This window comes from Bufo gargarizans, chromosome 5 (assembly GCF_014858855.1).
Source record: "Bufo gargarizans isolate SCDJY-AF-19 chromosome 5, ASM1485885v1, whole genome shotgun sequence".
In the NCBI taxonomy this organism is placed as follows: Eukaryota; Metazoa; Chordata; class Amphibia; order Anura; family Bufonidae; genus Bufo; species Bufo gargarizans.
In genome coordinates, this window is record NC_058084.1 from 172,164,985 (window position 1) to 172,620,075 (window position 455,091).

General features: G+C 43.4%; 1 protein-coding gene across 1 annotated transcript; it reads left to right on the forward strand.

The window, feature by feature from the left end:
- Positions 1-113,937: 113,937 nt before the first annotated feature.
- Positions 113,938-358,989, forward strand: LOC122939367 (collagen alpha-6(VI) chain-like). Its single transcript, XM_044295433.1, has 44 exons — positions 113,938-114,014; positions 176,192-176,294; positions 185,163-185,251; positions 192,351-192,959; positions 195,657-196,244; positions 199,407-200,003; positions 200,927-201,547; positions 203,213-203,773; positions 204,945-205,502; positions 206,526-207,101; positions 208,033-208,614; positions 215,610-215,959; positions 217,625-217,703; positions 240,708-240,853; positions 240,956-241,048; positions 250,754-250,808; positions 251,108-251,118; positions 252,043-252,114; positions 252,355-252,381; positions 252,737-252,781; positions 261,564-261,617; positions 262,802-262,864; positions 268,543-268,608; positions 269,935-269,988; positions 271,356-271,391; positions 275,394-275,456; positions 276,503-276,565; positions 287,503-287,565; positions 288,063-288,125; positions 289,296-289,346; positions 298,280-298,315; positions 303,372-303,434; positions 303,665-303,727; positions 303,806-303,841; positions 318,338-318,374; positions 318,459-318,470; positions 318,564-319,057; positions 328,312-328,402; positions 332,178-332,849; positions 333,949-334,030; positions 336,207-336,373; positions 343,966-344,142; positions 356,433-356,471; positions 358,439-358,989. The coding sequence occupies exons 2-44, from the start codon at positions 176,248-176,250 to the stop codon at positions 358,603-358,605; spliced, it is 8,418 nt and encodes a 2,805-aa protein (XP_044151368.1). The 5' UTR covers positions 113,938-114,014; positions 176,192-176,247; the 3' UTR covers positions 358,606-358,989.
- The last annotated feature ends 96,102 nt before the right edge of the window (positions 358,990-455,091 follow it).

A 455,091-nucleotide genomic window follows, 5' to 3' on the forward strand; every position in this document is an offset into this window, starting at 1 on the left:
CAAAGGGACACTGTAGGAGATACTGAGATACCGTCTAACATTAAATCAGTCATATGAGCTCCAGATCCAGTATATTGGTCAATAAGGACACTGTAGGAAATATTAGACCGCATCTACCGTTACATTAGTCATGAGAAACATCAAGTCCAATGTGATTCCCCCCAGACTGTTAATCTTCTGGGGTTCATCAGTGACTCATCAATACACAAACAAATAAAAGATACTAGAGTCACCAATGGGCATTATGTGCCCCTCCCTATCTTTCAGGGTGTATAGTCAGAGTACTACCAATATTTCAGCTACAGGATATTAAATGGAAGGCTGCAGTGCACACAGATAAATGTAATCACTCCTGAGTAATAGAATATCAGGTGACACAGGGTATCAAATCCAGTTATTAACAAAATAGTGTATAGAAAGTTACTATAATAATATACTAGCCCTGATCTCAGCCCAGGCTAAAATGTAGGTAGAAATCAACACTGGTGTAACCTCCTTCATAGTAGCAGTGATGGAGGGTTACTGGTAAGCCAACTGTGAGGCTGGCTGGATGAATACCCAATACATGGCCTAGGCCATACAGCGGTGTGACTTGATCAATAAATGCAGACTATTAGGAAAGCATCACAGATAATCCCATGTACAGATGGACATCGGCTGCCATGTTTGTGCAACAATATACCTACCCAGAAATCCATGTGGTCGGTGAACACAGTATGTGCCAGAGAAACAGAAATCCTAGGTAATAGTGAACCTGAATGTTCAGGTGGACTGTCTCCATTTGCTGATTTGCTTCAGGCTTGCACGCCAAATGAAAAAAAATGCTCCATCATGTTCATTAGAATGAATTGGCTTCTGCATTTTCTACATGTGGTAGCAGAGATGGTGGGGGCGGTGAGGGACCTCCTGGTCAGATATGAGGCGGCCGGCATCTGTTCTCCAAAAGCTGTGGTAACTGCATACAAAGTGCATTCTGGTAATACAGTCAGTAATGTGGAGACTATCTTGAGTATATTCCATTGTTTTTTGCTTCTTCTTCGTAAAGAAGAAAGTGTCCCACTAAGGCAATGAAGACAGGGATTATGCAAGTGAAAGGCTTCTCTAGGCTGCAAGGAGGAGGAGCAGGAAGAATGCTGTGACCTTTGGCTCCAAGGCACGGTCAGACTTAGAGGGGACACTGACATAATCCTACTGTGACTGTAAGTAGGGGTGAGAATGTCATCCTCTTTGTACTCAATAATAATCTGAAGCCTATCAGAAGCAAGGAATAACTTTAGCCTGCTGCTACTACCACTAATACTACTACTGGCCAGATGCTTGGTGCTGCTAGTACTGTTTGCTCCACAACATGCATCCACATTCAGACCCTCCGATGACATGGCATGACATTTTATAATGAGGCCTATAAATGAAAAGTTGCAGGTTTGGTATACAAATTATTAAACAGTAGCAAAATGTGTTTTTTCTATAATGTAAAAAGAGTAGCAAATAAATGCCTCTCCCCTTTTACAGACACACTGCACACTGATATTAACAATTCACAATATGGGAAAGTGGCAGCTGTTTTAGGGGAGAAGATGGCTAATAGGGTGGAGGAGTGTTTAAACTATGGACTGGGGGAGGGTAATTATGTTATAGGAGGGGAAGATAGTGCAGATAGAAACCTGGGGCAAGGTAATGAAACTGGGGGAGGAATGGAATTATGGGCTAGAACAGTTCAGAAGGAAAGGTCTAGGGTATAAAATATACATAAACCTCTTAAATGTATGTATACTAATGCCAGAAGCCTGACTAATAAAGCTGGTGAACTGGAATTAGTGATGTGTGAGGAGGAATATGACATAGTGGGAATAACTGAGACATGGCTGGATGATGACTGGGCAGTTAATGTACAGGGTTACAGTCTGCTTACAAAGGATCGCTAAAACAGGAGAGAGGGAGGGGTCTGCCTTTATGTAAAATCCTGTCTAAAGCCCACAGTCCGAGAAGATATAAGAGAGGGACATGAACATGTGGAGTCACTGTGGGTAGAAATACATGGAGGCAAAAACAATAATAAATTACTAATTGGAGTTTATTATAAACCACCTAATATGCCAGAGTCCGCAGAAAATCTACTACTAAACAAGATAGACGAGGCAGAAAATCATAATGAGGTCATTATTATGGGGGACTTCAACTACCCAGATCTAGACTGGGAAACTGAAACCTGTACATCTCATAAAGGAAACAGGTTCTTGGAAATAAATTAAGACAATTACCTTTCCTACTGGTACAGGACATGACTAGAGGGATGGCCATACTAGACTTAGTATTAACCAATAGACCTGACAGAACAAAAGATGTGCAGGTTGAAGGATACCTGGAAAATAATGACCATTAAGTAATAACCTTCCAATTATCATTCATAAGTTTCTTCAGGGAGGAACTATAATACCAAACTTAAAAAAAGCTAAATTTAGCCAACTAAGAGAGGACATAGGCCTAACTAACTGGGACAAAGTCCTCAAAAATAAAAACACAGCCACAAAATGGGATATTTTTAAAAGCATTCTAAAATCTAATTGTGAGTGGTACATAGCTTATGGGAATAAAAAAATTAAGGAACAAGAAGAAAACAATGTGAATAAATAGAACTGTAAAGAAAGCAATAAATGACAAAAAAAAAGCATTTACATCGCAAAAATAGGAGGGTAGTGAGGAAGCACTGAAAAACTATAAGGAAAAAAAATAGAATATATTAAAAACAAATAAAAGCGGCCAAACTAGAGCCCGAGAGATTAATTGCCAAAGAGAGCAAAACTAACCCTAAAATGTTCTTCAATTTTGTAAATAGTAAAAAGTATAAATCTGAAAGTGTCAGCCTTTTACAGAGTGATGAGGGGGGAGTTGCAGAGATCGATGAGGATAAAGCAAAGCTATTAAATATTTTTTTCTCCACTGTATTCACTGAAGAAAATAAACTGTCAGATGAAATGCAGAATGTAAAAGTAAATTCCCCATTAAAGTGCCCTGTCTATCCCAGGATGAAGTACAGCAGAGTCTTATAAAGATTGAAATAGACAAATCGCCAGGACCAGATGGCATACATCCCCGTATCCTAAGAGAATTAAGTTATGTCATAGCCAGACCATTATTTCTGATATTTAAGGACTCTATACTGACAGGGAGTGTTCCACAGGATTGGCGCCTAGCAAATGTAGTGGCAATATTCAAAAAGGGTCCAAAAACAGAGCCCAGAAATTATAGGCTGGTAAGTTTAAGATCTGTCATAGGTAAACTGTTTGAAGGTTTTCTAAGAGATGCTATCAATGAAAATAAGCAAATAATCCATATCAGCATGGTTTAATGAGGGATCAGTCATGTCAAACTAATTTATTCAGTTTCTATGAGGAGGTAAGTTCTAGACTTGACAGCAGTGAATCAATGGATATTGTATATCTGGACTTCTCCAAAGCATTTGACACTGTACTGCATAAAAGGTTAGTATATAAAATGAGAATGCTCAGACTGGGAGAAAATGTCTGAATGTGGGTAAGTAACTGGCTCAGTAATAGAAAACAGAGGGTGGTTATTAATGGTACACACTGAGATTGGGTCACTGTCACTAGTGGAGTACCTCAGGGATCAGTACTTGGCCCTATCCTCTTTAATATATTTATTAAGGATCTTGTAGAAGGCTTGCACATTAAAATATAAATTTTTGCAGATGACTGTGTAAAGTAATTGACACAGAAGAGGACAGTATACTGCTACAGATGGATATGGATAAATTGGAGGCTTGGGCAGAGAAGTGGCAGATGAGGTTTAACACTGACAAATGTAAGGTTATGCACATGGGTAGGAATAATGCAAGTCACCCGTACATACTAAATGGTAAAACACTGGGTAACACTGACATGGAAAAGGACCTAGGAATTTTAGTGAACAGCAAACTAAGCTGTAAAAATGTCACGGACGTTCCTGTTTCAGGAACCAGGAGATCGGCAAGTCATGGGTCAAATTGACAAGTTCACTGTGGATCTTATTGTGTCTGTGTTTTAGTGAATGCCACACCCCTTGTTTCAGGTGTTGCTTGTTGGTTATTTGTTATTTGGTTGTTTGTATCTGGGCCTGGGACAGAGACTCCCATTCATCCATCTGGAGAGGATTGGGTTGTCTATGGTCCTAACCTCATTCCAGAGTATTATAGGGACATAATGGCCTAGGTATACAACATATGAATATTTCTACCTTCAAGGTCTATTCATATTGATAGGTGTTTAGGGTTGTTTAGGAGTTGACCTGTACCTTCCCTAGTTTCCAGGCCCAGTTACTGTTCCCCTTCCCTCCTGTGTTTAGTGTGCAGTTTTTTCCCCCACACTGATCGTGACATTATAAACAGCTGAATAACCGTCATTTTGTTGTCTGTATCAGTCCAGCCATGGATGTTATTGCTGCACTGACCGGACAACTGCAGGAGCTGCCTCTGGAGGTGGATGACCTCCACACGACCATCTCACAGATGCTAAGACCACTGTTGGCTGATCCTAGTAGTGGTTACCTGACCTGTCCTGAACATAAAGTTGCTCTCCCGGATAGATTCTCGGGGGGCAGTGATAATTTTATTCGGTTCAGGGAAACATGCAAATGGTACTTTAAGTTGTGTCTACACTTATCTGGGAATGAGAGGCAGAGAGTGGGTGTGATTATTTTTTTGCTTAAAGGGGACTCCCAGTCTTGGGCTTTTTTTCTGCTGACCGGATGAAAGTTTCTCTGATCAGTAGATGCATTTTTTGGAGCTTTAGGTCTCATCTATGATGACCCGGACAGACCGACCTGGCCGAGACTAAATTACGCGGCTTCCGTCAGGGAAAGCGTTCAGCAGAGATCTATTGTTCCAAATTTAGAAGGTGGGCTATGGATACTGAATGGAACGATCCAGCTGTCATGGTCCCTCAGATGACTGATGTCAGGAAATCAAGGAGATTGGCTGAGCGAGGAGGAATCTAACAGCCTCCTTGAGTTCTCTTGATTCAGTGTTAATAGGGTTAATGACCACTTCCCTTTTCTCAGCTGTTGCTCAGTGGTCATCACTTCTACCCTTTATAGTCTCACACCACCCTTCTGACTATGCGGTTGATAGCTTCATTTGGTTTTTGGCTGAGCTGGTGTGCGATCCTCTCTGGTGTTCTTGTTCTTCCATCTCTACAGAAGTTAAAAGTGTTGCATTTGTTTGTATTTGTTATATTCCCTGTTGTTGTATCTGGGCCTGAGACAGAGACTTACATTCGTCCATACGGGGAGGAATGGGTTGTCTCTGGTCCTATACTTATTCCAGGGCCTTATAGGGAAATCAGGGCCTAGTTATCCTGCTTATTAATATTCCTACCTACAAGGTCTATTCATATTGATAGGTAGTTAGGGCCCATATTTGGGTTGTCTAGGAGGTGACCTGTTTCTTCCCTAGTTTTCAGGCCCAGTTACTGTTCCCCTTCCCTGCTGTGTTCAGTGCGAAGTTTCCCCCCCACACTGATCGTGACATTATCAACCGCCATAAAAACTGCCATTTCGTTCAGGTCAGTGCAGCTATGGATCCTATGTCTGTACTGGTCGAACAGCTGTAGGGACTGTCTTTGGAGGTAGCTGACCTCCGCGCGACAGTCTTACGGATTCAGAGACCACAGGTGGCTGGTTCCGATGGTGGGTACCAGGCCTGCACTGAACCTAAGGTTGCCCTCCTGGACATATTTTCTGGGGGTAGTGACAATTTCATTCGGTTCAGGGAATTGCGTAAATTGTACTTTAAGCTGCGTCCATACTCTTCTGGGGATGAGTATAATTGTGTGGGTATGATAATTTCTTTGTTTAAGGATGATGCACATGCTTTTTCTCAGCCGACCAGGTGACTGTCCCCCCAGTTGGTAGAGGAATGTTTTAGAGCCTTGGGTCTTATTTATGATGACCCGGATCGGATCTCTCAGGCTGAGACCAAGTTACGCAGTTTACGGCAGGGAGAACGCTCCACAGAGATTTAGGAGATGGGCTACGGATACGGAGTGGAATGATCCTGCTGTCCGTAGCCAGTTCTGTCAGGGTCTATCTGAGAGGCTTCAGGACGCGTTGGCCTTTGATAAAAAAAACCTGAGTCATTGGAAGCAGCCATGTCCCTTGCTGTACGTCTGGATAGACGTCTGAGGGGGAGATCTAAGGGTCCTCATCCTCGACACGTACTGTCAAATAAGGTGGTGGCTTCCTTTGACACTTATGGCAAAGAGACATCTGTGGTTACGCCTTGTGAGGAGCCTATGCAGTTGGGGGGAGCTACTCCTGGGACTGCTGGTAAGAGCTCTGGTCAGTTTTTTTTGTGGAAAGAAGGGACATTTTGTGAATATGTGTCCGTACATTCAGCGTCAAGGTGTAAACAAAAAAAAGAAAAACAGGTATACTTTTTTAGAGAAAAAAGCACATGGGCGCCATTTACTAGGTGAAGGACCTTGCGATAAAACTGCTCCCACCCCATGAGTCAACCTCTACAATGAATGGCTGTTTCTACCGCAGACAGTTATGTTGTCTGCGGTAGAAACCATTTATCACAGCGCATTGCATTTCTATACCATCTGAGTGCTTCAATCCCATATATTGGGAAAAAGTGAAAATCAATATATATACAAATTTCACTGAATCTGCACACAGTTTTTTTGTCTGTGGCAGAAACAGTTTTTTCGCAGCGCATTGCATTTCTATACCATCTGAGTGCTTCAATCCTATATATTGGGAAAAAGTGAAAATCAATATATATACAAATTTCACTGAATCTGCACACAGTTTTTTTGTCTGCGGCAGAAACCGTTTATCGCAGCGCATTGCATTTCTATACCATCTGAGTGCTTCAATCCCATATATTGGGAATAATATAGTCATAAATATAAACAATATCATAAAACAGTGTCTGTACTGCAGATTACAATAATCTGTGGCTAAGATACTGTCCAAAATCTGTGCTTTTCTGTGTCATATACTGCCCTGTATCTGAAAACTGTCTTTTGTGGACAGTAAGAAAAACAGCGTCACAACCAGTAAAAAATCCATAAATATGAAAAGGCCAGCACTAAGGGATGGGGAAGTGGGTGTTATGCTGATGGTTCAGGCAGAGGTTGTGGCACTGGGCGCAATGAAAGTTGGTCGGTTGGCTTGCTGACGATAATGCTTCCAGTCGGCTAAGCACCACCCTCTCTTCCACCAAGTCCAGTCTCTGTAGCCAAGAGTCTGGTCAGCCAACTCATCGCTCAGATCATCCTTCCTCCCACCATGGAGAGGCCTGCCAAACGAGTGATCCCACACTCGGATATTCCCAGGAGCGCTTTTCAGCTCCACTATTAGATTTGGCCCTCGTGGCCAGCATGCTTGATGAGAGACCTGAGATATTGTGCACTGATTCCCAACCTCTTGAGCCTTCACAGTTTCAAGAAGATAACGGTGGTGAACGTCAATCATAAGTTCACAAGGTAGATAATGATGAGACACAGTTGTCAATCACTCACGTGGTTAGGTCAAGACTAGGGATGAGCGAACTCGAATTTTGGGGTGTCCGTGACACGGACCCGGACATTTTCGTAAAAGTCCGGGTTCGGGTTCAGTGTTTGTCGCTTTCTTGGCGCGTTTGTGACGCTTTCTTGGCGCTTTTTGAAAGGCTGCAAAGCAGCCAATCAACAAGCGTCATACTACTTGCCCCAAGAGGCCGTCACAGCCATGCCTACTATTGGCATGGCTGTGATTGGCCAGAGCACCATGTGACCCAGCCTCTATTTAAGCTGGAGTCACATAGCGCCGCCCGTCACTCTGCTCTGATTAGCGTAGGGAGAGGATGCGGCTGCGACAGTAGGGCGAGATTAGGCAGATTAACTTCTCCAAAGGACTTGATTAATCGATCGATCTGCAGCTGTGCATCATTGAGCTGCTGAAATTCAATTGCTCACTGTTTTTAGGCTGCCCAGACCGTTTGTCAGTCACTTTTTTCTGGGGTGATCGGCGGCCATTTTGTGTCTTGTGGTGCGCCAGCACAAGCTGCGACCAAGTGCATTTAACCCTCAATGGTGTGGTTGTTTTTTGGCTAAAGCCTACATCAGGGTGAAGCTGTCACACCAAGTGCATTTAACCAGCAATAGTCTGTTTATTTTTTGGCCATATACTACATCAGGGGCAAGCTGCGCCTGTCACCAAGTGCATTTAACCCTCAATGGTGTGGTTGTTTTTTGGCTAAAGCCTACATCAGGGTGAAGCTGTCACACCAAGTGCATTTAACCAGCAATAGTCTGTTAATTTTTTGGCCATATACTACATCAGGGGCAAGCTGTGCCCGTCACCAAGTGCATTTAACCAGCAATAGTCTGTTCATTTTTTGGCCATATACTACATCAGGGGCAAGCTGTGCCCGTCACCAAGTGCATTTAACCCTCAGTAGTGTGGTTGGACAAGCTGTCACACCAAGTGCATTTAACCAGCAATAGTGTGGTTATTTTTTGGCCATATCCCAGTCTAATTCTGTCAGTAAATCCATACCGGTCACCCAGCGCCTAAATACTAGGCCTCAAATTTATATCCCGCTAAATCTGTCATTACCGCTGTCCTGTTGTGGATGGGCAAGTTATTTAGTGTCCGTCAAAGCACATTTTTTGTTCAGGGTTGAAATACAATTCCCAATTTAGCAATTTCATAATTACTGGTTTCTGCTATATCAGAGCTATTTGAAATCTATCCCTAAAAGGGTATATAATATTCAAGGTGCACATAGGGTCATTCAGAATAACTTCACACACACGCTACTGTGCATTTCCAAGTCTAATTCTGTTAGTAAATCCATACCGGTCACCCAGCGCCTAAATACTAGGCCTCAAATTTATATCCCGCTAAATCTGACGTTACCGCTGTACTGTTGTGGCTGGGCAAGTTATTTAGTGTCCGTTAAAGCACATTTTTTGTTCAGGGTTGAAATACAATTCCCAATTTAGCAATTTCATAATTTAGTGGTTTCTGCTATATCAGAGCTATTTGAAATCTATCCCTAAAAGGGTATATAATATTCAAGGTGCACATAGGGTCATTCAGAATAACTTCACACACACGCTACTGTGCATTTCCAAGTCTAATTCTGTTAGTAAATCCATACCGGTCACCCAGCGCCTAAATACTAGGCCTCAAATTTATATCCCGCTAAATCTGTCGTTACCGCTGTACTGTTGTGGCTGGGCAAGTTATTTAGTGTCCGTTAAAGCACATTTTTTGTTCAGGGTTGAAATACAATTCCCAATTTAGCAATTTCATAATTTAGTGGTTTCTGCTATATCAGAGCTATTTGAAATCTATCCCTAAAAGGGTATATAATATTCAAGGTGCACATAGGGTCATTCAGAATAACTTCACACACACGCTACTGTGCATTTCCAAGTCTAATTCTGTCACTAAATCCTTCCCGGTCACCCAGCGCCTAAATAGTAGGCCTCAAATTTATATCCCGCTAAATCTGTCGTTACCGCTGTCCTGTTGTGGATGGGCAAGTTATTTAGTGTCCGCCAAAGCACATTTTTTGTTCTGGGTTAAAATACAATTCCCAATTTAGCAATTTCATAATTTAGTGGTTTCTGCTATATCAGAGCTATTTGAAATCTATCCCTAAAAGGGTATATAATATTCAAGGTGCACAAAGGGTCATTCAGAATAACTTCACACACACGCTACTGTGCATTTCCAAGTCTAATTCTGTCACTAAATCCATACCGGTCACCCAGCGCCTAAATAGTAGGCCTCAAATTTATATCCCGCTAAATCTGTCGTTACCGCTGTCCTGTTGTGGATGGGCAAGTTATTTAGTGTCCGCCAAAGCACATTTTTTGTTCTGGGTTGAAATACAATTCCCAATTTAGCAATTTCATAATTTAGTGGTTTCTGCTATATCAGAGCTATTTGAAATCTATCCCTAAAAGGGTATATAATATTCAAGGTGCACATAGGGTCATTCAGAATAACTTCACACACGCTACTGTGCATTTCCAAGTCTAATTCTGTCACTAAATCCATACCGGTCACCGAGCGCCTAAATACTAGGCCTCAAATTTATATCCCGCTTAATTTGAATACAATACATTGGGCCAAATAATATTTTTGTTGTTGTGGTGAACCATAACAATGAGGAAAACATCTAGTAAGGGACGCGGACGTGGACATGGTCGTGGTGGTGTTAGTGGACCCTCTGGTGCTGGGAGAGGACGTGGCCGTTCTGCCACATCCACACGTCCTTGTGTACCAACTACCTCAGGTCCCAGTAGCCGCCAGAATTTACAGCGATATATGGTGGGGCCCAATGCCGTTCTAAGGATGGTAAGGCCTGAGCAGGTACAGGCATTAGTCAATTGGGTGGCCGACAGTGGATCCAGCACGTTCACATTATCTCCCACCCAGTCTTCTGCAGAAAGCGCACAGATGGCGCCTGAAAACCAAGCCCATCAGTCTGTCACATCACCCCCATGCATACCAGGGAAACTGTCTGAGCCTCAAGTTATGCAGCAGTCTCTTATGCTGTTTGAAGACTCCGCTGGCAGGGTTTCCCAAGGGCATCCACCTAGCCCTTCCCCAGCGGTGGAAGACATAGACTGCACTGACGCACAACCACTTATGTTTCCTGATGATGAGGACATGGGAATACCACCTCAGCATGTCTCTGATGATGACGAAACACAGGTGCCAACTGCTGCGTCTTTCTGCAGTGTGCAGACTGAACAGGAGGTCAGGGATCAAGACTGGGTGGAAGACGATGCAGGGGACGATGAGGTCCTAGACCCCACATGGAATGAAGGTCGTGCCACTGACTTTCACAGTTCGGAGGAAGAGGTAGTGGTGAGACCGAGCCAACAGCGTAGCAAAAGAGGGAGCAGTGGGCAAAAGCAGAACACCCGCTGCCAAGAGACTCCGCCTGCTACTGACCGCCGCCATCTGGGACCGAGCACCCCAAAGGCAGCTTCAAGGAGTTCCCTGGCATGGCACTTCTTCAAACAATGTGCTGACGACAAGACCCGAGTGGTTTGCACGCTGTGCCATCAGAGCCTGAAGCGAGGCATTAACGTTCTGAACCTGAGCACAACCTGCATGACCAGGCACCTGCATGCAAAGCATGAACTGCAGTGGAGTAAACACCTTAAAACCAAGGAAGTCACTCAGGCTCCCCCTGCTACCTCTTCTGCTGCTGCCGCCTCGGCCTCTTCCTCTGCCTCTGGAGGAACGTTGGCACCTGCCGCCCAGCAAACAGGGGATGTACCACCAACACCACCACCACCTCCGTCACCAAGCGTCTCAACCATGTCACACGGCAGCGTTCAGCTCTCCATCTCACAAACATTTGAGAGAAAGCGTAAATTCCCACCTAGCCACCCTCGATCCCTGGCCCTGAATAACAGCATTTCTAAACTACTGTCCTATGAAATGCTGTCATTTAGGCTGGTGGACACAGACAGCTTCAAACAGCTCATGTCGCTTGCTGTCCAACAGTATGTTGTTCCCAGCCGCCACTACTTCTCCAAGAGAGCCGTGCCTTCCCTGCACAACCAAGTATCCGATAAAATCAAGTGTGCACTGCGCAACGCCATCTGTAGCAAGGTCCACCTAACCACAGATACGTGGACCAGTAAGCACGGCCAGGGACGCTATATCTCCCTAACTGCACACTGGGTAAATGTAGTGGCAGCTGGGCACCAGGTGGAGAGCTGTTTGGCGCACGTCCTTTCGCCGCCAAGGATCTCAGGGCAACATTCTTTGCCTCCTGTTGCCACCTCCTCCTACTCAGCTTCCTCCTCCTCTTCTTCCACCTGCTCATCCAGTCAGCCACACACCTTCACCACCAACTTCAGCACAGCCCGGGGTAAACGTCAGCAGGCCATTTTGAAACTCATATGTTTGGGGGACAGGCCCCACACCGCACAGGAGTTGTGGCGGGGTATAGAACAACAGACCGACAAGTGGTTGCTGCCGGTGAGCCTCAAGCCCGGCCTGGTGGTGTGTGATAATGGGCGAAATCTCGTTGCAGCTCTGGGACTAGCCAATTTGACGCACATCCCTTGCTTGGCGCATGTGCTGAATTTGGTGGTGCAGAAGTTCATTCACAACTACCCCGACATGTCAGAGCTGCTGCATAAAGTGCGGGCCGTCTGTTCGCGCTTCCGGCGTTCACATCCTGCTGCTGCTCGCCTGTCTGCGCTACAGCGTAACTTCGGCCTTCCCGCTCACCGCCTCATATGCGACATGCCCACCAGGTGGAACTCTCCCTTGCACATGCTGGACAGACTGTGCGAGCAGCAGCAGGCCATAGTGGAGTTTCAGCTGCAGCACGCACGGGTCAGTCGCACTACAGAACAGCACCACTTCACCACCAATGACTGGGCCTCCATGCGAGACCTGTGTGCCCTGTTGCGCTGTTTCGAGTACTCCACCAACATGGCCAGTGGCGATGACGCCGTTATCAGCGTTACAATACCACTTCTATGTCTCCTTGAGAAAACACTTAGGGCGATGATGGAAGAGGAGGTGGCCCAGGAGGAGAAGGAGGAGGAGGAGGAGGAAGAGGGGTCATTTTTAGCACTTTCAGGCCAGTCTCTTCGAAGTGACTCAGAGGGAGGTTTTTGGCAACAGCAGAGGCCAGGTACAAATGTGGCCAGCCAGGGCCCACTACTGGAGGACGAGGAGGACGAGGATGACGAGGAGGTGGAGGAGGATGAGGATGAAGCATGGTCACAGCGGGGTGGCACCCAACGCAGCTCGGGTCCATCACTGGTGCGTGGCTGGGGGGAAAGGCAGGACAATGACGATACGCCTCCCACAGAGGACAGCTTGTCCTTACCCCTGGGCAGCCTGGCACACATGAGCGACTACATGCTGCAGTGCCTGCGCAACGACAGCAGAGTTGCCCACATTTTAACGTGTGCGGACTACTGAGTTGCCACCCTGCTGGATCCACAGTACAAAGACAATGTGCCCACCTTAATTCCTGCACTGGAGCGTGATAGGAAGATGCGCGAGTACAAGCGCACGTTGGTAGACGCGCTACTTAGAGCATTCCCAAATGTCACAGGGGAACAAGTGGAAGCCCAAGGCCAAGGCAGAGGAGGAGCAAGAGGTCGCCAAGGCAGCTGTGTCACGGCCAGCTCCTCTGAGGGCAGGGTTAGCATGGCAGAGATGTGGAAAACTTTTGTCAACACGCCACAGCTAACTGCACCACCACCTGATACGCAACGTGTTAGCAGGAGGCAACATTTCACTAACATGGTGGAACAGTACGTGTGCACACCCCTCCACGTACTGACTGATGGTTCGGCCCCATTCAACTTCTGGGTCTCAAAATCCACGTGGCCAGAGCTAGCCTTTTATGCCTTGGAGGTGCTGGCCTGCCCGGCGGCCAGCGTTTTGTCTGAACGTGTATTCAGCACGGCAGGGGGCGTCATTATAGACAAACGCAGCCGCCTGTCTACAGCCAATGTGAACAAGCTGACGTTCATAAAAATGAACCAGGCATGGATCCCACAGGACCTGTCCGTCCCTTGTCCAGATTAGACATTAACTACCTCCCCTTAACCATATATTATTGTACTCCAGGGCACTTCCTCATTCAATCCTATTTTTATTTTCATTTTACCATTATATTGCGAGGCTACCCAAAGTTGAATGAACCTCTCCTCTGTCTGGGTGCCGGGGCCTAAATATATGCCAATGGACTGTTCCAATGTTGGGTGACGTGAAGCCTGATTCTCTGCTATGACATGCAGACTAATTCTCTGCTGACATGAAGCCAGATCCTCTGTTACGGGACCTCTCTACTCTGCCTGTGTGCTGGGCCTAAATATATGCCAATGGACTGTTGCAGTGGTGGCTGACGTGAAGCCTCATTCTCTGCTATGACATGCAGACTAATTCTCTGCTGACATGAAGCCAGATTGTCTGTTACGGGACCTCTCTCCTCTGCCTGGGTGCTGGGCCTAAATTTATGAAAATGGACTGTTGCAGTGGTGGGTGACGTGAAGCCTGATTCTCTGCTATGACATGAAGACTGATTCTCTGCTGACATGAAGCCAGATTGTCTGTTACGGGACCTCTCTCCTCTGCCTGGGTGCTGGGCCTAAATTTATGAAAATGGACTCTTACAGTGCTGGGTGACGTGAAGCCTGATTTTCTGCTATGACATGCAGACTGATTCTCTGCTGACATGAAGCACGATCCTCTGTTACGGGACCTCTCTCCTCTGCCTGTGTGCTGGGCCTAAATATATGCCAATGGACTGTTGCAGTGGTGGGTGACGTGAAGCCTCATTCTCTGCTTTGACATGCAGACTAATTCTCTGCTGACATGAAGCCAGATTGTCTGTTACGGGACCTCTCTCCTCTGCCTGGGTGCTGGGCCTAAATTTATGAAAATGGACTGTTGCAGTGGTGGGTGACGTGAAGCCTGATTCTCTGCTATGATATGAAGACTGATTCTCTGCTGACATGAAGCCAGATCCTCTGTTACGGGACCTCTCTCCTCTGCCTGGGTGCTGGGCCTAAATATCTGACAATGGACTGTTGCATTGGTGGCTGACGTGAAGCCTCATTCTCTGCTATGACATGCAGACTAATTCTCTGCTGACATGAAGCCAGATTGTCTGTTACGGGACCTCTCTCCTCTGCCTGTGTGCTGGGCCTAAATATATGCCAATGGACTGTTGCAGTGGTGGCTGACGTGAAGCCTCATTCTCTGCTATGACATGCAGACTAATTCTCTTCTGACATGAAGCCAGATTGTCTGTTACGGGACCTCTCTCCTCTGCCTGGGTGCTGGGCCTAAATTTATGAAAATGGACTGTTGCAGTGGTGGGTGACGTGAAGCCTGATTCTCTGCTATGATATGAAGACTGATTCTCTGCTGACATGAAGCCAGATCCTCTGTTACGGGACCTCTCTCCTCTGCCTGGGTGCTGGGCCTAAATATCTGACAATGGACTGTTGCATTGGTGGCTGACGTGAAGCCTCATTCTCTGATATGACATGCAGACTAATTCTCTGCTGACATGAAGCCAGATTGTCTGTTACGGGACCTCTCTCCTCTGCCTGTGTGCTGGGCCTAAATATATGCCAATGGACTGTTGCAGTGGTGGCTGACGTGAAGCCTCATTCTCTGCTATGACATGCAGACTAATTCTCTGCTGACATGAAGCTAGATTGTCTGTTACGGGACCTCTCTCCTCTGCCTGGGTGCTGGGCCTAAATTTATGAAAATGGACTCTTACAGTGGTGGGTGACATGAAGCCTGATTCTCTGCTATGACATAAAGACTGATTCTCTGCTGACATGAAGCCAGATCCTCTGTTACGGGACCTCTCTCCTCTGCCTGTGTGCTGGGCCTAAATATATGCCAATGGACTGTTGCAGTCAGTGGCGGATTATAATTGGGACGTTCGGGTCGGCAGCCCCGGGCCCAGCGCCGCTGGGGGGCCCAGCGCTGACCCGAACGCCCACATACTGCGGCGGGGCACGGGAGCGCATAGCTCCCTGTCCCGTCGCCGGTCACCGCCATAGGCTTCAGGCCTTGTAGGCCTGAGGCCTATGCGGTAGTGAAATCCCGGCGCAGGCGTGCGTGATGACGTCATCGCGCGCCTGTGCCGGGACGCAGCACTGTGACGCGCCTGACTCATCCCGCCTTCCTCTGCGAGCAAGCGCCTGTCCCTGGACATAGGTGAGTATTTATCTTTTCATTTTTTTTTTTTTTTCTTATTTCATGTGCCTACTCTGGGGGGGGGGGGCAGTGGTGGGGGCAAATTATTATGAGAGGGACTACACTATGTGGGGGCAAATTGCTGTATGGGGCAAATTATTATGAGAGGGACTACACTATGTGGGGGCAAATTGCTGTATGGGGCAAATTATTATGAGAGGGACAACACTATGTGGGGGCAAATTGCTGTATGGGGGCAAATTATTATGAGAGGGACTACACTATGTGGGGGCAAATTGCTGTATGGGGCAAATTATTATGAGAGGGACTACACTATGTGGGGGCAAATTGCTGTATGGGGGCAAATTATTATGAGAGGGACTACACTATGTGGGGGCAAATTGCTGTATGGGGGCAATTATTATGAGAGAGACTACACTATGTGGGGGCAAATTGCTGTATGGGGCAAATTATTATGAGCGGGACTACACTATGTGGGGGCAAATTATTATGAGAGGGACTACACTATTTGGGGGCAAATTACTAGATGGGGCCGTGTGGGGGCAAATTATTATGAGAGGGACTACACTATGTGGGGGCACATTGCTATGTGGGGGCAAATTATTATGTGAGGGACTACACTATGTGGGGGCAAATTGCTATGTGGGGGCAGTGTGGGGGCAAATTATTATGAGGGACTACACTATTTGGGGGCAAATTGCTATGTGGGGGCAAATTATTATGAGAGGGACTACTATGTGGGGGCAAATTACTAGATGGGGCAGTGTGGGGGCAAATTGCTATGTGGGGGCAAATTATTATGAGAGGGACTACTATGTGGGGGCAAATTGCTATGTGGGGGCAGTGTGGGGGCAAATTATTATGGGAGGGACTACTATGTGGGGGCAAATTTCTATATGGGGCAGTGTGGGGGAAACTATTGTGTGGGGGTAATTTCTATGTGAGGACAGTGGGGAAATTGCTATGCGGAGGCAAACTACTATGTGGGGGCAGTGTGGGAGAAACTATTGTGTGGGGGAAATTGCCATGTGGGGACAGTGTGGGGTAATTTCTGTGTGGGGAAATTACTATGTGGGGGCAGTGTGGGGAAATTACTATGTAGGGGCAGTGTGGGGAAAACTATTGTGTGGGGGAACAGTGTGGGGAAATTACTATGTGGGGGGAAATTACTATGTGGGGGCAGTGTGGGGAAAACTATTGTGTGGGGGAACAGTGTGGGGAAATTACTATGTGGGGGGAAATTACTATGTGGGGGCAGTGTGGGGCAAATTACTATATGGGGGCAGTGTGGGGCAAATTACTGTGTGGGGGCAAACTACTATATGGGTGCAGTTTGTGTGAAATTACTGTGTGGGGGCAAATTACTATGGGGGGCAGTGTGGGGAAAACTATTGTGTGTGGGAACAGTGTGGGGAAATTGGGGCATTCCTAAAATACTATATGGGGGCAGTGTGGGGCAAATTACTGTGTGGGGGCAAACTACTATATGGGTGCAGTTTGTGTGAAATTACTGTGTGGGGGCAAATTACTATGGGGGGGCAGTGTGGGGAAAACTATTGTGTGTGGGAACAGTGTGGGGAAATTGCTATGTGGGGGCAGTGTGGGGCAAATTACTGTGTGGGGGCAAGCTACTATATGGGGGCAGTTTGGGGGAAATTACTGTGTGGGGGCAAATTACTATGGGGGGATTACTATGTGGGGGCAGTGTGGTGGAAATTACTATATGGGGGTGTTGCTATTGGGGAGGCACTGTAGGGGCAATTCTATTATTTCTGGGGATACTATACAGGGATTATTACCTGGAGCACAATATAGGGTGTTATTATTACTGGGGTCTCTAGGGGACATTATAACTGCTGTGGACACTATAGGAACATTTGGGGTAATTTATCATACTGGTGTAAAGCAGAACTGCTTAGTTGCCCATAGCAGCCAATCAGATTCCACCTTTCATATTTCACAGCTCTTTTGGAAATCCAGTTCTACTTTACACCAGTTTGATAAATTACCCCAATTATATCTATCAGGGTCACTATTTTTTCAGCAGTATAGTTCCTGGGGCATTGGGGAGCACAACGGGCACAGTATTGGGGGTGGCAGCAGGATGACACTGTGGGGACACCAGGATGAGGAAGTTGATGGAAAAATTTAGAAATCTAACATGTCTGTGTTACAAACTGTAGAGACGAGATGCGGCTGAAAGAATTTGCCATAGTGGTCTGGGTCAAATGGAGGAGAAGAGGAAAGAGAAGGTCTACATGACAGGAGATGTCACTGGATGTAACAGGTATGTGGTGCTGTATTCTCCTCTATGTCTTTTTTATTACAATTATATGTATTTTAAATTTGGCGACCAAATTTTTCAGTTTAGGACCCAATTTGGGGTATTCTTTTTTAGTCTGAAGATGTCATATGGCCTAAGAAGAGACTGTGGCGCCCATGAAGCACCGCAGCCTCTTCATACAAAAAAAAACTAAACTAAAATGGAGGGGGGGGGGGCCCTAAGTTGGGTAGACAGCCCCGGGCCTATCATGCACTTAATCCGCCCCTGGTTGCAGTGGTGGCTGATGTGAAGCCTCATTCTCTGCTATGACATGCAGACTAATTCTCTGCTGACATGTAGCCAGATTGTCTGTTACGGGACCTCTCTCCTCTGCCTGGGTGCTGGGCCTAAATTTATGAAAATGGACTGTTGCAGTGGTGGGTGACGTGAAGCCTGATTCTCTGCTATGACATGAAGACTGATTCTCTGCTGACATGAAGCCAGATTGTCTGTTACGGGACCTCTCTCTTCTGCCTGGGTGCTGGGCCTAAATTTATGAAAATGGACTGTTGCAGTGGTGGGTGACGTGAAGCCTGATTCTCTGCTATGACATGAAGACTGATTCTCTGCTGACATGAAGCCAGATTGTCTGTTACGGGACCTCTCTCCTCTGCCTGGGTGCCGGGGCCTAAATATCTGAGAATGGACTGTTCCAGTGGTGGGTGACGGGAAGCCAGATTCTCTGCTATGGGACCTCTCTCCAATTGATTTTGGTTAATTTTTATTTATTTAATTTTTATTTTAATTCATTTCCCTATCCACATTTGTTTGCAGGGGATTTACCTACATGTTGCTGCCTTTTGCAGCCCTCTAGCCCTTTCCTGGGCTGTTTTACAGCCGTTTTAGTGCCGAAAAGTTCAGGTCCCCATTGACTTCAATGGGGTTCGGGTTCGGGACGAAGTTCGGATCGGGTTCGGATCCCGAACCCGAACATTTTCGGGAAGTTCGGCCGAACTTCTCGAACCCGAACATCCAGGTGTTCGCTCAACTATAGTCAAGACAGGAGAATGATCAGAGTGAGGAAGTGGAAGAGGAGGTGTTGGACGATGAGGTCATTGACCCAATATGGGAAGGTGAAAAGCCAAGCGAGGACAGCAGTAAAGAGGGGGAGGGATCCGCAGCACCGCAACAGGTGGGAAGAGGCAGTGGGGTTGCAAAAGGGAGAAGTCGGCACCCACCAAACATGCCCGCAACCGTTAAACCAATCACCCCCATGCGTAAATCAACCTTAGCAAGGGGTAGGTGTTCCGCAGTATGGCACTTTTTTTAGGAAAGTGCAGAGGACAAAAGAGTGGTAGTTTGCAACCTGTGCGGTACCAAAATGAGCCGAGGCATGAACACTAGCAACCTCACCACCACCAGCATGATCCGCCACATGGCATCCAAGCACCCTACTAAGTGGGCTGAACGCCTGGGTCCACAATCTGGGTTTGCGGGTCACACCACTGCCTCCTCTTCCCTTGTGTTACGTGCTGTCCAAAACACTGTCCAAGACGCAGGCCCGGATGCCTCTCGCCCTGCACCTGTACCTTCGAATGAACCAGCAGCAAAATCCACTTACCTGTCCCAGTGCAGCGTCCAAATGTCCACACCACAGTCATATGAATGCAAGCGCAAATACCCGCCCACCCACCTACCAACAGGCCATAGAACTTAATTGACAACTTTTAAAATTACTGGCCATTGAAATGTTGACATATAGGCTTGTGGACACTAAGGCCTTCTGCAGCCTGATGTCGGCAGCGGTCCCTCGGTACACAGTCCCCAGCCGCCTCTATTTTTCACGGTGTGCCGTACCCGCCTTACACCAGCATGTGTCCCAGAACATCACCCGTGCCGCGACCAACGCAGTTACTGGGAAGGTACACTGAACCACGGACACATGGACAAGTGCTGGTGGCCAGGGACGCTACATTTCCCTGACCGCACACTGGGTGAATGTGGTGGAGGCCGGGAGTGAGTCGTACCCTGGGATGGCACAGGTGCTACCCACGCCCAGGATTGCAGGCCCTACGTCCATCAGGGTCTCCGCAAGCAGCTATGTTACTGGCTCCAACCCCCACTTCCCCTCCTCTTCTGCCTCATCCTACTCCACTTCCACCTCCAGCAGCCATCAGTTGCTAGCTGGAAGCAGTGTAGCACTGCTGTCGGCAAGCGTCAACAGGCCGTGCTGAAGCTGATCTGCTTAGGGGACAAACAGCATACTGCAGCAGAGCTATGGCAGAATATAAGGGACTAGACCGAGCCGTGGCTATCTCCTCTCAACCTACAACCAGGCATGGTTGTGTCTGACAATGGCCGTAACTTGGTGGCGGCTTTGGAGCTCGGCAACCTCAATCCAATGTTTAATACGGTCTGCTCAGCTGCAGGCCCTCAACTCCAATGTTTCATACGGTCTGCTCAGCTGTGGGCCCTCACTCCAATGTTTCATACGGTATGCTCAGCTGTAGGCCTTCACCTCCAATGTTTCATACGGTCTGCTCAGCTGTTGGTCCTCAATACAATGTTTCATACGGTCTGCTTAGCTGTAGGTCCTCACCTCCAATGCTTTATGTGGTGCACTCACCTGTAGGCAATCAATACAATGTTTCATATGGTCTCCTCAGCTGTAGGCACTCTCCTCCAATGTTTCATACTGTCTGCTCAGCTTTAAGCCCTCACTCCAATGTTTCATACGGTCTGCTCAGCTGTAGGCCCTCACTCCAATGTTTCATATGGTCTGCTCAGCTGTAGGCCCTCACTCCAATGTTGCATATGGTCTGCTCAGCTGTAGGCCCTCACTCCAATGTTTCATATGGTCTGCTCAGCTGTAGGCCCTCACTACAATGTTTTATAAGGTCTGCTCAGCTGTAGGCCCTCACTCCAATGTTTCAAACTGTCTACTCAGCTGTAGGTCCTCACTCCAATGTTTCATACGGTCTGCTCAGCTTTAAGCCCTCACTCCAATGTTTCATATGGTCTGCTCAGCTGTAGGCCCTCACTACAATGTATCATAGTAACATAGTAACATAGTACATAAGGCCGAAAAAAGACATTTGTCCATCCAGTTCGGCCTGTTATCCCGCAAGTTGATCCAGAGGAAGGCAAAAAATAAAATAAAAAAAACCCTGTTAGGTAGAAGCCAATTTTCTCCACTTTAGGGGAACATAAACTTCCTTCCCGACTCCAATCAGGCAATCAGAATAACTCCCTGGATCAACGACCCCTCTCTAGTAGCTATAGCCTGTAATATTATTAAGCTCCAGAAATACGTCCAGGCCCCTCTTGAATTCCTTTATTGTACTCACCATCACCACCTCCTCAGGCAGAGAGTTCCATAGTCTCACTGCTCTTACCGTAAATAATCCTTTTCTATGTTTGTGTACAAACCTTCTTTCCTCCAGACGCAGAGGATGTCCCCTCGTCACAGTCACCGTCCTGGGAATGAATAGATGATGGGATAGATCTCTGTACTGACCCCTGATATATTTATACATATTAATTAGATCTCCCCTCAGTCGTCTTTTTTCTAAAGTCAATAACCCTAATTTTGATAATCTTTCAGGGTACTGTAGTTGCCCCATTCCAGTTATTATTTTAGTTGCCCTCCTCTGGACCTTCTCCAGCTCTGCTATGTCTGCCTTGTTTACAGGAGCCCAGAACTGTACACAGTACTCCATGTGTGGTCTGACTAGCGATTTGTAAAGTGGTAGAACTATGTTCTTATCACGGGAATCTATGCCCCTTCTGATGCAACCCATTATCTTGTTGGCCTTGGCAGCAGCTGCCTGACACTGGTTTTTGCAGCTTAGTTTGCTGTTTATTAAAATTCCTAGGTCCTTTTCCATGTCAGTGTTACCGAGTGTTTTACCATTTAGTATGTACGGGTGACTTGCATTTTTCCTTCCCATGTGCATAACTTTACATTTATCAGTGTTAAACCTCATCTGCCACTTATCTGCCCAAGCCTCCAATCTATCCAGATCCCTCTGTAGTAGTATACTGTCCTCATCAGTGTAAATTACTTTACACAGTTTAGTGTCATCTGCGAAAATTGATACTTTACTATGCAAGCCTTCTACAAGATCATTAATAAATATATTGAAGAGAATAGGGCCCAATACTGACCCATGAGGTACCCCACTAGTGACAGTGACCCAATCTGAGTGTGTACAATTAATAACCACCCTCTGTTTTCTATCATTGAGCCAGTTACTTACCCACATACAGATGTTTTCTCCCAGTCCGAGCATTCTCATTTTCTCATTTTATATACTAACCTTTTATGTGGTACAGTGTCAAATGCTTTGGAGAAGTCCAGATACACGACATCCATTGATTTGCCGCTGTCAAGTCTAGAACTTACCTCCTCATAGAAACTGATTAAATTAGTCTGACATGACCGATCCCTCACGAAGCCATGCTGATATGGCGTTATTTGCTTATTTCCGTTAAGATGCTCTAATATAGCATCTCTCAGAAAACCTTCAAACAGTTTACCCACAACAGATGTTAAACTTACCGGCCTATAGTTTCCAGGCTCTGTTTTTGGCCCCTTTTTGAATATTGGCACCACATATGCCATGCGCCAATCCTGTGGGACATTCCCTGTCAGTATAGAGTCTGCAAATATCAGAAATAAGGGTCTGGCTATGACATTACTTAATTCCTTTATCGTATCGTCTGCTGAGCTGTAGGCCCTCACTCCAATGTTTCATACGGTCTGCTCAGCTGTAGGCCCTCACTCTAATGTTTCATATGGTCTGCTCAGCTGTAGGCCCTCACTCCAATGTTTCAAACTGTCTACTCAGCTGTAGGCCCTCACTCCAATGTTTCATATATTCTGCTCAGCTGTAGGCCCTCACTCCAATGTTTCATACGGTCTGCTCAGCTGTAGGCCCTCACTACAATGTATCGTATCGTCTGCTGAGCTGTAGGCCCTCACTCCAATGTTTCATACGGTCTGCTCAGCTGTAGGCCCTCACTCCAATGTTTCATATGGTCTGCTCAGCTGTAGGCCCTCACTCCAATGTTTTATACGGTCTGCTCAGCTGTAGGCCCTTATCTACAATGTTTTATGGGGTTCGCTCACCTGTAGGATTTCAATTCCATTGTTTCATATGGTCTGCTCAACTGCTGGCCCTCAATACAATGTTTCATACGGTCTGCTCAGCTGTAGGCCGTCACCTCCAATGTTTTATAGGGTTCACTCAAATGTAGGCCCTCAATACAAAGTTTCATATGGTCTCCTCAGCTGTAGGCACTCACTACAATGTTTCATACGGTCTGCTCAACTGTAGGCCCTCACTCCAATGTTTCATACGGTCTGCTCAGCTGTAGGCCCTTACTCCAATGTTTCAAACGGTCTGCTCAGCTGTAGGTCCTCACCTCCAATGTTTCATACGGTCTGCTCAGGTGTAGGCCCTCACCTCCAATGTTTTATACTGTCTGCTCAGCTGTAGGTCCTCACCTCCAATGTTTCATACGGTTTGCTCAGCTGTAGGCCCTCACTCCAATGTTTCATACTGTCTGCTCAGCTGTAGGTCCTCACCTCCAATGTTTCATACGGTTTGCTCTGCTGTAGGCCCTCACTCCAATGTTTCATATGGTATGCTGAGTTGTAGGCCCTCACTTCAATGTTTCATACAGTCTGCTCAGCTGTAGGCCCTCATCTCCAATGTTTTATGGGGTTCACTCACCTGTATGCCCTCACCTCCAATGTTTCATACGGTCTGCTCAGCTGTAGGCCCTCACCTCCAAGTTTCATACGGTCTGCTCAGCTGTAGGCCCTCACTACAATTTTTCATACGGTATGCTCAGCTGTAGGCCCTCACTCCAATGTTTCATACGGTCTGCCCAGCTATAGGCCCTCATCTCCAATGTTTTATGGGGTTCACTCACCTGTAGGCCCTCAATACAATGTTTCAAACGGTTTGCTCAGCTGTAGGCCCTCACTCCAATGTTTCATACAGTCTGCCCAGCTGTAGGCCCTCACCTCCAATATTTTTGGAGGTTCACTCACCTGTAGGCCCTCAATACAATGTTTCATACTGTCTGCTCAGCTGTAGGCCCACACTACAATGTTTCATATGGTCTGTTCAGCTGTAGGCCCTCAATACAATGTTTTATGGGGTTCGCTCACCTGTGGGCCCTCACCTCCAATGTTTCATACAGTCTGCTTAGCTGTAGGCCCTCACCTCCAGTGTTTCATACAGTCTGCTCACCTGCAGGCCCTCACCTACAATTTTTTTGGGGGTCAGCTGACATGGTATATTATTTTCTATGTTTCAGACTTGGAAGGGAACATAATTTGGTTTCAATTCACTGGTGAATCTTTTAAACATGTGTTTGTTTTTTTACAAGATTCTGGTTTTTATATAGTGGCACAGGGGTAAAAATGTCAATGTTTTTTAACCTCTTCAGGGCACATGACGTACCGGTATGGCATGTTGTCCTGGTACCTAAGGACACATGACGTACCGGTACGTCATGTGTATTTCCGATCACCGCCACCCATCGGGCGGTGATCGGAACAAAGTGCCTGCTCAAATCATTGACCCCGTGGGGCTGTAGGGGGGACTCGATTGCATGGAAGGCAGCGCGATGCCTAAGGAAGGCATCGCGTTGCCTTCCGGTGATGAGCCTGTGAGATCCAGCCCCCTGGATCTCACAGGCCGCGAAGCTGTATGAGTAATACACACAGTATTACTCATACAGTCAATGCATTCCAATACAGAAGTATTGGAATGCATTGTAAAGGATTAGACCGCCAAAAGTTAAAGTCCCAAAGTGGGAAAAAAGTGAAAAGTGAAAAATAAAGTTTAAAAAAAAAAAAGGCCCCCCCCCAAAAATTAAAAGTTTAAAGTAAAAATAAACAAAAACGTATTTTTCACCAAATAAAGTTTTAAATAATTGGTAAAAAATAGGGGGGGAAGTAGACATATTAGGTATTGCCGCGTCCGTATAGACTGGCTCTATAAAAATATCACCATTTTTTTTTGTCACCTTACATCACAAAAATTTCAACAGCAAGCGATCAAAAAGGCATATGCCCACCAAAATAGTACCAATCTAACTGTCACCTCATCCCGCAAAAAAATGAGCCCCTACCTGAGACAGTCGCTCAAAAAATAAAAAAAATATGGCTCAGAATATGGAGACACTAAAACATCATTTTTTTGTTTTAAAAAAGCTGTTATTGTGTAAAACTTACAGAAACAAAAAAAAGCAAACATATTAGGTATCGCTGTGTCCGTATCCTCCGGCTCTATAAGAATATCACATGACCTAACCCCTCAGATAAACACCCTAACACATAAAAAAATAAAAAATAAAAACTGTGCTAAATAAACTATTTTTTGTCACCTTACATAACAAAAAGTGTAATAGAAAGCGATAAAAAAGTCACACACACCCCAAAATAGTACCAATCAAACCGTCATCTCAAAAATTATACCCTACCCAAGATACACAAAACTTCCATCCTATCCCATAGCTTCTAAAATGGGGTCACTTTTTTGGAGTTTATACTCTAGGGGTGCATCAGGGTGGCTTCAAATGGGACATGGTTTCAAAAAACCAGTCCAGCAAAATCTGCTTTCCAAAAACCGTATGGCAATCCTTTCCTTCTGTGCCCTGCCTTGTGCCCGTACAGCAGTTTATGACCACATATGGGGTGTTTCTGTAAACTACAGAATCAGGGCCATAAATATTGAGTTTTGTTTGGCTGTGAAACCCTTGCTTTGTAACTGGGAAAAAAATACTAAAATTGAAAATCTGCCAAAAAAGCGAAAATTTGAAATTGTATCTCTATTTTCCATTAATTCTTGTGGAACACCTAAACGGTTAATGACGTTTGTAAAATCAGTTTTGAATACCTTGAGGGGTGTAGTTTCTTATATGGGGTCATTTTTATGGAGTTTCTACTCTAGGGGTGCATCAGGGGGGCTTCAAATGGGATATGGTGTAAAAAAAAACAGTCCAGCAAAATCTGCCTTCCAAAACCGTATGGCATTCCTTTCCTTCTGTACCCTGCCGTGTGCCCGTACAGCAGTTTACAACCACATATGGGGTGTTTCTGTAAGCTACAGAATCGGGCCATAAATATAGAGTTTTGTTTGGCTGTTAACCCTTGCTTTGTAACTGGAAAAAAAAAAATTAAATAGAAAAACAGCCAAAAAAGTGAAATTTTGAAATTGTATCTCTATTTTCCATTATTTTTTGTGGAACACCTAAAGGGTTAGGACGTTTGTAAAATCAGTTTTGAATACCTTAAGGGGTGCAGTTTCTAGAATGGGGTCATTTTTTGGTGGTTTGGGGTGGTTTATATTATGTAAGCCTCCCAAAGTGACTTCAGACCTAAACTGGTTCTTAAAAAGTTGGTTTTTGAAAATTTCTGAGAAATTTCAAGATTTACTTCTAAACTTTTAAGCCTTGTAACGTTCCCCAAAAATAAAATGTCATTCATAATAACTATCTCGGAATGGCCTGGATAAGTAAAAGTGTTTTAAAGTTATCACCACTTAAAGTGACACTGGTCAGATTAGCAAAAAATGGCCTGGTCCTTAATGTGAAATAAGGCTGTGTCCTTAAGGAAAAAAAAATTCAAGTGGAAAATATATATATAGCAAAATATCACTTTATTCACGAATAATAAATACGGGAAAAGCCAGGGTGGAAAACAGTATCCAGAGAGCCATAGGGAAATACACAAGAATGGAATCATGTATATCCATGCAATTCAGCATGGATGACCCAAAGGTACAGGTAAAAATGGTACATGGATGATCGGAAATCTGGGTGCAAGCATAGGAAAAAATGCCACTAAATAAGTAAGCACCCTACCAAATAATCCCATACAACAATCTCAAAGGAACTTCCGATCACTCATGAACCTCACATCAGCAAGAATTGTACAGGCATATACACACTTGCAGGGATCCAGTATAAGTAAATAGAAATAATCATTTAAATATCATAGAAATGGCATCCCACAGCTAATAATGTGGATCTGGTGTAGATGCCAACTGGAGCCAGACGTGAGCGCCCTGTGTTATAGTACTAGACGACAACCGTACCTGAGGACATGATGACCATGCGTGTAAGCCCTTAGAGCGCAGACCTCGACGCGCGTTTCGCCTGAACGGCCGTTCAGGCGAAACGCGCGTCGAGGTCTGCGCTCTAAGGGCTTACACGCATGGTCATCATGTCCTCAGGTACGGTTGTCGTCTAGTACTATAACACAGGGCGCTCACGTCTGGCTCCAGTTGGCATCTACACCAGATCCACATTATTAGCTGTGGGATGCCATTTCTATGATATTTAAATGATTATTTCTATTTACTTATACTGGATCCCTGCAAGTGTGTATATGCCTGTACAATTCTTGCTGATGTGAGGTTCATGAGTGATCGGAAGTTCCTTTGAGATTGTTGTATGGGATTATTTGGTAGGGTGCTTACTTATTTAGTGGCATTTTTTCCTATGCTTGCACCCAGATTTCCGATCATCCATGTACCATTTTTACCTGTACCTTTGGGTCATCCATGCTGAATTGCATGGATATACATGATTCCATTCTTGTGTATTTCCCTATGGCTCTCTGGATACTGTTTTCCACCCTGGCTTTTCCCGTATTTATTATTCGTGAATAAAGTGATATTTTGCTATATATATATTTTCCACTTGAATTTTTTTTCCTTATAGATTAGATGATATCAAGTGATGCGTTCTGTTTAGACTAGACAGAGAGGTTTTTTCTTTTGTAGGTTTAATTGTGTCCTTAAGGAGTTAAAAAAAATGTCAGACTTGACTCCATTTTCTCCTCTCTCCTTTGAGGATGCCTTTTCAGTAGATATTAGACCCTTTCACATTTGGGGCCTGGAGGAATTACAATTGTATTCCTTTTTTTCATTGTATGTGCCACTTTCCCTGGATCTTTTTTTGAGGTAGCCAATAGAATTCCAAGATAGTCAGATAGCAGCTTGTAATTGTGGTACAGTTCCATAATGTAAAGAGGCGACAAATGCTGACAGCCATTCCCTGCGCTAACTCTGCTATGTGCCGTTCTCTTGAACCCAAAGGAATATTACAATTAGAAATTGGTCATTCTTTCTTGGTAGCCTGTGTTGACCGCCATTCCCTGTGCTAACTCTGCTATGTGACGTTTTCTGGAACCCAAAGGAACATTACGATAAGAAATTGGTCATTCTTTCTTGGCAGCCTGTGCTGACCGGGTCAATTAACTTCTTAGGTGTTTAGATCAGCAGGCCTATGCTCCTAATGTTTTTGAGGGTCACCAGCAGGCTATCAATGATAATTTTTAAAGGGTGTGTATGATGCCCTCCTTTATGTGTAATAAAGGGTTCATTTTAGTGCCAGTTCCTTTTAATTTTTGTGCATTAGTGCATAGGCTTTATGAGTGTAAGAGTCCTACTACCTGAACAATTTTAGCACCATGTGAATGAGGCCCTCCTTCATGTGATATACAGGCTGTAGCTCTTCTTCCTTGTAATTTTTGGCAGCACTTACACTGTAGATACAATTGAATCTACAGGAAAGAATGTTTCCTAACAATTCCTCTAAAAAGGATTTTTTTTGTGGGGGCGGGGTTTTGGGCTTTTTTTTTTTGTCAGTATGTAAAATTGGCATACAACTCAGGACAACATGGTTCCCAGCAGCGACATTGGTGTCCAAGATGCATCTAAACATGGTGCCATGCTGTTCCCGATTTCAGAGGTGTTTCCATCACTTTCAAACCTTTTCCTATGAACCAGGCACAATCCCCTTATCCGAGCAGGGGGTGCCTGGTTGCCTCCCATTGACTTCCATTATAGTCGGGTGCTCAGCCGAGTGCACGAATATCGGACCGAACACACAAACACTTTGGTGCTCGCTTATCACTAATTACCAGGCCTACCTAATGCTAAAACCCTTGCACAGGTATTTGTTGACAACATTGTGAAACTTCATGGCATTTCCTCTGATGTGATCTCAGATCGTGGGACTCAGTTTGTTTCCAGGTTCTGGAAAGCGTTCTGTAGTTGACTGTGAATTTAACTGTCCTTTTCTTCAGCTTTTCACTCTGAGTCGAACAGATAGTTGGAGCACACTAATCAGAGTCTGGCGACTTACTTGAGATGTTTTATATCTGAGAACCAATAGGAGATGGTAGCAAGGAGCCAAAAAGAAGTGGTAATGGCACTCCGGGACATTACATTCTCCCTTACTTAAGAGGCAAGCTGCCCTCGGCTTGTGCTCGGGGTATTAGCAGAATATATATATATATATATATATATATATATACAGGGCCGGTGCTACCATAAGGCAGACCAAGCGGCCGCCTTAGGGAGCACCCTGGGGGAGGGCGGAAAAATGAGACATGGAGGGGGAGAAATGTGACATGGGGGTCTGATGGCTGACATTGGGGGCTGATGGCTGGGGGATGATGTCTGACATGGGGTTCTGATCTGAGGTCTGGTTAACATTGGGGGTCTGATTGGGGCTGTGAGCTGAGGTCTGATTAACATTGGGGGTCTGATTGCTGGTCTGACCTGAGGTGTAATGGAAAATATTTTTTTCTTATTATCCTCCTCTAAAACCTAGGTGTGTCTCAGAGGGCGAAAAATATGGTCCTTAAACCAGCCATTGTCTAAAGCAGAGAGAAGATACCAGGACCACAGAGAGGAGAAGCATGGGGGGTGGGGGGGAGCCAAAATGTAGCTTCGCTTGTGTTGGCAAAAATCCTTGCACCGGCCCTGTATATATATATATATACTATATACTCTCACAGTGTAAAACATAAATATAAAGTGCTGTATAGTCATGAAATTAGCAATAGCTACCACAAGGTCTCTGCCCAAATGAATAGGGTGTCTGGGAACAGGGATCAGGTATAGCCAGACCAAAATAGTGTGGATTAAGTGATCATTACTGACTAACTTTGGAGTGTTCTGACCATGAACATCAAAGGAAGCGCGGGGGTGACTTCACTCCATCAACCCACCACTATGTAATGAAAATTAACGCAGATAGAAGGGTGGTGTTATCCTGTATTCCCTTTCGGCAACAAGGTCTAATTATGCTTTACGCTATGTAACCTTGAAGATTGAAACAGGTAGCAAATATTATTTTTCCTATACCTGGTGCACAAGGCCTTCTTTTTGGAGGAGGAACATTTTCTTCTACAACTTCAGATAGATATACAGTATCAGCTGCAGGTTCCCCTTAACGGTGTTTAGTTTGTTTGGAACCTAACCACTTGGTTTAAGACCATTAGTTCTACATGTACTTTCTTACTTACCACTTGGTTTAAGGCCATTAGTTAAAATTGAGGCAAACATCAGTGAACAATCAAAGATAGGATGTGCTTGGAACATACCAGATGCACTCAGAGGCAGTCCATTGCGAGCAATGAAGTAAGGTGCTGACCATATGGTTAAGATTGTAAAATGTATAGCATGTACAATAAGTGAATAGTAAACATATTGTGGCATCTGCAAAGAAATACACACAATAGGCACAATTCTTGAACATCGCTGAAATGTAAAACAGTTAGTGCAAAATTTTAATAAGGCACATTTTTAATAATGCAATAAGTCACTTTAGAGTATCTTCTTGAAGGTTTGAAGGTAAAGTGCATTACACTGTCACTTTAAATGCAATAAAAGGTTCTTGTAATCCAAGGGAAAGCAATTGTAATCCATGGGAACAATGTCATTAGAAGTAATCCACATAAGGCACAAAGTCATTTGTAATCCACATGGGTGTAAACAGTATTTGTAATCCACATAGGTATAAAGTAGCAGCACAGGCTATGAGAACCAGAAGCAAAGGCTCCCAAATAACCTGAAAAGTGTGTTTGTGTGTGTGGGGGAGGGGTGGGGGAGTGGGGGAGAAAATGAAGGTAGGTGGCGCTGTTGAGCGCAACTTGGAGGTATTTGTAGTCGGGGGGGGGGGGGGGAGTCCTTACTGCCCGTAACCTGCGGGCAAGGGCAAAAAGGGCAAACCAGCAGAAACATACTGTATAAACATGTCATCAGGCCCTTACCAGGCAGGGAAAGTCCATGCCGTGGAAATAGTCCAGCTACTTAGAGGAGGGACTGGAAGTCATTATCACTACTTGAACTGGAAAAGGACCTTAGAGGACGGTCCTCTCTCTGATAGTCCAGGCGTGCCTGTGTGGTGGAGTGCCATTGCCCTCCAGTGGCAGGACCCCGTGGTGACACTCTGAACCCAGGTCGCCATTTTTTGTTTAAACTGAGTGGATGCTCCAGCCATTGGGAATGGATTCAGCACCTCCAGCAGTAGTGGTGCTGGTAGCAAATCCTCAGGGGCTGCAGCCATCTTCCAAGGCAGCTGGTAAATGACCTTGGGGTTAAAGATATGCCAGGCCTGAGGCAGGTGGGGACGCTTTACTGACCTCCCACTGACGAAATATTCCGTCCCGGTCTCGTCGTCACGGATAAATCCAGAGCCGCGCTCTAAGGAGAACCAGATCACAGTTCCCACTCTCCTCTCCAGCTTGGGGTCTTCAGGCCATGGCGGATGACCTAGTCCTTGACTACTTTGCGGTAGTCTCACGGGGAGGTCGCACAGGCCTTGACACGCTGGGGCACTATCGAGTTGAGGTTGTCGTAGGCCCCGGCCTTGCCGAGCGACTAAGTGGTTACTCTGGCCGCCTCCGCCGCGACAGGGAATGCTGCGCGCAGGGAATGCTCAGGGCTTCGGACTCACTTTCCAGATTAGCTCTGAGAGCCGGATTTCTGGAGCTCTGTGTAGCAACTCGGGTGTCTCATCAGGGCTTCTGGTGTACAGCTTCTCTTCTCTCTCGTCAAACAATATAGTCTTGCTCCCTGTAGGCTGGGCAAAGTTTACGCGCGTCAGCAAGGGGCGTTTCTTCAGTTTTGGTCCTCTGTGGGGCATGAAGAAGCTGCACCATAGCATTTAAAAATGGCGAGTTAACTCTTTGGGCACGGGCGCGCAGCATTGTGCGCCGGTCGCTACACAAAATCATTAAAGTCACTTTCAATGCAGTTTTTGTAAATCCAACAGGAAAATAAAGCTGGTAGGCACACAATTGTGTTGTTTGACTCCTGTTCTTTTAGTATAATGGTATGCAGCACACAGTATGGTGATGTCAGAATCCTGTTTGTGATGCCACTTGATGTATCAGGCCCACTGGGCCACGCCTGGGGTATCCCTTGCACCTTAGGAGGTTTCTACGAAATATGTCCCTCTTATAGAGTAAGTAAACATGATGCCAGCTGCGGTTAAGCAGCGGAAGCAAAAGACTCCCTTTTGTAGATGGTAATGTTGGTACCCAGGGTAGGAATGCCAGAGTGGTGCAGGGTGGCCTACAGTCTCTGTAGATTTTATATACACGTGCCACGGTGTTCCTACCTGGATATCTGTGGATCCCAGATGTGGTGTGGTCTGAAGCAGTGCAAAAGAGGTAGGTGAACTTGGATGGTGGATGAGTAGAATTAATGGAGTCCATACTTAGTAGTAACATTGAACAGTTGCTTTTACTTTACATAAATTGGTAATCCAAACAGCTTCCAAACGATATATTGATCATCAGCAGGTATTGGGTTAACTTTGGCAGGCAAAAACCTCTCTGCAACAATCTCAGCTCTGTTATGCTTGGCTGGATACATAGGAGACTCTTCCTCTTCTGCTGGAACTTAGGTTAGCTGTAGTCTGTCTCTTACTTGTAATCCTAGGAACTCTTGTCCTGGCTTCAAGCTCTGTTAGCTTGGGAGGCAATTTAAGCCCAGGAGGGGTCATGCAACCATGTAGACTTCAGAGGCATGGCCTCTGGGCCTATCAGAGCAGACAGTGCTTTGCTGGCCTACTCACAACCTCTCCCTACTGAGGGTAGACTATACACTGACTCACTGACTAACTAAACTCCTCCCCCTCTAAAGAGGGCTGGGTTCCTCTCCAGAGATCCTATCTCTGCTAATGTTGCCGTCATCTGTAGGGATGAGCGAACTCGAACTGTATAGTTCGGGTTCGTACCGAATTTTGGGGTGTCCGTGACACGGACCCGAACCCGGACATTTTCGTAAAAGTCCGGGTTCGGGTTCGGTGTTCGTCGCTTTCTTCGCGCTTTTGTGACGCTTTCTTGGCGCTTTTTGAAAGGCTGCAAAGCAGCCAATCAAAAAGCGTCATACTACTTGCCCCAAGAGGCCATCACAGCCATGCCTACTATTGGCATGGCTGTGATTGGCCAGAGCACCATGTGACCCAGCCTCTATTTAAGCTGGAGTCACATAGCGCCGCCCGTCACTCTGCTCTGATTAGCGTAGGGAGAGGTTGCGGCTGCGACAGTAGGGCGAGATTAGGCAGATTAACTCCTCCAAAGGACTTGATTAACTGATCGATCTGCAGCTGTGGATCATTGAGCTGCTGATCCTCAATTGCTCACTGTTTTTAGGCTGCCCAGACCGTTTGTCAGTCACATTTTTCTGGGGTGATCGGCGGCCATTTTGTGTCTTGTGGTGCGCCAGCACAAGCTGCGACCAAGTGCATTTAACCCTCAATGGTGTGGTTGTTTTTTGGCTAAAGCCTACATCAGGGTGAAGCTGTCACACCAAGTGCATTTAACCAGCAATAGTCTGTTTATTTTTTGGCCATATACTACATCAGGGGCAAGCTGCGCCTGTCACCAAGTGCATTTAACCCTCAATGGTGCGTTTGTTTTTTGGCTAAAGCCTACATCAGGGTGAAGCTGTCACACCAAGTGCATTTAACCAGCAATAGTCTGTTTATTTTTTGGCCATATACTACATCAGGGGCAAGCTGCGCCCGTCACCAAGTGCATTTAACCCTCAGTAGTGTGGTTGGTCAAGCTATCACACCAAGTGCATTTAACCAGCAATAGTCTGTTCATTTTTTGGCCATATACTAAATCAGGGGCAAGCTGCGCCCGTCACCAAGTGCATTTAACCAGCAATAGTCTGTTCATTTTTTGGCCATATACTACATCAGGGGCAAGCTGCGCCCGTCACCAAGTGCATTTAACCCTCAGTAGTGTGGTTGGTCAAGCTGTGACACCAAGTGCATTTAACCAGCAATAGTCTGTTCATTTTTTGGCCATATACTACATCAGGGGCAAGCTGCGCCCATCACCAAGTGCATTTAACCAGCAATAGTGTGGTTATTTTTTGGCCATATCCCAGTCTAATTCTGTCACTAAATCCATACCGGTCACCCAGCGCCTAAATACTAGGCCTCAAATTTATATCCCGCTAAATCTCTCGTTACCGCTGTCCTGTTGTGGCTGGGAAAGTTATTTAGTGTCCGTCAAAGCACATTTTTTGTTCTGGGTTGAAATACAATTCCCAATTTAGCAATTTAAAAATTTAGTGGTTTCTGCTGTATCAGAGCTATTTGAAATCTATCCCTAAAAGGGTATATAATATTCAAGGTGCACATAGGGTCATTCAGAATAACTTCACACACCCGCTACTGTGCATTTCCAAGTCTAATTCTGTCACTAAACCCATACCTGTCACCCAGCGCCTAAATACTAGGCCTCAAATTCATATCCAGCTAAATCTGTCGTTAGTGCTGTAGCTGGGCGAGTTATTTAGTGTCCGTTCAAGCACATTTCTTGTTCTGGGTTGAAATACAATTCCCAATTTAGCAATTTCATAATTTAGTGGTTTCTGCTATATCAGAGCTATTTGAAATCTATCCCTAAAAGGGTAGATCATATTGAAGGTGCACATAGGGACATTCAGAATAACTTCACACACCCGCTACTGTGCATTTCCAAGTCTAATTCTGTCACTAAACCCATACCTGTCACCCAGCGCCTAAATACTAGGCCTCAAATTTATATCCAGCTAAATCTGTCCTTAGTGCTGTAGCTGGGCGAGTTATTTAGTGTCCGTTCAAGCACATTTCTTGTTCTGGGTTGAAATACAATTCCCAATTTAGCAATTTCATAATTTAGTGGTTTCTGCTATATCAGAGCTATTTGAAATCTATCCCTAAAAGGGTATATAATATTCAAGGTGCACATTGGGTCATTCAGAATAACTTCACACACACCCGCTACTGTGTATTTCCAAGTCTAATTCTGTCACTAAACCCATACCTGTCACCCAGCGCCTAAATACTAGGCCTCAAATTCATATCCAGCTAAATCTGTCGTTAGTGCTGTAGCTGGGCGAGTTATTTAGTGTCCGTTCAAGCACATTTCTTGTTCTGGGTTGAAATACAATTCCCAATTTAGCAATTTCATAATTTAGTGGTTTCTGCTATATCAGAGCTATTTGAAATCTATCCCTAAAAGGGTAGATCATATTGAAGGTGCACATAGGGACATTCAGAATAACTTCACACACCCGCTACTGTGCATTTCCAAGTCTAATTCTGTCACTAAACCCATACCTGTCACCCAGCGCCTAAATACTAGGCCTCAAATTTATATCCAGCTAAATCTGTCCTTAGTGCTGTAGCTGGGCGAGTTATTTAGTGTCCGTTCAAGCACATTTCTTGTTCTGGGTTGAAATACAATTCCCAATTTAGCAATTTCATAATTTAGTGGTTTCTGCTATATCAGAGCTATTTGAAATCTATCCCTAAAAGGGTATATAATATTCAAGGTGCACATTGGGTCATTCAGAATAACTTCACACACACCCGCTACTGTGTATTTCCAAGTCTAATTCTGTCACTAAAACCATACCTGTCACCCAGCGCCTAAATACTAGGCCTCAAATTTATATCCTGCTAAATCTCTCGTTAACGCTGTCCTGTTGTGGCTGGGAAAGTTATTTAGTGTCCGTCAAAGCACATTTTTTGTTCTGGGTTGAAATACAATTCCCAATTTAGCAATTTCATAATTTAGTGGTTTCTGCTATATCAGAGCTATTTGAAATCTATCCCTAAAAGGGTATATAATATTCAAGGTGCACATTGGGTCATTCAGAATAACTTCACACACACCCGCTACTGTGTATTTCTAAGTCTAATTCTGTCACTAAACCCATACCTGTCACCCAGCGCCTAAATACTAGGCCTCAAATTTATATCCTGCTAAATCTCTCGTTAACGCTGTCCTGTTGTGGCTGGGAAAGTTATTTAGTGTCCGTCAAAGCACATTTTTTGTTCTGGGTTGAAATACAATTCCCAATTTAGCAATTTCATAATTTAGTGGTTTCTGCTATATCAGAGCTATTTGAAATCTATCCCTAAAAGGGTATATAATATTCAAGGTGCACATTGGGTCATTCAGAATAACTTCACACACACACGCTTCTGTGCATTTCCAAGTCTAATTCTGTCACTAAATCCATACCGGTCACCCAGCGCCTAAATACTAGGCCTCAAATTTATATCCCGCTGAATTTGAATACAATACATTGGGCCAAATAATATATTTGTTGTTGTGGTGAACCATAACAATGAGAAAAACATCTAGTAAGGGACGCGGACGTGGACATGGTCGTGGTGGTGTTAGTGGACCCTCTGGTGCTGGGAGAGGACGTGGCCGTTCTGCCACATCCACACGTCCTAGTGTACCAACTACCTCAGGTCCCAGTAGCCGCCAGAATTTACAGCGATATATGGTGGGGCCCAATGCCGTTCTAAGGATGGTAAGGCCTGAGCAGGTACAGGCATTAGTCAATTGGGTGGCCGACAGTGGATCCAGCACGTTCACATTATCTCCCACCCAGTCTTCTGCAGAAAGCGCACAGATGGCGCCTGAAAACCAACCCCATCAGTCTGTCACATCACCCCCATGCATACCAGGGAAACTGTCTCAGCCTCAAGTTATGCAGCAGTCTCTTATGCTGTTTGAAGACTCCGCTGGCAGGGTTTCCCAAGGGCATCCACCTAGCCCTTCCCCAGCGGTGAAAGACATAGAATGCACTGACGCACAACCACTTATGTTTCCTGATGATGAGGACATGGGAATACCACCTCAGCATGTCTCTGATGATGACGAAACACAGGTGCCAACTGCTGCGTCTTTCTGCAGTGTGCAGACTGAACAGGAGGTCAGGGATCAAGACTGGGTGGAAGACGATGCAGGGGACAATGAGGTCCTAGACCCCACATGGAATGAAGGTCGTGCCACTGACTTTCACAGTTCGGAGGAAGAGGCAGTGGTGAGACCGAGCCAACAGCGTAGCAAAAGAGGGAGCAGTGGGCAAAAGCAGAACACCCGCCGCCAAGAGACTCCGCCTGCTACTGACCGCCGCCATCTGGGACCGAGCACCCCAAAGGCAGCTTCAAGGAGTTCCCTGGCATGGCACTTCTTCAAACAATGTGCTGACGACAAGACCCGAGTGGTTTGCACGCTGTGCCATCAGAGCCTGAAGCGAGGCATTAACGTTCTGAACCTGAGCACAACCTGCATGACCAGGCACCTGCATGCAAAGCATGAACTGCAGTGGAGTAAACACCTTAAAACCAAGGAAGTCACTCAGGCTCCCCCTGCTACCTCTTCTGCTGCTGCCGCCTCGGCCTATTCTGCTGCTGCCGCCTCGGCCTCTTCCTCCGCCTCTGGAGGAACGTTGGCACCTGCCGCCCAGCAAACAGGGGATGTACCACCAACACCACCACCACCACCTCCGTCACCAAGCGTCTCAACCATGTCACACGCCAGCGTTCAGCTCTCCATCTCACAAACATTTGATAGAAAGCGTAAATTCCCACCTAGCCACCCTCGATCCCTGGCCCTGAATGCCAGCATTTCTAAACTACTGGCCTATGAAATGCTGTCATTTAGGCTGGTGGACACAGACAGCTTCAAACAGCTCATGTCGCTTGCTGTCCCACAGTATGTTGTTCCCAGCCGGCACTACTTCTCCAAGAGAGCCGTGCCTTCCCTGCACAACCAAGTATCCGATAAAATCAAGTGTGCACTGCGCAACGCCATCTGTAGCAAGGTCCACCTAACCACAGATACGTGGACCAGTAAGCACGGCCAGGGACGCTATATCTCCCTAACTGCACACTGGGTAAATGTAGTGGCAGCTGGGCCCCAGGCGGAGAGCTGTTTGGCGCACGTCCTTCCGCCGCCAAGGATCGCAGGGCAACATTCTTTGCCTCCTGTTGCCACCTCCTCCTTCTCGGCTTCCTCCTCCTCTTCTTCCACCTGCTCATCCAGTCAGCCACACACCTTCACCACCAACTTCAGCACAGCCCGGGGTAAACGTCAGCAGGCCATTCTGAAACTCATATGTTTGGGGGACAGGCCCCACACCGCACAGGAGTTGTGGCGGGGTATTGAACAACAGACCGACGAGTGGTTGCTGCCGGTGAGCCTCAAGCCCGGCCTGGTGGTGTGTGATAATGGGCGAAATCTCGTTGCAGCTCTGGGACTAGCCAATTTGACGCACATCCCTTGCTTGGCGCATGTGCTGAATTTGGTGGTGCAGAAGTTCATTCACAACTACCCCGACATGTCAGAGCTGCTGCATAAAGTGCGGGCCGTCTGTTCGCGCTTCCGGCGTTCACATCCTGCTGCTGCTCGCCTGTCTGCGCTACAGCGTAACTTCGGCCTTCCCGCTCACCGCCTCATATGCGACGTGCCCACCAGGTGGAACTCCACCTTGCACATGCTGGACAGACTGTGCGAGCAGCAGCAGGCCATAGTGGAGTTTCAGCTGCAGCACGCACGGGTCAGTCGCACTACAGAACAGCACCACTTCACCACCAATGACTGGGCCTCCATGCGAGACCTGTGTGCCCTGTTGCGCTGTTTCGAGTACTCCACCAACATGGGCAGTGGCGATGACACCGTTATCAGCGTTACAATACCACTTCTATGTCTCCTTGAGAAAACACTTAGGGCGATGATGGAAGAGGAGGTGGCCCAGGAGGAGGAGGAGGAGGAGGAAGAGGGGTCATTTTTAGCACTTTCAGGCCAGTCTCTTCGAAGTGACTCAGAGGGAGGTTTTTGGCAACAGCAGAGGCCAGGTACAAATGTGGCCAGCCAGGGCCCACTACTGGAGGACGAGGAGGACGAGGATGAGGAGGAGGTGGAGGAGGATGAGGATGAAGCATGGTCACAGCGGGGTGGCACCCAACGCAGCTCGGGTCCATCACTGGTGCGTGGCTGGGGGGAAAGGCAGGACGATGACGATACGCCTCCCACAGAGGACAGCTTGTCCTTACCCCTGGGCAGCCTGGCACACATGAGCGACTACATGCTGCAGTGCCTGCGCAACGACAGCAGAGTTGCCCACATTTTAACCTGTGCGGACTACTGGGTTGCCACCCTGCTGGATCCACGCTACAAAGACAATGTGCCCACCTTACTTCCTGCACTGGAGCGTGATAGGAAGATGCGCGAGTACAAGCGCACGTTGGTAGACGCGCTACTGAGAGCATTCCCAAATGTCACAGGGGAACAAGTGGAAGCCCAAGGCCAAGGCAGAGGAGGAGCAAGAGGTCGCCAAGGCAGCTGTGTCACGGCCAGCTCCTCTGAGGGCAGGGTTAGCATGGCAGAGATGTGGAAAACTTTTGTCAACACGGCTAACTGCACCACCACCTGATACGCAACGTGTTAGCAGGAGGCAACATTTCACTAACATGGTGGAACAGTACGTGTGCACACCCCTCCACGTACTGACTGATGGTTCGGCCCCATTCAACTTCTGGGTCTCTAAATTGTCCACGTGGCCAGAGCTAGCCTTTTATGCCTTGGAGGTGCTGGCCTGCCCGGCAGCCAGCGTTTTGTCTGAACGTGTATTCAGCACGGCAGGGGGCGTCATTACAGACAAACGCAGCCGCCTGTCTACAGCCAATGTGGACAAGCTGACGTTCATAAAAATGAACCAGGCATGGATCCCACAGGACCTGTCCGTCCCTTGTCCAGATTAGACATTAACTACCTCCCCATAACCATATATTATTGGACTCCAGGGCACTTCCTCATTCAATCCTATTTTTATTTTCATTTTACCATTATATTGCGAGGCTACCCAAAGTTGAATGAACCTCTCCTCTGCCTGTGTGCTAGGCCTAAATATATGCCAATGGACTGTTGCAGTGGTGGCTGACATGAAGCCTGATTCTCTGCTATGACATGCAGACTGATTCTCTGCTGACATGAAGCCAGATTGTCTGTTACGGGACCTCCCTCCTCTGCCTGGGTGCTGGGCCTAAATATATGCCAATGGACTGTTGCAGTGGTGGCTGACGTGAAGCCTCATTCTCTGCTATGACATGCAGACTAATTCTCTGCTGACATGAAGACAGATTCTCTGTTACGGGACCTCCCTCCTCTGCCTGGGTGCTGGGCCTAAATATATGCCAATGGACTGTTGCAGTGGTGGCTGACGTGAAGCCTCATTCTCTGCTATGACATGCAGACTGATTCTCTGCTGACATGAAGACAGATTCTCTGTTACGGGACCTCTCTCCTCTGCCTGTGTGTGTGCTGGGCCTAAATATATGCCAATGGACTGTTGCAGTGGTGGCTGACGTGAAGCCTCATTCTCTGCTATGACATGCAGACTAATTCTCTGCTGACATGAAGACAGATTCTCTGTTACGGGACCTCTCTCCTCTGCCTGTGTGTGTGCTGGGCCTAAATATATGCCAATGGACTGTTGCAGTGGTGGCTGACGTGAAGCCTGATTCTCTGCTATGACATGCAGACTGATTCTCTGCTGACATGAAGCCAGATTCTCTGTTATGGGACCTCTCTCCTCTGCCTGTGTGTGTGCTGGGCCTAAATATATGCCAATGGACTGTTGCAGTGGTGGCTGACGTGAAGCCTCATTCTCTGCTATGACATGCAGACTGATTCTCTGCTGACATGAAGCCAGATTCTCTGTTACGGGACCTCTCTCCTCTGCCTGTGTGTGTGCTGGGCCTAAATATATGCCAATGGACTGTTGCAGTGGTGGCTGACGTGAAGCCTCATTCTCTGCTATGACATGCAGACTAATTCTCTGCTGACATGAAGACAGATTCTCTGTTACGGGACCTCCCTCCTCTGCCTGGGTGCTGGGCCTAAATATATGCCAATGGACTGTTGCAGTGGTGGCTGACGTGAAGCCTCATTCTCTGCTATGACATGCAGACTAATTCTCTGCTGACATGAAGACAGATTCTCTGTTACGGGACCTCCCTCCTCTGCCTGGGTGCTGGGCCTAAATATATGCCAATGGACTGTTGCAGTGGTGGCTGACGTGAAGCCTCATTCTCTGCTATGACATGCAGACTGATTCTCTGCTGACATGAAGACAGATTCTCTGTTACGGGACCTCTCTCCTCTGCCTGTGTGTGTGCTGGGCCTAAATATATGCCAATGGACTGTTGCAGTGGTGGCTGACGTGAAGCCTCATTCTCTGCTATGACATGCAGACTAATTCTCTGCTGACATGAAGACAGATTCTCTGTTACGGGACCTCTCTCCTCTGCCTGTGTGTGTGCTGGGCCTAAATATATGCCAATGGACTGTTGCAGTGGTGGCTGACGTGAAGCCTCATTCTCTGCTATGACATGCAGACTGATTCTCTGCTGACATGAAGCCAGATTCTCTGTTACGGGACCTCTCTCCTCTGCCTGTGTGTGTGCTGGGCCTAAATATATGCCAATGGACTGTTGCAGTGGTGGCTGACGTGAAGCCTCATTCTCTGCTATGACATGCAGACTGATTCTCTGCTGACATGAAGCCAGATTCTCTGTTACGGGACCTCTCTCCTCTGCCTGTGTGTGTGCTGGGCCTAAATATATGCCAATGGACTGTTGCAGTGGTGGCTGACGTGAAGCCTCATTCTCTGCTATGACATGCAGACTAATTCTCTGCTGACATGAAGACAGATTCTCTGTTACGGGACCTCCCTCCTCTGCCTGGGTGCTGGGCCTAAATATATGCCAATGGACTGTTGCAGTGGTGGCTGACGTGAAGCCTCATTCTCTGCTATGACATGCAGACTAATTCTCTGCTGACATGAAGACAGATTCTCTGTTACGGGACCTCTCTCCTCTGCCTGGGTGCCGGGGCCTAAATATCTGAGAATGGACTGTTCCAGTGGTGGGTGACGGGAAGCCAGATTCTCTGCTATGGAACCTCTCTCCAATTGATTTTGGTTAATTTTTATTTATTTAATTTTTATTTTAATTCATTTCCCTATCCACATTTGTTTGCAGGGGATTTACCTACATGTTGCTGCCTTTTGCAGCCCTCTAGCTCTTTCCTGGGCTGTTTTACAGCCTTTTTAGTGCCGAAAAGTTCGGGTCCCCATTGACTTCAATGGGGTTCGGGTTCGGGACGAAGTTCGGATCGGGTTCGGATCCCGAACCCGAACATTTCCGGGATGTTCGGCCGAACTTCTCGAACCCGAACATCCAGGTGTTCGCTCAACTCTAGTCATCTGCTGTTGGCCAGGCAATTTCATGAACATCAACAGTTACATGAATGAATATGCACATTATAAGGAGTTTACATGGAGTAAATTAGATAATACACATTAGAATTTCTTTTTACAAGGCATATTCAAGACACATGATCTGAGATCACAAGCAGTGCTATCTGGCGTCTCTGGCTTCTAAGCAAAAGGACCTGAAATCCTGCCCATTTATTGGCTCACAGACTGTCAATCTCTGAGTCAATCAGGGCAAGCCCCCTCCCTCCCAGGGTTATGTGATCCTCCATCTTCATCCTCCCTGACATTTTCTCTCCAATTTACACAGTTAAATGGCACTGTCACCTTTTTTGCACGATTCATCTGAAGAAAATCATCAAAACTTTGGATTTATTTGGCAACAGAATTTTTTGTGAAACTCAAAAAAAATCCAATTCACTCAGAACCACTCATCTCTAATTTAAAGCCATACAGAGCACAAATGACCTTTTCAATATAAGTCTAAGTAAGATCAAGAAGACACATAACTTCTTTCTAGTTTTATGACCCTGATAATTTGATGTCTGTGAACTAATCTGGTGGTCTAGATCCTCTTAACTAGTCTAAACCATAATGCATGGAGAGCAGTGATCAATGTATATTCTGTTATCATTTTCAGAAGGAGTTTAGCACAGGCTGATCATGTCCATAGGAAGCAAATGTATATATTTTTTTCAAAATGTGACATATGAAGAAATGCAGGCCGCATTTTTCTTCCCTTAATATACACATAACCGTCAGAAGCTTGGATATAGCTTGTGCCTTTATAGTCGTGCCTGACATTTTGGTGGCTCAGTATTTGAAACTTGGTATTCTCTTGTTATTGTAGAACGTGATTTAGTCCTGATATCGCTAGCAGTTGCTGAAAATCTATAAGGTTCATAGGACAATATTTAACTGAGGATTAAGTTAAGAATATACAGTAAAGCCTGCAAATACCTTCCTGTATTATGGAATATAGTGTAGACCAGGGGTTCACAACCCGCGGCCCCCAGAGCTCCTTTGGATGCCCCAGTTACAGTGGAAATAGTGCAAAAAGAAAAAGTTTGTGTCCCCAAAGGTCTTTCAGTGACCTCTTGGAATAAATTATGTGGAAAAAATATATATTTAAAAAAATAAATAAAAAATATATAAAAAAGTAAAACTAAAAATATAAAACACAAATAAAAGAAAAAATAAAGAAATAAAATATGATGTGGCAAAAAAATAGAAAATTATTAAAAAAAATACAAATAAAAGAAAAAATAAAAGTAAAAATTGCTAAATAAGAGTGTTCACTGTCCCTTAACAGTCTTTTTATAATCTCTTGAGGGACACAAATAATAAAATACAAATAAAAGAAAACAATAAAAAGTGCAAGAATGTTCATTGTCCCCAACAGTCTTTTTGTGACTTTTTGGGGGACATATTATATGGCAAGAATATATTTCAATAATAAGTAATAGACTAATTTTGAAAAAAAATAATACAAATAAAACACAAATAAAAGAAAAAATAAGGCCTCATGCACACAAACGTATTTTTTTCCGTTTCCATTCCATTTATTTTGCGGACCATACACAGAACTATTCATTTCAATGGGTCAGCAAAAAAATGGAAGTTACTCCATGTGCATTCTGTTTCCGTATGTTTGTATTTTCGTTCCGCAAAAAAATAGAACATGTCCTATTATTGTCCACATTACGGACAAGGATAGTACTGTTCTATTAGGGTCCAGCTGTTCCGTTCTGCAAAATACGAAATGCACACGGATGTCATCCGTATTTTTTGTGGATCCATTTTTTTGCAGACTGCAAAATACATACAGTCGTGTGCATGAGGTCTAAAAAGGAAAAAGTGAAAATTTAACAAAAAGTTTCAGTGTTCCCCAAGATCTTTTTATAAAATGCATAAAAAATAATCAAAGAAAAAACACCCACACCAAACAAAATGGTCGCCATTATTGCCCCATTCACGTGAAATTGTACGCATTATATAACAAAACGACTGACACAAAATAGGGAACTAATTATAATTATTTATTTTAGTGGCAGTTTGCATATTTAAAGAATAAGGAGCTACAGTTTAAAAAAAATACAGTTTTCCCCAAATAAAACTAAAAAATAAATTATAAGGCCATATGTGTCAAGTGAAAAATTGTTGCAAAAATTATTTTGGTAGTCTCAACAGATAAAAAAAGTTACAACCGTTTGAACTACCACGTGTGCTAAATACAATAAAAAGTGTCTATTTAGGATTGGTTATTAAAGTGTTAACCAATAAGCGCTTTCCCCACTAGTAAGGGAAAGTGCTTACTGGTTATTACATGGCGCCTGTAACTGGGGGCAGGAGGAGGTAATAATTAGAGATGAGCGAAAATTCGCTTCGATCCAAATATAGTCTTGACGAATCGCTATAACAAACAGCTATTTCCGGGCTGCATAGAGCCTTTATATGGGTGTAGAACACTGTGCCTTGCAGTAACACGCATAGGGAGTGTGCTGGACTTCTCTGTCTGACATACTTTTAGCTGAACTAAATTAATTTTAAGCAAAATAAATAAAATTCTAAAAGCGCCAAATATATATATATTTTTTTTTTACTGAGATGCAACTGAAGGATTTTAAAATTGGCAACAAAAGGATTTCAGTGTAAATAACAGCAAAAGTGAACTGTGTACATATTTCTCGTATTGGACTAAAATATGGCACTAAACGATTCGAAAAATCAAAAAAGTGAACAGCAAATATTTTTCTCTTTCTCTAGAAATATGAAATAAATGCTTTTAGCGCAAATAACACCAAATGTGAACTGCGTCTATTTTTCTCATATTGTAGTGAAATATGACAAGAAATGCTTTTAGCGCAAATAACACCAAATATGAACTTAGTCTATTTTTCTCTTTTTCTCTAGAAATATGGCAATAAACGCTTTTAGCGCAAATAACACCAAATGTGAACTGTGTCTATTTTTCACGTATTGTAATGAAATACAACAAGAAACGCTTTTAGCACAAATAACAACAAATATAAACTCAGTCTATTTTTCTCTAGAAAGATGGCAATAAACGCTTTTAGCACAAATAACACCAAATGTGAACTGCATATATTTTTCTCGCTTTGCATTGAAATATGACAAGAAACCCTTTTAGCGCAAATAACAGCAAATATTAACTTAGTCTATTTTTTTCTTTTTCTCTAGAAATATGGCAATAAACGCTTTTAGCACAAATAACACCAAATGTGAAATGCATCTATTTTTCTCATATTGTAGTGAAATATGACAATAAAGGCTTTTAGTGCAAATAACAGCAAATATGAACTTAGTCTATTTTTCTCTTTTTCTCTAGAAATATTGCAATAGATGCTTTTAGCACAAGTAACACCAAATGTGAACTGCATCTATTTTTCTTGTATTGTAGTGAAATATGACAAGAAACGCTTTTATCGCAAATAACACCAAATATGAACTTAGTTTTTTTTTTTCTTTTTCTCTAGAAATATGGCAATAAATGCTTGTAGCACAAATAACACCAAATGTGAACTGCATCTATTTTTCTCATATTTTTTTAACAATTAGTTTTTCTTTCACAAGTCACATAGTCATTAATCCAACCATAATAAAATAAACACACAGACACATTCTATGTGGAAATAAATAGGTGTGATGTTTATTAAGGATAACCTTATAATAAACAAAGCATTACCATAAAAAATTGCCATAATAAATAATAATTAGCATCAATTAATCGATTAAAATTAATCCCACATTTAATCTTCAATTAAACTTCCAGCAAACCATAACTACCAATCCACCCATCATTAGCTGGGCGACAAACTCCCACACGCTACAACTCAAAGAGGTGTAGCACCCCCAAAACACTGCAACTATTGCTCAATCATGTTCATGATTTTAATTTCAACAAACACTTCTTAAAAAACTAATTAAATTGATACTTAGTAACTGGAAAAAAATGCAAAAATAAAACCACCCCAACTTTTGGCCTAATCTCTACCCAACGAATAATGTTCTCAACAGGACAAATAGATAAAACAATAAAGTTAAAAAGTCTTAATGAACAACCTCTACCCAGTTGGTCTGTTTTTGACCTCCTTATCCTCACAACCATAGAACCGTTCTCAACTTTTAAGTCCTCAAATAATAAACCAGACGGTGAGAAACGGCTTCCAGAGACCAACTCACTTATCCGTAGAGCCCCAAAAAATGCCTAAACAAAAACTGATTTCGGAAAAGACAAGTCTCAAAATTAGTGAAACACATCTTATCCAAAACAACCCACAGACGTTGCAATATGTCTTCTTAACTTCTTAAGAAATAGGTCTTCTTAACTCTCCACTGACAAAATGCTTACCATAGCCTTTCAACATTCACTTGACAACAAAATGATTAGCCACTGGTTGCTTTCCCAAAAGCTTAACAAAGAAAGAAATACCCGTTAATTTTTTCTGTATAGAGGAGACTGCTAAACCTTTCTGGATTAACTCACAGACAAAAGGAAGAATTTAACTGAAATCATCATCTTGCAGGTCAGCTTCAACAGAACTACAGAAAAACTGCCAATCTTTCCATGCAGCTGTATAACTAGCCCATGTTTTTACAGCAACAGACTTCCTAATATTATTAACTATTAGTCCCAAATGACATTCCAAAGATGTCCCGGACATGGCATCCCTTCCGACTGCGCGTTGCGTGCCAAAATCCGAAATCTCTCCCACTGTAAACGTGATGAAGAATCAGCAATGTCATTATTTTTTCCAGGTATATATTTCGCCTTGACCCAAACATTTAATTTCAAACAGCACAAAACTATATGCCTAAGTAATTTTACTACTAAATCACTTTTTGAAGACTGCAAATATCACCCCCATTATCTGACAGTAACAGAATTCTCCTATTCATAAAGCAAGATTCCCAGATAACTAAAGCAATAAATAACGGAAATAATTCTAGCACAATGATTTTAGTAACGCCATTCTGCACCCAAGCTACAGGCCATTTCTCGGCTGAACATTTATTATTATAAAATGCTCCATAACTAAAACCACCTGCAGCATCCGTAAATAATAATAGGCTATCACTATCATCAAATTCCTACTGCCAACACGTATGACCATTGTAACTACTCAAGAATTCAAGCCAGACACCTAAATCTTTCAATTTCTTTGTCAAACGAATATGAGAAAAGGGTCCTAGACGGAGAAAGGGAATGCAGTACAGATGAGGATCGGAGGCGTCGGGTGGAAGGCTGGTGTCCCAGTTTGAAGGTCTGTTGCCCCCCTCCCTCCCTGCTGTGAACGGGAGCAAGGTGAAAGGCGAGGCTTTTTGGAGTGCTGCTGGATTGAGCCCTGGGCTTGGATACCCTCCTGTATCGAGGTGAGGCAAGCGGGTGCTTAGTGCAAGAGGAGATAATCAAGGGGGAAGAGGTTGCCAGTAATACGGCTCTAAAGTTCCTGCATGGGAGCCATTTGCTGAACCCCCATGAACCCCCCCCCCCTTCCCCGAAGCACAGGCTTAGAACACGAGCCTGTAGGCTGTACCTTGAAACTGGAAGGAGAGGGTTAAATAACAGAGGAATTGTTTCTTTTTTTTTCTTTTTTATATATAAGTTTCTAATTTTGAGAAGGAAGGGGAATAAAGAAAAGAGAGAGCAAAAGGATAAGGAAAAAAATAAAGAAAAAAACTTTAGAAAGGGCTAGACAGGGGGCAGGCAAAAAGGGGAGAGTGCAACCAGAATTAAGCATGTCAATTTCTCCAATGTTCAAGAGAGTTGAAAGATCTAAGCAACAATTGATGACTAACGTGCGTGGACAGATTAGCCCGCCTGGAAGGAAGAGGGAGGATAAAGTCCAGGTCCAGGAGGGGGAATCCATTTGCTTGACAGAGACTGACACTATAAGATCATTAGTTGAGGATGTCCAAACTGGGGAGAGCGATGATAATCAGCAGAAAGTTGGAGAGGAAAGTATCTCTATTAAAAAAGAGCAGGCACCGAGCCTGCAGAACATATTCAGAGAAAAAGAAAAAAGGTAATTCCGCAATACAGGATCTCTCTCTCTCCAGACTGGAAATATAAAGGAAGTGGTGGGGCTTCTCAGGGACGATCTACAGAATTATAAAGACAAGCTTACAGAGGTAGAGAAGAGAACATCAGAGAGCAATAGTAAAAGTCCAGCTCACCTGCATCAGCAGTTAAGAGAGTGCACGGATGGGAAGAGACCCAGATTCATATACTTGAGAAAGAAAATATCCAGCACCTCGATTTTTCGTGCTTAAACTATGTTTATTCCATAAACCAAGTATACAGCGGTAAAATCCTCAGAGTACAAGCCCCAATGGGGTGGATTTAATTCTGGAGAGTAATGTATCCAAAGTTAAAAAGATATTCATGTTTTTCCAAAACTCATAGGAGTTTATCACGAATTGATTTAGTATTCACTGATAATAAAGGAGCATCGGATATAGAACAGGTTAAATATGGACAACGTGAGATTTCGGATCACAATTCAATTATTATAAACATTAAGACAAAGAAAAAGAAAAAAAATAGAGGGATGAATATAAATATAGGATGGATAAATATAATGGGCACGCACAATATGGTTTTGAAGGATATTAGGGAGTATTTTGTGATAAACGAGGGCTCAGCAGAAAGCAATGTAGTATGGGAAGCGGCAAAGGCCTTTATAAGAGAGGTTATTATTAAATACACTGCAATATACAAGAATGGAATAAGGAAAAATATAACTGAGTTAGAAGGGGAGGTGGAAAAATCTGGAAAAAAAAATACATCCATAACCCTTATTGTACAAAACTATAGAGAGTGGAGAGATAAAGTGGCTAAATTAGAAAGTGCTCTGTTTTTAATGGCAGAACAACAAAAAGAAAACTATGTAAGGGATAACTACATCTATGCACATATTCCTGGGAAAAAGTTAGCAGCCTTGGCGGCAACCCATACTAAACAGAATAAATATATTTACTGTTTGAAAGATAAATCTGGGCATAGGATTACTGCACAAATAGCTAAGCTAGATCTGTTAAAGGAATATTTTGAAGAGATGTACAGTAGCAAGATAAAAAATAGTCTGGTGGAATAAAATCAGTTTTTGGGGGAAATTACTATTACCATTAGATTTGAGCGAACACCTGAATGTTCGGGTTCGAGAAGTTCGGCCGAACTTCCCGGAAATGTTCGGGTTCGGGATCCGAACCCGACCCGAACTTCGTCCCGAACCCGAACCCCATTGAAGTCAATGGGGACCCGAATTTTTTTGCACTAAAAAGGCTGTAAAACAGCCCAGGAAAGAGCTAGAGGGCTGCAAAAGGCAGCAACATGTAGGTAAATCCCCTGCAAACAAATGTGGATAGGGAAATGAATAAAAATAAAAATAAAATAAATAAAAATTAACCAATATCAATTGGAGAGAGGTCCCATAGCAGAGAATCTGGCTTCACGTCACCTACCACTGTAACAGTCCATTGTCAGATATTTAGTCCCAGGCACCCAGGCAGAGGAGAGAGGTCCCTTAACAAAGAATCTGGCTTCATGTCAGCAGAGAATCAGTCTGCATGTCATAGCAGAGAATCAGGCTTCACGTCAGCCACCACTGTAACAGTCCATTGTCATATATTTAGGCCCAGGCACCCAGGCAGAGGAGAGAGGTCCCGTAACAGAGAATCTGGCTTCATGTCAGCAGAGAATCAGTCTGCATGTCATAGCAGAGAATCAGGCTTCACGTCAGCCACCTGTCACGGCTGAGGATGGGGAAAACCCTCAGCCGTGCGATGCCCGATGATGTTGTGGCTGCTCGGCCAGGAGAACAGGATAGGGAGCAGGTCACCTCCTCAAGCATCCCTAACCTGACCCTAACTCCTACCTGCATGGGCCGACCTTTAAGGTAGGAGGACCCAGGCGCAGGAACCTCGGAGCCCTGACTTACCCTCCGCAGATCCCTGAGCTAGGAGCTGGGTGAGACGACCTACTCCTCCAAGGTACGGAGGAGCAGGAGTCTCAATGGCCAAGCTGCTGGGAAAAAGGGGAACCAAAACAGACTAATGGAAATGGCAGGTGAACTAAGGAGTTCCACCAACCTGCCACAGCCTTGCTGACTGGATCCCTGAGCACACACAGAATCCAGAACCATTAGCTGCACAAACCAAACGAACAAAAGTCCCAACAGTACATCACATGGACATCACATACAACATGACATAAAACATAAAGTGACATTCTCTTTATGACCACAGGGGTGGCTTTCACTGGCAGATAGAAACACAAGAGGCTGCTCCAGCAAGCATGGCTGAAACAACCCACAGACCTGAGCAAACAGTGAGGCTTTATAGGCCAAGAAGCCACACCCCACAGTCGAACACACCCAGTGACACACACACACTGGGAAGGGATTTAACCCTTCCAGCACCAGAGGGAAACACACATTAAAGGGAAGTGCACACAATACATAAAACACAGTGCACACATACACACACACCTAACAGAAAGGTGCTAGGTGCAACCGCATGCACAGCATAGAAAGCTGCCACATGCATAACGTTGCCAGCGGCAACCACAGGTGAGGCAAATACCACTGCCCTCAACTGTGATTGAAAACCAAACTAAACCGCTGACAACCGCATGCGGTTCAGGAGTCACGGTCATGGCCATGGCCGTGACACCACCACTGTAACAGTCCATTGTCATATATTTAGGCCCAGGCACCCAGGCAGAGGAGAGAGGTCCCGTAACAGAGAATCTGGCTTCATGTCAGCAGAGAATCATGCTTCACGTCACCCAACATTGGAACAGTCCATTGTCATATATTTAGGGCCCGTCACCCAGACAGAGGAGAGGTTCATTCAACTTTGGGTTGCCTCGCAATATAATGGTAAAATGAAAATAAAAATAGGATTGAATGAGGAAGTGCCCTGGAGTACAATAATATATGGTTAAGGGGAGGTAGATAATGTCTAATCTGCACAAGGGATGGACAGGTCCTGTGGGATCCATGCCTGGTTCATTTTTATGAACGTCAGCTTGTCCACATTGGCTGTAGACAGGCGCCTGCGTTTGTCTGTAATGATGCCCCCTGCCGTGCTGAATACACGTTCAGACAAAACGCTGGCCGCCGGGCAGGCCAGCACCTCCAGGCATAAAATGCTAGCTCTGGCCACGTGGACAATTTAGAGACCCAGAAGTTGAATGGGGCCGAACAATCAGTCAGTACGTGGAGGGGTGTGCACCATGTTAGTGAAATGTTGCCTCCTGCTAACACATTGCGTATCAGGTGGTGGTGCAGTTAGCTGTGGCGTGTTGACAAAACTTTTCCACATCTCTGCCATGCTAACCCTGCCCTCAGAGGAGCTGGCTGTGACACAGCTGCCTTGGTGACCTCTTGCTCCTCCTCTGCCTTGGCCTTGGGCTTCCACTTGTTCCCCTGTGACATTTGGGAATGCTCTCAGTAGCGCGTCTACCAACGTGTGCTTGTACTCGCGCATCTTCCTATCACGCTCCAGTGCAGGAAGTAAGGTGGGCACATTGTCTTTGTACCGTGGATCCAGCAGGGTGGCAACCCAGTAGTCCGCACACGTTAAAATGTGGGCAACTCTGCTGTCGTTGCGCAGGCACTGCAGCATGTAGTCGCTCATGTGTGCCAGGCTGCCCAGAGGTAAGGACAAGCTGTCCTCTGTGGGAGGCGTATCGTCATCGTCCTGCGTTCCCCCCCAGCCACGCACCAGTGATGGGCCCGAGCTGCGTTGGGTGCCACCCCGCTGTGACCATGCTTCATCCTCATCCTCCTCCACCTCCACCTCCTCCTCATCCTCGTCCTCCTCGTCCTCCAGTAGTGGGCCCTGGCTGGCCACATTTGTACCTGGCCTCTGCTGTTGCAAAAAACCTCCCTCTGAGTCACTTCGAAGAGACTGGCCTGAAAGTGCTAAAAATGACCCCTCTTCCTCCTCCTCCTGGGCCACCTCCTCTTCCATCATCGCCCTAAGTGTTTTCTCAAGGAGACATAGAAGTGGTATTGTAACGCTGATAACGGCGTCATCGCCACTAGCCATGTTGGTGGAGTACTCGAAACAGCGCAACAGGGCACACAGGTCTCGCATGGAGGCCCAGTCATTGGTGGTGAAGTGGTGCTGTTCCGCAGTGCGACTGACCCGTGCGTGCTGCAGCTGAAACTCCACTATGGCCTGCTGCTGCTCGCACAGGCTGTCCAGCATGTGCAAGGTGGAGTTCCACCTGGTGGGCACGTTGCATATGAGGCGGTGAGCGGGAAGGCCGAAGTTACGCTGTAGCGCAGACAGGCGAGCAGCGGCAGGATGTGAACGCCGGAAGCGCGAAGAGAAGGCCTGCACTTTATGCAGCAGCTCTGACATGTCGGGGTAGTTGTGAATGGACTTCTGCACCACCAAATTCAGCAAATGCGCCAAACAAGGGATGTGCGTCAAACCGGCTAGTCCCAGAGCTGCAACGAGATTTCGCCCATTATCGCACACCACCAGGCCGGGCTTGAGGCTCACCAGCAGCAACCACTCGTCGGTCTGTTGTTCTATACCCCGCCACAACTCCTGTGCGGTGTGGGGCCTGTCCCCCAAACATATGAGTTTCAAAATGGCCTGCTGACGTTTACCCCGGGCTGTGCTGAAGTTGGTGGTGAAGGTGTGTGGCTGACTGAATGAGCAGGTGGAAGAAGAGGAGGAGGAAGCTGAGTAGGAGGAGGTGGCAACAGGAGGCAAAGAATGTTGCCCTGCGATCCTTGGCGGCGAAAGGACGTGCGCCAAACAGCTCTCCGCCTGGGGCCCAGCTGCCACTACATTTACCCAAGGTGCAGTTAGAGAGATATAGCGTCCCTGGCCGTGCTTACTGGTCCACGTATCTGTGGTTAGGTGGACCTTGCCACAGATGGCGTTGCACAGTGCACACTTGATTTTATCGGATACTTGGTTGTGCAGGGAAGGCACGGCTCTCTTGGAGAAGTAGTGCCGGCTGGGAACAACATACTGTGGGACAGCAAACGACATGAGCTGTTTGAAGCTGTCTGTGTCCACCAGCCTAAATGACAGCATTTCATAGGCCAGTAGTTTAGAAATGCTGGCATTCAGGGCCAGGTATCGAGGGTGGCTAGGTGGGAATTTATGCTTTCTCTCAAATGTTTGTGAGATGGAGAGCTGAACGCTGCCGTGTGACAAGGTTGAGATGCTTGGTGACGGAGGTGGTGGTGTTGGTGGTACATCCCCTGTTTGCTGGGCGGCAGGTGCCAACGTTCCTCCAGACGCGGAGGAAGAGGCCGAGGCGGCAGCAGCAGAAGAGGCAGAGGCTGCAGCAGCAGAAGAGGTAGCAGGGGGAGCCTGAGTGACTTCCTTGTTTTTAAGGTGTTTACACCACTGCAGTTCATGCTTTGCATGCAGGTGCCTGGTCATGCAGGTTGTGCTAAGGTTCAGAACGTTAATGCCTCAGCTTCAGGCTCTGATGGCGCAGCGTGCAAACCACTCGGGTCTTGTCGTCAGCACATTGTTTGAAGAAGTGCCATGCCAGGGAACTCCTTGAAGCTGCCTTTGGGGTGCTTGGTCCCAGATGGCGGCGGTCAGTAGCAGGCGGAGTCTCTTGGCGGCGTGTGTTCTGCTTTTGCCCACTGCTCCCTCTTTTGCTACGCTGTTGGCTCGGTCTCACCACTGCCTCTTCCTCCGAACTGTGAAAGTCAGTGGCATGACCTTTATTCCATGTGGGGTCTAGGAGCTCATCGTCCCCTGCATCGTCTTCCACCCAGTCTTGATCCCTGACCTCTTGTTCAGTCTGCCACACTGCAGAAAGACGCAGCAGTTGGCACCTGTGTTTCGTCATCATCAGAGACATGCTGAGGTGGTATTCCCATGTCCTCATCATCAGGAAACATAAGTGGTTGTGCGTCAGTGCATTCTATGTCTTCCACCGCTGGGGAAGGGCTAGGTGGATGCCCTTGGGAAACCCTGCCAGCGGAGTCTTCAAACAGCATAAGAGACTGCTGCATAACTTGAGGCTCAGACAGTTTCCCTGGTATGCATGGGGGTGATGTGACAGACTGATGGGGTTGGTTTTCAGGCGCCATCTGTGCGCTTTCTGCAGAAGACTGGGTGGGAGATAATGTGAACGTGCTGGATCCACTGTCGGCCACCCAATTGACTAATGCCTGTACCTGCTCAGGCCTTACCATCCTTAGAACGGCATTGGGCCCCACCAAATATCGCTGTAAATTATGGCGGCTACTGGGACCTGAGGTAGTTGGTACACTAGGACGTGTGGCTGCGGCAGAATGGCCACGTCCTCTCCCAGCACCAGAGGGTCCACTAACACCACCACGACCATGTCCGCGTCCGCGTCCTTTACTAGATGTTTTCCTCATTGTTATCGTTCACCACAAAAACAAAAATATTATTTGGCCCAATGTATTGAATGCCTAATTGACACCTAACACTATCTGGCTATCTATTTAGGTACCGTATTACACTAATACTGGCACAGCAGTAACCACAGATTTAGCTGACTATAAATTTGAGGCCTATTATTTAGGCGCTGGGTGACAGGTATAAGTTTACAGACAGAATTACACTGGGATATGCACAGTAGCATGTTTGTGAAGTTATTGACAATGACCCTATGTGCACCTTGAATCTTATATACCCTTTTAGGGATAGATTTAAAGTAGGTCTGATACAGCAGAAACCACTAAATTAGGAAATTGCTAAATTGGGAATTGTATTTCAACCCAGAACAAAAACTGTGCTTTGACGGACACTAAATAACTTGACCAGCTACAGCAATAATGACAGATTTGGATGAATATAAATTTGAGGCCTATTATTTAGGCGCTGGGTGACAGGTATACGTTTACAGACAGAATTAGACTGGGATATGCACAGTAGCGTGTGTGTGAAGTTATTGAGAATGACCCTATCTGAACCTTGAATCTTATATACCCTTTTAGGGATAAATTTAAAGTAGGCCTGATACAGCAGAAACCACTAATTTAGGGAATTGTTAAATTGGGAATTGTATTTCAACCCAGAACAAAAACTGTGCTTTGACGGACACTAAATAACTTGCCCAGCTACAGCAATAACCACAGATTTAGCGGACTATAAATTTGAGGCCTATTATTTAGGCGCTGGGTGACAGGTATACGTTTACAGACAGAATTAGACTGGGATATGGCCAAAAAATACCCACACTATTGATGGTTAAATGCACTTGGTGTGACAGCTTGACCCTGATGTAGAATATAGCCACAAAATAACCACACTATTGATGGTTAAATGCACTTGGTGTGACTGCTTCACCCTGATGTAGGATATAGCCAAAAAACAACCACACTATTGAGGGTTAAATGCACTTGGTGACAGCTTGCCCCTGATGTAGTATATGGCCAAAAAAATAACCACACTATTGATGGTTAAATGCACTTGGTGTGACAGCTTCACTTGATGTAGGATATAGCCAAAAAACAACCACACTATTGAGGGTTAAATGCACTTGGTGACAGCTTGCCCCGATGTAGTATATGGCCAAAAAATAACCACACTATTGATGGTTAAGTGCACTTGGTGTGACAGCTTCACCCTGATGTAGGATATAGCCAAAAAACAACCACACTATTGAGGGTTAAATGCACTTGGTGACAGCTTGCCCCTGATGTAGTATATGGCCAAAAAATAACCACACTATTGATGGTTAAATGCTCTTGGTGTGACAGCTTCACCCTGATGTAGGATATACCCAAAAAATAACCACACTATTGAGGGTTAAATGTACTTGGTGGCAACTTGTGCTGGCACATCACAAGACACAAAATGGCCGCCGATCCCCCTAGAAAAAAGTGAATGAAAAACGCTCTGGGCAGCCTAAAAACAGTGAGCAATTGAATAGCAGCAGTTCAATCATCCACAGCTGCAGATCGATCTCTGAATGAAGTCTTTTGGAGGAGTTAATCACTGCCTAATCTCGCCCTAACGTCGCAGCTGCAACCTCTCCCTACACTGATCAGAGCAGAGTGACGTGCGGCGCTACATGACTCCAGCTTAAATAGAGGCTGGGTCACATGCTGCACTGGCCAATCACAGCCATGCCAATAGTAGGCATGGCTGTGACAGCCTCTTGGGGCAAGTAGTATGACGCTTGTTGATTGGCTGCTTTGCAGCCTTTCAAAAAGCGCCAAGAAAGCGACGAACACCGAACCCGGACTTTTACGAAAATGTTCGGGTTTGGGTCTGTGTCATGGACACCCCAAAATTCGGTACTAACCCGAACTATACAGTTCCGGTTTGCTCATCCCTATTTACCATGTTAACCTCTGATCAAAGGGAAAGTTTAGAAGATTCTTTTAGATCCAAAGGAAGTGGATATGATATTGTCAAAGAGAGTTAAGAACAGTACTCCAGGAATAGACGGTATTCCGTTTGAAATATATGATCAATATAAATAAGTATTGACTTCGAAAACACTTATAATGTGGAATTCCTCAAAGAAACAAGGAAAACTCCTTTGAGAGTCTTTGAGAGAAGGTTTAATAACACTCATATTAAAACCAGGGAAAGATCCAGAACTTCCGGACTCATATCGTCCTATTTCATTAATTAATACAGATAATAAAATATAAGCAAAAATTTTGGCAAGCAGACTTGGGAGAGTGGTGTCAGATATCGTTCATGGGGATCGGTCGGGTTTTATGTCAGGCAAGACTACAACTGATAATATAATCAGATATTTTATGAATATACAGATGGAGCCTACAAATTGGGGTGAACACATGATCGTAACTATAAATGCCTCAAAAGCCTTTGACACAATAGAATGGCCATTCCTATTTGCTACATTGAGGAGAATGGGATTTGGAGATAGTTTTGTAGCTTAGGTCAAGTTATTATATACTGAAGTGTCCGCAAGGTTAATACTGAATGGTGAATATTTTGATACATTTTATATTGGTAGGGTAGTTAGGCAGGGTTGCCCTTTATCTCCTATGTTATACGCCATAGCTATAGAACCTCTCGCGGACTTGATTAGACAAGATAAAGAAATAGAGGGTTTTAGGTATGGGACACATGAGGAAAAAATAGCTTTATACGCAGATGATATTATGTTGTTTGTAACATCTAATTCTAGAGACTATGTACAATTGAATGTGCTCCCTAAAATACAGGAGATTCGTAAGAAAATAGAAGTTTGGAAAAAACTCATATCTCGATGGCTGGGCGTATTTCACTGGTGAAAATGAGTATATTACCTTCTTTGAATTATATTTTTGGGAATGCACCGGTAATAATTCCCAGAAGTATATTTAAAAGAATAGCTACTTTAATAAAGGAGTGGATATGGAGAGGGAAAAAAATGAGAATAAGAGCACACATACTGTATATTCATGAGAAAGAGGGCGGATTATCAGTCCCGGATTTAGAATTGTATTTAATTTCTGGGCAGATAAAAAACATGATAATGTGGAGTAGGTCACATAGATACAAGACTATGATAGCAGGGATTAATGAAAATCTGGAAAATTTTAGTTTTTTTCAACCAGTGGAATTTTGCTACAACAAAAACAAATACCCTTATTTGAGCTGTTGACCAAAGCTTGGAAAAGTGCTAGAGAACTATGGCCCCAGAGGGGAATACATCTCGATACCTTACTGTGGGATAATATTCACCAAAAATATGGGGAGGAAGGGGCAGACGATATCCACATACTTTTGACATGTATAAAGATACAGAATTTTTTGGGGAAGGTAAAAGAAATAATTGAGAAAAAAGACTTGATTAAAATTCCTATATGTTTGGAGATATGTGTCCTGGGAATAATGGATAAAATAGATACCTCTCGAGATAGAGCTGTAGTATCTAAATTAACATTTTATGCAAGGAAATGTATTATTGCACATTGGGGAGATAGGGTGGTACCCACAGTTAAGGAATGGGAAAACTTAAATAGAGCTTCGTTGATTAGAGAGGAATTCCATTTGGTATCAAGTAAGAAAAAACACAGATTTGCTAGAATGTGGCGGAGGTGGATAAAATGATCCGGGGGGATGGACGGGGAGGCAGGGGCTGGAGGGGATATATTTTTATCCTTTCTTCCCAGGAGAGGACTAAGCATCAGGGAAATTGGGAGGGTTGGAAGGGTAATAATAAAGAAATAAAAAAAAAACCTTCCAGATATGCCCCGTTATTCTTCAGGTCTGCCGCTGGAAATCTGTTGCAGGCGCAGTGCCGCCAACAGCCTGCGTGATCATAAAGCTCCTGAGGGCAACAGCCTCTAAAGTGTCACTGGGCATGCGCCGAGCCCAGTGACGTAATCAGAGCGCTGTTGTCTCAGGAGCTTTATGATCGCGCAGGCGGTCGGCGGCAATGCGCCTGCGCCAGATTTCCGGCGGCAGACGTGAAGGATAACGGGGCGTATCTGGAAGGTTAAAGATGACATAGCGGAGGGGGGCTGCGCCGTTTGCCTTGGCTGTGGGAGGATATTTCGGGATTAGAAAACGTGCTTGGGCTTCAAATTAAGGACACCTTGGAGGTTCATTTGCATAACAGAAAAAGAGCTTTTTTTAAATCAAAATTACAACATGAAATGAAGAAAGAAGACCACTGCAGGAAATAAGGTAGTTTATTGAACATGACAATGTTGACAGCATAAAATGGTAAAATTGACTGCATCTCTTTCAAAGTTGAATTTTTCCTGGTCAACATAACCACTAACAACGCACACATCTTATTCAATTTATGTTCAGGCAATCTAAACTCCATCTTAGCAGAATCAATAACTATACCCAAAAATTCCAATTACCAGGTAAAACTGTCTTTTCTAATGCTATTGGAATACCAAACAAACGAGAACACTCTTCAAACTTAACTAACAATTGAAAACACATGTCTGACCCTGAACTACCTACAAACAAGAAATCATCTAAGTAATGCAAAATCCCTCCGCCTGATAACTCAAAATCAATAACCCAATGCAGGAAACTAGCAAATGATTCAAAATAACTATAAGATTTTGAGAAACCCATAGGCAAACAGCGGTCAAAATTAAAATTCCCTTTAAATTGAAAACCTAAAGAGGTAAAAACCATTAGGATTCACTGGATTCATCTGAAAGCTGATTTAATATCGGCCTTGGCCAATAAAGCACCCTGCCCAAACTGACGTAACAAAACCAATTCCTGTTCAAACGAAGCGTATTCTACCGAGGCTTCAGATTTGTCTACTTCGTCATTAAGGGAACTCTTATCTGGGTATGACAGATGGTGGATCAACCTGAAATCACAAGAATCCTTTTTGGGAACAAGACCCAAAGTAGACGAAAATTAACAAAAGGAGGGCAATCAAAAGGGCTAGCGATCCTTCCAGCATTTAACTCTTTTTTTTATTTTCCTCGCAACTACCTCATTGAACTGTTGAACTGACTTCAGATTCTCCACCCACTGACAACCCGTTCCTTTTACAGCTGGCACATCAAAACCAAATTTAAAACCCTTAAAAATTAATTCAGCTATCTCCCTGTTTGGATATATTTCTAACCAAGGTAGTATTTTTTCAAGCTTCACTGGACTCAAGGCTTTTTGAAAGCTGTTCCCGTACACTGAGCTGCTGCTGTGTGTTTTGGCTATTCCTTTTGAAACAGCGGGACATTGAATGCGATCCACTGCAGAAGGAGCACTCTTGCTTATACCTACAGCTTGCCTGTCATTTGCAGACCGATTTATTAAACGCCAAGCAAACTCCTTTTCTTAAATGAACTTGGAAATTAGCTGGTTTAGCATAAGTGCTCCTCTGCGGGATCATTACATTTATCCGAATATAGAGATGTGGCGAACATAATATTTTCAGTTCGCGAACAGCGAACGTGAATTTTCGCAAATGTTCGCGAACGGGCGAACCGCCATTGACTTCAATGGGCAGGTGAATTTTAAAACCCACAGGGACTCTTTATGGCCACAATAGTGATGGAAAAGTTGTTTCAAGGGGACTAATACCTGGACTGTGGCATGCCGGAGGGAGATCCATGGCAAAACTCCCATGGAAAATTACATAGTTGACGCAGAGTTGGATTTTAATCCATAAAGGGCATAAATCACCTAACAATCCAATATTTTTTTTAACAACGTGGTTTAAAACATCCAGTGTGTGTATACGATCAGGTATGATGTTGTATCGATCAGATAGTGTAAGGGTTACACCCGCTTCACAGACATTGACAGACCAAACTCCCCTTTTAATGCACCGCAAACCACCGCAAACAGTCCATTTGCCCAACCGCAAACTTCCCATTTGCACAAGGTTGGATACCAAGCTAGCCATGTCCCGTTGATGTCATTGAAGGTTTCTTCCTCCACCCAGCCACATACAACACCAAGGGTCCCCGAAAGGTGAATTGAATTGATTGTTCGAATGGGGTGATGGTTAAAAAAAACGCTGGCTCCCTCCCCTTTGTTTGAATCCACGGACACTGCGTCTGTGCCGTGCAATTTACTGTCCCACCCGATAGGAGTGCTATTTTCTATAGTTCTCTATAGTAAAAGCTGGCGGGCTAAGAGTTCCGTCAAGCCAGCTGTCAGACGCCGTGCAAGGGGGTGACTCTGACATTGGCTTCTTACGCTCAAACATTTCCTTAACAGACACCTGACTGTGGGCAGATGAGATGGAACTGCTCAAGGTGAGAGGCGGAGTGGCGGGTGGTTGAGAGGGGGCAAGGAGGACAGCAGTGGTTGACGTGACTGAAGATGCTGGACCAGGAGGAGGATGGTGGCTTTGAGCTTGTGTGCTGCTTCTACTCATCATCATGTGTTGATCCCATAGGCGTTTGTGATGTGCGATCATGTGCCTTCGCAAAGCAGTTGTACCTAGGTGGGTGTTGGATTTCCCACGACTCAGTTTCTTTTGGCACAGGTTGCAAATGGCATCGCTGTTGTCAGAGGCAGACACACAAAAAAAATGCCACACTGCTGAGCTTTGCAATGACGGCATTCTGGTGGTGGCAACAGCATGCGTTGATTGGCGTGCTGTCTGGATGACCCCGGGTGCCGATACATGCTGTCTGACTGTGCCACTAGCTCCTTGCGATGACCTCCCCCTGCTTCCAACTCGTCTCCTCCTTCTCTCTGTCTCCCCTTCTGAACTTTCCCCCTCTTCTTCTTCTCTTTGAGCAGGCACTCACGTGGCATCCACGGACACATTGTCATCATCAACCGCTTCACTTGTATCTGACACCTCAGCAAAGGAAGCAGCAGCGGGTACAACATCATCATCATCATCACACTGTACGTCCATGTGTGTAATGCTGCCTGACTGAGACATATCTGTTATCTACATCCCCTGGCAATAATGGTTGTGCATCACAAATTTCATCCAACTGATGTGTAAATAACTCCTCTGATGGATCAAGTGAAGCGGCTGTGGTGGCTGTGGTGGTAGTGGTGGTAGTGGTGGTGGTGGCGGCGGGCGGGAGAGTGGTGACCAAAGCTGAGCTAGAGGAGGATGGTGCGTCAGGGTTCTTAGCGGAAGCTGTTGAAGATTGGGTGTCCTGTGTAAGCCAGTCAACTATTTTCTCAGAATTTTTTGGGTTCAGGGTACGTGGCCTCTGAACACTGGGCATTATTCCAGGGCCAGTGGAAATCACAGCACTACGAACACGACGGCGCCTGCGGCGTGGCCTGCCTCTGCCTGTCATTTTTTATTAGATAAGTGTTACTATGCATGCAAGGTACTGTGCCACTCTATATAAGTGGTGGGCAGTGGGCACAGTACAGTCTGTGTGGGCCTGGCTGACACACACGGGCTTGCAAATGTGATTAGATCACAGTTAAATTTTAAATATAATTTTTTTTCCTGAAAGGTATTTGGGTTAATGACACCCTGTAACGGTATGAGTGCAGGACTAGCCACTAGCCAGTGGACACAATACAGTATGTGTGGGGGCCTGACACACACGGGCTTGCAAATGTGATTAGATCACAGTTAAATTTTAAATATAATTTTTTTTCCTGAAAGGTATTTGGGTTAATGACACCCTGTAACGGTATGAGTGCAGGACTAGCCACTAGCCAGTGGACACAATACAGTATGTGTGGGGGCCTGACACACACGGGCTTGCAAATGTGATTAGATCACAGTTAACTTTTAAATTGATTTTTTTTTTCTGAAAGGTATTTGGGCGAATGACACCCTGTAACGGTATGAGTGCAGGCCGAACCAGCCACTAGCCAGTGGACACAATATAGTATGTGTGGGCGCCTGACACACACGGGCTTGCAAATGTGATTTGATCACAGAAAAATATTAAATATAATTATTTTTTATCTGCAAGGTATTTTTTGTCACACCCTGTATGAATGGTGTGCACTGTGCAGACAGTGCTGTCTATGACTGAGCCTGCAGCCTCTCACACACGGGCAGCCAGGCAACTGCAATATATACATATGAAAAAAAAAAAAGCAGACTGATGTTCCAGCCCTGAAAAGGGCTTTTTGGGGTGCTGTCTGGATGCTGTCCTTACAGCAGATGAGTCTGTGGACACAGAACAATGGCCTAGCTAACGCTTTCCCTATTGAATCAGCAGCAGCTACACTCTCCCTCCTCTCTCTGTGAAAGCAGATTCCGAATGAATCTAAAATGGATGCCGTCCTGGAGGTGGGAGGGTCTGGGAGGGAGGGTCTGCTGCTGATTGGCTGGAATGTGTCTGCTGACTGTGAGGTAGAGGGTCAAAGTTTACTCAATGATGATGTATAGGGGCGGACCGAACATCGCATATGTTCGCCCGCAGCGGCGAACGTGAACAAGCTATGTTCGCCGGAAACTATTCGCCGGCGAATAGTTTGGGACATCACTATACAAAGACCAACGTCGTTAACCCCAAAACTTAATGATGGATGAACCGCCAATTTTTGGCGAAACATTTGGTCATAATTGTACTAAGCCAACCAGCCTAAATTGCTGTCTATCTAAGTTATTGTAGTATAGTGTTACTTTTTTCTGCCTAAAATTAATCTATCTATCTATCTATCTATCTATCGTATATATCTATCTATTCATCTGTAATGCTGTTTCCATACAGCATTAAAATGTATCGGCTCTGCGTAGCAAAACTTTGTCTTGGCTGAAGTTGTGCAAGACTTCGGTGAATGACTTCTGTATTCTTATCTGCGTACTTAAAACCACTTTAAAATAGTAACCCGAAGTTGGCTTTGGTACAGAGGTACCTGCCAGTACCGAAGCCGACTTTGAATTTCTATTTTAAAATGGTTTTAAATTCGCGGATAGGAATGAGTCTAGCGCAACTTCAGCCGAGACGAAGACGAAGAGAGTCCATACATTTTAATGCTGTAAGGAAACAGCATTACAAATCAAGTTTTTTTTTTTTACAAAACAACCTCGGATCTATGATCCGAAGCTCGATTTGCTCAAGCCTAGTATTTATAATTGGGCCATATTTACTGAAGCCAAAGATAAAGGTTTTACCTAACCTTTCAACAACAGTAATAGTATTTTCAAGTGCATTTAAAAAAAAAAATTAACAACTTTGCAAATAGATTATTTAAAAATATTTTACTTGCTGGCCTGTTTGTAGTCTGATCCTGCAGCCATAATATTTTCTATAATTTTCAACTTCTTGCTAACTCAGCAAATGTATGAGAGATGGCAGTATGACTGCAGAATGCACACAAAGTGCATACACACATGTTCGCAGTTCATAAACATAGAGACCCCTAGGACTCTATATGAGCTATACAACCAATAGTAGAATATTGTTTATATGTTTTATCTATATATATGTTTGATCTGACATGCATTATGTTGTACACTGGGTAAACCTACACCTGTCATATACAGGAGAAATTCGAAAAATTAGAATATCGTGCAAAGTTTATTTATTTCAGTACTTCAACTTAAAAGGTGAAACTAACATATGAGATAGACTCATTACATGCAAAGCGAGATATTTTAAGCCTTTATTTGTTATAATTTGGATGATTATGGCTTATAGCTTATGAAACCCCAAAGTCACAATTTTGAGGTACCTTTTGCTCAGGGGGTATGGATTAATTAGCTGACAAAAATTCAAATTTTAAGCTGAATTAATGCAATTCCTTTTAATTTGCAATACTGAAATAAATGGAATTTTGCACGATATTCTAATTTTTCGAGTTTCACCTGTACATACTTATTACTCTGGGATCAGGCTACTTTACAAAAGTATTGTTCACACAGCTTATATGCTCTAATAAGAGAGAAACCTTTTATTTACATATTCTCTATATGTTGTACGCATCAAGTAAATGTTGGATCCCTGTGTAGTGTGAGGCATATATGAGGGAAGATAAGCGTCTCCTAGAATAATGCAGGAAACCTATTAGAGGGAATATGTGGTGAACTAAATGGTAGATGCGTGGTGGGGGTATATATCTCAGTCCACACCCCTATTCCACTACATGTGTTAACCTGGCCTGAGGTGAGGCCAGGTGCCATAATCACTTGGTGATAAAGCAATCCAAGTATGTGGAGGGGAAAAATGAAAAGGAAGCCTGCAGAGGCTCTGTGTGGTCCCAGCCAGGAGGGCTGGTGTGCCACAAGGCTGAGGAAGCCTGAGTTTTGGTGGGCCCAGCGACACCTGAAGAAAACAGTTGTCGCACAGAGTCGGGAGAACTGCTGGACCATATCCCTCCAAGGTATTGCATGGTCACCATTAGGAGGACTGGTGGACCAAGACCCCAATGAGTTGCATTGGTCACAGCTAGGAAGCTGTCTGACCGCATGGCTGAGCGAATCTGAATACTCCAGTGTGAGCACTTACCTAGAGTTGAGTTAAGGAAAACCTCTGTAGAGTGAGTGCCTAGCTGGGCAAGGATTTATTGTTTTGTGTTGATGTAACACATTGTGATATGAAGCTGTGACTTAATTGTGCCAAGTGATGCCAAACTTGGAAGTGTGATGTGGTATGTGACAAATAAAGCACTGTTTGAGCTTGAGCTCCTGACGAAGCCTAAGGGGCGAAATACGTGTTGAGGTGTTAGTGCATGGGGTAATACTTCAGCATATTGCACATCATGTATATGGGTAGGTTGCTATAGCTGCATATGGGCCTTTCTCTTGAGCAGTCTGCTATTCTTTGCATGTATTTATGTGTGCTATGTGTTATTATTGACTTGACCATTATACTCTATCATTTATATGTACTCAGAATAGCACTAGTATCACTGCTCTGGTGAAATATAGCAACTAGGACTTTGTGTATTCTCCATGTATTTAGCACTATATATCCAACTAGAAGTCAAGTATAGTATCTGCAGTAGAGATGGCCTTGTGGTTCGCCCGGCGGTCGTTTCGCGGCGAACTTTGCTTGTTTGTGGTTCGCCAAACATGTGAACATAAGGTGATGTCCGTCGGCACTATATTCTTTTGCATTGCGCCTAACTTTGACCCATGACACATCCATCAGGTGGAACAGGACAGACGATACTGCAGCAGATAGAGGGACAAATGCTATTGGAATAACTAATTGCAACTGGTGTGATATACCTGTTGCCCCTCCAAAAAAAAAAAATGATTGAGGGGTATGATATGCCTATAATATACCTTCTAACATAGAAAGTATATTACAGTGCATTTGAATTGTGCAGCAGTTGTGTGCGGTTCTGCTGAGATACCACAGCTAAATAGAGGGACAAACGCTATTGGAATAGCTAATTGCAACTGGTGTAATAAACCTGTTGCCCCCCCCCCCCCCCCCAAAAAAAAAAACCTGATTGAGGGGTGTGATATACCTATAATATACCTTCTAACATAGAAAAACTGATTGAGGGGTGTGATATACCTATAATATACCTTCTAACATAGAAAAACTGATTGAGGGGTGTGATATACCTATAATATATCTAGTGTAATTGCAACTAGTGTAATATTCCTGTTGCCCGCAAAAGAAAAATTATAAAGGGGTGCGATATACCTGTTTCCACAAAATACTGATTAAGGGGCTTGATATACCAGATTCCACAAAATACTGATTGAGCGGTGTGTTATACACCGGCTTCCACAAAATATTGATTGAGGACTGCGATACAACAGGTTCCACCTAATATTGATTAAGGGGTTTGATATACCAGCTTCCAGCAAATAATGATTAAGGGATTCTATATACCCGTTTCCACAAAATACTGATAAAGGGGATTAATATACCGGCTTCCACCAAATATTGATTGAGGCCTGCAACACAACAGCTTCCACCAAATATTGATTAAGGGGTTTGATATACCAGCTTCCAGCAAATACTCATTAAGGTGTTCTATATACCTATTTCCACAAAATACTGATAGAGGAGATTTATATACAGACTTACACCAAATATAGATTGAGGTCTGCGATACACCGGCTTCCACCAAATATTGATTATGGGGTTTGATAAACCAGCTTCCACCAAATATTGATTGGGGCCTGCGAAACAGCTGCTTCCACAAATATTGCTCTTCTATAGGGACTTTTGTCTCAGGGTAATTTTGAAAATGACAGGCAGAGGAAGAGGTAGGCCATTCCACAGGGGTGGTAGGGGTCGAGCAGGTGCACCAGGACGGAGCCTAAGTGGGAAGTTGCAGAAGGTGCTAGTGATTAAGCCAAAAGACGCACCAGAGTTGGTTGAATTGCTCACTCAGGCTTCCGCTTCTGCACCCTCCTCATCCTATGTATCTGCACCCTCCTCACTCTCTGCTGTGTGCACCCCCAAAGACACCACCACCACTATTATAGCCCCTCAACTCAGAGGAATTATTTTCGCATCCATTCCCAGACCTTACCGATGCACAGCCATTCTTGGCATAAAATTAGGAAGAGGAGGTAGCAACAGCTGCGACCCAGCGGTCTGACGACAGTTCCCAGATCAGCCCAAGGACGGAGGTGAAGGTGACAATGATGTTGCGTCGATGGATCTCACGTGGTTGCCCACAAGAGAGGAAAAGTAGGGTAGTTCAGAGGGAGAGACAGAGCAGCAGATAGGGGGTAGAAGGAGGAGAAGCAGGCAGAAGCAGGCAGAACTGCAAATGTATCTGGAGCGAGCCATCAACCATGCACGGTCACATCTGGTGCTCCCAGGGCGCCAGCACATGGCTCCGCAGTGTGGGCTTTTTTTAACGCGTCAGCTGCTGACAATAGTGTTGCCATCTGCAGCCTGTGCTGTCAACGCATACGTCGCGGTAAGCCCAAAACTCACCTAGGGATGACTGCCTTAAGAAGGCACCTGGCCTCCCATCATCGAGCCCAGTGGGAGCAACACCGTCAAAACCCACAAAGCAACACTCCCGGCGCTCCACGTCCTGCCTCCTCTCCTTCTTCTCTCTCCTCCCATTTGTCCTCCAGTCAACCTTCCACTTTGCAGTCATCGCATTTGTCTGACAAAAGGCAGGCTTGCGTGGCCCAAATTGTCGAACTTTAAAAGTTAATGATGCTGGATAACCCTCTTGCCCAACGGTTGACCGCTGGCTTGTCAGAACTGCTAGCCCAACAACTACTGCCATATAAACTGGTGGACTCAGAGTCCTTTAGAAAATTTGTGGCCATTGACACACCACAATTGAAGGTCCCCGGAAGGAAATATTTCTACCAGAAGGGCATCCCAGAGCTATATGGCCATGTTCAGCGGCAAGTGAATGTATCTCTGGCACACAGTGTTGATTCTAGGATACATCTGACCACAGACACGTCGTCTAGCAAACACGGGTAGGGAAGATACATAACTCTCTCTAATCAAACTAGGACCCTTTTAAAAAATACCTTTTATTATTTATCTTTAAAATAAATGCCCCATATTTGTGGCTGATACCATACAAAAAGTGCAGACCTCAGGCCGGCTACTTATTTCTACTCATATAGCATCCACGACAATTGTAACTTACAAACAATACACAGTATACAGTTAGTAGATTGGAAGGTCGTCGGCTAGTATCATTATATATGGGGAGTCTTTCCCTAGCACAGTCTTCCTCTAGCCTTTGCCCAGGGATCACCCCTGAAGGTGGGGTTTCCCTGTCCATGTGCCTTCCCTACTGTCCCTATAACACCCTAACAGTGATAGTTATGTGAACAATTAACATATAATAAAAAATGATACTGCTGCAACAGAGATGATCGTTCCCTATAGGTCAGGTAACAATGAAGTACCCCACAACACAAAACCCCAAAACGTTTCGCCCACTCAAGGGCTCCTCAGGGGGGCTCTCTTCCAATGATACATACAATAGCACTTGTTACAGTGTCTACATGGATGAATAAATAAATACATTCACCATATCATAACCTGTGAACCCTTTGGAATTATATATATTTCTGCACAAATTGGTCATAAAATGTGATCTGATTTTCATCTAAGTCACAACAATAGACAATTACAGTCTGCTTAAACTAACAACACACAAAGAATTAAATGTTACCATGTTTTTATTGAACACACCATGTAAACATTCACAGTGCAGGTGGAAAAAGTATGTGAACCCTTGCATTTAATAACTGGTTAAACCTCCTTTGGCAGCAATAACTTCAACCAAATGTTTCCTGTAGTTTCAGATCAGACGTGCACAACGGTCAGGAGTAATTCTTGACCATTCCTCTTTACAGAAGTGTTTCAGTTCAGCGATATTCTTGGGATGTCTGGTGTAAATCGCTTTCTTGAGGTCATGCCACAGCATCTCAATCAGGTTGTGGTCAGGACTCTGACTGGGCCGCTCCAGAAGGCGTATTTTCTTCTGTTTAAGCCATTCTGTTGTTGATTTACTTCTATGCTTTGGGTCGTTGTCCTGTTGCAACATCCATCTTCTGTTGAGCTTCAGCTAGTGGACAGATGGCCTTCAGTTCTCTTGCAAAATGTCTTGATAAACTTGGGAATTCATTTTTCCTTTGATGATAGCAATCCGTCCAGGCCCTGACGCAGCAAAGCAGCCCCACCACCATGCTTCACATTTGGGATGAGGTTTTAATGTTGGCGTGCTGTGCCTCTTTTTCTCCACACATAGCGTTGTGTGTTTCTTCCAAACAACTCAACTTTGGTTTCATCTATCCACAGAATATTTTGGCAGTACTGCTGTGGAACATCCAGGTGCTCTTGTGCAAACTGTAAACGTGCAGCAATGTTTTATTTGGACAGCAGTGGCTTCCTCTGTGGTATCCTCCCATGAAATCCATTCTTGTTTAGTGTTTTACGTATCGTAGATTCGCTAACAGGGATGCTAGCAATGCATATGCCAGAGACTTTTGTAAGTCTTTAGCTGACACTCTAGGATTCTTCTTCACCTCATTTAGCAGTCTGCGCTGTGCTCTTGCAGAAATCTTTACAGGACGGCCACTCCTAGGGAGAGTAGCATCAGTGCTGAACTTTCTCCATTTATAGACAATTTGTCTTACCGTGGACTGATGAACAGCAAGGCATTTGGAGATACTTTTAGGACCCTTTCCAGCTTTATGTAAGTCAACAATTCTTAATCGTAGGTCTTCTGAGAGCTCTTTTGTGTGAGGCATCATTCACATCAGGCAATGCTTCTTGTGATAAGCAAACCCAGAACTGGTGTGTGTTTTTTTATAGGGCAGTACAGCTGTAACCGACACCTCCAATCTCATCTCATTGATTGGACTACAGTTGGCTGACACCTCACTCCAATTAGCTCTTGGAGATGTAATTAGGCTAGGGGTTCACATACTTTTTCAACCTGCACTGTGAATGTTTACATGGTGTGTTCAATAAAAACATGGTAACATTTAATTATTTATGTGTTATTAGTTTAAGCAGACTGTGATTGTCTATTGTTGTGACTTAGATGAAGATCAGATCACATTTTATGACCAATTTGTGCAGAAATCCATATCATTCCAAAGGGTTTACATACTTTTTCTTGCAACTGTATTACTGCCCACTGGATAAACCTTCTGACGGCTGTCAAGCATGCAACCCGTGGCACCATGTGGACTTGGTGTTACCGCCACGCATTGCATGCAGGCCTGCCTCTTCTTCCCCTCCTCCTACTCCATCCTCCGTCTCATCCTTAGCTGACTCCTCCTTTTTCACTGCTACCGACTCTTCCGCTGCACCCCACCAAGCTCCCCAGAACCAATTTGATGTGACAGGTGAGACATTGCCATGCTATGCTGCGGCTGTTGTGCCTGGAAGTCAAGAGCCACACCAGTCATACACTGCTTTCAGCTATGCGGTCACAGGCCAATCAGTGTCTAACCCCGCTCAATTTGACAGTTGGTAAAGTGGTGTGCAACAACGGTAAAAATCTGCTGAGTGCGCTGAAACAGTGAAAAATGACACACCTGCCGTGCATGGCACACGTCCTGAAAATTTGTCGTGCAGCGATTTGTTGCCAAATACCCCGGGGTCCAGGACGTTTTGCGGCAGGCCAGAAAATTCTCTGGCCGTTTTAGAAGATCTTACACGACCGTGGCTCGCCTTGCTGACGTTCAGCGGTGACACCACCTGCCCGTCAGACATCTGATTTGTAAAAGCCCGACGCGTTGGAACTCCACCCTGTATATGCTTGATAGGCTGCTCCAGCAGTAACGTGCCGTTAACGACTCCCTGTATGAACTCTACCGCAGGACAGGTTTTGGGGAGCTTGATTTATTTTCACCGCGCCAGTGGCTGCTCATACAGACTTCTGCAGCCATTTGATGAGATCACCAAACTGGTTAGTCGCAACCAGGGCACCATCAGTGACATTGTACCTTATGCCTTCTTTCTGGAGCATGCATTGCATCATGTCATTGATCAAGCCGTTGAGGAGCAGGTGCTGGAAGATTAGAAGGTCGCAATGCTGAATGAATTCCAAGGGGGCGCTAATCCATCTGAGACAAGTCATCAGGAGTCTGAAGAGGAGTCAGAGGAGGATGGTGGCTGGGGGAAGGAGGAGGAGAAGGAGCAAGAAGAACAGGCTTTAAACTTTTCAGGGATCCCTGGTATTGTCCATGGCTGGGAGGAGGAGAACTAGAACGACATTCTACTGGACGATGAGCAGGAGCCAGGGTGCTCCACCTCTTCCAATTTAGTGCAAATGGGGTCCTTCATGCTCCAGTGTTTGAAGAGGGACCTCCCGTATAAAAATCATAAATGGCAAGGACCAGTACTGGGTGGCAACGTACTTAGACCCCCGGTACAAACACAAAATGGTGGACATGTTACCAGCATCACAGAGGGATAGCATCGAAAGATGCTGCATTCTGCTGTTGCGGGCACTGGCACAGGAATTTCCATCCACAGCGAAACAGGTGCGGGTACCAATCCTACCGCACCTGCAAAAAGAGGGTAGTTTGAAGATGTGTTGGTCACTTCAGATAAGAGATCATTCTTGCAGCCAACCCATCGACAGCCGCCCTCTGGATCCAGCCTCAGGGAACACCTAGACCAACAGGTGTCAGACTACATGGGGTTAACGGCCGATGTGGACGCTCTGAGAAGCGAGGAACCCCTGTACTACTGGATGTGCAAGCTTAACCTGTGACCAGAGCTGGCACAATTTGCCATGGAACTCTTGGCTTGCCCCTAATTGAGTGTCTTGTCCAAAAGGATGTTCAGCGCACACATATCCACCACCACCAAGAACAAAGAATGGTCCCTGTCTTATGTAACTACAGTGGCATAAAAGGTATTTTCTGTCTAGTGAATGCCTAATGTTTGTGGCCTGTACTCCACTGGCCTGCTGTAAAAGTGATATGCAATGACCATCTAATATACCTCCAGCCACAAAATCATTTGATCTTTTCTGTACCGTGAATGCATAATTTTGGGGGCCTGTAATCTAACTGGCAAAAGTGTAATTGTTATAAGGTGACTGCCTAATGTACCTCCAGCCACATAATCACTTTTTTTTTTTTTCTGTACGGTGAATGCCAAATGATTGGGGCCTGTACTTCACTGGCCTGCAGTAAAATTGTTTTCTACTGACCGTCTAATATAGCCCCAGCCACATAATCACTTGATCTTTTCTGTCCGGTGAATGCCTAATTGTTGGGGCCCCGGAGGAATTCAACACCTGTGATGACCACGTGTTATCGAATTTTACCTATTGTCATTTGGGGTTTATTCAAGAGGGAGGATTTTGTTAGCCATGTTTTTAATCCAATTTTATATTTTGTTTAAACATGTGTATTTGACATGTAATTGTACTGGCCTACAATAAAATTGTTATCCAATCACCATCTAATATACCTCCAGCCACATAATCACTAGATATTTTCTATCCGGTGAATGCCTAATGTTTGGGGCCTGTACTCCAGTGGGTTACAGTAAAACTTTTATCTATTGACCGCATAATGTACCTCAAGCCACATAATCACATGTTCTTTTATGTGAGGTGAATGCTTAATTTTTAGAGCCCGTACTCCTGTGGTTTAAAATAAACTTTGTCTAGGGGTCCAGCAGGGCACATTTTTGAGAATTTCCCTTTAAGACGCATACAAATGGCCCCTGATTAAAATACATATTTTTGTGGGAATTTTTGTCATTGATCCCCCTCTAGTATGTAACTGTCCATGTTATGGGACTATTTGTGCACTTTTAGTAAGTATTTGGTGGCTGCAAATATGATTTTAAAGTGAATGGAACTTGCGGTTTGCGAACATTTGATTGCGTTAGTGCGATCGAGTTCGCGAACCGTCCCGGCCGATGCTCGTCCATCACTAATCTGCAGCTTTGTGCAACATTTATGTACTCAGCCTCAGGTATTATAAAGCCCTTATAAGTACTCAGCTTTAGGTCTAACTATATTTTGTATGTATTCAGCACTATATAGTCAGCTAGAAGCTAAGTGGAGTATCTATAGTTCCATGCAATATTCATGCACCTAACCTTTGGTATTATTGAGTCTGTATATGTACTCAGCTTTATATATTTAGTCTGATATACTACCTTGGGCCTCTATCTTCTGTTGCCCTGGTGGAGTGCCTGATATACCTACCCTGTTATATTTTTCTGGGGTTTGTATTTTCTGTTCCCCTGGAGGAGGGCAACTATTAGGGCTTTTTCGTATCTTCTATGTATGTGGCTTTATTATGTAGCTTGATATACAGTAAGAGCTTGGAGCCGGTTTCCCAATATTACATCTGTGACACAAGTGCTATATCCGATCTATGCACCCCATGTATTTTTTGGGGGATCAATTTCCATCGTGCCTCTTTCTCCTTAATTGTATTTAAATGAAATAAATATTTTGATTAATAAAGATTATTACATGTTTTATAGTTAGTCACATTGATCTTTCTTTTAGTTAGGAATTATGTGAGCTTGAAACCCCCCTGTTTGATAAGAAGACTGTTATTGTCGACCCCCTGTGAGAGAACAATCCCTTACAGTAGATATAATGAGAAGTGGTAGAAACCTATGTCCCAGAACAGGTACTTAAAGAGGTTGTCTTACTTGAGCTAATGGCATTTATAATGTAGACAAAGTTAATACAAGGCACTTAATATATTTATTAATGATCTTGTAGAAGGCTTGCATAGTAAAATATCAATTTTTGCAGATGACACTAAACTGTGCAAAGTAATTAACACAGAAGAGGACAGTATACTACTACAGAGGGATCTTTATAGATTGGAGGCTTGGGCAGAGAAGTGACAGATGAGGTTTAACACTGACAAATGTAAGGTTATGCACATGGGAAGGAATAATGCAAGTCACCCGTACTTATTAAATGGTAAAATACCGGGTAAGACTGACATGGAAAAGGATCTAGGAATTTTAGTGAACAGCAAACTAAGCTGTAGAAACCAGTGTCAGGCAGCTGCTGCCAAGGCCAATCAGATAATGGGTTGCATCAAAAGGGGCATAGGTGCTCGTCCTGCCACTTTACAAATCACTAGTCAAACCACACATGGAGTACTGTGTACAGGTCTGGGCTCCTGTGAACAAGGCAGACATAGCAGAGCTGGAGAGGGTCCAGAGGAGGGTAACTAAAGTAATAACTGGATTTGGGGGACTACAGTACCCTGAAAGATTATCAAATATAGGGTTATTCACTTTAGAAAAAAGATGACTGAGGGGAGATCTAATAACTACTGTATGTATAAATATATCAGGGGTCAGTACTGAGATCTCACCAATCATCTATTTATCCCCAGGACTGTGACTGTGACAAGGGGACATCCTCTGCATCTGGAGGAAAGAAGGTTTGTACACAAACATAGAAGAGGATTCTTTATGGTAAGAGCAGTGAGACTATGGAACTCTCTGCCTGAGGAGGTGATGGTGAGTTCACTAAAAGAGTTCAAGAGGGGCCATGTATTTCTGGAGTGTAATAATATTACAGGTTATAGCTACTAGAGAGGGGTCGTTGATCCAGGGAGTTATTCTGATTGCCTGACTAGAGTCGGGAAGGAATTTTTTTCCCCTTAAGTGGGGAAAATTGGCTTCTACCTCACAGGGTTTTTTTTTTGCCTCTGGATCAACTTGCAGGATAACAGGATGGACAGATATAATTTGTTGGCCTTATAAACGATGTTACTATGTTATCATTATCATGATTATTATTATTTTTTACTTTTTATTATTTTTATTATTTTATATTAAAGTTCCATTCATGCCATGGTGCTGTGCATATTAAAAGGGGTATACATTCATAATACAATCAATTGCAATAAGCATGAACAAGAAGCGTTATATTCTGGTACTGAAGGAGAGAGGGCTATTCTACAATCTACACAGTGTTTTGTGATTTTCCATATTGCCTCCTTTGCTGCTTGATTCATTTTCCCATTGCATTATACACTTCTGGCTTTCAGTGGTTATGGCCACAGCTGTCCCCACCTCATAGTTCATGGTGGGAACCAAACATCCAGAAATATATTGAAAGTTTACCCTTTCTTTAGTTAACAATAACATTGCAGTTCCAGCCACAAATCTAAAGTTTGGAGTCATAAGACCAAAGGAAAGATTTCTACTAGTCGGATGCCTGATGTACAAATCAAAAGTTGCACACACCTACTATAGGTAGGAAAGCCTACTGGAACTTATAACTAATACAAAATGAACTACAGTATACAATGACCAAAAGGTAGTACTAAGTAGTCATTATTTTCCGTGATAAAAGTTTGGCACACACTTAGCATTCACTCTGCTTACTTCACGAGGTAGTCAATAGGGATGCTCTTCCAATAGCTCTGACTGTGGAGATTACAGTCTGTCATCTGACATGGTACTCAATCACTCTTCTTTTTTGTCAAGTGTGTCCTACACAAACTGGAGATCTATTTTACATTATTGTCATGTTGAAAAGCAAATAAATGCACAACTAAGCACAAGACTGATGGAATGGTGTGATTTTTCATAATGCCATGGTAGCATGCTGGTTAAATTTTCACTTTTGTATAATTTGAGAAATGTTTTTAGTAAAGGATCCCACACCAGCATGGCAAGCAGATGCCTAAACATGCTGCTCTAAACGTCTTTTTATCAACCTTAGCACAGTATGCAGTGCAAAAGTATGTCCATTGTCTATGTATTAGCAAAGGATATCTTTATATCATAAATGATTCTTATTTTAATATTTTTATTTCCATAACTATTTCTTTTTCTGTATGCAAATAGAGGAACCATTGACTTTTATGTGGAACATAAAGAACAGCTATGGGTTGTAAAGAAAAGAGACGCAATAGTGTTGATCGAGCACCAAAGTGCTCGGGTGCTCGTGTGCTGTGGCCCAACACATCAGGATGCTCGGATGCTCTACCGAGCACCCAATCATAATGGGAGAACTCAAGCTTTAAACCAGGTACCCCTGATCTGAAGAGGGGAGGGTGCCTAGTTCATAAGGAAAAGGTCAGAAATTGATGGAAACACCACCGAAATGGTTCTGTAAAAGCATGGGGAGGGTGTCTGGATGCATCTTGGACTTCCAGGTCGCTGCTCGGAACAATGTTTTAGAGGAAAAATTGTTGATGAGCTGACCCTGTAAAACATTATTTGCAAGGGCCTGCTAGTGAGCTGAACCTGTAATAGATTTTAGGTGTGGGCCTGCTGGTGAGCTGACCCTGTAAAATATTGTAGGTGAGGGCCTGCTGGTGAGCGGACACTTTAAATAATTATATGCGAAGGCCTGCTGGTGAGCTGACCCTGTAAAACATTATATGCGAGGGCCTGCTGGTGAGCTGAACCTCTAAAAGATTTTAGGTGTAAGCCTTCTGGTGAGCTGAACCTGTAAAAAATTGTAGGTGAGGCCCTGCTGGTGAGCTGACACTCTAAAAAATTATATGCAAGGGCCTGTTGGTGAGCGGACCCTGTAAAACATTATATGCAATGGCCTGCTGGTGAGCTGACCCTGTAAAAGATTATATGCGATGGCCTGCTGGTGAGCTGACCCAGTAAAAGATTGTAGGTGAGGGCTTACTGGTGAGCTGACCCTGTAAAATATTTTAGGTGTGGGCCTGCTGATGAGCTGACCCTTTAAAAGAATGAAGGGGCGGGCCTGCTGGTGAGCTGACCCTCTAAAAAATTATATGCGAGGGCCTGCAGGTGAGTGGACACTGTAAAAGATTTAAGGTGCGGGCCTGCTGGCGAGCTGACCCTCAAAAAAAAAATTTTGCAAGGGCATGCAGGTGAGCTGACCCTGTAAAGGATTGTAGGTGAGGGACTGCTGGTGAGCTGACCCTCTAAAAAAAACTTATATCAGAGGGCTTGCAGGTAAGCTGACCCTGTAAAATATTTTAGGCGCAGGTCTGCTGGTGAGCAGACCCTATAAAATATTTTAGGTGCGGGCCTGCTGGTGAGCTGACACTTTAGAAGATTGTAGGGGAGGGCCTGCTGGTGAGCTGACCCTCTAAAAAATAATATGCGAGGGCCTGCAGGTGAGCAGACCCTGTAAAAGATTATAGGTGTGGGCTTGCTGGCAATCTGACCCTTTAAAAAATTGTTGGGGAGGGCCTGCTGGTGAGCTGACACTTTAAAAGATTGTAGGGAAGGGCCTGTTGGGGAGCTGACCCTATAAAAATTTTATTTCCGAGGGCCTGCAGGCAAGCGGACCCTGTAAAATATTTTAAGTGTGGTCCTGCTGGTGTGCTGACCCATTACAAGATTGTAGGGGAGGGCCTGATGGCGAGCTGACCCTCTAAAAAATGTATATACGAGGGCCTGCAGGTGAGCTGACCCTGTAAAAGATTGTAGGTGAGGCCCTACTGTTGTGCTGACCCTCTGAAAAATTATTGCGAGGGCCTGCTGGTGATCAGACCCTGTAAAACATTATATGCGAGGGCCTGCTGGTGTGCTGACCCTGTAAAAGATTATATGCGATGGCCTGTTGGTGAGCTGACCCTGTAAAAGATTATATGCGAGGGCCTGCTGGTGAGCTGACCCTGTAAAAGATTATATGCGATGGCCTGCAGGTGAGCTGACCCAGTAAAAGATTGTAGGTGAGGGCTTACTGGTGAGCTGACCCTGTAAAACATTATATGAGAGGGCCTGCTGGTGAGCTGACACTGTAAAAGATTTTAGGTGCAGGACTTCTGGTGAGCTGACCCTGTAAAATATTTTAGGTGTAGGCCTGCAGGTGAGCTGACCCTGAAAAAGATTGTAGGTGGGGACCTACTGGTGAGCTGACCCTCTAAAAAAAGTTATATCCGAGAACCTGTAGGTGAGCTGACCATGTAAAAGATTTTAGGTGCAGGCCTACTGGTGAGCTGGCCCTGTAAAATATTTTAGATGTGGGCCTGCTGGTGAGCTTACCCTGTAAAACATTATATGTGAGGGCCTGCTGGTGAGCGGACCCTCTAAAAAATTTCTATGCGAGGGCCTACCGGTAAGCTGACCCTCTGAAAGATTATATGCGAGGGCTTGCAGGTGAGCGGACTCTGTAAAAGATTTTAGGTGTGGGCTGCTGGCAATCTGACCCTTTAAAAATAGTAGGGTAGGGCCTGCTAGTGAGCTGACCCTCTAGAAAAATTATATGCAAGGGCATGCAGGTGAGCTGACCCTGTAAAAGATTGTAGGTGCAGGACCTCTGGTGAGCTGACACTGTAAAATATTTAATTGTGGGCCTGCTGATGTGCTGACCCTGTAAAAGATTGTATGCGAGGGCCTGCAGGTGAGTTGATCCTGTAAAAGATTGTAAATGAGGGCCTACTGGTGAGCTGACCCTCTAAAAAAATTATATCCGAGGGCCTGCAGTTGAGCTGACCATGTAAAATATTTTAGGTGCAGGCCTACTGGTGAGCTGACCCTGTAAAAGATTGTAGGGAAGGGCCTGCTGGTAAGCTGACCCTCTAAAAAATTATATGTGAGGACATGCAGGTGAGCGGACACTGTAAAAGACTTAAGGTGTGGGCCTGCTGGCAAGCTGACCCTTTAAAGTTTGTAGGGGAGGTCCTGTTGGTGAGCTTCTAAAAAATGTATGTGCAAGGGCATGTAGGTGAGCTGACCCTGTAAAGGATTGTAGGTGAGGGCCTGCTGGTAAGCTGACCTTTTAAAAGATTGTAGGGGAGCGCCTGCTGGTGAGCTGACCCTCTAAAAATTTATATCTGAGGGCCTGCAGGTTAGCGCACTCTGTAACATATTTTAGTTACGGGCCTTCTGGTGAGCTGACCCATTAAAAGATTGTAGGGGAGAGCCTTCTGGTGAGCTGACACTCTATAAAATTATATGCGACGGCCTGCTGGTGATCAGACCCTTTAAAACATTATAGTCGAGGGCCTGCTGGTGAGCTAACCCTCTAAAAGATTTTAGGTGCGGTACTTCTGGTGAGCTGAACCTGTAAAAGATTTTAGGTGTGTGCCTGCTGGTGAGCTGACCCTCTAAAAGATTGTAGATGAGGGCATGCTGGTGAGCTGACACTCTAAAAAGTTATATGCAAGGGCCTGCTGGCGAGCTGACCCTGTAAAACATATGTGAGGGCCTGCTGGGAGCTGACCCTGTATAAGATTGTAGGTGAGGGCCTGCTGGTGAGCTGACCCTCTAAAAAATTCTATGCGAGGGCTTGCTGGTGAGCTGACCCTGTAAAACATTATATGCGAGGGCTTGCTGGTGAGCTGACCCTGTAAAAGATTTTAGGTGCAGGCCTGCTGGTGAGCTGACCCTCTAAAATATTGTAGGTGAGGGCCTGCTGGTGACCTGAGGCTCAAAAAAATTATATGCATGGGCCTGCAGCTGAGCAGACCCTCTAAAAAATTTATATGCGAGGGCCTGCATGTGAGCTGACCCTGTAAAAGATTGTAGGTGAGGGCCTGCTGGTGAGCTGACCCTCTAAAAAAATCTATGCGAGGGCTTGCTGGTGAGCTGACCCTGTAAAACATTATATGCGAGGGCTTGCTGGTGAGCTGACCCTATAAAAGATTTTAGGTGCAGGCCTGCTGGTGAGCTGACCCTCTAAAATATTGTAGGTGAGGGCCTGCTGGTAATCTGACGCTCAAAAAAATTATATGCATGGGCCTGCAGCTGAGCAGACCCTCTAAAAAATGTATATGCGAGGGCCTGCATGTGAGCTGACCGGGTAAAAGATTGTAGGTGAGGGCCTGCTGGTGAGCTGACCCGCTAAAAAATTATATGCGTGGGCCTGCAACTGATCTATCCCTGTAAACCATTATATGCGATGGGCATATATGCCAGGGCATTATATCTGACAAATAAGCATGTTGATATGATGGAAGAGGAGGATGAGAACAGGAAGATTCAATTAATTAAATTGCCTTTATGTTCATCAGCTTTCCTCTGGTGAGGTCTAGAAGTCATGGTCAATCCAGGCCTTGTTCATTTTTATAAGAGTTAACCTGTTAGCATTTTCAGTTGACAGGCGGATACGCTTATCTGTCATAATGCCACCAGCAGCGATAAATACCCGCTCAGACAAAACGCTGGAGGCAGGGCAGGGGATGGGATGAAGAAACGTTATACAGGAGAGTTACCACCGGTAATGTCACTGTTCAAAGCGTCTACGTAAAAAATACACTGGATCACAGTCACATTTTTTCAGCGCACACGTTACACTGCAGATGTGGCCCTGGTAATGTCACTGTCAGAAGGGGACACCATCTATTGAAAAAGTACACTGGATGTCACAGATATTTTTGGGATGTGCACACTTTAGCTGTTCCCTTATCTCCTGTGTAAAGTGTGCGCATCTCTGTGACATCCAGTGTACTTTTTCAATAGACGGTGTCCGCTTCTGACAGTGACATTAGCTGTGCCACATCTCCTGTGTAATGTTACTGTCAGAAGAGGACACCGTCTATTGAGAAAGTACACTGGATGCCACAGAGATTTTTGGCTTGCGCACACTTTACACTGGAGATGTGGCGCAGCTAATGTCACTGTCCGCAACGGACACCATCTACGGAAAAAGTACACTGGATGTCACAGATTTTTTTTGCGGTCTGTAAAGTTTTATCAATTTAGCGCAGGTTGCGGTAAAAATAAAGATTGCTGCTGCCACACAGAATAGTCCTTAAAAGGACTTTTGGGTCTCTGAAAAGTTTTGGTGGTAAAAATATTCTTAAATCACTTCCTACACTGTCTGTCCCTTCTTCAGCACAGCTCTCTCTCTGACTAAGAATGATCCGAACATGTGTCTTTGGGTGCTATATAGCACCCGATGACACGTTCCGGCAGACAATCACTGTAATGCCAGCAGCCAAGAAACGTGCGGGGCGGAGACTCAAGCATTGCGCTCGAGCACATGTGGTATTCGGCCAAATACCGCCATGTTCCGAGCATGGTGTTCGGCCGAGCATGCTCGATCATCACTAAGAAGCAACACAATTGACATAGAATATAAAGAGACCCCCAAAGACTTGGTATGCAATTTAAAGAGGATCCAAAGATTCATTATAGTATATAAAGAGAAGCTCTAGACTTGATACAGTACACAATATAAAGAGGAGCCTTAGACTTGATATGGAATATAAAGGGGAGCCATAGCCACGTTATGGACTAAGAAATTAGCTGTAAAGGAATATAAAAATTAGGATTAAAAAGAGAGGGGAAGAAAAAAGCATAGGCAGGAGTATTGTGGGAGGATCTAATATCAGTTACTCATGAGATGTCCCTGATAGGCCACCTCTAACTTGTCTGAAAGGAAACTGGATAGCTTACTCTTTTACAAGACTAAACAATTTTCCTTCCTCTTGTGAAAGCAATGTATGCTGCAAGAAAAATATAAGAAAGCAGTTTCATTGTGAGACAAGAGACCACAGTACTTCAGAAAGACTGTTCAGGAAAATGTATAAAGAAGTTTTTCACTGGTTAAGTAAATATACTGTATGTTACTAGAACCTGCAAGTCCACCATAAGTGGTATGTGATACCCTGCTAGTTAGCTAAGTAGAAATTTATGTTAAAACTTGCTGGTAAACTTTCATAAAAAATGTTTGTTCAGAAATCTAGAAAATTATTGAGCTCCTCACTAGTCTCTGGAATGTGTAAAACCAATAAGTTAAAACAATGCTCCATATGGTGATCCGTATAGTGGAATCCCAGGAGCAAGACTTTCAGGTATGTCTAAAATAATAAAAATATTAGCTAGACATAGAAACATAGAATGTGTTAGCAGATAAGAACCATCTGGTCTGCCCAATATCCTGAATACTATAAATAGCGCTTGTCCCTACCTTATATGAAGGATGGCCATATGCCTATCCCATTCATGCTTAAACTCCTTCACTGTATTTGCAGCTACCACTTCTGCAGGAAGGCTATTCCATGCATCCACTACTCTCTCAGTAAAGTAATACTTCCTGATATTACTTTTAAACCTTTGCCCCTCTAATTTAAAACTATGTCCTCTTGTAGCAGTTTTTCTTTTTTTTTAAATATTCTCTCCTCTTTTACCTTGTTGATTCATATCATATCCCCTCAGTCTCGTCTTTCTTCCACGCTATACATGTTAAAGGGATTCTGTCACCTCCCCTAACCCAAAATCGGATTTTAAAACAGTCATGCAGCACAGCTTACCTTGAACAGGGTGTGCTCTTCTATCTTGTAATCCGTCCAGTAGTTTATGAGAAAATTTACTTTTATGATTATGCAAATTAGCCCTGAAGGTGCCCAGAGGGGTGTTTTGTTCCCCTCAGTGTGCCCAGTAACGCCCCTCTTATAGTCCCCAGCCCGCCTTCCTTCCAACTGCCTAACCTCCCGCAGCCTCTCATCCCTCTCCTCCCCCTCCCTCGCGGCCGAACGAACTCTCGCACAGGTGCAATCAGTTTAAAATCCGATTTTGGGTTAAGGGAGGTGACAGAATCCCTTTAAGCTCCTTTAATCTTTCCTGGTAAGTTTTATCCTGCAATCCATGTACTAGTTTTGTAGCTCTTCTCTGAACTCTCTCCAAAGTATCAATATCCTTCTGGAGATATGGTCTCCAGTACTGAGCACAATACTCCAAATGAGGTCTCACTAGTAGGGATGAGCGAACTCGAACTGTATAGTTCGGGTTCGTACCGAATTTTGGGGTGTCCGTGACACGGACCCGAACCCGGACATTTTCGTAAAAGTCCGGGTTCGGGTTCGGTGTTCGTCGCTTTCTTGGCGCTTTTGTGACGCTTTCTTGGCGCTTTTTGAAAGGCTGCAAAGCAGCCAATCAACAAGCGTCATACTACTTGCCCCAAGAGGCCATCACAGCCATGCCTACTATTGGCATGGCTGTGATTGGCCAGAGCACCATGTGACCCAGCCTCTATTTAAGCTGGAGTCACATAGCGCCGCCCGTCACTCTGCTCTGATTAGCGTAGGGAGAGGTTGCGGCTGCGACAGTAGGGCGAGATTAGGCAGATTAACTCCTCCAAAGGACTTGATTAACTGATCGATCTGCAGCTGTGGATCATTGAGCTGCTGATCCTCAATTGCTCACTGTTTTTAGGCTGCACAGACCGTTTGTCAGTCTCATTTTTCTGGGGTGATCGGCGGCCATTTTGTGTCTTGTGGTGCGCCAGCACAAGCTGCGACCAAGTGCATTTAACCCTCAATGGTGTGGTTGTTTTTTGGCTAAAGCCTACATCAGGGTGAAGCTGTCACACCAAGTGCATTTAACCAGCAATAGTCTGTTCATTTTTTGGCCATATACAAAATCAGGGGCAAGCTGCGCCTGTCACCAAGTGCATTTAACCCTCAATGGTGTGGTTGTTTTTTGGCTAAAGCCTACATCAGGGTGAAGCTGTGACACCAAGTGCATTTAACCAGCAATAGTCTGTTCATTTTTTGGCCATATACAAAATCAGGGGCAAGCTGCGCCTGTCACCAAGTGCATTTAACCCTCAATGGTGTGGTTGTTTTTTGGCTAAAGCCTACATCAGGGTGAAGCTGTCACACCAAGTGCATTTAACCAGCAATAGTCTGTTCATTTTTTGGCCATATACAAAATCAGGGGCAAGCTGCGCCTGTCACCAAGTGCATTTAACCCTCAATGGTGTGGTTGTTTTTTGGCTAAAGCCTACATCAGGGTGAAGCTGTCACACCAAGTGCATTTAACCAGCAATAGTCTGTTTATTTTTTGGCCATATCCCAGTCTAATTCTGTCACTAAATCCATACCGGTCACCCAGCGCCTAAATACTAGGCCTCAAATTTATATCCAGCTAAATCTGTCCCTAGTGCTGTAGCTGGGCGAGTTATTTAGTGTCCGTTCAAGCACATTTCTTGTTCTGGGTTGAAATACAATTCCCAATTTAGCAATTTCATAATTTAGTGGTTCCTGCTATATCAGAGCTATTTGAAATCTATCCCAAAAAGGGTATATAATATTGAAGGTGCACATTGGGTCATTCAGAATAACTTCACACACACCCGCTACTGTGTATTTCCAAGTCTAATTCTGTCACTAAACCCATACCTGTCACCCAGCGCCTAAATACTAGGCCTCAAATTTAAATCCCTCTAAATCTCTCGTTACCGCTGTACTGTTGTTGCTGGGCAAGATATTTAGTGTCCGTCAAAGCACATTTTTTGTTCTGGGTTGAAGTACAATTCCCAATTTAGCAATTTCATAATTTAGTGGTTTCTGCTATATCAGAGCTATTTGAAATCTATCCCTAAAAGGGTATATAATATTGAAGGTGCACATTGGGTCATTCAGAATAACTTCACACACACCGCTTCTGTGCATTTCCAAGTCTAATTCTGTCACTAAATCCATACCGGTGACCCAGCGCCTAAATACTAGGCCTCAAATTTAAATCCCTCTAAATCTCTCGTTACCCACCGCTGTACTGTTGTTGCTGGGCAAGATATTTAGTGTCCGTCAAAGCACATTTTTTGTTCTGGGTTGAAGTACAATTCCCAATTTAGCAATTTCATAATTTAGTGGTTTCTGCTATATCAGAGCTATTTGAAATCTATCCCTAAAAGGGTATATAATATTGAAGGTGCACATAGGGTCATTCAGAATAACTTCACACACACGCTTCTGTGCATTTCCAAGTCTAATTCTGTCACTAAATCCATACCGGTGACCCAGCGCCTAAATACTAGGCCTCAAATTTAAATCCCTCTAAATCTCTCGTTACCCACCGCTGTACTGTTGTTGCTGGGCAAGATATTTAGTGTCCGTCAAAGCACATTTTTTGTTCTGGGTTGAAGTACAATTCCCAATTTAGCAATTTCATAATTTAGTGGTTTCTGCTATATCAGAGCTATTTGAAATCTATCCCTAAAAGGGTATATAATATTGAAGGTGCACATAGGGTCATTCAGAATAACTTCACACACACGCTTCTGTGCATTTCCAAGTCTAATTCTGTCACTAAATCCATACCGGTGACCCAGCGCCTAAATACTAGGCCTCAAATTTAAATCCCTCTAAATCTCTCGTTACCCCGCTGTACTGTTGTTGCTGGGCAAGATATTTAGTGTCCGTCAAAGCACATTTTTTGTTCTGGGTTGAAGTACAATTCCCAATTTAGCAATTTCATAATTTAGTGGTTCCTGCTATATCAGAGCTATTTGAAATCTATCCCTAAAAGGGTATATAATATTGAAGGTGCACATAGGGTCATTCAGAATAACTTCACACACACCCGCTACTGTGTATTTCCAAGTCTAATTCTGTCACTAAACCCATACCTGTCACCCAGCGCCTAAATACTAGGCCTCAAATTTAAATCCCTCTAAATCTCTCGTTACCCGCTGTACTGTTGTTGCTGGGCAAGATATTTAGTGTCCGTCAAAGCACATTTTTTGTTCTGGGTTGAAGTACAATTCCCAATTTAGCAATTTCATAATTTAGTGGTTTCTGCTATATCAGAGCTATTTGAAATCTATCCCTAAAAGGGTATATAATATTGAAGGTGCACATAGGGTCATTCAGAATAACTTCACACACACGCTTCTGTGCATTTCCAAGTCTAATTCTGTCACTAAATCCATACCGGTGACCCAGCGCCTAAATACTAGGCCTCAAATTTAAATCCCTCTAAATCTCTCGTTACCCACCGCTGTACTGTTGTTGCTGGGCAAGATATTTAGTGTCCGTCAAAGCACATTTTTTGTTCTGGGTTGAAGTACAATTCCCAATTTAGCAATTTCATAATTTAGTGGTTTCTGCTATATCAGAGCTATTTGAAATCTATCCCTAAAAGGGTATATAATATTGAAGGTGCACATAGGGTCATTCAGAATAACTTCACACACACGCTTCTGTGCATTTCCAAGTCTAATTCTGTCACTAAATCCATACCGGTGACCCAGCGCCTAAATACTAGGCCTCAAATTTAAATCCCTCTAAATCTCTCGTTACCCACCGCTGTACTGTTGTTGCTGGGCAAGATATTTAGTGTCCGTCAAAGCACATTTTTTGTTCTGGGTTGAAGTACAATTCCCAATTTAGCAATTTCATAATTTAGTGGTTTCTGCTATATCAGAGCTATTTGAAATCTATCCCTAAAAGGGTATATAATATTGAAGGTGCACATAGGGTCATTCAGAATAACTTCACACACACGCTTCTGTGCATTTCCAAGTCTAATTCTGTCACTAAATCCATACCGGTGACCCAGCGCCTAAATACTAGGCCTCAAATTTAAATCCCTCTAAATCTCTCGTTACCCACCGCTGTACTGTTGTTGCTGGGCAAGATATTTAGTGTCCGTCAAAGCACATTTTTTGTTCTGGGTTGAAGTACAATTCCCAATTTAGCAATTTCATAATTTAGTGGTTTCTGCTATATCAGAGCTATTTGAAATCTATCCCTAAAAGGGTATATAATATTGAAGGTGCACATAGGGTCATTCAGAATAACTTCACACACACCGCTTCTGTGCATTTCCAAGTCTAATTCTGTCACTAAATCCATACCGGTGACCCAGCGCCTAAATACTAGGCCTCAAATTTAAATCCCTCTAAATCTCTCGTTACCACCGCTGTACTGTTGTTGCTGGGCAAGATATTTAGTGTCCGTCAAAGCACATTTTTTGTTCTGGGTTGAAGTACAATTCCCAATTTAGCAATTTCATAATTTAGTGGTTTCTGCTATATCAGAGCTATTTGAAATCTATCCCTAAAAGGGTATATAATATTGAAGGTGCACATTGGGTCATTCAGAATAACTTCACACACACCGCTTCTGTGCATTTCCAAGTCTAATTCTGTCACTAAATCCATACCGGTGACCCAGCGCCTAAATACTAGGCCTCAAATTTAAATCCCTCTAAATCTCTCGTTACCACCGCTGTACTGTTGTTGCTGGGCAAGATATTTAGTGTCCGTCAAAGCACATTTTTTGTTCTGGGTTGAAGTACAATTCCCAATTTAGCAATTTCATAATTTAGTGGTTTCTGCTATATCAGAGCTATTTGAAATCTATCCCTAAAAGGGTATATAATATTGAAGGTGCACATAGGGTCATTCAGAATAACTTCACACACACGCTTCTGTGCATTTCCAAGTCTAATTCTGTCACTAAATCCATACCGGTGACCCAGCGCCTAAATACTAGGCCTCAAATTTAAATCCCTCTAAATCTCTCGTTACCCACCGCTGTACTGTTGTTGCTGGGCAAGATATTTAGTGTCCGTCAAAGCACATTTTTTGTTCTGGGTTGAAGTACAATTCCCAATTTAGCAATTTCATAATTTAGTGGTTTCTGCTATATCAGAGCTATTTGAAATCTATCCCTAAAAGGGTATATAATATTGAAGGTGCACATAGGGTCATTCAGAATAACTTCACACACACGCTTCTGTGCATTTCCAAGTCTAATTCTGTCACTAAATCCATACCGGTGACCCAGCGCCTAAATACTAGGCCTCAAATTTAAATCCCTCTAAATCTCTCGTTACCCACCGCTGTACTGTTGTTGCTGGGCAAGATATTTAGTGTCCGTCAAAGCACATTTTTTGTTCTGGGTTGAAGTACAATTCCCAATTTAGCAATTTCATAATTTAGTGGTTTCTGCTATATCAGAGCTATTTGAAATCTATCCCTAAAAGGGTATATAATATTGAAGGTGCACATAGGGTCATTCAGAATAACTTCACACACACGCTTCTGTGCATTTCCAAGTCTAATTCTGTCACTAAATCCATACCGGTGACCCAGCGCCTAAATACTAGGCCTCAAATTTAAATCCCTCTAAATCTCTCGTTACCCACCGCTGTACTGTTGTTGCTGGGCAAGATATTTAGTGTCCGTCAAAGCACATTTTTTGTTCTGGGTTGAAGTACAATTCCCAATTTAGCAATTTCATAATTTAGTGGTTTCTGCTATATCAGAGCTATTTGAAATCTATCCCTAAAAGGGTATATAATATTGAAGGTGCACATAGGGTCATTCAGAATAACTTCACACACACGCTTCTGTGCATTTCCAAGTCTAATTCTGTCACTAAATCCATACCGGTGACCCAGCGCCTAAATACTAGGCCTCAAATTTAAATCCCTCTAAATCTCTCGTTACCCGCTGTCCTGTTGTAGCTGGGAAAGTTATTTAGTGCCCGTCAAAGCACATTTTTTGTTCTGGGTTGAAGTACAATTCCCAATTTAGCAATTTCATAATTTAGTGGTTCCTGCTATATCAGAGCTATTTGAAATCTATCCCAAAAAGGGTATATAATATTCAAGGTGCACATTGGGTCATTCAGAATAACTTCACACACACGCTTCTGTGCATTTCCAAGTCTAATTCTGTCACTAAATCCATACCGGTCACCCAGCGCCTAAATACTAGGCCTCAAATTTATATCCCGCTGAATTTGAATACAATACATTGGGCCAAATAATATATTTGTTGTTGTGGTGAACCATAACAATGAGAAAAACATCTAGTAAGGGACGCGGACGTGGACATGGTCGTGGTGGTGTTAGTGGACCCTCTGGTGCTGGGAGAGGACGTGGCCGTTCTGCCACATCCACACGTCCTAGTGTACCAACTACCTCAGGTCCCAGTAGCCGCCAGAATTTACAGCGATATATGGTGGGGCCCAATGCCGTTCTAAGGATGGTAAGGCCTGAGCAGGTACAGGCATTAGTCAATTGGGTGGCCGACAGTGGATCCAGCACGTTCACATTATCTCCCACCCAGTCTTCTGCAGAAAGCGCACAGATGGCGCCTGAAAACCAACCCCATCAGTCTGTCACATCACCCCCATGCATACCAGGGAAACTGTCTCAGCCTCAAGTTATGCAGCAGTCTCTTATGCTGTTTGAAGACTCCGCTGGCAGGGTTTCCCAAGGGCATCCACCTAGCCCTTCCCCAGCGGTGAAAGACATAGAATGCACTGACGCACAACCACTTATGTTTCCTGATGATGAGGACATGGGAATACCACCTCAGCATGTCTCTGATGATGACGAAACACAGGTGCCAACTGCTGCGTCTTTCTGCAGTGTGCAGACTGAACAGGAGGTCAGGGATCAAGACTGGGTGGAAGACGATGCAGGGGACGATGAGGTCCTAGACCCCACATGGAATGAAGGTCGTGCCACTGACTTTCACAGTTCGGAGGAAGAGGCAGTGGTGAGACCGAGCCAACAGCGTAGCAAAAGAGGGAGCAGTGGGCAAAAGCAGAACACCCGCCGCCAAGAGACTCCGCCTGCTACTGACCGCCGCCATCTGGGACCGAGCACCCCAAAGGCAGCTTCAAGGAGTTCCCTGGCATGGCACTTCTTCAAACAATGTGCTGACGACAAGACCCGAGTGGTTTGCACGCTGTGCCATCAGAGCCTGAAGCGAGGCATTAACGTTCTGAACCTGAGCACAACCTGCATGACCAGGCACCTGCATGCAAAGCATGAACTGCAGTGGAGTAAACACCTTAAAACCAAGGAAGTCACTCAGGCTCCCCCTGCTACCTCTTCTGCTGCTGCCGCCTCGGCCTATTCTGCTGCTGCCGCCTCGGCCTCTTCCTCCGCCTCTGGAGGAACGTTGGCACCTGCCGCCCAGCAAACAGGGGATGTACCACCAACACCACCACCACCACCTCCGTCACCAAGCGTCTCAACCATGTCACACGCCAGCGTTCAGCTCTCCATCTCACAAACATTTGATAGAAAGCGTAAATTCCCACCTAGCCACCCTCGATCCCTGGCCCTGAATGCCAGCATTTCTAAACTACTGGCCTATGAAATGCTGTCATTTAGGCTGGTGGACACAGACAGCTTCAAACAGCTCATGTCGCTTGCTGTCCCACAGTATGTTGTTCCCAGCCGGCACTACTTCTCCAAGAGAGCCGTGCCTTCCCTGCACAACCAAGTATCCGATAAAATCAAGTGTGCACTGCGCAACGCCATCTGTAGCAAGGTCCACCTAACCACAGATACGTGGACCAGTAAGCACGGCCAGGGACGCTATATCTCCCTAACTGCACACTGGGTAAATGTAGTGGCAGCTGGGCCCCAGGCGGAGAGCTGTTTGGCGCACGTCCTGCCGCCGCCAAGGATCGCAGGGCAACATTCTTTGCCTCCTGTTGCCACCTCCTCCTTCTCGGCTTCCTCCTCCTCTTCTTCCACCTGCTCATCCAGTCAGCCACACACCTTCACCACCAACTTCAGCACAGCCCGGGGTAAACGTCAGCAGGCCATTCTGAAACTCATATGTTTGGGGGACAGGCCCCACACCGCACAGGAGTTGTGGCGGGGTATTGAACAACAGACCGACGAGTGGTTGCTGCCGGTGAGCCTCAAGCCCGGCCTGGTGGTGTGTGATAATGGGCGAAATCTCGTTGCAGCTCTGGGACTAGCCAATTTGACGCACATCCCTTGCTTGGCGCATGTGCTGAATTTGGTGGTGCAGAAGTTCATTCACAACTACCCCGACATGTCAGAGCTGCTGCATAAAGTGCGGGCCGTCTGTTCGCGCTTCCGGCGTTCACATCCTGCCGCTGCTCGCCTGTCTGCGCTACAGCGTAACTTCGGCCTTCCCGCTCACCGCCTCATATGCGACGTGCCCACCAGGTGGAACTCCACCTTGCACATGCTGGACAGACTGTGCGAGCAGCAGCAGGCCATAGTGGAGTTTCAGCTGCAGCACGCACGGGTCAGTCGCACTACAGAACAGCACCACTTCACCACCAATGACTGGGCCTCCATGCGAGACCTGTGTGCCCTGTTGCGCTGTTTCGAGTACTCCACCAACATGGCCAGTGGCGATGACACCGTTATCAGCGTTACAATACCACTTCTATGTCTCCTTGAGAAAACACTTAGGGCGATGATGGAACAGGAGGTGGCCCAGGAGGAGGAGGAGGAGGATGAGGAAGAGGGGTCATTTTTAGCACTTTCAGGCCAGTCTCTTCGAAGTGACTCAGAGGGAGGTTTTTTGCAACAGCAGAGGCCAGGTACAAATGTGGCCAGCCAGGGCCCACTACTGGAGGACGAGGAGGACGAGGATGAGGAGGAGGTGGAGGAGGATGAGGATGAAGCATGGTCACAGCGGGGTGGCACCCAACGCAGCTCGGGTCCATCACTGGTGCGTGGCTGGGGGGAAAGGCAGGACGATGACGATACGCCTCCCACAGAGGACAGCTTGTCCTTACCCCTGGGCAGCCTGGCACACATGAGCGACTACATGCTGCAGTGCCTGCGCAACGACAGCAGAGTTGCCCACATTTTAACCTGTGCGGACTACTGGGTTGCCACCCTGCTGGATCCACGCTACAAAGACAATGTGCCCACCTTACTTCCTGCACTGGAGCGTGATAGGAAGATGCGCGAGTACAAGCGCACGTTGGTAGACGCGCTACTGAGAGCATTCCCAAATGTCACAGGGGAACAAGTGGAAGCCCAAGGCCAAGGCAGAGGAGGAGCAAGAGGTCGCCAAGGCAGCTGTGTCACGGCCAGCTCCTCTGAGGGCAGGGTTAGCATGGCAGAGATGTGGAAAACTTTTGTCAACACGCCACAGCTAACTGCACCACCACCTGATACGCAACGTGTTAGCAGGAGGCAACATTTCACTAACATGGTGGAACAGTACGTGTGCACACCCCTCCACGTACTGACTGATGGTTCGGCCCCATTCAACTTCTGGGTCTCTAAATTGTCCACGTGGCCAGAGCTAGCCTTTTATGCCTTGGAGGTGCTGGCCTGCCCGGCAGCCAGCGTTTTGTCTGAACGTGTATTCAGCACGGCAGGGGGCGTCATTACAGACAAACGCAGCCGCCTGTCTACAGCCAATGTGGACAAGCTGACGTTCATAAAAATGAACCAGGCATGGATCCCACAGGACCTGTCCGTCCCTTGTCCAGATTAGACATTAACTACCTCCCCATAACCATATATTATTGGACTCCAGGGCACTTCCTCATTCAATCCTATTTTTATTTTCATTTTACCATTATATTGCGATGCTACCCAAAGTTGAATGAACCTCTCCTCTGCCTGTGTGCTAGGCCTAAATATATGCCAATGGACTGTTGCAGTGGTGGCTGACATGAAGCCTGATTCTCTGCTATGACATGCAGACTAATTCTCTGCTGACATGAAGCCAGATTGTCTGTTACGGGACCTCTCTCCTCTGCCTGGGTGCTGGGCCTAAATTTATGACAATGGACTGTTGCAGTGGTGGCTGACGTGAAGCCTGATTCTCTGCTATGACATGCAGACTGATTCTCTGCTGTCATGAAGCCAGATTGTCTGTTACGGGACCTTCTCTCCTCTACCTGGGTTCTGGGCCTAAATTTATGAAAATGGACTCTTACAGTGGTGGGTGACGTGAAGCCTGATTCTCTGCTATGATATGAAGACTGATTCTCTGCTGACATGAAGCCAGATTGTCTGTTACGGGACCTTTCTCCTCTGCCTGGGTTCTGGGCCTAAATTTATGAAAATTGACTCTTACAGTGGTGGGTGACGTGAAGCCTGATTCTCTGCTATGATATGAAGACTGATTCTCTGCTGACATGAAGCCAGATTGTCTGTTACGGGACCTTTCTCCTCTGCCTGGGTTCTGGGCCTAAATTTATGAAAATTGACTCTTACAGTGGTGGGTGACGTGAAGCCTGATTCTCTGCTATGATATGAAGACTGATTCTCTGCTGACATGAAGCCAGATTGTCTGTTACGGGACCTTTCTCCTCTGCCTGGGTTCTGGGCCTAAATTTATGAAAATTGACTCTTACAGTGGTGGGTGACGTGAAGCCTGATTCTCTGCTATGATATGAAGACTGATTCTCTGCTGACATGAAGCCAGATTGTCTGTTACGGGACCTTTCTCCTCTGCCTGGGTTCTGGGCCTAAATTTATGAAAATTGACTCTTACAGTGGTGGGTGACGTGAAGCCTGATTCTCTGCTATGATATGAAGACTGATTCTCTGCTGACATGAAGCCAGATTGTCTGTTACGGGACCTTTCTCCTCTGCCTGGGTTCTGGGCCTAAATTTATGAAAATTGACTCTTACAGTGGTGGGTGACGTGAAGCCTGATTCTCTGCTATGATATGAAGACTGATTCTCTGCTGACATGAAGCCAGATTGTCTGTTACGGGACCTTTCTCCTCTGCCTGGGTTCTGGGCCTAAATTTATGAAAATTGACTCTTACAGTGGTGGGTGACGTGAAGCCTGATTCTCTGCTATGATATGAAGACTGATTCTCTGCTGACATGAAGCCAGATTGTCTGTTACGGGACCTTTCTCCTCTGCCTGGGTTCTGGGCCTAAATTTATGAAAATTGACTCTTACAGTGGTGGGTGACGTGAAGCCTGATTCTCTGCTATGATATGAAGACTGATTCTCTGCTGACATGAAGCCAGATTGTCTGTTACGGGACCTTTCTCCTCTGCCTGGGTTCTGGGCCTAAATTTATGAAAATTGACTCTTACAGTGGTGGGTGACGTGAAGCCTGATTCTCTGCTATGATATGAAGACTGATTCTCTGCTGACATGAAGCCAGATTCTCTGTTACGGGACCTCTCTCCTCTGCCTGGGTGCTGGGCCTAAATTTATGACAATGGACTGTTGCAGTGGTGGCTGACGTGAAGCCTGATTCTCTGCTATGACATGCAGACTGATTCTCTGCTGACATGAAGCCAGATTCTCTGTTACGGGACCTCTCTCCTCTGCCTGTGTGTGTGCTGGGCCTAAATATATGCCAATGGACTGTTGCAGTGGTGGCTGACGTGAAGCCTCATTCTCTGCTATGACATGCAGACTAATTCTCTGCTGACATGAAGACAGATTCTCTGTTACGGGACCTCTCTCCTCTGCCTGGGTGCCGGGGCCTAAATATCTGAGAATGGACTGTTCCAGTGGTGGGTGACGGGAAGCCAGATTCTCTGCTATGGAACCTCTCTCCAATTGATTTTGGTTAATTTTTATTTATTTAATTTTTATTTTAATTCATTTCCCTATCCACATTTGTTTGCAGGGGATTTACCTACATGTTGCTGCCTTTTGCAGCCCTCTAGCTCTTTCCTGGGCTGTTTTACAGCCTTTTTAGTGCCGAAAAGTTCGGGTCCCCATTGACTTCAATGGGGTTCGGGTTCGGGACGAAGTTCGGATCGGGTTCGGATCCCGAACCCGAACATTTCCGGGATGTTCGGCCGAACTTCTCGAACCCGAACATCCAGGTGTTCGCTCAACTCTACTCACTAGTGCTCTGTAGAGCGGCATGAGCACCTCCCTCTTTCTACTGGTAATGCCTCTCCCTATACACCCAAGCATTCTGCTAGCATATCCTGCTGCTCCATGACATTGTCTGTCTACCTTTATGTCTTTTGACATAAAGATACTGAGGTTAGGACTGTATCACTGATTTTATATTCTGCACTTGGTTTTTTACGCCCCAGGTGCATTATCTTGCACTTATCAACATTCAATTTTAGTTGCCAGATTTAGTAGACAGCCTGTTAAGGACAGGTAATGAATAAAAACCTTGGAAAGTCAAAAATTAACCATTGTGTTATTGTGTGTTTCACTGATGTCTATTTGGATACAGAATTATATATGTAATCTAATCAGGCATGTGCTAGAAATATTTAAAATATTCTGCATGTTAGGCAGTCAAGCCATGGAGTCAACCATGAAGATGTACAATACAGTGAAGACAGATAAATACAGGAACAATATAATCATTTTCTGCACACACTGAAATCTTTTATATAGAAAGCATGGAATTAAAACAGAAGATATTACATGGGTACATATCAATTCAACAAAGAAAATAATCCTTACTCTGGGATAGCGGGTGGAGACATGCAAATTGCTACTTTCAGGCGCTAGTGGGCAAACTATGCATCCAGAACTGGTAGTGTATATATGATAGATATATTCTTCAAGTACAGAGTAGCAGACTTCAGAATGTTAAAAGCTAACCACCTTAGTGAACCCTTCAACACCATAATCCACCATAGATATTTGGTATCAAGCCCTAACCCATCCCAATTTCATCTTCTTCCTGGTGATCTTGGAAGGCTTGCCCACTCAGCCTTTCTCACATTGCTCATTGTGTGCACTCTCCTTAGCTCTTAAAGGGCCAGGGTGTGCACACCCTAATCTTCACTAGCCAATGGCTGACCACCTCAGGGTACTTAAAGCACCACCCCCTGTAGGAATGCGTCTGAGCAATAGGCTTTAGCCCATTTCCTGTAAAGGTGTCCTTATTAAATTTGTTTGCCCATGTACTGACTTCTACCTGTTTTCTCAGATTTGACCCTTTGCTGCCTGATTTTTGGACTGACCCTAAGCTGCCTGCCCTGACCTCAGATACTTTATTGGATTGCATGTTCTATGCCTGCCCTGACTTCAGCCTGTCTCTGATAATAGATTTGCCTATCTCAGACAGGGAGCTTCCTGCTTCTCTCTGTGTCACTAGGTTCCAAGAGGATTTCTTGTTTCTGTCATGGCTGGGAGAGAGGAGGGCGTTGACTAATTAACTGAGACAGATAGCTCTCTCCCTTCATGTATAAAATTTTAAACTGTGAGGAATTGATATGAAAATTACTTTATATTGAAAAATACTAAAATCTTTTATTATAAAATGAATAAATGCTATTTGCTGAAACTGTAATGCCTCCATTTAATTTATTGTCGTAGTTTTCAACAAGATTTTAACAAGTAGTCAAGATTTATTTAATAGTGTAAATAAAAGATAAACATTCTGTTTGTTGCTACATTGAAACCTTAGTTACCAAAATTTTCTTTATGCTATTTTATTTTGTAGATATGGATATTATAAAAACTAATATAAATATGCCAGATTTTACTGCCTTGGGTCACCATTATTTTACTATTTTCTTGGCCAAAGAGTGGGACAGTAAATCTCTTATTTCCTTACTACATTTTTCAATATAGTTTATATTGAATACAGAGAAGCTATATCTTATTCATGCAGTCGTACGATCTCTTATGGTTACCATGTCAGCTGCAGACAATGAAATATATTACAGATGATTTCAAGTTTCTTCACAATATTCTCCTTCTTATGCAATATTATTATAAATATTTGCGCACAATGATAGAGCTGCTGTCCTTAAAGCGTCTTCCACTTGCATCTAACTCCAGAAAGTTACAATTATATTTTTGCCAGGTAAAATGTAATTATCATTTTGCTAGAAATTCACCACAACAGAAGTAGATAGGGCCATCAGTCTATAATAACCCCATGCGGTGCTGGAGGCTACGCTTAATTTATAATGAGGTGTACACCTCGTCATCAATTAGGTGCAGCCCTCAGCAGTCCATGCAACCGTATGTCCATACATCTATCCCTGGATGGGGTAGATTTCAGTCTTCTTCTACACCAAAAAATTGGCACAAACGAAGATAAATGTGTTGAGAAAGTGGCAGCAAATAAAATTTGCATAAATGGTGTTGGAAATGTTGCAAAATGTGTGTTTTCAACTTTTTCAACATCACTTGAACATCATTTTGTTTTGGTTTCTTTGAAAGAAAAAAAAGCATAATATCCCACCTCGTTCTTGCTGTAAATAACATGGACCCTGAAGAAAACAGGCCAGGATTTGTTGAGATTTGTTCAAAAAAGGATTTGGCAAAGATCACAAGGATTCAACATGCATGGAGGCCATTATGCTAGTGTGAACAGAGCCAAAAGTCAGGGACAGTATTTTTATAGGTCGGTCTTTATGATGCTATGTTTTTCATTTTTGATGAGTACATTTTGTATATATTGATAGAGTAATTTTTATAAACAGATATTAAGATGCTACGGTAAATTGATCACTTAGACTGAATAGTATATTTAAGCAGCACAGTTACACCCTATTGATATACATTCGTAAGGGGGCATGACACCCAAAATGTCACATGGAATGGGATAGGAAAAGCTTAGCTTTCTCATATGAGATGCAGGCCCGTGAGCCATTCTTTGTATATGAAGGCTACAATAAAAGGACGGAAAGGACTTTAAGTACTGATGAATCATGAGTAATTTCTATACACTCACATGTAAAGCACTGTCAAGAATATTGCCCTGCTGTCTCTACCGCAATTGATTGATATGGAGCGGAGTGAGGCTCCGCAGTGGGCTGTGATTGTCACTCCATGTTGTTGCTATATATAATATTATGAGGGATTTAGTGCCCCTTGTGTCCATTTAGCCCGTTAGTGGTCACACTTGGCAGAGGCACTCTGCTTGGTGGTTATACTTCATGGCTGAGACTACTACTATGCTTGACAGTTACAACCCTGAAAAGAAGCAAAATGTTTCTTATAACTCTCTACTGCAGACATATCAGGCATTATTTCACATAGCATGACTCACACAATAAGGGGCAAAATCAAGGGCCCAGGATACAATAATAGCTGTTTCAGTGATTTTTTTAATTAACTAAATTCAAAATGAATGAACAAAAGAGAAATCAAAATCAAATCGATATTTCGGTCGGCCACCCTTTGCCTTCAAAACAGCATCACTTCTTGTAGGTATATTGACACATCGTTTTTGAAGGCATTTGGCAGGAAGGTTGTTCCAAACATCTTGGAGAACTATCCACAGATCTTCTGTAGATATAGGCTTGCTCATAGCCTTCAGTCTTCTCATATACAGTCTTAGGCCTCATGAACACAACCGTTTTTGTGGTCCGCATCCGAGCCGCATTTTTTGAGGCTCGGGTGCAGACCCATTCACTTCAATGGGGCCGCAAAAGATGTGGACAGCACTCCGTGTGCTGTCCACATCCGTTGCACCATTCCGTGGCCCCGCAAAAAAAATATAGCATGTCCTATTCTTGTCCGTTTTGCGGACAAGAATAGGCATTTCTACAATGGGCCGCCCGTTCCGTTCCTCAAATTGCGAAAGGCACACAGACGGCTTCCGTTTTTTGCGGATCCGCGGTTTGCGGACCACAAAAAAATGGCACGGTCGTGTGCATGAGTCCTTAGACACTCATTGATGTTGAGAACAGAACCCAGTGGGGGCTATATTATCACTTCCAGAATTTCTTGTTTCTCGTTATGATGAAGATAGCGCTTAATGACACTGACTGTATGATTGGGGTTGTTGTCCTGCTGCAGAATAAATTGAAAGTATTAAAACTCCTGCTTATGAAAGCCTTCTTACATTACACCTGTCTGCACCGTATATTCTGACACTATCCGTTAAACAAGTACACGTCTTCTAACAATGAAATGACTCTGCTTAAATGTTCCCAATATATTTAGCAAAGCTGACAAGTGAGTTATAGAAAGGAGAAAGCACAAACTTTTATGGCTGCTTTACTGACCAGTGTTAAAACGACAATATTTCACAATATGTTTCTTAATTAAGCAAGTCAAATAAAAAAAAAAAAGAACAGGAAAAGCATCAAATTAAAATACAATTCTGCACAATATAAACCAGGCTAATATAATTTGCAATTGTCTTTGATATATTCCTTTAAGTGAGAAAGTTAAAAGTTAGGTTCTAGTTACACTTGTGTTGTGGCTGCCGTTTCCCAGCTGAGGATTTCCTATGCAAAGTCCATATCTCTGCAGCGCTGGGGTCCCAAGTATGAACTCGACCAAGGATAACATCTGCATGGAGTTTGTATGTTCTCCCCATATTTGCGTGGGTTTCCTCTGGGTACTCTGGTTTCCTCCCACACTCCAAAGACATACTGATAGGGAACTTAGATTGTGAGCCCCATTGGGGACCTTTGGATGCTAATGTCTGTAAAGCGCTGCAGAATATAGTAGTGCTATAAGTGAGCAAAATAAATAAATAACTAGAATAAAAATCTCTTTGAGTAGGTGTTTAACAGAATGCACAAAATCCCTTACAGTCCACCTCTGGTTTAGCCCTAAGACAACTATAAAAGTGACACATTGTTGTCATGCTGCTGTCCTGAGGTCTGTTTGAGACATTTTTTTGGTGCAATTTTTTTAGCTAAACACTATAGTAAGCTATATATCAAAGGCAGAAGAAATATAATATTTTCCTTTATATATTTCTTTGGTCTTGTGGCTTTGGTTCCGTGAAGAACACAACATTGGATTGGCCCACTTGAGCATCAAAAAATCCTGTCACAGGCCCCAGCACTGACATTATAATCGTGGTGCCCCATGGTGGCTGATGGACAAGTGCTGTAATGTTGTATTTCACGAGAAGATGCTTTTGATTGTAGTGTGCTCTGTGTTGAGAAATCAAACATGGAGGACGAAGGTCAAACCTTAGCCAACGAGTGCGAGGCTTTCTTCAGCTCTGCCCCATGGCTAATCAGTGTACAGTTGCGGACTGACCAAAGAAGAACACACACACGCAGAAGATAAATAGATTGCTATTTTATTATGCTAACAGTAAAATTAGGTTTACATCACTCTGGTATTGCATAACAAATGTGGTGGGAACAGTAAGTGTCTTTCTACAGTTCCAGTAGACATCACACGTTAATCACTTCCTAAAGTATGCTTTTTCCCAGGGCTACACATAAATTTTGTTTACAACCAAAGCAGAAGAACAAACAGCAGGGTTTATACTAAAAGATTACTAATTAATTCACAAAATACCACTAAATGATTAAATACTACAAAGTAGAAGTAAATAGACTGACATCTCAGGCTAATACTAGACTATCACATTAGCGGTGATTTAGACCAAACCCCTGTGCACCTATTAAAACTTGCAGTCCACCAGATTTACTGACATCTCTGATTAGGTGACCAGAATGCATTGTGTATTTAGTAATGTATATCAAATACATTTCTTAAACCTACTGGAATCTAGATAATGTTAGGTGACAATATGTTCATGAATACTTTCTCATAATGTTTGATCATTGCTATCGAAACAATAATCATCAAAAAACATAAACTAGTCCTGACTTCCGGAAATTATATTTTCATCACAATTGAATAAATTGAGCTAAAAAGCTACAATGAGCAAAATATATGAAGCAGACCCTGGTTATCATAGTGTACATGCTGTCTGCTCTCTACTCTTCTGCATTTGCACATACAGAATATACAGAGCACTGTACTTGTGAATGAATGGAGCGGTTTTGCGGATGCCTAACCGTACACTCTATTCATTTTGGTGGCAACAATTACCAAACAACCCTAGGCTAAATGTCTGGTGTAATTGTTACATGAATTTTTACAATTGGCCTGGTCGTTTGCCTAATAGTGCTTATAAAACTTTACTTTTAAAGAGTAACTAAACATTTGAGTAAAATTTTAATAAGATGTCCCTAAAGCCCTAATAAAAGTTTTTCCAGTATACTTTAATAATACAGTACACTGCTGACAGCTCAGTGGTGTACGGAGTATAGACTGTGATGTTTATTAGTGTTGGGCGGGAATATTCGAATCGTGAATTTTAATTGCGAATATCGCCACTTCGAGAATTCGCAAAGATTTTGAATATAGTGCTATACAGTATATTCGTATTCGTGAAAATTCTAGATTTTTTTTTCATCTGAACCCATGAGCCCAACTTGTTTCTTGCTTGTAGGCCAATGAGAAGGCTGCAATGTCTTTGTCTGAGGTTAGCAACATCCCTAGCAACCAATAGGAAAGTTGCCTACCCCTTACTTTATAAGAACCTTCCCAGCAGCCATTTTCTACAGATTTATGGAGTTCTGAGTGAGAGAGCAGTGTCATTGCTGTGCTCTGTGCTTTGCTGGGTCATTACATTAGATAGTTAGTGTGTGTAGGTATATATATATATATATATACACACTCACCTAAAGAATTATTAGGAACACCATATTAATACGGTGTTGGACCCCCTTTTGCCTTAATTCTACGTGGCATTGATTCAACAAGGTGCTGAAGGCATTCTTTAGAAATGTTGGCCCATATTGATAGGATAGCATCTTGCAGTTGATGGAGATTTGAGGGATGCACATCCAGGGCACGAAGCTCCCATTCCACCACATCCCAAAGATGCTCTATTGGGTTGAGATCTGGTGACCGTGGGGGCCATTTTAGTATAGTGAACTCATTGTCATGTTCAAGAAACCAATTTGAAATGATTCGAGCTTTGTGACGTGGTGCATTATCCTGCTGGAAGTAGCCATCAGAGGATGGGTACATGGTGGATATGAATGGATTGACATGGTCAGAAACAATGCTCAGGTAGCCCGTGGCATTTAAACGATGGCTAATTGGCCCTAAGGGGTCTAAAGAGTGCCCTGAAAACATCCCCTACACCATTACACCACCACCACCAGCCTGCACAGTGGTAACAAGGCATGATGGATACATGTTCTCATTCTGTTTACGCCAAATTCGGACTCTACCTGTAATGCAAGGCACCAACAAACAGACCAGTGATGAAAGCAAAAAGGTGTTTATTCACCAGAAACAAACGTCCAGGACACTTGCTGGTAACAAGGAATAATAACAAAAAACCAGGCAAGGAGATTCCAGGAATAGTCCCAACCAGTGCTGAATGATGCTGTGCACTTGGCAGCCGAGTCACTCCAGTTCTTGGGTCCGCTGTAAAGGACAAAGTTCCTGGCAGTCTTCAGTCACTAGGAGTTGTGATCTATACCTGGTTGAGGGAAAATAACAGTGGGCACTGATCACCCTGAGAGACCTCCTTTTAAATGCCTGCTGACCAATCCCAGGGTGCCAAGTGTCCACTACCATAGGTGAACAAATTGCCCTGCACCTGAGTACAAGGCCTAAGGCAATCACAAGTTGATTAACCCATGGCTGGCTCCCTAATCCACTTTGCTCTTGTGAGTCAGTATAATATGCGCCACTGGTCGACGAATTGCATAAGAAGCGCATACTCGCGACCGTGTATCCCTTTGCGAACCTGCCCTCGTGCGTACGCACGGACGCATGATTGACTCAGCGCGAGTATGCAAGCGCGTGGACCCAGATGCAGAAACGGAAGTCGCAGGAGACACCGGAGACAACCCTGGCCGCGGCGTCTTGTCACTCGCCTGGCCACTCTGTCCCCGGGACTCCGACGGTCCTCCCCTCCGATGTCCACGCGAACGCATCTCCGCACTGGCTCGCAAAGGGGTCAGCGCTGGTGCATCAGAGACACGCATAACCTGTCCCGCAACTCCACGAGGACCCCTCTTGGTTCCCCTGGAGTGCAAAGCAGGTGAGGATCTTACACTACCATTTGAATGTCCGAACAGAAATCGAGACTCAGACCAGGCAACATTTTTCCAGTCTTCAACAGTCCAATTTTGGTGAGCTCGTGCAAATTGTAGCCTCTTTTTCCTATTTGTAGTCCAGATGAGTGGTACCCGGTGGGGTCTTCTGCTGTTGTAGCCCATCCGCCTCAAGGTTGTGCGTGTTGTGGCTTCACAAATGCTTTGCTGCATACCTCAGTTGTAACAAGTTATTTCAGTCAACGTTGCTCTTTTATCAGTCGACCGATTCTCCTCTGACCTCTAGCATCAACAAGGCATTTTCGCCCACAGGACTTCCGCATACTGGATGTTTTTCCCTTTTCACACCACTCTTTGTAAACCCTATAAATAGTTGTGCGTGAAAATCCCAGTAACTAAGCAGATTGTGAAATACTCAGACCGGCCCGTCTGGCACCAACAACCATGCCACGCTCAAAATTGCTTAAATCAACTTTCTTTCCCATTCTGACATTCAGTTTGGCGTTCAGGAGATTGTCTTGACCAGGACCACAACCCTACATGCATTGAAGCAACTGCCATGTGATTGGTTGACTAAATAATCGCATTAATGAGAAATAGAACAGGTGTTCCTAATAATTCTTTAGGTGAGTATATTACAGTTAGTGGGAGATAGTCAGTGTAGGTTAGATAGTGATATAGTGTAGCTGTTCTGCTGTCCACACATACAGGTCCTTCTCAAAAAATTAGCATATTGTGATAAAGTTCATTATTTTCTGTAATGTACTGATAAACATTAGACTTTCATATATTTTAGATTCATTACACACCAACTGAAGTAGTTCAAGCCTTTTATTGTTTTAATATTGATGATTTTGGTATACAGCTCATGAAAACCCAAATTTCCTATCTCAAAAAATTAGCATATTTCATCCGACCAATAAAAGAAAAGTGTCTTTAATACAAAAAAAGTCAACCTTCAAATAATTATGTTCAGTTATGCCCTCAATACTTGGTCGGGAATCCTTTTGCAGAAATGACTGCTTCAATGCGGCGTGGCATGGAGGCAATCAGCCTGTGGCACTGCTGAGGTGTTATGGAGGCCCAGGATGCTTCGATAGCGGCCTTAAGCTCATCCAGAGTGTTGGGTCTTGCGTCTCTCAACTTTCTCTTCCCAATATCCCACAGATTCTCTATGGGGTTCAGGTCAGGAGAGTTGGCAAGCCAATTGAGCACAGTAATACCATGGTCAGTAAACCATTTACCAGTGGTTTTGGCACTGTGAGCAGGTGCCAGGTCGTGCTGAAAAATGAAATCTTCATCTCCATAAAGCTTTTCAGCAGATGGAAGCATGAAGTGCTCCAAACTCTCCTGATAGCTAGCTGCATTGACCCTGCCCTTGATAAAACACAGTGGACCAACACCAGCTGCTGACTGTGGGTATTTGACACTGGACTTCAGGCATTTTGGCATTTCCCTCTCCCCAGTCTTCCTCCAGACTCTGGCACCTTGATTTCCGAATGACATGCAAAATTTGCTTTCATCCGAAAAAAGTACTTTGGACCACTGAGCAACAGTCCAGTGCTGCTTCTCTGTAGCCCAGGTCAGGCGCTTCTGCCGCTGTTTCTGGTTCAAAAGTGGCTTGACCTGGGGAATGCGGCACCTGTAGCCCATTTCCTGCACACGCCTGTACACGGTGGCTCTGGATGTTTCTACTCCAGACTCAGTCCACTGCTTCCGCAGGTCCCCCAAGGTCTGGAATCGGTCCTTCTCCACAATCTTCCTCAGGGTCCGGTCACCTCTTCTCGTTGTGCAGCGTTTTCTGCCACACTTTTTCCTTCCCACAGACTTCCCACTGAGGTGCCTTGATACAGCACTCTGGGAACAGCCTATTCGTTCAGAAATTTCTTTCTGTGTCTTACCCTCTTGCTTGAGAGTGTCAATGATGGCCTTCTGGACAGCAGTCAGGTCGGCAGTCTTACCCATGATTGCGGTTTTGAGTAATGAACCAGGCTGGGAGTTTTTAAAAGCCTCAGGAATCTTTTGCAGGTGTTTAGAGTTAATTAGTTGATTCAGATGATTAGGTTAATAGCTCGTTTAGAGAACCTTTTCATGATATGCTAATTTTTTGAGATAGGAATTTTGGGTTTTCATGAGCTGTATGCCAAAATCATCAATATTAAAACAATAAAAGGCTTGAACTACTTCAGTTGGTGTGTAATGAATCTAAAATATATGAAAGTCTAATGTTTATCAGTACATTACAGAAAATAATGAACTTTATCACAATATGCTAATTTTTTGAAAAGGACCTGTACATGCTACAGACATAGTGCTAGTGAAGTCACAAGTTCACAACAATAGTAATATGTAGTCAGACCTGCTAAAATGTGAATTTGCACGTATTGCGCCAAAATATGTGCATCATTAATTGCCGATTTGCGCAGTCGCAAATATATTGGAACACTCTATCTGCATATAAAGCTATTGTAATGTTCTGCCATGCCAACCATTTTCTCCAGTCTCAGGAAACTTCTAGCGGCTTGAAAAATGTAGCAAAAGCAACCCACATCTGTATTGTGAGCGCAATATGCGCATATTACATTGCTGATTTTCGCAATCACGAAAATAGTAAAATTTTCGAATTTGCTAATTTGCAACGAATATTCGCCCAAATATTAATGAAATATCGCAAATTCGAATATTGTCCCTGCCATTCATCACTAATGTTTAAGAATGGGGCCTTGGATAAGCAGGCAGAAGCAGGAACCAGGATTAGCTGAGCGGGTTCCTGCTTCTGCCTGCTCTACTAAGCTAATAGAACTGCTTGTCAACTATTAGCTTAGCAGAGCAGACACAGGCAGGAGCCCGCTCTGCTAAGTTAGTAAACCTCTGGGGGAGGGAGCACAGGCTAGAGCAGCAATGTGTGCTCCTGCCTATACTCCCTGCTTATGCAGCCCTATTCATAAAACTTCACAGTCCGTACTCCATACACCGCTGGGCAGTCAGCTATGTGCGGAAATGTCAGTTTTAAGCACACAGGGAATGGTGCCCTTTAGGGATGGAAAAGTCTAATAAAAATACAAAATTCATGAATAAAGTATATTAGAAAAACTTTTAATAGGGCATTAGGGACATGTTATTACTATTTTACTCAAAGGTTTAGTTACTCTTTAAAAGAAAATGTAATAGTAGAGTGCTTTAAAACTAATAGCAGAGGCTCTGTTTGTTAGGCCTCTTTCACATAGGCGTCGCGTGTGAGGGCCGGATAGGATGTGGGTGCGTTGCGGGAAAATCGTGCGATTTTGCCTGCGAGTGGGGTGAGTTTTGTATGCGAATGAGTTGCGTTCTTCAGTGTTTTCCACGCGAGTACAATGCATTTTCCGAGAAAAAACGGAATGTGGTACACAGACCCAAACCCGGACTTTTTCACTGAAGTTTGGGTTTGGGTTAGGTATTCTGTAATATTGTCCCTTATAACATGGTTATAAGGGAAAATAATAGCATTCTTAATACAGAATGCTAAGTAAATTAGGGATGGAGGGGTTAATTTATTTTTTTAACTCACCTCATCCACTTGTTCGCGCTGCCTGGGTTGTCTTCTTTCTTCTTCTTTGAGGACCTGGGAGAAAAGGACCTTTGGTGATGTCACTGTGTTTATCTCATGGTTCATCACCATGGTGATGGACCATGTGTTGAGCGCAGTGGCGTCACCAAAGGTCCTTTTCTCCAAGGTCCTCAAAGAAGAAGAAAGAAGACAAGCCGGACTGCGCGAACAAGTGGATGAGGTGAGTTAAAAAAATAAATTAACCCCTCCATCCCTAATTTACTTAGCATTCTGTATTAAGAATGCTATTATTTTCCCTTATAACCATGTTATAAGGGAAAATAATAAAGATCAGGTCCCCATCTCAATCGTCACCTAGCAACAATGCGTGAAAAATCGCACCACATCCGCACTTGCTTGCGGATGCTTGCAATTTTCACGCAGCCCCATTCACTTAATATAGAGCATGCTGCGAGTCTCACTGTCATGGTCTTACCTTCTTGCTGTTCTCCTTCGTTTGACATGTGCTGGTGGCCATCTTGGTTTCTGGGTTTCTTGTAGCCTCCCACCCTGCGGCTTCTCCTTCCCACTGGGAGGAGCTGGATGCCTAGCTCATATATATAGGAGGTCTGTGGCTTCAGTTCCTTGCTTGGTCCTCCTGTGTTCACATGCTTCTAAGACTGCTGCTGCTTCTGGTTCCTGATCCTGGCTTCGTCTGACTACCCTGCTGGTTCCTGATCCAGGCTTCGTCTGACTACCCTGCTGGTTCCTGATCCAGGCTTCGTCTGACTACCCTTCTGGTTCCAGACCTCTGGCTTCGCAAGACCCTGCTTCGGTTTAGCCATCCGTTTGGACTTTTGCCTCACAGCTTGATTTTCAATAAAGCCTTCTTATTTCCACTTATCTCTTGTTGTACGTCTGGTTCATGGTTCCATGACACTCACGCAATGCACAAGTGATGCGTGAAAATCACTGCTCATGTGCACAGCCCCATTGAAGTGAATGGATCTGGATTCAGTGCGGGTGCAATGCGTTCACCTCACGCATTGCACCTGCGCGGAATTCTCGCCCGTGTGACAGGGGCCTCACAGCTTTGAAATCTCATAACAATGTTGCAAGATGCTAGGAGGATAAGGAGGTGCAGAATATTGTTATTGTTTTTGTTCTTTAGTTTGTAATTAAATATTATTTGCAACTTTTACCTTGACATTGCAACTTGATACAAAAAAGTATCTGAAGCTTCGCAGAGCAAGTATTATTACTTAAAAACTACACATGAAGCTCAGAAAAAAGAATGGTTCATGCCTGGACTATATGACCTCCAGATGTCCAAAGCTCAATTTCTGATTGTAGAGACTCAAAGTTTCAAGTCCTAGTTTGGATGCATGTCTGCATCGTATTTCACATATCACTACTGGAACTAGATGAGAGTTAGCAATTTAGCCCACAGCATGGGTTGTCTTGCCAACTTGCACATGGTAGGGCATATTTAAACATTTCTAAATTCAGCAAATAGTATTTTTTTTTTCCTTCATACTATGTAGAGTCTAGAAATATGAGCTCAGGTGCACACTATGAACAAACCATATTTGCAGATGCAAATAGAGGGGGCATGGTGTCATGACCCCACTATTTCATGTGCATAAGTTACATTAGTATTTTTACTTACCTGGACACAGATGGAATTGGTACAGGCAGAAGTCCTCATGGAAGAAGCTGGAACAACTTGATTGGAGGAAGATACAACGGCTGGCTCGAGGAGTAACCTCTAAATGAAGAGGAAAGATCGTTACTGCGCACTCACATAAGTGGCAGTGAAGAAACCCCCTCCCCACCCCCACCCCATGTCATGGTGCTATAAATGGGGTAGAATCGCTCTCTTAATGGACTAGGTTGTTGATGGTTTATTTAGTATTTAATTGGCAATGGTTTTACGTTAGTTTGGTTTAATAAATTATTATAACAAAGGTAACATTAGGCACCGTGGACAATCATATTCCATTAATAAAACCTATTTAATAATTTAAGAGTGGCTAATCATCTATTTGCTAAGGGAAATTGTTGTTATATCCAAGTTTGGGGTCTATGACACCATGCAATCTCTAATGTATATTAGTGCAGTACACACTCACCCCATTGATGTATTAAGTGGGAAATGTGTAGCATTTTACCATGTGGATAGAATTTAACAACTGCCCAGATTCCCACACAAAGTATAGATCAGTGATGGCAAACCTTTTAGAGACCGAGTGCCCAAACTGCACCCCAAAACCCACATATTTATCACAAAGTGCCAACATGGGAATTTCCCCTGAATACTACAGTCCAGTATAGTATATCTTCCATGTACTTTTCGCTATAAAAGCCTGTTTACACTCAGTGCGCTGCCTGTGGTGTTCATAGTACGCCTGCGCTGATGAATGGCAGGAAAAGTCTAAGGCCTCCTGCACATAACTGTAGGTGTCCCGTTGCCATATTGAGGACTGCATTTGCGGATCCGCAATACATGGGCACTGCTCCACGTGCATTCCGCATCACGGATGCGGACGCTTTCACTTGGGTCTGCCAAATCCGGAGATGCGGATTGGTGCGGAACGGAAGCACAGAACGGAACCCTACGGAGAGGTTCCATGGGGTTTCATCCCGTACTTCCGTTCCGAAAAAAGATAGAACATGTCCTATCTTTTTGCAGATCGTGGACCCATTAAAGTGAATGGGTCCGTAATCAACTGCGGCTGCCCCATGGTCAGTGTTCTTGCATTGCGGCCCGCAGCACGGCCACGGGGTTCGTGTGCAGGAGTCCTAAGGCATATTGGTACACCATAGACTTTTCCAGGGTGCAAGTGCCCACAGAGAGGGCTCTGAGTGCCGCCTCTGGCACCCGTGCCATAGGTTCGCCATCACTGGTATAGATGATTACAACGGTCCAACAACATGTTAATATTATCAGGAGAACCCATGTGAAAAAATATCTTTCATAGTAGACAACCGATTTAATATGCATAACCAAAAAACTATTTAACCAAAAATGTTCACATGAACTGATGTGGAGATAAGAAGGTGTGGGGTTGTGACTTGACTGCTTTCTGTTACTACTTTTGCAGAAACCAGGGGATCATGTTTTTTTCTGATGTGACTTTTATACAATTCATTTCAGGCTCTGTTCACGTGTGTTGTGGCTTCTGTTCATAATGTAAACCCGTGTCTTATCTTTTGTTTCAGTGGTCCCGAACCATTTTTCATCTGAGGGCCGTACTAGACATAGAATTCATTTTGCAGGCTAGAACCAGGTAGCATTGCCAGAAAGGAAAGCAATCATTAAAAAGGAAATTATTCTAGTAATTTAGATAACACAGTATTAGAAAGAAATCATAAACCAGAAATTATTTCTGCACTCAACATTTGATGTCATTTCATTAATGTGACGTCTGCAGATGTTTAAGGCCAATATTACTATGATGGGGAACGTGTGAGCATTATTACTGTGAAGGGGCACATGGGAGCTTTATTACTGTGAAGGGGCACATGGGAGCATTAATACTGTGAAGGGGCACATGGGAGCATTAATACTGTGAAGGGGCACATGGGAGCATTAATACTGTGAAGGGGCACATGGGAGCTTTACTACTGTGAAGGGGCACATGGAAGCTTTACTACTGTGAAGGGGCACATGGGAGCTTTACTACTGTGAAGGGGCACATGGGAGCTTTACTACTGTGAAGGGGCACATGGGAGCATTACTACTGTGAAGGGGCACATGGGAGCATTACTACTGTGAAGGGGCACATAGGAGCATTACTACTGTGAAGGGGCACATGGGAGCATTACTACTGTGAAGGGGCACATGGGAGCATTACTACTGTGAGGGGGCACATGGGAGCATTATTACTGTGAAGGGGACACATATCTCTCCCTCATTAGAGATAATAAGGAGTGCTTCCTGAGGAGCAACCCATACGGCCCACACGGGCACTAGACTTCCCACCACTACCAGACCTCACCAGTCACATCTAACGTCTGCTCCCTTCTGACTTGTCCTCACCTTCTCCGACTCTGTACCGACGGGTGTGGGAAGAAGGGGTCTCCAGTTGCTGTAGAAAATAGCAATGGTCCAGGCGGGTCTCTTCTTCAACTGAGAACAAGCTCCGCCTCTAGTCACTGCGCGGGCCGCATGATACAGCTTCGCAGGCCAGATGTGGCCCACAGGCCGTAGTTTCGGAATCACTGTTTTGTTGCATCCCAACATAATAAAATGAAGCAACTTAAAATATTGGGGAAGATTTAACAAACTGGTGTACAGTAGAACTGGCTTAGTTGCCCATAGCTACCAATCAAATTCCACCTTTCATTGTTCACAGCTCCATTGGAAAATGAAAGGTGGAATCTGATTGGTTGCCATGGGCAACTAAGCCAGTTCTACTTTGCACCAGTTAGATAAATCTCCCCCATAGTCTTTAATAAAAGTGTCCTACCAGTTTGCATCTATACTGTCACTACTATGATAGCTATGTTTCTCCATGGTAACAGACAACAAACAATCTGTGCAGTCTGATCCTAAAGTCATAATGCAGTCCATGGAAAATCTTCCTAATCTACTAAAATGTAGGAAGAAGTAAGGGATAGACTGTATGACTTTCAGGGGCTTAGCTAAAGGCTCATGGACCCTGGTGCAATAGTTCACCGTGAGTTCCCCTTTCTTCAGTGCTTTGTGGCTAGGGGCAGAGAAGCACATAGCCTTCATGCTGCCTGAGGCAAAAATTTCAATTGCACCCCCCCCCCATGCCAAATTCTCAACCTAACACCCCTTCCCTCCAGCCAAAGGTGTAACATGACCTGCATGCACTTTCTATAATACTGGTGTCTTAAGCACCACAATGGACTGTGGGCCTGGTAGCGATTGCTACCTCTGCCCCCCACCACACCCTATAGCTATGCCCCTGATGACTATACAATCAGGCTACATAGGGTTTGTGTATATTATCTTACTCACCAAGAGATCTGTATAGACTGTTCTTATGTAGATGCATCGATCTGCAAAGGAGCTTTATGCATAATGGTAGAAATGTTTAAGAAAGGCTATTTGCAAAGCTGCTGCAGTTTTCACGTCCAATGCCTTATACAACAGCACACAAACTACATAGATAGGGACCAAACAAAGCCGTTCAGTGTCACAATAGTGTAAGGCCTCATGCACACGGACGTTGTTTTAGTCCGCATTCGAGCCGCAGTTTTGGTGGCTCGGATGCGGACCCATTCACTTCAATGGGACATCAAAAGATGCGGACAGCACTCCGTGTGCAGTCCGCATCCATTGCCCCGTTCCGTGGCCCCTCCCAAAAAAATATAACATGTCCTATTCTTTTCCGCACGTTGCGGACAAGAATAGGCAGTTATATTAAAGGCTGTCTGTGCCGTTCCGCAAATTGCAGAACGCACAATGACGCCATCCGTGTTTTGCAGATCAGCGGTTTGTGGACCGCAAAAAAAAAAACGTAACGGTCGTGTGTATGTAGCCTAAAGCTGATGATAGCTTTCCTTTGAAAGTAATTAAAACCACCTTCCAGTTAAACCTAAAACGTGTCTATACATGAAAAATGCACAGTTAACATCCCTAGTATAACATGAGAAAATCAGCTCACCCACTACTGAGAGGACACATGGATGCATGCAATATTAAGAGGAAATCCAGCAGTCATTAGAGGAATAAAATGTATTATGTCCAAGTGATCCATATAATAGGTACCACACCACTAATTTGTTTCGGACCTATAGAGGCCCTTCCTGATAGATGTTTAGTGTAGTCAAAATACCTGGTGCCCTCTGTTCTTCCCTGGATCCCCTTCAAGATTGCTGCCACATGCAGAGTGCTGTAAAAAAGTCAAACCCCTGCAATGTACACAATGGACACAGTGCCAAAGCTCCATAGGAAGTCTTCAACATGACTTCCCTTCAGTGCCCTCAGATGGACCAGTGCCAATAACATAGGTGATGTGTCCATCTGTGCGCACTGGAGAGGAGGTTTGGACTTTCCTTCTGTGGTCTGGAAGGAGTAAACATGGGTGGTCATCAGAGCCTGGAAGTCTGCATGTAATTTGTATAGCCTTGAGTAAAGCAAGTAAAAGGGGGCATGATTGAAATGCTAATGTTACTATTCAAGTAAATGAGAACTGCAGTACCCAATAATGACCACTACACAGAGTATGGCGCTGTAGTGTTTTGGCTCGGTACAATGTTTATTTCCAGAACCTGTGGCTCCTACTAACAGCTGATTGATGGGGATGCTGGTTGTTGGACACCTTCTGATCTCAAATCTTATGCATAGGTTTTCAATATGTTAGCCCTGAGAACCTCAATAAGGTGCATAGGATTCTCTTATCCAGGGGGAAAAACTCTGCACCAAAGTGAGAGGCCCATTTTGATGCAAGCCCATGTCCTTGACCAGGGGCGTAGCTAAAGGCTCATGGGTCCTGTTGCAAGAGTTCAGCTTGGGCCCCCCTTCCTTCAGTGCTTGTTGGCAAGGGGCAGGGGAGCACATATCCTTCCTGCTGCCTGAGGCAAACAATGAAAGGGCACCCCCTCATGCCAAATTCTTAACCTAACCCCTTCCCTCCAGCCAGAGGTGTAAATTGATCAGCATGCACTTTCTATAATGCCAGTGTCTTATGTGGCACAAGGGTGTTTGGGCCCCCTCAGGCTCCTGGGCCCGGTAGCGACTGCTATCTCTGCACCCCCTATAGCTACGCCCCTGTCCTTGACGTAGTGTATCATCTATTTCTATAAGGCATTGTTTAAACTGTTAACAATAGCTTATAACAATGGCGGGTTATAGAGCAGGAGAAGCTGAACAGAAGGACATATATGGGGGTCATTTATCCAAGTGGTGTAAAGTAAAACTGGCTTAGTTGTCCATAGCATCAGATTCCACCTTTTATTTTCCAAAGGAGCTGTTAAAAATGAAAGGTGGAATCTGATGGGTTGCTATGGGCAACTAAGCCAGTTCTACTTTATGCCAGTTTGATAAATGACCCTGGAAGTTTTGTGAGAAAAGGTTCAGTGTAACTAGAGTTTTATTCATTTAAATTCCTGTTCATTCTGGGCATTGAAGTAAAGATGCTGGTCCTATTAGTGACAACATTCCTCCATGATTGTGCATGCAGAGACAAAGGTCTATCAGCAACAGCATACCCTCCTTGATTTCAAAGCCTAGAACGAGCAGGAATTTTAATGAAAAAAAAAAACACTTTGGCCCCCTGCACACGAACATTTTTTTTTCCCGTTTACGTATACGGAACCATTCATTTCAATGGATCGTCAAAAAAAAAAAAGGAAGGTACTCAGTTTCTGTCTTTCCGTTTTTTTCCGTTCCGTTCAAGGATAGAACATGTCCTATTATTGTCCGCATAACGGTCAAGGATAGTACTGCTCTTTCAGGGGCCAGCTGTTCTGTTCTGCAAAAATCGGAATGCACACGGACATCATCCATATTTTTTGCGGATCAGTTTTTTTGCGGACCGCAAAATACTTAAAAAGCCATACGGTCATGTGCAAGAAGCCTTAAACTGTATATTTCATCTTTTCATATTTCACCATTAGCTGTAAGTGTGAAGGAATAATACTCTGCCTAAAGAAGTTTATAGAATAGCTCTGCTTTTCAAGTGTGAGTGGGTTTGAGTCGTCCCCTTCTCTAGACAGGACCCACCCACTCATGGTATCTGTTTCAGTGCGTTTCTCTTCCCATTCTCTTCTGGGACTGTGGTGCAGGCTTTACTGGTAACACTACACATCACCCTCTGAAGTGGGAGTTTACTGCAGGAGCAGACCACCATACATCTCCTCTCCATATCACACAGGTCAGTGTCTGCTCCTGTTTTGCATTTCAGACATTTTTCTTTGTTCTTTCTTTCATATTTTTGTTTTACCTTCTAAATGTATGAATGACTTACACTAAGAAATGGTTCACTCTTCAAGGCTCAGACTGTTAGAAGATACAGCGTTACATTTCATAGCTTCACTTCTCATGTGATGTCCACAGGCTCTTACCCATCTTTAGGTGTTCTTACGTGCGAGTCTTCTTTATGTGTACATATGTGTAAATTCTAGTTCTTCTTGACAGATCCACAGGTTGCTCCTTGATCCATCTGCTAAATACTTGAAGATGTTCTTTGTATTATGATAGCAGGAATAAGGTAAGAAGATGACACAGGCTCAGTCCTCTTATCACAGTTTTAGAAATGTGTATGTTAGTAAAGCATCATAATAGCCAACTGTGTGTTTCTTAAAGAAGTTGTCTCACTTAACAACAAATGGCACTTATCATGTAGACACAGTTAATACAAAAGCATATTGCTTCCTTTGCTGGTTTGATTCATTTTTACATCACATTGTACACTGCTCATTCCCATGGGTTACGTCCATGCAGCCCAGATATGAGGTGGCCTGGGACAGGAGCTGCTGCTCATGTCTGCTTATGTGTGCTTGCCTGGTCCCACCAGAGGCCAGGGCTTTTTCCTACAGTGTGTAAGCACAGTTACCGCTGCTGGATTGTAGGGGGGTCATGAATCCATGCAGTGTATAATGCGATAAAAAAAATGAATCCAGCAAGCAAAGGAGGCAATATGGACAATCACAATACATTAGTAAGCACAGCTCTAGTCCCAAACAAATACCTTTCAAGCGTCCCCGCACATGTGCAAATAGCAACAGTCGATGTGGTGCTCCAGCCTCAAGACACAAAGTGATGATAAATGTAGAAAACAGATTGGCAAGTGCCGCCTAAGTCCTTTATTCCTTCCAAAGGTAAAACTCACAAGGCTCGGGGCCAGACAGCTCACACAAGGTATATGAAAGTGACGACGGCCGTTTCAGGCAAACACGCGCTTCTTCAGGCCACTGACGTCAGCACGCATGTACGCGCTCTACTTATGCACGTGGGGTGACCATGAAGTTCACAGACATAACCCCACCTCTGACTGTAATATATGCTGATTACATAAAAACAAAAATGCATTATAGCAAAAATCAAATCAAAGGCATAAACTTATGAACCCATAGCTCCAGTGCATAAAATCCACATTGCTTCTCTTTGCAACAGGAGGAGATGTCTATCGCCCCCCTGTGGAGGATTAGACACTAACTCAATGCCTGTCCACAAGTTTGTTGATCGCGCTGCCTTCCGTGTGCAAAAGTTCCAATCCCAGACCCTCTTTTTTCTCCAATGCTCAGGTTGTTTCACTTTGTAGCCACACAAACGGTTACCAGAGGCTAGGTGCACGACGTGAGTATAGGTCGCTTCACAGTTAAAATGCCCACAAGTTTGTTGATCGTGCTGCCTTCCGAGTGCAAAAGTTCCAATCCCAGACCTTCTTTATTCTCCAATGCTCAGGTTGTTTCACTTTGTAGCTACGTAGTAACGGTTACCAGAGGCTAGGTGCACTCACGTACACCTGCACCCTAGAGGGAAGCATTAGTACAAATAGTGAAGTTCCACCAGGTATTTATCGCAATCAGCAGGTTTTATTCTACTTACAAAAAAGTCTAAAATCTCAGTCATAAAAACAAGTCTTTTTCATCACAGATCCACCCGACCCGGGTTTCACCAGTCCAGCTTCGTCAGGGGCGATGATGTCTTGCCCCACAGGTGCAGTATTTATTGAGCCACAACCCCTTTTAAGGGCCGCCCACTAATATACATATTTCTATGTTATTTTCTCCTTTTAGATGTTCACATAATGCAATAACTGACAACAGGTTTCAAAGCCTTAGGCCACCTTCACACTTGTGTTCAGAGCGGATCCTTCTGGTGTCTGCATAGACGGATCCGCTCCTATAATGCAGATAATGGGATCCGTTCAGAACGGATCCGTCTGCATTATATTTCTGAAAAAATTCTAAGTGTAAAAGTTAGTCAGACGGACCCGTCCAGACCCTGTGTCAACCTCAAACGGACCCGTCCCCACCGACCCACACCGCAAGTCTGGACGGATCCGTCTGGCTCCGCACGGCCAGGCGGACACCCGAACGCTGCAAGCTGCGTTCGGGTGTCTGCCCACCGAGCGAACGGAGGCCAAACTGTGCCAAACTGAGGCACTCTGAGCGGATCCGCATCCACTCAGAATGCATTGAGGCTGTACGGATCCATTCGGGGCCGCCTGTGAGAGCCTTCAAACTGAACCCACAAGCGGAACCCCGAACGCAAGTGTGAAAGTAGCCTTATCCGGCCCAAAACATACTGATATGAAATAACAAAATAACATAAATAAACATAAATGAACAGAGCATACAATACAAAACAACTCCCTCCCTCCATTCTGATTAATAAATACGGGATTGTCGACACCCGAATCGCATGATTACCCTTGAGCCAATGACAGCCCACCACAATAGCTTCATTCATGGTCGAGCATCCAAGGACAGCGGCAACACACCACCTGATAACATAATACTACAAGGAAGGAATTCCACTATCCTGCATGGATCCACCACGGTAGCAGCACCCTCCCATGGCTCCCTCTTTACTCTACTAGACACGGTTTTAGATCAAACTCCACATTGAGCCCTGCTGGTTTTAAGGTCCCCAATCTATATATCCAACTGACCTCCTTCCGATTTATACTGGCGAAAGAACCCCCTCCTCTACAGTTCCTCTCAACCTTTTCCATACCACTAAACCTCAAGCCCGCCGGAATTTTCTTTTTTCTACTATTTTCTACTTCGCCGGATTCTTACCATGCGCCAGCTTGAAGTGCAGTGGAACACTGTGGTCCTCCTTACCTTTCCTAATATCCCCTATGTGCTCCTGCAGTCGGGTCTTCAATTTACGTAGGGTTCTGCCCACAAACTGGAGCCCACAAGGGCACTCCAGCATGTAGACTACCCCCATGGTCTCGCATGACATCTCTCCTCTAATCTTGTATGTCTGCCCTCCTCCCGACTGAATTTCCTGCTGGTTTCTTTTCTTTTTGTCCTCCTTGGTGTGCGGTTTCTGCAAACACTGCAGAAGCCGCATCAAGTGAACTGGTCCTTACTTGGTTTCTTAGTTTTCGCCAGGCAGCTATGAACCAATGCATCTCGCAGGTTTGGTGCTCTTTTATACAGTACCTTGGGACGTTCAGGAATAATCTGCCCCAACACTGGGTAATTTTTTAGGATAACCAGTTCTTCTGCAATGGGAATGGGATAGGGGGGGATTAAGAAGTGTAAAGAAAATAAGGGTACAGAGAGAGAAAACAAAATGCTTGATTTAAAGTTTTCCTTCCTTACCCAATACAACACACAGATAGGACCACTAAAGGACTCCTTGCAGAAGAACTGGTTTATCCCAAAAAAATGACCCAGTGTTGGGGCAGATTATTCCTGAACGTCCCAAGGTACTGTATAAAAGAGCACCAAACCTGCGAGATGCATTGGTTCATAGCTGCCTGGCGAAAAGTAAGGGCTGTTTCACACGAGCGGATGCCGTGCGTAACATCCGCTCCGTGAATGACAGCCAAGACCCGATGCAGACTGCAGAGGCACGGAGCATTAACATGACTGATAATGCTCCGTGCCCCTCTGTGATCTCTTTACTACGAAATCACTGTGAGAAAAAATTGTCACTGTGATTTCGTAGTAAAGAGATCACAGAGAGGCACGGAGTATTATCAATCATGTTAATGCTCCGTGCCTCTGCAGTCTGCATCGGGTCTTGGCTGTCATTCACGCAGCGGATGTCACGCACGGCATCCGCTCTTGTGAAACAGCCCTAAGAAACCAAGTAAGGACCAGTTCACTTGGTGCGGCTTCTGCAGTGTTTGCAGAAACCGCACCAAGGAGGACAAAAAGAAAAGAAACCAGCAGGAAATTCAGTCGAGAGGAGGGCAGACATACAAAGATTAGAGGAGAGATATCATGCGAGACCATGGGGGTAGTCTACAGCCCTTGTGGGCTCCAGTATGTGGGCAGAACCCTCTGTAAATTGAAGACCCGACTGCAGGAGCACATAGGGAATATTAGGAAAGGTAAGGAGGACCACAGGTGTTCCACTGCACTTCAAGCTGGCGCATGGTAAGAATCCGGCAGGCTTGAGGTTTAGTGGTCTGAAAAGGTTGAGAGGAACTGGAGGGGAGGGGATCCTGTCCCTGTATAAATCGGAAGGAGGTCAGTTGGATATATAGATGGAGCCCTGCTGGTTTTACGGTCGTTAATGTGGAGTTCGATCTAAAACCGTGTCCAGTAGAGTAAAGAGGGAGCCATGGGAGGGTGCCGCTACCATGGTGGACCCATGCAGGATTGTGGAATTCCTTCCTTGTAGTGTTATGTTATCAGGTGGTGTGTTGCCGCTGTCCTTGGATGCTCGACTATGAATGAATCTATTGTGGTGGGCTGTCATTGGCTCAAGGGGAATCATGCGATGCGGGTGTCGACAATCCCGTATTTATGAATGAGAATGGAGGGAGCGAGTTGTTTTGTATTGTATGCTCTGTTCACTTATGTTTATTTATGTTATATTATATCAGTATGTTTCGGGCCGGATAAGGCTACTTTCACACTTGCGTTCGGGGATCCGCTTGTGGGTTCTGTTTGAAGGCTCTCACAGGCGGCCCCGAACGGATCCGTACAGCCTCAATGCATTCTGAGTGGATGCGGATCCGCTCAGAGTGCCTCAGTTTGCCACCGTTTGGCCCCCGTTCCGCTCGGCGGGCAGACACCCGAACGCAGCTTGCAGCGTTCGGGTGTCCGCCTGGCCGTGCGGAGCCAGACGGATCCGTCCGGACTTGCGGTGTGGGTCGGTGGGGACGTGTCCGTTTGAGGTTGACACAATATGGTGCGATTTCGGACGGATCCGTCCCCCATTGACTTTCGATGCGGGGTCTGGACGGGTTTTACACGTATAATTTTTTTTAGAAATATAATGCAGACAGATCCGTTCTGAATGGATCCCATCGCCTGCATTATAGGAGCGGATCCGTCTATGCAGACACCAGAAGGATCCGCCTAAGGCTTTGAAACCTGTTGTCAGTTATTGCATTATGTGAACATCTAAAAGGAGAAAATAACATAGAAATATGTATCTTAGTGGGCGGCCCTTAAAAGGGGTTGTGGCTCAATAAATACTGCACCTGTTGGGCAAGACATCATTGCCCCTGACGAAGCTGGACTGGCGAAACCCGGGTCGGGTGGATCTGTGATGAAAAAGACTTGTTTTTATGACTGAGATTTTAGACTTTTTTGTAAGTAGAATAAAACCTGCTGATTGCGATAAATACCTGGTGGAACTTCACTATTTGTACTAATGCTTCCCTCTAGGGTGCAGGTGTACGTGAGTGCACCTAGCCTCTGGTAACCGTTACTACGTGGCTACAAAGTGAAACAACCTGAGCATTGGAGAATAAAGAAGGTCTGGGATTGGAACTTTTGCACTCGGAAGGCAGCACGATCAACAAACTTGTGGGCATTTTAACTGTGAAGCGACCTATACTCACGTTGCTTGGTGGATCTGTAGCGCCAATAAGTACACCAAAAATTGGAGATTGTTTAACTAACTCAATGCCTGCAAAGCTGAGGGATCTAACGTCCCCACCATGTTCACTTTTTATGTGGTCAATCAATCTGGGGCATCCTTTCCCTGACCTTATTGAGTTAACGTGTTCTCTAAATCTTTCATACATGCTTCTGATTGTTTTCCCAATGTAGAAGCGTCCAACATTGGCATAACACTACATATACTACAAATGTACTTCCACATGTAATGAAACTGGTCAGCTGGTGTTGAATTCCTCCAAAAGTAAAAGCTTTACCTTGTAAATTGTAATAGCAGAAAGAACAATTACTGCATCTAAAATTGCCCTTGTCTCCTTTCTTGTAACCAATTGCTATTCTTTTTTTCTACGTAGCGACTCCTACGTAGAAATCTGCCATCATTTTCATATTGCATAATCTCCTTAGAAATCCAGAGGCCTCTTGGGACCCTCCTACTCTCTTTATATGATTTTAAGGAATTGACAGTCCAAGATAGACGCACTTCTTTGTCTGCTAGTTGTGAAATTTTCATTTCAAGGGCTTTAGTGCTCAAGGTTTTTAATGTATCCCTATGATTACATTGTGTGAAAAAAGTGTCTGCCCCCTCTCTGCCTTCATTCAAACATACTGCGGTTTCTTCTGACGCCATGTTGCTTAGTGGTCTCCAGGAGCGTGCTTTGCCTATATAGTAGACATTAGTAATCGGTAAGTGGGTAGATGTAGGCGGCGCAGCTCTAGTCCCAAACAAATACTTTTCAAGAAGATTTTACGCACTGGAGCTATGGGCTCATTAGGGCTTAATGATGGGAACGATTTAAGTGTATTCCTTTGATTTGGTTTTTGCTATAATGCATTTTTGTTTTTATGTAATCAGCATATATTACAGTCAGAGGTGGGGTTATGTCCGTGAACTTCATGGTGACCCTGCGTGTTGACGCATAAGTTGAGCGCATACATGCGTGCTGACGTCAGTGGCCTGAAGAAGCGCGTGTTTGCCTGAAACGGCCGTCGCCACTTTCATACACTGTGTGTGAGCTGTCTGGCCCCGGGCCTGGTGATTTTTACCTTTGGAAGGAATAAAGGACTTCATTTATCAAACAGTGGTGAGTGCCGCCTATCTGTTTTCTACATTTATCACAATACATTAGTAAGTTCATTCTATTAACGTCCTCTACATGATAAATGTCATTTGCTAAAGTGAGACAACCCCTTTAAGGAGAAGGATTTGAGGAAAAAATACATATGGCTAGAATCACATTCACGTTCTGCCTTAGATATTTTGACACTGCATACTTTGTTTTTACAGATCTAGTAAAAGGGTTATGTCATGATTAACATAAAAAAATTAAAATCAGACATCATACCGTACATATATCAAAGCTAGAACCTTGTACCTCACATGGAACCAGAGATCCTATTCATTACAACAATTGCTCTGCTATAATTATTTCAGGCTGTCAGCTCTGGGGCAGGGGGAGACGTTTCCTTTCTCAGGGAGCTATTTGTTTCCTGATGAAGCCTTTTCCCTGTAACGGTCATAGCTTCTAACAGAAGATATGGCTGATTGTAATTGAAGATTTAGGCCTCATGCACACAACAGTATTTTTTCACGGTCCGCAAAAACGGGGTCCGTAGGTCCGTGACAGTTTTTTCGTCTGTGGGTCTTCCTTGATTTTTGGAGGATCCACGGACATGAAAAAAGTTGTTTTGGTGTCCGCCTGGCCGTGCGAAGCCAAACGGATCCGTCCTGAATTACAATGCAAGTCAATGGGGACGGATCCGTTTGACATTGACACAATATGGTGCCATTTCAAACGGATCCGTCCCCATTGACTTTCAATGTAAAGTCTGGAGTCCCTTTTATACCATCGGATCAGAGTTTTCTCCAATCCGATGGTATATTTTAACTTGAAGCGTCCCCATCACCATGGGAACGCCTCTATGTTAGAATATACTGTCGGATATGAGTTAGATCGTGAAAATTCATTTCCGACAGTATATTCTAACACAGAGGCGTTCCCATGGTGATGGGGACGCTTCTAGTTAGAATATACTACAAACTGTGTACATGACTGCCCCCTGCTGCCTGGCAGCACCCGATCTCTTACAGGGGGCCGTGATCAGCACAATTAACCCCTAAGGTGCTGCACCTGCAGGGTTTAATTGTACTATCATATCCCCCTGTAAGAGATCAGGGCTGCCAGGCAGCAGGGGGCAGACCCCCCCCCCTCCCTAGTTTGAATATCATTGGTGGCCAGTGCGGCCCCCCCCTCCCTCTATTGTAATAATTTGTTGGTGGCACAGTGTGCGCCTCCCCGCCCCCCCCCTCATCCCTCTATTGTAATAATTTGTTGGTGGCACAGTGTGCTCCCCCCCCCGGCCCCCCCCTTCCTCCCTCTATTGTAATAATTCGTTGGTGGCACAGTGTGCCCCCCCTCCTCCCTCTATTGTAATAATTCGTTGGTTGGCACAGTGTGCGCCCCTCCCCCTGCCCCCCCTTCCTCCCTCTATTGTAATAATTCGTTGGTGGCACAGTGTGCGCCCCCCATCGGCCCCCCCTCCCTCTATAGCATTAACAACATTGGTGGCCAGTGTGCGGCCTCCCATCTCCCCCCCCCCCATCATCATTGGTGGCAGCGGAGTTCCGATCGGAGTCCCAGTTTAATCGCTGGGGCTCCGATCGGTAACCATGGCAACCAGGACTGCTACTGCAGCCCTGGTTGCCATGGTTACTTAGCAATAGTACAATAGTAAAAGATTCATACTTACCTGCGAGCTGCGATGTCTGTGTCTGGCCAGGAGCTCCTCCTACTGGTAAGTGACAGTTCATTTAGCAATGCGCCGCACAGACCTGTTACTTACCAGTAGGTGGAGCTCCCGGCCGGACACGAACATCACAGCAGCCAGCAGGTAAGTATGAATCTTCTACTATTGTACTATTGCTAAGTAACCATGGCAACCAGGACTGCAGTAGCGTCCTGGTTGCCATGGTTACCGATCGGAGCCCCAGCGATTAAACTGGGACTCCAATCGGAACTCCGCTGCCACCAATGATTGGGGGGGGGAGGGAGGGAGGCCGCACACTGGCCACCAATGTTGTTAATGCTATAGAGGGAGGGGGGCTGATGGGGGATGCACACTGTGCTACCAACAAATTATTACAATAGAGGGAGGAAGGGGGGGGCGCACACTGGGCCACCAACAAATTATTACAATAGAGGGAGGAAGGGGGGGGAGCGCACACTGTGCCACCAACAAATTATTACAATAGAGGGAGGAAGGGGGGGCGCACTGGCAACCAATGATATTCAAACTGGGGAGGGGGGGGGGTCTGCCCCCTGCTGCCTGGCAGCCCTGATCTCTTACAGGGGGATATGATAGTACAATTAACCCCTTCAGGTGCCGCACACCTTAATTGTGCTGATCACGGCCCCCTGTAAGAGATCGGGTGCTGCCAGGCAGCAGGGGGCAGTCTTGTACACAGTTTGTAGTGTATTCTAACTAGAAGCGTCCCCATCACCATGGGAACGCCTCTGTGTTAGAATATACTGTCGGATATGAGTTTTCACGATCACGGACACGGATGCCAATCTTGTGTGCATCCGTGTTCTTTCACGGACCCATTGACTTGAATGGGTCCGTGAACCGTTGTCAGTCAAAAAAATAGGACAGGTCATATTTTTTTGACAGACAGGATACACGGATCACGGTCTCGGCTGCAAAACTGTGCATTTTCACGGTCGTGTGCATGAGGCCTTAAACTGAGCACGTGTGGCCACCTTACTGAGGTGGGTAACATAGTAAGTAAATAAGGCCAAAAAAATACATTTGTCCATCTAGTTCAGCCTGTTATCCTGCAAGTTGATCTAGAGGAAGACAAAAAAAAAGTCCTGGGAGGTAGAAGCCAATTTTCCCCACTTAGGCCGAATGCGCACGGTCGTGTTTCACTGCCGTGAGCGGTCCGTGGAACGGGCTGGATTCCTGCTGAGAGCAGGAGCGCACGGAGTCATTGGTTGCTGCTCTCAGCAGGAATCCAGCCCGTGGTTCCATGGACCGCTCACGGCTGTGAAACACGGCCGTGTGCATTCGGCCTAAAGGGGAAAATATTTTGTTCCAGACTCCAATCAGGCAATTATAATAACCCTGGATCAAAGACTCCTCTCTGGTAGCTATAACCTGTAATATTATTACACTACAGAAATACTCTTAGTGAACTCACCATCACTACCTCCTCAGGCAGAGAGTTCCATAGTCTCCCTGCTCTTACCGTAAAGAATCCTCTTCTTTGTTTGTGTACAAACTGTAGGGATTTGCTCTGGTAGGCAGGGTAAGTGGACGCAATACAGAGGCAAAGCCACGGTTAAAAAGCAAAAGTAATTGTTTATTCACACAAAAAGGCAGAAAAGAAACACAATACTTGGCGGGGTCCTGGTGTTAATTCACACTGCAGGAATCCTCGTGTTAATTCACATAGCAAACGTCCACAGAACGAAAAAACACATCACCTGGCAGTCCACAGCAGGCTTTAGGGCACCTAAAGCAGCTCTCAGCCTTGCATTATAGCAGAACTCCTCAGCTCCCAAACCACAGAGCTCCACTATCACCTGGAGGTTCATTCCACACCCAGCTGAGTTACTGGCTGGGCTTTTAAACCCCAGCCCAAAACCTGGCCTGGACGTGGGGAACAGCCACCCACCCTGCTCTTTGGCTGCTCCCAATAAGAAACGGCCCAGATTGGCTTTACAGCCACACTAAGTAAAAGTGTCAGCGAGCACTAGCTGGCGCCGACACACAAAATTTCCGATTCTTATCTCACCGAGGCAAGGAACCTCTGTGACATGTACCTTCCGTCAATGATGGACCCCTGCGCCTTCCTACAAAACCTTCTTTCATCCAGACACAGAGGATGTCCCCTTGTCACAGTCCTGGGGATAAATAGATGATCTCTGTACTGACCCTTGATATATTTATACATAGTTATTAGATCTCCCCTCAGTTGTCTTTTTTCTAAAGTGAATAACCCTAATTTTGATAATCTTTCGGGTACTGTAGCCCCTCCCCCCCTCATTTCAGTTATTACTTTAGTTGCCTTCCTCTGAACCCTCTCAAGCTCTGCTATGTATGCCTTGTTCACAGGAGCCCAGAACTGTACACAGTACTCCATGTGTAGTCTGACTAGTGATTTGTAAAATGGCAGGACTATGTTCTCATCACAGGCATCTATGCCCCTTTTAGTTTGCTGTTCAATAAAATTCCTAGGTCCTTTTTCATGTAGGTGTTACCCAGTGTTTTACCATTCAGTATGAACGGGTGACTTGCATTATTCCTTCCCATGTGCATAACCTTACATTTGTCAGTGTTAAACCTCATCTGCCACTTCTCTGTCCAAGCCTCCAATCTATCCAGATCCCTCTGTAGCTGTATATTGTCCTCTTCCGTGTCAATTACTTTACACAGTTTAGTGTCATCTGCAAAAGTGGATATTTTACTGTACAGGCCTTCTACAAGACCCAATCTGAGTGTGTACCATTAATAACCACCCTCTGTTTTCTATCACTGAGCCAGTTACTTACCCACATACAGACTGTTTTCTCCCAGTCCGAGCATTCTCATTTTGTATACTAACCTTTTATGCGGTACAGTGTCAAATGCTTTGGAGAAGTCCAGATATACGACATCCATTGATTCGCCGCTGTCAAGTCTAGATAAGAACAAACAGCAGGTGGCCCTAAACAGATACATTTTACTTAATAACTCAGTAGCTACACAAAAATTTTTATTACATACAATTACAAAAGTATTCAGATCCAGGTGCTGGTTTGAAAACGGTAGAATATCTTTCGAGGTAACAACCCCTTTAACTATATCCATTAAACAGTTGGTTTATATTTTATAGGGAAGTGATTTATTTTTATTTTTTTGACAGATTCAAATATATTTATATGTTAATAATTGTATATGTTAGCAAGTATCTGACATTGACTTACAGCCATAGAACCACAAGTTTTGGTATATCTATGTATATCACTAGTTACTGACATGCATCTGTCACACATACAGTATATATGTACTGTCAAAAATGATGACCTATATGTAACATAAACTTGAGTGTAGCATATATCATATGTTACATGTAGTATTCATCAATATCCATCTGTCTATCCTTTCATAATACAGTTGCAAGAAAAAGTGTGTGAACCCTTTGGAATGATATGGATTTCTGCACAAATTGGTCATAAAATGTGATCTGATCTTCATCACAACAATAGACAATCACAGTCTGATTAAACTAATAACACACAAATAATTAAATGTTACCATGTTTCTATTGAACACACCATGTAAACATTCACAGTGCAGATCGAAAAAGTATGTGAACCCTTGGATTTAATAACTGGTTGAACCTCCTATGGCAGCAATAACTTCAACCAAACGTTTCCTGTAGTTGCAGATCAGACGTGCACAACGGTCAGGAGTAATTATTGACAATTCCTCTTTACAGAACAGTTTCAGTTCAGCAATATTCTTGGGATGTCTGGTGTGAATCGCTTTCTTGAGGTCATGCCACAGCATCTCAATCGGGTTGAAGTCAGGACTCTGACTGGGCCACTCCAGAAGGTGTATATTCTTCTGTTTAAGCAATTCTGTTGTTAATTTACTTGTATGCTTTGAGTCGTTGTCCTGTTGCAACACCCATCTTCTGTTGAGCTTCAGCTGGTGGACAGATGGACCTAAGTTCTCCTGCAAAATGTCTTGATAAACTTGGGAATTTATTTTTTCTTCGATGATAGCAATCTGTCCAGGCTCTGATGCAGAAAAGCAGCCCCAAACCATGATAACCCCACCACCATACTTCACAGCTGGGATGAGGTTTTGATGTTGGGGTGCTGTGCCTATTTTTCTCCACACATAGTGTTGTGTGTTTCTTCCAAACAACTCAACTTTGGTTTCATCGGTCCACAGAATCTTTTGCCAGTACTGTTGTGGAACATCCAGGTGCTCTTGTGCAAACTGTAAACATGCAGCAATGGGTTTTTTTTGGAGAGCAGTGGCTTCCTCTGTGGTATCCTCCCATGAAATGTATTCTTGTTTAGTGTTTTACGTATCGTAGATTCGTTAATAGGGATGTTAGCATATGCCAGAGACTTTTGTAAGTCTTTAGCTGACACTCTTCTTCACCTTATTGAGCAGTCTGCGCTGTGCTCTTGCAGTCATCTTTACAGGACGGCCACTCCTAGGGAGAGTAGCAGCAGTGCTGAACTTTCTCTATTTATAGACGTTTTGTCTTACCGTGGACTGATGAACAGCAAGGCTTTTGGAGATACTTTCATAACCCTTTCCAGCTTTATGCAAGTCAACAATTCTTAATCGTAGGTCTTCTGAGAGCTCTTTTGTGCGAGGCATCATTCACATTAGGCAATGCTTCTTGTGAAAAGCAAACCCAGAACTGGTGTGTGTTTTTTATAGGGAAGTATATACACTCACCTAAAGAATTATTAAGAACACCATACTAATACGGTGTTGGACCCCCTTTTGCCTTCAGAACTGCCTTAATTCTACGTGGCATTGATTCAACAAGGTGCTGATAGCATTCTTTAGAAATGTTGGCCCATATTGATAGGATAGCATCTTGCAGTTGATGGAGATTTGAGGGATGCACATCCAGGGCACGAAGCCCCCGTTCCACCACATTCCAAAGATGCTCTATTGGGTTGAGATCTGGTGACTGTGGGGGCCGTTTTAGTACAGTGAACTCATTGTCATGTTCAAGAAACCAATTTGAAATGATTCGAGCTTTGTGACATGGTGCATTATCCTGCTGGAAGTAGCCATCAGAGGATGGGTACATGGTGGTCATGAAGGGATGGACATGGTCAGAAACAATGCTCAGGTAGCCTGTGGCATTTAAACGATGGCCAATTGGCACTAAGGGGCCTAAAGTGTGCCCTGAAAACATCCCCCACACCATTACACCACCACCACCAGCCTGCACAGTGGTAACAAGGCATGATGGATACATGTTCTCATTTTGTTTACGCCAAATTCGGACTCTACCATTTGAATGTCTCAACAGAAATCGAGACTCATCAGACCAGGCAACATTTTTCCAGTCTTCAACAGTCCAATTTTGGTGAGCTCGTGCAAATTGTAGCCTCTTTTTCCTATTTGTAGTGGAGATGAGTGGTAGCCGGTGGGGTCTTCTGCTGTTGTAGCCCATCCGCCTCAAGGTTGTGCGTGTTGTGACTTCACAAATGCTTTGCTGCATACCTCGGTTGTAACGAGTGGTTATTTCAGTCAACGTTGCTATTCTATCAGTCGGCCCATTCTCCTCTGACCTCTAGCATCAACAAGGCATTTTCGCCCACAGGACTGCCACATACTGGATTTTTTTCTCTTTTCACACCATTCTTTGTAAACCCTAGAAATGGTTGTGCGTGAAAATCCCAGTAACTGAGCATATTGTGAAATACTCAGACCAGCCCGTCTGGCACAAACAACCATGCCACGCTCAAAATTGCTTAAATCACCTTTCTTTCCCATTCTGACATTCAGTTTGGAGTTCAGAAGATTGTCTTGACCAGGACCACAACCCTACATGCATTGAAGCAACTGCCATGTGATTCGTTGACTAGATAATCGCATTAATGAGAAATAGAAGAGGTGTTCCTAATAATTCTTTAGGTGAGTGTATATAAGTGAGGAAAAAAAAAAAGAGTGAGGATGATGGAGGAGAAGGTTTCAAAAGCGCCAAGGAGGCTACTGGGTAGTGAAAAAAGAAGGAGAAGGGGAATGACCGTTCCCGAGGTAGCACCCTTGAATAAACAGTGCACGCTGATGCACTTCAAGTGGATGTAGGTTTGAGAAAAAAATTTGTTCCCCTACGTGGCTCAGATGGTGGTTGAGGGGGGATTAGCACAGGGGCACCAGGAGAGTGGTAAAATTGTGAAAATCTTAGGTGAGGTTTTTATATGTTTATATTTGATACAATAGAGTCTAAATAAATAAAGAAAAAAGAAAAAAGGAAAAAAAATATATATATACATTTTGTCAATAAAAATGAGTCTGTGGTGGTGGGTATTTAAAATCAAGAAGATAATGTTATTGAGGCAGAATATTAATGCAATACTGGAAAATGTGTAATGAATATACACATATATATAAGGCGGAAAAGGGGGACTTACTTCACCAGGGAGGGAGGTATAGGATAAGCATATGACACCTATACTTTCCCCTCCCCCGCCGAGATCGCTAGGTAGGAAGAATGACACCAGTGTTCCAAGTGGAGAGTTCTTTAATGGTTAATAGCTCAACGCTTTTTGGGGTATATCCCCCTTTCTCAAGAGCAAATAAAATACAATCCAGAAGTGTCCATGGCAACGTGTATATATGTATCAAATTGCGGCAAAATTTGACGCGGATCGGAATTGGGCATTAGTCTAGGGGTTCACAAACTTTTTCCACCTGCACTGTGAATGTTTACATGGTGTATTCAATAAAAACATGGTAACATTTAATAATTTGTGTGTTATTAGTTTAAGTAGACTGTGATTGTCTATTGTTGTGACTTAGATGAAGATCAGATCACATTTTACGACCAATTTGTGCAGAAATCCATATGATTCCAAAGGGTTCACATACTTTTTCTTGCAACTGTATGTAGCTCACATCCAGCAACTCAGTCAGCTATAAAACAATGATCTTTGTTCCTCATTGCACATTTCTATGGTTAATAGCCAAGTGTTGGCTCAGAACACATTAACTCCCTTATCTTGTGGATGTCCTGGGAATAGAGATTATTGCTTTACAGCCCACCAAGTCTCTGGATAAGGACTGTATGTCATGTCACACTAAAGTCAATGCCGTGGGCTTCTGAGCAGTGAGCCTTTAAACAAATACTAATACCACATACCAAGAAAGCAAGAAATTGTATTACTTGAAAATATCACTTCCAACAAATTCTACCCTATGTAGAATACAGATTTATCACTATCAGTATGTCTTTGTAGTGTGGGAGGAAACTAGAGTACCCTGGGGAAACCCATGCAAACACGGGGAGGACATACAAACTCCATGCAGATGTTGTCCTTCCAGCCTTGGCAGTATTATTTTATACTATAATACCAATCATTATTACCACAGTGCATAGGATGTACACATTACCCTGTTGGGACATCTTGCGCCTGCTTCGAAGCCACATGACTTTTGCATGCCATGTGACCCTGTGACATCAGAAGGTGATTTTGGCGCATGGGTTTTGAGGGAGCTTTACACTACCTGAACATCCAGCAGATCATTGCTAGCAAGCATTCATAGGAATGCTCATTAGCAGTGATCTGCCAGTGTAAAGTTTCTGCTGATTACCCGATGAACAAGCGAAACTCAATATGTGTGTCACCAAAATCACCATCATAATTTTTATACTATATTATTAAACAGTCGTTCATCAGGTGATAGGATCTTTCATGCGGTCACCTAAATTATTGTTTGCCCACAACAGATTGTACTGTTTAAATAGCCTCTACTGCTGGCAAACAATGGTTCTGTATGGGGATGAGCAGTGGCATTAGCGATCTCTCCTTCCTGACAACCATCTGCTCAAGTGCCTTTAGACACTACCATATTATCCAAATGTAAGAATATTTACAGTACAGACATTTACAGTGTGATACATTTATATCAGAGCGCACTATATCCACAGTGAGCTTCTCACTGTACCACCTCAGCTCACCTGCTATGCATCCTTCCCAAGGTGTAGGATTCCCCCAGAGTGGTCATATGTCCTTGCAAACTTCCTGCAACATTTCCCATCTTTAGACAACTATGTCCAGGACCTAATGTAGCGCAATATCTACTCCAGCTAGTGTTTCACAGCCATTTAAGGCATCATATTTGTAACACTTTACATACAGGTGAAACTCGAAAAAATTAGAATATCGTGCCAAGTTCATTTATTTCAGTAATGCAACTTAAAAGGTGAAACTAACATATAAGACAGACTCATTACATGCAAAGCGAGATATTTCAAGCCTTTATTTGTTATAATGTGGATGATTATGGCTTACAGCTTATGAAACCCGAAAGTCAAAATTTTGAGGCACCCTTTGCTCAGGGGATATGGATTAATTAGCTGACTAGAGTGTGACACGTTGAGCCTAGAATATTGAACCTTTTCACAAAATTTTAATTTTAAGCTGCATTAATGCAATTAGTTTAAAATTAGAATTACTGAAATAAATGGACTTTTGCACAATATTAAAATTTTTCGAGTTTCACCTGTATAACTTCGGCTACTTTCACACTAGCATTTTTGCTGCATCCGGCAGGGTTCAGCAAAAACTCTTTCGTTACTGATAATATAACCATCTGCATCCGTTATGAACGGATCCGGTTGTATTATCTTTAACATTGCCAAGATGGACCCGTCATTGACTCCATTGAAAGTCAATAGGGACAGATCCATTTTCTATTGTGGCAGAGAAAACGTATCCGTAGTGATGGACGAACATTGGCCGGGACATTTTGCAAAAGCGCGTTCACGATCAAATGTTTGCGAACCGGCGTTTGCGGCGGGCCCCATTCACTTTAATGGCAGGCGAACCTGAAAAACCTTCAGGTCATATTTGCAGCCACCAAATACTTACTAGAAGTGCACAAATAGTCCCACAACATGGACATACCAAATGGAGATCAATGGCACAAATTCCCACAAAAAATATGCATTTTAATTAAGTGCCATTTTTATACGTCTTAAAGGGGAACTCTCAAAATTTGCCCTGCTGGAAAAAATAATAATTTTAGGCCACGGCAGTACAGGCCCCAAAAGTTAGACATTCACCTGACAGAAAAGAACAAGTGATTATGTAGCTGGAGGTATATTATATTTCGCTAATATTCCATTGAATATTCGTCTTATATTCGTCTAAATCGAATATTCGTCATTATTCTATTTATCGTGAATAATATGCGATTTAATTATTCATGTATTGCGATTTTAACCGTATAAGGCAACTTTCCTATTGGTTGGCCATGGCTATGGCTAATATGTGTATTTTACGAATATTCGCTATATTGCTATATATTCTTGTTTTAGAATATGACGAATATTCTACAAAGTTATAGCAATATAGCAAATATTTGTAAAATACACAAATAGACTGTAATTTAGCTAATATAGTGCTAGAATCTTTTTTTATAGTCTAATTTTTTTGTCTCTTCTGAGCTTCAGATTTGGAAAAAATGTACGCTATAAAAAAAATTACTATAGCACTATATTAGCTAAATTGCAGTCTACATGTGTATTTTACGAATATTCGTGATATTGCTATATATTCTTGTTTTAGAATATGACGAATATGACGAATATTCTGAAAAACGAAGTTCTAGCAATATTGTGAATATATTCGTTATTTAGAATATTCGGCTTTTTTTTTTTTCAATCTGTTATTCCACTTTGGCATACTCCTCCCCGACAAGCGTCCCCTTCACCATGTGGGTTAGAATATACCATCGGATCTGAGTTTTCAGGATCTCAGGGAAAACTCAGATCCAATGGTATTTTCTAACCTACAGATGTTCCCATGGTGACGGGACGCTTGTCGGGGAGGAGTATGCGAACAACTGTACAGATTGGAAAAAAAGGCGAATATTCTAAATAAGGAATATGTTCCCTATATTGCTATATATTAGTTTTTAGAATATTCGTCATTTTTTTTTCCATATGAAAACATGATTCCTTACTGCTTAAGTTGCTTGTGGGCCAATCACTCATTGACCCACAAGAAAGAAGCCGGAAGGAATCATGTTTTCAGATATGGCTAAAAATTTAACTGTAGGCCAGTACAGGCCCCAAAAATTAGGCTTTCACCTGACCGAAAAGAACGTGTGATGATGTGGCTGGAGGTACAATAGGCAGTCACCGGCTAAAAATTTTACTGTAGGCTAAGGCCAGTACAGGCCCCAAAAATTAGGCATTCACCTGACAGAAAATAACTAGTGATATGTGTCTGGAGGTACATTAGGTAGTCACTGGATACAAATTTTACTGTAAGCCACTGGAGTAGAGGCCCCAAAAATTAGGCATTCACCTGACAGAAAAAGCCTTTTATGCCACTGTATATACATAAGACAAGAACCATTCTTTGTTATGGGTGGTGGCGGATATGTGTTGGCTGGCATGAGAAAATTACATGTGGTCGTCACAGGTGTTAGAATATGAAAACGAAGGGGAGCAGTGACAATATTAAAACTTAACTTTTACTAGATACATTCCCCCAATTGGGGAATAAGAGACCCCTTACAGACACAAATAACAAGAAGACAGACAAGACCCCTATAGAGGGGGTTTATACGACGGTATCGTGCAACATAGGTGGTGCTGCACACCAAAATAGGTCTCGTCCCCTCCCAAAAAGCCTGTAGAGGTTATCACACAGACCTGTGGTGGAGGGACCGAGTAATCCCTATTGTCTGTCTCCAAAAATGGAAACAGACACAATAAAATGGAAAGTTCTTACCAATTTATTTTGGGTCTCGCTTAGCGACCACATATACGTGGGTTAAGGCAGGAGGAGGTCACTTGTGGCAGGTAGGTCCTTCATCCGGTATTCAAGGTAAACGGAGAAGGGCGTCAGGGATATCCAATTGGTCCGGTATCAGAGTGGTATCAGGAAAGAGACTCACCCTAGTACCTCCCTGCTTGGCCTGACCTAGCCCTAGTGACCTAACACGGGGTCCGTGCCCCGCAAGGGGTGGCCCCGTCCGGAACCTTACCCTGGTAAACAAGCCCTAGGTGACCCTAGCGAAGGGTGACTAGGGGGAAAGGTTGTTTAACTCAAGGCAGGTAAAATTGTAAGTATAAATGAGTTGTAATATCATATATATGTAAGGATACTGGAGACTGGGACGCACATATAACTGCACGTATCCAATGATATGTCAACGTGTCCCGACGCGTTTCCTTAATATAACATATCTAAATTTATAGTATAAAGAATCTAAATGTATCCACTGTTAAAGTGAACTAAGACCCCAAAAATCATCAGGGGACACGGGGCTTAGTAATATGGCTCCTGTCAGTCAGATAGTTGCCACTGTAATAGATATCCCAGTGTAGCAACAATGTGGGGGGTAATGGATTAAGAGATACCCTCCAAGGTAGAGACTGAGGACCAAGTGAGGCATATGGAAAACCTATAGGGACACATAGAGAGAGGTAGAGTAAATACAGAACTCAATCCAAGTGTCCCTGCTGCCCACCTCTTATCGGCTTACAGCATGTACTTACATTGCTGCTGGAGCGGTCTCACAAATGTCCAGGATCGGCGGCCCACAGGTTCAGTGTGCCGTCACATGAGGTGTATGCCTGGCTAGTGCGCCTTGGCGTGCTGTATTTGAGAGCGGAAGGGGGAGGGCGCTGGTCCGTGCGCATGTGCCGCATGACGTCAAACCCCCGTGACATAGCCCGATCACGTGACGGGGTCAGACGGGGGTGTGGGGTGTCACTACGCGGCGCATGCGCTATCGGACAGCGCGCTATCGGAGAGGACTAGGTGCAGGGGAGGAGGCTTTGACGTAGGTGCCTGCAGGTCCGTCCGATGGGCGCCACTCAGTGGAGGGGGGAGTGGAAAGGTTACCAGACCGCCCCAATGAGGTGCGTCCCAGCAGTGTAAACTGCCGATGAAGGGGGGTGGAGCTACACTAGGGGAGTATATGTCCCAGCCCTCGTAGCTACAACACTTGTATCCCAGCAGTGTAAACTGCCGATGAAGGGGGGTGGAGCTACACTAGGGGAGTATATGTCCCAGCCCTCGTAGCTACAACACTTGTATCCCTAGGATGGGGAAAGATTAACCCCTTATTGGATGGACTGAGTAGGACATTTTGGCGGGTCAAGGAACTAACCAGCCTAGAAGGGGGAGATAGAGAGAGGCAAACATCCTGTAAATAGGATAATGGGAGGAGTGATGTAAGGCAAATGGGATTGGGAGAGGACTTAATAGGTGACGGTGAGGATATTATACCAGTAGTTAGATAGACTGCACAGGGGATGCTACCGATGGGGGGAGAGTTCAAATATAGCAGCCAAAATGTAGTTGTTCATTTAGGCCGTGAGGGTGGGGCGTATTCAGTTTAAAGATCCACCAGCATTCACGCTGGAGGATCCGCCTATCCCAATCACCCCCTCTGACTGGTTTGTTGATTCTTTCAATTCCCATGAATTTAATAGCTGATGTGCGGCCACCATGTGACGAAAGTACATGCCTGGCTATCAGTGTTTCCCTTCCATTGCGGATGTCCCCCAGATGTTCGCTCATCCGTTTGCGGAGTTCCCTCCGGGTTTTGCCCACATAGCGTAAACCGCATTCGCAGCTAAGAAGGTATACCACCCCTACGCTGCGGCAGTTGATGAATTGCTTAATCGTGTGGGTTTTGTCCGATGGGTACCCCGCAAAGGACTTGCCTTTTATCAACCAGTTGCAAAAGCTACAATGGCCACACTTGTAACAGCCTGCAGTGTCACTGTCCAGCCACGTCTTTTGGTTTACCGTGGGACTGAAATGGCTGTGTACTAATCTGTCCCTCAGATTGGTGCCTCTTCTGAAGGTGACCGAGGGATATGGGCTCAGGACTTCAGCTAGGTCGGGATCCATCAAAAGGGTCTCCCAGTTGCGGCCAAGGATCCCTTTTACTTGGGTTGAAAGTACCTATTATCCTAATGGTTTTCTTATTGTCACAGTTAGACTGTGTGGTGGGACATAACAGGGTGGTCCTACTGCGTCCCAGTGCCTTCTGATATGCCTGTCTCAAAATTCTATCTGGGTAACCACGTTCACGGAACCTGGTTCTCATGATGGACGCCTGTTGTTTGAACTCGCTTAGTTCAGAACAGTTGGGTCTGAGGCGGATATACTGTCCGAAGGGAATTCCCCGTTTGAGTGGGACAGGGTGACAACTATCCCATCTCAAAAGTGAGTTGGTGGCTGTGGGTTTACGGTAAATGGTAGTCCTCAAACCGCCCACATCGTTCCTTGAGATTGTAATGTCTAGGAAGGGGAGGTCGTCCCTCGTGATAGATGAAGTAAATTTGAGCCCGATAGGGTTGGTATTAAGCTCTTGGACAAAGTCGTTGAACTGCCCCTTGGTCCCACTCCACAAGATGAATATGTCATCTATGTAGCGGGACCAAAGGGCAACATGTTCTGTGAATTCACTCGGTGTGTCCCCAAGGACCAGTGTCTCTTCCCACCAGCCCAGGAGCAAATTAGCGTACGATGGCACACAAGAACTGCCCATCGCCGTGCCCCTGAGCTGGTGGTACATCCGGCCATCAAATAGAAAGAAGTTCCTAGTAAGGATGAATTGCAGAAGTTCCAGGACGAAGTCACTGTGTGCCGTATGTTGGCAACCTCTTGCTCTTAAAAAATGCGCGACTGCCCCCAATCCCTTGACATGGGGGATTGAGGAATATAGTGCCTCGACGTCAATTGACGCCAAGAACCACTCAGGTTCGATGCAGATGTGTTCGAGTTTAGTTAGCAAGTCCCCAGTGTCTCTTATGTAAGAGGGCAGTGCTTGCACAAATGGACTAAGGAGACGGTCGATGTAGATGCCCGCATTCTGTGACAAGCTGCCCACCCCTGACACGATGGGGCGTCCCCTCATGGGTATTGTGTCCTTATGGACTTTGGGAAGACAATAAAATGTAGCTGTCACCGGATGAGGGGGGTACAAGAATTCAAACTCATCTCCACTGATAAGTCCAGTGCTTTTCGCGCTGGCGAGTATTGCACATAGTTCTCCCTGGTAGTTCAACGTGGGATTATTCTGCAAGGTTTCGTAGCCCTCTATGTCACTCAGAATGGCCAGACACATAGATTTATATACTGTGGTGTCCATAAGGACAATATTGCCTCCCTTATCAGATGGCTTTATAACTATGTTCTTGTCACCCTCGAGTGACTTGATGATGTCAATATCTTCTTTACTACAGTTAAACCGAGTGGCAGTTGACTCCAGAGAGCAGAGTTCGGCTACGGTTTGCTTAATGAAAACATCGATACAGGAGACTTCGCCTAACGGGGGCATTCTTGTGCTCTTCCTCTTGAAGGTTTGTGAAGGGACCTCTCCCCTCCACATTGGCGGGCATGGCGTCCAAACTGTATAGCAAATGGACATCTTCAAGGATCTCCACCGGGACGCCCAGATCTCGACTCTCCTTGTGGTCCTTGAGTCTAAAGTGTTTATGCCACTTGAGTTTCCGGGCAAACAGGTGGAGATCCTTGACCCACCGAAAGACGTCATACCTGTGTGTGGGAACAAAAGAGAGCCCCTTTCTCAAAAGGTTAATCTCTCTACTAGTCAAGGGGCGGGAGGACAGGTTGATAACCAATTTATCATCCACTGGTTCTATGAATATTGTAGTGTGGGGTTCTGGTTGCGCAGCGGGTAGCGAGTGCCCTGCTCTAAAAAAGAAGAAGAAGAGGAACAGGGCTGCGTCACAGGTGTTGAATTCCTCAGAGATCCGTGCCTCATTCATTTTTAGAAATGTGAGGTAGTCCACACTGTCGTAAGCTAGGCGAGTGCCCTTATCGGTCACGATCCCCCCTGCTGCGCTGAACATCCTTTTGGACAGGACAGTCGACAAGGGGCAAGTCAAGAGTTCCATGGTGAATTGTGTCAGATCTGGCCACAGGTCAAACCTGCACACCCAGTAGTCCAAGGGTTCCTCGCTTCTTAGAGCAACCACATCGGCCGTTAACCTGATGTAGTTGGACACCTGTCAGTCTAGGCATTCTCTGAGGCTGGATCTGGAGGGCGGCTGTCGAAGGGTTGGCTGCAAGAATGATCTTATATCTGAAGTGATCAACACATCTTCAAACTGCCCTCTTCTTGCAAGGGCGGTAGTATTGGTACCCACACCTGCTTCGCTGTGGGTGGAGATTCCTCTGCCAGCGCCCGCAACAGCAGAATGCAGCATCTCTAGCAGCAAGGCCTGGAAATGTTGCATTCTGACAACCCTCTGTGATGCTGGTAACATGTCTGCCATTTTGTGTTTGTACCGGGGTCTAAGTACGTTGCCACCCAGTACTGGTCCTTGCACTTTATGCTTCAAACAATGGAGCATGAAAGACCCCATTTGCACTAATTTGGAAGCGGTAGAGTGCCCTGGTTCTTGCTAATCACCCAGGAGAATGTCGTCCTCGGTCTCCTCTCCCAGCCACGGACAACACCAGGGATCCCTGAAAAGTTTAAAGTCCCCCTCAAAGCCTGCTCTTCTTGCTTCTACTTCTCCCCCCCCAGCCACCATCCTCCTCTGACTCCTCTTTACACTCCTGCTGACTTGTCTCAGATGGAGTAGCCTCCCCCTTGGAATTCATTCAGCATTGCGACTGCCTCATCTTCCAGCTCCTGCTCCTCGATGGCTTGATCAATGGCTCGACTCAATGCACACTCCAGAAAGAAGGCGTAAGGTACGATGTCACTGATGGCGCCCTGGCTGCGACTGACCAGTTGATCTCATCAAATAGCCACAGAAGTCTGCATGCGTCGTGCATGAGCAGCCACTGGCACTGTGAAAAGAAACCAAGCTCCCAAGAACCTTTCCTGCTGCAGAGTTTGTACAGGTAGTCGTTAACGGCACGTTGTTGCTGGAGCAGCCTATTAAGCATATACAAGGTGGAGTTCCAGCATGTCAGGCTGTCACAAATCGGACGTCTGACGGGCAGGTGGTGTCGCCGCTGAAAGTCAGCAAGGCGAGCCATGGCCGTGTGAAATCTTCTAAAATGTCCAGAGATTTTCCTGGCCTGCCGCAAAACATCCTGAACCCCAGGGTATTTGGCAACGAATCACTGCATGACTAAGTTCAGGATGTGTACCATGCACGGCATGTTTGTCATTTTGCCCTGTTTCAGCGCATTCAGCAGATTGGCACCATTGTCGCACACCACTTTACCAACTGTCAAATTAAGGGGGTTAGCCACTGATCGACCTGTGACCGCAGAGCTGAAAGCAGTGCAGCACCGGTGTGGCTCTTGGCTTCCAGGCACAACAGATGCAGCACAGCATGGCAATGTCTCATCTGGCACGTTGAATAGGTTCTGGGGAGCTTGGGGGGTGCAGCGGAAGAGGCGGTAGCAGTGGAAAAGTAGGAGTCAGCTGAGGAGGAGATGGAGGATGGAGTAGGAGGAGGAGAAGAAGAGCCAGGCCTGCATGCAATTCATGGCGGTAACCAGGGCCGTCTTTGCCGCAGGGCAAAAGGGGCAGCTGCCCCGGGCCCAGTTCCTCCTGGGGGCCCATGGGAGCTCCGTTTCCCGACTCCCATTCACTAGTGGGCATTGTTAGGTTAAAACATTCGGGGCCTGGGCCCCGGATGTTTTGTCCCAGGCCCCGAATGTCCTGCCTGCCTGCTAGATACAACTGTATTGCCGTACACAGAACGGTGACATCACAGGTCATGTGATCAGCAAAACAGGCTGTGATAGGATGACCTGGATGATGTCACCATCATGTGACCAGTGCAGGATTGGACCAGAGTGAAGAGGAGGAGCCTAATGCAGGACTGGAGAGGTAAGTGAAGGGAGAGGCAGAGCAATACTGGGAGTTGTAGTTATTTAACTGGGATGTATGTTAGGGCTGAAGGAAGGGATGTTATTGACATGGGACTGTATGTTGAAACTGGATGGTGGGGGGGGGGAATAATGTTGATGTACATGGGTTTAGGCTACGTTCACACTTGCGTTTGGGGATCCGCTTGTGAGATCAGTTTCACAAGCCCCAAATGCATCAGTTTAACCCCAATGCATTCTGAATGGATGCGGATCCATTCAGAATGCATTCGTTCGGCTCCGTACGGCCCCCCGTTCCGTTTTGGAGACGGACCCCAAAATGCTGCACGCAGCGTTTTTGTGTCTGCATGGCCTTGCAGAGCCAAACGGATCCGTCCTGACTTACAATGTAAGTAAATGGGGACGGATCCCTTTGCATTGACACAAAATGGTGCAATTGTAAACGGATCCGTCCCCCCATTGACTTTCAATGTAAGTCAGGACGGATCCGTATTGGGACTTAGAAATTCAAATCTAATACAAACGAATCGGTCCTGAATGGATGCATTCGTTTGTATTATATCGGTGCGGATCCGTCCTGTACAAGTACAGGACAGATCCGCACGAACGCAAGTGTGAAAGTAGCCTTAGGGGGTGATGTTTACATGGGATTGTGCGTTGGAGGCAGCTGGGGAGGAGGTGATGTTATTTACATGGGACTGTATGGTGGAGGGAGGATTATAACTGCAGGGGGCACTGCAGATCCAGGGGACATTATAGGCGGTCTTATTACTACTGGGGGCCCTATAGGAGGGTCTTATAGATCCGCCTTATTTCTACTAAGCGCACTATGGGGGCCTTATTACTACTGAGGGGAACAATAGGGGGCCTTGTTTCTACTAGGGACTCTGTGAGGGTATTATTAATATGGGAGGGCTCTTCTAATAATGGGGGGCATTGTTGAGGAGCATTATCACGGTTGGGGCAGTGTTACTAATGAGGGCATTCTAGAAGGGAATTACTATTGGTGGGACTATGAGGAGCACTATTACTATGGGGGCAGTAATGTTTCTTCAGGATAGTATTTGGGGGTATTGGGGGGGGGGGGTCGGGGCGTAACTAAAGGCTCATGGGCTCCGGTGCAAGAGTTCATCTTGGGCCCCCCTTCCCTCAGTGCTTTGTGTGTCTTCTTATGCGGCACAAGTGTCTTTGGGCCCCTTCAGGCTCCTGGGCCCGGTAGCGACTGCTACCTCTGCACCCTCTATAGCTACACCCCTGGGGGGGGGGGGGGGGGCACACAGCAAGCAGCAGGATAACACTGTGAGGACTCCAGTTGGGGGATAATGATAGAATGTGAGGAAGCTAAGATGTCTGTGTGTCACACTCTGCAGAGACAAGGCGGCTGAGAGAAGTTGTCCAGACCGAGTGGAGAAGATCTACAGAGAAGATGATGACAGAGAGGAGACGTCACCTGGAGGCCCTGGATGTGACAGGTAAGTGCTGCTGTATAGCAAGTACAGCAAAGTGTGGGGGGGGGGCGTTATCCAGGGGGCCCAAGTAAATTCTTGCCCAGGGTCCAATCAATATTAAAGACGGCCCTGGCGGTAACACCAAATCCACACGGGTGCCACAGTTTACATGCTTGACAGCTGTCAGAAGGTTCACCCAGTGGGCAGTAAAAGTTAATTACCTTCCCTGCCCCTGTTTGCTAGACCACATGTCTGTGGTCAGATGTATCTTGGCACCGACACTGTGTGCCAGAGATATATTCACTTGTTGCTGAACGTGACCATATAGCTCTGGGATGCCCTTCTGGGATAAATATTTCCTTCTGGGGACTTTCTATTGCGGTTTGCCAATGGCCACAAATTTTCTAAAGGCCTCCTTTCCAGCAGTTTATATGGCAGTAGTTGGTTGACTAGCAGTTCCGACAAGTCAGCGGTCAGCCGTTGGGCAAGAGGGTTATTTGTCGTCATCGACATTTTACGCTCGAACATTTGGGCCACAGAAGCCTGCTTTTTGCCAGATGAACTCGATGACGACATGGAGGAAGGTGGAGTGAAGGACAAATGGGAGGAGAGAGGAGAAGGATAAGGAGGCAGGATGTGGAGCGCCAGGAGTGTGGCTTTGAGGGTTCTGATGGCATTGCTCCCACTGGGCTCGGTGATGGGAGACCAGGTGCCTTCTTAAGGCGGGCGTCCATAGGTGAGTGTTGGGCTTACCTGCGACTTATGCGTTGACAGCACAGGCTGCAGATGGCAACACTATTGTCAGCAGCTGACACGTTAAAAAAAGCCCACACTGCAGAGCCATGTGCCGGCGTCCTGGGAGCGCAAGATGTGACCGTACATGGTGGATGGCTTGCTCCAGATAAATTTGCAGTCTGCTTTTTGCCTCCTGTGCACTGCGAGTTCTGCCTGCTTCTCCTCCTTCTCCTCCCTATCTGCTGCTCCATCTCTCCCTCTGAACTCCCCTCCTCTTCCTCTCTTGTGGGCACCCACGTGATGTCCATCGACACGTCATCATGGTCACCTTCACTACCACTGACATTAGAGATCTCTAAGTAGGCAGCAACTGCGAGGACCACCCTCCATTGGCTGATCTGGGTACTGTTGACAGACCACCGGGTGTCGGCCGTTGCTACCTCCTCTTCCTTATCCGATTCCAAGAATGGCTGCACATCGGTAAGGTCTGGAATTGGATGGTAAAACATTCCTCTGACTCGAGTGAAGGGGCTATGGGTGCGGTGGTGGTAGTGGTGGTGTCCTTGGGGGTGCACACAGCAGAGAGTAAGGAGGGTGCAGATACAAAGAAAGAGGAGAGTGCAGAAGCGGAAGGCTGAGTGATCCACTCAACCAACTCTGGTGCGCCGTTTGAAGTTATGGCACGCGCCTTCTCCAATTTTCCACCGTCCCTGCGGAACAGTCTGCCTCTTCCTCTGCCTGACATTTTCTAAATGACCCTCTGCCTAAGTCCGTAGAGAAGAGCAGTATTTGTGGAAGAAGGTATATCACACCCTTTAATCAGTATTTTGTGGAAGCAGGTGTATCTCAGACCTTAATCAATATATGGTGGAAGCAGGTACATCCCTCCCCTTAATCAGTATTTTGTGGGAGCAGGTGTATCGCAGGCCTCAATCAATATTTGGTGGAAGCAGGTATAGCAATCCCCTTAATCATTTTTTTTTTGTGGAAGCAGATGTTTCGCTGCCTTAAATCAATATTTGGTGGAAGCAGGTATATTGATCCCCTTTATCAGTATTTTGTGGAAGCAGGTATATCACACCTCTCAATCAGTATTTTTTGGAAGCAGGTATATAAAAACACAGTAATCAGTATTTTGTGGAAGCAGGTATATCACACCCCTCAATCAGTATTTGGTGGAGCAGGTATATCAAACCCTTTAATCAGTATTTTGTGGAAGCAGGTGTATCTCAGACCTTAATCAATATATGGTGGAAGCAGGTACATCCCTCCCCTTAATCAGTATTTTGTGGGAGCAGGTGTATCGCAGGCCTCAATCAATATTTGGTGGAAGCAGGTATAGCAGTCCCCTTAATCATTTTTTTTTTTTGTGGAAGCAGATGTTTCGCTGCCCTAAATCAATATTTGGTGGAAGCAGGTATATTGATCCCCTTTATCAGTATTTTGTGGAAGCAGGTATATCACACCTCTCAATCAGTATTTTTTGGAAGCAGGTATATAAAAACACAGTAATCAGTATTTTGTGGAAGCAGGTATATCACACCCCTCAATCAGTATTTTGTGGGAGCAGGTATATAAAAACACAGTAATCAGTATTTTGTGGAAGCAGGTATATCACACCCCTCAATCAGTATTTTGTGGGAACAGATCTATCGCAGGCCTCAATCAATATTTGGTGGAAGCAGGTATATCACACCCCTCAATCTGTATTTTGTGGAAGCAGGTAAATAGAACCCCTCAATCAGTGTTTAATGGAGGCAGAAATATTGCAACTCTCAATCAGTATTTTGTGGAAACAGGTATATAGAGCCCCTTAATCAATATTTGGTGGAATCATGTATATCGCACCCCTCAATCAGTATTTTGTGGAAGCAGGTATATAAAAACACAGTAATCAGTATTTTGTGGAAGCAGGTATATCACACCCCTCAATCAGTATTTTGTTGGAGCAGATCTATCGCAGGCCTCGATCAATATTTGGTGGAAGCAGGTATATCACACCCCTCAATCTGTATTTTGTGGAAGCAGGTAAATAGAACCCCTCAATCAGTGTTTAGTGGAGGCAGAAATATCGCAACTCTCAATCAGTATTTTGTGGAAGCAGGTATACGGAACCCCTCTATCAGTATTTGGTGGAAGCAGGTATATCGCAACTCTCAATCAGTATTTGGTGGAAACAGGTATATAGAACACCTTAATCAATATTTGGTGGAAGTAGGTGTATCGCAAACCCCTCAATCAGTATTTTGTGGAAGCAGGTGTATCACAGGCTTCAATCAATATTTGGTGGAAGCAGGTATATTGCACCCCTCAATCAGTACTTTGTGGAAGCAGGAATATCAAACCCCTCAATCAGTATTTTGTGGAAACAGGTGTATAGAACCCCTTAATCAATATTTGGTGGAAGCAGGTATATCGCACTCCTCTAAGTATTTTGTAGAAGCAGGTGTATAGCAGGCATCAATCAATATTTGGTGGAAGCAGGTATATCGCAATTCCATCAAGATCCTCCTTCCCGATGATAATCCTACAGGGGGTTCGCTACAATAGTGAATTACTGTCTCCAATTTGTATAAAACAAGTATTTATTATACTCACAATTCCATAAAAGATATAAGCATTTCTCAAATAAAAGCAGCAGTCTTATGCACACCCGACCTGGGTTTCGCCTTGAGCTTCGTCAGGGGCATTGAGGGGCATGGCTCAAGGCGAAACCCGGGTCGGGCATGCAGGTATATATTAAGTAGCAGGCTCCTGTCTGGCCTATGCCTCAGACTGTTTCTATCCTTGGTGCCTACACTGTCTGTCTCTTGACTTGAAATGGAGGTACTCTTAGCTCTGTGAGCTGAGGATTCATGTTCATATAGCAGCAGACCCCAGGCAGCAGCAGTAAGCTGGAACATGATTTGTGATGGGTGCTCCGCAGTGCCTCAGAAAGACAAGGCTCTGGAATGGAAGATACTGGTTAGCCTGCCACAGATGCCTAGGCTTCATCTCATCCTATATGTCTAAATGTCTATATGGTATTAAAGGGACTGTCTGCTTTTTTATATTGATGACCTATCCTCAGAAAAGGTCATCCATATCAAATCGGCAAGGTCCAACTCCCGCCACCCCTACCGATCAGCTTTTAAAGCGCTGCCTTGTATTCATTGTTTACCTACTTGTGGACAGGTGTGACTACAACTCCACAATCCCATTCATTTATTTATTTTTTATCATGATTCTTCTTTGCACTGATATGACAACCACTTTGATGCTACTGAATATTGTTTTGGGCCATGAGGTTGCAGCACAAGCCTAGAAGCGTGTGCATTTTGCTTAGCTTTTGGGTTTTGTCTGTAATAATTATTTATGAATTTAAATATTATAATGAATATGCAATATATGGTCATTTTCATTGTCTGAAATATACGGTAAATAACTATTGTGAGGAAGGAAATAAGTAGCAGGAATCTTTAAAGGAACACTGTCACCTCATTTTCACCAATATAGCTAACAGCATTGCCCCACAGAAGATTGTAAACACATTCCAAACATACCTGTGTGTACTCTATGCCATGTCCATAAAATGTGTTTCTAGTCTGCTGAAAAAAGGCTCCTAAGTGTCCAGCTGTTCCAAGTGCCCAAAGCAAACTAGATTTAATAAGAGGTGAGGGTTGTTTTAGCTGCTATTATCTTGGGATTGGTTTTGTTTGAAAGCATTCTAAACTTTGAGAAAATACCAGAATCACAGCATTATATCCATTTCTTCTGCATATATAGCTGTTAGAAATCAAGTTACAAGTGAAAGCAGTGAAACTTTCAACTTTCAGCTGCATTCACTGCAGTGATGACTTCTAACAGCTATATCTTCCGATGTATTGGATATAATGCTGTTATTTTGATATTGTTTGAAAGCTTGGAATTCTTTCAAACAAGACCAATCCCAAGATATGAGCAGCTAAAACAGTACTCCCCTCCTCTTAACCTGTTGGGGACACAGGGCGTACCTGTACGCCCTGATGTCCTGGTACTTAAGGAGAAAGGGCATACAGGTATGTACTGTGTAGTTCTGATCACCACCGCGTGGCGGGCGGTGATCAGAACTGGGTGCCTGCTGAAATCAATCAGCAGGCACCCTGGGTCAATGCTGAGGTGGGTCCTGTGACCCCCCGTATCGGCGATCGCTGCAAACCGCAGGTCAATTCAGACCTGCGGTTTGCAGTGCTTTTGGAAGTTTCTGATCCCCGTGGTCCGTGACCGCGGGAATCAGAAACTTCAAAATGCTTTATTTTAATGTTTAACCCCCCTCTTTGTTATGTGCCGGCAGGTGCAGCAGGGGGGCTGCAGGTGGTGCGTTCAGTGCGGATGGAGTGCGGGCGGTGCTGGGGAGGGCGGGCAGGCGCGCGATCATCCGCCCTCCCCTCTCTCAGGATGGCCGAGTGGTTTTAGCAGAGTGTTAGCACATTACTGACACTCTGCTTGAAACGGCTGACATCTGTGTTGGCACAGATGTCAACCATTTAACCCCTTTCATGCCACGGTCCATAGGGACCGCTGTATGGAAGAGGTTAACATGGAGGGAGCTCCCTCAATCTCCCATCGGGGGCTGCTGTGCATTTTCAACCCCCGATTCTTGATGGGATCACAGAGGGAGAGGGCCCCCTTCCCTCCACATCACCCGCTGCTCTGTTGCGGCAGCGAGTGATGGTTACCATGGCAACCGGACACCTTCACAGGCTTCCGGCTGTCCATGGTGGTGATCAGACTTCTGCTAAAGGCAGAAGTCTGAACAGACTTTGTAAAGTGAAAATACAGTACAGTACACTATATAGTGTACTGTACTGTATTATACAGACATCATACCCACTGGATCTTCAAGAACAAAGTGGGTCTCGGTCAAAAAAAGTGAAAAAAAAGTAAAAATAAAAAAACACATTTATCACTGATTAAAAATGTAAAAAAATATAATTCACTACACATATTTGATATCACCGCATCCGTAACGACCTGATATATAAAACGGTCATGTTACTTTCCCCGCACGGTGAACACCATAAAAAATAAAAATAGAAACTATGATGAAATTGAAATTTTGCCCACCTTACTTCCCAAAAAAGGTAATGAAAGTGATCAAAAAAGGTGTATGTACGCCAAAATAGTACCAATCAAACTGTCACCTCATCCCGCAAAAAATGAGCCCCTACATGAGACAATGGCCCAAAAAATAATAATAATATGGCTCTCAGACTAAAACGTGATTTTTTTTGTTTCAAAAATGCTTTTTTATGTTAAACATAAAAATAAATAAAAAAGGAGACATATTAGGTATCGCCTCGTCCTTAAGAACCTGGTCTATAAAAATACCACATGACCTAAACCCTGAGGTGAACACCGTAAAAAAAAGTGTCAAAAAAGCAATTTTTTGTCAACCTACATCACAAAAAGTGTAATAGCAAGCGATCAAAAAGTCGTATGCCCCGCAAAATAGTAATGTAACCATCATCTCATCTCACAAAAATTATACCCTACCTAAGACAATCACCCAAAAACTGAAAAAACTATGACTTTCAAAAATGATATTATTGTGTAAAACTTAAAAAAATAAAAGAAAGTATACATGTTAGGTATCACCACATCCGTAATGACCGGCTCTATAAAAATATCATATGACATAACCCCTCAGGTGAACACTGTCAAAAAAATGAAATAAAAACTTAGCAAAAAAAACCATTTGTTTTGTCACCTTACATCACTAAAAGTGCAACACCAAGTGATCAAAAAGGCGTATGCCCCCCACAATGGTGCCAATCTAATCGTCACCTCATCCTGCAAAAAATGATACATTACATAAGACAATGGCCCAAAAAATATAAAAACTATTACTCTCAGACTATGGAGACACTAAAACATTATTTTTTTTTGTTGTTTCAAAAATGATATTATTGTGTAAAACCTAAATAAATAAACAAAAAGGTATACATATTAGGTATTGCCACGTCCGTAAGAACCTGCTATATAAAAATACCACATGATCTAACCTGTCAGATGAACTTTATAAATAAATAAAAAACTGTGCCAAAACATTTTTTCCTGTAACAAAGCAAGGGTTAACAGCCAAACAAAACTCAATCTCAATATTTATTGCCCTGATTCTGTAGTTTACAGAAATGCCTCATATGTGGTCACAAACTGCTGTATGGCCACACTGCAGGTCACAGAAGGAAAGGAACGCCATATGGTTTTTGAAAGGTAGCTTTTGCTGGACTGTTTTTTTTTGATACCATGTCCCATTTGAAGCCCCCCCTGATGCACTCCTAGAGTAGAAACTCCAAAAAGTGACCCTATTTAAGAAACTACACCCCGCAACGTATTCAAAACTGATTTTACAAACTTTGTTAACCCTTAAATGTTCCACAAGAGTTAATGGCAAATGGAGATAAAATTTCAGAATTTCTATTTTTTGTTACTTTGCCTCACAAAAAGTGTAATATAGAACAACCAAAAATTATATGTACCCTAAAATAGTACCAATAAAAAAAATTGCATTAACCCCTTAAGGACACATGACGTACCGGTACGGCATGTTTCCCGAGTCCTTAAGGACACATGACGTACCGGTACGTCATGGCTTTAAATAGCGATGCCGGCGCCGCGGGGGTTAATCGGAACGGGATGCCGGCTGAAATCATTCAGCCGGCATCCTGTAACAATGCAGGGGGGGGGTCATTTGACCCCCCCGCATCGACGATCGCAGAAAACCGCAGGTCAATTCAGACCTGCGGTTTTCTGCGTTTCCGGTCCATTCGGGTGTCCTGTGACCCGATGAACCGGAAAAAGACTGCGATCGGTGGCGTAATTTTACACCACCAATCGCAGTCCGAGGATTTGCAGAGGCGGAGCTGGCCCTGGTGCTGAACGCCGCTGTCCAGGGTGCTGATTGGTGCAGGGGAGAGAGGCGCGAGATTCAAACTTCCTGCGCTCCTCTCTCCCCTCCTCTTCCTGTTCTGCACGAGCACCCGGCAGCATCGTCCAGCACCAGCTCCTGTGTCCCCCTAATCGCCATCCATCACCCTCCTGCACCCATCGCCACCCAGGTAGGTTAGGGTCAGTGAGGGAGAGGCACCTTTAGGCAGGGATAGAAGGGAAAAGTTAGAAAAAAAAAAAAAAAAAAAAAATCACATTTATTCCAAACTTTTTTTTTTCAGCAACCAGACCCCAGACCCCCCTGCCACTTGCCCCCCCCCCCGCATCCCCCCCACCACCAGCCCCCCCCCTCACCACCAGACCCCCCCCCCCCCACCAGACCCCCCCACCACCACTTTTTTTTTTCTGCGTGCGCTGACTGGCCGGCACTTTTTAGCGTCCGTCCACTGTTAGCGCATCGCCCGCCCCACCGCCCCACCACCCCACCGACCGCTGATCAGCGTTGAACCGCTGATCAGCAAGTTTGAACTTTTTTTTATTTTTTTTCTAACACTTGCCCATTTTTTTTGCCTGGACTTTTAGTACGTGAACACCCGTGCCCCCACACACACGCACATAGAATAAAGGTTTACACGCACGCACATACACACGCACACACACACACCCATGGCCCGCCGGGTGTTCTCGGCCGAGGAGGCATATGCCCAGATTGCCTCCGACTCTGAGAGCCCCAGTGAGGATGAGGATGACCCCACGTTCCTTTTGTCATCCGCATCCTCCTCATCATCATCGGATGACGATGAGCCACCAAGGCAGCGGAGACGCCGCCAGGCGGAGCCAGGGGCCACACATGCTAGGGATCCTGTGGCCCACCCTAGTACGAGCCGCCCTGGGGTTCGTACTGGTTTCCCGGCCCACCAAATAAGTTCACCGGAGCCCCCTGCCGATGAACTTAGCTGGTGTCCCCCAGTGGACTTTGAGCCTGAGATTCCGGATTTCGCTGGCAATCCTGGAATCCAGATTCCCACAGTGGGGTTTACTGAAATAGACTTTTTTAGTTTTTTTTTCAGTAACCCACTGGTGAATCTGATGGTGGAGCAGACGAATCTGTACGCCCAACAGTTCGTCGCTCAAAACCCGGGCTCAGTTTTGGCTAGACCCGGTGGCTGGACGCCGGTCAGTGCAGCCGAGATGAGGACATTTTGGGGCCTCGTGCTGCATATGGGTCTAGTGCAAAAACCCAGTGTCAGGCTGTACTGGAGTGGGGACGTCCTATACCAGACCCCACTGTACAGTACGGCCATGACACGCTCCCGGTTTGAGGCCATCCGGAAATGTCTGCATTATTCCGATAATGCAGCATGTCCCCCCCGAAGTGATCCTGCCTATGACCGGCTGTACAAGATACGGCCGGTCATCGATCACTTTGGGGCCACATTTCAGCAGGCCTACGTACCTGGAAGGGAGGTCGCGGTTGATGAGTCTCTCGTTGCGTTCAAGGGGAGACTCAGTTTCCGCCAATACATTCCCACAAAGCGGGCGAGGTATGGCGTGAAGCTATACAAAATTTGTGAGAGTACCTCAGGGTACACTTACAAATTTCGTGTGTACGAGGGGCGAGATTCCCGGATTCAACCACCAGAATGTCCCCCCACTCTGGGTGTTACCGGGAAACTCGTGTGGGACCTTATGTACCCACTGCTGGATAAGGGTTACCACTTGTACGTGGACAACTTTTATACCAGCATTCCCTTGTTCAGGTCCCTTGCCGCCAGATCCACGTTCGCTTGTGGGACCGTGCGGAAAAATCAACGCGGCCTCCCTGCCCACCCCCTCCAGGTACCTATCCCCAGGGGTGAGACCCGTGCACTTACCAGTGGAAACCTGTTGCTGGTCAGGTATAAGGACAAGAGGGATGTCCTTATGCTGTCCACAATCCACGGTAACAGCACCACCCCAGTCTCTGTGCGAGGTACCACGGCAACGGTCCTCAAGCCCGATTGTATCGTTCGCCTACAATCGGTATATGGGAGGAGTTGATCTCTCTGATCAAGTCCTCAAGCCATAAAATGCCATGCGCAAAACCCGGGCATGGTACAAAAAAGTTGCGGTCTACATGGTGCAGGTTGCCATGTACAACTCTTTTGTACTATCCCGAAGCGCTGGCAGCACAGGGACATTCCTCCAATTCTATGAGGCAGTCCTCAAAGACCTGATCTTTTCGGACCGGGAAAGAGCAGGCCGGAGTACCTCGGGAACTGGAGGCGCCCGGATCGTCCCTGGCCAACACTTTCCAGGTGTGGTCCCCCATACTGGAAAGAAGGGACGAACCCAAAAAAGATGCAGAGTGTGTCACAAGAGGGGGATACGGAAGGACACCACTACTCAGTGTGACACCTGCCCCGATCATCCGGGCCTCTGCATTATCGATTGCTTCAGGGAGTATCACACTTCCATGGAGTACTAAATTTTTATAATCTCCAACAGTCCCCTAGAGAACATAAAACACTATGGCTCTCAGACTTTGGAGACACAGAAACAATTTTTTTTCCCCAAAAAAATATTAGTTTTAGTGCAGGCATCCTCAAACTGCGGCCCTCCAGATGTTGTAAAACTATAACTCCCAGCATGCCCAGACAACCTACAGCCATCAGCAGGGCATGGTGGGAATTGTAGTTTTACAACATCTGGAGGGCCGCAGTTTTAGGATGCCTGCTTAGTGTCTCCAAAGTCTGAGAGCCATACATATTGGGCATCGTCGCGTGCGTAAAAGTCGTCGCTATAAAAATAACATTTGACCAAACCCCTCGGATGAACGGTGTTAAAAATATAAAATAAAAACGGTGCCAAAACACCCATTTTTGGGCAAAATTTCCATTTGAATCCTTTTTTTCCAGTAATAAAGCAAGGGTTAACAGCCAAAAAAAACTCAATATTTATGGCCCTGATTCTGTAGTTTGCAGAAACACCCCATATGTGGTCGTAAATGGCTATATAGCCGCACGGCAGGGCATAGAACGAAGGGAACTCCATATGGTTTCTGGAAGGCAGATTTTGATGGACAGTTTTTTTTTTTGACACCATGTCCCATTAGAAGCCCCCCCTGATGTAGCCTAGACTAGAAACTCCAAAAAAGTGACCCCATCTAAGAAACTACACCCCTCAAGGTATTCAAAAGTTACTTTATAAACTTTGTTAACCCTTTAGGTGTTCCACAAAACTAAATAGCAAATGTAGAAAAATTTTAGAATTTAATTTTTTTGTTACCTTGCCTCAAAAAAGTGTAATATAGAGCAACCAAAAATCATATTTACCCCTAAAATAGTACCAAATCAACAACCACCTTATCCCGTAGTTTCCTAGATGGGGTCACTTTTATGGAGTTTCTACTCTAGGGGTGCATCAGGGGGCTTGAAAGGGTACATGGTGTAAATAAACCAGTCCAGCAAAATCTGCCTTCCAAAAACCGTATGGCGTTCCCCTTCTTCTATGTCCTGCCGTTTAGCCAAATAGTAGTTTACGACCACATTTGGGGTGTTTCTGCAAACTACAGAATCAGGGCAACCCATTTTGAGTTTTGTTTGGCTGTTAACCCATTTTTTTCAGTAATAAAGTAAGGGTTAAAATGGAAAATTTTCCAAAAAATAGAAATTTCTAAATTGTTTCTCCATCTGCCATTAACTCTTGTGGAACACCTAAAGGGTTAACAAAGTTTGTAAACCCAGTTTTGAATACCTTGAGGGGTGTACTTTCTTAGATGGAGTCACTTTTTTGAAATTTCTATTCTAGGGGTGCAACAGGGGGCTTCAAATGGGACATGGTATAAACAAAACCAGTCCTGCAAAATCTGCCTTCCAAAACCCATATGGCGTTCCCCTCTTTCTACGTGCTCCCGTTTGGCCAAACAGTAGTTTACGACCACATATGGGGTGTTTTTGCAAACTACAGAATCAGGGCAACCCATATTGAGTTTTGTTTGGCTGTTAACCCTTACTTTATTGCTGGAAAAAATGGGTTAAAATGGAAAATTTTCCAAAAAATAGAAATTTCTAAATTGTTTCTCCATCTGCCATTAACTCTTGTGGAACACCTAAAGGGTTAACAAAGTTTGTAAACCCAGTTTTGAATACCTTGAGGGGTGTACTTTCTTAGATGGAGTCACTTTTTTGAAATTTTTATTCTAGGGGTACAACAGGGGGCTTCAAATAGGGACATGGTATAAACAAAACCAGTCCTGCAAAATCTGCCTTCCAAAACCCATATGGTGTTCCCCTCCTTCTATGTCCTCCCGTTCGGCCAAACAGTAGTTTACGACCACATATGGGGTGTTTTTGCAAACTACAGAATCAGGGCAACCCATTTTGAGTTTTGTTTGGCAGTTAACCCTTGTTTTACTCCTGGAAAAAATTGATTATATTGGAAAATTTTCCAAAAAATAGAAATTTCTAAATTGTTTCTCCATCTGCCAATAACTCTTGTGGAACACCTAAAGGGTTAACAAAGTTTGTAAACCCAGTTTTGAATACCTTGAGGGGTGTACTTTCTTAGATGGAGTCACTTTTTTGAAATTTCTATTCTAGGGGTGCAACAGGGGGCTTCAAATGGGACATGGTATAAACAAAACCAGTCCTGCCAAATCTGCCTTCCAAAACCCATATGGTGTTCCCCTCCTTCTATGTCCTCCCGTTCGGCCAAACAGTAGTTTACGACCACATATGGGGTGTTTTTGCAAACTACAGAATCAGGGCAACCCATTTTGAGTTTTGTTTGGCAGTTAACCCTTGTTTTACTCCTGGAAAAAATTGATTATATTGGAAAATTTTCCAAAAAATAGAAATTTCTAAATTGTTTCTCCATCTGCCAATAACTCTTGTGGAACACCTAAAGGGTTAACAAAGTTTGTAAACCCAGTTTTGAATACCTTGAGGGGTGTACTTTCTTAGATGGAGTCACTTTTTTGAAATTTCTATTCTAGGGGTGCAACAGGGGGCTTCAAATGGGACATGGTATAAACAAAACCAGTCCTGCCAAATCTGCCTTCCAAAACCCATATGGTGTTCCCCTCCTTCTATGTCCTCCCGTTCGGCCAAACAGTAGTTTACGACCACATATGGGGTGTTTCTGCAAACTACAGAATCAGGGCAACCCATTTTGAGTTTTGTTTGGCAGTTAACCCTTGTTTTTTTCCAGGAAAAAATTGATTATATTGGAAAATTTTCCAAAAAATCTAAATTCTAAAAATGTATGTCCATTTGCCATGAAGTGTTGTGGAAGACCTAAAGGGTTAACAACGTTTGTAAAAACTGTTTTGAATACCTTGAGGGTTGTAGTTTCTAGAATGGGGTCATTTTTGGGTGGTTTCTATTATGTAAGCCTCACAAAGTGACTTCAAACCTGAACTGGTCCATAAAAAGTGGGATTTTGAAGATTTCCGAAAATTTCAAAATTTGCTTCTAAACTTCTAAGCCTTGTAACATCCCCAAAAAATAAAATATCATTCCCAAAATGCTACAAACATGAAGTAGACATATGGGGAATGTAAAGTCATCACAATTTTTGGGGGTATTACTATGTATTACAGAAGTAGAGAAACTGAAACTTTGAAATTTGCAAATTTTTCAAAATTTTTGGTAAATATGGTATTTTTTTATGCAAAAAAATTAACTTTTTTGACCCAATTTTAGCAGTGTCATGAAGTACAATATGCGACGAAAAAACAATCTCAGAACGGCCTGGGTAAGTCAAAGCGTTTTAAAGTTATCAGCACTTAAAGTGACAGTGGTCAGATTTGCAAAAAATGGCCTGGTCCTTAAGGTGAAATAGGGCTGTGTCCTTAAGGGGTTAAAATGGAAAATTTGCCCAAAAATGTTAATTCTGAAATTTCATCTCCATTTGCCAATAACAGTTTTGAATACCTTGATGGGTGTATGGGGTCATTTTTGGGTGGTTTCTATTATGTAAGCCTCACAAAGTGACTTCAGACCTGAACTGGTCCTTAAAAAGTGGGTTTTGGAAAATTCCTGAAAAATTTCACGATTTGCATCTAAACTTCTAAGCCTTGTAACGTCCCCAAAAAATAAAAAGGCATTCCCAAAATGAACCAAACATGAAGTAGACATTTGGGGAATGTAAATTAATAACTATTTTTGGAGGTATTACTATGTATTATGGAAGTAGAGAAATTGAAACAAATTTTTCTAAATTTTTGATAAATTTTGTATTTTTTTTATAAATAAAAATGATTTTTTTTAAACTCCATTTTACCAGTGTCATGAAGTACAATATGTGATGAAAATATTCTCAGAATGGCCTGGATAAGTAAAAGCGTTTTAAAGTTATTCACACATAAAGTGACACTGGTCAGATTTGCAAAAAATGGTTTGGTCCTTAAGGTGAAAATTAGCCCGGTCCCTAAGGGGTTAAAGGTGTTATCCCATGACTAATGTAAAATACAACATCATATGGTGCATGATAACTTCTTTCTAACAAAGCTTGACCAGCCCTGTACCTCACATAAGTCCTGAGATCTCCCCATTCATTGCTCTGCTAGATTTATATTAAGCTGACAGCTCAAGGGGAGTGTCTTTTATGCTGCAGCTAAGGGGGCGTGTCTCAGCTCTGCCTATCAGAGCTCAGGAGGCAGGTGAAGGATGTAACTGAGCATGTGCGGCCATCTCAGTGAGCAGGTCAAAGAAATAAGAAAAAAAAATACTGCAGGTCAGGCTATACAGATACTTTGTATTGAATAATTCAGTGGCTATGCTAAATTTTTAATTATATGCAATTACAAAAGTATTCAGATCCAGGTGATGGTCTGAAAACTGTACAATATTTTTGTGGGACAACCCCTTTAAGTCTAGTTTGCTTTGGGCACTTGGAAGAGCAAAGCCCACCCATCTGGATACTTGGGAGCCTATTTTAGCAGAATAAAAGCAGATATGAGCAGCTTAACCACGTTTACACTACTAGGAGGTGGGCAGGTAAGGGACAAAAAGTGAGTGGCAAGGACTGTTAATGGGAGTAGAGGGGGGTATAGAAAAAAAAAATTCACTGAATCTGCTGCCTTCACTTAACACAGACAAGAGCAGCTTCAGGGAAACCCTGACCTCTCTCCCACAATCATTCATAAAAAAAATAATAAGTGCATAAGAGGCCCTCATGTAGCCACTTCTGGGTGTAGGAAAGGATTGAAAATCCTGCACTATTCCCCTCCGCATCCTCTCCCTTCTCATTTGATAGCAGGAGGGTACATTCTATGGAGTTTACCTCCTGTGATAATTCCTTGCTAGCTGGAGGCAGCATTATTGTGTAGTACTGCCACCTACAGGCTACAGTAATTATTTAGATAGATATATCAGTTTGCTGAGGGCAGTGCTGTGCCTCTCTTCATTCCAGGCCCCGATGCAGCTCTAGAAGTGGTTGGTCTGCAGGTATAGTAGCCACTCACTCCTATTTAGGGCTTAGTTCACAGTCTAGTGACTTGCTTCTCCTGAAAATCATTGACATAAGCAGGTTTGACAGCAGCATCAGTATGAACCTACAGATCTGGTGGAGGCCCCATGCTCTCCATGTAATCTGGTCTTATTGCACTGCTACAAAAGGGTTTACGCAAATGCACGGATGCATGACACGGTAATGATGTGGGTTCAGGGCAGATCCCACTCCATTGACAGTAGATGCCATTTATAGCTAACACCCTGTTTCAGTGACTGGGATCAACGATAACTCAGATTTAGTCTGCTAAACCCTTTATATGCAATGGCCAATATTAAGTGCTGCATCTAAGCAGATAGACATAGGTTGCTCTGTCATCCAATGAGAGGCTCGCGCCAGAGTGCAGGTCATACCTGGGTTGAGCATGCACACTTCACTTTAAGAAGCCAAATCGAGAAGTCCGCACGGGCGCATCAGGCAGAGCCCTGTGCGCACGCGCAAGATCTTACAGCAGGAGGAGAGGGGAGGGAGGGAGAACGAGAGGCGGCACAGAGGATTAGGAGGCGGTGCAGAAGTCTGGAAAGGCGGCGCTGGGCACGAACGGCGGTGGGTGCGGCCGGCACCTTGCATCCCTTGACATCCCCTTGTTTTTTTTAGCAAAATAAGGCTACGGATCACATTTAGAAGCCCACATTAGGAATCCTGATGAGTCCCTGAACATCAGCATATGTTTAGCTGATAGGGGTGAAACCTGGTGACAGAATCCCTTTAACTTACACAGTAAACATCATAAAGAATATAAAAAACTAAGTCAGGATAGCTGCTGTTTGTTCATCCTGTGCGCACTATTGGAGACCATATCTCCAGAAGGATATTGATACTTTGGAGAGAGTTCAGAGAAGAGCTACTAAACTGGTACATGGATTGCAGGATAAAACTTACCAGGAAAGATTAAAGGACCTTAACATGTATAGCTTGGAAGAAAGACGAGACAGAGGGGATATGATAGAAACTTTTAAATACATAAAGGGAATCAACAAGGTAAAAGAGGAAAGAATATTTAAAAGAAGAAAAACTGCTACAAGAGGACATCATTTTAAATTAGAGGGGCAAAGGTTTAAAAGTAATATCAGGAAGTATTACTTTACTGAGAGAGTAGTGGATGCATGGAATAGCCTTCCTGCAGAAGTGGTACCTGCAAATACAGTGGAGGAGTTTAAGTATGCATGGGATAGGCATAAGGCCATCCTTCATATAAGATAGGACCAGGGGCTATTCATAGTATTTAGTATATTGGGCAGACCAGATGGGCCAAATGGTTCTTATCTGCCGACACATTCTATGTTTCTACTCCAAACTAGTACCACTAAAAATGTCAACTCATTTCTGCAAAAAAAAAAAAAAACATTTATGTCAATGGAAGGAAAACCTGTTACTGCTCTGAAAATAGCAATTGGCTTTTCCTAAAGGCTTAAATAGGCTGTATCCCTAAGGGGTTAATGGTGACTAACCCATTATTTATAGATCTTAAGTGTTGGCGGGGACATACAGAGGCTAACCACTTCCACCTGGCAGGTACTGTGCTATTGAAGCAGAGCTACAGTATATTAAGTATAGAGATCTTCGTGCTGGAAAAGTAATCAATAGAAACATGCATTGTTCAGTGCTTGGACATTTTGCATCCTGTAGCTGAAAGCTTCCTCCTAATGATGCAGGTGTAATACTAGAAAGTACTATTTTACTTAAAGCATGCTAGATATTTGGAATGGATTAAAAATAGAAAATGAAACAGTAAATTTGGGTAGAAAAACTATGTGAATTTATCGTGTACCTACCATTAAAGGAAACCTGTCACCAGGACTTTTTGCATAGAGCTGGGGACATGGGCTGCTAGATGGCCGCTAGCACATCTGCAATACCCAGTCCTCATAGCTCTGTGTGCTTTTATTGTGTTAAAAAACAGTTTTGATCGATATGCAAATGACCTGATATGAGTCCTGTATTTGGAGATGAGTCAAGCGGAAAGGAGCCCAGCACCGCCCCGCGTCCTCCGAATCTCCTCCTTGCTGGCTGACGTCACAGAGCTGGAGCGCCGAAATCTCGCGATGCGCGAGCTAGCGCATGCGCAGTGTCGGCATCATGTTCATTTCCTGTGCTGGCATCAGCACAGGGAACGAACTACGCATGCGCTAGCTCGCGCATCGCGAGATTTCGGCGCTCCAGCTCTGTGACGTCAGCCAGCAAGGAGGAGATTCGGAGGATGCAGGGCGGTGCTGGGCTCCTTTCCGCTTGACTCATCTCCGGATACAGGACTCATATCAGGTCATTTGCATATCGATCAAAACTGTTTTTTAACACAATAAAAGTGCAGAGAGCTATGGGGACTGGGTTTTGCAGATGTGCTAGTGGCCATCTAGCAGCCCATGTCCCCAGCTCTATGCGCAAAATCCTGGTGACAGGTTCCCTTTAAGACATTTCTCTTAAAAAAACAGCAGCATAAATGGTTTGTAGCATTTTTCAAATATATTTGAAAAATAAAGCATACGTGTAGTAAGGGACACTAGTCCTCTTTTTGCCATTCAATTACTTTTTTTTTTTTAAACTCAGTCGATTGTTGCTACTAGGGGTCCTTTCTGTATACAACAGGCCACTAGTTTGTGTGTGATACTATAATTTTATTGAACATGCCTATGATATTTTTGTTGGGATGAAAACAAAAGACTAGTTGACATTTTACAAGCAGTATGTACTGCTATATGAATAGGCAAACTTATAGGTCAGACAATGCTCCTCTTGGTTTCTGCGAAAAAAAGGTATGCAAATCAGCTCTCCTACCAAAAAAAAGAAAGTAAGCTGAGTCTATAATGTCACCAGATAAAATGTAGCAATCCTATAAGTCAATGCCATACCATTTAAACAGACCTTAAGGCATGGATTTGGATAATAGCTAGCTTACATCTGGTGGCAATATAGTTTTCTATAGTAATATGTTTTTTTTTTTTTTTTTTTTTTCTGGAATGAGGTTTGATTTGCATACTTTATTTTTTTTCCGCAGAAACCCAGAAAAGCATTGTCTGGCCAATAAGAATGTTATTTCTACTTGCCACTCTCCATAACATAGTAACATAGTTTATAAGGCTGAAAAAAATCCATCCATCCATCCAGTTCTGCCAGAGGAAGGCAAAAAAAAACAAAAAAACATAGTGAGGTAGAAGCCAATTTTTCTCGACTGTAAGGAAACATTTTTTTTCCCAACTCCAATCAGAATAACTCCCTGAATCAACGACCCCTCTCCAGTAGCTATAACCTGTAATATTATTACACTCCAGAAATACATCCAGGCCCCTCTTGAACTCTTTTAGTGAACTCACCGTCACCTCCTCCTCAGGCAGAGAGTTCCATAGTCTCACTGCTCTTACCGTAAAGAATCCTCTTCTATGTTTGTGTAGAAGCCTTTCTTTCCTCCAGACGCAGAGGACGTCCCCTTGTCACAGTCACAGTCCTGGGGATAAATAGATGATGGGAGAGATCTCTGTACTGACCCCTGATATATGTATTCATAGTTATTAGATCTCCCCTCACTTGTCTTTTTTCTAAAGTGAATAACCCCAATTTTGATAATCTTTCTGGGTACTGTAGTCCCCCCATTCCAGTTATTACTTTAATTGCCCTCCTCTGAACTCTCTCCAGCTCTGCTATGTCTGCATTGTTCTGACTAGTTTTTTGTAAAGTGGCGGGACTATGTTCTCATCACATTTGCATTTATGCCAATTTTGACGCAACCCATTATCTTATTGGTCTTGGCAGCAGCTGCCTGACACTGGTTTCTACAGCTTAGTTTGCTGTTCACAAAAATATCAGTATTACCCAGTGTTTTACCATTTAGTATGTACTGGTGACTTGTATTTTTCCTTCCCATGTACATAATCTTATATTTGTCGTTGTTAAACCTCATCTGCCACTTCTCTGCCCAAGCCTCCAACATACTGTCCTCATACACGTTAGCACAGTGTGTAATCTGACATGTAGTTAAACTGCATTTCTTCATAAGAAAAAGGCTGTAACCTTATATTTTATTGTTAGTAGATTGTGACAAAAAAGGGGAAACTACAGGATAAAATAACAGTAGTATTTCAGGTTGTACAGTGCATAGGATATAGATAATCTGCTATACAGTACATGAGGTAACAATGCAAGTTGGCAATTCTTTGCAACAAACATATAATGAATTACAGTATAATGAGACATAGATGGTGCCCTTCCCAACTATGTTTGAAATAGGCTGTAGATACGGAACATGGGGCAGAAAGCAGTCATAGATTGTGGCTCCTCACACAGACATAATGTCACGAGGGTGTCAAGAGCCACGTCTGACTCCGTTATACCCGGGGTCAGGAAGTCGCAGCGGGTGGCTGCGCGCTCTATGTCTAAAGATCACGTTGTTTCTTAGTGATTGTTTTCTGTGTTTGCCTTGCTATCCTTTTTGTCTCACTCAGGGATCCGTAGCTTCTCCTCCTCAGCTGTTTCTTGTCTGCCACTCCCAACCTCCTTATATTCTCCTCTCACACTTCTCTAGTTGCCAGTTATAGAGCTTCCTGCCTGGACTTTTATACTGACCCACTGGAGCTGTGAATCCTGGTTGTTGTTCCAGAGTGCTACCCTCCGGATCCCTGTTGGGCTTTTTGTTGTCTCCTGTTGTCGCCCACCTGGGATTATATGTTGAGTCTGTATTGTCTGTCCTCCCCTTGGTGTTTTCCTTTAGAGCTAGTGGTGCGGACTAGTGTTCCCACCGCCCTGTTCACTATCTAGGGCTCATCTTAGGGAAAGCCAGGGTTTTAGGCACGGAAGCTCTATAACTGGCAACTAGAGAAGAGTGAGAGGAGAATATAAGGAGGTTGGGAGTGGCAGACAAGAAACAGCTGAGGAGGAGAAGCTACGGATCCCTGAGTGAGACAAAAAGGATAGCAAGGCAAACACAGAAAACAATCACTAAGAAACAACGTGATCTTTAGACATAGAGCGCGCAGCCACCCGCTGCGACTTCCTGACCCCGGGTATAACGGAGTCAGACGTGGCTCTTGACACCCTCGTGACACATAAGATGGCTGCTGCTACTAAATAGGAACAGGAACATAATGCACCAGGAACCTCCCACAATGCCTTAGGAACTTCCCACAATGCATAAAAACTTCAGGCTAGAAGAAATACACTAAACCACCAGTAGATGGTGCTATTGCCATACAATATAATACAGATGGTATTCAAAGGCAGGCAATTGCAATGTCTAAACTGGTATACCCTCACAATTAACTAGATTTGCATCTGATGACAGAACATCCAATCTATTCAGACCCCTCTGTAGCAGTTGTGAGAGGTAGCTTTCTTTCAGGGGATAATCCTCACAAATACCTTTGCAGACAACAGATTTTAAGGTCCAAACAGTGCATTTATTGTGACACACCAGCAAAAGCAAAACAAACAATACAATAAACACTCGCCCGTCCAGACTCTAACTAATACATAAACAATGTATCCCTAACTCACCTATAAGACCCAGTTCATACACGTGAGCCGATGCGGTTTTCCCAGTCAGTGTGTCCCACAGCCTCCTGGCTGTAACAAGCTCAATGTCTCTTGTGGGGGATTGGGGCTCAGTAGTCTGCCTGAGTATGGCCCTGCGACCCTCCCAGGCGTCGCTTTGTCCCCTAACTCCAGGCTTTCTCCCTGCCTCGTGGTCTCTCAACCTCCTGGCTGAAACCACACATCCAGAGCCTCTGCCAGACTCTGCTTCCACACTCTCCAGGATCCCACTTCCCAGGATCCCACTCTCCACCCTCTTTCACTCTGAGGTTTATTTTATTCTCAGGTGATTGTGGCACCTGGTATTGCCTCAGGCCTGGCAACTGATGGGGAAGATATGGAAAATCCTGACATACACCCCCCCTACCAGCCATGAGACCTGTCACTGCCTCACACAGTATACTGTCTTCTTCCATGTTAATTCGTTTTCAAAGTTTAGTGTCATCTACAAAAAGTGATATTTTATTGTGCAAGCCTTCTACAAGATCATTAATAAATATATTGAAGGGAATAGGGCCCAATACTGACCCCTGTGGTACCCCACTAGTAAAATGTAGAAATATAAAAAGAGGATTACGGTACAATTTAAACTCCCTGGTCTTAAAAGTGGACCAGGAGTCGCAAAGTGGGTACCTAGAGTAGAGGTTATCAGAGGCGCCAGGGGGCGGAGGTGAGTTCTATAGAGAACAATATAGGAGTTATGATCATCTGCAATTATGGAACAAGATAGGCAGCTCAAGTGTTTCAGTGGGTCAAGGATTACCCTTGCCCACTTTCGAAGAGATATAGGCGGTGTGGAGAGGACAAAGGAAGAGAAGCCCTTCACACCCGTGGAGAAAAAGTTTGAAACATGTACCAGGCGCCAGATCACTCAGTCATTAGTCGTGATAAAGATACAGATTGATTCTTATTTGTGTATAAGATATAAGGAAGACCTTCACCTAGGTCTATTTGAAGAGCTCGGAGTTTAGAAAAAACACCTCAGCTCTATAGTGGTGATATTGAAGATCATAAAATAATGATAATAATAAAATCAAATCCACTCACTTCACAGGGGGGGCAGTCACCAGGATAAGCTCAAGACACCTGGGACTATTTCCCCCCCCGGCCAGGATTGCATGTAGAGATGTAAATAATTGAACGCCGCCTACACACGTGGCTTCTGGTCAATCATTTTATTAATATAAGGCTCAACTTGTTTCGAGGGTCTGAGGCCCTCTTCTTCAGGAGAAATAAATTAATTAATTTGGTTACAACAGAAAAAGAAAAAAAAATATAAAATGAAATAGACTAAAATATAAAATAACATAATTTTTTTTATAGAGTTGTTGTATAAGTATATATATGTGTAAAATTGTGTATATGTATGCGTAAATGTACACACACACAACTACACAATCACACTCATGTGAGGAGTACTTTGCCTCAAATTCTTCATTAAGTACATGGAATGGATCATAAAAGTATGTATATGTATAATATATAATATATATCAAGTCTATTCAAAGTATATGAGCACATACACCCAATAAAATAAATAGAGAAAACCCAATGGGACCTTGATAGAAAGTAAAACATAATAAATAATAAATGATAATATATATAAATATTCATATGTATAATGATGAACACATATATGCTGTCCAACCAGGATACGGATATAGATAAAAAATACATACACATAAAATCTACATAGAAAAAAACTAAAATAAAATTATATATATTTCTATAATAATAAGTCCAAAGAAGATTAAGTTGATCTCTACCTTCAGGAGATTTTATTATTATCATTATTTTATGATCTTCAATATCACCACTATAGAGCTGAGGTGTTTTTTCTAAACTCCGAGCTCTTCAAATAGACCTAGGTGAAGGTCTTCCTTATATCTTATACACAAATAAGAATCAATCTGTATCTTTATCACGACTAATAACTAAGTGATCTGGCGCCTGGTACGTGTTTCAAACTTTTTCTCCACGGGTGTGAAGGGCTTCTCTTCCTTTGTCCTCTCCACACCGCCTGTACCCCACTAGTGACAGTGACCCAATCTGAGTGTGTACCATTAATAACCACCCTCTGTTTGTAGCATATATCTGTTGCAGATTGTAGCACAAAGGTCATTTGAGCCGCAACCTGCAACTTTTTCTTCTTTTTCGCTGCCACCGCCAGGTCTAAAAAAGGGGGCATGGTGTGGGAGGGGAAAAGGGTAGACCAGCAGGCCCGTCTCATTTATCATTTTCTACCCCTGTTTTAGACATAGAAAATGGTCTAAATCTACACCAGCAAGAAATTTAGACAAATGTAAAGTCTGCCTGTTATTTAGAGGTAGCGGAAGAACTGCCAGAACAGGAAGGATGGAGACTGGCGTCTAAATCGCAGGGATTCATAATTGTCCCCCAAAGATCTTTAGACAACTTTTGTGCAAATTTTTGTCTAGTACTATTTTGTTTTATCGCAGTCAGACAGATGTTCGCAAATGTTGTGGACAAAAACTATACCAGCTCCAAAGTGATATAGAAGTGGTATAAAATTCTAAAATTGGTACAAAATTACACTGTGGTACATTAGGGATTTGTGTCACATCTTCCCTTGACCAGTTTAAAACAACATCACAGCTTTACATTTCACAATACAAACACATATTGGTCATAAATTTCATAGTAAACACACAAAATTGTACAGGCACAATATTCTGGTGCAAAATAAACCTGTCTATCTATTCCATAACCCTGTAGAGGACCCGCGTAGTACATGTACACCGCAGATGTCTGTGACTTAAGGAGCAGCGCAGTACATGTACGGCGCTGTGATTGGGCGGGTGAAGGAGATGCGCCCGCCCGATCCAGGGCAGGGGTCCGGCAATATACTGATAGCCGGACCCCTGCTGCATGCGCCAGCAGGGCAATAACCCTTGATGTGCCGCGGTCAGCGCTGACCGCCGCACATGCGATGTCCTCACGGGTATCGGAGCAGTCATCAGGTCCCCGTGCTGCTGTGACGGGGACCCAATGGCATGAAAGGCATCCCGATGCTTTCCTTAGGCATCGTGGCTGCATTCCGGGAGAGCCTGTGAGATCCAGCCCCCTGGATCTCACAGGCAGGAAGCTGTAAGTGTATTACACTGTGTAATGCACTTACAGCCAATGCATGACAATACACAAGTATTGTCATGCATTGTAAAGAGGATCAGACCCCCAAAAGTTGAAGTCCCAGAGTGGGACAAAAAATTAAAAGGTTCAAGTAAAAATAAAATAAAAATATCCTTTTGCCAAAATAAAGGGAAACAAAAATTGCAAAAAAATAGAAGAAAAATAAAAGTACACATATTAGATATTGTCGTGTCTGTATCGACCGGCTATATAAAATTAACACATGACCTAACCCCTCAGATGAACACCATAAAAAAAAAAAAGCAAAATAAACAATTTTTTGGTCACCTTACATCACTAAAAGTGCAACACCAAGCAATTAAAATGGCGTATACCCCCCAAAATAGTACCAATCTAACTCTCACCTCATCCCGCAAATAATGACACCCTACCTAAGACAATTGGTCAAAAAATAAAAAAAACTATGGCTCAAAATATAGAGAACACTAAAACATAGTTTTTTTGGTTTAAAAAGTGCTGTTATTGTGTAAAACTTATGTAAATAAAAAACAGTATACATATTGGGTATTGCTGTGTCCATAACAACCTTCTCTATAAAAATACCACATGACCTAACCCCTCAGATGACCCCGTAATAAAAGCTATTTTTTGTCACCTTACATCACAAAAAGTGTAATAGCAAGTGATCAAAAAGTCATACTCACCCCAAAATAGTGTCAAACCGTCATCTCATCCCGCAAAAATAATACCCTACCTTAGACAATTGCCCCCAAAAACTGAAAAAAAAATATGGCTTTCAGAATATGGAGACACTTAAACATGATTTATTTTTGTTTCAAAAATGATATTATTGTGTAAAACTTACATAAATAAAAAAGTTGACATATTAGGTATCGCCACGTCCGTAATAACCTGCTCTATAAAAATATTACATGACCTAACCCCTCAGGTGAATACCGTAAAAAAAAAAAAAAAAAACTGTGTAAAAAAAGCTATTTTTTGTCACCTTACATCATAAAAAAATGTAATAGCAAGCGATCAAAAAGTCATACGCACCCCAAAATAGTGCCAATCAAACCGTCATCTCATTCCACAAAAATCATACTCTACCTAAAACAATCACCCAAAAACTGAAAAAACTATGGCTCTCAGACTATGGAGAAACTAAAACATTATTTTTTTTGGTTTCAAAAATAAAAATCATTGTGTAAAACTTACATAAATAGAAAAAAAGTAGACATATTAGACATTGCCGCGTCCAAAATAACCTGCTCTATGAAAATATCACATGACCTAACCCCTCAGGTAAATATCGTAAAAAAAAAATTAAAAACAGTAAAAAAGACATTTTTTGCCACCTTATATCACAAAAAGTGTAATACCAAGCTATGAAAAGTCATATGCACCTTATATTAGTACCAATAAAGCTGTCATCTCATCCGGAAAAAAAAAAATAACCCCTACACAAGACAGTCGTCCAAAAATATAAATAAAACTACGGCTTTCAGAATGTAGAGACACTAAAAAATATTTTTTTTCAAAAATGCTTTGTTATGTAAAACTGAAACAAGCAACCCCAGAAATTTGTCATATTTTGCATTGACGCATCCATAACAACCTTCTCTATAAAAATACCACATGATCTAACCTGTCAGATGAATGTTTTAAATAACAAAAAATAAAAACGGTGTCAAAACAGCTTTTTCTTGTTACCTTGCCTCACAAATAGTGAAATATAGAGCAACCAAAAATCACTTATACCCTAATATAGTACCAACAAAACTGCCACCTTATCCCGTAGTTTCCAAAATGGGGTAACTTTTGGGAGTTTTTACTCTAGGGGTGCATCAGGGGGGCTTCAAATGGATCATGGTGTCAAAAAAACAATCCAGCAAAATCTGCATTCCAAAAACCATATGGCGTATCTTTCCTTCTGAGCAATGTCGTGTGCCTGTACAGCAGTTTATGACCACATATGGGGTGTTTCTGTAAACTACAGAATCAGGGCCTTAAATATTGAGTTAGTTTTGTTTAGCTGCTAAACCTTGCTTGGTAACTGGAAAAAATGGATTCAAATGGAAAATCTGCCAAAAAAGTGAAATTCTGAAATTTCATCTTTATTTTCCATCAATTCTTGTGGAACACCTAAAGGGTTAACAAAGTTTGTAAAATCAGTTTTGAATAACTTGAGGGGATTAGTTTAAAAAATGCGGTCACTTTTTTTGAGTTTCTACTCTAGGGATGCATCAGGGAGTCTTCAAATGTGACATGGCAGCTTAAAATTATCCCAGTGAAATCTGCTTTCCAAAAACCATATGGCGTTCCTTTCCTTCTGCGCAAAACTGTGTGCTCATACAGCAGTTTACGACCACATATGGGGTGTTTCTCTAAACTACAGAATCAGGGCCATAAATATTGAGTTAGTTTTGTTTGGCTGTTAACCCTTGCTTTGTAACTGGAAAAAAATTGATTCAAATGGAAAATCTGCCCAAAAAGTTAAATTCTAAAATGTCATCTTTATTTTCCATCAATTCTTGTGGAACACCTAAAGGGTTAACAAAGTTTGTAAAATCAGTTTTTAATAACTTGAGGGGTGTCGTTTCTAAATTGGGGTAACTTTTTTGGAGTTTTTACTCTAGGGGTGCATCGGGGGGGCTTCAAATGGATCATGGTGTCAAAAAACCAGTCCAGCAAAATCTGCCTTCCAAAAACCATATGGCGTTCCTTTCCTTCTGCGCAATACCGTGTGCCCGTACAGTAGTTTACGACCACATATGGGGTGTTTCTGTAAACTACAGAATCAGGGCCATAAATATTGAGTTTTGCTTGGCTGTTAACCCTTCCTTTATAACTGGGAAAAAATGGATCAAATGGAAAATCTGCCAAAAAAGTGAAATTTATTTATTTTTATCTCTATTTTCCATTAATTCTTGTGGAACACCTAAAGGGTTAACAAAGTTTGTAAAATCAGTTTTGAATATCTTGAGGGGTGTAGTTTCTAAAATGGGGTCATTTTTGGGTGGTTTCTATTATGTACGCCTCACAAAGTGACTTCAGACCTGAACTGGTCCTTAAAGAGTGGGTTTTGGAAATCTGAAAAATTTCAAGTTTTGCTTCTAAACTTCTAAGCCTTCTAAAGTCCCCAAAAAATAAAATGGCATTCACAAAACGATCCAAACATGAAGTAGACATATGGGGAATGTAAAGTAATAACTATTTTTGGAGGTATTACTAACTATTATAAAAGTAGAGAAATAGAAATTTGGAAATTTGTCATTTTTTTTATAAATTAAAGTAAATTTTGTTTGACTTAATTTTACCATTGTCATGAAGTATAATATGTGACGAGAAAACAATCTCAGAATGGCCTGGAAAAGTAAAAGTGTTTTAAAGTTATCACCACATAAAGTGACACATGTCAGATTTGCAAAAAATGGCCTGGTTCTTAAGGTGAAATATGGCAGGGTCCTGAAGGGGTTAAACAGGCTTTGTTACCATGAAGCAAGCCATACCCTTAGTTGCAAGTCACAAACGTGTGTAAGGATGTCCTTGCAGGGCATCTAAATAAGGTTGCTTTGATGACTATATTTTTTTATTTCCCCTCTGTTGCTGCCCACTCTGTTCTCAAGCCTAATGTGCTAATTACTAGCATTGGTGCAGGGATTGCTGTGGACCGCTTGACAGCCATGGAAAAGGCGAGCTGTTCTCATGAGAAAATCTCACAAGAACAGGCTATGCAAGAGAGTAAAGCGAGTACTATACTCACTTTACCTAATCATGCAAGAACAGTTCATCTTCTCCCTGGCTGTGAAGCAGTCCGCAGTGATTGGACAGCGTCTCAGCCAAGGAGAAGGAGATGCCCACTGAGAAAAGCAGAGGTCTCCTCCCTGTACCGATGCTAATAATTAGCATATTAGGCACAAGAACAGAGCTGGGGGCACCACAGCGCAAAGGAGGCCCGATTTAAATAAATAAATAAATAGGGAGGTGGCATCTGCTCAAGGTGGACTACAATATAAGGTATTGATTTTAGAAATACAGTGACAGGTCCTCATTAAAACAGTTGATATTTGGTGAATGTACGCCCGTTTTCTGGCGCAGATTGCATCAGCATTCTGTCACATTTGAAATATTAAGTTTACAGTTCAATGTTTTTTCAGTTATTCTGTGATATTTGTGGGTCTATGCAGTAAGTTATAGCTGGAAAAACATTCCACATAAAAGCCATTGATAGCTGGACAGCTGGACATAGTTCCTCCTCCATTGTATATCACTCAGTTTACATATTTGCACAATGTTATTGGGTCATGTAGGATGTCAGTCTGATTGGGCTAATTCCCTGCCAGTTAATATGTAGTAGAACCGGTTATTAGTATGAGCTTCATTCATTACGTACGGAACTGTAAGTGGAGTCCTTTACTTGCAGCTGCGTGCTGTTTATAATGGCCACGGGTCTGTTATTATTTAAGATATACTAAAGTGACAGCACAGATCTGGTGAAGATTACATTCACTATTAAGATTTATTAGTACGAACAACCAGTTGACCATAGAATCGATGCTTGGTGAGAGTTAGTTTATGTTACATGTGTTTATAGAGTCCTATGGGAAAAGTTTCATTGCAGCTTTGTTCGATCAGCAAGCAGTGTAAACTGTTGTAAATATTGCTTATAAATAGTGATGAGCGGCAGGAGCAATATTCTAATTTGTGATATTTTGCAAATATTTGGGCGAATATTCGCCATATATTCATGGATTCGAGAATTCGTTATCTCCAGTCATTCTTTTCTTGATTGCGGAAATCGGCAATTGAAAAATTCTCATTGGCCCACAAGCTAGAAGCAGGGAGGGATCATGTGTACTGATTTAAAAAAAATCTTGAATATTCAAAATTACGAATATATATCACTATATTCGAAATATTTGCAAATTCTCGAAGTGCTGATATTCGCGATAAAAATTAGCAATTTGAATATTTGTGATCAACACTACTTATAACAGGAGTGTTCACCAGCTATATGGATGTAAGTTGATCACTGTGTCTATTGGTTTTCTTATAACAGGTCTCATGCTATTTTCGACTTGAAAGTGTGACTTTATGTACATCTAATTGTTCATATACTTGTGATCAGTTTTGGTGGATCAAGGCAGTTTTGAACTAACAATTTTTTAAACTGTGTGCTGGACTAGTAGGTTTGCCCAATGTCTAGGCTGCAGTCCACATGGACCAGTAGTAGGGTCTACACAGCACATCTCTGTCAGCTCCCAGACCACTAATACTCATTTGCTCCTTTTCAGAGACCCATTTAAAGCTGGTTATTGACCTCTCTCCTAAGCAGCACATAATGTAGGGCTGCCTCATGTCTCCCAACCTCTGGTCATCAACATTCCCTAGCATCTCTCTTACCTCTCCTGCGGAACAACAAGCCACCCTCCAGCTGAGCATGACCCTTTCTGCCTCACACACAGACCTTTAGCAAACAGGTCTAGCATAAAGTGCCAACAGTTTAGATATCATCATCAGTACGAACCAGGCTATGAAAAGGGTGTAGTCTATGTAAACTACACCCCCAAAGTGTCAGTGCTTTGTGGATGTTACAGGTCGAATTTGGGGCATTCCTATGTGGTTGCAGGAAATGTTCTAATTTTGGAACACGCCACCTCTCAGAATCGCTTCTGATTTGCTGGGCAGGTGGGTGGGCAGGGGGAGCTGCAAATTTGAATTGCCGGAGCTCCTCTTCCTGCTCATACACTTCCGTGGAGCGGGGAGAGAGAGGAGCCTCCGGCTGCAGTGTAAGTTTTTTGTGCCATCTGGCACAAATCAGCATATTTGGGAGAGGTAGGGACAGATAGATTAGGCAGGGATAGAGAGGGAGAGTTAGGCCCCCCCCCCCGGCCCCCACACACACATTTTTTGGGGCGCAAGTGTTTTTTTTTGCATGCACTGACTGTGGCCAGCACTCTTAGCGTCTGGCCACTGTTAGCAAATCGCCCACCCCACCACTGATCAGCTTCGTACCGCTGATCAGCGCGTTTGAATCTTTTATTTTTTTACACTTTTGGGGAATTACATTTTTTTTTTTCTGTGAGGTGTAGGGCAAAGTACACCCGTCCCCCACACATACGCACACTGAATAAAGTTTTCCACGCATGCGCACACACACATTCCACTATGGCCCGTCGGACGTTCTCGGCCGAGGAGGCATACGCCCTGCTTGCCTCCGAATCCAAGAGCCCCAGTGAGGATGAGGATAACCCCACTTTCCTCCTGTCTAGCGATGATGATGAGCCCCCAAGGCGGCGGAGACGCTACCCACACTAGTACGAGCAGCTCTGGGGCTCGTACTAGTTTTCTGGCCCACCAGATAAGTCCACCTGAGCCCCCTGAGCCCCCTACCGGTGAACGTGCATGGTGTACTCCAGAGGATTTTAAGCCTGTGATTCCTGATTTTGTTGGTTAACCAGGAATCCAGATTCCCACAGTGGGCTTCACTGAATATGACTATTTTAGTCTTAATTTCAATGACCATTTTGTGAATCTGATGGTGGAGCAAACGAACTTGCTCAACACCCGGGATCCTTTTTGGCTAGGTCCAGTGGCTGGACTCCGGTCAGTGTAGCTGAGATGAAGATGTTTTGGGGCCTCGTGCTGCACATGGGCCTAGTCAAAAAACCCAGTGTCAGGCATTACTAGAGTGGGGACGTCCTCTACCAGACCCCACTTTACAGTACGGCCATGACACGTACCCAGTTTGAGGCCATTCGGAAATGCCAGGCTGGTCATCGATCACTTCGGGGCCAAATCTTTGGAGGCCTATGTACCTGGAAGGGAGGTCGCGGTTGATGAGTCTCTCATTGCTTTCAAGGGGAAAGGCGACCCATTAGAATATATATAAAGATAAAACGTAACCTTTAGGGCTCATTCAGACGGCCGTATGCTGTCGTCAAAAATGCGGATCCGTTTTTTTGAGGACAGTTCAGCATGTCGGTAAAAAAACGGATAGCATTCAGTATTTTTGCAGACCCATAGACTTCAATGGGGCCATGTTCTGATTTTCACGGACAAGTATAGGACATGTTTCATTTGTTTTGCGGAACCGTAGAATAGAAAAGAGTCCCATAGAAGTGAATGGGTCAGCATCTAATCCGCAAAAAAACTGATCCGCATTTTTCCGGATAGCATACGGCCATCTGAATGAGCCCTTAATAATGTTACTATAAGGGTCTATTCACATGTCCATAAGTGTTTTGCAGAACACTTACGGACGTGTAAATGGACCCTCAAAATCAAAATAAATAAAATTATTAAAGTTAAGCAAAAAGCATAGATGTGGTAGACAATAACAAGTGCTCGGTGGCACTAAATCAGGTGCTCGGCGGCACCAAATCAGAAACCATATGTCCTACCACAATCCGGGGGGTTCCAGTGCACATCGATGAATCCCGGAGGGAAAGCAAAAAACATATCCCTGGGCTAGATGATGGTGTGGTATTGAAGAACTGTCCCTGATATTGCCCTACAGGGGGGTGCTATCCTGGCATTTGATAGCCTAACCACAGAGCACCCGCCCTGATAAGAGCGACCCCATCCAGAACCTTACCCTATATAAAAATGCCCCAGTAAGCCCCTAGCCCCTGACTTCCAGGTGATTACTATATAGATCTAGCTATGTGTTTTTGACTCATTATAAATGTATATTATAAGTATATCGCGTCCCTCTGTGTATCACACCTATCGATAGCACACCTATACCAGTCCTTAAAAGTACTTTTGTGGCCCTATTAGCTAGCTTTTAGTGTCCCTAACAGCCTGTCCCTGCTCCACACAGCAACCTCTCCCTACACTGGCAAAAGACTGAATGTAAAATGTTCATGTGCTGAAATGTCTCAATTGGTTGTCCTGTACCACCTGATGGATGTGTCATGGGTAAAAGTTCTTCACAATGTAAAAGAATATGGCGGGCGCGAATATCGCCATATGTTCGTATGTTTGGCGAATCGCGAACATGCAAAGTTCGCCACAAAACAACTGCCGGGCAAACCGCTAGGCCATCTCTAGACATGAGGTGTTGTTAAAATTAAATAAGTTCCTACAGGATAAATATAACTGTCCACTATTATTGCTGGGAGATTTTAACTGTACGATGGATGAAGGAATGGATAGATTACCAAAGAAAGATAAGGTAAAATAAAAAAGGGTTTACACCTTTAGCACCTTAAGGCCCCAGCCTTAATGACAGGCCATTTTTAGCAAATTACATGTGTCACTTTATGTGGTGATAACTTTAAAACGCTTTTACTTATCCAGTTTATTCTGAGATTGTTCTCTCGGCACATGTTATACTTCATGACAGTGGTAAAACTAAGTTAAAAAATTTAATTTTTATTTATAAAAAATACCAAATTTACCAAAAAAATTTAAAAATTTCTAAATTTCCAAATTTAAATTTCTCTACTTCTATAATAGTCAGTAATAACTCCAAAAATTGTTATTACTTAACATTCCCCAAATGTCTACTTCATGTTTGGCTAATTTTGTGAGTGCCATTTTATTTTTTGGGAACGTTAGAAGGCTTAGAAGTTTAGAAGCAAATCTTGAATTTTTTTAGAAAATTTCCAAAGCCCACTTTTACTTTTTAAAGACCAATTCAGGTCTGAAGTCACTTTGTGAGGCTTACATAATAGAAACCACCTAAAATGACCCATTTTAGAAACTACACCTCTCAAGGTATTTAAAACTGACTTTACAAGCTTTGTTAACCCTTCAGGTGTTCCTCAAGAATTAATGGAAAATGGAGATGAAATTTAAAAATTTCACTTTTTTGGGAGATTTTCCATTTTAATATTTTTTTTCCCACTAACAAAACAAGGGTTAACAGCCAAACAAAACTCAATATTTATTGCCCTGATTCTGTAGTTTACAGAAACACCCCATATGTGGTTGTAAACTGCTGTATGGGTACATAGCATTGCGCAGAAGGAAAGGAACGCCATATGGTTTTTGGAAAGCAGATTTCACTGGTATACTTTTAAGCTGCCATATCATATTTGAAGACCCCCTGATGCACCCATAGAGTAGAAACTCCCAAAAAGTTACCCTATTTTAGAAACTACACCCCTCAAATTAGTCAAAACTGACTTTACAAACTTTGTTAACCCTTTAACTGTTACACAAGAATTAAAAGAAAACAGAGATGAAATTTCAGAATTTCACTTTTTTGGCAGATTTTCCATTTTAATCAATTTTTTCCCACTAACAAAGCAAGGGTTAACAGCCAAGGAAAACTCAATATTTATTGCCCTGATTCAGTATTTACAGAAACACCCCATATTTGGTTGTAAACTGCTGTACGGGCACATGGCAGGGCGCAGAAGAAAGGAACGCCATATGGTTTTTGGAAGGCAGATTTCACTGGTATATTTTTAAGCTGCCATGTCACATTTGAAGACCCCCTGATGCACCCCTAGACTAGAAACTCCAAAAAAGACCACATTTTAGAAACTACGAGATAAGGTGGCAGTTTTGTTGGTACTATTTTAGGGTACATATGATTTTTGGTTGCTCTAAGCATATTTCTGTATAATACTATTCAACAGCTAATAATACTTTTGGGCCATATCAGGGGAAGAGAAGAGGTGGAGGGGGTCTAGTTGAGCATCTACAGCAGGACTTGAAAATGTTAAAACGTATCTGCGACTTCTGTGTTTTTTTTTTTTTTTTTTTGCAAACCAAGAAGAAATCTGTCTAAAACATTATAAGGTTTACAAGATAATACATCTATAAAGACAAGATATGTTACTGATATATAATAAATTGGAAGCACATTTTATTTAATGTTCCATATAGCAGTGTTTATTAATGTTGCACTTTGATGTACAGATGGACCATCTGCAATGAACTTTATATATAAACCAGTCACTGTGTACACTACCTCCAGTGTGGTCATGCTATAGTTTTATGTAGTCTGAATTGTTTAAAATCTAGAATTCACAGTTTTGCTTTTGCTGTATGCATTAGGAAACCCCAGAAAGATTGACTTCAGAATAAGGCCTATGTGATGTGATTTTAAACATCTGGCCAACATTGGTCAGAAACAGACAATTTCCTGTTTACAGGCTTGCTAGGTTCAGACTTTTTAAGGGTTTTCCTAGGGGCAAATATTAGAATAAACTCACCTTTGGCTTACCAAATTAATTGCACTTCTTTTCCTATTAGAAATTATTCTGTGTAGCTGCACAGATTGTAAGTTGTTACCATTTGCATCAGTCCTTGTCTACATACACAAACTTCATGCAGATATTTAAGTCTGGTTGGAATCAAACCTAGAAGTCTTGCTCTACAAGGCTACATAGAGTGCTAATGAAATGTAGCCCCTCTGTAAATGTAATTTGTAAATTTTTTATGTAAAATGAATTTTCATTTTTTAATTAACAAACAAGAATTATGTGTCCATGCTGCTCATTTGTGAGTTTTTTCTTATAGCTAAGAGTTTGTTTACATCTACATTGGAGGCTCTGAGGTTTGGGGGCTCCATCACAGATTCCATCAAAAAAAAAACGGAGAAAAAAGTTCTGCTTACAGGAAAAGTACTAAAAGAACAGACTTCCAGACAGGAGACAGGAACTAAATAGATCCCATTGTAGTCAATGCAATCTGTTTGGACCCATTTGCGTCAGTTATGTGCCATATCTGTCACTTCTGTTATTTTTTTTGTTCTGTAACAATAGAAATCAGTAACTCTGGTGTGAAAGAGGTTTTGTTCTTTTTGATTTTTGTGGTGCTTAATGTTTAAATAACGTTACAGATCAGAAATCCAAAGCTCTCCTTTTATAAATGGTGTTCCACAATACTGGAGCAATAGTGTGTTTTGAGCAACTATAAATGCAGTGGCCAGGTTTGTGGCCCCAACGCTACGCTGGGTCCCCCGGACACCATTGAGGTTTCATCACGTGTTGCTACTCTCCGGAAGGAATGGTAAGGCATGGTCCAACCCAATGGGAAATAAATACAGAGAGTCAGGGTATGCAGTAAACCAGGGTGCTTCTTTACTGGAGGAATTCAGATACAAAACAATACAGGCGAGGCAGAGGTCTGGATTCTCCAGTCTCCTTCCTGGCATAAGAAGCGTTTGATGTTGAGGAAAGGCCTGAGCTAGCTTTCCCACTCTCTCTTCAGAAGGCTTGGACCCTGATCCAAAGCTGGTGATCCAGGGTCTGTGGCTATGTATCCTTGTCTCAGCGTCTTCTTCTGGTCAGCCAGTAGTCTGGCAGAGTCTCCTCTTCCAAGCACTGTTCCCTAACTGCAGCACACTAGGGGCTCTGACTGCTCTCCTTGTACACAGTTTTTGCTAGACTAGTACCTTCTAGTGGGAGGGGTGGAGTGGAGAAGCTCAGCACAAACAGATACAATGTTTCAGCTCCCGTCTGGGATAGACTTACATTATAGCTTCAAAGATACTAAATGACAATGACACAGCAGGTTTTCCAGACAAAAACAAGTTTCCATACATAACAACATAGCTAAAACTAGACATTTAAAAGGTCAGGCTGTCTGCTTTTTCGTTGTAAACAAGCCTGGGTTTGTCCCTCCAAAACATGGTGGTAAATAAGTCTGGGGTTTTCCCTCCAAAACATGGTGGTAAACAAGTCTGGGGGTTTTCCTCCAAAACATGGTCTTCTTTAAAACCTATGGCAGCTATGGAAACTTACCAGCTTCTCAATCAAAGCTCTAACAGCCTCTCAATATTCATTAACCCTTTATCCAGAGCCGTGCACAGTGATAATGAACAGGATATATATCACATATATATAAAATGCAGTAATACAGTAATAAACAGTATAAGTTAACCCTTTCAAGAGAAATTAAGTAAGAAGTTTTAACTTTGCATATGGAATATATGCAAATATTCCACAAATGTCAAAGTACTCCCTGCTCTAGGGCACTACACATAACATACTGTATCTCTCCACCATCAGGATAATTTAAATGTGTTTCCTATCTTGGACATTGATGCAAATCTCTAGGATATGCCATCAACGTGAGATAGGTGCTGGTCCCACCTCTCAAACCTACTCTTATCTCTAGAACGGGGCCCCAACAGAGAGCAGCCAAGCAAGCACTGCCACCCTCCATTCACCAAGATGGATGTTCCAATGGAATGCACAAAACAGCAGCCTCCATTTTACAGGTGAAACTCGAAAAATGTGAATATTGTGCAAAAGTCCATTTATTTCAGTAATGCAAATTAAAAGGAATTGCATTATTGCAGCTTAAAATTTGAGTTTTGTGAAAAGGTTTAATATTCTAGGCTTAAAGTGTCACACTCTAGTCAGCTAATTAATCGATATCCCCTGAGCAAAGTGTACCTCAAAATTGAGACTTTGGGGTTTCATAAGCTGTAAGCCATAATCATCCAAATTATACCAAATAAAGGCTTGAAATATCTCACTTTGCATGTAATGAGTCTATCTCATATATTAGTTTCACGTTTTAACCACTTCAGCCCCGCTATTTTCCATTTTAATCAATTTTTTCCCACTAACAAAGCAAGGGTTAACAGCCAAGGAAAACTCAATATTTATTGCCCTGATTCAGTATTTACAGAAACACCCCATATTTGGTTGTAAACTGCTGTACGGGCACATGGCAGGGCGCAGAAGAAAGGAACGCCATATGGTTTTTGGAAGGCAGATTTCACTGGTATATTTTTAAGCTGCCATGTCACATTTGAAGACCCCCTGATGCACCCCTAGACTAGAAACTCCAAAAAAGACCACATTTTAGAAACTACGAGATAAGGTGGCAGTTTTGTTGGTACTATTTTAGGGTACATATGATTTTTGGTTGCTCTAAGCATATTTCTGTATAATACTATTCAACAGCTAATAATACTTTTGGGCCATATCAGGGGAAGAGAAGAGGTGGAGGGGGTCTAGTTGAGCATCTACAGCAGGACTTGAAAATGTTAAAACGTATCTGCGACTTCTGTGTTTTTTTTTTTTTTTTTTTGCAAACCAAGAAGAAATCTGTCTAAAACATTATAAGGTTTACAAGATAATACATCTATAAAGACAAGATATGTTACTGATATATAATAAATTGGAAGCACATTTTATTTAATGTTCCATATAGCAGTGTTTATTAATGTTGCACTTTGATGTACAGATGGACCATCTGCAATGAACTTTATATATAAACCAGTCACTGTGTACACTACCTCCAGTGTGGTCATGCTATAGTTTTATGTAGTCTGAATTGTTTAAAATCTAGAATTCACAGTTTTGCTTTTGCTGTATGCATTAGGAAACCCCAGAAAGATTGACTTCAGAATAAGGCCTATGTGATGTGATTTTAAACATCTGGCCAACATTGGTCAGAAACAGACAATTTCCTGTTTACAGGCTTGCTAGGTTCAGACTTTTTAAGGGTTTTCCTAGGGGCAAATATTAGAATAAACTCACCTTTGGCTTACCAAATTAATTGCACTTCTTTTCCTATTAGAAATTATTCTGTGTAGCTGCACAGATTGTAAGTTGTTACCATTTGCATCAGTCCTTGTCTACATACACAAAAACATGGTCTTCTTTAAAACCTATGGCAGCTATGGAAACTTACCAGCTTCTCAATCAAAGCTCTAACAGCCTCTCAATATTCATTAACCCTTTCTACAGAGCCGTGCACAGTGATAATGAACAGGATATATATCACATATATATAAAATGCAGTAATACAGTAATAAACAGTATAAGTTAACCCTTTCAAGAGAAATTAAGTAAGAAGTTTTAAACTTGCATATGGAATATATGCAAATATTCCACAAATGTCAAAGTACTCCCTGCTCTAGGGCACTACACATAACATACTGTATCTCTCCACCATCAGGATAATTTAAATGTGTTTCCTATCTTGGACATTGATGCAAATCTCTAGGATATGCCATCAACGTGAGATAGGTGCTGGTCCCACCTCTCAAACCTACTCTTATCTCTAGAACGGGGCCCCAACAGAGAGCAGCCAAGCAAGCACTGCCACCCTCCATTCACCAAGATGGATGTTCCAATGGATTGCACAAAACAGCAGCCTCCATTTTACAGGTGAAACTCGAAAAATTTGAATATTGTGCAAAAGTCCATTTATTTCAGTAATGCAAATTAAAAGGAATTGCATTATTGCAGCTTAATATTTGAGTTTTGTGAAAAGGTTTAATATTCTAGGCTTAAAGTGTCACACTCTAGTCAGCTAATTAATCGATATCCCCTGAGCAAAGTGTACCTCAAAATTGAGACTTTGGGGTTTCATAAGCTGTAAGCTATAATCATCCAAATTATACCAAATAAAGGCTTGAAATATCTCACTTTGCATGTAATGAGTCTATCTCATATATTAGTTTCACGTTTTAACCACTTCAGCCCCGCTAGGTGAAACCCCCTTCATGACCAGAGCACTTTTTACACTTCGGCACTACACTACTTTCACCGTTTATCGCTCGGTCATGCAACTTACCATACAAATGAATTTTACCTCCTTTTCTTCTCACTAATAGAGCTTTCATTTGGTGGTATTTCATTGCTGCTGGCATTTTTACTTTTTTTGTTATTAATCAAAATGTAACGATTTTTTTGCAAAAAAATGACATTTTTCACTTTCAGCTGTAAAATTTTGCAAAAAAAACAACATCCATATATAATTTTTTCGCCAAATTTATTGTTCTACATGTCTTTGATAAAAAAAAAATGTTTGGGCAAAAAAAAAAAATGGTTTGGGTAAAAGTTATAGCATTTACAAACTATGGTACAAAAATGTGAATTTCCGCTTTTTGAAACAGCTCTGACTTTCTGAGCACCTGTCATGTTTCCTGAGGTTCTACAATGCCCAGACAGTAGAAAACCCCCACAAATGACCCCATTTCGGAAAGTAGACACCCTAAGGTATTCGCTGATGGGCATAGTGAGTTCATAGAACTTTTTATTTTTTGTCACAAGTTAGCGGAAAATGATGATGATTTTATTTATTTTTTTTCTTACAAAGTCTCATATTCCACTAACTTGCGACAAAAAATAAAAAATTCTAGGAACTCACCATGCCCCTCACAGAATACCTTGGGGTGTCTTCTTTCCAAAATGGGGTCACTTGTGGGGTAGTTATACTGCCCTGGCAATTTAGGGGCCCAAATGTGTGAGAAGAACTTTGCAATCAAAATGTGTAAAAAATGACCGGTGAAATCCAAAAGGTGCACTTTGGAATATGTGCCCCTTTGCCCACCTTGGCAGCAAAAAAGTGTCACACATCTGGTATCGCCGTACTCAGGAGAAGTTGGGGAATTGTGTTTTGGGGTGTCATTTTACATATAACCATGCTGGGTGAGAAAAATATCTTGGTCAAATGCCAACTTTGTATAAAAAAATGGGAAAAGTTGTCTTTTGCCAAGATATTTCTCTCATCCAGCATGGGTATATGTAAAATGACACCCCAAAACACAAAAAAAAAATGGTTTGGGTAAAAGTTAAAGCATTTACAAACTATGGTACAAAAATGTGAATTTCCGCTTTTTGAAACAGCTCTGACTTTCTGAGCACCTGTCATGTTTCCTGAGGTTCTACAATGCCCAAACAGTAGAAAACCCCCACAAATGACCCCATTTCGGAAAGTAGACACCCTAAGGTATTCGCTGATGGGCATAGTGAGTTCATAGAACTTTTTATTTTTTGTCACAAGTTAGCGGAAAATGATGATGATTTTTTTTTTTATTTTTTTTTCTTACAAAGTCTCATATTCCACTAACTTGCGACAAAAAATAAAAAATTCTAGGAACTCACCATGCCCCTCACAGAATACCTTGGGGTGTCTTCTTTCCAAAATGGGGTCACTTGTGGGGTAGTTATACTGCCCTGGCAATTTAGGGGCCCAAATGTGTGAGAAGAACTTTGCAATCAAAATGTGTAAAAAATGACCGGTGAAATCCAAAAGGTGCACTTTGGAATATGTGCCCCTTTGCCCACCTTGGCAGCAAAAAAGTGTCACACATCTGGTATCGCCGTACTCAGGAGAAGTTGGGGAATTGTGTTTTGGGGTGTCATTTTACATATACCCATGCTGGGTGAGAAAAATATCTTGGTCAAATGCCAACTTTGTATAAAAAAATGGGAAAAGTTGTCTTTTGCCAAGATATTTCTCTCATCCAGCATGGGTATATGTAAAATGACACCCCAAAACACATTCCCCAACTTCTCCTGAGTACGGCGATACCAGATGTGTCACACTTTTTTGCTGCCAAGGTGGGCAAAGGAGCACATATTCCAAAGTGCACCTTTCGGGTTTTGCAGGCCATTTTTTACACATTTTGATTGCAAGGTACTTCTTACACATTTGAGCCCCTAAATTGCCAGGGCAGTATAACTACACCACAAGTGACCCCATTTTGGTAAGAAGACACCCCAAGGTATTCCGTGAGGGGCATGGTGAGTTCCTAGAATTTTTTATTTTTTGTCACAAGTTAGCGGAAAATGATGATTTATTTTTTTTTCTCTTTTTTCCTTACAAAGTCTCATATTCCACTAACTTGCGACAAAAAATAAAAAATTCTAGGAACTCGCCATGCCCCTCACGGAATACCTTGGGGTGTCTTCTTTCCAAAATGGGGTCACTTGTGGCGTAGTTATACTGCCCTGGCAATTTAGGGGCCCATATGTGTGAGAAGTACTTTGCAATCAAAATCTGTAAAAAATGACCGGTGAAATCCGAAAGGTGCACTTTGGAATATGTGCCCCTTTGCCCACCTTGTCATCAAAAAAGTGTCACACATCTGGTATCGCCGTACTCAGGAGAAGTTGGGGAATGTGTTTTGGGGTGTCATTTTACATATACCCATGCTGGGTGAGAGAAATATCTTGGCAAAAGACAACTTTTCCCATTTTTTTATACAAAGTTGGCATTTGACCAAGATATTTTTCTCACCCAGCATGGGTATATAGTAAAATGACACCCCAAAACACATTCCCCAACTTCTCCTGAGTACGGCGATACCACATGTGTGACACTTTTTTGCAGCCTAGATGCGCAAAGGGGCCCAAATTCTTTTTAGGAGGGCATTTTTAGACATTTGGATCCCAGACTTCTTCTCACACTTTCGGGCCTCTAAAAAGCCAGGGCAGTATAAATACCCCACATGTGACCCCACTTTGGAAAGAAGACACCCCAAGGTATTCAATGAGGGGCATGGCGAGTTCCTAGATTTTTTTTTTTTTTTGCATAAGTTAGCGGATATTGATTTTTTTTTTGTTTTTTTCTCACAAAGTCTCACTTTCCGCTAACTTAGGACAAAAATTTCAATCTTTCATGGACTCAATATGCCCCTCACGGAATACCTTGGGGTGTCTTCTTTCCGAAATGGGGTCACATGTGGGGTATTTATACTGCCCTGGCTTTTTAGGGGCCCTAAAGCGTGAGAAGAAGTCTGGAATATAAATGTCTAAAAATGTTTACGCATTTGGATTCCGTGAGGGGTATGGTGCGTCCATGTGAGATTTTATTTTTTGACACAAGTTAGTAGAATATGAGACTTTGTAAGAAAAAACAAAAACAAAAACAAACAAAAAATTTCCGCTAACTTGTGCCAAAAAAAATGTCTGAATGGAGCCTTACCAGGGGGGGGGGGGGGTGATCAATGACAGGGGGGTGATCAATGACAGGGGGGTGATCACCCATATAGACTCCCTGATCACCCCACTGTCATTGATCACCCCCCTGTAAGGCTCCATTCAGACATCCGCATGATTTTTACGGATCCATGGATACATGGATCGGATCCACAAAACACATGCGGACGTCTGAATGGAGCATTACAGGGGGGTTATCAATGACTGGGGGTGATCAGGGTGATCACCCCCCTGTCACTGATCACCCCCCCTGTAAGGCTCCATTCAGACATCCGCATGATTTTTTACGGATCCATGGATACATGGATCGGATCCACAAAACACATGCGGACGTCTGAATGGAGCCTTACAGGGGGGTTATCAATGACAGGGGATGATCAGGGTGATCACCCCCCTGTCACTGATCACCCCTCCTGTAAGGCTCCATTCAGACATCCGCATGATTTTTTACGGATCCATGGATACATGGATCGGATCCACAAAACGCATGCGGACGTCTGAATGGAGCCTTACAGGGGGGTTATCAATGACAGGGGGTGATCAGGGTGATCACCCCCCTGTCACTGATCACCCCCCCTGTAAGGCTCCATTCAGACGTCCGCATGTGTTTTGTGGATCCGATCCATGTATCCATGGATCCGTAAAAATCATGCGGACGTCTGAATGGAGCCTTACAGGGGGGTGATCAATGACAGGGGGGTGATCAATGACAGGGGGTGATCAGGGAGTGTATATGGGTGATCACCCGCCTGTCATTGATCACCCCCCTGTAAGGCTCCATTCAGACGTCCGCATGATTTTTACGGATACATGGATACATGGATCGGATCCACAAAACACATGCGGACGTCTGAATGGAGCCTTACAGGGGGGTTATCAATGACAGGGGGGTGATCAGGGAGTGTATATGGGTGATCACCCGCCTGTCATTGATCACCCCCTGTAAGGCTCCATTCAGACGTCCGCATGTGTTTTGCGGATCCGATCCATGTATCCATGGATCCGTAAAAATCATGCGGACGTCTGAATGGAGCCTTACAGGGGGGTGATCAATGACAGGGGGGTGATCAATGACAGGGGGTGATCAGGGAGTGTATATGGGTGATCACCCACCTGTCATTGATCACCCCCCTGTAAGGCTCCATTCAGACGTCCGTATGCTTTTTGCGGATCCGATCCATGTATCCGTGGATCCGTAAAAATCATACGGACGTCTGAACGGAGCCTGACAGGGGGGTGATCAATGACAGGGCGGTGATCAATGACAGGGGGGTGATCAGGGAGTTTATATGGGGTGATCATGGGTGATCAGGGGTTTATAAGGGGTTAATAAGTGACGGGGGGGTGTAGTGTGGTGTTTGGTGCGACTGTACTGACCTACCTGAGTCCTCTGGTGGTCGATCCTAACAAAAGGGACCACCAGAGGACCAGGTAGGAGGTATATTAGACGCTGTTATGAAAACAGCGTCTAATATACCTGTTAGGGGTTAAAAAATTCGGATCTCCAGCCTGCCAGCGAGCGATCGCCGCTGGCAGGCTGGAGATCCACTCGCTTACCTTCCGTTCCTGTGAGCGCGCGCGCCTGTGCGCGCGCGTTCACAGGAAATCTCGCGTCTCGCGAGAAGACGCGTATATGCGTCCAGGAGGAATAAAGCAACCACCTTCCGGACGCTTATATGCGTACAGCGGTCGGGAGGTGGTTAAGTTGCATTACTGAAATAAATGAACTTTGCAGATATTTAATTTTTTTGAGCTTGACCTGTACTTTTAAAATTCTTTACACTAGTGAGGAACCCCAGACAGGGCCCCAACTCGTAGGCTTGTCCACAATGCTTTGAATTTAGCCTAATAGCCATTCAGGAGGGAGGATCTCTCTCTGCTTCTCAAGCTGTTAACACAAAGACATCAATAGCAAATATTACACTGACATATATACGATAGTTATGAGTAAAGACATGTTTGATGGTGTTAACAGTGTTTTTAAAAACACATTGCACTATTGGATTTCTGCTTTTTAAAATTAAAAAAATGTTCCAAAATATGTCTCCTATTGGGAACAATGAGTAACAGAGAAAGAATTTTAAAAAAATAAAAAAGACAGAAAGGCAAGAGAAAAAAAAAAAAGAGTCCTGGAAGAATTCACAGTGCACTACACAAATTTTCTGGCTAATTTAGAGCTGAATAGAATTTTTGACGGATTTGTTAGAATTGGACCTGAAAAGAATTTTCCTACATATGTTTGACATCTATTCTATTCAACCTGATTTTACTGGCTCATCAATAAAATGACCAAACTACAATAAGACTGACACATCAATCATCCATATCAACATCTAGTTTGGCCATCACTGCTCTGTAGCTAATCATCAGTTTTATTAATTTATGGTAAGTATATTAAGGGTTTGTTTTTTTCTAGAACATGTTGAACCATATTTAGTGACAGTCTTTTAATCACTCTTAAAAACACAACTTAACCATGAAGCGAATGATTTGGCAATCATACAAAAAGAATACAAGAAATTTTAGTATCTGATGTTAAGGGACACATAATGGAGATGAATCATGTAACGGCCATTTGGCAGCATTAATATTACATTTCTGAGAAAGTCAACTGAAGGATAATTTGGTTATGGAATAGGATAAAATAGGAAGGGAGTGAATACTTTTTTTTCTATCCAGTGTACTTCCCATGCCTAATTAGAATTTTTAACAACTTGACATAGTAGTGTAGAAGACATAACAATGTATGATTTCTTAAAATTCTATGTTCTAAATAACATGACCTTAAGAAGCATTTTTTTTTTGGTAGGTCCTGGGGAAAAGAGGATACTGGCTAGCCTTCCTCTATACCTAAAAGTAATCTCAGCTCTGATCATGTCTATAATAATAAACTGGGGCGTTTCTTTAATAATCTTTATATGAACAAAGGCTGGTCTACTATGTTATGTGCTACTTGTGCAGGGGCTGGGAAGATAACACATAACTGCATGGTGAACAGGTGTATTTAAAGCTCTGCTGTCCCCGTTCACTTTAATTTGACAGCTCCTTCCTATTCACCTGAGGATACATCATAATAAGTATACAAAAAGCAGACAACCCCTTTGTTTGGGTGGAATTGATTTGTGCCTGAACTGAATTATTTTTAAAACTTAGCAAACTTGAAACAAACCGAATCTTGAAAGGTTCACTCATCTCCAAATTCTGTATGATCTCCCAAAAATGGAGGCATGCTCCATTAAATGCAGTATTAGAGACATTCTTCTCTACAAGGCATCCACCCTCCTGAGGATTAACTATTATTCTTAAATTAGTTTGCATAAATCATCATACTGTGCTTAAAATGTAAATACTGTATGTTTTCATGTTCATATAAAATTACTTCTTTCCTTTTTATCTTCTAGATATTTTTACAAGATGAAAACCTGGAAAATTGTTTTACTTGTTCTACTTTTAGAACAATCGTTTCATAGCTCACATTCCCAGAAAACTGGTGAGAAAATGTGTTATATCAAATATAATAATACGTGGATGCCATAGTTTACAGTGATGGGATTTTCTTCCGGTTTAGTGGGCAGTAGAAGACATAAATGTGTTTTATACTATATATTATTTAATTATTTTTTCTAACTTATAATTGGTATTATTTGAATATCAAGGGCCTTTACGTTTACTGCAGGTTACCGATTTTAGGATGTCTTATAAAAGCTTTGGGGGAACTAACTTTCCTTATGGAGAGAACACCTTAATCAGTTTGAGGAGACTTATAGGCCATACATGCTCCTCTGGAATTCTGGGAGGGAAGAGATGCAAATGAGCTCTTAACAAGCTTTGCCTCTAATGCCACCAGATGTAAGGTAGCTATCCTATAAGTCAATGTTCAGCTCTTTAAATAAGCCTTGAGACATGACCTGGCTATTAAATAAGCCAGCACCTCATCTGCAGACAGCTGTTTTGGGGTGATTGCCCCTTATCAGTGCAGAGCAGAGAGTACTGGCTTAACTGGGTGAGAGGCCTGTGTCCAAGCAAGGGGGGAACTAACTCTCCTTAGGGAGGGAGCACCTTAATCAGTGTGAGGAGACTTATAGGCCATACATGCTCCTCTGGAATTCTGGGAGGGAAGGGATGCAAATGATCTCTTAACAAGCTCTGCCTCCTATAAGTCAATGTTGCATCCCTTCCCTCCCAGAATTCCAGAGGAGCATGTATGGCCTATAAGTCTCCTCGCACTGATTAAGGTGCTCTCTCCCTCCACTTTTTTATGCCACAAAATTGACATATCTGATTTCATAAATTACCCCCAAAGTGAGTGCAAAGTCCAAACATTTCCATGTCTTACTTAGCTCTGTTTTTTTTTTCTCATTTATATTTAGTTTTTCTTTTTTAGAGTTCAACGGCTTGCATTGGCCTTGAGCAATTTCCAAAACATGTAACTTTTCATCATTTGCATTCCTCATAATCACACATGAAGAGAAAAATACTGCTAAATCACTGTGCTGTATAAATACTTCACTAGTAAATCATTGTAATTTCGCTTAAGTCAATTATCCTAATCTAAATCACTGTTTGAGTTTATTTTGGAAAGACATCAAATGATAAATTATCTCTGTATATACTATGCTGGGCTGAACATATGTGCAACTTGACCATCTGCACAGGGGCCCTGCAGGCAAGGGGCTTATTGCTATGTTTAAAATAACTAAGCTTTCTACTGTTTATTAGACTACAGGTAAGGGGCAATACTCATTACTATCCTTGTGTCAAACTACCAATAGACTGACACACCAAAGTTGTCCAAATCTGATATATAAGAATATGAAGACACTAAAACATCATTTTTTTTTGTTTCAAAAAAGATATTATTGTATAAAACTTAAATAAAGTATATATATTAGGTATTGCCACGTCCGTAACGCCCTGCTCTATAAAAATATCATATTACCTAACCCCTCAGGTGAACACCGTAAAAAAAAAAAATGGTGTCAAAAAAGCCATTTTTTATCACCTTACATCACAAAAAGTGTAATACCAAAAAGTCAGGTGCACCCTAAAATAGTTCCAATCAAACCGTTATCTGATACCAAAAAAAATGAGCCCCTACATAAGAAAGTTGCTCCAAAAATATAAAAACTTTGGCTTTTAGAATGTGGAGACACTAAAAAAACATTTTTATAAAAAATGCTTTATTATGTGAAACTGAAACAAACAACCAAAAAAGTATTCATATTTGGTATTGTCGCATCCATAACAACCTGTTCTATAAAAATACCACATGATCTAACCTGTCAGATGAACACTATAAATCAGGGGCGTACACAGGCAGCAAAGGGCCCCTGTGCAAAGGATGTACCTGGGCCCCCCAAAACCACACATACAAATATAAATATATATGTGCAAATAAAAACATCTTGTGAATATGTTTACAATATGTATATATATTCTTTTCATGCTAGGTCACGCCTCTATCTCTGCCCAAAGCATAACTATACACACCCAGTACACTTAATGCCCCCACATAGTAATTATTCCCCCTTTGTGCCAGTAGTTATGTCCAGATATGTGCCCCCTCACAGTAGTAATGGTCAGATATGTGCCCCTTCACAGACAGTTAAAAAAATATACCCACCTAGTTCCTCATGATCACAGCTCAGCCGCTGGCGCTCCACAGCAGTAGCAGGATATAGTGTCACACATTGCTCAGCTGGTCTGTGTAGGAGGAGGAGCACAGCAGATTCCTGGCCACACCGCTCCTCCTCCTACACAGACCAGCAGTGTGATGTGTGACACTATATCCTGCTACTGCTGTGGAGCCAGGTCCATATTTAGATTTGATGCTACCCTAGGCACTTTAGTGCCAGCTTTCTCCTCCCCATTGAAATCCATAGCTGATGGTAAAATGCTCCCTAGGCCTTCATCTATTCCCCAGGACTCCCTCATACACTTGGACAATTAAAGGACTGACCTGTTACATATGCGCTTAGCAGCTGAAGGCATCTGTGTTGGTCCCATGTTCTTATGTGCCTGCATTGCTGAGAAAAATGATGTTTTATTATATACAAACAGGGGGGTTACCATTACACCTAGCGGCTCCGCTCTCAAATTCATAGTCACAGGTGCATATCCATAAAGCAAACATGGTTAATAAAAAAATGGCTGCACAACTTTACACATACACACAAATAACATGGCCCTGTGGGATGACATTTTCACTGCCAGGCCCTGTAAAAGTAGACAGGGAGCGGCAGTTGCAGAGACAACAGAGCCTCTAGGTGTAATGGTAATATTAATTTTTTTCTCAATAATGCAGGCATATATGAACATGGGCCCAACAGAGACCGGCAGTGACAGGTGGCTTTAGCACTGACGTAGACATTTTACAGGCTAAGGTAGCGCTAAAGCATGTCCATTAGTGCCAGTGACATCACCGGGCTCACTGCCAGGCGGAAACCACCCCAAAAATGGTATCCCCAGTGGTGATAAGGCTCCCTACAGTGCCTTCAGTACTAATAAGGCCTCCCTATAGGGCACCACTTATAATCTATAAGGCACTTCTATAGAGTCCTCAGTAGTAGTAATGCCCTCCACCACTGCCCACAGTATTTATAATGTTCCCTGCAGCGTAATCAATTCTGTAGTGCCCCCATAAATTATAATGCCCGTCCTCTCCCCCTAGTCTTCTATACCATGCAGTCCCATGTAAATAACACCAGTCCTCTCCCTACAGCCCCATGTAAATAACTTTTCTTCCTTACAGTTCTCTATAACATACAGTCCAATGTAAATAGCTTAAATCCCCTCCTTCACTCCCCTCCAACACATAGTCCCATATAAATAACATCACTCCTCACCCTCCAGTCTTCTAAATTATCCAGCCCCATGTAAATAACACCAGTCATCTCCCTCCAATCTTCTATAACATACAGTCCCATATAAAAAAAACATATCTTTCTTATAGTCTTCTATAACATAAAGTCTTATGTAACTGACACCCCTCCCCTCCCTGCAGCCCCTCTAACATTAACAGTACCAGTTAAATAACATATTTCCCTCCCACTAAGCAGGGAGGAGGTATAATGGGGAGAACCACATCTCCCAGCATTTCTCTGACACTTACATTTATTCCATGGCAACACAGGTCTCCACTGCTGAGCGCTGCCTCTTTCTGCACTGGTCACATGACGGTGACCTCATCACAGGTCCTACCTCCACTGCTGAATAGATCACATGACTATTATGTCATTGAAGGTCCTTCAGCTATGGAGTGTAGACACAAACGGGCAGCAAATTCGCAGTAAGTGCTAATCAGGATCCCGCCCACCCCCCAAAACTCCACCCCCTCCCGCCCTCCACACCAAGGTGCCCAGGTTACCTTGTTGGTAGAGGTAGGGAATGAAAAATATAATAACATAAAAAAATAAACGCCTCTGCTGGCACTGGGATGGGCCTCCTCCCTTGCTGGGCCCCTGTGCAGCTGAATCAGCTGCACAGGCGGTATGTCCACCCCTGCTATAAATAACAAAAAATAAAAACTGTGCCAAAACAGCTATTTTTTGTTACCTTGCCTTACAAAAAGTGTAATATAGAGCAACCAAAAATCATATGTACCGTAAAATAGTACCAACAAAACTGTCACCTTATCCTGTAGTTTCCACAATGTGGTAATTTTTTGGGAGTTTCTACTCTAGGGGTGCATCAGGGGGTCTTCAAATGTGACATGGCAGCTTAAAATGATCCCAGGGAAATCTGCATTCCAAAAACCATATGGCGTTCCTTTTCTTCTATGCCCTGCCGTGTGCCCATATAGCAGTTTACGATCACATATGGGGGGTTTCTGTAAACTATAAAATTGGGCAATAAATATTGAGTTTTGTTTGGCTGTTAACCCTTGATTTGTTAATAGAATTTTTTTTTATTAAAATGGAAAATCTGCCCAAAAAAGTTTTTCATGTTTTCCATGAATTCAATAATCGCCAGATATCTACCCAATCAAACTCAGCCATTAGATTAGCCACGTTTGTATTGTAATATTTAGATTTACCATCAGATATCTTATCTTTAATTGGATCCAATATCACATTATAATCTCCTACCGCTATCAAAATACATTCTTGCTTATCTAACATATACTTTTGTAAATCATGCACATTAGGTTTATATGGAGGCGGAATATAAATATTTGCTAGAACCATTTTTGTATCATCTATGTTACACTGTAAGAAGAGATACCTGCCTTGGTCATCTGCCTTACATGTCACATATTCAAAATTAATTTTTTTGTGAACTAAAATAGATACTCCTCTAGATTATGATTTCACAGAATCTCTATCCAAATGCATTTCCAGCAGGCAGATGAGAGCTGGCAAGTACCTCCTCAGCCAGTCAAAAATATCAAATCTCTTTATTTTTTTCTCTCAACCCTCGTACATTTAATGAAATAATTCTCAGCATTCAAATTATTGAGAAAAAAAATCCCTTCCCCAAACTCTCGCTCCAAAAGGAGAGATAGCTCCAACACTAAGCATTTTGCTTCCTATATCACTCTCTCTCATTTATTAATATTAAGTCATTTCTTACAGGCCCTGTGAATCCACCCAATCCTTGTTCAGGAGATTGAAAAAAGTCCTATCCTGATACTCCACCCTAATCTTTGCTGGGAAAAGCGAACTATACTTCCAACCAGCCACTCTAAATCTATTTTTTTATATCTTCATATTTCTTCCTTCTTTCATTAATTGGCAGCTGAATAATCTGGGAAAATTCTTATTTTTACTCCTTCAATCTGAAATTTCTCAGGAGATTTGGATTCCAACAAAATGGCGCCCCGATCTTTAGAGAAAATAAATTTTACCATAGTTGGTCTTGGGTACTCCCCTGGTATTCATTTTTTACTGGGAACCCTATGGGCTTTCTCTAGGGCAAAAAGGCTGGAAAGTATTTCAGGTTTACAATTCTCACGAAACCTTTTTTCCATATACTCCACACAATTAGGGCCATCAACCCCTTCTGTTATTCCTATACATCTAAGATTTGTTCTTCTTGTCCTATCCTCTATATCTATTAATTAATGCTCCAAAGTCAACTTTAATTGTTTTAGAGATGTTAGATTCTTCTCTAATTTAGATGTTATATCTTCCATCGCCGCTGTTCTACCCTCCATCTCGTTCAAGCAATCTCCCACCTTTACCAAATCCTCCCGGATCAAGCTCACATCTGTTTGTACCGAACAAATCTGAGTAACTTATTTCCCGAACACATTTTCCAATCTAGTAACAGTGTGAAAAATATCTTTAACCATTTCATCATTCATTTCAGTTGTTACATCATTTGTTTCTTGCCCTTCTACACCATTTAAAGGCATACTTTCTTTTAACCTAGGGTTTAATCCCTCTGTTGATTTTTTTTTTTAGTCTGAAGATCTTAATGTGGGGGTTGTAGGGACCAAATACTTGTTTAAAGCATTTTGCCTCTTCCTAGTCTCCAATACATTCCCGGATCTTCTATTACTAGGCCATATCTGCTCTTCCCTTATTTTCTGAGGCATCTTAATAATCAATACAACCGCAAATAGAATTGATTAGAAAACCAGACAGTCCAAAAGATTATTTTTACAAAAATAAATAAAAAATTAATAGTTATAGGTCTCAGTCCAGGTCCACTTGTACCCATACTTTAGTAGCTAAGAGATTATTTTTATTAACAAGGGCAAAGTTAATGGTTATAAGTTGTAGTCCAAGGCCACTTTTCACCACACTTTAATAACAACAAAAATGATGAATAGTCCAGCAGATTATTTTGGAAACATTAACGGAATTAGTAGTTATAAATCTCAATCCAAGGTAAATTTTCACCACACTTGATTAATCAGAGAGATGGTTAATATAGTAATAAGAGAAGGCAAAACAGTCCAGCAGATTATTTTCAGAAACAAAAAACAGAATTAGTGGTTATGGGTCTCAATTTAGGTCCACTTTCCACCACACTTTAATAACCACAAGATGAATATTACATTAATTGGAGAAGGCGAAACAATCCTGCAGATTATTTTTAGAAACAAGGACATATTTAAGTCTCAATCCAGGGCTGGATTCATCATACTTTAGTGACCACAAAGATTAATCAAGGCTCATATATTAAGGAAAAGACGGTAGGAAAGAGCAGGTTAGTGGGTTAGTTCCTATAGGCAAACGTACAGTTAATGGGGCAACCAAACCTCGATTATTACTTTAATTCTATAGGCGAAACCCGTTAAATTTAGCTTGTTTCAGGGGCAAATTATTAATATCAGCAACTGGAGTTCATACCCCCACTTCTTCCATTTTTTGTGGGGGGGAAATCTCACTCAGAGTGATATAGTTGAGAGGGAGAAAGGAAGGTGGAGAACCACAAAACAATTCATGACTCCATCCAAAGCACTGTCCATATCTTCTTCTCCGCACTAGCCCTGCTCACCGCCTTCTGTTAACTTTCTCTGCCTCCAAATAAAATAGCAAGCGCGAGGGGGGGAAGGTGAAGCTTAACGTCTCTCGTCAGACACTCTCATGTGCGCACCTGTTTAGCTGCTTTATGTTGTTATGCTGTTTTTTTCTTTTCAGTGTGCAAAGAGGCAAATATTGCAGACATTGTTTTCCTGGTTGATGGATCCTTTAGCATTGGCATAGACAACTTCAAAAGCATACAGGACTTCTTATACACCCTAATAAGTGGTTTTGATGTTAGTCAAGACAACATCCGCATTGGTCTAATTCAGTACAGTGATGAGCCACGCACAGAATTCTACCTAAACTCTTATGACAAGAAGGAGGATGTACTACAGTATATAAAAAATCTGAACTACAAAGGTGGGGGTACAAAAACTGGTGAAAGCCTTCAGTTCATGCTGGAAAATCACTTCACAGAAAGTGCAGGAGGAAGAGCCAAAGATGGAGTCCTGCAAATTGCTATTGTAATAACTGATGGTCAGTCCCAAGACAATGTCAATGAACCAGCGACCAAAGTAAAAAATTCAGGAATTACATTATATGCCATTGGTATAAAGGATGCCCTCTTAACTGAGCTCAATGAAATAGCCAGCGATCCAAATGAGAAACATGTTTACAATGTGGCTGATTTTACAGCTTTACTGGATATTTCCGAAAATATACTTCAGGTACTATGCACTACAGTGGAAGAGGCCACCAGGCAGATTGATGAGATTGCTCAAGGTATATTCTTTTCATCTTCTTATTTCCTTCACTCATCCTGATCTGTAGCCTGTGGTTTGAAATTCAAGACACAGGTTAAGCCATGCTTTCATGTTGTCTATATAGTATTCCTTGATCACAACCATCTGGTAGGAAATGACTAAAATGTAGCATCTGGTTAAAATTATCAAGATGTTGCACTTATGCTATAGTCAAAAATACAGTCACATCCACCAGACTATAACAGAGAATTTTCCCCTACAAGTCTTATAACAGAGAATGTTCAAAAGCTTAATGCAGACCAAAGAATTAGTATAAATCGCTCAATCGGTAGTGTTGAGCAAAACAAGCTAACGATCATAGATCCGAAGTCGATTTTTTTCAAACACTTTGTTTTAATGCTGTACTGAGACCTGTCTCTGTACATCATTAAAATGTATTTCCTCTGAATTAATTTCTACATCTTTAAAAACATTTAAAATTAGCAATCCGATATTGGGTTGTTTTTAAAAATGTAGAAATTAATACCGAATTAATTCCCCGAAGTCTCGTGCGACTTTGGTTGAAACAAATTTTGCCTCCACAGAGGCAATACATTTTAATGCTGTACGGAGACAGGTCACCGTACAGTGTTAAAACAAAGTGCCTGATTGAATCGACTTTGGAATCTATGATCCAAAGCTCAATTTGCTCAAGCCTACTTCTCTGCACTTTTCTGAAGTGCTGAGAATAGGGCAGGGCGTATCAGGAAGGGTGGGGCTATGCACTGCCTGCCAGATTTACTATAACTTTTGTGAGGAAATTATGCAAATTATAGTTGAAGCCTACGCCAGCCCCTCGTTGGCTTAGACTTCTGTATCTGCACACAGCAGGGCAGAGATATGCCTAATTTATTAAGAGACAGTGCAGGGAGATCAAGAATGGCGTATGGGTGCAATCATTGGATTCATTGGTATATATTTCCATAGTTCATTCAATATTGCACTATATATGCTAATTGTGAAGTGAAAAAACACAGAAAATCTAAAGAACAATGTACAAAAGCAATACAGAAATGATGTATGAGTAGACAAAAGATTATGTTTTGCCTCTTTTAAAATCACTGGAGTACAAGAAAAATTAAATTTATAGTAAGGTTCTAGCCCAGGGGTGGCCAACCTGTGGCTCTTGCTTCTTCAAGTGCGGCTCTAGCTTTGGAGCGGGGAAGCAGTCAGGCAGGCCGACTCACTCTCCACCCCCCCATTGCTCAGATCTCTTTCCCTGATCGGGCGCTGTTGCTACTTTGCAGCTCCAGCTCACTCTCCACTACGTCCTGATGCATACAGTGTGAGAACGTAGTACGAGGAGACACACACTATGACCTGACGTTGTGCTCATCAGGTCACAGTGGAAAATGTGTCAGACTTGCAGAGTAGCAGGTGCCAGAGCAGGAGCCCAGTACCTGATAGGAGAGGAATGAGATTTTACTAAATTATAGAACTGAGCATGGGGGTCTGATCTAAGCATGGAAGGTTCTGATCTGAGCATGGGGGTCTGATCTGAGCATGGGAGGGTCCTGATCTGAGAAATGGGGTTCTGATCTGAGCATGGGAGGTCTGATCTGAGCATGGGGGGGTCTGATCTGAGCATGGCGGTTCAGATTTGAGCACGGGGTAGATTAGAGCATGGGGGCAGATCAGAGCATGGGGTTTCTTGTTTGAGCATGGGGAGGTCAGATCTGAGAAGGGGGGAGATCTGAGCATTTAGGGGGATCTGAGCCCTGAGAGTCTGACACTGGGAGTCTGATTTGTGTTGTCTGATCCGAGCATTGGGGATCTAATTTGGGGGACTGATTTGGAGGTCTGATGAGGTGTGGGGATCTTATTTTAGGACAGATGAGGGCTGGGGATCTGATTTAGGAGTCTAATCTGAGCTCTGATGAAAAATATATTTTTTAGTTTTTCATTGCTAATGAAAAAGAAGAATTTTTGTTTTATCAGACCACAGATCAGATAAAAAATATTTTTTTTCTCTTATTTTTCTTTGTTAAAACCTAGGTGGGTCTTGCAGAGCAAAAAATACGGCCACTCGTGTGTAAATGTATAGCTTGTGGCTCCTGATAGTCATATGTTGTTTTTTTGGCTCTTTGGGTCTGTAAGGTTGGCCATCCATGTTCTAGCATATAAAGATATTTCTTCTTCTTCCCACAAATCAATTTGAAATTTTAAAGTTTATAATTTTTAGACTCCATCTGAAAACAACTTTGTAAAATAATACACTTTTATAGTTTTAACTGGCAATGAATCTGATTTATATTTCACAATTCCACCTCTATTCATGCCTGGTAAGTAAAAGTTCACATTGAGTACGTTATGTGTTATACTTTATGTAAATGTCTTGACAAGTATACATGATAAAGAAAATTGACTAAGGATAGCAAAAGCTGGTTATGTACTGTTTAGCTTGCATTCAAATCAGCATTCAATGCTCCATGGTCTGTGCTAATATGTCTAGTATAATCATAGACAACATGTTGGAAACTGGATGGATTCACTTATCAACCATTGGTGTCCGTCATGTGACAGGTCATTTTCATGTGCTTTCATTTTTATTGTTCTGCTCCGAACAATGCAGATGTGAACAGTCGTTTAGTACATGATCTTCGTCAGTTATCCTCCATAATATATTGTTACTAAATAAGTAAATCAATAAGTTACTCCAATGTCAATTCTCTTTCAGGTTGCAGAAATGCTAAGCAGGCCGACATCGTGTTCCTTGTAGAAAGTTCCAATCAAATCAGTGAGGATGCTTTTGAAAATGTAAAGGATTTTGTCTATGGTTTGGTTTCAAGCTTGAATGTTGGCCTCAACAAAGTCCACATAGGCCTGGCTCAGTACAGTGATGATACAAACAGTGTTTTCTTGCTGAATGACTATTCTAAAAAGAGTGAAATCTTAGAGAAGATACAAAGTTTGTCGTATAAAGATGGCAATACCTACACAGGACGGGCTCTACAAGTTGTCAACAGCACCTACTTTACTGAGTCATCTGGGAGCAGAGCAGCGGAGAATATAGCTCAAATACTTGTTTTAGTCACCTATGGCCAGTCTTCTGATGAAATAAAAGAGTCAGCTAGAGATTTGAAAGCCAGGGGAATTTCAATCTATGTCACTGGGCCTAATGTTAAGGCTATTGCAGAGTTGAAAGAGGTAGCAAACAAGCCAAGCAGAAGGTTTTTTCATTCCTTAGATAATTTTGATTCTACTGAAGATGTGACCAAAAGTCTTCTGAATAATATTTGCTCCAGTGTTATATCAAACATGAAAGGTATATTATACGTACTGTATTCTGTTGTCTGATATATGTGGGTTCACGGTTTAGATGTCATTATGGGTGCTAAATCACGACCCTAAAAATGTAAATAAAAACAAGAGGAGACTGTATTTTTTGCTATTTTTTTTATGGTGACTAGTGCACCAAGTTGTCTAGAGTTACAGATGCTTGGTTAAGTGCATCAGTCAGCGTAAAAAAAAACTCTCTAATTGAAATCTGTGGCCCCATTTAGAGAAATTTATTTAATTTGATAATGAGATCTTCAGTGCATCGGGGGTCAGGCCTAGGACCTGTGAGCACCACCTCACCACTTTTCCCCTTAGAGCTCCTTTAAAGGGTTATCTGAGATTTTGATATTGATGACCTGTCCTCAGGATAGGTCATCAATATAAGATCAGTGGAGGTCTGACTTCCGGAACACCTGCTGAACAGCTGTTTGAAGAGACCGTTGAGCGCTGCAGCATTTTTCTAGGACTGTGACATCATGGCCTAGGCACAGCTCAGAAGTGAATGGGCCTGTGCTGAAATAGCTCAGGGTAAGTGTGCCCAAGCCTCCTTAAACAGCTAATTGGAGGCGATCTCCCGGGTGTCCTGAGGATAAATCATCAATATCATAATGTCAGAAAAACCCTTTAATTATGGATTTGGGATTCTATTAGAAAGTAGTGGCTGGAGAGGTGGCTTGTGACAAGCTTCCTCCATAGCTCTCATATTATTATATTGTATTTAACCCCTTCAGGACCTCCACCGTACATGTATGGCAGAAGTCCGGTCTCTAAACATGGCGTCCGCTTGCATGTGCAGCCTTATGGCTGATCGCATACATTTCCCCTTTCAGATGGCATTTGACCACAGCGTCAGAGCAGTCCAGAAGCGGAATCCGTGCGCTTCCGCTCCAGTAACTGCGTTCCTCGGCTGAGATCGAGGAACCTGTTACACATGATCTAATAGACGGAAGCCTCAAGCAGACTTCAGAGTCTATTAGATGAATATACCAATACAGGCCACTAGGTGGCAGCACTGTATTTTTATATTGAAAATTAAGTGTTCAATGATGGCTATATAGCCATCAATGAACACAATGGGCAATTTAATGATTGCCAGTTATAGTCACCCAGGTTGACTTTAAAAAAAGTAAAAAAAAGTTTTTATAAATATAAAAAAAATCTAAAAGTTAAAATCATCCCCCTTTCCTTGAAATAAAAATAATACTTAACCAATAAAAAAATAAACATCATGGGCATCGCCATGTACAAAAATTCCCATCCAATTAAAATATTATAATATTAATAGCATATGGCAAATAGCGTAATGGAAAATAAAAACAGTCAATTAGCCATTTTTTGTCACTTCAACTCCCCAATAATATTTTATAAAAAGTGATCAAAAAGTCGCACACACTTCAAATTGGTATCACTGAAAAGTTCCTATCGCCCTGCCAAAAATTAGTCCTCACACAGTCCCATACACATAAATACAAAACAGTTATAGGGGTTAGAATATGGTGATAAAATATATTTTTTTCTGAAATGTTTTAATTTTTCTTCAGCATTAAAACGCAAGAAAAACTAGTGTAATATCATTGTAACCATACTGACCTGGAGAATGAAAATAACAGGTCAATTTTACTGCATAGTGTACAGTAAAATAAATAAATAAAAACCTGTGTCAGAATTGCGTTTTTTTCCACTTCCCACTACATGGTATGCAATCGTAAATGGCGCCATTAGTTCCTAAGTTCCTAAAAATAAGTAGATGGCTTTGTAGGCCAAAACTAGAGATGAGTGAATTTCATGTTCACGCTCTCGTTTGGGGATAAAAGCAGAATTGCGTTATGGTTTCCTCCTCTAGCCAGCAGGCGATTTAGAATCGTCTGCTCTATCTGCCAATTTAATAGGGCCTTTCGTCTAATGCCACCTTCACATGGTCAATATTCAGTCAGCATTTAGAGTATTTGTAAGCCAAAACCAGTAGTGGAACTTACAGGGAAAAATTATGGAAAAATATGTTCTTCTGTGTTTTGGACCCTCTCAAGGTTTTGGCTAGAGATGAGCAAATTTCTTATTTTTAAATTCGTTCACACTTAGTTTGGTGGCAAAAGCAGAATTGCGTTATGCATTCCGTTACCACAGACCCATCCTGTTTCCGTTATGCAGGAGAGGACTCCGTCATAGAATTGCGTTATGGTCCGTGGTAATGGTTTTGGCTTGCAAATACTCTAAATGCTGACTAAATATTGACCATGTGAAGGTGGCCTTAGATGAAAGGTCCCATTACATTGGCAGATAAAGCAGACAATTCTAAATCGCCTGCTGGCTAGAGGAGGAAACCTCTGCTGTTACATGCAGTGATCTCCTCCTCAGTATACGGACGATCACTTGCTAAAGCATCGCTCGTCCCTATACTGTCTCATTGTTTGTTGGCAGCAGAGCATCTATTACATAGCACGAACTACTAAAGTTCCCGATTAACAGATGAGCAAGTATTTGCTTGCACATTGGGTAATCCATGGCAGTATTACACTGCCAGACGAATGCTCATTAGTAATCATCTTAACAATAATCTGCCAGTGTAATAGGGCCTTTAGAGCATCTGCAGTAAAAATCTGAAAGGTAACATTAAATGTTGTGGCAGCATAATAGCCTGTGAACAGTCTACACATAGTGTCATGGTATTCTTTAGCCTGTGCTACATAAGAAAATGTGCTTGTTGGGTAACACATAGCCACATGAATGGGAAATCATTACGATTGGCTCTCGCACAATAAAAGCTGGACAACTCACTCAGGATAGACCATCCTGGAAAGCTACAAAACCCCTTTAAATCAGGTCAACAGGCAAACCTCCATTTGCCATCCCTTTTCAAAACTGGAATGAGTATTGCAAAAATGCAAAATGTCTCAAAATATTCGAACAGATACACCCAATAAGTATCAAAGCCCTATTCTGAGATGTTTTTGAAGCCACAATTCTTGAGTGAACGGCTTAATAAATTCCCCCCACCCAACCCAAGCTCATAGTTTTGCATATGGTGTTCAGCCTAAGAATATATGAAAGAATTTCAAATAATGGTAAGATAATGATGAATATTTTAGTAAAACCTTGTAATGTGTGATGTCATAATTGTTATGTAATGTCATAATTCTATCTTTTTCAGCTTTTAAGAAACGTTATGCAGATGTTGTTTTCCTTGTGGATTCTTCTTCCAGCATCGGAAGTGCACTTTTCCAGGAAATAAAGCTCTTTATTTCAAGGATAATTGGACAACTTGACGTCAGCATTAATAAATATCGTGTTGGTCTTGCCCAGTTTAGTGGGATAGCCCAAACTGAGTTCCTGCTAAACACGTATGACACCAAACAACAAGTATTGGATCATATAAAAAACATTGCTTTTAGAGGTGGTCCACTGAACACAGTAAGAGCCTTGGATTACTTGCGTACAATTTTCTTTGTTGAAGAGGCTGGTAGTCGAATTAATCAAGGCATACCTCAGTTTGCAGTGATCATTACATCAGCAAAATCTGAAGATCTGGTGATTACTTATGCTGATGAACTGAAGACAATTGGTGTCTCCACCATCTCAATTAGCATTCACAATTCAGACACAGAAGAATTATTTCAAATTGCAACCAATCCATTTATTTTCAGATTAAAAAATTTGCAGGGGCAAAGGAATGTCCAACAAGATGTAATCAATATTATTGTAACACAGGAAATGCTGCAGTTTTCTGAGAAGACAGTGGTGCCAGCAGGTAAATTTATACTATTTTATTGGAGGTCATGGGGTGCTCGGAATATGGGTAAACAAAAGTGGGTCATATAAGGGTGGCTTCACACTAGCGTTAGGGATTCCGTTATGGCTTTCCATTATAATATGGTTATAATGGAAAATAACGGAATGCCCAGACAGAATGCAAAACTGAAGCCTTTAAAAGACATTCCGTTTGCTTTCCGTTCTAATAGAAGTCTATTGGAAAGCATAACGGATCCATCCAGGTCCCGTTATGCAAGGCGGAAAACTAAGTCCTGTTGACAGGACTTTGTTTTCTGTCTTGCATAACGGGACCTAGACGGATCCGTTTTGATTCTCATAGATTTCTATTAGGACGGAGAGCAAACGGAATGCTTTTTAAAGTCTTCCGTTTTGCATTCAGTCATAATACAAATCTATGGACAGAAGAACGAATCCGTCCTTCCGTCTTATGGATTCCGTTATTTTCCTTTATAACCATGTTATAGCGGAAAGCCATAACAAAATCCCTAATGCTAGTGTGAACCCACCCTAACATAGTCATTAATACAACAAGGGTGTATATCACTAAGGCAGCTAAGGAAGTTTGTCTGGATACCTCCTCTCACAGATAAAAGCGATGAGCAATCAGACCAATTATTTAAATCCTGTTTTTTTATGTTAAGGCTTCAGGCTTTTTTAGAGCACTGTTTAGTGAACCATAATATTTTATTTTAAGACATCAATACACTTATTGTGCTCGGTTTAAGAGAGTAAAAGGGATGGCTGTTAAGAGTCAGCAAAGAGTTTTTATTTTATTTTATTTTTTATACACTTTAACAGGTTAATTTGCTGATAATTTAATTTATGTGATTAGATAAAAATGTTTTTTTAATGAGCGTTGCTTAGTTCTGCTTTTAAAAATCTTTTTTTTTTTTCATCCAGTTTGTTCGAGTGCTGCTGTGGCCGACATTGTTTTCTTGATTGATGAATCTAGCAGCATTGGTGAGGTGAACTTTCACCTGACACAAGTGTTTCTACATAAAGTCATCAACGCCTTGGACATTGGCGTAAATAATGTGCGTGTGGGTTTGGTGTTGTACAGTGACAAGCCTAATTTGGAGTTCAAATTGAACACGTTTCATGAGAAGTATGAAATGTTGGACTATATAACAAAGCTACCATATAGAGGAGGAACAGCACACACTGGAAATGCCCTGAGGTTTCTACGCAAAGAACTATTCTCTCCGGAAAATGGTGGCAGGGCACACTTTGGGATACAGCAAATTGCAGTGATCATGACTAATGGCCAATCAGCTGATGAATTCAGAAAGCCTGCAGCAAAACTCAGACGATCAGGCGTTGAAATATTTGCAGTTGGCTTTCAAAATGCTGACAAAAAGGATTTGAGGATCATAGCTTCACATCCACCAAGAAAGCACATAACCAATGTGCAGTCTTTTTTACAACTTCCGAATATTGAGCTTAAGCTGAAGAAACGTCTTTGTAATCAAATTATTAGTTACTCCTTTACCACGTCATCACTCGTAAGAACTCTGAAAGATGGTAAGAAAGGATCTTTTGAACTTGAAACACTACACACAGACATTAGGATACAATAGAGTGTATTTAGATAAAAATCTTAAATCATATACTGGGCATTTCCTGTAGTACAAAAACACTTCTAAAATTGATTGAACTCAGTTGCCTAATTTTGGAATGCAATTTTATCACAAAGCAAGGCCCAACACAGACAACAGAGTGGCCATTTGCAAGAATTTGCAAGAATAGTTTATGGAACCTACCTATTCAAACAACTCATTTAATAACATAGGGGTCCTAGCTATAGATCATGTCATCCATGGGTCTCCAGAAACCCTCTAACCCAAAGAGCCAGTTGTTGTGAGATGTGGACAGAAATGAGTGCACCGCTTACAAGTAGTCTAATAGACAGTAGGGTACATAATTAGTTTTTAGGGTAGTAGTGGCTCCATTGTATGCTGTGCTAATGTGTAGATGGAAAGATTGGACTGACAACCCCTAAAGGAGGTGTAATGATGGCTTTACCTCTGGAAATGACTGAAGATAATTCTAAAAAATATTGAGAAATGAGAACAACTAAAGAACTTTTATATATGACTGGTGTTTTGTTAAAGAGGTTTTCCAAGATTTATTTTAACTGATGACCTATCCTCTGGATAGGTCATCAATATATAATCGGTGGACATCCAACACCCGGGACCCTCGCAGATCAGCTGTTTAAGAAGGCACCAGAGCATGCAGCAGTGAATTGGCCTTCTTGAACTTCTGCTTATGTGAAGACACATTCATAAGTCACATGGCCTAGGCGCAGCTCAGCCCCATTGAAGTGAATAGGGTTGAGCTGCAATACTAAGCACAGCTGCTATACAATGTACATCACTCTGCTTGGTGAGCTGAGAGAAGACTGTGACACTACTGCAAGTGCCGGTGCCATCTCAAATAGCTGATTAGTGGGGGTCCGGGGTGTCAGAGAGATTATCAGTCAAAAAAATCTTAGAAAACACCTTTAGTTTTGAGTGTTTTTCAACTAATGACTTTTTATGACATCACTACAGGATATGCTGTAGTTAGATCAGTGGAGTCTGAGTGCTGGCCTTGCACCAATTCTGAGAGAACATTTTTTTATCATCCATAAGGGCAGATTTATCTTACACTGTAGCCTTGCAGCATATGCCAGGCTAGGATAACCAGAAGTGCTGCCGGATGCTGCACCTGATTTGCGCAAGTGCAGTTGAAAAAGTTGCAAATCTGCAGTTTGTGACTTTTTCACGCCACAAAAGTGCACATCTTTGTTATAAATCTGTGGCTGTGGACATGTTGTAAAACCATTTGCTGGGAAATTCATTTAGGTTCAAAGAAAGCACCACTAAGCTTTGCTGTAGTCATGCAACTAGGTGTTACTTTTGTAGCTTATTTTTGCATATTAAAATTACTTTTTATCTGCAGGCAAGTCTCAACAATTTCTTTTATTGATATGATCTTGTAACTTTAAGAGAGCCTATCAATACATCAAGAACCTATCAATGTGAGGGTAGGGATATTCACAGTTTCATATCAGTTTGTATAGATATACAAATAAGGGTAACAGTAGTAAACTTTTTTATTTTTGTTGTCAGTTATCTGTTATCAGTTCTCTGGCCGTGTCTTCTAATGATGTAACCAGATGTTCTCTCATTTCCATTTATGTAGGTTGCACGGATACTGAAGAAGCTGACATTTACTTTCTTGTTGATGGCTCTGGCAGTATTTACCCGGAGGATTTTGATGACATGAAACATTTTATGACCGAATTGATGAGCATGTTTCAGATTGGTGCAGACAGAGTACGATTCGGGGTTGTACAATACTCTGATTCTACACAGGTTGAATTCACTACCAGTCAGTACACCAATCAAGGGGGGTTGACTGAAGCAGTACAAAACATTTATCAATTGGGAGGCGGTACTAACACAGGAAAGGCCCTGGCATCAATGAAAGCCCTCTTTACAAAAGCTCGAAGCGAGCGAGCTCATAAAGTTCCCCAGTCCTTGATTATCATTACAGATGGAAAGTCTCAAGACCGGGTGACAGAAGCAGCAGCTGACATCAGAGGTGGTGGCATCAATATCTTTGCTATCGGTGTGAAGGAAGCTGTGCAGGAAGAGTTGCTAAACATAGCTGGTAGCAAAAACAAGACGTTCTTTGTTGATAATTTTGACTCCCTGAACTTGATAAAGAATGATTTGGTCCGTGATCTATGTACACCAGAAGGTAAGTAATCAGGAATCTGAGTGGGATGTCTTGGCATGTTTAAATGGAGTGTACAAGTTCTTTAGACATGTCCCTAATGCCACTAAATATAATGAAATAAAAATGAAGCTATACACTAGAGATGAGGAAAGTTTTGAAAGATTTGATTTGGCAACTTCGCTGAAGTTCGTCAAAATATTCAATTAATTCCAAATTAATTTATCACAAATTACTATATATCAAGCTTACCCAGGCCACTCTGCCTTAGGGTACGACCACATGGAGCGGCCGTGCTGCGAGCAGGTTGCAGCCATGCTGCGGTAAGGAACTGCATGGCCAATTAGCCCACAGCTGCCTTTCATTTAATAATGAAGACCACATTGTATAGATCAGATGTGAACAAAAAACACGGTAATGTGCATGATCCCTAAAGCTGTAATTTCACTGATCACTCTGCTGTCTTCTGCAACTGATGATTGTGTTCTGAAATTTGATGTTCTCTCTAGAGTATTGGTCTCACAGGAGAACTGGATATGGTTCCTAAATATCCCTCTGGAGTGTTGGTCTCACAGGGGAATGAGGTAAAGTTCCTAGGAGTAGGAGCTCTGCCATGTGCCACCGCAATCCTCACTGTCTGATCTGGAACTATTCCTCCTGGCAGGAACAGGACTAGCCCACTCTTACCAAGATGGGGGGAACAGGGTGGTAAGCCCTGTTCCTACCAACCACTGGCAACCATTCCTCCTGTTGCTGGAAGTTAAGGCATAAACATGAGAATACATAACAATAAATAATAATTTGCAGATACCCCCAGGTCTAGAGTACTGCATCAATCAAATTTCCATAAGGTAAATAACTGATGGGTGCAAGTCTCAGGAACCTCAAATCCAGGAACCTCATATACAGTATGGCAAATTCACAAACAAATGCCACCACTCCAGCAATACAACTTTATTCACCCATACTGATAGAACATTTCAGCTCTGATGTTGAGCCTTTTTCAAGCAATACAATAGTGTCAGCACACATTACACATCATAAATAATCATAAATCAATAAAGTATTTTGTGATTTCTATATGCTATACACTTCTATCTATTTGGCTGTTTGTCTGTCTGTACATATGTATCTATTTAGAATGCAGCATTATATACTTATTTGGAGCTTACATATTCTTTTCTTTGACCTGCAGCATGCAAAGACCTGAAAGCAGATATTCTATTTCTGATTGATAGTTCCCTCAGTATTGATGCTCCTGATTTTAAAAAAATGAAAGAATTCATGAATTCATTTGTGAGAGAAGCGGACATTGGTCTCAACAAAGTCCAAGTTGGTTTAATCCAGTTTAGTTCAGAAACAAAAGAGGAGTTTCCACTTAATAGGTATAGCCATAAAGATGACCTACAAGCTGCCATATCTGGTATCCAGCAGATGCAGCAAGGAACAATGACTGGAGCCGCTTTACAAGATGCATTACCATACTTCAGTGCTGAAAAAGGAGGAAGACCAAACATAAAGCAATATCTTATAATAATCACAGATGGAGAGTCTCAAGATGAAGTTGCACAACCTGCTGCTGCTATAAGGAAGTATGGTGTTGATATTTATGCTATAGGGGTACTCAATGCGAACAACACACAGCTTCAGGAGATTGCTGGACAGCAAGATCGAGTTTACTTTGAGGACAATTTTGATGCTCTTCTTTTCCTAAACAATATCATCATTTTTGAGATCTGCAATCCTAAAGACCGTGAGTTTTATTCTTTTATTTTGAGGTCATAAAGGTGTGCATACCATCAAATTTGGGTTTTAAAAGGGTTGTTCCAAAATTATTATTTTTTATGGGGGCAGAATGGGTTAAAAAAAAAAAAATTGTTAACAATAATAACAAATCCACAGCCATTGCCATTCTGATGGTGCCAGGGTTCTCACTGTCTTACTTACTGGTCCCAGCTTGACACAAAGGACTTGAATACTCACTTGGGCAATCACTCCCTGAGGTAACCGCTAATAATTGGCTGAGTGGTCATTTTCAGCCATTTCAAGCTGTTCATGTTCATTCCTGATAATTGCCTGCTTATTGGGTCTCTTTAAAGGGACCTTTAGAATGTTTGGGCATATAAGTAAATAAAATGAGCATTATGTAAATAGAGTTAAAGAGATAAGCAGATAAAAATGAAGTGGGAAGGTTAACAGTCACATGACCATCCGAACCAATATACAATGTGCTCATTAAACCATTTGTGAAGGATTTTAATATTGATGGCCTTACTCTTCTAACGATCCACTGTTTCAGAGTAGCTCCTGTGAAACTTAGCTCTGGAACTACACAAGAACTGCAGTGCTGCTGCCATTCACTTCAGTCTGTGATAGCCTGGCACCCAACATTTGTGCAATCATCCTAAGCCTATGCTATATGTACACTATGGTGCAGGTTTAAACACTAGGACCATCAGTCTGCTCTTCAAAAATGTCACCCTGGTTAGCTGTTATATCTAAGGGAGACTATTGCCAGTCATGCTTTTCTCCTGCAGAGCTGGAGCAATAAATGGATGATCTGGGTCTTACTAAGAAAGGTGTGGGAACCCAAAATGTGGCACCCCTACTATGGGATTATCTTGATGAGACAACTTCTTTAAAGAATAAAAGGTAGATTATATAAAGTAGAAAAGCAAGTATAGGATTAGTTGTGAAAGATGACTAGAGAGTGGCTTACAAGAAGAATTAAGATTAATGATATCCCTAAGTATTTTATGTTCATTCTTTATTGCAGCTTGTAAAAAGACTGAAGTTGCTGACATCATATTTTTGGTAGATGCCTCAATCAGTATAACCGTGTCACAGTTTAAAATCATGCAGCAGTTTATGGAGGCTGTGGTAAATGACTCTGTGGTTGGAAAGGATTACGTCCAGTTTGGTGTGGTGACATATAGTACAACACCAGAAGAACAATTCTCTTTAAATGCTTACTCTTCTAAAGCTGATGTAAGGAAAGCTATATATGATATCAAACGCATGAGGGGACTGACATACACCGCCACTGCTTTGGAGTACACTCAAGGTAGATTTGATCCAACTTATGGAGGTCGTCCAAATGTTAATGATATTATCATTCTCATCACTGATGGAGCAACCAGTCCTCAAGATAAAGCCAAATTAGATACCGTACCTCAGGCTTTGAGGAACAATGGAATTACGATATTTGCTGTTGGAGTTGGTTCTGCCAAAAAGGAAGAGCTTGAAAAGATTGCTGGTCAGCCAGATAGATGGTTCCATGTACAGGATTATAATTCACTGGAAGGTTTGCATGGGAACATAACAGAGGTGGTTTGTGATAAGTCTACAAAAGGTAAGTAAGCATTTATTCTATATTTTGCGGTTACCATTATATGCAGCTAAATCCATATGAATTATTGAAAATTAAGTACCTTCTGCAGATCATGGCGCAGATTTATTAAGAAGCACGCTTACTTTGGACTGGGTGAGGGGCACACTGCATACAAAAAGTGAAATATTTCTATACAAAAATGTCAAACTATGAAATGTAGCAATAATATTGGCAATCATTGGGATCTGTTTAAGTAGCTGCTCTGTGTGGTTGCACATTATTGAGGCTCAAATTTGATATTATTGCTATTTTTGTCCTAATAGCCCTAATAACACAAAAAGCAAAGACTATTTATATTTAAAAAGTATGAATATAAAACCTTAATCTGCCATGAAGACTGTATATTGTCATAGGGCCCCAAATCACTCTCAAATACTAAATGGTATTCCAGTACTCTAGGATAGATTATCGGCAGATCCCTGCCAAAGTGATTATGATAACCTATTCCAAGGATTGGTCATCAATACTGTATTTAAAGTCCTGGTACCTCAAAGGGTTATCCAGGGTTAAAGGGTTAAAAACAGGAGATCCCTTGGACTTTTCCCCTCAGTTTAGCCAGTGCAAATCTGATTGCAGCTTAGATGGCTCATCACACTTACAAATTAAAGAGGTTTTCTGGGTGATTAATTTTAATGATTCATCCTCAGGGTAGGTCTTCAATATCTGATCAGTGGGGGTCCGACACCTAGCACACCTGCTGATCAGCTGTTTCCTTGCAAAGTGCAATAAATGTGATATCACCAACCTAGGAAGAGGCCACAGCTCTTACCAGAGCACAGTGTTCTCTTTAACATCTAATCGGCTGGGGTCCCAGGTGTCAGATCCTCCTCTAAAGTTATTTTCTTTTCAAATAAGATACAAATGCAATGCTTATGTTTTTATTTATTTTCAGACTGTGCCCATGAACAGATCGATATTGTGTTCCTCATTGATGGATCAGCAAGCATAAACCCCAGTGACTTTGACATTTCAAAATCTTTTATAAAAAAAATAATAGATAGTTTCACTGTTGCACAGAACGCCGTTCATATTGGTGTGGCCCAGTACAGCGATTACCCTCAGAAGGAATTCTTCCTGAATGAACATTTCTCCAGCTCAGCCATGAAACTAAACATAGACAACATTGTCCAACTAAAAAAGAATACCTATACTGGAACAGCCCTGAAATTCGTCAAACAGTTTTTTGATCCTCTCAATGGAAGCCGGAAAAACCAAAATGTCCATCAATACTTAATAGTCATGACAGATGGAGATTCGCATGATAAAGTGTATGAAGAGGCTGCTGAGCTGAGAAGCAGTGGTGTAACAATCTTCTCAATTGGAATTGGCATAATACCAGCAAATAGTTTTGAGCTTGTTCAGATTGCAGGAACCCCATCTAATGTGTTTTTAGTGGAAAATTATGGAGTGCTGGACTCAATCAGAGGACAAATTGTAAGGGAACTCTGTGAACCACGGGATGAACCAAGATTAGGTAAGTGGTTACATTTATATTGTAACAAGCAGGGGCAGGGTTAGGTCAAAACATTAGGGGCTTGAGTCCCAGATGCTTTGTTCAGTGGCCCGAATGTTATGCTGGTAGCATTTTTTTTATTTTATGTGGCTATTTCAGGACCCTTTAATCTTGATTGGACCTTGGAAACCCACCACAGATCATCCCCCCACCCCCGTGTATTTTGTCCACTAATCCGCTACTTGCAGGCTGCACGGGCATGAGTTCAGTCACTTCGGTGCGCAATCCTGTCCTCCGGTGGGAGGTCACAGGTCTCGCGGGATCATGCGCCGCAGGATAGGATTGCGCACCTAAGTGACTGAACTCATGCCCACGCACCCCGCAAGTAGTGGATCAGCTGAACAAGTACAAGGGGGGTGGGGGTATGATCTGTGGGGTTGCCCAGGGTCCACTCCCATAAATAATAAAGGGCCCAAGTAAAGATTTCTACAGTGGTGAGGAAATTAAACATAACAGATAATGAAAAGTTACCGAATGTTGTATTACATAATGACTGCAGTCGGCAGTAATGCACTTTATTTGTGTAAACCAGAACACTCCTTTAACCCCTTCACGCAACATCACGTACATGTACGTGGGGGAATTTGGTGCCTCGCCGCATCCCCACGTGCATGTACGTGATCGGCTTTCACTGTCAGCGCAGGGACCGAAGCGCTGAAGATTCAGTGAAGCCGGTGTGCTGGGGTTGCTAGGCAACCAGAGAAGCCGGAAGGAGTTGTATTAGACCCCTGACCCGCCCACGATCGCTGTGATTGGTCCAATACTGCAGAGGGACCAATTGCAGCGCATCGGGGCAGGTAAGGGGGGGTTAGGGAGGGACTGTGTGCCTCTCCTTCTCTGATCGTCCCCATTCCTGTCAGGGAAGCGATCAGAGAAGGAGAGTGTGACAATCTACTGTACCTATCACATGTATACTAGTCATGGAGCACTGCTACTTAGCGCTCCATGACTAGTATACTCCTCATCGCATTTAACTGTCACCATGTCTGCAGACATGGTGACAGCGCTGAGTGCCGGCTGTTACACACAGCCAGGCACTCAGGCTCAATGCCGAGGGGGGTCCTGTGACCCTCCGTATCGGCGATCGGGTAGTTTCGGCACCCCCCTATCGGCGATCGCTTTATGTAGTTTCTGATCCCTGCACCCCTGAATTCATTTTTTTTAACCCCCCTGCACCCCTGAATTCATTTATGTGGCGGGGTGTAGGGGGGCGGTTTGTGGGCAGTTGCGGGAGGCGGGCGGTGCGGCAGGCGGGATCGCGATCCCACGCCCACCTCCCATTATAATAATGGTTGGCGTCTAGTGGGTTATACCAGGGTGCCAGCACATTGCTGGCACCCTGGTATAAACGGCTGACATCGGTGATGCGATGTCAGACGTTTAACCCTTTCCATAGGGTATGGAAAAGGTTAACAGCTCAGGGAGCTCCCTCCCTCTCCCATCGGAGGGCTGCTGTACCTTTGCAGCCCCCCGATGGAGAGGGAGAGAGCCCCCAGACAGCCCCCCCAGAGCCCCGTCCTTACCCTTCCCCGTCTGCGCAGTTCTGACCATAACTGAGCAGACGGGGAAGGTTCCCATGGCAACAGGACGCCTTCTCAGGCGTCCTGCTGTCCATGGTGCTGAACAGATCTATGCTGAAAGCATAGATCTGTTCAGTGTAAGTAAAATATAGTACAGTGCAATATATATTGTACTGTACTGTATTATACAGACATCAGACCCACTGGATCTTCAAGAACCAAGTGGGTCTAGGTAAAAAAAAAAAGTGAAAAAAGTGAATAAAAAGTAAAAATCAAAAAACACATTTATCACTGATTAAACATGAGAAAAATAAAATTCCCTACACATGTTTGGTATCGCCGCGTCCGTAACGACCTGATCTATAAAATGGTCATGTTACTTTTCCCGAACGATGAACGCCATATAAATAAAAAATAAAAAACTATGATGAAATTTAAATTTTGCCCACCTTACTTCCCCAAAAAAGGTAATAAAAGTGATCAAAAAAGTTGCATGTACTCCAAAATTGTAACAATCAAACCGTCATCTCATCCCGCAAAAAATGAGACCCTACTTAAGATAATCGCCCAAAAACTGAAAAAACTATGGCTCTTAGACTATGGAAACACTAAAACATAATTTTTTTTTGTTTCAAAAATGAAATCATTGTGTAAAACTTATATAAATAAAAAAAAGTATACATATTAGGTATTGCCGTGTCCGTATGGACCGGCTATATAAAAATATCACATGACCTAACCCCTCAGGTGACCACCGTAAAAAAATAAAAATAAAAACGGTGTAGAAAAAGCAATTTTTTGTCATCTTACGTCACAAAAAGTGTAATAGCAAGCGATCAAAAAGTCATATGCACCCCAACATAGTGCCAATAAAACCGTCATCTCATCTCGCAAAAAATGAGACCCTACTTTAGATAATCGCCCCAAAACTGTAAAAACTATGGCTCTTAGACTATGGAGAAACCCCAAAAAATTTTTGTTTTAAAAATGAAATCATTGTGTAAAACTTACATAAATAAAAAAAAATGTATACATATTAGGTACCGCCGCGTCCGTGACAACCTGCTCTATAAAATTACCACATGATCTAATCTGTCAGATAAATGTTGTAAATAACAATAAAAAAAAACTATGCCAAAAAAGCTATTTCTTGTTACCTTGCCGCACAAAAAGTGTAATATAGAGCAACCAAAAATCATATGTACCCTAAACTAGTACCAACAAAACTGCCACCCTATCCTGTAGTTTCTAAAATGGGGTAACTTTTTGGGAGTTTCTACTCTAGGAGTGCATCAGGGGGGCTTCAAATGGGACATGGTGTCAAAAAACTGTCCAGCAAAATCTGGCTTCAAAAAACCATATGGCGCACCTTTCACTCTACGCCCCGCTGTGTGGCCGCACAGTAGTTTACGGCCACATATGGGGCGTTTCTGTAAACAGCAGAGTCAGGGCAATAAAGATACAGTCTTGTTTGGCTGTTAACCCTTGCTTTGTTAGTGGAAAAAATGGGTTAAAATGTAAAATTAGGCAAAAAAATGAAATTCTCAAATTTCATCCCCATTTGCCAATAACTCTTGTGCAACACCTAAAGGGTTAACAAAGTTTATAAAATCAGTTTTGAATACCTTGAGGGGTGTAGTTTCTTAGATGGGGTCACTTTTATGGAGTTTCTACTCTAGGGGTGCATCAGGGGAGCTTCAAATGGGACATGGTGTCAAAAAAACTGTCCAGCAAAATCTGGCTTCCAAAAACCATACGGCGCACCTTTCACTCTACGCCCCGCTGTGTGGCCGTACAGTAGTTTACGGCCACATATGGGGTGTTTCTGTAAACGGCAGAGTCAGGGCAATAAAGATACAGTCTTGTTTGGCTGTTAACCCTTGCTTTGTTAGTGGAAAAAATGGGTTAAAATGGAAAATTAGGCAAAAAAATGAAATTCTCAAATTTCATCCCCATTTGCCAATAACTCTTGTGCAACACCTAAAGGGTTAATGAAGTTTGTAAAATCAGTTTTGAATACCTTGAGGGGTGTAGTTTCTTAGATGGGGTCACTTTTATGGAGTTTCTACTCTAGGGGTGCATCAGGGGAGCTTCAAATGGGACATGGTGTCAAAAAAACTGTCCAGCAAAATCTGGCTTCCAAAAACCATACGGCGCACCTTTCACTCTACGCCCCGCTGTGTGGCCGTACAGTAGTTTACGGCCACATATGGGGTGTTTCTGTAAACGGCAGAGTCAGGGCAATAAAGATACAGTCTTGTTTGGCTGTTAACCCTTGCTTTGTTAGTGGAAAAAATGGGTTAAAATGGAAAATTAGGCAAAAAAATGAAATTCTCAAATTTCATCCCCATTTGCCAATAACTCTTGTGCAACACCTAAAGGGTTAATGAAGTTTGTAAAATCAGTTTTGAATACCTTGAGGGGTGTAGTTTCTTAGATGGGGTCACTTTTATGGAGTTTCTACTCTAGGGGTGCATCAGGGGAGCTTCAAATGGGACATGGTGTCAAAAAAACTGTCCAGCAAAATCTGGCTTCCAAAAACCATACGGCGCACCTTTCACTCTACGCCCCGCTGTGTGGCCGTACAGTAGTTTACGGCCACATATGGGGTGTTTCTGTAAACGGCAGAGTCAGGGCAATAAAGATAGAGTCTTGTTTGGCTGTTAACCCTTGCTTTGTTAGTGGAAAAAATGGGTTAAAATGGAAAATTAGGCAAAAAAATGAAATTCTCAAATTTCATCCCCATTTGCCAATAACTCTTGTGCAACACCTAAAGGGTTAACGAAGTTTGTAAAATCAGTTTTGAATACCTTGAGGGGTGTAGTTTATAGAATAGGGTCATTTTTGGGTGGTTTCTATTATGTAAGCCTCGCAAAGTGACTTCAGACCTGTAGTGGTCCCTAAAAATTGGATTTCTGAAAAATTTCAAGATTTGCTTCTAAACTTCTAAGCCTTGTAACATCCCCAAAAAATAAAATATCATTCCCAAAATAATTCAAACATGAAGTACACATATGGGGAATGTAAAGTCATCACAATTTTTGGGGGTATTACTATGTATTACAGAAGTAAAGAAACTGAAACTTTGAAATTTGCTAATTTTTCCAAATTTGGGGTAAATTTGGTATTTTTTTATCCAAAAAAAAATAATTTTGGGACTTAATTTTTCCAGTGTCATGAAGTACAATATGTGACGAAAAAACAATCTCAGAACAGCCTGGATAAGTCAAAGCGTTTTAAAGTTATCAGCACTTAAAGTGACACTGGTCAGATTTGCAAAAAATGACCTGGTCCTTAAGGTGAAATAAGGCTGTGTCTTGAAGGGGTTAAGCATCCCTTTAATGTGCATTTCAACACAATGGGCTTGTGGCCCAGATGTTTTCAGACCCTAGCAACACCCCTGGTAACAAGGGGATCCCCTAGGCCTAGAGGAGAATATTTCTGCACCAATATAGAAGGGGTTTCTTACAAAGATTGCTTTAAAAGGGGCCTGTATTAGAGATGATTGAATTGATTCTATTTCTAACAAATTGATTCATCAGCAAGACTTCTTCATTTGTTGCGAGCTTTTCTCTCAGGTGAAGAAGTTTCCACCTGCCGTAAGATTGACAAGGCCAGACATTTTGCCCAGTCGTGACAAATTCCTGCATATGCCACTGCTCCATTTAGCTGAGCAAGGGCAAAAGTTCTTATTTGGCTTCGGAGCAGTGACTACACAGGCGCCACTACACTTCTGATACCAGTAGCTGCTCCAAAGCTAAAGCATAGCTTCTGCCCTTACTCGGCTTATTGGAGCACTGAAGCAGGCAGGAAATTGTCAGACTAAATGTCTGACCCTGGCTTTCTTTTGTGTAATAAAATGCCAAGTTTTGGTTACTAGATGAATGGAGATGGGTTGTTGATCAAAAGATTAAAAAGTTTGTTTAAAAAATAAGAAAAATTGACTTATGCCTCATGTGGGTTACTGCCTTGCTTATTAGTTTACTATTATTCCAAGAATATTGCAAAGCTATTCTTTGACTAGATATGAACCACCCACTGGGGTGATCAATGGTGTTTATATGGATTATGCATGCCTAACTAGCAGCTGTATGAACAATTGTGCAGAAGAAATGACAAGTCCTCATAACTGCTGGATGTACTACATAATAGTAGTAAAAACAAAATCCCAAGACAGAATGGATTTGTTGCAAGAAAGCCAATGCTATATGTACATGCTATATATCAAAATAATTCACATATTACTTGGCTTTTTAAATGTAATGACATTTTAATTGGTAGTAAACAAATGGATAAGTTCATTTTGAGTGATTTTTTATTGTATTACTAGGTCTAACTGCAAAAATAATCAATGTTTAAAAAAAACATTGCTTATTATTGATCCCATTTGATGCACACAGTACATAAAAGTCATCAGTTGCATTTAAACGTGCTAAAAATAAAGACAATAGAATATTTTTTACTTCAGTGTTGTAGCCCATAAGCAGTATACCTGCATTATTCAGAAGTACACTAGATGGAGCCAGAGCACTATTGAGGATAAAGAATAAGAAGAAAATTCAGAAGTAAAAACTTAATAAGCACAGTACTCAAATAATCAACTTTTTTGTCATATCTTTCGTCATGCTGCCATTATTTTTTCTAATGTCAGCCAATGTAAACATTAAAAAACTGTGAAACTATTTGTCAAATCCATTAGGTCTATACACAGAAGCTGTTTAGGCATAATATAACAGATATGCACAGCTCTTTTGAACTTTCATCGTTATCTGTTACATTTAAATCGTTGTGTAGCTGGATATGTTGTACTTTTACCGCCTTAAAGGGGTCGTGTCACTTCAGCAAATGGCATTTATCATGTAGACAAAGTTATTACAAGGCACTTCCTAATATATTGTGATTATCCATTAAGGTTACTTTGCTGGCTGGACTCCTTTTTCCATCACAATATACACTTCTCATTTCCATGGTTATGGCCACCCTGCAATTCATTAGTGGTGGTCGTGCTTGCAGACTACAGAAAAAAGCACAAGCCTATGTGCGTTCCATGGGCCTGACCACCAAATAGGTCAGCGCTTTTTCCTATAATGTACAAGCATGACCACCACTAAAGAATTGCAAGGTGGTTGCAAACCATGGAAACGAGTAGGGTATTATGTGATGGAAAAATGAATCCAGCCAGCAGAGGAGGCAATATGGACAATCACAATACATTAATAAGTGCCTTGTATTAACTTTCTCTATACGATAAAGGCCATTTGCTGAAGTGAGACAACCACTTTAAAGGGGCTTTCCAGGTATTATGGTTGTAATGTAATTATAAAAAATTGGGCAACCGTATGGCCACCTAAAACCATTCCATGTACAATCATACTGCAATAGAATACTTTAAATATTGCCTGTAAAGACCCTGATTTCATTTACTTCTTACCGCAGATTGCCGCATTGATATTACAGTAGCTGTTGACTATTCCAGAAGAGCTAGACCATCTACTGCTTCTCAGCTCCAACAGAAACTGAATCGCTACCTCCCTGAACTGATGAAACATGTGTCAACCTTGGGCAACCTCAGCTGCGCCTCTGGATCGCAGTTAAACGTTACCTTCAGCTTTGCAGTTCCAAGTCTCGATGGCTCATTTTATTTTGATTCTGACTTTGAAAACTATAATGAAGACATCCTCAGGAAATTCATAAATGCACAGGCATCTGTGGATACATTTTTAAATGTTAGATCTCTTGAAGCACTTTGGACAAAATTTAGGACACTGTCTACACAGAGAGCAAAGGTGAGAAAACTATTATATAAAGACATTTTCTATCAAACGTAATCTTTATATTTTATGCTGAGGAGACACAAAGAAACTATGTATACATGTAAAAGCACCATGTCAGACATTGAGAAACCCAGCCCAGCACAGGAGGTTCAGCTGTATTCATTTTTACCTCAGCTCTAATTTGGTTAAAGATTTCAATGTCCTTAAAGAAATTCAATACAATACTGTGACATGCTAGCAGAACCCTTGAGGTGGCTGCACATAGGCACAAATAGCATAGACATCTTCTGACATAATACCACAAAATCTTGTTTTGAAAAGGAAAGGTAAGGAAAGACACATCTGCAGGTTTACGGGACCATAGACAAAATGAGTGGTAGGCTCTATATTGGGCATCTTTGCAACTGTTTAAAGCGGTTGTCCGGGCTTTTTAATATTGCTGACCTATTCTCAGGATAGGTCGTCGATATCAGATCGGAGGGGGTCCGACACCCGGCACCCCGTCAATCAGCTGTACAGGGAGACAGGGCACGCAGTGTGCATGTGCGGTCTCACTTCCTGTCCCATAGACATACAGCGGTGAGCAGGAAGAGAGAAGGGAGATGGCACATGCGCACTGCGCGCACCATCTCCAAGTACAGCTGAATGTCATCGGGGGTGCCAGGTGTGGGACTTCCGCCAATCTGATATTGATGGAAATGAGCAGTGTATAATGTGATGGAAAAATGAATCCAGCCAGCGAAGGAGGCAATATGGACGATCACAATACATTAATAAGTGGCTTGTATTAACTTTCTCTACATGATAAATGCCACTTGCTGAAGTGATGTAACCCCTTGAAGCATTTTAATGTTACTTATTTCTTGACATTTTACATCTCATATGATGGAAATACAATGGAAAGCTCCTTACAAGATGAAAAACCGATAGCAGCAACATAACTGTAATGAGCCAAGTGACCTTGGACAGATTTTTAGCCACCTGAAAAAACAACAATGATTCCTACTAAATGACAGCAAACTAAGGCTACTTTCACACTTGCGGCAGAGAGATCCGGCAAGCAGTTCCGACCCCGGAGCTGTCTGCTAGATCCGGCAAAACGTATGCCAACTGATGGCATTTGTAAGACTGATCAGGATCCTGATCAGTCTTAAAAATGCCTTATCAGTCAGAAAAATGCATTAAAATTCTGGATCCGTCATTCCGGTGTTATCAGGCAAAACTGATCCAGCATTTATTTTTTATCACCTTTTTTTCAGTCAGCGCATGCGCAGACCAGAAGGACGAATCCGACATTCCGGTATTTTGAATGCCGAATCTGGCATTAATACATTCCTATGGAAAAAAAAGCCGAATCCGGCATTCAGACAAGTCTTACGTTTTTTTGGCCGGAGTCAAAATGACTGAACGGAAGACATCCTGATGCATCCTGAACGGATTACTATCCATTCAGAATGCATGGGGATATACCTGATCAGTTATTTTCCGGCATAGAACCCAGAAAAGAAAAACGCAAGTGTGAAAGTACCCTGAGATGTTGAAATCGGAATTCCTACAGAGTATACTGGAAAATGTATAACATTTATCTGCTGAAAGTGCAATATCTTTTTAATAAGTTACCATGTGAATAAAACTTATTTAAGCCTTTATGTTAAGCATTACTGTGTTTATGTCTAGGTTATCATCATTTTCACTGATGGCTTGGATGATACTGTGGAGACACTCAAGTTGACATCTGAATCCCTCCGTAGAAAAGGTTTGCAAAAGTATAACTGGCTTTGAATATTGTGCCTGTATGTTACACTCAAAATAGAGAATCAGATTTAGAATCAGAAGAGCGCTTTATCTCATTACCAGACATTACAAACTTACTCTACTGAGCAGGATTCGAAGTGTCACTGAGCTCTCAAAAAACTTTAGATATTAGTCATAGCGACATATCAAAGGTTATGATCCCACCGATCACTGAAACAAGGAGAGAGAAGAGCTGACATAACGTGTTCTTTCTCCTTGCTGCAGGAGACAGACTTGAGACAAGTACATAGGTTTTCTATTGAGTCTGTGTCATGCAGCGAGGAGAGAAAGCACACTACGTAAACGCTTCTCTGTCCTTGTTCTTAAAGGCTATGTACTCCTTTGGGGACCTTTTTATTACTGCATTGTACTTATTATGAGCTAAAAATAATTTTTTCAATTTCGTCTTTATTAAAAATATAGAGTCCTTTTCTCTGTACTGAGCTGAAATGGCAGATTTACCAATAGATTGTCGTAAGCGCCTTGCACATGACCGATTTTTTTTATTTCTGAGTGGCATCTATTTTTTAAATTATTGCCACTTGGATAGCAATAGAACCAATTAGTGTTGCTTGCGAATATCCTAATCGTGAATTTTTATCGCGAATATCAGCACTTTGAATTCGCGAAGATGTAGAATATAGTGCTATATATTCGTAATCGCAAATATTCTAGACTTTTATTTCCATCAGTAACCTCCCTTCTTGCTTGTGGGACGATGAGAAGGCTGCAATATATTTGTCAGAGCTTAGCAACATCCCTAGCAACCAATAGGAAAGTTGTCTACCCCTTTACTATATATAAAAAGCTCCCCAGCAGCCATTTTCTGCTGTTTTTTGCAGTTCTGAGAGAGAGAGAGAGAGAGAGAGAGAGAGAGAGAGAGCAGTGGCATTGCTGTGCTCTGTGCTTTTATCTGGAACCTATTCCTTATCCAATTACATTACATAGTTAGCTAATATATATATATATATATATATATATATATATATATACAGATAGTTAGTGGGAGATAGTCAGTGTAGGTTTGATAGTAATATAGTGTAGCTGATAGGTTCCAGTGCAGGGTGTTAGGTAGTGTGATAGGAATTACTGTTTCTCTGCTGTCCATGCATACATGCTGCAGACATAGTGCTGTGATGTTACAACAATACTTAGTGCACCAATCAGTAATATCTACTCAGACCTGATAAAATGTGAAGTTGCATGTATTGCGCAAAAAAAATAGTTCATCATTAGTGCCAATCTATGCAATTGCGAAAATAATGACTGGAGATCACAAATTTTATAATTCGTGAATTTATTACGATTTTATGAAAAAATTCATGAAATATCGTGAAATATCGCAAAAACAAATATTGCCTATGCCGCTCGTCACTAGAACCAATGCATTTCAATGGCATAATATACAGTCGTGGCCAAAAGTTTTGAGAATGACACAAATATTAGTTTTCACAAAGTTTGCTGCTAAACTCCTTTTAGATCTTTGTTTCAGTTGTTTCTGTGATGTAGTGAAATATAATTACACGCACTTCATACGTTTCAAAGGATTTTATCGACAATTGCATGACATTTATGCAAAGAGTCAGTATTTGCAGTGTTGGCCCTTCTTTTTCAGGATCTCTGCAATTCGACTGGGCATGCTCTCAATCAACTTCTGGGCCAATTCCTGACTGATAGCAACCCATTCTTTCATAATCACTTCTTGGAGTTTGTCATAATTAGTTGGTTTTTGTTTGTCCACCTGCCTCTTGAGGATTGACCACAAGTTCTCAATGGGATTAAGATCTGGGGAGTTTCCAGGCCATGGACCCAAAATGTCAACGCTTTGGTCCCCAAGCCACTTAGTTATCACTTTTGCCTTATGGCACGGTGCTCCATCGTGCTGGAAAATTCATTGTTTTTCACCAAACTGTTGTTGAATTGTTGGAAGAAGTTGCTGTTGGAGGATGTTTTGGTACCATTCTTTATTCTTGGCTGTGTTTTTGGGCAAAATTGTGAGTGAGCCCACTCCCTTGGATGAGAAGCAACCCCACACATGAATGGTCTCAGGATGCTTTACTGTTGGCATGACACAGGACTGATGGTAGCGCTCACCTTTTCTTCTCTGGACAAGCCTTTTTCCTGATGCCCAAAACAATCGGAAAGAGGCTTCATCGGAGAATATGACTTTGCCCCAGTCCTCAGCAGTCCATTCACCATATTTTCTGAAAAAGATCAATCTGTCCCTGATGTTTTTTTTGGAGAGAAGTGGCTTCTTTGGTGCCCTTCTTGACACCAGGTCATCTTCCAAAAGTCTTCGCCTCACTGTGCGTGCAGATGCGCTCACACCTGCCTGCTGTCATTCCTGAGCAAGCTCTGCACTGGTGGCACTCCGATCCCGCAGCTGAATCCTCTTTAGGAGACGATCCTGGTGCTTGCTGGACTTTCTTGGACACCCTGAAGCCTTCTTAACAAAAATTGAACCTCTTTCCTTGAAGTTCTTGATGATCCTATTAATTGTTGATTGAGGTGTAATCTTAGTAGCCACAATATCCTTGCCTGTGAAGCCATTCTTATGCAACGCAATGATGGCTGCACGCGTTTCTTTGGAGGTCACCATGGTTAACAATGGAAGAACAATGATTTCAAGCATCACCCTCCTTTTAACAGGTCAAGTCTGCCATTTTAACCCAATCAGCCTGACATAATGATCTCCAGCCTTGTGCTCGTCAACATTCTCACCTGAGTTAACAAGACGATTACTGAAATGATCTCAGCAGGTCCTTTGATGACAGCAATGAAATGCAGTGGAAAGGTTTTTTTGAGATTAAGTTAATTTTCATGGCAAAGAAGGACTATGCAATTCATCTGATCACTCAGTCTTCATAACATTCTGGAGTATATGAAAATTGCTATTATAAAAACTTAAGCAGCAACTTTTCAAACTTTCTATATTTATGTAATTCTCAAAACTTTTGGCCATGACTGTACACTTAATTTATTGAGGCATCTTTCAGCAGATTTGTATATATGAAACTGGCTGACCTGTTGCATGTGCGCTTGGCAGCTGAAGGCATCTGTGTTGGTCACATGTTTATATGTACCTGCATTGCTGAGAAAAATTAAGTTTTAATATATGCAAATGAGCCTCGAGGAGAAGAAGGTGTGGTAGTTGCAGACAGAGCTCAGCCTCTAGGTGTAACAGCAGCACCCCTGTTGCACCTGGTGCCTCATTTGTAGGGATGAGCGAACTCGAACTGTATAGTTCGGGTTCGTACCGAATTTTGGGGTGTCCGTGACACGGACCCGAACCCGGACATTTTCGTAAAAGTCCGGGTTCGGGTTCGGTGTTCGTCGCTTTCTTCGCGCTTTTGTGACGCTTTCTTGGCGCTTTTTGAAAGGCTGCAAAGCAGCCAATCAACAAGCGTCATACTACTTGCCCCAAGAGGCCATCACAGCCATGCCTACTATTGGCATGGCTGTGATTGGCCAGAGCACCATGTGACCCAGCCTCTATTTAAGCTGGAGTCACATAGCGCCGCCCGTCACTCTGCTCTGATTAGCGTAGGGAGAGGTTGCGGCTGCGACAGTAGGGCGAGATTAGGCAGATTAACTCCTCCAAAGGACTTGATTAACTGATCGATCTGCAGCTGTGGATCATTGAGCTGCTGATCCTCAATTGCTCACTGTTTTTAGGCTGCACAGACCGTTTGTCAGTCTCATTTTTCTGGGGTGATCGGCGGCCATTTTGTGTCTTGTGGTGCGCCAGCACAAGCTGCGACCAAGTGCATTTAACCCTCAATGGTGTGGTTGTTTTTTGGCTAAAGCCTACATCAGGGTGAAGCTGTCACACCAAGTGCATTTAACCAGCAATAGTCTGTTCATTTTTTGGCCATATACAAAATCAGGGGCAAGCTGCGCCTGTCACCAAGTGCATTTAACCCTCAATGGTGTGGTTGTTTTTTGGCTAAAGCCTACATCAGGGTGAAGCTGTCACACCAAGTGCATTTAACCAGCAATAGTCTGTTCATTTTTTGGCCATATACAAAATCAGGGGCAAGCTGCGCCTGTCACCAAGTGCATTTAACCCTCAATGGTGTGGTTGTTTTTTGGCTAAAGCCTACATCAGGGTGAAGCTGTCACACCAAGTGCATTTAACCAGCAATAGTCTGTTCATTTTTTGGCCATATACAAAATCAGGGGCAAGCTGCGCCTGTCACCAAGTGCATTTAACCCTCAATGGTGTGGTTGTTTTTTGGCTAAAGCCTACATCAGGGTGAAGCTGTCACACCAAGTGCATTTAACCAGCAATAGTCTGTTCATTTTTTGGCCATATACAAAATCAGGGGCAAGCTGCGCCTGTCACCAAGTGCATTTAACCCTCAATGGTGTGGTTGTTTTTTGGCTAAAGCCTACATCAGGGTGAAGCTGTCACACCAAGTGCATTTAACCAGCAATAGTCTGTTCATTTTTTGGCCATATACAAAATCAGGGGCAAGCTGCGCCTGTCACCAAGTGCATTTAACCCTCAATGGTGTGGTTGTTTTTTGGCTAAAGCCTACATCAGGGTGAAGCTGTCACACCAAGTGCATTTAACCAGCAATAGTCTGTTCATTTTTTGGCCATATCCCAGTCTAATTCTGTCACTAAATCCATACCGGTCACCCAGCGCCTAAATACTAGGCCTCAAATTTATATCCAGCTAAATCTGTCCCTAGTGCTGTAGCTGGGCGAGTTATTTAGTGTCCGTTCAAGCACATTTCTTGTTCTGGGTTGAAATACAATTCTCAATTTAGCAATTTCATAATTTAGTGGTTCCTGCTATATCAGAGCTCTTTGAAATCTATCCCAAAAAGGGTATATAATATTGAAGGTGCACATAGGGTCATTCAGAGTAACTTCACACACACCCGCTACTGTGTATTTCCAAGTCTAATTCTGTCACTAAATCCATACCGGTGACCCAGCGCCTAAATACTAGGCCTCAAATTTAATTCCCTCTAAATCTCTCGTTACCCACCGCTGTACTGTTGTTGCTGGGCAAGATATTTAGTGTCCGTCAAAGCACATTTTTTGTTCTGGGTTGAAGTACAATTCCCAATTTAGCAATTTCATAATTTAGTGGTTTCTGCTATATCAGAGCTATTTGAAATCTATCCCAAAAAGGGTATATAATATTGAAGGTGCACATAGGGTCATTCAGAATAACTTCACACACACCCGCTACTGTGTATTTCCAAGTCTAATTCTGTCACTAAACCCATACCTGTCACCCAGCGCCTAAATACTAGGCCTCAAATTTAAATCCCTCTAAATCTCTCGTTACCGTTGTCCTGTTGTAGCTGGGAAAGTTATTTAGTGCCCGTCAAAGCACATTTTTTGTTCTGGGTTGAAGTACAATTCCCAATTTAGCAATTTCATAATTTAGTGGTTCCTGCTATATCAGAGCTATTTGAAATCTATCCCAAAAAGGGTATATAATATTGAAGGTGCACATAGGGTCATTCAGAATAACTTCACACACACCCGCTACTGTGTATTTCCAAGTCTAATTCTGTCACTAAATCCATACCGGTGACCCAGCGCCTAAATACTAGGCCTCAAATTTAATTCCCTCTAAATCTCTCGTTACCCACCGCTGTACTGTTGTTGCTGGGCAAGATATTTAGTGTCCGTCAAAGCACATTTTTTGTTCTGGGTTGAAGTACAATTCCCAATTTAGCAATTTCATAATTTAGTGGTTTCTGCTATATCAGAGCTATTTGAAATCTATCCCTAAAAGGGTATATAATATTGAAGGTGCACATAGGGTCATTCAGAATAACTTCACACACACCCGCTACTGTGTATTTCCAAGTCTAATTCTGTCACTAAATCCATACCGGTGACCCAGCGCCTAAATACTAGGCCTCAAATTTAATTCCCTCTAAATCTCTCGTTACCCACCGGTGTACTGTTGTTGCTGGGCAAGATATTTAGTGTCCGTCAAAGCACATTTTTTGTTCTGGGTTGAAGTACAATTCCCAATTTAGCAATTTCATAATTTAGTGGTTTCTGCTATATCAGAGCTATTTGAAATCTATCCCTAAAAGGGTATATAATATTGAAGGTGCACATAGGGTCATTCAGAATAACTTCACACACACGCTTCTGTGCATTTCCAAGTCTAATTCTGTCACTAAATCCATACCGGTGACCCAGCGCCTAAATACTAGGCCTCAAATTTAAATCCCTCTAAATCTCTCGTTACCCACCACTGTACTGTTGTTGCTGGGCAAGATATTTAGTGTCCGTCAAAGCACATTTTTTGTTCTGGGTTGAAGTACAATTCCCAATTTAGCAATTTCATAATTTAGTGGTTTCTGCTATATCAGAGCTATTTGAAATCTATCCCTAAAAGGGTATATAATATTGAAGGTGCACATAGGGTCATTCAGAATAACTTCACACACACCCGCTACTGTGTATTTCCAAGTCTAATTCTGTCACTAAATCCATACCGGTGACCCAGCGCCTAAATACTAGGCCTCAAATTTAATTCCCTCTAAATCTCTCGTTACCCACCGGTGTACTGTTGTTGCTGGGCAAGATATTTAGTGTCCGTCAAAGCACATTTTTTGTTCTGGGTTGAAGTACAATTCCCAATTTAGCAATTTCATAATTTAGTGGTTTCTGCTATATCAGAGCTATTTGAAATCTATCCCTAAAAGGGTATATAATATTGAAGGTGCACATAGGGTCATTCAGAATAACTTCACACACACGCTTCTGTGCATTTCCAAGTCTAATTCTGTCACTAAATCCATACCGGTGACCCAGCGCCTAAATACTAGGCCTCAAATTTAAATCCCTCTAAATCTCTCGTTACCCACCACTGTACTGTTGTTGCTGGGCAAGATATTTAGTGTCCGTCAAAGCACATTTTTTGTTCTGGGTTGAAGTACAATTCCCAATTTAGCAATTTCATAATTTAGTGGTTTCTGCTATATCAGAGCTATTTGAAATCTATCCCTAAAAGGGTATATAATATTGAAGGTGCACATAGGGTCATTCAGAATAACTTCACACACACGCTTCTGTGCATTTCCAAGTCTAATTCTGTCACTAAATCCATACCGGTGACCCAGCGCCTAAATACTAGGCCTCAAATTTAAATCCCTCTAAATCTCTCGTTACCCACCGCTGTACTGTTGTTGCTGGGCAAGATATTTAGTGTCCGTCAAAGCACATTTTTTGTTCTGGGTTGAAGTACAATTCCCAATTTAGCAATTTCATAATTTAGTGGTTTCTGCTATATCAGAGCTATTTGAAATCTATCCCTAAAAGGGTATATAATATTGAAGGTGCACATAGGGTCATTCAGAATAACTTCACACACACGCTTCTGTGCATTTCCAAGTCTAATTCTGTCACTAAATCCATACCGGTGACCCAGCGCCTAAATACTAGGCCTCAAATTTAAATCCCTCTAAATCTCTCGTTACCCACCGCTGTACTGTTGTTGCTGGGCAAGATATTTAGTGTCCGTCAAAGCACATTTTTTGTTCTGGGTTGAAGTACAATTCCCAATTTAGCAATTTCATAATTTAGTGGTTTCTGCTATATCAGAGCTATTTGAAATCTATCCCTAAAAGGGTATATAATATTGAAGGTGCACATAGGGTCATTCAGAATAACTTCACACACACGCTTCTGTGCATTTCCAAGTCTAATTCTGTCACTAAATCCATACCGGTCACCCAGCGCCTAAATACTAGGCCTCAAATTTATATCCCGCTGAATTTGAATACAATACATTGGGCCAAATAATATATTTGTTGTTGTGGTGAACCATAACAATGAGAAAAACATCTAGTAAGGGACGCGGACGTGGACATGGTCGTGGTGGTGTTAGTGGACCCTCTGGTGCTGGGAGAGGACGTGGCCGTTCTGCCACATCCACACGTCCTAGTGTACCAACTACCTCAGGTCCCAGTAGCCGCCAGAATTTACAGCGATATATGGTGGGGCCCAATGCCGTTCTAAGGATGGTAAGGCCTGAGCAGGTACAGGCATTAGTCAATTGGGTGGCCGACAGTGGATCCAGCACGTTCACATTATCTCCCACCCAGTCTTCTGCAGAAAGCGCACAGATGGCGCCTGAAAACCAACCCCATCAGTCTGTCACATCACCCCCATGCATACCAGGGAAACTGTCTCAGCCTCAAGTTATGCAGCAGTCTCTTATGCTGTTTGAAGACTCCGCTGGCAGGGTTTCCCAAGGGCATCCACCTAGCCCTTCCCCAGCGGTGAAAGACATAGAATGCACTGACGCACAACCACTTATGTTTCCTGATGATGAGGACATGGGAATACCACCTCAGCATGTCTCTGATGATGACGAAACACAGGTGCCAACTGCTGCGTCTTTCTGCAGTGTGCAGACTGAACAGGAGGTCAGGGATCAAGACTGGGTGGAAGACGATGCAGGGGACGATGAGGTCCTAGACCCCACATGGAATGAAGGTCGTGCCACTGACTTTCACAGTTCGGAGGAAGAGGCAGTGGTGAGACCGAGCCAACAGCGTAGCAAAAGAGGGAGCAGTGGGCAAAAGCAGAACACCCGCCGCCAAGAGACTCCGCCTGCTACTGACCGCCGCCATCTGGGACCGAGCACCCCAAAGGCAGCTTCAAGGAGTTCCCTGGCATGGCACTTCTTCAAACAATGTGCTGACGACAAGACCCGAGTGGTTTGCACGCTGTGCCATCAGAGCCTGAAGCGAGGCATTAACGTTCTGAACCTGAGCACAACCTGCATGACCAGGCACCTGCATGCAAAGCATGAACTGCAGTGGAGTAAACACCTTAAAACCAAGGAAGTCACTCAGGCTCCCCCTGCTACCTCTTCTGCTGCTGCCGCCTCGGCCTATTCTGCTGCTGCCGCCTCGGCCTCTTCCTCCGCCTCTGGAGGAACGTTGGCACCTGCCGCCCAGCAAACAGGGGATGTACCACCAACACCACCACCACCACCTCCGTCACCAAGCGTCTCAACCATGTCACACGCCAGCGTTCAGCTCTCCATCTCACAAACATTTGATAGAAAGCGTAAATTCCCACCTAGCCACCCTCGATCCCTGGCCCTGAATGCCAGCATTTCTAAACTACTGGCCTATGAAATGCTGTCATTTAGGCTGGTGGACACAGACAGCTTCAAACAGCTCATGTCGCTTGCTGTCCCACAGTATGTTGTTCCCAGCCGGCACTACTTCTCCAAGAGAGCCGTGCCTTCCCTGCACAACCAAGTATCCGATAAAATCAAGTGTGCACTGCGCAACGCCATCTGTAGCAAGGTCCACCTAACCACAGATACGTGGACCAGTAAGCACGGCCAGGGACGCTATATCTCCCTAACTGCACACTGGGTAAATGTAGTGGCAGCTGGGCCCCAGGCGGAGAGCTGTTTGGCGCACGTCCTGCCGCCGCCAAGGATCGCAGGGCAACATTCTTTGCCTCCTGTTGCCACCTCCTCCTTCTCGGCTTCCTCCTCCTCTTCTTCCACCTGCTCATCCAGTCAGCCACACACCTTCACCACCAACTTCAGCACAGCCCGGGGTAAACGTCAGCAGGCCATTCTGAAACTCATATGTTTGGGGGACAGGCCCCACACCGCACAGGAGTTGTGGCGGGGTATTGAACAACAGACCGACGAGTGGTTGCTGCCGGTGAGCCTCAAGCCCGGCCTGGTGGTGTGTGATAATGGGCGAAATCTCGTTGCAGCTCTGGGACTAGCCAATTTGACGCACATCCCTTGCTTGGCGCATGTGCTGAATTTGGTGGTGCAGAAGTTCATTCACAACTACCCCGACATGTCAGAGCTGCTGCATAAAGTGCGGGCCGTCTGTTCGCGCTTCCGGCGTTCACATCCTGCCGCTGCTCGCCTGTCTGCGCTACAGCGTAACTTCGGCCTTCCCGCTCACCGCCTCATATGCGACGTGCCCACCAGGTGGAACTCCACCTTGCACATGCTGGACAGACTGTGCGAGCAGCAGCAGGCCATAGTGGAGTTTCAGCTGCAGCACGCACGGGTCAGTCGCACTACAGAACAGCACCACTTCACCACCAATGACTGGGCCTCCATGCGAGACCTGTGTGCCCTGTTGCGCTGTTTCGAGTACTCCACCAACATGGCCAGTGGCGATGACACCGTTATCAGCGTTACAATACCACTTCTATGTCTCCTTGAGAAAACACTTAGGGCGATGATGGAACAGGAGGTGGCCCAGGAGGAGGAGGAGGAGGATGAGGAAGAGGGGTCATTTTTAGCACTTTCAGGCCAGTCTCTTCGAAGTGACTCAGAGGGAGGTTTTTTGCAACAGCAGAGGCCAGGTACAAATGTGGCCAGCCAGGGCCCACTACTGGAGGACGAGGAGGACGAGGATGAGGAGGAGGTGGAGGAGGATGAGGATGAAGCATGGTCACAGCGGGGTGGCACCCAACGCAGCTCGGGTCCATCACTGGTGCGTGGCTGGGGGGAAAGGCAGGACGATGACGATACGCCTCCCACAGAGGACAGCTTGTCCTTACCCCTGGGCAGCCTGGCACACATGAGCGACTACATGCTGCAGTGCCTGCGCAACGACAGCAGAGTTGCCCACATTTTAACCTGTGCGGACTACTGGGTTGCCACCCTGCTGGATCCACGCTACAAAGACAATGTGCCCACCTTACTTCCTGCACTGGAGCGTGATAGGAAGATGCGCGAGTACAAGCGCACGTTGGTAGACGCGCTACTGAGAGCATTCCCAAATGTCACAGGGGAACAAGTGGAAGCCCAAGGCCAAGGCAGAGGAGGAGCAAGAGGTCGCCAAGGCAGCTGTGTCACGGCCAGCTCCTCTGAGGGCAGGGTTAGCATGGCAGAGATGTGGAAAACTTTTGTCAACACGCCACAGCTAACTGCACCACCACCTGATACGCAACGTGTTAGCAGGAGGCAACATTTCACTAACATGGTGGAACAGTACGTGTGCACACCCCTCCACGTACTGACTGATGGTTCGGCCCCATTCAACTTCTGGGTCTCTAAATTGTCCACGTGGCCAGAGCTAGCCTTTTATGCCTTGGAGGTGCTGGCCTGCCCGGCAGCCAGCGTTTTGTCTGAACGTGTATTCAGCACGGCAGGGGGCGTCATTACAGACAAACGCAGCCGCCTGTCTACAGCCAATGTGGACAAGCTGACGTTCATAAAAATGAACCAGGCATGGATCCCACAGGACCTGTCCGTCCCTTGTCCAGATTAGACATTAACTACCTCCCCATAACCATATATTATTGGACTCCAGGGCACTTCCTCATTCAATCCTATTTTTATTTTCATTTTACCATTATATTGCGATGCTACCCAAAGTTGAATGAACCTCTCCTCTGCCTGTGTGCTAGGCCTAAATATATGCCAATGGACTGTTGCAGTGGTGGCTGACATGAAGCCTGATTCTCTGCTATGACATGCAGACTAATTCTCTGCTGACATGAAGCCAGATTGTCTGTTACGGGACCTCTCTCCTCTGCCTGGGTGCTGGGCCTAAATTTATGACCATGGACTGTTGCAGTGGTGGCTGACGTGAAGCCTGATTCTCTGCTATGACATGCAGACTGATTCTCTGCTGACATGAAGCCAGATCGTCTGTTACGGGACCTCTCTGCTCTGCCTGTGTGCTAGGCCTAAATATATGCCAATGGACTGTTGCAGTGGTGGGTGACGTGAAGCCTCATTCTCTGCTATGACATGCAGACTGATTCTCTGCTGACATGAAGCCAGATTGTCTGTTACGGGACCTCTCTGCTCTGCCTGTGTGCTAGGCCTAAATATATGCCAATGGACTGTTGCAGTGGTGGGTGACGTGAAGCCTCATTCTCTGCTATGACATGCAGACTGATTCTCTGCTGACATGAAGCCAGATCCTCTGTTACGGGAGCTCTCTCCTCTGCCTGGGTGCTGGGCCTAAATTTATGACAATTGACTGTTGCAGTGGTGGGTGACGTGAAGCCTGATTCTCTGCTATGATATGAAGACTGATTCTCTGCTGACATGAAGCCAGATTGTCTGTTACGGGACCTTTCTCCTCTGCCTGGGTTCTGGGCCTAAATTTATGAAAATTGACTCTTACAGTGGTGGGTGACGTGAAGCCTGATTCTCTGCTATGATATGAAGACTGATTCTCTGCTGACATGAAGCCAGATTCTCTGTTACGGGACCTCTCTCCTCTGCCTGGGTGCTGGGCCTAAATTTATGACAATGGACTGTTGCAGTGGTGGCTGACGTGAAGCCTGATTCTCTGCTATGACATGCAGACTGATTCTCTGCTGTCATGAAGCCAGATTGTCTGTTACGGGACCTCTCTGCTCTGCCTGTGTGCTAGGCCTAAATATATGCCAATGGACTGTTGCAGTGGTGGCTGACGTGAAGCCTCATTCTCTGCTATGACATGCAGACTGATTCTCTGCTGTCATGAAGCCAGATTGTCTGTTACGGGACCTCTCTGCTCTGCCTGTGTGCTAGGCCTAAATATATGCCAATGGACTGTTGCAGTGGTGGGTGACGTGAAGCCTCATTCTCTGCTATGACATGCAGACTGATTCTCTGCTGACATGAAGCCAGATTGTCTGTTACGGGACCTCTCTGCTCTGCCTGTGTGCTAGGCCTAAATATATGCCAATGGACTGTTGCAGTGGTGGGTGACGTGAAGCCTCATTCTCTGCTATGACATGCAGACTGATTCTCTGCTGACATGAAGCCAGATTGTCTGTTACGGGACCTCTCTGCTCTGCCTGTGTGCTAGGCCTAAATATATGCCAATGGACTGTTGCAGTGGTGGGTGACGTGAAGCCTCATTCTCTGCTATGACATGCAGACTGATTCTCTGCTGACATGAAGCCAGATTGTCTGTTACGGGACCTCTCTGCTCTGCCTGTGTGCTAGGCCTAAATATATGCCAATGGACTGTTGCAGTGGTGGGTGACGTGAAGCCTCATTCTCTGCTATGACATGCAGACTGATTCTCTGCTGACATGAAGCCAGATTGTCTGTTACGGGACCTCTCTGCTCTGCCTGTGTGCTAGGCCTAAATATATGCCAATGGACTGTTGCAGTGGTGGGTGACGTGAAGCCTCATTCTCTGCTATGACATGCAGACTGATTCTCTGCTGACATGAAGCCAGATCCTCTGTTACGGGAGCTCTCTCCTCTGCCTGGGTGCTGGGCCTAAATTTATGACAATTGACTGTTGCAGTGGTGGGTGACGTGAAGCCTGATTCTCTGCTATGATATGAAGACTGATTCTCTGCTGACATGAAGCCAGATTGTCTGTTACGGGACCTTTCTCCTCTGCCTGGGTTCTGGGCCTAAATTTATGAAAATTGACTCTTACAGTGGTGGGTGACGTGAAGCCTGATTCTCTGCTATGATATGAAGACTGATTCTCTGCTGACATGAAGCCAGATTCTCTGTTACGGGACCTCTCTCCTCTGCCTGGGTGCTGGGTAGTGTTGAGCGCGAATATTCGAAAAGCAAATTTTTTTCGCGAATATCGCAACTTCGCGATTTCGCGAATATTTCGAATATAGTGCTATATATTCGTAAAAACGAATATTCGTTTTTTGTTTCCCCCCCCCCCCCCACAAAATTACAGTACACATATAATTGATTGTTTCCCAAAGGTCCAACAGCTCAGATCTTACTCACATTGCCTAGAAAGTGATTGAGGCGCGAATCTTCGTAAGGCGATTTTATTAGCGCACATGCGAATATCGGCACGTCCCAGAACAGAGGCAAAGGGCTTTGCATTCATACATTAGTGAATTGAGTTGCGAATCTTCGTAAGGCGATTTTATTAGCGCACATGCGAATATCTACACTTGTCCCAGAACAGAGGCAAAGGGCTTTGCATTCATACATTAGTGATTGAATTGAGCTGCGAATCTTCGTAAGGCGATTTTATTAACGCAAATGCAAATATCTACACTTGTCCCCAGAACAGAGAGGCAAAGGCCTGTGCATTCATATAGTATAGCACCATATTCGCGAATACGTAGAACTTCGTAAAAGTCGATTTACGAATATTCGTATTTTTTATTTTACTTTCCACCTTACAGATTACATTGATCTGTACTCTGTCAACTACTGTCATCACCCCCCACTGTATCTCGATTGATTCCCAAAAGTCTCACATTCCCTAGAAAGTGATTGAGGTGCGAATCTTCGTAAGGCGATTTTATTAGCGCACATGCGAATATCTACACTTGTCCCAGAACAGAGGCAAAGGGCATTGCATTCATACATTAGTGATTGAATTGAGTTGCGAATCTTCGTAAGGCGATTTCATTAGCGCACATGTGAATTTTGCATAGCATATGTATTATGCGATAATTCGAATTATCGCATATGCGAAATAATAACGAATTTGAATAATCGCGAATATTTTACGAATATTCTTTCGAATATTCACAAAATTTCGCGAATTCGAATATGGAACATGCCGCTCAACACTAGTGCTGGGCCTAAATTTATGACAATGGACTGTTGCAGTGGTGGGTGACGTGAAGCCTGATTCTCTGCTATGACATGCAGACTGATTCTCTGCTGACATGAAGCCAGATTGTCTGTTACGGGACCTCTCTCCTCTGCCTGGGTGCTGGGCCTAAATATATGCCAATGGACTGTTGCAGTGGTGGCTGACGTGAAGCCTCATTCTCTGCTATGACATGCAGACTAATTCTCTGCTGACATGAAGACAGATTCTCTGTTACGGGACCTCTCTCCTCTGCCTGGGTGCCGGGGCCTAAATATCTGAGAATGGACTGTTCCAGTGGTGGCTGACGTGAAGCCTCATTCTCTGCTATGACATGCAGACTAATTCTCTGCTGACATGAAGACAGATTCTCTGTTACGGGACCTCCCTCCTCTGCCTGGGTGCTGGGCCTAAATATATGCCAATGGACTGTTGCAGTGGTGGCTGACGTGAAGCCTCATTCTCTGCTATGACATGCAGACTAATTCTCTGCTGACATGAAGACAGATTCTCTGTTACGGGACCTCCCTCCTCTGCCTGGGTGCTGGGCCTAAATATATGCCAATGGACTGTTGCAGTGGTGGCTGACGTGAAGCCTCATTCTCTGCTATGACATGCAGACTGATTCTCTGCTGACATGAAGCCAGATTCTCTGTTACGGGACCTCTCTCCTCTGCCTGTGTGTGTGCTGGGCCTAAATATATGCCAATGGACTGTTGCAGTGGTGGCTGACGTGAAGCCTCATTCTCTGCTATGACATGCAGACTGATTCTCTGCTGACATGAAGCCAGATTCTCTGTTACGGGACCTCTCTCCTCTGCCTGTGTGTGTGCTGGGCCTAAATATATGCCAATGGACTGTTGCAGTGGTGGCTGACGTGAAGCCTCATTCTCTGCTATGACATGCAGACTAATTCTCTGCTGACATGAAGACAGATTCTCTGTTACGGGACCTCCCTCCTCTGCCTGGGTGCTGGGCCTAAATATATGCCAATGGACTGTTGCAGTGGTGGCTGACGTGAAGCCTCATTCTCTGCTATGACATGCAGACTGATTCTCTGCTGACATGAAGCCAGATTCTCTGTTACGGGACCTCTCTCCTCTGCCTGTGTGTGTGCTGGGCCTAAATATATGCCAATGGACTGTTGCAGTGGTGGCTGACGTGAAGCCTCATTCTCTGCTATGACATGCAGACTGATTCTCTGCTGACATGAAGCCAGATTCTCTGTTACGGGACCTCTCTCCTCTGCCTGTGTGTGTGCTGGGCCTAAATATATGCCAATGGACTGTTGCAGTGGTGGCTGACGTGAAGCCTCATTCTCTGCTATGACATGCAGACTAATTCTCTGCTGACATGAAGACAGATTCTCTGTTACGGGACCTCCCTCCTCTGCCTGGGTGCTGGGCCTAAATATATGCCAATGGACTGTTGCAGTGGTGGCTGACGTGAAGCCTCATTCTCTGCTATGACATGCAGACTAATTCTCTGCTGACATGAAGACAGATTCTCTGTTACGGGACCTCTCTCCTCTGCCTGGGTGCCGGGGCCTAAATATCTGAGAATGGACTGTTCCAGTGGTGGGTGACGGGAAGCCAGATTCTCTGCTATGGAACCTCTCTCCAATTGATTTTGGTTAATTTTTATTTATTTAATTTTTATTTTAATTCATTTCCCTATCCACATTTGTTTGCAGGGGATTTACCTACATGTTGCTGCCTTTTGCAGCCCTCTAGCTCTTTCCTGGGCTGTTTTACAGCCTTTTTAGTGCCGAAAAGTTCGGGTCCCCATTGACTTCAATGGGGTTCGGGTTCGGGACGAAGTTCGGATCGGGTTCGGATCCCGAACCCGAACATTTCCGGGATGTTCGGCCGAACTTCTCGAACCCGAACATCCAGGTGTTCGCTCAACTCTACTCATTTGCATATATGAAAATATTTTTCTCAGCAATGCGGGCACGTATAATCATGGGACCAACACAGATGTCTTCAGATGCCAAACACACATGCAACAGGTCAGCTAGTTTCCTATATACAAATCTGCTGACAGATGCCCTTTAATGGATCCGTGTATCCATTCCACCATTCCAATATCATAGGAACATATGCTTTTTATGTCTCTTTTCACTGATTCATTAAAGTCTATCAAATCAGTGAAAAACTCAATACACTCGGATGCAACTCAGACACAAAATAACAGATACGGATGAGATCAAAAACTGAAACAGAAACCATATCGGTCGTGGATGCAAGGACCCTTAGGATCTTTCTGATATTTTTAGGGCATGTCCTAGCCATGTCCATTTTCACTGATCTGAGCCACCTATTAAAGTCAGATCAGTGAGAAACTGAATACACTCAGATGCAACTTGAACACCAAAAAAAACTGATATGGATCGGATAAAAAACTGAAACACAAGCCATATCCTTCAAGTGCATGTGGCCTTTGACTGATCCAGATTCATTGCAGTGGCTAAGGCTAGGATAAATGTGGTGCATCTGTAGGCTGTCCAGTCTAACTTTACCTATTTGTTAGCTTAACGAAAACCAAAAAGTGTGTACAATTTTGGTGCACAATGTCACATTTTAAGTTATGCAAGTTTCCTGTGAAGCCACAGACACTTTTTGCAAAGTCATTCCTCATTAAAGGAAAAGGTGCAAAAAAATTCTAAAACACTTAATAACTATAGTGCAAAACAAGTGCAATAGTTATTTGGCACAGATTGTACCACAATTTCAAGAGTAAATCTGCCCTGTATGTGATTGTATTAGACATTACAAGGAACATTTATCAAGACTGGATCATTCATCCACCAGTCCTGATCTCTCCACACTGGCATAAGATGTGCCTAATTTATTAAGAGGCAGAAGTCTCTTAACAAGTCAGATGATGTTGTGCACAAAAAACTTCAGTTATACCTTCTGTTACTTTCTGGAGAAAGTTATAGTAAATGCGGTGGGCGGCGTAAGGCCATGCCCCTCCAGCTAAGCCACAATGTGTTTTATACTTAAAAAAAAAACATGGGAATCAGTGGGTGATGTATGTAACTGTATAGCAGACAGTTGCATACCTCGGGCCTATATATTTTGTGTATAAATTAGGATATTCTTCTGTGTAACTGAGAAAAAAATAAACAAAAATAATGTATGAAGAGATGCCCATCTAGAATCTGTCTGCAGAGTGGTGCAAATTGTTGCATCTATGGTTTCTACAACCTTTTCTAACAAAAGGGGGCAGGGCTTAGTGGAAATGGGTGGGGATTCTTTGGGAAGGAGACAAAGATGTGCCAAACATTTGTGCCAAAACTGTGCCATAATTCTGGGTTAAAAATTGTTCTCAAACCGAAGCAACTAATAGTTGGTGTAAAATAGTATTAAGCAAATCGAAGTATCCAAAGTGGACTTCGATCCGAATTTCAGGAAAAATTTGATTTGCCGCAAATCTAAATTTCCTCACACTTTGTGTTAACGAATCCATTTTCCCTGAAATGGCGGTAAAAAAAAATACATCCATTTACGCACGAAAAGCCATCCACAACCATTTTGAAGTTATTACGCAAAATGTCTCGCGCGATGACGTATGATGTCACCACGCCGGCCAGTTCTCCATCATTGCACCTGACATACAAAATTTGTGAAATTCGGTGAAGCAGCCGAATCTAATTTTTCATAACTTTGCTCATGTCTAGTATAAAGTTAGACAAAAGTGTTTATCCCTGCAATACATTTATCATCCAGCATGCCTAAGCTTAAAGCGACACTGAGCTTTCAGGAAACTTTACATTACTCAGAACTGTGTGTACAGAAATAACACTATTTCTGGCCATTATATCACTTTTATCTAGTATTCTTAAACAGTTTATGCTTGCTTAACATTTATTTTTCAATCCTCTTGGACATAACATATGGACTAGCTATCATTCACTGCACACACAGAATGTAAAGGAGAAGCTGCATTCTAACTATTTTAAAGTCACTCAGAAGCAGCCCCAGGATAATGGAGGACATTACAGAGAAATACTAACCTATGTTTTTGTGAATGAAGCACTTGTGATGAGCAATAACCTTTTTATGTAGCTGTGTAGTCTCTCTGGTTTTTTCCTGTTTCACTCATTTCCTGCTCACTCCTTTCCTCTCTCCTTAGGCCCCTTTCACACGGGCGAGTTTTCCGTGCGGGTGCGATGCGTGCGGTGAACGTATTGCACCCGCACTGAATCCTGACGCATTCATTTCTATGGGGCTGTGCACATGAGCGGTGATTTTCACGCATCACTTGTGCGTTGAGTGAAAATCGCAGCATGCTCTATATTGTCCGATTTTCACACGACGCAGGCCCCATAGAAGTGAATGGGAAGCGTGAAAATCGCATAGCATCCGCAAGCAAGTACAGATGCGGTGCGATTTTCACGCACGGTTGCTAGGAGACGATCGGGATGGAGACCCGATCATTATTATTTTCCCTTATAACATGGTTATAAGGGAAAATAATAGCATTCTGAATACAGAATGCATAGTAAAACAGCGCTAGAGGGGTTAAAAAAAAATAAAAAATAATTTAACTCACCTTAGTCCACTTGATCGCGAAGCCCGGCATCTCCTTGTGTCTCCTCTGCTGAACAGGACTTGGGGTGAGCATTAAATACAGGTAAAGGACCTTTGATGACGTCACTCCGGTCATCACATGGTACGTCACATGATCTTTTACCATGGTGATTCACCATGGTAAAAGACCATGTGATGACCGGAGTGACGTCATCAAAGGTCCTTTACCTGTATTTAATGCTCACCCCAGGTCCTGTTCAGCAGAGGAGACACAAGGAGATGCCGGGCTTCGCGATCAAGTGGACTAAGGTGAGTTAAATTATTTTTTTTATTTTTTTAACCCCTCTAGCGATGTTTTACTATGCATTCTGTATTCAGAATGCTATTATTTTCCCTTATAACCATGTTATAAGGGAAAATAATACAATCTTCAGAACATCAATCCAGAAGTTCGGGTTTGGGTACCAAACATGCGCGATTTTTCTCACGCGAGTTCAACGCATGACAATGTTTTGCACTCGTGCTGAAAAATTGCGCATTTTCCCGCAACGCACCCGCCTCTTATCCGGGCAAAAAAACTGACGCCCGTGTGAAAGAGGCCTTAGACTTGCATTGACATGTGTAATATAATCCTTTTGCAAAGATGATCCGGTCCTGACATTTTTCAAAGTGAAAAGCAATTAGCGGGTGTGGAGAGGGAGAGCTGGTAAACAGCTGATAACAGGAGAACTAGATATTTCTCACTGATAAAACATATTACAAATCTTCTTCTGATTCCTTACACTATTGATTTATATAAATAGGTGTGAAAAATTAGTGACCATTTGAACTATCCACAGGCCTAGTAAGTCTGCCACAGAAACAGCAAAAGGCTCATGAGCCCTGATGCAGGAGTTCATCTTGGGCCCTCCTTCCCTCAGTGCTTTGTGATAAGGAACAGGGGAGCACCTAGCCTTTCTGCTGCCTGAGGCAAACATTTAAACAGCACTCCCTATGCCAAATTCTCAACTAAACCACTTCCCCCTAGCTATACTATTAAAGATATACTTGAAAAATAAAATGACATGCAAAGCTACAAAACATACAGGTTAATACAGCACCCATACATCTTAAAACCAGTGACGTCTCCTCTGATATAGACATTCTCTTTCCTCGTCTTCTTAATTCAGACCAGACCGCCATGATTATTTATTTGTTTTAATGCTGTACGGAGACCTGTCTCCATACAGCATTAAAATGTTTTGCATCGAGGAGACAAAATTTGTTTCATCCGAAGTCGCACGACACTTTGGTGAATGAACTTGGTATTCATTTCTGCATCTTCAAAAACATTTTAAAGTCGGAATCCAAAGTTGGGTTTGGTACTGAGGTATACCCCGTTATTTTGCGTGTCCCATGCAAAAATACTACCTTACAATGTGAACCAGTACAAAAAATACTCCCTTATAATGTGCACCAGTGCAAAAATTCCCCCTTATAATGTGCGAAAGCACAAAAATAGCAAAAAAGCTCCCTTATAATGTGTGCCAGTGCGAAAAATGCCCCTTTATAATACATGCCAGTGCAAAAAATAACACCTTAAAATGCTTGTCAGTACAAAAAATGCCCCCTTCTCTGTGCCAGAACATAAAATGCTCCCTATTTAGTGCCCCCAGTAGATGTCCCTATAGTGCTACCCCCATGGTACCCTAAAAACATGGTGCCAAATGGAAAAATAAATAAATTGAAATACTTACCTTCATGCAGCTGTCAGTGATACAGTGCATGTCCCTTTCCGAACTGGCTCAGGCAGCGCCATGATGAATCGTGCCACATGTGCCAGGCACTAGGCCTGAAGCCTATGAGAGGGAAATCTGGAGCAGGAAAACATTGCACCCATGCCCCACCACAACACTTAGCTGTATCACTATCCAATTGCTTACATAATCATAATTTTAAAAGTGTATATTTTTATCATTTTTAATCTTTTAAAGCAATGTAATTAAAAAACATTCCTTATCAAAGCCTCAACTTTTCTAAATTTTATGTTTATAAACTGTAATTCTGTGTTTCCCAACAGTATATATGTGTTGTTTAAGGGGTAATCTTTTTCTTTACAGAGAGCCCATGCTATGCAGAGTACGTGTGTGAAGTATTGTAGACCAGGCGATGCCCCTAGTATGCAGAGTATGTGTGCGCAGTATTGTAGGCCAGTATTGATGCCCTTCAGAGTTGCTTGGAAATATATTCAAATTAGTTTCTTATTATCTGATGCTGGGAGATAATAGACATGATAATTTGTATCTATGTTACCCAAAAATCAAGAGGAGTGTTGTGTAGCCAACAATAGTCACGTATATCAACTTCTCTCCATAAAATAAATATTACCCACCCAGAGGTTCCCCCTAAGGCTTTGGATCTAGAAATATAGTTTTTATCTGATTAAGGCTTTTTTTTTTTTTTTTTTCATAAAAGAGCTATTTGCAGATGTAAGGCTGACTTAGCTATTGTTTTTCGCTTTACTACATAAGCATATTTAAAGAACAGAAAAGTGTTTTTGCCAATTTTATGTTTGACATAATGCAGTGCTGCTATTGTTGTTCTGTTCTTTTTAGGTTATCTTTTCCTTTTTTGTCAGTTAAGCTAATTTGCATAATTTGCCATTCTGTGAAAGATATCCAAATTAGCTTTTCTTCCAAAACAGAAAGGAATGCTAATCTTTTCTCATGCCAGTTGAAATATATGTGATTTGCATGCACTCTTCCTAGAAAATAGTCATACAATACTCATGCTCCCTACTAATAAAGTTCAACCCAATGAGTACCCCACAAGGGACGTTAACCACCACTGTCTAGTATATCTTGAGACATTTTGGTTCTCTTGTTCTTCTTACAAGTTTCATTGAGAGAGGTATAAGCTTTGTAGAATATTATAATTCTCGTCTCACATTCAGTTGAAGGTTACTTTGTCTAAAGTTGAACCAAAAAAGTGAAATAAAGTTGCTAAAGATGTTATTTGCCTTTGTATACTAATGATGTATTCATGGGTAAATAGATAGGAACTGTCCCATTTAAGTGAGACAGCAGGAACCATAATTATACTTGCTGCACAGCAAGTAAGTAAACAGTAAGGCTGTGTTCACATAAGCATTTAGCCTTTATAGGAGCAGAAGAATGTAAAGGATGAATTTGACATATAACTGAGCTGAACAGAGCCTACAGATCCCATAGACTATAATGAGATCTATTAGGTTTCCTTCAGAGGATGGTTTTTGAAGCAAATACAAAACTCCAGCATTTGTCTCCACTTCAAAAACTGTCTCCTTTTTGGAAACCTAACAGATCCCATTAGAGTCTATGGAGTCCATAGGCTCCATCCTTTCCATTGCTGTAACAGAGCAGCAGAATGGAAAAGCTAAACTCTAATATGACCACAGCAGCAATGAGCACTGCATTATTTTCACAGAGATGCTTTCCTGTCTTTTGAATATGCTAACATGGTATAGCTAGATAAACAGCTAAGCCAGTGTCACACCTGCACGTAGCTCTTTCAGGACAAAAGCTCTTAACCAGAGACAAGAAAATGAAAACAACATTTCTAGTTGCAAGGCCTTAGTAGGGACCTCTAGGTGGGTACTATTTCTATTGTGGAGATCAGTTCATATGCATGACAACTATTGTAGGCTAGATAAATTACCATGTCTAACATCTGCCAGCTTATTCACAAAAAAAATAGGGTTCAACTTAATGAGAACTTTTTGAGAAGTTCGGACTGAATCCTGAATCGGTAGAACCAGTTCGCTCATCCTTAATCCTTAATCTACATGCACTTTGGGGGTCAGCTGAGAATATGCTACTTTGCAAATATGCCATTACAAAAAATGTAAGAGTCTGCATGAAATATATATCACATTTTTTTGTTTTCCAGGCCTGGATGGTTTATTACTGATTGGTCTGGAAGATGTTCAGAATTTAAATGAATTGCAAGAAATAGAATTTGGCAGAGGGTTCGCTTACCATCAACCTCTGAGCATTGGAATTTATGAGTTACCAAGTGTAATGTTGAAAGAAATTGTAAGTTGTAGAATAGAACAGAATTTTTTTTTAAAGAAACTATACTTATGATATTTATGTTATATATATATTTTATAATTAATTATTTTTGCCTTCCAATAGGACACAGTTGCTGAAAGAAAATGTTGTAATGTTATTTGCAAATGCTCTGGGCAAGATGGTCCTCGTGGTCTACCTGGCCCTCCAGGACTGAAAGTAAGTAGAGCTTATGGCAAAACTGTGAACATAGTTCCAATAGGTCAGCACATAGACCCCCTTTGGGTCTGTATACATACATGAGCCACCATATGGTGCATTTGTAATGCAATACATTCTGCCCTCCAGTGATGTTCAATGAAAATGCTTGCATGATATTGCATGTTATGAAGCATGCTGCATTTTATTCACTAGTTCTAACAGAAGCATAGGTTCACATCCATGAACCATCCATGAACCATTCTCTCTATAGAATCCAACTATATAGACATAAATATCAAGTATACAGTTAATAAAATATACTGTTACTTTACTTTCAAAAGTCTTTTTGATATTTATTAGCAGTTTTTGACCTTGTTGTTTGATTAACTTTTTGCTACGGGTAGTTATCAATTCCAACAATCTACTGTAAATACAAACAGTAGAAAATAAAAGTTTTGCCTGTACAGAAAACCTTTTTACATCTCTTGTATAAGATTTTTGTGACAATTTTTCAATTTTCTTTACGTTTTAATTTTCTAAATCTAATTGGCATGACTTTATTCCATGAATTATTCCCTCATAAATGCTTATATTGGATTTAAGGTCAATTTTCCCCATTTTACACTCAAAGGCACAATGAATATAAAACACATAAAATATAAAAGAACAATTCTGTCATTTCTTGATTCTATGATCCTATTCTAACCTTCAATCAATTCTGTAAAAAGTATATGAAGAAATGTTTATGTCCCAAGGGATTAAGATTCAGGATGCCAGGCAATGCTTCCTGTGAAAAGGAGAATGTAAATAAGCTTTTATGCAAATCTGACTTCTTAGGGCCACCTATTGGATGGCTACATTATAAGTCAGTTTCAGGTCCTTTAAATAAGTCTTGGAATAATGACTTGGGATATAAGCCCAAACCAGAATATAAAAAAAAGAAAAGAAAAAAAGACACCCATCCGCAGACTGTTTTGAGGTTTTTGCCCCTTGTCAGTGCTTATATCCCAAGTATTTGGCCTCTGTCTAATAGTCCAGATGCCTGCATTAGAAGCACAAGACTCTGAGCTCTGTTACTGTAAGGTCCTGGCAGTGCAACTGTGACACAGCATGTACTGTACAGATGTCTATGTACAGAATATGTATGTTATCTGTTCACTGAATAGTCCCATCTCACATATATTTCTGTTAAGTGTGACAGTGCAGATAACACACACACAACAGAGTAAATATGTGCAGTGTCAGGACCTTTCTTGACAGCCACCTCTACAGTGTTCATTTTAGGACATGGTCAAATATAATAGTCAAGTATCAGAATAATGCCAGTGTGACACCTGACCCTGACTCTAACACCTGACCATGAACCTGACACCTGGCCCTGACACCTGACCCTGACACCTGACCCTGACACCTGACTATGACACCTGACTCTGATACCTAACCCTGACACCTGACTCTTATACCTGACCCTGACTTTGATATTCTGACCCTGACTTTGATATTCTGTCCGCAAAACACGGACATGGCAATGTGCGTTCCTCATTTTGCGGACCGCACATTGCCGGCAGTATAATAGAAAATGCCTAATCTTGCAATTTAGCTAACAATTGCGGACAAGAATAGGACATGTTCTATTTTATTCGGGAACGGAATTGCGGACCCGGAAGTGCATCCGCAATTCCGGATCCGGGCAGTACATAGTGCGGCCCCATAGAAATGAATGGGTCCGTAATTTCGTTCCGCAAAATGCGGAACAGAATTGCGGATGTGTGAATGGAGCCTTATTGTTCAGTGTCTGAGTCTGAAAAATATGTTACATGCTGTAGTTACATAGGTTTAAAAAGGACACAAGCCCATCAAGTTCAACCTTTATCAATATACAACATTAACCACTTCAGCCCCGCTAGGTGAAACCCCCTTCATGACCAGAGCACTTTTTACACTTCGGCACTACACTACTTTCACCGTTTATCGCTCGGTCATGCAACTTACCACCCAAATCAATTTTACCTCCTTTTCTTCTCACTAATGGAGCTTTCATTTGGTGGTATTTCATTGCTGCTGGCATTTTTACTTTTTTTGTTATTAATCAAAATGTAATGTTTTTTTTGCAAAAAAATGACATTTTTCACTTTCTGCTGTAAAATTTTGCAAAAAAAACGACATCCATATATAAATTTTTCACCAAATTTATTGTTCTACATGTCTTTGATAAAAAAAAAATGTTTGGGCAAAAAAAAAAAAATGGTTTGGGTAAAAGTTATAGCATTTACAAACTATGGTACAAAAATGTGAATTTCCGCTTTTTGAAACAGCTCTGACTTTCTGAGCACCTGTCATGATTCCTGAGGTTCTACAATGCCCAAACAGTAGAAAACCCCCACAAATGACCCCATTTCGGAAAGAAGACACCCTAAGGTATTCGCTGATGGGCATAGTGAGTTCATCGAACTTTTTATTTTTTGTCACAAGTTAGCGGAAAATGATGATGATTTTATTAATTTATTTTTTTTCTTACAAAGTCTCATATTCCACTAACTTGCGACAAAAAATAAAAAATTCTAGGAACTCACCATGCCCCTCACAGAATACCTTGGGGTGTCTTCTTTCCAAAATGGGGTCACTTGTGGGGTAGTTATACTGCCCTGGCAATTTAGGGGCCCAAATGTGTGAGAAGAACTTTGCAATCAAAATGTGTAAAAAATGACCGGTGAAATCCAAAAGGTGCACTTTGGAATATGTGCCCTTTTGCCCACCTTGGCAGCAAAAAAGTGTGACACATCTGGTATCGCCGTACTCAGGAGAAGTTGGGGAATGTGTTTTGGGGTGTCATTTTACATATACCCATGCTGGGTGAGAAAAATATCTTGGTCAAATGCCAACTTTGTATAAAAAAATGGGAAAAGTTGTCTTTTGCCAAGATATTTCTCTTATCCAGCATGGGTATATGTAAAATGACACCCCAAAACACATTCCCCAACTTCTCCTGAGTACGGCGATACCAGATGTGTCACACTTTTTTGCTGCCAAGGTGGGCAAAGGGGCACATATTCCAAAGTGCACCTTTCAGATTTTGCAGGCCATTTTTTACACATTTTGATTGCAAGGTACTTCTCACACATTTGGGCCCCTAAATTGCCAGGGCAGTATAACTACGCCACAAGTGACCCCATTTTGGAAAGAAGACACCCCAAGGTATTCCGTGAGGGGCATGGCGAGTTCCTAGAATTTTTTATTTTTTGTCACAAGTTAGCGGAAAATGATGATTTTTTTTTTTTTCTCTTTTTTCCTTACAAAGTCTCATATTCCACTAACTTGCGACAAAAAATAAAAAATTCTAGGAACTCGCCATGCCCCTCACGGAATACCTTGGGGTGTCTTCTTTCCAAAATGGGGTCACTTGTGGCGTAGTTATACTGCCCTGGCAATTTAGGGGCCCATATGTGTGAGAAGTACTTTGCAATCAAAATCTGTAAAAAATGACCGGTGAAATCCGAAAGGTGCACTTTGGAATATGTGCCCCTTTGCCCACCTTGGCAGCAAAAAAGTGTGACACATCTGGTATCGCCGTACTCAGGAGAAGTTGGGGAATGTGTTTTGGGGTGTCATTTTACATATACCCATGCTGGGTGAGAAAAATATCTTGGTCAAATGCCAACTTTGTATAAAAAAATGGGAAAAGTTGTCTTTTGCCAAGATATTTCTCTCATCCAGCATGGGTATATGTAAAATGACACCCCAAAACACATTCCCCAACTTCTCCTGAGTACGGCGATACCAGATGTGTCACACTTTTTTGCTGCCAAGGTGGGCAAAGGGGCACATATTCCAAAGTGCACCTTTCAGATTTTGCAGGCCATTTTTTACACATTTTGATTGCAAGGTACTTCTCACACATTTGGGCCCCTAAATTGCCAGGGCAGTATAACTCCGCCACAAGTGACCCCATTTTGGAAAGAAGACACCCCAAGGTATTCCGGGAGGGGCACTGCGAGTTCCTAGAATTTTTTATTTTTTGTCACAAGTTAGCGGAAAATGATGATTTTATTTTTTTCTCTTTTTTCCTTACAAAGTCTCATATTCCACTAACTTGCGACAAAAAATAAAAAATTCGAGGAACTCGCCATGCCCCTCACGGAATACCTTTGGGTGTCTTCTTTCCAAAATGGGGTCACTTGTGGCGTAGTTATACTGCCCTGGCAATTTAGGGGCCCATATGTGTGAGAAGTACTTTGCAATCAAAATCTGTAAAAAATGACCGGTGAAATCCGAAAGGTGCACTTTGGAATATGTGCCCCTTTGCCCACCTTGGCATCAAAAAAGTGTCACACATCTGGTATCGCCGTACTCAGGAGAAGTTGGGGAATGTGTTTTGGGGTGTCATTTTACATATACCCATGCTGGGTGAGAGAAATATCTTGGCAAAAGACAACTTTTCCCATTTTTTTATACAAAGTTGGCATTTGACCAAGATATTTTTCTCACCCAGCATGGGTATATGTAAAATGACACCCCAAAACACATTCCCCAACTTCTCCTGAGTACGGCGATACCAGATGTGTCAGGGCAGTATAAATACCCCACATGTGACCCCACTTTGGAAAGAAGACACCCCAAGGTATCCAATGAGGGGCCTGGCAAGTTCATAGAATTTTTATTTTTTTTGCATAAGTTAGCGGAAATTGATTTTTTATTTTTTTTTCTCACAAAGTCTCACTTTCCGCTAACTTAGGACAAAAATTTAAATCTTTCATGGACTCAATATGCCCCTCAGCAAATACCTTGGGGTGTCTTCTTTCCAAAATGGGGTCAGTTGTGGGGTGTTTGTACTGCCCTGGCATTTGAGGGTCTCCGCAATCATTACATGTATGGCCAGCATTAGGAGTTTCTGCTATTCTCCTTATATTGAGCATACAGGTAATGAGATTTTTTTTTCCGTTCAGCCTCTGGGCTGAAAGAAAAAAATGAACGGCACAGATTTCTTCATTCGCATCGATCAATGTGGATGAAAAAATCTCTGCCAAAAAAAAAAAATGGAGGGGAAAGGCGTCTGCCAGGACATAGGAGCTCCGCCCAACATCCATACCCACTTAGCTCGTATGCCCTGGCAAACCAGATTTCTCCATTCACATCAATCGATCATTGCCGGGATTTTTTTTATATTTTTTTATATATATATATACAAAGTGCTTGCCAAAGCATAGGAACGCCGCCTCCTCCTCAGCTCGTATGCCTCGGCAAACGTATCTGTCACTGCAGAGGAGAAAATCCCGTCTTGCAGCGCCGCATACACCGACTTGCGTGTAATCTGACAGCAGCGCAATGCTTCTGTCAGAATGCACATCGGTGCTGCAGCTAGTCAATCGGTTGGTCCACCTGGAAGATAAAAAAAAGAAAAAAAAAAAAAAACAGGCCGCAACGCAATAATTTTATTAACTTTGCAACAGAACATGTAACTTTAACTTTTTTAACTGAACATTAACGTGTTTGCTTACTGGTGTGTTTTTTTTTTTTTTTTTTTTTTTTTTTTACCTTTATAGAACAAACCTCTCCTTCCCCATGGGTCAATGTGCAAAGCGCAAATCGCCCAAAGATGTGGCGAAGTGCGTTATGCACTTTGTCCCATGTGAAAGGAGACGTTTGCAGCAGCAGTGAGTGAATGGGCCCTAACAGCCCTGTGTGCCTGTCCTGGTGAGATGATCCCTATGCTAATAGTGTACCTGTGAGTGGTACTTCCGGAAACACTCTCCAAAGCATAGGGCAGGGTGGTCCGGACAGTCAGGACAGAAATAGCGGGTGTCACGCCTTATTCCACTCCTGCTACAGACACGACATCTTTTTCGGGGTGACGGTTGGGTTGAGGTACCAGGAACGACATTGGGGAAATGTCGCTCGTGTAGACGGCTAACTACACTGGTGGTTGGGGCCACGGAACCTCCTGGATACAGGAGGTTCTCGATGATCTCTTCCTGAAATTTGAGGAAGGATCCAGTTCTTCCAGTTCTCCCAGCCTTACTGTAGAGAACAAAACTATTGTACAGAGCCAATTGAATTAAATATACAGACACCTTCTTATACCAGCGTCTGGTGCGTCGGGAAACTAAATACGGAGACAACATCTGGTCATTGAAGTCGACCCCTCCCATGTGGAGGTTATAGTCGTGGACTGAGAGGGGCTTTTCAATGACACGGGTTGCTCGCTCAATTTGTAATGTCGTGTCTGCGTGAATGGAGGAGAGCATGTAAACGTCACGCTTGTCTCTCCATTTCACCGCGAGCAGTTCTTCGTTACACAGTGCGGCCCCTTGCAAGACGGGTGGTAACGAGCCGTTGGGGGAAGCCCGCGCGACTAGTTCGCGCGGTACCACAGGCGCCAATCCGTTCTAGAAACAAATGCCTAAAGAGGGCCACACTTGTGTAAAAATTGTCCACATAAAGATGGTACCCCTTGCCGAATAAGGGTGACACCAAGTCCCAAACTGTCTTCCCACTGCTCCCCAGGTAGTCAGGGCAACCGACCGGCTCCAGGGTCTGATCTTTTCCCTCATAGACCCGAAATTTGTGGGTATAGCCTGTGGCCCTTTCACAGAGCTTATACAATTTGACCCCATACCGGGCGTGCTTGCTTGGGATGTATTGTTTGAAGCCAAGGCGCCCGGTAAAATGTATAAGGGACTCGTCTATGCAGATGTTTTGCTCTGGGGTATAAATATCTGCAAATTTCTGGTTGAAATGGTCTATGAGGGGCCGAATTTTGTGGAGCCGGTCAAAAGCAGGGTGGCCCCTGGGACGGGAGGCGGTGTTGTCACTAGAGTGCAGGAACCGCAGGATGGCCTCAAAACGTGCCCTGGACATGGCAGCAGAGAACATGGGCATGTGATGAATCGGGTTCGTGGACCAATATGACCGCAATTCATGCTTTTTTGTCAGGCCCATGTTGAGGAGGAGGCCCAGAAAAGTTTTAAGTTCGGAAACTTGGACTGGTTTCCACCGGAAAGGCTGGGCATAAAAGCTTCCCGGGTTAGCGGTGATAAATTGTGTGGCATACCTGTTTGTTTCGGCCACAACTATGTCTAAAAGCTCCGCAGTCAAGAACAGCTCAAAAAATCCCAGGGCCGAACCGATCTGAGCCGTCTCAACCCGAACTCCAGACTGGGCAGTGAAAGGGAAAACTACAGGTGCGGCTGAAGTTGGGGACTGCCAATCAGGGTTTGCCAGCACCTCTGGGATTCTAGGGGCTCTACGGGCACATCTTTGCGGTGGCTGCGACGGGGTCACTACTGCACGTGCCACCGTACCAGCTTCAACTGCCCTTCTGGTGCTCGCTACTTCACCAGGTTGTACGGCAGTGCTGGTACTAGGTCCAGGGAGGGCTGGGCTGCTGGTGTATGCCTCACCACGTAATCCGACAGCACCAGCCCCACTCTGCTGCTCTTGAAGCGGATCCTGCGCAACCTGCGGTCTAGCGACACGGGGCCGGGTACGCCTGGTGGTATCAGGGACCTCAGCCTCCTCGTCCGAACTTTGGGTCAGAGAGCCACTGCTTTCTACAGGTTCGTATTCTGACCCGCTGGATTCATCAGATGAGGGTTCCCACTCCTCATCCGACTGGGTCAGAAGCCTGTAGGCCTCTTCAGAAGAATACCCCCTGTTAGACATGTGGGCAACTAAATTTAGGGGTATTCCCTGAGACTACCCAAGAAAAAAAAAGCAAGCCTGTCTTACAAAGGGGAGGCTAGCGAAGTACCGGAGGCCGCTGCGGTTGATAAAAAATATCAAAACTGATTTTTTTATCGCCGCAGTGCGTGTAAAGTGAATGTGCAGTGATCAAAAAAAAATTTTTTTTTGTCACTGCGGTGGGGCGGGTGTGGGCGAACGATCAGGCCTGATCGGGCAAACACTGCGTTTTGGGTGGAGGGCGAACTAAAGTGACACTAGTACTATTATAGATCTGACCGTGATCAGTTTTGATCACTTCCAGATACTATAAAAGTACAAATGCTGATTAGCGATACGCTAATCAGCGAATAACGGACTGCGGTGCGGTGGGCTGGGCGCTAACTGATCGCTAACTACCTAACCAAGGGACCTAAACTATACCTAAAACCTAACGGTCAATAACAGTGAAAAAAAAAAGTGACAGTTTGCACTGATCACTTTTTTCTTTTCACTTGTGATTGACAGGGGTGATCAAAGGGGTGATCAAAGGGTTAATTGGGGTTCAGGGGGGTGATCAGGGGCTATAGTGTAGTGTTTGGTGTACTCACTGTGAAGCCTGCTCCTCTGCTGGATCCAACCGACGAAAAGAACCAGCAGAGGAGCAGGCAGCCATATAACAGATCATATTTACAAATATGATCTGCTATCTGGCACTTTGATTGGATTTTTTAAAAATCAGCAACCTGCCAGCCACGATCATTGGCTGGCAGGTTGCTGACGAAATACCTCTCGATGAAATGCCGGCGCGAACTGCGCACGCGCGGGCGCATACTCGCGTCATCTCGCGTCTCGCGAGATGACGCGTATATGCGTGACTGTGCGCAGCCCTGCCACCTCTGGACCGCACATCTGCGTTAGGCGGTCCGGAGGTGGTTAAAGGGGTTGTCTGGGTTCATATCCCCTTTTTCACCTAGGCAACCCCTCGGCTTTTTGTTTACATTTTTACACTGCTAGGCGGAGGCTTCCACCTAGCAGTGTTGCTGGTGATGTCACCAGCACTAATATGCAGGTTTTAGCTCTGCCCTAGCCTGTTTTACAGGATAGGGCATGGCTAAAGCCAACCCATTAGTGCCAGTGACGTCACGGGGAACACTGCTAGGTGGGAGCCTCTGTCTAGCAGAGACCTGCGGAAAAAACATAAATGAAATGAAATTAAATGCTCCAATGCTCATCTCAAAGGGGATGCCTGGGTGAAGAAGGGGATATGTCCAAGTTTAGCTCTAAACCCAAACCCCTTTAATTGTTGGCTTAATTATAACCCTCAATGCCGTTTGCTATTAGATAAGCACCCGTCCCTTCTTTAAATGCTAACATAGTATCTGCCATTTCATAGTTTGACTACGCTTACTGTAAAGAACCCTTTCCTGTCTTCCCTCCACATATATTGAATGTCCCCTGGTCCTTTGTAAAGTCCTTGGATTAAATAAGTCATGCCCCAGTTCTTTGTACTGATCCCACATGTGTCTATACATGTAAATGAGATCACCTGTAGGGTGTCTTTTTTACAAGCTGAACAAAGCTCAACAGAGTTCTAAGCCTTTCATTTTAAGACAGACCTTCCATTCCATTTAATAATCTGGTTGCCCTTCTCTAAACCCACTACCTCTTTCTTTTTATACACCCTAAAATATCATTTGCTTTTACAGCTGCTATCTGGCATTGAGTACTGCTGCTTAGCTTACTTGTAACCAGAGTACCCAAATCCTTTTCTTGTTCTATTGTCCCCAATTTAATTCAATTTTTTCTGTATGCAGACATATGATTAGTGTGGTCTTAGGTGAATTACTTTACTTTACATATATCAACATTACATTTCACCTGCCATGTTCTTACCCATGCTGCCAGCCTATCTAGGTCTTTCTGTAATTGTTGACAGTCAAACTGATAGACAACAGCGCTGTCCGTTAGACCCCATTGAACCTATTGACATTTTTTCTGGCACAAATTGAACAAAGCCTTAGAATTTGAAGATTTCTGTATTACAATTATTTTTTCTGTAACTAGGGAAGACCTGGGACAAAGGGCTCTCAAGGACATCCCGGTGAAGAATGGTGGGATGGTAAGTACAACATTTTTATTTTATTTTTTGTATAAATGTATTCAAATGAGAATATAAGACCCTAGTCAACTTTTAAGCACTGTGCAATGAAACACCATGACATTGTATATCCCGGCTCCTTCAGCACAAGCATATGCTTCGAAAAAAAATCAGCTAAATAAGATTTGACATTAGTTTGGAAAATGTATAATCATATTCACTGGGACATCTTCCGATTGCAGCATAGTTTGGAATGAAAGCTAAAAATTATCATAATAACTCATAAGCTTCAACTTTATACTTTTTATGCTAATGTCTAGGCTTTCTTACTGTATTAAAACTCAAGTTGGATGTGTGCTGCTTAGCTAGCTTGGGATTGAGGCAGGATAGGTATACTGGGGAATACGGCCCTCTCTACTGAACGATCCCAGGTCTCTGGTCTAGCAAGACAAGTAGCAGAAAACATTGAGTAAGGCCTCATGCACACGGCCGTTGTTTTGGTCTGCATCCGAGCCTCAGTTTTTGCGGCTTGGATGCGGACCCATTCACTTCAATGGGGCTGTAAAAGATGCGGACAGCACGCGGCTGCAAGTAGCGTTTTGGTGTCCTTCTACAAAGGGGAATGGAGACTGAACTGATGCAAACTGATGCATTCTGAGCGAATCCTTCTCCATTAAGAATGCATTAGAATGCAAACTGATCCGTTTTGGACCGCTTGTGAGAGCCCTGAATGGATCTCACAAACGGAAAGCCAAAACGCGAGTGTGAAAGTAGACATACACTGCTTGATTCCAGGGGTTCTGACCACCATGCAATCCATCAGTAGTGGCCGTGCTTGAAAATTATAAAAGAAAAATGCTGGCCTATGTGTACTCTCGCGGTCTACAGAGAGGCCAGAACATTTTCCTATAGTGTGGAAGCATGGATACCACTGCTATATTACGGAGTGGTCGTAACCATGGAAAGGAGCAGCGTATAACTTGATGGAAAATAAAATGAAACAAGACAGCAAAGGTAACAATATGGACAATCACAATACATTAGTAAGTACCTTGTATTAACTTTGTGTGCATGATAAATTCAATTTGCTGTAGTGCGAAAACCCCATGAAGTTAGACGCTTTGTAAAACCCAATTAAACTGTCCAAAGTATCCAAGCATTGTTTTAGGGCAGTCGTATCATATTATCTGATATCTAATGCTATAAATCTTGTAAATAAAAGCTGTAAAAATTTGAAATTTTCTATTTTTTTAAGGGTGAGAGAGGTCCACGTGGAGTGAATGGGACTCGTGGAGAAAGTGGCTGTAATGGGCCTAGAGGCCAAAAGGCAAGTTAACAATAATATATATTCAAGACAGGGGCATAGCTATAGTGGAAGCACCGGAAGTGGCTGCAATGGGGCATAAAGTCAGAAGGGGCCCACCCAGGAGGACTGAAAAATTATGTTTCTGTCAGGGCCCCCTCAACAGTATTATACAATGACATTATATACAGTGACAGTATATACAGTGACATGACACAGTATGTACGTGCATCCTTAATAATCCACTTTTTACTGTATTTTTAGGGTGGAAGAGGCTTTCGAGGAAATGAAGTAAGTTTCAACTGGATTCAGAAAATTATGTTACAATTCTGGTCAGATGATATTAGAATGATGTTTGATGATGCATGTTTATATCTAGTGGTAATATAACATCTATCTATCTATCTATCTATCTATCTATCTATCTATCTATCTATCTATCATAAAAGAACATTGATTTTACTATATATCATACAGTATATAGAGCATCAGGGACATCATGAATACAGATTTGCTCAACAGTAAATATTGCTCCTCTGCTTTTATAGTTGTAATATGAAGGTTGTACTGTACAATCTGTAAAATAATTATTTTCATTTGTAATTTTAATGTTCTATGCAACTTAACACTGATTTATGTTTTGTAGGGAGAATATGGGGATCATGGTATTGATGGTGTGCCTGGTGAACAGGTAAATTAAAGCATTTAAGAATTCCATTAAATTAAACTTTGAGCTAATACATCAACTCATATACAGTAGTTACATAGTATGGTTGAACAGAGACATATTTCCATGACATTCAGCCAAGGGATATGTGGGGATGTAAATTACGGGAAGAGGAATGATAAGCAAGAATTCTTCACATCTTTATAAACAATAATGCATATTAGTTCTAAGAAATCATCTAAGCCTTTTTTTAAACTGTTCACAGTTCCTGATGTGACCTTTTCCTGAGGTAGACTATTCCACAGATTTATGGTTCTTATGGTAAAGAAGCTTTGATGACTCTGGAGACTGAACTTTTCCTTTTCCATATGGAGGCAGTGCCCCCTTTTTTTTTAATGGGATTTAACATAGAACTACTTTTCACATTTTGTTTTGTACTTGTATATTTATATAGGTTAATCGTGTCTCCTCTTAGATGCCTCTTTTTAAAACCAAATAAATTTTATTATTTTTATCTTTCCTCATAAATTGAACCCTCCATCCCCCTTATCATTAGTGTTGGACGCGAATATTCCAATCTCGAATTTTAATCGCGAATATCTCCACTTTGAGAATTCGCAAAGAATTAGACTATAGTGCTATATATTCGTATTCTTGAATATTTTAGATCGGGGTTTTTTTCATCAGTAACCTCCCTTCTTGCTTATGGCTCAATGAGAAGGCTGCAATGTCTTTGTCTGAGCTTAGCAACATCCCTAGCAACCAATAGGAAAGTTGCCTACCACTTACTAAATAAGAACCTCCCCAGCAGCCATTTTCTATAGTTTTATGTAGTTCTGAGAGAGAGAGAGAGCAGTGTCATTGCTGTGCTCTGTGCTTTACTGTTTAATTGCATTAGATAGTTAGTTAGTGGCATTATGTTCCAGTGCAGGGTGTTAGATAGTGTGATAGTTCTGCTGTCCATACATACATGCTAGAGATATAGTGCTGGGATGTCACAAGTTCACAGCAATACTTGCACCAATCAGTAATATGTAGTCAGACCCGCTATAATGTGAAGTTGCACGTATTGCTCAAAAATAGGCGTATCATTAATTGCGGATTTGCGCAATTGCGAATATATTGGAGCACTCTATCTGCATATAAAACAATTGTAATGTTCTGCCGTGCCAATCATTTTCTTCAATCTCAGGAAACTTTTAGCAGCTTAAAAAATTTAGCAACAGTGACCCACGCCTGTATTGCGCACACATTACATGAATATTACATTGCCGATTTTCGCAATCAAGAAAATAATATAAATAATTTATGATAAATATTCGGCCAAATATTTGTGAAATATCGCAAATTTGAATAATGCCCCTTCTGCTCATCACTACTCAGTTTAGTTGCCCATCTTTGTACTTTTTTCCAACTCCAGGGCATCCTTTCTATGAACTATCACACAGAAATAAACTGTACATATGTTCTAAATGTGGCGACACCAACATTTTGTAAAAGTGGTAATATTACATCTCTGCCCGGCAACTCCATGCATCTTTTAACAAAAGAAGCAGATTGACATTGTAATCTGTTATTTAATCTATGATATCCATGGACACCCAAATCCTTCTCTACAAGTGATTCTTCCAGTGTTACTTCCCCTAGGACAGCGATCGGGAACCTTCAGCACTCCAGCTGTGGTGAAACTATGACTCCCAGTATGCACACTTGCTTGAAGTGAATGGAGCATGTTGGGAGTTGTAGTTTCAGAACAGCTGGAGTACCGGAGGTTGCTGACCCCTGCCCTAAGACATATGATGCATTTCAATCATTAGTGCCCAGATAAATTACTTTACATGTTTACAAATTGCCCAAATGTTCAGAGTGTCCAAGTAAGCTTGTAGCTTGGTGTCATCTGCAAAAATAGAAACAGTGATATTATTCAAATCTTCTATATTATTAATAAATAAGTAAACTTCTTACGTTTCAGATACAAGTATTATTCTTGTTTTAATTAGTAGTTATTAATAATTATTAATGATTGGTGTTGTGAACAGTTAATGGCAAGGAGTGATAAAAATTATAATTAAATGCTTGTCAATACTAGAATATAAGGAATATAACAGACATCCTGGTATCATAAAGCTTAGGAACTTAGCTTAGAATCTTAGCTTTTAATAATAATGGTACGAGGGTTAGAACTGTAGGCGCAATATTCTGTGCCAGAACTTTTACTTCCATGTTCTGTGGAAAAAAGAGTTGGCTGCAGGTTACAGAAGTAAGAAAGACAACCGTCAGCTGTCATCTCCTCCTCTGTACAGCCTTAATAGGACCTCAGGGTACGAGACAGGAACCTTGAAATATGATATATGCTCACTGATTCTCACATTTAGGGACATCTGTTTTCCCTACAAAAGGAGTAAAATGATGAGCTGTTTCTAATCTAGTCACTCACTGAGCCTAGGCCAATTGTTGACTCCATGATTTGGTTGTTTACTGGCATCTAGACTGAAGAAATTTTTGATCATAATTAGAGTTGAGCGGACACCTGGATGTTCGGGTTCGAGAAGTTCGGCCGAACTTCTCGAAAATGTTCGGGTTCGGGATCTGAACCCGATCCGAACTTCGTCCCGAACCCGAACCCCTTTGAAGTCAATGGGGACCCGAACTTTTCGGCACTAAAAAGGCTGTAAAACAGCCTAGGAAAGGGCTGGAGGGCTGCAAAAGGCAGCAACATGTAGGTAAATCCCCTGCAAACAAATGAGGATAGGGAAATGAATAAAAATTAAAATTAAATAAATAAAAATTAACCAAAATCAATTGGAGAGAGGTCCCATAGCAGAGAATCTGGCTTCACGTAACCCACCACTGGAACAGTCCATTCTCAGATATTTAGGCCCCGGAACCCAGGCAGAGGAGAGAGGTCCCGTGACAGAGAATCTGGCTTCATGTCAGCAGAGAATCAGTCTTCATGTCATAGCAGAGAATCAGGCTTCACGTCACCCACCACTGCAACAGTCCATTTTCATAAATTTAGGCCCAGCACCCAGGCAGAGGAGAGAGGTCCCGTAACAGAGGATCTGGCTTCATGTCAGCAGAGAATTAGTCTGCATGTCATAGCAGAGAATCAGGCTTCACGTCACCCAACATTGGAACAGTCCATTGGCATATATTTAGGCCCCGGCACCCAGACAGAGGAGAGGTTCATTCAACTTTGGGTAGCCTCGCAATATAATGGTAAAATGAAAATAAAAATAGGATTGAATGAGGAAGTGCCCTGGAGTACAATAATATATGGTTAAGGGGAGGTAGTTAATGTCTAATCTGGACAAGGGACGGACAGGTCCTGTGGGATCCATGCCTGGTTCATTTTTATGAACGTCAGCTTGTCCACATTGGCTGTAGACAGGCGGCTGCGTTTGTCTGTAATGACGCCCCCTGCCGTGCTGAATACACGTTCAGACAAAACGCTGGCCGCCGGGCAGGCCAGCACCTCCAAGGCATAAAAGGCTAGCTCTGGCCACGTGGACAATTTAGAGACCCAGAAGTTGAATGGGGCCGAACCATCAGTCAGTACGTGGAGGGGTGTGCACACGTACTGTTCCACCATGTTAGTGAAATGTTGCCTACTGCTAACACGTTGCGTATCAGGTGGTGGTGCAGTTAGCTGTGGCGTGTTGACAAAACTTTTCCACATCTCTGCCATGCTAACCCTGCCCTCAGAGGAGCTGGCCGTGACACAGCTGCCTTGGCGACCTCTTGCTCCTCCTCTGCCTTGGCCTTGGGCTTCCACTTGTTCCCCTGTGACATTTGGGAATGCTCTAAGTAGCGTGTCTACCAACGTGCGCTTGTACTCGCGCATCTTCCTATCACGCTCCAGTGCAGGAAGTAAGGTGGGCACATTGTCTTTGTAGCGTGGATCCAGCAGGGTGGCAACCCAGTAGTCCGCACACGTTAAAATGTGGGCAACTCTGCTGTCGTTGCGCAGGCACTGCAGCATGTAGTTGCTCATGTGTGCCAGGCTGCCCAGGGATAAGGACAAGCTGTCCTCTGTGGGAGGCGTATCGTCATCGTCCTGCCTTTCCCCCCAGCCACGCACCAGTGATGGGCCCGAGCTGCGTTGGGTGCCACCCCGCTGTGACCATGCTTCATCCTCATCCTCCTCCACCTCCTCCTCATCCTCGTCATCCTCGTCCTCCAGTAGTGGGCCCTGGCTGGCCACATTTGTACCTGGCCTCTGCTGTTGCAAAAAACCTCCCTCTGAGTCACTTCGAAGAGACTGGCCTGAAAGTGCTAAAAATGACCCCTCTTCCTCCTCCTCCTCCTCCTCCTGGGCCACCTCCTCTTCCATCATCGCCCTAAGTGTTTTCTCAAGGAGACATAGAAGTGGTATTGTAACGCTGATAACGGCGTCATCGCCACTGGCCATGTTGGTGGAGTACTCGAAACAGCGCAACAAGGCACACAGGTCTCGCATGGAGGCCCAGTCATTGGTGGTGAAGTGGTGCTGTTCCGCAGTGCGACTGACCCGTGCGTGCTGCAGCTGAAACTCCACTATGGCCTGCTGCTGCTCGCACAGTCTGTCCAGCATGTGCAAGGTGGAGTTCCACCTGGTGGGCACGTCGCATATGAGGCGGTGAGCGGGAAGGCCGAAGTTACGCTGTAGCGCAGACAGGCGAGCAGCGGCAGGATGTGAACGCCGGAAGCGCGAACAGACGGCCCGCACTTTATGCAGCAGCTCTGACATGTCGGGGTAGTTGTGAATGAACTTCTGCACCACCAAATTCAGCACATGCGCCAGGCAAGGGATGTGCGTCAAACCGGCTAGTCCCAGAGCTGCAACGAGATTTCGCCCATTATCGCACACCACCAGGCCGGGCTTGAGGCTCACCGGCAGCAACCACTCTTCGGTCTGTTGTTCTATACCCCGCCACAACTCCTGTGCGGTGTGGGGCCTGTCCCCCAAACATATGAGTTTCAGAATGGCCTGCTGACGTTTACCCCGGGCTGTGCTGAAGTTGGTGGTGAAGGTGTGTGGCTGACTGGATGAGCAGGTGGAAGAAGAGGAGGAGGAAGCCGAGAAGGAGGAGGTGGCAAGAGGAGGCAAAGAATGTTGCCCTGCGATCCTTGGCGGCGGAAGGACGTGCGCCAAACAGCTCTCCGCCTGGGGCCCAGCTGCCACTACATTTACCCAGTGTGCAGTTAGGGAGATATAGCGTCCCTGGCCGTGCTTACTGGTCCACGTATCTGTGGTTAGGTAGACCTTGCTACAGATGGCGTTGCGCAGTGCACACTTGATTTTATCGGATACTTGGTTGTGCAGGGAAGGCACGGCTCTCTTGGAGAAGTAGTGGCGGCTGGGAACAACATACTGTGGGACAGCAAGCGACATGAGCTGTTTGAAGCTGTCTGTGTCCACCAGCCTAAATGACAGCATTTCATAGGCCAGTAGTTTAGAAATGCTGGCATTCAGGGCCAGGGATCGAGGGTGGCTAGGTGGGAATTTATGCTTTCTCTCAAATGTTTGTGAGATGGAGAGCTGAACGCTGCCGTGTGACATGGTTGAGACGCTTGGTGACGGAGGTGGTGGTGGTGTTGGTGGTACATCCCCTGTTTGCTGGACGGCAGGTGCCAACGTTCCTCCAGAGGCGGAGGAAGAGGCCGAGGCGGCAGCAGCAGAAGAGGCCGAGGCGGCAGCAGCAGAAGAGGTAGCAGGGGGAGCCTGAGTGACTTCCTTGGTTTTAAGGTGTTTACTCCACTACAGTTCATGCTTTGCATGCAGGTGCCTGGTCATGCAGGTTGTGCTCAGGTTCAGAACGTTAATGCCTCGCTTCAGGCTCTGATGGCACAGCGTGCAAACCACTCGGGTCTTGTCGTCAGCACATTGTTTGAAGAAGTGCCATGCCAGGGAACTCCTTGAAGCTGCCTTTGGGGTGCTCGGTCCCAGATGGCGGCGGTCAGTAGCAGGCAGAGTCTCTTGGCGGCGGGTGTTCTGCTTTTGCCCACTGCTCCCTCTTTTGCTACGCTGTTGGCTCGGTCTCACCACTACCTCTTCCTCCGAACTGTGAAAGTCAGTGGCACGACCTTCATTCCATGTGGGGTCTAGGACCTCATCGTCCCCTGCATCGTCTTCCACCCAGTCTTGATCCCTGACCTCCTGTTCAGTCTGCACACTGCAGAAAGACACAGCAGTTGGCACCTGTGTTTCGTCATCATCAGAGACATGCTGAGGTGGTATTCCCATGTCCTCATCATCAGGAAACATAAGTGGTTGTGCGTCAGTGCAGTCTATGTCTTCCACCGCTGGGGAAGGGCTAGGTGGATCCTCTTGGGAAACCCTGCCAGCAGAGTATTCAAACAGCATAAGAGACTGCTGCATAACTTGAGGCTCAGACAGTTTCCCTGATATGCATGGGGGTGATGTGACAGACTGGTGGGGTTGGTTTTCAGGCGCCATCTGTGCGCTTTCTGCAGAAGACTGGGTGGGAGATAATGTGAACGTGCTGGATCCACTGTCGGCCACCCAATTAACTAATGCCTGTACCTGCTCAGGCCTTACCATCCTTAGAACGGCATTGGGCCCCACCCTATATCGCTGTAAATTCGCTGGCGGCTACTGGGACCTGAGGTAGTTGGTACACTAGGACGTGTGGATGTGGCAGAACGGCCACGTCCTCTCCCAGCACCAGAGGGTCCACTAACACCACCACGACCATGTCCACGTCCGCGTCCCTTACTAGATGTTTTCCTCATTGTTATCGTTCACCACACTAACAAAAATATTATTTGGCCCAATGTATTGTATTCAAATTCAGCTGAATATAAATTTGAGGCCTAGTATTTATGCGCTGGGTGACCGGTATGGATTTACTGACAGAATTATACTTGGAAATGCACAGTAGCGTGTGTGTGAAGTTATTCTGAATGACCCTATGTGCACCTTGAATATTATATACCCTTTTAGGGATAGATTTCAAATAGCTCTGATACAGCAGAAACCACTAAATTATGAAATTACTAAATTGGGAATTGTATTTCAACCCAGAACAAAAAATGTGCTTTGACGGACACTAAATAACTTGCCCAGCCAGAACAGTACAGCGGTAACGACAGATTTAGCGGGATATAAATTTGAGGCCTAGTATTTAGGCGCTGGGTGACCGGTATGGATTTACTGACAGAATTAGACTGGGATATGGCCAAAAAATAACCACACTATTGCTGGTTAAATGCACTTGGTGTGACAGCTTGACCAACCACACTACTGAGGGTTAAATGCACTTGGTGACGGGCGCAGCTTGCCCCTGATGTAGTATATGGCCAAAAAATGAACAGACTATTGCTGGTTAAATGCACTTGGTGTGACAGTTTGACCAACCACACTACTGTGGGTTAAATGCACTTGGTGGCGGGCGCAGCTTGCCCCTGATGTAGTATATGGCCAAAAAATAAACAGACTATTGCTGGTTAAATGCACTTGGTGTGACAGCTTCACCCTGATGTAGGCTTTAGCCAAAAAACAACCACACCATTGAGGGTTAAATGCACTTGGTGACAGGCGCAGCTTGCCCCTGATGTAGTATATGGCCAAAAAATAAACAGACTATTGCTGGTTAAATGCACTTGGTGTGACAGCTTCACCCTGATGTAGGCTTTAGCCAAAAAAACAACCACACCATTGAGGGTTAAATGCACTTGGTGACAGGCGCAGCTTGCCCCTGATGTAGTATATGGCCAAAAAATAAACAGACTATTGCTGGTTAAATGCACTTGGTGTGACAGCTTCACCCTGATGTAGGCTTTAGCCAAAAAACAACCACACCATTGAGGGTTAAATGCACTTGGTCGCAGCTTGTGCTGGCGCACCACAAGACACAAAATGGCCGCCGATCACCCCAGAAAAAAGTGGCTGACAAACGGTCTGGGCAGCCTAAAAACAGTGAGCAATTGAGTATCAGCAGCTCAATGACCCACAGCTGCAGATCGATCAATAATCAAGTCCTTTGGAGGAGTTAATCTGCCTAATCTCGCCCTACTGTCGCAGCCGCAACCTCTCGCTACGCTAATTAGAGCAGAGTGACGGGCGGCGCTATGTGACTCCAGCTTAAATAGAGGCTGGGTCACATGGTGCTCTGGCCAATCACAGCCATGCCAATAGTAGGCATGGCTGTGACGGCCTCTTGGGGCAAGTAGTATGACGCTTGTTGATTGGCTGCTTTGCAGCCTTTCAAAAAGCGCCAAGAAAGCGTCACAAAAGCGCCAAGAAAGCGACGAACACCGAACCCGGACTTTTACGAAAATGTCCGGGTTCGGGTCCGTGTCACGGACACCCCAAAATTCGGTACGAACCCGAACTATACAGTTCGAGTTCGCTCATCCCTAATCATAATCAATCATGGTTATTATGTAAAGATATGGGCATGGAGACATAAAAAGTGGCATGTATGAACTTGTTTTTAAAAATTGTGTTTGGATCATGAATGTACATGTATTTTTTTATTTTTTACAAAATGCTAAACTTTGCAGCAAAATTGCATGAAGAGCCCATTAAGGTAAAGTGCAGGGTGGCATATTCACAACGTGCCAGGTTTCTCCATTCAGGAAGTATATTGGGATAGAGGTATATATTTTGTTGTTGTTTATAATTCAGGTTTCAATGGCATTTGTTCAAATTATTAGAGAGGTCATGCTAGGGGAACAAATACAATTTAAAATATTGCTGTATGAGATTTAGCAAAGGTAAATGTAATTTAAAAAATACAGTTTGTTCTGAATGTTATGGTATTTGTTATCACACAACAGTACTTTTTCTGTCCTTACTTAGGGAAACCATGGAGATCCTGGATTGCTGGGAGAAACTGGAAGTCTAGGACCAAGGGTATGTAAACAGTTGTAATCTAGGGTAACACCTGGCAGCAAGTGTTCAATTTCCCTGCAGTCCAGCCCCAGAAGAAATTAAGCAGTTTCCCTCTAAATCATCATGCTGTCTGTGCAATAGGACATTCGAAAATATGCTTTTCAAACTAAAGAATACATTTTGAATAGCATGTGCTAATATAACAAGTTCTCCTCCCATGAAGTACAATAATACATGCTAATATAAAACATTCTCCTCCCATGCAGTACAGAGTAGTGTTTGAACACTCAAAATAGATTTCAAAGATTATAACTATAGCAGTACACAAGAGGGGACCATGGAGTGAAATCCTCCCTCTTTGTGCCACTCCTTTGCTGCTGTTTATCCAGTCTGTATAGTCTGTAAATAATGCTGTTTGCCAGCTGCTGGTGAAAGGAGAAAAATAGATAGGATATGGTCACCTTTCATTAAGGGCTCTTTCACACCAGCGTGTGCAGTCCGGAAATCACTTTCTGTGTGTGAGCATGATCCTCCGTTCCGGACACTGCTCATCATGTAGGAGCACATGGCATTATACTGATTTATAATGCTGTGTGTCTCTGCATGACCTTATTGCTGCAGAATCATAGTGAGATCTTTATGTCACTATGATCCTGTAGATGTAAGTTATGCAGAGGCACATAGCATTATAAATCAGTATGATGCCGTGCAGACCTGCAAGATGAGAACAGAGCATGATATCCGGACTGCATATGCTCATGGGAAAGAGCCCTAACAGATGACAGACAGCATTACAGACGGCAATCCAGCTGGAGGGAAAAGGGAAATGGAGCTTATAGCTTTAATGTCTCAAGATCACTGCTGTCTAGAGCAGTCCTGTCCTGCTTTGCCCTCAATTGCTAAGCTATGTTTGTGTTTGTATTGTATATACATATGTGAATATATTGAAGTCAATGGGAGCAGTGCAAGCTCCCTCCATTTAAATGTTTATGGTGCAGTTCAGCTCCAGCATTGACTTCTGTTGATGAAGCTACACCAAACAGCTGATTGGTGGGGGTGCTGGATTTCAGACCGAAGCCGGACAGATACTGATGGCCAATCCTGATAATAGGTTATCACTTGCTAAAGCCTAGACATTTTCTTCAAAATACTAATAACGAATTGCTGAGAATGTTTACAACTTTTTTTGTTCTTATGGATAACAGGGCAGAAGAGGTCCCCGTGGAGAACCAGGTGAACGAGGTGAACTTGGACTTAGAGGTGACCCGGTAAGTAATGCAGCACCAAATATTTCATATCATGCATATAACTTGCGGTGTCTTAGAATTTTGCTCATGTGGATCTTAAAGGGGTGGTCTTATCTTTGGTTGATAGGATATGCCACCAATGTCAGATAGATGTGGGTCTCATATTTGGGCCCCTCACCTAACTCCAGAACTGGCCCCTTAATGGAAGAAAAGTACACTGCACATGCACAGTGTTCTTTCCATTCATATCTATGGGAGTCCCAAAAAATAGCCGAGCAAGTGCTCTTGGCTATTTTCAGGAGTCCCATAGAAATGAATGGAGAGTGTGACCACCGCTCCATTTCCTTGTATGGGACTGCTGGAGAGAGCTAAGTCGGCCCTTGGCTATTTTTGGCAGTCCCATAGAACTGAATCGAGTGCGGCCTCACATGCGCAACTGCGTTCCAATCACTTCAGGGGTCCGATTCTGGGGATATCACCCATCTGACATTGATAGCATATCCTATATTGTAATTTATTGTGTTCCCAATCAAATGTAGAGTGTAGCATATAAAATATGATCTTGATAAAGTAACATGACACCTAACCATGAGTAGTTTCATGTCTGATGATAATTGATGGATGTTGGACTTCCTGTCTATTGGCTAGGATCCAGGGAACATTATATAATAGTCTCATATAACAAGAAACACACATATTACCAATATAATATATGATTTTATATAATGTACAAATGACATTCCATTTTTGGTGCTGCATAAAGTGCATATAGTCAATGGTATATCTATATAATGTCCGACATACAATTCATTAAATGCATATTTTAAAGATGCAATAGTCCAAAAGTGCAAAATCCAAAGTGAAAAGTTATCAGTCACATTGCCAGGAGACTGTTCATATGGAAGTGAAGGGTCAGCGTAGCCACATGCTATGTGATGTTTCAGGGGCCACACTCCCTTTCTTAAGCATGCATGATATTTTTTCCATATGTCCTAAATACTCAGCAGAGTCACAGATGTTAACCCCTGAAAAACAGAAAAAAAAAATCAAACACGTTATTCTTTTTAAAGTGTTGTCCACTGAACTTCATCATTTGAATGGAGAGGAGACGAAACATGGTGTAATAACGAGGAAGCAACACTCTCATGGAGCACTGCCTCTTCATCAAACAGCTGATCATGGGGGTGCCGGGTGTTGGACCCCCGCCGATCTGGTATTGATGACCTATCCTGAGGATAGGTCATCAATATTTATGGCTGGACAACCCCTTTAATTTACTTATCATTTCAAAAATATAATCATTGCATAAAGAACTATCCACTATCTAGAGGCATGAAAAGAATGCATGGTATAACTCCATCAGCATTAAAAGCAAATGCTAAAATGCCAGGCTTCATTTAATCCCTTAGGGCTCAAGCTACCCAATGTCACAATCCAGTATAGCTCTCTTTGTAATAGCCAGATTTTAATGTGTTCATCCTCAATTTCATCTACTTCTTCCAAAACCAACCATCTTAGATTAGAGTCATAATGTCCCATTCCCCAAAAATGCCTTGTAACCAGGGCTCATGTTGTATTTTTCTCCTACAGTTTTTCTACATTTTGTGTTGTTTCTCTCTGTAGAACCTAATAGCGGATCGATATTCAGTTAATCTGATTTTAATGAGGTTTTCCAAGACTTTTCTACTGATGACCTATCCTCTGGATAGGTCTTCAGTATCTGATGACCGCAGTAGCGCCGCAGACCTAACTCAGCTTAGTCTAGGCCATATGAAATGTCGTTCATTGGTCACATGGCCTGGGCACAGCTCAGCCCCACCCTTCACCCAGTGAAGGGTGCTGAGCTGCAGTGCCCAGGGCCATCTTTACCAAGGGGCAAAAGGGGCAGCTGCCCTGGGCCCAGTTGCTCCTGGGGGGCTCAAGGCAGCTGCCTCTTGAGCCCTGCTAGCTACTGCCCCGGGTGTCAGGCTGTCGGCTACACAGGCATCATGATCATACTGTGTTAATGATCTTAATTCTAGGACCTTAATGAGTTTTGCTCTAGGACCTTAATGACATCATTACCATGTGACCAGTAACCTAGCAATTACTGGTCACATGGCTATGAGGTCATCACAGGTCCTACTGAGTGTTGCAGGAGTTAACTGTGGAGCTTTTTTGTGTAAGGATTACATCAGAAAAAGGTGACAGGGGCTGTTATGTTAATATACTGTAAACTACTGTATAGTGGGGTGCTGTATACTGTGTGGTGGGCTATATATTGTGTAATGAGCTGTATATTGTGTGGTGGGCTGTATACTGCTGGGGGGGTGGCCTGTATACTGTGTGGGGGCCTGTATACTGTGTGGTGGGCTGTATACTGTGTGGTGGGCTGTATACTGTGGGGGGCCTGTATAGTGTGGGAGGGCCTGTATAGTGGGGGGGGGAGTGCTATACTGCTGTAGTGTATAGTGTGGGGGGCTGTATCGTGTATAGTTTGGGGTGCTGTATACAGTGAGGTGTTGTATACCGTGAGGTGCTGTATGCTGTGGGCTGCTATACTGCTCTACTATATACTGTGGGGTACTGTATAGTGTGGGGTGCTAAACTGCATACTGTGTGGTGCTGTATACTATAGGGTGCTATACTGCATACTGTGGGGTGCTGGGGTGCACTGTAACACTAGGGTGAGCCAAGCCCCAGTCTCCTTCCTGCAGAGCGGTGCCCACTTCCAGCCTGAGCCCAGCTGCCCAGAGCACTGATCCTGAGCCGCTGGAGTCTTCAGAACTGGAAGTATTTACAGTCATTCACTGTACTCTACCAGGTGTGTGGATTTTTTGTGTGTGTGTTGTGGTGGAGGGCGTGATTGCATGCTAAGGTGTGGGAAGGCGGGATCCAGGGGGCCCAAGTAAATTTTTGCCCAGGGTCCAATCAATATTAAAGACGGCCCTGGCAGTGCCCAACACAACCGCTATCAAATGTACAGCACTGTGCTTGGCAAGCAGAGAGAAGGCTGCAGTGCTACTGTGAGTGCAGGTGACTTCGCAAAAACCTGATCGGTGGAGGGTCCCAGGTGTCAGATGCTGATGACCTATCTAGTCTTGGAAACCTCTTAAGTTTTAACCATCCTTGTAGTCTTCCCTACACATACTTTGACACATGGGCATAGATGTAGATGCAGCCGAGCTAAACTTGATGGTTAATGCATTAAAGGTCTTCTGTCATGAGAAAAAACGTTATGTAGCTCACTGACATTAGCGATGTGCTAATGTCAGCAGTACATAACAGTATGCTTTATAACTCCTGCCTGCCGCCGTTCTCTTAAAATAAAGACTTTTAAAATATGCTAATGAGCCTCTAGGTGCTATTAGGGCGTTGCTTCAGCACCTAGAGCCTTGGTCTACGCTCCCTTTGGCACGGCCAGGTCCAGTTGATTGACTTTCGAGTTCTCCTCAGTGTCCCGTAAATCCCGCGCCTGCGCCATCCCTTTTAGTATTTGGCGCAGGGTCAGTGAGTGAAGGACCAGCTCATTTCTATGGAGCCACCGAAAATAGCCGAGTGCTGGCTGGCTCGGCTATTTCCGTCGGCCCCATAGAAATGAATGGGAGCGTTGGCCGCGCATGCGCGGTGCGCTCCCATTCACTTCAATGGGAGAGGCGGGGAGCTGTGCCTGGTGGTGGACGGACCCTGGGAAACCCGGGGTCCTCCAGCCACAACTCTCCCCGGCTCCGTTCTCATTGTAGGTGCGAGTCCCAGAGGTGGGACCCGCACCTATCAGACAATGGGGGCATATCCTAGCGATATGCCCCCATTGTCTAAGATGGGATAACCCCTTTAAAGACCCATTGTGCATGATAGCTATCCCATTTCAGTAAATTATCACCATCTGTTGGCTTAGAAAAAAAGATTACATATTTGATTGGTATTCTTATCAATTCTCAATTCTACATGCAAATAATGTTTAACTTCAGGGTGTTTAAAGGGTACATTTAATTAATTTAGTGGAATTTTTGTGACAGACCTTTAAATACCCAATGAATGATCCAAATGATGTTCACTTCCCTAAAAACATTATCCACATAACGTAACCATAAAATCACGTGGTCATTCTACTCACATCTAACATACCGCAAACTGATCCTCAAAGGCAGGTATGAGTATAGTGGTGTAGCTAGGCGCTACTGGCAACCCAACTGAAGATCCCTGTAATTGCAGGAACAACTCTTTTCCAAAAAGTAAGTAATTTTTAGTAAGAATAATATCCAACAAAGACATCAAGAAGTCAATCTTAGAATTACTAATCTGGGGATTCTACTAACTTCATTCTCACTGATGAGCTCCATTCATGGTATGGAATATTAGTATAGAGACTGTTGATGCCTAAAGTACAGAGAAAAGACACAAAGGCTACATCCACATCCTCAAATCTATAAAAAAAAATCATTTGTATCTTTTTAACAATTAGGTAATCTCTTACATTTTTTTTTTTTGCAAATAAGAGTCCACATACACAGCTAGTGGGTATAGAATGCAATTTACACCTCATAGAGTTGGCCTGCCAAGTGGTTTGCAAGGATATTTGTGCATTTTAGGTGGCAAATATAAAATTGGAACCCTTGGATGGTCATTCTGCAGTACCCGATATACATATTTATCTATAATTTCACCTTCTAACGATTCATTAAGTAAATCTTCAATGTTAAACAGTTATCACATTTATATATACTGTGATTATATCCATATTGCCATAATTCAATATATCAGGACAGCACAAATTTTACTGCAATTCGGTATTCTCTATTTTTGTCCGCCAAAGCTTAGATCATAAGATTTCATTCACACATGAATCAATTAATTGCAACATTTCGGGTATATGAGAACATCCATTTTCAAGCATATTTTGGTGCTGGTCACAGCATAATGGCAGCATGTCAACGGCAAGTGATTATATCTGCCGTTACCACCTTTCGAGGTAGGGAATTGAAAAGTTTGACTCCTCTAATTATGTTGATGTTTAAATTGACTTCCTTATGCATGTAAAGGATTTTTACTGGTCTTTTCTATGGTTCTTGGAATGAGCAAATTACTTGCCAGGTCTTTGCATTGACCTCACATATATATTACATGTAAATAAAATCATCTCAAAGGCATCTTTTAGTCGAAACTCAAGAAGCCCTATTTTTCCAGCCTGCAGTTGTAAACAGAGACCTCCCATACTACTGATTCCATGTTAGGGCGGGTTTGTAGGAGGTTTAGAAATTCCGTTATAGTGCTCCGTTATAACGAAATAAAACAGAATTTTCAGACGGAATGCAAACAGAACCCTTTAAAAGAGGCATGACGTTTTGCACCGTCCTAATACATTTCTATGAGCAAAAATAACGGTTAAATTTTTTTCCGTTATGTATGCAGAAAAAATAGTCCAGTCTCAGAACTTTTTTTTTCTGTAATACATAATTTTAAAAAAAGGAACCGTTATTTGTGCCCATAGGTATATATTAGGATGAAGCAAAACAGAATGCCTCTTAAAGGGTTATTATTTACATTCCATCTTAAAATTCTGTTATAACCCTGTTATAACGGAGCACTTTAACTGAATTAGTAACACTGATGTGAACCTGCCCTTAACCGTTATGTTTGGATTATACAATAAATAGAAAAACATAGAATGCAAAACATTATGTATCTATCTTCATGTATACATTTTTTTTTTTTTTTAGGGTGAACCTGGAATTAACAGTAATATTCAAGGCCCCAAAGGACAGAAAGGAAATCCAGGAAGACAGGTACGTGGACTAAATAGTTTTAGCATCTTGCAGTAATACTAGGGAAGATACTAGGGAAAATGTGTTGTGTCAGATTGCGACCTGCATGCTTGTTGTGATGAAGTGTATGCACCACTATTTTGTTTCATTGAGAACATGCTAGAAGCAAGAGTTTCTTCGACAACTTTTGCACCAGATTTTTGTCTGCGCCTTTGTTGGGTCTTGTTTTGGCACAGTCTTACATCATTTTTGGCTCATGTTTTGGAAAAAAGTATACTAACTCTAAGATGGTATACCAAGTGGTGTAAATCTCTGGTAATATAAAGCCCTATAGTACATTGTTTCACTTCCCTTCACTACTTTCTAAAACTACATCACAGATTTAAACACATTTAACAATCCAAATCACACACTAAAAATGTCACAGGCACAATATTCCCACACAAAATAAACCTTAATAGGGTATTTCTTCTAGACCCCCTTCCGTGGGCAAACCTGCAGAAGGAAACATACTTACCTGCTACCTTAGGTTCAGCTACCTCAGTCATCCGCCACCACTGCCTTGCTCCGGTTTCCACGTGTAAACATCCTGTTTGATGCAGATCACATGGCCAATGCAGCCAATGACTTTCCACAGTTGTGAAAAAGTCCCATATGTGTCATGACCCCTATGCGTCACATCACTGCTGTGGTTAGTCACTGGCTGCAGCGGCCACATGTCCCACATCAAACAAGATGTTGATACGCGAAGACCAGAATGAGGCAGATGTGGTGGGAGACTAAAGGAGTTGGAGCCAAGTGGCAGAAGCAGGTAAATTTTCTTCCCTCTGGAGGTCAAGCCATGTGGCGCGGGGGTCTGATATAAAGCCCCCCCCCCCCCCACCGAAGATGAACAACCTCTTTAATTTATAATGTACCTGTCCCACTGTTTTTATACCTTAGTATCTAGTATTAAACTGACTCATGAAGAAATATATTGACAAACTCTTATCATGAGAACCTTGAAAATATCTGTAGTAATATGATATTTTTACATAACTCTGAGCTTCTGAGCTGAGTTTAGCTGGATTCACGTGTCTATGTGTCTTCTTGTTATGCTGTTATCACTCAGAACAGGTTATCACGGCCAGCACACGGGTATGTTAATCCAACCTAACTGCAAGCAGATAACTTGAAAATTGAGAAATATGGGAATAATATATGAATCTTATGGCATTTTATTGTAAACTAATTAAATGATCGTTTATCTCGTATTATATAATTTGTATTATATGTTTGCGTATACCAAATATACATTTCATACAAACATGTAATTTCATGTTTTAAAATGTTTACATTTTTTTACAGGGTGAACCTGGAATTGATGGTGTTGAAGGGGAATCTGGAAATAATGGCCCAGAAGTAAAATTCGCAGTTATTTATATATTTTATTGTTTAGGTGCTCAATTGTATTAAAACCAATATTAGTAAGCTAGCTATGTTGAAAAGCTCTATGTTTAGATTTTAGGTTACTGCCCACTAGTGTTAAGAAGCTGACCTTTCATATGGAGCATGTAAATGGGAGAAATAATTTTATACAAGTCATTTTTTATGGGTATCCTTAATGGAAACCTTCTGCTACTGTAACATGGTTCATCAGGTCTGCCTACCTATTGGGCCATACCTAGTTCAAATAAAACTTCAATATTGTTATCTAAATAACAGTACTATACAGGTTGTCATACCTGAATTTTATTAATCGTTTATTTTCCTACTTGAGGCAAAATTAAGCAGCTTTCTTCCCACCATTTTACTGCTGTGGAGTCTGTATAACTCCTTTATCTACATACTTACCCTGGAGGCAGACCATGCCACTGCTATGGGGCACATAGTGATGCAGGGATGCACTAAACTTTTTATCTAGCTTCTCAACATTTACATGCAGCCACCACTAGAGGAGCTCACTGCATAGAGATTTTTTCAGGGTCCATTGAGTTGACATCGTCATTAACAGGGATGGCTGATGCATCCTGTTGGACCATGTAGGCACTGATTGCACATTAAGCTGCACTCTTTGTGGCCCTACCCTAATGCATGCACAGAGTGCCTATGGAGGTCCACTAGTTTTTACAAACTAATATTTACTGAACATTTGTTGAAGAATTGAGACTTAAAAGGGTTTTTCCCATCTCAGACATTGGTGGCATATCTCTGTCAACAATGCCTTATATGACTAATTGGTGGAGTATCACTGTCACCAATGACTGACAGGTGTAGGTCTTACTTCTGTGACCCATACCTATCTCTAGGACAGAGCCCACAAAATCATGGACAACGTGCCACTGAAGAGCGGCTGCCCTACATTCATTTCTATGGGATTGCCAAATATAGCCAAGTGGTACGCTCAGGTATTTTCAGAAGTGCCATAGAAATTAATAGGAAGTGCTCAAAACACGTGCAGCCACCGCTCCATTGCCATCTATGGGAATGCAGTCCCAGAAAAATGAATGGAGGGTGGCCGCTCATGCGTGCACAGTCCTCCCTCCTTCAATTTGCAGGCACTTGATTTCCTGCATGTAGAAGTCGTAGTATATTTTGTAATTCAAATAAGGAACAATACAATTGGAAAGTGCAAAAAAATGTTGCGCTTTAGAAAACTATACCATAATATAGCAGGGCTATGCTCTCCAAGCCCTGGAAAAACAGAAGATGTATTAAGCCACTCAATATATCAAGTTATATGATCACAAATGTTTAATGACATTCATTTTCCATGATTTCCTACAAAGGGTCCACAAGGCCGTAGAGGACCTCCTGGATTAAAGGTGAGTGCTTATGTGATGGATTACTTTGTAAGCCCTACTAAAATGACTACCATTAAAGAATGTTAGTGATTAATCTTTCATTTAAAGATATCGAGTCTGTTCATAAAAAAAAAAAAGAAAAAATAACATTTATTCAATGTTTCTTTTTGCTTTCTTCGGCAAAATGTGACTCACATTTCAGGATTTGTGCTATTCCAGCACATAGTGAGGTTCAAAGCAACACACTATTCTCATAATTCATTGCCAAGTAGAGTAATGCAGATTGGCACACGTCCCTCTGGAGCGCTAAAGCCAAGTTGGAAAGAGAGGAAAATGTGTGGAATATCATCTCTAATTACTTTTGATGCTTTTCAAATATATGCTAGATGGCAAAATAATGGCTACTACAATTCAGCCTGAAATAGAAATGGTAAATGTTGCATAAAAATGAATATCGTTTGTTTTTGTATGTTCCTGATTTACTAAACAAAATGCTCCAGAATTCAGGTACAAATTGAAAAATGGAGTACCTGACAGCTGTCAAATTTATTTTACAACGATACTGAAAAAAAAAAGGGACAGCGCTTCAAAGGGCAACCTTCTAATGAAACTGAACCCTGGAGAATGGAATTCCTTACACTTCTCCCCCTTACCTGTGCCTGTTCACCTTTAAGTGTTGTGCTCTGGGTTCAACACTTTAGAAGACAAATAGACCCTGATTTATCGCTCCTTCACTCCAGAATTGTGACATCAAAAAGTCGCTTGTGCAAAAAATGTGCTGCTTTTTGCAGTACGGAAGTCTTTTAAAAAAATGTTGCAATCTCACTCCAGTAGTAGGGTGAAATAGGAAAACTGGAGTAGATTTTCTAGACACAGATTTTAGGTTTAAGGATAAGACAATTTTATCAAACAATCTGTGACAAATGTTAACATAAATTGACCCTAAAAAAGGGGGGTATTAGTTACTAGTAATACAAGACTGGCTGCCAACTGGCATTCAATACACTACTTGCCTTTGTCCTTTCTACTAGAGTTGAAATATAACTTTTGTTTGTTTAATTGAAACAAAGATGTCCTCATTTAAAAACTCAGCTATGCACCATTGTTATTATGCCTGAAAAAATTAGGAGAAATCTAAGCATCAATGGGTGTGCACCTCCATGATTGCCTCTTGCTCCTGTTTGCTTATTCCCTATACGTTTGTAATTCACTGATTGGTGTTGTGCTTATCATTGCTAACTAATTAAAATGTATTTACTCAATGCCCCCCAACGTGTTTTGCCAATCACTCTGCCCGTTACGCCTGAGGATGACAGTGATCTGGCAAAACATGTTGGAGGGCATTGAGTAATATTATTTTACTTAAATAACATTACTGTATGAAGCACAACACCAATCAGTGAATTACAAATGATAGGCAACAAGCAAATCCGAGCAAGAGGCAATCATGGAGGGGCACACTCATTGATGCCAAGATCTCTTGTAATATTTCCAGGTATAATAACAATGGTGCATAGCTGGGTTTTTAAACAAACAAAAGTGATATTTTTATTCTAGTAGAAAGGACAAAGACAAGTAGGGTATAGAATACCAATTGTCAGTGTATAGGCTAAATGTGCACCATATATTATTATATGCTGTATATATCTACAACATGTTAAGCTGGCATGACAAAAAATGTTTCTAAGCAAGTTTATCCTATGTGTGTCCTGCTGATAATATATTGGTTGCCATTTCCTATGTAAATTAATCTTATGACATTATTGATAAATATCTCTTATTGCACTATACAGTGCGGTCCATGTCTGTCTGCTAAAGGAATCCCCACCGTTACATTTACAATCACAAAATTTAGCACACAGGTACATCAGGTGTCCGGGAAGGTTTTAGACCGGGTCTCAGCTCCTAGCATGTACCGTTCCTGAGATATTCCTAAAAAAATGCATTAGCCAATAGAAGCCTGGTCACATGACCCTTATCAGCCAATAGAAGCTCACAGGCCCTTAGTCTCCACATACACACAGTTTTGAACCAGGTTTCCATAACAACCAAGCCCTTTTTCTTCACTTCTATAGGTCAGCTTTAAAGGGGCAGGGCGCTGTGCATGACACTGTTAAGGGAGCAGAGTGCTGTAGAGGTCAGAGTTCAGGGGAAGTTAGGATGGCCATTTAGGCCACCCTCAAAAGACAGGCTTAAAACCCCTGCCCCTCTAAGCCACGCCCCGACTCGGTTAGGCCACGCCCCTCCCACTCCGTAGCCGACAAGGGTTCAAAAAATGAAGGTAAAAATCAACGTCTGTCAGCTACAGGGGTGGGAGGGAGGGTGACTTTCTTCCTGCAGCTCCCACTCAGACAGCACAGTGCTGCTGTTTGAGGGTGAGCTGTTCAAAAGGACATCCCTGTGTCAATCCAGGCCTTGCGCCGGACAGAGGACAGGGAGTCTGAAAGCCAGACTGTCCGGCCTAAAACTGGACTTATGGCCACCCTAGGGGCAGGCTGCTGTGGAGGTCACAGTTAAGGGGATGGGGTGTTGTGGAAATTACTGTTAAAGAGGACCTTTCACTACTCTACAAACGAAAAACTAACTATACCTGTGGGCAGAGCGGCGCCCAGGGGTCCCCCTGCACTTACTAGCAAGTCTGGGCGCCTCTCCGTTCGCCCGGTATAGGCTCCGGTGCCTGCGCTCCCTCTGACTGTTTTCTTGTAGGAGGCGTGTCCCTTGCTGCACTGCTGGCCAATCGCAGCGCACAGCTCATAGCCAGGCTATGAGCTGTGCGCTGCGATTGGCCAGCAGTGCAGCAAGGGACACGCCTCCTACAAGAAAACAGTCAGAGGGAGCGCAGGCACCGGAGCCTATACCGGGCGAACGGAGCGGCGCCCAGACTTACTAGTAAGTGCAGGGGGACCCCTGGGCGCCGCTCTGCCCACAGGTATAGTTAGTTTTTCGTTTGTAGAGTAGTGAAAGGTCCTCTTTAAGGAGACGGTGTACTGTGGAGGTCACTAATAAAGGGGCGGCTGCTGTGGAGGTCACTGTTAAGGGGGTAGGATGCTGTGGAGGTCACTGTTAAATGGCCTGGCACTGTGGAGGTCACTGTTAAGAGGGCAGGGAATGGTGGTGGTTACAGTTAAGGGGACGTCCACTATGGAGGTCAGTGTTAAGGGGCCGGGTGCTGTACAGGTCACTGTTAAGGTGGCGGGGTATTGTTGAGGTCACATTTTAAGGGAACGGTGCTCTGTGGAGGTCACTGTTAAGGGGGTGGGATATTGTGGAAATCACTGTTAAATAGACTGGATACTGTGCAGGTCACTAATAAAGGGCAGGCCACTGTGGAGGTCACTTTAAAAGGGGCAAGCGCTGTGGAGGTCACTGTTAAGGGAGGAGGGGACTGTGGAGGCCACTATTAAAGGGGCAGTGAGGTACTGTGAGGTCATTGTTAAGACAGTGGGGTACTGTGAGGTCACTGGTAAGGCAGCAGGGTACAGTGGAGGTCACTGTTAAGGGAGTGGGGTACTGTGGCAGTCACTGTTAAAGGGTCAGTCGCTGTGGAGGTCTCTGTTAAGGGTGCCAGGAATGGTGGCGGTCACAGTTAAGGGGAATATAACCTATGGTCAGTGTCAAGCCAGGGTGCTGTAGGGGTCACTGTTAAGGGGTCAGGCACCTGTGGAGGTCACTGTCAAGGGGGTGGGGTGCTGTGGAACTCACTGTTAAAAGGGAAGGCTGCTATGAAGGTCAAAGATCAGGGGATGGGCTGCTGTGGAGGTCCCATTTTAAGGAGATGGGTCAGTGTTAAGCGATGTGGGGCTGTGGAGGTGTGGAGGTTACTCTAAAGGGGAAAGGGTACTGTAGATGTCACTGTTATAGTGGATACTGTCGATATCTTTTAACGACACACGCAAACATTAAATGAAATAGATGAAATATACCTGTGCGAAGCCGGGTCCTTTAGCTAGTATATATATGCTTATGTTTTAGTCTATTGCTTTGTATATTGTTAATAAGAGGCTTTTTTTTATATACATTTAGGGAGTACAAGGAGCTCCCGGTGAATCAGGGTATCCAGGAGAAGGTGGCATCCAAGGCATACAGGTTATTAATTTATCTGATATTTTGATGAAGACATTTTGAAAGCAATTGTTTTACAGTCTTTTGTAATGGACAATGGATGTGAAGCTACTGTACCAACTGACCTCTTTATCTTTGGGCTAGTCCTGTATGAGGTCCCTCAGGTAATAGAAAATCCCAGAAAGGGGAATCACTTACCATGTTGAGTTGTGCTGGACAGGCACAACTCTGGCAAATTGCATTTTAATGTTAGTAACCCTAGGGGGGATGGCAACAGCTACCTCCTGCAATGGGACTTCCAGAAAGATTCCCCACAGTACGTGGAGGATAGAGATAAAAAAAGAAGATAAAGGAATGCTAAATTTCCACAGTTTATTAGACAGTTAAAACATATAAAATAGTAAAATATGCAAAGAATAGTACCGATCTTCATATATTTATTATATATTTTTTTATATTTAGTGCCCTTTTATCTGCATGTTATCGTTTATCCTTCATGTCTGCATCAGCAGGAAGTGGCAAGGTATAAGCACCAGAATTTAGATTAAAATAAATCCTTTTGAAAAAAAAAAAATGGAAATTTGGACACACACTGATGTATAATTCTGCTGTATAAACACTTAAAGCAGAAAAATACAACAATTTTTGGTGGCGCTATTAGATAGCCACTGGACCTCCACCCAAACTCATGTGATCATTTCAGATTTGCTCAAAATAAAAACTTTTAGGAAAATCGTGCTGAAGCAATTCTCTCATCTCTAGAAATAACAATGTTGTGAACAAAACCTAAAATGTTTTTCATTAATAATAATTTTAGGAAATTAAATTTTTATGTGATATGATATACAGTAGGAAACGGCAGGAAGTTGATGGCATCATGTCTATAGTGACGATATACTTTTTTTTTATGTGGAGGCTGTTTGATTTCCAGTTTTGCAAATAATTTCATTCCATAATATACATTGACTGCTTATTAATCAATATGATTATGTGCATTACATGTGTTACATTATTATAGAGTCTTCATTTTCAAAAGTGTTCTTGGTTGACACTGTGCATGTACATTTTAGGGACCTAAAGGTTTGCCTGGACCACCTGGGACACAAGGTCTGCAAGGACTAACTGGACCTCAGGTTTGTGATAACATATTCTACTTATTTATACCTCTGAGATTGCTAAGTTCAGTTCTATACGTGTCTGCTCCCAATTACTCCATTGTAAAATTCTATTATAATAGTTGTATATCTCTCTTCATGTTTTGTCTCAGTAACTAGTATACCCTTATAGGCCAACATGCCTTACAAAAGACTGGTATTTACTATCTTATATACCATTTAGAAATTCTATATATTTCTTAACTTCATTGATATTTAGATTCTATGATACAATTCGGGTCAAATGTCCTTCTACAATACTCTGTCCATTTGGGTCTTGCCTACTGACAGTGCATTGAGTTTAGGAATTGGGTCTTACCTACTGACTGTGCATTGAGTTTAGGATGGTTGACATCTAAAAATGTTAAACTTTTTGCCCCTCTGCACATAACATCAACTTTCACTAATGGTGCGTAGAGATGACACTTTATATTTTTCCATTACTGAGACTTAAATGGGTAAAGGCATATTTTAAGTGCTACAAGCTTTACTTGCCACCTGTGGGAATTTTGCCATGAACCAAAGAACTGAAATCTGTTACAGAATACAGACTTTTCTTTCTGTATTATAGTATAACTCATCTGCGACTGGCAAAGTGCTGACAGCAGAGAAAAAAATAATTTGGCTGGAAAACTCTTTAGGTACCAGTCTGCTTGTCAACAGCTAAGCATTCAATAAGCCATGCTTGAAATTTTATTCCCATTGCTCTCCCAATTTTTGTGTGTGTAATGTACTGACATTGATCTTGGCAGCTACTGATTCTCCTTACAAAGATTTACCTCATAGTGAGTCACTGTACTTTTATGCAATTTCAGTTAATAGAGAATGGTGTAAATAACAAATTTCTAAATCACTTCATTTAAAAAATATGCCTGCACCTACCTGAAAAAAAGCTGCAAAGTCATTTCCACCTAAGGTTACTTTCACACCTACGGCACTATGATCCAGCCACCTGATCCAGCAGACAATGCCGGGAATTAGACAGATACAAAATGGCAGCATGCAGCGGTTTGTGTTCAGACGATTCTTGGCATTTTTGCTCGACTGGAGCTGAATCTCCACCGGACCCCATTATACTTACCCCAGTGCCTGGGAAATTACAGCAGGCTCTTCTCTGCCAGAACAGCCTGCCAGAATTCACGCCACAGGTTATCAGAGACAGACAAGATCAGTCTCTGGTAACAGAGACTCAGAAGATGGCTAAGAAGAAATAGAGGTGTGTCAGAGCTAGCGGAGATCCTGAGCCTGACAAAGCAAATACCTCTATACTGCTTCTGAACATCACATGAGCCTCCTGTGTGTCTGTAAGTGTGATTTATCCTCCTTATCTGTTTTGTGAGCTCTAGAGCTGAAAAAAACATAGTTGGAAGTAAGGGAAAGGGTGTTACAGAAATACACTGCTGGCAGAAAGTCAGAGCCACTTGCTTCTGAGTGAAATGCATCTAATTGTGCAGAAGCAGCAACAGGGAATAGTATGGCTGAAAAGCAGTAGGGAAGCCCAAACATAACTGTTCCTTCACAGTTATGATTGTACAAAGATGGAAATGTTTTCTTTTTTTTTCTTTTCTTAATCTCAGGTGGGGAAAAAGTAAATAAAATAGCTCTGCTCTAGAAGGAAAGTAGCTACCCTTTAAGTTAATGAAAACCCCTTTATAGTGCCTTAATACATGACTCAAGTTACCAGCCAATACCAGAGACAGCACATACTGTAGTTGTAGCTCAGTACAGAGTAGGGTACTGTTTCAGTTTGTGAGATGCACATTGTAATAAACCGTTTATTATTAGAGATGAGCGAATCGAAGCTGACAAAGTGGAATACGCTTAGAATTTTAGGAAAAATTTGATTCGCAACTAATGCGAATTTCCTCACGCTTCGTGGTAACAAATCACATTTTTACTAAAATGGTGGCTACACGTGTGAGGACTGAAGACATGGGGCAAGGAACTCTGGGAAGGTGGGATCACCCAGATTGACATGCCTGCATGCAGCCAATCAGCAGCCATCCCTGTGATGACAAAGCGCTATAAATACGGTGGCCATGTTACAGTCAGACATTTTCCAGCGTTCAGAGTGCAGGGGCAGACGTGTGAAGGCATTAGGGACAGCAATTAGAAAAATCTGATTATGGGGGGAAAAAAGGCAGAAAAAAACATTTATAAGTACAGGGAAAGGTTAGGGAGGAATCATTTCACAGCATCTTAGTGCAGGGAGAGACGTTAGAAGGCGCTAGGGACATTGATAGGAAAGCGATTTACAAGTGCAGGGAAAGATTTTTTGGGGGTCCAAATAGCCATTAGACAGTTCTGTCATTACAGCTATTTGGGCTGCAAGTGCTATGTTGAAAATCCTTTAGTGGCTTATATCTTTGTATCTTTAGTTTCTTATATCCGTACTACAAGAAAAATATATATGCATTTCACTTCTGCAGTTATTTCTGGTGAAAGCGCATAAGGGTGTATTTCAGTACTACAAGAAAAATATATACAAACTTCACTCTTTACATTTTTTCTGGTCAAAGCATATAGTAGTGGCTTTTTTCAGTCTCACAAGAAAAATATATTCTTAGTTCACTTCTGCAGTTATTTCTGTTGAGAGCGTATAGTGGTGTATTTCAGTAAAAAAGGAAAATATATATGCACTGCACTGTTGCAGTTATTTCTGGTGAAAGCGTACAGGGGCATATTTCAGTACTAAAAGAAAAATATATATGCATTTCACTCTAAGTTTTTCCTGTTCAAAGCATTTAGGGTCGTGTTTCAGTACAACAACAAAAATATATTCTCTCAGTACATTTCTGCAGTTAATTCTGGTGAAAGCGTTTACTGGCCTATTCCAATACAAAAAGAAAAATATATTCTCAGTTCACGTCGGCGGTTATATGTGTTGAAAGCGTACAGCAAGAAAAAAATATACGCACTTCACTGGTGCACTTATTTGTGACAAAAGGGTTTAATGGCCTATTTCAGCACAGAAGGAAAAATATATACGCATGTCACTGGTGCATTTATTTCTGCTGAAAGCGTTTAGTGGCCTATTTCAGTACAAAAAGGAAAAATATATACGCATTTCACTTCTGCAGTTATATGTGGTGAAAGCGTTCAGTGTCCTATTTCAGTACAAAAAGGAAAAAAATAAACGCACTTCACTGGTGCATTTATTTCTGCTAAAAGCGTTTTACTGGCCTTTTTCAGTACAAAAAGAAAAATATATACGCATTTCACTTCTGCAGTTATTATTATTTCAGTACAAAAACACAATATATTCAGCGTTCACTTTTGCAGTTATATGTGGTAAAACCTTTAGTGACGTATTTTGGTTGAAAAACGAAATATATTCAGCGTTCAGAGCTGCAGTAATATTTGTGGTAAAATCTTTATTGACATATTCCGGTGGAAAAACAAATATTATTCAGCGTTCAGCGCTGCGGTTATATGCGGTAAAATCTCCATGTTGTCTCCATGATAAATTTGCAAAGTGGGGGGCCCTGTGTGGCTTCTACACACTTTCAAAATAATACTTCAGCAGGGTGAATAAATGCCAGATGCCCGGGACACTCCATGACCTTTCCAGGAGCTGTTGTTGGGAGCAACAGTTCATTTCTGAGATGTTCATATAGTGCGGGGGGAATACGAAGACCCTCTCCATCTCCGTGCTCCTTTATATTCGGTCAAATCTTTTGTGATGTATTTCGGTGGTAAATCAAATTGTATTCAGTGTTCAGCGCTGTAGTGATATGCGGTAACATCTTTTGCAATGTATTTCGGTGGAAAAACAAATCTTATTCAGCGTTCAGCGCTGTAGTAATATGCAGTAAAATCTTTTGTGATGTATTTCGGTGGTAAAACAAACTATAATCAGCATTCAGCGCTGCAGTTATATGCAGTAAAATCTTTTGCGACTTATTTCAGTGAAAAAACAAATTGTATTCAGCGTTCAGCGCTGCAGTTATATGCGGTAAAATCTTTTGTGACTTATTTTGGTGGAAAAACAAAATTAATTCAGTGGTCAGTGCTGCGGTTATATGTGGTAAAATCTTTAGTGACGTATCTTGATGAACTTTGCGACTCTTCCAGGCTCAAAGCTGTCTTTACGCTTATTGTCTGTAGTTACTAGAGGGCTGTTCATGCGAGGCAGGTTCCTCAAGAAGTATCTTGGTCGATCGACACTCTGTCATTGTGCTATTCTGTGGCTTTCTCATGCTGCTGCCACCTCCACACTCTGTGATTGTGCCATTCTGTGGCTTCCTCATGCTGCTGCCACCTCCAGACTCTGTCATTGTGCCACTCTGTGACCTCCTCCTGATGCTGCTGCTGCTGACACCTCCAGACTCGGTCATTATGCCACTTTGCGGCGTACTCATGCTGCTGCCACCTCCAGACTCTGTCGTTGTGCTATTCTGTGAATTCCACATGCTGCTGCCACCTCCAGACTCGGTCATTGTGCCACTCTGTGGCCTCCTCCTGATGCTGCTGCCTCCAAACTCTGTCATTGTGCCACTCTGTGGCCTTTTCATGCTGCTGCCACCTCCAGACTCTGTCATTGTGCTATTCTGTGTCTTCCACATGCTGCTGCCACCTCCAGACTCTGTCTTTGTGCCACTCTGTGGCCTACTCATGCTGCTGCCACCTCCAGACTCGGTCATTGTGCCATACTAATGGCCTCCTCCTGATGATGCTGCTGCCCCCTCCAGACTCTGTCACTGTGCCACTCTGTGGCCTACTCATGCTGCTTACACCTCCAGACCCTGTCATTGGGCCATTCTGTTGCCTCCTCATGCTGCTTCCACCTCACCACTATGTCATAGGTCCACTCTGTGGACTTCTCATGCTGTTCCCACTCACTAGGGCCAGGTCAGGCCAAGCAGGGAGGTACTAGGGTGAGTCTCTTTCTTGATACCACTCTGATACCGCACCGATTGGATATCCCTGACGCCCTTCTCCGTTTACCTGAATACCGGACGAAGGACCTACCTGCCACAAGCGACCTCCTCCTGCCTTAGCCCACGTATATGTGGACACTAAGCGAGACCCAAAATAAATTGGTAAGAACTTTCCATTTTATTGTGTCTGTTTCTAATTTGGAGGCAGACAATTGGGATTACTCAGTCCCTCCACCACAGGTCTGTGTGACAATCTCTACAGGCTTCTTTGGGAGGGGACGAGACCTATCTAGGTGTGCAGTATCACCTATGTTGCACGATACCGCCATATAAACCCCCTCTATAGGGGTCTTGTCTGTCTTTTTGTTATTTGTGTTTGTAAGGGGTCTCTTACCCCCCAATTGGGGGAATATACCTAGTAAAAGTTAAGTTTTAATATTGTTACTGCTCCCCTTCGTTTTCACTTTCTATTACCTCTCTGAGCAGTACCCAGGAGATCTGCCCCCGCAGCTAAATATCCTGGTAGGACATTCTACTCTTTAATTTTCGCCATAGGGACATGGCGGGTTTCCTTACAGCCGGCCTGGATAGGGAGACCTGGTTAGCTGAGGCCAAGACAATATTCTCTGACCAGTCCTTCACTCAGAAGAAGTACACCCCCACACTCAACGGGGCTTTCTCAGAGCTTACCCGCGTTTATAAGGAGCATATTAGTTCTTGGTGGGAGCTGCAGGGGCTCGAACAATATATTAAACAGGGGATAGTGCCCCGTGGCCTCCGTATCTCCCTCGCACCATCAAACCGAGTTAGAAATCCCACACTCCTGGCTAAATGGGAAAAGGAGGCAACTAGCAGTTCCCTTAAGTTCATGCAACTTCTTGTAGAAGAGGAAAGGGGCATACTTGCACGGCTGGACAAAACTCTAGCTGAACAAATCGAAATAGTCAAGAAATTTCATTCAGATACAGATTTCAGCATTAAGGAGAACCAATTGCAAAACACTATTGAGCGCTACCAGTACCACTTAAAGGAGAGAAAACATAAGCAGTTCACTAGGGACCTCCAGGACTTTAGGGACAATAAGGTCTACTTGTTTCTCACAAACCCTGACACATCCCGAAAAACCGATCTATCTTCTACGGACACAGAGGTTTCGGATTCAGACAGGGAGAGGTACCCTAGAAACAGAGGCCGTGGCAGAGGGGGTTATAGAGGTAGGAAACGGGGAGGTGGTAGATACAACACGGGACAATTCGCCAATCAGCCACAATGTCCCCCCCCCACTCAACCACCCTCCTCTACACAGCCCTGTTCCTCTTCTTCTTCTTCCTCTTTTTTAGAGCAAGGCACTCGCTACCCGTTGCGCAATCAGAACCCAACACTACAATACTCATAGAACCAGTGGATGACAAATTGGTTATCAACCTGTCCTCCCGCCCATTGACTAGTAGAGAGATTAACCTTTTGAGGAAGGGGCTCTCCTTTGTTCCCACACATAGGTATGACGTCTTCCGGTGGGTCAAGGATCTCCACCTGTTTGCCCGGAAACTCAAGTGGCATAAGCACTTTAGACTCAAGGACCACAAAGAGAGTCGAGATCTGGGCATCCCGGTGGAGATCCTTGAAGATGTCCATTTGCTATACAGTTTGGACGCCATACCCGCCAATGTGGAGGGGAGAGGACCCTTCACTAACCTCAAAAGGAAGAGCACCAGGATGCCCCCGTTAGGCGAAGTCTCCTGCATTGATGTTTTTATTAAGCAAACCGTAGCCGAACTCCGCTCCTTGGAGTCAACTGTCACTCGCCTTAACTGTAGCAAGAAAGATATTGACATCATCAAGTCACTTGAGGGGGACAAGAACATAGTTATAAAGCCATCTGATAAGGGAGGCAATATTGTTCTCATGGACACCACAATATATAAATCTATGTGTCTTGCCATTTTGAGTGACATAGAGGGCTACGAGACCTTGCAGAACAATCCCACATTGAACTATCAGGGAGAACTATGCACAATACTCGCCAGCGCGAAAAGCACTGGACTTATCAATGGGGATGAATTTGAGTTCTTGTACCCCCCTCATCCTGTGACAGCTACATTCTACTGCCTCCCAAAAGTCCATAAGGACACAATACCCATGAGGGGACGCCCCATTGTGTCAGGGGTGGGCAGCCTGTCACAGAATGCGGGCATTTACATCGACCGTCTCCTTAGCCCATTTGTGCAAGCACTGCCCTCTTATATAAGAGACACTGGGGACTTACTAACTAAACTCGAACACATCTGCATCGAACCGGAGTGGTTCCTGGCGTCAATTGACGTGGAGGCACTGTATTCCTCAATCCCCCATGATAAGGGATTGGGGGCAGTCGCTCATTTTTTAAGAGCAAGAGGTTGCCAATATATGGCACACAGTGACTTTGTCCTGGTACTCCTGCAATTCATCCTCACTAGGAACTTCTTTTTGTTTGATGGCCGGATGTACCACCAGCTCAGGGGCACAGCGATGGGCAGTTCCTGTGCGCCATCGTACGCTAATTTGCTCCTGGGCTGGTGGGAGGAGACTTTGGTCTTTGGGGACACACCGAGTGAATTCACGGAACATGTTGCCCTTTGGTCCCGCTACATAGATGACATATTCATCTTGTGGAGTGGGACCAAGGGGCAGTTCAGTGAGTTTGTCCAGGAGCTCAACACCAACCCTATCGGGCTCAAATTCACTTCATCCATCACGAGGGATGATCTCCCCTTCCTAGATATAACCATCTCAAGGAACGATGTGGGCGGGTTGAGGACTACCATTTACCGTAAACCCACAGCCACCAACTCACTCTTGAGATGGGATAGCTGTCACCCTGTCCCACTCAAACGGGGAATTCCCTTCGGACAATATATTCGCCTCAGACGCAATTGTTCTGAACTAAGCGAGTTCAAACAACAGGCATCCATCATGAGAACCAGGTTCCGTGAACGTGGCTACCCAGATAGGATTCTGAGACAGGCATATCAGAAGGCACTGGGACACAATAGGACCACCCTGTTATGTCCCACCAAACAGTCTAACTGTGACAATAAGAAAACCATTAGGATAATAGGTACTTTCGACTCTGCCGCAACCCAAGTAAAAAGGATTCTTGGCCGCAACTGGGAGACCCTTTTGATGGATCCCGACCTAGCTGAAGTCCTGAGCCCTGATCCCTCGGTTACCTTCAGAAGAGGCACCAACTTGAGGGACAGATTAGTACACAGCCATTTTAGTCCCACGGTTAACCAAAGGACGTGGCTGGACAGTGATACTGTAGGTTGCTACAAGTGTGGCCATTGTAGCTTTTGCAACTGGTTGATTAAAGGCAAGTCCTTCACGGGGTACCCACCGGACATAACCCACATGATTAAACAATTCATCAACTGCCGCAGCGTAGGGGTGGTATACCTTCTTAGCTGCGAATGCGGTTTACGCTATGTGGGCAAAACCCGGAGGGAACTCCGTAAACGGATGAGCGAACATCTTGGGGACATCCGCAATGGAAGGGAAACACCGATAGCCAGACATGTACTCTCGTCGCATGGCGGCCGTACATCAGCTATTAAATTCATGGGAATTGAAAAAATCAATAAACCTGTTAGAGGAGGCGATTGGGATAGGCGGATCCTCCAGCGAGAATGCTGGTGGATTTTTAAATTGAATACGCCCCACCCTCACGGCCTAAATGAACAACTACAGTTTGGCTGCTATATCTGAATTTTCTCCCCCCCATCGGTAGCATTGCCTGTGCAGCTTATTTAACTACTGGCACAACTTCCTCCCCGTGACCTATTAATTTCTCCCCCAATCATATTTGCCTTACCCTATTCTCTATATTATCCTATTTACAGTAAGTTTGCCTCTCCCTGTCTCCCCCTTCTGGGTTGGTTAGTTCCTTAACCCGCCAAAATGTCCCATTTAGTCCATACAATAAGGGGTTAATCGTTCCCTACCTTAGGGACATAAGTGTTGTAGCTACGAGGGCTGGGACATATACTCCCCTAATGCAGCTCCACCCCCCTTTCATCGGCAGTTCACACTGCTGGAATACAAGTGTTGTAGCTACTAGGGCTGGCACAGATACTCCCCCATGTAGCTCCACCCCCCCCCCTTTCATCGGCAGTCCACACTGCAGGGACGCATCTCATGGGGGCGGTCTGGTAACTCAGCCTCCCTCCACTGAGTGACGCCCATCGGACGGACCGGCAGGCACCAACAGTAAAGCCTCCTCCCCTGCACCGAGTCCTCTCCGGCAGCGCGCGGTCCGACGGCGCATGCGCCGTGTAGTGACACCACATACCCCCGTTTGACCCCGTCACATGATCGGGCTGGGTCACGAGGATGTGACGTCATGCGGCGCATGCGCACGGACCAGCGCCCTCCCCCCTTCCGCTCTCAAATACAGCGCGCCAAGGCGCACCAGCCAGGCATACACCTCACATGATGGCACACTGAACCTGTGGGCCACTTACCCTGGAGACTTGTGAGACCGCTCCAGCAGTAATGTAAGTACATGCGATATACTGACAAGAGGTGGGCAGCAGGGACACTTGGATGGGGGTCTGTATTTACTCTACCTCTCTCTATGTGTCCCTATAGGTTTTTCATATGCCTCACTTGGTCCTCAGTCTCTACCTTGGAGGGTATCGTTTAACCCATTACCCCCCACATTGTTGATACACTGGGATATCTATTACAGTGGCAACTATTTGACTGACAGGAGCCACATTACTAAGCCCCGTGTCCCCTGATGATTTTGGGGTCTTAGCTCATTATAATAGTGGATACATTCAGATATGTTATATTAAGGAAACGCGTCGGGACACGTATACATATCCTTGGATACGTGCAGTTATATGTGCGTCCCAGTCCTCAGTATCCTTACATTTGACAATTATTACTTATGTTCACCTGCCTTTAAGTTAAACAACCTTTCCCTAGTCACCCTTCGTTAGGGTCATCTAGGGTTTGTTTACTAGGGTAAGGTTCCGGACGGGGCCACCCCTTGCGGGGCACGGACCCCGTGTTAGGTCACTAGGGCCAGGTCAGGCCAAGCAGGGAGGTACTAGGGTGAGTCTCTTTCTTGATACCACTCTGATACCGCACCGATTGGATATCCCTGACGCCCTTCTCCGTTTACCTGAATACCGGACGAAGGACCTACCTGCCACAAGCGACCTCCTCCTGCCTTAGCCCACGTATATGTGGACACTAAGCGAGACCCAAAATAAATTGGTAAGAACTTTCCATTTTATTGTGTCTGTTTCTAATTTGGAGGCAGACAATTGGGATTACTCAGTCCCTCCACCACAGGTCTGTGTGACAATCTCTACAGGCTTCTTTGGGAGGGGACGAGACCTATCTAGGTGTGCAGTATCACCTATGTTGCACGATACCGCCATATAAACCCCCTCTATAGGGGTCTTGTCTGTCTTTTTGTTATTTGTGTTTGTAAGGGGTCTCTTACCCCCCAATTGGGGGAATATACCTAGTAAAAGTTAAGTTTTAATATTGTTACTGCTCCCCTTCGTTTTCACTTTCTATTACCTCTCTGAGCAGTACCCAGGAGATCTGCCCCCGCAGCTAAATATCCTGGTAGGACATCCTACTCATGCTGCTTACACCTCCAGACCCTGTCATTGGGCCATTCTGTTGCCTCCTCATGCTGCTTCCACCTCACCACTATGTCATAGGTCCACTCTGTGGACTTCTCATGCTGTTCCCACCCACTACCCAGACTCTCTATGTGTGTTACTGCAAGGCACAGTGTTCTACAACCCTATAAATGCTCTCTGAAGCCCAGAAATAGCCATTTTTAAATGCGATTCGCCGCAAATAGATTCAGATAGAAGGACATTTTTCTGAAAAATTTGGCTAACCGGCCAAATCAAATTTTTCTAAAATTTGCTCATCTCTATTTATTATGACTAATTAGAGTTTTTTTTTGTGCTCATTAATTTAGATATAGGGAAATTTTATATCTACTTTATTTCTTAATTTGTGTTGCAGGGAACAACTGGTGCTATTGGTGCTCCTGGTGGTCCTGGCAGTGTTGGACCCAAAGGTCAAAAGGTAGGGTTGTTCTGAAAATAAACACATAGAAGGATCTCAAGATACATCCAACTTTATTGGTACTTCGAGAGCCTGCTATGTGCTTTTTGGTGTTTTTTTTTTTTGGGGGGGGGGGGTTTAACTAAAGCAGTCCACTCAGTTTCCCTCAATATGTTAACACTTCGGTGAGCCCAAAAATTCCATAATCGGGAAGATTTACTAATCAAAATGAGGTAGAATTATGGTGCACTTTGCAGCAAAAAAAAAATGGCTCGCATGATTGCCTGATATTTATTGGCCACATTTTTTTATGCATCCAATAATGGGGTCATTGCAAAATTTTGGCTCTAAATTCTGCCGTAAAATAATGATTTCTCTAGTAGGTGGTATGAACTTAGACCAGACAGTGTAAAGATGTGCTAGATGTATCATCCAGCATCAGCCACTCAGATTAATCTGCATTTTTAGACTGTCTCATCTAAGTTTAAAGGTATTTCCTCTTTCCTTTCTATTTTTAGGGAGAGCCTGGAGACTCGGGAGAGAAAGGTGACACTGGAATTCAAGGACGTAGAGGTTTTCCAGTATGTGCATTCAGTTTAATACTTAATTTCTTATATTCTATGTGTAAATCCTTTTGTGTTTAATTTAATCAATATCAATTATTTTTCAATTTTTTACACTATTTGAATTAATTTAATTATAGTTAGCCTAAAATGAATTCACAATTAATTTTATACACATTTCAGTTGCCATTATGAAAGAAAAAGTTTGACAAAATAATCAATATAATAACAGTATAAAGAATTTAGACAAAAATCACATTTCAGAGCTTAACCAGAAATAAGCTCAGCCCCAAATGTTAGATAGGAACTGGACTGTGTAAAAAATTTAAATAATGTGTCGGGGGGGGGGGGGGGGCACTCAGTTATCAGGGCCACATGGACCATCAATTATCATAAGTTGATAAAAATTGCTTTAAAAAAATTCTAAATTTAATATGATATAAACGTAAATACTAAAAAGCGCCTACGGCGCCGCCCCCTTCCCACTACGTCATTTAATTTATTCACTGCATGCACCGGCCCTTGCTTCCTCTTCTAGAATCTCTCAGAGGCAACAGCGCTCTTATTACATCACTGGGCTCGGCGCATGCCCAGTGACACTAGTGAGGCTGTTGCCCTCTGGAGCAGGAGTATCGTGCAGGCGCAGGCACTCAGCGATACTGCGCCTGTGCGGGATTTCGGAGGACAAGAGAGGAGGAAGCAAGGGCCGGTGCGTGCAGTGAATAAATTAAATGACGTAGTGGGGAGGGGGCGGCGCCTTAGGCAAAGAGAGGAGGGAGCACAGACGATGCAGTGAATAAATTAAATGACGTAGTGGGGAGGGGGCGACGCCGTTCGGCAAGTATGTGGGAGGACATTTATTTCTTAGGAGGCGTGCTGTGCTTGGAAGAAAGGCTGGCTGGGCACTGCAGGGGGGCGTTACTGGGCACTAGAGCAGAGTAACAACGCCCCTCTGGGCACCTTGAGACTTCATTTGTATATCAGAGAAATTGCTTTTTAATAAGAATAAAAAGTTGAATAAAAGAAAGAAGACACATGTAGGTACTTTATTGCACATTGCTATGTTAACGGTTTTATATGGTCAAAATAGGTAACATATTCCCTTTAATATTAACTGAGTGGCTTGTCAAAACTGGTACTGTTTATTTTATGGTGTTCAATAATTATTTATTTGCTTGTGCTTGCCAGGGCAGAGATGGTGATGATGGATATGGTCCACTAGGTGTAAAGGGAGAAAAGGTAAGTTGCTCCATATTTCAAGCCAGTTGTTATGTCACAACTCTTCTACACCACATTCTTTGGGACCATTAAAAACGGTCTACCAAATAGATAGCCTAAACATATGCAACCAAACCGAACCGAACTCGGACTTCTTCACTGAAGTTTGGGTTTGGGTTAGGTGTTCAGTAAAAGGACACCTAACTCAACTCATCCTGTTTGCGCAGCCGGCATCTACTTCTTTCTTCTTATTTCAGGAACTGCCAAAGGACCTTTGACGATTTCTATCTTCATTCAGCAGGACCTGCTCTGACATAACCGCGCTCACCACGTGGTGAGCGCGGTGATGTCAGCGCAGGTCCTGCTGAATGAAGATAGAAATCGTCATCAAAAGTCCTTTTGCAGGTCCTGAAAGAAGGAGAAAAAAGATTATGCCGGCTGCGCAAACAACAGGATGAGGTGAGTAATTTTATTTTTATTTTTTTAATCCCTAAAACCACATTTTAGCAAGCATTCTGTATTAAGAATGCTATTATTTTCCCTTATAACAGAAAATAATACAGTAAATTTACTTTTATCAATTTACTTACATCATCTTCTAGCAACCATGCATGAAAATTGCACCGCATCTGAACTTGCTTGCGGATGCTTGCGATTTTCACGCAGACCCATTCATTTCTATGGAGCCTGCGTTGCGTTAAAAATGCAGAATATAGAACATGCTGCGATTTTCACGAAACGCACAAGTGATTCGTGAAAATCACTGCTCATCTGAACAGCCCTATTAAAGTGAATGGGTCCGGATTCAGTGCGGGTGCACCCGCACGGAATTCTCGCCCGTGTGAAAGGGACCTTAATCTGTCCCAATCCTCTTGATCCCAGCACTACTGACCCACCTCTCGCCCTCCTCCTTTTCTTTCAGTAGATACGTAGGAATCTTCTTCAATTGAATGGTGCCCGGGCAATAGAAAATCCTAGCTTGCTACAATAGTGTACTGTATTAGTTTGTCTGCCCATGTACTAACTTATGTCCATTTACTAGACTTTGATCTTTTGTTGACTGACCTGACCTGTAAATGACCTTCATATTGACCCTTCACTGCCTATGTGTCACGGACGGTGTACAGGAAACAAGACAAAGCAACATGCATATATGACTCACTGGATCCAAAGCTAAGGAACCAAAAGGGAGACCCCTGCACAAGACCTAGCACTTTCCCTGGCTGCTCAGCCTATGCAAAGATCCCAAAGGTGGATGGTTGCATATCCACGTACCTCGACTATATAACCCCTGAACACCCTACAATAGTGAGGGGACACGACCACCGGCTCCCTACACCAGACATGGAGGGAGTCAGGGTCACCTGGGATCCAGCAAACAGAAAATAACAGATAAATGTACAGCACTTAACTTTGTAGCAGACTGGGAAACAGGATCAGCATGCACACACACTCCAGGAAGAAGTATAAGCCGCCCAGTAATGCATCATGGGGAGGAATTTAAAGAGAAGCAATCAGTCCAACTACATGACAGCTGAGAGAGGCTAACGAGATGAGGAACTGAACAGTACAGCAAATAAAACTCAAGGAGGAGGTTCTGAAAGGCTTCTGTCAGAGCTTCTCAGCTGTCTGGTTGTGACAGTACCCCTCCCTCTACGAGTGGACTCCGGACACTCAGAGCCCACCTTCTCAGGATGGGACCTATGGAAAGCCCTGATGAGACGAGAAGCCTTAATGTCCGTCACTGGGACCCACATCCTCTCCTCAGGACCATAACCCTCCCAATGAACAAGGTACTGAAGAGAACCGCGGACAAGACGAGAATCCACAATCCTAGAGACCTGAAATTCAAGATTCCCATCAACCATAATCGGAGGAGGAGGCAAAGGCGAGGGTACAATGGGTTGAACATAGGTTTCAATAAGGACTTATGAAAAACATTATGGATCTTCCAAGTCTGAGGAAGATCAAGACGGTAGGCAACTGGATTGATGACAGACAGGATTTTGTAAGGCCCAATAAACCTAGGACCCAACTTCCAGGAGGGAACCTTCAATTTGATATTCTTGGTAGACAACCACACCAGATCACCAACATTCAGGTCCGGACCAAGCACACGTCTCTTATCTGCCACACGCTTATATCTCTCACTCATGCTCTTTAGATTATCCTGAATCTTTTGCCAAATAGATGACAAAGACGAGGAGAATCTGTCCTCATCAGGTAAACCAGAAGACCCCTCTAGCGAGAAAGTCCCAAACTGCGGATGAAACCCATATGCACCAAAAAATGGAAAAATGATGACTTAATAGAGGACTCCTGATGACGGTTATTTAAAGCAAACTCAGCAAGGGACAAAAAAGAACACCAATCCTCTTGATTCTCCGCCACAAAACAGCGCAGATATGTCTCCAGATTCTGATTGACGCGCTCTGTCTGGCCATTCGACTGCGGGTGGAAAGCAGAAGAGAATGACAACCGAACCCCCAAGCGAGAACATAAAGCCTTCCAGAATCTGGAAACAAACTGCGTGCCCCTATCAGAGACTATGTCTGAAGGAATACCGTGCAATTTGACAATGTGATCAATAAATGCCTGCGCCAGTGTCTTAGCATTGGGCAAACCAGGAAAAGGGATGAAATGCACCATTTTGCTAAAACGGTCCACCAGCACCAGAATCACAGTCTTCCCCGAGGAACGAGGCAGGTCCGTTATGAAGTCCATGGACAGATGTGTCCAAGGACGGGAAGGAATGGGTAAGGGAAGGAGAGGACCTGATGGCGGTGAATAAGGGACTTTGGCACGAGCGCAAGTCTCTCAGGCTGCCACAAAACCCTCAACCGACTTACGAAGCGCAGGCCACCAGAATCTCCGAGCGATGAGATCCAGTGTGGCTCTTGCCCCCGGGTGCCCAGCAAGGACCGTATCGTGGTGTTCCTTAAAAATCTTGTGTCTTAAAGCGAGAGTCACAAACAACCTCCCAGGAGGACAAAGATCAGGAGCCTCTGACTGGGCTGCCTGCACCTCTGCCTCCAATTCAGAAAAAAGAGAAGAGACCACCACACCTTCAGCCAAAATGGGACCCGGGTCTTCAAAATTCCCGCCTCCCGGAAAACAACGTGACAGGGCATCTGCCTTCACATTCTTAACTCCAGGGCGGAACGTGACAACAAAATTAAACCTAGAAAAGAACAAAGACCATCTGGCCTGTCTCGGGTTCAGACGCTTGGCTGACTCCAAGAAGGCCAGATTTTTATGGTCAGTAAATACGGTAATAGGGTGTCTGGCTCCCTCTAGCCAATGGCGCCATTCCTCAAAAGCCAACTTGATGGCCAACAATTCCCTATCTCCCACATCATAATTTCTCTCTGCGGAGGAGAGTTTTTTCGAAAAAAAGGCACACGGTCGCCATTTGGCAGGAGAGGAACCCTGAGACAAGACCGCCCCCACACCCACCTCAGAAGCATTAACCTCAACTGAAGGGTAAAGAAATATCAGGTTGCACCAAGATGGGAGCAGAAGCAAAACTCTCCTTGATATTAGAAAAAGACTTACGCGCCTCTACTGACCAAGAAGAAAAATCTACCCCCTTTCTGGTCATATCAGTGAGTGGTTTAACAATAGAGGAATAATACAAAATAAACTTCCTGTAATAATTGGCAAAGCCCAAAAAATGCATCAGCGCCTTCTGATTCTCAGGAAGCTCCCACTCAGGCACAGCGCGGACCTTCTCGGGGTCCATGCGAAAACCAGAAGCGGAGAGAAGAAACCCCAGAAATTGAATTTCTGGATCCACAAACACACATTTTTCCAGTTTCGCATTTAATTTATTCTCCCGCAGGATGAGCAAGACCTGACGTAAATGTTCCTTATGAGTTTTGAAATCAGGAGAAAAAATCAAAATGTCATCCAAATACACTAATACAAATTTTCCCATCAAATAATAAAAAATGCTGTTCACGAAATGCTGAAAAACGGCTGGGGCATTCATCAAACCAAAAGGCATAACCAAATTCTCAAAATGGCCCTCAGGGGTATTGAAGGCTGTCTTCCATTCGTCTCCTTCTCTGACCCTGACCAGGTTGTATGCCCCTCTTAGATCTAATTTGGAAAAGACTTTAGCCCCAACAACCTGGTTAAACAGGTCCGGGATCAGAGGAAGCGGATAAGGGTCATGAATAGTGATACTGTTCATCTCCCTGAAATCCAGACAAGGTCTTAAAGAACCATCTTTTTTCTTAACAAAGAAAAAACCAGCGGCAACAGGTGACTTCGAGGGTCGTATGTGTCCTTTTCTCAGACTCTCAGAGATATAAGCACGCATAGCAATCCTCTCAGGTTGGGAAAGATTGTATAAACGAGATTTAGGCAGCTTGGTGCCTGGGATGAGATTAATAGGGCAATCGTACTCCCTGTGCGGGGGAAAATCCTGAACTCCACTCTCAGAGAAGACATCCGAAAATTCAGAGAAAAAAGATGGTACAGTCTTAGTAGCTACCTCAGAAACAGATGTCGTGAGGCAATTCTCTCTGCAAAAGTCACTCCAACCATTTATTTGCCTCGCTTGCCAATCAATGGTGGGGTTATGTTTAGTGAGCCAGGGTAGCCCCAACACTAGAGGAGTAGGCAAACCGCTAAGGACGAAACATGACACATCCTCAACATGAGCATCACTCACAATTAAATGGATATTGTGAACTATGCCCTTTAATGATTTCTGAGAAAGTGGAGCGGAATCAATAGCAAAAACAGGAATATCCTTTCCCAAAGTGCGCACCTGAAAACCATGAGTTATTGCAAATTGATTATCAATGAGATTGACAGCTGCTCCACTATCCACAAAAATCTCACAAAAAAATGCTCTTGCTCTCTAGCGCCACCCTAGCAGGCAGGACAAAACGGGAACTACAAGCAAACGGAAAACCTTCAATTTCCGCCTCAACCCTGCCAATAGTAACAGACGGAACATTTTTAAAAGATTTTTTCCTGTTTGTTTCTTTATTACTCTCATAAAACTGCCTAAATCTCCTAGAGGGACAAACATTTGCCAAATGATTTATACCTCCACAACAAAAACAAACCCTCCCATGCGAGCTGAATCTTCTATTGTCAGAAGCAATCAACCCCAGCTGCATGGGCTCCTGCTCAGAAGGGGCTGACAGCGACCGAGACCCCTGCGCACCGAATGAGACCGCTGTCCTGGGACTGAGTATGACAGGAAGGAGATATCTCTCCTCTCTCTCTAAGACGCCTGTCAATACGAACGGCCTGAGACATAGCAGAGTCCAAGAAAATAGGCCTCTCATGAAAGGCAAATTCATCTTTCAATCCCTCTGAAAGACCATGGCAAAATTGACTTCGGAGTGCAGCATCATTCCAACCAGTATCAGCTGCCCATCTCCGAAATTCTGAGCAGTATATCTCTGCGGATTGTTTACCCTGGCATAATAGACGTAGTCTAGACTCAGCCAGAGCAATACGATACGGATCATCATATATCTGACCCAGGGCTAAAAAGAATTCATCCACTGAACGGAGAGGCTGTGCCCCCTCCGGCAGCGAAAAGGCCCAAGACTGAGCGTTACCCCTGAGCAGCGATATAATGATCCCCACCCTCCGTTCCTCGTCACCTGAGGAATGGGGAAGAAGGCAAAAATGGAGTTTGCAAGCCTCTCTAAAACGCACAAAATTCTCACTACCACCGGAGAACGTATCCGGGTGCGAGATCTTAGGCTCAGAACAAACTCCATGAACGCAAGCTGAACCGGTCACTTGAAGCTGAGAAAAAGTCTTACGGAGATCAGCTACCTCCAATGAAAGACCCTGGAAGCATTCAGCCAAAAGTGAAAGCGGATCCATGCTTGAGACGGTTTTGGCGGCTTATAATGTCACGGACGGTGTACAGGAAACAAGACAAAGCAACATGCATATATGACTCACTGGATCCAAAGCTAAGGAACCAAAAGGGAGACCCCTGCACAAGACCTAGCACTTTCCCTGGCTGCTCAGCCTATGCAAAGATCCCAAAGGTGGATGGTTGCATATCCACATACCTCGACTATATAACCCCTGAACACCCTACAATAGTGAGGGGACACGACCACTGGCTCCCTACACCAGACACGGAGGGAGTCAGGGTCACCTGGGATCCAGCAAACAGAAAATAACAGATAAATGTACAGCACTTAACTTTGTAGTAGACTAGGAAACAGGATCAGCATGCACACACACTCCAGGAAGAAGTATAAGCCGCCCAGTAATGCATCATGGGGAGGAATTTAAAGGGAAGCAATCAGTCCAACTACATGACAGCTGAGAGAGGCTAACGAGATGAGGAACTGAACAGCACAACAAAGAAAACTCAAGGAGGAGGTTCTGAAAGGCTTCTGTCAGAGCTTCTCAGCTGTCTGGTTGTGACACTATGCTGACCTCAGACTGTTTATTGGATTGCTCATATGTACCTGCCCTGACCTTAGACAGTCCCTGACTATTGATTCACCTGATCGCTCTGTGGCAGGCTCTAGTGTCTGTCGCCGTGTGTCAGCTGTCAATACCAAAGAGACTAATCCAGGAGGCAGTAGACTGGCGGTTTCCCTGCGGTAAAGTCCAGCTCCCTGTTCAGAGGTTAAAGAGTGAAAACCAGAGCACTGCCAGGATAACGTCCTTAGAAATAGTCCAAAGCCTATTCTGTTGGTTGACACAGTGGTTCCACACCCTCTCCTGAAACAGTATTGTCATACATTTTTGATATTTTTATATGTCTGTGTCAATTTTTACTGTAGAATTTCATTTTTTAAACAAAGACTTGAGATCTATGAAAGTAAGTAGGTGGGAAATGTTGATTTTGACATTTTCATTTAAATTTCTCATCCATAAATTGTTAAAAAACATTTAATAGATGGAAACATAAGGTTCCACATTTCCACCTGTCTCCCACAGACTGAAATGTTAAAAAAATTTACAATATATGTCAAGGGTACTTTTTTGGCAGGACAGAATATTGTGTGATATGCTACAATATTTTAGCCTTACAAAAAGGTATATACAGGTCCTTCTCAAAAAATTTGCATATTGTGATAAAGTTCATTATTTTCTGTAATGTACTGATAAACATTAGACTTTCATATAGTTTAGATTCATTACACACCAACTGAAGTAGTTCAAGCCTTTTATTGTTTTAATATTGATGATTTTGGCATACAGCTCATGAAAACCCAAATTTCCTATCTAAAAAATTAGCATATTTCATCCGACCAATAAAAGAAAAGTGTTTTTAATACAAAAAAATTCAACCTTCAAATAATTATGTACAGTTATGCACTCAATACTTGGTCGGGAATCCTTTTGCAGAAATGACTGCTTCAATGCGGCGTTTCATGGAGGCAATCAGCCTGTGGCACTGCTGAGGTGTTATGGAGGCCCAGGATAATTCGATAGCGGCCTTAAGCTCATCCAGAGTGTTGGGTCTTGCGTCTCTCAACTTTCTCTTCCCAATATCCCACAGATTCTCTATGGGGTTCAGGTCAGGAGAGTTGGCAGGCCAATTGAGCACAGTAATACCATGGTCAGTAAACCATTTACCAGTGGTTTTGGCACTGTGAGCAGGTGCCAGGTCGTGCTGAAAAATGAAATCTTCATCTCCATAAAGCTTTTCAGCAGATGGAAGCATGAAGTGCTCCAAAATCTCCTGATAGCTAGCTGCATTGACCCTGCCCTTGATAAAACACAGTGGACCAACACCAGCAGCTGACATGGCACCCCAGACCATCACTGACTGTGGGTACTTGACACTGGACTTCAGGCATTTTGGCATTTCCCTCTCCCCAGTCTTCCTCCAGACTCTGGCACCTTGATTTCCAAATTACATGCAAAATTTGCTTTCATCCGAAAAAAGTACTTTGGACCACTGAGCAACAGTCCAGTGCTGCTTCTCTGTAGGCCAGGTCAGGCGCTTCTGCCGCTGTTTCTGGTTCAAAAGTGGCTTGACCTGGGGAATGCGGCACCTGTAGCCCATTTCCTGCACACGCCTGTGCATGGTGGCTCTGGATGTTTTTACTCCAGACTCAGTCCACTGCTTCCGCAGGTCCCCCAAGGTCTGGAATCGGTCCTTCACCATAATCTTCCTCAGGGTCCGGTCACCTCTTCTCGTTGTGCAGCGTTTTCTGCCACACTTTTTCCTTCCCACAGACTTCCCACTGAGGTGCCTTGATACAGTACTCTGGGAACAGCCTATTCGTTCAGAAATGTCTTTCTGTGTCTTACCCTCTTGCTTGAGGGTGTCAATGATGGCCTTCTGGACAGCAGTCAGGTCGGCAGTCTTACCCATGATTGCGGTTTTGAGTAATGAATCAGGATGGGAGTTTTTAAAAGCCTCAGGAATCTTTTGCAGGTGTTTAGAGTTAATTAGTTGATTCAGATGATTAGATGATTAGGTTAATAGCTCGCTTAGAGAACCTTTTCATGATATGCTAATTTTTTTAGAAGGACCTGTATAAGGGTACTTTCACACTAGCGTTTTGGCTGCAGGGTTCAGCAATAGCGCTTTCGTTACTGATAATACAACCATCTGCATCCGTTATGAACAGATCCGGTTGTGCTCTATTTAACATACCCTACGACGGATCTCAATACTGGAAAATATTAACGCTAGTGAGAAAGTAGCCTAAATGCAATCGAGGATAAACATAGTTGAAATTATCCAGTTTTGTTCTTCATTTGTGCAATTAAAGTCTATGGATACATTTTAATATGATTTTACTGCACTGAAATTAATAGACTCAATAGACAGCAAACTTTTATGTGAACAGTTCCTTAGATGTATAAATGTTTAAATTTTCTGATATTTTTTTTGACACTTTACAGTCTATTCTTGTCCATTAGCTTTCATTACTCATTGCATTGAGAGAACACAATTGTATAATGTAATAAAAAAAATAATAATCTTCCCTCTTTAGGGCCATATTGGATTTCCTGGATATCCAGGTCGTCAGGTATGTAGAGCATTCTGCTTCTCTCCTTATGTTCTGCAGTGCTTGACAACAGTGGGCAAAGAAAATATGAGGTTATTGTCAAAATGTGTTTCAGTGTGCAGTCAGCATCTACTTCATTGGTCCACTATACTAAATAATTAGAAAATGTTGGACATTTAATAGGAAAATGTTTAAACATCATTATTCTACAGGGTGGCCCACAAAAAGGTAACCCGCATCCTGCGATAGTATGACAAGATGAATGAGCAAGTGGATTTTTTTTTATTACCCGCAAGTCAGAAAACAGCTGTAAGTGGTCCCCGTTCACGTCTCTGTATCTTTGAGCACATCGGATTATGTTGGCTGATACTGCTTGTGATGCTGAGGACAGTGTTTGTGATGTTTTCTTTGAGTTCATCCAGGGGATGTAGGTTGTCAGCGTACACATTCTGTTTTAAATTTACCCACGGATGAAAATTGAAAGTGGTCTGGGGACCATAGTGGCCATAACCCCTTGGTCACAGTTCGCTCCTCCGTAACCAGTTCATGAACTCGTGTCAGTGAGTTCCGTGAGGTGCAGCATGTTGCCCCATCTTGTTGGAAAAAGAGGGCCATTTTTTCTTCTGGTGTTAGTTAGTCAAAGATGTCCAGGTAAGTTGCGGTATTTACAGGTGATTTAAAGAAAATTGGGCCCACTATTCGTGTTCCTGACACTGCACACCAAATGCCAATTTTGTGGTCGTGAAGTGGTGTTTCATGAGTCAAATAGGGATTTTCAACAGACCATTACCTTGTATTCTGGGAATTTACATAACTTGATAAATGAAACCAAGCTTTGTCTATCATGAAGAACAGCAATGTCCAAATATCTTTCGCAGTCATAGTCAGGAACCAAGTTCAGTAATTTATTTGTTTATCTTTGTCAGACTCTTTCCGTTCCTGAACACACGTTATTCAGTACGGTTTCAGGTTCAGACATTTCAGAACTCGCCGCCAGTCATTCTTGATACACCAATTTGAGGAGTCTCAGAGTTGAATTTTATGGACTACTTGCAAGCAGTTGATGAATTTAATGCACAACTTTGGCTGTCCTGATCGATGGAGGCCTCGGTTTCTATATGTTGGCTACAGAGACAGTTTGATGCCATTTCTGAACCAGACTCTAAATACAACGTTTAGCTGGTGGTTTTGTTCCTGGGTACTCATCTGCCAACCTTGCAAACTTGTTGGGGTATGTCAGATTAGGGCTAGCCTCCCTGGCACTTTTCCCTCTACTTTTTTAACTGTTACCTAGCTAGCCCCCTTACTTTCCTTAGCCTCCTCGCTGCCACCCTCTCCCCCATCTACCCCATAGACTGCTTGCTCAGTGAGCAGCAAACTCTTTTTGTCAATGCCTCTCAGTGTTGAAATTTGCCCATTTAGATACTCGATGTGCGATTCCAAATGGGCAAGTTGCTCACATTTTGAACAAAGATATGCACCCTCAAACGACTGGTCCAGGACTGCATACATCAGACAAGATGTGCACTGGACTGCGCTGTCAATAATGGAACACATACAAAATGGGGATTACGGCAGAAAAGAGTAAAAAATACAATACAGTGCAGTGATAAGAATCTAGCTTATTGTAGTCCCCTCCTAAAGTCCCTGAATCTGAAGTCACGTAATCTAAAGTCACACACTTAATACAAACACACACTGGAAATCAAACATGCAAATGCTCACAAACTCTGGTTTTTTGCCTGCTTGTATAAATGTAGATCTCAAACCAGCCTGCTTTTTTCCCCTCTGGATTTAAAAGCCAGTTTTATTTGGAGATATTGGAGGTAGGCTACTTTTTCATGGGCCACCCTGTATTTACTGATAATTTTAACTGGACAGTTCATTCTGATATGTATTTCAATATATAGCTCTAGACACAGAAAAACATTCTAAATTTAGTGCTCCAATGACTGATATATTAATTAGGATTGTCTGAGATTACTTGAGTTTTGTTTCTTCTACATGGACTAAATCACAAAAATATCGTGGCAAATATGGGGGAGCTGCTCAATATCTAGTCATACAAGTAGATATTAAAAGCTGAGACTTTTGCCAATATATTCCTGTCAGGAAGATATCGGAGCCCATCATTCACCACGTCACGGTCACTCAGCATGGCAAGGGGTCCTACCACTACGCTACCTATGGTGTGAACAAGGCCTGAAGGTGATGAAATCCAGCTCACAGCCAAGATGGGCTCCGATATCTTCCGTGGCATATCCGTTTGGTGCATTTTTTTGTGATTTATATGATTGTGTTTTCATCCGCACAATACTTCATTGTGCATAGGATGCCTTTGTGGTGCATGTGGACCGCGCCGACATCCTCCATTGTATGCATTTTTTTGCTGGGGATAGTTGTTTGCTGCGGTCCACATGCGGTGGGACTGCTCCCCCAATGAAAAACACGCTACAGTGTTTGGGGTTTGAGCAGTTCCCCCATATTTGCCACAATATTTTTGTGATTTTGTGTTATATGTAGTGTATGTGCCTTTACTTGGCATTTAAGCACTTTTTGCACCTGGTAACCTCCATCACACGGTCTGATATGGGTGTGGCTTACAGTCTTGCTTTATTCACATTGCATTAGTTGTCCTGCTATGCGGTTGTGTGGAAGCTTGGCTGTGAGATGGATTTCATCACCTTCAGACCTTGTTCACACCATAGGTAGCGTAGTGGTAGGACCCCTTGCCATGCTGAGTGACCGTGACGTGGTGCATGATGGGCTCCGATATCTTCCTGACAGGAATATATTGGCAAAAGTCTCAGCTTTTAATATCTACTTGTATGACTAGCCAGTATAGTCAGTGGCATATCCGTTTGGTGCATTTTTTGCTCATGCTCAGGTCATGTTTTTCAACATCCCACTTGATGGGGGTCATATGTGCCACTGCAGAAGTGATATGTCCCCCATGCATCACGTAACCCATGAACATAGCAAAGGCCTGTGAAGGTAGACTATTCCTTTAAGCTTACCCTACACATTAAATGTACTGTATATCACTCTGAAGTACCATTTCAGCAAGACCGGCAGACCATCTAATGTGTATAGGTACTCGACTCTTCCCCCAGCAGCAGATGTCAGTGAAGATAGAATTGAGCATGTTGGATTACAACTGCCCAATCCTTTCATTCTTGAGGACGTAAGCAGTTGTCAAAGGAGTTTGGTAGCAGCTTCCTCTCCTCTTCTTACTGAAAATACGTACGTGAGAGTTGAGTATGTATATGTGGGGAGATTGGGTGTCATTGCTGTCAGCTTAAAGGGCATCTGTCAGCAGATTTGTACCTATCAAACTGGCTGACCTGTTTCATGTGCACTTGGCAGCTCAAGGCATCTGTGCTAGTCCCATTCACATGTGCCCACATTACTACAACTGCCATGTCCTCTCTTCTTTTATTGATAGATAGAGCAAAGGTTCATTTGCATGTATTAAAACTACATTTTTCTCACCAATGCGGGCACATATGAACATGGGAACAACACAGATGCCTTCAGCACACATACAACAGATCAACTAGTTTCATAGCTCTAAATATACTAATAGATGCCCTTTAAGTGTATGGACAGTATTGCATTAATATCAGAATATGGTCTCATGCACACGGCTGTTATGCAGCCTTTCCGTGCATTGGGGACCTCAATTTGCTGCGGCCTGGACGGATCGAGACCAATTCAACTTGAATGGGTCCGTGATCCGTCCGCACCGTAAAAAAAAAGTAACATGTATTTTTTTGCGGTGCAGAGGCACGGGCAGAAAAAACACTGAAGCACTCCGTAGTGCTTCCATAGGGTTTGGGGCCTCCGTTCCACACAATAGCTTCGGATTGCGGACCCATTCAATTGAATGGATCCGCATCCATGATGCGGGGAGCACACGGTCGGTGCCCGCACATTGCGGACCCACTGTTTGCTGGCCGCAATACGGCCACGGCCACGCAACGGCCGTGTGCATGAGGCCTAAGAAGGTCATCTTAAGGTCAAGGTAGTAGCAGTCTGTGAATTGACACTGTATAATATCACATTCCTCTGCAGTGGCTGTGTTTCATCATATTAAAATGAACTGCTGGAGGTACTAAGAGCCTTTGATCACCATGGATGCTCTCATATATAAAGGCATTTGTCTGTGCTGAGCAATTCCCTTTAAATCCATGCATATTTCTGATTTAAACTAATGGAAAAAAAATATTTGTTTCCAAATCCTTAAAGAGGACCTTTCACCTAAAAAAAAAATTTAAACTAAGAACATAGCTTTACTTACATGCCCCCATTAAGTGTTGATCGTTTTTTCTTTTTTCAAACAGTGCCCCCGTTTGTCCGCTATGCCCCCCCGGAATAATTCCCGCCGTCTATGGTAATGAGCCAGCCTCAAATGGGCTGGCTTTAAAAGTTCTCCTCGGCGTGCCTTCTCTCTTCTCCCTGGCACGGAGCGCATCCAATCAGCGCGCTCCGCTCTTAGCCAGGGAGAAGACGCTCCAGTTCTCGCGAGACTTCAGAGAACTGGAGCGATTTCGTCTATCCGGCTAAGAGCGGAGCGCGCTGATTGGATGCGCTCCGTGCCAGGGAGAAGAGAGAAGGCACGCCGACGAGAACTTTTAAAGCCAGCCCATTTGAGGCTGGCTCATTACCATAGACGGCGGGAATTATTCCGGGGGGGCATAGCGGACAAACGGGGGCACAGTTTGAAAAAAGAAAAAACGATCAACACTTCATGGGGGCATGTAAGTAAAGCTATGGTCTTAGTTTACATTTTTTTTTTAGGTGAAAGGTCCTCTTTAAAGGTCTACTCTAGCATTAGTTTTAGGCTTATGGGATGACTATCTCAAGGGTAGATGAATTGTCTACAGGCTACTCACGCATTCTGTGCTTTTAGTAGGTGTAGAACAATGTACGATCCTAGATTTGAGGATACTCTTGATTTATTCCAATAGGCAAGACTTGGCTTAGAAGTAAATTGTATAGTATGTTTCTAAGCTTGATTCTGATCATTTTGGAACTGTAAAATCTTTGTATAACCATAACCATTCCTTTTGCATAGGGAGATGAAGGTGATCCTGGTCTATCTGGAGATCTTGGTCCTAAAGGAGTGAGAGGCAGGCGGGTGAGGATATTCTCATTATTATAAAGGATAGGTTTTGCTAAAAACTTGTAAAAATCTATTATAAATGTACTTGGTAAATTGAAGTACTGAGTGATTTTATTGAACAAACAGGTAGTTTTCTTTTTTCATATCCATTACTGTGTCTTTGAGTTACCATGACATATCTGTATTGCATGTACATGGTCTTTATTGCTGTTTTAGGAAAAGTAGCAATTTTGTGCTTATTTTAGGGTAATGCTGGCTTTTCTGGAGCAAATGGTGACCCTGGAGAGAGAGGACCTGCCGGAGCAAGGGTAAGGTCAGCAATATAACACAGACGTGTTTAGGTGGTATAACCTGAAAATAATGCTTTATATGCTTTGTTTCTTTAGGGACTAAAAGGACCAAAAGGAGTCGCCTCATTCACAGTAGGAAAAAAATATTATTAAATTTTTAATTTCACTATATCTTTCACCAACTCATTTTGTATTAGATTTTGACTGATTGTGGGTTATTCCATGATAAATGTAAAAAATGAAAATCAGACATCATCATGTCATGTACACCATATATCATGACAATCTCTTTCTAACAAACTGAGAACCAACCCTGTACCTCACATGATCCAGAATTCTCCCCATTTATTGCTCTGCTAGATTTATATCAAGCTGAGAGCACAGGGGGTGGGTCCATTCTGCTGCAGCTCAGGGACATGTCAATTCTGCTGCAGCTCTCTCCCTATCAAAAATCAGGAGACAGTTGAATTTGGGCATGTGCGTCCACCTTAGAGAGGTGGACAGACAATAAGAAAAAGAACAAACAGCAGGTGGCGCTATACATATACATTTTATTGAATAACTTAGTGCCTATAAAACATTTTTAATTATATGCAATTACAGAAGTATGCAGATTCAGATGCTGGTTTGAAAATTTCAGAATATATATATATATTTTTTATTCATAACCTCTTTAACCGACCACAGTACCTTTGAATTAAAATTGTCAATTAAAGGGGTTGTCCGGGTTCAGAGCTGAACCCGGACATACCTCCATTTTCACCCCAGTAAAATGGCTAGGGCAGAGCTAAAGCCCGCCCCTCAGAGCCGATGATGTCACCGAACACACTGCCGGGCGGAAGGTACCGCCCGGCAGTGTGTAATTGAAAACAAAAGAGTCCGTGCCCTGCGCCATGTAGCGCAGGGCACAGGAGCGCATCGGAGCATGAGATGCTCCGATGCTAGGCTCAGGGATGCTGCCGGGGTGAAAATAAGGGTATGTCCGGGTTCAGCTCTGAACCCGGACAACCCCTTTAAAGCAATACCCCAGTGCAAAACAGAAATTTTTTTGCCAAATGCAAATCTGTTGATGGCCAGTATGTTTTTGTCATCAGTTTTCACAACTGTTTTGTTTTAAATTGCTGCCACCAGCAATTTAAATATTTTTTACATTTAATATTTTTTTTTTGTAGCCTCTTTAGGAGGCTACAATATCCACACATTTTTTATATTGAATATTACCATACTGCAAAAAGAAGTTTAGTAATATGTGGATTGCTGATTTCTTATGTTGGGTTGCCACCTACTGGCCAACATAGGAATTGCAGCTGTAATACACTGAGTCTCTTCAGAGAGACCCAACCTATTAGAATTAATTACCGCAATCCCCGATTGCCGTACGGGGATGTCTGTATTAGGGCTCATGCACACAAACGTATGTATTTTGCAGTCTGCAAAAAACGGATCCTCAAAAATTATGGATGACAATGCGGACAATAATAGGACATGTTCTATTTTTTTGTGGAACGGAAATACGGACATACAGTAATGGAATGCACGCAGAGTAACTTCAGTTTTATTTTGCGGATACATTGAAATGAATCGTTCCACATATGGTCCACCAAAAAAAGGAACGGACATGGAAAGAAAATACGTTTGTGTGCATAAGCCCTTAAGCTGTAAGTCCGAAAGACTGGTCAACAAAACCATACTTACTTTTGTTTTAGGTGTTTTAATAGGGTTTTGAGGGCCAGTATTTTTATTTATTTTAGTTTTTTTCAATATGCAGCATACTCAAGGTATGGCTTTTTTCTGGCATTTTTTTCCTTAGTCTGTTCTATTAGACTTCAAAATGCCAGAGGAAGAGCTTATAAAATATTTCACAAATTAAAAAAACAATACTGAAGAAGACCGCTATGAAAAAAACTAGAAATGCATAATGTCCAGGCCACTTTTTACACTGCCTTTAACTCAAATAATGTAAATAAATGGGGTGGCTGTGCAAAATGCAAGAACGGCAAAACATCCAGCAGTGTTCATTTGCAATTGATGCGTCCCATTGACAACATTCATCATATTTGCAGTTCAAGCAACAAAGCAATGTTTGGACTTGAGAACCGAGCCTCTAGTCTAACAGCCAGAACTGGCAGGAGTACTGATCCAGAACATTTAACCCCTTTGATGCTGTCATCATTAGTGACTGCAGGATTTAAGTGGTTACAGAGACAGACTCCCTCGGCCTCCAATCAACACACCACAAATGAGATTGTGGGATTCCGTCGCCTTGCAATAGCATCCTAGGCGTAATGAAGGTCCAGGCCTGCTTTCAGAGTATTTGTAACAGGCTGTGACTCTCTGGTGCAGCCTGCTGGTGGCAATCAGTATAGCACTGACAGAAAAATACATAGCATTACATAAACAATGCAATGTGTCATAGGGGCAATCAAAATATTGGCTGTTACAGGCCCCTTTGGGGACTAGTAACTAGTTGAAAACAAAAGTTCAAAAAGGTTTATTAAATAAAAAAATACCAAGTAAAAAAATATAGAATTTTCTATTAGTAAAAAACATTTTTTAATGAAAAAAATTGAATGGCTTTGGTAAAACCATGTCCGTAATGACTCGCGGTACTCAATAATTATGTAAAATTATATATATATATATATATATATATATATACAAACCGGATTCCAAAAAAGTTGGGACACTAAACAAATTGTGAATAAAAACGGAATGCAATGATGTGGAGATGGCAAATGTCAATATTTTATTTGTAATAGAATGTAGATGACAGATAAAACGTTTAATCCGAGTAAATGTATCATTTTAAAGGAAAAATACGTTGATTCAAATTTTCAGTGTCAACAAATCCCCCAAAAGTTGGGACAAGTAGCAATAAGAGGCTGGAAAAAGTAAATTTGAGCATAACGAAGAGCTGGAAGACCAATTAACACTAATTAGGTCAATTGGCAACATGATTGGGTATAAAAAGAGCTTCTCAGAGTGGCAGTGTCTCTCAGAAGCCAAGATGGGTAGAGGATCACCAATTTCCACAATGTTGCGCAGAAAGATAGTGGAGCAATATCAGAAAGGTGTTACCCAGCGAAAAATTGCAAAGACTTTGCATCTATCATCATCAACTGTGCATAACATCATCCGAAGATTCAGAGAATCTGGAACAATCTCTGTGCGTAAGGGTCAAGGCCGTAAAGCCATAATGGATGCCTGTGATCTCCGGGCCCTTAAACGACACTGCACCACAAACAGGAATGCTACTGTAAAGGAAATCACAGAATGGGCTCAGGAATACTTTCAGAAACCATTGTCAGTGAACACAATCCACTGTGCCATCCGCCGTTGCCAGCTGAAACTCTACAGTGCAAAGAAGAAGCCATTTCTAGGCAAGATCCACAAGCTCAGGCATTTTCACTGGGCCAGGGATCATTTAAAATGGAGTGTTGCAAAATGGAAGACTGTTCTGTGGTCAGACGAGTCACGGTTCAAAGTTCTTTTTGGAAATCTGGGGCGCCATGTCATCCGGACCAAAGAGGACAAGGACAACCCAATTTGTTATCAACGCTCAGTTCAGAAGCCTGCATCTCTGATGGTATGGGGTTGCATGAGTGCGTGTGGCATGGGCAGCTTGCATGTCTGGAAAGGCACCATCAATGCAGAAAAATATATTCAGGTTCTAGAACAACATATGCTCCCATCCAGACGTCATCTCTTTCAGGGAAGACCCTGCATTTTTCAACAAGATAATGCCAGACCACATTCTGCATCAATCATGGCTGCGTAGGAGAAGGATCCGGGTACTGAAATGGCCAGTCTGCAGTCCAGATCTTTCACCTATAGAGAACATTTGGTGCATGATAAAGAGGAAGGTGCAACAAAGAAGGCCCAATACGATTGAACAGTTAGAGGCCTGTATTAGACAAGAATGGGAGAGCATTCCTATTTCTAAACTTGAGAAACTGGTCTCCTCGGTCCCCAGACGTCTGCTGAGTGTTGTAAGAAGAAGGGGAGATGCCACACAGTGGTGAAAATGGCCGTGTCCCAACTGTTTGGGGATTTGTTGACACCATGAAATTCTGATTCAACATATTTTTCCCTTAAAATGGTACATTTTCTCAGTTTAAACTTTTGTTCCGTGATTTATGTTCTATTCTGAATAAAATATTAGAATTTGGTACCTCCACATCATTGCATTCAGTTTTTATTCACGATTGGTATAGTGTCCCAACTTTTTTGGAATCCGGTTTGTATACAGTACAGACCAAAAGTTTGGACACACCTTCTCATTCAAAAAGTTTTCTTTATTTTCATGACTATGAAAATTGTAGATTCACACTGAAGGCATCAAAACTACGAATTAACACATGTGGAATTATGTACATAACAAAAAAGTGTGAAACAACAGAAAATATGTCATATTCTAGGTTCTTCAAAGTAGCCACCTTTTGCTTTGATTACTGCTTTGCACACTCTTGGCATTCTCTTGATGAGCTTCAAGAGGTAGTCACCTGAAATGGTTTTCACTTCACAGGTGTGCCCTGTCAGATTTAAGTAAGTGGCATTTCTTGCCTTATAAATGGGGTTGGGACCATCAGTTGCGTTGAGGAGAAGTCAGGTGGATACACAGCCAGTGAGTGGCCATCATTACTTTAAGAAATGAAGGTCAGTCAGTCCGAAAAAATTGGGAAAACTTTGAAAGTAAGGGCTATTTGACCATGATGGAGAGTGATGGGGTGCTGCGCCAGATGACCTAGCCTCCACAGTTACCGGACCTGAACCCAATCAAGATGGTTTGGGGTGAGCTGGACCGCAGAGTGAAGGCAAAAGGGCCAACAAGTGCTAAGCATCTCTGGGAACTCCTTCAAGACTGTTGGAAGACCATTTCAGGTGACTACCTCTTGAAGTTCATCAAGAGAATGTGCAAAGCAGTAATCAAAGCAAAAGGTGGCTACTTTGAAGAACCTAGAATATGACATATTTTCAGTTGTTTCACACTTTTTTGTTATGTATATAATTCCACATGTGTTAATTCATAGTTTTGATGCCTTCATAGTCATGAAAATAAAGAAAACTCTTTGAATGAGAAGGTGTGTCCAAACTTTTGGTCTGTACTGTATATATACACACAGTCCTGATCATAAGTTTAAGACCACTTGAAAAATGGCAAAAAAATCATATTTAGCATGGCTGGATCTTAACAAGGTTCTGAGTAGAGCTTCAACATGCAACAAGAAGAAATGGGAGTGAGACAAAACATTTTTTGAGCATTCAATTTAATGAAAACAACGAATAAACTGAAACAGGCAGTTTTTCAGCTGATCAAAAGTTTAGGACCACACCTCCCAAAAAAAACTAAACCCCCCCAAAACAGAAATCCAACTTCCAAATATGAACACAGTAATGAGTTGCTCCGCCCTTATTGTTGATTACTTCAAAAATTTGTTTCGGCATGCTTGATGCAAGCGTTTCCATGAGGTGAGTGGGAACATTTCTCCAAGTGGTGAAGACGGCCGCACGAAGGCCATCTACTGTCTGGAACTGTTGTCCATTTTTGTAAACTTCTCTTGCCATCCATCCCCAAAGGTTCTCAATTGGATTTAGATCAGGGGAACACGCAGGATGGGCCAAAAGAGTGATGTTATTCTCCTGGAAGAAGTTCCTTGTCCTGCGGGCATTGTGTACTGTAGCATTGTCCTGTTGAAAAACCCAGTCATTACCACACAGACGAGGGCCCTCAGTCATGAGAAATGCTCTCTGCAACATCTGGACATAGCCAGCGGCCGTTTGACGCCCCTGCACTTCCTGAAGCTCCATTGTTCCACTGAAGGAAAAAGCACCCCAGACCATTATGGCGCCCCCTCCACTGTGGCACGTAAAAAATATCTTAGGTGGGATCTGCTTGTCATCCCAGTAACGTTGGAAACCATCAGAACCATCAAGGTTAAATGTTTTTCTAATCAGAGAATAAAACTTTCTTCCAGCTTTGAATGTCCCATGTTTAGTGCTCTCTTGCAAAGTCCAAACAAGCAGTTCTGTGGCGTTCAAGGAGACGAGGTCTTTGAAGACATTTTTTGTTTTTGAAGCCCTTCAGTTTTAGATGCCATCTGATGGTTATGGGGCTGCAGTCAGCACCAGTAAGGGCCTTAATTTGGGTCGAGGATCGTCCAGTGTCTAGACGGACAGCCAATTGGATCCTCCGGCTCAGTGCTGGTGAATTTTTTTGGGGTCTTCCACTTGACTTTTTTCTTCCATAACCCTCAGGATAATTTAAGAAATTCCAAATGACTGTCTTACTGCGTCCCACCTCAGCAGCGATGGCACGCTGTGAGAGACCCTGCTTATGCAGTTCAACAACCCGACCACGTTCAAAAAGGGAGAGGTTTTTTGCCTTTGCCATCACAACGTGTGACTATCTGACAGAAAATTACAATGAATCCACATCTTTGCACAGATTTTTATAATGGCTCAATGTTAGCAGTGTATGAATTGCTTTCAAACCTTTATCATGTGATGTATATACATATCAATGTATATATATATATATCTATTTGGTTTTACTGTAATCGAAAAGACCTAGAGAATAACATTATAATGGCATTTATGCTGAAAAATTAACACCTCTAAATTTAGCGCGTAAAAAATCAATGGCGGTATTGATGTTTTTACCACCCCACCTCCCAGAAGGAATTAATAAAAGTTAATTAGTAAGTGATGTGTACTCGAAAAATTGTGGCATTAAAAACCTCATTTTGTCCTGCAAAAACAAGTCCCCCCCCCCCCAAAAAAGCATTTGGTCACTAAGGCCCAAATCAGACAGTCACTAAGGGATTATTTGCAAACCTGGCCAGTTAGTTAATAATAATAATGTCACTAAACAGCTTGGCAAAATTGCTAGTTAAAAAATGTATGGGAGTCTTTTGGAAAGAGGGAAAGGAAAAAATAGGGGACATTTTCTTGCTGTTGTAATAGGATGCAACTATCTCATCTTAGACCACCCATTTCCACCTTTTGTATTCAACTGTGCAGATGTTTTTTAATGGAAGTTTTGCTGCCAGTTAAGGAGTAAATCTGGAAAGTATCAATGGGAATTTACCATTTTGGACATTAATGGCTTATATGCCATATAAGCCCTTAGATGCTTCTGTAAATAAGTGGAAGAGAGCTCTTCCTTTTACCCTGATCTGCCTAAGGCTGCATTCACATGACCGTATAAATAAGTCTGCATCCGTTGCGCAACTTTGTGGAACAGGTGCGGACCCATTCATTTAAATGAGGCCGCAAAAGATGCGTCCGCATCCATAGTTCTGTTCTGCGGTCCCGCAAATTTTTTTTATTGAGCATGATAGTGGCGGCATGTGCAGTCCACATATTGCAGAACACACACGGGCAGGTATCCGTGTTTTGCGGACACTACTAAGCCTAATAAACTGTTAGTGTAGAATAAAATAAATAATACACTAGAAATGTAGTGAAGAGAAATTTATTAAAATGTTATTGAAAAAGCGCATTTAATAAAACAAAATGCACTATAAAGCATTTGCCTTTATGGAAAAATTACAAAAGACAAAACAGAAAGGGGGAGATTTATCAAACTGGTGTTAAGTAGAACTGGCTTAGTTGCCCATAGCAACCAATCAGATCCCACCTTTCATTTTTCACAGCTTCTTTGGAAAAGGAAAGGTGGAATCTGATTGGTTGCTATGGGCAACTAAGCCAGATCTACTTTACACCAGTTTGATTAATCTCCCCCAAATTGTTTATTCACCTTGTAGAAAATTGGCGGATATGTGGCGACAGAATAACGAGTATTTAATAATAGAAAAAAATGTATATACAGTTGTGTTCAAAATAATAGGAGTCAGACATCACTAACCTGGTCAATCGCTGTTTTTGGTAGAAATAATATTTCTACATGGCAAATAATTTACTAGCAGATGTAGTAGAGTAATAGAAACTCAACATACCCAACAGTCATGACATGCATGCTGCTGATTCTCTGTAATTCAATCACTTATTGAAAGAGGTATGTTCAAAATAATAGCAGTGTGGAGTTCAATGAGTGAGGTCATTCATTCTTTGAAAAACAGGTGGCATTTATTTAATGAAGGAAGGCAGCAAATGTTGTACATGCTGGTTACAGTGCATTTCTCTCTGAAATTCTGAGGTAAATGGGTCGTTCCAGACATTGTTCAGAAGAACAGCGTACCTTGATTAAAAAGTTGATTGGGGAATGGAAAACATATAAAGAAGTGCAGAAAATGATAGGCTTCTCAGCTAAAATGATTGCAAATGCTTTAAAATGGCAACCAATACCTGAAAGACGTGGAAGAAAGCGAAAAACTACCATTCGAATGGATAGAAGAATAGCCAAAATGGCAAGGACTCAGCCAACAATCAGCTCCAGGAAGATCAAAGAAGGTCTAAAGTTACCCGTGAGTACTGTTACAAATAGAAGACGCATATGTAAAGCCAAGCTATCTGCAAGAAGCCCCCGCAAAGTCCCACTGTTAAAAACAAGACGTGCTGAAGAGGTTACAAGTTGCCAAAGAGCACATTGACGGGCCTAAAGAGATATTTTGTGGACTGATGAAAGTAAGATTGTTCTTTTTGGGTCTAGTGGCCGGAGACAGTTTGTCAGATGACCCCCAAACACTGAATTCAGGCCACAGTACACTAGGAAGACAGTGAAGCATGGTGGCACAAGCATCATGATATGGGGATGTTTCTCATACTAAGGTGTTGGGCCTATTTATCGCATACCAGGGATCATTGATCAGTTTGAATACATCAGAATACTTGAAGAGGTCATGTAACTGTTGCCTTATGCTGAAGAGAAAATGCCCTTGAAATGAGTGTTCCAACAAGACAACGACCCCAAACAGACCAGTAAATGTGCAACATCTTGGTTCCAGACCAACAAAGTTGACGTTATGGAGTGGCCAGCCCAATCCCTGGATCTTAATCCATTAGAAAACTTGTGGGGTGACATCAAAAATACAGTTTCTAAGGCAAAACCAAGAAATAGAGAAGAACTGTGGAATGTAGTCCAATCATCCTGGGCTGGAATACCTGTTCACAGGTGCCAGAAGTTGGTTGACTCCATGTAACACAGATGTACAGCAGTTCTCAGAAACAGTGGTTTTACAACTAAATATTAGTTAAGTGATTCAAAGGAAAGCAAAATCTTCAAACATTTTTCAGTTTATATAGTGAATGTTTGAGTTTGTAAAGAAGAATACAAACACAGCTATTTTTTTGATCAGTCTAATATTCACTTTTCTCAAATTTCTTTTTTAGAGGAACAATACAAATTTGATAGAATTTTCTTCTTGTTTTGATTTGGAATAGAATGCGTAGTGTTCCCAATGCATTTGTGTGTATGGTAATAAAAGCTATTAGAAGGATTTTGAGCTTTATTTCCGTTTTTTTTTTAACACACTGCTATTATTTTGAACACAGCTGTGTACAGCTTTAGTATTGCAGCAATCATATTGCCACAGAGAATAAATTTATCATGTTATTTATAGCGCAAATAAAAATTTTGGAATTGCTGTGTTTTTCTTTTTACCATTAATCCCCCCCCCCCCCCCAAAAATGAAGAAAATTAAAGGGGTTGTCTCACTTCAGTAAGTGGCATTTATCATGTAGAAAAAGTAAATGCGAGGCACTTACTAATGTTTTGTGATTGTCCATATTGCTTCCTTTGCTGGCTTCATTCATTTTTCCATCACATTATACACAGCTTGTTTCCCGGTGTTATGACTAGTGTTGAGCGAATCGATTGTCACGAAAATTTGATTTGTCGCAAAGCTGAATTTCCTCATACTTCGTGGTAACAAATCAATTTCCCCTAAAATGGTGGTAAAACAAAAAAATCATACTCCTCTTATCCATTTACGTGTGAAGAGTTCTTCATGGCCATCTTGATTGAAACTCACGCACAAAATCTTATGTGCGGTGATGTATGCCGGCCAGTGTGAAGACGTCATTTCGCTGTGTTTCTTCAAGAAAGTTGGCTGCAGCAGGCTCTTCACGATCAAATGTATAAGGTGAGTATTTTTTTTTTAACAGATTAACCCCTGAAAGCCCTAAGTGGTCATCTCAGATGGCACAATCAGTGCTGAACACGGCATCTGAGGTGTTCAATGCCGGGGGGGGTGGTGCAATTGCTGTTTCTAGTCATTGTGCCTGCTACTTACATACAAATGCTTTTCATGACGAAGTAATTCATCACGAAGCACATTTCTTTGTGTAATTTGGAGAAGCAGCCAAATAGAAGTTTTGAGAACTTTGCTCATCTCTAGTTACGACCATCCTGAAATTCAGCAGCAGTGGTCATGCATGCACACTAGAGGAAAAAGATCCAGTCTCTCTAGTGGCTGGGACCATGTGAGATTGAATAGGCACTCATGTGCAGCTGCAACCATCCTGACCACCTCATATCTGCACTACAGGGGTGGTCATCACCCCTAGATACAAGCAGTGTATAATGTGATAGCCAGCAAAGGAGACAATATGGACAATCACAATACATTAGTAAGTGCCTTTTATTAACTATATCTACGTGATAAATGATATTTGATGAAGTGAGACAACCCCTTTGATAAAAATGATACAGTACAAAAATAATCTTTCATATAGCTATGGAAAAATAAACATATGATAGGTGTTGACTTGATCATTAACCACTTGAAGACCTGCCTGTATTGACCTTGAGGACCCAGCAAGTTCCTGTTTTTTTTTCATTGTAACATCTCTAGAGCCATAACATATTTTGTTGATGTAGCTGTATAAGGGCCTGTTTTTTTGTGGGACAAGTTATATTTTTCAAAGACACCATTTTGGGGCATGTATAAAGTTTTAATTAGCTTTTATTTTAAATGAAAGGTTGACTTTATTCTATGGATTTGTATGAATGGGCTGATGCCAAATATATATATATATATATATATATATATATATATTTATTGTAAGAAGGTACAAGGAATCATCGTGGATGATAGGTACGTGTCACCGAGGTTCCTGGCCTCGGTGGCGTAAGAGACGGTTTTTATGTGTCAGCAGCAGTTGCTGTTTGACACCTTGATACTTAGTATGGCTGATCCAGGACTGCTCTTACTGGGAGTAGTCAAAGTGCTGGGTGGGTGACTACACCCCATGTTCCAGGCCGTGTTTTGCCAAGCATAAAAAACAGCCAGCACTGCCAGATGGAGCTCAGGAGTGTGCTGTGATATGAAGGCTGTGTTGGGATCTGTGGCTTGAGCCGGGCTGGAGGGCTCAGACCCCTGTGAGGGCGAACAGGCCGCCTAACGCCTGTGGACTTGACAAGGCAGAACTTCCAACAGGGTGTGAAGTAACACCCAGGAGAAAAGGTGACTTTTTTGTATATGAACTTTTCATGTGTGTGAATGATCACCAAGCAACTTGCGTTTTTGTTTTGCTTTCACGTGTAAATAAACACGTTTTGCCTATGTGCTGCACCCGCTAATCCTAACTACAAGAGTGAATCCCTAATATATATATATATATTTTTTTATTTTTTTTTTATTTATCTTTTTGTTAGGTGTTAGCACTTTTTAAAATGAAAACCGGTTTTATGGAAATTTTTTATTTTTGTGTCTTACTGTGTTCCAAGTCCCATAACTTTTTTATTTATATGCCAATGTAGTCTTCTCGAGTCTTCATTTTTGTGGGTTTTTGTTTGTACCATTTTGGGGTATACATAATTTATAGATTAGGCTACTTTCACACTTGTGTTTTGGCTTTCTATTTGTAAGACCCGGAAAAACGGATCAGTTTTGCCCTAATGCATTCTGAATGGAAAAGGATCCGCTCAGAATGCATCAGTTTCCCTCCGATAAGTCTCCATTCCGCTCTGGAGCCAAACGGATCCGTCCTGGCACACAATGTAAGTCAATGGGGACGGATCCGTTTTCTCGGCAGACACAATCTGGCACAATAGAAAATAGATCCATCTCCCATTAACTGTCAATGGTGTTCATGATGGATCCGTCTTGGCTATGTTACAGATAATACAAACGGATCCGTTCATAATGGATGCTTGCGGTTGTATTATTGTAACGGATCCGTTTTGCAGATCCATGACAGATCCGCCCAAAAGGCGAGTGTGAAAGTAGCCTTACCTGTTATTCTTTTTTTTTGGAAGAAGGGATGCAAAATAACCTGAGATTCTGCTTTTTTTTTTTTTTTTGGGGGGGGGGAATTTTTTGCATGTACCAGGTTAACATAGCTAATAAGTGATTTTTAATATTATACGGATCATTAGAAGTGAGTTGGTGGCAAATTTGTATTTTTTATGATAAAATATTAAAACAAATCATTTATAATGAACAAGGTTTTTTTTAATTTCTTTTTGGCAATAGGCCAATAGAGGGAGCCTGCTCTCTCTGTTAAAAATCTTAGATGACATAATAACTATTGACTGCAGCATTTATAAGGTTCTGTTGCAATTTTTTAGACTTACTTGGGAAAAAAGGTTGTAACTTTTTGAATTTTTACACCCCTCACTCCAGTTTTGAAATATAGGTAGGAGTAGGATAGGGCGTGCTTTGCTATGTTAATGAGTTTCACTTCAGACTTATCAGTGAGACTTTTTTTTTTAAGTCACAATCTCACTCCAGTAGGAGCATGAAGTAGGAAAACTGCAGTAGCTTTTCTACACAAAGGTGTTATGTTTAAGGATAAGACAAATTTATCATGCAACATGAGACCTTTGATAAATGTGACATCAACTATGTCAATACAGACTAAGGCCCCATGCACATGGTCGTTGCCGGCCGTGGCCCGTATCACTTGAATACGGCATGCCTCCGTGGTGATTCTGTCCATGCCTCCACACCACAAAAAAATGGAATTTGTTTTATTTTTTACGGTGCGAATGGGTCATGGACCCATTCATGGGGCCCGTGCATTGGGGACAGCAAATTGTGGTCCCCAATGCATGGAACGGCCGCACAACGGCTGTGTGCATGAGTCCTAATGCAAACCTGACTGATGATACATTTCCCTCATTGTTTCTGACTCATAACTTACATGACATTTTAGGCTCTATACACCACCACAATGGATTTAAAATGAAACGAACAAGATGTGCTTTAACTGCAGACTGTCAGCTTTAATTTGAGGGTATTTACATCCAAATCAGGTGAACGGTGTAGGAATTATAACAGTTTGCATATGTGCCTCCCACTTGTTAAGGGACCAAAAGTAATGGGACAATTGGCTTCTCAGCTGTTCCATGGCCAGGTGTGTGTTATTCCCTCATTATCCCAATTATAATGAGCAGATAAAAGGTCCAGAGTTCATTTCACGTGTGCTATTTGCATTTGGAATCTGTTGCTGTCAACTCTCAAGATGAGATCCAAAGAGCTGTCACTATCAGTGAAGCAAGCCATCATTAGGCTGAAAAAACAAAACAATCCCATCAGAGAGATAGCAAAAACATTAGGCATGGCCAAAACAACTGAAACATTCTTAAAAAGAAGGAATGCACCGGTGAGCTCAGCAACACCAAAAGACCCAGAAGACCATGGAAAACAACTGTGGTAAATGACCAATCAAGAGAAGACTTCACCAGAGTGAATACAGAGGGTTTACCACAAGATGTAAACCATTGGTGAACCTCAAAAACAGGAAGGCCAGATTAGAGTTTGCCAAATGACATCTAAAAAAACCTTCACAGTTCTGGAACAACATCCTATGGACAGTGAAGCATGGTGGTGGTAGTGTCATGGTGTGGGCATGTATGGCTGCTAATGGAACTGGTTGTATTTATTGATGATGTGACTGCTGACAAAAGCAGCAGGATAAATTCTGAAGTGTTTCGGGCAATATTATCTGCTCATATTCAGCCAAATGCTTGAGAACTCATTGGATAGCGCTTCACAGCATACTGCAAAAGCAACCAAAGAGTTTTTTAAGGGAAAGAAGTGGAATGTTATGCAATGGCCAAGTCAATCACCTGACTTGAATCCGATTGAGCATGCATTTCACTTGCTGAAGAAAAAACTGAAGACAAAATGCCCCTAGAACAAGTAGGAACTGAAGACAGTTGCAGTAGAGGCCAGGCAGAGCATCACCAGGGATGAAATCCAGCGTCTGGTGATGTCTATGCGTTCCAAGTATTAAAAAGTAAAAGTTTGATTTCTGATTATTACTTTTAGTCCGTTAACACGTGGGAGGCACATATGCAAACTGTTGTAATTCCTACACCGTTTACCTGATTTGGATGTAAATGCCCTCAAATTAAAGCTGACAGTCTGCAGTTAAAGCACATCTTGTTCATTTCATTTCAAATCCATTGTGGTGGTATATAGAGCCAAAAATGCTAGAATTGTGTCGATGACCCAATATTTATGGACCTCACTGTATGTTATGCCTGCATTGCTGTTACCTAGTAAAACCACAAGGCTAGACAGATCAGTAGAGGCTTAATTATTACCAGATTAAAGAAATAAATAAAAAATACCATAGATAACTACTGTTCTTATTACAGTCAATGACCCATTTTAGTTATATTCTGTTCTCATGCTGAAGGGGAAATTACATAGTAGGTAGATGAACTGCACACAAAAACATTTAATCATTTTAATCATTATTTGCCTTTTTTTTCAGACTTGTGAACTTGTAAAGTTCGCTAGAGAAAATTGCCGTAAGTAAATCCAGAATCCTTGTACAATACATAGTCAACTGTAACAATCCAATATTTCATATTCTGTCTTTTTTCCCCTTGCAGCTTGCTACTCAGGTAAAACCTATGTTTAATTACATTATATTTCACCATTCAAATAAGAAAGGTAAGAAAGAAACCCTTTCCAACATTCTTTTCATTTCATTTAAGGTCCTTCCACATGTCCAGCCTTTCCAACCGAAATAGTGTTTGCTCTTGACACATCTCAAGATGTTCCACCAGCGGCCTTTCAAAGAATGAAAGATATTATTATCTCCCTTGTTGAAAAAATGGAGCTTAGTGAAAGTAATTGCCCCAAAGGGGCACGTGTTGCAATAGTCTCATACAGCAATTATGTCAAACAACTCATACGGTTCTCTGAATACAAGAAAAAAAGTCTGCTCCTGGAAGCAATCCGTAACATTTTGCCAGTAAGGTCAACTGCTACGAGAAACATTGGAGAAAGTATGAGATTTGTGGCCAGAAATGTCTTCAAGCGCATTCGACAAGGAGCACTCATGAGGAAAGTTGCAATCTTCTTTGCCAATGGACAATCCCAAGATGTTACTTCAATAAGCACAGCTGTATTGGAACTAAGTGCAAATGATATTGCACCAGTGATTATTGCTTTCAATGATGTCCCAAATATCAAGAAGGCTTTTAAGGTAAGTTCATGTTATCCAGTTATTTATACAGGTGAAATAATTCAGAATGTGTTACACAATTTGTTTAAAGGTTTTCACCACTAAATGGGCATCCAAGCTGTTTGTCAGATGGCCCTCATCTGGGCATCTACGAGCTATATAAACAGCCACTGCCCTATGCATGGCAACCAAAATGGCAGTAGTGACAAGGTTTAATCACATGACTATTTTCATACCAATCCATGGTCACATCCTCTTGTGTGCAGTTGTTTGATTGGTTCAACTACTGTCTAATGCCTGCACAGGTGACCTAAAGGTATTCTGTAACATCATAGACTGTGTGCCCATTTAGTATAGATACCTTTTGAAATGAAACCCTCTTTAAAATTATTTTAGTATCATATTATTTTGCACTCTCCTATTAGCCCAAAATTATGCCAAAGCATTGTCCTTTTAGGCTACTAGGAGCAACTGTAGTATACAGCAGGCTCATAGTTATGAGTTCGCTATATTCGTGAGGGTATCAATCATGACTTTCATAGCTCCTATTATCTGAATTGCTGAATATTTTTTGTGCTGTTTTTGGCTAATAGTAGAGAGCATGTGTTCTCATATTATACTACCCTTAGTATGATAATAGATTCTAATGACTTATTAAATTGCATATTTTAATCCACATTTTATGAGAAACTAGGCTTTCATGATCTTTTCCTTGTGACCATCCACATAACAATAACTGATGATAGTTTTGTAATTGACCACTAGCATGCACGCAATGGGTGGGTGCAGGGCACATATCTTTTTTCAACTGTGCTGGGCAGAAGAGTCCTAACGTTACGTTTTTGTTACTTTGCGCAGGCATAAATTGCAGGTACTGTAACACCCATCATGCACTACTACAACCACTTAATATTCAGAAATTATAAGTTCAGCTTTTATACTGAGTTAGGACTAACAGTGCATTGTTCATGAGGTGATGTACGCACTTTCTGACTTTGATGACATGGTGGCATATTCGTGTGGAATGTGATTCGTGACAGTCATTCGTAACAAATTACATTTCTTTGTGTACTTCGGTGAAGCAGCCGAATCAACTTCGCTCATCTTTAGTCCCAACCTCTGAGACCTCGATGATTCCTGAGAATGAACAAGCTGAAGCACCGGTGTATCTTCTGGCCCCATTGACATTGGGTGCCCAGGGCACTGCTGCACAGGGGAAAACAGTGAAGGAGATGCAGTGCTGCATGTGTGCTCAGTAATCATAAATTGAAGGAAAATCCTAACAATATGCCATCACTTTATAAGATACCCTGTTTTTGCTATTTATGACAATCTTGAACTATGCAGAAGATATTTGGTGTCATGCACAACAATAAGCTAATTTAAAGTAGACCCGTTATCACTTCTGACATGTCTGTTTTACCAAATAATGTTATTGATCATACAATAACAGTTCTGGAGCATCTTTAAAAATTAATAAATAAATAACTGTATGTTGATAATTTCCTCAGTTATTACAATTGGAAGTTTGTTAATGAATTTGCAATTGGGTGTAACCAGTTGTCGTGTGTCCGTGCCTGGTCTGACTCTGTCCAATCAGTGCTGCAAGTGTGAAACTATGCAGGGAAACACAGACCGATTCATAAACCTCAACAGCAATAACTGAGTAATAAAACAGCATAGAATCATAAGAATAGATGGCCCAGAATTGCTATTACAGGTGGGAATGCAAGTAGTTAGTAAAACAGACATGCCAGGAGAGTTTAGAGGTCCTCTTTACTACCATGTACGGATGCATATGAGGCCCTGCCTTTGGCATCCTGTCAGTTTTACCTTAACTGACATAATATAGTGCAGTACAGAAGTACTGCAGTGTATGATATAACTAAATGATAATAGAGGATCACATGTTCAATTCACCTAGTGTTAAAAAAATAAAGTGTTAAAAAAAATGCAAGTGAAAAATTTATTTTTGTTCACTTAGAAATGCCTTTATATACAGTACAGACCAAAAGTTTGGACACACCTTATCATTCAAAGAGTTTTCTTTATTTTCATGACTATGAAAATTGTAGATTCACACTGAAGGCATCAAAACTATGAATTAACACATGTGGAATTATATACATAACAAAAAGTGTGAAACAACTGAAAATATGTCATATTATAGGTTCTTCAAAGTAGCCACCTTTTGCTTTGGTTACTGCTTTGCACACTCTTGGCATTCTCTTGATGAGCTTCAAGAGGTAGTCACCTGAAATGGTCTTCCAACAGTCTTGAAGGAGTTCCCAGAGATGCTTAGCACTTGTTGGCCCTTTTGCCTTCACTCTGCGGTCCAGCTCACCCCAAACCATCTCTATTGGGTTTCAGTCCGGTGACTGTTGAGGCCAGGTCATCTGGCGCAGCACCCCATCACTTTCCTTCATGGTAAAATAGCCCTTACACAGCCTGGAGGTGTGTTTGGGGTCATTGTCCTGTTGAAAAATAAATGATGGTCCAACTAAACGCAAACCGGATGGAATAGTATGCCTTAAATTTTGAATAAATCCCCAACAGTGTCACCAGCAAAGCACCCCCCACACCATCACACCTCCTCCTCCATGCTTCACGGTGGGAACCAGGCATGTAGAGTCCATCCGTTCACCTTTTCTGCATCGCACAAAGACATGGTGGTTGGAACCAAAGATCTCAAATTTGGACTCATCAGACCAAAGCACAGATTTGTTGCCTGTCCTTAGCAGTGGTTTCCTAGCAGATATTCTACCATGTTGTTCTAGAGATGTGTCTGCTGCTAGAACTCTGTGTGGCATTGACCTGGTCTCTAATCTGAGCTGCTGTTAACCTGCGATTTCTGAGGCTGGTGACTCGGATGAACTTATCCTCCGCAGCAGAGGTGACTCTTGGTCTTCCTTTCCTGGGGCGGTCTGCATGTGAGCCAGTTTCTTTGTAGCGCTTGATGGTTTTTGTGACTGCACTTGGGGACACTTTCAAAGTTTTCCCAATTTTTCGGACTGACTGACCTTCATTTCTTAAAGTAATGATGGCCACTCGTTTTTCTTTACTTAGTTGCTTTTTTCTTGCCATAATACAAATTCTAACAGTCTATTCAGTAGGACTGTGTATCCACCTGACCTCTCCACAACACAACTGATGGTCCCAACCCCATTTATAAGGCAAGAGATCCCACTTATTATACCTGACAGGGCACACCTGTGAAGTGAAAACCATTTCAGGTGACTACCTCTTGAAGCTCATCAAGAGAATGCCAAAAGTGTGCAAAGCAGTAATCAAAGCAAAAGGTGGCTACTTTGAAGAACCTAGAATATGACATATTTTCAGTTGTTTCACACTTTTTTGTTATGTATATAATTCCACATGTGTTAATTCATAGTTTTGATGCCTTCAGTGTGAATCTACAATTTTCATAGTCATGAAAATAAAGAAAACTCTTTGAATGAGAAGGTGTGTCCAAACTTTTGGTCTGTACTGTATGTATCCAAAAAAAGACATAAACTACACATAATGGGAATAGCCACATAGAATAAAATAATTATAAAAATTACTGAAAATTGCTATTGTTTGTTCATTAAACCTCATGAAATATTCACCCCAGAATGGTACCAATGGAAACTTTTTCTGCCCATAAAAAAAAGACCACATACAACTCTGTAGAGAGAAACATAAAATTGTCATGGATCTTTAAATATAGTGACACAAAAATATTTTAAAAAATAAAGTGTTATTGTATAAAAGTAGAAGCAAAACAAAAGCCACAACAGTGGTATGTATACCCCCACAAAAAATGTTGATGTCTCAATAACTTGTCATGTGGCCTTGAGTATCAATTATAGCTTGCCAGCGACTTCTCATGCTGTTCACTAATTGTCTGCTAAGGCCGGGCATCCCACTTTGAAGGGCGGCCCTCAGGTCTTTGAGGTTCTGGGGGAGAGAGTTGCGAGCCTCTACAAAGCAACTCAGCTGATCCCATAGGTTTTCAATGGGATTCAGGTCTGGAGAAAGTGCAGGCCACTCTACTTGAGTTAACCCAGTCTCCAGCAGCCGTTCCCTAATGATGTGACCTCGATGAGCTGGGGCATTGTCGTTCATAAAGATGAAATTAGGCATGTGTTGTTCATACAGAAGCACAATTACTGGAATAATAATGTTACTAAAGTAATATGGGCTTGTCACTGTACCATTCACAAAGTGTGGGGCAGTTCTGTATTGACTAGATACACCTGCCCACACTGTAACACCACTACCACCAAAGGCTTATCTGGTGACAACAGTGGCGCTCTTCTTGACGTCTCCAACATCGTTGTTGGCCATCATTTCTTCTCAATGTGAATTGACTTTCATCAGTGAACAGTACTGAGGCACACTGGTCCCATGTCCAGCATAGATGTTCCCTGGCCCATGCAAGACGATGACGCCTGTGTCTGGTGGTGTGGTCAGGTACCCTTGCAAGTCATCTAGCACGTAGACCACACTAAAGCAAATGTTTTAAAATGGTCTGATGCGATATATGGGTGCTTCTCACCTCCCTTAATTGTACCTGGAGTTGTGTGGCATTCACCATCCGGTTCTGTAGGGCATTGTTCACAAGGAAGCAGTCATCAGTGTGGGATGTGGCCAAAGGACGTCCACTGCTATGCCTTTCTGTGACTCTCCCAGTCTCTCACTATCTCTGTTGCAACCTGCTGATGACACTCTGTGACACTCTAAGCTCAGTGGCCACTTCCGTCTGAGAACATCCTGCTTGAAGCCTCGCAGTAATGAGATACTGTTGATCAATTGTTAGGTGTTGTCTTGGTTTCATAATGTCAAAATGTGAACAGCATGATGAGGAGGACTGTTTAAATACCAATTCTAATTCAACCAGGACATTTATTGGGCGATGGATCAAAAACCTGTTGTAAATTTTGCCATTAAGCTCCTTGTTAGAGAACAGCAAATTGGGCAAAAAGTACTGAAACATTGAACAGTTGGACATGTGCATTCAAAAGTTTTGGAAAGGTCACATTAAATTCACCTGCAAAGGTTAGAGTGCATTTTAGGTTTATCCTGAAATTGCACCCACAAGCCATATATATCGCTAACGTTTTGTGAGTATATATTTGGCATTGCTATAATCATTTGATAAATCCCCCCACTGTGTGCTAAAATCCAAAATAGGGCACATGCTTAAGGGACTCATACCAATACTATAAGAATACTGAAGTGAGGTAAGTTCAAAACAAAATTGTCTCCTGCTTAGCAATTGTGAATAAGAAACATCATAAATTGTTTTCCATCCAATTGGAATTACATTGTAACCAAAAAACACTCACTAAAACAAAACCTGAGTCTTGAACATCTGGAGATGAGAATATACTGCAGTCACTGATTTCTGGAATGGATGAAAGAAGATTAAAAATGAAATAAAGTATGTGCTGGAATTACACATTTGCTTTTTCTCTGAGATAATTTCAGTTCCTCAGAAATTCTGATTCAAATCAAATACACACTGCAAGCTTTCAATTTGACAGCTTTGCTAGATTATGTAATGTTACAGCTAACTCATGTTCAAAATTAAATTATGTTAGTAAGATAAAAAAGTAAAATTGAATGTTACATTTGCTTATATGGGTTTTCTTAGATGAAGACTTTGTGCTCTTCGAAACTGTATAATAGAGCAATATGGTGTCTACTGACAACTTTTTGCAGGACAACAAACATGTCTCAGACTTCACATACATATATATGTATGTGTCTGTTGACAAGTGTATACTATCATGTGATAGAAAAGAGTTATATGAAAAGCTCTAGCCCGTGTTACATGTCAACTTTTGTCTCCAGAAGTGTTGCACAACCAAAGTTTCTTGTGTCACAACAGTATGAAACAGCAGTGTTGTAATTTTTTAGATTCTAAGTTCGAAAGTAACACTGTGACCCAATTCAGTTCCATTATGTTTGAGGTTATACTGCTACATAGCGAGTTTTGGTCACATATGAAGCTTGTCATTGAAGAAGACCTTTCACCATTCCTGACATGCCTGTTTTAATAGCTTCATGCATTCCCCATGTAATAACAATTCAGGAGCATCTATTATTTATGTTGTGTCAGTAGTGGTGAAAGGTCCTCTTTAAGTTGCAGAGAATCCCTAGCCTTACAAGAATTAAGGTGTAAGCATATCAATTTTGCAGCTTTAAAGGGGGAAAAGCAGATCACCAGGTGGTCATATAACAAAGCAACCAATGTTAAGTTATGTCACATATGGAAAAGCCAATACAATGCAACAGCTCTCCACAGACATAGAATATATGAACTAATGCTCTATTCACTATATACTTACTTAGCAAATAAGTCATTTGTGCCCATCCACCATGGCAAGGTGACCTCTTTCTGGATGAGAACCTACTCTGCATGATACCTCTCTCTGTGCCAATCTGCCTTAACATAATTTAGGAAGAGCAGGATGTTTATGTATACTGTGTCTGCTCCATTTGTTATTCATTTTATGCCAGCAAGCCTCAAATAAATTTAGGGATAGAAAACTACAGCTATATGTTGTACTAATTAAAAACGGCCTGTGAAAAAGATTTTTTAGTTAGGAGTGCACAACCAGAAGGGAGGCAGCTACACCTCTAAAGGCATACTGCAAAAACAAAAGACAAAGTTATTTAGCACATCCTGGAACATGTAGTGAATGTGCAAGTAAATGTCACCATGGCTGAAACTGCAAAGTAAAAGCCGAAACAATGCAATTAGCAATATGCAAACATAGAATGTATGAATTAATGCAATATTCACTATATAAAATAAATATGAGGTACTTAGCAATTTTATTATTTGATCAAAATAATTTCTGCCCATGCATCACTGCCCGTAGCTACCTTGCTTGTGTGCAAGCTGCAGCCTGCTTCATATTCCTTGGTCCATAGAGTATGCAAGCTCCATTTAGCTCTAAAAGGGCAGAGTGCACCCTAATTCTTCCCCAGTCTATGGCTGGCCATCTTGTGTACTTAAGGCACAACCTCCTGTGGGAGGGTGCATGAACAACAGGTGTGTCTATTTTGCTAGTCGCTGTAAATTTGTTTTGTTCATGCTGTCTGCCCATTTACCCACCTCTGCCCATTTCCTGATACTGATTTTCTTCTGCCTGACCCGACTTGTGCCTGTTTATCATATTGACCCTTAGCTGTCTGCCCTGACCTCAGACTGTTTCCTGGATTTGCTCATACTCTGCCTGCCTTGACCTCGGCAGGTCTCTGACTACTGTTTTGCCTTATCCCTTTGGTCTCCACATTGATATCTCTGAGCCTTGTGGTTTGGCTGTGAAACCATACAGTGACTACTCCAAGAGGTAGCAGCCTGGTGGCACCCCTGTAGCAAAATACCCATCCCTGTACAAATGTTAAAGGGTCAATGCCAGTTCACTGCCAGGATAACACCCTTATGTTTATCCCAAACTGAAGTCTGCTGGTTGAATCAGTGGTTCCACACCAACTGTCCATAACATAGTCAGCACATCCTGTAAAATGAAGTGAGTAAAGTAAAAGTAAAAGCAAACACAAGGCAACAACACTCTGCAAACTTTATATAAATTGAAAATGAGGTATACTGTATAGTAGTGATGAGCAAATCGAAGTCCACATAATGGACTTCGATACAAATTTCAGGATAAATTTGATTAGCCACGGAGCCGAATTTCCCTGTGGTTTATAGTAGCAAATCAATTTAACCTGAAATAGTGTAAAAAAAAAAATCATACTTATCTGATATATTTGCTTGCAACGGGCCGGCTGCCGCCATCTTGATTGAAGATCTCACACAAAATCCTATGCGCGGTGATGTATAGGATGTCACCACGCCGGCTGGTGTGAAGACGTGATCTCTGGCCACGCGAGATTTCGCCCCAGACCTTCAAGCAAGATGATGGAGGCCGGCCCGTCGCGAGCAAATGGATCAGGTAAGTATGATTTTTTTTTACCTCAAATTATTTTAGGGAGAGCTGGAATCACATGTATAATGCTCCATTTCTTGCCTTACTCCATGCCAGCTGGCCTCAAATTAATTCAGGTAGAGCAGAGTACAGCTTTATATTGTGCTAATTAAAAACTGCCTGTGGAAAAGATTAGTTAGTTACCAGTGCATTACCAAAATGGAGGCAGACATACCTCCAAATGCATACTGCAAAAACAAAAAACAAAGTTAGCACATTCTGCAGAATGAAGTGAATGTGCAGGTTCACATCGCCATGGCTGAATCTGGCAGCGCTTGGCTCTCTCTGGCACTCCCATGGAAATGAAAGGAGCGACTGCACACACGCCAGACCAGCCGCTCCCTTCATACAGGGGACTGAACTGGGTACGGGGTTCCTGTTCTCGTGATCAGTGAGGGTCCCAGCAATAGGACCACCACCAATCTAATAGTTATCCCCTCTCCTGTTAAATCTGTTAATCATATTTGTAAATATATTTGATTAACCAATTCCCACCCTTTAGGAGAAAATTCATCCCCACTTACCTCATTGGTGTCATTCGGTCTCCCCTGGTTATGGCCATCGCTCTTCTCCAGAATCCCTGTGGCCGCACTTGCGCAACAGACTCATTTTCTCCTGGCTGTGCCGCTTGCTGTCCTTAAAGCGCACGCCGCCGCGCATACACCATGGTGACTTCTTCCTGGCCAGAATAGTACAGAGCCGCGCACGCCGGCTCTGTACTATACTGGCCAGGAATAAGTCACCATGGCGCATGCGCGGCGGCGTGCTCATTCAGTCAGCACGTGGCCCGGCCGGGAGAAGACGACAATCAAGATGAAGCCCGCCCCCAGCCAGAATCCAGAAAGTGAACGGCGCGCTGGCAGCAGGTAAGTATGAAAAGGCGCCATGAGAATACCCCTTAAAGGAAACATTAGTATGAGAACGATAAGACAAATCTATGAAAGTTATACACATTTTTTTCTAAGTTTAAATTATTATTGTAATGTTCTAACAGTAATTTTATTGCAATTGTTATGCTACATGTGAGGGAAACTCAATAATAAATGGAAACTGCTGTTTTATTAATTCTACATATTACGGTAAAGTTACAGTATTTTCTCCTTTGTGCAAATGTTTCCATGGGAGCTATTGAACTGTATAATATTTAACTTCCCATCAGCTTTCATTTTATTATAGCTGCCAAACAGTATTTGTTGCAGTCTATGTAATCTAGATTAGTCAGTTACAATAAACATTTTTAATCCACATATCCTATTTGATGTCACATTATTTCTGCTTGTTGTTAATTAGGCAGATGAAAGCAGAAGATCCCAACTCTTAGTTTGGAAGAGACTGCAAGACCAAAAACTAGAAGTCATTTCACACTGCACACTTTGCTATGGTAAGAGGCTCTTCAAACATAGGATTATTTCCTTGTATCTGGAAAAATATAAATCATCACCACATGCTATTAGGATGAATGAGGCTACTTTCACACTTGCGTTCAGAGCGGATCCGTCTGAGACGGATCCGCTCATATAATGCAGACGATGGATCCGTTCAGAACGGATCCGTCTGCATTATATTGTAGAAAAAATTCTAAGTGTGAAAGTAGCCGCAGACGGATCCGTCCAGACTTTACATTGAAAGTCAATGGGGGACGGATCCGTTTGAAAATTGCACCATATTGTGTCACCTTCAAACTGATCCGCCCCCATTGACTTACAATGTAAGTCTGGACGGATCCGTTTGCCTCCGCACGGCCAGGCGGACACCCGAACGCTGCAAGCAGCGTTCAGGTGTCCGCCTGCTTTGTGGAGCGGAGCCCGAACGCTGCCAGACTGATGCATTCTGAGCGGATCCGCATCCACTCAGAATGCATTAGGGCAGTACGGATGCGTTCGGGGCCGCTTGTGAGAGCCTTTAAACGGAACTCACAAGCGGAGCCCCGAACGCTAGTGTGAAAGTAGCCTTAACCTAAAGGCATGAGAACATTTGGTAGAGTATGTCCCTTTCCAACTGAGCCACACCTCCTCATTGAGTTAAGTGCAGTGGATTATTATTTTGGTATGTCTAACTCTTGATGTGACATTATGCTCCAGAAATGCTACATATTTTGTACATTTTACATCACATTTTAGGGCTTATATGTATATGGGGTGTTTTTGTGTTGCTTTTTGGAGATTTTCTTGCACCTTTTTTGGGGTGATGGGAAGAGACTGATATTAGTCTACAGTGGAATATGAGAGTGCCTACTGTAATGAGGCATACTGAAGACAAAGTGGTCCCACTGGAATGCTTAGGACTAAACCAGTAACTGAAATCTAAGAGATTCAGTTCTTCCCCCTCAACCCCCATAAGGACATGTGGACCTTTCTACTCGGAATCCCCTGTTTGCTACCCTTAGCCTCCAATAGCAATGATCATACATGTATGAACAGAAGACACCAATTTGCGTAACCAAGGCAGTGAACAGGAATCGTAGTCAAACAAAGCACAAGTTGATGCAGGTGGCGTATAGTTGAAACCAGTAGACATGCATAGCTCAAAATGGGCAACAGATACTGTAAGTGGATATGGTCAAATATACAATCCAGGTCAATCTGAAACAAGAGAGGAACAATACACCTTCACAGCCTACAGGAAACAAATAGACCTTTTGGTCAGACGCCTCCTTAAGAAGACTGGAAATACTGGCCTCTCATTGCATGCACTCCATACTCCACTAAGCAGGTGGAGGGATGTAGTATGAGAGCAGTGGCAAGAAGTAGGATGTCAGTTACAGTTACAACTAAGTCAGTGAAGCCACACACCTACAAACATAGCACTTTAGTTGTTTAGATGTCTTGGTAGCAGTTTTGGGGGCTGTGGCTTCCAGCATATTTTAGGTAAATATACATGTACAAAAGTCACATAAAAACACTCCGAAATATGTATGTAAAAAAATTATTACAAACTATTGAAAGATAGAAAATGTGTGTGTGTGAAGGACACCTACACGTTTATAAGTCTATGGATTTTTTTGCAGCTGTTGAAAGCAACAAGCTTCATGGAACTTTGCAGAAAACACAGGTGTTAAATGTCTTCTGGTCCCCTCCATTTTTGGCTAGCAAACAGCTAAGAGGAGGTGCTTTGTCAATGAGATGAGGTTTAATGTTCCTAGTATACCGTTACAGTTGTCACACAGCCAGTCTTACAGCCAGAAATAGCTTTGTGAGAAAGAGGAGTTCGGGAGATTCCTATAGAAGAATTTTTTGTATACCTCTCAGTTTTTGGTTGGAATATGAAACACAATAGGATCGAAGTGGAAGGAGATTATTGTCTAACATTTTTTTAAATTGGCAAAGAGCAGAAATGTGAATGATGAGTGGGAAGACATTTAAAGGCAATTGATTTTTTTCTTCTTATTTTATATAGAATCCTGCACAATTTTTGAAAAATCTTAGACCCTTTAAGGAATGATTTTTTGTATTTTTGAGTGTGTGTTTTCTAGATTAGTCAACATAGAAATAACTCAGTCTAGAAAACATAGGATACAGCTTACCCAATTGAGGAATATCTTCTGTTGTGCCGGCATCTAGGAATTAACTCATCAGTGTGTAGATAGCTCAGGGATTTGCAAGCCAAGGACTCAATCAGGTGAATACTTTGGGATACAGCACCAGGATTAAAAAACATAAATTACTTTATTGCTTTATAGATTTTAAAATGGTCTATAATCATAACTTTATCAGCTAGTGTAGAGGAAGTGTTGCTTGAAACATGTAAGCTATCATCTGCTGATCGCTATGTTTTAATGTGAACCAAGATAGCAAAGAGCATTTGTCATAGTCCTAGTTTACAATGTAAAGGTATTGAGGCAGTGACACAATAGATGGAAGAGTTGGGTCCATGCAACAAACTACGGCCAGGAGAATAACACAAAATGACAAATAGAGACAGATTAAGTGAAAGAAAAAAAAAAGCATAAAACCTTACATAAATCACTAGATATTGTTCATACAGTGGATGTTCTGTGCTGTACATGATACAATAAATTATAGTAGTGTACTGTTCTATAACATGATACTACTTATGGCAATGAATGTTAACATAAAATAATAATTTTTCCATCCATTGGCTAAACACTAGCTTAGCCTGGCCGGGTATACAGCCCTAACTTGTGCAGCTGTATTGTATACAGTTATCTTCAGTTGCATAAATCTGCAATTGACCTCCTTCGTAAAAAAGTTACAATATTAATTGGTTCCAAGATGACAATAGTAAGTTAATCATATTGCAACTTGAACCCATAATGATACGACAACACAGAGCGGCTGTGATCTGGTCAGGTTGCTGAAGTGCTGTGGTCATGAACCGAGTGGCCAATTAGCCCACAGCTTCCTTTCATTTAACTAATGAAGACCACATTGTTTAGTCTGTCTTCATTGTTAGTGCCTGTTCGGCAACTTCAATACCTGCTCTGTGTGGTTGTATCCTTAGGACCCTTGCAAGACGAGCGTTCCGCCTACAGCGAGTCCGCATCGCAGCACCCGGCCTGACCTCCCAGCGCTGCCGGGAGTCACATAGCATTATATTGATTTATGATGCTATGTAACCCTTACAGTTCTGGAATGTATTGGATAACACTGGCAGCATTATGGAAATCACTGACCAAACACTTGTGTGAATGAGGCTTTAATCACATGTACCGCAGCTCTGCAGTGTCTGTGGCATTGTATGTTGAGTCTGGCTTCAAGTTACAATGGGCCATTGTACAGTATGTTCATGATATTGTATCCCGAGGCCATTGTAACTTGATGGACCACCTGTATATACTGTGGGATGGCCTTGTATTGGAAAGTCTAGGTGACTATACTGTAATAAACAAAAAAGGTATGAAGGTTGAATACCTCCCAGGTGTGTGCCAAAAGGATACTTATTTGACATAGAATTGGTTCATTACATTCTCCATATGCACTGAGAACTTGTCCCTCTGTGTACCGCAATTATGTACGCTGAACTGTGAACAAAGCCTAAGTAATATTGTGCTTTTCCTGCTTTTATTCCATAACCGAGTTCTGAGTAATAAAGTAAATCTTAATGCATCTAAATCTGCGTTTTTACTTTTGCCTCCTTTAATTCTGAGTGTTTTATTAACATAGCACTAAATGCTCCAATATTCCATTGTATTTCAGACAAATGCATCCCTGATGAAGAGTGTGAGCTGAATCCTGCCCCTCCCACTGAGATAGACATGGACATAGTTTTTATCCTAGATGGTTCTCGTACTGTGAGAAGTGATGACTTTTTGAGGGCAAAAGATTTTGTAAGCACAATGGTTGATCATTTGGTAGTATCACCACAGCCTAATGCACCAGGCACAGAGGCTAGGGTGGCATTAATTCAACAAGCTACACCAAACTTCATGCCAAACAGAAATGTGAGGCCTGTTAAAAAAGAGTTTGGGCTTGATTCGTACAACGACAGGAGTTTAATGAAGAGGCACATTAAAGAAGATGTCACACAGCTTGAAGGTCCATCTGCTCTGGGCTACTCAATCCAATGGGCTATAGAGAACATTTTTAGGAAAACTTCAAATGCAAGGAAGCACAAAGTAATTTTTACACTCCTCAGCAGCAGAACTAGTGTCTGGGACAGAGAAAAACTGAAAGAAATATCTCGAAAAGCTAAGTGTGAAAAATTCACACTATTTGTTCTGGCCTTTGGGAAAGACATAAACCACAATGAGCTTACTGAGCTTTCTAGCCTCCCTCAAGATCATCATGTATTGCATTTGCTTACTATGTCAAGGCCCGAACTGGTTTATGCTGAGAGATTCAGCCATGCCTTTATCAACCTTCTGAACCGTAAGTAGACATATATTTTTTATCTGAGTGGTCAGATAATATATCATCTAGTATGCTATGTGTCTAAGTAATTGGGTAAAAACATGTAAGGATGCTGAGTTTTTTTCTCCTAAGGATAATTCCACACGTATCTATTAAACTGAATGAGACAAAGCTGCAACAGCAGACACAGCCCATGAAAAAGTGCTGCTTCTCAAAAACAAGCAGACTTTTTTATAATCTCATGCAACCAGTTTAATAAAGAATGTGATGGGGAGACTACTCTCCCATCAATTAAAGATTTTTTTTTCCCCAGGAATTAAAGGGATTTTCATATTGATGGCCTATCCTTTACTCCTGGCACCCTGGCCAATCAGCTGTTTGAGGAAACCATGGCACAGGGCTATCAAATGTACAGCATGGCGCTTAGTAAGCCGCAAAGAGGCCATGTTGGTCACTGGAGCTCCATTGAATCCCGGGCTTCCTCTAACAGCTGATCGGTGGGGTGGGGATTCAAAACCCCGCCAATCTCATACTGACGACCTATCCTGAGGATAGATTATCAATATGCAAATCCAAAGGAAAAAAACCTTGAGTGACTAAAAATAAAGTACAAAAAACAAAAACAAACAAGGATTTGTTCTGTACAGTAACACTATAATGCAAAAAAAAAAAAAAATACATCAAACTGGCCAAATTGCTATTTTTTGTCCTCACCAAAAAATGTGGAAAAAAAAGATTCAAAAATAGAACATAGCAAAAACTATATGTAATTTGGTATAATAATTGTTCATCTCATACACATTTGGCTTGAGAAGAAAGTGTCTGCCAGACATTTCTCACACTTATCTCCCATGAGAACAAAAGGATGGGGGGAAAATATGCACTTCACCCAAACCTTCTCTACCCTGACCTCATGAGCTCCCAACAGATGGTAGAGTGTCCACTGCCGTTCTCAATGGGTTTGGCCAACAATACACTCATGAATTTAGGGACCTTTAGTGAGGGCAGCATACAGGAGCTGACATGTTCCCTTTAAGTGATTTTTGCTTTATATAGAATGAGGTAGGAAATCCATTGCAGTTTTTAAACTGTACATTTCTGTGAATATCTTTTATAGATGAGATAAACTCCTACCCACCTCCAGCTTTTCAAGGAGAATGTGAAGGACGTGGGGATTCTGTTTTCTCTTTAGCAGAAAGGTGAGTAGTCTTCAGCTAATTCACACATTTACATGAGAAATAGAGGAATTAAGTGACACTCCAGAATTCTCATTTTAAGGAGCATAAAAGTATTTGCTAAAACTGGTATATCAGGCGAGCTAACAGGCCCTCTTTAAGGGTGAGGCATTCATTGTGGTTAGCCATTTAGTTAACATTAACATTTATTTTGGAGGAATTTTTTTTATTTAGTTTTGGTTTTTTTGGGCACAAAGAGCCATAACATTTTTAGTTTTCTATTATCGTTTCTCTATGAGGAATTGTTTACGGAGATGAGTTTTATTTTTCCGTGGCAAAGTTTTCCATGCTGTTGCTGCTGCTTCTGAGGATGTGTCTCAGAGTGATAGTGGAGCAGGATTAATTCTGTGAGTAGAAAAAACATCTGAGCAGCGAGTGTACACTAAGGCCTGTATTACACCAACAATATCTGTCCAACCAGACCAATGATTGGTCAGAAAATCTGTCAGATACCGTAATCTGTGAAGTGAACTTATAGAAAATTGACAATTAGAGTTGAAGCTTTCAGAGGAGAAACTGGTAACAAATGACATACATAAATCTTTAAATGATCATACAGGATATAGTGCTATTCCTCATTTACACCCACAACTTATTCTGAAAGGTCATCCCAAAACAGCCAGGTGCAGTTCATATTTGGAAATTGCCATTGTGAGTGCACTGAATAAAAAAGCAGACAATACAGTCGTGGCCAAAAGTTTTGAGAATTACATAAATATTGGAAATTGGAAAAGTTGCTGCTTAAGTTTTTATAATAGCAATTTGCATACACTCCAGAATGTTATGAAGAGTGATCAGATGAATTGCATAGTCCTTCTTTGCCATGAAAATTAACTTAATCCCCAAAAAACCTTTCCACTGCATTTCATTGCTGTCATTAAAGGACCTGCTGAGATCATTTCAGTAATTGTCTTGTTAACTCAGGTGAGAATGTTGATGAGCACAAGGCTGGAGATCATTATGTCAGGCTGATTGGGTTAAAATGGCAGACTTGACCTGTTAAAAGGAGGGTGATGCTTGAAATCATTGTTCTCCATTGTTAACCATGGTGACCTGCAAAGAAACGCATTGCGAAGACTTTTGGAAGATGGCCTGGTGTCAAGAAGGGCAGCAAAGACAGATTGATCTTCTGCAGAAAATATGGTGAATGGACTGCTGAGGACTGGGGCAAAGTCATATTCTCTGATGAAGCCTCTTTCCGATTGTTTGGGGCATCAGGAAAAAGGCTTGTCCGGAGAAGAAAAGGTGAGGGCTACCATCAGTCCTGTGTCATGCAAACAGTAAGGCATCCTGAGACCATTCATGTGTGGGGTTGCTTCTCGTCCAAGGGAGTGGGCTCACTCACAATTTTGCCCAAAAACACACCCATGAATAAAGAATGGTACTAAAACACCTTCCAACAGCAACTTCTTCCAACAATCCAACAACAGTTTGGTGAAGAACAATGCATTTTCCAGCACGATGGAGCACCGTGCCATAAGGCAAAAGTGATAACTAAGTGGCTTGGGGACCAAAACGTTGACATTTTGGGTCCATGGCCTGGAAACTCCCCAGATCTTAATCCCATTGAGAACTTGTGGTTAATCCTCAAGAGGCGGGTGGACAAACAAAAACCCACTAATTCTGACAAACTCCAAGAAGTGATTATGAAAGAATGGGTTGCTATCAGTCAGGAATTGGCCCAGAAGTTAATTGAGAGCATGCCCAGTCGAATTGCAGAGGTCCTGAAAAAGAAGGGCCAACACTGCAAATACTGACTCTTTGCATAAATGTCATGTAATTGTCAATTAAAAGCCTTTGAAACATATGAAGTGCGTGTAATTATATTTCACTACATCACAGAAACAACTGAAAGAAAGATCTAAAAGCAGTTTAGCAGCAAACTTTGTGAAAACTAATATTTGTGTAATTCTCAAAACTTTTGGCCACGACTGTATACATTTCTGCTAATGCTGCCCATCTAGAAGAACATCATATACTACACCTTGTACAAGAGTCACTTTAGATTTCTGTAGAAAAAATTTAGATTCTATTTTCCCTAGTACCTTATAAAAACATGCATTATTTAAATTATTTTATATGGTGGAAATGGTGAAATATGTATCTGATGTTAATAACATCTATTTGGATATTGTAAAAGTGTGGACTACAAAGAGCTGGAGCTTGAAAAACCAGAGGAGACTGCAGAATATGCTGAAAGAGAGGTAGAAGAATACAGTTATGAAGAAGAAGTAGACATCAATGATGACCTAAAAACCACAGAGGAAACTTTTGGTGGGACGGTTGAGCCAGAGACCACAAGAGATGGTATGTTTTTCACAGTTGTCGGTTGTCTAAATGTTTGAAGGTAATGAACTACTGAGAGGCGGCCACATTACATGATTATATTGTGCATGTTGTTAAAAGGTTTAATACATTTCTTCTAATACCATATTCTCATATAAAGTGAGCTGAAATAATGTTATAAACACAGTGTTATGGAATAAAGTAATAAGCTAGTCTCTACAATCATAACTAGAGATGAGCGAAGTTTAAAAAAATTCAATTCGGCAGCTTTGCAGAATTTTGACCCGAAATTAAATTTTTACAAATTATTTTTTCACAAATCGCTATGTTAAAACCCTATTAAGCCCATCAATCAATGGGACTATTTTTACCAGCCGCTTAGACAGAAATGCACCCGTTTAACTGCCATTAAAATATAAGGTAATATAAGCTAGTGCAATATGGCCTTTTGGGTTTACAAAAAAAAATTCACTCACCTCCTCCAGTTGCTCATGTAGAAGCAGTCCACTCGTCTCTTGAGCCAAAGGACCTGCGCTGAGAGTGATGATGTCACTGGTGCTCCCAGCATGACCACATGGTGAAGATGCCTTCATCAAGTTCAGCGCAGGTCCTTCGGCGGGTCTTTTCCACTTAAGAGAGGAGCAGACTGCCTCTGCAAGAGCAAGTGGATAAGGTGAGTATTTTTCCCCCATTCTTTCAAAGACAACTATAACTGCTATTTTAGGAAAAATTATTCCTTACTATAAAAAGTGAGAAAATTCGGCTTCGTAGCAAATCAAATTTTTCCTAAACTTCGGATAGAATTCAGCTTTGGATGCTTCGATTCGCTCAACGCTAATTATAACCATACTGCTAAATTGCTTTAATTCCCTCATACTGTATGTGAATATCCATATACTCGTATCCATGGAATTGTTCATTCTTAAATGTATCTCCCTGGTGATCATTGAAGTAATACAATACATAGCCAAGCTAAAGCATGGCAACAGAGGCTTCTGACCACCACAGATCTCAAAGGAGTTGTCCTGGATTGTCTTGCTTTTTTAAATTCCACCACTATACCCGACCTGTGAAAGGAAGCATACTTAGTTCTGGCTCTGTGCATCCCTGGCTTCACTGCGCTTCAGTCCCCACATGTAAACTGTCAGCATGCATCCACTGCATCCAATGACTGCATTCAGCGGTGGTAGTGTATAGCAATATTTTTAGTCAACTGTTAGAAAGTATTACAAGCAAAGTTAATACAAGGCCCTAACTATTGTATTGTTATTATCCATATTGCCTCCTTTGCTGGCTTCAATTATTTTCCCATCACATTATAAACTGCTCGTGTCCATGGTTATGACCACCCTGAATCCAGCAGCAGTGGCCATGCTTGCACATTATAGGAAAAGGCGTTGGCCTCTCTGGTGGCTTCCTATATTGTGCAGGCATGGCCACCACTGCTGGATTGCAGGGTGGTCATAACCCTTGGAAACCAGTAGTTTATAATGTGATAAAAAAAATGAACCAAGACAGCAAAGGAGATATGTGGACAATCACAATACATTTTAGTGTCTTGTTGAGCAGTTTCTCAGGAAAATTAGCATACAGTAGGATCAATAAGTCTAAGTGACCTAGCTGTCTCTGTAGTCTAAGGCTATATTCACATGACATGTGAAAAACGTCTGTTTGACGTCTGTTTTTGTAATAATCGTCACATGGCCATTTTGACAACTATTGCATACTATGGTTCTACTCACACAATTCTTTCTTTAATAGGCCGTGAATAAGACATGTCCTGTTTTGTCATCCAGCAGCCCCCATACAATTGAAGGGGACCATTTTTAATTATTGTTTTCAAAAAGGCATCAGTGAAAAAATTGCTGTTTGGCCATTTTTGACGGACATTTTTTTTTTGCTGTTGTGTGAATGTAGCCTAAATTAGTCTAAAGCAGGGGCGTTTGCTAGCTTAAAACATTCGGGGCCTGGGCACCTGATGTTTTGTTCCAGTATACGAATGTCCTGCCTGCCAGCTAGATACAACTGTATTGCCATCCTCAGCCTCAGGATGGCAATACAATTAAATATAATGCACTTGAAGAGCTGAAGGACCTGTGATGACATCACAGGTCATGTGACCAGTAAAACAGGCAGTGGTTGAGAAGGACCTGCGATGATGTCACCATCATGTGACCAGTGCAAGAGAGGAGGGCAGTATAGAAGAGATGTCCTGGGGAAGAAGCTGTGGTGATGTTTGCTACATGAGGAGAGGTAAGTGAAGGGAGAGGCAAAGGAATGCTGGGAGTTGTGGTTATTTAACTGGGACTGTATGTTAGGGCTGAAGGGAGGGATGCTATTCACATGGGACTATGTTGGAGGTGGCTGGGGAGGGGGTGATGTTATTAACATAGGACTGAATGTTGGAGGGGGCTGGGGCAGTGTGATGTTATCTTCATGGGACTTTATGTTGAAGGCGACTGTGGGAGGGGAAGATGTTATTTACATGGGGTTGTATGTTGATGGCGACTGTGGAAGGGAGTGATGTTATTTACATTTGACTGAATGTTGAGGGGGTGATGTTTACATGGGATTGCATGTTGGAGGTGGCTGGGGAGGAGTGTTATCATTTACATGGGACTGTAGGTTGAAGGTGTCTGGGGAGGAGGTGATGCTATTTACATGGGACTATATGTTGGAGGCGGCTGTGGGAGGGAGTGATGTTATTTACATGGGACTGTATGTCAGAGGCGGCTGGGCGAGGCAGTGATGTTATTTACATGGAAATGTATGCTGATGGTGGCTGTGGGAGGGAGTGATGTTATTTACATGGGACTGAATGTTGAGGGGGTGATGTTTACATGGGATTGCATGTTGGAGGTGGCGATATTATTTACATGGGGCTGTATTTTGGAGGAATCTGGAGAGATGGTGTGATGTTATTTACATGGGACTCTATGGTGGAGGGAGGAATATAACTACAGGGGGCACTGCAGGGGGCATTAAAAATACTGGGGGTACTTCAGGGTGAGCATTATAACAGTAGGGGGCAGTATAAATACTGGTAGCACTGTAGGGGTATTATAAATACAGGGACATTAGCCGTTCTTATTACTACTGCGAACTCTATAGGAGGGACTTATAAATCCGTCTTATTTCTACTAAGAGCACTATGGGGGGCCTTATTACTACTGAGGGGTCTGTATAGAGCTTTATTACCAGTGGGGGGACTTATTTTTAGTGGTGGCTTTGTGAGGGTATTATTAATACTGGAGGGCTCTTCTACTAATGAAGGCACTCTTGGGGAGCATTATCAAGGTTGGGGGTACTGTAGGGGGCAGTATTGCTAATGGAAGCACTCTTGTGGAGCATTATCATGGTTAGGGGCACTGTAGGGGCAGTATTACTAATAAGGGCATTCTAGAAGGGAATTACTATTGGTGGGACTTTGAGGAGCACCATTACTATGGGGGACTATCTGTATGGCACTCATTTTTCTTCCGGATAGTATTTGGGGGGATTGGGGAGCACAGCGAGCAGCAGGATAACAAAGTTGGGACTCCAGGTTGGGGGATGATGTGAGGAAATGTGAGGAAGCTAAGATATCTGTGTGTCACACTCTGAAGAGACGAGGCATGGCTGAGAGAAGTTGCCCAGACTGAATGGGGAAAATGATGACAGAGAAGATCTACATTGGAGGAGAGGTCACCTGGGAGGCACTGGATGTCACAGCTTATGTGCTGTTGTATAGCAAGTACCACACGAGGGGAGGGGGGGGGGGTTGGTCAATTTAGATAACTGACCCATATTCTTTGTGGCTTAGGCCGTGGATCTTTTGAGACCCTAGCAACGCCCCTGGTCTAAAGGTCTCTGAGTCTAAAAATTGAAGCAGTGGCTGTGATCAATTATAATCACAGTTGCACAAAAGTGAAACAGGCCAGTCTTTAAGCCAATAGATGAGTCTGCCAAATTATGTATTGTACAAAGATGTATCCCTCAATGAATAGTCAAGAGCATATTGTTTAAAATACACAGTATGAGTAACATGAACATAATGACCTTCCCATGGAGCAAAACATATGTTTATATCATTCTAACAAGATTTGTGCAAAAACATAGAAAAAGATTGTTTTATTGACAGATGCATTGCTGACATCTCCCACTTGCAACAACAGTTAACGTCTTAGTCACGCACTTCCAATGAACCATCTTAAAAAAAAAATGTTCTCTCAATGCATTTACAGAGTATCTTTCCAGATTAGTAATTTATCATTTTTATCAGTCATTCTTTCTGAAGACGGTGCTTTCCAGGGTATATCCCATCTTTCAGCTATGGGAACACTTACATCTCCCTAACAGTGGCGTCTCTAGCTTTCAAATTTTGGGGGGGCACACTGGGGGCCAGGACAAAAGTAGGGGGGGGGCAGCTATAACAACGATACATTTACACAAGTACGCTTTGAAATGCTGCGATACTTCACCCAATACCTAAAACCGCAACAGGGAAGAAAAGTCCAGCTGTCTGTGGCTGACACTTTTATAGAGAGGGGGATCTGTGGATGCCACATACCGTATATAGCATTTCCCTCTCCATAACAGTGTCATCCACAGATCTCCCTCCCTATAACAGTGTCATCCACAGATCTCCCTCCCCGCCTCTCACAGGAGTGTACATATATAACATAAACATATTTCACATGAACACTTACAGTTACTTGGCTTAGCCCTTGGTGATCTCGGACACCACTTCAACACTTGGCCGGGGGCTCGGCGGAGCTGATGTTGTGTTTTATCCTAATGAGAAAGATTTCATAATAAGGATTTGGAGAAGGGGCAGAGGGATAGCAGAGCAGGGAGAGGCTGGTGCTGCTACTAGGGGGTCATACCATGGGGGAGTAATAAAACCCACCATAATGCCCCCCAGTAGAAATAATTCTCCTTATAATGTGACAGTGCAAAAAATACCCCCCTATGCCCCCAGTTGAGCTAATGTCCCCCATAAAGTGCCAGTATAAAATACCCCTATATAGTGCCCCCACTGAATGCCTCCATAGTGCTCCTCTCCCCCCTTCCTGCTAGTGCCCCCCATAATGTACCAGTATAAAATGCCCCATATATCGTGCCCCAAAAATCCTGTACTCTAATCCTGAGAAATGCTTATTTAAATTTTTATGCAAACAAGATTTTCGGTGCACCATGGAGAAGGGAGGGGGGTGCTTTGCTTGGTGCACCATCCCTATGCCAGTAATGCCACTTGGTGACTCTTGTTTGACAGTCCTTGGGATTCTAGAGAAGGTAGCAATGACAAAGGGTGGAGCAGCATAAAAATAAAGATTTATTTAACAGGGTTGGAGGACCGGATTTTCACAAGAAAAGCATGGTTATGATTCACAGCACCTACCCTAAATTTCAGCATGCTTACTTTGAAACTGATTTTTCAGGTGACAGACTCCTTTTAATTGCTAATAACTAATTATTGAATGATATGGTTGGATGAGATGTATCAAAACTGTGCAAAGAAATAGTGGATTAGTTAACCAGTGCAACCACCTAATTTTTCACAGGACTAGTCAATCTTTCCTTTCCACCTCTTTGTGCACATCCCCCCACCCACTGTGTTTTTTAGTGTGCAATATAAAAATCACCCTGTTAACATTTGTACCACCGGATGGCGATGTGGGGAACACTATTGTTTCTGCATGAATTAGTTCAAGTTATTGTGCTTCTTATGCTAATTTGTTCAAATGTATCTCCCAAGCAAAGAGAACTATCTCACCAGTGCCACTTTGTTGAAGTGGTTCCTAATAAATTAAAATCCTACTTTTTAACAAGCATTGGGACAGGACAAGGAAAATAGTCAAGCCAAATATCCATCTGTAGACAGCTGTTTTATGGTGGAAGTGCTTCATGGTATGGAGACTTATTGCTCCATGCAAAAAGAATATGCAAAGAGGTATCTCCCATGGAAAAAAGAACCATCTCGCTAGCACCACCTTGTGTAAGTGGCTCTCTATCAAAAATCAACTTTTTTATCAAGACTAAGGCCTCTTTCAGGTGGGCGTTGCGGGAAAATGTGCGGGTGCGTTGCGGGAGCACACGCAATTTTTCTGCACGAGTGCAAAACATTGTAATGCGTTTTGCACGCGCGTGAGAAAAATCGGCATGTTTGGTACCCAAACATGGTTATAAGGGAAAATAATAGAAATAATAGCATTCTGAATACAGAGTAAAATAGCGCTGGAGGGGTAAAAAAAAATAAAAAAAATTTAACTCACCTTAGACCACTTGCTCGCATAGCCGGCATCTCCTTCTGTCTTCATCTTAGGTTTTTGTAGCAACAAGGACCTTTGGTGACGTCACAGTCATCACATGATCCATCACCATGGTAAAAGATCATGTGATGGATCATGTGATGACTGTGACATCACCAAAGGTCCTTGTTGCTACAAAAAGCTAAGATCAAGACAGAAGGAGATGGCGGCTACGCAAGCAAGTGGATTAAGGTGAGTTAAATTGTATTTTTTTTTAACCCTTTGAGCGCTATTTTACTATGCATTCTGTATTCAGAATGCTATTATTTTCCCTTATAACCATGTTATAAGGGAAAATAATAATGATTGGGTCTCCATCCCGATCGTCTCCTAGCAACCGTGCGTGAAAATCGCCCCGCATCCGCATTTGCGGATGCTTTCGATTTTCACGCAACCCCATTCACTTCTATGGGGCCTGCGTTGCGTGGATTATCGCACCGCAACGCACAAAGAGGAGCATGCTGCGATTTTCACGCAATGCATAAGTGATGCGTGAAAATCACTGCTCATGTGAACAGCCCCATAGAACTGAATGGGTCGTTATTCAGTGCGGGTGCAATGAGTTCACCTCACGCATTGCATCCGCGTGGAATACTCGCCCGTGTGAAAGGGGCCTAAGGGTACTTTCACACTAGCGTTTTTCTTTTCCGGTATTGAGTTTCGTCACAGGGGCTCAATACTGAAAAAAAAAAACGAATCAGTTTTATCCTAATGCATTCTGAATGGAGAGCATTCCGTTCAGTATGCATTAGGATGTCTTCAGTTCAGTTACGTTTTTTGGCCGGAGAAAATACAGCAGAATGCTGCAGTTTTCTTTCCGGCCAAAAATCCTGAACATTTGCCGGAATGCTGGATTCGGCATTAATTTCCATTGAAATGTATTAATGCCGGATTCGGTATTAAGTGTTCTGGAAAAATGGATCTGGTTCCCCGATCTGTGCATGCGCAGACATTTAAAGCTGTGAAAAAAATAAATGCTGGATCCGTTTTTTCCAGATGACGCATCCGGATCTGTCTCACAAATGCATCCGTTTGCGTCTGGATTGCCGGATCTGGCAGGCAGTTCCGGCGACAGAACTGCCTGCCGGAATCCTCTGCCGCAAATGTGAAAGTACCCTAAAGTGTGCTACATTGTGAAACAGATTGTATGGGGTTAGATATAACTAAGCAGGCTCTGGTCTTGATGTAAAGCATTGCTACCATATAACTAGTTATTTGGTCCGTGAAATGTTTAATGATATTTCTTTTTAATACTCTCAGTGGAACCATGCAGGATGTATATGTACGAAGCAAGGCTACTTATTATTATCCTGTCTGTTTTAGTTGTAGACAAGTGCTTGCTGGATGTTAGCCATGGCACAATATGCAGGGATGTCCAGCGCATGTGGTACTATATAAAAGCTATTGATGCATGCTCTCAGTTCTGGTATGGAGGTTGTGATGGCAATGGAAACAGATTTAGCACTGAGATTGAGTGTCTACAAGCATGCTCTTCCAAACGTAAGTCATATACATATATACTAAAAAGAATATATAAATTTAAATCCGGCTTTATTATTTTGGTCAAGAACTGATTCAAAGCTTGGAAATATATTTCTATGGAAAACAGACATGCAGTGCAGCAGTTAAATGTGAACTGTTAAAACTTGGATGGAAATACATTTAATTATCTCTTTATTGAAATCCAAACATTGAAAACAATATAATTCAGTGTTCAGTGGAAAGCCTTTTCCTGTCTAGATAGACCCATTTCCTTATGATGAGATCAGTTTTAGAGAATTTGTATTTGTATCTGTGCACTTTTTGTGAGTTTTCGTGTAGTTTCGTCTTATCAGTTGTCCCTGTTTTGGTGGTATGATCTCACTTTGTGTCTGACTGCCTCTACAATCTGTCCCATGTTCCATTTTATATTGTATCCCAAGGGTTCTTTTTTCTTTCCTTTCTCTAGCATGTTATTGTACATAAATTTATTAAATCTTTTTCACGTAGCTTGTAATCATTCTGGTCATGCTGTAAAAGAAATTGACCCTTCCTGACAGGCTTGCGCTTACTGTATACGCAATCAATGTAAAAAATGCAGTGTGTAGATGCACTTATTGACACGACTCAGAGGCATAGTTAGGGTTTCAGAAGAGGGGTGTCGAAAAACACATCTGATTGAGCCCATAACCCACTGAGACCCCTAAGGCACACCTTTGTTTTCAGTGAGTCCATCTCCACCTCTGCTTCTAGAGAGAGGCAGGATGTGGGATACATGCAGAAGAATTGCCAAAACATTTATGAGTGGGCCTCCAAACCACTGAGGCAACCTAAAGTGCATATTTGTTTTCAGCGAGTCCAGCTCCACCTCCACTTCTTCTTCTAGAGAGAGGCAGGATGTAGGACAGCAACAGAGGCAGGGACAATGCCAAAATCTTAATCCAACCCCCTTCCCCCAAGGCCTTAGCACTAAAGACATATTTTCATGGACATTATATCCAGTGCTACTGTCACGGCTGTGGATGGGGAAAACCCTCAGCCGTGCGATGCCAGAAGATGGATGGTCGATTCAAGGCCAGGACAGGAATCAGGGAGCAGGTCACCTCCTATCAATCCCTAATTCTGACCCTGTCTCCTAGCCGTATGAGCCGACCCTGATGGTAGGAGGGCTCATACTACGGAACCTGATATTCCTGCAAGCCCTCAGGGTGGCCCTGGACTAGGAGCTGGGTAAGACTACCTGTTCCTCCCAGATACGGACGAACAGGAGTCTCACTGGCCAAGCTATATAAAGAATGGGGAAACATAAACAGACATATGGCAATGGCAGATAAGTGCAACTAGTACCACACCTACCTGCCACCGACACAGAGCCTGGAACCCATGTATAAGTGCTGCTGTCCACAACAACACAAAAGACACAGCACACAACACACATCACACGGGAACCCAGGAAACCATATGCTGCAATAAATAAAGACCAAAGAAACATCTACTTAACACCATACATGAAGCTTATGACCACAAGGGTGGCCCCCACTGGCAGATGGTATAACACAGGAGGCGGACTCCAGCTAGCCATGGCTGAAGTACCCCTCAGACTAGTGATCTTCACTGAGGCTTTATAGGCCCAATTAGCCACACCCACACAGACACACACAGTTTTCACACACACAGAAGGGATTTAACCCTTCCAACACAAAGCAAGGGAAGATGGCCACTTAAAGGGGAAGTACACACATAAACACACACTTCACCTGTTGCCGCGGGCAACGGCATGCATGGCAACCATGTCCTGGGGATCAGCCAGGAGGCCGAGACACTGCCACCACATGCAAACAACACCAAACGTAGTCACGGGCAACCAAGTGAAGGAAAGTGTCACTACACACACCATAAGTGTGTCCATAATATGACAGCTACCAAACATATAGAAGAATAAAGCACCATATGATTCTTATATCCAGTGACATCTCCTCTTCTAATACAGATGTTCTTTTCCTTCCTTCCTTCCTTCCTTCCTTCCTTCCTTCCGTCTCCATTCAAAGTAGTCCGTAATGATTACATCTTTCAGCTACATCTCATCTCTGCAGAGTTTGCCACACAGATATCTTTGGTTCTTCTTTTTTCCATCACTCCCCTCTTGGTCCCCCTAGCCAGCTGCTACCCCTAATACTGTGCTGCAGGAATAATAATGCTATACAGAATATTTCACCAACTATAATAGCACTTGCTAAAGGCCCACCAATAGTAATAATTCTCTCCCAGATCTCCCTCATTAGTAACAAAAAACCTGATAGCGACAATGCTCCCCTAGTAGAATTTTTTCCCAAAGTGTCCCCCGTAGTTATAATTCCCCTTTTAGTGCCTCTAGTCGGAATAATGCCCCAAAAATGCACTCAGTAGCTATGATACTGCTATAGTGTTCCCAGTAATTATAATGCTCCCCTTTAGTGGTCCAATAGCCTTAATGCCCTCTATTGTGCTACTAGTAACCTTATGTCCCTTAAAGTGCCTCCAATAGTTATCATGCCCTCTAAAATGCTCTCAATAGTTATAGTGCCCCTACAGTGCCCACAGTAGTTATCATGCTCTCTTAAAATGTCCCCAGTATTAATAATGCTATAGATAACGATTGTATACCTACGGTATATTTAACACATCATGGACAAGTATGCAAGTAAATAAATTTTTCCTGCGGTAAGAAGTATATAGGATATCAGATCTTGAAACAGCACTAGGATGCTGTTACAAAACTGTTATTCACCCTGTTAGTCTGAATGGATGAAGCACATGGTGAGAACAATGGATGGCGGCCATTTTAACTTACAGACACTGTTCGGACTTTTCTACACGGTGCCATCTTGCCGGTATTTGGTGCCCAAAGACATCATTCAGTAGTTTGAAACTACCAAACAAGGGACACGTTTATTAGTAACTATTTTCTGTATAACTTGTATATTTTCGGTGTAACTGGCATAAAACTGTATCTTCCAAACTACTGAACGGATCTGGGTGAATTTCGGATATGTGGTTCACCCAGATCCCCCGGTTCTGAGGATATACTTGTTATGGGGTTATTGCATGTTTTGGGGTTCCTGTGATATGTTTTATAAAACTGTATTTCTCTGCCTTTGATAATTATATTCGTCATTGTGTTCAATGGTCATCATCGGCAGAGGGGAGGTTTTTGTGTGGGTGTGTTTCCATTGTCCCATTGTGTGTTTAAATGGTGATGTCTGTCCTGTTGTCTCCACATGTGTATTGGCGATTTCCCTTTTGTCCTGAGAGATAATTGGATTGTCTTCGGTCGTCTCCGGGACAGAGGGGAGGAAACCATGATGCATTGTGGGGATGTGTTGTATCTGCAACAAACGGTAATAAAAACCAGGCTGGGTGTGCCAGCACTTCAGACCTAGTTTGACCTTCAAATTGCAGCCTCGCCTCGTTTTGTGGGGGAAAGATTATCCTAGCTATAAGATAGCTAGTGGGATTGTTCTACATTTACAGGATCCTTCTGGATATCGAGACGAAGCGGCTCCTCTCTCTCTCTCCCTAAACAGAGATCCAGACTATCCAAGCGGTCCAGCTTCCAGCTAGCCTGGGAGTAACCGTAACATTTGGTGGCAGCAGTGGGATTGTCCTGGATTTCCTAGGAGAGGTACTGAACGGATGGAGAGCGCTTACGAAAAATTGAAACGTGCGACCCTAAAGGATTTACTCGAAAGCAGAGGGGGGAGCGCCAGCAACCGTCCGAGAAGGGAACTGATCGCAGAATTAACCAAATTGGATCAGGGCTTCACGATGGCAGAAACCCCGACCACGAGTGGTGACGAAAAGACCAGGATTGTTCGGGAGAGGCTCTCGCTATACGGGCCGAACCCACCTATGGAACTGGTGCAGCAGTTGATGGCAGAAGCGGACGAGGATATACGGAAGGCTCGAGCCCACGAACTCAGCCTAGTGACCGCACACCGCAATGCCGAAGCACCGCAGGTAATCGTTCCTGTCGAAAACGCCGGGAGGCCAAAGATACCCTATGCGGCTTTTAGACCCTTCCTAGAGAGCGAGACAGGAATCAATGAATATTTGGCGGACTTCAAAAGGCAATGTGCCCTGCACCAGATTCCCAACAGAGAGTGGCCCACGATATTGTCTGGGAAACTATCCGGGCGAGCTCTGGAAGCATTTCGGACTCGCTGAGGGCGCTGAGGAAGTGACACAGTATGCGCTGGTCAAAGAGACACTGTTGCGGCGGTACGCTGTAACTCCTGACACGTATCGCCGACAATTTCGTAGCACGAGAAAGAAGCCTAACGACACACATATGGAATGGGCGCACCTAATGCGGAGAGCGGCAAATCACTGGATGAGCGGAAGTAAAGCTGTGACTGGTGAGGAAATTTTACAATTATTTCTCTTAGAACATTTTTATAACTGCATGGAGCAGCAGGGGAAGGAATGGCTGCGAGACAGACGACCTTCTACCTTAGAAGAAGCAGCCAAATTGGCCGATGAACATTACGACTCCCGTCTACACGAACCCACGAACTACCAAACCCCAGCACGGGTCGAACACCAAGATGTTTACCATACGTCGCCACGTACCGAATTCCGAGCCCGGTGCCCGCTGGGCCCATACGGTACTCAGGACCACCGAATAACAACTCTGATCGTCCCAGACCGACCTGCTACCGATGCAATCAACCAGGGCACCGCATGGCTAGCTGCCCCCTTAATGCACACCAGACCCCCCGGAATTATAATTACCCCTCTGGGTCATCTCATCCTGCCCAGACGCTCTGTGTTAACCAAGAGGCCCCTATGGAGGAATATTTGGGACCACTTCACGAAGCAGATCCTGTATATGCTGCTTCGGATAACCGCCAGCACCATCGGCAGAAAGTACGGCTCGAGGGGCAATCTACCGAGGGGTTAAGAGACACGGGGGCTACCATTACACTGGTCCAGAGCCATTTGGTGCCGGGGCACAAGCGATCATTGCAGACTGTGGCCGTTAGAGTGGCGGGGGGGGGATGTGTACAAAATTCCGACCGCTAAAGTACATCTTGATTGGGGAGCGGGAAAGGGGGTCGTGAACGTGGGCATAATGGATAATTTACCTGCCAAAGTACTACTGGGCAACGATTTGGGCCCCATGACTTCTGCCTATGCTCCAGTATACAACAACGAGGCGAACCCAGTGACTACCTGGGCCCAAGCCCGAACGGAGCGAGAACTCTCACCAGTGCGGGAGACACAGGTAAGACCTACCCCGACCTTGACTGACCCGTTAGGTCCCATACCCTGGGACACCCCAGATGCTTTCGAAACAGAGTCTAAGACTGACCCGACATTACAAAAGTACCGTGAACGAGCAGAGACCGGAGGGAGCGGGTCAGATAACGAAACCTTTTTATGGGAAAAGGGATAACTATATCGCTTGACGGAGAAAAGGGGACAGCATAGGCGACAGCTGGTAGTGCCCCACAAATACAGTCGAGAAATACTCAAGATAGGACACGACATTCCCTTGGCAGGCCACCTAGCTGTAACCCGCACACTACACCGCATTACTCACACGTTCTTTTGGCCAGGGGTACACGCTGATGTTAGGACTTATTGTAATACCTGCGATGTGTGTCAACGAGTAGGGAGGAGAGGCGATCACCCTAAAGCTCATCTAGTAAATATGCCCATTGTGGAGGAACCCTTCAGCAGGGTTGCTATTGACCTAGTGGGACCGCTGGCTACCCCTAGTCCCTCCGGTAAGCGCTACATTCTTACCGTAGTGGACTACGCTACCAGGTACCCTGAAGCTGTCGCCCTATCCAACATCCAAGCGGATACGGTAGCGAATGCGCTGGTGCAGGTGTTCTCCCGAGTAGGCTTTCCGAAAGAAATCCTGTCCGACCGAGGCACCCAATTTACTGCCGAATTGACTCAGCAACTCTGGCAGGTTTGCAAAATTAAGTCCCTCCTGAGCTCTCCATACCACCCCCAGACAAACGGACTTTGTGAAAGGTTCAATGGGACCCAAACAAATGCTCAAAACGTTTACTCAGGAATACCGAGACTGGGAGCGTTTTCTGCCGCACCTCCTATTTGCTTATCGGGAGGTGCCCCAGGAAACGACCGGGTTCTCTCCCTTCGAGTTGCTCTACGGAAGAAAGGTACGGGGACCCCTAAACCTGATTCGGGAGCACTGGGAGGGAGAGATGGAGACTGACGGTGTCCCCATTGTGCCGTACATGCTGGAACTCAGGGACCGAATGGAGCAATTAGCCAAATCAGTGCAGGCTAACCTCCAATCGGCCCAGAGAAGACAGAAGGTATGGTACGATCGGGGGACCCGAAAGAGAATCTTTACCATAGGGCAAAAGGTGTTAGTGCTTAAGCCAGTTAAGACAGACAAATTGCAGGCGTCCTGGCAGGGCCCCTACCAGATAGTGGAGAAAAGGGGAGACACCACTTACGTAATAGCTAGCTGCCATGACAGCAATCTTAGAAAGACATTCCATGTGAACATGCTCAAGGAATATCTTGAGCGGCCGGAGAACGTGACGGCCGTATGCTATCCCCCTCAGGAAGACCCCGACAGTCTACCCATTCCAGATCTGTTAGAAAAGAGTCCCGAAGCAGATATAGTAGCTCAGGTCAAGATAGGGGACCGACTTAGCCCCACTGAAAGGGAGCAGCTTAATAAACTCCTGCAGTCCCAAAGCCCGACCTTCTCCCAGAAGCCAGGGTACACTACCTTAACCACCCACCAGGTAGATACCCCGGGACAAGCTCCTTTACGCCAGGCTCCTTACCGAATCCCTGAGGCAGTTAGGACAGGGATGAAGAAGGAGATCGATGAGATGCTCCAACTCAGGGTAATTGAGCCCTCCGATAGTCCCTGGGCTTCCCCAGTGGTCCTGGTGCCCAAGAAAGATGGTACAACCCGGTTTTGCGTAGACTATCGGAGGCTCAATGAAAAGACAGTGACGGATGCTTACCCTATGCCCAGGGTAGACGAGCTACTCGATCGTATAGCCAGGGGAAATTATCTGACCACCATTGACCTCTGCAAAGGTTACTGGCAGATCCCCCTGGCCCAGGAGGCTGTCCCCAAGTCGGCATTTGTCACCCCGTTCGGCTTATATCATTTTAAGGTAATGCCGTTTGGGATGAAGAATGCCCCAGCTACATTCCAGCGCTTGGTCGATAGGCTCCTGGATGGCTTCCAGAGTTTTGCTTGTGCATACCTGGACGACATAGCGATCCACAGTGAGTCCTGGGAGGACCACTTAGCTCACATAGGAATGGTTCTGGATCAGATCCGGGCTGCTGGCCTGACTCTGAAGACAGAAAAATGCCACTTTGGGATGGCCGAGGTACAGTACCTGGGTCACCGGGTGGGGTGTGGGAAACAGCGACCAGAACCGGCCAAGATAGAAGCTGTCGCCAATTGGCCCACCCCCACCACTAAGACTCAGGTCCTAGCATTCCTGGGCACAGCAGGGTACTACAGACGGTTTGTACCAGACTACAGCACACTTGCCAAACCCCTGACTGATCTGACCAAGAAAAACTTACCTCGACAGGTCCTGTGGTCTCCCCACTGTGAAACGTCTTTCCAAGCTCTCAAAAATGCTCTTGTTAACGCTCCTGTCTTGGCGGCCCCAGCCCTTAACAAGCGTTTTATCGTCCATACAGACGCTTCCATGTTCGGGCTGGGAGCTGTCCTCAGCCAAGTAGGCGAAGACGGAGGGGAGCACCCAGTTGTCTACATTAGCCGTAAGCTCCTGCCACGCGAAGTCAGCTATGCAGCGGTAGAAAAAGAGTTCGATCCTCCCAGATCTCCTCCTCTACAGGGTTTAAGATGATACGAAGAATAGTGAAGCACCCTTGAGAATCTTATCTTTAAAAGGATTTATTCTACTTACAACAGATCAGTAGACAAAAGGCATAAAATACAAGTAGATCGTCACAATCCTGCCCGACCCGGGTTTCGCTGCCTCGCTTCTTCAGGGGCAATGCTGTAAGATAGCTAGTGGGATTGTTCTACATTTACAGGATCCTTCTGGATATCGAGACGAAGCGGCTCCTCTCTCTCTCTCCCTAAACAGAGATCCAGACTATCCAAGCGGTCCAGCTTCCAGCTAGCCTGGGAGTAACCGTAACAGATGCATTTTACTTCTTTTCTGATACAAATACATAATACTCCCCATATATTGTTCAAGATTTGCTCCTACACAAAGCACTGCTTGTGTGACCCTCCTCCCCCTGCTCCACCCAGTCACATGGAGCAGCACACTAAACTGTATAACTGCAGGCTGGTCAAAACCTTCTGGATTGGGTCAGAAGTCTGCGGGAGCCAGGAAATAGAGAAAAAAAAAACTAATTTTGTTTGTAGCATGTAGCTCTGCAGCCTCCCGCTAGTTGCCACCCTAGGCACTGGACCTCCAGTAACTAGTGTGAAATATGGCCCTGAACTCTCCACATTATTTGATTAAAGATTCTTGACTAAATGTATATCCAGGGATCTTTTACAAGTTTTTTGTTGGATTTATGAAATGTTATTATGGTACATGCACACGTTCAGGATTCATATGCAATATGCATATGAAATATGCAGGTGTTTGCAGGCAAATCTGTGCGGTCAATCCGCATCAATTGGTGTGGATTTGCATGCGGATTTTCCACATGTGGATTTAACTAAGTGAATGGAGAAAATCCGCGCAGAAAAAAATCTGCATTGTGTGCATTGAGAATTTCAAATTCTCACAGAATACAATATACATAACCTACAGTGTGGATTTTCCGCACACAAATCTGCGTGGAAAATCCGTACGCAATCCTAATCGCAAGCATTTAGCCTATACCTCAAAATCACTTTTGTAATCAGGTAAAAGAAAGTGAATGTTTACCATGTTACTTGTAGGTACTATATTCTGTGCTGATTGGTTTCTTATTATATCCTTATAGTGCTTCAAGCTTCTTGAACCTCCATCTCTTCAGCACAGTCATAGACTTAAATGATAAATATTTGGCTGCCCATGGGCCCCACTGGGGGGCTTACTGCATGTTGTATTATAATTGGGTTAAATCTTTAAACAGTGTGTATTAATTTCCCCTAGTATATACTGCAGGCAGCACAATTTTTAGATTTTATCTATGTGGCAGATTTATAAAAAACATCCTAAAAGAAAAACGATCTTTGTTGCCTATTGTAACAAATCACAGCACCGTCCCAATCTTCTCTCAGTCTATTTCTCTCTGCAACTCCAACAGCCACAGTCACACTGAGCACTTCCCTGGCTCCTCGCTTCCACTCCTTAGGTTGTCACATCAGCTGTTGTCCCCCATGGTAGCTGTTATGCCTTATCCTCTAGCAGATACAGTACAGACCAAAAGTTTGGACACACCTTCTCATTCAAAGAGTTTTCTTTATTTTCATGACTATGAAGGCATCAAAACTATGAATTAACACATGTGGAATTATATACATTACAAACAAGTGTGAAACAACTGAAAATATGTCATATTCTAGGTTCTTCAAAGTAGCCACCTTTTGCTTTGATTACTGCTTTGCACGCTCTTGGCATTCTCTTGATGAGCTTCAAGAGGTAGTCACCTGAAATGGTCTTACAACAGTCTTGAAGGAGTTCCCAGAGATGCTTAGCACTTGTTGGCCCTTTTGCCTTCACTCTGCGGTCCAGCTCACCCCAAACCATCTCGATTGGGTTCAAGTCCGGTGACTGTGGAGGCCAGGTCATCTGGCGCAGCACCCCATCACTCTCCTTCATGGTCAAATAGCTCTTACTTTCAAAGTTTTCCCAATTTTTTGGCTGACTGACTGACCTTCATTTCTTAAAGTAATGATGGCCACTCGTTTTTCTTTACTTAGCTGCTTTTTTCTTGCCATAATACAAATTCTAACAATCTATTCAGTAGGACTATCAGCTGTGTATCCACCTGACTTCTCCTCAACGCAACTGATGGTCCCAACCCCATTTATAAGGCAAGAAATCCCACTTATTAAACCTGACAGGGCACACCTGTGAAGTGAAAACCATTTCAGGTGACTACCTCTTGAAGTTCATCAAGAGAATGCCAAGAGTGTGCAAAGCAGTAATCAAAGCAAAAGGTGGCTACTTTGAAGAACCTAGAATATGACATATTTTCAGTTGTTTCACACTTGTTTGTTATGTATATAATTCCACATGTGTTAATTCATAGTTTTGATGCCTTGAGTGTGAATCTACAATTTTCATAGTCATGAAAATAAAGAAAACTCTTTGAATGAGAAGGTGTGTCCAAACTTTTGGTCTGTACTGTATGTTTACTCTCTTATTCTTTATGACACACTGTGATGTCATAATATCATTATTTGACTGTCACTTTTCTGAAAAGAATCACAACCACTGACTTTGTAGAAGTTACTATCAATGGCACACATGTGATAACATTCAATACTACTAGGACATGTTTAATTGCAGTTTTCCATGCATAATTAATTGTGCTGAGTCTCAGGGATTCCAACCAATCAAAAACTGATGGCTTACCATAAAGATAAGCCATTAGTGTTATTTATCTGATGAACCCCTTTAAACCTCGTAAAGAGATTGCATATTGCTAGTATATGCCATCACTTTAAGGTTGGTGGTGGGCTGAATTCTTGGCACCCCACCAATCCATAAAATAAAGTAAAAGCTGAGTTGGTGTTGTTCAACTGAAAAGGGGCTAGCTAAGGTTAGCTGTCCAGCAGCAGAATGATACCGAAACGGGATGCAGTGCTAAATCATTGCCAGGATCGTGAGGGTCACAGATATTCACTGATCATAGATGGATGGCATATGCTAGTATTAAGATGGGAAAATTCCGATAATGCTGCTGCTTTTTGTTACCTAACCAGAATGGTTTGTGTTTATGTCACCATGAAGTGTATTGTCTTTTTATGTTGTCTTTAACTGGCCTCTATTTTTCTCTTCTCTCTGTGGTGGGAGTTCTTTTAAGTGAAATGCATTGAATGCATTTTTAGTGTTACTTTAAGTACTGTATAATACAATCCCATTATACACTGTATACTTGTTATTATATATTATATACATAAGCAGAGATGAGCAAATTGATTTTAAATTTACCTTATTAATTTAGAATTTCCCATAAATTCAGTTTCCAAACAAGACTGAAGTTTTTTATTTTATTTGATTCAGGTGAATCGCTCAACATGGCATATACCATTTTACATATTATTCCAGTAGTGAGCAAATTGAGAAAGAGAGAGTCTTTTTAAATAAATTAATTTTTCTATATTTAAAGCTACAGTACTAGTTTTTCTATCATGCTGGAACTAGCAGTGCAATTTACATTTTAAAAAGTCATATATGCTGGCTGATTCTTTTTTAAGCATTATATAAAAGCATTATATAAAAATGTTCAAAATTTTATTTCAAATACTAGACCGGATGCATTTTGCAGTGTCATGGTCAGCATATAATTTCCCTGCACATCTCCTACACAGCCTCACATCTCCTGCTTTATCCATCTGGTTATATATTGTACTGCTGCTACTTATGAAAAAGAGCTAATTTTTTAACAGCTTGTTCAGAGCAAGCCATTGCTTTTTTGATACTACTATGTGTAAGAAAACCTGCGGTCACCTGCCCTGATCAAGGAATCATTTTTTTGATCACTTGTTCAGAACAAGCTGCCCCATAAAGTCAGTCAGTGGTAGGTGGGACTCACAGCCTCCTCCCTCCTCCCATTGTATGTGTGATTTCACACTGGAGGTAACTGGGTGTTGTTCCCTGTATGTCAGACCTTATGCCCCTATAATTGCCCATATGGCCCCTGTAATTGACCATACAGCACAGGTAGATTAGTGTTAGGTCCCGTGCAACTTTGAGATACCTTGACGGGGTGTGCAGGCTCCGATATGTTCTTGATATAAAAATATATTGGCGAAAGTCTCATTTTAATATCAGTGTGAGGGTTTAGCCATATATTGTCAATTGCATTTACAATTGTAGTGCACCATTTTTTGCAAATCTCTGTTTTATATAACTAATCACATCCACACATTTGGCTATCATATGTAGGATGTCTTTGTGGTACATGTGGTCCTCCATTGTATGCATTTTTGCTGGGATTGCTGTTGGCAGCAGACCACATGTAGGATTTGCTCCCCCAGTTAGAAATGCGCAACAACATATGGGGTTTTGAGCATTTTCAGAATTTAAGACCACTTTATTCTGTTATTCTAATTCTAATTATAACCTTACATGTTACATATTTTTGATATGTCATTTCTTTATAATCAGGTCAAACCACAAATCAGGGATTACAAGTACGCAATAAAGGTAGGTTATAATATAATTTTTGTACATATACAATGCGTAGTGTACCACATGCAGTGTAGTTTTTCCAATGCAGGCTGAGGCTCAAAGTTACAGCGAATTGAAACACGCATTAGGAATAATCTATTTTAGGGAGACTTTTTCTGTAGCTGGCACCTTTAGGTGGTGAGCAGAAGCTGCTATCATAGAAAGTTATCACTCCTTAGGAGACTGTCACATAAAAATTTGTGAAGGAGACGTATACAATATACAAGAAATTGCAGAGGTCGACTCACCCATGGACTTTGTACATAATTCACTCCTCTCTTATGAATAAGATAAAGTGTACGGAAAGAGTCCATGAACTGACTTTTGGGTGACAATGAATAAATCCAAAGAAAAATAAAGTGTCTTCCAGCACTCACAGGTTCTTTTGTTAAAATCTGTATTTTTATTGTAGACCCATTGAAATCCATTAAAATATTGGTTAGTGATTATATTCCAATAAACCATTGGTAGTACACATATCCAAATAAAACGCTAGACAAGCATGGACACACTAGGAGGGTTTTAAAGAAATTTTTTGTTTCTCAACATGTAACGTGTTGCAGAGTGACCAACACCCCTTCTTTAGACAACAGAGACTTCTTGAATTGTGTTCATTCTCATCCTTTGATAATGCCTGAGTGACCATCTCCAGAAAAGTGATGAATTCTTATTTCTTGTACTACATGCCACTTTTAATATTTTGTAGATCAGGGGGCTTTCTACATTCTGTTATGTGGATAATTGCCTTTTGGGTCTTTTTACAGAGACATGGGCTGAATGGGGACAAATATTCATATTCACAATCTATATCCCCCCACAGTAGGATGATAGGTACACTTAAAAGTATGGTACTAATACCTGAGCACTACCTGCAAATTTGAATTGCCATTGGACACTGCAGGTGGGCAGGACTTCAGCTGTTCAGCAGCCATGGCATGGAAACCAGGCCTAAATGTCATATTCTTTGGAACCAATACCATCATAATGAAATGTCCAAGATCAGATCTTCTTTCCCTTTTTTTGTCTTCTCTTTAATTATTTACGTGCTGTTTATGATGGTTTGGTTGTTTATGTCTACTTCTACACAGAATCTTTTTGTTTAATGCATCTTGTCCGTGCATTTCTATTACTGCTTTTGTATATTGAAAACTTTTTCAAAATTTAGATAAAAATAAATACAAAAACAATGTTCATGAGGTTAAGGACATTGAAAAGTCTCCTGGAAAACAGGGCTTGAAATAATTTAACAAAATATGTATAACTCACATGGAAAACCTGCCATCATTCAAGCTTCATGGCTTCAGTGCTCCAGCTGATCTCTGTTGCTGTCCTGCGGTCATGACATTGAGACTACCCACATGTGACCACTGCCGTCAATGAACAATTATTGGTTGCAGTGCGCCAAGTCACAACATCATCACTACTGGACAGCCATAGAGACTGGCAGGAGTACCAGAGCAGCAGGAATATTCCAAATGAGTAATCTTGTGAATGATTTTGTTATTTAAGCATGCTTCCTCTATTTTTAAATGCCCAGCTGCCGATGCAAATTTACTGTCGGGAAAGGGTTAACTTCCAAGCCTTCACACTGAGATTGGGCCACCGAGTGGGAAAAATATGGCAAAGTGGCCTGGGTATACTTGGTTTATAGTGATTCGTGAAAAATGTGTACATAACAAATCAAATTACTTGGTGAATTTCACCGAGGCATCCAAATCAAATTTTTCAAAACTTCACTCATCTCTATTTACAATAGTTCAGATTCTATAGATTCAGAATTACATGTGATTGGATTCAGGAGAATTTTTGCAGAGAGAGGGAGTGAAAGACGGGGAGAGAGGAACAGGGAGGGAGCGGGTCCGAATAACATCACACACTTAATTTCACAAATGCACTTATCACTACTATTAACACATGGAACACTTTTTTTTTTTAATTCTCAGATTTCTGCACATTGAAGCAAGAAGAAGGAGACTGTCAAGATTATGAACTGAAGTGGTGGTACAATGCAGACCTAAATGAGTGTGTTCAGTTCTGGTACGGAGGCTGCGCAGGAAACGAAAATCGATTTGATACTCAAGAAGAGTGCGAGGTCACTTGTTCATCGTAGGGCGGTTTCATTAGATCCCTGTGCACATTAGGGCCATCTCAAAACTAGCAATTATGTTCAGAATTTAAAGAGATTTCACATTTATACAGTCAAGAAACTAATCTTAAAGGTAAAATCAGTCTCACATGTGGCGAAATACAGTTGTAAAAGTTATAGCTCAACATTTGTATATAGATTTTCTTTTTTATTTAAAAATATAAAATTGCAAACGTTAAATGTTGAATCAATTTAAAATGCAATTTGTTTGTTATACTTCAAAACTTTAGGCTACTTTCACACGAGCGTTTTTTGCGGATCCGTCATGGATCTGCAAAAACCCTTTTGTTACAATAATACAACAGCATGAATGGATCTGGTTGTAATATGTCTTCTATAGCCATGACGGATCCGTCTTGAACACCATTGAAAGTCAATGGGGGAAGGATCCGTTTTCTATTGTGCCAGATTGTGTCAGAGAGAACTGATCCGTCCCCATTGACTTACATTGTGTGCCAGGACGGATCAGTTTGGCTTCGCTTCGTCAGGCGGACAGCAAAACGCTGCAGGCAGCGTTTTGGTGTCCGCCTCCGGAGCGGAATGGTTACTGAACGGAGACAAACTGATGCATTCCGAGCGGATCCTTTTCCATTCAGAATGCATTAGGGAAAAACGGATCCGTTTTGGACCGCTTGTGAGAGCCCTGAACGAATCTCACAAACGGAAAGCCAAAACGCCAGTGTGAAAGTAACCTTTGATGTCTACAGAAGGATCATTTTTTCAGACCAGGCATTTTACAGACGGCAAGGTGATACTTGAAGGGTATCGTACTATGGAAATTTTAATATAAATTGGTTTGAAAATAATTTCAGGCTTTGCCCACACAGAAGAATACAAAATCCATGACAAATATGATGGATCTCTTAATGATTCTTTTTATACATATATTATATCATCAAAAGTAGGACTATAAAAGGGGGAGGGGGTTCTAAAAGTGCTGTCAGTCCTTGTGGAGTCAGCAATATGTCCCCAGTTATGCTTGCTTAGCAAGCCTTCTCTACATGCATTACATCATTTATTCATATGGTGGTCCTGCATAACAGTTTTTGAATCTATGGATTGAAAATAGATGATTGGAAAAATTGTGTTTGAGGAGGCCAAAGGAGTACCCGTGTGGTCTACTAAGATCACTATGCAGCAATATCTCATGTTGCATCTACTTATTGAACCACTCACTAATAACGATTACAGTAGACTCATCAATGAAGATCAACTAAAAATGATAATTTTATAATTTATCAATCATCTCCACACAAGTCAATTATAATTACAATTGTGTTTAAAGGAGGGAATTATTAGCCAATGTAAGTGCTTTTATGGGTTCAGGGAGATGAAAAGGTTAATGGGGATATTCGTAATAGAAGGATATCTAACTTTATTGTTAAAGGATATCCGTCAGCAGTATCAACCCTAGCAAGCCAGCCATAATGTCTGGTAAGGCTGACCCTGCTTATTAAAAATTATTTTTTTTTCTTTGCCTGACCTGTTTTTATTTTTATAAGAAATAAATGTTTTCAAAAATATGCAAATAAGGGCTTAAGTACAACTTTTGTCAAAAAGTTATGGAAACCCAACAGAACCTGACACAAGTGTGAGGAGATCCCTAGTTTTATTGTCTTTGATATTTGTGGAGAGACCAAATAAACTTTTCACTTCTTGAAATATGTTGTTTAATGATGTAGGAGTGGTGCTCAAGAATTATAGTTGTTGTACAGAGAACATGTACAATTTTATTTTTTTGCCTCTTTGTTATCTAAATAAAGTATTTTATGAGATTTACATTAGATGTTGCTTTTTAACCTGTTGTGGTGTTATCACAAATCATGCTTTTAAAATCATTCATATTTGCATTTCCACACTAATTGGATATATTTAAAGAATTAGTAATGCACTAAAGTAATGCACAAACAATATATTTAGAGGTTTTTCTGCTTTTAAGAGGGTCAAGTAAATTATCCCCCTTCAAGTAAAAAGACTGAGACTGCTTGATTGTTTTTTCCCTATCATTTTGCACTCAGTACCCCATGATGACAAAATGAAAAACAGAATGTTTGACATTTTTGCTAATTTATTGAAAAGGAAGAACTAAAACATTGGATTGACATAAGTATTAAATTTCAGACGCTTCACTCAGTACTTAATTGAAGCACTTTGGCAGCGATTACAGACTCCAGGCTTCTTGGGTATGATGACACAAGCTTTTTAGGGTTTTTGCTATTCTTCTCTGCAGATGCTCTTAAGCTTTGTCAAGTTGTATGGGGACCGTCGGTGGACAGCTATTTTAAGGTCTCTCCAGAAATGTTTGATTGGGTTCAAGTCAGGGCTCTTTCTGGACCATTCAATGATATTCACAGACTTGTCTCTAAGCCACTCCTTAAGCTCAGTTTGAGGTCTAGTACACTCAGGGTCAGGTTTTCATTAAGAATATCTCTGTACCTTTGTTCCACTCAGCTATCCCTCAATCCTGACCAGTTGCCCTGTCCCAGCTGCTGAACAAAACCTCACAGAATGATGCTGCACCACCATGCTTCACAGTAGGGAGCGTATTGGGCATATGATGTGCCTGGTTTCCTCCAAACTTGACTCTTGAAATGGAGACCAAAATGTTGAATCTTGTTTCTCACAGTCTAAGAGTCCTTTAGGTGCTTTTTCAGGCAGTTTTTTCCTCCTCATAGCTTGTGTTTTGCTCTGATATGCATTGCCAGATGTGACCCCTTTATATAAACAGGGTTGTGTCTTTCCAAATCATGTCTAACTACCAGAATTTACAACAGCTCAAAAGATTATTAAGAGAAATGTAAGGCTCTCATCACTAAATTTCAAGTGTTATAGCAAAGGGTCTAAATGCTTATGTCTAGTGTTGAGCGAATCGAAGTGAAACAAATAGTAAGGCTGTTGGCAGCCTGCATTTGTGGGAGGGGCGTCTGGCTATTTATCCCCCTACCTGCCGCTCAGCCAGGCGCCCGAGCCTCACGCACCATTTGCGGTTTTGATCTCCTCCTCTTCCGACCCGAATCGCTTCCGGTATCCTGCCCTCACGCTCCGCCGACATCCGGATCGCAGCACGCCAGCCTGCCGGGTGATCGAGGCTCAGCTGGCTCCGTTCTAGCTGAGTCTCGCACCCGACCTGGTTTCCTGCCCCCTGCTGGTGCACGCTTGATTGCCGCTCCCCCCAGCATGTTGCGCTCGCACGAGTGCGGGCGGCAGGGTTGGGGGAGCGGCGTTCTAGTCAGGGAACTGCCGGTCACATGCCGGCTCAGCATGAGAGCCTATCGTGTTAAAAAGTGGTGTCATAGGTTGTTTTCACATATAACCATGCTATCTTGCATATCTATTAATTCTGGTTTTGGGATGCAGGTTGCCCTCCCGCTTTCAGGGGGGGGGGGGGCGCAGTTTTGGGTCCCCTGCCAAATTATTTGGGGCTCTGTACGTTTAATTTTAAGTTTATCTGCCTTGCATCACAATACCAGAATTAGCGATTTACGTGTTTTCACTTTACGGTCTCAGAAAACAGTGGTTTTTCGTTTTCTGGTTCAAATCTGCTTCTGTCTCCTGGTCTTTACGTATGGCCAGGGTCCCCTGGCCCTCCCGGGATCTCAGTGCCTCCCGGATCGCCCAGGTTGTCAATGTTCCTGGATCGCCCAGGTTGTCAGTCTTTCCTGGATCGCCCAGGTTGTCAGTTTTTCCTGGATCACCCAGGTTGTCAGGGTCCCTGGATCGCCCAGGTTGTCAGGGTCCCTGGATCGCCCAGGTTGTCAGTGTCCTTGGATCGCTCAGGTTGTCAGTGTCCTTGGATCGCTCAGGTTGTCAGTGTCCCTGGATCGCCCAGGTTGTCAGGGTCCCTGTATCGCCCAGGTTGTCAGCGTCCCTGGATCGCACAGGTGGTCAGCTTCCCTGGATCGCCCAGGTGGTCAGCGTCCCTGGATCGCCCAGGTTGTCAGGGTCCCTGTATCGCCCAGGTTGTCAGCGTCCCTGGATCGCACAGGTGGTCAGCTTCCCTGGATCGCCCAGGTGGTCAGCTTCCCTGGATCGCCCAGGTGGTCAGCGTCCCTGGATCGCCCAGGTGGCCAGCGTCCCTGGATCGCCCAGGTTCTGTCTTCGTTTAAATTCAGTGTCCCTGGATCGCCCAGGTTGTCAGTGTCCCTGGATCGCCCAGGTTGTCAGTGTCCCTGGATCGCCCAGGTTGTCAGTGTCCCTGGATCGCCCAGGTGGTCAGCGTTCCTGGATCGCCCAGGTGGTCAGCGTTCCTGGATCGCCCAGGTGGTCAGCGTTCCTGGATCGCCCAGGTGGTCAGCGTTCCGGATCGCCCAGGTGGTCAGCGTTCCCGGATCGCCCAGGTGGTCAGCGTTCCCGGATCGCCCAGGTGGTCAGCGTTCCCGGATCGCCCAGGTGGTCAGCGTTCCCGGATCCCTCAGGTTGTCAGCGTTCCCGGATCGCCCAGGTTGTCAGTGTTCCTGGATCACCCAGGTTCTGTCTTCGTTTTCTAAAGCCACCCTTCGGGGTATTCAAAAGGAGGGGAAGGGTCCGTGAGCCATAGGCAACCTGTGTCCGGTAAATTGTTCAGGGATCTTTCTTCGTCATTGGATGGTAATCCTTTTGGGCCCTTCACTAGCCTGATTTTGAAAGCGGCCATGTATCTCACCTTTTATGGATTCCTCCGGCCCGGTGAGGTTCTGGCGGGTCCAAATCGCCATAACCATCCTCTGAAGCAGCATCTGTTATGGGGCCAGGGCCATTACACTCCCCTGCTACCTTCCACCAAAACCATTCAGACGGGACCCCCTTCCGAGGTAAATTCTATCCCACGTTGAACGATTGGTGCCCGGTTCAGGTGCTGCATCAACTGCTAGCCCTCATCCAAGGTTCATCACCAGATAGCCCGCTCCTGCCACACGCAGGCAAGCCTCTCAGCACCCTCAGTTTATATCTTTCATCCGTGCCCTCGCCCAGGGTCTAGGCTATGACCCCAAGGTAATTTCGGGCCACTCATGTCGCTAGGGGCAGCCTCCGCTGCTTCTCGGCATCAGGTGCCAGCTCATGTCATCCGGTCCATGGGGCGGTGGCGGTCCTCCTGCTTCACTAGGTATATACCCAATCCTCGAGTAGAGATATCTCGTGCCTTTCGATCACTGGCTTTGTAGTTTGCAAAAAGTGTTGTACCTAACTGATGTTTTTTGCCCCCTTTTTTCACTGGTGTACCCGCGCCCGTGGCTCCCGGCACAATTCAGCCACTATGTTCAGGGCAGGTTTCTCTGCGTGCGCCGACGTTGTCCTAGCCCTGACCATAAATAGTAAGGCTGTTGGCAGCCTGCATTTGTGGGAGGGGCGTCTGGCTATTTATCCCCCTACCTGCCGCTCAGCCAGGCGCCCGAGCCTCACGCCCCTCCCTCCCGCCCTTTTTCTCAAAGCTCCCTTTCAGGTATGCCCCCTTTTTTCACTGGTGTACCCGCGCCCGTGGCTCCCGGCACAATTCAGCCACTATGTTCAGGGCAGGTTTCTCTGCGTGCGCCGACGTTGTCCTAGCCCTGACTATAAATTTAATTAATTCCGAATTTCTGGAAAACCTTGATTTGCCACAAATCTAAATTTCCTTGCTCTTCATGGTAACAAATAGTTTTTTTCCTAAAATAGCTGCTACACGTGTTACAAAGTGAAAGTAAGAAGCCCAGAAATGTGATTTGACCCATAATGCCGTGCAAATAACCAATCAGCAGATAGCCATCACCTGTGATGTCACAGCCCTCTAAAAAGCCTAATCCCGCCCGGTCTCCACCATTGCCCTCACCTACAATCTTTTACAGGGTCAGCTCACCTGCAGGCCCTCAACTAATTATACCTAATAGGTAATTTGCACGCATGCTGCCTTGCTTGGAAGTGGTAGCCGTAGCTGTTTCTCAGGCTCCCACAAACCCTGATTCCCCGTTACCCGTGGTCACCGTGGTTGGCGCTGAAAATAACATTGAAAGTTGATAGGGCAGACATCCGAATGGATCGTCGCTGTCACGGGGACGTGTGATCAGGCCCAGTTTATCTAGAGTCACCAAAGCGGCAGCAGGCCCTCGCCCATAATGTTTTAGATGGTCAGATCAGCAGGCCGTTGCTCCAATAGTTTTTGAGGGTCACCAGCAGGTCATCAATCCTAATTTTTCAAGGCTGTGTATGATGCCCTCCTTTATGTGTAACAAAGGGTGTATTGTAGTGCCAGTTCCTTGTAATTTTTGGCAGTCCTTTCACTTAGTGCATAGGCTTTATGAGTGTAGGAGTCCCACTACCTAAACAATTGTACCACAATGTGATTAAGGCCCTCCTTTATGTGATATACAGGTTGTATCGGAGTGCCTCTTCCTTGTAATTTTTGGCAGCACTTGCACTTCATGTACAAGTAAATATGCAGGAAAGGATGTTTCCTAACAATTTTTCCTCTAAAACTGATTTTATCTTTGGTTTTGTGCACATTATTGTCAGTCTCTAAAAGTGGTGTACTACTTGGACAACATGGTTCCCAGCAGCGACCTGGGAGTCCAAGATGCATCCAGACATCCTCCCAATGCTGTTCCCGAACCATTTTGGTGGTGTTTCTGTAAATTTCTGACCTTTTCCTATGAACCAGGCACCCTCCCCTCTTCAGAGCAGGGTTCTGGGTACCGAGCACCCGAGCATCCTGATGTGTTCAGCCCGAGCACCTGAGCAATATGGTGCTCAATCAAAACTAGTGGTCACATCAGATACTTAAGGCAAAATTGTGCACATTTCAGAGTGTTATTTTTATTGTAGACAGTCTGAGGCACACCTATGCAATATTCATGCTGTCTAATCAGCACCTTGATATGCCATACCTGTAAGGTGGGATGGATTATCTAGGCAAAGGAGAAGTGCTCACTAACACAGATTTAGACAGAGTAATGGGTCTTTTGTGTATGTAGAAAATGTTGCAGATCTTTGAGTTCAGCTCATGCAAAATGGGAGCAAAACCGAAAGTGTTGCATTTATATTTTTGCTCAGTGTATATCAGGCCAAAAAAAGACATTTGTCCATCCAGTTTGGCCTGTTATACTGCAAGTTGATCCAGAAGAAGGAAAAAAAAAACGGTGAGGTAAAAGCCAATTTTCCCCACTTAAGGGGAAAATATTTCCTTCCAGACTCCAATCAGGCAATCAGAATAACCCTGGATCAACGACCCCTCTCTAGTAGCTATAGCCTGTAATATTATTACAGTCCAGAAATACATCCAGGCCCCTCTTGAATTCCTTTATTGTACTCACCATCACCACCTCCTCAGGCAGAGAGTTCCATAGTCTCACTGCTCTTACCGTAAAGAATCCTCTTCTATGTTTGTGTACAAACCTTCTTTCCTCTGGATGCAGAGCATGTCCACTTGTCGCAGTCCCAGTCCCAGGGATAAATAGATGATGGGATGATATATTTATACATAGTAATTAGATCTCCTCTCAGTTGTCTTTTTTCTAAAGTGAATAACCCTAATGTTGATAATCTTCAACTACTGTAGTTGCCCCATTCCAGTTATTAATTTAGTTGCCCTCCTCTGAACCCTCTCCAGCTCTGCTATGTCTGTCTTGTTCACAGGAGCCCAAAACTGTACACAGTACTCAATGTGTGGTCTGACTAGTGATTTGTAAAGTGGTAGGACTATGTTCTCATCATGGGCATCTATGCCCCTGTTAATGCAACCCATTATCTTTTTGGCCTTGGCAGCAGCTGCATGACACTGCCAAAAGTTTGCTGTTCACTAAAATTCCTAGGTCCTTTTCCATGTCAGTGTTACCCAGTGTTTTACCATTTAGTATGTACTGGTGACTTGCATATTATTCCTTCCCATATGCATAACCTTACATTTGTAAGTGTTAAACCTCATCTTCCACTTCTCTGCCCAAGCCTTCAATCTATCCAGATCCATCTGTAGCAGTATACTGTCCTCTTCCATGTTAATTACTTTACACAGTTTAGTGTCACCTGCAAAAATTGATATTTTACTATGCAAGCCTTCTATAAGATCATGAATAAATATATTGAAGAGAATAGGGCCCAATACTGACCCCTGAGGTACTCCGCTAGTGACAGTGACCCAATCTGAGTGTGTACCGTTAATAACCACCCTCTGTTTTCTATCATTGAGTCAGTTACTTACCCACATACAGATGTATTCTCCCAGTCTGAACATTCTCATTTTATATATTAACCTTTTATGCGGTACAGTGTCAAATGCTTTGGAGAAGTCCAGATACACGACATCCATTGATTCGCCGCTGTCAAGTCTAGAACTTTAATTTTGTTGAAAAATTCGCAAACAAGCAGTTTTAGATTTTTTCGCCAGAAGACTAGCAAAACTATCTCATAATCTAGGACCTTTGTGTATCACCATATTGTGCAACTATGAAGCACCCTATTGTCTCCTTGGAGTGATGCTCATGGGGGAAAATAAGTGCAATACACCATACACTGCAATAATTTGTACAAAAATGGACGTGCATGAAATACAATATGGTCCCCTAGCCATCTACGGGTGCAATCTAGATGCACACATGAGTGACCCATAATGCAGCCATGTTCACAAGTCTACACAAATCTTTACCAGTTTGTAGATTTATGATATGTTTGCACGAACTGCTCGCAAAAACTGTGAAGTCACTCTGGAAAGCATTATAGTGACTAAGCTGCCAGTCATTTGAAGCCAAGATAAGTTTATGAACAATATCCTGACTGAATTACCATTATATCCACAGAAGCATTCTCAAGAGGTCTATTACCATTTCCAGAGAAAAAGTGACTGCATTTTATTGTGGAGAACAAATACAAATCTGGAGAACAAATACAAAGGATTTTTAAATGGCAGTCAGGATACAATTATTTTCTTTGCAGCAGATGCTTCTCTGGATATTCATCAGATATATACAGTACCTGTAATTCCATTAGTTATGTACAGTAACCATCTGTAAACCTAAGGACAGACAATACAGAGAAGGATAGCAACCTGCACCCTGGACGATCTCTAGTACAATGTTATTACAAACAAGTTTCCTTCAGATGTGAGAGCTATATAATACTTGTACAATGGTCCCTATATGTACTGGTTCAAGGATGGTATTGTAAGTTAAAATATTTTAAATTAAAACCAAATTTATTGAAAACTAGTAATTGGTTCTAAAGCCCCCAAATTACTGTCCCAAATCAAGAAAAAAATGAGTAACTAATATAGAAAAAAATCTCTACCTACAGTACATATAAAAATCAGAGATGGCTTCTATCCAGGGCTGGTCTTAGGTAACTAAGCTCATGACTTCAACACCAGAACCAAACTCATTACATAAATACAGTACCAGAACCAAGACCATTACATAAATACAGAACCAAGTTCATTACATACATTCATCCCCAGAACTAAACTCATTACATAAACATATCACCAGCATAAAGACCATTACATAAACACACCACCAGAACCAAGCATGGAAAATGAATACAGCACCAGAAACAAGCTTGTTACATAAATGCAGCAACAGGACCAATGACTGCACAGTGTGAAACTACAGATCACTATATGTCGTTAACAGTAGGGATGAGCGAAACCAAACTGCAAAGAACTTTTTCCCTGAAGTATGGGTTTGGGTTCGATGTTCGGGTGATTTTATTATTTTCCATTATGGTAATATAGGAAAATAATAGCATTCTTAAGACAGAATGCAAAAGAATATGGCCATTTAGGGGTTAAAAAACTCATCTCATCCACTTGATTGTGCTGCAGCAGTCTCTTCTATTTTCATTGAGCAGGACCTGCCAAAATAACCTGCCATGTGCACAATGACGTCACAGCGCTCACCATGTGGGAGGTCATTTGGCAGGTCCTGCTGAATGAAGATAGAAGAGACTGCTGCAGCGCAATCAAGTAGATGAGCTCAGTTCAGGGGCGTTGATAGGGTCTCAAAAGATCCGGGGCCCAAGTCCCAATGAATATAGCCCAGTACTCTAAGTCGACTCCCTCCCCCCACACACCGCATTTTGCTGTACTTGCTATACAGCAGCACATACCTGTCCCAGGTGACGTCTCTTCCAATGTAGATCTCTGTCATCATCGTCTCCATTTGTTCCGTACAACTTCTTTCAGCCGTGCCTCGTCTCTGCAGAGTGTGACATACAGACATCTTAGCTTCCTCACATTTCTATCATCACCCCCCCAACCTGGAGACCCCACAGTGTTATCCTGCTGCTCGCTGTGCTCCCCAATATCCCAAAATAATATCCTAAAGAAAAATTTGTGCCATACAGATAGTCCCCCCATAGCAATAGTGCATCTCATAGTCCCACCAATAGTAATTCCCTTCTAGAATGCCCTCATTAGTAATACTGCCCCAACAGTGATTATGTTCCCCAAGAATGTCCCATTAGTAATACTGCCCCCTACAGTGCCCCAACCGTGATAATGCTCCCCAAGAATACCCTCATTAGTAATACTGCCCCTTACAGTGCCCCCAACCATAATAACGCTCCCCAAGAGTGCCCCCATTAGTAGAAAAGCCCTTCAGTATTAATAACACCTTCACAGGGCCCCCAGTAAAAATTAGGCCACCTATTGTTCCCCCAGTGGTAATAAAGATTAGTAGTGCTCTTAGTAGAAATAAGGCGGATCTATAAGTCCCTCCTATAGAGCCCCCAGTAGTAATAAGAATTCCTATAATGTTCCCAGATTTGCAGTGCCCCCTGTAGTTACAGTCCTCCCTCTACCATACAGTCCTATGTAAATAACATCATACATCTCTCGTGCTCCCTTAAAAATACAGTCCCATGTAAATAACACTATTTCACTCCCTCCACCATAGAGTCACACCATCTCTCTAGTCCCCTTCAATATATAGTCCCATGTAAATAACATCTCTCTCTATCTACAACCCCCTCCAAAATACAGTCCCATGTAAATAACATCACCTTCTCCCCAGCCACCTTCAACATATAGTTGTGGCCAAAAGTTTTGAGAATTACATAAATATTGGAAATTGGAAAAGTTGCTGCTTAAGTTTTTATAATAGCAATTTGCATATACTCCAGCATGTTATGAAGAGTGATCAGATGAATTGCATAGTCCTTTTTTGCCTTGAAAATTAACTTAATCCCCAAAAAAACTTTCACTGCATTTCATTGCTGTCATTAAAGGACCTGCTGAGATCATTTCAGTAATCGTCTTGTTAACTCAGGTGAGAATGTTGACAAGCACAAGGCTGGAGATCATTATGTCAGGCTGATTGGGTTAAAATGGCAGACTTGACCTGTTAAAAGGAGGGTGATGCTTGAAATCATTGTTCTTCCATTGTTAACCATGGTGACCTGCAAAGAAACGCGTGCAGCCATCATTGCGTTGCATAAAAATGGTTTCACAGGTAAGGATATTGTGGCTACTAAGATTGCACCTCAATCAACAATTTATAGGCTCATCAAGAACTTCAAGGAAAGAGGTTCAATTCTTGTTAAGAAGGCTTCAGGGCGTCCAAGAAAGTCCAGCAAGCGCCAGGATCGTCTCCTAAAGAGGATTCAGCTGCGGGATCGGCATGCCACCAGTGCAGAGCTTGCTCAGGAATGGCAGCAGGCAGGTGTGAGCGCATCTGCACGCACAGTGAGGCGAAGACTTTTGGAAGATGGCCTGGTGTCAAGAAGGGCAGCAAAGAAGCCACTTCTCTCCAAAAAAAACCATCATGGACAGATTGATCTTCTGCAGAAAATATGGTGAATGGACTGTGCTGAGGACTGGGGCAAAGTCATATTCTCCGATGAAGCCTCTTTCCGATTGTTTGGGGCATCAGGAAAAAGGCTTGTCAGGAGAAGAAAAGGTGAACGCTACTATCAGTCCTGTGTCATGCCAACAGTAAAGCATTCAGAGACCATTCATGTGTGGGGTTGCTTCTCATCCAAGGGAGTGGGCTCATTCACAATTTTGCCCAAAAACACAGCCATGAATAAAGAATGGTACCAAAACACCCTCCAACAGCAACTTCTTCCAACAATCCAACAACAGTTTGGTGAAGAACAATGCATTTTCCAGCACGATGGAGCACCATGCCATAAGGCAAAAGTGATAACTAAGTGGCTCGGGGACCAAAACGTTGACAATTTTGGGTCCATGGCCTGGAAACTCCCCAGATCTTAATTCCATTGAGAAATTGTGGTCAATCCTCAAGAGGCGGGTGGACAAACAAAAACCCACTAATTCTGACAAACTCCAAGAAGTGATTGTGAAAGAATGGGCTGCTATCAGTCAGGAATTGGCCCAGAAGTTGATTGAGAGCATGCCCAGTCGAATTGCAGAGGTCCTGAAAAAGAATGGACAACACTTCAAATACTGACTCTTTACATAAATGTCATGTAATTGTCGATAAAAGCCTTTGAAACGTATGAAGTGCATGTAATTATATTTCACTACATCACAGAAACAACTGAAACAAAGATCTAAAAGCAGTTTAGCAGCAAACTTTGTGAAAACTAATATTTGTGTCATTCTCAAAACTTTTGGCCACGACTGTACAGTCCCATCCCCTCAACATTTAGTCCCATGCAAATTACATCATTCCCCCCACCAGCCACCTTCAAAATACAGTTCCATGCAAATAATATTGCCCCCTCAACATTCAGTCCCATGTAAATAACATCGCTCCCTCCCTCAGACCCATGTAACATTCAGTCCCATGTAAATAACATCATTCCCTTCCACAGCCGCCTCCAACATACAGTCCCATGTAAATAACATCACCCTGCCCCAGCCCCCTCCAGTATTCAGTCCCATTTAAATAATATCACTTCCTACCACAGCCGCCATCAACATGCAGTCCCATGTAAATAACATCACCCTGCCCCAGCCCCTTCAACATTCAATGGCATGTAAGTAACATCACTCCCTCCCACAGCCGCCATCGATACAGTCCCATGTAAATAACATCACTCCCTCCCCCATCCTCCTCCAACATACAGTCCCATATAAATAACATTACTCCCTCCTACAGCCACCATCATACAGTCCAATGTAAATAACATGACCCCCTCCCCAGCCACCTCCAACACACAGTTCCAGGTAAATAACATCCCTCCCTTCAGCACTAACATACAGTCCCAGTTAATTAACCACAAGTCCCAGCATTGCTCTGACTCTTCTTTCACTTACCTCTCCTCATATAGCAGACATCACCACAGCTTCTTCCCCCAGGACTTCTCCTCTTCACTGCTGTCCTGCACTGGTCATTTGATGGTGACATCATCGCAAGTCCTTCTCAACCGCTGCCTGTTTTACTGATCTGTTATGTCACCACATGTCCTTCAGCATTTTCAGTGGATTAGATTCAATTGTATTGCAGTCCAGAGGACAGCAATACAGTTAGTTGTATTTAGCTGGCAGGCAGGACATTCGAGGCCTGGGACAAAACATCAGGGGCCCAGGCCCTGAATGTTTTAAACTAGCAATGCCCCTGAGGTTTTTTTTTATCCCTAAATGGACATATTCTTTTGCATTCTGTCTTAAGAATACTATATTAACAGAAAATAATAAAGTGAAATTCAGCTCCCCAATGACTTCAGTAGGGTTCGTGCTCGGGATCAAGTTCGGGTCCCGAACCCGAACTTTGACCTGAAGTTTGGCCGAACCTGGTGAACTCGAACTTACACGGGTTTGCTCATCCCTAGTTAACAGGTGTAAGGCCCATTTCACACGAGCATGAGGGTTTAGGTCCAGATGCGTTCAAGTTGCGTTCAGGGAAACTTGCACCATTTTGCAAGCAAGTTCAGTCAGTTTTGTCTGCAATTGCGTTCAGTTGTTCAGCGAGTGCAATGCGTTTTGATACGTTTTTCATGCACGTGATAAACTGAAGCTTTACAAACATCTGCTAGCAACCATCAGTGAAAAACGCATTGCATACGTACTTGCTTCTAGATGCAATGCGTTTTTAACTGAAGCCCCATTCACTTCTATGGGGCCAGGGCTGCGTGAAAAAAACAGAATATAGAACATGCTGCCTTTTTCACGCAACGCAGAACTGATGCGTGAAAAAAAACGCTCATGTACAGTACATTGAAATGAATGGGTCAGGATCCAGGGCAGGTGCTATGCGTTCACGTCACGCATTGCATCCGCGCAGAAAACTCGCTCATGTGAAAGGGGCCTAAAGGTATGTTGGGAGTTAGACAAAGTTAGAGGCAGAACATTTACATTTAGCCACTTACAGGTGACATCTACTCTGGAGGTCTCTTTCCATCTGGTTCAGGCCACCATAGCTTCTTCAGGCTACGATTCATCTCTGCACAGTTTGCCACCTAGATGTCTTCAGCCTCTCATTTCACCAACACATCCACACTCTATATACTAACACAAACTCCTGTTAGTGCCACATGTTGTGCCCTGATTATAGTAACATACACTATGCCCCCTGAAAATAATGCACCACACACGCAGTTCTCTTTATGGTAGTGCTTCCAATAGATTGTGCCACACAGTCTGTGCCCCCAAATACACTGCCACATGTTCTCTGCCCCCTTATATAGAGCTACATGCTCTGTGCCCCATGCTCTATCTGAACCCTCTCATGCTCTGTGCCCTCAATCTCTCTCTGTGCCCCCATACTCTCTCTGTACCTCTATGGTCTCTCTGTGTCCCCTCATGCTTTCAGTGCCCTTTCATGCTCTGTGTCCCCACGCTCTCTCTGTGCACTCTCATGCTTTCTCTGTGCTTCCAGGCTCTCTCTGTGCCCTCTTATGCTGTACCCCTATGCTCTCTGTGTCCTCAAATGATTTGCTCCCATGCTATCTCTATGCCATATGATCTCTGTGCCCTACCATGCTGTGCTCCCATGCTCTCTCTGTGCCCTCTCATGCTGTTCCCCCATGCTCTCTTTGCCCTTTATGCTGTGACCCCATGCTTTTGGTACCATCATATTATTTGTGCCCCCATGTTCTTTGTGCCTCCAAAGTCACTTTGCCCCGTATAATACTTACCTTCCCTCTGGGGGGCACCAGCAGGAGCAGCAATATGCGCTCCAGCCCGTACTCACTGCCCTGTGGCCCCATTGAGAAAATGTGTTCTACATACACCGTACACCACTCAGAAGTCAGCAGTGTACTGAAAAGTAATTTTTAGGTGCACAGGAAAAGGTGCGCTTTAGGGAGGGAAAAGTATATTAAAAATACAAAATACATGGGGGCGTGGCTTGGCAGCCAAGCGAGATGGCCGCTTGAACTTGGAGCTCCTGCACAAAACGACTAACTAAGCACGGTATCCCCTCTCACTATCTACCGCCATCCATCCCAAGGTGCCCATAACTACTTCAAGATGCCTAGAGGCAAGAGAGCCCATGCCAAACAGGGCAAGTTGGACTTCAATTTTGATAAAGACGCTGAGGCTGCACAGCCGAGCCAGGCGGCACCTCCATCATCGCCTTACTCCACCAAAGCAGCTCCCAGGCCCTCTCTGGTGATGGAGCGCGAATCATCTCAGCCTGTGAATGGCAATTCAGAAATTCAGGCTCACCTCTAACCCCCAGGTCCAATGCTCGGACTTCAGCAACTGGTGGTTCCGCAAGATCATCCCCCTCCTCTGACATCGCAATGGCGCAGACGCCATCTTGCTCTGACACGAGGAGCCCAGAGAAGCGGAGGCCTAGACTTCAGCCCGCCGCAGATGTAGAGGTGAGCTCCGAAAACCCAGACGCCCACCCTATTACCTCCATACTGCACAAGCTACCCATCTCTGACCAACCTGCATCGGGAATCTCCTGAATGAAATGCTGATTGCTTTCAATGCAGCCCTCCATAATGATTTCTCCTCACTACTAGTCCCGCTGCAATCTTCTATCACAGGCCTAGAATCCAGAGTTCCATCTGAACACGATTCCTGCTTCTTGCTTGTGGGTCAATGAGTCATTGGCTCACAAGCAACTTAAGCAGGGAGGAATCATGACTTCAGATGGAAAAAAATGACAAATATTTGTCATTACAAATATATAGCGCTATATTGAATATAGTGCTATATATTTTTTTTTTTGAATATTCGTCATTTTTTTCCATCTGAAGTCATGATTCCTCCCTGTTTAAGTTGCTTGTGGGCCAATATTCGTAATTTTTTCCATCTGAACACATGATTCCTGCTTCTTGCTTGTGGGCCATTTGCAAGAAGCAGGAATCGTGTTCAGATGGAAAAAATGATGAATATTCATCATTACGAACATATAGCACTATATTCTATAGTGATATATATTCGTTTTTGACCCACGCCTGTATTGAGCGTGCAATATTCGCATATTACGCAATCATTATCTTGCTGATTTTCACGTAAAAAAAAAAGAATGTAGAATGAATATACGAATTTGCGAATATATGACAAATATTCTAAAAAATTTTTTTTCTAAAATGGTGGCTAACATGGTGGCTACTTATGTGAGGACATGGGACAAGGAACTCTGGTAAGGCAGGATGACCCATAATACCATGCATGCAGCCAATCAGCAGCCAGCCCTGTGATGTCACAGCCCTATAAATACAGCAGCCATCTTGGATTTAGACATTTTCCAGCATTCGGAGTGCAAGGACAGACGTGAGAAGGTGCTAGGGACAGCAATAGGAAAAACCTCATTGTGACAAAGAAAACTGAAAAAACTATTTAAAAGTGCAGGGAAAGGATAAGGAGGAATCATTTCACAGCATCTTAGGGCAGGGAGAGACGTCAGAAGGCACTAGGGACAGTGATAGGAAAAAACCTCATTGTGGAAAAAAAAGCGGTTTACAAGAGCAGGGAAAGATTATTTGGAGATCCAAAAAGCTATTATACAGCTCTGTCATTCCAGCAATTTGTTCTTGGCATGCAAGTGCTATGTTGAAAAGCCTATAGTGGCTTATATCTGTGGAAAAAGAAAAATATATACGCAGTTCACTTCTGCAGCTATATTTGTTGAGTGTTTTTATCGGCGTATTTCATTACAAAATGAAAAATATATTCTCAGTTCACTTCTGCAGCTATATGTGGTGAAAGCGTTTAGTGGCGTATTTCATTACAAAAAGAAAAATATATACGCAGTTCACTTCTGCAGCTATATGTGTGGAAAGTGTTTAGTGGCATATTTCATTACAAAAAGAAAAATATATTCTCAGTTCACTTCTGCAGCTATATGTGGTGAAAGCGTTTAGTGGCGTATTTCATTACAAAAAGAAAAATATATGCGCAGTTCACTTCTGCAGCTGTATATGCTGAAAGCGTTTAGTGACGTATTTCAGTACAAAAAGAAAAATATATACGCAGTTCCCTGTTGCAGTTATTTATGGTAAAAGCATTTAGTGGCCTATTTCAGTACAAAAAGAAAAATATATATGCATTTTATTGTTGCATTTATTTGTGGTGAAAGCATTTAGTGGCCTTTTTCAATACAAAAATATAAATTTATTCTCAGTTCACTTATACACTTTTTTGTGCCGAAAGCGTTTAGTGGCCTATTTCAGTACAGAAAGAAAAATATATACGCACTTCACTGTTGCAGTCATTTGTGGTAAAAGCATTTGGTGGCCTATTTCAGTACAAAAATATATATATATTTGTCGCTTTTAGGGGTGTTTTAATTTGCTTTTAATTTACTTAGTTCAGCTAAAACTGTCAGACAGAGAAGTGCCAGGCCATGCAGAGATGAATAACAGAGGCCTAAATGTTTCTTGCGCAGGCAGAGGTCGCTGCAGAGTAAGGGGGTGTGGCAGCAGGAGTCGCAGAGAGAGGCCTGAGCTCCCAATGTCTATCTAGCGGTCGTGTCTTGACCAGCGGTTCTTGATTGGTTAATTTTGTTAAATCCACTTCATCCCAAGTGACATCAGACCGGGGCCGGACTGGCCTACTGGGATACCGGGAAAATTCCCGTTAGGCCGGTAGCATTGACAGCCGCACGGCCGGCAGTGCCGACACAGCAAGGAGGCTCCTTGCCTGGTGCAGTATTATGCAGAGTGACTGACAGAGAGAGGAGCCCATCCCCCGCCCCCAACAGCAGGCTCCGGCATGGACATTGCCCGGAGCCTTACTCCTCCCACACATGTGACTGATCACATGATCATGACATCACGGAAGGTCCTTTAGCCTGGTAGCTGCTGCTTGTGCAGAGCTGTCATCCAGCTGTTCAGGGCTGTGTTTCAGGTAGGAGGCTGAGTACAGAGAGGCTGGTGATTTTATTAATAGGAGTTTCAATAGGAGAGTGATTGTTTCAGCAGTAAAGAAAGACGTGACATGCAATGACAGTTATGTGCGTGGTTTAGGACACATGAGGGGACATTAATAAAGTAATGCTGTGACACATAGGGCCAAGAAGGAGACCAGCATAATATGCTATTATAATATGCTATATGTGTGTCATTCCCCCATAACAGTGCATCATCCATAGGTCCCCCGTAACAGTGCTATCCACAGATCCCCATAATAGTGCCAACCACAGATCCCCATAACAGCGCCATCCACAGATCCTTCATAACAGTGCCATCCACAGATCCCCCATAACAGTGTCATCCACAGATCACCCATAACAGCGCCATCCACAGATCCCCATAACAGTGCCAACCACAGATCCCCATAACAGTGACAACCACAGATCCTTCATAACAGTGACATCCACAGATCCTTCATAACAGTGATATCCACAGATCCTTCATAACAGTGCCAACCACAGATCCCCCATAACAGTGCCATCCACAGATCCCCTCCATAACAGTGTCATCCACAGATCCCCTCCATAACAGTGTCATCCACAGATCCCCTCCATAACAGTGTCATCCACAGTTCCCCTCCATAACAGTGTCATCCACAGATCCCCCATAACAGTGCCATCCACAGATCCTTCATAACAGTACCATCCACAGATCCTTCATAACAGTGCCATCCACAGATCCTTCATAACAGTGCCATCCACAGATCCCCCATAACAGTGCCATCCACAGATCCCCTCCATAACAGTGTCATCCACAGATCCCCTCCATAACAGTGTCATCCACAGATCCCCTCCATAACAGTGTCATCCACAGATCCCCTCCATAACAGTGTCATCTACAGATCCCCTCCATAACAGTGTCATCTACAGATCCCCTCCATAACAGTGTCATCCACAGATCCGCCATAACAGTGCCATCCACAGATCCCCCATAACAGTGCCATCCACAGATCCCCCATAACAGTGCCATCCACAGATCCCCCATAACAGTGCAAATAGACCTCTAGCACAATTCCCTTAAAATATTGCATCGCATAACGTTATCACATCCTGGTTGGGAAAAGCTGGTCTACTGTGATAATATAAACAATGGGGGTTCTACAAAAGAGCTATTGTGGGGCAAAATTCATATTCGTGTTTACACACGTGTTTTAAAATGAATGCTTTCGCCTTTTATAAACAAATAAATAATGACGCAATGCTGTGGGGCTGGTATGCAACTTTTTCCAGGGCTGGTTTTCATCCCCAGTCCGGCCCTGCATCAGACAACCCCAGCCAACTGTCGGTGGGTTCATCAGACACAACCCTTAGTTGGCATGGCCAGAGAGCAGGCCCTGTGCCCTCACTTGACCTCTACCTGCCTCTGTCATTTGCTCATTTCCCTCAGCCACAGAAGTATTGTATGATGTGGGCTTAACTCCACTATACGGCAAGGACAAGCTACTAGAGGACAGTCAGCAGCTACTGCCCAGCCAAGATATGGAGGAGACATCCTCTGCTTTCTCCGCTAGGTGGACAAGGAGTGATGATGAGAGTGGCGTGGGAGGTGGTGTTGCGAGCGGTCAGGCTCCTGACCCAGAGACCGCTGAGAAGGAGATCAGTGACGTGCAGACACTATTCAAAGTTGATGAAGCCGATCGCACAGAAGGGAACAGAAGGGGCTTCATCATTATCAGGAGAAAAGGGTGGCAGCTTGCCCGTGAAGCAATGGCTGAGCCAGTAAGGTGGTACCATGGCTGGGAGTCAGCAGGATGGCAGCAGTGGGAGGTCGGGAGCCAAAAGTGCTCGGGGTAGACCACCTGCTTTGCAGCAGCCTACCTGTCTGGGAAGTAGTGGTGCAAGGGTTCACAGAGGCAGTGTCAGTAGCAGTCAGTCAGTGTGGACTGTTGGGGGGAAAATCACCTACTCGGCTGTGTGGCAGTTTTTTGTTAAGCCACCGGAGGAGGTTAACATGGCCATATGTAGAATATGTGGGCAGAAGGTGCGGCGTGGCCAGGGTGCCAATGTTGGCACTACGGCTCTGTATCAACACATGCAGCATCACCATAAAGTGGCCTGGGAGAACTGTGGCTCCGATGTGGTGGTCCAGCCTGCCGCAGCAACCGCTGCATCACCCAGTGGCACACAACCGGTTTTAGGCAGTCAAGGCTCCACCACCTCAGCTGAAAGGAGATGTTTGTCATTCCAATCTTCTGCTGGTCCAGATGCTCCTGTTCCTCCTACTCCTCGTCAGTCATTTCGTCAGCAATCGATCACCGAAGTGATTGCCAAGAGACAGCAGTATGCATGCACTCATCCAACGGCGCCGGAGCTAAATGTGCTCCTGGCCAAGTTGCTGGTGCTGCAGTCCCTCCCTTTCAAAGTGGTGGACTCTGCACCTTTCAGAGAACTGATGGCTTCTGCCGAGTCAAGGTGGAGAGTCCCAAGCCTTCATTTTTTTGTGAAAAAGGCAGTACCAGCCCTGCACAAATATGTAGAACAGAAGGTGGTCCAGTCCTTGAGCCTGTCGGTGTCTGCCAAAGTGCATGGCAGCACTGACATGTGGAGCTATATCTACGGTCAGAGACAATACATATCCTTTACGGCCCTCTGTGTTAATGTGGTACCAGCACAGCTACCCCAGCAACTTGGCCAGGTCACGCCGCTTCCGCCTCCATGTTGTCACGCTGTTGGTCCACCATGTCCTCAGCCTCCACTGCAGGGACAAGTCACAGTGCCCCTCCAGCATACCACATGTGCAGGACATGGTGGTGTCACGCTGGTTTGCCTTGGTGAAAGGAGTCATGCAGGGGAGAAACTGCTCTTTGTCCTTCAGCAAGCAATCGAATCCTAGCTTTTTACTCAACAACTCAAAATCGGAACCATGGTGATCGACATTGGTAAGAACATTGTGTTGGCTCTGCATCAAGGAGGGCTAAGCCATGCACCCTGCATGGCACCTGTGTTAAATCTGGTTGTCAAGCGGTTCCTGAAGTCTTCCACCCATCTGCCAGACATCCTAAAAATGGCCAGGAAACTTTGCATGCACTTCAGCCACTTGTAAACCGCAAAGCACACCCTCCTTGAGCTGCAGTGGCAGAACGGCATCCCCCAACATAGGCTGATATTTGACGTTTCCACCCGTTGGTATTCCACCCTCCATATGTTGGATCGACTATACGAACAGAGAAAGGCCATCAACGATTTCTTGATGATCCAAGCGGATAGAAGTACTCCCCTGTGTAACTTCGATGTCAGCCAGTGGCAGCTTATGCGTGACACCTGCCGTTTGCTCAAGCCCTTTGAGGACGCAATGTTATTTGTCAGTTGCCAGGACTACGGGATGAACAACGTCATTCCACTGCTTTACATCCTGGAACAGATGGTGGTAACAATGGCTGGTCAGGTGACAGAAGATGTGGTGCCTAGATCTCATGGCCACATGAGCCCTGTGGGGACTGAACTGGAAGAGGAGGAGGAGGGGAAGGAGGACATTGGAGCACAGGCAATATGTAGCGAAATGGGTGGTTTTTCTACTCAGCTGACAGAAGCAGGAGCAGCCAGAGGAGCTACAGGACGATGAGGAACACGAGACAGAGGACCCAGACACACTGTGGCAGTATGCAGTGAAGATGGAGGCAGGGAGTCCCCCCGAGTCATTTGCACAAGTGGCCTGATGTATGTTCACTTGCTTGCATAGTGACATCCTAAATGTCACCATTCGGCAGAAGGATGACTTCTGGCTCTCCACCTTGTTGGACCCTCGCTACCGGTCAAAAATGGGGGCCTTTTTTACATCCACTGAAAAGGAAGACAAACTGAACTACTACAGAGACATCCTTTGTAGTTAGTTGGCCGCTGCTTATCTGTGTCATCGTCCATCCTCTTGCAGGTCTGACCTGGGGGGCACTCTGCACTCACGTTCCACTACCATGGCTGCTGGGGAGGGGTGGGGTGGCAGGAGCAGTACCAGCTCCATCATCAGCAGCCTGAGTCTACAGTTGCTGATGAGTAGCTTTCTTCACCCGCATAGTGAAGAAACTACTCACCAGCAGCAGCAGCAGGTAGACCTGGAGCAGGACCTGAACCAACAGGTGGTGGCGTACTTGGACAGCACCATGCCATCCCACATTGAAGATCTGCTGCACTACTGGGCAGCCAAACTAGATTTGTGGCTGCAACTAGTAGAGTTTGCACTGGAAAAGCTGTCCTTCCTGGCCAGTAGTGTGGCATCAGAGCGGGTGTTTAGTATAGTGGGGGCCATAGTTACCCCAGGGAGACCTCACCTGTCCACCCAAAATGTGGAGAGACTGACCTTTGTCAAGATGAATCAGGCGTGGATCAGCCAGGATTTCTACCCACCAATGCCTAATGCATCTGATTAGATTATCCATGCCGCCTCACCCAAACCATAAAAAAAGGGACCGGTTTCTTTTGGCTTCCTGCCTCAGCTACTACTCTTATCCGCCTGATGCCACAAATCTCATGACAAGTGCTCCTTCTTTTACCCACCTTTGTCAGCAGAAACTGGTATTGCCACCCACCTCCCCACTCTGCGGTATGCCAGACCTTGCAGGGGAATTATGTGTGAGGTCACGGTGTGAGCAATAGGTGGGCCGAGGTAAATACAGTTCTGGTTACTCAATGTTATGTCGTCCCTGGGCAGGCTTGCATAAGTGAAAAGGAGAATGGCACAAGGATTCTCTGGGGCACACTCTGGTGTAAGGGACACTGGCCAGATGTTGGTTTGAGGTGCCCTTGATGGTCTATGTCCCTTGTAATCATGACGCCAGTACCTTTTATATGGAGGTACAACCATTTACTATAGTGTTAATAGAGGAACTGAGTCTGAGACAAGCAGGGTGAAACTCCAAATGGCACTTTACTGATGATGACTATTGATTACAATACATCCATAGGCATTAAACAGTCTCTAGATACAATCCGGCATTAAGCACAATCTCCCATGCATATGGGGATAGGGAAATGCAAATCCTCAATGAAGTACAGGCTCTTGTAATACATAAGAAACTACTGCTCAGACTAGGCTGGTAATAATGAAAGTCTTACAGTGGTAACAACTTCGGCCTGATTCTAATCCTTGAATAAAAAGGTGCTTTTCTGAATCCAGAAGCTTCTATTCCAATGGTTTTCTGACAGTTGGCCTGACTGTCCTTAGGATTTAAACTGGAGATGTAGATTCTTCAAGCTATCTCCTACACCTACTACAAAGGTGCTTAATAAGTCCTCAGGTAATGACTATCTTGCTAATCCTTTGTGTTGCATAAACGTGATAATTCCTTATATACTCGGCTGCATACAGTTTAGACATTGGTCACCCTGGAAGAGCGATCTATAGTAGTGGATGCTCACCTCTAGGAAGAATACTTGCAGGCCTTAACCCTCGGCTATGGAACTGACAGGGACAGAGTAGAGAGGCTAGGAAGGGGCCTCCCTCCAGATATTCAGCTAGATCCCTGTTGCTTTCTTGAAGGCTCATGAGAGAACTGCATTGAACTGAACTCTCACTTGGATTTACCTGAGCTCTTCTGCACTGGTTTGGATTCACCTAAACCAGGAACTGAAATGCTCTGTACAGGACACATGACTGCACTGCATAGGACACATGACTGCACTGCACAGGACACATGACTGCACTGCACTGCACAGCACACAACTCCACAGGACACATGACTGCACTGCACAGCACACAACTCCACAGGACACATGACTGCACTGCACAGGACACATGACTGCACTGCACAGGACACATGACTGCACTGCACAGGGCACATCACTGTACTGCACAGGACACATGACTGCTCTGCACAGGACACATGACTGCACTGCACAGGACACATGACTGCTCTGCACAGGACACATGACTGCACTGCACAGGACACATGACTGCACTGCACAGCCTTTGCACTTTGCACAGCCTAACTGAGGTCTGAGCTAAGCTATTTATACACACTGACACTGCTCCATCCTGTGGAGAATCGAGTGTAGTGCACCCTGACTAGGCCTGTGTAAAGGATATTTGCATGTAAAATCACATTGTGACATGGAGAATATGACAGGAGATAAAATACAAAATACAGGCATATCACATGACATTAATACATTGTAAAAACACGTTTGCGGGGCCCACGGTTACTTGAGTGGGACACTGCACTCTGTCACCGGGTCACTTTGTGGTCTCCTGATGCTGCTGCTGACATCTCCATACTATGTCACCTTGCCACTCTGTGGTATCCTGATGCTACTGCTGCCATTAGAGATTGCCTTGTGGTTCGCCCAACATGTGGCGATATTTGCCATATTCTTTTACATTGTGAAGAATTTTGACCCATGACTAGAGTTGAGCGAACACCTGGATGTTCGGGTTCGAGAAGTTCGGCCGAACATCCCGGAAATGTTCGGGTTCGGGATCCGAACCCGATCCGAACTTCGTCCCGAACCCGAACCCCATTGAAGTCAATGGGGACCCGAACTTTTCGGCACTAAAAAGGCTGTAAAACAGCCCAGGAAAGAGCTAGAGGGCTGCAAAAGGCAGCAACATGTAGGTAAATCCCCTGCAAACAAATGTGGATAGGGAAATTAATTAAAATAAAAATTAAATAAATAAAAATTAACCAAAATCAATTGGAGAGAGGTTCCATAGCAGAGAATCTGGCTTCCCGTCACCCACCACTGGAACAGTCCATTCTCAGATATTTAGGCCCCGGCACCCAGGCAGAGGAGAGAGGTCCCGTAACAGAGAATCTGTCTTCATGTCAGCAGAGAATTAGTCTGCATGTCATAGCAGAGAATGAGGCTTCACGTCAGCCACCACTGCAACAGTCCATTGGCATATATTTAGGCCCAGCACCCAGGCAGAGGAGGGAGGTCCCGTAACAGAGAATCTGTCTTCATGTCAGCAGAGAATTAGTCTGCATGTCATAGCAGAGAATGAGGCTTCACGTCAGCCACCACTGCAACAGTCCATTGGCATATATTTAGGCCCAGCACACACACAGGCAGAGGAGAGAGGTCCCGTAACAGACAATCTGGCTTCATGTCAGCAGAGAATTAGTCTGCATGTCATAGCAGAGAATGAGGCTTCACGTCAGCCACCACTGCAACAGTCCATTGGCATATATTTAGGCCCAGCACACACACAGGCAGAGGAGAGAGGTCCCTGTAACGAGAATCTGTCTTCATGTCAGCAGAGAATTAGTCTGCATGTCATAGCAGAGAATGAGGCTTCACGTCAGCCACCACTGCAACAGTCCATTGGCATATATTTAGGCCCAGCACACACACAGGCAGAGGAGAGAGGTCCCGTAACAGAGAATCTGTCTTCATGTCAGCAGAGAATCAGTCTTCATATCATAGCAGAGAATCAGGCTTCACGTCACCCACCACTGTAAGAGTCAATTTTCATAAATTTAGGCCCAGAACCCAGGCAGAGGAGAAAGGTCCCGTAACAGACAATCTGGCTTCATGTCAGCAGAGAATCAGTCTTCATATCATAGCAGAGAATCAGGCTTCACGTCACCCACCACTGTAAGAGTCAATTTTCATAAATTTAGGCCCAGAACCCAGGCAGAGGAGAAAGGTCCCGTAACAGACAATCTGGCTTCATGTCAGCAGAGAATCAGTCTTCATATCATAGCAGAGAATCAGGCTTCACGTCACCCACCACTGTAAGAGTCAATTTTCATAAATTTAGGCCCAGAACCCAGGCAGAGGAGAAAGGTCCCGTAACAGACAATCTGGCTTCATGTCAGCAGAGAATCAGTCTTCATATCATAGCAGAGAATCAGGCTTCACGTCACCCACCACTGTAAGAGTCAATTTTCATAAATTTAGGCCCAGAACCCAGGCAGAGGAGAAAGGTCCCGTAACAGACAATCTGGCTTCATGTCAGCAGAGAATCAGTCTTCATATCATAGCAGAGAATCAGGCTTCACGTCACCCACCACTGTAAGAGTCAATTTTCATAAATTTAGGCCCAGAACCCAGGTAGAGGAGAAAGGTCCCGTAACAGACAATCTGGCTTCATGACAGCAGAGAATCAGTCTGCATGTCATAGCAGAGAATCAGGCTTCACGTCAGCCACCACTGCAACAGTCCATTGTCATAAATTTAGGCCCAGCACCCAGGCAGAGGAGAGAGGTCCCGTAACAGAGGATCTGGCTTCATGTCAGCAGAGAATCAGTCTGCATGTCATAGCAGAGAATGAGGCTTCACGTCAGCCACCACTGCAACAGTCCATTGGCATATATTTAGGCCCAGCACACACACAGGCAGAGGAGAGAGGTCCCGTAACAGACAATCTGGCTTCATGTCAGCAGAGAATTAGTCTGCATGTCATAGCAGAGAATGAGGCTTCACGTCACCCACCACTGCAACAGTCCATTGGCATATATTCAGGCCCAGCACCCAGGCAGAGGAGAGAGGTCCCGTAACAGAGGATCTGGCTTCATGTCAGCAGAGAATCAGTCTGCATGTCATAGCAGAGAATCAGGCTTCACGTCAGCCACCACTGCAACAGTCCATTGTCATAAATTTAGGCCCAGCACCCAGGCAGAGGAGAGAGGTCCCGTAACAGAGGATCTGGCTTCATGTCAGCAGAGAATCAGTCTGCATGTCATAGCAGAGAATCAGGCTTCACGTCAGCCACCACTGCAACAGTCCATTGTCATAAATTTAGGCCCAGCACCCAGGCAGAGGAGAGAGGTCCCGTAACAGACAATCTGGCTTCATGTCAGCAGAGAATTAGTCTGCATGTCATAGCAGAGAATCAGGCTTCATGTCAGCCACCACTGCAACAGTCCATTGGCATATATTTAGGCCTAGCACACAGGCAGAGGAGAGGTTCATTCAACTTTGGGTAGCATCGCAATATAATGGTAAAATGAAAATAAAAATAGGATTGAATGAGGAAGTGCCCTGGAGTCCAATAATATATGGTTATGGGGAGGTAGTTAATGTCTAATCTGGACAAGGGACGGACAGGTCCTGTGGGATCCATGCCTGGTTCATTTTTATGAACGTCAGCTTGTCCACATTGGCTGTAGACAGGCGGCTGCGTTTGTCTGTAATGACGCCCCCTGCCGTGCTGAATACACGTTCAGACAAAACGCTGGCTGCCGGGCAGGCCAGCACCTCCAAGGCATAAAAGGCTAGCTCTGGCCACGTGGACAATTTAGAGACCCAGAAGTTGAATGGGGCCGAACCATCAGTCAGTACGTGGAGGGGTGTGCACACGTACTGTTCCACCATGTTAGTGAAATGTTGCCTCCTGCTAACACGTTGCGTATCAGGTGGTGGTGCAGTTAGCTGTGGCGTGTTGACAAAAGTTTTCCACATCTCTGCCATGCTAACCCTGCCCTCAGAGGAGCTGGCCGTGACACAGCTGCCTTGGCGACCTCTTGCTCCTCCTCTGCCTTGGCCTTGGGCTTCCACTTGTTCCCCTGTGACATTTGGGAATGCTCTCAGTAGCGCGTCTACCAACGTGCGCTTGTACTCGCGCATCTTCCTATCACGCTCCAGTGCAGGAAGTAAGGTGGGCACATTGTCTTTGTAGCGTGGATCCAGCAGGGTGGCAACCCAGTAGTCCGCACAGGTTAAAATGTGGGCAACTCTGCTGTCGTTGCGCAGGCACTGCAGCATGTAGTCGCTCATGTGTGCCAGGCTGCCCAGGGGTAAGGACAAGCTGTCCTCTGTGGGAGGCGTATCGTCATCGTCCTGCCTTTCCCCCCAGCCACGCACCAGTGATGGACCCGAGCTGCGTTGGGTGCCACCCCGCTGTGACCATGCTTCATCCTCATCCTCCTCCACCTCCTCCTCATCCTCGTCCTCCTCGTCCTCCAGTAGTGGGCCCTGGCTGGCCACATTTGTACCTGGCCTCTGCTGTTGCAAAAAACCTCCCTCTGAGTCACTTCGAAGAGACTGGCCTGAAAGTGCTAAAAATGACCCCTCTTCCTCATCCTCCTCCTCCTCCTCCTGGGCCACCTCCTGTTCCATCATCGCCCTAAGTGTTTTCTCAAGGAGACATAGAAGTGGTATTGTAACGCTGATAACGGTGTCATCGCCACTGGCCATGTTGGTGGAGTACTCGAAACAGCGCAACAGGGCACACAGGTCTCGCATGGAGGCCCAGTCATTGGTGGTGAAGTGGTGCTGTTCTGTAGTGCGACTGACCCGTGCGTGCTGCAGCTGAAACTCCACTATGGCCTGCTGCTGCTCGCACAGTCTGTCCAGCATGTGCAAGGTGGAGTTCCACCTGGTGGGCACGTCGCATATGAGGCGGTGAGCGGGAAGGCCGAAGTTACGCTGTAGCGCAGACAGGCGAGCAGCGGCAGGATGTGAACGCCGGAAGCGCGAACAGACGGCCCGCACTTTATGCAGCAGCTCTGACATGTCGGGGTAGTTGTGAATGAACTTCTGCACCACCAAATTCAGCACATGCGCCAAGCAAGGGATGTGCGTCAAATTGGCTAGTCCCAGAGCTGCAACGAGATTTCGCCCATTATCACACACCACCAGGCCGGGCTTGAGGCTCACCGGCAGCAACCACTCGTCGGTCTGTTGTTCAATACCCCGCCACAACTCCTGTGCGGTGTGGGGCCTGTCCCCCAAACATATGAGTTTCAGAATGGCCTGCTGACGTTTACCCCGGGCTGTGCTGAAGTTGGTGGTGAAGGTGTGTGGCTGACTGGATGAGCAGGTGGAAGAAGAGGAGGAGGAAGCCGAGAAGGAGGAGGTGGCAACAGGAGGCAAAGAATGTTGCCCTGCGATCCTTGGCGGCGGCAGGACGTGCGCCAAACAGCTCTCCGCCTGGGGCCCAGCTGCCACTACATTTACCCAGTGTGCAGTTAGGGAGATATAGCGTCCCTGGCCGTGCTTACTGGTCCACGTATCTGTGGTTAGGTGGACCTTGCTACAGATGGCGTTGCGCAGTGCACACTTGATTTTATCGGATACTTGGTTGTGCAGGGAAGGCACGGCTCTCTTGGAGAAGTAGTGCCGGCTGGGAACAACATACTGTGGGACAGCAAGCGACATGAGCTGTTTGAAGCTGTCTGTGTCCACCAGCCTAAATGACAGCATTTCATAGGCCAGTAGTTTAGAAATGCTGGCATTCAGGGCCAGGGATCGAGGGTGGCTAGGTGGGAATTTACGCTTTCTATCAAATGTTTGTGAGATGGAGAGCTGAACGCTGGCGTGTGACATGGTTGAGACGCTTGGTGACGGAGGTGGTGGTGGTGGTGTTGGTGGTACATCCCCTGTTTGCTGGGCGGCAGGTGCCAACGTTCCTCCAGAGGCGGAGGAAGAGGCCGAGGCGGCAGCAGCAGAATAGGCCGAGGCGGCAGCAGCAGAAGAGGTAGCAGGGGGAGCCTGAGTGACTTCCTTGGTTTTAAGGTGTTTACTCCACTGCAGTTCATGCTTTGCATGCAGGTGCCTGGTCATGCAGGTTGTGCTCAGGTTCAGAACGTTAATGCCTCGCTTCAGGCTCTGATGGCACAGCGTGCAAACCACTCGGGTCTTGTCGTCAGCACATTGTTTGAAGAAGTGCCATGCCAGGGAACTCCTTGAAGCTGCCTTTGGGGTGCTCGGTCCCAGATGGCGGCGGTCAGTAGCAGGCGGAGTCTCTTGGCGGCGGGTGTTCTGCTTTTGCCCACTGCTCCCTCTTTTGCTACGCTGTTGGCTCGGTCTCACCACTGCCTCTTCCTCCGAACTGTGAAAGTCAGTGGCACGACCTTCATTCCATGTGGGGTCTAGGACCTCATCGTCCCCTGCATCGTCTTCCACCCAGTCTTGATCCCTGACCTCCTGTTCAGTCTGCACACTGCAGAAAGACGCAGCAGTTGGCACCTGTGTTTCGTCATCATCAGAGACATGCTGAGGTGGTATTCCCATGTCCTCATCATCAGGAAACATAAGTGGTTGTGCGTCAGTGCATTCTATGTCTTTCACCGCTGGGGAAGGGCTAGGTGGATGCCCTTGGGAAACCCTGCCAGCGGAGTCTTCAAACAGCATAAGAGACTGCTGCATAACTTGAGGCTGAGACAGTTTCCCTGGTATGCATGGGGGTGATGTGACAGACTGATGGGGTTGGTTTTCAGGCGCCATCTGTGCGCTTTCTGCAGAAGACTGGGTGGGAGATAATGTGAACGTGCTGGATCCACTGTCGGCCACCCAATTGACTAATGCCTGTACCTGCTCAGGCCTTACCATCCTTAGAACGGCATTGGGCCCCACCATATATCGCTGTAAATTCTGGCGGCTACTGGGACCTGAGGTAGTTGGTACACTAGGACGTGTGGATGTGGCAGAACGGCCACGTCCTCTCCCAGCACCAGAGGGTCCACTAACACCACCACGACCATGTCCACGTCCGCGTCCCTTACTAGATGTTTTTCTCATTGTTATGGTTCACCACAACAACAAATATATTATTTGGCCCAATGTATTGTATTCAAATTCAGCGGGATATAAATTTGAGGCCTAGTATTTAGGCGCTGGGTGACCGGTATGGATTTAGTGACAGAATTAGACTTGGAAATGCACAGAAGCGTGTGTGTGAAGTTATTCTGAATGACCCAATGTGCACCTTGAATATTATATACCCTTTTTGGGATAGATTTCAAATAGCTCTGATATAGCAGGAACCACTAAATTATGAAATTGCTAAATTGGGAATTGTACTTCAACCCAGAACAAAAAATGTGCTTTGACGGGCACTAAATAACTTTCCCAGCTACAACAGGACAGCGGTAACGAGAGATTTAGAGGGATTTAAATTTGAGGCCTAGTATTTAGGCGCTGGGTGACAGGTATGGGTTTAGTGACAGAATTAGACTTGGAAATACACAGTAGCGGGTGTGTGTGAAGTTATTCTGAATGACCCAATGTGCACCTTCAATATTATATACCCTTTTTGGGATAGATTTCAAATAGCTCTGATATAGCAGGAACCACTAAATTATGAAATTGCTAAATTGGGAATTGTACTTCAACCCAGAACAAAAAATGTGCTTTGACGGACACTAAATATCTTGCCCAGCAACAACAGTACAGCGGTGGGTAACGAGAGATTTAGAGGGATTTAAATTTGAGGCCTAGTATTTAGGCGCTGGGTCACCGGTATGGATTTAGTGACAGAATTAGACTTGGAAATGCACAGAAGCGTGTGTGTGAAGTTATTCTGAATGACCCTATGTGCACCTTCAATATTATATACCCTTTTAGGGATAGATTTCAAATAGCTCTGATATAGCAGAAACCACTAAATTATGAAATTGCTAAATTGGGAATTGTACTTCAACCCAGAACAAAAAATGTGCTTTGACGGACACTAAATATCTTGCCCAGCAACAACAGTACAGCGGTGGGTAACGAGAGATTTAGAGGGATTTAAATTTGAGGCCTAGTATTTAGGCGCTGGGTCACCGGTATGGATTTAGTGACAGAATTAGACTTGGAAATGCACAGAAGCGTGTGTGTGAAGTTATTCTGAATGACCCTATGTGCACCTTCAATATTATATACCCTTTTAGGGATAGATTTCAAATAGCTCTGATATAGCAGAAACCACTAAATTATGAAATTGCTAAATTGGGAATTGTACTTCAACCCAGAACAAAAAATGTGCTTTGACGGACACTAAATATCTTGCCCAGCAACAACAGTACAGCGGTGGGTAACGAGAGATTTAGAGGGATTTAAATTTGAGGCCTAGTATTTAGGCGCTGGGTCACCGGTATGGATTTAGTGACAGAATTAGACTTGGAAATGCACAGAAGCGTGTGTGTGAAGTTATTCTGAATGACCCTATGTGCACCTTCAATATTATATACCCTTTTAGGGATAGATTTCAAATAGCTCTGATATAGCAGAAACCACTAAATTATGAAATTGCTAAATTGGGAATTGTACTTCAACCCAGAACAAAAAATGTGCTTTGACGGACACTAAATATCTTGCCCAGCAACAACAGTACAGCGGTGGGTAACGAGAGATTTAGAGGGATTTAAATTTGAGGCCTAGTATTTAGGCGCTGGGTCACCGGTATGGATTTAGTGACAGAATTAGACTTGGAAATGCACAGAAGCGTGTGTGTGAAGTTATTCTGAATGACCCTATGTGCACCTTCAATATTATATACCCTTTTAGGGATAGATTTCAAATAGCTCTGATATAGCAGAAACCACTAAATTATGAAATTGCTAAATTGGGAATTGTACTTCAACCCAGAACAAAAAATGTGCTTTGACGGACACTAAATATCTTGCCCAGCAACAACAGTACAGCGGTGGGTAACGAGAGATTTAGAGGGATTTAAATTTGAGGCCTAGTATTTAGGCGCTGGGTCACCGGTATGGATTTAGTGACAGAATTAGACTTGGAAATGCACAGAAGCGTGTGTGTGAAGTTATTCTGAATGACCCTATGTGCACCTTCAATATTATATACCCTTTTAGGGATAGATTTCAAATAGCTCTGATATAGCAGAAACCACTAAATTATGAAATTGCTAAATTGGGAATTGTACTTCAACCCAGAACAAAAAATGTGCTTTGACGGACACTAAATATCTTGCCCAGCAACAACAGTACAGCGGTGGGTAACGAGAGATTTAGAGGGATTTAAATTTGAGGCCTAGTATTTAGGCGCTGGGTCACCGGTATGGATTTAGTGACAGAATTAGACTTGGAAATGCACAGAAGCGTGTGTGTGAAGTTATTCTGAATGACCCTATGTGCACCTTCAATATTATATACCCTTTTAGGGATAGATTTCAAATAGCTCTGATATAGCAGAAACCACTAAATTATGAAATTGCTAAATTGGGAATTGTACTTCAACCCAGAACAAAAAATGTGCTTTGACGGACACTAAATATCTTGCCCAGCAACAACAGTACAGCGGTGGGTAACGAGAGATTTAGAGGGATTTAAATTTGAGGCCTAGTATTTAGGCGCTGGGTGACAGGTATGGGTTTAGTGACAGAATTAGACTTGGAAATACACAGTAGCGGGTGTGTGTGAAGTTATTCTGAATGACCCAATGTGCACCTTCAATATTATATACCCTTTTTGGGATAGATTTCAAATAGCTCTGATATAGCAGGAACCACTAAATTATGAAATTGCTAAATTGGGAATTGTATTTCAACCCAGAACAAGAAATGTGCTTGAACGGACACTAAATAACTCGCCCAGCTACAGCACTAGGGACAGATTTAGCTGGATATAAATTTGAGGCCTAGTATTTAGGCGCTGGGTGACCGGTATGGATTTAGTGACAGAATTAGACTGGGATATGGCCAAAAAATAAACAGACTATTGCTGGTTAAATGCACTTGGTGTGACAGCTTCACCCTGATGTAGGCTTTAGCCAAAAAACAACCACACCATTGAGGGTTAAATGCACTTGGTGACAGGCGCAGCTTGCCCCTGATTTTGTATATGGCCAAAAAATGAACAGACTATTGCTGGTTAAATGCACTTGGTGTGACAGCTTCACCCTGATGTAGGCTTTAGCCAAAAAACAACCACACCATTGAGGGTTAAATGCACTTGGTGACAGGCGCAGCTTGCCCCTGATTTTGTATATGGCCAAAAAATGAACAGACTATTGCTGGTTAAATGCACTTGGTGTCACAGCTTCACCCTGATGTAGGCTTTAGCCAAAAAACAACCACACCATTGAGGGTTAAATGCACTTGGTGACAGGCGCAGCTTGCCCCTGATTTTGTATATGGCCAAAAAATGAACAGACTATTGCTGGATAAATGCACTTGGTGTGACAGCTTCACCCTGATGTAGGCTTTAGCCAAAAAACAACCACACCATTGAGGGTTAAATGCACTTGGTCGCAGCTTGTGCTGGCGCACCACAAGACACAAAATGGCCGCCGATCACCCCAGAAAAATGAGACTGACAAACGGTCTGTGCAGCCTAAAAACAGTGAGCAATTGAGGATCAGCAGCTCAATGATCCACAGCTGCAGATCGATCAGTTAATCAAGTCCTTTGGAGGAGTTAATCTGCCTAATCTCGCCCTACTGTCGCAGCCGCAACCTCTCCCTACGCTAATCAGAGCAGAGTGACGGGCGGCGCTATGTGACTCCAGCTTAAATAGAGGCTGGGTCACATGGTGCTCTGGCCAATCACAGCCATGCCAATAGTAGGCATGGCTGTGATGGCCTCTTGGGGCAAGTAGTATGACGCTTGTTGATTGGCTGCTTTGCAGCCTTTCAAAAAGCGCCAAGAAAGCGTCACAAAAGCGCGAAGAAAGCGACGAACACCGAACCCGAACCCGGACTTTTACGAAAATGTCCGGGTTCGGGTCCGTGTCACGGACACCCCAAAATTCGGTACGAACCCGAACTATACAGTTCGAGTTCGCTCATCCCTACCCATGACACATCCATCAGGTGGTACAGGACAGCCAATTGAGACATTTCAGCACATGGACATAGCCCCTACCTTATAAATAGACCTGATCTGACTGCCATTTTACATTCTGTCTTTTGTCAGTGTAGGGAGAGGTTGCTGTGTGGAGCAGGGGCAGACTGTTAGAGTGTTAGTGACACAAATCGCTAGCTAATAGGTCCACAAAAGTCCTTTTAAGGACTGGTATAGGTGTACTATTGTTTGGTGTGCAGTATATAGGGGTGTAATACACTTATATAGAAAGCATATTATAGTGGATTTGTATAGTGCAGCATTGTGACTGGTGATCGGTTCTGCAGTGATACTACAACTACAAAGAGTAACAAACGCAATTAGAAAAAAGTATTATAACTGGTGTGATAGACCAGTGCCCCCCAAAAAAACAACATATTGAAACGGGGTGTTATATAAGAATATACTTGTCAAATAGTGTATTTGGGTACTGCAGAAATTTAGCCACTTTCACTGCGTTACCTCTGCTACACACAGTGAGAAAATTTACAGGATTTTTTTTTTTTTTATAATAGGTGTGATAGACCAGTGGCCACCCAAAATGACATATTGAAGCAGGGTGTTATATAAGAATATACTTTTCAAATAGTGTATTCTTGTACTGCAGAAATGTAGCCTCTTTCACTGCTTTACCTCTGCTACACACAGTGAGAAATTTACAGGATTTTTTTTATTTATTATAACTGGTGTTATAGACCAGTGGCCCCCCCAAACGACATATTGAAGCGGGGTGTTATTTAAGCATATACCTTTCAAATAGTGTATTTGGGTACTGCAGAAATTTAGCCTTTTTCACTGCGTTACCTCTGCTACACACAGTGAGAAAATTTACAGGATTTTTTATTTTTTTATAACTGGTGTGATAGACCAGTGGCCCCCCAAAACAACATATTGAAGAGGGGTGTTATATACCTTCTTCCACATACACTGCGCTTCTCTAGAGACTTTTGTCACAGGGTCATTTAAAAAATGACAGGCAGAGGAAGAGGCAGACCCTTCCACAGGCGTGGTAAGGGTAGGGCAGGGGCAGGAGCCAAAGTGGGAAGTTGCAGAAGGTGCAGAAGGTGCGTTCGATTACGTCAAAGGACGCACCAGACTTGGTTGAGTGGCTCACTCAGCCTTCCGCTTCTGCACCCTCATCATCCTCTCTATCTGCACCCTCTTCACTCTCTGCTGTGTGCACCCCCAAAGACACCACCACCAACACCACCACCACCATATACCCTCCGCTTGAGTCACAGGAATTATTTTCCGATCCATCACAAGACATTTCCAATGCGCAGCCATTCTTGGCATCCGATCAGGAAGAGGAGGTAGCAACAGCCGCCACTCAGCAGTCTGACGACAGTACCCAGAATAGCCCATGAAGGTTGGTCCCCGCTGTTGCTGCCTACTCCGAGATCTCTAATGTTAGTGGTGGGGAAGGTGACGTCGATGATGACGTGTCTATGGACGTAACGTGGGTGCTCACAAGAGAGGAAGAGGAGGGGAGTTCAGAGGGAGAGATGGACCAGCAGATAGGGAGGAGAAGCAGGCCGAACTTACATTGCACAGGAGGGACAAACCAGACTGCTAATGTATCAGGAGCGAGCCATCAACAATGTACGGTCACATCTGGCGCTCCCAGGACGCCGGCACATGGCTCTGCAGTGTGTTTTTTTATTTTTATGTGTCAGCTGCTGACAATAGTGTTGCCATCTGCAGCCTTTGCAGTCAACGCATAAGTCGCGGTCAGCCCAACACTCACCTAGGGATGATCACCTTAAGAAGGCACCTGGCCTCCCATCATCGAGCCCAGTGGGAGCAACACCGTCAGAACCCACAAAGCTACACTCCAGGCGCTCACCATCCAGCCTCTTCTCCTCTCTCCTCACAATTGTCCTCCACTCCACCTTCCATCATGCCATCCTCACGTTTGTCTGGAAAAAGGCAGGCTTCTGAGGGCCAAATGTTCGAGCGTAAAAAAAAATGATGACGCTGGATAACCCTCTTGCCCAATGGTTGACCGCTGGCTTGTCGGAACTGATAGCCCGCCAACTACTGCCATATAAACTTGTGGACTCGGAGGCCTTATCAAAAATTTGTGGCCATTGGAACACCACAATGGAAGGTCCCAGAAAGGAAATATTTCTCGCAGAAGGTCATCCCAGAGCTATAGGGCCACGTTCAGCAGCAAGTGAATGTATCTCTGGCACACAGTGTCAGTGCCAAGATACATCTGACCACAGACACGTGGTCTAGCAAACACGGGCAGGGAAGGTATATAACTTTTACTGCCCACTGGGTGCACCTTCTGATGGCCGTCAAGCATGTAACCTGTTGCACCCGTGTAGATTTGGTTTTACCGCCACAGATTGCATGCAGGCCTGCCTATTCTTCTCCTCCTCCTACTCCATCCTCCCTCTCCTCCTCAGCTGACTCCTCCTTTTCCGCTGCTACCGTCTCTTCCGCTGCGCCGCCTAAGATCCCCAGAACCTATTTGACATGCCAGGTGAGACGTTGCCATGCTGTGCTGCGTCTGTTGTGCCTGGAAGCCAAGAGCCACACTAGTCCTGCACTCCTTTCAGCGTTCACAGGCAGATCAGTGGCTAACACCGCTCAATTTGACAGTTGGTAAAATAGTGTGCAACAACGGCGCCAATCTGCTGAGCTCGCTGAAACAGGGCAAAATTACACACGTGCCGTGCATGGCACACGTCCTTAACTTGGTCGTGCAGCAATTCGTTGTCAAATATCCTGGGGTCCAGGACGTCTTGCAGCAGGCCAGGAAAATCTCGGGCCATTTCAGAAGATCTTACAAGGCCATGGCTCGCCTTGCTGACATTCAGCGGCGACACAACCTGCCCGTCAGACGTGACTGCCCAACGCGATGGAACTCAACCTTGTATAGTACAGACCAAAAGTTTGGACACACCTTCTCATTCAAAGAGTTTTCTTTATTTTCATGACTATGAAAATTGTAGATTCACACTGAAGGCATCAAAACTATGAATTAACACATGTGGAATTATATACATAACTCCTGGCATTCTCTTGATGAGCTTCAAGCGATAGTCACCTGAAATGGTCTTCCAACAGTCTTGAAGGAGTTCCCAGAGATGCTTAGCACTTGTTGGCCCTTTTGCCTTCACTCTGCGGTCCAGCTCACTCCAAACCATCTCGATTGGGTTCAGGTCCGGTGACTGTGGAGGCCAGGTCACCCCATCACTCTCCTTCATGGTCAACTAGCCCTTACACAGCCTGGAGGTGTGTTTGGGGTCATTGTCCTGTTGAAAAATAAATGATGGTCCAACTAAACGAAAACCGGATGGAATAGCATGCCGCTGCAAGATGCTGTGGTAGCCATGCTGGTTCAGTATGCCTTCAATTTTGAATAAATCCCCAACAGTTTCACCAGCAAAGCACCCCCACACCATCACACCTCCTCCTCCATGCTTCACGGTGGGAACCAGGCATGTAGAGTCCATCTGTTCACCTTTTCTGCAGTGGTTTCCTAGCAGATATTCTACCATGAAGGTCTGATTCACACAGTCTCCTCTTAACAGTTGTTCTAGAGATCTGTCTGCTGCTAGAACTCTGTGTGGCATTGACCTGGTCTCTAATCTGAGCTGCTGTTAACCTGCGATTTCTGAGGCTGGTGACTCGGATGAACGTATTCTCCACAGCAGAGGTGACTCTTGGTCTTCCTTTCCTGGGGCGGTCCGCATGTGAGCCAGTTTCTTTGTAGCGCTTGATGGTTTTTGTGACTGCACTTGGGGACACTTTCAAAGTTTTCCCAATTTTTTCGGACTGACTGACCTTAATTTCTTAAAGTAATGATGGCCACTCGTTTTTCTTTACTTAGCTGCTTTTTTCTTGCCATAATGCAAATTCTAACAGTCTATTCAGTAGGACTATCAGCTGTGTATCCACCTGACTTATCCACAACGCAACTGATGGTCCCAACCCCATTTATAAGACAATAAATACCACTTATTAAACCTGACAGGGCACACCTGTGAAGTGAAAACCATTTCAGGTGACTACCGCTTGAAGCTCATCAAGAGAATGCCAAGAGTGTGCAAAGCAGTAATCAAAGCAAAAGGTGGCTACTTTGAAAAACCTTGAATATGACATATATTCAGTTGTTTCGCACTTTTTTGTTATGTATATAGTTCCACATGTGTTAATTCATAGTTTTGATGCCTTCAGTGTGAATCTACAATTTTCATAGTCATGAAAATAAAGAAAACTCTTTGAATGACAAGGTGTGTCCAAACTTTTGGTCTGTACTGTATATGCTCGATAGGCTGCTCCAGCAGAAATGTGCAGTTAACGACTACCTGTACAAACTCTGCGGCAGGACAGGTTCTGGGGAGCTTGTTTTTTTTTCACCGTGCCAGTGGCTGCTCATGCGTGATGCATGCAGACTTCTGCGTCCATTTGATGAGATCACCAAACTGGTCAGTCGCAGCCAGGGCGCCATCAGTGACATTGTACCTTTTGCCTTCTTTCTGGAGCCTGCATTGCATCGTGTCATTGATCAAGCCGTCGAGGAGCAGGAGCTGGAAGATGAGAAAGTCGCAATGCTGGATGAATTCCCAGGGGGGCTACTCCATCTGACAAGTCAACAACAGAAGTCTAAAGAGGAGTCAGAGGAGGATGGTGCTGGGGCAGATGAGGAGGAGCAAGAAAAGCATGCTTTAAAACTTTCTGGGAACCCTGGTGTTGTCCATGGATGGGGGGAGGAGAACGAGGACAACATTATCCTGGATGATGAGCAGGAGCCAGGCCACTACACCGCTTCCAGTTTAGTGCAAATGGGGACCTTCATGCTCCAGTGTTTTAAGAGGGACCCCCGTATAAAAAGCATAAAGGGCAAGTACCAGTACTTAGACCCCCGGTACAAACAAAAAATGGTGGAAATGTTACCACCATCACAGAGGGCTTTCAGAATGCAGCGCTTTCAGGCCTTGCTTAGGGAAAAGCTGCATTCTGCTTTGTGGGTGCTGGCAGAGGAATTTCCACTCACAGAGAAACAGTTGCGGCTATCAATCAAACAGCGCCTCCAAGAAGATGGCGGTTTGAAGATGTGTTGGTCACTTCTGATATGAGATCATTCTTTCAGCCGACCCATCGACAGCTGTCCTCCGGATCCAGCCTCAGGGAACGCCTAGACCGACGGGTGTCCGACTACATCGGGTTAATGGCCGATGTGGATGTTCTGAGAAGTTATGAACCCCTGGACTACTGGGTGGGCAGGCTTGACCTCTGGCCAGAGCTTGCACAATTTGCAATGGAACTGTTGGCTTGCCCTTTGTCAAGTGTCCTGAAAGGACGATCAGCGCAGCAGGGGGGATCGTGACTGATAAGCGCACTCGCCTAGCTCACGACAGTTTTGACTACCTCACATTTCTAAAAATGAATGAGGCATGGACCTCAATGGAATTCAACACATGTGACCGGTAGACCATGTTTGATTCAAATTCCTCATGACAGCCCACAAATATCCGCCACGACCCATAACAATTTATGGTCCCTGTCTTTGGTAAATACAGCGGCATAAAAGGCCTCTTATGTCTGTTGAATGCCTAATTTTTGGGGCCTGTAATGGCCAACACTTATTTATCCTGTTAATGCCTAATGTACCACCAGCCACAGAATAAAAAATGCTTTGCTGTCAGGTGAACGACTGTTGGCTAATTTTTGGGGCCTGTACTGGACAACACTTATTTATCCTGTGAATGCCTAATGTACCACCAGCCACAGAATAAAAAATGCTTTGCTGTCAGGTGAACAACTGTTGGCTAATTTTTGGGGCCTGTACTGGACAACACTTATTTATCCTGTGAATGCCTAATGTACCACCAGCCACAGAATAAAAAATGCTTTGCTGTCAGGTGAACGCCTGTTGGCTAATTTTTGGGGCCTGTAATGGCCGACACTTACTTCTGTATCCGGTGAATGCCTAATGTACTTCCAGCCACAGAATACAAAGTTCTTTGCTGTCAGGTGAACGACTGTCAGCTAATTTTTGGGGCCTGTAATGGCCGACACTTACTTCTGTATCCGGTGAATGCCTAATGTACCTCCAGCCACAGAATACAAAGTTCTTTGCTGTCAGGTGAACGACTGTCAGCTAATTTTTGGGGCCTGTAATGGCCGACACTTACTTCTGTATCCGGTGAATGCCTAATGTACCTCCAGCCACAGAATACAAAGTTCTTTGCTGTCAGTTGAACGCCTGTAGGCTAATTTTTGGGGCCTGTACTGGCCGACAATTACTTCTTTATCCTGTGAATTCCTAATTTTTCAGACTTGAATTGAAAATTCTCACAGGCGTGAGAATGGACCCTATATGTATTTAACATGTATTTACCGGCTGCTGTCAGTTCTGGCTGCTTTAGGCCAATCTATTACACTAAAACAGAGCAATATTACAAGAAACAAAATACACGTTATAATTGTATAAACGATTTATATAACTTATTAGAAAAAAATGAAAAAATGTTATGGCAACTTTTCCAATAGCAGGATTATCTCCTGCACCCCATTCATGGCCTGGCGCTGCCTCTCCTCCATGGCCTTCATGCACTCCTGAAAGGTCCGCATATTGTTGCACTGCTCCTTCTGCATTTTGGCCAATTTGGCCTTCAATGTCTTCAGTACTGTTTCAAAAAAAATATATGAACATTATTTGCAATTCTTATTTAACCTTTAAACCTTTATTTTATGGTGCACCTGACTTTATGATTGCTTGCTATTACACCTTTTTGTGATAAAAGTAAAAAAAAAAATGCCTTTTTTTAGATTTTTAAATTGTTGTTTTGAAAGGTGTTCCCCTTGAGGGGTTAGTTGGTATGATATTTTTATATAGCTGGTTGCTACAGATGCAGCAAGAACTAATATTTTTCCTTATTTTTTAGTTATTTCTATTTTACACAATAAAAGCATTGTTAAACCAAAAACAATTCATGTTTTACTGTCTCCATAGTTTGAGAGCCATATTATGTTAGAGTCTCATTTTTGGCAGAATGAAATGACCGATTATTACTATTTTGTGGGGCATATGCCTTTTTTGATAGCTTGGTGTTGCTATTGTTAGGTGACTAAATTAGTATTTTTTTTATAGTTTTTTTTGTTATTTTTACAGTATTCACCTGAGGGGTTAGATCATAGGATATTTTTATAGAGACGGTCGATATGTACACGGCGGTGCTAAATATGTCTGTTTGTCTATTTTTTTAAACTTTTTTTATTTATTTAAAGTCTTTATACACATTGATGATTTAAATCTCAATACGTTAGTTTGTAATATTTATGATGATTATATAGTTTATTAGTTAGTGATATTTCAGTATAGTATAATTTTATTTTGTTTGTTAGTGATAGTTCTATAGAGTTTAATATTATTTATTTGTTACGTTAATGGTTAACGTAACAATGTGCACATATTTACCCTCCTGGCGGGGGCTGGTGATCGCCTCCTCTTCCTCTGAGTCCTGAGATAGGGTGGTGCTGGAGGGTCCAGCACTTTCCACCTCCACCACTTTAACTTCTCCCACATCTGGTGTGGGTGGCTTAATAGGCTGGGAGGGCCAGGCCTCCTCCTCCTCTTCCTCCTCAAACCTCCACCACCTTCACGGCCTCCGCCGATCGCTTTCTCCGAATGGAGGGAATAGGAACTTCTGTGATAATAGAATGTTCAGATTTTAGATAAACAACTCCGAAATCTTAACAACATTAGATATAAAGAAATTCAAATCTGGAGGGATCTATATATAATTGCAGTGGCTTTCAGCTTTATTACGCATAACTCAATAAAAAATGAACAGTATGCAAAAAGACATCCCCTACACAGTGTCTTGATGAAACAATAGGGCAAGAGGAGACCCATGGGATGTGATTATCTCCTGAATGTATCATAGGATGATCTACTTCTCTACACCAGAGTCAGATACTTCTTAATCACTAACACAATAGAACAAAGGGACAAATAAACTAACACATTCATTGGGAGTCTCAGTGCAGAGTTAACCCTACGTTTATGGATTCACACCATGCAACTTTAATGGGGAATATGAAAGATGTGGCCTATAAACTCAACCAAAAAATAATGGTTTATAGTTCCCTCTAACCCAAATAGGACAGAGTGGTGTCTCCATAGTCCTGGGTCAATAGCCCGTAGGAAGGAGGCTAGCCCTCAGGCTTCTACTGCAGACACAGTGATAGTTCAGTCCGTCACTTATCTGGCACAAAGCCAACACATCACATCACCTAAAGAACGCCATCCCTACAATTAAACATGGTGGTGGCAGTATCATGCTGTGGGGATGTTTTTCAGCAGCCGGGACTGGGAAACTGGTCATAGTTGAGGGAAACATGGCCAGGGATATTCTTGAGCAAAATCTGTACCACTCTGTGCGTGATTTGGGGCTAGGACGGAGGTTCACCTTCCAGCAGGATAATGCCCCCAAACACACTGCTAAAGCAACACGAGTGGTTTAAGGGGAAACATGTAAATGTGTTGGAATGGTTGAGTCACAGCCCAGATCTCAATCCAATAGAAAATCTGTGGTCAGACTTAAAGATTGCTGCTCACAAGCGCAAACCATCCAATTGGAAGAAGCTGAATCAGTTTTGCAAGGAGGAATGGGCAAAAATCTCAGTGGTAAGATGTGGCAAGCTCATAGAGACTTATCCAAAGCGACTTGGAGCTGTGATTGCTCTACAAAGTATTGACTTTAGGGGGGTGAATAGTTATGCACATTGACCTTTTCTATTATTTTGTCCTATTTTTTGTATGCTTTACAATTAACCAATTTAAAAAAAAGGTCTAAGTTGTGGGAATGTTCTACAAATTAAATGCAAATCCTCAAACAATCCATGTTAATTCCAGGGGGTGAGGCAACAAAAAAAAGAACGAAGTCAAGGGGGGTGAATACTTTTGCTTAGCACTGCATACATTACAGAGTGTTGGCAAAACATAAAAAAGAGTTTTATGCATGTACCTGGGCATTTTTCGTCGCAGATTCTTTTTATAAACCGGGGCTGTCTTTTCTTCATGTCTGACCATTATTTTATAATGGCCAAACAGTGGTGTTTTACACCTGTTTGGCGCCAGATCTCATAGGCCAGCTCCCGCACAATTCGCTGCTTCTCGGCGTGGGACCTTGTGCGGTCATATCCCCACCCCAACATCCGCTGCAAGATAAAAATGCAAGCATATAATCCCAATTTTTAACAATAATAGTATTTAAAATAATTTACTCAAGTAAACTGCAAAAAGTATTTAATGCTTTGTAGTGGAAATATTAGATTTAGGCCGCCTGCACACGGGCGTGTTTTTTCACAACTACGGACCATACAAACTCGTCCTGCAGAGTGAACGAGTGCATGGCGTCATTGGTTGCTATGACGATGTGCGCTTCTGACCACCACCGCTGTACTGTGATACACTTGTATGATCTATACAAGTGTATTAATGTACAGCGGTGGCGGCAAGAAGCGCACAGCGTCATAGCTGCTGCCGCCACCTCCACGCTCTGTCATTATCACGGATGTAGTAGGGGAGAGCACCAAAAGACAACAAGAAGGAAGGGGAAAGACACTAGGCCTCACCGCTAGGGAAGGAAAAGGGTCACCACCTATAAAACCCTGCTCCTGGCCCTGACTCCTATCCATATGGGCACCTCTCGATGGTAGAGATACCCATACACAGGAACCTAGAAAACCCTGGTGACCCTCAGATGCCCTAAAGATAATGACAGGGCAGAGACCACCCGTTCCTTCCCTGGTGAAGGAACTAGCGTCTCACTGAGGCCTAGTAAACAACCAGGGGGGAATACAAAACGGAACACTTAACTTCAGAGGATGATGAATGCACAGGACTTCAACACGAATCACACTCCAACTCTTTCAAGACCAAATGAAGCTATCCCAAGCAAGGAGCGATGGGAAAAGTCAGACTAAATAGGCCGAGGTAAAGGTCACATGATCCACACCTGAACGTGAGGTGTGGACATACCAGCAACACACAGACAAAGTGAAACCGAAAGAGGCTGTCAGATCACTAATGCGTAGATAATCTTTCAGACCTTCTGAGACCTGTCACAGATGGGACAGTACCCCCCCTTCTATGGGTGACCTCCTGGCACCCAGGACCAATCTTATCAGGATGAGCTCTGTGGAATGCCCTCACCAAATGACTAGCATTAACATCGGTCGCTTGAACCCACATCCTCTCCTCTGGTCCGTACCCTCTCCAATGATTGAGATACTGGAGGGATCTCCTGAGAACTCGGGAGTCCACAATCCTGCTGATCTGAAATTCTAAATTGCCGTCCACCATGACAGGAGCAGGAGGCAAGGAGGACGGCTCAACAGGTTCGACACATTTCTTTAGCAACGATTTATTAAATACGTTCTGGATTTTCAATGCCTCAGGAAGTTCAAGATGTGCCTCCAACACCCTGGCCTCCAGATCAGGATAAAGAGCGTATATGACTACCACTTCAGATAAGATGGGACTAGGGTCATTAGACTCACCCCCCCAGGAAAGCTATGCGACAAAGCGTCTGGCTTGACGTTCTTAACCCCAGGGCGGAAAGTGACGATGAAGTTAAATCTGATGAAAAACAATGACCATCTGGCCTGCCTTGGGTTCAGTCACTTAGCCGACTCCGGGTAGGCTAGATTCTTGTGATCCGTATTTACCGTAATAAGGTGAATGGCTCCTTCCAACCAATGGCGCCATTCCTCGAACGCCAACTTAATGGCCAGTAATTCCCTATTCCCCACATTATAATTCCTTTCAGCAGTAGAGAGTTTTTTAGAGAATTTTTGGTATAAGGAGGTGTAAATGGTGATTTTATTTTTAAAACTTAACTTTTATTTAGTTATTATATAGAATATGGTCCCTTAGTGTTCCTTTATGAAAAAGAAAAGAAGGAGTGTATAATGACACCAGGGATATAGGAAAGTACGCTGCGACGCCTCTGATATGCGCAGGAAAGAATGTGCGCAGCGGCACTTTACAGACAACCAATGGTCCTACCGTATAAGTCAGGATCTTCTGGAGGGGGAGGAATGTGACATAGTGGGATAAATTTGACATGGGGGGAGAAATGGGACATAGGGGGGTGATGTGACATGGAGGGGGAGAAATGTGACAGGGGTGATGTGACATGGAGGGGGAGAAATGTGACATGAAAGAGGAGTAATGTGACATAGTGGGAGAAATTTGACATGGGGGAAGAAATGTGACAGAAAGTGGGTGATTTAAAAAGGAGGGGGTGATGTGACATGGAGGGGGAGAAATGTGACATTGAGGGGGAGAAATGTAACATGGAAGGGAAGAAAGGTGACATTGAGGGGGAGAAGTGTGACATGTGACATGGAGGAGGAAAAATGTGACATGGAGGGGTTGAACTGTGACATGGAGGGGGTGAAATGTGACATAGTGGGAGAAATTTGACATGGGGGAAGAAATGTGACAGAAAGTGGGTGATTTAAAAAGGAGGGGGTGATGTGACATGGAGGGGAATAAATGTGACATAGAGGAGGAGAAATGTAACATGGAGGGGGAGAAATGTGGCATGGAGGGGGAGAAATGTGGCATGGAGGGGGTGAAATGTGACATGGATGGGGAGAAATGTGACATGGAGGGGGAGAAATGTGACATGGGGAGGGGATGATGTGCCATGGGGGGGAGAAATGTGATGCAAATGGGGTGATGTAAAAAGGAGGGGGTGATATAATATGGAGGGGGAAGAAATGTGACATTGAGGGGGAGAAATGTGACATGGGAGGTGTTGTGACATGGAGGGGGAGAAATCTGACAAAGTGGGAGAAATGTGACATGGGGGAAAAAAGTGACACAAAACAGGTGATTTAAAAAAGAGGGGGTGATGTGACATGGAGGGGGGAAAATATGTCATTGAGGGGGAGAAATTAAACATGCAGGGGGAGAAATGTGACATAGGGGAGTGATGTGACATTGATGGGGAGAAATGTGACATAGGGGGGTGTTGTGACATGGAGGGGGAGGAATGTGACATGGTGGGATAAATTTGACATGGGGGAGAAATGGGACAAAGGGGGGTGATGTGACATGGAGGGGGAGAAGGGTGACATAGTGGGAGAAATTTGACATGGGGGAAGAAATGTGACAGAAAGTGGGTGATTTAAAAAGGAGGGGTGAGGTGACATGGAGGGGGAGAAATGTGACATTGAAGGGGAGAAATGTGACATTGAAGGGGAGAAATGTAACATGGAAGGGGAGAAAGGTGACATTGAGGGGGAGAAGTGTGACATGGAGGAGGAGAAATGTGACATGGAGGGGTTGAACTGTGACATGGAGGGGGTGAAATGTGACATAGTGGGAGAAATTTGACATGGGGGAAGAAATGTGACAGAAAGTGGGTGATTTAAAAAGGAGGGGGTGATGTGACATGGAGGGGAATAAATGTGACATAGAGGGGGAGAAATTTAACATGGAGGGGGAGAAATGTAACATGGAGGGGGAGAAATGTGACATGGAGGGGGTGAAATGTGACATGGATGGGGAGAAAAGTGACATGGAGGGGGAGAAATGTGACATGGGGAGGGGATGATGTGACATGGGGGGGGGGGAAATGTGATGCAAATGGGGTGATGTAAAAAGGAGGGGTGATATAACATGGAGGGGGAAGAAATGTGACATTGAGGGGGAGAAATGTGACATGGGAGGTGTTGTGACATGGAGGGGGAGAAATGTGACAAAGTGGGAGAAATGTGACATGGGGGGAAGAAATGTGACAGAAAGTGGGTGATTTAAAAAGGAGGGGGTGATGTGACATGGAGGGGAAGAAATGTGACATAGAGGGGGAGAAATGTAACATGGAGGGGGAGAAATGTGACATGGAGGAGGAGAAATGTGACATGGAGGGGGTGAAATGTGACATGGATTGGGAGAAATGTCACTGGCCTGACACGTGACACAGCTGCGGCCACTGATTAGCTGAGTGGGAAAGGTCCTCAAACTTCTTGGGAGCCCGGAGAGAAGATACCAGGACCACACAGAGGAGAACAGCCGAGGGCTCACAGCGCGCAAGTGATTTGTTTTAAAAAAAAGTTTCAGCCCCCTCCTCCCCCTTTGGCTTAGCGTCTCTGCGCCTCAAGGCATCCGCTTGGTCTGCCTTATTATAGCGCCTGGTCCTATGCAAGTCTCCTTCTCAAACGCCACCATCCTTGTAAAAGCATATCTCATGAGAGATCTACCTTTGATTCAGGGATATTGTGTTATGTAGATCAGTTCAGTTAGTTATAATTGTTATTTAGGGAGTTGCTAGTACTGATAGACATGTAATTCTGTGTATAGCAGTCATTTTACCATGTGCCTTCACTGTCATTGTAAATGTTATAGTACATGCTATCCTATGCTTAATGCTTATTAGTGATTAGCGGCAGCAGTGGCAGATTATCATAGGGTTGCTTGGGTAGCCCCGGGCATCGGCATTCCTGGGGGGCTCAACGCCGACCCGAACGCCCACATAATGCGTCAGGGCACAGGAGCGAATAGTTCCCTGCCCCGCGGCCGATCACTGCCATAGGCTTTAGGCCTAGTAGGCCTGAGGCCTATGCTGTAGTGAAATCTCAACACAGGCGTGCATGATGACGTCATCACACGCCTGTGCCGGGAGGGATACAGGACAATGAAGAATGTGCGCCTGCCTCACCATGCCGGACACAGGTGAGTATTAGCTTTTAATTTATTTTTTTGTTTCTGTGTGTGCCAACTTTGGGGGGGCAGAGGAGGACATGGGGCAGTGTGGTAGCAAATCAGTTTTTGGGGGGGCAGATTATTACTTTGGGCAAATTGCTTCATGGGGGCAGTGTAGGGGCAAATCACTTCAGGGGGTTCAGTGTGGGGGCATATTCTTCATGGTGGGCAGTGTGGGGCCAAATTACTTCAGAGGGTGCAGTGTGGGGGCAAACTACTTCAGGGGGTGCAGTGTGAGGGCAAATTACTTCATGGGGGAAGTGTGGGGGCAAATTACTTCAGGGGGTGCAGCGTGGGGGCAAATTACTTCATGGGGGTGCAGTGTGGGGGCAAATTACTTTATGGGCGCCAGTGTGGGGGCAAATTATTTAATGGGAGTGCAGTGTGAGGGAAAATTATTTCATGTGAGTGCAGTGTAGGGGCAAATTACTTTATGAGGCAGTGTGGGGGAAATTACTATATGGGGCAGTGAGGGGTAAATTACTATATGGGGCAGTGAGGGGGAAATTACTATATGGGGCAGTGAGGGGGAAATTACTATATGGGGCAGTGAGGGGGAAATTACTATATGGGGCAGTGTGGGGGAAACTACTTTATGGGGTCAGTGTGGGGGAGATTACTATATCGGGCAGTGTGGGGGAAATTACTATATAGGGCTGTGTGGGGGAAATTACTATATGGGGCAGTGTGGGGGAAATTACTATATGGGGCAGTGTGGGGGAAATTACTATATGGGGTAGTGTGGGGGAAATGACTATATGGGCAGTTTGGGGAAAATGACTATAATGGGGCAGTTTGGGGGAAATGACTATAAGGGGGCAGTGTGGGGGAAATTACTATATGGGGCAGTGAGGGGAAAATTACTATATGGGGCAGGGTGGGGGAAATTACTATATGGGGTAGTGTGGGGGAAATGACTATATGTGGGTAGTGTGGGGGGAAATTACAGTATGGGGGTAGTGTGGGGGTGTTTCTATTAGGGGACATTATTTTTGGGGGCACTATACAGGCATTATTACCCGGAGCACAATATAGGGTGTTATTATTACTAGGGACACTGTAGGAGACATTTTAACTGCTGTAGACACTATTGGGACCTTTGTGGTAATTTATCAAACTGGTGTAAAGTAGAACTGGGTTAGTTACCCATAGCAACAGATTTCACCTTTCATTTTTCACAGCTCCTTTGGAATATTAAAGGTGGAATCTGATTGATTGCTATGGGCACCAAAGCCAGTTGTACTTTGCACCAGTTTGATAAATGACCCCAATTATGAGAAATCTAATGTGTCTGTGTAACAAACTCTATAGAGACGAGATGCGGCTGAAAGAATTTGTCATGGCGGTCTGGATGAAACGGAGGAGAAGAGGAAAGAGAAGATCTACATGACAGGAGATGTCACTGGATGTAACAGCTGTATTCCACTATATGTAGATCTGGCTCACTATTGTGACATGTGTCTCATCTTCTCCTCCAAGTCTTTTTTTTAAACATAATCGTATGTATTTAAATTTGGCAACTAAAATTTAAATTTGTCACCTGCAGTCCTATGTAACAGCCCAGATGACAGTGATAACTTTCTGTGTGCAGATAATGTAGTAGATGTTCCATGCAGTCCTATGTAACACCCCACATAACACAATAGTTCACTGTGTTATGTGGGGTATTACATACGACTGCAGGTAACATGTATGAAATCTGTGCTCAGAGAGTTATGAGATGGTGGTGGTCTGACTCCTGGCACCCCCACCAATCAGCTGTTTGAGGAGATTGCGATGTTAAAGTGAGCACCGCAGCCTCTTTGCTCCTTACCAAGCACAGTTCTGTCCATTTGATAGCACCGTGCTTGGTATTACAGATCAGACCCAATTACTCAGATGAGACAGAGCTGCACCAAGACCATGTGAACGATGTCATATGGCCTAGGAAGAGACTTTGAAGCTTACGAAGCACCGCAGCCTCTTCATACAGAAAAAAAAACATAAACTAAAATGGAGGAGGGGGGGATGCCCGAGTTGGGTAGACAGCCCCGGGCCTATCATGTGGCAATATTCAAATTCACAATATTTCGCTAATATTTGGGCGAATATTCATCATATATTCGAGAATTCACTATTATTTTCTTGATTGTGACAATCGGCAATGTAATATGCGCGTATTGTGCGAGCAATACAGACGGCGTGGGTCACTGTTGCTACATTTTTCAAGCTGCTAGAAGTTTCCTGAGACTGGAGAAAATGTTTGGCACGGCAGAACATTACAATAGCTGTATATGCAGATAGAGTGCTCCAATATATTCACTATTGCGCAAATCGGCAATTAATGATGCACATATTTTTGCACAATACGTGCAACATCACATTTTAGCAGGTCTGACTACATATTACTGATTGGTGCACTAAGTATTGTGAACTTGTGATATCACAGCACTATATCTCTAGCATGTATGTATGGACAGCAGAACTATCACACTAACACCCTGCACTGGAACCTAATGCTACTAACTAACTATCTAATGTAATTAAACAGTAAAGCACAGAGCACAGCAATGACACTGCTCTCTCTCTCAGAACTCCATAAAACTACAGAAAATGGCTGCTGGGGAGGTTCTTATATAGTAAGGGGTAGGCAACTTTCCTATTGGTTGCTAGGGATGTTGCTAAGCTCAGACAAAGAAAATGCAGCCTTCTCATTGGCACACAAGCAAGAAGGGAGGTTACTGATTAACCTCTTAAGGACATAGGGCGTACAGGTACGCCCTGATGTTGTGGTACTTCCGCGCGGCGGGTGGCGATCGGTACCCCGTGCCTGCTCAAATCATTGAGCAGGCACTTGGGGCAAATGCGCCGGGGGTCCGGTGACCCCCCCTATGTATGCATAGAATGTGTCGGCAGATAAGAACCATTTGGCCCATCTAGTCTGCCCAATATACTAAATACTATGGATAGCCCCTGCCCCTATCTTATATGAAGGATGGCCTTATGCCTATCCCATGCATTCTTAAACTCCTTCACTGTATTTGCAGCTGCCACTTCTGCAGGAAGGCTATTCCATGCATCCACTACTCTCTCAGTAAAGTAATACTTCCTGATATTACTTTTAAACCTTTGCCCCTCTAATTTAAAACTATGTCCTCTTGTAGCAGTTTTTCTTCTTTTAAATATTCTTTCCTCTTTTACCTTGTTGATTCCCTTTATGTATTTAAAAGTTTCTATCATATCCCCTCTGTCTCGTCTTTCTTCCAAGCTATACATGTTAAGGTCCTTTAATCTTTCCTGGTAAGTTTTATCCTGCAATCCATGTACCAGTTTCGTAGCTCTTCTCTGAACTCTCTCCAAAGTATCAATATCCTTCTGGAGATATGGTCTCCAGTACTGAGCACAATACTCCAAATGAGGTCTCACTAGTGCTCTGTAGAGCGGCATGAGCACCTCCCTCTTTCTACTGGTAATTCCTCTTGCTATACACCCAAGCATTCTGCTAGCATTTCCTGCTGCTCTGTGACATTGTCTGCCTACCTTTAAGTCTTCTGAGATAATGATCCCTAAATCCCTTTCCTCAGATACTGAGGTTAGGACTGTATCACTGATTTTATATTCTGCTCTTGGGTTTTTATGCCCCAGGTGCATTATCTTGCACTTATCCACATAAAATTTTAGTTGCCAGATTTTTGACCTTTCCTCTATTTTTCCTTAGTCCTTTTCAATTTGGTGTATTCCTCCAGGAACATCAACCCTGTTACAAATCTTTGTATCATCAGCAAAAAGACACACCTTACCATTGAGGCCTTCTGCAATTTCGCTGATAAAGATATTAAACAATATGGGTCCTAGAACAGATCCCTGCGGTACCCCACTGGTAACAAGACCTTGGTCTGAATATACTCCATTGACTACAACCCTCTGTTGTCTGTCCCTCAGCCACTGCCTAATCCATTCAACAATATGGGAGTCCAAGCCCAATGACTGCACTTTATTGATAAGCCTTCTATGTGGGACAGTATCAAAAGCCTTACTAAAGTCTAGATAAGCGATGTCTACTGCACCTCCTCCATCTATTATTTTAGTCACCCAATCAAAAAAATCAATAAGATTAGTTTGACATGATCTCCCTGAAGTAAACCCATGCTGTTTTTCATCTTTCAATCCATGGGATTTTAGATGATCCACAATCCTCTCCTTAAGTATGGTTTCCATTAATTCCCCACTATTGATGTCAGGCTTACTGGCCTATAGTTGCCCGATTCCTCCTTACTACCTTTCTTGTGAATGGGCACAACATTTGCTAATTTCCAATCTTCTTGGACGACTTCTGTTGCCAGTGATTGGTTAAATAAATCTGTTAATGGTTTTGCTAGTTCACCGCTGAGCTCTTTTAATAGCTTTGGGTGTATCTCATCAGGCCCCTGTGACTTATTTGTATTAATTTTAGACAGTTGACTTAGAACCTCTTCCTCTGTAAAGACACATGCGTCAAAAGATTCATTAGTCTTCTTTCCTAACTGAGGTCCTTCTCCTTCATTTTCCTTTGTAAAAACTGAACAGAAGTATTCATTGAGGCAGTCAGCTAGTTCTTTATCTTCTTCCATATACCTTCCTTCTTTAGTTTTTAATTTGGTAATTCCTTGTTTTAATTTCCTTTTTTCATTTATGTATCTAAAGAATGCCTTATCGCCTTTTTTCCCTGACTGAGCTAATTTCTCTTCTGCCTGTGCTTTAGAAGCTCTTATAACTTGTTTGGCCTCTCTCTGCCTAATCTTATAAATTTGTCTGTCATTCTCATTTTGATTTTTTTTTATAATTCCTAAATGCTATCTTTTTGTTTTTAATGATTTTGGCCACTTCTGCTGAGTACCACAGTGGTCTCTTCATTTTTTTGCTTTTACTGACAAGCCTAATGCAATTTTCTGTTGCCTTCAATAGTGCCACTTTTAAGTAGTCCAATTTCTCCTGGACTCCAATGAAACTGTTCCAGTCTGATAGGGACTCGTGTACCACTAATCTAATTTTAGAAAAGTCCGTTTTTCTAAATTCTAAAACTTTTGTTTTTGTGTGGTGTGACTCAGTCACTGTACTTATAGTAAACCACACTGACTGGTGATCACTAGATCCCAAGCTTTCCCCTACAGTAATATCAGATACCAAATTCCCATTTGTGAATACTAAATCTAAAATGGCCTCCTTCCGGGTTGGCTCCTCCACTACTTGCTGTAGAGATAATCCCAGTAGGGAATTTAGAATATCTGTACTCCTGGCAGAACTAGCTATTTTGGTTTTCCAGTTTACATCTGGAAGATTGAAGTCTCCCATAATGATAACTTCCCCCTTCAATGTCATTTTAGCTATTTCCTCAACTAGTAGATCATCTAATTCTTTGACTTGGCTAGGTGGTCTATATATCACACCTACACGAGTTACCTTATGATTATCAAGCTGCAAGGTAACCCAAACTGACTCCAAATTGTTCTCGCTAACTTGTATCAAATTAGATTGTATGGGGGGCGGAGCTAGCCGCGCCAGGAAATGGCTGCTTGACCCGAGATCTCCTCACAGCAGCACTCTCATTTAGCTATATTACGGGTCCCCACCTTGATTCGTTATGGGGAAACCTACCAAAGACAAGGCTAAGGAGCCCCAGATGACTCCCAAACAGACAAAAGGTCAATCGGACCTAGACAAATACTTGAAAAAGAAGTTATCCTCGCCTGCTGCTAGATCCAAGATGGCGCAGGCAACTGCCGCTGCAATGACCGGCACAGATGACTCAGACGATGAAGGATCCATCGCTATCTCTGAGACACGGAGTGAAACAGGCTCGATACCCATCACTAGAGCCTTCCTAAAAGAATCTCTAGCTCTTGCATTCGAACCCGTTCTTAAAGAACTCTCAGCCATCAAGTCGGAGTTCAAACAAACAGGCTTCAGGGTGGCGGCCTTAGAAGACTCTCAAGTCGCTATTACTAAGCACAGCCGGGCACTGCAAGCTAAAGTTGTGGAAGTACGGGATCAAGTGAACTCAGCTTTCCTGCACCTGGAAGACCAGGAGAACAGGAGTCGACGAAAGAACGTCAGCATTAGAGGCGTCCCCGAGAGTGTACAGAGAGACGACATTCTGGAAACGGTCAGTCAAATTTTTACTACCATACTTGGCCAAGAAAGGGCAGAGAAGATAGTCATTGAAAGAGCCCATAAGGCTCTCAGGCCCAAACCGCCGCCAGATGCCCCGCCACGCGATATAATATGCGGCTTGCTTAGCTTCATTGATGCCGCCGCCATCTTGACCGCCGCCAGACATAAGGGGGACATTTTGCTTGAAAACAGTAAAGTTCAGCTTTTTCAAGATCTGGCCGCTAGCACTCTTGCTAAGAGAAGGCAACTGAAGCCATTAGCAGATCTACTCAGGGAAAGAAGACACCCCATACGATGGCTCTTTCCGTTTGGCCTATGTGCCACTATAAACGGGAAACAAGTTGTGATCTGACACCCTGATGATCTCTCCAAAATGTGGGACGCTCTACAAATTGATCCCCTAGACATCCCCTCATGGCTACCCATGGGGGGTGAGCTGAAGATGCCGCCGTTACCCGAATTTGAGGATTGGCGTGTGGTCAAGAAGTTCAAGTCGCCTCAAACCAAGAAACGTCATGCTGAACTTACAGACACTTGAAGATAGTTTACTATCTTAATTCTGTCTCTTTCCTTTCATCCTCTCTTGAGGTATCAGACCAGTAACGTGGTCTAGGTTCGTGCCTTTGCTATGTTCTATTTAAGTTTATTATGTATGTTTTATACGAGCTGATGCGCTCCGAGGTTGCATAAGTACTGTTTGCCGCTGCGGCCTTCTTAACCCTTTCACATCCCCCGTACATCCTCTGCTACTCTAGCCGTGATGTGATAGGAGTTTACTTTCTTCTCTGAACCCCCTTTTTACACATACCCGACCTGAGCCAGCCGGAACTCGACTCTTTACACACCGAAACTGCATCTCCTCTCGAGGTCTGTTTGGCTCTGGTTGGTGAGGCAGGGGTTAAATTCTGGTAGATACCGGAGCCCTATTACCCATTTCCTTGATTGGGAGACCTTATAGTTTGATTTGTATTAGAATTCTACTGTCTGATAGATGTATACCGGGATTGTTTTCCCCACCGCATTTCCATGGTATGATCCCCAAAAAATGTATCACCTTATAAGCTTTTAACTGTGTGGGAACCCACAGCCTTGATGGCGGAGGCAGCGGGGGAGGTATTTGTTAGGTGATAAGCATGCTCTGGCTGCTTCCTCCCCCTCTGCCCCCGGACTGTCTCAATAAGCTTCTGCTGTGGAGCTCAGGTAGGCTTGGTGTTCTTCACAGTCCTCCTCCCTCTCTTTACCCCTTACCCCTTATCTGCCCTTTTCTGGTATACTTCTGTATTTCCCCTTTCCTCTCCCCAGAGAGTCCCTCCACTCTCTCCTCTCTGTGCTCCCCCTATAAGAGTTACCTACTCTATAGGATTACAACAGAGTGTTCAACATGCTCAATTTTGTGTTTATTTTATTTTCTCTGTACATAGTTTCTCAAGACGGATCTGGTGTTTGGGAACACCTTACTCATCAGGATGTATTCACCTCCGATGCTACACTTTCATCCATACCTAATGGATTCAGTAAAGGTAATATCTTTTAACGTGAATGGGCTTAATATCCCCCAAAAGAGAAGTCAGGTTTTCCAAATGCTTAGGAGAGAGAGGGCAGACCTGTTGTTCCTGCAAGAGACGCACTTTAGACACAATCATACCCCGAACCTCTCTTCCAGACAATTTACTAAATGGTTCCATAGCACACACTCCTCGGCCTCCAGAGGTGTTTCTATTGGAATAGGTGCCAACTTTCCTTTTCAACTTCAAGCACAGTACATAGACCCTGAGAGTAGATATATATTCCTCAAAGGTACACTTTTTGGTAACAAACTGACGTTAGTTAACGTTTATGCCCCTAACTCCAAACAAATACCTTGGCTAATTAAGATGTTAAATTCCCTAAAAGATTTCAGGGAAGGAACATTAATTCTAGGGGAGACTTCAACCTTGTGTTGGACCATCCTATAGACTCTACGTCTATATCCACCAGCGTTTGGACTACTTGTTTGTGTCAAACCAATCACTTGTGAGGATTAAATCCTCCACTATTGGACAGATCACAATATCTGATCACGCCCCTGTCTCTTTGGTGATCCAGCTAAAAGGCCTTCCCCCTAAGGAGTGGTCGTGGAGACTTAACAAAACCCTTTTAGAAAATGAAAGAGACAGAGACAAACTAGAGAGAAAACTCAAAACCTTCTTTGAACTAAATAATACCCCCTCGTTAGATAAGGCCATAATATGGGAAGCCCATAAGGCATTCATCAGAGGGGAACTCATCTCTCTAGGGGCCTGGGTGCGCAAGCAAAGATCAGCTCAAATAGATTCCATTCTAGCCCAAATCTCCGCCCTCGAGAATGTTAATAAGTGTAACCCCACAGAAGCACAATATAAGGATATACTTAAGCTAAGAAGCCAACTGAAGGACCTATTAAACATCAAATCGGCCAAATCTCTTAGGATAGCCAAATATAAGTTCTTTATACACGGAGATAGAGGTTCAAAACTTCTGTCACAGATGATCAAAGGGCAAAGAGAAAAAGCTTTTATCTCTAGCATCAAAACAGACAAAGGACACAAATTAAGTAACACCCCGGCTATAGCAACTGAATTTTCCAAGTTTTACTCCTCCCTCTATAACTTAAAATCTGAAGATCCAAGCCATATAACTGCCAAGATAAACACCTTTCTGGAAGATATTAAAGTTCCGACCCTAAAAGAAGATGAAAAGATCATGTAACTCTCCCCAATTACAGAAGAGGAAGTGAAGGAGGTATTGGCGAGTATCCCTTCAGGAAAGTGTCCAGGACCTGATGGGCTTCCCATAGTATATTATAAAAAATTTAAAAAAAAACTTTTACCGCAACTGGTAGACTTATGTAATTCACTTTTAAAAGGCCAACCTCTCCCACCTCAATCATTAATAGCCCATATAACTGTAATCCCTAAAGATGGGAAAGATCCCACTATATGGAGTAGTTATAGACCAATCTCTCTGCTCAATGTCGACGTTAAATTATGGGCCAAACTCCTTAGTCAAAGAATAGCTAAGCTTCTCCCAAAGCTTATTGGTGAAGAACAAGTAGGCTTTGTAAAAGGCCGAGAAGGTAAACATAATGTGAGTAGAGTTCTGCATGCTATATATTATGCAAAAAAATGTAAGATCCCCCTTACACTTTTAGGTACCGATGCTGAAAAAGCATTCGATAGGGTCAATTGGGCTTTCATAGACAGAGCTCTCCGCCACTTCGACTTTCCCCCCCTCGTTTATCTCAGCCATATTCTCACTCTACTCTCGGCCTTCTGCTAAAGTACTTGTTAACGGCACCTTCTCCCCTCCCTTCAACATCACCAACGGGACAAGGCAGGGTTGCACTCTCTCTCCAGCATTATTCATCTTATCCCTAGAGATGCTGCTTTGCAAACTGAGAGCCTCTGAGGCTATTAAAGGCCTCAAAGTGAACGGAAGAACCCATTCTCTAGCAGCCTTTGCAGACGACTTGCTTCTCTTCATAACAAATCCAAAAGTAGCTATCCCAGAAGTAATTAAAATATTCTCAGACTTTGGAGACGTCTCTAATTTCAAAGTCAATTACGACAAATCCGAAATACTGAATGTAACAGCCCCAGATAGGCTTATGTTGGAGATCAAGTCATACACTTCCTTTCAGTGGCCAAAGGAAGCAATTAAACACTTGGGAATTATGGTTCCTGCTAATCCCTTACATCTTTTCAGGCTTAACTACGTCCCCTTATTCAACAAAATTAAAACCTTCCTAGCCTCGATCAAACTCCCCTTTCTCTCATGGTTGGGAAAGAAAAACCTTATAGCGACCTATGTCTTACCACAGATTTTATATACTTTAAGGTGTGTACCTATTCCTTTATCTAACAGATTTTTCTCTGATTTTCGCACTTTATTCAGTAACTTTCTCTGGTCCAACCGCAAACCACGTTTAGCATACTCTTTACTTATTAGGAAAACTAACACCGGAGGTTTAGCCCTACCTGATCTACAATCCTATTTTCATGCTTTTCAGTGGGAACGGTGGATTGAGTTAGCCAGACCCCATAATAAGGCCCTCATATTGAATTGGAGAAGGCCCTGCTAGGTGAAGACGCTTGTCATCGCCTCTGGGTTAACACCCATACTAAAAATGATAAACCCCCCATTAGCGCCCTAACACGCTGCCTCTTCCAATATTGCGGAAAATCCGAGGCCCTTTCGATGTCTACCTCTAAACTGTCACCTATAGCCCCTCTATCAGTACTCCCCTACTTCCTTAATACAAGCAAGAAAGACTCTCATAGAGCCTGGTATTATTTAACTGAACTTAGGATATCCGACCTAACTAAATCCTCAGATCTCTCAGATTTCCTTAAAAGAGTACATAGCCTCATACCTGGACACTTGAGATCAGTACTAATGGATCTAGACGTTGAAATTTGCTGTAAAAAATATAAGAACTCACACACTGATGCTCAAGCCGACCCTACTTGGCTCGAGAATTACACCCTGTTGCCGAACCCCCCGCCCAAGATCCTCTCAAAACTATACTCCCAGCTGATTTTACACTCTGCACCTGAAAAGCCAACTTATTTAAGGGCATGGGAGAGAGAGCTACAGACTTCTTTCTCAAAGGAAGAAATTAGAGTGATCCTAAATAGGGATGAGCGAACTCGAACTGTATAGTTCGGGTTCGTACCGAATTTTGGGGTGTCCGTGACACGGACCCGAACCCGGACATTTTCGTAAAAGTCCGGGTTCGGGTTCGGTGTTCGTCGCTTTCTTCGCGCTTTTGTGACGCTTTCTTGGCGCTTTTTGAAAGGCTGCAAAGCAGCCAATCAACAAGCGTCATACTACTTGCCCCAAGAGGCCATCACAGCCATGCCTACTATTGGCATGGCTGTGATTGGCCAGAGCACCATGTGACCCAGCCTCTATTTAAGCTGGAGTCACATAGCGCCGCCCGTCACTCTGCTCTGATTAGCGTAGGGAGAGGTTGCGGCTGCGACAGTAGGGCGAGATTAGGCAGATTAACTCCTCCAAAGGACTTGATTAACTGATCGATCTGCAGCTGTGGATCATTGAGCTGCTGATCCTCAATTGCTCACTGTTTTTAGGCTGCACAGACCGTTTGTCAGTCTCATTTTTCTGGGGTGATCGGCGGCCATTTTGTGTCTTGTGGTGCGCCAGCACAAGCTGCGACCAAGTGCATTTAACCCTCAATGGTGTGGTTGTTTTTTGGCTAAAGCCTACATCAGGGTGAAGCTGTCACACCAAGTGCATTTAACCAGCAATAGTCTGTTCATTTTTTGGCCATATACAAAATCAGGGGCAAGCTGCGCCTGTCACCAAGTGCATTTAACCCTCAATGGTGTGGTTGTTTTTTGGCTAAAGCCTACATCAGGGTGAAGCTGTCACACCAAGTGCATTTAACCAGCAATAGTCTGTTCATTTTTTGGCCATATACAAAATCAGGGGCAAGCTGCGCCTGTCACCAAGTGCATTTAACCCTCAATGGTGTGGTTGTTTTTTGGCTAAAGCCTACATCAGGGTGAAGCTGTCACACCAAGTGCATTTAACCAGCAATAGTCTGTTCATTTTTTGGCCATATACAAAATCAGGGGCAAGCTGCGCCTGTCACCAAGTGCATTTAACCCTCAATGGTGTGGTTGTTTTTTGGCTAAAGCCTACATCAGGGTGAAGCTGTCACACCAAGTGCATTTAACCAGCAATAGTCTGTTCATTTTTTGGCCATATCCCAGTCTAATTCTGTCACTAAATCCATACCGGTCACCCAGCGCCTAAATACTAGGCCTCAAATTTATATCCAGCTAAATCTGTCCCTAGTGCTGTAGCTGGGCGAGTTATTTAGTGTCCGTTCAAGCACATTTCTTGTTCTGGGTTGAAATACAATTCCCAATTTAGCAATTTCATAATTTAGTGGTTCCTGCTATATCAGAGCTCTTTGAAATCTATCCCAAAAAGGGTATATAATATTGAAGGTGCACATAGGGTCATTCAGAGTAACTTCACACACACCCGCTACTGTGTATTTCCAAGTCTAATTCTGTCACTAAATCCATACCGGTGACCCAGCGCCTAAATACTAGGCCTCAAATTTAATTCCCTCTAAATCTCTCGTTACCCACCGCTGTACTGTTGTTGCTGGGCAAGATATTTAGTGTCCGTCAAAGCACATTTTTTGTTCTGGGTTGAAGTACAATTCCCAATTTAGCAATTTCATAATTTAGTGGTTTCTGCTATATCAGAGCTATTTGAAATCTATCCCAAAAAGGGTATATAATATTGAAGGTGCACATAGGGTCATTCAGAATAACTTCACACACACCCGCTACTGTGTATTTCCAAGTCTAATTCTGTCACTAAACCCATACCTGTCACCCAGCGCCTAAATACTAGGCCTCAAATTTAAATCCCTCTAAATCTCTCGTTACCGTTGTCCTGTTGTAGCTGGGAAAGTTATTTAGTGCCCGTCAAAGCACATTTTTTGTTCTGGGTTGAAGTACAATTCCCAATTTAGCAATTTCATAATTTAGTGGTTCCTGCTATATCAGAGCTATTTGAAATCTATCCCAAAAAGGGTATATAATATTGAAGGTGCACATAGGGTCATTCAGAATAACTTCACACACACGCTTCTGTGCATTTCCAAGTCTAATTCTGTCACTAAATCCATACCGGTGACCCAGCGCCTAAATACTAGGCCTCAAATTTAATTCCCTCTAAATCTCTCGTTACCCACCGCTGTACTGTTGTTGCTGGGCAAGATATTTAGTGTCCGTCAAAGCACATTTTTTGTTCTGGGTTGAAGTACAATTCCCAATTTAGCAATTTCATAATTTAGTGGTTTCTGCTATATCAGAGCTATTTGAAATCTATCCCTAAAAGGGTATATAATATTGAAGGTGCACATAGGGTCATTCAGAATAACTTCACACACACCCGCTACTGTGTATTTCCAAGTCTAATTCTGTCACTAAATCCATACCGGTGACCCAGCGCCTAAATACTAGGCCTCAAATTTAATTCCCTCTAAATCTCTCGTTACCCACCGGTGTACTGTTGTTGCTGGGCAAGATATTTAGTGTCCGTCAAAGCACATTTTTTGTTCTGGGTTGAAGTACAATTCCCAATTTAGCAATTTCATAATTTAGTGGTTTCTGCTATATCAGAGCTATTTGAAATCTATCCCTAAAAGGGTATATAATATTGAAGGTGCACATAGGGTCATTCAGAATAACTTCACACACACCCGCTACTGTGTATTTCCAAGTCTAATTCTGTCACTAAATCCATACCGGTGACCCAGCGCCTAAATACTAGGCCTCAAATTTAATTCCCTCTAAATCTCTCGTTACCCACCGGTGTACTGTTGTTGCTGGGCAAGATATTTAGTGTCCGTCAAAGCACATTTTTTGTTCTGGGTTGAAGTACAATTCCCAATTTAGCAATTTCATAATTTAGTGGTTTCTGCTATATCAGAGCTATTTGAAATCTATCCCTAAAAGGGTATATAATATTGAAGGTGCACATAGGGTCATTCAGAATAACTTCACACACACCCGCTACTGTGTATTTCCAAGTCTAATTCTGTCACTAAACCCATACCTGTCACCCAGCGCCTAAATACTAGGCCTCAAATTTAAATCCCTCTAAATCTCTCGTTACCGTTGTCCTGTTGTAGCTGGGAAAGTTATTTAGTGCCCGTCAAAGCACATTTTTTGTTCTGGGTTGAAGTACAATTCCCAATTTAGCAATTTCATAATTTAGTGGTTCCTGCTATATCAGAGCTATTTGAAATCTATCCCAAAAAGGGTATATAATATTGAAGGTGCACATTGGGTCATTCAGAATAACTTCACACACACGCTTCTGTGCATTTCCAAGTCTAATTCTGTCACTAAATCCATACCGGTGACCCAGCGCCTAAATACTAGGCCTCAAATTTAATTCCCTCTAAATCTCTCGTTACCCACCGCTGTACTGTTGTTGCTGGGCAAGATATTTAGTGTCCGTCAAAGCACATTTTTTGTTCTGGGTTGAAGTACAATTCCCAATTTAGCAATTTCATAATTTAGTGGTTTCTGCTATATCAGAGCTATTTGAAATCTATCCCTAAAAGGGTATATAATATTGAAGGTGCACATAGGGTCATTCAGAATAACTTCACACACACCCGCTACTGTGTATTTCCAAGTCTAATTCTGTCACTAAATCCATACCGGTGACCCAGCGCCTAAATACTAGGCCTCAAATTTAATTCCCTCTAAATCTCTCGTTACCCACCGCTGTACTGTTGTTGCTGGGCAAGATATTTAGTGTCCGTCAAAGCACATTTTTTGTTCTGGGTTGAAGTACAATTCCCAATTTAGCAATTTCATAATTTAGTGGTTTCTGCTATATCAGAGCTATTTGAAATCTATCCCTAAAAGGGTATATAATATTCAAGGTGCACATTGGGTCATTCAGAATAACTTCACACACACACGCTTCTGTGCATTTCCAAGTCTAATTCTGTCACTAAATCCATACCGGTCACCCAGCGCCTAAATACTAGGCCTCAAACGCAGCCGCCTGTCTACAGCCAATGTGGACAAGCTGACGTTCATAAAAATGAACCAGGCATGGATCCCACAGGATCTGTCCGTCCCTTGTCCAGATTAGACATTAACTACCTCCCCTTAACCATATATTATTGGACTCCAGGGCACTTCCTCATTCAATCCTATTTTTATTTTCATTTTACCATTATATTGCGAGGCTACCCAAAGTTGAATGAACCTCTCCTCTGTCTGGGTGCCGGGGCCTAAATATATGCCAATGGACTGTTCCAATGTTGGGTGATGTGAAGCCTGATTCTCTGCTATGACATGCAGACTGATTCTCTGCTGACATGAAGCCAGATCCTCTGTTACGGGACCTCTCTCCTCTGCCTGTGTGCTGGGCCTAAATTTATGAAAATGGACTCTTACAGTGGTGGGTGACGTGAAGCCTGATTCTCTGCTATGATATGAAGACTGATTCTCTGCTGACATGAAGCCAGATTGTCTGTTACGGGACCTCTCTCCTCTGCCTGGGTGCTGGGCCTAAATATATGCCAATGGACTGTTGCAGTGGTGGCTGACGTGAAGCCTCATTCTCTGCTATGACATGCAGACTGATTCTCTGCTGACATGAAGCCAGATTGTCTGTTACGGGACCTCTCTCCTCTGCCTGGGTGCTGGGTAGTGTTGAGCGCGAATATTCGAAAAGCAAATTTTTTTCGCGAATATCGCAACTTCGCGATTTCGCGAATATTTCGAATATAGTGCTATATATTCGTAAAAACGAATATTCGTTTTTTGTTTTTTCCCCCCCCCACAAAATTACAGTACACATATAATTGATTGTTTCCCAAAGGTCCAACAGCTCAGATCTTACTCACATTGCCTAGAAAGTGATTGAGGCGCGAATCTTCGTAAGGCGATTTTATTAGCGCACATGCGAATATCGGCACGTCCCAGAACAGAGGCAAAGGGCTTTGCATTCATACATTAGTGAATTGAGTTGCGAATCTTCGTAAGGCGATTTTATTAGCGCACATGCGAATATCGGCACGTCCCAGAACAGAGGCAAAGGGCTTTGCATTCATACATTAGTGAATTGAGTTGCGAATCTTCGTAAGGCGATTTTATTAGCGCACATGCGAATATCGGCACGTCCCAGAACAGAGGCAAAGGGCTTTGCATTCATACATTAGTGAATTGAGTTGCGAATCTTCGTAAGGCGATTTTATTAGCGCACATGCGAATATCTACACTTGTCCCAGAACAGAGGCAAAGGGCTTTGCATTCATACATTAGTGATTGAATTGAGCTGCGAATCTTCGTAAGGCGATTTTATTAACGCAAATGCAAATATCTACACTTGTCCCCAGAACAGAGAGGCAAAGGCCTGTGCATTCATATAGTATAGCACCATATTCGCGAATACGTAGAACTTCGTAAAATTCGATTTACGAATATTCGTATTTTTTATTTTACTTTCCACCTTACAGATTACATTGATCTGTACTCTGTCAACTACTGTCATCACCCCCCACTGTATCTCGATTGATTCCCAAAAGTCTCACATTCCCTAGAAAGTGATTGAGTTGCGAATCTTCGTAAGGCGATTTTATTAGCGCACATGCGAATATCTACACTTGTCCCAGAACAGAGGCAAAGGGCTTTGCATTCATACATTAGTGATTGAATTGAGCTGCGAATCTTCGTAAGGCGATTTTATTAACGCAAATGCAAATATCTACACTTGTCCCCAGAACAGAGAGGCAAAGGCCTGTGCATTCATATAGTATAGCACCATATTCGCGAATACGTAGAACTTCGTAAAATTTGATTAACGAAAATTCGTATTTTTTATTTTACTTTCCACCTTACAGATTACATTGATCTGTACTCTGTCAACTACTGTCATCACCCCCCACTGTATCTCGATTGATTCCCAAAAGTCTCACATTCCCTAGAAAGTGATTGAGGTGCGAATCTTCGTAAGGCGATTTTATTAGCGCACATGCGAATATCTACACTTGTCCCAGAACAGAGGCAAAGGGCATTGCATTCATACATTAGTGATTGAATTGAGTTGCGAATCTTCGTAAGGCGATTTCATTAGCGCACATGTGAATTTTGCATAGCATATGTATTATGCGATGCGAAAATTCGAATTATCGCATATGCGAAATAATAACGAATTTGAATAATCGCGAATATTTTACGAATATTCTTTCGAATATTCACAAAATTTCGCGAATTCGAATATGGGACATGCCGCTCAACACTAGTGCTGGGCCTAAATTTATGACAATGGACTGTTGCAGTGGTGGGTGACGTGAAGCCTGATTCTCTGCTATGACATGCAGACTGATTCTCTGCTGACATGAAGCCAGATTGTCTGTTACGGGACCTCTCTCCTCTGCCTGGGTGCTGGGCCTAAATATATGCCAATGGACTGTTGCAGTGGTGGCTGACGTGAAGCCTCATTCTCTGCTATGACATGCAGACTAATTCTCTGCTGACATGAAGACAGATTCTCTGTTACGGGACCTCTCTCCTCTGCCTGGGTGCCGGGGCCTAAATATCTGAGAATGGACTGTTCCAGTGGTGGGTGACGGGAAGCCAGATTCTCTGCTATGGAACCTCTCTCCAATTGATTTTGGTTAATTTTTATTTATTTAATTTTTATTTTTATTCATTTCCCTATCCACATTTGTTTGCAGGGGATTTACCTACATGTTGCTGCCTTTTGCAGCCCTCTAGCTCTTTCCTGGGCTGTTTTACAGCCTTTTTAGTGCCGAAAAGTTCGGGTCCCCATTGACTTCAATGGGGTTCGGGTTCGGGACGAAGTTCGGATCGGGTTCGGATCCCGAACCCGAACATTTCCGGGATGTTCGGCCGAACTTCTCGAACCCGAACATCCAGGTGTTCGCTCAACTCTAATCCTAAAGCACTCTCACGGTTTCTCGCCATGTATACGTATTCAGGAAAACTCTTTTAAAATTCTATCCAGATGGTACAAGACTCCAGACTTCCTATTCAGAGCACACCTCTCTCCTACAGATAAATCTTGGAGATGTCTGGAAGAACGAGGTTCCATCTCCCATATATGGTGGTCTTGTAAAATTATATCAAAATTCTGTCTGGTCCGAAGTAGAACATATCATCAATAAAGTCTGTGGCTCTCACATCTCATTGTCCCCAACCCTAGTCCTGCTATGGCTTCCGCAGAAGAATCTCAGACCCTCATCTAAAGATTTGACCACACAAATGATTTCAGCCGCCAAGTACATTGTTCCTGTTAAGTGGAGAAACCCTGAAACTCCCACCATTAAGGAGTGGTTGGATAAAATCCACCAAATCTGTCTTATGGAGGAAATGTTGGGCTGGGAAAGAGCCAATAGGAAAACTTTTTTAAAAACCTGGCAACCGTGGTTGGACTTCTATAAAGATCAGGGGTAAGCTTAACCCCTGCCCTTGTATTTTTGTGTTTTGTCTTCCCACTTTTACTTCTTTTAGAGAACGAATTAGATTCCCTATTTCCTACAAAGGGGATAATAATATTGATACATTCCCACCCTCTATTTTCACCTTAATAGAGCCTGCACATGGAACATATATATACGATTATATCTCACCCTCATTCTCCAGTAGCTAAGCACTTGCGAACACCATTATAATACTAATTAGGAATATACATCCAGATCATAAAGAACTGTCTCAGACCCTTCCATCTGTTATGTTTATTGTTATTTCTTATTATTTCTACCTTTTCTTTCCTTTATTCGTTGATGGTACATCTAATATTTTAGAGCTAAGGCTAATGACCTAACTACTCAACAATATGTGCAACGCCTGCCAGTATCAGCTCTTTATATTTTCCTAAGTACTCGGTATGTTGCCCGGCCTCAAGGCATCCGCCGATCAGCTACCTTTTCAACAATTCCACCATTTCTGGAAACATTTTATTTGTGGATCTAAGCGGGGATTGTCCGCTGGTGCGCCCGTATTTGTACTATTTGCCTTATTTGTACTTGAAAAATGTACTACATTGTTGTCCTTTCTTCTTTATTGAAAATCTCATAAATAAAGAATTTACAAAAAAATAATTAGATTTTATGCTATCTTTCACATACAGGGACACCCCTCCCCCCTTCTTGCCTACTCTGTCTTTCCTGTATAGAGAGAACCCTGGTATTGATGTATCCCAGTCATTACTCCCCTTGAACCACATCTCAGTAACAGCCACTACATCTATATTCTCAGATGCCATTATAGCCTCAAGTTCATTGATCTTATTCGCTAGACTGCGAGCATTTGTAGACAAGACTCTGAGCTTGTCATTTCTTAACTTTTGTGCTACTGGCCTCTTCTGGCATTGTTCCGGGGGGCAGTCGGACTGCTGGATTATCACTCTTTTGCCCCCCTTTTCCTAGTTTAAATGCTTCTTAGCAAATACTTGGAACTGTTCACCGAGGACATTCGTTCCCTTGAGAGAAAGATGCAAACCATCTTTCTTATACAGTTATTTTCCATTCCAACAAGAGCTAACATGAGACACAAAACCAAACCCTTGGTTCAGACACCATTCACCAAGCCATACATTGAATTCCTTAATGCGCATCTTCCTGTCATGCTGAAGGTTCTGCACAGGCAAAACTGCAGAGAATGAAACAGGTGATGCAACCTCCCGTATATCCTTTCCAAGTGTGTGAAAAGCTTCCTTCACCTTTGAAACCTCATTGCATGCCAGATCGTTTGTCCCAAGATGGAGAATAACATCCACTTCCCTTTCCTGCTTTGCTTGCCTAACAATATTTAGGATCCGTCGTCTACCCCTGCTAGCGGTAGCACCAGGGAGACATCTCACAACACCATTCTCCTCAAACTTCACACCTCTTATGATGGAATCGCCCACTAACAGCTGCTTACTATCAACCCTCACCTTCTCCTTTTTGTCTTTGGTTGCAGTCTTGCAGTCTTACATACTTTAGGCATGCGATCGCAGAAAACCGCAGGTCAATTCAGATCTGCGGTTTTCTGCGTTTCCGGGTTATTCGGGTCTCTGAAGACCCGATAACCGGGAACAGGATGGCGATGGTGGGATGATTTCACCCCACCAATCACCATCCAGCGATCCTGAATGGTGATGGTGACATCACCCCTCAGGATCGCTTCTGACTGGTCTGTGGGCGGTCCGGCGGCAGATTCAAAAGAGGCAGGCGCTCCTCTCCTCCTCCTTTTGTGTTCCGGAGCCGAGGAGAGAGGAGCTGCCTGCACGTGTCCGCCATCGCTGCCAGCACCCCCCGATCGGTGCCCCCAGCACCTCCCATCAGGTACATAGGGACAGCATAGGGAAAGTTTGGGTTAGGCAGGGAAAAAAAAGGGAAAGTTAGTTTGTGAAGTTTAGTGTCTGGGGTCCACAGCACAGCTGTGTGACCCTAGACCCCCCAGGGGTGCTGCCGCTTGCCCCCCCACACACTTTTTTGGGGTGCATGTTTTTTTTTTGTGTACGCTGACTGTGGCCGGCACTCTTAGCGTCCGGCCACTGTTAGCGCATCGCACACCCCACCGCTGATCAACTTCGGACGGTTTTGATTTTTTCCCCCACATTCTTTGCCCTTTTTTTTAGTTAGTTTTTTTTTTCTGTTAGTTTTAGGGTTAAGTCCGCGAACACCCATGCCCCCACACACACGCACACCAAATAAAGATTTACACACAAGCACATATACACGCAGACACGCACTGCCCTATGGCCCGCCGGATGTTCTCGGCCGAGGAGGCATACGCCCAGCTTGCCTCCGACTCCGAGAGTCCCAGTCCCATTCCTGTTGTCATCCACATCCTCCTCATCATCTAGCGATGATGATGAACACTTAAAGCGGCGGAGACGCCGCCAGGCGGAGCAAGGGAAACGCCATGTTAGGGACCCTGTGGCCCACACTAGTACGAGCAGCTCTGGGGCTCGTACTGGTTTCCCAGCCCACCAGTTAAATCCACCGGAGCACCCTGCCGGTGAACTTGCCTGGTGTAGCCCAGAGCGATATGAGCCCGTAATTCCTGATTTTGTAGGCCAATCAGGAATCCAGATTTCCACAGTGGGCTACACTGAATATGATTTTTTTTTGTCATTTTTTCAGTGACCCACTGGTAAATCTGATGGTGGAGTAGACGAATCTGTACGCCCAACAGTTCGTCGCTCAACACCCGGGCTCCTTTTTGGCCAGGCCCGGTGGCTGGACGCCGGTCAGTGCAGCCGAAATGAGGACATTTTGGGGCCTCATGCTGCATATGGGCCTGGTAAAGAAACACAGTGTCAGGCTGTACTGGAGTGGGGACGTTCTATACCAGACCCCACTTTACAGTACGGCCATGACACGCTCCTGGTTTGAGGCCATCCGGAAATGTCTGCATTATTCCGATAATGCAGCATGTCCCCCCCCCCGCCGAGGTGATCCTGCCCATGACCGTCTGTATAAGATACGGCCGGTCATCCATCACTTTGGGGCCAAATTCATGGAGGCCTATGTACCTGGAAGGGAGGTCGCGGTTGATGAGTCTCTCATTGCGTTCAAGGGGAGAATCATTTTCCGCCAGTATGTGCCCTCCAAGCGGGCGAGGTATGGCATGAAGCTATACAAAATTTGTGAGAGTACCTCAGGGTACACTCACAAATTTTGTGTATACGAGGGGCGAGATTCCCGGATTCAACCCCGCAGAATGTCCCCCCACTCTGGGTGTTACCGGGAAACTTGTGTGGGACCTTATGTACCCACTGCTGGATAAAGGTTACCACCTTTACGTGGATAACTTTTATTCCAGTTTCCCTTTGTTCCAGTCCCTTGCCGCCAGATCCACGTCCGCTTGTGGGACCGTGCGGAAAAATCAACGCGGCCTCCCTGCCCACCCCCTCTAGGTACCTATCCCCAGGGGTGAGACCCGTGCCCTTACCACTGGAAACCTGTTGCTGGTCAGGTATAAGGACAAGAGGGATGTCCTTATGCTGTCCACAATTCATGGTAACGGCATCACCCCTGTCCCTGTGCGAGGTACCGCGGCAACGGTCCTCAAGCCTGATTGTATCGTCGACTACAATCGGTATATGGGAGGAGTTGATCTTTCGGATCAAGTCCTCAAGCCATATAACGCCATGCGCAAAACCTGGGCATGGTACAAAAAAGTTGCGGTCTATTTGGTACAGGTTGCCATGTATAACTCTTTTGTACTATCCCAAAGCGCTGGCAGCACAGGGACATTCCTCCAGTTCTATGAGGCAGTCCTCAAGGCCCTGTTCTTTTCGGACCGGGAAAGAGCAGGCCGGAGTACCTCGGGAACTGAAGGCGCACGGATCGTCCCTGGCCAACACTTTCCAGGTGTGGTCCCCCATACTGGAAAGAAGGGATGAACCCAAAAAAGGTGCAGAGTGTGTCACAGGAGGGGGATACGGAAGGACACCACAACTCAATGTAACACGTGCCCCCATCATCCGGGCCTCTGCATTATTGGTTGCTTCAGGGAGTATCACACTTCCATGGAGTACTAAATTTATATTCCAATTTAGCACTGACATCGGATAAAAAAAATGTTTTTCAGACTTAAGACACCCAAAAAAACTAAAATAATTTATTAAAAGTAGACATATTAGGTATTGCCGCGTCGGTAATAATCTCCTCTATAAAAATACACCATGACCTAACCCCCTAGATTAACATGGTCAAGGAAAAAAAAAAAAGGTGCAAAAAAAGTTTTTTTTTGTCACCTTACATAACAAAAAGTTTAATAGCAAGTGATGAAAAAGTCATATACCCCCTAAAATAGTGCCAATAAAACCGTCCTCTCATCCCGCAAAAAATGAGCCCCCACATAAGATAATCGGATAAAAAATAAAAATGACACTTAGACTTTAGAGATACAAAAAATTGTTTTTGTATCAAAAAGGATAATATAGTCTAAAACCTAAATAAATGTAAAAAAAGTAGACTTATTAGGTATCGCCGCGTCCGTAAGAATCTCCTCTATAAAAACACCACATGACTTAACCCCCCTGATTAACACGGTCCCAAAAAAAAATAAAAGTGCAAAAAAAGATTTTTTTTGTCAGCAAACTTAACATAAAGTTTAATAGCAAGCGATCAAAAAGTCATATAGCCCCCAAAATAGTGCCAATAAAACCATCCGCTCATCCCGCAAAAAATGAGCCCCCACATAAGATGATCGGATAAAAAAATAAAAAATGACACTTAGACTTTAGAGATACCCCAAAAAAAATTGTATCAAAAAGGATGATATAGTCAAAAACCTAAATACTTGTAAAAAAAAAAGTTGACTTATTAGGTATCGCTGCGTCCGTAAGAATCTCCTCTATAAAAATATCCCATGACCTAACCCCCCAGATTAACACGGTTAAAAATAAATAAACAGTGCCAAAAACGCAATATTTGGCACTTTTACATTTCTATCCGTTTTTTCCGGTAACAAAACAAGGGTTAACAACCAAACAAAAGTTTATATTTATTACCCTGATACTGCAGTTTACAGAAATGCCACATTTGTGGTCGTAAACTGCTGTATCAGTAAAAGGGATGCCGCAAAAGGAAAGGACCGACATGGTTTCTGGAAGGCCGATTTTGATGGCCTTTTTTATTGACACCATGTCCCTTTTGAAGCCCCCCTGATGCCCCCCTAGAGTAAAAACTCCCTAAAAGTGACCCCATCTAAGAAACTACACCCCTCAAGGTATTCAAAACTGATTATAAAAAATTAATTAACCCTTTAGGTGTTCCTCAAGAGTTAATGGCAAATGGAGATGAAATTTCAGAATTTCAATTTTTAGTAACCTTGCCTCACAAAAATGTAATATAGAGCAACCAAAAATCATATGTACCCTAAAAATAGTGCCCCAAAAAATGCCACCTTATCCCGTAGTTTCCAAAATGGGGTCACTTTTAGGAAGTTTCTACTCCAGGGGTGCATCAGGGGGGTTGAAACAGGACACGGTGTAAATAAACCAGTCCATAAAAATCAGCCCTCCAAAAAAAAAAAGGCGCACCTTTCCCTCTACGCACCGCTGTGTGGCCGTACAGTAGTTTACGGCCACATATTGGGTGTTTCTGTAAACGGCAGAGTCAGGGCAGTAAAGATACAGTCTTGTTTGGCTGTTAACCCTTGCTTTGTTAGTGGAAAAAAATGGGTTAAAATGGAAAATAAGGCAAAAAAAATTAATTTTAAAATTTCATCCCCATTTGCCAATAAATCTTGTGCAACACCTAAAGGGTTAACGACATATGTAAAATCAGTTTTAAATACCTTGAGTTTCTACTCCAGGGGTGAATCAGGGGGGTTGAAACAGGAAACGGTATAAATAAACTGGTCCATAAAAATCAGCCCTCCAAAAACCAAACGGCGCACCTTTCACTCTACCTTGTGGGGTGTAGTTTCTTAGATGGGGTCATTTTTGGGTGGTTTCTATTATGTAAGCCTCGCAAAGTGACTTCAGACCTGAACTGGTCCCTAAAAATTAGTTTTTTGTAAATTTCAGAAAAATTTCAAGATTTGCTTCTAAACTTCTAAGCCTTGTAACATCCCTCAAAAATTTAATATCATTCCCAAAATAATTCAAACATGAAGTAGACATATGGTGAATGTAAATTCATCACAATTTATGGGGGTATTACTATGTATTACAGAAGTAGAGAAACTGAAACTTTGAAATTTGCTAATTTTTCAAATTTTTTGATAAATTAGGTATTATTTTGTGCAAAAAAAAAAATTTTTTTTGACTTCATTTTACCAGTGTCATGAAGTACAATATGTGACGAAAAAACAATCTCAGAACGGCCTGGATAAGTCAAAGCGTTTTAAAGTTATCAGTGACAGTGGTCAGATTAGCAAAAAATGGCCTTGTCCTTAAGGTGAAATAAGGCTGTGTCCCTATGGGGTTAAAGAGGACATTTCATGGGTCCCAACATTGCAAGATAACCATCAGGCTGTGTAGAGCCGCTCCGTTCACCCGCTCTGGCCCCAGGTATATTCCATGCTCTGTATGGTAATTGCTGCTAACTTCGCAACAGGGAGGAGACAACAGCTTCTCTCCTGGGCATTCCTTCTCCCAGGCTGTGAGCTCTGCACTGCGATTGGACAGCGCTACAGCCTGGAAGAAGGAACGCCCAGGGAGAAACAGGGCAGACTCCTCCCTGGTGAACTGATAGTAGCAATTACCATAGAGCGCAGGAGAAGGTAACGGTGCCACAGCGGGCGAATGGAGCAGCACCCAGGCATAATAGTAAGTGCATTGAGATCCCTGGGCGCCACTCTACATGGCCAGATAGTTATCTTACAATGTTCGAAACCCATGAAAGGTCCTCTTTAAAGTCTCCACAGATCTCAGTTTGGTCACTTTACTTTTCTTTTCAGTTTGTTTACATATACCTCTTACATCCAGTGACGTCTCCTTTGATGTATATGTTCCTTCCCTTTTCCTCATCTTCTCCTTTCAGACCTTCAGACCAAACCATTATTTTTCAGCCATTTTTCTTCTCTGTAGCTTGACAAAAAAAATCTTAGTTTACTACTTTTCCATCATCCTCCCATCTTCTGGACAAATCATCCTACTACCCCAATACTGTGCCGCTGTGCTTCCCAATACTATACTGCAGAAACAGATAAACCCTCTGATAATAGTAGCACCATGCAGAGCCCCCCATATAAAATGCCCCTTCTTTGTGGCCTCAGTAGAAGCCCCCATATTGCCCCCCAAATAATGTGCCAGTAAGAAGTGCACCCATAGATGCCCTCCAATAATGAGCCAGTAGGAATGCCCCCATAGATGCCCCCCAATAATGTGCCAGTAAGTGCCCCTATAGATGCCCCACAATAATGTGCCAGTAAGTGCCCCCATAGATGCCCCCTAATAATGTGCCAGTAAGTGCCCCCATAGATGCCCCCCAATAATGTGCCAGTAAGTGCCCCCATAGATGCCCCCAATAATGTGCCAGTAAGTTCCCCTATAGATGCCGCCCAATCATGTGCCAGTTAGAAGTGCATCTCTATGCCCCCCAATCATGTGCCACAACTATTGTCCCGTATAAAAAAAATAAACACGTATTCTTACCTCCATGTCAGCGATGCGATGCAGGCCTCTTCTTCTAGTGCCGGCAGCCTATCAGAGGAACAGGGAAGGGACATGCCTCTCCCTCCCCTGCCGCAGCACAGTCATCTGTATCGCTGTCCTGAGGACAGCGATACATTGTGGAAGCGCTCATCCTCCTGATTTGCTCTCTGCCCTGACTCTAATTATATTCTCGGGGGGGGGGGAGGGGGGGGGCAATTGACCTGTTGCCTCCCCCTGCATCGCCAGTGTGACCATCCCACCTAAGGTAATATTTGGAGAGCGTGTTTAAGGTCGAAGCGGACATCTTTTCGTACCAACATTGCTCATTCACCGATTGGATGACATTGGATATGTGTATAGGTATATTCTGTTTCCACCGCTATGCACATGTGGGAGACAATAATAGTGTGTAGGAATGAGAATTTATCTATTCCTAATGATAGAAGGGCCAATAGGATCAATAGGAAATTGAAACTGAAATGCCTGGTTCCAAATTCCCCTCACATGCATACAGTCCCACTACATGTGCATATAAGTACCTTTAAATTTATTGCATCTCCAACACATATTGGACGTGCCTGAAAAAATTTGTGAGAGGCGAATTGGAATATAATACCACCTATAAAGTATCTTTCGATGTGTCTCGAGGTGAGTAGTGCATTTGGAGAATTTGGAGATTAAAAAGAAAGCAGCTTGCCATTAATCCTCCAAAAAGATTTAATTTAGGCCTCTATGCCAATAATTTGTTATATGTAGTGTCTCTTCTTCCCTTACAGGTTTCTATAACAGAAAGAGATATTGTGTGAATTAGAGTTGGGCTTTGATATTCACAGTGGCAATACAGAGAGTTGAGGGGTAGTATGGTTGATTTTAATCCTCATTTTTACCATATGTCTCAGTTGCAGATATGTAAAGTACTCTGAGGTTGATAGGTCATATTTTTGGGTTAGGATAGAAAAATTAAACAGTTCAGGATATCCAACATCTCTCATTTGAGTAATACTCTTACTGATCCAGCCAGACACGGAGAGACCAGGGATACATAGTTCCAGAATTGTCATAGGTATATCAGCCATGTCTAGTGGCTTAAAAAGGCAGTGGATTGACATATCTAGCCATAAACGTATTGTAGCTGTATATGTACAGTAGACGTAAAAAAGGGGGATTTATTATAAGGTACAAAATTGAGGTGTGTAAACAGAAATTGTGAGATATTGTGATTTTTCAACATTCCCAATATTAATTGAACCAATTTCTTAGAGGTATCTCTATAGTACAGTGATAAAGAGGAGCAATTTACCCTGCCTCGAGACACATGAGAGACTAAGACATGTGTTTTTACTCTTGCCCTTTTCCTATTCCAAACAAACTTCATAATCATAGCTTGTAATTTGTTGATGTAGGACGGAGGGACATAAATCGATACATTCCTGAAGGTGTAGAGAATTTTAAGTAATATCATCATCTTTGCTACAGCTATTCTGCCCAACCATGATATTCCAAACGTCTTATAAGTAAGTTGTTTTCTGGTCTCTTCCAATAGGGTAATATAATTAGACTGAAATAGCGAGGAAGGAGGGTAGGACAATGCGATTCCCAAGTATGGTAATTTGTCCCTAACCCACTGGAACTGGAACTTAGCTCCATTCTGCCCAAGTTTATAGTAAGTATTTGGGATTTAGTTACACTAATCTTGTAGTAAGAGATTTCACTAAACTGGTTAAGTATTTCCACAGCTTCTGATAGTGAGACTGATAGGTGTGTCATACTCAGAATGGTATAATCAGCGAATAGACCAATTTTATGGGACGTCCCATAAGTATTAGTGTGAGTAATATGCCGGGAAGTTCTAATCCTTTTGTCTAAAGGCTCCATAATCAGAGCAAAGAGAAGGGGGTACATTGGACAGCCCTGACGTGTACAGTTGGTGATATTGAACGTGCTGGATAAAAATCCGGAGTTATAAACCAGGACATTGGGACAAGAGTATAGTGAATGCAAAGCAGTAAGAAAATTGCCTTGGAATCCAAATTTGAGTTATGTGGCGTTTAGAAAGTTCCGGTTAACTCTGTCAAACACCTTCTCTGCATCCAAGGAGAGAAGCAGAGAAGGAGTTCCCCAGCCATGAATGACATCCAGTAGGTCCATAAAGCTCCTGGTGCCATCCAATGTTTGTCTATTTTTCATAAAACCTATTTGGTCATTGTGATCTAGTTCAGGTAAAACATCTACCAGACAGTTGGACAGGAGTTTGGAAAAGATCTTAAAAGGGGTTGTCCGAGGTATGAAAAAAAAATATAGCGCTGTAAATCTGATGGTCAGCAATATATACAGTGCTGTCCATAATTATTCATACCCCTGGCAAATTTTGACTTAAAGTTACTTTTATTCAACCAGCAAGTAATTTTTTGACGGGAAATGACATAGGTGTCTCCCAAAAGATAATAAGACGATGTACAATTTTGTGGAAAAAAAAACCATTTTGTAGCTTTTATTTACATTTGAGCAAAAAATACAAGATGTTCCGCACTGTGGAAAATCTCAGAGGATGGTGGTCGGAAGCCAAAAGTGACAACTGTGCTGGCCAGGAGGATAGTTAGGTGAAAAATAATCCAAAGATCACCACCTAGACCATCCTGGTGGATCTGGGCTCTGCTGGTGGCAATGTTTCAAGGCAGACAATCCAACGGACACTGCACACTGTTGGGTTCCACTTCTCCAGATAAGGCACAAAAAAGCTTGCTTGTCCTTTGCAAAAGCTCATCTGGACAAAGAAGAAGACTTCTGGTCTTCTGTGTTATGGTCAGATGAAACATTGAATTGTTTGTCACAATGATGTTTACTTCATTTGGCATAAAAAAGGAGAAGCCTTCAACCCAAAGAACACCATCTCCACTGTCAAACATGGTGGTGGGAACCTAATGCTTTGGGGGTGTTTTTCAGCCAATGGACCAGGGAACCTAATCACAGTAAACGGCACCATGAAAAAAGAGCAATACATGAGGATTCTCAACGACAACATCAGGCCGTCTGCAGAGAAACTTGGCCTTGGGCACCAGTGGACATTTCAGCATGACAATGACCCAAAACACACACCAAAAGTGGTGAAGAAATGGTTAGCAAACAACAATATTAACGTTTTGGAGTATCCCAGCCAGAGTCCAGACTTGAATCCAATTGAGAATCTGTAGAGGGAGCTAAAGATTAGGGTGATGGCAAGAAGACCCTCCAACCTGAAAGATTTGGAGCTCATTGCTAAAGATGAATGGGCAAAAATACCCGTGGAGACATGCAAAAAGCTGGTCTGCCATTATAGGAAGCGTTTGATTGCTGTAATAGCCAATAAAGGCTTTTCTATTGATTATTGAGAAGGGTATGAATAATTTTGGACTGGACACTTTTTGCTCAAATGTAAATAAAAGCTGAGAAATGTTTTTTTTTTTTCCCACAATAATGCCTCTTGTATATTGTCTTATTATCTTTTGGGAGACACCTATGTTATTTCCCGTCAAAAAATTACTTTGAATCTAAAAGTAACTTTAAGTCAAGATTTGCCAGATGTATGAATAATTATGGGCAGCACTGTAACTGAGCTAACCAAGCTTTAGGTAAAAAAAAACATATATTTCCTAATTTCCCTGGTTCTATTCTGGCCCTTTGTTTACCTGCAATAGCAACAATCGCTGCTCCTCCCCCTGCTCTGCTAAGGAAGTGAATACAAGTCCTGCCATGAGTGATATGTCTGCCTCCTGGGATACTCAGCAGCATATTTTATGTGTAGGAATACAAGTCCCAGCTGTACGATGACACTGCTGATACACACAGGATCTTCTCCCTACCTGTTCTTGTGCAGAACTCCTCTAGTCTGTGAGCTCCTGTGCCCAGCATTTGTATCCTCACTGCCTGCAGCTACTCAGTAAAGCCTTCAGCCCTGATTCCATGCTCTTGAAGCGGTTAATCTTTCCTGAAGTATCCAGTGGGAGGGAGACACAGGGCCGAGAGCAGCAGCAGACGGCAGAGCAGGGAGGCATGGCCAGCACAGTGACGTCTTGTGTACAGATCATATCTGCTCTCTCAGGCTTGTGCACGAATCATTATCAGAGCAGGGAGAGAAGCTGACATCACAGGTCATGTGACCCTCAGTGAAATCTGAGAAAGGAGCAACTACAGATGCAGTAAGTGCATGGTAAAGCTGTTACATTTCATTAGATATAAACATACAAAGAAAAAAAAATAACTCTGACAACCCCTTTAGGTCAGAATTGAGTAGGGATATTGGGCAAAAAATAGATGGCGTGTCTGGGTATTTAGCCGCCTTAGGCAATGTGACTATCATGGCAGATAACATTTCTTTGGGTATGGGTTTACCATCAAAGAACTGTTGAAAGCATTTCCTCATATTTTTTAGTAATAGAGAGGATAGTAACTTGTAGTATTCATTTGTAAGTCCGTCAGGCCCTGGGGACTTATTTAGTTTGAGGGAAGCTATGACTTGCATTATCTCTGATGTTTGCATTTTTTTTATTTAATGTGCCTAATTGAGTTTCTGACAGTTTAGGAAGAGATATTTTATTTAGGAATGCATTAATGTTTTCTGTGGTGGGTTGCGTGGTACCATCATCTTCAGCAATATTATACAGTTCAGCATAATAGGACGCAAATCCATTCGCAATGTCGTGTGGATTTATGATTTTTTTTTGTCGGTGTGCAGTGTATAGGAAAGGCATTCTGGATTTAGCTGATTTGGTTTTGATTCTGTTTGTTAATGATTCATTGGCCTTCTTTCCACTGTAATAGTACATGGAGTTAGATTTATGGAGGAGAAACTCAAACCTAGAGTGCATAAGAACATTTAATTTGTGTCTGAGGTCTTTAAGTTGTGAGGAAAGGAATGCTTTAGGTGATTTTTTGTTTTCATTCTCCAGGTGTGTGATCTTATTGGCAAGTAATTCTATTTTTTGAGACGTTTTTTCTTTTCAATAGCAAAGTATTTCAAGAACAGACCACTCATAACCACTTTATGAGCACAACATATTGTTGTTGTAGAGACATCTGGAGTTGAGTTAATTTCAAAATACTCTTGTAGAGCTGAGTGGAATATTTTTAGATATTCAGGGTTGTTTAAAACAGAGTTATTCAATCTCCAAGGTGTAAAGTGTGATATGGTTAAGGAAATAGGTGCGTGGTCTGACCAACAAATGAGGCCAATGTCTGCTTATAAGACCTTTTGCAGACCTTTTGCAGCAATATTTTGTCCACTAAAATCATGTCTATGCGTGAATATGAATTATGTGGGGCTAAGAAGAAAGTAAAGTCTCTCTCGGAGGCGTGTAGGATGCACCAAGGGTCAAAGAGAGCTTCTTTGTGCAAAAAATCTCTGAAAGAGATATCATTGTCCCTGGCATCTGTGGGGGATGTGTCCATGGTAGGATCTATAATTTTGTTATAATCGCCCTACAGTATTAAGAGGCCTTGCGTTATAGACATTAATGTTGTGTAGAATCGACGTAGGATGCAGATTTGGAATTTGTTGGGAGTATATATGGATGCAATAGTGTAAACTTGGTTCTCGATGGAGCCTACTACAGTTGTATATCTACCATGAGCATCCACACAAGATTTAATGAGATTAAAATATATTGTGTCCTTAATTTCAATCATGACACCCACTTTCTTATTTTCCGAATGCGACTGGTAGATGCGATGAAATCTTTTGTTATGGACTCTAAAGCTGTCTTTAGCTGACAAATGTCTTTCTTGTACAGACAGCATATCGTATTTCAGTTTAACTGATTCTCTCAACAGACTTGCTCTTTAAAAAGGGCTATTCGACCCTTTAACATTTAAAGATGATAATTTAAGAGCCATATTGATGGGTTAATTATAAACCTGTAGAAAACAGTTTTAAACTGTGGTTTAGGCATAAGGAGTAGGACATGATTAGCCTCTATCCAGTTGTTGTGTACCTTGTTTCCAACATTGGAGACACATGCAACACCCACATAAAGGTAAACTCAAAAACATGAAAACAAAAACAGTATAGGAATCTGAGTGTTTTTAGACATTCGTCAATCCCTGTCACAAATGCCATGTGTAGGATTGAGGAAATCTAGAAAAAAAAAGGGGGGCCTGTAGGGACGGAAAAAAGGGATGGATGATGAAGGTGTTAATAGCCGTAGAATTGGGGGTAAAATAGTCCTCAAATCAGTTAGAGGGATAGTGTAACACTGAAGGAAAAGTTTCAGATTAGTGATGAGCGGCAAGGGTAATATTCAAATTTGCGATATTTCATGAATATTTGGTAGAATATTCATCATATATTCGCAAATTCGAGAAAATTTTCTTGATCGTGAAAAATCGACAATGTAATATTCGTGTAATGAGCTCTAAATACAGGCGTGGGTCAATATAGCTACATTTTTCAAGCTGCTAGAAGTTTCCTGAGACTGGAGAAAATGGTTGGCACGGCAGAACATTGCAATAGCTTTATATGTAGATAGAGTGCTCCGTGATTGCGAAATCGGCACCAATGATGCGAATATTTTGGCGCAATACGTGCAACTTCACATTTTAACAGGTCTGACTACTTATTAGTGATTAGTGCACTAAGTATTGTTGTGAACTTGTGACATCACAGCACTACGTATGTATGTAGCATAAATACATACATACATACAGTACATACAGCACTATGTATGTAGCATGTATGTATGGACAGCAGAACCTATATCAGCAGCTACACTATATCACTATCTAACCTTCACTGACTATCTCCCACTGTCTGTATTATACAGTATATATAAGCTAACTAACTAACTAACTATATAATGTAATGACACAGAAAAGCAGAGAGCACAGCAATGACACTGCTGTCTCTCTCAGATCTGCAAAATACTGCATACAAGGGCTGCTGGGGAGGTTCTTATATAGTAAGGGGTAGGCAACTTTCCTATTGGTTGCTAGGGATGTTGCTAAGCTCAGACAAAGACATTGAAGCCTTATCATTGGCCCACAAGCAAGAAGGGAAGTTACTGTTGAAAAAAACATTCTAGAATATTCGAAATTACGAATATGTATCACTATATTATAAATATTTGCGAATTCTCGAAGTGCCGATATTTGCAAATAATATTCGCTGTTTGAATATTCGAGCCCAACACTACTGGCCAACAGCCACTGTTCCTGAAAGTTCTCTTAGAAAGATGCAATTAGTAAGTGAATGGATGTCTCTGAGTGCTGGAGGATGTTAAAGTGCCTTGTGATATCACATGGAATGTCTTTCTTTATCTTGAGTTGGAGGCTTCTGGAGGATTCTTGCATCAAAGTTGGACGCTCCTGTTTGCCAGTAGGACTGTCCCCCTCTTGTGGTAGTTGATGGGACCATTTCTTAACCCCTTAAGGACTCAGCCCTATTTCACCTTAAGGACTTGGCCATTTTTTGCAAATCTGACCAGTGTCCCTTTAAGTGCTCATAACTTTAAAACGCTTTGACTTACCCAGGCCGTTCTGAGATTGTTTTTTCGTCACATATTGTACTTCATGACACTGCTAAAATTGGGTCAAAAAAGTTAATTTTTTTGCACCAAAAAATAAAATTTTTACAATTTTTTTTGAAAAATTAGCAAATTTCAAAGTTTCAGTTTCTCTACTTCTGTAATACATAGTAATACCCCCAAAAATTGTGATGGCTTTACATTCCCCATATGTCTACTTCATGTGTGTAGCATTTTGGGAATGATATTTTATTTTTTGGGGATGTTACAAGGCTTAGAAGTTTAGAAGCAAATTTTGAAATTTTTCAGAAATCTTCAAAATCCCACTTTTTATGGACCAGTTCAGGTTTGCAGTCATATTGTGAGGCTTAGATAATAGAAACCTCCCAAAAATGACCCCATTCTAGAAACTACACCCCTCAAGGTATTCAAAACTGTTTTTTCAAACTTTATTAACCCTTTAGGTCTTCCACAAGAGTTAATGGCAGATGGAGAAACAATTTAGAAATTTCTATTTTTGGGAAAATTTTCCAATATAATCAATTTTTTCCAGGAGTAAAACAAGGGTTAACTGCCAAACAAAACTCAAAATGGGTTGCCCTGATTCTGTAGTTTGCAGAAACACCCCATATGTGGTCGTAAACTACTGTTTGGCCAAACGGCAGGACATAGAAGGAGGGGAACACCATATGGGTTTTGGAAGGCAGATTTTGCAGGACTGGTTTTGTTTATACCATGTCCCATTTGAAGCCCCCTGTTGCACCCCTAGAATAGAAATTTCAAAAAAGTGACTCCATCTAAGAAAGTACACCCCTCAAGGTATTCAAAACTGGGTTTACAAACTTTGTTAACCCTTTAGGTGTTCCACAAGAGTTAATGGCAGATGGAGAAACAATTTAGAAATTTCTATTTTTTGGAAAATTTTCCAATATAATCAATTTTTTCCAGGAGTAAAACAAGGGTTAACTGCCAAACAAAACTCAAAATGGGTTGCCCTGATTCTGTAGTTTGCAGAAACACCCCATATGTGGTCGTAAACTACTGTTTGGCCAAACGGGAGGACATAGAAGGAGGGGAACGCCATATGGGTTTTGGAAGGCAGATTTTGCAGGACTGGTTTTGTTTATACCATGTCCCATTTGAAGCCCCCTGTTGCACCCCTAGAATAGAAATTTCAAAAAAGTGACTCCATCTAAGAAAGTACACCCCTCAAGGTATTCAAAACTGGGTTTACAAACTTTGTTAACCCTTTAGGTGTTCCACAAGAGTTAATGGCAGATGGAGAAACAATTTAGAAATTTCTATTTTTTGGAAAATTTTCCAATATAATCAATTTTTTCCAGGAGTAAAACAAGGGTTAACTGCCAAACAAAACTCAAAATGGGTTGCCCTGATTCTGTAGTTTGCAGAAACACCCCATATGTGGTCGTAAACTACTGTTTGGCCAAACGGGAGGACATAGAAGGAGGGGAACACCATATGGGTTTTGGAAGGCAGATTTTGCAGGACTGGTTTTGTTTATACCATGTCCCATTTGAAGCCCCCTGTTGCACCCCTAGAATAGAAATTTCAAAAAAGTGACTCCATCTAAGAAAGTACACCCCTCAAGGTATTCAAAACTGGGTTTACAAACTTTGTTAACCCTTTAGGTGTTCCACAAGAGTTAATGGCAGATGGAGAAACAATTTAGAAATTTCTATTTTTTGGAAAATTTTCCAATATAATCAATTTTTTCCAGGAGTAAAACAAGGGTTAACTGCCAAACAAAACTCAAAATGGGTTGCCCTGATTCTGTAGTTTGCAGAAACACCCCATATGTGGTCGTAAACTACTGTTTGGCCAAACGGGAGGACATAGAAGGAGGGGAACACCATATGGGTTTTGGAAGGCAGATTTTGCAGGACTGGTTTTGTTTATACCATGTCCCATTTGAAGCCCCCTGTTGCACCCCTAGAATAGAAATTTCAAAAAAGTGACTCCATCTAAGAAAGTACACCCCTCAAGGTATTCAAAACTGGGTTTACAAACTTTGTTAACCCTTTAGGTGTTCCACAAGAGTTAATGGCAGATGGAGAAACAATTTAGAAATTTCTATTTTTTGGAAAATTTTCCAATATAATCAATTTTTTCCAGGAGTAAAACAAGGGTTAACTGCCAAACAAAACTCAAAATGGGTTGCCCTGATTCTGTAGTTTGCAGAAACACCCCATATGTGGTCGTAAACTACTGTTTGGCCAAACGGCAGGACATAGAAGAAGGGGAACGCCATACGGTTTTTGGAAGGCAGATTTTGCTGGACTGGTTTATTTACACCATGTACCCTTTCAAGCCCCCTGATGCACCCCTAGAGTAGAAACTCCATAAAAGTGACCCCATCTAGGAAACTACAGGATAAGGTGGTTGTTGTTTTGGGACTATTTTAGGGGTAAATATGATTTTTGGTTGCTCTATATTACTCTTTTTTGAGGCAATGTAACAAAAAAATTAAATTCTAAAAAATTTTCTACATTCGCTATTTAGTTTTGTGGAACACCTAAAGGGTTAACATAGTTTGTAAAGTAACTTTTGAATACCTTGAGGGGTGTAGTTTCTTAGATGGGGTCACTTTTTTGGAGTTTCTAGTCTAGGCTACATCAGGGGGGGCTTCTAATGGGACATGGTGTCAAAAAAAAAACTGTCCATCAAAATCTGCCTTCCAGAAACCGTATGGAGTTCCCTTCGTTCTATGCCCTGCCGTGCGGCTATATAGCCATTTACGACCACATATGGGGTGTTTCTGCAAACTACAGAATCAGGGCCATAAATATTGAGTTTTGTTTGGCTGTTAACCCTTGCTTTATTACCGGCAAAAGGGATTCAAATTGAAATTTTGCCCAAAAATGGGTGTTTTGGCACCGTTTTTGTTTTATATTTTTAACACCGTTCATTCGAGGCGTTTGGTCAAATGTTATTTTTATAGCGACGACTTTTACGCACGCGACGATGCCCAATATGTATGGCTCTCAGACTTTGGAGACACTAAGCAGGCATCCTAAAAACTGCGGCCCTCCAGATGTTGTAAAACTACAATTCCCACCATGCCCTGCTGATGGCTGTAGGTTGTCTGGGCATGCTGGGAGTTATAGTTTTACAACATCTGGAGGGCCGCAGTTTGAGGATGCCTGCTCTAAAACTAATATTTTTTTGGGGAAAAAAAATTGTTTCTGTGTCTCCAAAGTCTAAGAGCCATAGTGTTTTATGTTCTCTAGTGGACTGTTGGGGATTATAAAAATTTAGTACTCCATGGAAGTGTGATACTCCCTGAAGCAATCGATAACGCAGAGGCCCGGATGATCGGGGCACGTGTCACATTGAGTGGTGGTGTCCTTCTGTATCCCCCTCTTGTGACACATTCTGCATCTTTTTTGGGTTCGTCCCTTCTTTCCAGTATGGGGGACCACACCTGGAAAGTGTTGGCCAGGGACGATCCGGGCGCCTCCAGTTCCCGAGGTACTCCGGCCTGCTCTTTCCCGGTCCGAAAAGATCAGGTCTTTGAGGACTGCCTCATAGAATTGGAGGAATGTCCCTGTGCTGCCAGCGCTTCGGGATAGTACAAAAGAGTTGTACATGGCAACCTGCACCATGTAGACCGTAACTTTTTTGTACCATGCCCGGGTTTTGCGCATGGCATTATATGGCGTGAGGACTTGATCAGAGAGATCAACTCCTCCCATATACCGATTGTAGTCGACGATACAATCGGGCTTGAGGACCGTTGCCGCGGTACCTCGCACAGGGACTGGGGTGGTGCTGTTACCGTGGATTGTGGACAGCATAAGGACATCCCTCTTGTCCTTATACCTGACCAGCAACAGGTTTCCACTGGTAAGGGCACGGGTCTCACCCCTGGGGATAGGTACCTGGAGGGGGTGGGCAGAGAGGCCGCGCTGATTTTTCCGCACGGTCCCACAAGCGAACGTGGATCTGGCGGCAAGGGACTTGAACAAGGGAATGCTGGTATAAAAGTTATCCACGTACAAGTGGTAACCCTTATCCAGCAGTGGGTGCATAAGGTCCCACACGAGTTTCCCGCTAACACCCAGAGTGGGGGGACATTCTGGGGGTTGAATACGGGAATCTCGCCCCTCGTACACACGAAATTTGTAAGTGTACCCTGAGGTACTCTCACAAATTTTGTATAGCTTCACGCCATACCTCGCCCGCTTTGTGGGAATGTATTGGCGGAAACTGAGTCTCCCCTTGAACGCAACGAGAGACTCATCAACCGCGACCTCCCTTCCAGGTACGTAGGCCTGCTGAAATGTGGCCCCAAAGTGATCGATGACCGGCCGTATCTTATACAGCCGGTCATAGGCAGGATCACCTCGGGGTGGACATGCTGCATTATCGGAATAATGCAGACATTTCCGGATGGCCTCAAACCGGGGACGTGTCATGACCATACTGTACAGTGGGGTCTGGTATAGGACGTCCCCACTCCAGTATTGCCTGACACTGGGTTTTTGGACTAGACCCATATGCAGCACGAGGCCCCAAAATGTCCTCATTTCGGCTGCACTGACCGGCGTCCAGCCACCGGGTCTAGCCAAAAATGAGCCTGGGTTTTGAGCGACGAACTGTTGGGCGTACAGATTCGTCTGCTCCACCATCAAATTCACCAGTGGGTTACTGAAAAAAAAACTAAAAAAGTCTATTTCAGTAAACCCCACTGTGGGAATCTGGATTCCAGGATTGCCAGCGAAATCCGGAATCTCAGGCTCAAAGTCCACTGGGGGACACCAGCTAAGTTCATCGGCAGGGGGCTCCGGTGAACTTATTTGGTGGGCCGGGAAACCAGTACGAACCCCAGGGCGGCTCGTACTAGGGTGGGCCACAGGATCCCTAGCATGTGCGGCCCCTGGCTCCGCCTGGCGGCGTCTCCGCCGCCTTGGTGGCTCATCGTCATCCGATGATGATGAGGAGGATGCGGATGACAGAAGGAATGTGGGGTCATCCTCATCCTCACTGGGGCTCTCGGAGTCGGAGGCAATCTGGGCGTATGCCTCCTCGGCCGAGAACACCTGGCGGGCCATGGGTGTGTGTGCGTGTAGGTGTGCGTGTGTGGAAACCTTTATTATATGTGCGTGTGTGTGGGGGCAACGGGTGTTCGCGTACTAAAAAAAGGAAAATAAAGGGGCAAGTGTTAGGAAAAAAAAAAAAAAAAGTTCAAAGTTGCTGATCAGCGGTGGGGCAGGCGATGCGCTAACAGTGGACGGACGCTAAAGTGCCGACCAGTCAGCGAACGCAGAAAAATAAAAAAAAAGTGGTGGTAAGGGGGCTAGTGGTGAGGGGGGGGGGAGGCTGGGGGAGGGCTGGTGGGGGGATGGGTGGGGGGGGTGGGGGGGGCTGGTGGTGGTGGGGGGCTGGTAGGGGGGGGCAAGTGGCAGGGGGGGCTCTGGGGTCTGATAGATGGATCAAAAAAGTTTTGTGTAAAAGTTCTTTTTTTTTTTTTTTTTTCCTAACTAACTTTTCCCTTCTTTCCCTTCCTAATGGTGCCTCTCCCTCACTGACCCTAACCTACCTGAGTGGCGATGGGTGCAGGAGGGTGATGGATGCCGATTAGGGGGACACAGGAGCTGGTGCTGGACGATGCTGCACGGTCAGGGTGCTGGACAGGAAGAGGAGGGGAGAGAGGAGCGCAGGAAGTTTGAATCTCGCGCCTCTCTCCCCTGCACCAATCAGCACCCTGGACAGCAGTGTTCAGCACCAGGGCCAGCACCGCCTCCTCAAATCCTCGGACTGCGATTGATGGTGTAAAATTACGCCACAGATCGCAGTCTTTTTCCGGTTCATCGGGTCACAGCACACCCGAATGGACCGGAAACGCAGAAAACCGCAGGTCTGAATGGACCTGCGGTTTTCTGCGATCGTCTATACGGGGGGGTCAAATGACCCCCCCCTGCGTTGTTACGGGATGCCGGCTGAATGATTTCAGCCGGCATCCCGTTCCGATTAACCCCCGCGGCGCCGGAATCGCGAATTGAAGCCATGACGTACCGGTACGTCATGGGTCCTTAAGGATTCGGGAAACATGCCGTACCGATACGTCATGGGTCCCTAAGGGGTTAAGCAGCTCGCAACTTGTGATGGAGACATTTAAAAATAGTTAGTGCCATACCTGCTAACAATTAGTTTCACTGGGAACCCCCCAGCAGTAGGGTATATTGTTTTCTTTTAGTATAGCAGTGTATTTAGCGAATTCCCTACTTCTCCCTAGGGCTGAGGGAGAGAGATCCTCGTAAAAAGAGATCTGTTTAAACCTCTTGGGAATGTCTTTTTTGCAACCAGTTTCTCTTAGCAGATTATTTTTAAAGTGAAAAAATATATAGTCTCACCAGTTCATCTCTTGGCCTGCTTGAAGGCATAGATCTGGGTTTGTGAACCTGGTGTGCTCTATCCATAAGGAGATCCCTTTAAGGGTTGTCAGGGAGAATTGACGTAAAGAGATCTATCAGGAATTCTTGGAGGGAGTCATTGGTGACTGTTTCAGGGACGTTTATGAGTCTAATGTTTTTTCTACTAGATCTATCTTCAAGATCTGCTAGTTTCAGCTTCATAGCTGCTCCATCATCTTGTGTTTCATTATAGGAGTCAACCATAGAATTGTGTGCCTTCTTAAACTCCTCTATCTTTTCTTCTTAGTGGGCTGTGTAATCCCTAATAGCTGTGGTATGAGCTCTGATGTTGTCCACTCATATATTGTATATAGAGATGTTGCAAACATAATATTTTCCGTTCGCGTACGGCGAACGTGAATTTCTGCAAGTGTTCGCGAACGGGCGAACCGCCATTGACTTCAATAGGCAGGCGAATTTTAAAACCCACAGGTACTCTTTCTAGACACAGTAGTGATGGAAAAGTTGTTTCAAGGGGACTAACACCTGGACTGTGGCATGCCAGAGGGGGATCCATGGCAAAACTCCCATGGAAAATGAGATAGTTGACGCAGAGTTGGATTTTAATCCATAAAGGGCATAAATTACCTAACAATCCAAATTTTTTTTGAACAACGTGGTTTAAAACATCCAGTGTGTGTATACGATCAGGTATGATGTTGTATCGATCAGGTAGTGTAAGGGTTACTCCCGCTTCACAGACATTGACAGACCAAACTCCCCTTTTAATGCACCGCAAACCACCGCAAACAGTCCATTTGCCCAACCGCAAACTTCCCATTTGTACAAGGTTGGATACCAAGCTAGCCATGTCCCGTTGATGTCATTGAAGGTTTCTTCCTCCACCCAGCCACTTAAAACACCAAGGGTCCCCGAAAGGTGAATTGAATTGATTTTTCGAACGGGGAGATGGTTAAAAAAATGCTGGCTCCCTCCCCTTTTGTTTGAATCCACGCCACGGTCACTGCGTCTGCGCCGTGCAATTTACTGTCACACCCGATATGAGTGGTATTTTCTGTAGTACTATTCTCATCAGTTTAATCCCTGTATGGTCCCCAATCTGGGATCCATTTATTAAATAGATTTTTCGAACGGGGAGATGGTTAAAAAACGCTAGCTCCCTCCCCTTTGTTTGAATCCACGCCACGGTCACTGCGTCTGCGCCGTGCAATTTACTGTCACACCCGATATGAGTGTAGTACTATTCTCATCAGTTTAATCCCAGTATGGTCCCCAATCTGGGATCCATTTATTAAATAGATTTTTCGAACGGGTAGATGGTTAAAAAATCGCTGACTCCCTCCCCTTTGTTTGACTCCACGCCACGGTCACTGCGTCTGCGCCGTGCAATTTACTGTCACAACCGATATGAGTGGTATTTTCTGTAGTACTATTCTCATCAGTTTAATCCCTGTTAGGTGACATCCCCAATCTGGGGTCCATTTATTAAATTGATTTTTCGAACAGGGAGATGGTTAAAAAAACGCTGGCTCCCTCCTCTTTGTTTGAATCCACGCCACGGTCACTGCGTCTGCGCCGTGCAATTTACTGTCACACCCGATATGTAGTACTATTCTCATCAGTTTAATCCCTGTTACATCCCATATCAGGGATTGCCTTTTGTGAAAAAAAATTTAGGCCGGGTACCTTCGACTGCCTTCACAGTGACAGACCAAACTCTGATACACCAAACTGAATTGATTTTAGGAACCGGGAGATGGAAAAAGCAGCTTGGTCGGTCCTCTTACTCCCAACTTGGGGCACTGCACGTGCACGGAGCAATGTGCTGTGACACCCTATATGAGTGGTGTCTTAACTAGTACTATTCCTATCAGTTTAATCCCTGTTACATCCCCTATCCGGGGATGTGTGTCGAATTGATTAACCATTGCCGAATTAACGAACCATTACGACAGCCTGAAATAATTTAGTTCTGAGCTCTGTACTTGCTTTGTATTGGAATTGATGGGGATTTTTTTAATTGTTTGCATTATTTCTAATAAACTATTAAGAGACTTTATTATGATTTTTTTTTTTTTATGTATTAAAAACCCATACAACTTAAAGAAAAAAAAGAAAATGTATGTTTTTTCTATGAAAAATTATCCAGCTGATCACTTTTGGTCTGATCATAATGAAGCAACGGCCTTATCATCTGGGGTGTGGCAACATTGCCAACACACTCATAGAGGTGATGATCGCTTCATTGTGATATGCAAGCCTCTTCACCACAACAAGGCAATGATCACGAAGGGGAACTGACACTTGTATGTGCCATTTTTTATTTATTTTTTTGCATCCACAGTGCAGCACCAGAGGACAGAAAAATTAGGTATGGCCTGAAAAATTATGGTATTGTTGCAGCCGCTGTTGTAGCAGCGGCCGGAAAAATTGATGTTTTCCAGGCAGAAAGGTGACTAAAACATTGCGGCTTGAACCCTAGTTGGTGGCGAAGAATTCACGAAAGTCATCCGGTATGTAGACATTAAATACAGCAGCGTGTGGACCATTTTGAGGCCAAGGCATGTCATCAGGCCTTTTCTTAGTCAAACGTATCCCCCACTGTCAGTCCCTTCGGGATCCATGCCTCATTCATCTTAATGAAGGTAGGTAATCAACACTTTTTTGACCGAAGCGACGTCTCTTGTCAGTGACAATGCCTCCTGCTGCACTGAAGGATCTTTTTGACAGGACACTTGAAGCGGGGCAGGCCAGAAGTTCTATCGCAAACTGGGATAGCTCAGGCCACAGGTGAAGCCTGCACACCCAGTAGTCAAGGGGTTCATCGCTCCTCAGAGTGTCGATATCTGCAGTTAAGGCGGGGTAGTCTGCTACCTGTCGGTCGAGTCGTTCTCAAAGGCTGGATCCCGAAGGGCTGTGGCGATGTGTAGGACTGAAAAAGCTCTGCATGTCCTCCATTAACAACACATCTGTTAAGTGTCCTGTCCTTGCCGCCGTGGTCGTGGTAGGAGGAGGATTACTTTCAAGTCTTCCCCAGTTAGATTCCTGTTGTGCTGTGACATCCCCCTTATAAGCTATGTATAGCATATGTTTTAGTTTGGTTTTGAACTGCTGCATCCTTTCCGACTTTCGGAAATTTGGCTACATTTCCGCCACTTTCTGCTTATACCGGGGGTCTAGCAGCGTTGCCACCCAGTACAGGTCGTTCTCCTTCATCCTTTTTATACGAGGGTCCCTCAACAGACATGACAGCATGAAAGACCCCACTTGCACAAGGTTGGATGCCGAGCTACTCATTTCCCATTCCTCGTCCTCACTGATGTCATTGTTCTTCCCCCCAGCCACGTACAACACCACGGGTCCCAGATAGGTGACAACAACGAGCACTCTGGGATGCCTGCTGTGGTTGGTTTTCCTCCTCCTCAAAGCCACATTCCTCCTCTGACTCCTCTTCCTCATACTCCTCTTCCAGCGTTGCCGCAGGTCCGGCAAGCGATGATAATAAGGCTGTTTCTGGTAGTGATGGTGACCACAACTCTTCCTCTTCCTCTTCATGCTCATCTACAGCCTGATCCAGCACTCTTTGCAGAGAACACTCCAGGAAGAAAACAAATGGGATGAGGTCGCTGATGGTGCCTTCGGTGCGACTGACTAGATTTGTCTCCTCCTCAAAAGGACGCATGAGCCTACAGGCATTGCGCAAGAGCGTCCAGTAACGTGGCAAAAAAAATCCCAGCTCCGCAGAGGCTGTCCTAGCACCCCGGTCATACAAATACTCGTTGACGGCTTTTTCTTGTTGGAGCAGGCGGTCGAACATTAGGAGTGTTCAATTCCAACATGTCGGGCTGTCGCAAATCAAGCGCCTCAATGGCATGTTGTTTCGCCACTGAATATCGGAAAAGTGCACCATGGCCGTGTAGGAACGCCTTAAATGGCCACACACTTTCCTGGACTGCTTGAGGATGTCCTGTATGCCTGGGACGCAAAGCGTTGTATGATGAGATTCAACACATGTGCCATGCACGGCACATGTGTCATCTTGCCCAAATTCAATCCCGCCAACAAATTGCTTTCATTGTCACACACCACTTTGCCGATCTCCAGTTGGTGCGGGGTCAGCCACTGATACACCTGTGCGTTCAGGGCGGACAGAAGTACTGGTCCGGTCTGGCTCTCTGCTTTCAGGCAAGTCAACCCCAAGACAGCGTGACACTGTCATATCCAGGATGTGGAATAGCCGCTGGGGAGCTATTGGGGGATTCAGTTGATGTGCAGCCAGACGCCGCAGCAGAAGAGGACTCAGCCGAGGAGGTTATCGAAGAGGATGGAGTAGAAGTAGTAGAGGAGGTGGCAGTAAGCCTGCCTGCAAGTCGTGGCGGTGTCACCAACTCCGCTGCAGAGCCACGCATTCCAAGCTTGGCAGCCGTCAGCAGGTTGACCCAATGCGCAGTGTAGGTGATATACCTGCCCTGACCTTGCATTGCAGACCAGGTATCAGTGGTCAGATGGATCCTTGCCCCAACACTGTATGCCAGAGATGCCATGACTTCATTTTCAATAGAAAAGGTTTGTAGAGGTTTGGGATTGCCTTTTTTGAAAAAAAGAATTGTCCGGGTACCTTCCACTGTGGTGTCCCAATAGCGACAAATTTTTTGAAGGCCTCAGACTCCACCAGCTGGTATGGTAAAAGCTGGCGGGCTGAGTTCCATCAAGCCAGCTGTCAGACGCCGGGCAAGGGGCTGACTCTGTGACATTGGCTTCTTACGCTCAAACATTTCCTTTGCAGACACCTGACTGTGGGCAGATGAGATGGAACTGCTGAAGGTGAGAGGCGGAGTGGCGGGTGGTTGAGAGGGGGCCAGGAGGACAGCAGTGGTTGACGTGGCTGAAGATGCTGGACCAGGAGGAGGATGGTGGCTTTGAGTTTGTGTGCTTCTTGTACTCATGTGTTGATCCCATTGGTGTTTGTGATGTGAGATCATGTGCCTTCGCAAAGCAGTTGTACCGAGGTGGGTGTTGGACTTCCCACGACTCAGTTTCTTTTGGCACAGGTTGCAAATAACATTGCTGTTATCAGAGGCAGACACGCAAAAAAAATGCCACACTGCTGAGCCTTGTAATGACAGCATTCTGGTGGTGACAACAGCATGCGTTGATTGGCGTGCTGTCTGGCTGACCCCAGGTGCCGATACATGCTGTCTGACTGTGCCACTAGCTCCATGCGACGACCGACCCCTGCTTCCAACGCGTCTCCTCCTTCTCTCTGTCTCCCCTTCTGAACTTTCCCCCTCTTCTTCTTCTCTTCGAGCAGGCACCCACGTGGCATCCACGGACACATCATCATCACCAACCACTTCACTTGTATCTGACACCTCAGCAAAGGAAGCAGCAGCGGGTACCACATTATCATCATCATCATCACACTGTGCGTCCATGTGTGTAATCCTGCCTGACTGAGACAAATCCCTGTTATCTACATCCTTTGGCAATAATGGTTGTGCATCACTAATTTCATCCAACTGATGTGTAGATAACTCCTCTGAGGGATCAAGTGAAGCGGCTGTGGTGGCTGTGGTGGTAGTGATGGTGGTGGCGGCGGGCGGGAGAGTGGTAACTTGAGAGCAGATCACCGAAGCTGAGCTGGAGGGGGATGGTGCAAGGTATTGTGACACCCTGTATGAATGGTGTGCACACAGTACAGTCTGTGAGCCTGCAAGCAATCACTGTCTGGCAACTGCGATTATATCACAGAGAAAAAATAAATTGACTTTTTTTATCTGCAAGATATTGTGACACCCTGAAACGGTATGAGTGGTGGCCTGGCCAGTGGCCACAGTACAGTCTGTGGGCCAGAAACTCACTGGCTTGCAACTGCGATTATATCACAGAGAAAAAATAAATTGCCTTTTTTATTTGCAAGGTATTGTGACACCCTGAAACGGTATGAGTGGTGGCCTGGCCAGTGGCCACAGTACAGTCTGTGGGCCAGACACTCACTGGCTTGGAACTGCAATTATATCACTGAGAAAAAATTGATTGACTTTTTTTATCTGCAAGGTATTGTGACACCCTGTAACGGTATGAGTGGTGGCCTGGCCAGTGGCCACAGTACAGTATGTGGGCCAGACACTCACTGGCTTGCAACTGCGATCATATCACAGAGAAAAAATAAATTGACTTTTTTTTATCTACAAGGTATTGTGACACCCTGGAACGGTATGAGTGGTGGCCTGGCCAGTGGCCACAACACAGTCTGTGGGCCAGACACTCACTGGCTTGCAACTGCGATTATATTTATTACAGAGTAAAAATGAATTGACTTTTTTTATCTGCAAGGTATTGCGACACCCTGTATGAATGGTGTGCACACAGTACAGTCTGTGAGCCCTCAGCCTCTCACTGTATGGCAACTGCGATTATATCAACGAGAAAAAATAAATTGACTTTTTTTTATCTGCAAGGTATTGTGACACCCTGTATGAATGGTGTGCACACAGTACAGTCTGTGAGCCCTCAGCCTCTCACTGTATGGCAACTGCGATTATATCAACAAGAAAAAATAAATTGACTTTTTTTTATCTGCGAGGTATTGTGACACCCTGTATAAATGGTGTGTACACAGTACAGTATGTGGGCCTGCAGCCTCTCACACACGGGCAGGCAACTGCAATATATAGACTGATGTACCAGCCCTAAAAAGGTCTTTTTGGGTGCTGTCAGGATGCTGTTCTTACAGCAGATGAGTCTGTGGACACAGAACACTGCCCTAGCTATCGATTTCCCTATTAAATCAGCAGCAGCTACACTGTCCCTACTCTCACTAAGAATGCAGCTTCTGAATGAATCTAAAATGGATGCTGTCCAGGAGGTGAGAGTGTCTGGGAGGGAGGGTCTGCTGCTGATTGGCTGGAATGTGTCTGCTGACTGTGAGGTAGAGGGTCAAAGTTTGCTCAATGATAATGTATAGGGGGAGGACCGAACATTGCATATGTTCGCCCACCGCGGCGAACGCGAACAAGCCATGTTCGCCGTGAACTGTTCGCCGGCGAATAGTTCGGGACATCACTAATTGTGAGTATAATAAATCCTTATTTTGTATGGTGATACCGGCAGTACTTCACTATGTGTGCCTTCTTTTGAAACCTCCGCAGTAAACGGTTGTGGTAAAGATTTCCAGACCGTAAAGGATTTCGATGTCTGGCGATATGGAAATCTAAGTCCACTTCCTTCTTGGATTCGTGTCCCCACCTATCCCTCGGTTGAACTTGATGGACATGTCTTTTTTCAACCATATTAACTATGTAACTATGTGTGTTTTCTGTATTTTAAAGACAGAGGTACAATTAAATGTCCTCCCCCCTCTACAAAGAAATTCCCTACTATTGACAATTTACTTTGGAAATATTGCAGTTCTGTAACCAGTAAGATTTCTGCCTACTGTGTTATTTGCATTTAAAGATAAAGGTTCAAAAAAGACCTTTCTTTAGTATTAACTATTTACTATTAAGAAACACTTTGCCTTCTTGTAATGCGATTATTCACCCCCAAAAACTACCAGTATAACAATTCTGGAAAGGATGGTGTAAGATTTGACTGCTGTGTTATTTGCATTTGAAAAACGCATGTTTAAAAAACACCTTTCTTCACTATTAATACACATGTTACAAACTTGTAGTGCAATTATTCCCGTTATCCACCAATATAAGGATGCAGAAAAGGCAGTAATATTTCTGTCTATGGTGTAATTAGCATTTCGTTTCATTGGTATAAAAATGACATTATTGCTTTAAAATTGTTCATCAGCAGAATGCTATTGGGGTGCTGTGCTGGCAGTATGCTGGTAATAGGCAAACTTGAGGTTTTGAAAAAAAAAATTGTCTCTGTTCAAATAAACAAAATGTTGTTTTTTTCTGTGCAGTTGGTGGGTTTTGCAACACAGAACCGCTAGAATGAGGTGCTGCAGCAGCAGCTGTGTTAAGCAATGTGCTCGTCCCCTCAGCCGCTCACTCCCTCAAATCTTTCTCAATTATTTATTTCTATTTTGTCCCCACTCTGTCCCTGTTATAATAGAATATATGCTTGCTTGAGCCCCTGTATACTGTATACAATCATTTTCTGTCAGACATCCTCATCATCATCTCAACACAGAGTGAAGATTGCGTGTTCTGCATAGGCATCTCTGTGCTTGCTTTCATTCCTGATTGGCTGATGAGGCCATTTCTCAGCTTGTAAGCCAATCACAACAAGCTCCCCTTCCCCCCATTTCCTCCCAGGGTAAAGTGAGCATCCTTCTTCCTCCGCCGTGGTTTTACCTACCAACATGTACAGTAAAAAGGAGCTGCCTTGGCATTTTACTACATTCATCCGAAGTGAACCTGAA

What these genes read in the sequence shown, in the direction of transcription:
- LOC122939367 (XM_044295433.1), top strand. Translation starts at nt 176,248, where the DNA reads ATGGATGTTCCAATGGAATGCACAAAACAGCAGCCTCCATTTTACAG. An exon ending in GATTGATGAGATTGCTCAAG is followed by an intron (nt 192,960 to 195,656) that starts GTATATTCTTTT and finishes ATTCTCTTTCAG; the next exon opens with GTTGCAGAAATGCTAAGCAG. An exon ending in CTTTATCAACCTTCTGAACC is followed by an intron (nt 332,850 to 333,948) that starts GTAAGTAGACAT and finishes TATCTTTTATAG; the next exon opens with ATGAGATAAACTCCTACCCA.